The following is a 576716-nucleotide window of genomic DNA, read 5'->3' on the forward strand; positions in this document are numbered from 1 at the left end:
CAGTAAAGAGTTATGTCTGCTCTGTGCTGCTCATTTTTAAATATATGTATATATATATTGAATAAGGCTGTTTCTTATCACATAAAATTATTTTTGTCTCATACATCTAAGCAGACTTAAGGGTGCACTGTTTCCCACATTACAGGGAGTCAGATACATCTGTTGTTATAACCAGATACATATCTGCACATATAAACATGGTTGAACCTAATACCGCACACAACGTGGACAGTCTTTTAAAGAAACAAGAAAAAAGGAAACTGACAAGGTACAACAGTTTAAGTAACTATTTTACTAACTGTTTGTAGAGTTCTGTGCAGACACTGCCCACCCACATGTCTCACCTGTCACATGATGTAAGAATCATCCAAGGGCAGATCTTGAGACCAGGGTTCTTTCCTTGAGTGAGCAGCTCTCAGTGGGGTACTTTTACCCTCGTTTATCATGGCCATCTGAAGCCTCTGAGTCACAAAATATGTATGGTACTGCCTTTGTTACATCCTTAAAATAACAGTAGCTTTTCTATTTAATGTGATTATAATGGTACTGTTATTCTGATCACTGTCCTGTTTTATTTATTTTAATGATTTTTTAAAGTAGAAGAAATAGATACTTTATTAACCTTGGTTCTAATCTTTTGCATTCCATGTTATTACATTAAACTTGTTTATATGAATAGTTTCTCATGTTAGAATCTTGTCTTGTGTTTTCTTGTTTGTTGAGACAAGGTAATATCTGTAACCCAGGCTAGCAGGAACTCACCACGCAGTAGAAGATAGAGCCTTGAACTCCCAAGCACGTTCCAAGAGCTGGTATTACAGGCATGCACCACCATGATCGGCTTGAGTCGCTGAGGTTAAGACATGACTCATAACAGCCTAGTTAGTTTTTAGTATTTTGGGGGTTACTTCAATTGGATTTGGATTTCCCTCTAATCATTAGGTTGATTTTCCAAAATAGAAATACTTTGGCTGCAGACTTTCTCTCTGACAGTTAGTTCAGTGAACTAAGTGACCGGTCACTAATGAAAGTAACAGTTTTGTCTTCAGAAATCCTGTAACCTTGACAGGGCTTCATTAAGTTTTACCTATGTCAAATAAGCCTCCCCAAAGTGAAAATTGAGTACCTTACTCTATTGCTTACCTTTAAACTCTGGGGTAAAACCATCTACTATGTTAGTATTTCAACAATCCCATGGAGTCCAGAAGACAAAGAAGTTTTGAGGCATAAGGAGTATGAATGAGCTTCTCAATCATCTGTTGAGGTACAATGGCACAACAGTTTTAATACAACCACCAGTCTTCACAAAATAATTTTAATACTTTGTGCCCAGGCTAGCAGCATCTTGCATCTGTGACATTCCTATACATACAGAAGCATTTCATCTGAGTACAAATGTTAAAAGCAGAGTAACGTAAGCCATTGCCTATACAGAGGTAAAGAGACACTGTATGTTATTTTTCTTGAATCATTTTTGCAATTACATGTCAGTATCATGTTATTGATTGAAAAAACACTTTGAACTGTGAGGTATGGCAGCTCCCTGTGAGAGAGCTTAACATGTAAACCTGAATATTTTGAGTGATTCTTTTTTTTCTTTAGCTGCCATGAATGGGAAAGACAAAGAATACCCAGCACTCAAGACTCTAGAAACTTATTTTCCTAATTAAAAAAATAAATAAAATCCTTGAGTAAGACTCAGCTATTTCCTATCATTTCCTTATTGGAGTGTTGTTGAATGGACAAAGATAACGTAAATACTGAAGTGAAGCTATGCTTTAGGCTCATGGATTAAACCAGTTTAAAAGAAAAATCCGTCAGGTAACTGCTCATTTACTTTACATCAAATTGAGATCCTAATATATACATCTCAACTTCATAATTCAAGATTGCACTTAAAAACTTCTAATTAGTTTGAATTACCATAGTAATTAAACAATTAGGAACCTTATGTTTTCTTACAAAGGACATGCTTAGCATTTTCTGACATTACTTCTAGACTCAGATTAAGCACAACCCCATACCCCTGCAAATGAATTTTCTGCCCTACTAGTGGTTGAAAGTTCATAGCAAAGCTATCACACTTGAACATTCCTACCACAGAGTTGGTACAAGTCAACATCTACTAGACAAGAAATTAACAGGAACCAGTGAAACTAAGAGAAGACCCACCCCCACTCCAAAGTTTCCAGTATCTATCTCAAAACTTTCAAAATGAGGATAATGAAGTTCCCTATGTTTTGATAAGAATGTACTTTTAATTCTGAACCCAGATTACAAATTTACTGCTGAAACTGGGTGGACATTCATTATTCAGTTCTAGAGAACAAGACATGATTGGTTAAGTTTATCACAGTTGGCTGGTACAAAACATCACTGGAAACGGAACCTAAGACAGCTACTTAGTAAACACAGTGGAAGAAAACAAGAAACTTGCAGGCTTCTTAGGAAAGAAGGAACCTCACTGTTCACATCAACTGTGCTCAACATGATGGCAGTCCCAATGTCTGAGACTATCTCCAGTATATCGTGCTGGATAGGCACTTCACGTGAGAACATAAAAATGACTGGTTAGAAAAATGGAAGATTACCAGCTACAAATGACTATCAATAGCCTACTCTGTAATTTTGGCCAGACTCCTAAAGAAGAGTATGTATTTTTATGAAACTTAAGAATATTTCAAATGTCTCATCTTGAAAAGTCATTTTATATGGAGATGACTTGAAGCACAATCTCTGTTCAGTGAGTCATAGATTATGAGTTGACTGCAAGAGAGATCTTTTGTTGACCTGTCCAGTGATGGTGAGTACATAGGAAGTTTTGAACGCCGAATGTAATCCTGACTCCACTAGCCCAGCACACCAGTGACACAACAGAATAGTGGATCCCAATGCTGGTTTTGGGGGGAAAGGTAGGAGATGGGATGCAAACTCCGAAGAGGAATTTCCTCTAGTAAAGAGTAACTCTGGTTTATAGTCAGGCTCCCACTGTGCAGGACAGAGCCTTCTCTGTACTGTTACAGTAACTAAGTCTGACAGGCTGCCTGCACAGTGTCTCACGGTACCCTGGAAATGGACAGCTCTCAGTCCCAACAGGAAAGCACCTCCAGAGAGGACTGAGAAATGTCAACTATAAAGGAGCTAGGTTTGTGCTACCCTAAAGTCATCAGATACAAAAAGTTAAAAACACTTCTCTCTTCTGCACATCACACTTAAAATAGCAAAATGGGGTTTGTAGAACAACTTTTATACATATAGATAAAAACATGGAAAACTAAAGAGCCATAAAGTTACTTAGCTAATGCAAATTATGGGGTAAACTTGAATGAATTTAAGAACAAGTCAAAACAGTAATTTACAATACCCTGAAGCCATCCACAAACTGCTTTATCCAATGAATCTCCTAAGCAAAGCTGTCAGCTGAACAACCTCACAGAAGCAAGACAACATGAAATGAAGAAATAAATGTCTCCTTCCAAATCATTGACTTTCTTCAAGCTTCACAGATTCAGTTTAATTTATGGTTTAAAAACAGATTACAGAAAATGTTAATAGCTTTTCACTGCTCTAGATACTAATTTAGAGGTCATGAGGATTTAATTGTTGATTCAAGGCACTTTTCTTTTGGGGGTTTCATATTGAAGAAACAGTGCTACATTGGTTTGGTTTCTTAAGAGTCTACTTTGAACCATTTTAGACATAGGTAAAAAGGGCTAGGCAACTTTGAAAAGACCGAGTCAACATTTGGCTTAAACAAACAACAAAAAGAAAAAAATGGAGATGGAAATAGAACACTACCCTTATATTTGAGTATCTGGTTTTGGAAAGTAAGACCTCTTTCTTTGATCATTACAACTTTTTTTTCTTGTTTAGAATAAGGAAGGCAAGTGGAAAGGAGGTATTCATTGGATTAGTAAAGTAGGATAGTTGGCGAAAGTCATGATTTAAAAGTAAGGGACTAAGAAATTTCAAAAAATGGTAAATAAGTTACTGAATTATATTAAAAAATGTGAAAGAGTTCTACATTTTGTTAATGTTTCTGTAAGAGGCTCCATCAGAAAATTGAACTGTAAAATTACTTTAAATGTAATATATATAACACAAAATGAGTTTTTAGGAAACATTAGGAAATTTGTTATAAATTATCCAAAATTTATAAACAAGTCCCCCTAACTTGCATTTTGCTCTAAGTAATAACTTTATATCATACAAATAAATTTCAAGTATGAAAAGTGCATTATTGCAATAATACCTCTTTGCAAGTCCAAATTCTTGGTTTACAATAAAACCGTAAAGTGGTTTTTTTGTTTTGTTTTGTTTGTAAAGTAAACCCATCACCCATCAGCGCCATCTACTGTAGAAGTCCAACATCTTAAAGTGTTGCTCAACAAGTTGCAGAGAAACATGTCTGGAAGCAACATATAATTGAAAAGAAACTATTTGTGTTTTTACCACTTTACAATTATCACTAGGATTCTCTCCTTTCCAAATAGAAATTCACATCTGTGGAACAGTCCTCAGAGGTCAGCCATTCTGTGCTGCTGCCACTTGCATGTTTCCAAAATCATCCTCTTCTTCATGTGTTCTCTTCAAACTACCTAAAGGTTACCGAATGATATAAAAGAAAGGGAAAACTTACATGAGTTCATGTTAAGACTACAGGCAGCAAAAATCTGTTCTTTCACTAAGTGATACAGTACAAGTGTTACCAAAATTTCATGCTTGAATTTAGGGCAAACTTTAGTCAATTCTTTATGTTGCATCATGAAGTAAAGTTACATTGGCAACTTAATGTCTGAGGTATTGCACATAATAAACATCAGTTCTAAAATAGCATGAAAAGTAGAACTTTTCAAGAGTGAGTGATACATTAAATCTGCTTATCACCAACTTTATGCTGTTGAGGCAACATAACATGTCGTGGGATACCACATCTAGTAGGTGAGTTTGTGTTCATATGATTTTTAGTTATAATTTTCTGTTCACACAGTTGCTGTTACAAAGAAAAGCAGTTGAAGATATTTTTCTGCTAAAGCTGTGGCTTTCTCATCCAGACTGATGGGTTGGAGCAAAGAAAGTATATAGATCTGATTGATTTCCTACACCAGAGACCACTGTACAGAAACATCTCAGAAAGAAAGAAAATTATCTCTACATGCCTGCAGTTACATTCAGAAAGGGGTCTCATGGAGGGAAACCTGAAGGAACAGTTAAACTGGCAGTTGGCTGTGCTCTGTGACTAACGACCAAATGGCTGTAGATTTAGAGTTGTGCTAAATCATAATATAATTCAGACTGCAAATTCAACCACGTGATTGCTTCACTAGAAGATTAATAAAGATGTAAATATAGTATCAACAGAGTAAAAGTGGAAAGAAACCCCTAAAGCTAAATACAGGTGATAGGAGTTTCAGGCGCAGTGATGCACTTCTCTAGGACTCCCCGACTAGGGCTTGGAGAAGAGTGCACTAACCCTGCCTCATTTGAGGAGATGGCATCTAAGCTGTGTGGAAGAACAGAGAAGATGAATCTTACGCACAGTAAGAAAACCACTGCAGGAGACCATCCATTTAGTTTTTTGGAGGGTAGACACAAAGAGGAGCAATGAAACACAAACTGAAAAGCCAGAAGGGCTTTTACTACAGAGGGTAGGGAACTAGGTAGCTACCTGTGGCTCTGCATGAGAACCATTAGATCTCCTAGTCTACACTTCTTCGAGAACAGTCAATGAAGTCTTTGGCCAAACCAAAACATCATTACAAGTAAGGAAATAAATTTGGCTACAATGTACAGAATATACCAGGATAATCTGGCTCAGAGGCTCGTGTTGACCTAACTAGGCTTTGTTTAAAGTACTATTTGGAAGGAAGTGTGCTTTAAAGATTCTGGCAAACACTACAGTGTTGAAACAGTGATTGGAGAGAGGGTCAAGATTAAAGAGTCAAGGATAACTGGGAAGCTGAGCCCAAGAAAGGAACATCTGGACTGAATGGTGCATTCTGGACTTGTGCTTAAATGCCAGCTCAACAATAGGCCCATAACCTGCTCTAATCTTACAAGAACTGTTACAAATGAGCAGTAAGAACTTGGAAAAGAAGATAAAAAGTTGAGCATTTGCTTAGACTGTTAACTATGAAATAAGTGGATCAGAGGAGAGAGCAAAGGAGTAGGTGGGTATGGTGGCACACACCTTAAATTCCAGCACTTGGAAGGTAGAGGCAGTTCTCTGCTGTACCATGTGGGTCCAAGAGATACATGCTCTTCAAACTGCTATTATAATTGTCTCTGCATTATAGTTTATGCACATCAGAGGTACATACACTGTTTATTCACTAGACAGCTAATCCTTTGAAACTGTAAATAGTTTATTCAGCGTTTCTAAACATCTTAGATTGCTCAGTAGTACATCGAACATTTATCAGATGCTTTTCTACTCCCCACCAGTACCTTTCTCTTCAGTTTTCTGAAAAAGAAAACACCCTTACCTGTGGTACCAGAATGAACAGATAAGGACCTTTCTATCTGGAGTGGTGACATCATCTGTATTGTTAATTTTGCTAAGTAGATGGCTTCATATTCCTAAAAAAAAAATACCTTAATTAGTTCAGATATACATTTATATTCTTAAATACCCAAACAATGGTTAATGTGGACATTTGTATTCTTAGTTTACAGCCAAAGGGCTGGTACCATAGTCTCACAAATGGAATGAAGCATGGTGATATTTTATTTGTATGTTAATAAATGAAAGTGCCTGGGGGTCAGAGCTAATAGCAAGCCATAGCAGAAGTCTGGCAGTGGTAGCACACACCCTTAATCCCAATCACATGACAGGCAGATCTCTGTGTGTTCAAGGACACCACCAGCATGGAGACACACGCCTTTAATCTCAATACCAACCATAGAGACCTGCAGGTCTGTATAGACAGGCAGTGTCGAGGAGGTCATATGGTTGGGCTTACAACCAATGAGAAGGCAGAACAGAAAGTCAATAAAAAGACAGATACACAGGAAGTAGGTCTCTTTCAGAGGGGAAGGACGGCAGCGGCAGCAGTGAGGGGTAAGAAAGGGTTTTAGTCTCAGCTCTTAGCTACTGCTCTGACCTCTTGGGCTTTTAACTCTGCATTTGGCTCTGTGTTTCTTATTTAGTAAGACCGTTACATCCACAATGAAGGGTCACAATTCCTACCTGGTAACTGTCAAAAGGTTACTGATAATTAGAAATTCAGTAGTGCCAATAGCTCACTGCCAGACAGAATGGATCTTCTGCCACTGGGGCATTAGCTATAATGGTCTAATTCTATGTTAAAATAGTACAAAGGGTAGAGGGACCTAAAACTTAAATCTGTAATCTTATTAAATGGTTCTAAGAATCAACACAAACAAAATTCTCCTTTCCTAGTTTTCCTTGAACAAACTGTCCCACAGGGACTTCAGATTCTTTGAAATAGGGGACCACTCCTTCCTTCTGCAGTCTCCACCCAACACCTCTGAAAGCAGACCACCGGGATCTTTCTTTGTTAGTTTTATTTCCTCATCCTCTGCATGCCTGAGTGCCCTAGTGTTCTGCCTTTGAAATGGTTTTTTTTGTGTGTTTGTTTGTTTGTTTGCTTGTTTGTTTTGGAGGCAGAGTCGCAAAGAATCCTGGCTGACTTCCAATGTGCCATTTGGTTGAGACTTGTGACCCTCTTTTCCTGGACTTACAGGTGTATGAGCATGGCAAATGCAACTACATCAAACGCTCCTTTACCCTGCTACTGGAATCTGAACCTGAAGCCCTGTCCATGCCAGCAAGCTAGGTCAGAAGCAGGCTACCACTAGCTATATTCCCGTCTTAACTCTTCATCCACTCCTTACACATGTGTGTAACTGTGTACTTCCTCTCTATTCTTTCTAACCCTGATAGAATCAAATTCTCAGAGGCTAGGATAGGAGTGTAGTACTTGTCTAGCATGTACAAGGTTATCAGTTTAATGCTCTGCACCATAAACCAAGTTAAAAAAAAAAAACAACTCTTGATTTTACTCTGCAAATTACCCCTTGTTTCCTCTCTAACAGTGATGAGCCATCTTGGAGTTGTTCAATCAAAAGACAGATTCATCTTTATCCTCACCCCCTCAGAACCTATATCCATCAAGTATCAAGTCCTGCCAGCTAGCAATGCTTTCAAATAAACCCAGTAGCTCATCTGTTTTCCCTCTGCTACCACTTTTGTTTAAACCAATCTTCTTGTATTTATTATTCTTGCCTATATGTACATGCATGTGGCAGCATACTTGCTACAGCACACATGTGGAGGATAGAGTACCAATGTGTGGAGCTGGTTCTCTTTTACCTTTACAGGGATGCCAGGGATGAGTAGATGGCAGTGCAGAAATACAGGCAACAACATAAAGACCTATATGACAACATCAGAACCTAGTGATTCTACACCCACAAGACCTGAACATACCAACGCAGAAGAAGCAGAAGAAATCAATCCTAAAAATGACTTTAAGAAGATGATAGAGGCCGTTAAAGAGGAAATGAAGAATTCTTTTAAAGTAATGGAACTAAAAACAAACAAAAAATTGGAAGAAGTGAAAGAAAGCCAAGAATTAAACTGAGAAGGAAACAGCTCAAGATTTGAAAATTGAAATCAAGACAATAAAGAAGACACAAACGGATGGAATGCTGGAAATAGAAAATCTGACTAAACGAACAGGAACTACAGATGCAAGCATAACCAACAGAATGCAAGAGATGGAACAGAGAATCTCTGACGTTGAAGACACAATAGAGAAAATAGATTCGTCAGTCAAAGAAAACGCTAAAGCCAAAAAAGTCGTAACACAAAACGTCCAGGAAATTTGGGACACTATGAAAAGCCCAAACCTAAGAATAATAGGGATAGAAGAAGGAGAAGAATACCAAGTCAAAGGCACAGAAAATATATTCAATGAAACCATAGAAGAAAACTTTCCCTACCTAAAGAAAGAAATACCTATGAAGATACAAGAAGCTTACATAGGTTGGATCCAAAAAAAAAAAAGTTCCCTCACCACATAATAATCAAAACACTAGGCCGGGCGGTGGTGGTGCACACCTTTAATCTCAGCACTCGGGAGGCAGAGGCAGGAGGATCTCTGAGTTCGAGGCCAGCCTGGTCTACAAAGTGAGTTCCAGGAAAGGCACAAAACTACACAGGAAACCCTGTCTTGAAAAATCAAAAAAAACAAAAAAACCAAAAAAAAAAACCCAAAAAACAAAAAACAAAAAAACCAAATCAAACCAAAACAAAACCAAAAAAACACTAAACATACAGAACAAAAAAAAAAATTAAGAGTCACAAAGAAAAAGGCCAAGTGACATATCAAGGCAGACCCATCAGAATAACACCAGACTTCTCAATAGAGACTATGAAAGCTAGAAGGTCCTGGACAAATGTTATGCAGATACTCCGAGACCACGGATGCCAACCCAGACTATAATTCCCAGCAAAACTCTCAATCACCATAGATGGAGTAAACAAAATATTCCATGATAAAACCAGATTTAAGCAATACCTATCCACAAATCCAGCCCTACAGAAAACACTAGAAGAAAAAAATCCAACCTAAGGAAATCAAACACATCCATGAAAAGTCAGGCTATAGAAAATCCCACACCAACAAATACCAAAGAAGGGAAACACAACACTTCCACCAAAAAATAACAGGAATTACCAATCACTGGTCATTAATATCCATCAGCATCAATGATCTCAACTCACCTATAAAAAGACACGGGCTAAAAGAATGGATAAGAAAACAGGATCCATCCTTCTGCTGCATACAAGAAACACACCTAAACTTCCAAGACAGACACTACCTCAGAGTAAAAGGCTGGGAAAAGCCTTTTTTTCCCCATCAAATGGACTTAAGAAGCAAGCTGGTGTAGCTATCCTAATATCTAATAAAATAGACTTGAAACTAAAATCAATCGAAAGAGATTGGGAAGGACATTACATATTTATCACAGGGAAAATCCACCAAGATGAAGTCTCAATTCTGAACACTTATGTCCCAAATACAAAGGCACCCACATTTGTAAAAGAAACATTACTAAAGCTTAAATCGCACATCAAACCCCACACACTAGTAGTGGGACATTTCAACACACCACTCTCACCAATGGACAGATCTACCAGACTGAAACTTAACAGAGAAATAAAGGACCTAACAGATGTTATGACTCAAATGGACTTAATAGATATCTACAGAACATTCCACCCTAACACAAAAGAATATACCTTCTTCTTAGCACCCCATGGAACAGTCTCAAAAATTGACCATATGCTCGATCACAAAGCAAATCTCAACAGATACAAAAACATTGGAATAACCTCCTGTATTTTATCGGACCACTATGCCTTAAAGTTAGATTTCAACAACAACAAAAACTATAGAAAGCCTACAATCTCATGGAAGCTGAATAATGCCCACCTAAAACACCAGTGGTCAAGGAAGAAATAAAGAAAGAAATTAAAGGTTTCCTAGAATTCAATGAAAATGAAAGTACAACATACCCAAACTTATGGGACACTATGAAAGCAGTGCTAAGAGGAAAATTCATAGCACTAAATGCCCACATAAAGAAGTTGGAGAAATCTCACCCTAGTGACTTAACAGCACACCTGAAAGTTCTAGAACAAAAAGAAACAAACTAACCCAGGAGGAATAGATGCCAGGAAATAATCAAATTGAGGGTGGAAATCAATGAAATAGAAACCAAGAGAACAATACAAAGAATCAATGAAACAAAGAGTTGGTTCTTTGAAAAATATCAACAAGACAGACAAACTCTTATCCAAACTAACCAAAAGGCAGAGAGAGAGCACCCAAATTAACAAAATCAGAAATGAAAAGGGAGACATAACAACAGAAACTGAGGAAATCCAGTGAATCATCAGGTCATACTTCAAAAACCTGTACTCCCCAAAATTGGAAAATCTGAAAGAAATGAACAATTTTTTGGATAGGTAACACATACCAAAGTTAAATCAAGACCAGATAAAGTATTTAAATAGACCAATAAACCCTAAGGAAATAGAAATAGTCATTAAAATTCTCCCAACCAAAAAGCCCATGACCAGATGGTTTCAGTGCAGAATTCTACCAGATTTTCAAAGAAGAGCTAATACCAATACTCTTCAAATTGTTCCACACAATAGAAACAGAAGGAACATTACCAAACTCTTTTTATGAGGCTACAGTTTACCCTGATACCCAAACCACACAAAGATGTAACAAAGAGAATTACAGACCAGTCTCCCTCATGAACATTGATGTAAAAATACTCAACAAAATATTGGCAAACTGAATCCAAGAACATATCAAAAAAAGTATTCACCATGACCAAGTAGATTTCATCCCAGGGATGCAAGGATGGTTCAGCATAGGAAAATCTGTCAATGTAATACACCATATAAACAAACTGAGAGAAAAAAAACCATGTGATCATCTCATTAGATGCTGAAAAATCCTTTGACAAAATCCAACACCCTTTTATGGTAAAGGTCTTAGAGAGACTAGGAATACAATGAACATACCTAAACATAATAAAGGCAATTTACAGCAAGCCAACAGTCAACATCAAATTAAATGGAGAGAAACTCAAAGAGATTCCACTAAAATCAGGAACAAGACAAGGTTGTCCACTCTCTCCATATTTATTCGATACAGTACTTGAAGTTCTAGCCAGAGCAATAAGACAACAAAAGGAGATCAAAGGGATAGAAATTTGAAAGGAAGAAGTCAAACTTTTGCTATTTGCAGATGATATGATAGTATACATAAGTGACCACAAAAATTCTACCAGGGAACTCCTACAGCTGATAAACTCCTTCAGTAAAGTGGCAGGATACAAGATCAACTCAAAAAAGTCAGTAGTCCTCCTATACACAAATGATAAAAGGGCTGAGAAAGAAATCAGAGAAACATCATCCTTTACAATAGCCACAAATAATATAAAATACCTTGGGGTAACACTAACTAAACAAGTGAAGGACCTGTATGATAAGAACTTTAAGTCTCTAAAGAAAGAAATTGAAGAAGATATCAGAAAATGGAAAGATCTTCCATGATCATGGATAGGTAAGATTAACATAGTAAAAATGGCAATCTTACTAAAAGCAATCTACAGATTCACTGCAATCCCCATCAAAATCCCAACACAATTCTTCACAGACCTGGAAAGAACAATACTCAACTTCATATGGAAAAGCAAAAAACCCAAGATAGCTAAAAGAGTCCTGTACAATAAAACAACCTCTGGAGGCATCACCATCCCTGACCTCAAGCTCCACTATAGAGCTATAGTAATAAAAACAGCTTGGTACTGGCATGAAAACCGACATATAGGCCAATGGAATCGAATTGAAGACCCTGACATTAATCCACCCACATATGAACGCCTGATTTTTGACAAAGAAGACAAAACTATACAAAGGAAAAAAGAAAGTATCTTCAACAAATGGTGCTGGCATAACTGGATGTCAACATGTAAAAGATTGCAAATAGATCCATATCTGTCACCATGCACAAAAGTCAAGTCCAAGTGGATCAAAGACCTCAACATAAATCCAGCTACACTGAACTTGATAGAAGAGAAACTAGAAGTACTCTTGAACATATTGGCACAGGAAATCACTTCCTAAAATATAACACCAGTAGCTCAGACACCGAGAGCAACAATTAATATATGGGACCTCCTGAAACTGAAAAGCTTTTGTAGGGCCAAAGATACGGTCAATAAGACAAAAAGACAGCCTACAGAATGGGAGAAGACCTTCACCAACCCCACATCTGACAGAGGACTGATCTCCAAAGTATATAAAGAACTCAAGAAGCTAGACATCAAAATACTGAACAATCCAATTAAAAAATGGGCTATAGAGCTAAACAGAGAATTCTCAAAAGAAGAATCTCAAATGGATGAAAGACATTTAAGGAAATGCTCAACATTCTTAGTCATCAGAGAAATGCAAATCAAAACGACTCTGAGATACCACCTTACACCTGTCAGAATGGCTAGGATCAAAAACACCAATGACAGTCTATGTTGGAGAGGATGTGGAGCAAAGGGAACACCCCTCTACTATTTTTGCGAGTGCAAACTTGTACAACCACTGTGGAAATCAGTATGGCGGTTTCTCAGAAAATTGGGAATCGATCTACCTCAAAACCCAGCCATACCACTCTTGGGCATATACCCAAGGAATGCTCAATCATAGCACAAAGATACATGCTCAACTATGTTCATAGCAGCATTATTCATAATAGCCAGAACCTAGAAACATCCTAGATGCCCGGTCAATTGAAGAATGTATTAAGAAAATGTGGTACATATACACATTGGAGTACTACTCAGCAGAGAAAAAAAATGACATCATGAAACTTGCAGGCAAATGGATGGAACTAGAAAATATCATCCTGAGGAAGGTAACCCAGACTCAGAAGGACAAACATGGTATGTGCTCACTCATAAGTGGATACTAGATGTAAAGCAAAGGACAATCAGACTGCATCCCACAGAACTAGGGAGGCTACATAGCAAGGGGGACCCTAGGATGACTGTGGCTTATAATAAGTTTTGGTTTTACTCAATCACTATTTCATATCAATCACATTTAGTCAATCACATTTCACTATTAGGACAAGAATTTGTACTGTATCAAGCTGATGATAGCAAAAAAAAAAAAAAAAAAAAAAAAAAAAGAGGACTTGCCTGGAAGGGAAACTGACACCTAAAGCTTTGCCCTGGTCCTTGCCCCAGACCCCAGAGTCGCCTAAGCTCCCCGGAGCCCCACCTCATCGAACTCTCTTGCGCCTCAGAGCCACGTCCCTTAGTGGAGTGTGTGGCTTGCACTGTGCGTGTGCAGCCTGTGTGTGAGGGCGGGGCAGGGCGGAGGCGTTGGTCGGGCCACCTTTGGCCCCGGCGTTCCGGCTGCAGCTCGGAGGTGGGGTGTGTATGGGGGAGGGGGGCCAAGAGGTACAAAAGAGGGTGGTGCTGGCGCTGCAGCCGCATCCAGATGCAGCGCTGTGACCAGCTTAGAGACTGACGTGCCTGGAGGGGAACGTGGATCGGTTCGGTGCGGTGAGGTGACCTGGGGCTGGGACGCGAGGAAGGGCAGGCTTGGGACCGCCTTGAGGCTGCAGACCCCGAGTCCGGGGCGCCCCTGCCCAGGAGCCTGGCTCCTAAGCATGGTGGCCCGCGGTCCGGCCGGGCAGGGTCCTGGAGGGCCTAGAGACCGGAGTGTCCGTGGCGTGGGACTTGGGGACTCTGCAGCTGTCGCTCTGAAAGAGCGCTAACCCTGGGTTCCCTTTTACCGGTCCAGCGGTCAGAGCGGCTGAAGACTGCCTCTGGCTCTAAAGAACCCCTGCGCAGACTGTGTGAAGCCTGGGGTGAGGGACCTGGAACTTGTACCCCTAGAAACACTGTGTGATTTCTATTGTGTGCAGGAACTAATGTTTATGTAAGGCAAACACAAAATTTGTTCATGTAAAAATACATGGGGTTTCGTTTTGTTGGGATAATCAGCCCTTAATTAATCCAAGCATGGGTCTCAGGAAATTGAGGTATTTTAAGGTAGGATTCGTATGGTAGAAACAGATACCATGATGCAAAGATTGTCATCTGCTGAGTTTTCTGCTGTAGAACTCAATGGGAAAAACGAGAGGACCCTCATCACAGGCTGTCACTCATTTGACCTTTAGGCTGGTCTTGGGAACTCCGTGCTACAACTATCCAGCTAGATTGGAGATAAAAAGATGGTGCATATCAAATACACTATCGGGAAATACTTCATGCTTTGAAGACACTTGAGAGCTTTCTACCTACCGGTCACCCATCACAGAGAGTTTGATATGGCTGTAGATCATGTTTAGAAATTTGTAAATCTTGGTCTTCAATGTTCACTACTTGTTGCTCCGTTTTGTCTTCCTAGAAGCAGCTGCTTCCCATTTGTATCCAATCTCATTCAGAGGCTGGAAAGCCAAACTTGAAATTGTCTCTAAAATGTTTTCAGTTGGGGAAAAAAAAACCCCTCGGCACTATTATAAGCATAGTTTGTTGTATGATACTTGTGTTGTCACTAATGGCAATGTGGCAGTCTTTTTTCTTTGTGCCTTTTCTGAAATATGATTGCTAAATGAGACCTTACATCATTCATTGACTAGAGACTTACCAGACTAGGGCTAAGGCAGTACTCGTGCCTTGTAAATGAACGCTTATTTAGCAGTTACACACAGCGAGTAGGGGGACGGTGCTTTGAATTAGAGTTTACATTTCGTATATTTCTATTCATATAACCAAACTTTAGTTAGCTGGTGATGAATCTTTAAGTGCTCAAGAATGAAGGTTTCATGTAGCCAGGGCTAGCCTTAAATTTGCCCCACCCAGTTCCCAGATGTAGGGTGGATGTGGGGATATCTTAAAACCAACTTTAAAAAGAATTTTCCATGTTTACTCCAGTTTCCATAGTTAGTTTTCGTGTGTGTGTGTTGTTTGAGGTAGGTGTCACTGTGGTAGCCCTGCTGGCCTTGACCTCCCAGTGTCCATGCCCCAGCCTCCCTAGTACTGGGTCACAGGTGTTTGCTACCTCACCTGAATTTTTATTAAATTGAAATGAGGCATGACCTCTGTCAGCATATCTTTATGACTAGTAAGATAGGCTTCTTCCTCTTTGAGGTTTTCTAAATCCTGTTTTAAAAGGAGTTTGACTGTTCCTAGATCTTTTGGGTTTAACTGGACCAATGGCTGTCCTCATCTACTTAGTGATGGGTGCTAGAAACTGATTTAAGGTGCATCGGGTCTGGTATGGCGGGACACTTCTGTACCCTCAACGTGATCAACGTGGGGAACATGGAGACAGAATCAGGAGTTGGAGGTAGGCTGGGGAGGTAGCTGAGAGGGTAGATCCTTTGCAGTGCAAGACTGAGGACCAGAATTCCTTGACTGATTGCCAGAACCCATGTAAAGAAGTAGGGTGGGCTGGGAATGACAGCACCAGGAGACAGAGAAATCCGTTGAGTAAACTGGCTATTTACACCAACCTAAAAAGTGAGTCCAGGGTTTGGGGAGAGAACTGGTTTCAGTATATAAAGTGGAGAGTGATCGAGGACACCTGATCAACCGTGGGCCTCCACACTCACAGGCATACATGTGCACATGTACCCAACACACATGCAAACATGCCTACACATGAGCACATATACAGCAGAGTGGGAAGGCAACCTAAGCTACATGATGAGTCCCTCTTCCTAGAAAGTGATGATCATGTCGTTTGTTTAGTTTTCTTCCTTCATCATTTATGTGGCTTCCTTGTAGATAATGTGCTTCCTCACCCACTGACTTTGGACATGGGTGGCTCCAAATCACCGTGCCTATCCCAAGTTGCCTTTTCTGCTTGCTCCTTGAGCTCTGACCTTTGCCAGGAGGGTAGCTTATCTAAAATGGCCTTTCAGCATGGGTGGTAACTGGTGTAGCAAAGGATAAAGGGAGGCAGGGAGTGGGGGTCATGGGGGAAGGGCCACAGGGAGAACTGCAGAGTGGGGGCCAAAGGGTAAGGTCCACGGGGAGAGCTGCAGAGTGGGGGCCAAAGGGTAAGGTCCACGGGGAGAGCTGCAGAGTGGGGCTGCGGGGGAAAGGGACACGGGGAGAGCTGCAGAGTGGGGCTGCGGGGGAAGGGACACGGGGAGAGCTGCAGAGTGGGGCTGCGGGGGAAGGGACACAGCATGCATGCCTTCCCTGCAGGCCCACCCCCTAAGAGTCTCCATGTGTTAGTTACCTGGGAGCTGCATATTTAACTTTGGGATACTTGGAGCTAGGAAGTTTAGTGAGGGTGTAGCTTTATCTGGGAGCCTTCAAGACATTTCTTTTGGAAATCAAGTATTGATAACCCTTTGGGGATCTGGTGTCTATCACCTCTTGCCTTCCCTTTCCCAACATTGTCCCCTTCCCTGGGCACCACCAGGATTTTACTATTTGAAGAGCATTCAGGGGAACCCAAATGTAGCAGCCTCTGTATTGTAAACACATTATTAATACAACCCGATAGTTATTTCTTCGTGCCTGGACAATGGGTTCTTATTTCTATCCAGAATACTTTTTTTTTTTTTAAAGATTTATTTATTTATTATGTATACAGTGCACATATCCCTGCAGGCCAGAAGAGGGCACCAGATCCCATTACAGATGGTTGTGAGCCACCATGTGGTTGCTGGGAATTGAACTCAGGACCTCTGGAAGAGCAGTTGGTGCTCTTAACCTCTGAGCCATCTCTCCAGCCCCAGAATACTTTTTTTTCTTTTCTTTTGGTTTGGTTTTTTGAGATAGGGTTTCTCTGTGTCCCTGGCTGTCCTGGAACTTAACTCTGTAGACCAGGCTGGCCTTGAACTCACAGAGATCTGCCTGCCTCTGCCTCCCTAGTGCTGGGTCTCTCGAGAATACTTTTATTACACTTTTAATTAGTCTGAAATTCTCTTTCCAAAATAGAGATCCTAAGCCCTGGTCTAACTCCTGTACAACAATGGCTTGAGGATTGAACTATACTAGCCTAGTAGTTAAGGAGGTGACATCCCTCTGCCTCCGTGATGTAACTTGTGGTAATGTGCAGAATCAAATGAAGAGCTAGCTCACTGTTAGAAATAGCAAGCGTTAAACTGAGTAGCCTCCACACTGGCACCTGTAAAGCCATCTGTTGCCTTGTTATTCCTATTGACCCAGGAGCCTTGAGCAAGATCCTGTCTACTTCTGGTCTGTTTATTTTATCCTGGGGATGAATCAGGATACATATTTTATTGTTGTTAAAGAATGAACAAATATAAAGTACTCACCAAATTAATATTACATGTTTTTATGATTATGCACAGAATAGAATAATCTAGTTAAAGAAATGTACAGGAAACTGAAACTATTAACTAGTTAAAATTTATTATGACTTCATAAATTTTTTTTTGAGACAGGGTTTCATATCACATTGATTATATGTGTGTTTTGAGACAGTAATCTATAACATACCCAGATTGGCCTAAAACACTTGTTCATTTGGTGCCTGAAATTCTGGAATTACAGGCATGCACCACTGTATCTGGTCCACAGCATCAAACACACACACACAGACACACAGACACACACGCACACGCACACGCACACACCCATGCACACTGGTTATTCTTAAAATATTTAGAAGCAGCTAACATAGGCTTTTTAGAAAACTGTCATGAAAACAAAATGCAGACACTCAGTTTCTGTCATGGCTAAAGACAAATACTACTGTGACTGCAGAGAATAATGAAGTCATTTGAATAACTGCTCAGTTATCTTGTTCGTGGTTCACATAACAGAAACAAGTCACATTCCCATACTCCGGTGGGTCTTTAGTGCAGGGATACCACATGATTTCTGAGCCTAGTAATAAAATGCAGGATTGGAATTGTGCAAACACGAGTCCACAAGATGTCAGTGTCACACTAGAGTACTGGTTCTCAACCTTCCTAATGCTTTGACCTTTTAACACAGTTCTTCATGCTGTGGTGACCCTGACCACAAAATTACTTTTGTTCCTACCTCATAACTGTAATTTTGCTCCTGTATGAATCGTAATGTAAGTCTCTGGAATACAGGGTACAGGGTTATCTAGTATGTGACCCCTATGAAAGTGTCACCTGGCTCCCCACAGGGGTTGTGACCCACAGGTTGAGAACCACTGCACTAGTGGCACCAGCCCACAGGGATAAAATGTCTCCAGTAACCTGGAAAATGGAGTTTTAAAGTTTTCTTCTTGTTCAACTTCTTATTCACCCATTATTTTCACCCTTAGTTTCAGCCCGTTTTTCATCTGATAGTAAAGTTGTTTTTTCTACATGTTTACAGTTGTAGTCTAGTAGTAAAGTAGCTCATATAATGGTACAGAATCCATTTATATGAAATTAACTTCCTCATCCAGCACACGTTTTCTTTACTAATAAAGCCTTTTAACATTTGAAATTTTATTTTAGACTTTACTGGGAAGATGAAACCCGATGAAACACCTATGTTTGACCCAAGTCTGCTCCAAGAAGTGGACTGGAGTCAGAATACAGCTACATTTTCTCCAGCCATTTCTCCAGTGAATCCTGGAGAAGGCTTGGTTTTGAGGCCTCTTTGTACTGGCGACTTGAATAAAGGTATGGGCCCAACTTTAGTTTGCAAACCTGACTAGAAATCTATGTTTTCTTCCTAAGCCTGATGCTAACTTAAGAGTACTTGATTTTGTCCTTGAAATGACTGGAGCACTCAGTTGTAATAGGTATGTATCTTGGAGGCAGGATACTCCTATGATGTATTTAAAATAACTAAATACAGTAGTGCTCCTTCCAAAAGGATGCCTCAAAAACAAAAATGAAGTTATACTGTCTAAACACATGGAAAAGAGTTTTCTCCAAGAAGCTACATATGCAGAAATAACATACATGGACAAATTGAAGGGGTTTTATCTACTCCAGTTTCATTTTTTTTTTTTTTTTTTTTTTGGTTTTTCGAGACAGGGTTTCTCTGTGTAGCTTTGCGCCTTTCCTGGAACTTGCTTTGGAGACCAGGCTGGCCTCGAACTCACAGAGATCCGCCTGGCTCTGCCTCCCGAGTGCTGGGATTAAAGGCGTGCGCCACCACCGCCCGGCCAGTTTCATTCTTTAATATCTAAATTATCCAAAATAATTTTCTGAAACTTTGGTAATGAAAAATCAACATTTTACCTGACTATTGTCTTCTTCAGAGGTATTTGAGGAAAGTAACTTCGGTTAGAATTACTGCATGTTGAAAAATTAAGACTCGGAGCTGGAGAGATGGCTCAGAGGTTAAAAGCACCGACTGCTCTTCAAGAGGTCCTGAGTTCAATTCCCAGCACCAACATGGTGGCTCACAACCATCTGTAATGAGATCTGACACCCTTTTCTGTGTACATAATAAATCTAAGAAAAAAGAAAAATAGAAAAAAATTATGACTCAGAGTTCTAAATGTACTTTTAGCATTATCATTAATTTTTTTTTTTTTTTTTTTTAAAGACAGGGGCTATTTAGCCCTGGCTATCCTGGAACTCTCTATATAGACCAGGTTGGTCTTGAACTCAGAGATCTGCCTGCCTTCTGCCTCCCGAGTGCTGGGATTAAACACATGCACCACTATGCCTCGGCTGCATTAACATTAGTAAAATTAGAAATTTAGAAATCTGTCTCAACATGTTATATCAGTTACATTGTAGCTTACAAATGATATTCGGTGGAGGTGAAAATCCTGCACTTCAAGTGTTAAGGAAAATGGGGTATCCCTTACATAAAACTTTAATAGCTGGGCTGGAGAGATGGCTCAGTGGTTAAGAGCACCGACTGCTCTTCCAGAGGTCCTGAGTTCAATTCCCAGCAACCACATGGTGACTCAGAACCATCTGTAATGAGATCTGGTGCCCTCTTCTGGCCTGCAGGGACACATGCAGGCAGAATACTGTATGCATAATAAATTAATAAATCTTTAAAAAAAAAAACTTTAATAGCAATGAACAATGTACATGCTGGTTCTTTAATTATTGATAGTAAGGTCTGCATTATTCTAAAATCTTATGCAGGCCAATATTGTTGAGGGCTTTCATTTGCTCTCTGATTATAAAAATACGTTGCAGTTTAAAATTTTAAAACAATGCAATATGTACTTGTATGAAAATGCCCTTATCTAATACAGTACTATGTGCAATGAATGCACACTGCAGACTAAAAATTTGCATGTTTAATCAACAAAAACTTGATTAAGGAAACATAATTATGGAGTTTTGAAAAAGTAATTTCCTTTAACCTACTCAGTGAACATTTTACTTCTTTGCATATTTTAATCTTTCTTTTGCTTTTCTCTTGACTTGAAATGTTTTAAAACTAGGTTTTTTTACGTTACTGGGTCAGTTGACAGAGACTGGCGTCGTCAGCCCTGAGCAGTTCATGAGTAAGTACCACGGGGTACCTTGTCTGTATGGTTAGAACTCTGCTCAGTACCCACTTATTCAAAGAGCTGAAAGTTATGAACTAGCAGTCCTCATTTATAGAATCCAAATGTTTGAACAATACCTTGATAGTTACTGGGGGATCACTTTAGGGTTATTTCCCTTTTACTGTGGTTATCTCCTTCTGTGTGGTTATGTTAAGCACAGAAATTTCATTATAAAATTAAAAACAAAAAAAAACTTCAGTGTTTATGTTCTGGCAGCAAAAGACATGGCTCAGTGGGTAAGAGCTCTGACTGCTCTTCAGAGGACCTGGTTTCAACTCCAAGTGCCCATATGGCAGCTCACAATTGTCTCTAACTCCAAGATCTGACACCTCACACAGATACACATGCAGGCAAAATACCAAATGCAATTAACTACATAAAAAAATTGTGTTCCTATGCTTTTTGTTCTTCAGTGTTTAAAGGTTTGTTGTTGTTGTTGTTGCTTTTATATTGGATTAGGGTTGGCAGGTGTCTTAGAGTTAGACTAACAATCCCCTTCCTGCTTTGAGACATGAGAAAATGGGTTCCCAGAGAGAAGCGTTCCCAAGATCACAGTTAATCACTGGCAGGGACAGCTGGAACCCTCTTACTTTCTCTTCTTCCTTTAACACAGCCTGTTCCCATTTCCTACTAATGCACTTCCTTTAGTAGGTAACTTCCCCAACCAGGCTGAGTGAAGGTTGACATCTACTTTTACTGTCTAGTTTCCTTCGTTGAATTTTTTTTTCCTACTTCAGACCTATATAGAGTGAGACTTTGAAACTAAACAGCATCTGAGAGCTACATAACTTGGCTTTTAAACTCCTGGGGTTTGCATACATATCAGTAGATGAAAATTGTAGCTTTTCCAGCAATATAAAGTGCTAAACATTATTTGCAGGAACACAGCTTTGCTTTTATTTGTTGGATAACTCTGGAAAAACTGCTTAAGTGGGGACATATCTGTGTTATCTTTGTAAGGTGCTTTCAAAGCAAAGATCCTATTTCTAAAAGAACAAATATGTAATCCTGAAACATTGGAAAAACAAACCGAAAACTGTTTTGTCAAAATATTTTGAAACCAAGATTATGAATCGTGGATATAACAGACTCTTCTTCTTCTTCTCCTCCTCCTCCTCCTCTTCTTCTTCAAGATTTATTATGTATAGTGTTCTGTCTGCATATATTCCTACACGCCAGAAGAGGACACCAGATCCCATTATAGATGGTTGTGAGCCACTACATGGTTGCTGGGTATTGAACTGAGGACCTTTGGAAGAGTTGCAGGTGCTCTTAACCTCTCAGCCATCCCTCCCACCCATAATAGGCTCTTGTAAAAACCTGTAGTTATGTTCTTTGAGTATGTTTGAGTGTTAGTTTTAAATAAATGTAAATTAAATTGGCAGATATTGACAGTTAGTCACAGAACTGGCTACATGTACAATTTATCTGTAATATAGTGTTTTTCACCTAAAAGACCCAAGTCTTACTTTGCTAGTAGATTTTATGTGTGTTTCTGGGCACAGAGGCAAGCTCTCCCTCTGGGTTCCATCTCCATGATGTAACAACAGATGACTTTATATGTGTGGACCATTCAGTGCTAACTGTTGGTATTTCAACTCCCTGGTATTTTAAATAACATAGTAGCTTTACAAGTTTAAACTGGCCGGGTGTAGTGGCACATACTTTTAACCCCAGCACTTGGGGGGCAGAGGCAGGTGGATCTCTTTGAGTTTGAGACCAGTCTGGCCTACACACTGAATTTTAAAATAGCCAGAGGGACACAGTGACACCCTGTCTCAATAAACAAATATCTTATGCTCGATTTACTTCACTTGTTTTGTATTAAAAAAAAAAAGGGGGGGGGAAACTAAAGCCCTATGGCAAAATAGCTTTACTATTCAAAGATGAAGTCAGACAAGCCTGGAGCTTTCCTTGACTGTCCACCATCTAACACTTTTTTGACATTTCCACAGACTCTTTTGAGCACAAGAAGTCGTCTGGGGATTACTATGTTACAGTTGTGGAAGATGTGACCCTAGGACAAATTGTTGCTACAGCAACCCTGATCATAGAACATAAATTTATCCATTCATGTGCTAAGGTATGTGCTCACACTAGTGCCTACGAGAAAAGTGCACAGATGATTTCTAATGAAACCAACTTAGAAGCTTCATTAGAAAAAATCATAATTTTTCCTTGCTGGAACTCTTCAGCAGAAGACACTTTCCTGAAGTTTCTATGAGTTATAAATCCAATGAAAATCAGATAGATGAGCTAGTGAGATGACTCAAAGGGTTAAGGTCCTGCTGAGTCAGACCACCCAAGTTCCATCCCTGGGACCCACATGGTGGAGAGAGAGAAGTATTACAAGGTGTAGTCTGACCTCCACAGATGCCCCAAGCCACTCACACACATGCTCTCTGAATGTAGGAAAAAAGCAGCATTTAGAAATGTACTCTGGTCAGGTGTGGTGGGGCACGCCTCTAGTCCAGCACTCAGGAGGCAGAAGCAGGTGGATCTCTGAGTTCAAGGCCAGCCTGGTCTACAGAGTGAGTTCCAGGACAGCCTCGGCTACACAGAGAAACTCTGTCACCCAAAACCATAAAGAGAGAGAGAGAGAGACAGACAGAGACAGAGAGACAGACAGAGAGCGACAGAGAGAGATCTGTAGGTTATGGGTTTTGGTTTCAGCACTTAAAAGTAGTAAATTGTTAGTAAGCAACGTTGGCTATACTATATTTATGACAAGATTTCATTATGGTGATTAGGATTGGAACTTTAAACAGTAGAAGAGAGGTTGGGGATATAGCTAAAAATGATTGAGGCACACCTGACTTTCCTCTTTTCTCCATGATAAACACTATAACTGGTACTTGCTGGCTTAGTGATAAACAGGCTGAACGCTCATCCTGTCCCACTGTGATTTTTTTGTAGAGGGGGAGAATAGAAGAAGTCGTCATTAGTGACGAGTGCAGAGGGAAGCAGTTGGGCGAACTGTGAGTAAGCACCTGGAGCCCTGGAAGACAGGACGGCCTGTTTGGTCTCTTGGCAAGAAACGTATTTCATAAGGTTTTCCTGGTTGTTATTTCTGACCTCTGGTTTCTGAACTCATTCTCATTCTATATCTCAGATTGAATTTAATGAAATTTTAATATAGTGTTATTAGTTTTTACCCTCCCTCCCATGAGTTTGAGAATTGAAAACATATTCCATTTACCAGAGTAGCAAGTAATCAAACTGTTCTACCACGGAGTTATGTTACTAGTAGCCCCCACTTCCACACCGTTTTGTTTTAGAGACAAGGTTTATCTATGTAGTCCTGGTTGTCCTGGAACTCACTCTGTAGACCAGGCTGACCTCGAACTCAAAGAGATCTGCCTGCCTCGGCTTCACACTGTGAGGATTAAAGGTGTGTACTACCTCGCCTGGCTTTTTTCTCTTTTTGAGACAAGGATCTCATTAAGTATGGCTATGAACTTGTGATCCTGTTGCCTCGGCCTCTGGAGCAGTGGAGAATAGGCCTGGCTTATGCAAAGTAAACTCTTTTAACTTTTAGTGACAAGATCTGTCTAAGTGCACACACAACAGAAGAAAACCCCTTAGTTAGCATTTACATCATTTTTTTTCCCTGTCTGCTTCTGCCTCCTGAGTGCTTGTATTAAAGGTGTGCACCATCATGGCCCACCTTAGATTACATATTTATGCAGGATTCTTATTCCTTGGGCTTTGTAAGATGGTTTCTGAATAATACGTCCACATATTATTCGGACTAATCAAGTTTATTTGACCCACATCTTCAAAAATCTGCTTTTAAGATGATTAATGAAGCTTGGTATGGTGGCATACCTTTAATCCCAGCTCATAAGGGGCAGAGGCAGGCATATCTCTGTGAGTTAACCTGGTCTACATGGCCAGTTCCAGGCCAGCCAAGGCTATACAGACTGTTTCAAGACTATAGCTATTACTTACTCATATTATGTGAACATGGCAAGTGTTTAGTTGGATACATTTAGAACAAAGGCACCCCACCTGCAACCTTACAGTGTTCCATAAGGAATTCAGGACATTCTGCATGTTAGACAAACCTGACCACTGAGCTCCATCCCCCGCCCCGGCACAAACGTATTTTAGGGTTTGTCTTTTGACATAAGGTCTGGTTTGCTATAGTAGAAGACAGCCTTCAATTCCAGACCCTCTTGCCTTCAGCTCTTAGGTGCTGTTACAGGTGTAACACCACAGCCAGTTAGAGGCCTTTCATAAAAATAATTCGGGCCATTGTTCTCGCAATTTGATAGTCTTTAGGATTTAAAAAAAGAAGTGTTTGTTTTTGGGGGGTTGGCAGGCTGTGTTCAGATTCTCCAATCCCAGTACTGAGGACTGAACCTAGAACTTCACACACATGCTTGGCAAGTACTCCATCACTGCTGCTTTCTCAGCACCTGGTATTTTTATACCCGAGTCTCTGAGTCTGTGCTCGTCTCAGACATGCTGTGTAGTTAGTTCAGCTGGCCTTTCTTGAACTCACAGCAATCCTCTTGCTTCAGCCTCTCAAATAGTGGAACCACAAGTGAGCCACTCACTATTCCTACACTCACATATGAACTTTTAAAAACTGTTTTACTTGAGTGGGTATTTCACCTGCATATATATCTGTGCATCACTTATGTTCCTGGTATCTCAGAAGCCAGACGGCAGCATTAGAAGCTCTGAGACAGGAGTTACAAATGGTTGCTGGGAACCAAAGCAGGAGTCAGATCCAAGAGCAGCCAGTGTTCTGAGTTTAATGCCAAGTCAGCTCGCTAGCCCTCTATGTGAATTTTTTAAAAAATTTTATGCATATAGGTATTTTGCCTGCATGTATGTCTGTGTAGCACTTGTAAGCCTGGTACCTATGTAGGCCAGAAAGCCACAAGAGGGTCAAGGATATCACCTGGAAATGGAGATACTATTAGTAGCTACACAGGTACTGGGAATTGAACCCGTCTTCTGGAAAATCATCTCTCCAGCCCCTCACACATAAAAAAATGTTCAGAGGCTGGCAAGATGGGCTAGAGGATGACCACACTTGCAGTGATTCCTAGAGCCCATCTAAAGGAGAGCTGCACAACGGCCCCCAACAATGTTGCACTGGAGCCCTCCTCCCATACAGAGGTGTAGGCTGAGTTAGTTAATAGGCTGGGCACTGTGTCTCAAACAAAATAGAAATGCTTCAGTAATTTAAATGCTTATCAACGTCATCATTTGATACTTAAAGGAGTACTTAATAAATACTACTTTTATTTGTATATAACACTAGTCTGTAGCATCATCAAGGCCCATTTTGGTTCCCACACTTCCTTTTTTAAAATTTTAGGTTATTATCAACTCTCACTTTGCTAAGCAAGAAGCTGAACTGTTACAAGATCACCCTTGAATGTCTACCACAAAACGTCGGCTTCTACAAAAAGTTTGGCTATACAGTATCTGAAGAAAAGTACATGTGTCTGAGGAACCACAAGTAAAGACCACCATCAAGATTGCTCCAAGGCTTTCCTGTTCATTTTTGTTGCTGCAGCCAGTGAGCTCCATACCTGCTAGACTGGAAAACCACTGTAGTGTGCAATGTAGTAGTGACAAGAGCATGCCTGTGGCTGCTGGGACTTGCTCTGAGTTAAGAGTACAAATGATCACAAAGGGGATGATTTTTAACCAAAGGAATATATTTTCAACTTGAATCTTTTCTTGCATTGTATTTTTCTAAAGTTTATCTTCATTTCCTGGTCGTCAAGAGTATGGGCAATAAACAGTTATGTCTGCTCTGTGCTGCTCATTTTTAAATATATGTATATATATACTGAATAAGGCTGTTTCTTATCACATAAAATTATTTTTGTCTCATACATCTAAGCATTTTTAAATATATGTATATATATATTGAATAAGGCTGTTTCTTATCACATAAAATTATTTTTGTCTCATACATCTAAGCAGACTTAAGGGTGCACCGTTTCTCACATTACAGGGAGTCACATACATCTGTTGTTACAACCAGATACATATCTGCACATGTAAACATGGTTGAACCTAATACCGCACACAACGTGGACAGTCTTTTAAAGAAACAAGAGAAATGAAAACTGTGACAAGGCACAACAGTTTAAGTAACTATTTCACTAACTGTTTGTAGAGTTCTATGTAGACACAGCCCACCCACATGTCTCACCTGTCACATGATGTAAGAATCATCCAAGGGCAGATCTTGAGACCAGGGTTCTTTCCTTGAGTGAGCAGCTCTCAGTGGGGTACTTTTACCCTGGTTTATCATGGCCATCTGAAGCCTCTGAGTCACAAAATATGTATGGTACTCCCTTTGTTACATCCTTAAAATAACAGTAGTTTTTCTATTTAATGTGATTATAATGGTACTGTTATTCTGATCATTGTCCTGTTTTATTTAATGATTTTTTTTTTAAAGATTTATTTATTTTGTATACAGTGTTCTGGCCTGCGCACATCCCTGCAGGCCAGAAGAGGGCACCAGATCTCATTGCAGATGGTTGTGAGCCACCATGTGGTTGCTGGGAATTGAACTCAGGACCTTTGGAGGAGCAGCTAGTGCCCTTAACCTCTGAGCCATCTCTCCAGTCCCTTAATAAGTTTTTTAAAGTAGAAGAAGTAGATACCTTATTAACAATGGTTCTAATCTTTTGCATTCCATGTTATTACATTAAACTTGATTATATGAATAGTTTCTCATGTTAGAATCTTGTCTTGTGTTTTCTTGTTTGTTGAGACAGGGTAATATCTGTAACCCAGGCTAGCAGGAACTCACCACACAGTAGAAGATAGAGCCTTGAACTCCCAAGCACGTTCCAAGAGCTGGTATTACAGGCATGCACCACCACGATTGGCTTGAGTCGCTGAGGTTAAGACATGACTCATAACAGCCTAGTTAGTTTTTAGTATTTTGGGGGTTACTTCAATTGGATTTGGATTTCCCTCTAATCATTAGGTTGATTTTCCAAAATAGAAATACTTTGGCTGCAGACTTTCTCTCTGACAGTTAGTTCAGTGAACTAAGTGACCGGTCACTAATGAAAGTAACAGTTTTGTCTTCAGAAATCCTGTAACCTTGACAGGGCTTCATTAAGTTTTACCCATGTCAAATAAGCCTCGCCCAAAGTGAAAATTGAGTACCTTACTCTATTGCTTGCCTTTAAACTCTGGGGTAAAACCATCTACTATGTTAGTATTTCAACAATCCCATGGAGTCTTTGAGGTCTTCTCTTAAACCCCCTTCACAGAAACAGTTGTATTATGTCACCAACCAAAAACAGTTTCAATATTAAATGTTCCCTCACCCTTCTTACTATGTGGGAGTAAAGCTGGGTTACTTTTACCCAGAAGACAAAGAAGTTTTGAGGCATAAGGAGTATGAATGAGCTTCTCAATCATCTGTTGAGGTACAATGGCACAACAGTTTTAATACAACCACCAGTCTTCACAAAATAATTTTAATACTTTGTGCCCAGGCTAGCAGCATCTTGCATCTGTGACATTCCTATACATACAGAAGCATTTCATCTGAGTACAAATGTTAAAAGCAGAGTAACGTAAGCCATTGCCTATACAGAGGTAAAGAGACACTGTATGTTATTTTTCTTGAATCATTTTTTTGCTGCATAGTAAATTGCAATTACATGTCAGTATCATGTTATTAATTGAGAAAACACTTTGAACTGTGAGGTATGGCAGCTCCCTGTGAGAGAGCTTAACATGTAAACCTGAATATTTTGAGTGATTCTTTTTTTTCTTTAGCTGCCATGAATGCGAAAGACAAAGAATACCCAGCACTCAAGACTCTAGAAACTTATTTTCCTAATTAAAAAAATAAATAAAATCCTTGAGTAAGTCTCAGCTATTTCCTATCATTTCCTTATTGGAGTGTTGTTGAATGGACAAAGATAACGTAAATACTGAAGTGAAGCTATGCTTTAGGCTCATGGATTAAACCAGTTTAAAAGAAAAATCCGTCAGGTAACTGCTCATTTACTTTACATCAAATTGAGATCCTAATATATACATCTCAACTTCATAATTCAAGATTGCACTTAAAAACTTCTAATTAGTTTGAATTACCATAGTAATTAAACAATTAGGAACCTTATGTTTTCTTACAAAGGACATGCTTAGCATTTTCTGACATTACTTCTAGACTCAGATTAAGCACAACCCCATACCCCTGCAAATGAATTTTCTGCCCTACTAGTGGTTGAAAGTTCATAGCAAAGCTATCACACTTGAACATTCCTACCACAGAGTTGGTACAAGTCAACATCTACTAGACAAGAAATTAACAGGAACCAGTGAAACTAAGAGAAGACCCACCCCCACTCCAAAGTTTCCAGTATCTATCTCAAAACTTTCAAAATGAGGATAATGAAGTTCCCTATGTTTTGATAAGAATGTACTTTTAATTCTGAACCCAGATTACAAATTTACTGCTGAAACTGGGTGGACATTCATTATTCAGTTCTAGAGAACAAGACATGATTGGTTAAGTTTATCACAGTTGGCTGGTACAAAACATCACTGGAAACGGAACCTAAGACAGCTACTTAGTAAACACAGTGGAAGAAAACAAGAAACTTGCAGGCTTCTTAGGAAAGAAGGAACCTCACTGTTCACATCAACTGTGCTCAACATGATGGCAGTCCCAATGTCTGAGACTATCTCCAGTATATCGTGCTGGATAGGCACTTCACGTGAGAACATAAAAATGACTGGTTAGAAAAATGGAAGATTACCAGCTACAAATGACTATCAATAGCCTACTCTGTAATTTTGGCCAGACTCCTAAAGAAGAGTATGTATTTTTATGAAACTTAAGAATATTTCAAATGTCTCATCTTGAAAAGTCATTTTATATGGAGATGACTTGAAGCACAATCTCTGTTCAGTGAGTCATAGATTATGAGTTGACTGCAAGAGAGATCTTTTGTTGACCTGTCCAGTGATGGTGAGTACATAGGAAGTTTTGAACGCCGAATGTAATCCTGACTCCACTAGCCCAGCACACCAGTGACACAACAGAATAGTGGATCCCAATGCTGGTTTTGGGGGGAAAGGTAGGAGATGGGATGCAAACTCCGAAGAGGAATTTCCTCTAGTAAAGAGTAACTCTGGTTTATAGTCAGGCTCCCACTGTGCAGGACAGAGCCTTCTCTGTACTGTTACAGTAACTAAGTCTGACAGGCTGCCTGCACAGTGTCTCACGGTACCCTGGAAATGGACAGCTCTCAGTCCCAACAGGAAAGCACCTCCAGAGAGGACTGAGAAATGTCAACTATAAAGGAGCTAGGTTTGTGCTACCCTAAAGTCATCAGATACAAAAAGTTAAAAACACTTCTCTCTTCTGCACATCACACTTAAAATAGCAAAATGGGGTTTGTAGAACAACTTTTATACATATAGATAAAAACATGGAAAACTAAAGAGCCATAAAGTTACTTAGCTAATGCAAATTATGGGGTAAACTTGAATGAATTTAAGAACAAGTCAAAACAGTAATTTACAATACCCTGAAGCCATCCACAAACTGCTTTATCCAATGAATCTCCTAAGCAAAGCTGTCAGCTGAACAACCTCACAGAAGCAAGACAACATGAAATGAAGAAATAAATGTCTCCTTCCAAATCATTGACTTTCTTCAAGCTTCACAGATTCAGTTTAATTTATGGTTTAAAAACAGATTACAGAAAATGTTAATAGCTTTTCACTGCTCTAGATACTAATTTAGAGGTCATGAGGATTTAATTGTTGATTCAAGGCACTTTTCTTTTGGGGGTTTCATATTGAAGAAACAGTGCTACATTGGTTTGGTTTCTTAAGAGTCTACTTTGAACCATTTTAGACATAGGTAAAAAGGGCTAGGCAACTTTGAAAAGACCGAGTCAACATTTGGCTTAAACAAACAACAAAAAGAAAAAAATGGAGATGGAAATAGAACACTACCCTTATATTTGAGTATCTGGTTTTGGAAAGTAAGACCTCTTTCTTTGATCATTACAACTTTTTTTTCTTGTTTAGAATAAGGAAGGCAAGTGGAAAGGAGGTATTCATTGGATTAGTAAAGTAGGATAGTTGGCGAAAGTCATGATTTAAAAGTAAGGGACTAAGAAATTTCAAAAAATGGTAAATAAGTTACTGAATTATATTAAAAAATGTGAAAGAGTTCTACATTTTGTTAATGTTTCTGTAAGAGGCTCCATCAGAAAATTGAACTGTAAAATTACTTTAAATGTAATATATATAACACAAAATGAGTTTTTAGGAAACATTAGGAAATTTGTTATAAATTATCCAAAATTTATAAACAAGTCCCCCTAACTTGCATTTTGCTCTAAGTAATAACTTTATATCATACAAATAAATTTCAAGTATGAAAAGTGCATTATTGCAATAATACCTCTTTGCAAGTCCAAATTCTTGGTTTACAATAAAACCGTAAAGTGGTTTTTTTGTTTTGTTTTGTTTGTAAAGTAAACCCATCACCCATCAGCGCCATCTACTGTAGAAGTCCAACATCTTAAAGTGTTGCTCAACAAGTTGCAGAGAAACATGTCTGGAAGCAACATATAATTGAAAAGAAACTATTTGTGTTTTTACCACTTTACAATTATCACTAGGATTCTCTCCTTTCCAAATAGAAATTCACATCTGTGGAACAGTCCTCAGAGGTCAGCCATTCTGTGCTGCTGCCACTTGCATGTTTCCAAAATCATCCTCTTCTTCATGTGTTCTCTTCAAACTACCTAAAGGTTACCGAATGATATAAAAGAAAGGGAAAACTTACATGAGTTCATGTTAAGACTACAGGCAGCAAAAATCTGTTCTTTCACTAAGTGATACAGTACAGGTGTTACCAAAATTTCATGCTTGAATCTAGGGCAAACTTTAGTCAATTCTTTATGTTGCATCATGAAGTAAAGTTACATTGGCAACTTAATGTCTGAGGTATTGCACATAATAAACATCAGTTCTAAAATAGCATGAAAAGTAGAACTTTTCAAGAGTGAGTGATACATTAAATCTGCTTATCACCAACTTTATGCTGTTGAGGCAACATAACATGTCGTGGGATACCACATCTAGTAGGTGAGTTTGTGTTCATATGATTTTTAGTTATAATTTTCTGTTCACACAGTTGCTGTTATAAAGAAAGGCAGTTGAAGATATTTTTCTGCTAAAGCTGTGGCTTTCTCATCCAGACTGATGGGTTAGGAGCAAAGAAAGTATATAGATCTGATTGATTTCCTACACCAGAGACCACTGTACAGAAACATCCCACAAAGAAAGAAAATTATCTCTACATGCCTGCAGTTACATTCAGAAAAGGGTCTCATGGAGGGAAAAATGAAGGAACAGTTAAACTGGCAGTTGGCTGTGCTCTGTGACTAACGACCGAATGGCTGTAGATTTAGAGTTGTGCTAAATCATAATATAATTCAGACTGCAAATTCAACCACGTGATTGCTTCACTAGAAGATTAATAAAGATGTAAATATAGTATCAACAGAGTAAAAGTGGAAAGAAACTCCTAAAGCTAAATACAGGTGATAGGAGTTTCAGGCGCAGTGATGCACTTCTCTAGGACTCCCCGACTAGGGCTTGGAGAAGAGTGCACTAACCCTGCCTCATTTGAGGAGATGGCATCTAAGCTGTGTGGAAGAACAGAGAAGATGAATCTTACGCACAGTAAGAAAACCACTGCAGGAGACCATCCATTTAGTTTTTTGGAGGGTAGACACAAAGAGGAGCAATGAAACACAAACTGAAAAGCAGAGACCTAGGTTTGATTCCTAGTATTTACTTGGTGGCTTATACCCACCTATAACTCCAGTTCCAGGGATCTGCTGCCACCTTCTCATCTCTTCAGAAACGAGGCATATGGTGCATATAGGTACATACATGCAGTCCAAACACTCACACACATAAAATAAAAAAATAAAGCTTAAAAACAACAAGCCGGGCGGTGGTGGCGCATGCCTTTAATCCCAGCACTCGGGAGGCAGAGGTAGGAGGATCTCTGTGAGTTCGAGGCCAGCCTGGTCTACAAAGTGAGTTCCAGGAAAGGCGCAAAACTACAGAGAAACTCTGTCTCGAAAAACCAAAAAAAAAAAAAAACCAAAAAAAAAACCCAACAAAAGCCCAGAAGAGTAGTAGTGAAAAATTGAGGTAGCTTGCATTAGTTAATACTGTTGGACTTCAGTTTCATGCATAAATCATGTCTTTCATTTTGTTCTGAGGCAAAGTCTTATATGATCTTCCTGCCTCCGTCACCCAGTGCAGGATTATAGGTATATGCCACCACACATAACAACCACGTTTTTTTGTTTGTTTGTTTTGTATTTGGAGACAGGGTTTCTCTGTGAAGTTTTGGAGCCTGTCCTGGATCTCACTCTGTGGACCATGCTGGCCTGGAACTCACAAGGATCCTCCTTTCTCTGCCTCCCCAGTGCTGGGATTAATAGCATGTGCTACTACTGCCTGGCCACTTATTTTTTTAAAGCTTTATTTATTATGTACACAGTGTAGTCTGCATGTATGCATTGCAGGCCAGAAGAGGGCACCAGACCTCATTATAGATGCTTGTGAGCATGATGTTGTTGCTGAGAATTGAACTCAGGTCCTCTGGACGAACAGCCAGTGATCTTAACCACTGAGCCATCTCTCCAGCGCCCCCAACAACCACATTTTTTGTGTCAGACAAGTTATACAGACTGTGCTTATTTTAATATGTACAAATTTTACAACTTAACAGTCTGAAAATTAAACCAAGTAGATATATGCTCTTCAAATGGCTATTATAATTGTCTCTGCGTTATAGTTTATGCACATCAGAGGTACATACACTGTTTATTCACTAGACAGCTAATCCTTTGAAACTGTAAATAGTTTAGTCAGCGTTTCTAAACATCTTAGATTGCTCAGTAGTACATTGAATGTTTATCAGATGCTTTTCTACTCCTTACCAGTACCTTTCTCTTCAATTTTCTGAAAAAGAAAACACCCTTACCTGTGGTACCAGAATGAACAGATAAGGACCTTTCTATCTGGAGTGGTGACATCATCTGTATTGTTAATTTTGCTAAGTAGATGGCTTCGTATTCCTAAAAAAAATACCTTAATTAGTTCAGATATACATTTATATTCTTAAATACCCAAACAATGGTTAATGTGGACATTTGTATTCTTAGTTTACAGCCAAAGGGCTGGTACCATAGTCTCACAAATGGAATGAAGCATGGTGATATTTTATTTGTATGTTAATAAATGAAAGTGCCTGGGGGTCAGAGCTAATAGCAAGCCATAGCAGAAGTCTGGCAGTGGTAGCACACACCCTTAATCCCAATCACATGACAGGCAGATCTCTGTGTGTTCAAGGACACCACCAGCATGGAGACACACGCCTTTAATCTCAATACCAACCATAGAGACCTGCAGGTCTGTATAGACAGGCAGTGTCGAGGAGGTCATATGGTTGGGCTTACAACCAATGAGAAGGCAGAACAGAAAGTCAATAAAAAGACAGATACACAGGAAGTAGGTCTCTTTCAGAGGGGAAGGACGGCAGCGGCAGCAGTGAGGGGTAAGAAAGGGTTTTAGTCTCAGCTCTTAGCTACTGCTCTGACCTCTTGGGCTTTTAACTCTGCATTTGGCTCTGTGTTTCTTATTTAGTAAGACCGTTACATCCACAATGAAGGGTCACAATTCCTACCTGGTAACTGTCAAAAGGTTACTGATAATTAGAAATTCAGTAGTGCCAATAGCTCACTGCCAGACAGAATGGATCTTCTGCCACTGGGGCATTAGCTATAATGGTCTAATTCTATGTTAAAATAGTACAAAGGGTAGAGGGACCTAAAACTTAAATCTGTAATCTTATTAAATGGTTCTAAGAATCAACACAAACAAAATTCTCCTTTCCTAGTTTTCCTTGAACAAACTGTCCCACAGGGACTTCAGATTCTTTGAAATAGGGGACCACTCCTTCCTTCTGCAGTCTCCACCCAACACCTCTGAAAGCAGACCACCGGGATCTTTCTTTGTTAGTTTTATTTCCTCATCCTCTGCATGCCTGAGTGCCCTAGTGTTCTGCCTTTGAAATGGTTTTTTTTGTGTGTTTGTTTGTTTGTTTGCTTGTTTGTTTTGGAGGCAGAGTCGCAAAGAATCCTGGCTGACTTCCAATGTGCCATTTGGTTGAGACTTGTGACCCTCTTTTCCTGGACTTACAGGTGTATGAGCATGGCAAATGCAACTACATCAAACGCTCCTTTACCCTGCTACTGGAATCTGAACCTGAAGCCCTGTCCATGCCAGCAAGCTAGGTCAGAAGCAGGCTACCACTAGCTATATTCCCGTCTTAACTCTTCATCCACTCCTTACACATGTGTGTAACTGTGTACTTCCTCTCTATTCTTTCTAACCCTGATAGAATCAAATTCTCAGAGGCTAGGATAGGAGTGTAGTACTTGTCTAGCATGTACAAGGTTATCAGTTTAATGCTCTGCACCATAAACCAAGTTAAAAAAAAAAAAAACAACTCTTGATTTTACTCTGCAAATTACCCCTTGTTTCCTCTCTAACAGTGATGAGCCATCTTGGAGTTGTTCAATCAAAAGACAGATTCAGCCAGGTGGTGGTGGCGCACGCCTTTAATCCCAGCACTCGGGAGGCAGAGGAAGGCCATCTCTGTGAGTTTGAGGCCAGCCTGGGCTACAGCGTAAGTTCCAGGACAGGCTCCAAAGCTACACAGAGAAACCCTGTCTCAAAAAACCAAAAAAAAAAAAAGACAGATTCATCTTTATCCTCACCCCCTCAGAACCTATATCCATCAAGTATCAAGTCCTGCCAGCTAGCAATGCTTTCAAATAAACCCAGTAGCTCATCTGTTTTCCCTCTGCTACCACTTTTGTTTAAACCAATCTTCTTGTATTTATTATTCTTGTCTATGTGTACATGCATGTTTCAGCATACTTGCTACAGCACACATGTGGAGGATAGAGTACCAATGTGTGGAGCTGGTTCTCTTTTACCTTTACAGGGATGCCAGGGATCAGGATCATGGCCTTAGGCTTGTACTGTAAGGTGGCAAGTGCCTTTCCTCACTAAACCAACTCACCAGCTCACAGGATTCTCTCTTGACTTGTCTTAATTCCTTTAAACTGGTCTACTTGCTTCTGGCAGTTGCCCTCAATTTTCTCTATAGTCTACATTGAAGATATTAGCCAGAATGACCAGATTTTCTCATAAGAAAGCACTTCTCTACTTGAGTGTCAACTATGGCAGGAAGGTTTCTACCAGCATCACCACAAACCCAAGAGTAACAAGTTGTGGGGTTGGAACGATGGCTCAGCGATCAGTACTGTCTGCTTTCAGAGGAACAGAGGTTCAGTTCTCAGCAACAAAATGGTGGTTCACAGCCATCTGTAACCCAGTCCCAAGGCATCCAAGGGCACCAGGCACATGCCCATGTATACAACACACCCATACACATAAAAAAGTAACACACTGCACTGAAATGGTATGATGACTCTAAGGTCGTTATGTAATACAGTACACCTTCAGCTCTACTGTAGTCTTAGGAGACCACCATTGTATATGTGGTCCATTAGCATGGAAACATTTTGTGATCAGTGACTGTGTATTACAAAAATATGCTCAAGATATATTATCTTTTAAACACATTTATTCAAATATACTTAATTTCTATATATAATTTGTTTTAAGATTTATTACGTATACAGTGCTCTATCTGCATGTACACCTGCAGACCAGAAGAGGGCAACATATCTCATTACAGGTGGTTGTGAGCCACCTGGGAATTGACCTCAGGACCTCTGGAAGATCAAGCAGTGCTCTTAACCACTGAGCCATCCCTCCAGCCCCTATAATTAAGTTTTTACACACTCTATATTTTTGTGGACAGTCTCTGCTATGCAGCCCTGGATGCCCTGACTTACTATGTAGACCAGCCTGACCTTGAACCTGCAGTGATCCTCCTGTCTCTGCTTCCTAAATGGAATTATAGAATATGACCTCACACTTGGTTTCTTCAAGATATATTATTAAAAGGACTTACTTTACATCTGATTCTTACACACTGCTAAATTTTTATTTTATCATATTATATCCTACTTTTTCAAGTACAACAATATGCTATAAAATGAATGTTTTCATACAAGGCCAAAAAGAAAAAAAAAAAAGCAAAGAAACTTATAACGTATGTATTAAGTTCAGCAAGACCTGAGACCCACCAGGCGGTGGTGACACACGCCTTTAATACCAGTTCTCGAGAGGCAGAGGCAGGCAGATCTCCACAAAAAAACAAAACAAACAAATTTAAAACAAAATAAAAAAAATTTTGAAGTTTTCTGTACTGTAAAATTGGTGTGTGTTTGGGGAAGCTGGGCGGTGGTGGCGCACGCCTTTAATCCCAGCACTCGGGAGGCACAGCCAGGTGGATCTCTGTGAGTTCAAGGTCAGCCTTGTCTACAGATCGAGATGCATGATAGGCACCAAAACTACATGGAAAAACCCTGTCTCTAAAAAACAAACAACAACAACAATAAAAAAAAAAAAAAAAGGGCGGAGGTTAACACATTTTCTACCCTGTATGTAATTTTGCTTTGCTTTTATTTATTCATTTAAATTGACTGACTGGGAGAAGGAACACATTTGCAGTGTATGTGAAGGTCAGAGGACAATTTGGTTCTTTGCTATAAGTACCTCAACCTTCTTAGCCATCTCCCCAGTCCTTCTCCATGCAGCCCTGGCTGTTCTAGAAATCACTCTGTATACCAGGATGGTCTCAAACTCAGAGATCTGCTTGCCTCTACCTCCTAAAAGCTGGGATTAAAGGTGTGGACCACCACTGCCCAGCTCTACCTTGTATTCAACAACAAACTTTTAACCCATTTTCTTGATAATTTCAACTGCAGCCCAGGCTTGCCTGGAATTCATGACAATCCTCTAGGCTCAGTCTCTTGAGTATTGGGATTACAGACATGAGCTACCAGGGCTGGTTTAAGAAAAAAATACTTTTAAGGGATGAGTGAAATGGTACATACTTTTAATCCCAGTACTTGGAAGGCAGAGGCAGGCAGATCTCTGTAAGTTTGAGGCCAGCCTAGTTTACATAAGAGTTTTTCAGGACAGCACCTATCTCAAAAAACCCAAACCAAAAGAAACCATTTAAGTAAAGATCCAAATTGGAATAATCATCAATTTAATCATTATAGTAATATCAAGTATTTATAAAGTAAATTCTACACCAAAGATATATAGACAAGTCATTTTAATCCTTAAAGAGACTAGACATAGTTCATTACCTGGAGTTGGTGGACAAATCCAGCATTAGGATTAATACAAAATCTCCTTTCTTGGACATAAGCAAATGCATCTCTAAAAACAGAGAAATTAAATTAATGTAAGGGAACTAGTTCATGAAATAATCTAATATTTTTCCATTAAGAATTTGAAATTTCTCCTAAGGCTGGGGAAAGAGCTCTGTAGCATCTTAGCCACGCAAGGGCCTGGGTTCAATCCCCAATATAGCAGAAAAAAAAAACCCCACATTAAAAATCACCTAAAAAATGTGCCAAAGTAGGAAATCATAGTCATACAGTTTAATACTATAGAGAGGTGGTACACTGTAGTCGACAGACGCTAAACCAACTAACTTCTCAGTTCCTAGGCTCACCACCTATCACAGGGAAGGTGCTCAACTTTCTCGATGGTAAAACAGGTATTATACTGCTGATTTTGGAGGACTACTGTGAAGGTGAGAGAAGTGTAAAGCACTTTGTGCACATAGCATACCTGTCACATGCTCCAAAAGATTATGGACATTACTGATTCCAAATAATAAAGATAACATCAAATATAGTCTATTGATGCATGTTAAATATTTTTTCAAGTACTTTGTACTCAAATCTTTAAAAACTTTATCAATCAATTATTTTTGACAATTTCACACATGAATACAATCTCCCCTACCTCCTATCACCTTCCCATCACTATCAACCCACCCTGATTCCACTCTGGGGCTCTGGACCCTGCCTCTTCAGTCTACCAGTCCCTTTCAGGGAGTAATCATTTTTGGTGTTGTGACACTGTTGCATAACAATTTCCTCCAAGGTTGAAACATTCCTTCTTGCAGGGAAGCTAACGCAAAAGACTCAACAGCTTCAGGAAGTCACTTAAACTGATCAGACTCACTAACTCCTAGCTCCAAAGAGTCAAGACTTTTGAGAGTCACTCTCAGACAAGACAAGGTGCCTTGAAGAAGCAGATAAGCATTGAGCTGCCGGAAAGAGGTTTACACACGAGGACAAAGTCACATGGGAAGTATAATCTCCAACCTTCACAGTGTTACAGGTTCCCAGCTTCTGTGAGCTGTCACCCAGGCTGGGGTGGGCTTTGGCAATGCAGCTGTCTTTGGTTCATTTTTGCTTCTGTAAGTAAGCCCTCACCCATATTTGTGTTAGTAAAATTCACTGGTTCACCAAGTTGGGTTGTGGTGATATCCATGCTTTGATCTGTCGTGGGCTCCATATCTGAGGTGAGTAGATGTGTGTTGCATCTTCACATGAATAATCTTGTCATACGACATTTAATGTGTGACCCTGAGTTGGAACTATGTATTCGAGCCTGGTGGGGTCATTAATAGGTATATAACTGAAAGCCATGTTTTCCACTCTCCTTAAATCTATCAGAGGCAATTACTTAAAAAAACTGTACACGAGAGAGAGCTTTGCTTGTGTCATGTCTGTGTGCATGCGGGGCCTCCAGGAGGCCAGCAAAGTGTTCAACCCCTTGGAACTGTTAACAGACAGTGCTGGGTACTGAACCCGGGTCCTCAGCCATTTCTATAGCCCAAAGAGGTAAATACTCTTCAGTTTGGAAGGGATATAGAGCTGACAGGATTCCCAGCTTTCCTAAGACTAAGGTAATATTCTATACTAGCTTGGTTTTTGTTATGAAGGTCCTAAATCTTTAAAAATCTATGTACTACGATCATAAAAGATGGGTGCTACAGACAATTTCTAATTAATTTTTCATTCAGTTCTTAATATGAGTGGGACTTAAGGTATTTTTTTTCTTAGACACAGTCTCAATTTGTAGCCTTGGATGTGCAGGCCAGGCTATGGCTTAAATTTTCAGTAATCCCTTTACTTTAGTCTGCTGAGTATTTTGACTACAGGCATATTCTACCACACCTAGTATACATCAATTGAAATAAAGTAAACACCAAAATTTGTATCCAGAGTTTTAAAACTGAAACTAGTTCCCTACTGGCAAATAGTTTTCCAGTTTTGACTAATCAATTATGACTATATTAAAAAAGAGAAATACTTAGCGGTAAAAGCCCAACTATTTCTATGAAGTCCATTTAAGTGAGGGTGAGTGAAGGTGCTCACTTACCTGTACTTCATCCCGAATGTCTCCATGATGTATGCAATAACGAAGGCAGCACTGAAGACAGAAAAACAGTTAGAAAAGACAGCTCACAACTAAACATAAAAGACAAAGATTGGCTACCTTCATACCTTCTGGAGATACCTGCATTCCCATGGACAAGAACTTTTCCTGAAAAAGTTTAAAAAATAGTTAATAATCCGAAAAAAACAGAGTTCGGGCATAAAATATACTAAAACCACATTATAAGGCTGCAGTGAGTCTTCCTTAAATATTCTATATCATGTACATGCCACTTAGCTATTAATTTTCAAGTCTTTATTCTATATTTATGTAGAGAATACAACAGATTGGGAGAAATTGAAAGTAGTCCAGTGGAAACTTTTAAAAAGCATAACAAGATGGAATAGTGGGAAACACTGAAAATTGTCTAACATATAAAAATAGAATCTCCCTACCCTACATTTTGAAAAAAGTATAAACTAAAAGATAACAAACACTACTGCCTGGAGACATGGCTCCGTAGTTAAGAGCATTGTAGCTCTTGCAGAAGACCAAGTTTGATTCTCAGCACCCACATGGCAGCTTAAAACTGTCTGTACCCCAGTTCCATGGGGTCAAGTGACCTCTTCCAGCCTCTGCAGGCACCAGGCACACATGTAGTGCACATACATACATGTAGGCAAAATACTCGTACACATAAAATAAATAAATCTTTAAGAACAGAAAAACTATTTTTTACCTCCATTTTGTAAGCTTCCATCAATAAACTCTTTAGTCTGAGGGCAAGAGACAACACGTTACAGTAAAACATGTGGAGTGAGATAAACATGTAATACAGTAAAACAAAAACAGGCTGAGTTTAAAAGATTCAAGTTTAATGTCAGCCTGAGTTACAGAGCAATACCTAATCTTTAAAAATCAAAACTCTTGGGCTGGCTAGATGGCTCAGCAGGTAAAAGTACCTACCACCAAGCCCAATGACCCGAGTTCCATCCTAGGACACATGGTGGAAAGAACAGACTCCCAAAATCTTTCCTCTGATCTTCATATGCACACCATATGCACAACAACAGTGTTCATGCATGAGCACACACACATAAAATGTAATACAATTAAAAAAAACCTCAGTGATATTTTTTAAGTTTAAGTAATTCACTTTCTTTTTAAAGTAAACTTGCATTTTTTTCAGCCATAACAACATAAAAGTAGTTTAAGAATCTAAATTAATAGGCCTAAATCATAAGTTTTAAGATATTAAAATACTTATACCTACCATAGGGAAAAAACGTATTATGTTTTCAACTGGATTATCTGCAATATCCAAAACTAAATATCTGAAAACAAAATATTTATGGTAAGTATACTCTCAGATAAATCTTCACACAAAAACTTGATGTTTTAAAACCAAAATAACATCTTATCTCTTTATTATAAAAAGGATAAATTATAACCATTATATTTCTATTGATCTTCATGCAAGCAACTCATGTATGTGAGGTCTGTGTATTAACAATTTGACTTTGTTTTTGTTTTTTTTGAGACAGGGTTTCTGTGTGTAGTTTTGGTGCCTGTCCTGGATCTTGCTCTGTAGACCATGATGCTGGCCTGGAACTCACAGTGATCCGCCTAGCTCTGCCTCCCCAGTACTGGGATTAAAGGCTTGCGTCACTACTGCCCAGCTAGTTTGACTTTTTTTAAAAAAAATATTTTATGTTCACTGGTGTTCTGCCATGGGTGTTGGGTTCCTGGAAATGAAGTTACAGACAGTTGTGAGCTGCCATGTGGGTGCTGGGACTTGAACCTGGGACCTCTAGAAGAGCAGTCAGTGTTCTTTAACCGCTGAGCTAGCCCCCAGTTTGACTTTTTAAGCTATTCTGTGAGCTCCACTTTCCTGTATATTTTTAATGTGTGAAGCTTTGTAATTTCTTTGAGAATTTCATACATGCATACAGTATATTTAGAGCATATTCATCCCCTGTCTCCCCATACACCTCCCAAATACAGACTCCACATCTTCCTCCAAACTTTACATCTTTTTAAAAAAACTGCTTATTTCTTTTTTCCCTTTCATTTTCTTTTCTTTCCTTTTCTCTCTATGTAGCCCTGACTGTCCTGGAACTTTGCCTCCCCAGTGCTGGGATTAAAGACATATACTATGCCTGGTCTGATAATTATTCTTTAAAAAGACTTTATTATATGTATGAGTGTTCTGCCTGCATGTATGTATGTTACCACATGCGTGCCTGGTACTCGAGAAGGCCAGAGAGGACACTTCAAAGTGAAATTATGATGGTTGTGAGCCACCATGTGGCTTCTGGGAACCAAAACCAGGTCCTCTGCAAGGGCAGTCAGTGCTCTTAATCACTGAACCATCTCTCTAGCCTCTGATAATTTTTCGATAATCACAAAAAGTACAAAATAATTTTTAAAATATCACATCTCTAAGGACTGTGCCATAGATTTATGTTTTCTGAGGACATTTAAAGCCTTGCAACACAGCACCTGAATTTCAGTATAAAATGTTTATCTAGTTAAAACAAAAACCGTAAGCAGTCGAAAGAGCCTCAGAAAGGAGCTAGAAAATTTATACAACAAGTAGATATACTCCTCATTCCCATTTCCCATTTCTATCTGAAGAGCAGAAGATGGTTCTCTAGAGTTCTGAAGGTGTTCCTTGCATCTGAAGGTTCAAGGACATTTCAAAGGAAGTCTAATGTTTGACTGAGGGAGAGGAGCAAAACAACAAAATGGTGTGGTGGCTCAGGCCTGTAGTTGCAGCATTTGGGGGGGGGGCCAAGGCAGCAAGACTGCTGAGTTCCAGGCTAGCCTGAGCTACGGAGATCCCAGTTTCAAAAAACAAAACAAGAGGGTGGAGGGATGACTGAGCAGTGAAGAGCATGTGCTGCTCTTTTAAAGGACCTGAGTTCGAGTCCCAGCACTTACATCAGGTAGCGCACATCTGCCTCTAAACTTCAACTCTGGAGAGATTGATGCCAATGGCCTCCAAGGGCACGCGCACTCACATGCACACACCCACATATCTACACGTAATTGAAAATAATACATTTTTTTAAAAAGTCTGGCGAAACACTGAGTCAACCAGTCATCTTCAGTAAAGCAAAAAACAGCTAAGAGAATTCTTATCCTGGGGTTTTATGCTAGAAAACAAAATGTGGTGCCACCATCATACTATGTTTAATATATTTTGCAAAAAAACTTCTAACTTCAACCTATCCAACATGTACAAAGGGTTCCTGGAAATGAAGTTACAGACAGTTGTGAGCTGCCATGTGGGTGCTGGGACCCATGTACAAAGCAAAGGGTCTGTCAACATTGGGGACCTGCAGTACTCAACAGGTCTATGGTGCCATTTCTAACATCATCAACCAGTACAACTATCAACCTCCTAAAACCCCATGAAAAGTCTAGGGGAAAACATCTACTTTCTGAAGGATTTCCCAGGATTATAGAATGACAGAGGATTGCACAGCCTTCTTGCTGATGTTCTGAACTTCCCAGGTTCCTCCTAAACCTAACATAACTGCCCCCTGAAAACAGGAGGAAGGCAGCACCATCTACACCCAAGTTGCAGACTCGGTGAATACCAGGACAGACGCCTTTAGTGGGAACACACCCAGCTCACAACCAGCACCTTCTACCATCCCTGACCCAAGCCAAAATCCATGCATCACTTTAGTTCCCTGCCTGTTTTGGATCTTACCATCAACACCTCCAACTCTAAAACTGCAGTAAGTCAGACATTTCCTGCATGCCTAAAAATTCAAGAAGCAGACATTCCTCACAATTAAAAACAACTCTAAAATAAAATAAGAAAAAACAAAACATAAAAATATTTAAAAATTTGGCTGGGTGTGGTGACCCATGCCTTTAAATGTAATACTCTGAGGCAGAGGAAGGTAGATCTCTGAGTTCAAGGATAGTCAGAGGTACGCAAAGAAACATAAACCTTGTCTTGAGGGGGGATATTTTTTCTTTTAATTTTCTGTAAGAGTACAGCAGAATGCAGCAATACCCACTGACACTTTCAGCTCCTTGGGAGGCTGAGGCAGGAAGATCAATTTTGAGTCCAGTCTGGGCAGCATATTGACTTGCAGAAAGAAAAAAAAAAATCTAACCATGGAAAAGTTGTATAGGACGAAAAACAGATTCCTTACCATCCTGGACCATGATTTTCCCTTCTCAGAAGCAACTACTCAAGCTTCAAGGGTGTTGATTCAGGACTTTTCAATGTACATATAAGAATATATAAACTTGGGGCTGGAGAGATGGCTCAGCAGTTAGGAGCACTGGCTGCTCTTGCAGAGGACCTGGGTTTGATTCCCAGTACCAACAAGGCAGCTCACAACTTTAACTCTAGTTCCAGGGGATCTGATGCCCTCTTCTGACCTGCACAGGCACACACATGGTACACAGATATACACACAGGCCAAACACCTATATGCATAAAGTATAAATACTTTAAATACTGAGACTATACATCTACATGTACCCTTCTTTGCTCTTGTAATCACTAAGATCAACACAAATGTCTATTTCATTCCTGTTTAGTTACATAATATTCTAATAGATGCTCACACATTTGAGTGCCCTATGTATATAGGTTACACTCATTTTTACCAGTAGAACAAGCATTAAGATATTTTTAATATTTGGCTTACATATTCCAAGTTTTAAAAAAAGATATTTTTAACAATTACTTTTATATAGACACAGAGTATCTCTATAAAGATATTAAAGAAAACATTGGTAATAGCTATCTCCCAATAACCAGGGGGCTCATTTACCTTTTATCTTTAGCGTGTGTAATATAGTCTTTTACCAATCATCTGTCTTATGAGTCAGTCTCAGTATGGAGCCCAGGCTGGCACTGAATTTATAATCTTCCTGCCTTAGCCTTCTGAGTGGTAAGATTATAGGCATGTACCACTAAGCTCAACTTTATTTTTAAAATGAATCTAAAATAACAAATATTAAGACCATTAATTATTCAACTGCACTTATTATAAGATAAATGATAAGCTGGGTGGTGGTGGTGCACACCTTTAATTCCAACACTGGGAGGCAGAGGCAGGTGGATCTCTGTATGTTCAAGGTCAGCCTAGTCTACAAGAGTGAGTTATAGGATGGCCAGGGCTGTTATATAGAGAAATTCTGTCTCAAAAAATGGAAAAAAATAATAAAAATAAAAAATGCGGAAGCTAAAATTATATGAAAAAGTATTATAACTCCATCAGACTGAAAACAAATTTCCATATTTTATAACTTTGTCTTGAAGAAGTGCTAAGAGAATAGTCCCTCATCCTTGACAGTGAAATGTAAACTGATCTATTGCACTGGAGGGCAATCTGCAACCTATTAAAATGTAATGTGCTCATATTCTTAGATACAACTCTACAAATTTACCCTATCAGTATATTCATGTATAAATTAAATGGCATGCACAAGGATAGTAATTAAATATTATGTAGACAAACGACTATATAAGAAAATCTGCAAATACAGAAATATCCAATAAGACATTGATTAAAGTTGGGCATAGTGTGCATACAATCCCATATAAACCCTTAGGAAGCTGAGGCAAGAGGGTCATTCATTTAAGATCAGCCTTGGCTACACAAGACCCTATCTCAAAAAATTAAAAGAAAAGAATGGGTGGGTTTGGGGGAGACTGGGGAGATGGCTCTGTGGGTAGTGTACCAGCCATGCAAGTGTGAGGACCTGAGTTCAAATTCCCAGAACCATATAAAAAGTCGGGTGTGGGAGCTAGAGAAACAGCTCAGTAGTTAAGTGAACTAACTGGCTGTTCTTCCAGAGGACGGTGGTTTGATTCCCAGCATCCACATGGTAGCTCACAACTGTAATTTCAGTTCCAGGGGACTTGATGTCCTCTTCCTGAAGTGAAAGTAATAAAAATTAAAATAAAATAAAGCTAAGTATGGGGGCTAGAGTGATGGTTCAGTGGTTAAGAGAACAGATTGCCCTGGAAGATGACTTCAATTTGATTCCTACATCCAAATATGACAGATGACTATCACCTGCCCGCCCCCCCAAAAAAAAGGAAAAAAAAAGTGAGTTCCAGACTATTATACAGAGAAACCCTGTCTTGAAAAACAAAAACAAAATAAAAACAAAACAAACAAATAAAACCCCCGGTATCTTGAAAAGTAAAGCCAGGTTTAGAAGCTCACTTCCATAAGTCCAATACTTCTATAGCAAATGGGAGGAACAGAGAGGAAACTCCCCAAAGCCTGTGGGCCAACTAACCTGGCATATGCTGCTGCAAACAACAGACCAAGTATCAACTCAGTTGTTCCTTGACCTCTATGTATAAGCAGGGGTAGGGGTGGGGAGGAAGAGCAGACTCAGAAACTATTAAAACAGCCTCATTTATAGGAATTAGCTTATATGCTTCTGAATGGACACAATGAAGAGATAACAGGAGATGCCTTTGGGGAAGGGGACTGAGTATCTAGGAGGTAAGAGTACAGAAACATACATTTTAGTATATACCCTTTAAACCTCTAGAATTATGAACATGATTTAAATATTTTTAATAAATTCTATCAAAATATATACCATATAGCTGATATTTACAAAATAGGTGGGTACAGAGGAAAGTTATATCATGTAATAAACTTGAAACAAGGACATTGCGGGACAGGCAGAATGCTTGCCTAACATGCTTGAGGCTCTGGGTTCAATTCTAAACACTTCAAAGATCCTCAATAATAATAAAACATTACATGCTTTGACATTTACATTTTTCTCTAAATCACAGCATAATTCTTACCTAAACAACTGTTGAAAGTTTGGTTTAATAAAGTTTGCTTCAATATTTTGTCGTATGCAAATTATATGAGTTATCCCATGTTTCTGTAATATAGGTAGCTATAAAAAATGGGGAGAAATAATAGTTTAAAATACAAAACATCACCTTACAATAATATGTAAGTTTGGAAACAGACAAGACTCATATCTAATCTTTAAGTACAGAAGATTAAAACTAATTTTATGGTAATCAACCTGATGTGATCCACACAACAATTCAATGATTCAAGATTAACACTCAAAATGTCCTCTAAAGTTTAACATGGACACTATTTATGTTTAATTTTAGCACTTGATGACAACTTAAAGATAATTTGTCAAGAAACCAGCACTATTAACAATCATGGCTGAAACCATTGAGCTTAGAATCATGAGAACCTAAGCTAGAAATCCCCGCTCTGCCAATGACTTGTGGCTCAGTTCTGTTATGTGAGAATGGGGAAAACACTACCTTACCTGAGCAGTTATAATTATACAAGGAAAGAAAAGAAGTGTACTATAAAGTCCTAGTTTAAAAAGGCCGTGAGATGGAAATCCCATGTTGGAGTATGACCTCTATATGACAAAGAAAACCTTCTCATTCTATGCCCATGTGACTCTAAAACAAGGAGATACTGTCAAAAGGCCAAAATCAGGCTCCCAGAAGCACACTGTGTGATAGGAGCACCACAACTGTAGGAGCAAGTAATCCATGCCATGGTATTTTATCAGAGGTGTCCAAACTGACTAAGACCATATCATTTTCAAAGTCTTAAATGTTAACTGACAGCAAATTTTCTTGTCAGTGTAGATCAGAGTTCAGTTATCTTTGTATTTTCTGAGTATACTCTGGGATATAAGCAGTAGTATTTAATGAATTATTGAGAAGTGTTTGACAGGATTAATAATAATCCAATGTTCTATATTCACATGTATACAACCCCCAAAATTAATTCAGCATCCTTAATTTACACTTAATGATCAAGATGGGGTTTCTGCATCTATTTAATTTTACTTATATGAAAAACCACAAGAGGACATGAAAAAATCTGCTATAACTGGACATGGTGGCAGAATCCTTTAATCTCAGCACCTGGGAGGCAAAAGTAGGCTGTACATGTATCAACTTTGGTAAGATAAAAGGTAGACTTTTTAATCTACTCAGGAAAGAAAAAAGAGAGAATATGGATATGATAAGATAAAAGGAAGATTACTGAATCTACGTTTAAAAAGAAACCACTTGTTTTAAATAGGATAAGAAATAAATTTTTTTGTCTGAATTTGTCAAATGTTAATGGACTGGACATTGTTAATGTAGGTAATGGAGTTTTTTTGTATGAATCTGTCAAATGTGAATGGACTAGACATTGTTGATGTAATTCTTGACTGTATATATTGTATATACTTAATAACTTTTTTAATTTTAAACAAAAAAAGGGGAAATGTGGTTGACATATTGTGCACCCCAATAAACTTATCTGGGGGTCAGACAACAGAACAGACACTATATTAAACATAGGTTTAGGCAGTGGTAGCACACGCCTTTAATCCTAGCATTCCAGAGGCAGAGATCTACGTGGATCTCTTCGAGTTCAAAGCCACACTGGAAACAGACAGGCATGGTGACACACGCCTTTAATCCCAGGAAGTGATGGCAGGAAGCAGAAAGGTATATAAGGCATGAGGACCAGGAACTAGAGCCTTTGTTAAGCTTTTAGGCTTGTAGCAGCAGTTCAGCTGAGATCCATTTGGATGAGGACACAGAGGCTTCCAGTTTGAGGAAATGAGATCAGCTGAGGCACCAGCGAGGTGAGAGGTTAGCTGTGGCATGTTCTGTTTCTCTGATCTTTCAGTGTTCACCCCAATACCTGGCTCCAGGTTTGTTTTTAAGATTCATGACCTTTTAAGATTCATCCTACACAGCTAAACACAAGCTAGAGAGGAAGGAGCCTCAGCTGAGGAAAGGCCTCCTCGAAATCCAACTGTAAGGCATTTTCTCATTTAGTGATCAATGTGGGAGGGCCCAGCCCATGGTGGGTGATGCCATCCATGGGCTGCTGGTCCTGGGTTCTATAAGGTGGGTTGAACAATCCAGTAAGCAGCTCCCATCCATGGCCTCTACATCAGCTCCTGCCTCTGGGATCCTGCTCTGAGTTGCTGTCCTGACTTCCTTCAGTGATAAACAGCAATGCTAAAGTTAGGTTTCCTTCCCAACTTGCCTTTTGGTCATGTTGTTTTGTTGAAGCAATAGAAATCCTAACTAAAAAACAGGCAGTGGATCTGAGTGAGGTCAGCCTGGTCTACAAAGCAAGTTCCAGGTTGGCTAGAGTTATATAATGAGACCCTGTCTCAAACAACAACAAAAAGCAAAGCAAAACAAGAAATCGCCTTTAAAAGCTTTGAAGGCACATTAGACTAAGTAAAGCAAACCTTATCAGAATGGATTTCTAATGTAATAGCGCAAAGCATATTTATACCTCTCAATAGATGCATTTATATTTAAAAAAACTTAAATACAAATAGACAAAAATTATAAAAAGAAATAAATCAGTGGTTACCAAGCACCTGAATTTATCTCTTTTATTTAAATGGTGTTTGAATGTAGTAAAGAGATATGCTTTAAGTAAATCAATCTTGAAAAAGGAATTTATTCCTCTGGGTTTCTTTATCCTCATTATTTTTATTGTTGAAAAGTCCTTTTTTGGAGGTCGTATGAGAAGAAATTTGGGCTATATTAAGGTAACTCAGATTGAGCTATATAAACACAAACACAAAGACCTGAGTTGGGAAAAGGATTAACGGGAGTCAGTGGGGGACAGGAAAGGGTAACAGATAAGTGAATATGATCAAATGTAACATGTAACAAAATGTCATTGTGAAACCCATTATTAGGCATAATTATACGTTCTAATAAGGGCACAACCAGCACTGGTCAACATTACATTATTATGGCAATAGCTTTGCTGACACCATCTTCTAGGAAGTCAAACCTTTATTTGCTTATTCACTTTTATACCACCTACCCTTTCCAGCTTCTTTGTTGGTCACCTCAACTCTCTAGAACCTTCCAATTTCAAGATGACTCTGAAAATTATATCATGGAACTATCAGACAGAAGTATACTGACTGATACTAACAGAAGTATCCTTGGGGAAGTATTTGCTACACAATGGTCCACACTGTGTAACACTAAAAAAGAATTAGCATCATCCCCATAATTCATACAGTTGAATCCCTTAGGAAATGGCAAGAACCACACTATATACTAAAATAAGACAACCCCTCCCCCATTTTAACTGAGCAACTGCAAAAGTCCATTTCCAATCTGTAGTCTAGACTCTAGTCTTCTAAAAGAAGATGAAATATAAAACATGCACTCTTATTTTGATAAAAGCCAACAAAATGTTCTATTTCCTCCTCTGATACTTTGCATGTATCTGATGTTGCTCAGATGTCTGGCAAAAACCGATGTACCATTTATTTACTTAACTTTTATTGATTCTTTGTGGATTTCACATCATGTATTCAATCCCACTCATCTCCCATCCCCTCACATCCGCCCTCTGCCCTTGCAACCTCTCCAAGATGTAACATTTTAAGATGGTAAATAAATTACTAAAGATTGTAGGATTGACAAATCTATCAAAAACAAAGTTTCATGAGAAAAATTAATTATAAAAACTAACTTGTAATTTGTGTTGAAACACTTCAAAACTTTTTTTTGTTGTTGTTGTTTTTTGAGAAAGGGTTTCTTTGTGTAGTCTTGGTTATCCAGGAACTAGCTCTGTAGACCAGGCTAGCCTCAAACTCACAGAGATCTGCCTGTTGCAGCTTCCAAAGTGCTGGGCTTAAAGGTGTGTGCCACCACTGCCTGGCTCAAATCAAAACTATTAATGGTCCAGTAAATGTGGAAGTAGGTACAAGTAGTATGAACATAGTTGTATATAAATGTTCCTTAGTATAAACTCTTACTGTTAAAAACTTAACTGATAAAAAGTTGGTTTACTAAAGCCTCTTGGAGAACCTAAACTAAAGTTCATACCTTGCTTTTCATAGCAGAAGAGTATGGGCCTAAGAACAATCCAGGCAAAACTTCCTAGGGGAAGAAAATACATATGTAAAGTTTAAACCTACAGCAAATACATAACATACAACTGGATTTGTCTGTGTGTGCAGGGCTTTGCAATATTCTGGTTCATACTTTATTCAGGGAGCACTTATTTCGCAGCCACATTTAGCAAATTGGTATGAGAAACACAGGTGTACATTTATAAATTCAAGTGAGATGTTCCAAATTTAAATTTTATTCCAAAAAGCCAGATATTTGAAATCCTAAATTGCTTTTTATAAACAGGTTGGATAGAATCAGCACATTATATTATTGATGTTTGCATTAATAAAACCTCTAGCTTCTACCCTCTGCTACAACCTAAAAATAAAACAATCATAAAGAAAATCCTCCCTTTAGAATTACATTTACACTAAATTTTATTTGGCCAAAACAAAAGCAATGCAAGAGCCAGGTATAGTGGAACATATCTATAATCCCAGCACACAGGAGGCTGAGGCAGGAGGATCCCGAGTTTGAGCCAGGCTGGGTAACATAGTAAGTTCCAGGCCAGCAGGAACTCACACTTAGACCCTGTCCTCCTGTCAAAAACAAGCAGTACAAGATAAAACAGGATCCAACTGTCATCACAGGAAACAAAAGCAAAAGTAACTGTAATTAATCACCATAGACAGCACTGTGCCCACTGATTTCTTTTGTTTTGAAATAGCATCTTATTACCATAGCTAAGGCTGGCCCTGAAATCCAGGCAGTCCTCCTACCTCAGCATCTTAAGTGCAGAGATTACAGGAATGGACAACAGCATTTTACAACTATGAATTATATTTTACTTATGTTTACATTCCTCATAGCATCAACTTAGTTCTCATATGTACTCAGATATTATATAATATTCATAACTAGGTAAATATGACAAACCTACAGATCATGAGGCAGCAGGTCTCCTTTGTGAAGTAAGCATTAGTTATTTAATAATGGGGGGGGGCGTCTTGAATAAATTAAAAGTTGTCATACCTGCATTTCTCGTCTCATAGGATAAGTCCACTCCTTGAAAAGGAAAACAAACAAATAAAATAAATAGCATGAAAAATATCACGAGCTAGTAAGACAACCTAAGCCTGATAGTCTAAGTTTGATTCTTGGAACCCAGGGGATAAGAGACCAGAATCCTAAAAATTATCCTCCAAATGTTCCCTGAGCATGCAAGGACACAACTGAAGTACATGTACACCTGTACACCCACACACAAAATGCAAACAATAAAAAAAAAGGTAGCATAAAGATGTGACCAAAAAATGAGATTCATGGTCAGCAAGATGGCTAGCCTGTAAAAGGCACTTGCTACATGCAAGCCTGACAACCTGAATTCCACTCCAGCACCCACGGACAGGTAAAATGAGAGAACCAACTTCACAAAGCTGGCTTCTGACTTCCACATATACATGAGTAATTTTTTAACACAGATTTTAAAAACATACTGTGTGTGTGTGGTGCTGGGAAAGCAAACCCATGGCCTTGTGCATGCTTGGCACGTTTTCTACCACAGAGCTACCCCTAAAAACAAACTACATTAAACTTGCAAACATGTACAACACTGGACCCACAGTTCAGTGGTAGGACTCTTGGCTGACATGCACGAGGACACAAGTTCGAAGCCCAGCACTGCAAATCAATACAAATAGTCTGGTATGGTAATCTTTGTCTACAGTCCCAGAATTTAGGGGGTAGAAGCAAAAGGACTGCCAGTTAGTTCTAGGACAGCCTGGTCTCCACACATGCACCCCTGTAAACAGATGTCCTTGGTGACAGAAGTCAGATTACAATTCACCTGGTATATCTGGTGGAGTGAATGCCTATAAGCAGACACGGGATACATTTCTTCTTTTACTTTTAGTAAATTTAATTTTCTTTTGCTTATGTTGTCTGGACATTTTGCCTGCATTATGTCTGTGTACCACTTGTGTGTCTGGTTCCTCAGAGGCCAGAAGAGGGTGTTAGATTCTCTGGAAGCAGAGTTACAGATGGTTATGAGCTGCCATGTGGTACTGGGAATCAAACCCAAGTGTGCTAGAAAAGCAGCCACCACTGAACCATCTCTCCAGTCTCAAGGAGATACATTTGTATACTTATCTAAATATTCTTCAATCTTGGGGCTGGAGAGATGGCTCAGTGGTTAAGAGCACTGACTGTTCTTCCAGAGGTCCTGAGTTCAACTCCCATCAACCATATGGTGGCTCTCAACCATCTCTGGCGCTTATAATAAATAGCTAAATCTTTAAAATATAAAATAAAAAATAAAAAAATAAAAATAAAAATAAATATTCTTCAATCTTGAATCTTAATACAGCAGTAGTCAGTAGTAATGAGTACAGTGTACCCACCAAAACTCATTGAGTTACACATTTAATACCTGTACAGTGCACTCTAAACAGAGCACTTAAGCTGGGCATGGCATGGTGGCACATGCCTTTAATCCCAGGACGTGGGAGGCAGAGGCAGGTGAATGTCTTGAGGCCAGCTGGATCTGTAAGGTGAGTCCAGGGTAGTCAGCCAGAGCTACAGAGAAACCCTGTCTCAAGAAAACCAACCAGCTAAACAAACAAACAAAAACCAAAAAAACATAGCACTTAACCAAAATGACACACTATGTAACAAAAAGAATTAGACTAATCCATGATAGGAAAAATTCAAAAGTGAATCTGTCTTAGGGTTTTCATTGCTGTGATGAAACACCACACCAAAAGAAACTTGGAGGGAGGAAACAGTTTATTTGGCTTACATATCCTAAGTCATAGTCCACTGAGGGGAGCTGAGGCAGGAACCTGGAGGCAGGAGCTGATACAAAAGCCATGGAGGAGCGCTGCTTACTGGCTTGCTCCTCATTGTTTGCTCAGCCTGCTTTCTCAGCTGACTACAGCTTGTGTCAAGTTGATATAAAATTAGCAGCACAGTAACTACTGTGCTACAAGCTCAGAAAACCCACTTTCTAAGAACAAGAATAAACAGAAGGCAATGCCACCCAAAAGCATCCCTGGAAAGGTAGCTCAGCACCAGAGCTCTGATCCCAGTTCTCATGTCACAGGCCAGGAAACCCACAAATCCATGTAATTCCAGCTCTGAGGTAGGTAGACACAGGAGGATTGCTTGGGTTTCCTGGCTTCCAGCTTTGCCAAGAAAACATGAGCCCCAGATTCAAGGCAGTGACCCTGTTCAGAATAGGCAGAGTGATAAAGGACAATGTGTGCATACACATTCGTATGCATTTATGCATACAGGTAAGATTTTATAGATTCTAAAGATTTCTTCAAAGCTGGGCATGATAGCACACACCTTTAATCCCAACACTTGGGAGACGGAGACAGGTGTATCTCGATGAGTTCGAGGCCAGCCTAGTCTATACAGTGTTCAGGCCAGCCAGGACAGAATAGTAAGATCCTGTCTCAAAAAAAACAAATCAATCAAACAAAACACCACGTATTATTTTTATTGATTATATTTGGAAATTTCACATCATACACCCTGATCACACTCACTTCCCAGTCCTCCCAGGTTTACCCCCTACCTTATGAAACCTCCTCCGAAAGAAGAAAACAAAATGTAAGTCCAATTTGTGTTCCCATACACTCACTGAGCATGGTCAAACTCCCAGTAGCAAGCCCCTTAAAGAAAACTTAAGTTTTTCCCACCCACACTCACGCCAGAAGCCCTCAATTGTGGAGAGCTACACTTCAGCACCCTTGTCACAATGTTTAAGAGCTCTCTTCAAAGCTAGGCGGTAGTGATATCCACCTTTAACCCAGCACTTAGGAGGCAGTGGCAGGTGGATCTAAATTCAAGGCCTGTAGCTGGAGATTTCTCCAGTCCCTCTGGGCTGCAGCCATTACTAAGACTGTTTAGAAATTCGACTACAAAGGCCAGCTGGTCTACAGAGCGAGTTCCAGGACAGCCAGGGCTACACAGAGAAACCCTGACTCAAAAAACCAAAAAGTTTCTCAATGGTTCCTGTCCAGGCTGTTACTTTTTGGGGTGTGGGGTAGGGTGGGAGTAGGGGTTGTCACAGAAACCCTCTATGTCCCTCTTTCTCAATTGTGAGTCTGCAGTCATTGATGCCACCGCAAAAGTAGCTTCTTTGCCCTTTACAGTCAGGGGGCATGGATCATGGACTTTCATATGGTTTCTGGGGACAGCATGGACCAGGGACATCTGTTAATATTCTGATCTGTCCTTTCAAATCCCACCCCTTGGCGCCGCTCTGCGTCCTGACGTAAAAGCCTCATTCTATGGAAAAATTCCTCTTCCTCTCTCTCTTCCGCTTTTCCTCTCATGAGGTGTGCACTCTCTCTCTTTTCTTCTCTCTGTCTCACTCTTCATCTCTCTATTATAAAAAACTCTCCATGTGGATGCAGCATCTGGGTTGTGAGTTACTGGCCACTCCACCATTGTGTGCATTTGCCCAGCATGTTTCCCTGCACGCGTGGGATACTGCCCCCCCCAACAATAATTCATAACAACATCCACATGGTCTCTGGTGACAATACAGACAATGGACATCAACATGGCCCTCTGCTGAAGCACGAGCCACAAACATCATCATAGTTCTCTGCGGCAACACAGCCCAAGGACATCAATTTGGTTTCTGGGGCAATACAGGCTAAGAACACCAATATGATTCCCTGCAGAAATCCAGCCCATGAACAGCAACATGGCCCCTGGCAGCAGCATGGCCCACAGACATCTGCATGGCCTTTGGACAAGTCCCCAGCTGCAGTAGGACCCTGCGCATCCAGACACTTTGGCAGCATGGACAATGGACATCAACATGGCTTCGGGCAGCAGCACAGACCACAGACATCCTCATGGACCTCGGTGGTAACACGCAGGCTTCTCTCAAATCTGTCATCACTATAGAGTCTCTAGTTCACCTCTTTCCACTGCACACACACCTCTCCATCCCTCTACCTTTTCCACCTCTCCATTTCATATTCCTTCCTCATAATGGCACTGGAAACTGTGTTGCATAGTACATCCTTTTTCCCAAACAGTTTTACATGCAAATACTGACTACAAGTCGCTGGTCTGGTTCAAGGTGTCTGATTTCTGACACACGATAAATACTGGCCCATTGCCAGAACTCATCATGGATATTCTGCTGCTGCCCAGAGTCAGGGCGATCCTGCTCTACCTTTGTGCTTGTAGCCTGCCAGTACCACTGCCTCCACCAACATCTCCAAAAAGGGCAGGCTGCTCTAAGCTGGAAACCAGCCAGCAGGCCCAGGACCACCCTATTCAGTGATGACATCTGGTTCTGCAGGACCGGCTCCTCCATGTACTCCAGCAGCTCCTAGACGGAGATGTTGGGGTGAACCAACTCAAACTGTTGGATCTGGGTCTGCATGGCAACAGAGTTGTCAGCCTTCGAGGGGCTTCCACCACCCTCCAGGGGCTCCAAAATTTTCCATTTATTTATTTATTTGTTTGTTTGTTTGTTTTTGAGACAGAGTTTCTCTGTGTAGCCCTGGCTGTTCTGGAACTCACTCTGTAGACTAGGCTGGCCTGGAATCCAGAGATCCACCTTTGCCCGCCTCTACAGTGCTAGGATTAAAGGCATGGGTCACCACACCTGGTTATAAAGGCCAATTATACAATTTATGTACTTTACGTATATGAGTGTTTTGTTTGCATGTACATTTGCACACCAGAGAAGGGCATCAGATTCCATGGGACTATAGTTATAAATGGTTGTGAGCCACCATGAGGGTGTTGGAAATTGAACTCAGTACCTCTGGAAGAGCAGCAAGTGCACTTAACTGCTGAGCCATCCCTCCAGCCTTAAAGACCAATTTTATAAGCAGACCCTTATTAAAGAATGTTTGCTGTATTTTTTTTTTCCAAGACAGGGTTTCTCTGTGTAGTTTTGGTGTCTGTCCTGGATCTCGCTTTATAGACCAGGCTGGCCTTGAACTCAGAGATCTGCCTGGCTCTGCCTCCCGAGTGCTGGCTTAGAATTTTATTTTTTAAAGATTCATTTTTATTATTTTGTATGTAATGTTTTCTTGCATGTTTGTGTGTGCATCATGTGTGTGCCTGGTTCCCTCGGAGGCCAGAAGAGATCATCTATTTCTTGGAACTGGTGTTGACAGTTGTGAGTGGCTACGTGGGTGGTCCTCTGCAAGAGCAGCAAGTACTCTTAACTGCTGAGCCTTTTTTCCTGAGTCTAGACAACCTGGATCCAGACTTTACTCTTATGGAAAATGTATCTTAAAACAAAGACTGATTGCACAAAATGACAATTATGATTCATGAGGTTAACAAAATAGAAGAGCATGTGATTTTTAAGTCAGTACAAAATAATATAACCAAACTTCATGTTCACCTGCTTCTTCATTTACCAATAGATAATGGTTATTTTTTACATAGAAAAGTTTTAATAATTCAGGTCAAAGACTCTGTCTTTTTTAGTGATAGTGTCCTTAATATCGAGTGTGATGTGTTACAATAATAAGCACACAGAGGGTGGCCATTCTGAAGATCACTGACACTAGGCGGTAGACACTGTAGCAGTGGCTGGCCTACTAGCCTGGAACTCAGAGACCCACCTGCCTACCTCTGATCCAGAGTTCTGGGATTAAAGGCATATACCAAAGACTTTTAAGTCATCTAAGAGCAAACTTATTTTCTGAAGCAACTTGTTACAATCATCAAGAAAGTAATTAAAGAAATGAGTTACTGACAGAGTGAGTTCCAGGAAAGGCACAAACCTACACAGAGAAACCCTGTCTCGAAAAACCAAAAAAAAAGAAAGAAAAAAGAAAAAAATGAAAATATGAATGAATAAATAAATAAGAAATGAGTTACTAAAAATGAAAACTATTGTGTGTGGTTAAAGAAACAAAACAGATTAAAGGCGGTGGTGGCGCACGCCTTTAATCTCAGCACTCAGGAGGCAGAGGCAGGTGGATCTCTGTGAGTTCAAGGCCAGCCTGGTCTACAAAGCTAGTTTCAGGACAGCCAGGGCTACCCAGAAAAATGCTGTCTCGAAAAACCAAAAAGGGAAAATAAATAAGAAACAAAACAGCATATATAGGAATGGTGTACAGATGTTCTGAGGGGTACTTTTGTAGGAGGGAAGACCTCTCTATCCTCTAGAACAGTGGTTCTCAATCTTCCTAATGCTATAACCCTTTAATACAGTTCCTCATGTTGCAGTGACCCCAACCATAAAATTATTTCATTCCTACTTCATAACTGTAATTTTGCTACTGTTATAAATTATAATGCAAATATATGATATGTGACTTCCCCCAAAGGGGTTGTTACCCACAGGTTCTGAACCACTGCTCTAGGGTGTGATAAAAATGGAGACTATGAAATAAACTTACAGTAAATAGACTAATAGGAGAAAGGTACACAAATTTATTATGTGCACAGGGTAAACATCCAACACAAGTGATATTTAGGAGCATAAAGCTGAGCATGATGGCACCTGCCTGCAATCACAGCACTTGGGAGTCTGAGGTAGGACAGTAAGAGCTTTAAAATGTGTGTGTGTGTGTGTGTGTGTGTGTGTGTGTGTGTGTGTGTGTGTGTGTGTGTATGCATCCTAAGAGAGAACACAAACAGATATGCATGGACTCTTGGAAGAACAGGTGATAGCTTGTGATAAATCTGGGTGTGGTATCCACTTCTTTTCTTCTGTAAGTTACTTTTCTGTCATTTACTAAACTCCCTGAGAAGGAACTAAATTCCTTTTGCAAGATCTATCTATAGGCAACTGAGGGGCATTCAGAAAGCCTCTTCTACATCTGCTGTTTTTATATTATCAAAGCAATTAGTATGTCAAACAGTATTTTGGGGTGGACTTTCCTGAAACTAGAAGAAAGAACTCAAAGCTACAGTACTTTCTTCGAACTCAAAGGCATATGTCGCCACCATTGCCTGGCTCTTTGCCTCAATTTTTAAACAAAACCAAGATTTCAAAGTCATTTCAAACTGTGTAAGTTTGTAGACAATAGACCATAATACACCATCTCCATATTTATATGAAAAAGTTATTAAAGGAGGGTATGGTGGCATATATCTTTATTCCCAGCATCCAGAAGGCAGAGGCAAGTGGATCTCTGAGTTTGTGGCCAGCCTAATGAGTTCCAGGACAGCAGGGCTACCAAGAGACCCTGTTGCTATTAATAATAATATTAATGATAAAAATAAATCACAAGAGTGAAAAGCAAATTGTGTAACAGGAAGAGCATAGAAAACTATTTCCATTCACAGGTCACATACATACATAACCTATTTGAAGAACATCAAGCCTCGCTGTAATAAGTATGAATCTTTGAAACCTAGAAATGTTCAGAGAAAATTTCATTTGAAACTATTCCTGTTGCCATCATCAGATCCTGATCTTCAAGAGTTGTCTTAACCTAACCGTACAGTTGTTTCAGATATGTCAGATATGGTTTGAGTGTATTTCCCAAGGACCAAGTGTTGAAATGTCTAGGAAGTTACAAGGTGGAAAATCAATACAACTACAGTGTGCTGGAGGGGCCTCTGAAAAGTGATTAGGCTTAAATAATGTTATTAAGCATAAGCCTCATGACCATAAGAGGAAGACCAGATGACTGTGACAGATAAGACAGACATATGGACAGGACGGACACACACACACACACACACTCTTGTAATATGATACCATATATAGTATCTGGGGACTCTACCAACAAGACCATTGCTAGATGAAGGCCCTGGACCAGCCTGCCTCTGACTCCTGAGTGTTAGGATTAAAGGTGTGCACCAATCTGACTATTTTGTATTATTTATTAAGGTAGGGTCTCTTGCTGAACTTGGAACTCCTACTCCGGCTCCTCTTGCTAGCCAGTTTGCCCCTGGATCCCACCTCTCTACCTCCAATGTGCTGAGATTACAGGGAGCAACCACACCTCCCTAGATTTTAGTGAGCTCTGGAGACCCAAACTCTAGTCCTCATGCAACCATATACCGTTATGGAAGGTTCAGCCTATCATGAAAAGAGACAATGACCAAAAATTGTAATAATTTCTATGAAGGTAGGTATAAAAGAACCAAGTGCTGTAGTTGTAGTAGTATGGGGAATTAAACTGGTCCGGAGGCAAAGAGAAGGTTGAGAGGAGTTAGCAAAAAACCAGGAAAATCTTCTCAGAAGTATTGCCTAAGCCAGGTGGTGGTGATAGTGGTGGTACATGCCTTTAATCCCAGCACCTGGGAGGCAGAGGCATCATCTCTAGGCCAGCCTGGTCTACAGAGCAAGTTCCAGGTCAGTCAAGGCTACACAAAGAAACCCTGTCTCAAAAAAAGAAAACAAACAAACAGAAATTATTGCCTAAACTTAAGCCAAGTTAAGCAGTTAAGACCCCTCCCCACATTTCTCTATGTAGCCCTGGTTGTCCTGGAACTCACTAGAACTATGTAGACAAGGGCAGTCTCAAAACTGGTAGAAATCTGCCTGCCTCTGCTTCAAGAGTAGAGAATACTGGGATTAAAAGTGTGCACTACCATGCTGAACTTAAAATCTCTCTTCTTGAATTTCACTTTTACCAAAACAGGATTTGGTTTGAAATTTTGGTTTTCTATGTGGAAGAAAATGTTCTTGGTGCCTTACATATATCACTGGGAAATAGTAAATTGATGCTGCTAATTAGATAAAAGTTATTATTCCCAGTAAGAAGTTACAGTTTTTTTCCAGGGGATAAATATACTATAGACAGAATAAAAGATGAAAAAAATTAAACTAGAAGCCGGGCGGTGGTGGCGCACGCCTTTAATCCCAGCACTCGGGAGGCAGAGCCAGGCGGATCTCTGTGAGTTCGAGGCCAGCCTGGTCTCCAAAGCGAGTTAGAGGAAAGGCGCAAAGCTACACAGAGAAACCCTGTCTCAAAAAAACCAAAAAAAAAAAAAAAAAAAAATTAAACTAGAACTTCTAAGAATAGGGGAGGGAAGAATTAAGGGTATTTAAAAAGCCTAAAGAGCCGGGCGGTGGTGGTGGTACACGCCTTTAATCCCAGCACTCGGGAGGCAGAGCCAGGCGGATCTCTGTGAGTTCGAGGCCAGCCTGGGCTACCAAGTGAGTTCCAGGAAAGGCGCAAAGCTACACAGAGAAACCCTGTCTTGAAAAAACAAAACAAAACAAAACAAAAAAAAAGCCTAAAGAACTAGGAGCCAAGATTCCAAGGTCACTCACTGTGTACTATGGTATGCCTTATATAACTCTTATTCTAAGTAAACCTCAATCTGTGTGTGCTCCAACACACAATGCCTGAGTGGAGGTCAGAAGGCTGTGTGTGGGAGCTGGTTCTCTTCTTCCTTCATATTCCATCACAAGGGAAATTGCCTGCAGAACTGAGATTATTGCTAATTGAAGACAAAAAGTATACCCCCTTATTCACATTACTGTATGCTAAAGAAAAAAAAGTGCAAATTCTTTATGATTCAACTTAAAATATATTCAAGTCTCAAGCATCACTACTACAAATAAGAGAGAGAAAACTCCAAACCCTGTAATTTACTTGGGAGATCAGGAGTTAGAGGACATCCTTGGATATAGCAAATTTCAGGTGAGCCTGGCTACACAAGACCTTATTTTAAAATTAAAAATCATTTTTAAAAAGTAGCTAGGTTTGGTGGCACACACCTTTTATGCCAGTACTCAGGAGATTGAGACAGGTGGACTTCTTTGAGTTTTTAAGGCCAGACTGCTGCACACAGTGTCCCAGGACAACCAGGGCTACAAACACCCACCACCACAACAAAACAAACACCAAAAAGTGAACATCAAATGGAGGCATTTAATAGAACTGAGTTTTTGGTATAAACTCAATCCAAAATAAAGCAATTCCTTTTTTGAGACAGGGTCTCATTGTAACAAACTGGCCTCAAACTTGCTATACATGGCTCAAACCATGGCTGCCCTGAACTCCTGACCTTTCTGCTTCCACTTCCCAGGTCGTGGAAATACATGAGTGTTGCAGCCATGCCCAGTTCCAAAAACCTTTAAAGCACTTAGGGGGATTAAAGGGTGTACACGTTTAATCCCATTACTTGGGATGTAGAGGCAGGTGGATCTTTGTGTGTTCGAGGCCAGCCTGGTCTATATAGTGAGTTCCAGGACAGCCTGGGCTCTGTTGACAGACCCTGTCTCAAAACACAAACAAAACTCTAGAATCCTTTCTTGAGCCTATTAAGTGTCACAGTTAAGAATCTTTGTCTTGTTACTAACAGCGTCTAGTGAACTCCAAGTTAACTGTGTCTATAACATAAAATAAATCCAACGGGGGGGGGGGGGGCGCGAAATCTCTGCAAATGTTAGGTAAAGAAAAATCAAGGTGGAGTGAAAAAGAACCCTGAGTTACAGAATCGGGAGAAGGTAAAGGTATTTTGCTCTCAACAGTAACTTTCCTCCAAGGGCAAGATTTGTGATTAAAAGTTTTAAAATTCAAAGAAGCTAGCTTTGTGACTTTTCTTTTTCTGTTGGTCATAGTTTTTTTGTGGGTTTTCTTTTGGTTGATTTTTTAACTTGGAGAACTGTTAAGAGAGTGCAATTCCAGAGTTCACGCCTCCGGTCTATTCCACACGTGGGGCCATGAGTCCCGCGTGTGAACCTAACATCAAGCTCGGATTAAAAACAACTCCACAGCGTGTTGCTTTGGCAACAAAAATGAGACTGTCTTCAAGTAAATCCTCACCGCCGAGGCGAGAGGCCAGGGGTAGTCTCCAGGTTGGGTTCTCCACCGGGACCTCACGGATGCCCCCCAGAGGAAAGGGAAGCGTCTACGACGGTTGGGCCAGAGTCGCGGCTCGGCCGGAGTCCCGGGGGCGGCCTGCGGCGAGGCGGGCACTCACCTCGGCGTCGTCTTTGCACTGCGGGAGCGAGGGGAACTCCAGCTTCACGTCCTCCATGGTCCCAGGGCCCCGGCGGGTGGGCGCGGCGCGAGGGACGGGCGGTGCGCCCGGCCGCCCCCCGGGCTGGCGGAGGCAGCGAGGGAAGGAGGGCGGGCGGACGCGCGGCGGGCTCACAGCGAACACTGGCGGACCTCGGGGTCCCGGCGGCTGCGACAGGAAGGCGGAGGGCAGGGCGACGCGCGGCGGGCCGCCATGCTGCGGCCGTCTCCCTCCCGCAGGTCTTGGCGCCCCTCAGACAGCCGGGATCCGGCCCAGGCACGAGCCCATAACCGTCTCCTCCCGCCCCCACCCACGCGCCACAGCCAATCGCAGCCCACGCTCGCCGCCGGCCCGCCCCCGCCGCCGCCAGGTGTCAGCGCGCCTCCGCCCGGCCCGTCCGCGAGCGCGCAGACGCGGGGGGCGGGGCCTCCTGCGGGGCGGGGCCGCGGCCGGAGGAAGGGAGGGGAGGTCCCGGGCGAAGGCTGCCCGCGGTCAGGCCAGCTAGGCCTTCCCAGGGATGAGTCCCTTCAGCGTGCCCTCCAGGACTCGCACTCAGAAGGCATGCTGCCCAATCCGTGGGGGAAGTTATAACCCAAACCGGAAGAGTTCAGTTTAAATTCATGTTAGACTATGCAGAAAAACGAGAGACCCGTCTCCTTAAAAACAATTTAAAGTGACCTCTTAGGAATACTCTCGAGTGTAACAACTCAGAGTATCCAGGAAATGATAAATACAAACAGTCATCAGAAATGATAGCTCACGTACTAAGATTTCTCCCTTTGAGTCAGATTTCAACACATAACATGCTTGTATGTGTGTATATCTGAGGAGCTTATGTTGGCGTTAATAGTTTTTAAACGTTAAGAATATACTTTCTCAGGATCTCACTATGTCCACCAAGCTGGTCTTTAAACTCACAAGAGAACTACTTGCCAACCTAGTCCTGGGATTAAAGGTGTACACCATCAGGCCCGGCTAGAACTCCTTGACAACCTTGAGTCTCACTGAAGGGAACACTACTTGGCTACAAGGTGTGTAACTAACACTCTTACCACTTTTTATTGTAATTTTAAGAGTACTCTCTAGAGACCTTGGGACTTACTATTATAATTAAAAATCATCCTTTAAAAAAAGTGGAAGGACCATATGGGTACTTAACTTAGACTTCCTCTCATCTTGTCATGTACATGGATGGTCAACATACAGAAGTAGAATTGTTCAATAAAGTAGATGGCCAGTCTGGGTGTTCCATGTTCTCTAGCACTACATAAACTATCATTCAGCTTTAAAAATTAATCAGATGGCAGGTATAGTGATACCTTTAAAGGTAGCACTCGAGAGGCAGAGGCTGGAGAATGTCTGAGTTGAGGCCAGCCTAATCCACATAGTGAATTGTTCCAGGTGAGCCAGGGCTACATGGTAAAACCCTGTCTCAAAAAGAAAGAAAGGGAAAAATTAAGAATTATGTAGTTAGCCAGGTCATTTATAGTCGGTCCTTTGGTATTTATGAAACTGAAGTTTGGATGTCTTTGTTTAAACAATCCTTTAACTATAAATAATCTCAATCTTTAGGCAATGATGGTTTCCTTATATAACTTTGATTGCCACATGAAATTAGAAAGAATTGTGTACAGGTAACAGAACTTCTAAACATTTCTGACATTAACATTGCCTAAAGCAGACACTCTCAGCCTGGTATCCACCCGCAGGTAATTACAGAATCCATTGGTGAGCCTAGGAAATAATACATCTCTGGAAATCATGTATATGCAAAACTATGTATCTATGTAATACAGATGTTTGCTGGCTTCAGACCATAACAGCCTCAAAAGGAAACTATTTTTTCCACATAAACCAAATTAACTGTAAGCAGTACTTCTAATCATAAAAAAGTTAAAATTAACTATCAAAGTCTAACTGCAGTAGGTGAAGAGTAAGTACTTCTTGGAAGATACAAATACATGTATGTACCCCCCCCACACCCACACCGCTAAGATGTATATAAGACGACAATTTTGTGAACTTTGTGAGTACTGTTTTAAGAAAATTCAAAGCCCTATCTTAATTTTCAATTTCATCCAGGCTCTCAAATCATTTACCTACTGAACCAGAAAGACTAGAATAAATGTGCTCTTAGAAAAGACAAGAATATATGTAGGATAACTAAAACAGATTTTATTCCATTTTTTCAGGATGAAGAAAACAAATATAAAATAAGTCATAAGAAATGCTCTCCTGTACTATCTCAAACCATTTGAATGTTGTACAAAATGCTCACAAAGCAAATAGGAAAGCTTCAACATGTCTTTTGTAAATATTGCTGCAGTAAATGCAACATTAACAAACATACAACTTCTGTGTCAATTTTGAAAGAATTACTAAATTACATACTATTATGTTGCTCATACATGTTTATTCACTTTTAATGAGATCACTGCCAATACATACATTATTTTCCTTAACTTTATTTTGACATTAAGCCAGTGTCTGTCATGCAGCCATCAAGACCTGAGAGGAAATCACACAGGCTTGTAGTCCAGTTTGGACTCCAGCTTCTTGGAGTCAGCCACTTTCCTGACTGCTTTCATGAAGTCTTCCTGAACGACAAAGTCATGATCCGCACGAATGGCAAACATACCTGAAGAAAACAAACAAAACCACTGCTGATCCTGTGAATTACAGATGCAGAAGAAAACCAAGCTGGGAACAGTGGCACATGCCTATAATCTCAGCCCTGAGGGGCTGAAACAGGAGGATTGCAAGTCTGAAACAAGCCCAGGCAACATGTCAAGGCCTGCTCTCAAAAGGAAAGGTGAAAGAAAACTAATCTTAACTCTGTGGAGTAAATGTGAAGATGTGTAGATTTACTGCTTCTGAGCCAGTAGTGCTAGTGTATTAAAATTCACTATCTCCAAATAATTTCCATAAGTAGAATAAGCATTATTTTTTAAAAGAAGCAGATAACATAATTATCTGAATAGTTAAATCTGGATTGCCTAGTGTCTGTGTCCAATGGTAATTCTTTTTTTTTCTTTAAAAAGAAAAGATTTATTTATTTATTATGTATACAGTGCTCTATCTGCATGTTAGGCTTTATGCCAGAAGAGGACACCAGATCTCTGAAGTTTCTTAACAGCACATGCAGTGATTCTCCAGAAGAACAAAACCGGTGGGCTAGGGATGTGGAACAGGTTGGGTGTTTGCTTAACATATGCAAGGCCTTGGGTTTGATCTCCAACAATGCAAAACTAAACAACCAACTTCCAATAATTTTGGTAATGATTACCTGTCACTAAGCAAGGCTTAGGGTTGGAGATAACAGATGTCAGTGGAGTATACTGCCTAGACTGCAAAAGGCTGGTTCAACCATTAGCACTACATGTTCTAAACCTATTATAATCCCAGCGCTTGGGAGGGAGAGGCAGGATAAGCACTGTATACCATGTATTTCAAAAAATTAGAACAAAGGATTCTAGGTGTTTTCACCATGAAGAAATGGTTATGTGTTTGAGGAGACAGGTAAATTAAATCTGATCTAAGATTATACAATATATACATGTATAAACATATATGGTTCCCATTAATGTGCAATTTCCATCAATCAGTTAAAACAAAAAAGTTTTTCAATGTGAGAGAAAAAAAATGCACCTATCAAAATCTGATGGCATCAGCCTTTAAACTCACAGTACTGCTTCTGACTCCAGTTTCACCAAAGCCATCCTTGATAAAGCACTCAGATACAGATTTTGGGATAAGATAAATTATCCAAAATAGTGCAAGTCATATGTTAGCTGCTTTATTAACTTTGAAATAGTAACTACAAAAACTACTGAAGACATGTCTTAGATTTGAATATTCTGAATGGAAAGTGAAAACTAATGATTCTGGCTAGGTGGTACTTCAAAGTCACTTGTTACCAAAACTAAAACTAGTATCAAAAAATCCAGAATTGTATTTTAAAACTTCATTTTAAACAAATTGCAGGACCACAAACTTTTAAAGTAAATCTTTCAAATACCCATGGAACTGGTCCACTTTTAATTTAAAAGTTTTTTTTAAGTTAATTTTTAATTTAAAAGTTTTTTTTTTTCCATTTTACATACCAACCACAGTTTTCCACCACCACCACCCCAGCCCCCATCCACTCCTTAGAGAGGTAAGGCCTCCCATGTGGGGAGTCAACAAAGTCTGGCATATCAAGTTGAGGCAGGACCAAGCCCACTACCCCAATCAAGGGTGACAAGGTATCCCTCCATAGGGAATGGGTTCCCAAAAGCCAGGAACTGGTCCATTTTGGTTCCAGCCAGTGTGCCAAACAGTCCTGCAATTCAGTCTTCCCACATCATGCTCGAGGCCAATAGGAAGTGCTTGGGAGATAACAACCCCAAGGGCAGATTTCATCCACTGGGAGAGGAATGCTGGTAAATAAATGTTCCAGGCTCCATCTTTTAGCGACATAATCCTCAAAGGAATTCTGTGGGTTTCCCTAAGGCCCCTATCAAGAAATCAAAATGGACTACTACAGTGGTACTTTCTCCCTTGTGCTGTTCCGATCTGCTTCTTGAAGTCAAGTCTCAAAACCAAAACAAAACACAAAACACTGAAACCCTGACAAGGTGCAGCTCGGCTTTTAGGTAAACTTACAACTCTGTTATCGATGGTAAAAACATGCTTTGTACTCTCACCTGCTTCAGTACAGACATTTCTCAGGTCTGCTCCATTAAAGCCGTCAGAAAGCTTTACAATTGCTTCATAATCTGTTTAGGAAAAAAAAAAGAAGAAGAAATTAACAAGATAATAGTAGTAATAAAGACCCAATCTTGATTTTTGCCACAGAGAAAATGTAAATGGACTAGTTCATTTGAATTTGATTAGCATTACCCTTGCTACTATTTCACAACATTAACAACTAAGACTAAATAAAAACGCTGCAAAGTAAGCCAGAATCAAGGAGACATACTTCTGAATCTTATTTATAATTAATGTATTCTAAGAAAAATTGGCTCAATGGTAGAGTACATGCCTAGCATTTCTAAAGTCAATCACTGCCCACAAAACAAAAAAGTCAAACAATAAAAACCAAATACTAGCCGGGCAGTGGTGGTACGTGCCTTTAGTTCCAGCACTCAGGAGGCAGAGCCAGGTCGATCTCTGTGAGTTGGAGGCCAAAAACTACACAGAGAAACCCTGTCTTGAAAAACCAAAAAAACCAAACCAAACCAAAACAAAACAAATACTTTGGTGGCTGGTGAGAAGGCTCAGCTAGAATCACTTGCTGCCCTTGTAGAGGACCCATTGTTTGGTTCTCAGTACCCAGAGGACCCAGCTGACAACTGTAACTCCTACACACATGTGCACAGACATACACTCTGGCACAGACACATAAAATAAGTATATAAAACAGTAACCATAAATGGAATGTACTTTAGTCATGGAGATCAATTGTAAACTATACTAAAAGCAGACATTATTTTATCAAAACAGAACCTTTAAATGCTAAAGTAAGCATTTATTAGCTTTCTGATTTTCTTTGCTAACTCCAAGTTGTATCAGATCTGGAATAAGAGTAATAGTTAAAAGTGAAGTCTCAGGCCGGGCGGTGGTGGCTCACGCCTTTAATCCCAGCACTCGGGAGGCAGAGCCAGGCGGATCTCTGCGAGTTCGAGCCCAGCCTAGTCTCCAAAGCGAGTTTCAGGAAAGGTGCAAAGCTACACAGAGAAATCCTGTCTCAAAAAAAAACAAACAAAAAAAGTGAAATCTCTATTTCCTCTATTTCCACAAAATAGACATGCGTTGAAGAGCTACAGTTTGTGCTAGTTAGGAGTCTGACAGAGATCAGTGAGGGAAACAACAGAGCACAGGCTACTCGGTATGAACAAATGATGGAACACCTTTGTCAGGCAATACCGACAGAACAATCTCTGTGCAATCTCTGGGTGATTAGCTAGTTAGCACTTAATCATGTTCATGTCACTGTAAGCTTCCTGAGAGCAAGGATTCCCAAGTATATCACAGTATCTAACATCTGGAGAGAGCTCAGTATTTGTAGAAGATACTTAGAATCTGGCATTCTCTGTTTAGATCAACCTCTCCAGTTTAAAATCCTCATAGAAACAAAAAATGAGCAGTAACAGTCAACTATTTGTAGCTATTTGTAACCATTAAGTTGTAAAGGGTTTTTTCTTTGTTTGGAGACAGGGTCTTACTTTGTAGCCCTGGCTAGCCTGAAACTTTCTATGTAGACTCAGCAGACCTCAAATTCTCAAGAGATCTTCCTGCCTCTGCCTCCACAGTGCTGGGATCAAAGCTGGGTGACACTATGCCTAGCTCTAAGAAATTCTCTTGTTTTAGTGGGAATGGTGATTGAACCCAGAACCTCAAGCACTCTAGACAAGCAATTCGCTGCTGTGTTGCCTCCCAGCCCATTCTAGAGGGTTTTAAAAGCTGTCAACCAACTAGACTAGATTCCCCTAGTTATGAAGTCAACAAGCATTTTGTGCAAAAGGACAAACAGTAAGAAATCTGTGCTTTGTGGGCTATCTGTCCTGTCAAAACTACTTCATCTACTGTTGTGGTGGGAAGACAGACATAATGGTATATAAATGGATGGCACAGATGTGCTACAACAAAACTTTTATTACAAAAAGAGCAGGCAAGTAAAATTCAACTCATAAGCCACATTTTGCTCTAGTCCAGCCCCTCATTTACACAGGCACTTAATAATATTTACAAATTTTAAATGTACTTTTATGTGTACAGGTGTTGTGCCTGCATCTCTGTCGGTGCACCAAATGCATGTAGTACCCTCCAAGGGCGGAAGAGGATGTCGGAGCCCTTGGAACTAGAGTTAAAGGCAGTTGTGAGCCACCATGTGGGTGCTGGGAATGGAGTCCAGGTCCTCTGAAAGAGCAGCCAGTGGTCTTAACTGCTGACCATCTCTCTAGCCCACACATGTAACCATCTTATACTTTTCCCTCGGACTCAGATTTGTAACAAGACTTCCCCATCTTCACTCGATGTTTACATTTTCTTTTTCTGAGAAGAGGAAAGCATTCCAAAGAGTCCGTAAAGTCCTAGCCTGACTGAGAGCCTGTCAGCAGCAGCCTGGATTCAATCTGCGCCTCCTCTAGGCTCGGAAGCGAAAGGTACACTCAGACAGACAAAATGCCCTGTCAGTTCCTTTCTTTGTTAATCTTTCCTAGCTGCATTTCAAGTGTGGAAGCTGGGCGGTGGTGGCGCTTGCCTTTAATCCCAGCACTCAGGAGGCAGAGCCAGGCAGATCTCTGTGAGTTGGAGGCCAGCCTGGTCTACAGAGGGAGATCCAGGACAGGCACCAAAACTACACACAGAAACCCAGTCTCAAAAAAAAAAAAAAGAAAAGAAAATGTGGTAAGCCTTTTCATCGTAAAAAAAAAAACCTCTGGGGCTTCGGATGTAGATTGGCTGAAAAAGTTCCCTCCCATCATGCACAAAGCCCAGAGTGTGATCACCAGCATCACATAAACCAGCTGTGTGGACACAGCCTTGGGAAGTAAAGGCCAAGAGGTTCAGCAGTTCAAGGTCATACTCAACCACACAGTACATTCTAAACTAACTACACTACATGAAACCCTGTCTTAGGAAAAAAGGAAGGAAGGAAGGAAGTAGAGAGCTCGACCAAACACTCATCTCTAATTCCTGTCCAGCTACAGCTCTATTTCTTCTGCCTCCTTTGCAGAACTCCGTAAATGAAATCTTGGGATTGGAGAGGTAGCTAAGAGCACAGCACTTACTGCTCTTGCAATGGACCTAAGTTCAGGTTCCCAGCACCCACATGGCAGCTCACAACCAGTCCCAGAGGATCGGATTCCTCCTTCTGATCTCCAAGGGCACCTGGATGCATCAAGTACACATAAACTCAAACAGGCACACATACACAGACAATAGATAAATAGACCCAGTGGCCTCTCCTCATAAGCACAATGAAAAAAGTGTACGAAACTTTTACTGCCACCACTCCCAAATCCCCTGGGACAGGCTACCCGAGCCTGCGTAACCAGACCTTGAGGTCCACTCCCAGAACGCTGCATCTGCTCTACTCCAGCACAGGACATCATAGCTCTCATTCTCCCGCCTCTAATACTTTTGTTTGTTTGATTATGTGTGTCTGTTAGTACGGGTGTGTATGCCAAAGATTATTTATTTTGCTTTATTCGGAGGAAGTTTCTCTGCATAGACCAGGCTGTCCTGGAACTCAGAGATCTGCCTGCCTCTGCTTCCTGAGTGCTAGGATTAAAGGTGTGCACCAGCACTGCCTGGCTTCTTATTCATTTATTATATGTGTCTGTTAGTATGGGTGTACACGCCAAGGATTACATGTGGAGGGCAAAGGCGAACTTGCAGGAATTGGTTCTTTCCTTCCACCATACAGTGCTGGATCAATCACAGGTTGTCGGGCTTGGGGACAAGCTCCTTTACCACTGAGCCACCTCACCAGCCCTCCAAACCTAAACCTTTCTTGCTTCTTTCCATAGTCTGCATCGTACATTGTATAGTTCTGATATCTTACCTCCATAAACTATATCCAGAGTCTCTTTTGTTTACTGATGAAATGACCGACTGAGTCTTGGTCTCATGGAGCTATGCCTGTCTCAGACTCTCTGTAGCTGAGGCTGATTTTGAATTTCTGACCCTCCTGACTCTACTTTCCAAGTGTGGCAACACAGGCCTGTGCCATCATGATTGACTTCCAAGTCTCACTATTCTAAAGGACTTTAACAATATCTTAATAAATCTGGGAGGGAAGCTTTTACCACATCACCACCATTTTTTATCTCTCTTATTGAATAACCTCTAATTTCTTTCTCTGTTGCTCTCCAGTGTGTCCCTAGCAGGCTATCAAAACATTTTTTTGTGAACTGACATATACATACAGGATATGGTATGCCTAAAATTCATTTGCTTTTTAAACATGCAACAGGCAGCTGAAGTTACAGATGAAACAAGCCTGGCCAAGCCAAGAATAATACTGAAAGCAAAAATCGAAATCCAACTTTCAAATTAACTTAAACATGTGCTTGTTGAGAACCAACTAAACTTTGAGGTTGGCATCATAATTTAAAGTCTAAGTTCCTACCTCATGGCCTCCATTGGCACTGCACAGTCCAGTCCCCACCCTCCCTCCCAAGGCTTCTGCTACCATCCCCTGTGCCCTACTCTTCCAGAGCCCTTAGTCTCTTGCTTGCTCCTCGAATGTGCCAGGCACCCCTCTGCGCAGGGGTCTTCCTCCAGTATCTGTATCTAGTTCTCTCATCTTTTCGAGCCATAGCTTAAACATGACCTCCTTGGGGAGCAGAGAGATGGCTTAACAGTTAAGAGTCCTTGTACATACTGCCCTTGTAGAAGAACCAAGTTTGGTTCCAATAACCCTCATCAGGAAGCTCACAACTACCTGTAATTCCAGCTCCAAGGGATCCAACACCCGACACCTATGGTCTTCTGTGGGCTCCTGCTCTCAGGTGTACATGTCGATCCACAGACATGTACATGCAAACACTTTATGTGTATATATATATATATATATATATATATATATATATGGCCCTCTTGGTAAAATCTTCAGTCTGCTAACCTTTCCCCCATTTTAAAATCTCCTGATACTTCCCATCTCCTTCTCCTTGCTTTACTTTTCTCCACACCATTTATCACCATCTAATCTGCAACATCTTTCACTTACTTCATCTGTTTTTTTGTGACAATAATGAAGTTTTTCTCAAGGCCAGAATTTGTTTCATTCACTACCATGCAACTCTTAGCACTTCTAACTCCTAGCACTCACTGTAAGCTCAGCAAAAATCTATTCAATTAGAACCACCATGTTTACTTAATGTAAAATTAGGTTCAAGATGGGTGGGCATGGTGGTGCATGCTTTTAATCCTAGCACTCAGGAGGCAGAGACAGGCAGATGTCTGAGTTCAAGGCCAGCTTGTCTACAGAGCAAGTTTCAGGACAGCCAGGGCTACGCAGAGAAACCCTGTCTTCAAAAAACCATGAACAAGCAAACTGAGGTTCAGCAAACCAAGAGTAGTGTCCCATAGTGCTGTGCTTTATTCACTAGATGTATGCACAAACAAAACACTCGACTTTCTTACCTATTTCACCGTGCTTTGTAATAGGGCCTGCGTGGATTTTCAATATATCTAATCTTGCTTGTTCATTTGGTAAATCGATATCTGAAAATAATAAGAAATTATTTTGTATTCCAGTTGTTGGTTTAATAAGGTAAGAGGAAGGTGGATAAGAAGAAAAAATTGACAAAGACAGAGAGAAACAGAACAGATAAGAAATTAACTCACGTATTTTTCTATCTAATCTTCCTGGACGCAGCAAAGCAGGATCCAGTGTATCTGGTCTGTTTGTAGCCATGATCATTTTAACTCTATGCAGAGTATCAAATCCATCCATTTGATTTAGTAACTAAATAAAAAAATCAAGAGACAGACTTTACCAAACACATTCATGTATGTGTACATACACACAAAATTTAATGAAATAATAAAATTATTAAAAGATAAGTAGCTAACAGACGATGCCTGCTAGTTGATAACATTATCAGTTATATGAATAACACTAATAATTGTGTTGTTCTAAAATACTTCTGGTTTTGGTTCTTGTTTTGAGACAGGGTCTCATGTACCCCAGCCTAGCTTCAAATTTACTATGCAGCTAAGGATGACCTTGAACTTCTGGTTGACCTAAGTCTACCTCCAAGAGCTGGATTACAGCCATGGGCACCTAAATTTGTTTATTTGGAGCTAGGGACCAAACGCAGAGCTTCATGCATGCTAGCCAAGAACTCTACCAACTGCACTATATTCCCAGGACCCCAATTTAAGGTTTCTAAGACTGTATTTTTTTTTTTTTTTTTTTTTTTTTGGTTTTTCGAGACATGGTTTCTCTGTGTAGCTTTGCACCTTTCCTGGAACTCACTTGGTAGTCCAGGCTGGCCTCGAACTCACAGAGATCCGCCTGGCTCTGCCTCCCGAGTGCTGGGATTAAAGGCGTGCGCCACCACCGCCCGGCTCTAAGACTGTATTTTAAGTCTAAAATACTGTATATACAGTCCAAAGTGAATGGGCTGACTGGTCCGTACAAGCTCCAAGCTAGTCAGGCAACACAGAAGATAGCCTGTCTAAACCTGCCACAGCGGAACTCTCATCTTCTGAGTAGATCAATGTATTTGTGAAGCAATTTTCACACCACAACACATTCCAATCGAATGCCCCGTGCTACCTAGTTTCCGTTTGCAGCGAGGGTCTTGCTTTGTGTGCCTTCTTCACTTCACCACCTATCTCCCCAGTATTAAACTAGTCTGCCTCCAGTGTGAAAGATGACGGGGTGGAAAAGAGCCGGAAAGCGGGATCTTCTGGATGTGAAGGGGAACTGCGGTCATGAACTCACACACTACCTGCCCAAGATCAAGCCAATCAATAATTCCACCACCACTGGTGGGCTCCTGAGGAGATGCTGGTAACTCATGGCAGCTGAGAAACACTAGCCAACTCAGTGAGTTATTAAAAAGAGACTACGAAGGTGGGACAGTGTTAGGAGTGTCTGGGAGGGGTGGGAAGGAAGGAGTAAGGGTAGACGTGAAGATACACTGTATGTATGTATGAAGTTGTCAAAGAAGGAAAGATTTTTTTAAAAACTCTATTTTAGTTGCCACAATCTTAGCAATAAAAAGAGTGGTTTTGAGAGCAACCACAAGCATAAATGTATCTTATTTACTACCAACAATCTTAATACATGTTATTCAAACCATCACCAAACTAGCACAAAGCCATATGCTTAAGAAATGATATAATTGTGCATCTGAATAGCTGATCTATTAAAAAACAAACTATAGAATGGTGCAATTTTACCAAGTAGAATTTTGCAGATAACTTTATTTGTTGGATTTTTCAAGACAGGGCTTCTCTGTATAACAGCCCTGACTGTCCTGGAACTTGCTTTGTAAACCAGGCTGGCCTCAAACTCAAGAGATTCTCCTGTCTCTACCTCCTGAGTGCTGGGATTAAAGGTGTGTACCACCGCACCCAGCCCAATAACTTTGCTTTTTAGTATCCATTTTTCTCTTCATTTTCCCTCTTTAACTTTAAAACTGCACATTTGGCGGCGGTGGTGGCGCACGCCTTTAATCCCAGCACTTGGGAGGCAGAGCCAAGCGGATCTCTGTAAGTTCAAGGCCAGCCTGGTCTACAGAGTGAGATCCAGGACAGGCACCAAAACTACACAGAGAAACCCTGTCTCAAAAAACAAACCAACAAAAAAACCCTGCACATTTAGATGGTACCGTATGTTTTAATACATGCGTACATGTATAACACTTAAATCAGGTGAAACATATGTATTTCCTCACTTATCATTTCTTTAAGGTGAAAACATTACTTTTTCTTACTGTTCTGAAATACACACTACTTGATTTTTATAGATACTCCAATACCTAGCAGACAACACAACTGCTTGTTCTCGTCTACTTGATGACCACTATCAACCTTTCCCATCTTTTCCTGTTCTTCAGCAATAGTTACTTCCTTCTTTGGTGTATGTGTGTAGATGTAATGTGTATGGGGGGGGTGGGGATGCGGTCACTTTGGAGGCCACAGTAGAAGGATGTCAGTGTACTGCTCTGCCGCTCTGCCTCTCTGCCTTATTCCCTGGAAACAGAGTCTCTCACTGAACCTGGAGTTACACCGGCAGTAATCGAGTAAGGAGGTCCTGGTAACTCTCCTGTCTCCACCCCTCATTATGCTGGCGTTATAGGTGCACAACTGCCAAGCAGTCTTTTAAATGAGTGCTGGGGATTTTATCTCAGGTCATCATACTTCCAAAGCAATCACTCTTCCCCACTGAGCCATCGTAACAAACAACAGACTAGTAATTTTTCTTATTAGGAATTATGACATATGAATGTGTTCATTCCTGGCAACATTTCAAATTTCATGTTTAACTCTCCATCTAAACTGCTATAAACATTTTCAACTTCAAATACGCAATCTTCACTTTTTCATTAATAAGTTTCTTTACATATATCCTCTTTACCAAATATTACCTCCATTAAAGTTCTCTGAATCTCTCTGTCAGCTGATGTACCCTCAGAAAACCGACGGCCACCTAAAGTAATAAATTTGGAAACACATACACATTACTCTTTTGCTCTGTGCCCATCATTCAATAAAACAGAATGTAATAGTACCCAGGTTAAAAATACTACACAGAAATTAAACCGAATTATACTAGGTGAGAAATGACTTTAGAATATTTCTCGTTTTATTAATGTTCAAGGTTACTTACTAAAACTGGTCTCGCTCTCCAACCTCTGAGAAGTCCTATCCAGGCAGGTAGTACTCTGAGAATGCCCACTCACTGTGCTACCAATTTCGTACAAGTCATAACTACTGGTCAGGCAGGAGGTTCTTTCAGTTTTTAAACAACTTCCTCTAACACTTACAAAAGATAAAATTTAAGATAAAATTTAAAAGGTGTCATTCTTACCAATAGCATCTATTTCATCCATAAAAATGATGCATGGCTGGTGGTCCCTGGCATAATTAAACATTTCTCTAATCAAACGAGCACTTTCACCAATGTATTTGTCTACAATAGAACTAGATACAACCTGATTAAAAGAAAAACAATAATATATAAATTAGACAGTTCAAATACATTTCATTTCAATAATTATAAAAGAATTTCCCCATACCTTTAGGAAGTTGCAGTCTAGCTGGCTAGCAACAGCTCGGGCCAAGAGTGTTTTCCCAGTGCCTAGAAATATCAAATGTAGTTAGGTTAAAAGCGGAACCATTTTTAAAAGCCTTTCAACAACATAGTCTTGGAGATGGAGAGATGGCTCCGTGGTAAAGAATGCTTGCTGCTCTTCCCAAGGCCCAGAGTCCAGTTCCTAGGCCCTCGTTAGACAGCTCATAACTGCCTGCAACTCCAGTTCCAGGAGAACTGGCCTCCATGGGCACTCACCTACACATGGCCTTCACACACACAGATACACAGACACATAAAACAACAACATATCCTACTGGCAGTGAATCTCCTAAAACTGAAGTTAAATCCCAAATAGAATTTCCATTTAAAATTCTAAAGTAATTTACTTGAAATATTAAAACTTTTAATTTTAACTTGAAACATCCCTGATTTTAATTGGGAAATAACTGTAAACATTAAAAGTATGATACTGGTATATTAAATCAAGCTAATTAACACAGCTATTAACCCATATGTTTATTACTTTGTAGTGAAAACAATTAAAGGCTATTCTTTAACCAATCTGGAAATATCTAATACAGCAACGGCTATATTTTTTTGTAATCTGTAAACTCAGTTCATCTCTCTTTCCTCAGCCCCTTTAAAATAAACTCTTCCCTACAATTTCAACTTTCAAAACTCTCCCACCCAAGTGAGATCAAGTGGTATTTGTCTTTCCGGGCCTGCTTGCCTCACTCGGTGTCACTGCAAGACCATCCACGGCGACACAAACGACAGGACTAACTTCTTTCTCAAGACTAAACCATATTCTACTGTGTACATAATCCACATTTTCTTTTTCCTTTCATCAATTGATGGATATTGAGGTTTTCTTATCTTGGCTATTGTAACTAATACTACAATGAACATGGGTGTGCAAATGTCTCTTCAACATACTGATTTCAGCTGCTTTTACACACACATGCCTGCACACACACACACACACACACACACACACACACACACACACACACAAGCAGGATTACTAGGTTATATAGTAGTTTTATTTTTAATTTTCTGAAGAACCCCATACTGTTTTCTAAAATGACTGTATCAGCCGGGCGGTGGTGGCGCACGCCTTTAATCCCAGCACTCGGGAGGCAGAGCCAGGCGGATCTCTGTGAGTTCGAGGCCAGCCTGGACTACCAAGTGAGTTCCAGGAAAGGCGCAAAGCTACACAGAGAAACCCTGTCTCGAAAAACCAAAAAAAAAAAAATGACTGAATCAATTTACATTCCTATCAGTAATGTAAAATTTCTTTTTTCTCCGTATCTTTGCCAACACCCTTATTCATTACATTCATTCACTCATTCACTCCTTTTTTGTTTTGTTTTTTTGTTTTTTTGAGACAGGGTTTCTCTGTGTACCTTTGCACCTTTCCTGGAACTCACTTGGTAGCCCAGGCTGGCCTCGAACTCACAGACATACACCTGGCTCTGCCTCCCAAGTGCTGAGATTAAAGGTGTGTGCCACCGCTGCCCGGCTTCATTCACTCCTTTTTTGATAACAGCCATTCTAACAGGTGTGAGAGAGTATCTCATCTTGTAATTTTAAGCATGATGAATACAGAACTTTAGAAATAAATAAAAAATTATTCTTACAATTATGGGATATGCATACTAAACAAATATTTTTTTAAAAAATTATTTATGCCGGGCAGTGGTGGTGTATACCCTTAATTCCAGCACTCAGGAAGCAGAGACAGGCGGATCTCTGAGTCTGAAGCCAGTTTTGGTCTACGGAGTGAGATCCAGAACAGCCAGGGCTACAGAGAAACCCTGTCTCAAAAAAACCAAAACATAAAGAAAGCAAGCAAGCAAGCAAGCAAACTATGTTAGCCCTATGAAGAGGCCAGTAAGCAGCACTCCTCCATGGCCTCTGTCTGCATCAGCTCCTGCCTTCAGGTTCTTGCTCTGTTTGAGTTCCTGCCCTGACTTCCCTAGGCAATGGACTGTGACCTGAGAGCTGTAAGCTGAAATAAACTCTTTCTTTCCTGAACTGTTTATGGTCATGGTGTTTTATCACAGCAATAGAAACCCTAAGACACACATATTCAAAAATAAATTATTTTTAAAAATTCTAATTTCACTTGATATCTCAAATTTTGTGACTAACAAGTTGTACCACTCATTTCAATCATTCCAGAAAAACTGTAGGCTAAATAATCAATTGCAAGTCTGAATAATCAATATTTAATCACCACAAACTGTCCTTTCAAGTAAAAACTATTTCATGTAAAGCCTCTCACTTAGATGGCACTCAAATAACTAAATGAATGTTTCTCCTAAACACATTATATTTTTCAGCATGCAATCACACAATATACTTTATTTATTTTTCCTATTCCATTACACAAAACACTCCTCAAGGATGAAAATTTAATCAATCCTTTTTACCCTTCTAGGAGCAACACTTCAGAGTGAAACTGCATTTCTGCTGACACTGCAGGTGCATGGCATTCAATAACAGTGACACCAGCAGTGTCGAATGCCAGTGTTGAGCAACCCAATCTACAGTGCCTCTGTACCATCAGATGTCAACACTAGGAAACAGTCAAATAATGTATCAGTCTGTGACAGCAGTTCTGACTTGAAGGCGCCATCAAAGTGTCTTGGAAATATCCATATCCATGAATTGCAGTTTAAGGACTATCGTCTATAGAATTACATGCCTGGGACAAGGCACAGAGGGACTCCAAATGCCTGAGGGACCAGCAGATACACAACCCTTACCTCACTCTCAATCTCAATAGAGTGGAGACTGGAACTGCCTACATTAAATTCCTATCTGACTACTTTTTCATTCCTTCATCTACTCCTTTACTGAAGAGGTAGAGACAATTTGATACCAACCTGGTGGTCCATATAGCAAGCAGCCTTTGGGAGGTATTATTCCCACACGCTGGAATAATTCTGGGTTTGTAAGAGGTAATTCTATTACCTGAAAAAGAAGCTGCATGTTTCTTAAACAGTAAAAATTTTAATATATTTTAAAATATTTAAAGTCTAATACCATGCTATATAATCTACAAGAAAACTACACTTCCCATGCTGTACAAAATGACTTAAATAGTTTTGGTTTTATTTAAGATGGAGATCTCTTAAAATTAAAAAATGGTTGGCTTTAGCAAGCTATATTAGATTATACACAGGTATATACTTTGTAAAAATGTACTAGAAATGCATACTTAAAACCTGTGCATTTATCAGGTTCACATTTTGCCTTAATAAAAAGTATACTATAAAGAAATCAGAGAAGCTGAGCCTGGTGGCCTCCACCTGCAGAAGGCTAATGCAGGAAGACTGCCCATTCAAGTCCTGAGTGGGTGATTTACTGAGACCCTGTCTCAGGAGACAGAGTGAAAAGGAACTAGAGTGCAGCTCAGTGGTGGAGCACCTGCCTGGCACATGGGAAGTCCTAAAATGAATTCCTAGTATTAAAGAAATAATATTAGCCAGGTGGTGGTGGCCCACGCCTTTAATCCCAGCACTCCGTTGGCAGAGGCAGGTGGATCTCTGGAGTTTTGAGGCCAACCTGGTCTATAGTGTGAGTACCAGAACAGCCAGGGATATACAAAAAAAATCCTTTCTCAAAAAAAAAAACAAAAAAAAAAAACAGAATAAATAAATAATAATAATAGTAATAATCAGCAAAGAATAAAAATGTCTTTAATAATTACAGAATACGACACAAAATAGTTATAAACTAAGGAATGTTTTTGATGTCATGAATGGTCACCGAGAGAAAAGATATAAATTTCCTCTGTTGGCACTGTGGCACAGCCTTATACAAACACCAGCTCTGTTTTCTACTCTTCAATTCACATCAAGAAAAATAAAGAGCTGGACAGAGAGTCGGTTGGTAGAGTACTTGCCTAACATGCCCAAGGCCCTGGGGTCTATCAAGGAGGAGGAAGAGAAGGAAGAGAAAGAAGAGGAGAAAGAGGAAGAGGAGGAAGAGGATCTGGTCATCCAATTTATTTATAGTACCAACTACAGGAGATAACGTCTATGTGATAACTATGCCTGTAAAGCATGGTTAGGACAAAGGTGTGAAAAAACCAAAAAAATCTACATCTAAAATATCTGAGGATAAAAAGCATGCGCGTGTGTGTGTGTCCTCACGTATGTACGTGTGCACTTGCACATGATGGGGAGGAGGCGCATGTGCCACACTACACTTGTAGGCATCAGAAGAGAACTTCATGGAGTCAATTCTGCGTTCCTCTTTTATCTGTACCCGAGATCACACTCAGGTTACTAGGCTTGTATGGCAAGCACATTTACTGGCTAGGCTAGCTTAACAGCTCAAGGAGCCTATACCTTAATAACTGTTTCAGAAAGGTTAATGAGCTGAGGTCTAAGAATTATGAACCACTATGAACTATTCATCCAAGAACTACTTCCAACCCTTCTCAGTCATTCCTAAACACTTAGGCTTGCATCAGGAAAAATATATCAGTACAACAATAGAATTTCCTGGATTATGAGACAAGGCAATCCTAATCTGATTCGTCACTTAAAAGCCGGATGGTGCTGGGCAGTGGTGGCGCACGCCTTTAATCCCAGCCCTCGGGAGGCAGAGCCAGGTGGGATCTCTTGAGTACCAGGACAGCCAGGGCTACATAGAGGAAACCAAAAAAAGTTAAAAAAAAAAGGAAAAAGGAAAAAACAGCTTAAAAACTTTAAGTCACTTCTATAGTCAGTATTTTCCTAATGAGCAACAAATAGTTTGAATAAAATAAAAATATTTACAGCAAAGGTAACGACAATTTCCTATTGTGCCGAGATGTTAACATTACTGGCTTTCTGGAAAAACCACACAGCATGTTGACCGACATGCTGACCTAAGCACACTAAAGAAGTGAAAACTACAAATGGTAAGGCCATTAGATTATATCAATCATTCTTCACTCTCCCCTACCTTTTTTTTCCACAAAAGGGATTTTCCTAACACCAAACATCTCCAGAAAAACACATACCAGCTATGTCTACAGCTAGAAATTCACAGCTACTCTAAGTCAGAGTTTCAAATGTAAAATATACAGAAACTAAAAAAAATGATTTTATATCCTGTTTCCCTCTTCAGATATCCTAAAAGCAGTAGTGCAGTAGTCTTAGATAAAGAATTACAGCACTTACCTCTCTTAACTCCCGAATCTGTTCTGATAGCCCTCCGATCTCAGAATAAGAAACATTTCCAGGATCCTCATGAGACATGTTGTAAACCAAAGGATCCACCTCTCTTGGCAAATACCTAAAATGGAAAGAAAAAAAAAATCAGGTACTTTTCTTTCAAAAGATTTATTTTCTCTCAGCTTACACAGTAAGTATAAACAATTTACTTATGCAAGCACCTATAAGTACCTTAAAGACATTTAACTTAATAAGAAGTAAATGGTAAGAAGTAGTAAAATCTCTGATGACTCTACAAGTCATGTGTTTTCAGAAAACCTTCCCTTTGAAAATGAAAGGCAAATTAAACAATAATAAGAAACTCACCTCATTATGGTTAGTGTAGTCATATCCAAAGCAACTCTCGTTCCTGGCTTCAGTTTACTTTTATCAAGCTGGTTTTATAAAACAAAAAAATTTTACACCAACATTTAAAAAAGGAAACATTACTCAACATTTAGTCACTGACTGAATTAATTAAAAGTGTCTAGTTCTTTATTACTTGTATACATCATCAAAGACACAAACATCATATTATAAACGCCCTGTCAACAGAAGAGCTAATAAAGCAGTAACTCTACAGTTATTTCTATGTGATCCTCATAAGGGTGTCCTCTGTGTACCCTCAGTATGAAGTCAGAGATCACTAATACATAAAACCTGAGTAGAAGATTGTCTTTATAGTCTTGTAAATATTTTTTTTACATTTGTGTGTGTGTGTGTGTGTGTGTGTGTGTGTGTGTGTGTGTGTGTGTGTGTGTGTAAACAACAGTATGCATATACAGTCAGAGGACAATTTGCAGGAATTGGTTCTCTTCTCCTACCATTACCATGGTTCTTGAGATTGAATTCATGTGGTCAGGCTTGGTGGCAAGCGTCTTTATCCATTGAAATGGCCATGTTTTTGAAGAAAGGATGGACTTTGGAATTTTGTTCTCAAGGCTCATTACTCAATATAATTTTGTTCATTATTTTGATTCAAAATCTATAGAAAAAAGTTACTTTGGGAACTGGTACCAGAATATATACAGGAAAACAAAAATCCCTTAGTGAACATTTTTGGGGGAAAAGGGAAATAGTTTGTATCCATTAAATATATTTTGAAAATCTTCTAGAAGGAAACATGTATATGCATAATCATAAAAGATAAGGAAACCATTGTTTTCTCTTAAGAGATTTTCATCAACATACTAAGGAAGGCAAGCCTGTGATGGTGGTGCATGATTTTAATCCCAGGCCTCAGGAGGTAGAGGCAGGAGGATCTCTGAGTTCGAGGTGAGCCTGGTCAACAGAACAAGTTCCAGGACAGCAATGACTACACAGAAAAACCCTGTATCGAAAAACCAAAGCCAAACCAAACCCAACCAAAACAAAACACTAAGAAATGCAAAAACAACAACAACAACAAAAACAAATAAAAACACAAACTACCTTGCCTTTGTATACAACAGACCTTATACTGAGTACATTAGGTTGAATATCAGCACATCTTTGCATGGTAACTTACTGGACATTATATTCAACTGATGCACATTATACTTAAGATGTCACTTGTCAGAAATAAGGTTACTTTCCAATAGTTTCAAAATTGTTTGCCAATACATTTTCAGAATCATAACTTACTTTGTATAAGACTCCACAATGAGCTACAAATTTAGGAGATTGTGCTCTTTAAAACTGAAATGATCCATCCATGCATGATAGTTACTGATAATGTCACTGACTAAATTAATTAAAAGTGTCTAGTTCTGGGCTGGAGAGATGGCTCAGTGGTTAAGAGCACTGGCTGCTCTTCCAGAGGTCCTGAGTTCAATTCCCAGCAACCACATGGTGGCTCACAGCCATCTGTAATGAGATCTGGTGCCCTCTTCTGGCCTGCAGGGATTCATGCAAGCAGAGCACTGTATACATAATAAATTTAAAAAAAAAAAAAAAAAAAGTGTCTAGTTCTTTATTAATGACCAGACCAAGAGTGGGCTCTCATCTCTGGAAAGTTTCTTGGTGCCCAAACTCAGGGGTAGAGCATTTTTAGAGACAAAACCTTAATTACATCAGTGCTGGGGGATGAGGGGGAGGGAGACTAGTGAGGGATTTGGAGTTGCCTAGTAACATCTGCTTCTTTTGCAAGGCCCATCCCATCAGTATCTTCCAGACACTACATAATACATTCAAACCATGGTCAGGGTTGTGGACCGTCGCAGAAGCATCCTCAAAGTGAATGTGGCTGTTAGGGGTGGAAGGCTGAGAAATGACCAGGCAGGAGAGGATGGTGTTACCTTAGTTATTTCAAAATGAAGTGATGGGTAAGGAAATGGCTCAGCTTGTAAGAGAACTGTTTTCAAGAGGGAGGACCCAAGCTGACACCCCCCTCACATCTGTAAAAAGCCAGACATGGCTACTGGTGCCTGTTAGCCCAGTGTTGGTAAGTGGAGATAGGCGGATCCCAAGTTCACTGGCTGGCCAGCCTAGCCAAGACTTCCAGTTCTATATGAGAGTCTGTCTCAATGCAGTAACACGGAGAACGATGTACTGCTCTGGCCTTCCCATAGGTGCATCAAAATCACATGCATACATCTCTGTCTCTCTGTGTCTCTCACACACACACACTCATGACAATGAAGTAAAAACAGGCAAAACATTAAATATAATGGATTAAGCATTAAAAAAACAGTCTTTATAGGAAGCTATTTCAACACAATCAAGAAATAGCTTAGAAATGCCAAATTTTGGCATCTAGAGGGCCTTGAAAGAAATACAAAAGCCCTCCTGATTAGGCTATAACAAAAATACATTTTCATTACTAGGAATTGAACCTCAGGTCTCTCACATGCTTGTCATGTATTCTGCAACTGAGCTACATCCCCAACCCTAGGCCTGTAAAATTTCAAAATGTTTATTTTACGTATATGGGTGCTTTGTCTGCATATACACTGTTAACACGTGCATGCCTGGTGTCTGCAGAGACCAAAAGAGGATGTCAGATCCCTTGGGAATGGAGTTCCAGATGGTTGTGAGCCCCTTTGTAGGTGATTAGAATCAAACCTGGGTTCTTTGGAAGAGCGGTCAGTGCTCTGAACTGCTAAGCTATCTCTCAAGCCCCTAGACTTGTAAAATTTGATTAGAATATTACCCAGTTATATGCTGAAATTCTAAGATTAGATTTACTCTCAATGTTAAATACTATTCTAGACTCTTGCTATAGCAATGTTTTAAAACCTGAAATTGACATAATGGCATATATCTGTTACCCTGGCACTCAGGAGGCTGAGGCACCAGCATTGTTAGTTTAAAGTCAATATGGGCTACATAGCAAGATCCAGTTGCATAAAACAAAACAACAACAAAAACATAAACTCAACATGAAATACTCAGAAAAGCTGGGTGGTGGTGGCACACACCTTTAATCCCAGCACTCGGGAGGCAGAGGCAGGTGGATCTCTGTGAGTTCGAGGCCAGCCTGGTCTCCAAAGTGAGTGCCAGGAAAGGTGCAAAGCTACACTGAGAAACCCTGTCTCGAAAAAAAAACAAAAAAAAAAAAAAAAATACTCAGAAAAAGTCTTCCAGTCAACACTTAAAACACTTCCTAAAGAATAGAATGGTATATAGAGTGCAGATGCTACTGGATCTAAGCTACTTGTTGGCATTTTCTAACGTCTGCAAAATGAAATTCAAAAGTATTTCAACTTGCCTATTCTGGTCTAACTGACCTCCTATAAAATTAACTACTGTAGAGTCTCTAAGTGACATTTTTGAATATTTTAAATGTAAAACACAGGTAACTGATAGCCTAACACTTTTAACCCTCTTCAAGAAAGACATTATATTAAAGCAATTTTTTCTAGTTCTAAAATGATTTGATTTCTAAGTACTCACCTCTGACTTAGACAATGTGAAACGGTAGGGACTAAGAAATTCCAGGAGCAAAATCTATGACTTGGATCCAGGCTTTGCTAATCATTTGCTGTGTCTGAACAAACCACTCTTGGGAGTTACCAGCACAATGCCTAACCAGCCTACCTCAAGAATTAAGTGACTTTCATGAAAGTACTCCTTTCAGTGACAAAGCCTTATGCAAGCAGAAAGTATTACCTGACGTCGACAACCTACAACGTATCTTGGTCCATTTGTTGCTTTAACAATGACTAGAAGAAGAAAGAACAAATTGAAAAACAAATTTAGAAAACAGATATATCTACATCCATGGTGGGCATAGTTTTTTTTTTTCTGACCTCCAAGAAAACTACGTACGAAATCTAGCTTATGGAAAACACCACCTTCCTGCATTGCTGTTGCTAGAATAACAGGCACTTCAGGGCTACCCTGACAGCTCATCACATCAAGGCACTTACAGCCAAGCCCACTGGCCTGACTGAGTCCCAGTTCCTGGGTCCCACTCGGTGAAAGGAGAACACCAACTCCCCCACAAGTTGTCCTCCGATCTCCACAAGTGTGCTGTAGCACATGCACACACACCCTCACACACATTCACAAACAAAGAAATGTAACAAAAATTAAAACAGCTTCCCATGATGGCGCAGGCCTTGAACTCTGGCACTGGGAAAGCAAAGGCAGGCAGACCTCTCTTTGAGTTTAAGGCCACCCTGTTCTACACAGTGAGCTGCATCCAGAGTTACAAAGTGGTATCTGGTCTCAAAAATCAAAATAAGATAGGCATTTCAATAGTTGGGAAGGAACTGGGGCTTTTTGTTTTTGCTTTTTAACTGATTAGTAAGTTAATCCACTTACATTTTTCTTCTGTTAACTGTTTAAGCACTTCACCCACAATCTAAGAAAGAAAAAAAAGTCACATTACCTTTTGCCAACAGCTTAAAAAAAAAAAAAAAAAGCAACTTACTCACTTTCAAACTTTATAACCTACCTGCCCAACACTTTGTAGTGCCTTGAGATCATTTTCAGACTTTTCATACTGCTTGGTAAGTTCTTTTAATTGTTCCCTTACTGAAATAATAAAATGTCAACATTTTAAATTAAACAATAACTGCGTTAAAATGTTTACTTATGTCTCTTCACTTTCATACCCACTGTATCAAACCACAAAACATGTCATCCTGCCACCTTCGGATTTGCTACAAAACTAAAGGATAATCCATAAATCAGACCTTTTACTGCTACACGGGATCACCTGGCTTGCTCTCTGGTTGCCTATACCATAACATAAAGTCAACCAAGGCAAAATTCTTCACCGAATCATATAGGCTGCGGTCTTCTCTCATCTAATTCAACTATGCAGGCTTTTCAAAACGTAAATGCTCAGGGCGAGCAAACCAGACACCTAGCATGAAGCCTAAGGAAAGACGAGAAAGGTTATTACGGCCACTCTTTTAGGCTTCACGACTGGCTTTCTGCTCAGGGAACTTCTTTGACCCAAGCGTCTTCCCGTCCCCGGGTCCGGAGACTCCAATCCTGCTTTCCTTGCACCTGGGCTATGTCTCCAGCCCACTTGACCCTCACTCCTCTAGTCCTCCCCTCCCCTTCCACCTCAGAACTGTGCCTGCTCCCTATGCCACTGGGACTGGGACTGGGCCATTTCCACGGTCGAGGCGGTGCTGCACGGGGCGGGATGACAAAGCGCCTTGTCCCTGGACTCAGGCCTTCCCAAGCCGGGCGCTCTGTTTTCGGGCTCGGCCGAAGCCTCCGCTCTGTCGGAGGTGGAAGTGGATCCAGGCATGAGAGACTTTGGAAAGGTTCACTCACGCTCCTTAAGACGGCCGTCAATCTCCTTGTGCTCTAGCAGCTTCTTGCGGTAGTCCTGAAGCGCCTTATCTCTAGGGTCCGCCATGATGAGAAGCCGTCGCTCATAGGGGATGCCGGGAATGGCCATGGCAGCCCGGGCGGGGGAGGGGGCGGGGCGAGGGCGCAGAGGCGGTCCGGGGGCGGGATCGAGGCTGGCTCCGCCCCTTCCGCTTGGCCCACCTCTCGCTCCCGGCGCACCTAGAGCGGCCCAAAGCCAGGAAAGCGTTGAAGGAGGCCTCCGGCCACACTGTCCCCTACAGGCCAGAGTGGGCAAAGCCGAGCGCTTCTGTGAATGGCCTTGGTATAAAGTCACTGCTTTTTCCTAGAACCGCTGAAGGCTCTGTAATAAACTGAAAATGAAGAGGAAGTGACAAGTGACAACCTTTTTTTTTTTTTTCTGAGACCATGACTTGTAACTCAGGGTGACTTCGCACTCACCCCGTAGCTGAGGACTTGAACTCTGGTCCTCCTGCTTCCTAGTGGGACTACAAGCGTGCCTTGCACAAAAAGTATATGCTGCATGCAAATCGAATCCAGCGTCTCTTGCATGCTAAGCAAGCACTCTTCCAACGAATTACATTCCTAGATACCTCCTTTTTCTTTCCCAAATAATTTATTTTTGTTATGTGTCTGTGTGTCTGTGTGGGTGAATGCCACACGAGTGCGAGTGCCCACAGAGGCCAATAGAGGGCATGGGGTCTCCTCGTACTGGAATTACAAGCAGCTGTGATATTTTAAATTCTTATTTATTTTATTTTATGCATATAAATGTCTTGCCTGCGTGTATGTATGTGCACCATGGTGTGCCTGGTGCCCGAGGAGATCAGAAAAAGCTCCATGATCCCCTGAAACTGGAGTTACAGATGGTTGTGAGCCACTATGTTGGTACTGGGAACCCAACCCAGATCCTCTGCAAATAGCAACAAGTATGCTGCAGTGGTGGCACATGCCTTTCTTTAATCACAGCACCTGGGAGGCAGAGGTAGGCGGAGCTCTGTGAGTTGGAGGCCAGACTGGTTTACAGAGTGAGTTACAGGACACCTAGGGCTGTTATACAGAGAAACCCTGTGACACAGAGAAACTCTGTCTCGAAAAACAAAGCAACAACAAAGAAGAGCAACAAATATGCTTACCCTCTGAGCTACTCTATCTTATAAATTGTTATTCACCAGCTGGAAATATAACATTGGTAGAACACTTGCTTAGCATACAGAAGGCCCTGAGTTTAACCACCCTAAAAGTAAATGAATACACTCTACAAATACAGCCTTTGATATCATCTGCATGTACAGAAGTAGGCAGGTTCCAGTCACTCAATAAAGTAGTGACCTGCTTATGATCTGGTGAAGAGATTAAAAATGATTTAGGTAGGGGTCAGAGAGATGGTTCAGTGGGCAAAGGTGTCTCTCATGGAAGCCTGGTGGCCTGAATTGGATTCATGGAATACACTTAAAGGTGGCATGAGGACTCACATGTACAGATGCATAAACAATGAATCATAAAATTATTTGAATGGAATCAATGCTACAATGGAAATAAAAGTACTATTATGGGATAAGGAGGAGAATGAATTTTGAACACATCTAAGATCAGAAGGTGCCCACCATGCCACTGACTGGGGAACCTTCTGAACTGAGTAAACAGCAAATGCAAGGTCCTGAGGTAAAGAGCTTGGCTCACTTCTAGCAGTGAAAGGAGGGCAGCAGGATTGGAAGAAGGTGGGCTAGAGATGAGGGACACAAGATGAAGTTTCTGCAGTGACTGAGGTAGGAACTTTGTAGTCTGCTAGGACCATCTCAGTTTTCTGCGGTGGGGCGTGGTGATACCTTTGTAAAATCAGCATAATTGTGCATACTTTAAAAGGTTGTCATGACTGTAAATAGACTGTAAATAAACATAACTAAAGATGTTAATCCAACATGGGGCATATGGTAATTGTGTTCTTTGACATTGTTCTTAGGCCAGGAGTATAACATTGATAGACCACTTGTCTAGCTTACAGCTGGATTTAACCCCCAGCACCCTAAAAATAAATGAATATGCTTTACAAATACATATAGAGTTATATGAATTAATGTCCAAAGTGACAGAGGCCTCCAAATGTATTAGGATAAGATGATGTGGCTATTCTGTTAAGTGTTCTGTTGTATTTTTTCTAAATATGGGTCTTGAAGTAGACACTAAACAAAGATAACTTAGGCATGGGTTGTCCTTTTTCCCACCCCGTTACAACTATTCTGATCAAATGAGGAGGTACATACCAATCTGTGTCAACTCGAACATCAAGAAGAAAAGACAAGAGTATAAAAGGCAGAATAATTCGGCATAGTTCAACAAAAATATACACACACAGAGACTGGACAGATAGCTCAGTGGTTAAGAGAACTGGCTACTTCCAGAGGACCTGGGTTCAATTCCAAGCCCCCAGATTGTGGCCCACAACCATCTCCATAATTCTAGTTCCATCCAATGACCCTTTCTGGCTTCGATGGGCACCAGGCATGCTAGTGGTACACAGACATACAGGCAGACAAAACGTCCACACACATAAGATACAGTACAAGTTTATTCTCTGAGTTTAAAAAAAATATGAGCATAAGTTAGGATATAATTTTAACATCACTTTCCTTAACCTTTCAACTCCTGATTCTTTTTTTCTTACCTTGGCAAAATTCCAACTTCCCACAGTAATCCCTTAAATGAATTGATGTATAACTTATACAGAGAAAATATGTAAATGAATATGCCAAGCACTGTAACAGCTAAGCAGAAATATTTAACAACAACAAAAAAATCTAGATACTGGAGAAATGACTCAGAAGTATGTACTGTACTTTGAACCACAAACATTTCATCCCACAGTTTTGCCGTCTTAGGAACTTAGGAGCAAACCCAAGTTTGCTTCCCAGTATCCACATCTGTGGCTCACAACATCCTGTAACTCCAGCTCCAGGGCATCTGGTGTCCTCCTCTGGCCTCCACAGGCAACTACACTCATGCATGTGCACACATGTGAGTACACACACACACACACACACACACACACACACACACACACACACACACACGATTAGAAGAATAAATCTCAAAAATAGTCTAAGAAATGTCACCAATACTCAAAGAAGTTTAAATATCAGAGTAAAATAGAAGAGATATGAAAATATAGGATAGTTTTAGTTTATTTGAGAGTCACTGAAAGTGGTACAACAGAGGACTAAAGAAATGGCCCAATGGGTAAGAGTACCGGCTGCTTTTGCCAGGGATCGGGGTTCGATTCTCAGCCGTCCCATAGCGGCTTACAACCATGTGTATTCCAGTCCCAGGGGATGCGATACTCTCTGCTTGCCCCCATGGGTACTGCACACATGCACACAGTGCACAGATTTACATGCAGCAAAACACCCACACACATACACAAAAATGCTAAGTAAAAAATGTTTTAAGGGGCTGGAGAGATGGCTCAGAGGCTAAGAGCACTGACTGCTCTTCCAGGGGTCCTGAGTTCAATTCCCAGCAACCACATGGTGGCTCACAACCATCTGTAATGAGATGTGGTGCCCTCTTCTGGCCTGCAGTCATACATGCTGTATACATAATAAATGAATAAATCTTTAAAAAAATGTTTTAGATGAAGTAATAGATTTAAACCCTCATAAACCACACATAGTCTTCTAATCTACACTCTTAGAATTTAGTACTGACGGGTACAGTAATTTTAAAATGTGTGCACAGCTTTGACACTTACCACTTTAGGAAATGGAGCATACATAATTCCTCTTCCCCAGACTAGTGACTTCCTCCTGATGATGAAAGCGGGCGTGGCATACACCTGCTGAGACTGGGTCATTATAAACTGAGGCTTCCTTTTTACTCTCCTTGGATCACTCCCTCTGGGGAAAGCCAGCTGCCGTACCATGAGGATACATCAGCAGAAAGTCCCACATGGAAAGAATAGTCACCGGGGAACCAAGGCCTCCTGCCAACAGTCACGCCAGTGAGTTGTTGTATTGGCTGAAGATGTCCAACCCTAGGATGACCTCAAATGAATGCAAGTTTAGTCTTGATTGCAACACCGTGAGACTGAGTCACATAGCTCAGCTCAATCATCTGCTCCTGGTTGCTGGCCCAGCAAAACTGTGAGATGAAATGTTTGTGATTTAAAGCCACCAAGTCTGGGAGTAAATTGTTACACAGTGTCAGGTACTGCTTTTTTTTTTTTTTTTTTTTTTTTTTTTTAATGAGAGAAATTGGCAAATAGTACCAGATAGGCAAGTAGCAACTCCTTTTGCTCACGTATCACATATGACCCCCAAGGTTTAGTTTTGTTTTTCCTTTGGATGTAGCTCGTCTTAGACTCATGGACTCAAATAATTCCTCTTACTTCAGCCCCCTGAGTTATCTGATACTAGCCAGGACTATAGGCATGTGCCATGGCCCGTACACTCTCAAGTGTTTAGAACTTTTCATCCCACATATGGACTCCAAATACCTACCAAAATGCGCTTAATCAGATGTGTCTGTAGCTAAACAATAAGATGTTATGTGGGGATGTAAACAAAGTTCCTAGGTTTCTGAGAAACATCTTGATTTTAATCAGACAAGACGAATCGTAGGAAGAGTGGTGGTACAGCCGTAGTTCTTGTTTTCAGTGAAGTATTATATACAGATAATCTGTAACAGCACTAGAAAGATTCAAGTGGAAAAGAGCCAGGCATGGTCTTGACACATAGTGTAGGTTGGCCTGGAACTTTCTGCAATCCTTTAGCCGCCTCACTTACAGGGTTCCTGGTATACACCACGACACCAGGCCTAAAATATTGTTTTGTCGGGAATGGAAGGCAGGTGCAGCTGGATGGCCTCAAACTTTCTATCTCAGTCTCCCGGAGAACTACAACAGCATGCCTGCCTGCCTGCCATGCCTGACCTAAAAATACCTTACAGCTTAAATCTCCCTTCAACTATGATTAACAGTCTGTTTGGGTATATAATTCTCTTAAGATTTTGAAGGTCCTGGTTCACTGTCCTGTGGCTTCTAGAGTGTTGGTTCTTTATAAGGAAGCAGGTTTCTGGTCTTTCACTCTAAACCTTTGTGTCTGGTCGAGACATTTCCCAATCCCGATGCTGGGCACTCAGGGGACCCCGAGTCCGGTGCTCATCATCCGTCTTCTCATTTGGCTCTTCTTGTTGATTGGTTCTAGGATCATTTTCCCTGTCTTCATATTTTCACTTGGTGGTTAGATTCTGTTCTTTAATCCTTTAAGTTTTTCATCCCCCTCCCCCTCCTGGTTTCTCAGGACAGGGTTTCTCTGTGTGGCCCTGGCTGTCCTGGAACTCACTCTGTAGACCAGGCTGCCTTGAACTCGGAGATTCCATTTGCCTCTGCTGAGATTAAAGGCGTGAACTGCCAACGCCTGGCTTCGTTTCTCTTTTGGAAAATTGTATTTTATTTACTTTGTGTGTGAGTGTATATGTGTGTGGTGTTCAGTTGGTTTGTCATGCAGGTCCTGGGCACTCAACTCAGGTCTTCAAGTTTGGTGGGAGGAGCCTTTACCCATCTCGATGGCCCTCCCATTTCATTTACTCTGTCCTTTTATATCACTTCTTGTTTTTTTTTTTTTTTTTGGTTTTTGAGACAGAGTTTCTCTGTATTGTTTTGGTGCCTGTCCTGGATCTTGCTCTGTAGACCAGGCTGGCCTCAAACTCACAGAGATCTGCCTGGCTCTGCCTCCCGAGTGCTGGGACTAAAGGAGTGCACCATGGCCTCCCAGCTTTATATCACTTCTTAAATGTTTTTTCTTAATATGTGAAGCCCCCTCCACTTTTTAAATGGGATAATTGTTAGAAATCCCTCATTTTAAACAGAGAGGTGTTAGAAATGAAGCTGGAGTAGGCGGGGCCAGGTCTTTGGGAACTTTGTTGTGTTGAGAGTCTGGAACTTTCAAACAGCTGGGAGCATCGCTAACTTTAAAGCTGTTGTGCAATCAGATTTACATATTTGGAGTGGAGTTGCAGGCAGTTATGAGCCAATGGATGAGGGTGCTCAGAGCCAAATGTGGGTCCTCTGCAAGATCAGTATGCACTCTTACCTGTTAAACTCTCTCTTGGGCTTCCAAGTTTGAAGATTTTTATTTCTGTTATGTGTTTAGTTTTCTTCTGGTTGTTTTGAGGCAGGGTGTCACTCTACAGTCGGGGCTGGCTCCAGAACAGAATAAAGGGGTGGGTAGGATGAGGGGAATGGGAAGTGAGTATGTGGTCTCTGAACAGTGCAGGTGTTCTGGATGGAGGTTTAACAGTGTCTCCACAAAATCCATTGGTTTGGTTCGGGGCTTGTCCTCTTTCCCTGAGTCATCCTGAGGCTCGGAGTTTGTAGTCACTCTTGACTGACAGGCCTGGCTTTGACATGGTCTCTGAATGAACTCGGATAGCTCCACACACTGAATCAACTGGTGGTTGGAGCCCTAGTTTGCCATCATTTCCCCTACAACCATACCTCCTTTAAATTTTTTCCAATTCTAATGTTATTGTGTTCTCACCCTCACCCAAAATTATTACTGTCTTCTAATGGGCTGCAATTGGCTGCTTGTCCTCTAAGCTTACAGCATTTGCTCTAATTTGTTTTTTTTTTAAACAACACATTGTCCTGTGACACCTTAAGCTGTCATTACCCTTTTAGATTTGTTAATTGGTTAATTTACTTGTACATTCATCAATCTACCCAGGAGTCATCTTGTGAAACACATACTCTACTGGCGAAGCTAAAAATATCAAGTCAAGGTCTCTACCTTGTGATGAATGCAGAAAACCTATACATAAGCAGGTTTATTTCATTCCATATGGCAAGTACAATTACGGAAGCATAGGACAAGAAGAAAAAAATGTCAAGTCTGGAAACTCATTTCGAGTGAGCAAAGATGTGGAACCTGAAACAGGGTACTGGGGTGGTGGTGGTTAACAACCCATCATTTTAAAGACAGAAAGGCTGGATTTAAAGCTGGAGTATGCGGGCCAGAGCACATGGGACCTTGAACATCATGTTAGGAGCTTAACTTTTCAAACAGCTGGGAGCATTGGAACTTTGTAATCTGATCAGATTTACATATTTGAGAAACTGGCCTTGGGTGGAGGATTTTTTTTTTTTTTTTTGGCGGGGCTAGCTGATTAGTTAGGGGAATGAGGAAATAAAGTAAGTGAGAAAGAATAGGGGCCAGAGTTCAGTTCTACTTCACAAAGATGGAGAAGAAACATTGAAGATGTATGTAAAGGGCAGACTGTCGGGGCATCAGAAGGTTGTGGGATGTCAAGGAGAACAGAAAACAAAACAAAACAACAACAACATTAACAACCCAAGGCATCTTCCTGATTTCCAGATGCCTAGCCACAGACGGTGTGACCAACCGTCTCTCAGAAAAGCAGGTGTACCTGTCCAATAGACAGTTGAACTGTGACGCTCAAGGGCCAGAGCTGAACTAGAAATATATACTTGGGAGTCTTTTTTTTTTTTTTGAGACAGTGTTTCTCTGTGTAGGTTTGGCGCCTGTCCTGGAACTCACTCTGTAGCCCAGGCTGGCCTCGAACTCACAGAGATCCTCCTGCCTCTGCCTCCCGAGTGCTGGAATTAAAGGCGTGGGCAACCACCGCCCAGCATACTTGGGAGTCTTGAGTGTAGAGAAAATATTTAAACTTCTGGGACTAAGCAATTTTCTTGAAGATAGTGAATTGATACTAAAGGATAGATGGAATCCTAAGGAGTGGTCACATCTTAAAGGTGGACTGTGGGAAAGATCATGAAGAGCATAAATAGTATCAGGAAGATATAAGACAAGGGTGTGATGGTCTGTAATCCTAGCACTTGGAAGGCTGGGGCAGGAAGATGGTGCGTTAGAGTCTAGCCTGAGCTATGTGGTGAGACAGACAAAAGGGGAGGCGGTCATAAAGAGAACCTGAAGTGTTTCCTACATAGTACATTGAATTTGAAGACAGAGGAATCAACACTGGCCAAATGCAGCATATATTTCCTGGAAAATGGTCGTCGGGTTTAGTGATAATGTCACTTGAAGAGGCATAGCAGGACTGGTAACCTGGAAACCAGATAGAGTGGAGGTTGAGACAGGAATGGGAAATTAAGAAGTGACTATAACACATAGCTTGCTTGTTCAGGAACTGAATGGAAAGACAGTTTGAGTAGCCATGCCTTCCCACCTCAGGTTGTTCTAGTCCCATGGCAAGAAAGGTCTGACAATCTGACATTGGTGTTCAGTAAAGATTAGATACACGAGTCTAATCATGAGGCCCCAAGCCCTTAAGGTTTTGCTTAGTGATTCTTCCTTGACTATATCGTTCCCTTTGACCTTTTTCTTTCTTGTCTGGTTAGTGCTGGAAATGGTTTCGGCGCGGAGATTCCTGTAGACTCCTTCATATCCCATTTTGAAAAACTGGCTCAAGCCACTTCCTGCTTTGCTCATTAAAACAATAATAGCTGTTATTTACATAGCAATCAGGATCTGTCGAGAAATGCTGTGTGCCTTAAAAACAAAACAAGAAATGCTGAGTGCATGAAGTCTGTCGTGATGTTGTTGTAGTAATAGAATAACAAAGTTGTGATCCTGTTCATCTCCCCAAAATTTAATGTTGTTGAACAAAGCTGTAACAGATCAGGGAGGCTGGGTTTCAGAATCAAAGACTGAACTTTGTATCCTGTGGCCTTTGTGAAATTTTATTGAATGACTAATTAGTTATTTCATGGGCCTTCACACACTCGGAATGATTGCCCAGGAAGGCATATTGAAGAAGGGCTTACAGGTTCTTGCATCAGTCTAAGATCTTGAGCTGCATCATGCTTGCTTCCAAAAACTTGGAACTTTACTTATTTAGTATTCTTTTCTTGCCCTCTCATTTTTGACGGCTGAGTACTTGGTCATAAGAAAGCTAGACATCCAAAACAGAAAAGACTCTGGGAGTCTATGGTATGTTTGAGACAGGAGCCACGCTTAAGGGGTTTCAAGAGTTTGCAATTCAGTGTAGAAATACGAAAATGTTATCAAAGGTTTCCTACAAATGTTGAACGTGAAGAGTGCAGATATTTCTGCAGTATATAACTTTCAACTCACTCGAATGTATACACAGAAGTAGGGTATTTATGGAAATGATCACGTTCGAAATTCCATGTTTAGTTTCTTGAGGAATCGCTACTATTTTCTAAATTCGACGTAATTATTTCCCTCAATTCTTTTAAAGTCAAGGCCTTGCTACATAGCCCCAACTTGTTAACACTAGTTAACATCCATTTATGAAAAGAGAGAAAGGGTGGTCTTCACCTTGCTCTGGATGTGAAATGCGCCTACTTCGCAGAAAACACATTATTTTATAAATAAAATTGAAATTTGAGTACACGTTGAGCTAACATCTTCCCTATACTGGTTTAATAAAAAAACATTTCTTTATCATTTATTTAATTATTCATTTACAATAAGGCCTAACTCTAGCTAGGCAGTACCGGAAGTATGTAGCTCAAGCTATCTTCGAAACTGAGCAATCCTCCTGCCGCAGCCTCTGGAGTGTTGGGATTATTATGGGCGTAAACCGCGACGCGCAACCCGTTTGGAAACCAATTTCACCTGTTCCCTTTCTAGTTGGCACAGCCACTAGGGAATTCTGAGTCGTTTGTGCGGCTGTGCTCCCCAAGATGAACATCCTTTTGGCTTTAGGCGGCCACAGCACGGCGGACACGTAACCCAGGCTCGATTTCCTCCTAGGGAGTTGGGGCTGAGTCGGTTTGAGCTCGGGGGCGGGGCGGGCAGGACAGTGAAAGCCGGGAGCTATGGCTCCGGGGAGGCTTCGACCCCGGAAGGACCCCGGAAGGAAGCTTGCCGGCCAGGTGGACCGTAGGAGGCTGCGTGAGCCGGGCGAGCCGAAAGGTACCCGCCCCAGGCTCGCGCGCAGCCGCACGTCCGCAGGGGCGGGGGGGGAGCAAGGGGCTGGGGCGGGGCCTGGGCGGGGCGCGGCGGCGGGGCGGGGCCTGGCGCGGGGTTTTTCTGCAAGCGCGCGGCCTGCGCCCGGGAGCCGGGGACGTCGGCGCGGGCGGAGGGCGGCGGTCGGCGATGGGCTGCGGCTGGGGCTTGCTCGTCGGCCTCCTGGGCGCCCTGTGGCTACTGTGCTCGGGCCACGGCGAGGAGACGGCGGCGCAGCGCTGCTTCTGCCAGGTGAGGCGCGCGCGGCCGGCCCATGGGCTGCGCATCTCCGAGCGCGGGCGATCCCGGTGCGCGGCCCGGACGGCGTTCCCGGTCGCCCCGGGCCCCGGGCCCCGGGCCTCGGGACCCTGCGATGGGCGCGGGCGCCTGGACAGCCTGTCACACAGTGTTCCTGCATCCTGCAGTGGCCGCTCTTCGTCGCGGAGTCGAGTTCACAAGACCGGGGGTTCTGGCGTAGACCCGGTACCTGGGCACCTCGTGCGCGCTGTGTCCCGAGCATCCCCAGCTTTCCTGTTCGGGACCGACTCGGGGACCGGCTGTTCTCCAACTCTAGCTGTCGTTGTCAAGAGGTTGAATGACCTTCCGTGGTTCTTGGATGCCCTGGTCCAACTGCCTGGTGTCTTTGCGGCCCTTGTTGTCCTTTGACTCCTCGGCCTGTGTATGGTGCACTTTCTTCTTCCTGAAGCTTGTCCTCGCATCCTGACACTCCCTTAACGGTTTGAATCCTAGGCAGGCCCCGGCTTCAGTTGGATTATGAGCTGTGATTATTTCTGTAGGAGATGTGGGTTCTGTGAGCAAAACATTGAAAGACTTTTTTTTTTTTTTTAAATCGTATTGTAGCCTGTTAATTTTGTATGAGGCCGTTTAGGTTAGACGCATTGAAATAACTCTGAATTTCATTTTGCAGTCTTCTGAGAATGTCAACAGATAGCTTGGAAACATCCAGAACCTGGAATCAGTCGATGTGTTAGTCTCTGAGTTCTTGTAAAGTCTGGAAGAACTCTTGAGTATTAGTGGTCCCCTGCCTTTCTTCTGTTTAAAACAGTATCAGATCATTCTATTATTGAGTTACTTGATATGTAAATTGTATTGCTATACAGGTGTTCACAACCACACTTCTTGCTGTCCTGCTATCTTTCCTCCTCCTCTTGGTTCGTTACTGTTCTTTACAATGTTTAAAATATTGGCTTACTTATTTTATGTGTATGTGCACTGTACGCGTGGGTGTACGCATAGCACAAGGAGTGCTTGTAGTCAGAGGACAGCTTGCAGGAATCTTTCTCTCCATCCACCACGTGGGATCTACCTCAGGCCCTCAGGCTTGGCAGCAAATGACTTTTAACCCACTGACCCATCTCACTGGCTCTCGTTACTCTTTTTAAAGCCACTTTTTTTTTTTTTGGTGGCCTTCGATCTCTGAAATTATATTCATAAAAAATGGAGAGATAAACAGCCAAATCATTCGTGGGTCTTAACCAGGTATGACCAGAAATAACCTGTATGTAGAGTATGATACTATAATGCTGGTATCAACATTTGCTGTTTGGAGGAAGAGTTATCTCTTTCTCCACTTTAAATTTTGGATTTTAATGTTTTGAGTAATTTGGGAGGACAGTTGTTTGGGGGCAAGTTCCTTTGATCACAAATGGCAGATATACAAAGTTTCAATCTCTAAATGCTTAAGACAGAAACAAGCAACTTTGAACTATCAGTGCTGAGAAAAGATACTAGGTGTTACACTTTCAAGTATGTTCTGGATAATGGTATGAAAATACTATTTGACTCTTCAACTTCCGTTCCACACTCAATGTTTTTAGAGATCTCCTTAAAAATCCTTGAGGAACTTTTAACTATTTTTGCATTTTTTTCTTGGATAGTAATTAAATTTTTTTTGGTTATTGGTACAATATTTTCAGATTTATTTTTTATTTATTTGCTTGCTTATTTTGAGCCAAGGTCTCTTGACATATCCCTGGCTGTCCTGGAAATCAATATGTAGACCAGGCTGGCTTCAAACTCACAAGAGATCTGGCTACCTTTGCCTCCAAAGTGCTGGGATTAAAGTGAGGGTCACGATGCCTGGCTCTTATTTATTTTTAAGATTTATGGGCCGGAGAGATGGCTCAGAGGATAAGAGCACTGACTGCTCTTCCAGAGGTCCTGAGTTCAATTCCCAGCACCCGCATGGTGGCTCACAACCATCTGTAATGAAATCTGGTGCCCTCTTCTGGCCTGCAGTTGTACATGCTGTATACATAATAAAAAAATAAATCTTTAAAAAAATTTATTTTTATTTAACTTATATATGTGTGTTTGCCTGCCTGTATGTGCACCACATGCATGCAGTGCCAGAGTAGGCCGGAAGAGGATGTTGGATTCCATGGAACTAGAGTGTGAGCCACTGTATGGGTTCCGGGAATAGAACTTGGGTCCTATGGAAGAGCAGCACTTGCTCTTAACCACTGAGCTATCTCTTCAGCCCCCAGTAATCTCAGATTTAAATACTCCCTAATAAAAAAAAAAAATCTGTTTAAAGTCACTTTCTTTCAAAGGAGAGTTTCTGGTTTTTCTCTTCAGAGTCAACTGAATAATAGTAAATTAGCTTGGTTCAGTGGGGCTTGTAGGTAATATCTACACCCAGCCTGGGGCAACTTGGGGCAGCCTGGGCTACCTCCAAATATAACCTGGTTAACTGCAGAAATAGTCAAAATGGAGCCGGGTGGCGGTGATGCATGCCTTTAATCCCAGCACTCGGGAGGCAGAGCCAGGAGTATCTTTGTGAGTTCGAGGCCAGCCTGGTCTACAGAGCAAGATCCAGGACAGGCACCAAAACTACGCAGAGAAATCCTGTCTTGAAAAAGATAATCAAAATGGTCTTAGGTTTTTTTCCCCTTCCTTCCTGCTGTCAATCTCTCTTACCACTTCTGCCTAGGGTTGCCACATTGCCACCCTGCCTCTCGCTGTTGCGTGAGTATCAGGTCTGTAGTTGTGTTTCAGTCACAGGCTCTCTGGTGAGTCAGAGCAGTAGGTAGCTTTAGAAAGTCATTGCAGTAAAATGTACAGAGTTCTGCAAGCAATAAGATTAACTTTGATAAGCATTCACAGGACACTGACCAACAAGTGTTGAGAGATCGAAATGGAGCTGGAAAATGTTTTTCAAGCCTGGTGTTTGCTTTAGTTTGTCCCGTGTGAATCTTGTCTCAGAGTCTCCTATGCAAAACCTGGTCCAGGAAACCCAGCAAACCTATCGAGGAATTTGCATTTGGAATTGTATCTTTGGGAGCTCCTTTCAGGTTGTTTTGAGAATATGGAAATCAACTGACTAAACTGTAAATATTGGGAATAATAAATGCCCTGGGCAAAGGGAAAGGGGGTCGGTCCCTAGAGCCTTGAGTCCAGAGAGGCTGCATTCTTTTTTTTTTTTTTTTTGGTTTTTCGAGACAGGGTTTCTCTGTGTAGCTTTGATGCCTGTCCTGGATCTTGCTCTGTAGACCAGGCTGGCCTCGAACTCACCAGAGATCTGCCTGGCTCTGCCTCCCGAGTGCTGAGATTAAACGTGTGCATTCTTTAAAACAACAACAACAACAAAAAAACCCCTGGTATTTGATTGGTGCTCAGCAAATATTAGGGAGTTTCAGCATGTCTTAGAGTCTCTATTGCTGTGAAGAGACACCATGACCATGGCAAACCCCCCCTCTCCCCCAAGGGTCTCTCCTGGAACTCACCCTGTAGCCCAAGTTGGCCTCGAACTCACAGAGATCCACCTGCCTGAGTGCTGGAATTAAAGGAATGCTTCACTACTGCCTGGCATGGCAACTCTTAAAAAAAGAAAACATTTAATTGGGTGGCTTGCAGTTTCAGAGTTTTAGTCCATTAGCATCGTGGTGGGACATGGTGGCACGCAGATAGACATGGTGCTGGAGAAGGAGCTAAGAATCCTGCATCTTGATCCACAGGCAACAGGAAGTGAGCTTGGACACTGACCATGGCTTGATCATATATGAGACCTCCAAGCCCTCCTCTACAGTGACACACTTCCTCCATCAAGGCCACACCTACTCCAGCAAAGCCACACCTTCTAATAGTGCCACTCCGTATGAGCTTATGGGGGCCAATCATTCAAACTACCCCAGTGTATAATGTAAAATATCATTTAGTTTAGCCAGCTGTTCACATTGTTTGTTGAGATTGGGCTTTAGGATGGGTTGATGGCTCTGATGTCTTTGGGCTTGGTCATTTACTACATATATCTGTTGGTTTCAAGTCCTGTTAAAATGGTTTTCGCTGTATGTTGTAAATTTTTTTTTCCTTTCACAGATAGGGTTTCATTGTGTAGTCTTGGCTGTCCTGGAACTTACTCTGTAGACAAGACTGGCCTCGAACTCACAGAGATCTTCCTGTTTCTGCCACCAGTGTTGGATTAAAGGCTAACACCATCCAGCATGTTGTAAATTCTTTAAAAAAAATTTTAGCTTTATTTTATTTTATGTATTTGAGTGTTTTACCTGCATTATACATGTACACCATGTGAGTGCCAGGAGCCACTGGAAGTCAGAAGAGGGTGTTGGGTCCCCTGGAACTGGAGTTAGATGGTTGTAATCCATGTGGATGCTGGGAACTGAACACAGGGACTCCGCAAGAGCAACTTCTGAGGCATTTCTCCAACCCTTGTAAACTCTTTTCAAAGTAGTGTTTTATTGTTTCTGCTCATTACTCAAAATGATTGTTTGGGACTTGTAAATCTTTCTTACATACAACCACTTGCTTTTTTATTATCCCATGAAAATAGTAATTAGTAATACTAATTTTTTTGTTTGTTTGTTTGCTTTTGTTTTTTCGAGACAGGGTTTCTCCATGTAGTTTTGATATCTGTTTTGGATCTTGCTCTATAGACCAGGCTGGCCTCGAACTCACAGAGATCCACCTGGCTCTGCCTCCCAAGTGCTGGGATTAAAGGCTTGCACCACCAATGCCCGGCCCCAGGTATCGGATTTTTAGTATGTCGTATCCCTTGGTTTACACCATCCCAGTTCTTCCTCTCCCCATCAGTCTCTTTCTCTCTCCTGTCATATATTCCACATGTGAGACCATGCAAGTCTGTCTATCTTCCTTTGCATTAATTCACTTAGCATGTCCTTCAGGGCTGCCCAGGTTAAATGGCAGGATCTCCTTTTAAAGCTGAGTAATATCTCATTGTGTGTATGTGGCATTTTCTGTTGCCTGTTTATCTTGGTTGGGCATTTAGAGATTTAAAGTGTGGTTAGGAGTGTATTCAGGGGTTTTGTTAAATGAGTATGTTACAACTGTTCTTGTCATGGGGGAGGTGGGTAATTACGTGAAGAGGTGGATATGTTAATTCGACCTGTTATCGTAACTATTTTCCTATATATAGCATAATATCATGCTGTATATTTTAAAATATGCAATAAGATTTATTTTAAAAGTTTGTGTTCTTTTAAAAATCTCTCTCTGTCTCTGTGTGTGTATGTGTATATGTGTGAGTGTGTGCTGTGCAGGGGCCCTGAACACCAGAGGAGGGCATTGGGTTCCTTGTGCTGGAGTTACAGGTGTTGGTGAGCTGCCTCTCAAACCAGTGTGTCCTGGGATCCGAACTCTGGGTCTCATGATAGAGCAGCAGTGCTCTTAATGGTTGAGCCATCTTTCCATCCCCTCACGTTCTTCTTTTCTTTCTTGTCACAAAACAATAAAATTAAGTACTCCTAGTTCTTTGACCAAATAAAGTACATTTTGAATGCGCACATTTATTTATTGAGAGACAAAGGGCATATTCTAGGAGATGTCTTGATACACGTATACACTGGGAGAGTATCATCAAGCTAATTATCATATCCATTATCACACAGTTAGCTGCATGTATGATGAGAATTCTTAAGATCTACTCTCTTAGCAGATATACACTATTATTAACTGGTCACTATGGTGTTCATTCAGACCCCAGGACTGACTGACTCTGTGTTTTCCCACGTCTCCCACTTCTACCCTTGATGCTTGACTTTGACTTTCTTAGATCTCACAAGTGAGGGAGGCCACGAAGTACCATTTTATAGCTAGCTTATTTTGCTTAGCACAATATCTTCAAGATTCATCCGGTTGCCACAAAGGACAGAATAGTAGTCATTGTGTGTGTGTGTGTGTGTGTGTGTGTGTGTGTGTGTGACATTATCTACTCTGTGTAACAGCCCTGGCTGTCCCGGAACTTGCTCTGTAGACCAGGCTGGCCTCAAACTCGTGGAGACCCACCTGCCTCTGCCTCCGGAGTGCTGGGACTAAAGGTGTGCACCACCACCGCACGGCTACACTGTTTATTCTGGTCAGATACTTAGCAGCTTTTGTGTCTTGGATATTGTGTGATGCAAGGAGCATGGGTGTGCAGATGTTTCTTTGAGCCAGTGGTTTTCTTTTGCATGTGTACCCAGAAGTCGGATTGCTAGATCAATGAGAGCTGTTTTTGGTTTCTTGAGGAGCATCCACCCTGGGTTCCATCATGCCTGGCGGTTTACGCCCAGCAGTGGTGTGTAAGCAACCTTCCTGTTTCAATACCTGCTCACCAGGAACCACCTTGGCTGCATGTCTTCCTAAGTACTTTATTTGTTTAATGCTATTGTAATGGGATTGTTTTCTTGATTTTTTTTTTTCCTGGCAGTTTTTTTTTTTCATTAGTTCCTAGAAACACAACTGATTTAATTTTTGTATCCTGGACTTTATTTAATAATTCGAGCTTTTTTCTTTTTTTTGTGGCGTTCTTAAGTTTTGTGTATACTGCATAAGATCTGAGAATACTGATAATTTTAGGTTTTTTTTTTTCTCTGTCTTGTTCTTTGTTTTTGTTTTTGTTTTTCGAGACAGGGTTTCTCTGTGTAGTTTTGTGCCTTTCCTGGATCTCGCTCTGTAGACCAGGCTGGCCTCGAACTCACAAAGATCCACCTGCCTCTGCCTCCCAAGTGCTGGCATTAAAGCCACCACCGCCCGGCCTTTCTTTTTCTTAATTGACACTTGGAAAAAAGATTTTCATAAAAAACAAATATGAGAAATACAGTCCTATAGTACTTTGAATCTGAATAAAATGTTGATCTATGATTAGGCTAGACTTTCTTAGTATTGTACATAAGACAACTAGAAGGGTTTTTGTTATTGTTTTTGTTGTTTTGGTTTGTTTTGTCTTTTATTGTGAATTAAAAAATAAATACCTCTCCCTTCAAGAATAAGCACTCACTGTTGTCCAACACAGAGTGGCCAGCCTTGAAACCATTTACATACCATTCACAAAGATGGACTCAGCAGGTTGTGTTTATATATATATTTGTGATTAAATATCTTTTCTTGCCTATTGCATTTGACTAAATCAGCTGTAGTCAGTGGAGAAAGTACCTGAGTGCTCCACCCTCTGCCTCATGCTAGTTTTCTGTGATCTGGTCCCTTATTCCAGTGGGACTACTGGAATAGTCCAGTATTAGAAACTTTGACTGCAAACTAGGCCTGTATTTTCCTCTTCATTAAGGAAATGTGGGCTGCTTTGGAGAGTAGTAGAGCATTTAAGCAGAGCTGGGTTAATAGTGAGATTTAACATTTTTTTTTAGGCATTTATTTTCTTTATTATCCTGATACCAAATCCGTGAGATGGAAATTATTATTTTATAGAAAACACAGTGACAGAGATGGATTTTAAATCTAAATAGGCCTAATTGTAGAGCTTGGTGGCTGTGGAGGGTCTGCTCTTTGGGAGCTTGCCATGGGCACCTCAAGAGGCTTTGCAACTCTCACAGACTAGGTCTTTAAACTGGGTGTGGCTATGTGCTAGGCTACATAGGTCCTTCTGTCTACCTACATGTAGCAAGTGTTTCTCTAACCTGCCAGCTAGCTCCCAAATCACGACATGGAGACTTATTATGAAAGCTCAGCCAATAGCTTAGGCTTGTTTTTAGCTAGCTCTTCTAACTTAAATAACCCATTTCTGTTAATCTATGTGCTGCCCTGAGGCTCATTTACCTCATCTACATACTGTCCATCCTGCTTTCCTGCTTCCTCCAAGTCTCCTTTGTCTCCTCCCTGCTTCCCAGCGTCCTCTCTGTGCCTGGAAATCCTGCCTAGCTATTGGCCATGCAGCTTTTTATTAAATAAATCAGAGTGACATATCTTTACACAGTGTAATCAAATATCTTCCAATACCTACTGTCCTTCAGTGTGGGCCTTTTTACGTTCAATTATTAGTTGGGCTCCTACCCCAAGCTGCTTATCACTTGGATTCTAGGGGGATGCACTTCAAATTTCAATAGGTGGTCACCGCTTTGGGAGGGAGACGGTGCTTTTTTTAAAGTTTAGATTCCCGTGACATGCAGGGTTGTGCTTTGCAGTGGGGGATAGTGTAGTGGTTACTTGAGCAGCAGGAGCATGTTCTGAAGCATAGCATCGGGCCGAGCTTGTTACAGCTAGCACCTGTTTCTCGTCCTAGGATTTTCTTTTGTTTCTAAGAGTCTGTGGGTACTGTTGGTCCCATTTCTGCCATAGCCTTCCTTGTGACTGATTTGGTAACGTGCCTATTCTAGTTTCTAGAACTAGGCTGGCATCACACCTGCCAGACTTCTTCCAAGGATAGAGTTCTACCTTGCCTCTTGGCTGGTGGATTTCCAAGTGTCTCTGTCTTCACTGAGCCTGAGCTCTTCGCCTCTATTGAAACCCTGTCATTTTTATTTTGTGTCTTTAGTCACCCTGCTGCCTGTGGTTATGGTGAAGAATACGGCCTATTCCACATAAAGGGTAAAGGGCAGAAGGTTTAAAAGTCTCCCACGTGTGATCCTCCTGTCCCTCCCTCTGTAGTCTCCTGGCTGTGTGCCACCTCTGCTCTGGGGGATCTTGTGTTCCTTCCTGGCTTGGAGCTTCCTCTGGTGCACTATAGAGTGACGTGTGGGTAGACCGAATGTGGGGCACAGAAGGTTGCCTCGTGGCCTGTGTCCTTGCCTTGTGAGCATGCTACTGCCAGATGTGCTCTTGAGCTTGGGACACCAAGCAGGTGTGGAGACGATGGTTTGTGTCTCAGGAGAAAGAGTGGGAAGCCCTCATTCATTCACCAGCCCACTTGTGAGTGATCGCTGAGGTCTGCTGTGTCATTTTTAGAAGCATAGTGCTACAGCCTGGGTCACAAAGGTGAACAAACATCATTTTGCCTCAAGGATTTTATACTCTCGTTGATAAGATAGATACAGTCAGGAAAGTGAGGTATTCTCATACGGCAGTACTATATGGAATGTTCTGGAAGCGCCCAGGAGAGACAGTTGACCCCGCAGTGGTAGAAGACGACATAAGAGCATCCCCAAAGTGACCGTGCTTAGCCTTGCTTAGCCGGGCCTGCAAGTTCATTTCCACCTAAGCAATGGGCTCCTGGGGCGTTTGGCGTCAAGCTCAGGCTTTTCTGCTTTTCCTTTTGTGACGCGCTGTCTCTGGTCTGCTGGTCTCTGTTTGATCTTTGTGCTATTTCAGTGTCATTCTTTTGAACAGTTCGAATCAGAGGTGAGAAGTAGTAGGTGGTTTCTGTCCTTACAGATTCAAAAGGGATGAAAAGAGACATGGCAGAGTACGTGGATCAGATCTCTAGAAACTAAATCAGTAAAAAGTGTTAGTTTGGGACATTGCTGTTACCGTATTCTTGGTTTCAGGTGAAAAGTTTCTGTTACTGAGTTTCAGTGTTCTTAAATTAAGATAGTATAGGATTTCACATAGTCCAAGGGTAAAGTATTAATTCGGTATTTTAAATCTTGCTTTCTTATTTTTAATATATCTGTATATTATATGTATATGAAAAACCAAATATATATATTTGGTTACACAGAGACATGTTTTCTTTGTATAACAGTCCTGGCTGCCCTGGCATTTGCTTTGTAGGCCAGTCTGACCTTAAACACACAGGGATCTGCCTCCTGAGTTCTGGGATTAAAGGCATGTGCCACCACGCCTGGCTCTTAAAAGATATCTTTAATTATGTGTATGTGTATGTCTGTGTGGGGTGTGTGCATGTGAGTGCCATGCACAGGGAGGTCACGAAAAGGCATTGGAGCCACTAGAGCTGGAGTTGCAGGTGGTATGAGCCACTTGATAGGGGTATTGGGAGCCAATACCAAACTTGAGTCCTCGGGAAAAGAAGTACACATTCTTTTTTGTTTTGTTGTTTTTCCAGACAGGGTTTCTCTGTGAAGCCCCGACTGTCCTGGAACTCACTCTGTAGACCGGGCTGGTCTTGAACTCACAGAGATCTGCCTTCCTCTGCCTCCCAAGTGCTAGGATGAAAGGTGTGCACCCCAACTACCCCAACATGGATGTTCTTTTTTTTTTTTTTTTTTTTTTTGGTTTTTTCGAGACAGGGTTTCTCTGTGTAGCTTTGCGCCTTTCCTGGAACTCGCTTTGGAGACCAGGCTGGCCTTGAACTCACAGAGATCCGCCTGGCTCTGCCTCCCGAGTGCTGGGATTAAAGGCGTGCGCCACCACTGCCCGGCTTGGATGTTCTTTTTTTAAACTAGTCTCTGAGGTCAGTTTGTGCTGCTGTATGTATGGGTGTGGGGCTGCCCACGGAGCATGGTCCGCCTACCAGGGACCACATCCCTAAAGAAAACTTTCCCGTAGGAGCTGTCGGTAGCTCCTCAGTGAGAGGCCAGTACACTTCCTTATTTTCAATGTAGTTCACAGTGCAAACATACCACACCAAAGTACTGCAGGCTTCTCTTTTCTGTAGGATGATGCGTTTTCTTTTTCTATTTTTTTTTTTTGAAACGTTATGTACTTGTTACTTAATGTTACATTACTTTTATTAGGTGTTTGCTTAGCTACAAATAAATGCCCAGAACTTTCAGTTTCACAGCCAGTAACATTGGCTGATTATAACTTCTCTTTATATCCTGATGTAGAAACTTATTAGTTTGATCTAGGAGGCAGGGTCAGGACATCAGTGCTAAGCATTTGTTGTCTGTTTATTACCCCAGTGTTGCTAGGGCAAGTAAGTTCTGAGCATCATTCCAAATCAGAATGACACTGAAATAGCACAAAGATCAAAAGATTGTGGTTGCTAGGAAATCTGCTGTGGCCCAATAGTTGGGGTTGTTAGTGTCTTACGATGAGTTTTGTTAGTTGATATTACTTCTCTTTATACATTCACCAAGCTCCATAGCCTCTGAAAATGAGAGACAAAGCAAGTCCCAGGAGAACTCAGTGATAGCCAGGTGCCTGTGGGAGACGGTCTCTAGAGTCCGTAGCATCTGGTTCTGCCTGCATGCGTGTGCTCACCAGCCCCCCTGGTGGAATAGGAAATAGGATTTGAGTTTCCTTGTTCGTTGGTCCGGTCACAGGGAGACACACCGCTCCCTCTTCATCTCAGTGCCAACCTTTGGTCAGGTCAGTTGGGTCCTGGAGGTAGGGCCACAAGGTGGCTGGGAGGGGTCCAGGCCTGTGTACATCTGAGCTCAGCTGACCCTGTAGAAGTGCCACTGTGTTGCTCTAGAGATGCAAGAACAACAGTATCACAGTGTTACTGTCATTCTCTAGCTTAGAGAGCCAAGACAGGGTGGGAAGAAAGGTTGCTGAGTAGCAGGCTTTTTTTAAAAACAAAACAAAACAAAAAAACTACAGGAGAAAAGAATCGTGTGTGTGGTATCTGGGACATTTAAATCTAATATTTCATTTTCTTTGTAACAGGTTAGTGGTTACCTGGATGATTGTACCTGTGATGTTGAGACCATCGATAAATTTAATAACTACAGACTTTTCCCAAGACTACAAAAACTTCTTGAAAGTGACTACTTTAGATATTACAAGGTATTTTCAATTTTTATTTTACTGATTTATTTACTTATAATGTATACAGTGTTCTGCCTGCATGCCAGAAGAGGGCACCAGATCTCATTATAGATGATTGTGAGCCACCATGTGGTTGCTGGGAATTGAACTCAGGACCTCTGGAAGAGCAGCCAGTGCTCTTAACTGCTGAGCCATCTCTCCAGCCCTGATATTTTCAATTTTTTTATGTAAGTATGCTGTAATGGATGATTACATTTTCTTAGATGACTAAACTTTGGTACTGTTATTGAAATTAGTAATTATTTAAATGTTTACAAAGTTTAAAAAAATTAAAGAAAATTTAGTGAGCCAGACGTGATGGTGCATGCCTTTAATCTCAGCACTCAGGAGGCAGAGGTGTAGAAGTAACTGTCTTATTCAATAAGAAACACAGAACCAATGCAAAGAAGAAAGCCAAGAGGTCAGAGCTAAGAGCTAAAAACCTTACCCTTCCTCTCACGGTGGTCCTACCTCTCCAAAAGAGACCTACTTCCTGTGTGTGTCTGTCTTTATAAAGACTTTCTGTTCTGCCTTCTCATTGGTTGTAAACCCAACCACATGACTGCCTTGTCACTCCCTTTCTGTACAGACCTCCAGGTCTTCTATGGTTGGTATTGAGATTAAAGGCGTGTGTCTCCATGCTGGCTGTATCCTTTTATACACAGAGATCTACCTAGCTCTGCCTACCAAGTGCTGGGATTAAAGGTGTGTGCCACCAACGCCCAGCTTTCGCTACGGCTTGCTAATAGCTCTGACCCCCAGGCAACTTTATTCATTAACATACAAATAAAATCACATTTCAGTACAAATAAAATATCACCATACAGAGGCAGGCGGATCTCTATGAGTTTGAGACCAGCCTGGCCTACAGAGCACATTCCAGGACAGTTACGGCTACATAGAGAAACTCTGTCTCGAAAAACAAAACAAAACAAAACAAAAATGTGGTGCGTGCGTGCATGCATGTGTACATGCCAAGGTGTGCCTGTGGAGCTGCTTCTCGCCTTTGACCTTTATGTGGGCTCCAGCCCAGCTTATGTGGCATCTTCACTGGCTGGGCCACCTGACTCTTAAAATGTCCACAAAGTTTAGTAGGAAAACTTGGTTCACAAGTGACTGTTGAGAAACCACCCATTGGACTGTGTGTGTGTGTGTGTGTGTGTGTGTGTGTGTGTGTGTGTGTGTGTGTGTGTGTGTAGACCTGAGGACAGCCATGGATGTTGTTCTCAGGTACAGTCCAGGTGTCTTTTCTAGCCGTAGTTTCTTCCTGCCCTGAGCTCTGACAGGCTGCGATGGTTGCCTTCTGTAATCCTGTCTCTGACTCCTGGCTCTGGGATTGCAAGCATTGCCACCAAGCTTGCTTTCTTTGTACGTGGCTTCTGGGAAGTAAACTCATGCCCTTGTGCCCCTTGCCAGCTGAACTCTCTGCAGCCCTGATACTACTGCCACCCCCACCCCCACCCCCATCCCCCGACAGGGTTTCTCTCTGTAGCTTTGGTGCCTGTCCTGGAACTCGCTCTGTAGACCAGGCTGGTCTCTAACTCATAGAGATCCGCCTGGCTCTGCCTCCCCAGTGCTGGGATGAAAGGTGCCACCACTGCCTGGCTCTTTTTCTTTCTTTTTTTCCCCCCCTGATATTTTTAACTTCAATAATTTCTAGAGTTAGAAATGAAACGAACTGGTTAAATTGCAGTTAAAATAGAAATTGCTGTATTGTTCTCAAAATGTTGTTTTGTCAGCCATCAGATGGGCTCCAGTTAAGATGGTTTTTTTTTTTTGAGAGGAGACATTTTGGACTTACTAAACACAGTATCTGACCATGAGAACATGCTGAAAGAGCTTCAAAAACCTGGTCCACAGTTCCTCCCTGTAATGGGCTTAAATGGGAGCTGAGTGGTGCAGGTTTGAGCCCTGACTCCCAGCTCAGCTGCCATCCGCACAGGGTCTGTTTGGTAGTCTGTCTCTCTAACCAGGCTTACCAGTTTACACCAGCTACACATTTGCAGTCAGTGAAACTTGACAAGTCATGGGAGAGCCAGTGAGTGTAACCTGGGATAAGCCATTGCCACAGCCTCGGTTCGTGACCCCAGTAGTCGATTATACTCTCAGGGCTTTATAGTTTTGTGACTTCCTGTCCTTTTACAGGTAAACTTGAAGAAGCCCTGTCCTTTCTGGAATGACATCAACCAGTGTGGGCGAAGAGACTGCGCTGTGAAACCGTGTCATTCTGTAAGAACTGTCCCCGCTGTCTTCACTCTTGACGGATTTTCAAAAAGAGCAACTGTTCATCCAGTTATCATTTGATCCTGTTTTATATAACAGTCAATATTTACCTCTCATAAACCTAAACTCACAACTGAGTTACTTACTTGTGTGTGCGCCTCACTGGCAGGGAGGCCAGAGGCTGACATCAAGCGGCTTCCTCTGTCACCTTCCCCTTTAGTTCTGAGATGGAGTCTCTTACTGACCCCTTGCAGTTCACTCTGAGGCAGGATGCCGCTGCCTCTCCAGCTCTGGGCTTGCAGGGGCTGCCTCCAGCCTGGCTTCTTACTCGATGCTGAGGATCTAAACTCAGGTTCTCATGTTTGTGTGGGAGGTATTTTACTAACTGAGCTGTCTCCCAGCCTCATAAAATCTACTTTGAATTACACTGTCTTCATGGTAATATAATAATAACAATATATAATATATAAAATGACATGTAAATATTATTGTTATTATTATTATTACAGAGATAGGATCTCTCACTGTGTAGTCCCTGGTGGTCTAGAGTTCACTATGTAGATTAGGCTGTACTCAAATTTGAGAGATTTGTCTGCCTCTGCCTCCCAAGTGCTGGGACTAAAGGTGTGCACCATCGTGCCAGGTTTTTTGTTTTTGTTTTTTTAGTCAAAATTAAGTTTTTATGCTTAACACGCTTATTCTTTATGAAGTCAATATATTAATTTTTATATTACATTATTTGTAATGTAAAGGGTGGTGAGGGGGTGGCATGCCACTCCCTTGTGGAGGTCAGAAGACGACTTACTGGAGTCAGCCCTCTCTTCCCACTGTGTGGTTCCAGGGACTGAACTCAGGCGCTTAGGCCTGGTGCTGGATCCTTTACCCCGAGCTGTCTTGCTGGCCCTGTGTCATTTTTTGTTTAAGGGATTCCTTCCACATTGGTTCCCTCACTGCCTATCCTGGTAATATAATCTTTTGATTTATTAGAGAGATTGTTCTTTTGGCTTGATATTTGTTTTCCTCTTGAAGTCTGAAGCACTCTACTGTGAAAGCAGAGATTTTCTGGTTTACACCTTCAAATGATGCAGGTTTTTACAAGCCTATAGGACTGCAGGTGTAGCTCAGTGGCAGAGCTCTTGCCCTGCGTGTATGAGGTCCTATTGCCCACCAAAAATGTCTCTATTTTCCTTTCACATTTTATTGTGTGTGTCCCTTAACCACTTGAAGCTGACATTCAGTGGCATTAAGTACAGTATATTGTGCAACCATCACTGCTGCCCATTTCTAATCGTCCTCGCATGCTGAAACCATGCAGCTTAACACTACCCATCCCCTCTCAGCCTTGGCCACCACCATTCTGTTTGTGTATATATATATTTTTCCTTAATCAGTTTGACTGTTTTAGGCACTTGGCATAAAGGGAATTATATATTTGTACTTTTACAGCTGGTTTTATTTCGCTTAGTATACTGCTTTTAAATAGAACATATCATAACATATATCTGAATTCTGTTCTAAGAGTGAATCAGAATGTTGTTGAATGTCTAGATTTATATCTAGTATATAAATCCATTACTGCTATACTATATATAGTAATATATATCCATTCATCTGCTGCTATTCAGTACATCTGTACCACTGAGGCATGTCTCCAGCCTTTAAGATTTTCTTAGTATATATCTATAAGTGGGTTTGCTGGATTATGTGGTAATTGTAAATTTTGAGGAATTACAAAACTGTCTTCCATAGTGATATAGCATTATATGTTTTTATCAGTGGCACCTAAGAGTTCCCATTTCTTTACCTCTGAAAAGTTCTACTTTTCCAGGTGTCCCCTGGGTCCAAGCTTTTAACACTTGGGCCTTTTGGGAACATTCAAAGCACAGCGGTTATTACGTTAAAGTCTGGCATATTATTAAGATACTATCAATTTAAATATTTAATTTATAAATTCTTACACTTACGTTTTTGATAATAGTAAAATAGCAATAAAAGTAGTTGGGGAAATTTGAAGTCACTAGTGTCTGGGGAACTGTGGTAAGATATAGTAGACTTAGCTTCTGCAGAATGAGGGCTAAATGCCTGAATCCAGTAGTCCAGTAGGCTGATATAATGTTTGCCTTTTAAAAACCATGATACCACCGGTGGTGCACCTTTTAATCTTAGCACTCAGGAGGCAGAGGCAGGTGGATCTCTGAGTTTGAGGCCAGCCTGGTCTACAGAGTGAGTTCAGGACAACTGGGACTATTATATAGAGAAACCCTGTTTCAGAAAACCAAAAAACCCCAAACCAAACATGATACCTTCTTGCTGAGCCAGTGACCACTGCTGGGTTCTGGGGGAGGGGCGGCCACTGCCTTCACTTTTACCCACTGAAGGGCCCCTTAGGCTCTAACTCAGTCCCTGACTCCCGGTCCTGCGGATGACCTGGTTAAACTCAGTATGTCTCAAGAAAACAAGAGCAACAAGATCATGAATGTAGGAAGGGGCTTTGCAGTGAGGAGGGGAGTAAGAGACGTGGAGGTGATACTTGAATGCACCTTATATGTGTATGAAACTTTCATAAATCAATAGTAAAGGTCAAAAAAGAAAAACCTAACATGTCCACCTCAGTATTCTTCTTTCATAAATATATGAGATTGGCAGAGGAATGGCATCATTTAGAATGATAATATAGTTTTGTGAGGCATGAGAGAGGAAAGTGGAGACTGGTAAAGGTCTCAATTAGCATGTGACTTTTTTTGTTGTTGTTTTGTTTTTTGTTTGTTTTTTCAAGACAAGGTTTCTCTGTATAGTTTTGGTGCCTGTCCTGGATCTCACTCTGTAGACCAGGCTGGCCTTGAACTCACAGAGATCCGCCTGGTTCTGCCTCCCAGTGTTGGGATTAAAGGCGTGTGCCACCACCGCCCAGCTTGGCATGTAATTTGAATAACTGATATTCTGTGTGAGCCTGCCAGGTCTGGGTATATAAGCTTAGCTCTGCCCTTGAGTTTGTGGTTTAGAAGAGAAGAGAAACACTAATTGACCCTTTCAACACACATACCACAGCCCAGTTACAAAGTGTCTGAACTACACATGCTAAGAGCAGAGACACGCTGGACCCAGAGGCACTCAAGTGACATTAAAGGAACGAAGTATTTCCACTCCCGGCGATAGGCCTGCGCTTCATCCTAATTCTTTCTAATAGGGTGAGCTACAGGGACCGAAGAGTGACTAAGGAGCACGCACGGATTTTGGGATGTTTCCCCCAGCCTCAATCAGCCCATGTACCTGCATTTGTATTGTGCACCACTAGAGAGATAGAATGTAACTATTTTTTGTGTTTCCATGGTACAGTACATGACCAGCAATACATGGGCCTTGAGTTTTATTTGCTCATTTTTTGAGAGAAGATCTTATTTCATTGCCCTTGCTACATAGACCAGGCTGGTCTCAGACAGATATCTATTGGACTGCTAGGATTAAAGCTGTGTGCTACCACACCTCCTGAATTTTTATTTACTTTAAAGAAATTATTTAAAATTAAAAACTCTTCTCACTTAAAATTGGTCTCCAGTAATTTGTGAATTTTTCTCATAAGTCATAAGAACTTAAAATATTTTGTCAGAAGATAGAATAAATATGTTTCTTTTTCAGGATGAAGTTCCTGATGGAATTAAGTCTGCAAGCTACAAGGTATGCACATACACTTACTGATGTGACTGAAAATCTTGGAAAGTCCATTTCCCTGCTCTGCAGTGAGATACCTTGAAAGTTAGTTCATATTCAATACCTTCTGTTCCTTAAAAAAATATATGTCTTTATATATGTGTACACATATATAAAACCATATAAGTGAAAGCAGTGGATGGAAACGCACTTACCATTACTCAGCAGTTATTAGTAATGGCCAGTTTTACTTCATGTGTATTTCCTATTCCATTTTCCCAATCATTTTAAGGCCAAACTCAGATAAATCGTTTTGTTTAAGAGCAATGCAAAATTAGAGCATTTCAGAATTAAGGAAATGCCATTCAAAATTTTCTCAAAGAATAGAACTTATGAAACATTTGGGTTAAAACATCACATGTATTTATACATAACGAGTGTTTTCCCAGTTAGAAAATACCTGTGGGGAGGAGCCAGCTGAGGTTATTGATAATTTCAAGTAGAGTAATCATAAAATGTAGTTTTTAAGATGATTGTGATCAGTTTTATAGAAAATTTAAAATAAAAAACTAGCTGGGCGGTGGTGGCACACGCCTTAATCCCAGCACTTGGGAGGCAGAGGCAGCCAGGCGGATCTCTGTGAGTTCGAGGCCAGCCTGGGCTACCAAGTGAGTTCCAGGAGAGGCGCAAAGCTACACAGAGAAACCCTGTCTCAAAAAAACAAAACAAAAAAAAAGCCAAAAAAAAAAAAAAACCTATTGGAAAAAAATGTTCTTCAGAAACATTTCCATAACCTAGTAAAGTGATAAATAAAATTAAGAAGCTGATTAAATTACTAAATGGTACTAAGAAGTTACTTTAATTTAAAAAATTCAGATAAAGGGGGCTGGGGAGATGGCTCAGAGGTTAAGAGCACTGACTGTTCTTCCAGAGGTCCTGAGTTCAATTCCCAGCAACCACATGGTGGCTCACAACCATCTGTAACGAGATCTGGTGCCCTCTTCTGGCCTGCAGGCACACATACTGTATACATAACAAATAAATCTTAAAAAAAAAAAAATTCAGATAAGGGTTTAAAAGTTTTTGTTTTAGTATATATACATAGGCATATGATATGTTTTTAAAATACATTTAAAATTGTATTAAGTTGTTTTGCATGTGTATGGGGCGTGGGGGGGCCAGGGCCTCTCATCTCTGCAGACTGGACATCATCTTCCAGGCTAGCTGGTTCTTGAGTTTCTGGTCACATCTGTCTCTGCCTTGCATCGCTGTAGGAGTGCTGCATCTTTCTTCTTACATGGGCTCTGGGGAGCAAGCTCAGGTCATCAGGCTTACATGACAAGTGTGTCTACTTGTTGGACCAGCTTTTGGGGCCTTTGAGGTTTATTTGAAATTTTCTTTTGACGTAATTTTCAGTCTATGGCCGTACCACATTGAACATGCCATATCTCATCTGAAATAAGAAGAAATAGGGTAGTTAAAGCATGTGTTTGAAATACTTAAAGCTATTAGCATCCTTTCTGTAAGGTGCTCTTCCAATTACAGAATGAGAAGAAGCTGAGACATACGTACAACCATGGCAGTCAGGGGAGCTGGCGCTTACAGTCAGGTCGCTAGGACTCTGCCTTCTTGTGCACCTCATAACTTCCATGTACCTCAGAAACTTTTCCCTGTGCACATCTTAGTCACTGTTTGTCAGTGTGATATTCTTTATTTTGTGAACATAATAGTGAATTGTGTTTCCGACAAAAATGAGACAAAAAAGCCTCTTACCTACTTTTGGATGTGAGAGCTCATTTTATTCCAGGTGGAGGCAGAGGCACGTGGATCTCTGAGTTCAAGGCCAGCCTGGTCTACAGAGTGAGTTTTAGGACAGCCAGGGCTACCCAGAGAAAGCCCTATCTCAGAAACAAATAAACAAACAAATGGAGCTCTTTTTATAGACTTTGAAGCCCGGTTGATGGTGGCAGGTAGCATGAGCCTTGTCTAACTTTTAATTTAAAATGTTTCTTAAGGTTGTGTGGCTTATGCCTGTAATCGCAGCACTTCAGGAGGTTAAAGCAGGGAAATTGTGTGTTTGAAGTTATGTGACCCTGTTTCAAAAACAAAAAACGGAAGCAGCAGTTTTAAGATGTCTTAATTCTGTTTTCTTTCCATTTAGTATTCTGAAGAAGCTAACCTCATTGAAGAATGTGAACAAGCTGAGCGGCTTGGAGCAGTGGACGAATCTCTGAGGTGATTTGCTCTTCAAGTACTTGTTTTTTCTTGGTCCCAGTTGACTGGAAAAAAGAATAATGCAATTGTCCTTATTTGAAGTGAGGAAACCCAGAAGGCTGTTCTTCAGTGGACCAAGCATGATGATTCTTCAGACAGCTTCTGTGAAGTTGACGGTATGACGTTCGTGATAGTCTGCCTTATGTTCCCAATGATGTCTTAAGAAAAATCCAAACAACCAGCCTACCTTCTCTCCTGCCCTCCCTCTCCCTCCCTCCTAGGCGTGTAACTCAAAAGAATTGGGGAAAGACTCAGACACAGGTAGACCAGTGTTCATTCATAAGAGGCACAGTGGTCTATGTGCCTATCTTAGGTGCAAAAATAATTGAAATGTGTTCTGTGTCTATCACATAAATACACATGAATACTACTGAGCCATATAAGAAGGAATGAGCTTCCAACAAATGCGACAGTGTTCCAGAACCCTGGAAACATGATAGGTGAAAGAAGCTAGACACAAAGATAAGTGTGGTATGATCCACTGTGAACTGTCTGGAACAGGCAAATTCATAGCAACAGAAAGTAGATTAGCGGTTAGTAGATGTGTTGGCGAGTTAATCGTTAAATAATCAGTTTCTGTTTAGGGTGATGGAAAAGTTTTGGAAACAGAAAGTGGCAATGATTACACAGAATTGTGAACGTAACTTACAGTTCACTGACGATGATGGCAATGGCCAATTTCATTATATCTATTTTTACCACAGTTTAAAAATAGTTTCTATAAAAAAAATTGCCTCTTGGGTTTTGCAGTTTTATGTACCAAGTAGTTAATAGTTCTCTTTCACTTGCATTTTGCAAAAGTAGCTAAAATGTAGGAATGAGGAACACGTCTTCTGTAAATGCTGCTGGACTGTTAACCTTTTCCGTGTTGATGGTCTCTGTGACTTTTGGTGCAGAGAATATTGAACCATGACATCTTGTCTGTAGCTGGTGCTGAAAATTGGCAGCCTTAGAACACATTAGGATTTTGATCAAGATTTATTGATTTAATTCTTTTTCTGGTATCTTTTTTTTTTTATTTGAATTGTTCACCTCTGAATTGGCTAAGCAAAATTAAATCAAATTTGAATTTTGATATTCTTCTATGGCTCTTTATTAGTGGACTAATGAACTTTTAAAAAGTTTGTGAAAAGCCGGGCGGTGGTGGCGCACGCCTTTAATCCCAGCACTCGGGAGGCAGAGCCAGGTGGATCTCTGTGAGTTCGAGGCCAGCCTGGGCTACCAAGTGAGTTCCAGGAGAGGCACAAAGCTACACAGAGAAACCCTGTCTCGAAAAACCAAAAAAAAAAAAAAAAGTTTGTGAAAAGAGCTGGGCATCGATGGTGGACGCTTTTAATTCCAGTGAGGCAGAGACAGGCAGGGGCAGGGCACCCCTCTTGAGTTCCAGGACAGCTAGGGCTACATAGTGAGACCTTGTCTCCACCCCCGTAACCCCCTCCAAAAAAAAAAGTTTTCTGCAGTGGGATACATGCTGTGTTTTGATATATGTATCTGTCGGGTCTATGTGATTTATAGTGTATTTTTCTTTTTTCTTTTTTCTTTCTTTTTTGGGGATGGGGGTGGTTTTGAGACAAGGTTTCTCTGTGTATCCCTGGCTGTCCTGGAACTCACTCTATAGACCAGGTTGGACTTGAACTCGAAGAGATCTACCTGCTCTGCCTCCTGAGTGCTGGGATTACTGACTTGCTCCACAACTGCCCAGCTTTTTTCCTTTTCTACTGCCCGGGATCAAACCCGGGTTTTGCCTGTGCTAGACGGCTGCTCTCCTGCTAGGCAACACTCTCTTCACTTCCGATAGTCAGTGATGAGCTGCCGTGCTAATGTGGATGGAAACAGACTCATTGTTTGGACAGTTTGTGAACCTTGACTCACATGTTTTCTTAAACTCTAAAATTCATGTATTCCTACTTTTACCACTTAACAAGATCAGGATTTTTGCAGCCATTGTGAACAGTGAATGTGACTGTTTGTTTCTCCCTATTTCCTTTTTCCTAAAACGTTGTTCTGAAATAGGTAAGATTTGGTGAAACATTTTATTTTGCAGACATACAGTCCCCCGATGCTGAGTATGTGGATTTACTCCTTAACCCTGAGCGCTATACAGGCTACAAGGGGCCGGATGCTTGGAGGATATGGAGTGTCATCTATGAAGAAAACTGTTTTAAGTATGCATTATTTTCCTAGACTTGTGCAAATCAGGTTCATGCTGCTAAAATTAAGATTGATATAGACATAGAAGCTTAAATGTCATTAATCACATTCCCCCTGGGGCACCGGCTGCAACAGATACTTCTTTAAAGACTTAGATAATATTAGACCTTTTTGGGATTGGAACCACTGAGCAAATATTCCTGAGTGGATTACAGGATCTCCTTATGTAGATGAAGTAATTGGGAACCAGGCGCTTTGCTTCATTTACCAAGATCACTGTAGGCAGTGATAGGGTATAGATGGTAATCTACAGTTTAAGGTTCTTTTTGTTACTCTCTGTTCTCCTTTCTATGGCCACAGTGTTTCATCCTCTTCAAGTTAAACTGATTTCAGAGAGTAGCTCCGAGGTTACCTTTTTGTGTACTCACTGTATGCGATGCACTGTGTTCAACAGCACGGACATTGCTCCTCTAGTTCTCACGGTAACAATTTATCATAGTCATGCCTGCTCACAGATGGAGAATCTGAGGCTTAAGCTAGGTATTTGTTCAGTGTCAGGGGAAGCACCCGCTTTGTACTCTTAGCCAGTGCGGTGGAAGTTGATCACTGGGTGGCTGAAAAATGCTAAGGTTCTTCACTTGGAAACCTGAAGGATGTACCAGCTAACTTTGGGGAAAAGACCCATGTGTGCATTTGTGTGCGCATTCATTTGTGTGCATGTGCATGCATTTACATGTGCATGCACATGTGCGATTCTCTCAGGGACAAAAGCTCTGCATAGCACATGTCACTTTCTAAATCAGATATACTTATGACATTGTTGGTAATGCTGATGTTCATACAGTACAATTCTTTTCTTTGTAGGCCACAGACAATTCAACGGCCTTTAAATCCTTTGGCTTCTGGTCAAGGTAAGTTATTTGCATCTGTTTATTGGCTAGTGAAATTGGATTAGAGTGAAGAGAAAGGCAAGGTTAAGTAGCAAGGGCAGTTGAGGGCAGGTAGTCCACTGGTCGTGTTTTTTAGAGAAGTTATCGTGTTTTTTAGAGAAGTTATGCCTCACTCTGTGAAGGCACAGATGTATTTCCCAAGAATATTCATGGTGTTAGGCCATTGTAATATGAAGATTAGGGTTATAGATTTATTGTCTTTTTTTTTTTAAATTTAATTTATTTATTATGCATACAGTGTTCTGCCTGTATCCCTGCAGGCCAGAAGAGGGTACCAGATTTCATTACAGATGGTTGTAAACCATCATGTGGCTGCTGGGAATTGAACTCAGGACCTCTGGAAGAGCAGTCACTGCTCTTAACCTCTGAGCCATCTCTCCAGCCCCGATTTATTGGCTTTTTTGCAATGCACTAAATAGTGTTTGTTTACTTCAGTTCTGTTTATCCTCCAAATAAATGAATATCCCAAACATGTACCTCATTTTTCAAAAAACTTGAGCTGGGGAGGAAGTTTAATGCTGCAGTGCTTGGTCAACATGTCTCAGTTCCTGGGCTTGACTCCCAGCCAAACAAGAAACAAAACCCTCAAGTAAGCCAGGCGGTGGTGGCACACGCCTTTAATCCCAGCACTCAGGAAGCAGAGGCAGGTGGGATCTCTGTGAGTTCGAGGTCAGCCTGGGCTACAGAGTGAGTTTCTGGAAAGGCTCCAAAGCTACACAGAGAAACCCTGTCTCAAAAAAACAAAAAAAAAAAGAAAAGAGAAGAAAAAGAAAAAAAGAAAAGAAAAGTGGGAAAAAATGAAGATGATAGAAGAATTTGCATTTTATAGTCTTTGAAAACATTCCCAAGGTTAAATCTTCTGTCAGTCTGAGGGATTCAAAGCAACAGTAATACAGACCTTTAACAGGAATTATCTCCTAGTGTTAGGATAATAAAGGTAAAAAAGACTGCTGTCCAAATAAACATGGGCACTCCAGACTGCTCTCAGTATGCTACCCTTTCCCCTCTTATGAGCATGTGGGAATTCTGTGAGCCTGAACCACGGCTGGACAGAGTTGTGACTGTGGGTGCTCCTTCTGTTGATTTTACTTGCGTAGATACACTGATGGACTAAAATGAGTCATTGTTAGCATATTATTTTCATGTAAGTGTAGCATTCAGAAGTAGTTTATAATAATTAATGTTTTGTTTTGTTTTTCAGGAAAAAGTAAAGGTATGTACCTTTATCATGCATTATATACGTCAAGTCTGGTTGTATGTTCAGATGTGTGTTCTGGTGTTTATTGTGGCAAACTGCATTTCTTCTTGCTTCCTCGGACAGAATATCTCCTCCTTTTGTTACTATAGAGATATCCATAACCCAGGCTGGCCTGGAGCTCATTCATTATATAGCTCAGGGTGTTCTTGAATTCTGACAGTCCTCTTGTGTATGTCTCGAGAGTTCAGTTTGTAAGCATGAACCACCACACCAGCTCTTAATTTTTATTTTATTTTTTTATCTGAAGTGCTGGGGGTGAAAGAACAGCTGAAAGGGAGAGGCCCCTGTTTAGAGTCCCACACTATGGACAGCCTGCCTCAGCCTCTGGCAGTTCAGTTGTGTGTTTTACCTACAAGCTGTGGAAGCCAGGTATTACCGCCACCCCTTCTCCCCAACCCCCAGGTCTGGCAGACTCTAGAAAGCATCTCCTCTTAACTAATTGAGGCATGGGATATGAGGGTCTTACCAAGGAGGGTCTAGACACTTTTTCAAGTGTTGACTCCAGAGCTGAATCATTGCCACTCTTCACTAGTAGGGATGTTAAACTTCCATATATATTTCAGGGTTACTTTGCCTTTTAAAGAATATTTTAGTTTTAGGAGTGAGATGGAAGTAATTTTTGCTTTTCTAAAGACCATGTATGTACCTAACAGCCTTGTGGTGCAGGTTAATAATCCCAGATGCTTGGGAGGCTGAGGCAGGAGGATTGCAAGTTCAAGGCCAGTCAGGGCTACTGAATGAGTTCCAGGCCAGCCTGAATGAATTAATTAGTGAAACCCTGTCTCAAAATAAAAAGTGAGAAAAAAGGGGGAAAGAGTGAAAAGTCCTAGTTTAAATCCTCAGTACTGACACACACACACACACACACACACACACACAGACACAGACACAGACATACACACTGTGTGAAATCCTCAGTACTGACACACACAGACACAGAGACACTGTGTGAAATCCTCAGTACTGACACACACAGACACAGAGACACTGTGTGAAATCCTCAGTACTGACACACACACACACACAGACACACTGTGTGAAATCCTCAGTACTGACACACACAGACACAGAGACACTGTGTGAAATCCTCAGTACTGACACACACAGACACACTGTGTGAAATGCTCAGTACTGACACACACACACAGACACACTGTGTGAAATCCTCAGTACTGACACACACACACACACACACACAGACAGAGACACACTGTGTGAAATCCTCAGTACTGACACACACACACACACACACACACACACACACACACACACAGACACAGACACACTGTGTGAAATCCTCAGTACTGACACACACAGACACACTGTGTGAAACCCTCAGTACTGACACACACAGACACACTGTGTGAAATCCTCAGTACTGACACACACACACACATACAGACAGAGACACACTGTGTGAAATCCTCAGTACTGACACATAGACAGACAGACAGACACACTTCAAAGAAACTGAGTCAGTGCTTGCTTGGCCTTAGTCCATTTAGATGAAACTGTTAAACGTAAAGTATCTTCTCTCTTCTTCAAAATCTCTTACTTTTTAGCATCATTTTCATCTTTAATTTTTATTAAGTGTATTTATTTAGTGTGTGTATGTGGTGAGTGCATGCTGCCATATGCCTTTACCTACTGAGCCACCTGGAAGCCCATATTTTTATGAACTATTTGTGCATTATCTTAAAAAGACAGAATATGAGGCCGGGCGGTGGTGGCGCACGCCTTTAATCCCAGCACTCGGGAGGCAGAGGCAGGCGGATCTCTGTGAGTTCGAGGCCAGCCTGGGCTACCAAGTGAGTTCCAGGAAAGGCGCAAAGCTACACAGAGAAACCCTGTCTCGAAAAACCAAAAAAAAACAAAAAAAACAAAACAACAAAAAAAAAAGACAGAATATGAAATTCTGATAGCATTTCTGTTTTATTATCATTTAATAATTGATTATTTTGTTTTATTTAGCTGCTATCGTTACTGTAATGAAAAATGCAATAGTACTGTAGCACTAAATAAAATTCTAAAGCAGATGTGACTTAGTGTGAGAGGGAGTTACTTAGCAGTCACAGTATTTCCTACAGGTGCTTGCCTCTGTTTGGGACTGAAGAAGTGATCCTGTAACTTTTGGCCTCCTTGGGCAGTAGCCGAGTTCTGTGCTACATTCTAGACACACTAGAGGGGCTTCTTTGTCTTGGCATACTATTTGTCTCTTTATGAGAGAAAGGATCATTTATCCCTAGAGACCTCAGTCCTTAGAACTGATTCATTCATAAGTATTACATTGATTTTGGTCACAGGGCAAAGGGGTATTCCTGACAGCTGCTGCATTAGGTAATTAATTAACTGCACCATGGTCAGGTCAAGTTGAGGGGGCTTTCAAAAATTTTTTTACTTAAAATGTATTCTTTCAGACTTGAGCACAAATGCCTATCCCCTCCCCCCACAAATAATAATAATACCATTTAAAACAACTTTAGCAAGATAAAAGGATTCTGACATAATAGTATTTATCATTGCTATAGCAAGTACTACATGAATGCTGTAATTTCTTACATATTTTGTAAAATGTTTAAAATATTTTCATATTATTCTGTTATACTTTCTTGTCAGTTTTAATAGTTGTGTTAATTTTACTATGTTATCTAATTAAATATTCTGTTAACTCCGGCATTACCATCCATTTTTATTACTAGAGGCTTTAAAATTAAAATAGTAACCTTTCTACAGATTCCTTGTCCTCTCCCTGTTTTATCTCTTTAGAGCATAATTCTGAAACCAGAATTACTAAGCTTTAGTTTATTGACAGTGGTATCGTTAAGTCACAGAACATGAGCGATTGTTTTTTAGCACTGCCCTACTGCTCTTTGGATGTAGTGAATTGCATGAAATTCTGTTATATCTGCAGTAGCATCTTACAGTGTTTGTTTATCTAGTTAAGCAGTCTTGCTAGATTGTGTGTGTGTGTGTGTGTGTGTGTGTGTGTGTGTGTGTGTGTGTGTGTCTTTCTTGTGGGAGAGAGGTCTTAGGGATTGAACCCAGGAGTCATGAACATGGTAGCCAAGTGATGCACCACAGAATGACATTCCTCCAGACTCCCAATTCTACAGTTTGATAACACATAAAACATTTATCTGAGGGGCAGAGCAGTACTTTCTCGGATCCACACACAACCTTTTCCTTTGAAGAAATTGTAAGATTTGGACCTTTAGCTGGAACAGTCTTTAAGACACTTGAAAATTTACGTTTTGGTGTTAGGAAAAAATTATGACTTATTTTTCTTTTAATTTCAGAGAACACTTTTTACAGCTGGCTAGAAGGTAAATTAGAAACTTTTAAACAAATTTAAATGATAAATTTTTTCATTTTTAATATCATGAAATTCCCAAGATTCATATACAAAATTTTATTTTTGCACCATTGATTTCTTTTAGGCCTCTGTGTAGAAAAGAGAGCATTCTACAGGCTTATATCTGGTCTACATGCAAGCATTAATGTGCATTTGAGTGCAAGGTATCTTTTACAAGGTATGTGCTTTTAAAACCTTCCATATAATTGTTTTTAGGTATTCTTAACATTTTCTTGATGTTTACCTGGATGGAAAAACAGATTATTGGGTAGTAAGAATTCACTCGTAAATAGTAGTGATTCGGAATGTAGAAGCTGTGTGTACAGTTGAATAGTTCCATATATTATTAATTCTCTCAATTCTAATTATCACTTTGGAAATGTTCTTTTGTTGACTGTGGGAATTAAAATACATCCAGCAGCACAGTTTGTTACCACATGAGAGCCTTTATTTATATGTCGACTTTAATGGCTACAGCATTGTCTGCTGCTTTTCATGGTTGAGGATGCTGGTGGAAAGTCAAACCATGGTTGATTTTCCTCAGTAATTATTTCTTCTGGAATTGGGAAGCATTTTACCTTTCAGAAATAAAGTGGTAACTCTGGTTTGAAATAGTGCTTTAAATTCATTAGTAATTTCAGATAGTCATTCCAAAAAATTTGTTTTTATTACTAATTATGCATATGTATGTGGGGGTATGTGCAAGTGAGTACAGGTGCCTCAGTAGGCAGAGATGTCAGGTCCACTTGGAGCAGGAATTAGAAGCTGTGAGCCGCCCTGGATTCTGGGAACTGAAGGTCCTCTGGAAGAGGAGCATGTGCTCTTAACTGCTTAGCCACCTCTCCAGCTTAGCAAGTCATTTTTTAAATTATATATTTTGACTTTATGATTGTTGATATTCAGAAATTTGATTTTTTATCAAAAACCCATTTTCTCTGTAAATATTTGATTCATTTTGCCTTTAAGAAAGGGTTCCAGGCCGGGCGGTGGTGGCGCACACCTTTAATCCCAGCACTCAGGAGGCAGAGGTAGGCGGATCTTTGTGAGTTCGAGGCCAGCCTGGGCTACAGTGCGAGATCCAGGAAAGGCGCAAAGCTCCACAGAGAAACTCTGTCTCGAAAAACAAAACAAACAAACAAACAAACAAAAATAAATAAATAAATAAATAAATAAATAAATAAAAAGAAAGGATTCCAGAAGACAAAATTCTTACTAATTTTTAGAATTTCTAAATTTTTATTTATTTTTAATGCAAGGTCTCACTATGTAGCCTTGCCTGTCCTGGCACTCTATGTAGAACAAGCTGGTCTTGAACTCAGAGATTCATCTGCCTCTATATGAAATTAAAGGCGTGCACCACCACATCCGGTTTATGACAGAATTTTTTTTTTTTTTTTTTAAGATTTATTTATTAATTATGTATACAGTGAGTGTTCAGCCTGCAGGCCAGAAGAGGGCACCAGATCTCATTGTAGATGGTTGTGAGCCACCATGTGGTTGCTGGGAATTGAACTCAGGACCTCTAGAAGAACAGCCAGTGCTCTTAACCTCTGAGCCATCTCTCCAGCCCCTTATGACAGAATTTTTAAAGGCTAAGTTTAAAAAAAAAAAAAAAATTAGCCGGGAGGTGGTGGCGCATGCCTTTAATCCCAGCACTCAGGAGGCAGAGGCAGAGGCAGGTGGATCTCTGTGAGTTCGAGGCCAGCCTGGGCTACAGAGTGAGTTCCAGGAAAGGCACAAAGCTACACAGAGAAACCCTGTCTAAAAAAATTAAAAAAAAAAAAATCTTGGTTGAATTATGTATTTTAAATTACAAAATGAAATTAACTTCTATAAATATAAATAGCTTCTTTTAATTAAAATAAAAATTACTTAACTGTACACTTGAATCATTTAACACTCTTCTTTCTTCTTAGATACTTGGCTGGAAAAGAAATGGGGCCACAATGTCACAGAGTTTCAGCAGCGCTTTGATGGGGTTTTGACGGAAGGAGAAGGTCCGAGAAGGCTGAAGAACTTGTACTTTCTGTACTTGATAGAGTTAAGGGCTCTGTCTAAAGTGCTCCCATTTTTTGAGCGCCCGGATTTTCAGCTCTTCACTGGAAATAAAGTTCAGGATGCAGAAAACAAAGTGTTACTTCTGGAGATCCTTCATGAAATCAAGTAGGTTCTATATGCTACAACATGTATGTTAGTTAGCATCCGGATGAGGGGCGGTGTCCAAAGTAAACTCTGCATTATTTAGTTAGAGAAGGAAACCATCTTTAAAGTAATGTAAATGAAGTTCTGTTCATTGGACTTTTAGTTTTTTTGGTTTTTTTGAGGTGGTCAGATTCTCTTGCCTCAGGCTTCTGGGAGCTGGGAAAGTAGATGTTCATCTGGCCTTCCCAGATCTTCTAGAATTTCTTGGTTTTGCTTTGACTAGTGTATTACTTCTTCTTCTTCTTCTTCTTCTTCTTCTTCTTCTTCTTCTTCTCCTCCTCCTCCTCCTCCTCCTCCTCCTTCTTCTTCTTCTTCTTTCTTCTTCACCAGCATTATATTTATATTTTTTTTGCATAGTCTTAAGTTTGGGGCCAGACTTCTAATAAACTTAGCATTTAGATTTGAGGATAGGTATTTGTTTGCATTGTTGCTGTTACTGATTTTTATTCTATTTTAATTATTAATCATTGACCAGTAAAATATATTAGCAAGACTTTGAACACTTACATACATGAACATGACCCTTCTCTGTTTAAAACACAGGTCATTTCCTTTGCATTTTGATGAGAATTCTTTTTTTGCTGGGGATAAAAATGAAGCACATAAACTGAAGGTAATTATACTTCGCCTTAATAGTTAGATGCAGCCTGGTGAATATGCAGGTGTGAGTGTAAAATCCCATTTACTGGAGGTCGAGTAGAATGACGCTTATGAGCGGTTGTGGAAAGGGATCACTTAGGATGGGAGCTCGTGGTCAGTTTCCGTTTGGGGGAAGCTTTAGTGGCCTTTTGCTCAGAAGGATGACTAATAAATAGGAATGTATTACATATTTCAGAACTGTTCAGAGTTAAAGTTTTACTACAAAAGGGTATGTCAGGTTATGAACTTGTCACCTTGGTTTTATTGTTCCATATAAATATCAAGAAATAAGCCAGGCAGTGGTGGCACACGCCTTTAATCCCAGCACTTGGGAGGCAGAGCCAGGCGGATCTCTCTGAGTTCAAGGCCAGCCTGGGCTACAGAGTGAGTTCCAGGAAAGGCGCAAAGCTACACAGAGAAACCTTGTCTCAAAAACCAAAACCAAAACCAACCAAACAAACAAAAAACAAAAGAAATAATAAGTGTCAGGGTGTCATAGCACCCCTTAAACAATCTGAATGTCAATTAAAAATGAATTTAAAATATAGATATTTCTATTTCATACTGCATCTTGACTTAGAGCTCAGTGGGTTGATATGTATGTAACACTCTCTGTCATCACAATGAAAGAAGCTAATGCAATCCACTTGAAAAGGAAATTCTTTCTTGTGTGTAGCATTGAGATCAGCTGTTTTGAATTACCACCTCTTCCTCAGCTGTTCTAGCCACAGAAATGGACTTAGTGGTTCTGTAACCCCCACAGCTTCCAGGAACTGGAGAGTGAGGGGAAGATGCCACCCACAGTAAGACTTTTCTGGCCTGGTCTACAACGCAAGTTCCAGGACAGCCAGGACTGTTACACAGAGAAGCCCTGTCTCGAAAAACCAAACCAACCCAAAAAGACTACTTTTCTGTACTGTATTCAGTATGCTCCTTATGGTAGTTCACTTGCTGGTTTGTTTTGTTGGAGAGTGTTTTGGCATCAGCTCTTTTTAGACTGTACAAATTAGAAATATTTCTCACAGTGTTTTAATTTGATCCAAATTCCAGAACATTCGGCTTATGTACTTTGAAGTTTATATATAGTTCTTATAGAAAAAAGGACTAATAGGAAAATTAAAAAAAAACTTTTATAGCAGATTTGCTTTATTCTGGTAAACATAGATTTGAACATTATTTATAAATTCATTTTGCTGGGTAGTAGTAGTGCATGCCTTTAATCCCAGCACTTTGGAGGCAGAGGCAGGTGGATCTTTGTGAGTTCAAGGCCAGCCTGGTCTACAGAGTGAGTTCTAGGACATCCAGGGCTACACAGAGAAACCCTGTCTTGAAAAACCAAATTAAAATTTTCCTTATGACTCCCTTACAGTCTCTGTGTATGGGTAGAAATAATTACTAGTGTTTGGAACAAAATAGGGTCTGAAGGTTTATGAAGCATTTGAGAATTTTGGCAAGAATCAGTGAGTTGACTTTGATCAATCTGCCAAATGACCATAATACATGATGAGAAATTGGGTGTGTCAGCGTGTTCCTGTAGTTTCTGACTAGCTGAGAGGTGAGGCAGGGGGACAGTTGGAGTCCAGGAGTCCAATTCCTGCCTGAGCAACAGGACAAGAGAATCTGTCTTAATAATTTAATTTCTGATTATTTTAAGGATTGCATATTTTTCTGATCTGAGATAATTTTGGTATATATCCAGATTATTAGAAGTGATTGTTTTTGGAAACTACAAGGATTTTCTCCTAATCTAGTAAATTTCTAGCATCCTAAGTTTACCTAGGTAGGAGATGCTCACGCTATTTTATGTGGTTGGCTTTAATTTTACTATGCTAACTTCTCTGTTTTAAGCAACCATACATACTCTCTGTACATATCACGCCAAGATTTACTCAAGAAATGCTGTGTTCAGATATTTGAATTACATCAATTCCAACAATTAACTTAGAAAAAGCAGGCATAATCTTTTACAATAGAGGCTTATAGCTTTGCAAGTATGATGGTCTCTTAAAAGTAAAATACTTTCAAGCTCTTTCTACAGGAGTCTGTTTTTTGTATCTTTTGATTGTGAAGGTGTAATTGTCAAAAACCCACTTTGCATTCAGTACCATTCTTTAAGTAAAACGTGCGATACTGGCCCATCATGCTTACATACATTTGAATGTCTATGGAGCATATGCATGAACCACTTATTCTCTCGCTAGATAACTTGTCTACAGTTGGATTCTGTAGACCTCTAGAACAGCTACTAATTGTCAGTAGTCCCTCAGGGAGGAGTTGGGCCTCAGGAGCTCCTTCCCCTGTAGTAGTTAAAAGTGTGATAGTTTTTCAATTAAAATTTTTTTTGGAATTAAAATATAGTTACATCATTTCCCCCTTTCCTCTAACCCTTCCATGGCCCTCACCCTTTGTTTCTTCTCTAATTCATGGTCTCTTCTTCTCTGTTGCTTGTAGCTGGAGAGCTTCTCTCCAGGTCCCACCAAGCCCCGCAGTCCCACAACCCACGTATAAAATAATCACTCAGACGTTTATATTGCTTACAAACTGTATGGCCGTGGCAGGCTTCTTGCTAACTGTTCTTATATCTTAAATTAATCCATTTCTATAAATCTATACCTTGCCATGTGGCTTGTGGCTTTTTGGCATCTTCACATGCTACTTGTCATGGCGGCGGCTGGCAGTGTCTCCCTGCCTCAGCCTTCCACTTCCCAGAATTCTCTTCTCTGCCTGTCCCGCCTATACTTCCTGCTTGGCCACTGGCCATTCAGCATTTTATTTATACAGAGTGATATCCACAGCAGTTACTGTCACTCCCACATCACACCTGGCACACTATTTAGTCTACATGGTGTTACTTGTATATATATATACACGTTCAGGGATGACCTATTGGTATTGGATAAGCAACTAGAGACTCATCCCTGGGGAGATTATTTCTGCCCAGTTTTTTATTTTTATTTTTTAAAGTCAAACTCAGAACACTAAAGGAAACTTATTATCATCATGAAAATTGTCTACAGCAAAATTGGGTAGTTTAAAAAAAAGTTATTTTTTGAGGTGGTCTCATGTCTAGTGTAGGTTAGTCCCAAGCTTGCTGTGTAGCTGAGAACAACTTTGAGATGATAGGTCTCCACCACCCGGTTTATGTAGTGATAGGGGTAGAGCCCAGGGCTTTAGGTATGTTAGGCAAGCACTTTGCCAGTCAACGGAGCTACATTACTATTCCATGGGCAGTTTTATTTAAAAGTTTAAAATTAGGATGTTCTCTTACTTACAGTTCAGTACCAGAAGTACCAAATGGAGAAAATTGTTAAGGTGTATAATTCATATTTATTTGGCCTTTGCGTAAAACTAGTAAATATGTGAGATCTTGAGTCTTACTAAAATGTTTTGCATGTTACAGCTGTTGCAGTCTCATGCTGAATCAAGCTTCTGGGAAATCCCCCTCTGAAGCAAATTTAAATGCCCTTTGAAAGTACTAGATAGCCATCTCTGCTCACACCTAGTTTTAGACCTGGGGTGCTCATCTGGTGGAGTCCATTATATGATTTATCTCATAGTAAAAAAATTATAGACACCAGGCAGTGATGGCACACACCTTTAATCGCAGCACTCGGAAGACAGAGGCAGGCGGATCTCTGTGAGTTTGAGGCCAGCCTGGTCTACAGAGTGAGTTCTAGGACAGCCAGGGCTGTTACACACACAAACCTTACCTCGAAAAACAAAAAAACAGAACAGCAACAACAAAAAAAGTTAGACTACTGAAATAATAGAAGTTTCTTCTGAAATGTAGGTCCAGTTTCTGCTTAAAATACTGGTAGTTAGGGCTGGTGAGAGGGCTCAGTGGGTAAAGGCAGTTGTTGCCAAGCCTGAGGACCTGAGTTCAATCCCCAGGACCTACATCACCAACTCCCTGCAAGTTGTTGTCTGATTTCACCCGTGTATACATAAACACACGTGCACACACACTCCTGAACATGCACGCACAGTGGGTGGAGGGGGTGAATAAAATCTAGTTTTTGAAAAAAAAAAAGAATTAAAAACTACTGGTAGCTTGAGATTCTACTCTTAAGACTAGGACAGAGTCACTTGGAGGATCTGTTATTAGTTTTGACTCAAATAAAAGAAGATGCCCTTGGCTCCCTTTTCTTCATCCCTTAAGGACATAGACTGCATTTAGATGATTGGATTCTAGCTGCTCTATTACAATCAATGTAACATTCTGGTGTTAACAGACATATAATGTGTACGAATATATAAAAACAAATGGAGCAACATCCCAAATCCATCAGAGTAGTAGAGGATAGGTACAGAAATGTGGGATGATATGTAGGGAGTTTCAGATATTAGTAATGATTTCTTTTTAGAATTTGGTGGTGTATACATGGCTATTAATTATATTTTATATATCAGCAGTAAAGAAAATCTGAGTGTTTTCCCTAATTCCAGGAAAGGAGAGCTATAATTTAAGTGTTCTCAAAGGTCACCTCCCTCTTTCCTCCCTTCCTTTACCTTCTTAGATACCATTTAATCCCACAACTCCCAATATTGACGTATGAAACTAACTGATGTATTTCTTTTTTGGTAGTGTGGATTTGGAGTGAGGCAGGGCTGGTCACTATCGGTGAACTTAGACCTGCTGTGTGGCATTTCTGAGTCTGTTAAAGAAATCCATGGGGTAGAGCATGCGTAGCTTAGATCTGTGGGAGGATGGAATGGTAAGGAGAGGTTCTGGAATGTGGCAGACGCTCCGTGTGCTCAGCCCTTTGTTTGATACCCTTTAGTGCACTGTCCAGGGCTGAGCACATGGAGAGCACGCAGAAAACAGTTCTTAGTTGATTACACAAGTACACAACTTATATAAAACTATGTTACATTGTTTTTAGGAGGACTTCCGACTACATTTTAGAAATATTTCGAGAATCATGGATTGCGTTGGTTGTTTTAAGTGTCGACTGTGGGGAAAGCTCCAGGTAAGTCTTGCTCAGTCTTCGACTTCACTCTGTGTTGAGGGGTTTCCTTATTTTTTCTTCTCTCTGTTTTAGACTCAGGGTTTGGGCACTGCTCTGAAGATCCTGTTTTCCGAGAAACTGATAGCAAATATGCCAGAGAGTGGACCAAGTTATGAATTCCAGCTAACCCGACAGGAGATAGTATCCTTGTTTAATGCATTTGGAAGGTTAGTTTTAATGTTCTGAAATTGTTTCTGCTAGCCACCTGAGTCTGATGTTAATAGGTACATTTTCAGATAAAACTAAGAGTGTCCTTTTTAGTAAAATTACCTTGTTATAGAATTATATGATCTGGGGCTGGAGAGAAGGCTCAGTGGTTAAGAGCACTGGCTCCTCTTCCAGAGGACCTGGGTTCAATTCCCAGCACCCCCATGGCAGCTCACAGCTGTCTGTAACTCACTTCCAGGGGATCCAACACCCTCACAAAGACATGAATGTGGACAAAATACCAATGCACATTAAATAAAATATTAAAAAAAAGAATTATATGATCTGATAAAATGCCTTTATCAGAATATACACACATACTACTTGATTATTTCCACCTATTGATTTTTATATTCATATTTAATTTACTGACAGATTTGAGTACTGTTAAATTTGTTCATTTTATTGTAATTATTTTGTACATTCATACAAAGATACATGGTATTTTGCTTTGTTCTGTTTTGAGACGCAATCTCACTATGCAGCCCTGGTAGGCCTGGAACTTACTATGTAGACCAGGCTGGTCTTGAACACAGAGATCTGCCAGTCTCTACCTTCCTCCTCGGATTAAAGGCGGGTGCCATCAGGGCCAGCTTATTGTAATTATTTAAAAGCATTTTATTGGTGTTATTTTTGAAGGGTATGGAAAGTCACAAATATTTCTGTGAACTTAGCAGTATACAAAAGATTAGTAATTCTTTAGAAATAATTATTTTCTGTCAAAATGATCTGAGGAAAAGCATGGGATAAGGAAGATACACCAACAGTTTTCAGTGTGGATGGCTTTTCCTGCTGGCTCATGTTAATTCTGAGATTGACAAGCGTTTTCTTTCTTCAGTGCTGGCATGAGAGACAGCATTCTCCCATCCTCTCAGTATTTAAGGGCTACATTTTTTCACCTAAAAATAACATCAAACATTTTAGGATTGAAATAATTGGCCTTACAAATTTTCTCTGGCATCGAGGAACGTGACTGTTACCTTTAATTGTGTGCTCTACTTTTATCCTACTGGAGAGCAGAGCTAAAATGCATGTAAAAGGGAACATGCAAAAATACAATACAGGCCGGGCGGTGGTGGTGCACGCCTTTAATCCCAGCACTCGGGAGGCAGAGGCAGGCGGATCTCTGTGAGTTCGAGGCCAGCCTGGTCTACAAAGTGAGTTCCAGGAAAGGCGCAAAGCTACACAGAGAAACCCTGTCTCAGAAAAACCAAAAAAAAAAAAAAAAAAATACAGAACAGATTTTACTATATATAAAAATTGGTGCAAACAGTTGGGTCAGAACAGGCTTTTCTCACTCTTTAAAGATCAGGGCTGGAGAGATGGCTCAATGGTTAAGAGCACTGACTGTTCTTCCAGAGGTCCTGAGTTCAATTCCCAGCAACCACATGGTGGCTCACAACCACTCATAATGAAACCTGGTGCCCTCTTCTGCTCTTCTGGCCTGCAAGGACACATGTAGGCAGAACACTGTATACATAATAAATAAATCTAAAAAAAAAAAATCAATAGCTTTGATCTTTGTAAATTTAGTACTAAGTAAAGGTATATTATTTATTGTATTCTTATACTTCTGGATATTTAAATACTTATTTTAATGTTTCTACATTTCTGTATTCATATTATGTATGTAATATAATTAACATTTATGAATACCTAAAATATCTAAGTATTTTATACTTATACACTTATGTATTATATATTAAATATTGATGTGCTTTACTTTAATATAGCTCTGGATATTTAAATTTATATAATTTTATATGTATATATTTTAATACTGAAGTATTAAAAGTTAGTTTGTGTTTGTAGATTTGCCTTGCCAGATTAAAAACTAAAGGATATAAGTAGATTTGTATACCTTTCAATTTATTGAAATAAACTACTTTAAAATTTTTATATACTCTAAAAATGAAAAATGATTAACAGAAAATTTATGGAAGTGTTTTTAAGTGAAGTGTTTCTTGGTTACAGGATTTCGACAAGTGTGAGAGAATTAGAGAACTTCAGGCACTTGTTACAGAATGTTCACTGAGGAGGACAGCTTGAAAGGCGCCTGCTTCTGGACGGGGAGGCCACAGAGCTGAATCTCTCCGAGCAGCGTGACCGCAATGGCCGTCTTAAGGCAAACATTTCTATAAAGCTGCTTTTGTAAAAGGAGAAATACATTGTTTTAAGTAAATGACATTTTTAAAAATTGTGTTCATGTTTAATATTATTGTGAATAAAAGTAGTATTTTGATAATGTACAAATTTTAATACTAGACAAAGGTAAGATCACCAAAATCCATATGGTAAAGCTAGGTGAATGATGTTTTAAGCCTCTCAAACTAGATTTGTATTTACCAAGATGTGATAAAAATAAAGTTAAGATAACTGTGACAAGTATTGGATAGTAAAATTCTGAGAGGCTCATCAATAACCCGTGGTCCACAGCCTAAGAACACCAATGCATTTTCATTTGCCTCGTTCGCAAAGAAACTACAGAATTCCCAGTTAGATTTGAGTTTTAGATAAGCAGCTAGTTTTCTTAAGTTTAAGTGTGTTGTATGCAGTATTAGGGCCGTATTTATACTAAAAGTAATTCATTTGTTTTAAGTTCAGGTTTAACTGGGAGGCCTGTGATTTCCTGGCAACCTTAAAATACACTGGTATGAAACATTCCTTTTAGAGTTATATGGCTATTTTGATTGTGCTGTTTTGGTATGTAGGGAAGTAGACCAACTATAAGGCACAGGAGATTTCTAAACATTGTAGAAAGATGAAGAGATATATTTATTCTCATAGTACTTCCCCTAATAGTAGAATTTTGGGGAAAATTTTATTTTTATATAATTTCAGATTTACAGAAAAGTTTCAAAAACAGTGCAAAAAAATGTTTTACTCAAATTCATCGATTATTCCCATGTGTTTTACCTCTCATCCTGTCCCACGCTGGGAATTGAGCCCAGGACCTCAGGCATGCTGGGGCTAGCCCTCCACCCCTGAGCTGTGTCCTCAGGTCTTGCTTTATCTTTTGTGTAGACATAGATGCCCTGTTTTTATTTATTGTTTGAAAACTAGTCATGGGCTTCATGTGTTAACCCAAAATACTTCAGTGTAATGCTCAGCAATCTCCTAAAAGTGATTTTTTTGTTTTTCTTTCAAGGGAAAAACCAAACCTTACTAATCTGAGCTAAACTACTATAAGCCTTAGAATAAGGAAATATCTCATGTCCTAGTGACTTTTTTTTTTGCTTGCTTTTTTTGACCCGTGTAATCATAGGTTATACAGTTCATGTTTTTTATACATGAACCTGATTTCTTTTGCCTCCATAAAATGGAACTGTAACCTGCATAGGTTTTCACTAGTGGAAGCTTTTTACTGAGAACAGTATTTGAAGTGGTTTAAGAATTTATACCACGGGCTGGAGAGATGGCTCAGAGGTTAAGAGCACTGGCTGCTCTTCCAGAGGTCCTGAGTTCAATTCCCAGCAACCACATGGCGGCTCACAACCATCTGTAATGAGATCTGGTGCCCTCTTCTGGCTGGCAGTCATATATGCTGTATACATAATAAATAAATAAATCTTAAAAAAAAGAATTTATATCACATGGCAGTTATAAGTGCTGTAGACCTCAAAATTATGCCCCCTTTATATCATATATAAAGTCTGAGCGGTTAGGGCAGGTAGGGATGTCACATAAGAAAAGCAGAATTTCTATATGTAATGGTCAGAAATGTCACTTTACGCTGCTGTGTATCTTCTCTGTCCCTAAGATTTGGTCCAGTGCCAAGCATATAGTTGGTGTCTAGTATTTGTTGATTGAATGTGTAAGTATGTATTTAGTATACTTTATGTGAATGATCATAGAACTATGTTTAACAGTGTGTCCTCTTTTCCTTTCTCATTTCCCCCCTTCTTTTGAATAGGGTAACAAATGAAAGATGTCAACCCACTAATTAAATGTTTTCTTGGGGATTCATAGTACTAAGTGATTACCATACACAAGGTGTTTCAGCAGCCAGAGTTCTTAAAAACCTCACTGCTTACACTTGCTGCCTCCACTTGATTATCCCTGTGTCCTCTGTCCTTCCAAATGCGGTCGAACAGCTTAGCTCTAAGTCTGCAGTTAACACACACAAGCTGTTTCTTGATTTGAACTTTTCCTGCACTTGACACTCTTGACAATCTCTTCCTCCAAGTCCCTGCTCCAAGGTGGCCTTGTGTCTGGTTTGCTCCTGGATGCCTTTCCTCTGGTCTCCTCAGTTACCCTGGATGTCATTCCTCAGACTTCTTGTTTCCAGTCACTGCTTCACTTGGGTCATTTCCATCCAGTGATGCCCAACAGACTTTAGCTCAGACTTAGTGCGTTTTCCTGCTGGACTCACTCGAGTCTCCACAAACCCACTCCTGTGTCTGCTCCTTACTTGGTTAGTTTCAGAGCCATTGTTCTGTACAAGATTTTATAGTTCATTCCTCTTCTCCTAACTATTGGTGTCTGAGTTCTGCTGACTTTACTCCCATCTTTCTATCATTCTCTCTTATTTTTGTTACTGTTACCCAAAGGACTGCCCAGTCTATTTCCTCATCTCTGTGGCCCATATCACCAGATTCGGCTTTCTAGAAGCATTCAACCTAACACCCACTGGCAATTTTATGAGCTTTCTGGTGAGAGCTTTTTACTTGGTGTCCAAGATCCTTTTCTTGTCTTTGCCACTCTGTTCTGATAAGCGTGTTAAAAAAGTCCAGAGCTGGATCTCCCTCCAAACCATGGTAGACACCGTATTTGCATTGAGAAACCCAGGCTTCTTCCCCACCTGGGACGTTCCGTGCATTTTTGAAATTACACCTGTCCCCTTCCCATGGTCACCACTGTAATTGCAACCTACCTCTACTGAATCACTTATTGTACTGTATGTTTTACTTTTTTAAAGTGTCCTTTACTAGAATGTGAGCTCCCTAGGGGCAGGAAAAGAGACTATTAATTTTGGCATCTCTGTAGCATAGTGTTTGGCATATGAGCATTTAATAAATGTTTGTTGAATTAATTGCTTCACAGTGACAGCTGTGCCTCACTGCGAGTACCCTCACTGCCTTTGCTTACGGCAAGGGTCAGTAGACTTTGGGGTGGGCAATAAAGATGAAAATAATTTGAACTCTGGTGTGGTCTTGGTCAGTCATGAGTGGCGTCTACTTTGGAAACAAGTTTAAAGGAGGAGGCAACGTCACAGGAGCTTCTTGATAAAAGTATGGCTGGGATTGTAGACTAGACGAACTACAAGATTCTCAGGAGGAGGGAGATGTTATTAACTGTTTCGTGAGGATTTTTCTTAATGTTTGAATAAATGTCTACCTAATGACACTACCATTGACAAACATGGTACTTTATTTCAAACAGGCTGAAATATGTGTTGTCATCCAGATATAATTCATTATTCACTAAAAGGCAAATTCCATTTGTAATGAGGTTTCTGAAAGGGACTGAATGGATTCCATTAATGATATTAAGAAAACACACCTCCAGATAAAAGCACACTCATTAACAGTAGTGTTTTATTATAATTTAGTGAAACAACAAATAAATACATTCATTGGCCACAGCTATACTTTTGCAACCAGTTTGAAACTGACTGTATAGCTGAGAAACACTGTTAAACAATAAAAAGGCAATAATGCATAAAAAGCCACTTTAGCTATAAATTACATTGTCCATAAAACTACAATCAGCTACAATAGGTGGTTAAGAGTTTCAAAATTAATAGCAACCCAAGTGAAATAAACGATAAGAACAAATATTGCTAATCACTGTAGAATTACACACTTAAGCAATGAACTTGGATTTTCTAATTAATGATTGTGAGCAAGGGCTGGAGCTGTCATGTGCTTCAGTGCAGGTGGACGGGGAACTGGAGCCCTTTGACCTTATGAACAGCTCCCTCTGAGACCGAACTTAAAGTGCTGCTAGTGCGTTTGAAGTTTTAAGCAAACACTGGGGCAGATGTCTTCTTTGGTGATGTACTGTGAAATGTGTGTAAGGAGACAAATGGTAAGAATTTAGGTACTTTATAGGCCAGGTGTGGTGGTGCAAACCTTTAATCCCAGCACTTAGAAGGTAGAGAGGCAGGAGAATCTCTGAGTTCAAGGCCAGCCTGGTCTACACAGTGAGTTCCAGGACAGCCAGGACTACACAGAGAGACTCTGTTTCAAAACAAAGCAAAATGAGAATTTAGGTACTTGAGTCAGTGATAAATATAATAAACTAATAATAAATATCAAATTCAGTGTAGTCAACCAGTGCAGCGAAAACTAAGATACTTTATCTGAAGAGTTAAGTAATCTTTGTTTACTTTGTCAACCAGGATGTTTGTGTAGAGAAGCTTAATTAGAAAAAAATATCAAAGACAATAGTTAGATACTTAATTAACATCATCAAAATAAACACCTGGCATTCTGAGAAACCGAAAAACTGAAAAGAAATCCACAGCTGTAGACTATTGTTAGGTTGTCATCATAGTACCAAGGCTAACTTCTGTACTATAAAAGATTCATTTGTTACAGTAAGAACTTATAAACAGATGCTGTGCATTTATAAGTATGCTTCTGATTGAATTTAAAATCGGTTGTTCATAAAAAGAAGAAAAGTATTTGGCTTTGTACCATCCTCTCAAAAGATAGAAAGGATTGACAATATGTTTCTAAAGATTCACATATTATACTGTTGTGAAGTTGCTGCATTAGTTGTTAAAAAGCTGAAAGATTTTAGGTATGAGTACAAATAAGACAGTTTCTAGTCACAGTAGACAGAAGAGGGCAGCTGTGTTCGTCCCAGTTCCAAAGCAGCTGGCAGATCCTGTGTGGGGTCTTCACCTGTGTGACACCTAAGCTGCCTATCCCCTCGGAATCTGAGGTATTCAGCATCTGCTTTCCATAGAGACACAGGTAGAAAGTGCATTTTAAATGGTGTTGTCTTGGCCTACTGTTGTGCGTGTGCGTGTGTGCTTGAGTACACATGCATGCACAAGCACATCGCTTACAGCATGTTGAAGACAGTTTTAATGACATCCTAAACTGTCCCAATGTTCTTAACCTCTTACACTTCTCTCGTTTGCTTATTCAGTGCTAGAATTGATTGGAATTAATTTAATCTGACTTAGCCCATATACAAGGTATAAAATGTGAAAAATAAAGGCGGGATTATACATTTTATAAAGTATTGCACTTTAGCTCACTGCAAAATGTCTCATGATTTAATTTACCTGAGGACAATCTTGACTCAGTAGGTAGGATGTGCTCCATCTCTTTCAGATAAATTGAATACCTTTTGAAAGCATACCGTTTTTAACGTAGCACTTTTTTAATGAACAATCCCTCAATGCATCTGTAAACTTGTTTAGTTAGTCCCAAGAAGTTCTACTGCAACCCCTATGCAAAAGTCACTATTGCTTCTGGAAGAATCATGCTTCAACTGCTACTTACCTTAGCCATACAAAATAGCCACTTGACCAGTCCTACTCAAAGCCACACAGTCTCCACTGGCTTATTGTTCTCTTGAAGAGACTCCTCTGGCTTTCCAAAGAACACTGCCAGCCAGCAGCACCATGAAGGGTCTCCACTATCACTTGTTTAAAACAATGGAGTAATTTCAATTGACTTTTTTTTCAAAGCATGCTTTAAAAAACTGTCTTCAATGTTGCATATTTTTAAAAAGAATGATACACTTTTAAGCCTTAACTCTGTGCACTGATCATACTTTAAAGCTGTAATTGGGTAAGGATTCCATGTAGAGTACACCTTTGAATTTCTAGGTTTTGATTCTTGTGGAAAAACTGCCTTCCGATCTGGTATACAATAATATTCTGGCGTGAATACTCAAGTGTGGCTTTGGGGACTGCAGAGTATTCTTTCTGAACATAGGTAAAAGTGCAAATATGCAAATGTGCGTTGGACATTCAAAGTTAGGAGGTTCTGAGGTCATCAAGTACCTTTAGCATCTAATCTCTTTCTCCTCCAAACTTTGAATTTCACTATGCAGAGGTCAAAACAAACAGCTGTGTTTTGAGGCTCTCCACAAAACACAGCTGTATTTCCAGATTTTGCTAGTTGCAATAGATGATGCAATGTTGATGTAGATGCTTTTAAAGATGTTGAATACACATACACATTCATGAAAAACAGTTCAAGACTCCTGCTGTGGGGAAGCCCTCAGTTTTGTGGCGTTACATACAAGCTATGGTGATTCCTCATATCTAAATTACTGCACGTGAAGAGCAAAGGAGCAGTGTCCGTTACAGGTCCATTCAGTGGGGGGGTGACTGTGAATGTGCTGCCGCCACACCCCGTCATGGTGCCGTACCAGCCCAAACTCTGCGAGTTCGATAAACTGCAACAACAAAAGTAGAAGGCAAAGAAGTCAGAGGGCTGTGATTAGGAGTCACACTGGCATTTTGAACATTTCCAAAGAATTTCACAACACAGAAATATATTACAATAAATGTGCAAACTAACACCGACTTTCTCCACAATTTGATGGCTTCTACTGGATATTTCTGACTTGTGACACATATCCCAAGAAGTTTATGGCTCTGAGAAGTGGCAGAGTGTGTTCGGCTGTAATAATCTATGTGCTATGCTTTGCTCCGACACATCTGCATGTACACGTGGTTCCTCTGATCCTCATCACAAGCCTGTGAGACAGGCTCTGCTGCCACCCCTACTTCACAGAGGAGGACCAGCTTAAATGACGTGTCCAGGTGAAGTCAGAGGTACTGAAAAGGAAGCAAGCGGAAGACTGCTGTCGGTGTCCGACAAGGCTCTCTGATGGCTTTGGAACACGAGGGTGTGGGAAGACTGTTCTTTTTTTGACCTGGAATCACAGTAGGACAAGGAAGCAAACACACAGTGTACAGCGACCCTTCCCTGCCCGACACTGTGCACGCTCTCACCACCAAGAAGGGGGATGGTATGGCCCCACTTTACTCCAACATTTTTTAAAGACAGGGTGATAGACTGGCTTCAGGTCAGCTGACAGTTGTTTACAGCGCATGCTGTATCACGTGGTTAAGATCTAGTGGGTTAAGGCACAGTAGTTCATGATCATGTGCCAAATCACCTGTTTGGTGGGTGGGTTAAAGCTCAGAGTTCTTTTTCTTTTTTTCAGTTTACTTCAACACTAATTCAGCTAAGTGACTACATCTACCTTCCTTCTCGAGAGCTCCCCAGTCTTGGCAGGTCATCGTCACTGTCATAACGTCTTGGATTGTCGAAAAAGAAAGCTCTGGAGCTGTAGCTGTGGCTGCTTCCCATGCCAGCGGGTGCCTGTGGATGCAACGTTAGAGACCGGGTGAAGGCTGGAGACTAGGGTCTGTGAGTTTGAACCTCAGCCTTACTCAAAACAGAAACGCAGGCTAAATATTCCATGCTTTAAAAAAAAATGAGATTGAGCACTGGGGGATATTATGATATCTTACCAGATTCTGGTTTAATCTCTGTGCCCGGAAAAACAGTACCACTGACCATGCTGGTACGTGCTCCCACAGAAAGAGGACCATTCCAAAGACGATGTAGTCTCCTCCACTTCCATCTTCTCCACCAGCCTGTCCACAGAGCATGGCAGAGCAATTTCACACTGGTTTTATATTTAAGCAATCACCTGTCACAAGTGCTTCAGGCTGGGTGAGTTACATACAATAAGTATAAACACAAAAGCACTGGACTTTTCTGTATTTTGTTCATTTGTGACTTCTCATGTAATGGTTATTTTTTTTTCTTCAAGGAACATAGCAATACTTAAAAAAAATCTACAATAAGACAAAAATTTTTCAATACACTAGCTTAGAAAAATAATTTTAGTCCTTGGATAATGCAGAATGATGTCATTTGAGGCACCACAGTCTGAAGAGGGTTTAGCTATAAGGGATTACTGTTCCAGCTGCCCCACTGGCACAACAGCACCGTGAGTCAGGCCTGTGGAAAAATGAGACATGCTAAGTACATCAGCACAGCTGATTTTTAAACTACGCTTTGGGGCTACTCTACATACTGAAGTTGCTTCTGTTCTACCAGATGCTGGGGGAGGGGAAGCAGAGAAAGGAGTGAAGAGAATCTGCCCTATGGAGTCACATGTGAAAAGTCCCTCTCCTTAGCATGAGGATGAAATAGGCTTCTAGCACCCCTGGGTTCAGTGCTAAGTGAAACTCTACTAAGACAGAACATCTAAATGTCAAACTGTACTTTTAGGAAGGAGATGGAGTGCGCTGAGAAGTTAGAGACGCACAGCTACAATGCTGAGAATCACAGTAAATACGTGGACACAACGAAGAACGATTGTAAAGAAAGTGATTATTTAGATATATAAAACTGAACAAAATATTAAGATTTTATGCAGTTCTTCCATCCTCACAGGACATTAGCTATAGTCACGGGCTAGTGACAATTACCTAGAGATATTAAAATATCATCCTTTGCTGGGTGGTGGTGCCTCTGCCTCCCGAGTTAATCCCAGCACTCGGGAGGCAGAGGCAGGTGGATCTCTGTGAGTTCGAGGCCAGCCTGGTCTCCAAAGCCAGTTCCAGGAAAGGCTCAAAGCTACACAGAGAAACCCTGTCTCGAAAAACCAAAAAAAAAAAAAAAAATCATCCTTCAAAAAGTCAGTAAATAGGCTGATGACTAACAGGTTTCTATCACTATTATTATTGACAAACTAAATTATTTCTTAGATAAAACTTTATGAAGAATGATTGCAAGGTGTCACATGCAAATGGGAAAATTTAAACAGTTTTAAACAGAATTACTGAGATCAGAGTGCATAAAACCATGTCTGAGTCAAACACCAACTGTTCTTGCTAACTTATCAGCTGTATCAACTGGAGACCGGTAACATAGACAGACACTTACCTTATCTGAAAGATTATCCCAGCCATAATTAAACGGACTCTCTAATGCATCCTGTGATATGGTGATCACTACCAGATTATAACAAGCTCTGGAAGAGTAGAGAAGAGTGACTATAGAGCTGACGACGACAGTCTGGCACAGAGACATACCCTATAGGAATGAGAAGCACAGGCATGATTTCAGTGTGTTTGCTATGGTGAGCGAGCTGTTCTTCTGCATAGTGCACAATCCTCTCTTTCAAAGTCCCCCCAGGAAGCTGAGTGGACACCTGCTCGAGCAAACTCTTTTTATACCGCCTGTAATTCCTGTTTCTGGATGGCACTGTGTTTAATATGTGTGAGTGCTTGGCTCACTGGCCAAATGGCTGCTGAAGGAAGATTTTGTTTTGCTAAAGTTGCCTCATTCCTGTAGTGATACATGAATAGACACACTGGCCAGACCTGAGCCATAACTGATTCTAATCAGTGTAGTCTAATCAAAGCGGGAGTGGGAAATGGAAGCACTACTCCATTTGATAGACATTTTTTTTTTCTGATACAAAACAAGCAAAGAAGTTCAGCTCCTTGTATATTTACTCCATTTTATTAGGAAATAGATGATAGCCCTTCGAGTGACATTATGTTGCTGACATTCTAAACTACAGCTTTCACCATTTCCCCAGAGATAGAAAGCCCTGTGACTTCACGGTTTTCAACTGTATTGAGTACAAGGAAGAGGACTGTGATATTGTTTGCAGGGACTCTCAACCTGGAGTCATTATTCTAATACAGTTGGTTTCCTTTGTAATCCTACATATTTTACCTATGAGTTAAAAACACTATCCTAGGAGGTGATAACATTGCCAGAGAGACTGATTCATTTCAAGTAAACACTCAATATGGTAATTTATAAGTTTATGTTCAATTGTCACAAGCTTAAGGGACCATTAGAGCATTTAGCACACAAGGTCCAAGGTTGCTAAATGACCTGTAAGTCACAAGGGAGTACTCCCACAGAAGAAGTGTCCTCTGACCTTTATGATATTCAAGAAAAACCAGTTTATAATTATCTGGCCAGAACTGAACTCCATTTTATACATTAACATGTTTGGCAGCCTGTTTCCTGTTTTCATTATGATCTGAAGCCATGAAACTCCCCGCCCTGCTGGGAGGGCTCCTTATGCTTTTGTGCGGCTCATGATCATAAGTACTGATGGATATCTTCCTGGAATAAGGACTTATGCTAAGCATGGCACCTATTTCACGTTTAAACAATGCCATATGGCTCTAGTAATATGGAAACTGTTGTGCAGACTGGGAAACAGAACTAACCTGATATAGGATTGTTTCTGGGCTGTTCTGAATTCTGACTCCATGCCAGAACTAAAAGAATACCTCACGTGGATAAACTGCAGCTCTATGGAGTCTATCTCACTGGCTGCTCTGTGAGCAGAATCCTGCCTGACTTCTTTGAGTTCAGTTAATTTCTTAACTCTTGTGGCACAGGACATATTTTCTTACATGGGCACTCTTTATTAAGTGTTTGATCCCAATGAACCAGTGATTTTAAATACGAGAGGTAATGTCTCAATATCATGCTCTGTTAAAAGTTTAAATTCACCTTTTCAAAAAGAAGCAGAAGAGGATGATTTCTGTTCATGTGGGAAACCACCCAGTGGTCACTAGGAATAAAAACAACCCACTCTATCTCAAGTGCAGAATTTAGGGATCAAACTAGGATATCACATGCTAACACTTGTTCATTTGTTGGGTGATCTAATTTTTCTTCATTAGACCTTAGTGGAAGAATGAAACTCCACATTTGGATGATGAAGACAGCCTTCTTGACCTGATACCAATGACCAGAGGGTGACACCACCTCTCTGAAGTTGGATGAAGACCTATGGATGCTATCTTTTACATATATATATATATATTTGTTTGTTTTCAATTCAAGGCAGGGTTTCTCTACATAATGCTGGCTGTCCTGGAACTCGCTTTGTAGACCAGGCTGTCCTTAAACTCAGAGACCCACCTGTCTCTGCCTCCCAAGTGCTGGGATTAAAGGCTGGCTCCACCATGCCCAGCCCTTTTTATGTTCTTAAAATGAGTTACTCTTTGTGCATGTTTATTAACTCATTGAATTATGGTTAAAAAAAGAACATTCTCAAACTTTAAAAACTGTAATGAAGCTATTTAAAAATAAAAAGTTGTGGGCTGGAGAGATGGCTCAGAGGTTAAGAGCACTGACTGCTCTTCCAGAGGTCTTGAGTTGAGTTCAATTCCCAGCAACCACATGATGGCTCACAACCATCTGTAATGAGATCTGGTGCCTTCTTCTGGCCTGCATAGTAAATAAATAAATTAAAAAAAAGTTGTAATATCTAAAAATAGTCTGTATAATTTAAGTGCATGTCAAATTTTCCAGAAGCACATATAATATATGAAATTCCTATTATAATTATGGAAATTAAATCAAACTTGTATTTTGTATTTTTTTTCAAAATTTCATCAAGAGTTCAATTATTTCATAAACTCATAGCACTAACATCAATACTGCTTGATGTATATGATAATGAAAAACACCCAACTCTGCCTCTACCACCACCCCATTCATTATTCTTATGTCTAGAGACAAATATCTGATTATATCATTCTCCCAAATTTACATATTGACATATTTGTTAACTTCTTTTATTTGCTCTTTATATTTTAATCATGGTAATCACATTAAATTAACCACTATACATTTTATTTGTATAGTAGTTAAAATATATTGATTTCAGGATTGAAGACAGTTATTAAAATATTTATCACTAGGGCCAGAGAGATGGCTCACCAGATAAATGTGTCTGTTACTAACTCTGAAGTCCCGAGCTTGATACCCAGAACCCACATGATGGAAGGCAAGAACAGACTCCCACAACTTGTCATCTGACCTTCATACATGTGTGTGCACTTACACATACACAAAATAAATAAATAAATATATAAATTAAAAAGTTTGTTCATAAAAGGGGAGACTGAGTCTGGTAGAGCTGAGATTCATTATTATAACTGACTTCCTCATAAGAACAACACATAGGAGAGGCAGCTGAAAAGAAAGAACTAAAAAGCAAAAAAAGAGAACTTGGAAAGATGTTGACAGTAGAGTTTATTCTTTGAGTTAATCCAGTACATTATACCAAAACATTTGTTTAATAATACATGAAAAGATTAAGTTTAAAAAATGTAAAGAATCAGGCAGTGGTGGCACATGCCTTTAATCCCAGCACTTGGGAAGCAGAGGCAGGTGGATCTCTGTGAGTTCGAGGGCAGCTTGGTCTACAGAGTGAGTTCCAGGTCAAGCACCAAAGCTACAGAGAAACCCTGTCTTGAAAAACAAACAAAACAAACAAAGTACAGACAAAATCTTCAGTAATGTGCATTTCAATTTTCTGATCCCCCCTCCCCCATCAAGTTAATAAAAACATCAACCTAGAATCAATCCAGAGTTTAAAATATTATGAGAAAACATCCCACTATGATCTCTGGATGTTCTTGAACTCTTTGAGCTCTAATAAAACTCCATCTTAGCCTCCTGAGTAGCTGGAACTACTTTGTGATATGGCACCTTACTTGGGTTAGATTTTAAAGGAACATATTGTTGAAGAAAAGTATGTTAAAAAGAACAAAACAAAATGCTGTAAGAACTACCTGTTAGCCACCAAAATGCAAGGTCACATATGCGCACGCACATGCACACACATGAGAGAGAGAGAGAGAGAGAGAGAGAGAGAGAGAGAGAGAGAGAGAGAGAGAAAGAGAGAGAGAGAGAAAGAAAGAACACTTTGTGAAATAGCTGACTGAATAAAATAGGCTAACTCTTAAACCTGTAAATAGTGTAAGATTGTTTTCAAGGCGGAAAAGAGCAAAGAATCATTAGCAATGAAGCGATTCATAAAACAACTTAGAGACAAACTAATTACATAAAACAATGAAAGAAAACGAACGGGAGTTACCCTGAAAAGCTCAGGATTAAGAAATGAAAAAGGGTGCAACCACTGTCCAGGCTAAAGTTCCACCAAGATATAGACCATCATCGTCAGTCCACAGGGTCCCGCACAGCCGCCATCAACAGCCAATCCCTGGATAAAAACACTCCCAGTTCTGTTTTTCAACCTAGTTCTGCTTCTTTTAGAGCTTCATATGAGTGGAATCAAAGAATATGGACTTGTTTGCAGGTTTCATTCAGTTTATGTGTCTCAGTGTCATTGCCGTTACCTCTTGTCATTGCTGAGGGTGACCAAGTCTTCATGTTTTGCCGTGGCTTTTCCTGGTCTAGTACTTGAGAGGCCCACTTTTTAGAAAACTCCAGGCAAACTGGGGCAGTTAATTATATTAACTCCACTGTATAATTACATCAATTTGCTTCTCTGACAGCTTGTTCAGGTGTATTTCTGTTAATGGGCAGCTTCTGTGAACACTCCTAATCTTTTTGTGGATATATGCTTTCACTTCTTTTGGACAGATACCCAAGAGTAGAATTTCTGAGTTGTATAGCATGTAGAGGTTCAACTGCTTTGAGCAACGATCTTCTTCCAACAGGGATGTATACTTTTATACCTTCAATGAAGTCTGACTTCCAGCTGCTTCATGCAGTTGTCCTGCCCCAGATCCTGTTGGGGTCGGCAAGCTTTTAACTGTAGGTTTGCTGCTGGATGTGTGGCAATGACTTGGTTGACTTTGCCTCTCCATGATTACTAATGATACTGTATTTTTGGCCTTTTGTACATTTGTGAATAATCTATTTACAATCTACTCTAACTTAGGATGTCTTTAAGGAACAACTGTAGTGTAGGGGATTTTTATAAATTCTGGACACTAGCTCCTCGTTAGATGTGTGCATTGTAAATATTTTTTGAGGCCTGTGGTTGGCTTTTGTGTTTTCTTACTATTGCCTTTTGATGATATTTTTAACCAAGTCTAATTTATTAACTTGGTTTTTCTTGGTTATTACTCTTTATGACCTAAGTAATCTTTGCCTGTACCCAACTTGTACAGGTCTTGTTTTCTTTTAGGAGATTTAGACTTTTTTCCACTTTGAACTTGTGTGTGTATATATATATATTTATGTATGTATAGGTATGTGCATATATATACATATATATATATAGAGAGAGGTATATGAATGATGGATCTAGGAGGTTCTACTATATTCCATATGCACATCTAATTGCTCTGTCTCTAGTAGTTAAAAATAATTGCTTTTCCACTTGGATTGCTTTTAGCATCTTTATCAGAAATCAGAATACAACGCAAGTGTGAACTGATGTATACGTTCTTATTCTGTTGTACTGATCTATTTGCCTATTTTTATTTTTGAAATCACTTTATTATAATAAACACAAATAAAACAATCACACAGATGAAGTAGCCACTCAAACGAACACTTGGCCTGTCCTCAACTCCATGCATCTGTGAACTGCTATAGTGTTAGGACCGATATTCTGAAGCCATGGAGCTTTCACTTAGGGTATTAATTTTCACTATGACTTACACATTGACAGAGCTGAAGTAGGGAAAAAATGGTCTTTTATCCTCTCCCATCTCATGTGTGCTTTGTCCTCCTGCTGTCCTTCCTTACTGCCCCCTCTTACCCTGCCTTGGTCTCTTTTCTAAATGTCAGACTATATCTACACTTAGAGCTGTTCGCATATTAACACACACATTATAGGCTACGATCTGCATATGAGGGAGAACATGCATTTATCTTTGAGTCTGGGTGACCTTACTCATTAATATCATATATTATAAATTCATCCATTTTCCTATAAATTTCATTTTTCTTTACAGCTGAATAATATTCCATTTTGTATATAAACCACATTCTTTTTTTTTTTTTGTTTGTTTGTTTTTTTGAGACAGGGTTTCTCTGTGTAGCTTTGCGCCTTTCCTGGAACTTACTCTATAGCCCAGGCTGGCCTTGAACAGAGATCCGCCTGCCTCTGCCTCCATTCATCTATCTATCTATATACGTATGTATACACACATACACACACACACACACACACACACACACACACACACACACACACAAGTTCAAAGTGGAAAAAAGTCTAAATCTCCCTAAAAGAAAACAAGACCTGTACAAGTTGGGTACAGGCAAAGATTATTTAGGTCATAAAGAATAATAACCAAGAAAATCCAAGTGCTGGGATTAAAGGCGTGCACCACCATTGCCTTCATAAACCACATTCTTATGATCACATTTTATCTGTTGATGGACATCTAGATTGGTTCAGTTTCCTCACTAAAATATATTTATTCCAGTGGCAATAAACATGGGTGTGGAAATATCTCTATGATAGGAAATGGAGTTCTCTGGGTATATTCCCAGGAGTAGAATAAATTGGGTCATATGGCAGTTATATCTTAAATATTTTAATTAATCCATAATCACTGTATTAATTTGCACCTCAACCAGCAATGAGTAAGTGTTCCTCTTTCCTCACATCCTCTTCAACATTTGTTGGCAAATTTCTGATGAGAGCCATTCAGATTGGAATGAGGTGTCACATCAAAGTAGGTTTAATCTGCGCTTTCCTGATGTCTAGGGATGTTGAATACTTTGAAATAGCTTTGGAGCTTTTTTTTTTTTAAACTGTTTCATTAGCCCATTTGTTGATTGGCAGATTTATTTGCTGGGTATTTGACTTTTACATTTCTTTATAAATTTGGGATATTAGCTCCCTATTTGAGATATAGAAACTTCTTAATTTCATTTGTTGAGACCTGGGGCTACTTCCTATGCTACTCTTCTGTTCAGAAAGTCCTTCCCTACCCTAGTGTCTTCTGAAAAGGATTCCTTATATTTTCCCCTAGCAGTCTTAGCATTTCAGGTTCTTAAATCATGTTCTTTGACCCAGTTTGGATTCATTTTTATACAAGGTGACAAGATTGTATCTATTTTCATTCTTCTGCAGGTAGATATCCAGTTTTGCCAGCACCATTTATTGAATGGGTTATCTTTTTTTTTTTTCTGTTGCATGTTATTGCCTCTGTGTCAAAAAGTAGATGGCCAGCCGGGTGGCGGCGGCACACGCCTTTAATCCCAGCACTCAGGAGGCAGAGCCAGGTGGATCTCTGTGAGTTCGAGGCCAGCCTGGGCTACAGAGTGAGATCCAGGACAGGCACCAAAACTACACAGAGAATCCCTGTCTTGAAAAACAAAACAAAACAAAAATTAGACGGCCATAGCTTTGTTGTTCCATTTTCGGGTTCTAATTCCTGTTCTGTTGGTCTACTTGTTTGCCTTCGGCCAGTAGCACAGTTAATTACGGTAGCTTTTTGACTCAGTTTCACAGTGATAAATCCTAAATCTCTTTCTTGTCACCGTTATTTTCCATACCATTCAACATACTATCCACTCCCAACATTTGAATATTTATATTTCAATGAAATAGTCCTGTCGTCACTACTAAGTGCTCAGTAGTCATCTGTGGTCACGAACCATAATGAACATTACAGCGACAGAAAACTTTCATTGAGACAGAAAAAAAATTATAGAAAAAAACCCATTATTTTAAATATTTTAGATTTGCTTTTTCACACAAATTTTGAGATCAACATAATTAAAAGAAATTATAAGGTATGATTGACATGCAAAAATCTGCGCACATTAAGGTATATGACTTAATAAGTTAACTAGCTTGTTCATTTTTAGTTTTGAAGTGAATTTATGGCTAGATGGTTCAGTTGGTTAACTGCTTGCTGTGTTCAATCCCCAGCACCCAGGTGAGAAGATGTCTGCACTATGCCTGTAATCCTGAAGGCTGCCAAGGAGGATTCCTGGGGCCTGCTGGCCAGTTAGTCTTACCAGATGGGTGAGTTCCAGGCTCAGCAAGAGACCCTGTCTGCAAACATAAGGCAGAGATGAACTCAAATCTGAGCCTGCTCCATATTATCCTTCGTTTTTCATCCTCCGACAGGTAGGAAAGCCACAGGGGCCACCGCTGTGAACTGCTCTGACAACCGCCTAGTGGTGATACCAAATGCCTGTGGTCACTCCCCCAGTTTATACCCTACTGAGGAAACACATACAGAGGATACACCAGGTACCTGGACCTGGTCTGAGTAATTATTTAGTGAACTGCACATTCAACATTACCACATGGACGTCTCACTTGAACACTGCAAATAGTTCAAATGAAAGAATAGAGCTCATAAAAAAAATAAATAAACCAAGCAAAGAAATAACATGGAAGCACAAATGCCCAATGCAAGTAACACAAGACATCAAGACAACATGGCTCCTCCTGAGATCACTTATCCCTGTAACAATGACACCCAGTTAGAGTGAATTAAGTGAAACCCGAAAGAACAGAAGAAGATTATATGCTTGTTCAAAGACACAAACAGGGAAGGTTACAGATGGAATGAAAGAGCAATTCAGCAAAATGGCTGAAGAAAATATTGAAGAAAAACCAGTCTTAAGCCTGGAAATTAAAAAAAAAAAAACAGTCAAATAAAAAACTCTGCAGAAAGCCTCGGCAATAGATGGATCAAGGAGAGGACAGAATCCGAGCAAGGGCACAGAGACAACAAGGTATTAATGGGAATTCTAAGATAGAGGCGACCCGGAAAAGACCAAATTTATGGGTTATGGAATCTCCTTCTAAAGGTACAGAAACATCTTCAAAAGAGTCAGAACAGATTCCCCACAGTCAGGAAAAGAGATGTGAACCCACAGAGGTGTGCAGGATATCAAGTAGATGAGATGAGAAAAGAATTCCCTCTCATATTATAATTAAAACACTAAATATACAGAACAACAAAGATATACTGAAACTGGCCTGGGAGAAACAGCAAGCCACATGTAAAGGCTGACCTATCGGAATAGCACCAGATTATCCAATGGAGTAACCAGAAGGGCTTGCTGTGATGTATTTCAAGTTCTGAATGGTAATTGCCAACCCAGGATACTGTAATCCAGCAAAACCATCTGTCATAATGGAAGGAAAAGTACTTCCATGATAAAAGTGGATTAAAGGAATTTATGCCCACTAAGCCTCACTGTGGTTGATATATTGTGGACCCCAATAAACTTATCTGGGAGCCAGAGAACAGAACAGCCACTAGAGGCCAGAAAATGATGTCACACAAACCTTTAATCCTATCACTTGGGAGGCAGAGATCCATCCGGATCTCTGTGAGTTCAAGGCCACACTGGAAACATCCAGGCATGGTGACACACACCTTTAATCCCAGCACTTGAGATCTCATGTCTTGCTTGGGAAAGACACATGACTTTAATCCCAGGAAGTGAGGCAGGAAGCAGAAAGGTATATAAGGCGTGAGGACCACGAACTAAGTTTTAAGCTTTTAGCAGCAGTTCAGCTGAGATCCATTTGGATGAGGACTCAGAGGCCTCCAGTCTGAGGAAACAGAATCAGCTGAGGAGTTGGCAAGGTGAGGTTGGCTGTGGCTTGTTCTGCTTCTCTGATCTTTCAGAATTCACCCCAATACCTGGCTTCAGGTTTGTTTTTTATTAATAAGACCATTTAAGATTCATGCTACACCTCCCCCCCCTCCCTTACTTTTTGAGACAGGGTTTCATTATGTACCCCAGGCTGGCCTAAATACTCCCATCTCAGTCATCCAAATATTAGGATTACAGGTGCCATCACACCTGGATACTTCTACTTAATTCCCTATTTTATGTATTTTCTTTTTCTTGGTATATGAAATAGAATTATATCCTCAAAAATCTACCAATATATTTCCTTTATTCCTGGTCTTAGGGGCAGACCATTTAATATTTAAGTTGACTATTGACTATAATATTTAAGTAGGATATTGATTGTTTTAAGAATAGAAGTCTTTTTAACCAAATAGCAGCAATTTCCTCTATTCCCTATTAACTGAATGTTGTTATATCTTTCTTTTCCTTTATTTATTTAGTCTTCTCTCATATAATATATCCCCTCCTCCTAGTTGCCTCCCCCATGTTAAATCTTTTTTAATCATGACGGGTGCTGAATTTTGTCAAATACCTTTTCTGTGTCCACTGAAATGATGATGTGGTTTTTCTCCACTGCTCTCCGGTGTGTGTATGATGTCTATAATAACGAGTGTGGGTACATGAGCACCATGGTGGAGACTGTACGGCGGTGGGAGGGAGCCTTAGGTGTCAGTTCATGCCTTCCTTCTACTTTATTTGAGATGAGATCTCTTTTGCTGTTTTGCCACTGCTTACCCAGGCTAGCTGGCTGTCAGCTTCTAGAGACTGTCCTGTCTCTGCCTCCCATCTGGCCAGTAAGAAAACTGGGATTACAGACACCGTGCCACACCCAGTTTTACAAGGGTTCTGAGGACCTGAACTCAGGACCTCATCCTTCCTTGTATGCAAGTGCTCTGACCCATGAATCTGTCCCCCTTGCCCTTATGTTGTACAGTGAACTGCACTGGCTGATATTCAAACGTTAAAATAATGTCCCATTCCTGGTTAAATCCCCTTGCTCATGACAATTATCCTTTTTATTATGTTGATTAGACTTTGTGCCTGTAGTTAAAGGGTTACTTGAACTGTAATCTGTTACCTATTCAAAGAATCAGTGTTTGGCTTCAACTTATTGTGCTTCCTGTTTTAAAGATTTCTGTGGTTATCTTTATTATCTTAGTCCTCTATATACTTTGTGCTTATTTCTGTTACTATTTCCCTTTCTCCCCTCTACAGTTGATAGAGACAACATATCACTTATTCCAGTCTTTTCTAACATACTATGTAAGTACATTAACATTTAAAGGCACGTTTCTCCTTCAGCATTTAAAAACATTTAGCTATATCCTACAATCTGTGATGCAATATATTTCATTAACTTTCTGTCTGATATGATTTTAAATTTCTAGTAATTCCTTTATCCATGGGTTATTTAGAATTGTGTTATCTACCTAGTTATTAATATAGAATTACATTATATCTAGAGGATATTCTAATTCCAGTCCCTCTGGATATGTTGTGACTTATTTAATGAGTGTGCTGGCTACTTTTCATGTCAGCTTGACACAGTCTGGAATCACTTGGGAAGAGAGAACATCAATTGAGAAAATGCTCCCACCAGACTAGCCTATGGTACATTTTCTTGATTAGTGACTGATGTGGGAGGGTGCAGCCTGTTGTGGGTGATGCCACACCAGGGTAGGTGGTCCTGGAGGTGTATAAGAAAGCTGAACAAGCCATGAGGAACAAGCCAGTAGTCTGCACTGCTCAATGCCTTCTGTATCAGTGATGGAGTGTGACCCAAGATCTGTAAACTGAAATCAAGCCTCTCCTCCCAGAGTTGTTTTTGGTTGTGGTGTTTTATCACAGCAACAGAAACCTTAACAAAGACAGCAATTAGTCATGTGATTTACTTTGATGACAATATCATATTTAATTAAGGAATTCCCATTCCAGTTATTTGGTATCAATTAGCTTAAGGACACAGATAGTGGTCACAGTTTCACTTCTAGTGATCTTCAATCATCACTGGGGATTATGGGGTGTCTTCAACTATGACTATTGGTTTGTCTGTTTCTCCACTATTTCTGACTATTTTAGCTTCATACCCACACTTATGATTACGTCTTCTTGATGAAATATGTCCCTTGTATTTCCTAATATTTTTTGCTTCCTGATAAAATATGTAGTTTTATTTCTGGTAGTAGTCTTTGTCTTGAAGTCTGTTTTACCTGATAATAATATAGGCTTCTATGCTTACCAAATGCAGAATATATTTGTTTCTATTGTTTTATTTTCAACTGTCTATCACTGCTCTTTACACTTAAAGTACATTCTAAAAAAAGTTTAGAAATTTCATTCTGGTGCTTTCTTTCTTTTTTTTTTTTTAATAATTTACTTTTATGTGCATTGGTGTTTTGCCTGCACATATGTCTGTGTGAGGGTGTTGGATCCCTGATTTGTAGATGTTTGTGGGCTGCCATGTGGATGCTAGGAATTGAACCTGGGTCTTCTGGAAGAGTAGTCAGTGCTTTTAACTGCTGAGCCATCTCCCTAGCCCCATGGTGCTCTAATTTCTAAATATTAGCATGTAAGTCATGACATGTTTGAGTATAGAACTTATATTTGGTTTCTGTTGTCTCTCTTGTGCCTGTTCCTGTTACTAGGAGGAAACAGTCCTGAAAGTCTTTAGAGCCCAAGGTCCTGAGAGATCAAAATCAAAACTATTTTTTAAAACAATAGAATTTTCTTTGCCCATTTTTGGGAGGTGGTGGTTGCTTTCAGTCTGTTGTGCATACTGCAGACTTTGCCAGAGCTAGCTACAAACAGGTGGTGATGTTATGACTATTTCACAGTTGTATGCTTATGTTTCCTAAAAGTTCTAATGTAGCACAATTAGGGTACACGTATGTGCATTTTCCACACAAGAGTTCATTTTGTTCTCTGTACTTTTAAGGACTTCTTACCAGGTTCTTCAGTTGTATCTGCCACACCTGCTGAAACTCCTTATCAGTCAATACATTTTATTTTGACATGCTGTAATTTTTTTGGACCTACATGGACAGCAAATAAAATGTGTATCACATGGTTTTTGCCTTACAAAATTTATAATTTTCTTCATTAAAAAATTAATTCGAAGCCAGGCAGTGGTGGCACATGCCTTTAATCCCAGCACTTGGGAGGCAGAGGCGGTCAGATCTCTTGAGTTTGAGGCCAGCCTGGGCTACAGAGTGAGTTCCAGGAAAGGCACAAAGCTACACAGAGAAACCCTGTCTCGAAAAACCAAAAAAAAAAAAAAAATTAATTCGAGCCCGGTGGTGGTGGTGGTGGCGCATGCCTTTAATCCCAGCACTCAGGAGGCAGAGCCAGGTGGATCTCTGTGAATTCGAGGCCAGCCTGGTCTACAGAGCGAGATCCAGGACAGGCTCCAAAACTACACAGAGAAACCCTGTCTCAAAAAACAAAACAACAACAATGACAACAAAATTAATTCGATATAAAACTCATGTTTGGATTTAGTATTTTGTCAGGTGTGATGGCACACACTATTAATCTCAGCATTTGGGAGGTAGATGCCAGTGGATCTTTGTGAGTTTCAGGTCAGCCTGATCTATATATTGAGTTCTAGAACAGACAGGACTACATAGAAAGACCTTGCCTCAAAAAATTTTATATATATATATGTATTCTACTCTAAAACAAAATGCACATTTCATACTTAAGAGTGTATCATTGGCTTGGGAATGGGGAGTTATGGTTACAGAGTTTTGGTATGAGATGAGAGAAATGTTCTGGGAATGGATAGTGGGGATGACTGTGCAACACTGTGAGTGTACCTAACGGTAATGACTCTATACTGAGAATGGTTAAGATGGTACAATTTGGCCTGAGGTTTATTTGCTGCATAAGCCTGACAATCTGAGTTTAAATCCCAGAATTCACGGAAAGTTGGGCATGGCAGTGTGTATCTGAATCCCAAGGGTCCTCCAGAAGATGGTGGGCAGAGAATGGAGACTTCTGGGATGCTTGAGGCTGGCTCGGTGTATGCAGAGGTAGACAACCTGTCTGCACCAGAGGAAGTCAAGAACTGACACCCCAAACAGTCCTTGTGTTTCTACATGAATGCCACGGCTCACCCATGCCTGCACTCACACACATGAATCCACATAGAATATATACAATAGACATATAGTATACATATATTAGCACAAACGAAAAACGTCTTCTCTAACACACAACTGCCCTAAAATGCTTTGAAAAGTGTCAGAGCATGGTCTAACTCGGTGAGATTCCTTCAATCTACCTCCAAGGAACTACATGAAACCATTAGTAAGAAACAAAAACCGAATGACAAACTGTCTTTCACTGGGTTTTTATAAAATTTAAGAGTTTACCTTTTATGTCTTCTGCAACAGAACATTTTTTGAATAGTGCTATGGTCCAAGTTAAGCTGCAGCATCTTTTTGAGACCAATCATTCAGAGCTTAAAGCAAAAAGGAATTGAAAATTTAAGGGCAGGTGAGATGAATGCTTTAAACAGCAAATACTGGTTTCATAACTTTTCACATTAGAAATGAAGATCCAATGAAATGCTTTTTAGGGCACACATGTAAATTGTCTTATGGTAATTATAATCTTCACTACCATGCATTCCTGGTTAAAACTGACGGCTTAAGAATTCCTTATTTGTTTGGTTTTGTTGGTGACAGTGTCTCACATAGCCCAGGTTGGCCTCAAAGGCTCTCTGAAGCTGAGGCTGCCCCTGAACTCCTGTTCTTACCTCAGGCTCCCAAGCGCCAGGGTTTTACACCCTCCTAATAACCACCTTGATGAAACAGTGAAAATATTTATTTTAAACTGACTCTAGAGTACTTGTCTATTTAATACTCCATGCCCCGGATGATCTGTGCCCCTAAAGAACTTCTTTTTCATACGGAAACACCATGGCTGTTCTGGAGAAAAACACTTACATGATTAATTGATTTGGAAGTGGAAACAGTCACTTCTTTTCTTTTTTCCATGGAACACCACTTTTTACTTGACAGACAACTATATCAGACAAACCATGGTTATTCAGACTTGGTATGCGGGTATATTTTTTTGAGGTGTACAAAATAAACCTATAAATTTAAATAAAACAGTTGGTAATTAAACTGAACTTTCAAGTGAAGATTCGATTCTGGGAAATTATACACACTTGCATCCAGATTAAGGTTTTCTACAAACTAGACTTTCCTGATGAGATGGTGTGACACTAACACATGTGATTTGGGAAACAACTTAATGAAATAAAACATATGGGGGATCTGTGACCACTCTTTTCCAAATAATCAAAGCATGATCTCACAAAAATTTTCCAAGTATAGTATAGATTAATAGAAAGTCACTTTTTGCTCTAGATTATTCATGGTAACTAACTTCGAAGCAAGTTTCACTTTGGCATTCTGGTGTAGCACTAGAGAAGATATCCACAATTATCTGAAAAATTTATTCAAGTTCTCCATTTTCCAGCTGCATGTATGTGTGAAGATATACTTTCTTAACTTATTTCAACCTGAACAACACACCCTAACACAGTGAATGCAGACACAGACAGGGAAACCCAGATGTCTTCTACCAAGTCAGATGTTAGGGAGACTTGAATAATGTAGCACATGTCAATCTACCAATTTTTTTTAAAGAAAATATGATTACTCATAAAAGTTATTTATTTTACATGTGGTGGGTTTGTTTTTAAATGAATTAACAGATTAATATTCTAAGTCTTAACATGTTACATAGTAATAGGTACACATTACAAAGCTCCTTGAGATCTCTGTTAATATTTAGGACTCTAACAGTCTCAAGATCAAAATTTGAAAACCACTGTTCTAAAAATTATAATGTACATCCTTAACTTTCTATATTCTTCTCCTATCCTTCATTATACAGTTGTTAGATACAGCATATAGAGAACTACCTATTACATCTACATATGAAAACTTCACATTCTGTATTTTTAAAAGTGAAGAAGTTCTGTTTACCCACATATTAACTATGGTGTTCTTCATTCATTTCTGAAGAGCTGAATTCAAGCCAGTTCGTTTTCTACAGACTGTAGAATGTTCTTAGTATTTCATGTAATCTAGTTATGCTTATTGGTTTTCTTTTATCCAAATAAATTTATTTCTTTGCTGCTCTTCAAGAGCATTTCAAGCCAGGCAGTAGTGACTCACACCTTTAATCCCAGCATTTGGGAGGCAAAGGCAGGAGGCTCTCTGAGTTCAAGGCTAGCCTGGTTTACAGAGTTCCGGGACAGCTAGGACTACACAGTGAAACCCTGTCTCAAACAAAACAACAACAACAAAAAGAATATTTACAGTAGCTGTAGACCTCAGAGTTGACAGGTTTTCCTTCCAGCATTTGAAGATGTTTCCATGCTGTTGGCCTCCACTACTTGTGATGAGAAGTGAGCACCACCTGAATCCTTGTTCAGGACACATTGATTCATTTTTCTCTAACTGCTTTTAAGCAACATAACTGCAAGGTGCTTAGACATTTTTTAAAAAAATATTTGTCCTGATTAAATCAAAGTTGACATGGACTCTCTTGAAATTATGAATCTGTTTTACAACAAAATTGGAAAATTTAAGTTATTTCTCCAAACACTTTTTCCAACTTCATTTTTTTCTCTTTTTCTTTGGTTATGCTACATATTCAAAAGTAGATCTGAAGGTTTTGTTCATTGTATTTTTATCTTTCCCCTACCATCCTTTGTTCCTCGGGTTGGGTAATTTCTATTAATTTAATCTTTAAATTCATTGACTCTTTCTCTCTAATCTGGTGCTAAGTTCAAGTAACTTGTTCAAGTTTTAGAATTTCTGTTTGTTTTTACAGTCTGTATTTCTCTTAAGAACTCCTATTTAATCTAAACATGTTTTCCTTTATACTCTTGAATATACAATAAAGTCTTGGATACATCCAAGATCTAGATCATCTTGTGGGGAGATGTCTTAGCTCCTTTTATTGTGTTCTTGAGTTTTGCTTTTGAGTATGAGTTACATCTTCCATTTCTTCATATAACTAGGACTTTAGATTGTGAGCATTGTGAAAGATATATTTTAAACAGCTGGAATTCTGTGAAATTTCTCTAAAAATGACTAATTGTTTTAGTAAACCACAAAATGTTTGCTAGACTTGATCTCAAGCTGTTTCCTCTGCTAGGTACAGGCTAAAAATCTCAGTCTAATTCCTTTGTCATTACTGTGCTGCTTAGAGTCTATCTTGGCCATATCAGGTATTAGACAAACATTTGGCATAGGTTATAACCAGAATGTGGTGTTTTTTTCTACGTGGCTATCTTCACCCCCATGTTCCCCCGTTAGCTTCTACCTGTAGTAGTATGAGAACAGCACTTTCTGGTTTTTCAGTGCCCCAGGGTTGAGACGCAGATTAGCAGTGTAGAGCAGGAAGCAGGGTCCGTGCTATTTCCTTCTAAGTATTGCTCTCCAGCATCTTCAGTCCTTTAATATTTTTTTTTTTTTTTGGTTTTTTTCGAGACAGGGTTTCTCTGTGTAGCTTTGCGCCTTTCCTGGAACTCGCTTTGGAGACCAGGCTGGCCTCGAACTCACAGAGATCCGCCTGGCTCTGCCTCCCGAGTGCTGGGATTAAAGGCGTGCGCCACCACCGCCCGGCTAATATTTTGCCCAGAGCTCATCATTCTATCCAGCAGGAGCAATGCAGGCCATTATCAGAAGCAGAAAGCTACACATACCTTTCGAAATAATCTCACAGATTTTATTTTCCTTTTGACATTAAACTGCCAAGCTCAGCATTAAAAATGAGGAATTTTTTTTCAATAAATTTAAAAATAAGTTTTAATAATTCTAAAACCTGAATAGATTCAGAAACAATTTCATGATGTTAAATCACAATAAAATTATTAAACCTTTGATCCCTATGATCCTGACATTGCAACATGGACAGCTTTTATTGGGTAGACCTTCTGGTCACAGAAAACATCAGTTCTGATAATGGAGGCTAGTCGAGTATAAAAGTATAAGGGAAAAGTTACTTGAGCGCTGAGATTATACCGTTCCTTTCCCTGAGTTACCCCACTGTATAAACCAGCATCTTTTCCAGGCTGTGCCTTGCTCTGGGAAATGCCACCTTGCAAACAGTGTCTGACTACGTTTTGAACACAGGTGCAGAAGCAGGTCATCTCTGCACTTTGTTGTGCACATAAACAATATCACCTGTCATGAACCACTCAAGAGGCGCAGACTGAAAGATAACACCCTTACATGTAAAAAGAGACCAAGGTAAACTGTACCCACATGTGCATATTTAAGTCCTATGAGGAAAACCAGGCCTGAGAACTTACAAACACACTAGACCAAAGAAGGATCCAGACTAAGTATAACACACCCATAAAGAAGAGGACACCTAACAATGCAATGGGGATAGCTCCTACCAACCTGTCATCTGATCACCCAGTGCGTGCACCAGGGGACCATCTGGCAAACGCTAGACCGTCACCTGCTAGACCATCGCCTGGGCTTTCGCCTGGCTCAGCTCACTATTGAAATGGCCTACTCCAATTGCAGACTGCTGTCATCTGTTTGTCTGTCTATAGAGATCATAAAAATCACCAGTCATAATTTATGTGTGTGGTGCTAGGGAGGACAAATAAATTTGTAAAGCATTCTGATTTTTTAGATCTTAAAGCAAAATTGTTCTCTACTCTCCTGGGCTCTCCAGTTTGGAGAGGGTTAGAGACACAAGGTTTAAAAAAAAGGAGGGGACACTTAGAAATGTCAACAAGAAGTACTAAGGAAACCAACTGAATGTTAGACACAATGTAATCTTTCATATACATCAACTCATAAAAATCAGAGGAACAGTACTTAAGGGTAAATGGTACATGCTGTAAAACTAAAATACTTAAAAGAGAAATCCAGTTCTGTAGAAATTGTTATTTCTTTTTTAAGGGTAGTTCTTCCTTTTGAGTTTGATTAAATATATAGGATACTTTCCCAGATAAAATTTGCCATGATTTTCAGATATTTAAAACCTCCTTCAAGAAGCTGGAGAGACAGCTCTACAGTTAAGAGCACTGACTGCTTCCAGAGGACCCAGATTTGATTCCCAGCACCCACACAATACATGTAACTCCTGTTCCAAGGGATATAATTCTCTCTTCTGGCCTCTGTGGGGACCAGGCATACACATGGTACACAGATATACATGCAGGTAAAACACCCATGCACATAAAACAAAAAATAAATAAATCTAAACAACAACAAACCACTGCTTCAAGCTAGGTTACCATCTCTTGCAAGCATAAAAGCTAACATTTTAAGTACTTCCTAACTGCGACACACTGTATCAGTTATTTACGTGCATTTTCACTGAATCCTGACAACAAACTTGTGAGGTAGTTACTACTCTTTTATTTTTATTTCATGTGCATATGTGTCTGTGTGAGGGTACCAGATCACCTGGAATGGGAGTTACAGACAGTAGTAAGCTGCCATGTGGTTGCTGGGAATAGAACTTGGGTTCTCTGGAAGAGTAGCCAGTATTCTTAACCACTGGACTATCTTAACCTCACAGGAACCCAGGAGATCAACACTACCTTATCTCCACCTCATAGATCAGACTCTTTTTTTTTTTTTTTTAAATACTAACCTACAAGTAACAGTTATTTCTGTGTGAGGTTTTCACACACATTCCCTTTCGGTTGGCCCCTCCTCCCTTGCTCCTCCCATTTCCTATTGTGCCCTTTGCCCCTTATCTTCCCATTTCTGTTTTTCTCTTTTGTCTCCTCCCACCCCTCCTTCAGAGCCTTCTTCCAGTCCCATAGACCACTTTCTAGCTTCTCGGTCTTTATCCACATTTTCTACCGTCTGGATTCGCATATTTAACAGATAAAGGCTAGGATGCCCATATGAGAGAGAACATACTGTGTTTTTCTTTCTTAAATTTGCTTACCAGACTTAAAATGTTTTCCAATTTCATCCACCTTCTGCAAATTTCATTTTTCTTTACAAATGAATAAAACCACATTTGTATATATGTACATTTTCATTATTTATTTACCTGTTGATGGACATCGAGGGTAATCATATTTCCTCGCTACTGTAAAAGGAGCAGCCTTAAACATGAATGGACAAGTGTCTCTGCAGTAGGATGTGGCATCTTTTGGGTATATGTCCAGAAGTGATATTGCTGGGTCATATGATAGATGAGAGGCCTCCACACCGATTAGCACAATGGCTAACCTCCCTGGCTTAAATTCACACCAGCAGTGTATTAGGGTTCCTATTCTCTACATCCTCTCCAGTATTTCTTTGCCATTTGTTTTCTTGATGTTTACCATTCTTACTGAGGTGAGAGGAAATCTCAAAGTAGTTTTAATTTACATTTCTCCAAAGGCTAGAGATATTGAACATTCAAAAAAATTTGGGCTATTTTTATTTCTTCTTTTGCAAAATAATCTGATCAGGTCATTGGCCTACTTACTGATCATCTGTTTTGTTCCTCTGGTATTTAATTCTTGCAGTTTTTAAATATTCTAGATATTAGAGCCATGTCTCAGGTATAAGGATTTTCTCCTGTCCTGTAGGCTGCTTGTTTTTTTTTTGTTTTTTTTTTTCTGATAGTTTCTTTTTCTGTGCAGAAGCTTTTTAATTTCACATGGTCTCCTTAGTCAATTCTTGGTGCTACTTCCTGTGTGAGTGGGCTCTACTCAGGAACTTGTTGCCTCTGCCTATGTCCTGAAGTGTTTCACTTATGTTTTCCTATAGCAGCCTCTGTGTTCTAGTTTTAAATTAAGGTCTCTGATCCAATGTGAACTGATTTTTGTGCAGGGTAAAAAAGATGGATCAAACTTCATTCTTCTGTAGGTAGACATCCAGTTTTGCCAGGCTGTCTCTTTTCTAGTGCATTTAAAAAATAACTTTGTCAAAAATTAGATGTGTACAGCTACATTGGTTTATCTTTGGGTCTTCTATTATGGTCCGTTAGTCTACATGTCTGTTTTTATTCAAGTGGCACAGTCTTTATCACTATGGCTCTGTCGTATAATTTGAGGTCAGGACATGTGACGTCTCTGGCTCTGTTCTTTCTGCTGAGTTCTGTTTACTTGATCTTTTGTGTTTACATATGAATTTTAGGATTGTTTTCTGTTTCTGTGAAGAATGTCATGGAAATTTTGATGATGATTCTACTGAATCTGTAGATTGTTTTTGGTAGTGTAGTTATTTTCACTATATCAATTTTGCTAATCCAGTAACATAACAAGCCTTTTATTTATTTATTTTTTTGTCATATATTATCTTCAGTTTCTTTTTTCAGTGTCGTTTTGTCTTATTTACTGTATCCTTTGCCTTATGGAAGCTTCTCAGTTTTAGGAGGTCCCATTTATTAATTGTTGCTCTCAGTATCTGAGCTACTGGTGTTATATTTAGAAAGTAGTCTCCTGTGCCAATGTGTTCAAGACTACTTCCTACTTTCTCTTCTATTAGGTTCAGTGTAACTGGATTTATGTTGAGGTCTTTGATCTACTTGGACTTGAGTTTTGTGCATGGTGATAGATATGAATCTATTTGCATTCTTCTACATGTTGACGTCCAGTTATGCCAGCACCATTTGTTGAAGATGGTTTCATTTTTTCCATTGTGCAGTTTTGGCTTCTTTGTAAAAAATCAGGTGTTCATAGGTGTGTGGGTTAATGTCAGGGTCTTCAATTCAATTCCATTGGTCCACATGTCTGTTTTTATGCCAATACTAAGCTGTTTTTATTACTATAGCTCTATAGTAGAGGTTGAGGTCAGGGACGGTGATGCCTCCAGAGGTGGCTTTATTATACAGGATTAAAGCTTTTGCAGTAGACACCTTTCACTTCCTTCATTAGGGTTATTCCTAGATAGTTTTTTTTCTTTGAGGCTATTGTAAAAGGCATGTTCTTGTTGACTCAGCAAGTCTAGTGTTGGTGAACATACAAGTACTCTGTGAAGAGATCTGCTGGGTCAGATGAAGACACGGAAGCTCAGAGATGCTATTAGTGCCCAAAGTTACCCTTAGCAGAACAGCTGGGTGGGATTTTCATACTTATCTCTCAATCTCAAGTTTCTAAAACACACTGTCTCTAAGGTCATTCTGTGGTAATTAGAAAAACAACATATCCAAGGAAGAAACAGAAGCACACCCAGAGGTGTATCTAATCTTATTTTAAATGTACATCTCTCTAGTTGCAAATAATGAGATGCTACAGAGGTACACACAGATTAAAAACACATATAAGAATGTGTTTGTGAGCCGGGCGGTGGTGGCACACGCCTTTAATCCCAGCACTCGGGGGGCAGAGGCAGGCGGATCTTTGTGAGTTCAAGGCCAGTCTGGTCTACAAAGCGAGATCCAGGAAAGGCGCAAAGCTACACAGAGAAACCCTGTCTCAAAAAAAAACCAAAAAAAAAAGAAAGAAAAAAAAAGAATATGTTTGTGGGTAGAGAAGAATAAAACGAAATAAGAGAGAGGTAGAACCAGAGCAAAAACTGATACAAGAAGCTCTTTTACAATTGATAGGGGCTAGCTACTTACCTGTTTCTGAATGTGAGACATACTAACTTGGGAAAAGAATTTTAACCAATGGCTTTTTTTGGTGCTAAAAATGAAAAAAAAATCTTTTCTTTGGGGACTCTGTGTAGCTGTACTGTCGACAACATTATACAATATATATTGATGATGTTTATTAATGTGTGTGTGCTCAAGCACATATACTGTGGCACATGCGTGGAAGTCAGAGGACAAATTGTGGGAGTCCACTGTCTCTTTCCACCATGTGGATGTGGGGATCACACCCAAGCTGTCAGGCTTGGCACTTTGACCAGCTGAGCCATCTAGCACTCGCCAGAACAACTTTTCTTTGCTTTTATTTCTATGTCTTAGTTGGGTGTGAATGTATGCCACATGTATGCACAGCTGCCTGCAGAGGACAGAAAAAGGCATCCATCTCCTGGAGCTGGTTGTGACCAGTGACGTGGAGTTGAGAATGAAACTCAGGTCCTCAGGAAGAAAATCAAGTGCTCTTCAGAGCTAAGTCACCTCTCCAGCCCCCAGGACGACTTTTCTTATAAGGGAATTCTTTTATTTATATTTTAAAAATTATTATTATTATTATTGTTATTATTATTATTATTATTATTATTATTATTATTATTATTATTGGTGTTTTGAGACAGGGTTTCTCTGTGTAGCTTTGCGCCTTTCCTGGAACTCGCTCTGTAGACCAGACTGGCCTCGAACTCACAGAGATCCGCCTGGCTCTGCCTCCCGAGTGCTGGGATTAAAGTCATGCGCCACCACTGCCTGGCTAAAACTGCTAGACTAAAGATGACAAATGTCTGATTTTCAGATTTCTTCTGAGTTAAGCTGACAGAGATAATGTGTAATTAACACGGATGTGTAAGTAAGTATGCTACTGTGGTGATATTTTATCTGTGTCCCCCAGTAAAGTTTATCTGAGGATCAGAGGAAAAAGCCAGCCACTATATTAGACACAGAAGTCAGGCAATGGTAGCACACAACTTTAATCCTATCACTCATCACTTGGGAGGCAGGGATCTGTCTGGATCTCTGTGAGTTCAAGGCCACACTGGGAATAGAGCCAGGCGTGGTGGCACACACCTTAAATTCCAATACTAGTTAACCATAAAGGTCTGGATGTCTGCACAGACAGACAGGAAGTGAGAGCTGGGCAGGAAGAGGAAGTGATGTAGCTGGGCGGAGACAGGAAATAAGTTAGAACAGAAATGAATATAGGCATGGGTCTACAGGAAGTAGGTCTTTGGAAGCTGCAGAGTTGGTGATGTGAGGTTAGCTGTGGCTTTTCCTTTTCCTCTGATCTCTCAGGTTTTAACCCTGATATCTGTGTCCAGGTTTTTTATTTAATAAGACCTTTTTTTTTCTTTTTTTTTTTTTTTGGTTTTTCGAGACAGGGTTTCTCTGTGTAGCTTTGCGCCTGTCCTGAAACTCACTTGGTAGCCCAGGCTGGCCTCGAACTCACAGAGATCCGCCTGGCTCTGCCTCCCGAGTGCTGGGATTAAAGGCGTGCGCCACCACCGCCAGGCTTAATAAGACCTTTTAAGATTCGTGTTACATGCTACACATGAGACATGGCTGAAATCCAAACCTAAATTTTCCTTGTTTTTAAATATTTACTTTTAAAATGATGTGTACGTGTATTTTGTGTGTATGCACATGTGTGCAGGTGTCTGCTGAGAACAGAGGCATTGGATCCTCATAGGGGCTTTAGTTGTGGGCTGCCTGACATGGGTGCTGGGAATTGAACTCTGGTTCTCTGCAGGAGCAGTATGCATTCTGAACCACTGTGCCATCTCTCCAGCCCCTCCCTGTTTTTGTTAAATAAAGGATGTTGCTACAAGATTATAAGGTTATGGAAAACTGCCAAAATACTTCTTGGAAACATACTGTTCTATCTGTATTAGTTTATAAAAGAATGAAGTCTTTATAGTTTATATAAGCACATAAATAAGGAACAAGGTAGCAGCCTTAAATGTATAAGTGAAAAAAGAAACAAAGAAAAATAATGAAGACACAGAAGTAAATGGTCCAACTTTAGGTGGTTATTATTATTATTATTATTATTATTATTATAAAATAGCAGAGCCTCATTAGACAGCCCAGGCTGGCCTCAAACTAGCAGACCCGTCTGCACCTGTCTCCCAAGTGCTGGGGTTAAAGGCGTGTACTACCATCCCTGGCTCTCAGTAACAACTGTTTGAAAAGCAAGCAAAAGTCCTCTTTGAAAAAGAGAATCAGACAACAGTACTGGTGTAGCTGCTCAACAGAATAAATTAAGTAATAAAAAGGAGAACATAAAGGACTCTCACATGCTCTGTAAAGGGAGTTGTAGTTGCAATTACAATCTTACTCCAACAGTGGGGTGGAAAGTAACAATTTAGAGGCTGATTTTTTTTAAAAAATGACTTCAAGGGCCCTCCAACAGGAGTTAAAGTTTGACACACAACAAAACGTTGTGTAGTCATAGTTTTTTAGTAACACGAGAAAATTCTTTACTACTGTATGGTGGAGGAAGGAGGGCATAAAATTGTATTTACTCTGAGTTCTAAATATAAATAGCATGGTAACATTATTGCTGCTTGTTTGTTTCAGTGCTGGGATGGAACCCAAGGCCGTGGACACTGGGCAAGCACCTTGCCACTGAGCTACATGCAGTCCACTGCTGCTTCTTTTAAAACTGTAAAATTATACGCTTTCCTATTACCAAGTCTTAACAGTCAGACTGGAGACTGCTGGTCTGGTAGAGATAAAACCAGCTAATAAACAATATCAGGGGTAGCTAAAACAAAACAAACAAAAATACCAAAGAACAACTTTCCCCCAAATTGTTATCTGAAAAATTTTCTTCCAATCCTCTAACAAGTCATCTATAAACTATGCCAGAACATAATAATAAAGATTTTAAGAGCTGCAGAGCAGTAGTGGTGCACTCGGGAGGCAGAGGCAGGTGGATCTCTGTGAGTTCAAGGCCAGCCTGGGCTACAGAGTGAGTTCCAGGAAAGGCGCAAAGCTACACAAAGAAAAGATAATAACAGCTAATGTTTCTATTTTTAGTGCTGTTTCAGATGCTGTGATTTCCCACATAGTACTGTCTTATCTTTATAGCACTGCTATGGAGAGAGTTACAGAGAGGTTAAATCTGAGTTAGTAAAACCCAGGCAGCATGATCCCAGAACTTCAATTACTCCTGCTCTGATTGTCTTACCCATGTTAGTTCATGAGACAAAGGTGTTTACATTCTAAAAGCTGAACAAGATACAAAAGGGGAAGCCTACACCTCCATATATACAACATGAGCACACAAATGGCAGCTCACAGAAAACAAGAAGAGCTCCCAGGAACCCCAAATTTCGGGGTAAGTCAGTCAGTCAGCTTTTCTAGATTTGACTCAGGAGACTGAGAGAAGAGACTGAATTCAATTAGGTCCTTAAGGCTGGGGAAGAGAGGAACACAGGGCACTAGAGAGAGGAAAGGGGGATGTGTAGTTCAGACAGGTGGCATACCACGTGTCATTTGAAAATAAGGCACATAAGATTTGGCCGAGAGATTATTATCATAAAGGAAGAAGAATAGAAAGAAGAAAGCAAAAGACCGAGTCTGAGCCTTGAGAAAACATTCTTAGGGATAGCAGGACAGCTGCTGTGAAACTCAAGAGGTTGTAGCTCGATGACCATTGGTTGACTGAAATGGCCATTACTGCATATTGTTACAGAGAATAAAAAACCCGTACAAATGAGCCTAGTGATTTTACAAGGGGAAAGTAAAAGCAAGATGATGCACTGCCTGAAAGCAGCAGAGGTTCTTCTGGGAATGTGATTTCAAAGTCTGGATATATAGATTTCTCCAGATAACCAGCAATTTTCTAAGTTTGGTTTTACTCTCTCTAGAATGCATAATGTTCTGAATGTAGTTGTTATTCTGAGAAGACAAGATTGTCTAAGTTCTTCAGAGTATGTATATTCCACACCCCAGTATCCACATATCTACAAACCCACCCTCAATGCCACACACACATTGTGGTAAAACACTCAGTATCCAATGACACTGTCAGTTATCTTCAACAGTAGAAACTTCTATGGCTCTTCATTAGTGCATTAGCATTGACTTATTTTTCAAAACAAGAAAAAGAAACGAGGCATGACTGTTTCAAGTATCATATGGACTTCATAATATAGAGTGAAGTAACCCTTCTAAGCCATCACACAAATAAGCAGTATTTTATCTCCATGGCAACATCTACACTGCTAACCCAAGCGTATGTCCACATTATCTGGTAAGTTTGTTTAATGGCAGTACTACTGCTTTTACTGGACCAAGTCTTAAGTTCTTTCTACAGTTTTATAACATGCTTTATTTTTAAAACATGCCTTGACTTTTATTACTTAAAAAGGCTTCATATTTATTCACTTTCTGATTCTGTTTGTGCCTTCAACACATTCACGATTTTCTGCTCTTCAATAAGGATGTATGCTTGAACCTTTCTCAGACATACTCGGTCCACGTGGAGCCAGCAAAAGCCCTGCTGAGGTGCTTCTGTGTTTTAGACAAGTTCATAAGGACTTTAGGTCTTAACAGCACCAACCCCTTGAGGTCTGCTTGGGCACACATCACAAGTGGCTCTTGTTGATTTCTCAACCTTGGTATTAAGGTAAACAATCTTATCTATAGTTTTACGAGAGGCTGTACTGTAGGAAAGCCTATGATGGTATGTCAAATACGGGACCATTGTGACAGCTTCTGAGAATTGTTGCTGGAGTGTATAAGATGGTTTTTGATTCATTTATATTTGTTTTTATTTCATCTGACCGCCTCTAATGCAGGGTCATAAAAAGTACTTCAATTATTGTTTAGTAAGAGCCAAAGTTTGAGCTGAAGAGATGGCTCATCTGTTGAAGGCTAAGGCTCACAACCAAAATTTGAACACCTTTTAATTGCTACAACTGTTTTTCACACTAAAAATGTGACAGCCCTCAGAGTACTTTTTCAAAGAAGCAACACAAACTTCTCATTAAAATATGATCCATAGAAATAGGATTTAAAATTAGACTTACCTTTGATTCGAGGTAGACATTTGCTGATGACATTTTTGTGATTTTGCATATGTAACTAACTAAAGAGATGGCACAAAGAATAAACAAGCTGTCGTTAATTAATGCTCGAATAAACACAGTCCATTTCAGTTGATTTTCTGGGACATCTCCATGGACTAGCATTGCACAGGTCAAGTTCACAGCTAAGAAGAGGAGGCTTGCCAGTGAAAAGCCCAAATGCAGTAGAATTCTGTAAGAAAAAAAAAGTTTACTTGATGTTTATGAAATTATTAAGAATTGAGTGTTATTTCAGGTACAAGAATTCTTTCAGCCTAAAATACTTATAATTTTATTAAATACAAATTTAATCATCTCTCAGAGTTACTTTATGTCTACCATTATAACTTATTGTATGAACTATTTCAAAATGGCACAGATTCTAAAGCATTACTTTAGGAATAATCCATGTGTTAAAATAAACACTGACCTGTGGAATTGAAGAAAATACTGAACCATTTTAACACCATTTCAGGCAATCATGAAGTTTTCACTTTTATAACGACAGCGTCCATTTGCATTGACCTTCATATTCTAATAATTACTGGGTTTTAAAATTTGTCTAGAAAATTAATATGCTGTGCCTAGTTAATTTCACCACAGTATTAATTTATTCTTTTTTCTTGTTTTAGTTTTTCGAGACAGGGTTTCTCTGTATAGCCCAGGCTGTCCTGGAACTCACTTTGTTGACCAGGCTGGCCTTGAACTCAAAGATCTGCCTGCCTCTGCCTCTGGAGTGCTAGGATTAAAAGCCAGTCGTAGTATTTTAAGAGCTATGGGAAATGTATCTTAAACAATGTTTGAGTCCATTACCTGATTATCTATAGCAAACATGTGTTTCAAACTTGACCAAAAAAGAAGACAGGAACAGAACATGTAGTTCCCAAGCACTCATCATAAAATCTCTTGTAAGGTGTAGCCATCTGTACCAACTAGCTGTTACCAGCTCTTTTGTGAAAATGATCCCAGGTCAAATACATTTGTCCCCACAAATTAAGTATGTATGGTCTAGTAATTTACTTTGTATTCTAGCATTTTCTATTTTGGATTGCTTTCAACAATGGACTGTGGGAGTCCACAGAGGTTTCCTAGTGAGATCTGAGCTTGTTTTACCCAGCAGGACTGCATAAGAGGATGATTAGACCACAGGCCTGGGTACCAGATGTTTGGAAGGGTCTACACTTGGCTGTATCTAGCAAGGGGGAGGTCTTTTGCCTCGCCCCTTGGCATTGTTATAAAAAGCCATTTTGAATCAAGTTCTGGTCCGGTGGATATTGATCCAGGTACTCCTGAAGCTATCCTGTGTTTCTGTCTTTTCTCTCATTGGGTAGGCCTATCATTCTATCTACAAGTTCCTTATTCTTCTCTCCACCTCATAGGAACCCTGAAAAAGGTAGGAGTGGGTTCCCCACAATGAATATCAAACTGTCTGTCCTTGGAGATAATTTACAAAAGATAAATCTGTAATCGGTACTAAGGCAATGCATAATTGGTAATAAGAAAACTGGTGAGTATACAAGCGAAGCAAAAAGATTTTACTTTGGAAAATATTAGTTACTTTAAAAACATTTTTGGCCAGGCGGTGGTGGCACATGCTTTTAATCCCAGCACTCAGGAGGCAGAGCCAGGCGGATCTCTGAGTTCGAGGCCAGTCTGGTCTACAGAGTGAGATCCAGGACAGGCACCAAAACAACACAGAGAAACCCAGTCTCAAAAACAAAACAACAAACAAACAAACAACAAAAAAAGAAAAACATTTTTGAGAGGGTCTTGCTATACATCCCAAACTGTCTTCCTCCTTCAGCCTCCCCAGGGTTGGGATGATAGCATGTGCTACCACACTTGGTAAAGTATAAACCAAACAATAGAAAGACTAGTTATAAAGCCTCAAATACACAAATGACCTTATTATGCTATGTAGTGAATTAGAATAGGTCAGGAAACCAAGGCATAGAAAAATTGAGTGAGTTGTGAGAACTGGGTCTGAAACTCATGTCTCTTGACTCATTTACTGTTTGCTCTGTTGAGATTAATCAGTACAGAAACTGCTTAGCTCAGGAAACTCTGCGTACACTAGCTGTTGCTTATGTGGACTCAGGAAGGGGGAGGAGGAAGAGAGGAGGGGAAGCGGGGGAGGGAATAAGCATGGGCATCATGTCTATCACAGCTGAAGGGAGAAAATGGACTGCTGGACTTACCTCCTTTGAACCAATCTAATGACTGAATTTTCTATAAGACGGCAAAGGCACCCTCGGCAATTCCTTCCTTTTACCTTTTCCAACCAACTGTTAAAAACATTTACTTAGGGGGCCTGGAGAGATGGGTTAGCAGCTAAGAGCACTGGCTGCTCTTCCAGAGGACCTGGGTTTAAATCCCAGCACCCACACATGACAGCTCACAACGGTCTGTAACTCATATGTGTGATGCACAGATAAACATGCAGGCAACACACCAATATCCATAAAGCAGAGAAGTAAATTAGAACAATTCCTCATATCTTTTAGATACTAAGCATCAATATGAATGAATTAATTCTTTAGATCTTTTAGACAGAAAACTTGATACTCATGAAACTTACTTGTGTTTGTCAAGTTCAGTGGCACATCTGACTTTACATATGACCTATAAAGAGAGTATGAAAAGAGTTTTGAAAACACATGTAACAGAATTTTTCAGTTTATTTTGACTTTGTGCTTCAAGTGATACAGCTATAAAGTTCAATGCTTTTGGTTGAACTATTGTGAAATGAAAACAGGCATCCAAATACTTAAATTTCTACCATAAATATCCAACAAAATTATCTGTTTAAATATGTATTGAACTTTTGCTATACAGCAGATACTGTGCTAGGTGGCTTGCCATCTATTGTAAACTTTTTAAAAAGTGAATTAGTTTCGTTTTGTGGGCATGGGTGTTTTGCCTGCCTGCATGTCTGTGTGCCATGTGTGTGCCTGGCAACTTTAAAGACCAGAGGGCATCAGATCCATACACTGAAGTTACAGACTGTTGTGAGCCAATGGGAGACGTGGGTGCTGGGAATTGAACCCAGGTCCTCTGGAAGAGCAGGCAGTGCTCTTAAACCACTGAGCAATCTCTCCAGCCCCTACCTTAAACTTTTTATTAGTCATGTTTTGTTCTAAAATAGAGCTTGTTATTTAATATCAATAGAGCTCTGGTTATATCTTCTTTTTGTTTTTTGAGACAGGAACTCACTATGTAACTATGGCTGTGCTGGAACTCACTCTGTAGATCAGGGTGGTCTTGAACTCACAGAGATCCACCTGACTCTGCTTCCCAAGTGCTGGGATTAAAGGCATGCATCACTATGCCTGGCTAGGATTGAAGGTTTTTATATTCCAAAGCATGGAATTTCACTAATCTGGTATTAACATACAGTTGTACACAAAAGGAATACAAAACAGAAATGGGAAGACCAGTGACAAGATTACTGAAATATGGTATGAATTTTGGTGGTCTGGAAAGAAAAACAAACTATAAATGCTATGCACAAAAATATTCTAAGTACTCAGGAACTTACTGATTTCACTCAAATATTTCTTGAGCACTTATTACTATTCCATGTTCTTTGATATGGTGGCATGTGCCTGTAATCCTAACACTTGGCAGGCAGAGGCAATAGGAGAATGATGCAGGATTTCAGGTTAGCCTGGGCTACATGGTTAGATTGTCTCAAAACAAAGACAAAGGAAAACAAAACAGTGTGTGGGGGGAACAGCTATCTCATGCTCTATGTAAAGTGTCATAGATTCACAAACATAGTTACTATTTATATTTTGAAGGACCTCGTTGCATAAAAAAGTAAACCATCTACTTTGACATATTATGGCACAAAGGCACTAGTGCTTACATAAAATTTAGAAAGAGAGAAAGAGTAATGATTCCAGGAAAGAATAGGAGATAAGGGGAGATTATAAAGAGTGAGTCTGGGCTTCTCAAAGGAACCAAGTTATGAAGGCTAAATAATTGGGTACTAAGCAGATAAATGTTTAGGTCTAGTCTACTGCATTTGGCTAACATACCACCATGTACCAAAAGCTCAATGTATGGAACAATCTGAAATATTACCCCATTAGTCTCTAAATTGTACTACTTACATCATTCTCAGATTTGCCCATTTTCTGTCTTCATTACCACAATGGATTATTTCAAGAGCCTTTTAATTGATTTCTCTAAGTCCACTGCTTACTCCATCTACTTCTTTAGAAGACAACTCTTCCCTTTTATCACCTTTCCTTTTCTGTGTCCAAGTGATTAAATTTGGAAATTGTGGTAAAAAATATATATAGAATATAAAAATCACAATGTCACCATTAAAAATATCTGCTCCAGTGGCATGAAGTCACTCACACAGCTATGCAACCATCACCGTCAGCCTCCACAGCCTTTCCATTTTTCCAGTCCACTTAAAAAACTCCCCATTCTTCTTCTTTCAGCCTCTCACAACCATTCTATTTCCAGTAACTATAAATTTAGCTCCATTTATATAACTAGACTCATCCAATATTAATACTGTGACTGACTTATTTCACTTAGCACAAATGCTTTTAAGATTCATGTGTCAATTTCCTTAAGACTATATATATATGTATAATATATACATATATATTTATGCATTTACTCATCATTGGTAGGTAGCATATACATTTTTGTCTTTTGTGAATAATGCTGCTATGAATATCTATATTCTATGTAAAATTTTAAGACATTATTTAGTAGTAAGTTGTATATTTACCTATAAGTACTTGATTTAACATTTCCTTTAAAAAGTGAATTCACATGTAACCACAACATAATTAAAAATATTGTATATTTAAAGATTATTTTATGTGTTTATTTGCATGCCTGCACGTGCAGTGCTACAGAGGTTAGAAAAAGGCACCAGATTCCCTGGAACTAGAGTTACTATGGTTGTGAGCCACCACATGGTCCTAGTTCCTCTGCAAAAGCAGCAAGTGCTGTTAACTGGTGAGCTACCTCTCCAGCTCCATTAATATAAAACTCAATGTTGAAACAGTAGTATTTTAAAAGTTATTTTCAGTTTTAAATTCTTTTCATGTTGTGCCTGTATGCATGTATGTGAGCCATGTGCTTGCCTGGTCCCTACAGAGATCAGAAGTTTGCACTGAAACCCTTGGAACTGGAGTTCTAGATGGTTATGAGGCACCATGTGGGTGTGTAGCACTGTCCCTGGGTCCTCTGTCAGAGCAACAGGTGCTCTTAACCACGAAGCCATCTCTTCAACCAGTACTTTTTGAGATAGCATGTCACCATGTATCCCTGACTGGCTAGAACTTTTTATATAGAGTAGGCTGACTGGAAACACCTGCCTCTGCCTTCTGAGTGCTAGGATTAAAGGTAGATATAACACTATTATACAACGTTCAGACCTTATTAATATTTTTCAGTTGCCTCAGTAATGTCTTTATGGTGAAAAAAAATCAGGAATTATGCATTAAATACATATTTCTTGTTTAGTCTCATTTTCGTTTAAATTTATCTTGTGTATGTGTGGGCATGTGGGTTCTATGGTACACATATGCATGTCAAAGGATAACCTATCGGAGTCTGTTTTCTCCTCCCACCACGTGGGTTCTGGGGACTCAATTCATGTCACTTGGTTTGGTGGCATGCATTTTTACCTCCTAATCATTTGGCTTTGTTTAATCTCCTTTAACCTATTTTATTATACCTTTGTCTTTTATTTTACTTATAATTTTTGTGATTCCTCTGCCTTACCTCTTTAGCACATCCACTTGTTGAATGCTTCTCCACTTTGGATTTATCTGCTGTTTACTTACAACTTGATTTATGCTTTTTAGCTGGAATGCCACAGAAGTGATGATGAAGTACCCTTTTCATCAGTGACTCATGATGGTGTTTTGTTCAATTCCTATGCTACTAACTCTGATTAACTGGTTGAGGTAGAATCTGTATGCTTTTCCCATTGTTGTTAACTATTTTCTACATTGTAGCTAATAAGTATTATATGGAGATGTATTTAAAAAAACTATGTTATTATCTTATTCTTCAAAAGTTTATTCACTAGTTTTAGTATCTACAAATGATTCTTGTCTGAATGAATTAAAGTAGAACATTGACTTTGTAAATCTCATTCCAGGAAAAAGTGCACACATTTTAATACATGAAATGTTTTTTACATTTAATACATGAAATTGTATCCCACCTAATATTCTTTTAGCTTCCTGCTTTCAATCTTATGATCCATCATTCTGAAAAATTTACAACTTCTCAATAAGTGTTCAATTTTATATATCTTCATGCCTTTGTATATATTGTGCATTATCTGAAATGTGTTTTCATGATCCTGTAACAAATATCAACTCATTCTCAGGACTACCAACATGTCACACTTTATAATGTCTGGTTAAGTGCCTCAGGGAAAGAGAATTTGCTTCATGTCATTATATTACTAATCATACTCCATGGAACTTTTATATTTTTATATTTACATGTTTAAGAAAAGCCACAATTGACTTACATGTAGCCTCACTTTCTAGCATAATGACTGGTTCATAGCAGGTTTTCAGAAAATATGTTTTAAAATGATCAATGACTTCAGGTCAAAGCATGTACTTTGGTAGTATGGTATAATATGGGGGAGAGTGGAAAGATTGAAGAAATTGAAGCTGGAAGGCAAGCTGTCATCTAATCACTGAGACCTTCGATAAAATGCTAGGGGAGTAGGCTTTAACCCATTACAAACTGTAGTATGACTCTATTTGGGTGGTTGAGTCTTCTATGACCACAAGAAATGAGTTAAATGAGGTAAATTATTTTCATTAAATACCATTGATATGACTGAATCTACTAAACCATGTTTCCAGATTAAAAAGATTTAAATTATTATTATTATTATTATGGTTTTTTGAGACAGGTTTCTCTGTGCAACACCTCTAGCTGCTCTGGAAGTCACTTTGTAGACCAGGCTGGCCTCAAACTCACAGAGATCCGCCTGGCTTTGCCTCCCTAGTGCTGAGATGTAAGGCATGCACCACCACTACCCAGCAAAGATTCAACTTTTAAAATCTAATTTATTTATTTGTGTGTATGAGTGTGTGGGCATGCATGTGCCATGACGTGTGTGTGGAGGTCAGAGGAGTCGGTTCTCGCCTTCCACCACGTGCGCTCTGGGAACTGAACTCAGGTGGTCAGGCTTGGTACCTTTACCTGCTAAGCCATCCTGCCACCACTGTTTCCAGGTTTTGAGCTAAGGAAATATTATAATGAGAGACCAACTAATAAAAAATGAATTAAATCACAGGTTCCATTTTTATTTTTAAAGATTACATGCAGAGAGATAGAAAAACGGTGAATTTTGGAATGTATGAAGGAAAGTACAGACACCTGCAGAGGGGACAACTGAAACTCCAGTCACAGATATTTGAAGAACAAAGATAAGAAGAAAATTGCCGGGCGGTGGTGGCGCACGCCTTTAATCCCAGCACTCGGGAGGCAGAGCCAGGCGGATCTCTGTGAGTTCGAGGCCACCCTGGTCTCCAAAGCGAGTTCCAGGAAAGGCGCAAAGCTACACAGAGAAACCCTGTCTCGAAAAAACAAAAAAAACCCAAAAAAACAAAAAAAAGAAGAAAATCTGTGGCATCTTTGTGTTGAACAGCCAGGATTTAAAAAGCACAAGAATGAAGAACAAGAGAACTAGGCAAAGAAGAGGCAGAGCAGTTGTAGAAAACAGCAGTACGGTTTAGAGTTAAAGCAAGGTAGAGCCCTTGTAATTCCATGAAAACTGAGAAATGATTAAGGAAGTAGCATTTGGTTGGGTGACTTGTATGTCATTAATGCCTTGCAAAGAAGAATTTTCAGGATGAGGACAGAGCAGTTCAGGTAGTTTGATAAGTACAACCACAGAGGAAGTGAACATAGATAAGAGATAGCTGAAGTTCCTACAAACCAGATAATGTGTTGGGAGACAACTCCCTATGAATATCTGTTTTTGCGTGGCTTAGATCTTCTTAGCAGAAAGTTTGTATAGTGAACATCTTTGAAAGGTGGAGACAGTTTTAACTTTAAAGACTCATTTCTTTTCTTTTCTTTTTTTTCTGAATGTGCACACCTTTAATCCCAGCACTGGGGAGAGAGAGAGGCAGCTCTGAGTTCTCGGCCAGCCCAGTCTACATAGTGAGTTCCAAGACAGGGCTACATAGAGAAAGCCTGTCTCAAAAACTAAACAAAACAAAACCCCCAGATAATGCAGCATTTACAATCTAAATACATTGTGTGGACTGAGTGCCCTCCCCTCGTACATCTACTGAACCCTGACCCCACTGTGCTGATATTTGGAAGACTCATTTCTTTACTAGTAGGATAAAGGGAAAACATTTCCTCGCACGAGGACATTCCTGGAGAGTAAAGCTTCTCTTCGGTGGCAGGCTGCTTATGTACAAGAACCAATGTTCATTGGGGCGGTGGTGGCACACGCCTTTAATCCCAGCACTTGGGAGGCAGAGCCAGGTGGATCTCTGTGAGTTCAAGGCCAGCCTGGTCTACAGAGCGAGATCCAGGACAGGCATCAAAGCTACACAGAGAAACCCTGTCTCAAAAAACAAAACAAAACCAAAACAACAACAGAACCAATGTTCACCTTTCCCTGTTGCTTTCTCTCTTTCTTCCCTTCAGGTTCCACTGTAGCACACCTTGCTGCATGTGCAGATGATTTTGGCCCCTCAGTGTAGCCCTATGGCCTGGAGTCTGGAAATCTGCTATAAAGCCCTGGTTGGGTAGCTGTTTTTAAAAGCCTGGAGTAATAAATGGCCTTTTTCTCTAACCCATGAGTCTAATGTTTCTTTTGGCACACTTCACAAACTGTGACAGGTGCTCTTATATTTCTTTTTTTTCTTTTCTTTCGGTACTCTTATATTTCAAGCAGGGTAAAAAGACCCTTCATGTTTCTGATCTAAAATCTTTTTGTAGAAATGAACTGAATAGACCGGGTGAGGCAGAAGGTGGAGGAGGAAGAGGAAAGCAAGCCGAGCTACTCAAGAAGACTGTAGCAGAGCAATTCAGCTGAAGAAAGAAGTACATTTCTGATTCAAGGAAGAAAAACTTAGAGGTCTATACATAACACTGAAAATAATTTATAAACCATCTCTTCACTCAGAACATTTAAGGGCTGGAGAGATGGCTCAGTGGTTAAAGTTACCTGTCATGGGACCTGCACAGTTACAGGAGAGAACAGATTCCTGCAGATGATCCTCTGCAATTGTCCATGTATGTGCTGTGACATGCTTACTCACATATAGATACATATCCACATACAAATAAGCAAGTGGAATAAAAAATTGACACTACAGACTGAGAAATTTTGATTTAAGCAGGATGAGAAAATTTGGCAAATGGATTCTATTTTATTTTTCTATAAAAGTATATATTTTCCAACATAAAAGTATGTTCTGGGGAAAATGTTAGACTTAAGTACTTGGAACATGGAAAATATCAATAGAAGTATTTAAAAGAATATATTAAGATACAGAAATTCAGTTGACTGCAGGTATAGCCAGTAAGATTTGTCAATTTTAAAACTGGAATAGTCTAATAGGGAAAAAAGAATGTTCTTATAGAATGTCAATGCTTAAGTAGGCTGCACTGTCATGTACTGACTTCGAACTGTAAGCTACTACTGTAGAGGAAGAGCTCCTTCTGATGACTGCACTAGTCTGCCAGAGCAAAATATTAAGAGATGAAGAATAAAATGAAACTGAGAAAGAAGGGGTGAAACGACCAAAGGGATTAGGGTGGAAAACAGATAAATGGACTGAACAAGTCTAGGAGAAAAGAGAAAACACAGGTCAGAACGAACAGCTCCGTTTTAAGAACTGTTTCAAGACGTGGTTATGTTAGCCGGGTGGTGGTGGCGCACGCCTTTAATCCCAGCACATGGGAGGCAGAGGCAGGTGGATCTCTGTGAGTTTGAGGCCAGCCTGGTCTTCAAAGCGAGTTCCAAGAAAGGCGCAAAGTTACACAGAGAAACCCTGTCTCGAAAAACAAAAACAAACAAACAAACAAAAAGATGTGGTTATGTTAATGGATAGCTTCAAGAGAAATAGAGACATTCTCGGAGTGAAGCTTTGAGCGGGCTAACAACACAGATTTTGAAAATGGTCCTCTAGCAGAGGAGACAAGGCAAGACAAAAGTGCTGATTCACCCAGGGAGGTCCAGGCTATCATTACACCCAGTGATGACTTCATCAGATGGCACAGTTTTGGAAAGGAGATAATGGCACACCATCAGTAAAGAGTATCGGGAGACATAGACAGACTTACTGTCTTCCTCCTAAAAATGCCATGAAGCGCCGTCTGGGAATAGCCACATTTCAGAACAGGCCATTAAAAAGATCTTATCAAGGAGAAAATGGGGACTGGTTTAGAAGGGTAATTCATATTATAGGTCATGGAATAATGGGTGTAAGAGGGGTTTAAGCTAGATAAAAACAGAATTAAAAGGGGCCGGGGGGTGGTGGCGCACGCCTTTAATCCCAGCACTCGGGAGGCAGAGCCAGGCGGATCTCTGTGAGTTCGAGGCCAGCCTGGGCTACCAAGTGAGTCCCAGGAAAGGCGCAAAGCTACACAGAGAAACCCTGTCTCGAAAAACCAAAAAAAAAAAAAAAAAAAAAAAAAAAAACAGAATTAAAAGGTTAGTTATAACCTGAACTTGAAGAATGTATTTCAATGTATTATTTAATCAGATACTTAAATCATATTTTTATTGTAGGAATACTAAAAACAATAATATAGTATTACTATCAATAGACTCGAAGTATTTTACAACTACATCTAACAGGATAATAATCCTGAGTGAAAATACAGTTATTATCAAAAAATAAGCTTAACAATTACATACAATTTGTGAAGATAGTTAAGGTAACTCATAAAACATAATAAACACATTTTTGTAGATTATTTGAAGCTTAGAATGGTAAATAATGTGTTAGTTCAGTTCATGTCAGATGGACCATTTCTTGCCAAATATTAGAAAATTAAAATGGGCCATTTATATAAGGGCATTTTCCTTTGTATAAATGTATGAAGAATTATGAAAGTTGATGAATGTTAAGTGGTTTTCATCATCTAACCCATTTTTACCACATCCACACTACCACCTCTAATTGAGAAAGTATTATTTAGTGTGTGTGTGTGTGTGTGTGTATTACATGAAAGTAGAAGAAAACTACTGGTGAACAGAGACCAACCAAAGGAATGGCGAGAAAGTGAAAGGTAAGCCGGTAGAAGGGGGTATGCTCAAAGGACACTGGATCCTTCTATGAAAAAGTCCTTATGTAACTCAGTAGCATGAACAATGACTATATGTCAATGGGGAAAATATGAAAGAGAAAGTGTTGATGTAAGATATGGTGATTAAGGAAGATTTAAAATAATGTTATGACGTACTTAATTTTAATCTTATAATAATCATAAATAAGCAATGTTTTTCTTTCTTAAAATGTAGACGTATGAATTCTACTTTAGTATCTTAAAGGGGAGGTGAGTGTAGCAAATATATTTTATGTGTGAATAATATCCTATGTAAGTCTACTAATATTAGTACCCCAAATTTGAAGATGGTGTTATGGTCTGAATGTTTACACTTCCCATGTTTACATTAAAATGCTAATCCTCAATATGAAGGTTTTAGGAGGCCACTGGGGCATGCTTAGATCACACTGATGGAGTTTTCATAAATCAGGACTTAGTATTTGTCTTAGGGTCTCTATTGCTGTGAAGAGACACCACAACCACAGCAACTCTTATAAAGGAAAAACATTTAATTAAGGTGGCTAACATTTTCAGAGGTTTAGCCCATTATCATCATGGTATGACATGGTGCTGGAGAAGTAGCTGAGAGTCCTACATCTTGACTTGCAGGCAAAAGGAACTGGTCTAAGAAACTGGGAATGGCTTGAGCATGCATGAGACCTCAAAATCTGCCTCCACAGGCCACACTTTCTCCAACAAGACCATACCTACTCCAACAAGGCCATGCCTACTTCAACACCTTCCAATAGTGCCATTCCCTATGAGCTTATGGGAGCCAATTACATTCAAACTACCACAGTGCTCTTATAAAAAAGACTTCACAGAGAGTGAAGAGAGTCTTTTAATCTTTTATCACATGGGTTATGGTGGGAAGCCACTATCTATGCTACAAAGTGGACCGTCACTTGACAGTGAATCTGCCAGAACTATAAACCTTTCAGTCTGTAGAATGGTGGGGTAATTTTTTGTTATTCGTAAGTTTGTTTATATTAATTCACAGTATTCTGTTTCCTCATACTGAGTGGCCTAAGGTTTACCCTGGAGGTATATATTTATTCCATGGCATGTGGGACTTGTTGCTTTGAAGATGGTAAGTGCTGAAAAACTTATAGAACACTTTTCTGTGGGATTTCTTTCTCTGTTTTTTAATTGAAATAAAAACTTTACCACAGAACATATCTGTATAAAATTTAGAACTCATGCTAAAATGAATCATGACAAATATAATCCCTTCTCCATGGTGACTAGCTAGGCATACATATCTATGCAGATTACACTCACAGAAGCAGTTATCTACAATTTCCATCTCAACTGTTCATGTTCCTGTACAGAATGGTGCATTACTCCTGAACTTACCAATACTGTTGACTACATAGGGATCATGAGGTTTCAGCTACTTCAGCTATAAGTTGAATACTTCCTCCTTTCCAGTGTCAATCATATACTTAATTTTTAAGAACTTCTGTCTTCTAAGTATTTTATATCTTCATGTTCTTGATTCTAGGATATAATATCATTGTGCACCTCTCTTAGGAATCTAGTATCCTAATAATTGTTTTCTTAGTTTCTTTTCTCTACTTTAGTTTTCCTTAAAGTTGCTTAAAATAATTTTATATAACCAAACTGAAGTGTTACAATAAAATAAATTTCCAGATGAATACTGACTATACCTGAAAAATGAAACTAAAACAACAAAGGGTCTCTCATGAAAATCAAAAACCCATGAGTTTGAGAAGAATGTGAAAGAACACAAAAACAAAATGTTGGAGTCTAGAAAGCAAGTGTGTGTGTATACTGTTATTCTTTGAAAGCCTGCTTGTAAGATTGGCCTATGCTGGCAATTTGTGAACTGGATTTCAGGAGGTCCCTTATAATTTCCTTAAAGATAAGGGTGTTCCATTGCACTAAAACAGTACAAACAACATGGTCTATGGTACATACTGGATCTCTTTCCCAGAGCCTAGAATTTTAGTTTTGTGTTTGATAGGAGCTGCCTACATGACAAACCCATAGTAGTATCTAAATCTCTTCTGGGCAGACAGCTCTTCATGTTTCGTCATAACTTGTTGCCAAATGAGTTAAAGCACGTCCCATGAAGCTCCACTGGAAATGACCGTAGAGTCTAGACTTTATCGTCATGTGGCTCTCCCCTGATTGAACTTACTCTGTATCATTTCACTGCAATAAACTATAACCAAGAGCAAATCTACGAGTCTTTCTAACAAAACACCAAGCCTAAAGGTGGCCTGGGAGACATCATCACAATGTACGGCTGCCATACATTGTGATGATATTACTTCCAAGCCAGGATCAAGGAGGTTGAAAAGGAGCTGATAAGAATTTCAGAACTGTCAAAGCTACAGGAGACAGAAGAACCAGGTAACAATCTGGGGCAGGTAAAATAGGTAAATAATACTGGTTTGAGAGTTGAATTAAAAAAAATCTCACATCTCTAGTTTCTTGGGGAAACACCCCTTCTTTACTCTGGTAGATACCTGTACATTTGTTCTATGAAGAAGTCAGCAAAAGACTGTTTGGCACCACACTAAAAACAGGGAGTGAGGATGTACACCAAGCTTAAGCATTCTCCCTACTCTATCTTTCTTTGCTCGGTCTGTTTTTAAAATGCTGGAGTGAACTTCTGATTCTCTGAATTGTTGTAATATATCTCCCCTGAGGAATCTGATCAACCCAAGGGGAAAGATATAAAGCTCTATGCCTCTATATCAGAGACCCCCTAACAAGTGGCTCCCCCAAACTTCCCTTAAACATAGCTCAAAGTGTACATGCTTCACCCACATGCTCAGTTTTTTTTAAATTATGAACAGCAATCCAAATGTAACCAGAGAGCCCTAGAGTCTCTAATAAAAGATAGAAATAAAAACAAATAGGAAACAGAAAACAGTAGAAATCAAGCAAAAAATCAATATACTCAGATAAAGATAATGCATTCACAAAACACAAGATGCTATTAATAAAGAACTTCAAGAAAAAATGAACTCATGGAAATTAAGTTATCCTGAAGAATGACAAAGAGAAGGGCTGCAAGTGGGGAAAATCTGTCCCCCATTTTCCAAATTGGAAAAACAGACAAGGAGAGATGAGAAAAAGCTCAATATAGGATGCAAAATATTGAAATCCAAGAGTTCCAGAAAAACAGAACAGAAAAGCAAAGTTAATTCCCTAGTTAACAAGTTTTCAGGGTGACAAATACTGCTTCATTAATGCTAACAGTGAAAATAACTGGTTACCAGCTGTTAAAGAGCTACACAATTAACATGCCCAAGTAAATAGTCAGAAATCTGTTTAATAAAGTATAGTGATCTGTAAATACTGTGTTTGACACACACTTTATGCCCTTAAAGAACAACAGCTACAATTTTCAGAAATGAAGTATAAGTTTATGGGTGAGAAGAAAATTTGTGAGCTTTCAAAAAAACCCAATATAATTGATTACTACAAACTGTTTATGAATTTATCATGGAAAGTTTGCTGAAGATGTCAATGTGTCTTATATTTAAGGAATATGCAGAATTTATTTCTGAACAAAGAGTGAAGATTTACGCTTTTTTAGAAGATGGACTGCAATAGAATCTGAAACTCTTTTGTCCTTTAATAAATTTTCCAGTGGCAAATACCCTACAGTGTACTGTAGTACTTTTTTCATAAAGTCCTTCATGCTTTTAAGTCAAGAAGATGGTAGAACTGCTTTTGCAAACACACGAAGAACACACTGAAGAATATCAGTTTCAGTGAAATGGTCAGGGAAAAGGGACAGAATATATCAGAAATGGGGAATCCTGGGGAAGAAAGAAATATGGGGAACCCTGTTCACTTATCTTTCTTCTTGACTTTTTCTTTTGTTACATTTTATATTTGTGTGTATATACAGAGAGACAGATAGGCAGGCAGGCAGGCAGACACAGACACACACACACACACACACACACACAAACACACACACACACACACACAATTCAACATGCTATGGACATGAGAGGACAACTTATGGACAACCAGTTCTCTCATTTTATCATGTAGTCCCTGGGGATTGACCCGCTGAGCAATCTCTCTGGTTCTCCTTTTGGTTTCTTAAAGGCAATACAGCTTGGATGTAAATATCAATAATCACTAACAGTACCTTAAAACCTGCTAATACCATCTTCATCATACAGTAAGGAAACAAGGGTACAACATACATTACCATAGATTAGGAAAAATGATGCTGTTCAAAGTTCATTCTAAGGAACCAGACAGAAGGAAATTTTAGGGATGCTCTCTTCCTCAGTCCCCATTCCCCCCTAACTAAAATACCAATAGGTAACATTTGTTATCTTACTGTGTTCTAGTATTTACTACTTTCAGTATTTTAAAATGTTAATTTGTTTAATCTTCATAGCTGTGAAATAGACACAAGTAGCTCCATATTAAACATGGAGGAAATACTGAGACATAGAAGTTAGAAAAACTTCCCAAAGAGTCTAAGGATTAAGGCTTATAGTCAAGTTTTTTTGTTTTGGTTTGTTTTGAGACAGGGTCTAACTGTATAGACCAGGATGGCCTCTCACAGTAATCCTCCTGTTTCTGCCTTCTGAGTGCTGGGATGAAAGGTATGTGCCACTAAACATGGCAGTGTTCAAATCCTTAACTGCACCACCCCTCCATATTTTATGTTCCAGCTGGATTCTGACAACTTCTAGTTCACACACCTGAAAAATCCACAAATCGTTTAGAGTAAGTTCCTTAACCATAACTGATTCTAGTCTGCTTACTCATCAAAAGACAGTATGTGTAATGCTCCCAGTAGGTTATCACAAGACCTCTCCTACTTTCCTTCCTGCTGCTGTGAAGTATACTCATCTACTCAGACTTAAGTTATTCCAATGGCTCAGATTTTAAATGTCCTTTCAGAACAGATTTGTCAAAAATATCAGTTAGATACTAAGTCTGTTCTGTAAGAGGCTTCACAAGACGAGAGAAAGAAAATGAGGGAGCACCTGACCAACCAAAGATCTTAATATGAGGCTGCAAAGGAGAAAAATTCATATCCTGTCAAATACATTACATCATCTCAAAGCAGTCCAAATGACTGAATCAGCAACTGGGAAGTCCTACATAGTGGCAGAGAAAATAGCACAAAATTTAAAGACAGTATTACGTATTTTTACCTCGGAGGGACTGAAGTCTGGAAAAACAAATCAAACAGTGTGGTTAATACGCTGACAAAGTGGCAGCTACAATTCAATTGAATTGTAAGAACATTGCTGGGTATGGTGGTGCATCCCTTTAATCCCAGCACTTGGAAGGCAGACGTAGGTAGATCTCTGTTGAGTTTGAGGTTAATCTGGTCTACATGAGTTCCAGGACAGCCAGGGCTACATAGAGAGAGACCCTATCTCAAAACAAACAAACAAAAAAACCCAAACCAAACCAAATAAAAAACCAACAAAAGAACATACAGATTTAAAATATCCAACTACATCTTATTCAAGAAAGCAGATGAAGGATGTGCAACATTTCTTTAAAATAAATGTAAACTAGTGTCTGGCATAGCATAACCTATAGTGTAGCAGAAGGCAGATGTTTATGGTATAGCCTGTGTTCTATGGTACTTCCTTCACATCTGGTCAGACTTGGGATGAAATGCATAAATTGCTCAGGCTTCATTTGAACTAACACTGATGAGTACTAGTAGTTAAAGTTTTGTGTTATGGTTAGTTTTGATTGTCAACTTGACACAGTCAAGAATCACCTGGGAAGGGAGTCTCAATGAAGAACTATCTAGATTAGGTTGGTCTATGAGAGATTTTCTCACCTGGGCTGATGGAGATGGGAAGACCCACCCTGAAGGTGGGAGGTACCCTTGGATCGGCTAGGCCTTGGATGCAATGAAGAGAGCGAGCTGAGCACTAGAAGCATGCATACATCCATTACTCTCTGTTCCTGATTTTAGATATAACCAACTCCCTCAAGCTCCCACTGTTATGACTTCCCTGGTGTGATGGAACTAAAATAAACCATTTCTTGACCTAAAGTGCCTTTGTCAGAGTTCCCTCCCACCCCAAGACAGGGTTTCTCTGTGTAGCCTTGGTTGTCCTGGAACTCACTTGTAGACCATGCTGGCCTCAAAACTCAAGATATCCGCCTGCCTCTGCCTTTTGAGTGCTGGGATTAAAGGCGAGCCCCACCACTGCCCAGCTTTCTTAAGAGTTATTTTATCACAGCAATAGGAAATAAAGCTAACACAGTTTGTTACATGAAAATTATGAAGACTTTATTTTGTTGTTTTATCACTTTAAGAAAGACAAGATAGACACCGAAGAGAAAAAAAGGAGTAAAAATTAGCAGTTACATGTGCTGGGAAGGACCCACACAAATGTTTTGCTTGCCTTATCTAGTATTAGTGACAATTTCTTTATTTATTTGAATCTCATCATTATTTACAAATATATTTCCTATTTATTTGTTTAATTTTTGAGACAGTGTCATGCAGCCCAAGCTATCCCGGAATTCACTATTAGGCTGAGGCTTACCTTGAATTCCTGATCTTCCATGTGGACCCACTTCCCAAGTTCTGGGGTTTGCAGATTTTCTATTTTAAGAAATACACATTTCTGGACTTGGGAGATGGTTCTGATGACCTGAATTCTATCCGTGGAGCCGATGAGGTGGAGGAGAGAACTGACTACTGAAAGTTGTTCTCTGAGTTCTACAAGTTCTACAGCATGTTCACACATGTATGCATATGAGTACACACATGAATACAGGTAAAAAGAAATACAAATTTCTCCTTTCTCTTAAAAAGTCACATTATTTTCTAATATTGTCTTACAGTGGGAACTGCTAATGTGGCTGTCTTAAGACCCTAAGTCTTTGATCCACAGTTACCATTGTTCTCTTTGATCCCTTAGAGGACAGCACCAGGGCCTTTCTTAAAATCTGAGTTTAGGATCTTTGTTTTAAGCCAAATTAAGTGGGAAGAGAAAGAGGAGGGAGGGGGGAAGGGGCTGACATTTTCCTGCTGTAAAATCATACATGTACATACACATGGGGGATCTATTTGAATAGTTGTGTGCAGACTTCTCTGAAGAAGTGTTGCCCAGGAAGTGAGAGTAACTAAAAAAGGAAGAACATTGTAGTCATCAAAAAAAAAAAAAAAAAAAAAAAAAATCACGGGAAAGCTCTATTAGAGAAGGGCATTAGCAAGTCCAAAGGACTGAAAGAAAGGACATGTGGTGTGGCTGGGGTGATGAGGAACAAGGAATATTCTGTAAGATGAAATGCTCTGCAGTGTGTACACATTTGTCTTTATCCTGAAGAGTAACTCGAGTCAATGAAAGAATCTAGGGGAAAAGCTTCTGAAGGTAGAGAGGTTTCTGTTGGAGAAGGATAACCCCAGCAACAGTGCAGAGACTGAACCTGCGTGTGTGCAGTGTGTCAGAGGATGCAAACCAAGTGGTCAGTGGCTAGCTAGGCCGGAGTACACAGCACGTGGGAGAACCTGGACCAGGTATTGTGATGGGGGACGGACTGAAGAGGTCAGGATTTGGTGATCGAGGGAATGTAAGTCTGCGTGAGAAGGCAGTATCAAGTATTACTTGTAGTTTTACAATCACATAAAAACTGAAGAGCAGTGGAAGCCGCTGAAATGGGGAATAAAAGTGGAGAACTAGGTTTTGGAGGACATAGGTGTCAGGTGGGGACAGAGAAGCAAAGACATGTTGAATCTGGATACTTTAGGTATGATAAAGAGTATGTCAAATAAGTATAAAGTCCAGGAAGTCAGGGCTCAGAGGTGCAGTTTGGGTGAATCAGAAATAGGTATAAATCTTTTTTTTTTCTTCTGTGACATTACGTCATGAATGTAGATGCTATCACTTGAGAAAGAGGGGAGATAGGTTCAAGTCTATAGACACCCTGTACTATGTGGAAAGGTCTTGTGTCCAAAACAAAACAAAAATCAAACACACATCAAAACAAACCAAAGAGGATAAGAGTACAGAGATGCTTTTGTGCTTAAGTCTCTTTATTGTTTTCTGTTTATTAATTTCTATATTCACTTCCTTCTGTTTCCATCCTGTGAATTTATCAGACTCTTTCAAAAAGTGAATGTTAAACATTGTTAATTTCAGGCTTTTCTTTTTCCCTTTTCTGGTCTAATATAAAGATTCAATCCTATTTCTGCATGACAACTTAATTTTCCAGATAATTTTCTTTGCCATGCCGGACATTGAATCTAGGGCCCCACACACATGCTAGGGTAAACGCTGTACTAGAGTCATACTCTCAGTTCTTACAAATACTTTATTTATTTATTTTGGTTTTTCAAGACAGGGTTTCTCTGTGTAGTTCTGGAGCCTGTCCTGGAACTCACTCTGTAGCCCAGGCTGGCCTCGAACTCACAGAGATCCACCTGCCTCTTCCTCCTGAGTGCTGGGATTAAAGGCATATGTCATCACCGCCTGGCCCTTACAAATACTTTTTTTTTGACAGACTTCTACTGCAATATCTTTGGGATGAGAGAATACATGTTCTTCAAAATTTAGTAATAGCTAGTGACCAACATTATCTACCATATACCATTCTAAATATTCATAGCTAATCTAATCCTCACAATAATCCTATAAGCAGGTATTACCATTGCTCTAAGTTTTGTAATCAAGGTGAAAGACACAGAGTAACTCAATAATTTACCTAAGTAACTTTAATAAATGTGGAGTTACATTTTCCATTCACCACTTTAGCTTCTATTCTTGGAGTAAATAAAATCCTGTTCACTGAGGGAGAGATCAGTCTAACTGAGGTATTAGTAATGTAACATACCATACATCATCAGTGTATAGAATTCTTATTTTATTTTTTCCTGAGACAGGGTTTTTCTGTGTAGCTGTGGCTGTCCTGGAACTCACTCTGTAGATCAGGCGGGCCTCTAATTCAGAGAGCTGCCTGCCTCTGCTTCCTGAGTGCTGGGATTTAAAGGCATGTACTACCACCACTGGCAAATTCTGAGTTTTGAAAATGTATACGAACTAAGAAACCATCTACAAATATAGAACGTTCCCATATCTGTTCAAGTGGCCTCTTTGTTGTATGTTATGTTCCCTTTTCCAGACCTTAGGTGCTTAGTGAATGACTTGTTACTACAGAATACTTTGCATTTAAAAACATTTGGTATAAATAGAATAAGTGAGGTCATTTGGGAATGGGGAGTCTAACTTCTTTCGGCCTACTGACTTTGAGAATCACTTTACACTAACGTATAAGTTGTCCCTTTTTTTTTAAACTAATAATAGTAGTACTCCTTTGTATGCCATATACATTTACCTTTGATGGGTATTTGGGTTAATTTCAGTTTTGAGCTCTTGAAAATAAAGCTGTGTTAGCTTTTATATGTAAGGCTTTCTATGGACATATGGTTTCTCTTAATTATTTAAGACAATAACAGCTATATTGTATGACAGACTTACGTTACACTTTCTAAAAGCTGTTTCCCAAACTGGTTGTAAAGCTTTACACTTAAACTGTCAGCATATACATACATACATATATATCTATAATTTTAAAAAATGACTTATTTTTATGTGTACTGGTGTTTTGCCTGTGTGCATATCTGTGTGGAGGGTGTCGGATCCCCTAGAACTGCAGTTACAGACAGTTGTGAGCTGCTATGTGGGTGTTGAGAATTGAACCCGGGTTCTTCTGAAGTGTAGCCAGTGTTCTTAACTGCTGAGTCATCTCTCCAGCCCCCACGTATACTTAGTCTTTTACATTTTAGATTTCCCAGTCAATGCTCACTGGTAATTAATCATGACTGTAATTTTAATTCTCCTAACTAATCATCCTGATCATAATTTCAAGTGCTTCTTGGCCTTGCACATACCTTTTTGCAAAGTCTTTGTTGAACTCTATTGCGTATTTTTATTGGCTTTTCTTATTACACATGTACTTTTGCCAGCTCTAAGTTTTGTAAATATTTTCTCACTGTCACTCTTCGTTTTACAAAAACCAAAGGCTTCAATTTTGTTAAAACTTCATTTGTCAGTTTCGGTTATGCTTTTAGTTTTCTAATCAAGAAATTTTAGCCTCTTCTAAGAAAATGAAGATTTTCTTCTATAAATCTTAGCTTTTTCATTTAGGTCCACGATTTAAATCAAACAGATTTTAAAGTATGGTATAAGATAAGAATCAATGTTCATCCCTCCTACCCCTTCCCGTGTATATTTAACAAAGTTTTCTCTTACTAAATTTGGACATCTTTGTAAACATTCTGTTGAATTAAGTGTGTGTGTCTAATTTTGAACTCTCATTTCCTCTCCACTGGTCTATCTTTACATCAGTAATTCGTGGTCACAATGGTAGCTTTAGAACATCTTGAAAATCAGGTAATATGATTTTCCAACTGTATTATTCTTTTTCAAAACTTTAAGGACTTGAGTCCTCTATTTTCCACATACAGTATCCACAAGTATTTTATAACTACCAGAACTTCCAGAGATTTCAATAGGGATTCTGTCATTTATATGGGCTTTTGTTTTTTCAGTGTTAGGGATCTAATCCCAGGCCTTGTGCATGTTAGCTGAACATTCTATCAGTGAACTATTGATCCTTGTTTTCTTCAATTTCTCTGAATGCTTCACAGTGTTCATTATATAGGTCTTGTATATCTTTCAGTGTATTACTTTTATTCTGAAGTACTTTACTTTTTAATACCATTGTTGTGTAAGTGGCTTGTTTCTCAATTAGTTTCCAAATTTTATTAGTTCTGATAGATTTTGAGGATTCAAAAACTATTTAAGAATTTTTTTTTTTTTTTTTTTTTTTTTGGTTTTTCGAGACAGGGTTTCTCTGTGTAGCTTTGCGCCTTTCCTGGGACTCACTTGGTAGCCCAGGGTGGCCTCGAAAACTCACAGAGATCCACCTGGCTCTGCCTCCCGAGTGCTGGGATTAAAGGCATGTGCCACCACCGCCCGGCTATTTAAGAATTTTTTAACTTGGGTATTTGGTGAATACAATTAATATTTATTATTTTAAACACACTGCTGTCATATCTAAATTCTTTCATATAAACTTACCTCAAATTATTTAATCTATGACATAAATTAACAAAGAAAGACTAGTCAATACACTTTCAACAAAAGGCCTGGGAAGTACATATTAGTTATCTCAAACATGTCTGAGATGAGCTTCATACCTATCAAGAAGCACAGCACTTGCCAGGATGCTTAATTATGTGGTGTGCACACGCACATACACACACATTTGACTTTACTAAGAATAAAGGAATACTTTGTCCCCAGAAAAAGCTTCCAGTGTTACCTACATTTATTTCCTTCTCCCTTGATTCCACTCAACTTTCAATCCAAAGCTATGGTTCTCCTCCAGTGTCCCATTGGCACCATCCCAGCAGATACCAACCACAGCTGGTGTTTTGTCCAGTCCATGGACCACATTTCTGGCCTCAGCTGTGACTGTGCCCATCATCAGAACGTTTGACCTCAACAATTTTACTTTTTTTCTCTAAATACTAAACTTCTTGCTATATTATAATTGCTAAGACCTCCAGCATAGTTTCTTTTTTTTTTTTTTTAACTGTTATATTTTATAGGGCTGTGGAGAGATGGCTCAACAGTTAAGCACTTGTTGCTCTTTCAGAGGATCCCGGTTTAGGTCCCTAGCACCCACATCAGGTAGCTAGCAATGGCCTGGAACTCAAGTTCCAGGGGAGCCAATGGGCACCTGTATGCACCTAACCTGTTTAGGTGATCATTACGTTCTCATAGTAATCATGTTGCAAAATGCTTTGAAAATATTAAATCCATTAATTGTAAACCACTCGGATCCTGCCTTCTGTGATATATTATGCATCTAGAATATATATAGGCTCATAGTCATAGAAAAAGTAGGATCAAGTTAGTGGGTTAAAGACACTTGAGTAGGTTCAGAAAAAAGCAGTTTATATTTCTTGCAGATAGAAGTCAAACACTGAACTAAACCATTTCTATTGAATAGTAACTTGAGATGTGAGACATTTATTTTGTAGACTTTTCAGTTACTATATCTTAAAGTAGCTTTGTTAGTAATATTTTACCAGTAGTAATTATAATTAATCTTTTCTCTACTTAAACCAAGGTAATCTATGCATTCATAACTTGTATAATCTTTAAGCAGAAAATAAAGACTACAGACAGGTAAATAGTGCATTTACCTTGACGAGGCAATAAATAACATTCATGAATGTAAAAGTTAGAATTTTAAATGTAATACTTTAGCTCTTTTGGCCTTAGAATTCATTGCATTTTATACCGATTAAGCAACTAGTGTTTATATTACAAAAACTGGAAGGGGAAAAAGTAAAGATGGGCCTGAAAGATGAACTCACTTATTTGGTATGCACCATAGTGTTTCAAAGGTAGTATACTAACTATTATGTGGTCTCTTTATACATCCTGATGGAGGATAGAGTCATAAGATAATCTACTTAAAGACTTAAATCTTCACTAGTGAAAACATAGGAGTACAAAATCTCGTCTGATAAATGTCATGCTCTGCTGATCTTGCCGGAAAAGTTCATTATCTGCTTTGAGGTTACTATAGTTTTCTTCTTCCAAAAATCTATTTCTGGGAGGTTATCTATGAGAAGATGAAAAGCTCAATCCTTTCAGAAAGGACTACTTTTAGCTCAACTCCATTCAGGTGGAAACCAGATAGATGTAAGAGTGGTTTATGCAGTTAACTTTTAAAAACCATGTGTTTTGGAAGACTCACCATAAAATGTGTTCAAAGTAGTAATGGTTGTTTTCTATATTTATACTGATCTATTTTTAAACTATGCATCTGTGTGTGTGTGTGTGTGTGTGTGTGTGTGCGCGTGCGCGTGCGCGCGCGCGCGCGCGCGCACGAGTGCAGATGTGTTGGAACTCCTGGAACTGAAGTTACACAGTTGTGAGCCACCTTAGGCAGGTGCTGGGAACTGAATGGAATTCTGCAAGAGCACCAAGTGCTCTTAACTGATGGGCCATACCTTCAGGACTGATCCATGGTTCTTTATAATGCAAAGTTGGAATGTTTTTAATTCATCAGAAATGGACACAACAAATGTTTTAAATGAAAAGTAAAATGGAATTAATATTTAATATGAGAGACAGTAAAGACAATACTTTGGGATAAAAATCAAATAATAGTTTTGTTTTTGTCAACAAACTTTCCCTACGACTCTGCTATAGTATGAAGAATTCAAAAGCTGGGTAGTACATGCCCGTAATTCCATCACTTTGGAAGCTGAGGCATGAGGATTTTAAGTTTGATACCATCTTGGGCTACACAGCAAATTCCAGGCTAGCCTGAGCCAATCAGCAAGCCTATCTGAAAACAAAACACTGAAATAAACAATTCACAGACAGAAACTTTATTGATTTAGAATGATCAATGGAAATCATACTCCCAGTATTGGAGTTGAATTCCAATTGAATTAATACTTGGAATTGTTACTTAAAAATTTTAATTTAGAGCTGGGCATGGTGGTACACATCTAAAATTCCCAGCATTTGGAAGGCTGAAGCAGGAGGATGGAGAGTTCAAGGCCAGTCTCGAGTACATAGAGAGCCTACCTCAAAACAAAACAAAACAAAAACCAAAAAAACAAAGGACCCCCCCCCCAAAAAAAACGAAACAAAACAAAAAACACCCCACAAGAAAAACAAATTCAATCTTACTGCTTTATTTTTGAGGCAAGGTCTTGCAATGTGCAAATAGAGAACCTCCTCCTCCCTCTGCCATCTAGATGCAAGGATTACAACTGTGCGCTAACATATTTACCTTTTGCTATATAAGCCATAGTGTCTTAGAACTATGTAGTTTAGGCTGGCCTCAAAGTCAGGGCATTTTTCTGCCTCAGCCTCCTGAGTGCTAGGATTATAGGTATGAACCACTATATCTGATTTCAAAGTATAGATACCTATGAGGTGGGTTTTGTTTTGTTTTGGTAATGAATTGGGAAATACATTCTGATTAAATTGTATATTTTAAAGCAGGTTTTAAAAAAAGGATGAAATTTATTTAAGTAGTATTGTGTGTCCTAAAATTCTTAGTTTTATTATAAAAGGCAGACAAATAGCAAAAAAGCTTTAGTACAATATTTTGAAAATTATGTTTTCTAGAGAAGTTTGGTGTTTTTTTTCTTCAAAAAGTGTATCACAGAAACAAGTGATACTTTGTTGTTGTTCTTTTTGATGACAGGGTTTCTTTTGTGTTGTAACAGCCTGGCTGTCTTAGAACTTGCTTTGTAGACCATGCTTGCCTCAAACTCATGGAGATCCACGTGTCTCTGCCTCCTGAGTGCTGGGATTAAGGACATGGGCCACCATGCCTGGTTATAAGTGATTCATTTAATAAGACTTTCAGACTTTAATGTTTCCTTACTTGTAATATCAAGATAAAAAATATGAAAATTCTATCTAGATACTCTGTATTTCTTTGTTCTAGAAGTACAGTTTTTAGAATTTTGCACTTAAATATAGTTGATATTTTTCCTACTGTAATGTTTTGGCCACTTTATTTGCCTTTGAGTGGGAGGTACTAGCTGGTAGAAGATACAAGCGAACCCTTAAGGAGTGGTTTTCAACCTTCCTTATGCTGTGACCCTGTAATGCTATTCCTCATGTTGTGGTTACCACCAACCATAAAATTATTGTCACTGCTACTTAGTAACTGTAATTTTTGCTATCGTTATGAATCATAATGTAAGTATCTATGTTTTCTGATGGTCTTAAGTGACTCCTGTGAAAGGGTAGTTTGAACCCCAGAGGGGTCTTAACCCACAGGTCGAGAAATATTGCCTTAAGACATCCAAGGTATCTATCTAACTCAGGCTGGTGGGAACTTGGATGTATCCATATCTAAACTCTTATCTAGTTGCTTGTTTACAATTGTGTACTTTACGTGTTACATCTCAAGTGAAAAGGGTGGTTAGCCACTTGGAAAGGCCCAATGAACCACATATATAATTTACGTCAAGACATGTGGAGGGTGGGAGGCAGACATACAAGGTATCTGATGCTCCGAACAAATGGACTTCTAGTCATTTTCAGGTAGGTTAACTACATCTGAAGCTAAAGTAAAGTTTCAATGATGGGAAATTATTAATGTTCTATTAGAAGTGGTGTCAAGATCTCAGTATTAGCTCATCTATAAATAAGTGTTATGATAGCTTAAGCAACTCGATGATAAGAACCATCTTCAAATAAATGACATCATTATAGCATGTTTATTTGATTTATAATTACATCTGCTTTTTACTCATGCTTCTTAAGGGTTGGGTTTTTGTATATTGTGTGGCCTTCCAAAGGATGGAGAATAAAAGTAGTTTTTAGTATGGTGAATAGCTGAAATTGTAACTGTGATTTTAAAATGATGCATTGTTTTCTTATTAAGGGTGGAAAAGAGTTGGTTTATGTTGCAAATATAAATACTTAATCTGATTCAAAAGTGCCCTTTTTTTGTAACTTTTCCTTGAGACTGTTATCACCTCCAAAAGCCTTTGAGAGGATTAGCTGCATAGACCAATACTATATTAATCAGTATTAAGTGTATGATGTCACCTTTTTCCTCCCCTCCTAAGCTTTTATTTTGAGGGAAAGGAAGACTTTTAGGGGGTAAGCCTGAAAACACTAAGGCTTAAATACCACTGATATACATGACTGACAGCCTTACACCCCAAACCTGTCTGAAATGGGTCAAATACTTAAGCGCTGCAGAACAATGCAATCCAACCAGCAATTCCCGGTAAAAGAGAAAGGGGGTGTGATTAGACTCAGGCTATTAAGCAAGTTGTTGAAAAACAAAACAAAACAAAACAAAAAAAACCCAGTTCCGTGGTTTGTGTCTGCAACAGGCATAGGTTAAGCTTGTTTCTTCTAATTAGCTTCCCACCAAAGGGCTTTGCTGTAAGAGACCGGCTGAATCGCCAAAGCAAGCAGCAACTGGGACAAACATTAAGGGCTTTATGGAGGTCCTTCGACTGTCCCGCAGCATTGGTTATTGATCGTTCACCCCGCCAGGGAAGCGATCGATCAGAATTTGTATAAGGTGTATCGAGCCACAGTTAAGGAGGTGTGTGTATGTGCGGGTGGGGGGGGAGTGGGGGGGATATAAGCTTCTAATAAAAGAAACGCAGCAACAATAGCGGAGGAGCAGCTCTGCCTGGTGACGTAATGGCTGGCAGCGGTCCAGCTCCGGCAGAGCTGCCGCTACCTCCTCAGCATCCAACCTCCCTCAACCCGGTCCAGCCCCGGCCGAGCGACGGGAGCTTGTGACTTCTTACGATGCCGCTCTGTGGTCGCCACCAACGCCTTACCGTGGAGGTCTGGAACACTGAACAAAGGGTGTCCCACAGTCTTAAGTTGTCGGGGCACGCATACTCTCTCACACTTCTCCAACCCTCTCAGGCGCCGAGTCCATCAGCGGCTTAAGTTGAGGGAGAGGGAAAGACCGGAGTGCCTCAGTGTCCCCAGGCTGCTCTCCCGCCACCACCTTCCCCCCAGATCTCCCCCCCTCCGGCCCCCCCACTCCCCGTCGGTGTCGGCGGGAGTGGATCCCGGCGGCCCCGCTCCCCCGCACGCCGGTCCTCCCGCCTTACCTCTGCCAGGTAGAGGTTGAGGAGACAGAGCGTGGAGAACTGGAGGCAGGAGGGGAAGCAGTAGAGCAGCCAGTGCGGGAAGAAGTGGAGGCGCGAGGGCGGCCGCAGCACGGGCAGCGAGCCGCTGAGGGAGAAGGCGGCCGAGAAGAGCGTGGTCCGGAGCGCTGCCCACGCGAGACAGAGGAAGAGGCAGAGGCTCTGGTAGCTGAGCCGCCGCTCGCGGTACAGGAGCAGCCGCCAGAGCTGCAGGTAGGCAAAGGCGAAGAGCGCTGCGTAAAGCAGCGCGTGCAGCACGCTCAGCGCCAGCTGCACCGAACCGGGCACCGCGGTCCCCGAGGCCGCGACGGCGCCCCCGCCGGGCGTCGAGGGTTCGCGGCCAGCCGTGGGGACCGCGGCGGCCGCCGGCCCCGGCACTGACACCCTCATCAGGGGACGCGAGCAGCGGCGAGGGAGCGCGGGAAGGAAGCAGCCCAAGCGCCCTCCCCGGACCTCCCGCCCGCCCCAGCCTGCGGCCCCGGGCAGCGCCGTGCCCTGCAGGACTCGCAAGCCCCGCGCGCTGGCCGCGGCTGCCCTCGGGCCCGCCTCCCCCTCCCCCCCCCGGGGGGGCTCGGCTCCTCCTGCCGCGGCTCGGCTCCGCAGCGGCAGAAAACAACTCTCGGCTGGAGACAATCAGCTGAGAAAGCCGAGCATTTGAGGCGCTCGCTCCGCACCGTGGGCTGCCGGCGATTGGCCCGGGTGGGCACGCCCTCTGGGCCCCGCACTCGGAAGGCCACGGGCCTCAGAACCCGTCACTCCAGGATGCTTCGATCTGATTGGGCTCCTGCCGCCCTCCCTCTTTTTCCCCGCCCCTCTCCCCACCCACGCTGCTGATTGGCCCAGCAACTGCAAGACCAGCTCGCGCCGGCGGGAGGATTCCAGATTCTGTCACCTAGGCTTGCTCTTGCTCCGCCCGGTCGATCCTTCCATTGGTTGGAGGATCTCTTACGTAAGGAGCACGAGGAGAAGGCGGAGCCTCGGGGGTTGTTCCCCCCCACCCCCAGGAGAATGATTTTGCGGAGGAAGGGGCGTCCGTGGGCGGCGAGCTCTTTCTGGTAGGCGTAGTCGTTTGCGGGCTGCCTTGGGAACCAGCCGCTGCCCCGCCTTCTGGCTCCGCCTCCTCTTGGGTGGCGGGAAGTGTTGTCCTCAGAGACCGATCAGTTCATTGCACGCAGGTCCTGCGAGCAGTCTCCGACAGGTGGGTGGCAGCGGGCCTCGAGATTCTGCCTGCAGGATTGCATGCACGTCCGCATCCGGCTGCGTTCCTCTAAGCAAGGCTGCGTGCGGAGCTCCCGCTTCTGATTCAGCACACCTGTTTCTGGGGCGCCGAAGGACCCTGGTTTTGAGTGATTGATTTATTATTATTATTATTATTTTCTTTTTCTGGATGAGTAGGAGGAAGCACGAGGCGAGGGGAGTGAATAAAGTAAAGCGTGAGCTGAAACTGTAAGTAATCCCTTGGGAAGTGGCCCTTAAGCACGGGTGGTACTGGGACTAGATGAATGTGAAGGCCTTCTGCAAGGGGAAGGTGGTTCTTTGAAATCTGCAATTTGGAAAAGTGTACTTGGCATAAAATTTGGGGCGGGTGTGTGTGTGTGGGGGAGAAACAGTAACACTTTGGCGATTGTCCAGAATGGAAGAATTAGAGTGACATTCCACTTGTATTAGTCTTGTGTGTAGGAGCGGGTGGTGCTGTCTTCATTTGAAACCCAGAGGTACAAAAAATTAAACGTTATATTAGCGCGTTAAATAAGTGAGAAACGACTGTATATTGGGCCACTACATGAAATTCATTTACCCCCCTCCCTTTTTTTTTGTATTTGGTAGCAAATCAGTTAAAGTGATGCAAGATTAAGAGGGAATCCTGTGTTCTCAGGGTGACCATCTCATCACAGATTCAGTGTTCTCGAAGACAGTTATTTACCGGAGCCTCCAAAACCCAGCCTTTCCTAAGTACCCCCTTTCCTATGCTCTACCTGAGAAGAGTGTTGTTTCCCCGTTCTCCACTCAGCAAGTGCATGTTGCATAGGGGTTTAAGATCTATATTGTACTCCACATTCTGGGCCAGTAGTTTACCAGGCAGCAGATATTGTCACCACCCATGTGTATACAATCATGCACATGCACATACAATAATGATAAAATGGAAAATGCCACAAGTGTGTTTATACAGTGGTATTAGGGTAGGGCTATCAGGTGAGCTATAAGGAGGCAGGGGACTCGGTAGCATTTAGATGTTTTATCTCGTTAGTTTTAGGGTTGGTGGAGGCTGTCTTCATTCCAAACGTTAAAGATGTTAAGCCAGATTACAAAGGTGGATTGTAAGTGGTGATGGAAAGGGGCAGGAGGTAGTGCAAGATGATGTGGGTTCTTAGAATGATCCGCCTTTCATGAAGTTCTACTCAAGCCCGCTGCAGGGTCTTTATGCAGGTGCAGTTTCTTCAGAGAACCTGCGTACACAGCACTGATCATTACAGATCAGCAGCAAGCAGTTCTCATTCTGCACGCCCTAGAGCGTCGTTCTCCATGGTCCTATGAGAGGGAGACAAACTGAGAGTTTTATCCCTATCTTGGCCACATCTCAAACTGGCTTTGCAGCATATGGCCTCTTTTTGAGGCTGAGTGGTTTGATCAGCAAGCTTCTTGGAGCATGGAAAAGTGCGGGTCTACGTTATGATTTATGTTTGTACATTGCCTGTCTTGGCTGGTGCTTGCATACCTTGTCACATGTAACCAACAGCAGCTACTATTCAGTGTGGACATTCTGGTTTCAAGCCCCTTCTCTGAGTGCTTGAAATAAGCTCATTAGCTGCAAGAATCTTGGTACACACACCCATTTAGGTTTCTTAGGTACGTCTCGTCTCCAGATTACTGTAGCCGCAACTTTATCAACTTGTTGTGTCTCATTCATTGACCATTAGTGTCTGATAAACCTTTTCTGCCCAGACTAGTTTTGAGTTCTGCTTGATCTCCTAGCCAGTGTTTGAGGAAGCTGCTCGTTTTTAGCTTGTGTGCCAATGGACGTGGACCAGTTTATGATGCAAAAGTAGCTCCTCAAATCTTGACGTCTTAAAGTTTTACAAGATTTCTTCCTTGAGCTCCTGACACACTAGCTAGGGTTTCTCTGTGTTGTGTTCACGTGAACAAGATAGCTACCATTTTGAGCATCCCTGGTGACTTTGATAGAAGGAAATAAAGTCTGCCTGCCATGTGCTGGCTGTTGAAATTGTCACCTGATATTCCTTTTTTTCTTACCTCCCCTCCCCACAGTGAAATCACATGGTTGTCATAAACAACTTCATCGGAGGTGGAATGAGGAGGCTCAGTGAAGCCTGCCTTACACCCGGGAAGAGGCAGGAATCTAGGGTCTGCCGCACCCAAGGAGCCAGGTCACGTTTCTCCCATGGTTCTCATCAATTTATGTAGGTGTGGAGAGTTTTGAAGTCTCAAGCGCTGCTTTTAGTACCCTTTCTAGTTACTGGGGAGGGAGGCCGTCACTCAGTATCCTCCATATCTTTGTTTTCACTCTATGATTGCTGATAGTCTTTCCACCCACATTCTCTGTCCTGTAGTTTAAAGATCTTTGTGTAAGGAGGGCAAGACTCTGAGCAAGTACTTTTTATTTTTCACGATGGGTTTGTCCATTCTTTTGTAGCTGGACAGGGTAGATTAGAAAATAGAAGCTATGGAAGTTTATTTACATGCAAAAAAAAAAAAAGGTGAAAGACTGTAAGATCTGAAGAAAGAGGAGTGTCTAAATAATAACTTTTAGAATAAAAATGTGGTGATTTAGTTAAGGAAGTGTGAGAGCTAGGTATGATTACAGCTCCTGCTTATAATCCCAGCACTCTGGAGGCTGAGGCCAGAGGATCACCATGAAGCCAAGCGAGGTTACGTGGTAAGCCCATGTCTGAAAAAGCTAAGAAAAGGAAAAAAAGAAAAAAAAAGAATGGTTTTGTGGGCTTCGAAAGTTGCCTTGATGTCTATCCTTGCCTCACTTTTCTTTTCTGTAGAGATAATTGCTCTCAATTGGTAATTATGTGTCTTGACATTGACAACTATTTTCAATAGCTTTTGCTCTTGGTGTTTCGAAATATATTAAGCCTTCTGTCCCCGTTCTCACCCTTTGTACTTCCTTTGTGTCTCCTCACCATCCATTCCATTAGTGGACCCAACACACTCTATGCTTTACGTAATTTTTAAATAGTCAAATATTATCCAAGGTGGAATGATGGGGATGACTGATACAGTCCTTTCTCTGGTCCCTAACTGATTGCACAGTCATGTGACCTCATCTGTCCAGTTAGATAAAAGGCATCCAAAGTTTGCTTTGATGTACAGTCAAACCTTCAGAGCTGAAAAGCGTGTCTAGGGGGAGAGAAACCACGTCCCAACTCTAATGTCTAAATTAGGCTAAAGTAATTGAGTTGTAGCCTCAAGACAAGGAAATAATTGATGCTTGATCTTCCAGTTGTAATTTAACCTAATACTTTGCAGTTTAAGTAGGTTATTGTTATTTCATATAGGAATGAATGCTCGATAGGTATTCCCTTAGCCACAGAAATACATGTGGTTTCCTCCAGAATACAAAAAAAATAGTGGTTGACCTATTTTAAAATGTTCCCATTAATATAAAGCAGCCATGAAATGGGTTGCTTACAATGGCTAGAATGTATAATTAATTTTAATGCTGAGGATACCTTTTAATTAGGTATTGTTAAGGTTACATTTTTATATACAGCTGTCACTCATTTTACTTTGAGCTTTTAACACTTAACTCAGAATTAAAAACTGAAGGCAAATCTGTTCAGTGATAGTAACATGTTCTAATGAATTTCAGAAGTATTAAGTAATTCATGAATCATTAGTCTCATTTTTTTTCAACAGCATCTGCTCTCTAGGGAGAAATGTCTTGTTGATAATCTTGGATGAATGGAGCATGTAGCCAGTGATTTAGGATTTCTTCATAAAGTTATCACCTTATTCTTTGCTGAAAAATTCTGCCCTTACTCTTAGGAGTATATAGAAATAATTTTTGCTGTTTTCATTACCTATTTTAAAGTAATCATCTTGTATTTGAAGTATAGCGGTCCTACTTCAGATTAAAAGATGAAAATTCTCACTTATACCTGTGAGTGTACTTTTGCTCCTTGGAAATATGGTAGTTTTATATTATCTTAATTTCCCTAGAGGCTGGGAGTATAGCTCTGTGGTAAAGTGCTTGTCTAAGCTGTCTTTTAAACTTTGACAGTATAGATCATCAGTAGAAGAACTCTTGGACTTGTTTAAGAAAAAAACAAAACAAAACTGCAGAACAGCAGACATGAGTGACTTCAGGACAAGGGGAGAGTAATGAATACATCAAGGAAGGCCAGGAGGCTGGCTGGACCAGACCGGGTTCTAGTCAGTTGAGAAACGTTTCCGTGTATATAAGCAGTGTGAGATAGGATGTCCTAAGAATTAAAGGAGGCATATGTTCAGAAAGAATGTTCTTGCGTAATGTGAGTAGATCTCTTGCAGGACATTTAAAAGGTAGTAAACCCATAGCAGACTTTGTGATGACTCCTTTCCAGCCAAATGGTGTTCAGCAGCTGTTGGAGTATTTGTTGTACATTAGCTGTGAATAGGTCAAACAAAATGTCCAATTTTAAAAATGAGCAGAGCCAGGCTTGGTGGTATAGGCCTGTACTCCCAGCTGCTCAGGAGGCTGGGGCAGGAAGATTGTAAGTTCAAAGCCAGCTTGGACAGCTGAGTGATACCTTGACTTCCGAGTAGACAGCTGGGGCTAAAGATCAGCGGAAGAGTGCTTGCCTAGCTTGTACAAGGCTTCGAGTTCATTGTCTAACACAGGAAATTAAAAAAAAATAAAGGATTGGATAATATTTTAAATTAATTTAGAATGTTCAAAAATGCCAGCTTAACATACTGCAGTAAATATCTGTGAAACTTAAGCATTTTGTAGATATCCTAGATTTCTTTTGCAATTATCAAAAATTAAGCTGAGTATGGTATTGAATGGCTGTAATCCAAGCTCTCAAAAGGCAGTAACTGGGGCGCTGTGAGTTTGAGGCAAGCCGGGTTACAAACTAGAACCTTGTCTCAAAAACCAAACACAAAAGGCCTAGGAATGTAGCTGGCGTAGTGATATAGTACTTCCTTAAACTACATAATCCCCAGCTCTGTGAAAATATAAAATGAAATGAAAGTACTATCCATTCAGTATCCTTATATACCATTCCCCATCAGAGTTTCTTACTAGAAAGAAAGTTCTAGCAAAATCAAGTAATGTAGTGATTTAACTATTCATCTGGTGTCTTTAGCTCCTTTCATTCAACAAATTCACCTAACAGAGCTTTGCGGATCTCCTACTCTGTGCCAGGTATCGCATCAGGCAGTAGAACACAGCAGGGAAGAAAGCAGACTCGTCTCCTGGCGCATCTATCCATCCGGCTACAGCTCGCGATGTCTTCTGGCTTCACTGTATACGGAGCTGGGGTCGCAATCGTTTTGATGTGCAGTTTTTACAAGTCAACTGAAGACTCTCTCCCCGAACTGAGTCCTCAGCAATATTTCAGCACGCTGCAGCCAGGAAAAGCCTCTTTAGCTTATTTCTGTCAAGTTGGTAAGTATCTTTTAAAATTCTTACGTGGCTCTTGTGATATTTATTTCCCTGTCATCACTGCGCTCAGCAGGAACTTCTATCAGTTGTAACAGTGTGCTCTGTAGCGCTGTTTCTGTGATCCGCCTGCTTGGAAGCATCCAAACACCTTAGCTGTTCTCTTTCCTCACTGGCTATGATGCAGTGGTGATTGCCTTCTGAGTTTAGTATGGGGATTAAATGGGTTTACTTATGCGCTCACTTCATCTGGAGTTCATGTAGTCATTTCTGGAAGAATACTTTCTTACTCTTTTTCTTTACATGTAGCTATTTTTACAGTTTTATAAAAACTGGATATGTGCTTTTAGCAATGGTTTAGCTTAATATTCTGTATTCTGCTTTGGCCATGTCATTAATTATACTGTATTAATTAACATGACTATTGAACAGAATTGTGATGGTGTCATGTAAGTCTTTATGCCAGTAACAGTGCAGTTGTATTGGAATTACCAAAATGACTTCACATCTCTAGTTATTCTTTAATTCGAATTGTGATTTGGGACTTTAAAGTCATTTTGAAAGTTTTGTATGTGTGTGTAAGAACTGTATATACAGTGTTAAACTTGGAGGAATAATACCACATTAGATTTAAACTTTTTTTGTTTGTTTGCTTGTTTTTTGAGATAGGGTTTTTTTTTTTGTCTAGCCCTGGAACACATTCTGTAGACCAGGCTGGCCTCGAACTCACAGAGAACTCACTCTGCCTCCCAAGTGCTGGGATTAAAGGTATATGCCACCACCACCCAGCTTGAACTTATTTTTTTTATCATATGCTTTAAATAAGAAGTTTTTAAGGTAATTTACAAAATTATATTGTGATAATAGATATAAGAATAAAGAAACAATAGGAAAACATGTGGCTGGATGTAATCTTGTTGTTTTGAAGGCTAGTCACATAATTTTTGTATGTTCAGATTTTACCTTTAATTTTAAATATTCATCTTTTAGAAGAGCAGATTCACAAATATTCATTCAACATTCTTGTTTTAGGTTCGCTAAGTAACTCTGTGTTTCTTGAAGAACTAAAAGAAGCCGTTAGGCCTCTCCAGGACTATGGGATTTCCGTCTCAAAGGTAGACCAACATTTATGTTAGTATCAGTGACAGACATTTATAATAGTATGACCTAAGACTGCAATCTAGCCGGGCGGTGGTGGCGCACGCCTTTAATCCCAGCACTGGGAGGCAGAGCCAGGAGGATCTCTGTGAGTTCGAGGCCAGCCTGGTCTACAGAGAGAGATCCAGGAAAGGTTCTGAGATACCCTGTCTCGAAAAACCAAAAAAAAAAGACTGCAATCTAAAAACACATGAGCTTCAGACCTTTTTCCAAACTGAGAAAATAATGTTTTTTGTTTTGGTTTTTTTTTTTTCTTGCTTTTTACCTAAGCACAGAAAGCTAGCTTCAGACGATTATGTAACAGTGCATGGAGAGAAAGGAGCTGGCTAAGTCCCCCAGCGTGAGAACTGAGCTGCGTTTCATAACCTATTCTCTCAGGGTGTTTTCAGGCCCATGGTAAGGTTTTGTTCTCTTTTGTCCTACCAATATTTCACAACAGCCACAATTTGGCTGTTTATTAAATTTCTATTAGTATAAATGGAAGGGAAAAAAATGAAGATGATTAAAATTTTTTTGACTTTCTGTTTTTATAATTGTTTATGCTATAAATTGGACATTTTTTAGAATAAATCAAAACAAGTCACTTTGAAAATACAATTTTTTTTTCCAAAAAAATGTTCAAATTTACCATGGAGTTTTATGGACAGTTTCCACGTGTATCGGATTGGGTAACATCTAAGACTTCAATTTACTTTTAATTTACGTGAGAAGTCTTCAGTGATGGTCCTTCTTTCAGATTAGTGTCTGCTGGCTTTCTCATACATTTATTTGTTCTTGGTTCAGCTACCACCTCCCAGAATGACTGCTGTCCCTCTTAGTGTCTGCAGTAGAGTCCCTACAGGCAGTTAGGACAGTCTAGGCACCTTATAAAAACCAGTCATACTACAAACTACATCTCCGGGGTGTGTCAGTTCTTTCTGTGGAGACGCTCGGTTCACTCACTGAGTCTGTTCTAGAATGTTCCCAGCACTCACCTCTCATGAACTCTGGGTAGAAATTTAAACAAAAATTCAGAAGTGGTGGGCTAGAGATGCCCAGTGGTTAGGAGCACCAGCTGCTCTTGCGTTGGACCCAATTCAGTTCCCAATACCTGCGTGGCAGCTCACAACCATCTGTAACTCCAGTTCCAGGGCATCTGATGCCCTGTTTTGGCTTCTACCATCACCAGGCATACATGTGGTACACATACATGTATGCAGACACTCATGGACATAAAAATGAGTAAACTTTAGAAATGAAATAGTCATTACATGATGCTCGGGCACAACTGTGCTGTTTATGTGGTCAGGGAGAGAAGAGCCTAGAATTCTGTGACTGGAGGAGAATCTTAGAATCTGTGCCTAGACTGCACTTACTTACTGATATAACTTACAACTTTTGGTGTTCATGGTTGAGAACACTGAGGTTTCCCGAGAGAAGATGGTAAATCACAGACCCATCCCGAACATTTGCCTCAGTCCTTGCCACGTAAGAAACTATAAATATTTATGACAGTGAAATGAGTTTACTGTATTGAGTGTTCTTTAGATGACCAAGACCTAGTCCTTTTCTTTGGAAAGGATATATTGTGAATATGGGATATATTGTGAATCTGTGAATACATCACATTCACAGATCATCTTAGTATCAAGAGGAATATAATCATTATAATAAGGGCTCTATCTATCCAGTCCCGTGTTAAAGAAATGAAGGCCTATTTCTAAGTGCTGAGAGAAAGTCACAGTAGTATTGGAGAGGAGTAGCATTTGACAGTATCCTCAAAAATTAAGATTGACAGAGACAGATAGATGAAGAAATCACCAAAATACAGATATCTTTGGGCCTGTGTGCGTGCGTGCGTGCGTGCATGTATGTGTGTATGTGTGTGTGCGCGTGTGCACTGAGTTTAGTTAGCTTGCTTGAATGATGAGTCAGGGCTTATTTAATGGTGCATCTTTTTTTTTTTTTTTTTGTTAATGGTGCATCTTATAGTGGTTACCCCACTGAAGGAAGCGATTGCCTCCCTTGGCCACCGTTAGTTGCCAGTAGCTCCTCCAGGCTGGGTGGAGCTAAACTATAAGTGGGCTAAATATTCCGGTTAAGAGAAATATTCTCCAGTTGGGCACAGTAACCAAGTCCAACTTTACGCTATTTAAAAATGTGTCTAAAGGCTTCAGACAATTTTTAAGGTAAATGAAGAAAAAAAGGATACATTATACAGATGATAACCAAAATTAGGTTTTGTATCAAGTTGTTTTTTAAAGCAAACGAAAGCCCTTTAGTCCATCTTTGACGTTCCCTCCTCTCATAACCATTCCATGGACCCCGAGGTTCTGGTTTCAGAACTTTTCAAACTTGGCTGCTCTCGCGCTTCACTCTGGTCATCATGCCACCGAGGGACCACGGCTAGTCACTGGCTGTTTCCTGTCTTATCCCACGACAGACTCTTCTCTGTGTGTGAGCAGGTCTGTCAGATGACAGAGAGACTTCCATGACACTCACAGTCAGTTGAAGCCCTGAGTGTCACAGAAACAGACCGCCTTGTCTGGGGTTCATGTGCGGTCCCCCACCTTCCTCACGTTTCTGAAGCACACAGTTCATCTTTCTGCTCCCCGGGCCTGCCAAAGGTGCCATTACCACAGGACCTTTGCAGGTATTTTCACCTCATTCACACATTCATATATGTGTGTGTCTCCCGTCTGTTCTTAGTGCCAAGGTCACCTCCTCAGAGAAGCCCTCCTGGGTTATCTGTCTCAAATGGTCCGCTGTATTCTGTCCCTTTACTCTTTTTATGTATGATACTTAGCTTTATATATTGATTGCTTAATGTTTATACTTTTAAAATGTAAGTTCAAAATAAAGTTTTTCATTTGGGACTTAACTGTATCCCCTGGGACTAACATAATGGTAGCTCTTCAGACTATCGTGAATGAGTACATGGATCTCTTGTCATAACATCAAGCATTCCTTTTCTTTGGACTAGAAAGTTAAAAACTTATGTACACTAAAGTTCTTTTTGCTGTAGCTGACTTAATTCTCATTTTCTGTTCCTTATATCTTTCCTGTCAGTTCCCCTTTTATAATTTTTTTTAACAAACAGATTTCATTCCGTTTCCTCAAATTCTGCATAAATAAATTAAGCTAGCAAGAACAAAAACCCCACTCCATCAAAGCAAACAGAACCCTTAACCAAATTCAGGACAAAATGACCCGCCCCTCCAGCCTTTGTTTAGGTTAGTTACATTGGTGGCCGTTTGTCCCCCTAGCTGGGAATGTGTGCTCTCTCCTCATGGCTTGCTTCTGTGTGGTTGTGCGTGCACACAGTCACTCTTCATAGTATTCCATTCATGACCAGCCTCTTAAGTTCCCATGGCTTCCCTCCAGGTCCCAGTCCTTGAGCTGTACTTACATTCCTGCCTCCTTATTTTGTACCCTCTTACCTTCTGTCTTATTTTCATGGCTGGTCTCCGACATTTCCTCATAGAAGTCTGGCTTGTGAGCTGTCTGGGCTTGGTGTGGCTGCTCTAACACCGGACACTTGGTTTATCTTTCCATTGTACCATTTTAGCGAATGGTGTAAAGGTGCCCGTGCTTGTGATCGCCACTGGTACTCTAGTATTCTTATTGAGAGAGAAGCTGTCAGTCTCCTTTTGAGACCTGTCGGTGAATTCTCACACAGTGACATCTCCTGGTGCCACGTGTACCCTGTGGCCATCCTGACCCGCTGTGGAGGCTAAAAAAGCTTTTTAATATAACACTTTATTTTTTTTTTTGAAGCGTGGTTCTGTTAATAAAAGTAGAGGGGTTGATGGACTTGGTTACGGGCCACACTTGTGCGCAGGTGCAGAGTTGCTGTCATAGACCCAGCTTAGGTTCTCTCTGCTAGGCACTCACTCTACCTCCGAGCCCCACCCTAAGCCTCTGCTTTTTGGTTTTCTTGCGTGGTTATCTTGTCGTAAGCGTTCCCTTCCTGTTTCACCTCCTTACCTCCTGATTGCTTTGAGGATTTGAGTTAAATGTAAACTTGTGGAAAATTAAGTATCATTTTGAGTAGCAGAGAACGGTATGGTTCCTTTCTGTGGTTTCCTCGAGCACCTGTGTGAGCAGTGAAAGCATTGAGTCAGGAAAAGCGAGAGGCAGACTTTAGCCTGGAGACAGGTGGTAATGTTTCATCTCCTTGTCTTCCTAACCGTGAAACTTGACCCTGCGACGCATACCTTAAACCCCGAATATAATCTTTTACAGGTTAACTGTGTCCAGGAAGAAGCGTCAAGGTACTGTGGGAAAGAAGAGGGTTTGATGAAAGCGTATTTATTCAGGTAAGCTCCCCTGGCAGTGTGACATACTAATGCAGAGCGATCGTTTTAGACTATTTAAGAGCACATAGCACATCACTGAGCCAGAGTAACGTGGTCTTTAGTGGGGACTTAGGAAGTTTAGTAGAAATCCTAGGAATAGATTTGTCGTTAACCATTCTGCGCTTTAATTTTCTTCTTTACAAAAACTGGAGAGTAATCCAGTATTCCCTGAGAGTCTTCTGTAAATTCCTACTAGAATGTCAGGCGGGAGGCACAGCAGATTGATGGTTCTGTGTGGCTCTGTGAGCTCCATGTTGGGAACCCTTTCCTCGTGAGGGATCCATCCATTGACCCTTTCCTCGTGAAGGATCCATCCGCTGGGGTCTGAGTATCGGTTCCCCTACGGCTGAGTCTGCCATCTTATCCTGCAGAGGTGGCCTAGGAAGTAGAGAGAGCCTGTTTGCTCAGGAAACTCTTCTCTCACATCCTTGTTTCCTTCCCAAGCCAATTTGGAAATCTGCATGTGATGGAGTGTTATTAGGATGTATCTTTTCGATTTATATTTGTTTCCTATAATTATTATTACTACTATTATTTTGCCAAGTACAGGTCCTAAACTTTTCAAGATGAACGTACGTGAGTGTATCCCTGGTATATACTTGAGAATATTATGTACCAACAGCCTGAGAGGTGTATGAGGTACACAGACAAGACATAGGCTCTCACATCCAAGAACTTAATATTAGATACCTAAGCAAATTGGAGTGTGAGGAGGTACTTCAGTAACGTGTTCTTCAAACCCTTTCTAGAGGCAACATACTGCTCAGGGAATTCCCCACGGACACCTTGTTTGACGTGAATGCCATCGTCGCCCATGTTCTCTTGTAAGTACAGGGGACACTCACTTGCTTATTGGTGAGCTCACTTTTGAGAACCACAGTCATTGAAGATATTTTGGAGTTTTAACCTATTTATAGGCATAGGTTTCATACACATCACTGGTTTATCATCTCAAGGGTCTAACATTTTTTTCATTGACAATAAACACAGGAATACACGCTCTGTTTGGAGGATTTTCTTAATGGGACCCAATGATCATACAGTTGCTTTTTGGTTTGTTAGTGCAATGAGTATGTACTAGATATCTTATTCTGTCTGGGCCGCTGTAACAAAATCCACAGGCCAGGTGGTGTAGAAAGCAGAATTTTACTTTTCACAGTTTTGGAGGCTGGAAGTCCAGTGTCAGATTACTGGCTGATTTGATGTCAGATGAGGGTCTGCACCTCTTAGAAGGCTTTGTTCTCCCCATGTCCTCTCAGAGCAGAGGAACCTGGATATCTGAGGTTTCTTTTATGAGGCTATTAATTTCATCCATTACGGACCCACTTTCATGATCGAATCTTTCCTCAAAGCCCCACCTCTGAAGCACACCACTCTAGAGATGGGTGTCAGTCAGTGTGTGCACCTCAGGGGACACACACACACAGACACACACACCTGGGTGTCATTGTATGCATCTCAGGACACACTGGGTGTTAGTGTATGCATCTCGGGACACACATACGCACAAACACCCATCCAGGTGTCAGTGTGTGCATCTCAGAACACACACACACCCATCTAGGTGTCAGTGTATGCATCTCAGGGGACACACACACACACACACACCCATCTAGGTGTCAGTGTATGCATCTCAGGGGACACACACACACACACACACCCATCTAGGTGTCAGTGTATGCATCTCAGGGGACACACACACACACACACACACACCCATCTAGGTGTCAGTGTGTGCATCTCAGGGGACACACACACACACACACACACACACACACACACACACACACACACATCTAGGTGTCAGTGTATGCATCTCAGGGGACACACACACACACACACACACACCCATCTAGGTGTCAGTGTATGCATCTCAGGGGACACACACACGCACACACACCCATCTAGGTATCAGTGTATGCATCTCAGGGGACACACACACACACACACACACCCATCTAGGTGTCAGTGTATGCATCTCAGGGGACACACACGCACACACACACCCATCTAGGTGTCAGTGTATGCATTTCAGGACACATACACACACCCAGTATCATTGAATGCCTCTCAGGACACACACACACACACATTAGTGTATGCACCCCAGGATACCCTCCGCTCCAGGTGGTAGGTGGTTGCAGGTAGATACTCAGCTTTGCTGTTTCCCCTAGGATTTTAAAAGTACCTCGTCTCCTTCTCACGCTAGCCTGACTTTTCTGGAGTTTGCGGATGGGCCTGCTCAGTCAGTGCCAAAGAGTCTGTGATGGGAGTTTTGTGAGGATGACTCAGTTCCCTGGCACGGAACCTTCTGGCCTGGGATCCAAGCTTACCTGGGCCAGATCTTATGAAGTCATTTTCTCAATTGAGTTTCCCTTCCTTCAGATAACCCTACCTTGTGTCAAGTTAACATAAAACTAGCTAGGACAAGCCCTAAGGCCAGTTAATAGGTGAAAGATGACCTTTTTCTTTTTAGGAAATAGTTTATTGAGATATAATTAATAGACTGTTCAAGTCTACAGCTCAGTGGTTTTTAGTATATTTACTGATATATACAACCATCACCATGATCAATTTCAGTTTTTCTCACTTTAAAAAGAACCCTGGCTCATTGTCTCCCATTTCCCTGTGTCCCACCCCTAACAGGCCCCCCTTATACTTTGTCTCTGTAGACTTTCTAGTTCTGGACATTGAATATAAAGAGAGTCTTACAGTGTCCTGAGCTGTATCCTGAAAGATGGCCTTGTGAAGAAGGAATTCCAAAGGGGTCGAATGCAGTTCAACAGAAAGCTAAAACAGAAGACAATGCTGCTCTTCTCAGGAAACTACCAGTTTTGCTGTTATTCATCCCCCAGTAGATAGCTGACAACAGTTTTGAACCCAGAAAGAGGGGTGAAGAAAAAGATTGCTTAAGGGATAGGGGGCACTAAGATTGCCATTCCTTAAAGTATGAATCCAAGTCTGACACTAGACTTCAGAGTGGGTCCACACTGGACACCTCATGGCCCAGAGTTTTCAATCAGTCAGGTCCTAGCTCAGGAGAGGCTGTGGATGCTGAGGAGCCGGTCACCCAAAGCACTGGGCTGAGGAGATTGTTGATGTCCTTTTGTGGGAGTGGTGCATTCCCAGTGCTGACTTAGAGAACACAAATTCCACATGTCATTTGTTTACCGTGTTCCTGCTACATGCCAGACATTTGTTAGACATTGGGGATGCCGAATAGGCCGTGGCTTCTGTTCTTGAGAAACTTCGTATTTTCTCATGGAGGTAGATGTAGAAGATATGATGTGATAAGTATAACACTAGAAGCGTGTATGCCCAAGGGTTGATAGATGCCTAGGGAAGGGACAAATCACGTCTAGGTAGAGGGTAGGTAGTTACTGAGTGGGCTTCCTGAAGAGAGTAGCAGATGTGATACATCTTTAAGAGCAAATGCCTGATGAAGAGGAAAATGGGGAAATGTGTGACAGACATGGAGTTGGAAATAGTGTGGAGAGAGGAGTTTTGCTGGAGTGTGTGTGACACGTGAAGAAGGCAGGTTGTAGCGTAGTCTTGAATGTGCCCCCGGGCAGTTCAGTCAGCATGCTTTGGCATCGCCTGGTGTGCTGGCAGTCTCAGTGGAGAGCGTGTGTTCTGCACTGAGGCTGCCGTGAAGTGGTAGGTACTCCCGGAAGCACCTGGGTCCGCTAGGTGTTTGGTTTTGAATTACTTGTTGCTGTTGGCTTTCAGAAACCTTTTATTATTGGCGCAGTTTTCATGACCCTCACACTCAGGTACCCAGGCCCATATCCACAGCTGACGAGCTCACTTTAGACTAGTTGGGCTAATATGTGCCGCTGCATTCAGGCCCATGCACCCACCTTTTTTTCAGTTGTTTATTTTTGAGATTATAATTTAATTACAACATATCTCCCTTCCCTTTCCTCCTACCATACATCCTTCCCTGATCACCTTTAAATTCATGATCTCTCTTTCTCTCTGTTTACTAATTGTTGCCGCATGCATATACATATTCATATACACGTATATATTCCTAAATATAACCTGTTGGGTCCATATAATGTTCCTCCTATGTATGTTTCCCTTTTTGAGGCTCCTTATTTCAGACCTCGGCTAAGTCACCTTCCAGGCACTTCTGTTAAGAGGTTGTTGTCAGAGGCCCTTGATAAAAGCTGCTTTTTAAAATTTTTATTTTCTGGACATTTTGAGTCACTCCTAACACTTGCTTGTTACCCCTGCCTCCCTGGACCACAGAAGAGGCCGTAAGGAGGAGCCCTTTGGAAGAGTTTTGGCAGACGCAACGATTGCTTGTGGTGCTTGTGTCTGCACCACGTGCACCTGGCTATTGATTGTTACAAAGAATCAAGACCGTTGTGGAGTTAGGCCCTTTCTGTATGTCACAGTAGGTGAATAAAATCTTTTTCCTTTGTTTTCTTGCCCCCTTACTAGTGTGTAGAGATTGAACTCAGGGCACTTGCTTCGGCAAGTTTTTACCACTAAGTATCCAGCCCTAATTAAGTCTCCACCATGACTTTGGGTTTGGGCTTATTGTCCAGCTGAACCAACACAGAACCTGACCAGTTTTAGCACGTGTAGAAACTGCTGAGTGGCCACTGTAACAAGTAGGGAAGTAAAGGAGTGGTGTTCTTCTTGATGCTCACCATGAGAAAATAGCTGGGCTTAGCAACAGTTAATTCAGTAACGGTCAGCAAAACTACCAAATGCTTGACTTCTTCTTCATCCTGCCCATGCGTACTACCCAGATCCAGGCTGGTCACCATCTGCAGTAGACAAGGAAGGAGAGCCATTGACAACGATGGCTGTCCTCTAACAGTCTCAGGCAGTTGCAAGAGCTGCAGCCTCTGACAGGACAGCGAGGCATCGCAGACACAGGCCATCGAGGGGACATTGAGGCCAAAACCACTGAGGGGAAGAAGAAATGGAGGAAAGGAAGTCAAGAAGTAGAAATCAGGGAGGCAGTTCCTTCATTCTCACTTTGAACATAATAAAAAGACTTGTGGAATACAGTGTTGCATGACATTCTCCAATAATGATATTTAAATACTGAGTGACGGCGCCAGATAACGTGGCTGTACTTTGTAAACTGCCATGAAAAAGGAATAGGCTTTTTCAATTTGTCATTCTGTTTTTATGGGTTAAAGCCATTAGTCTAAAATACCCTGTGCTCAGCAAGCAGCTTTTTCCTTTGTCATACACTTTGTATTTGCGCAATGATCATCATAGAATTGAAATATTGCTTAATATTTTCTGACTGGCCTTCTGTTGTGTTTTAAACTTGATTTCTAGGCCATTTCTCTTATGTAAAGGAAGCAGAATTCCAGAATTTCTTTTGAAATTCGCCACTGTGGTCTTCTTAAGATTGTGTGGTCAAATTTATCTTGTTTTTTGACTTTGGGCTTTAAGTTGAACAATGGTCTTCCTTATGCCATTGTTACAAAGAAATTCAGCCATTTTGAGGTTTTCAGTTGATACACTGTTTAAAGCTATAAGAAATTAAACTCACAGTGTAGAGAGTTTCCATGTCTTTCCTCTCCATACATGGTTTTCCTAATAAATGGTAAATGTGATACTGTTATATTTAGTGAACCAATATTAACTAAATAAACATAGATATTCACTCTGTGCTGTGTGCAAATGTTTAGACAATTGCAGTGTTCTGCACAATAGTTTCATTGCTCCAAAATTCTGTTCCCCTTCATAACTGATACTTGTATTGTTCCTGTGACTTTTCCCTCTGTACAGTATCACTTGATGAACCACACAGCATGCAGCTTTTACATACTGGCTTCTTTTACTTACGCAATATATAAATGACTACATGTCCTCATGGTTTGTTGGTTCATTCCTTTTTATAACTGAGTAGTATTCTTTGGTATGGATGTTCGCCTGTTCACCCATTCACCTGCTAAGCATACTAGTTCCTTCTGAGTTTTGGTAACTATGAATAAGGCTGCTATAAACATCGATGTATAAATTTTTGGTGTAGATATGTGTTCCCCCCTTTGTTTATAAATACATAAGAGTAAGACTTGGGGATTGCAATGTTAAATTTGTACGAAACAGCCAAACTGCCATCCCAGGTTTTGTAATGAGAGAGTTCTGGTTTCTCTGTGTCCTTATTATGTGTAGTGACATCTCATTGTGAACATTTTTTTTATTAAGAGATTTTTCTATTCATTTTATATACCAACCACAGATTCCCCTCTCCTCCCTCCTCTTGCCCCCCAGCCTTTCCCCCAAACTCACCCCCCATTCCCATCTCCTCTAAGGCAAGGTCTCCCATGGGGAGTCCGCAGAGCCTGGTACATTGAGTTGAGGCAGGTCCAAGCCCCTCCTCCCTGCACCAAGGCTATGCAAGGTGTCCCATCATAGGCACTAGGCTCCACAAAGCCGGCTCATGTACTAGGGATGGGTTCTGATCCCACTGCCTGGGGGCCCCCTAAACAGTTTAAGCTAAACAGCTGTCTTGCCTGTCCAGAGGGCCTAGTCCAGTACCATGGGGCCTCCTCAGCTATTGGTCCACAGTTCATGCATTTCCACTAGTTTGGCTCTTTACTTTTTCCCATCATGGTCTCCATGTCCCTTGCTCATAGAATCCTTCCTCTCTCTCATTGATTGGACTCCTGGAGCTCAGCCTGGCACCTGGCCGTGGATCTCTGCATCTGCTTCCATCAGTCACTGAATGAGGGCTCTATGATGACAGTTAGGGTATTCAGCCATCTAATCACCAGAGTAGGCCAGCTCAGGCACCCTCTCGACTATTGCCAGTAGTCTATGGTGGGGTCATCCTTGTGGATTTCTGGGAACTTCCCTAGTACTCTGTTTCTCCCTAGTCCAATGATGTCTTCATTTATCATGGTATCTCTCTCCTTGTTCTCCCACACTGTCCCTGTTCCAGCTCAAACCTCCCGTTCCCCTATGTTCTCATCCCCCGTCCCTTGCCCTCCATTAACCTCCCTCACCCCTAGTTTGCTCATGAAGATCTCATCTATTTCTCCTTCGCTGGGTGATCCATGTGTCCTTCCTAGGGTCATGAACATCCTTTCAGATGCTGACTGGCTATCTGCTATTTGGTGTGCTGTCCAAATACTTGACCCACTTTTTAAATTGGGTTGTTATATGTTTAGATTGAAACATTTTATCAGATACATGTTTTGTTAGATACTTTCTTTCAGTTTGTGGCTTTTCCTCTGTTCTTTTAATAGTTTTTTTTTCTTCCAGAGCACATTTTTTGTTTTTTGTTTTTTTTTTTTGTTTTTTTGTTTTTTGAGACAGGGTTTCTCCGTGTTGTTTTGGTGCCTGTCCTGTAGCTCGCTCTGTAGACCAGGCTGGCCTCGAATTCACAGAGATCCACCTGGCTCTGCCTCCCAAGTGCTGGGATTAAAGGTGTGCGCCACCGCCTGGCATACAGATATTTTTTTAAACAGTGGAGTTGAACCTAACAATATTTTTAATGGATTATACTTTTGATACTATATTTTAAAATGAGTTACCAATCCCAAGTCACCAACTTTTGGTTTCTTTGGAGACACAGGGTGTTATGCAGCCCAGGCTGGTCTCAGACTTACTATGTAGCCAAGGATGACCTTGAACTTCTGATCCTTTTGCCTTCACCTCTGTCAGCCTATACTGGGATTACAGGCAATCCACCACGTATGGACCGTATAAGATGTAGAGTCAGTGTCTTCTACATTTTTGCATGTACATGGTCAGTTTTCCAGCACCTTTTGTTAAAAAGATTATCCTTTCTTTATTGAATTGCCTTTGATCCTAGAGATCAGTAGATTGTGTTTGTGTGGGTGAGTTTCTTCTAGAATTGTTTCTATTTTACATTTAAGAGTAAATATATTTTAAAATGATATGTTATAAACGTATTTATAAATTATGTATGTTATGAAGACATAGAAATATGAAATCTTAAATATTTAATGTTTGAGATTAAAATCTGTTTGGAATTTGCCATGGTGAATGGTATGAGGAATGTATGATCCAGGTGGCTACTTTGATGCCCCAGCACAACTGAAATAGTGGAGTTTTGTTCAGGATTTGAGGTGTTGTGGTTTACATAAAACTCTGACATGTGTGGAGCTCTATTTCTGAGCCATGCCTCACTGGTTTGTCTGTATGTCAGTACCACTGGTTCAATTTGTAGAGTTTCTAATATATATGAAAGGTTTAGGCCTTTGCATATTTTTGTTTTCAGAAATGCATGCTTATTTTGTTTTCATATGCCATTTAAAATTAGCCGATGCAGTTTTTCCCCTTCCCCAACTCTATCTAAATTCTGCTGATGTTCAATTTATGTTATCTTAGGGACAGCTGACATCTTAAGAGTGGATCCTCCCATCCTAGACTATGATGTTTTTCCGTTGTTAAAGTATCGTCTGTGTCCTTCAATCGTGGTGTTTTTGTTTGTTTTTAAAAGACATTTCTTCTTTGAAAGATCGCTTTTAGTTTCATAGCAAAAAAAAAAAAAAAAAAAAAAAGACGAGGAAAGCACAGAGATCTCTCCTTTATCCCCTTTCCCGCCAGATTGGAGCATCACTTGTTAGCAGTAAGTCAGTTTCTAGTGACGTATTTCTTATCTTATTTTTATTTTATTTTTATTTTTTTAGTTTTTCGAGACAGGGTTTCTCTGTGTAGCTTTGCACCTTTCCTAGCACTTACTTTGGAGACCAGGCTGGCCTCGAACTCACAGAGATCCGCCTGCCTCTGCCTCCCGAGTGCTGGGATTAAAGGCGTGCGCCACCACCGCCCGGCAACGTATTTCTTTTCTCTGGTGGTTTTGGGGATCTGACCCTTGGATAAGCTAGGCAAATGATCTAATCCCTGCCTGCTGACACATGATATTCACCCAAAGTCCACAAGTTACATTAGGATTCACTCTACATGTTGCGTATTCTGTGGGTTTGAATAAATGTGTCAAGAACTGAATCAGTCGTTGTAGACCACACAGCTTTCTCACTGTCCTGGAACATTTGTGCCCCACTCCAAGAGACCACTGATCTTTTGTGTCTTTATAGTTGTGCTCTTTGACCCTAAGGAGTTTATTCTAATTTTGGCCAAGTGGTGGTGGTGCACGCCTTTAATTCCAGCACTCAGGAGGGGGAGGCAGAGGCAAACAGATCTCTGTGAGTTCAAGGGTAGCCTGGTCTACAGAATGAGTTCCAGGACAGGTAGTACTACACAAAGAGAAATCCTGTCTTGAAAAAAAAAAAAAAGAATTTACTTTATTTATATTTAATTTTTATGTATTTAATTTTTATTTTAAAAACTGAAAAATGTTAAAACATAGTTTGTTTTTAGCTTAAAAACAAACTGAAAAAATTAGGTTATACCCACTAATAAAGTAGTACAGTGTATTAATGATAGCAATAAACTATAGTTAGATTGAGCAGTAATATTCTTACTGTATGCATGAGTGTTCCATAAGGATATTAACACACAGATGGTCTTCATAATCCTGCCATTGTGGTCTTCATAATCCATAGCTGGACAGCTCCCTCCCACTGGTTTATGTCTTGTTCTTTTTTTCAGGATGCTTTTATTTGCTGTTTGATATACTTATTCATAAGATGTATATGTATATATCATGTATAAAATATGTGTATAACCACATTCTTCTAGCACCTTATTAGGATTTGATATATTCATAAGAGGTATATGTATAATTATATATATGAGATATATGTATAGTTACATTATTTTTCTCACCTAGCATTTTATTAAACTGAAAATAGGCAACCCAAAATTAACTGACCTTTTTAAGCGTACAAAATTTTTTTTAGTGAAAAATAGATATTTTTCATACAGTTTATTCTGATCACAGTCTCCTGTTTCGTCTCCCTCCACATCCTCCCCATCTCCCCCCCCATCTAACCACATACCTCTTTCTCTCTTTCTGTAGAAAACAAACAAGGCAGATAAAAAATAAACAAATCAGAATGAAACAAAGCAAACACAAAGGAAAAAACAAGACAAAACGAAAAGCTTGAGAAGCACACATGTGCAGAGACACAAGCACACACAGAAAACCATAAAAATACAAAATCAGAAACCATAATACACATGCAAAAGATCAGTGTGGAGGTTTGAATAAGAATGGCCCCCATAGGCTTATGTATTTGAATGCTTAGTCACCAGGGATTAGGAGGTGTGGTCTTGTTGGAGGAAGTTTATCACTGGGGTGGGCTTTGAGGTTTCAAAAGCCCACCCCAGGCCAAAAGCCCAGTCCAGGCCAGTCTTTCTCTTTGCCTGTGGACCAGGATGTAGCTCTCAACTATTGCTCTGGCACCTGCCTGCATGCTGCCAAGCTCCCCAGCACGATAATAATGAACTAACCCACTGAAACTGTAAGCAAGCCCCAATTTAATGCTTTCTTCACAAGAGTTGCTTTGATCATGGTGTTTCTTCACAGCAGTAGAACACAGACTAAAACAACCAGTAAGGTTAAAAAAAAAAAAGAAGATGCCCAGACAAAGCTCATGAGACAAAAACATCTCCCCAAACACCACTGAGTTCCTTTTGAGTTGGCCATCTACTTGGGGCCTGCCTTTGAGTGTGGTTTGTATACCCAGTGAGAGACTGTAGAGAAAACTTAATTTTTCCTTTGCAAGCAGTTGTCAGTTGGAGACAGTTTCTAGGCTACTTCTCTCAGTAGTGAGACCCCCATCTGACTTGAACTTGTGTAGACGCTGTTCACCCCGCCACTGTCCCTGTGAGTTCTTATATGTGTCAGTCCTGTGGTGTCTAGAAGACCTTGTTTCCTTGGCGTCCTCCATCCCCACTGGCTTTGTCTACCTTCTCTTCCCCAGAATTCCCTCGGCCCTGAGGGGCGGGATTTGCTCGAGGCATCCCATTTAGGACTGGGTGTTCCCAGGTCCTAATCTCTGGGCATTGTCCAATGGTGTGTCTGTTCCCGTCTACTGCAGGTGGGAGCTTCTCTGATGATGGCCGAGCGAGATAGTGATCTATGGGTAGAGCAGAGTGTGGTTAGGAGTCATTTTATTGCTGTAGTCCTTTAGCAGAAGAATAGCGTATGGTTTTCCTCTAGGTTCATGCCTGTCTAGTCTCAGGTACTCGACTCCCTGAGCAGTGTCAGGCCTGGGTTTCATCTCTTGGAGGGGGCCTTGCATCCAGTCAGGTAGTGGTTGGTTACTCCCACCCTTTGAACCACTGTTGTACCATGTAGGCAGGTCACCAATGTAGGTGGCAGGGTTTATAGCCGGGTTGGTGTTCGCCTTTCTCCTCTGCTAGTGCGCAAAACTGATCCGTGTGCATGCTACATTACAGCAATTTCAGCCAACTTGTCAGTTATTTTTGGTCAAGATGTTCTACTTAGCCTTATAATTAAGGATGGGAAATATTTGTAGATAACGCTTAGATTGTTTTCAAAACATTTGTCCATGAGCCAAAAGCTTGCTTTTGAGATTATTTGTATTTACTTGCATGAAAAATGTGGAAGCCATGCTGTTACTTTTTTCGCAAAGCATTTGAATTTGTTATGTAGAATGGTTTGGTTGAGAACAATGATCCACAGTTTTTCTTCAACGCTGTTCCTTTTGTCAATAGACTATCAAAAGTTTTGATAAATGACTTCTTTTTTTTTTTTTTCAATATAAAGAAATGTGGTTCGGAAAGAATGAAGTTATAAAATCTGAGAATGAAATAAGTATAAATTTAGGATAATGTTCACATTAATTATTTGTAAATTAGATACTTATGGAGCACTATAGCCAATTATGTGGGCTTTTAAAATGATATTTAAAATGTCATTAAAACATTACTTGAAAATACACCAACTTGATGATGGAGGTTTTAATTGGATAGTTAGAATAAAAGGTTGCTTGTCTTGGATGGGAATTTGTCACAGTGCTATTAATTGGTATTAATGTTAGATCTTCACACTGTGACCTGGGAGCATAATGTGGTATGTGAAATCTGTTAGGTGCTCAATACATGGTGGCTTGGTGGTTGATGAATTTGGAAAGCTCACGCTTTTGCTGGGTGTGGAAGAAGCAGAAGTCTTCCTTTATGGGCCCATAATTGTTTTCGAAGGGGTAAGCTGGTAAGAGACTGCAGTGCTGGAGAAGGACTGGGCTTGTGTCTGGACTTTCAGTTCCTGTTTCACAGGTGACTTCTTGTTTTCAATCTGTCACTTTCTGTATGAATCTGATAGTCACAGACTGGTGGTCTAGATAATAGTAATTTCTTGGGAGTGTTGTGCTGTTCTGTCTGTACACCATCATTTGGAAAACTGAAGCAGAAGGAATTAGTTCAAGCCAGCCTGGATTACGTATGTAGTGAAGGCCAAGCTATCTTGGACTACCTATTAAATCATATCTCAAAAACAAAACAAATGAAGCATGAATAAAGAAAACTCTGCACACATACAAATAATCATACCTTTTCTACTCCCTGTTCCTCTTGTGGGATATTTTGGATACTAAATTAGCTTATACTGTTTTACTGATACTTTGTTTAAAGAATTTGGATTCTGACAACTGTAATTTCTGAAAAAGGGACGATTGATCTACACTGTAACAAAATGGAAAAGCAGACTCTTGGTTCCTTTGTTTGACTGACACCTGCTCAGTCCCGGTCATCTGTCTTAGGCTACGTGGTGATTCTGATGGAGGAGTCTTGGGAGGAGCATCGCCAAAGGAAGGGAAGGCCTTTATGAGGCAGAAAGAACCCCCCAGTTTGAACAGCCCAGCCCATCTCACCACGTTACCAGAGCAAGAAATCCCAAGAGAGACTTTCTCCTCAACCCATTTCTGTCAGCAGTTCTTCTTTGGAACTAAAGTGAAGGAGTACAGACAGGCTTGTGGGATGGACCCCGGAGCTCCCTAGACAGGGCTCATATTCTGGCAATCAGCCTATTAAGGAATATAATAAAGCCAGGAAGCCACTGGGAAAAAATCACAGAGACCATTAGATTATGAATGTCATTAGTTTTGGTTATTATTGTCTCATGGATAATGACTCCTTAATGAGCTTTGGGACATTAGGCAAAGTAACCTCTCTAAACCCTGTAGCCTGATCTTTAAAATGGGGTTAATGATAGTTCCATCTCAGATGTTTGCCATGAAAATTAAACAAGACAGAGTGAGTGCGTTACATAGGGTTCGTTCGTAGTCCAGACCCTGAAACCAGGGTCTGACTGAAGCAGAAGGATTTGGAGTAGATACAGGAAATCTCAGTTTGACCTGAAGGGTCGGAGAACCGGACTGCAAGGCCGTACAGCCCAGAGTTGTGGTTAGAATCATGGCATGCTAAAGTGGGGAGGACTCTTGCTGTGCACTGGATGCACTACCTGCATTGGGGTGCTCGGCAACACTGTTACATTACTGCCTTCGAAGCATTCCTGTCCTGCCGCCACCTCTCCAAGTCATTCTCTACTGTCCCTGGCTCTTCTTATCACTTGCTACTGATCCAGAATCTCAAGCAACTGATTCCAGGTCATTTAGCAAAGCCTTGTAGCAGGGAGGATGGAAAAGCAAGTTTGTGATATTGTTGCCAGAAACTTGGGCTGTGTTCACACTGAATATAATTTCCAAGCTAAGGATTCCCATGGGATCCTTTTAAGCACCCTGGATGATGCTCAGCTGGTTTTGAAGTACCTCAAGGGTATTTTTGGGGTGTTGGCCTAAAGGTGTAGGTCTGGGTTGCCCCTGACCCCATCATTAGCTGTCACCCTTTTTCCACTTTGTAAGAGTGGTCAGTGATGGCTGGGTGTGGTGGGAAGTGCTTGTTATCTAAGCGCCTGAGATTGAGGAAGGAGGAGCCCCTGCAGATTTGAATCCAGCCTGGGCTAAGTAGCAAGACCATTTCTGTAGTGGGTAGCTGTTCCAGCTTTGGCCTTGAAACATTGCCCCTAGAGTGATGGCCGGTAACTGCCACACCTGCCTGTGACCTGCCCCTGGGGCTGACCTGCCCCTGGGGCGTGGCCAAGAGAGACCCCCTTAAGACTCAAGGTGCATATGTGCTTGCTCTCTTCTGCATACCTCATGGTCCTGGAATCTGGATGGGAGACCAAGCTGGAGTTCTCTGCTGGATGATACCTCATCTCTCCCGGATCCTGTAACCCATCCCTATTGACTGTAGTTATCCCAGAAGTAAACCTCTCTTGATTACCAGATAAATTACGTGGAATTGCCTCATTAAATACAGCAATACCTTTCTCCCCTGGTTCCCAAAAGGGTGGGTGATAACATCGGAATGTCAGCCTGTTATTGTCACAAGACCTGGATTTGAATCTCAGCTCTAGCAGCAGCGGTAAATGCTGTGGAGCCCGCCCACTTCCTGTGTAGAGCAGCAGTGCCCCAGCACCATTGGTGGGGCTATAAGGGAAGCATGCAGAGTACCCAGCACAGTGAGCATGCTCAGAAAGCAGAGCAAGAGGCTGCCCTTGGGGACTCCAGCTCGTTTTCCTAGTTCATAAATCTTTAATAAATAGTTAAATATTCAAGCTAACATCATGTGGAATAGCACTTTCAGAGTGACTACCAAGTCAACATAGTCTTGTGACACAGGCATTACTTACCCTTTTCTGCAGCATTTTCTCATGAACAGGTTCCCAGAGGCCATATGACATATGGTACCACAACACAGTGGATGTAGATGCAGATTGGTTTCATAGGAAAGAGATTTGCAAAAATGTAAAACTATGACACTGTTTTTATGAGTTTTTCTTTTGTTCTGGAAGTTTTTTTTTAAATGAAAAAGTTATGATAATATGCAGCAGTGTTCCTATTTTCTAAAATGAAGTATTTTTAAATTCCCCCTTTCCATTTGGCAACTATTAACAGGATAACATACGTAAACAAATTGGACATCAGTAATGGTTAAACTTATAAAAGGGTCTCAATCCCAAAAGGTTGGAGAATTTCTGTTTAAGGGAAAGTGTTTTCCCGTGAGAGAAAGCTGTATTTGAATAGCTTATTGCAAGTATTTAAATGGTCCTTTACTTACTTAAGTATGTGAGCCTGGAAAAACTTTCCAAAATCTTTAATTAACTTAATAAAAATATGGTATGCATGTAGAGAATAAATGAAAAGAAAAACTTTGTTCATGGGCACAACTTATATAGAAATAGACAATAAAATAAAGGAATCATTTTGATGAAGAAATAGAATTTGTTAGTAGACTGGACATGTTGACTCATGCTTGAATCCCAGTATTTGGGAGGCAGAGGCAGAAGGATTGCTGTAAACTGAAGGCCCACTTGGGCTTCATAGTAAAGTAGGTCCGACCAGCCTGAACTACAGAATGAGAGACTGTCTTCATAAAACAAAGAAATACTCTCAATTATGGTGAAGTAGGAAGCTCACTGTTCTAGACACAATAGTATCTGCTTTGTGTCCTGCTCCTGGAGCCTTAATTCAGTAAATGTTTTTATGAGTAGACGCTACAGTATTATTTTCTCTCTTTGTTCTTCTGTGGCCCAGGCTGACTCACAATCCTCTTGCCACCACTGGGGTTACAGATAGGTGTGTCATGCCCAGCTCTCTCCAGTGGTTTGAATTTCCATTTCTCAAAATTGAAGCATGTCCTGCTGTTTTCTTTGGTTATCTCAATAAAAGTCTGATTACCTGCTATGCACTATACGCTATTTTTATACTTCTTGTGATACACCGATAACGTATCATGGTCCTTGCCTTAAGGAGATAATGTTTAGTGGGAGTGAGGAAGTAACACGGAAATGAAATAAAGTGTAGTTCTAGGTAATTGCAAATTATAGCATGCGCCACGAAGGAAGAAGTGAGTAAGAAGGAAAAGCTGCAGACCTGTTGACACAGGAGCAGCGGGACGTCTTCTCCGAGGTGATGTTTAAAGGACCAGATGTGCCAGATGGCGCAAAGGCGTAGCTCCCACCAGAGGCTCTGAGATGTGCCTGGAGTGTGTCAGGCTGAGCACAGGGAGACGCGACGAAGTTGGGAAGGTAGATAGTGCCTAGGTCATGAAAGGCTTAGGGACTCTGGAAAGAAACCCGCAGCTGTGACATGTGGATGGCTCACCGTATCCAAGCCTGAGAGACCTGTAAGATTGGATTAGACTAGGATGTGAATGACTGCAGCTTAAGTCTGCGGAGGTGACGGAGAATGAGTGCTGTGTCTCACCGGTGTCCTCCTGCGTGACCCAGAGACCAGTTTTTTTTTTTTTTTTTTTTTTTTTTTTTTTTTGGTTTTTCGAGACAGGGTTTCTCTGTGTAGCTTTGCGCCTTTCCTGGATCTCGCGCCGTAGACCAGGCTGGCCTCGAACTCACAGAGATCCGCCTGCCTCTGCCTCCCGAGTGCTGGGATTAAAGGCGTGCGCCACCACCGCCCGGCTCAGAGACCAGTTTTACTCCAGTGCTGGTAGAATGATTGTGCTCTCGTTACTCACAATTTGTTCAAAGAAGTTACACTTAAAAAAAAAAAGTTAGGTTTTTTAATAGAGTTTTTACATATGTAGTTAAATCCACGACAGATTTTTCACTAGTTTTCATCTGTGTTTGTTTCAGTGCTCTGCTTTTTAATGAAGTGAAATATGTAACCATCCTGGAAGACCTTCACAGCATAGAAAATTCTCTGAAAGGGAAAGCAGATATGATATTCGCATACGTGGAAGCCATCGGAACACCAGGTACCTGGAGCTCGCTTGGTCTTTGCTGTGCCTGGTGGACTTGTGTGACTGCGCTGAAGTGCTGCAGGCGGTAGACAGCTTAGTGCAGTGTTTGGGTAAAGCGCCTCTGCTGCTGTACCTCCGGTAAGGAGCAGCACGGTGGAGCCCTGCTCCAGAACCCAGGGGTCCAGGTTGGCCTCCCCGCTCCTCAGCTGCTGAGAGTGTGACTTGGACCAGTTATTTAACCTCCATTTTCCAGTCTCTAGATGGGGGACATTTTTGTGGAGAGCCGAGGAAGCCTGGAGTGAATGTGGAAAGAGCAGATGAAGTCCTGAGTGAGTGTGTATAGCATGACGTGGGCAGGGCCATGTCAAAGACCCTGTGTCTCAGGCCCATAGGAGTGCTGACGCCTCCCTCTAGGTGATACTCAGAGGAAAACGGCAAAGCCTTCCTGTGGTCTAAGTATGAGTGTTTACCAGACTGAACAGGGTGTGCAAAAGCTCCAAAAGCTTCCTCCTCCCAGATGACTGCAACCTGAGACTGCTCCCCTACTGAGACAGGCTGACCCCCCCCAACCTTCTTGTTTTGAGAGTAGGTGCTTTCCATCAGAGTGAACCCAACCCACCTGATCCCAGCCTCTGTGTGTGTGTGTGTGTGTGTGTGTGTGTGTCTGTCTGTCCTTTCTTCATTCCCTCATGTACCAGTCAGGTCTCCAGGATCAAGTCTGTCTGTCTGTCTGTCCTTTCTTCATTCCCTCACTGTACCAGTCAGGTCTCCAGGATCAAGCCATGCCGATCATGGCAGAAAATACTTATGCCTACCTCTTAGTGTCATTTGTGAGGCTCAAATGATTGTTTTTCAGGGCACAGGATTGAACCCAGAATAGGATGACGTGAATCTGAATAAATAAAATGCTTTCTGGAATATTTAGTAGTATCATAAGAATGTTTATTATTGCCAGTTTTATTCCCTTTACAGTCTTCATGGTACCTATTATAGATTCTAATATTTGATAAATACTATTGACTCTGCCAAACAGATATAAATATTTTATAGTTTTTCTTAATTTAAAAAACACATTTTTGACAGATCCACATAAACATTAGTACCTAATTATCTTGTAAAGAAGTTTATAAACATTTTATGAGCAGGTTCAGTTATATTTTCTGAACTGCTAGATGTTAATGGTAGTAACTTATTCACGTTCATGTTTGCCGGGGCCTCTCTGAGCACCATGTACAGCAAGTAACTAACCGTATGAGGCAAGAGGATAATTCAGTTCACCATGACTAAGTAGCCAGTGTTAGTTCAAACTTCAAGAGTCTGACCACAAGTAGTTTATTTTAGGCCTATTTAAGCACAGGACAATCTGGTGAAAAATTTCCTGATGGTAATCAACTCAGTCCATGTATACAAGAAAATTTAAGACATGACTCCACGTGCTCTTTGTAAAGTTTATGTGATATCTTCCATAACGAAGGGGTCTGTAGAGTGACAAGTTCACAATAAAGATCTGGGCCAGGATCTGGTGTGGTCTCAGCCATACAGATAGTGTAAAGGTCACCATGCTATTCACCATGTCTGCTTCCAGTCTTGTGGGTGGAGAACACATTCTATGTCTCTCCCTTTGAAGAGACAGCCCTGTATGTTTAACATTGCTGGTTCCCTAGTGCTTATCTGTGAGCACAAGGACCTCTTACCTCCACAAATGTTAAGTACCTTTTTTGTTCATTCATTGTGTGTGTGTGTTTCTGTATTTGTATGTTGGTGTGCATGTAGAGTCCAGAGGTTAATACCAATGTTCTCTTTTGCACGAATCCTAAATGGTCTTATAATAAAACCCGGAGCCAGATAGGGTGAAACAGAGCAAGCCACAGCTACCACCTTTTACCTAATCAACTCCTCAGGCTGACAGAGCCTCTGCAGGAGAGTGAATTTCTGTCTCCTCCCACCTTATATTCCTTTTTCTGCCCAGCACTTCCTGTTTCAACCTTCCTAGAGCTGGGATTAAAGGTGTGTGATCCCAAGTGCTGGAATTAAAGGTGTGTGCCACCACTGCCTGGCTCTGTTTCTTTTTTTAGACTGGATTAATCTCGTGTAGCCCAGTGGGGCCTTGAATTTATAGAGATCCAGAGATCTCTGCCTCTGTCTCCTGAGTGCTAGGATTAAAGGCGTTAAAGGCGTGTGACACCACTGCCTGACCTCTGTGGCTTCGTCTGTGGCTGCCTCTGTCCTCTGATCTTCAGGCAAGCTTTATTTCTTAGATTACAAATATATCACCACAGTTCTCTTCAATTGCTCCATTTTATTTCCTGAGATAAGGTCTCTTGCTGAACCTGGAGCTTACCAATTGGGCTAGTTTAGCTAGTCAGCTTGCCCTGGAGGATCTGCTATCTCTGCCCCCCGAGCACTGGGATTATGGTCCTGCCTGTCTTTTTTATGTGTTTTGAGGAATCTAAACTCCAGTTCTCACACTCCAAGTATTTTACTCACTGTGCCATCTCCCTACCCAATCCTATGCTTTTATGAAATAAACTATATGTTGAAATTTTAGTTTTTTTATAAACATGTAGCTTGCTGGCATGTCACAAAACATACCCTTATAAAATAGTACTTCAGGGCTGGCAAGATGGCTCATTGGGCAAAGACACTTGCCACTAAGCCTGATGGCCCAAGTTCCAATCTTAGGATTCCCCTGTCCCCACATGAAAGGAGAGCTCCAACTACCGGAAGTTGTCTTCTAACTACCGTGTGAGCATTTTCCCTCAAAATAAAAAAAATAAAATAAAATTTAAAACAATATTGACAACTTGCCTATTTTGTTGACTTTTCAGGGTTCTCAGACTTTGCTTTCCCCGGTTTCTAGTTATAATTAGTGAAAAACCGTAAGTGATAGGGGCTCACTCAGCTATAGAAAAACAAGGAATTAAGTCCTTGATTTATATTTAATTGCCTCAACCTGACAATGATGTCTGAAATAGATCGGAAGGAGTAAGGGGCAGAATGAGGGAGAAGATGGGCAGTTACGACAGTATTGCCGCAGGAGATGATGGGGGTGACCTAGACGGGGGCGGCGGTGGATGTGGGGACGAGTGTGAACGTAGGTTAGTGTTCTGGAGGTGGAGTATGACAGCTGTATTTTCTGTCCTGTAGCAGAGACAGAGGTGCCTGGAAAGTTTGGAATGGGAGGTCTGGAGTTCCCTTTCTGACATCATACTGTGAAATACACTAGGTAGCTGGGTGTAACTCGATTGCACTTTTATGTTGGGGATGCAGACAAGGGGCGTGGATTTGAGAAGTACAGCTGTGATGCCCAGGAGCACTTGGGCATTTGCACTCAGAGGTGAAGAGGGACCAGTACAAGGGACGGAAGGGGTGGTCTGCGTGCAGGCTTGCCTAAAGGCAGAGGGAAGAGAAGTGTCTTTCTCCCAGAAAGGCATGCTAGTTGGTCCTCCTCTGAACGTTTCTCCTTATCTCAAGGTATAGGATGCTGTGAAGACAAACAAGAAGACCCCTCGGTTTAGTGTGTCCCATGAGGCTGCAGAGGTGGAATGGGCTTGCTATTTGTTTACTCTCACAAAAGCCCAGGTGAAGGTCATCAGCACCATAAAATCCGGTGGTTATTTAACACAGCAAACCCAGTCTTCTCTCAGGGGCCTCTAGTCCTCCTTCTGTGAGCCCCACTGGGACATAGCATCACCTCACGCCAGAGCACTGAGGAAGAACTTGACTTCCATTTCTCTTCCCTTTCAGTGGCTCAGAAATGTGTCAGTGACTTAATGTCCACATCTGAGAATGGGCCTGTCCATGACCTGAAAGTGTGCTGGTTTTCTTAATTCGGGGAGGGTGAAATGTCATTCAGACATAACTTGAGATTTGCTGTGTATTTTCTTTTTTCAAACCCCACCTCTCCAAAGATTTGCCATGTATTTTAAATAATAATTGGGTAAAAATTTTTAAACAGAATCACCCAGGCATATTTTGGCAGGTAGTATAGGCATGATATTAACAACTCATATAGAGAGGTTTGTTCCAAAGGCCTTTGAGAAAACGTCATTGGGGGCTCACCTCCAAACCAATGGTTTACTTTTCACTCTGACTGTGAGAGTTGACTTCATCAGACTGTCTTCTTACATTGGTACTTTGGATTGCCCATTCATAGAAAATATTTTCATTAACACGACTATAGAGGTGTTTTGCCAAAGATTCACGCTCTACTCTGCTTTATATGACCTTAGCCTGTAGCTTGCCTTTCATACAGTCTCTGGCATCCCCTCAGTGATGCCAGTGTGGGATGTGTATGGCCGGGTCTAGGGTAAAGAGGTAGGGAACCCACCTGTTTTGGCACACACTCCTTGACCATTGGTGGTGCTAACCTGGGGACCATCCAGAATGGGAAAGTCTTACTTTTCCAGATCTAGGGGTCCTCTCTCTAGGGTTGTGGCCACCTCCTGGCAGAGTAAGCTGCCTCTACTCTAGTTCTTATGAGTTCACCCCAACATTTGATCCATCAATCCTAATTCTGGGCTTTTATCTAAAGGAACCGAATCTGTCTTGCAGAGGTATCTGCTCTTGTGTCCATTGCAGCATTATTCACACAGGCAGTTTACAGGAACAACATTCATCTGCACTGCTTTCAGGACAAGTGGTCGTAAATGAGCTGGTAGGAAAGGGCCAGATCTGAATGAAGAGTACGTTAGCCCTCCTTATCCCCCCTCTCTTCTAAAACTTCTGTTGGACAGTCTCTTCTGCATGGTTTCCACCAGCATCACATATTCCTGTGAGGGAAGAAGGGTGTGTGTGTGTGTGTGTGTGTGTGTGTGTGTGTGTGTGTGTGTGTGTGTGTGTGTGTGTGTGTTTTGAGACAATCTTACTATGTAGCCTTGGCTGGCCTCAAAATCAGAGAGATCCACCTGCCTCTGCCTCCTGAGGGCTAGGATTAAAGGCATGTATCACCATGCTTGGACAAAAGTGTTCTTTTTGGAAAGAGCTCTGGTAGACATGCAGGCATTGGATCCTGTCTGACACCAGGATGATCATCACAGAGGCCATGTGTGGATAATAATAAAAACGATCTTCCTCGAAGGTAGATACATCCTTTCTATCAGCCATGTTCTTGGTACAAAAGTGATGACTCTAACTTTGGTGGAGAAGAGCCGGGACTATAAATAGCATGGAGCATCCTCCGTATTTAGCTGAAAGAAGGCTTTGTTCACAGAATGAAAGACCCCTGAACTCTGTCTCCATTTCTGGAAGCTTAAGCAGCAGGTGTGGAGGGAATCCCTTAAGTCTTTTAAAATAAGCATCAGGTGATTCTTAACCAGGCACATTTGGGAAACATCACAGCATACTGTTTCTCAAGATCCACTTCTGGGCACTGGGAATGTTTATATTAGCTACACATCCCACCTATGGAAAAGGAGCTTTTAGGTCTAGGTTCAGTACAGAGCATGCCTTTCCAGCTCAGTGGGTATGCTAGCTATTAATGTTCTGATGTCTGAAATAAAGGAGCCAGCTATGAAAGAAGCACAATCTGTCTGTCTGCTGGGCATGCATACCTCATCCTTCTGTTCAAATAAGAGCTATCTATGTCTTAGTGACTTGAATGGACAGGAGCCTATAATGCCAAAAATGATTTACTTCTGTGAGCCCTTCCACAGTACAGAGACATTTTCATGTTTCTGAATTCTTTTGAGGGGATGTCTTCTCAGGCTTCAGTAATCAGCAGAAACCGGGACACTCCAAACATTCAAGTTATAGCCAGTTCCCTCCTCTAAGGGGGCCATTTCTACTTATACCCTGAAGATTGGGGGTTGGGCTAGAGTCAGTGGAAGAAGGTTTGCTAGCTTTTCTGAGCCCCTGGGCTCAGTCCTCATCACTGGGAGGAGCAGTGGGGAATGGGATATTGCTGAAGATGAGATTTTAAGGAACACAGGACTTGTTAAGTATAGTGAATTAAGAACTGCTAGTTGGCCATAATGCTTAGCAGCATGGTGATTCCTGATGACCTTGACCAGCGCAGTTTCTGCAGATTGATAGCAATCAAGCGTGAGAGAATAGGAGAGAAATTGGAGATGAATGCAGAGACCCAGGAGAGGAGTTTCACTGTAAGGGAAAGGGGAAACCTGGGTCTTGTCTGATATGTGAGAATATGAGAGGCAGAGAAGAATTTGTAAAGAAACTTGTTTGTGTATTGACAAAGTGCTGGTTGTAAAGAGGGAATGCATCATGCAGGGAAGTGGAGGGAATGCATCATGCAGGGGAGTGGAGGGAATGCATCATGCAGGGGAGTGGAGGGAATGCATCATGCAGTGGAGCGGCTGCAGCAAGAGCACCAAGTGGGGGAGAGGTGGGTGGGATCTAGTGAAAGGGGGAGATGTGGTTCTGCCACGGGAGTGCAGAGAGTTCCTCTGTGGTAATAGGAAGAAAGAGACAGAGTATGGCATCAGTTTAGGGGAGTTCATAGACAGAGACAGCTTGGAGCATATGGACTATCCAGCCCCCACCCTCTGTGCATGCTTATCCAAGGAGGCCAGAGGTTTTGTGTGCCTTCAGTTTTTCTCTTCCTTATAGTTTGAGACAGCTTCTAGCTCAGGGTTCTCAACCTGTGGATTGCAACTCCTTTTGGATGCCTGAGACCATTGAAAAGATCAGATATTTACATTATGATTCCTAACAGTAGCAAAATCACCTCTATGAAGTAGCAACGAAAATAATTTTATGTTGGGGGTTAACACAACATGAGGAACTGTATTAAAGGGTCGCAGCATTAGGAAGGTTGAGAACCACTGATCTAGCTGAATCTGGAGCTCACTGATTCAGCTAGATGGGGCCGGTCAGCAAGTCCTGGGGATCCTCCTTTGCCTGGTGACTGTGTCAGAGGAACAGCAGGTGGCAGTTGACTTCAGGAGTTTGGCCCATCAGAATGCAAGGCACTGATGGGCCAGTGTGCTCCAACAAGCATCTCCAGGATGACAGGCTAGATAACGTACCTGATACATTTGAAATCTTGACAAAGAAGAGTGATTGTGGAGGAGTTTAAAAAGAAAGACGTCTAAAGGAAAAAAATGTAAAGAAATAGGTACAACTGCAGTAAAAACAAATGTGTTCATAAAAAGGAGAAGTAATCCATCTTTCTGCTCTCTATGGCTCGTCTATAACTAATACTCCTGAGTCATAATGTAAACACTGAATAAGATGTAATAAAAATTAGATCTATACCAGAAGGGCTAAGGGAGTGTGAAGCATGTACATTTCTAGAGCTGGGTTTCAGAAAAGAGATGTAATTTATTATCTTCCACAGTGGGGCACCCACAAATAGAGTAGTAACTTTATCTGCCATTTACATTTGTGTATCTGCATGTACGTGTTGATAGCAGGTATCAGGAAATAAGGGAATAAGAAGGACATTTACAGACTTCCAGATAAACAACAAAAGAAGTAATAGATGAATTAGAAGTGTTCCGCCTTGAGTATTGGAGATGGAATAGAAAGTAGGAGAATGGTTTTTCTTTTCTTAATATGCCTTATTGAATTGTCTCTAAAATTGATAAAAAAATAATGTACTTATAAATATATAAAATAGAACATGAAACTTGTGAATTCATACATACTTTCCACTAATAGAAGAAATAATCACACAGTTGTATGTTACAACGATATTCAAGTATAATTCATTTTTTGTGGGCTCAGTACCTTTATAAACTTGAATAAGATATATTTTAAATTTCTTTAAGATTTACTTTTATTACATGTATATGTCTGTGAGAGGGTATGCCACGTGTGTGGGTGCCTGAAGAGGCTAGAAGAGGATGTTGCTTCCCTCAGAGCTGGAGTTACAAGCTGCCCCACATGGGTCCTGGGATATGGACTCAGGTCCTCTGGAAGAGTAGCAAACTTTCTTATCTACTGAACCATCGTTCCTTTGTATTTTTCCTTAAATTTAATAGCTAATAGAAGGGTTAGGATAAGATTCAGAGTAAAAGTTTACATGGAGTCCCATGCTAACTCTGTCCCCGTCTCCTTTTCAGAGCACAGAGCAGTCATGGAAGCCGCTTTTGTGTATGGGACCTCCTATCAGTTTGCCTTAACCACAGAAATTGCCGTTTTAGAAAATATCGGGTATGTATGAGAGGCCCAGGTCGATGGTTTGATTTTCTGTTGTGGACACATTTCATGTTGCTGTTCATCACTGTCATGGCTTGGGTTTCTCTGAAGGAGTCACACACATTGTAATTATATAAGGAGACCTGGGATGCCTTTATTACTCTGGTGTAAACCACTCTGTGACAGTACATAGAGACAGTGATAGTTTGGGGTGAATACAGACAGTGGATAAGCCATATGCTAGAGTGTCACAGTGGTGACAGGAGGCATCTTAGGAATAGACCTGTAATGGTCACATGGCAGTTTCAGAATTAGGCTCCAGAGAGTCTTTTGACAATAATCCCAAGTGTACTTAAAGCAGCTTTTGAGCAGGATGTTTTAATTTTCTTCATAATGTACAGTTCTAGATAGAAGCCCACTTAAAGCGCTTTTTATGGGGAGGGGCAGTCAAGAGGAAAGTTTCTCCTTTTAGCACTAAAGATCCCAAGAAGTAACCAATGAAACTGAACCACCAAATGTAGTTCGAAAGTTCTCTCCAAGAAAATTAATTCAAAGCAAGGCAAAAATGCCATGACCTCTTGTGATTGTGCCAGAGCTTCCCATGTGCCCCCCCCCCCCCCCCCCCCCCGCCCCCATTGACCTCTCAGGACATCATACATGTAAGAAGTGCTCTTACACCTCTGTAGGTGTCGGGTTAATTACAGGACAAACAGACATCCTCACAGAGTTGGGCTGGGAGTTGAGAGTTGGTGCTCAAGTGAAGCCTCTGCTTCCCCGCTGTTCAGTTCTCCATGGTGGATTCTCAACACTGTTTTCAGTCCGTTATTGAACTTCCCTTGTTTTCTGTGACATGCTCTTCTAAACTTTCAGTAAACTCCCCCTCTTTGGGGGTCTGTATGTAGCAAACTAAGGATCCCTGATTAAAGTAGCTGCCTGCCTTTATTTTACTTTGGAGCCTTTGTTAAGAAGTAGAGCCCTGCCGGGCGGTGGTGGCGCACGCCTTTAATCCCAGCACTCGGGAGGCAGAGCCAGGTGGATCTCTGTGAGTTCGAGGCCAGCCTGGTCTCCAAAGCGAGTACCAGGAAAGGCACAAAGCTACACAGAGAAACCCTGTCTCGAAAAACCAAAAAAAAAAAAAAAAAAAAAAAAAAAAAAAAAAAAAAAAGAAGTAGAGCCCTAACCAGGGTATCCTGTGCTCAGCACTTTGCTTTTGGCTGTGGGTAGCAAGCGGAACAGAGTTATCCCTTGGGAAGCTATGCACTTTCTTAGGGCTTAACTACTTAGTGGTTGCTTTCCTTCGGAATGCACATTTATCCTACCTCCCTGCGAAGATTTTATGCCTCCCTTTCTGTGTAAGCTCTATGGTCTTCCCTCTCTTTCCCTTTCTTCTCCTTCCCAACTTGAGGCAGAATGAAATATTTCTTTGTTCTTCGTACGTCTTATATATTATAGTCGTTCCCCTCATACATCTCTCTCTGCTTAAGCCCTTAAAGGATTCCAGTAGTCTTATTAGTCTTTACTGTTTAACATAGAGCTTTTTTGTTTTTGTTCATTTTGAGATTAAATTTAATTATAACATTTCTCCCTTCCCTGTCCTTGGTCTAAACTCATATACTTTTTCCTTTTCTGCTACAAATTCATGGTCTCTTTTTTTGCCACTATTATTGCATGCATATAGGTACTTATGTGTGCATATATATTCCTAAATATAGTCTGTTGAGTCCATGTAACGATACTTATTTGTGTATTTTCAGGGCTGCCCATTTGGCACTGGACGACCAATTGGTGTGCTCTTCCCTGTGGAGGGCCTCCTCTCTCACGCCCAGCTTTCCTCGGTTGGCTGTAGTTCTCTGTGTAGGGCTGAGGCCTCATGGGCTTCTCTTCATCTAGTTTAGCATACTCATTGGTATCATCCTTGTTCGGCTCACATTTGGGCAGTCATGTTGATGAGACTTAATGTGTACAGCTTCTGGTGTTACCAGCAGACAGTCTCACAGCAGACTCCCTGATCCTCTGGCTCTGACAGTCTTTCTGTCCTTCCTCCATGATGGTCCTTGAGCCTTAGGTGCAGGAGGTCTTGTAGAGTGGGACTGGGCTCCACAACTCTGCATTTGGACTGGTTGCGGTTTTCTGTCATGGTCTGTCTTTTGCAAAGAGAAGTTTCCTTGAGGAAGGATAAGGACTGCATTTACCTGAGGGTAGCTAGGTTTCCAGGACCAGGTGTGGTCTCCCTCTTGTTGAGTGGGTCTTAAGTCCAATCAGAGAGCTCTGGGTTATTGCCAAGGTCTGTGTGTCACTCTTAGGGTCATTCGGCTGTGCTGGTTGTTGATGTAATTCAGAGGGATCGTAGCTGGGCAGGATTGTCGGGTGCCTCCCTCCTTTGAAAGCTTGTGTGGTGCCTTCTGGTACCATGAAGGCTAATCCTCAAAGATGGGGCATTCAGGTCCATTTCAGCTCAGGGGTCTCGGGCACTGTTTTGGAAGTAGCATAGAGCTTTAACAATAGTTATTAAGTAAATATTTCTGATTGTTTCACTTATCACTGACTCTATTAGGAATCACATTGTAATTAAATTAGAAACCAGTGACTACTCAGTTAGACATGCTATTTTAAAAATCAAGTATTGTAGTATTTTGCAAAACTCCATTAGCACTACGTGGAGATTTTTAAAATGTTGTTTTAATTTTGGCAAAATTTAATCTTCACTCTAAGTTTGAGTTCTCATATTGAAATAATGCCAAAACTCAAATTATAAACTGCATTGGCCCAGTTTTGTAATTTATCAGATCAAATTCACAGACCCCCACAGCTATCAGATGGTTTCTGTCTTAAGACACAGTGTAGCTAAAGTTTATTCAAAACAGCTTTGGTTTTAAATGAAACTTAGGAGATTTGCATTACAAAGCTTCATTTGGCATAGCTCTGGGAAGACAGCGATATTTAAAGGTAATCTCACCTGTGAGTCTTTTATGGAGGCCTATAACCTAATCTAGACCTTAATGTATAAAAGGGTTTGAAGAGCTTGTTCAGATATCAAGGTTAATTTTCTTAAATATTTTCTACCTTATTTTGTCCAAGTTGATTTTATTTTTAAAGTTAACTCTTAGGTTTTTATTAAAATAGTAATTTAATACATGAGAGTTAAGCAAAGAAATTTGTTAGTAGGTCCTTTTGGACTGTAAGAGGATAGCACATTGAATTTCATCAAGTGTCTCTTCCTGGTTTTCAATTTGCAGCTCTGAGAACATACAACGTGCACATCTCTACTTTTTCCATTGTAAACTGACCTTGGACTTGACCGAGCTTTGCAGAAGAACACTAATGGAGCAACCGTTGACTACACTGAATATTCACGTATTTGTGAAGACAATGAAAGCACCTCTGTTGGTATATGTTTTCATTTTACTATACCAGATTTTCGCACATGAAATTTACTAAGTTTTGATTCACAGATAAGTGTTTACATTGATGAGTGTATCTTAATTTCTCTTTTTTGGACACATCACTTTCATTTCATAGCATTTGAGAGTAATTTCTTGTTAAACATTGAATATCGATTGTTTTTAAAATAGTATTTTTATGTTTTGATTTGTGATATCAAAATTCCTAAACATAACGAGTGATAATGCTGTGTGGTAGTTATAATGAGTGCAGATACTTGGTGAGTACAGAGACCAATCAGGGTTAAGACAAGTTCTCTTTTGTGAGTGTTTTAATCATTCTTTAAAAGGTTGGTAACTATTGCAACCATTAGCCTATTGTGTCTCACTTTGGTTAACATTAGCCTTCAAGAGTTCTAGAGACACATTTGATGATGGTGATCAGCACTTTCTCTGAAATGTTAAAGGCTTTTTTTTTTTTGAGTATATGGAAAACCTTCAGTAGATTTTCTCACATGATACATCTTTAAAAAATGGTTCATGTGTTTTACAAATAATCAGAATAGTACCACAAAGTGTAAATTAAAAAATGCAAGTTACCCTGTCTCATCAGTCAGAAAGTGAGTAGCAGATGATCTCACTCCCATTCTCTCTGTGCCTTATGCAGATGGAGTGTGGGTAGCTCTGTGGACAAACAAGAGTGTCATCTTGTAGTGAGAAGCACTGTATTTAAATTTTACATGGACTTAACAGAAGAAGAAACTGATAAGCATCTAAAGGGATTATTCTTCTTATGAACATTTCACTCTTATCAAGTATTCTTTAGGAAATACTGTCTCAAGTGTTGAGTTATGAAAACACTAAGAAATTAAAGAGTACGTTTTTAAAACTCTGATGTTTTCGTTGTAGGTGGAAGGAGGTATTTGCTTTTGCTTTGTAAGATGGGAAAATTAACTTCATATATTCATTTTCAACTCGGTTCCCCTGGCCTTTCTAATTTTCGTTAATATTTTTCTTTCTGCACTGTTAAAATCTATATATTTCTAATCCACTTTGTAGTCATAACCAGCCTTTTAAAAAGCCAGGTTTTACATTTAATGGACTCAGAGCTAGCCAGCCACACTTTTGCTGGCTTAATCCTTTAGCTCTTTATGTTAAATAACTTTTTTTTCAGTCGGATCTTGTTTGCAAAGAAGTTTCTGGTTTTTGTTTGCTTGTTTGTTTTGTTGTTGTTGTTGAGACAAAGTCTCACTATATAGCCCAGGCTGGATTTGAACTTGCTATATAGCCCAAGCCGGCATCCAACTCATGATCCTCCTACCTCACTTTCCACATTTCCAGTTTAAGAAAAAAAAAATTTAAAGGAAGTAGCTAATAGATCTTTTTTATCTTTGACAAAGATTGGCAGATATGGCTTCCATCCATGGACAGAGTACCCTTTGGATTTGTTCTGATGTTCCTTTTGAAGAACAGGAGAAGGGAGGGAACAGTTTACCTGCTAGAGGTCTTCACCATTTCTCTCCAACCTTGTTCTCTTATCTTCAGTTGGGTACTAAGAATTCTCTGGGGCTAGAGAGATGGCTCAGAGGTTAATAGCACTGGCTGCTCTTCCAGAGGTCCTGAGTTCAATTCCCAGCACCCACATGGTGGCTCACAAACATCTATAATGAGATCTGGTGCCCTATTCTGGCACGCAGGTATACATGCAGGCAGAGCACTGTGTACATAATAAATAAATCTTAAAAAAAAAAGAATTCTCTGAATTTTGGGTCAGCAAGATGGCTCATTGTGCAAAGGTGCCAGGTACCAAGCCTGATGACTTAGTTCTACTCTGGGTCCACGTCCACGTCCACGTCCACATCCACATCGTAAAAGCGAAAACAGGTGAAAATGCAGGGTTTTTGTTTGTTTGTTTGTTTGTTTACCTACCAGTAAGGGAAGAATTTAACTTATACTAAACTTAATAAAAATGTTGTTTTTCTTCTTGCTATGGACATCTTGAAGTTTTTCCTTTTCCTAGTTTCTACTCAGGAATTTTCTTTTGTTTTTAAAAACTATGTTTAAAAATAGATACTCAGGAAGGAGATTCTCTGTTTTTATTTCATTTTATGGCAGGAATTATGCAATATTAAATTTGAAATGAAAAAAAAAAAAGCCCAGATTTTGAAGACTGCATAGTAAGTTGGGAATAGGTTAAGCATGGCTGCACCTGAAAACATGACATGCACAAAGTCAAGGATTAGTGTTGTATTCTCTGAGAATGTGCTCTTGAAACAGTTTACAGTTGCGTGGTGCTTTCTGGAACTGTGGAGTATAAACGCCTCTGCTCTGCAAAAGGAGTACTAAGTTGCTGAAGTTCGGAGTGGAGTTTCTTTCAAAACTCTCACAAAAGGATGCACAAGCATCTCATTGAATAATTCCTTTCATTCCCCCTGGACTGCTAAGGAGCTGATGTGGCTTCTGATTCTTGGTCAGAGACTAGAGGTCAGAGTGACTGGCAGCAGGAAGCCAGGAAAGGTCTGAATGCAAACCGAGGGGAGCGGGGGTTAGAGAGCTAGTGAGAATCGGGTTCTGGCCCAGGGTTTCTGGAAGGGTTGGCAAGAGCCAGGAAGACTCTAGCAGTCCTTCTGCAGAGGAGGGATGAGGTACATACAGGGGGCTGACAGTGCTCAGAGACTCCTTGGGAATGAGTGAGGGCTGATGTCTTAGCTTTTGTGGGATAAGGAGATTTTAGAGGTCTGATCTGATGTGGTCACCTCTGACTTTGGATTTGGCCACATTAGTATTTGAGGTTATTTTTGTTCTTAATGAATATCCTTGAGGTTATGAAACAAAGTAAGGTCAAAGCCTTTTCATAGGAAACAACCCATAAGCCAAAATTGAGTATAACAAGAATATGCTTTTAGGTGGCATGGCAGGGGTAGGGAGGCACTGGGGTTACTACAGATTCTAACCTGTGAGGCCCATCAGTAGTTGATTTGAAGGACTGGTTTGTAGTTTGTTCTTATTCTGTAGCCCCAGCCATGCTCACAGAGACAAGGTCTTATAGTGTGTAGCCCTATACTCTGGCTGCCTAGAACTCACTTTGTAGATCAGGCTAGCCTGAAACACACAAAGCTGCCTGTCTCTGTAGTATTGGGATTAAAGAGGTATACCACCAACACCCCATGGTCACTCTACACCAGTGGTTCTCAACCTGTGGGTTGTGACCCCATTAGAAATCTTTCCGCAGGAGTTGTCTATGACCATAAGAAATATCAGATATTTACATTGTAATTCATAACAGTAGCAAAATTACAGTTATGAAGTAGTAATGAAAACAATTTAATGACCAGAGTGTCACTGCAACATGAGGGGACTGTATTAGCACAGAATGAGGAAGGGTGAGAACCACTGTTCTACAGTGTTCTTCCTGTATTAGTTTACACATCAGTCACCTTACATGCCTTTGAGGTGCAATAGTCATTGGGTTTTGTAAAGTAGTCTGGGCTTAGGCATTTAGGATCTGAAATAACTTGGTGTGCTTACATTAAATTTATAGTTTAAGCAAGCAAAAGTAGGAAGTAAGACTCAAACTTTTGTATGGATAGTATATGTCTTAGTTAGGGTTCTATTGCTGTGAAGAGACACCGTGACCATGGCAGCTCTTACAAAGGAAAACATTTAATTGAGGCTAGCTTATAGTTTCAGAGGTTTAGTTGATTATCATCAAGGCAGGATATGGCGACATGCAGGCCCACATGGTGCTGGAGAAGGAGCTCAGTGTTCTTCTACATCTTTTTTTTTTTTTTTTTTTTTTTTTTTGCTTTTTCGAGACAGGGTTTCTCTGTGTAGCTTTGCGCCTTTCCTGGAACTCGCTTTGGAGACCAGGCTGGCCTCGAACTCACAGAGATCCGCCTGGCTCTGCCTCCCAAGTGCTGGGATTAAAGGCGTGCGCCACCACCGCCCGGCTTCTTCTGCATCTTAATCCACAGGCAACAGGAAGTGAACTGAGTGCCATGTTATGTGTAGCTTGAGCATAGGAGACCTCAAAGCCCGCCTCCACAGTGAGACACTTGCTTCAACAAGGCCACACCTACTCCAACAAAGCTACACCTCCTAATAGTACCACTCCTTTTGAGGGCCATTTTCTTTCAAACCACTGCAGTATATGTCTAATCACTGCAATGTGATTTATGTGTGAAAGTCAGAGGATAACTTGGGAAAGTCAGTTTGGTCTGTCATGTCGGGTTAATACCATACAGTGAGGATGTTTTTCCTTTTTCTCTAAATGGAGACGGAAGTGGCTGAAGATCCTCAGCAAGTTTCAACCATTCATCTACAACTAGGATTACCACTGGTTTTTATTATCAGCCGACAAGCTACATATGAAGCCGACAGAAGAACTGCAGAGTGGGTGGCCTGGCATCTTCTGGGGAAAGCAGGTGTTCTGCTGCTGTCGAGGTATCACGCGTTGGGTGTTAATGATGCTTCAGTGCGGTTTCCCTTGTTTTAAATATTGCAATCTAATCACAAAAACCTTTATATCTAACAGATTCTAGTATAGTCAGAGCTACTCCTGAGCTGAAGACTATACACTAGTTAGTAGCTTGATTAAAATTAAAAAGAGGACCAGATAATTCAGCTGGTATTTACACGTGAAGTTTCTCAGTCTCACTAAATTGTAATCTTCTATTCACAATCGTTTTTAGAATCAGAACATGCAGTTCTGTTTTAGATTGACATCTTGGGTGGCTTCTTCAGATTAATGAATAAGAGATTTATTTCCACTTTGAAAAAGGGACTCTGTGGATGTGAACATTCCTCAGCATGCTAATGTGGCCTTCAGAAGAGCAGAGAAGGTTAGTCACTTTACACACTGGTCTATAATGCTACCTCTTTTAGCTCAGGTAATCCATGGGGACTAAAGTCAGAAAAAAATTATATATGTGAACATGGGAAAAGAGACGGACACATTAGAAAATAAAAACAGCAATTATGCATTTAAAGAATGATAATTTAAAGATTTTCCCAATAATAAACCTGCATTACTTTAGTCCACATGGAATACTTTTCCCTAAAATTATATTTAGTTATTTGATCTTATTATGTAATGCCTGTCCTTTTAAATTGTTTTGAATATCACTGATTACTTTTTCTGACAAAATTTCTGGAAGCAAAATTTGCCAAAGGAAATGAGATTTGTTTTATTTTCATTTTTTTTGGAACAGGGGGTCTCTACAGTGTAATTAAGACTGACCCTTGACTTGGAGTCTTCTGTTTCAGCCTCCTGCATGCTATGAATGCTAGGGTTACTGGTGTATATTATTCTACGTGTGTGTGTGTGTGTGTGTGTGTGTGTGTGTGTGTGTGTGTGTGTGTGAGAGAGAGAGAGAGAGAGAGAGAGAGAGAGAGAGAGAGAGAGAGAGAGAGACATACGTACACACACATATACACACACACACAGGTGCTCTGACACACATGTGGAGGTCAGAGGACAACTTGTTGAAGTTGGTGTCCTCCTTGTACTGTGTGGGTTCCCCTAATTGAACTCAGGCCTTCAGGCTTGGTAGCAAGAGCTTTTCTTAACTGGGAGTAAAGAATAATTTCATGTTTAGAGTTAGATAGGAAATTGAATTTTATGGAGGAAGTCTCTTAAAAGAAGTATTAATTCTATTATTTGGTAGAATGTAAAATTAACCCATTTTGATTGGTTCTATTTGCAAGAAAATGGTGTATATTCACATTTCTTCTCTTTTGTCTTGAGATCTAGAACCTGCAATTTTTTTTGTAAGACTTTTCACTCACACTAGATGTGACAAAAAGCGAGTGAGGATTCCAGTTCCTCTTTTTTGCCCCATTCAGGAGGGCATCTGTCTTTAGCTGAAACACATGTTGGATGCTTTCTCTTTGTAGTAACGGTGGCATTTACTTCCTTTTGTTGTTTGTTTAATTTCAAAACTGAAGTTTAGAGTTGTGATTTTATTTTAGTTCCAAGGAAGGAAAATATTTTAGATTGAAATGCTTTGTTACATATTAGAGATCAAGATACCACGTGACAACAAACACTTGAAGGATGTTGGGAAAGAGAAGCCCTTATACACTGATGGCAGGAGTGTATACGGGCCCAGCCGTTGTGTAAATCAGGCGGAAGGTCCTCAAAGAACTAGAAAAATAGCCTGTGTAGGCTTGGGGAGAGGGATCGGCAGGTGTGGTGCCGACACCTGAGTGTGGATCTTCAGAACTCACAAAAACCTGCCCTCATAGTGAGTGTCTGGAACCACAGAGCCCCCCTAGTGAGAAGGGAGACAGAGACAGGTGGATCCCTAGAGATGTGAAGGCCAGCTGGTTTGGTCAGACAGCAGTGTCCCAGTGTCACACAGGGTGGAGAGGGAGGACACACAAGGTTGTCTTCTGACCGCCATGCATGTGCTGTGCCACATCTACACCCACATTCCCAGGCACGGGCCTTTTCTCAGTTGTAAGACTGCTATGAAACACCACAACCAAAAACAACTTGGGGAGGAAAAGATTTATTTGGCTCACACAATGAACACGAGTTCATCATTGGAAGAAGTCAGGACAGGAACTCAAAACAGGTTAGGAACTTGGAAGCCAGAGATGATGCAGAGGCCATGGAGGGGTGCTGCTTACTGGCTTGCTCCTTATGGCTTACTCAGCCTGCCCCCGCCTCTCTCTCGTGTTTTTGTTTTGTTTTTTTTTGGAGACAGGGTTTCTCTGTGTAACCACCTTGACTGTCCTGAAATTCACTCTGTAGACCAGGCTGGCCTTGAACTCACAGAGATCCGCCTGCCTCTGTCTCAAGAGTACTGGGATTAGAGGCGTGGACCACCGCTGCTGGGCTCAGTTGGCTTTCTTATAGAACCCGTGACCACCCAGTACTGGGAGGCCACCATCCACACTGGGCTGGCCCTCTCCATCCATCGCTAGTTAAGAAAATGCTCTACCTGCCTTGCCTGCTGAAGTTTGATCTTCTGGAGGCATTTTCTCAACTGAAGTTCCCTCCTCTTAGATGACTATATCTTGTGTCAAGTTGGCACAAAACTACCCGGCACTAGTGTCATTCACACACATGAACGTCATATACACACATGCATCAATACTTTGTACACAAAAGGGGCGGGAGAGACAGCCCATTGGTGAAGAGTGCTTGCTGCTTTTGCACAGGACTGAAGTTCTGTTCTCAGCACCCACAGCCACCTGTAGTTCCAGCTCCAGGGGCTCTGGTGCTCTGCCTCTGTGGCACCTGCACTCATGTGCATATACCTACACACACACACACACACACACACACACACACACACACACACACACATACACACACACTTTAAGAGTAAATCTTTAAAAATGTCTACAAATGAAACTACCATATGATCCAGCTATACCACTCTTGGGCATCTGTCTGAAGGATTCTTAAGTCAGCAGACCACAGGGATATTGCACATCCATTCTTATTATTTCACTATTCACAATAACTAGAAACTGGAATCAGTCTAATGTCCATCAACAGATGAATAGACAAACAGTGTAGTTCATGCGCACAATAGACTTTTTGCAGTGGTTAAAAAAAAAGGAAATCATGACGTTTTAGGAAAATGGATAGAACTACTAAGAAATCATTATGTTAAGTGAAATAAAACAGACTCAGAAAGCAAAATACTGCATGTTTTCTCTCGTATGCAGAATTTAGGTGAGTGTGTGTGTGTGTGTGTGTGTGTGTGTAAGAGTCGGGAAACTAGAAAGGAGACCCTGAGAGAGAGGAGAGGAATTTACAGGAAAGGGGAGGAGGGAGAGGGGGAAGGCATTCATGTGACAAACAGCAGGGGGCACTGTTCAGCAGGAGGCAGTAGACCCGCAAAGGGGGTGCAGGAAGGTTGGGGGAGGGCAGTAGGGGAAAGGGACACATAAGCACAAAATATGTTGACATGTTTGAAAACGTCATAACGACACCTGTCACTCTGTGTGCTAACTTGAAAAAATGAACATCTCTAGGAAGCGCCTGTGGAATTTCTGGTGTTAGATGATGTTGATTTAATAATTGCCCACGTGAAAAATAATATGTACGTTGAAGAAATACAGGAAGATGAGGATGGAGATGAGGAAGGCCCAGATCTGGGTAAGAACTGCAAGACCACCCTTCCAGCCCTCCGCACCCCCAGCCCAGCAGTGGAATACCCGGTAGATGAACGTCTTCACTGATGTGATCTCATTCAGGATCTGTGAGGGAATCTGGGGACGGGGGACTTGGAATCACATTGGTTGACTGGTGAGCAGATGAATGAGGCTTTCTGTTGCGTTTTGGTGGGAACCTGGACCGGTTCACACCGGGCTTCCAGCTCCCCATACTTTTGCCTCTGTCTCACACAGTCAGTCCTCTTCACCCACCGGGCTTGCACCTCACAGACCCACACAAAGCCGTGGCGTATCTCATTTTTATCGTTCCTCCTGGGAAATGAAATCGTAATCAACATTATTGTGTTTGTAGTTGTAAACGCGTCTGGTGGATTTCAGTAATATTTTACTATTTATTTCCTTAGCAGTCACTTTTGGCTTTTATTCTCACTGCTGACATGGCTTTCTTTGATTAACAATCAAGTTCTCTAAGAGAACTAGCCTCACCTTTGATTTATAGCTGAGGAATCTGTTTCCACAGTTATGTGACTTGTCCACGGTCACACCAGCAGTACAGTGGTGGAGCCCAGCCCAGAACTTAAGCATCCTGACACAAGACTGATTTGCTTTCGTTATCATTCCTAATATTTTTTCATGACATTAATCTTATTCTGTAATTGCTTATTTACCTTTTTCCGTGTGTGCCTAAACTACAAATCTCTGAATCAGGGATCATGTTTTGTTTTTGTGTCCCACTAGTGAGTATTTGAACGCCCTGTGTATATCATTATATCATCACCAGAGTCTCCAAGGGGCTCCCCTTGAGGTGCACCCGTTATCATGATCAGCATCGAAGTGCTGCCCTTAAATAAGAACTTCAGCTGCTACAGTGACCTGCTCGCTGGTTTGAGCTGAGCACGGGTTCTCGTCTGGTGTGTAGAGTGGAGTTTCTTGTGTTTCCTCCGCAGATTTCTTCTAACTTTAAACTAGCTGACCTGAGTTCTGCTCTGTTGCTGCCTGCTCTGTTCTACTTGTCAGGTTACCCTGTCTTGGTTTAGTGAGATTCCTCTCCTCAGCAGCCATTGCTTGCTTCAAGATTTCCTTGTGGAAGTCATGTCTCCTCTTGCCTCCTTCTGTTTGCTTCAGTTTGCCCTCCACAGAACTGCTTTCCCCAGTACCTGCTGTCATGCCCCAGCTTGTTCCTAGTTTTTTGGGGGAGGGGGAGGGGCAGATAAACTTTTTCCATTTTAACCTCCTATTATGTGTAATCTGTATTGGCCTTTGGTATTGCATAATGTCGTGCCTTATATGCATAATCCCCTCTCTACTTTGAATCATCCCATTTACAGAGAAATAGAAAAGGGTTTTAGGAAAGAATTCGTCACAGTGCAGTTTAAGAGACAAGTACCTCCCAAAGAAAGTGGCCGAAGTGTGAATTAGGATGGAGAATCCTGGGTTCCATAAAAAGGCAACACATAGAAAAAGAAGAAAAATGTATAGGTGTTGTATAGTACACAAGGAAGAGGACCTTCAAGAGTTCTGTTATTGAGACTGTAACTTCTTGGTGCCACGGGAGGAGGGCCACTCTTAAAGGAAGGCAGTGGACATGTAGGCTTTTAGGGTTTCCTAATCCGAAATTCTTGGCTCATTTTTCTGCCTACGGCTCCAGCAGCTTAGAGTTTTCTCTTGCCGTGCACTCTTTACAGTTCGTCTCATTAGTGCCTGTGTGTGATAAGTACTTTCATGTCTGCGAGCCTTTGCAGCATTATTCGATTGTATAAAGCACTCTTTATTCCTGGCCTGGCAGACTTTCGATCTCCTAGTTAAAATTTCCCTATTAAGAGCCCTCACTGTGTCCTTTGCCTTCAAACTGATCAGAATTTGTAAGTGTATCTTTATTCCTTGATGAGTTTATCGCCCAGCTTGTTCATTGATAGACGTGCCATGTGGTCAAGGATAAGTCTTTTAACCCTTTATTCTAGTGTTTATCATCATGCTTGGCACCCTGTGGGCTCTAAATAAGTAAAAAGTAAAATGGTAGACTCCTTTAGGATTCTGAATTAATATAGTGATTAGAAACAAAATTGCCATATTCCTATTGTTTGTAGAATAAAATGAAATGATTGCTCCAGGAATTGGCCAATTTTGTGATTTCTGGGTCAGAAAGCATCTCAGAGTCATAAGTTATAACCAGGCAACTGAGAACTTTTCTAAATATCATACATACTGTTTAGAAAACATGGATTCAGAAATTGGTATAAAGTACTACCTTTCCTATGATAGCTCGTGGCATTTTGAATATTTAATTATGCAATCTATATGTAAATTAAGCTCTCTTTAAACCGTTTTAGCTATTCAAGATGATGAAGTGGAGGAGACTGTTTTCAGGGATAGGAAGAGACCGTTACCTTTGGAGCTGACAGTGGAGTTAACACAGGAAACATTTAACTCGACAGTCACGACTTCTGACAGCATAGTGCTCTTTTATGCTACCTGTAAGTAAGTTCTTTGGAAGGATGCTATATTTCACGTGAGCACCCTTAAAGGAGACGGGTTTTATGTTTGCTTCCTATGTATTATACATTGTAAAATGGCAGAGTTTTCGTGTCTCAGGTAGACTGCACACATTGAAGCATTTGCTTTTGATTCTAAGCAGTAAAACTGATTTTCTCTTTTTCTAGATATATAATTTACAAAATGAAGGTAAACGATTACGCTAGAAATTCAGCTAGTTACTTTTGACACTAGTGTGTTTGAATGTAACTATCTTAAATATATCAACATTTTTTTATAGTAGTACAGAAAATCTATTATCTTCAAGGAATAGCCATTTCAATGTATACAGCATGAATAAAAAAATCAGTTGTATTTGGAATTTGTATAAGTGATTGAATAATATAGAGTACTCTTAGTATGGTTATTTGTTATTTGGAAATGCTAGTTTTGGTAATTCCCATAAATCTCTGCATGTGTTTATGGGTGTGATGTAAGTATGGGTGCTCTGTAGATAAGCATGTCCTAATGTCTGTTGAACTTTCTGATTTTATTGTAGGGCATGCAGTATCCATGGCATTCCTGCAATCCTATATTGATGTGGCTATTAAATTGAAAGGTATTATCCTGTGATATGCATGCTTACTTTGTGATCTGAATATGAAACCTTTTGTAACACTGTCTTAAAGATGCAAACAAACAAACAAACCACACATAAAATTTCAGATTGTGGGGCTGGAGAGATGGCTCAGTGGTAAAGAGCACTGACTGCTCTTCCAGAGGTCCTGAGTTCAATTCCCGGCAACCACGGCAACCACATGGTGACTCACAACCATCTGTAATGAGATCTGGTGCCCTCTTCTGGCCTGCAGTCATATATGCTGTATACATAATAAATAAATAAATCTTAAAAAAAACTTCAGATTGTGACCCTAAAATTAAATGAGTAAATCAAGAGGTTAGTGGTGACACCTCTACCAATTCTTTCATCATTCAGGAGTGTTTTAACTAGATTGAATTTTTTATGTTTCAATGTGAAGTTGAAAATTGTCATTTCAAGATCTATGAGGAATTGTGTTGGAATTTTGATGGGGATTTCATTGAATCTGTAGATTGGTTCTGGTAGCGTGGCTATTTTAAGTTTAAATCCATGAGCGTGGGGGATCTTTCCATCTTCTGATGTCTTCTTTGATTTCTTTCTTCAGTGTCTCAAAGATTTTAATCCTACAAGTCTTTCATTTGCTTGGCTAGAGTTACTGCAAGATATTTTATATTATTTGAGGCTATTGTGGAGGATGTTGTTTTCCTGATTTCTTTCAGAGTCCATTTGTTATTTGTGTATAGGAAGGTTACTGATTTTTGTGAGTTAATTTTGTTTACTTCTGCTTTGCTGAAAGTGTTTATCAGCTGTAAGAGTTTTCTGGTAGAATTTTTAGGATCACTTTTTTTTTTTTGTTTTTGTTTTTTGAGACAGGGTTTCTCTGTGTAGCTTTGCGCCTTTCCTGGGACTCACTTGGTAGCCCAGGCTGGCCTCGAACTCACAGAGATCTGCCTGGCTCTACCTCCCAAGTGCTGGGATTAAAGGCGTGCGCCACCACCGCCCGGCAGGATCACTTTTGTATACTATGATATTGTCTACAAATAGTTAGACTTCTTCCCTTCCTATTTGTATCCCCTTAATCTCCTTTAGTTGTCTTACTGCTCTAGCTAAGACTTCAAGTACTATATTGCATCACATAGGTATGAAGAAAGTGGGCAACTTTGTCTTGTTCCCAATTTTAGTGGAAATACTTTGAGTTTTTCATTATTTAAGTTGATGTTGGCTATGCTTGCTATAAGTTGCCTTTATTATGTTGAGGTTTGTCCCCTATATTCCTAACCTTTCTAGGACTTTTATCATGAAGGGGTGTTGAATTTTGTCAAAGGCCTTTTCTGTATCTAATGAGATGATCTTATGGGTTTTCAGTCTGTTTATATGGTGGATTACATTTAGTGATTTACATAGCTGAACCATTCCTGAGTCTCTGAAATGAAGCCTACTTAATCATGGCAGATGGTCTTTTTGATGTGTTCTTGGATTTGGTTTGCAAGTATTTGAGAATTTTTGCATCTGTGTTCATAATGGAAATTAGTCTATAATTGTCTTTGTTGTTTCTTATTTTCTTTTTCTTTTCTTTCCTTTTTTTTTTTTTTTTTTTTTCAAGACAGGGTTTCTCTGTGTAGTTTTGGTGCCTGTCCTGGATCTCGCTCTGTAGACCAGGCTGGCCTTGAACTCATAGAGATCTGTCTGCCTCTGCCTCCAGAGTGCTGGGATTAAAGGCGTGCACCACCACCACCACCACCACCACCACCACCACCACCACCACCACCACCACCACCTGGCTGTTGGTTCTTTATGTGGTTTAGGTATTAGGATGACCATGGCCGTTTCAAAAGAATTGGACAGTGTTCCTTATGTTTCTATTTTGTAGAATAATTTGAGGAGTATTGGTATTAACTTTTCTTCAAAAGTCTCATAGAATTTAGTGCTAAAACCACCTGGCCCTGGGCCTTTCTTTCCTTTCCTTTTTCCTTTCCTTTCCTTTCCTTTCCTTTCCTTTCCTTTTTCTTTCTTTCTTTCTTTCTTTCTTTCTTTCTTTCTTTCTTTCTTTCTTTCTTTCTTTCTTTCTTTCTTTTTTTTCTTTCTTTCCTTCCTTCCTTCCTTCCTTCCTTCCTTCTTTCTTTTCTTTCTCTCTCTCTCTTTCTTTCCTCCTTCCTTCCCTCCCTCCCTCCCTCCCTCCCTTCCTTCTTTCTTTCTTTCCTTCTTCCCTCCCTTGCTCCCTTCTTCCTTCCTTCCTTCCTTTATTTATTTATGTGTTTTTTTTTTTTTGGTTGAGAGACTTTTAATGACTTCTTCCATTTCAGTAGGGGTTATAGGTCTGTTTAAATTCCTTATCTAGTCTTGATTTAACTTTGTTAAGTGGTATGTATTGAGAAAGTTATCCATTTCTTTTAGACTTTTCAAATTTGATGGAGTACAGGTTTTTAAAGTATGTCCTTAGGATTCTTAGGATTTCCTCTGTGTCTGTTGTTATGTCTCTAATTTTGTTAATTTGGATCTCCTCTTTCTACTTTTTAGTTAACTTGGCTAAGGGTTTTACAATTTTATTTTCTCAAAGAAACAACTCTTTGTTTTATTGATTCTCTGTAATTTTGTTGTTATTGTTGTTGCTATTTTATTGATTTCAGCCCTGAGTTTATTTCTTGCTGTCTATCCTTTTGGGTGTGATTTTTTTTCTTTCTGTTCTAGAGCTCTCAGTTATGCTGTCAAGTTACTAGTATGAGATCTTTCCATTTTCTTTATGTAGACAGTGCTATGAACTCTCCTCTTATAACTGCCTTCACTGAAAAAAAAAAAAAAAGAACTGCCTTCATTGTGTACCATAAATTCTGATATGTTGCAATTTCATTTTCAATAAGTTCTAGAAAGTTTTAAATTTCCTCCCTAGGATCTGTCTCAACACAATTTTCATTCAGTAAAGAGTTGTTCAGTTTCTATGAGTTTGTTAGCTTCTGTTGGTTCTGTTGTTGTTAATATCCAGCTTTATTTAATATGTGTTTAGGATGCTGGGTGTTTGTTGTTGTTGGTTCAGTTTTCTTGTACCTGTTGAAACTTGCCTTGTATCCAAGTGTATGAAGTGTGTGGTCAGTTTTAGAGAAAGTTCCATGAGCTACTGAGAAGAATGTATTTTTTTTTGTGTGTTTTTTGATGAAATGATCTGTAAATATCTCTTAGATCCATTTAGCTTATGACATCAGTTAGTTTCAGTACTTCTTTGTTTAGCTTTTTGTCTGAGTGACCTATTGGCAAGAGTAGGGTATTGAAGTCACCCACTCACTAGTCAGGGCTAATATGTAATTTAGGGTATATATACCTTAAATGTGTTTCTTTTATGAACATTGATGCCCTTGTGTTTGGTGCATAGATGTTAAGAATTGCAATGTCCTCTTGGTGGATTTTTCCTTTGATGAGTATGTAGTTCCTTCCCTATCTCTTCTGATTAGTTTTGGGTTGAAGTCTTTTTTTAAAATCAGACATTAAAATGAATACACCCGCTTGCCTCATAGGTCCATTTGATTGGAATATTTATTTCCATCCCTTTCCCCCCGAGGTGATGTCTATCCTTGATGTTAAGGTTTGTTTTTTGGATGCAGTAGGACGGATCCTGTTTTCAAATCCATTCTGTTATTGTGTCTTTTTATTGGGGAATCGAGACCATTGATGTTGATCAATAAGCATTGTTGATTTCTGCTTTTTTTTTTTTGGTTCTTATGATATGTTTTTTTCCCATTTTTTGATTTGCTAGTCTGATGTTATTTTTCCTTGTGTTTTCCTGTGTGTGGTTAACCTTTTCAGGTAGAAGTTGTTTTTCTAGTGCCTTCTGTAGGGCTGGATTTGTAGATAGATATCTCCTTAAATTTGATTTTCTCATGGAATGTCTTTCTTTTTCCATCTGTTGTGATTGAAAGTTTTGCTGGGTATAGTAGTCTAGCCTGGCATCTGTGGTCTCTTAGAATTTGTACAACATCTTTCTTTTAGAACACTTTCTGCCTTTTAGAGTCTCCAGTGAGAAGTCAAGTGTTACTCTGATAGGTCTGCCTTTATATGTTACTTGGTCTTTTTCCCTTGCAGCTTTTAATGTTCTTTCTTTGTTCTGTACATTGACGGTTTTGATTAGTATGTGTCATGGGGAATGTCTTTTCTGTTCCAGTCTATTTTGTGTTCTGTACCCTTTTGTACCTTGGTAGGCATCTTCTTCTTGAGGTTAGGGAAATTCTCTTCTATGATTTTGTTGAAAATATTTTCTGTGCCTTTAACCTTGCTTCTTCTCCTTCCTCTGTTCCTGTTATTTATAGATTTGGTCTTTTCATAGTGTCCTAGATTTCCTGGATGTTTGTACCTGGAGTTTAAAAAAAAAATCACTATTTCCTTGACCAAGGCATCCTTTTCTTCAAGAGTGTCTCCAGTGCTGTAGCTCTCTCTTCCGTTTTTTATTCTGTTGGTGAGGCTTACCTCTAAGGTTCCTTTTCAGGTTTCCACATTTTTCATTTCTAGATCTTCCTCAGTTTGTGTTTTCTTTATTGATTCCATTTCCACTTGCAAGTCTTGAACTGCTTTCTTCTACTGTTTCTTTGTGTTTTCATAGATTTCTTCAGTGGATTTCTTCACTTCCTCTTTAAGGACTTCTAACGTATTCATAAAGGCTATATTGAGGTCCATGTCTTCTGCTTCAGCTGTATTGCATTTTTCAGGGCCTGCTGTGGTAGAGTTGCTGGGCTCTGGTGGTGATTTGTCTTGGTTGTTATTGATTGTGTTTTTTACTGACGTCTAAGCATCTGGGGTTGGGATATTTCTAATTCTAGGTCCTGATATCAGGTCTTATCTTTGTTGGGGTGGTTTTCTGTTCCTGGGTTTTGTTGCCCTTTCTGGTTCTTAGGAGAGTGTGGATGGCTGTGGGTTGCCTAGTAGGGAATGCTTCTGAGATCCTACCAGGTGTGGCTACTGGGTGTTTCAGGTAGAATGTGCGTTTTTGGTATTGGGAGCTGACACTTAGGCATAGAGATGGGCTTGGGGTAGGTATTGATGGAGTCCACAGAAAGGAGGAAAGCAGGGTGTCCCACCAGTGTATGCTTAGTCCCCTGAGATTGGAGCAGAGAGTGAGGAGAGGCCACAGCAAGTAGTCTAGGGATCAGAGTAGGGGATGGGATTTGGAGGAGAGGAGGGAGAGTGAAGACTTGAAAATTGCTTACCTACTTCCCTGGTCAGCGTGGGGGGAGGTCCAGTTCCCAAGGAATACCCGAGAGTGTTGTTGGCTGAGACAAAGGCATGGGGTGGTGAGGCTGGCTGTAGGAGAAGATCTGTGTGGTCCTCTAGAGATGGGTCAGAGAGAAAGGGAAGGCTTTGGTAGGTGATCTGATACAGAGCTGGAGATGAAACAGGGGGATTGGATTTAGAACAGAGATGATAGGGTGGAGGCCTGAAGACCCCCTACCTGCTTCCCTGGTCTTAGTGCTTGGTGGGTTGTAGGGAATTAGTTTTCTTGCTTTCTGTTGCTGTGATAAAACACCGTGACCAAAAGCAGCTTAGGGACAAGAGGGTTTATTTCTCCTCACAGCTACAGTCCTCCATGAAAGGATCTCAGGGTAGGAACTTGGAGGCAGGACTGGATTAGAGACCATGAAGAAATGCTGCTTGCTGGCTTGATCTCCTTGGCTTTCTCAGCCTGCTTTCGTACACAGCCCAGCACTATCTGCCCAGGTTGATCCAGTGGGCTCCTCCTATATATTGCCCTCCTACAGCAACCATTAATTAAGACAGTACCCCACAGACTTGCCTACAGGCCAGTTATGAAGGCATTTTCCCAATTATGTTTCCCTCTTCTCAGACGTGCCTAGGTTTGTGTCAAGTTGATTAAAAACCAACCAGCACAATAGTATCAATAACAATAGTGTTTTGCATCTGTCTTGATTTCTAAAGTTAAATATTCCAGACCTGAAAAACTGAGGAACAGAAGTATTTTGGATTTATTTAATTTGGAAATAAATATAATAATTTAATTTGGAAGTAAATTAAATTTAATAATATAATTTATTTTAATTTTATATAAAAATCATATAATGAGATATCTTGGGAATGAGACCAAAATCTAAACATGGAATTCATTTGTGGTTGACATACATCCTGTAAACATAGTGTCAAGGTAATTGTAGCCAGTATTTTTCTGACTATAGTTTGTCACATTAGTCTAGAATTTTCTACTTGTGGTGCCACATGAACACCCAACAACTTTCAGATTTTGGAGCATTTTACACTTCAGAATTTTAAGTTGTATAAGGAATCTCTAGAGAAGCAGAACCCAGTAGAATGAATATATTAAAGGGGATTAGATTAGTTTACTCGATATGCTTGGGTAATCAATCAGTGGCTGTCTTCACACTGAGAAGCCTGAGAGCCCAGGAGCTACCCAGTCCACGAAGCTGGATGTCTCTGCAGTTCCAGTGGTGCTGAAGGTCTGAGGATTCCTGCGGGGCCACCAGTTCCGTCTCTTTTGGAAGCTTAAAGAATTAGGCTCTGATATCAGCAGCAGAATATATTGGCAGTAAAGGCAGCAGCAACTGAGTAGATGAATTTTCCAACAGGGTGAATCTACTCACCAGTAAGACATGAGAGCAGTGAAGCAAAAAGCCAAACCTTTCCCTCAGAATGTCCTTATCTGGCTGCCATGGTAAAGCTCTACATAGATGTAGGGTGGGTGTTTTTACGTAACCCGATCAAGGAAATCCTTTGCAGATATGCCCAGTAGCTCACCTCTCAGTTAATTCCAGTTAAATCCAGTTATGTTGACAACCAAGAATAACCATCACAAGTCCACCCCTGTGAACCCAACACCCAATCTTATCTCCATACGTCGTGTTGAATTTCCAGGCGAAAACCATAGCAAGTCATAATTCTGTCTATTGTAATGTGACTGTCTCACTTACAACCACCAATGACGCTGTTTCCCCTGAAAGCAGGTGAAAAGAAGACCCCTTGAGGAATGCCTAGTCTTTTAGCGTCCTAGAGCTTTGATACTGTAGAATTACAGCGTGTAATTACTGATACCACCTCAATCTAGGCCAGCAGCGTAAAGTCCCAGGAACAGGAAGCAAAGTTTTTTCTAGTGGGCTGCTAGAGGTGATGGTGAGGGGCACCATTCCTGTTTCTACCCCTTGCTTCCTGGACGCCTGAATCCTGTACAGTATATCGGGTGCTGATTCAGAGCACACACAGCTCTCTGGAGAACTCAGCTCCAGCCCTCCAGGCCAGTGTCACCTAGTTGGCACTGTAGCTGTGTTGTTAGAAGGCTGTCCATTATTCTGTCAGGTTACTTCAGAAGGATGGGAGACATGGTACGACCAGGGAATTCTCTATGTATGAGCTCACTGCTGCCCTTCCTTACTGCAAAGTGAGTCCCCTGGTTCAAAGAAGTGCTGAGTGGAATTTCATGATGGTGGATAAGGCCTTCTATCAGTCAGTGGATAGAGTATCAGGATGGTGGATAAGGCCTTCTATCAGTCCATGGATAGAATATCAGGATGGTGGATAAGGCCTTCTATGAGTCCATGGATGGAATATCATGATGGTGGATAAGGCCTTCTATCAGTCAGTGGATGGAATATCATGATGGTGGATAAGGCCTTCTGTGAGTCCATGGATGGAATATCATGATGGTGGATAAGGCCTTCTGTCAGTCCATGGATAGTAGTTTTGTCAGAAGCTGTGGTGATATATTGTGTACTCTAATGAAATTTGTCTGAAGATCAGAGGACAGAACAAGCCACTAGATTAAACATAGAAGCCAGGCAGTGGTGGCACACACCTTTAATCCTAGCACTCGGGCGGCAGAGATCCATCTGGATCTCTGTGAGTTCAAAGCCACCCGCAACATGAGATTGACTCAGTCTAAGAGAGAAAACAGAGACAGGCAGTGGTGGCACACACCTTTAATTCCAGTACTGGGAAGCATACATGCATTTAATCCCAGGAAGTGAAAGCTGGGTGGAGAAAGGTATATAAGGCATGAGGAGACAGCCTTTTCGGAAGAAGCATCTCTTTCAACTAGAGGCTTTTTTTTGGCTGGAGCCTTTCAGGTGAGGACTCAGAGACATTCAGTCAGAGGATTCATGGAGTTGGCGAGGTTTGAGCTGTGTGGCTTATTCCTTTGTTTCTCTAATCTTTCAGCATTTACCCCAATATCTGGCTCCGGGTCTTTTTTTTTTTTTTTTAATTAAAAGACCATTTAGCAGTTCGTGTTACAAGAAGCATTACTTTCAGGAAGGGCAAATTCATATCCAAAGTATGTTTGGTTAAGAATAATGTGCTACCCTTTCTATAATGGTCCAGTGTAGTCAGTCTGCCACTAGGTGGCACCTAGACACCCAGGGGAATGTGTCATATAATCGCAGCTCAGTGCTGGTCTCTACTACAGGCAGATCTAGCACTCAACAGCAGCTGTAAGCCAGGTCAGCTTTGGTGAGTGGAAGTCCGTGTTGTTGAGCCCTTGTGTAACCGCCATCTCTACAACCATGGGTCCACTGGGATAGCCTGGGAAAGAGGCTGCCTCTCCACAGTAGGTCATCCTGTCAGCTTGATTATTAAGCTCCTCATTGAAGTGCCTTTTTTTGGGGGTGAGGGGGGTTTCGAGACAGGGTTTCTCTGTGTAGTGAAGTGCCTTTTTGATGGGCATTTTTTGGGGGGCACAAAAGTGTCTTTGCATCCTTTGACAATTTGATGAGCTCTGTCCATATACTTTTCCCCCAAATGTCTTTCTTACTAATTCTCAATCTTACTTCTTCCAAGTCCCCAACCATCCAGCCAACCATTGGCTACAGCCCATCGATCAGTATAAAACCACGTATTTGACCATCCTCTTTCCAAGCATATGCACTACCAAAATGATATTCAACTTGTACCCTAATTTTTTCATTATAAAAACATTGTAGTACTTTTTACATTAATCCTATATTCTGTCTTTGATGTTGGCCTTTTGAGAAAAAGCCAGTTTTTGAAGTCCAAGATGATGAGTATTTTTCCCTCCGCCACAAGGTGGCAGCAAATATCAGATTTAATTAATTATTTATTTTTTTGGGTACCTACATAGTCACAATGTCAAAGAAAATCCCCCTTTCAGATTAGAAATTTTATTTGAAGTTAATATGTTAATGAAATGCATGGGATGTAGTCCTCTAGGCATATTAGATTGTTAACTGAAATATAAATCAACAGCGAATCCATTTTTTTTTTAAACTAATTCCTCCAGTATAAGGAGTCTTATAACTTTAAATAACATGTGTCAGTGCTCTTTCTCATTTACAAGAAAAATCAGCTTTCAGTTTTGAGAGAAGAGTTTAGGAGGGTCTGACATGTTGAGGACAGTTGCAGTAGAGAAGACGTGTGTCACAGCGTTCACTGAGTTCCACATGTAGATAGCAGTTATGACGCTGTCAAGGAGCAGGTGGCACTAACTTATAGCAACATGACTTAGGGGTAGAGAATGGCAAAAAACTGCCAGCAGGTCTGCTCTCAGGAGTAAGAGGGTGTCCCTTTGTTTATTAGTTCATTTAATGTTCCAGTAGTAATATACTTTGACTTAAACATTTTTAATATACCTGCAAAGAAATAACAGCATGCATTCCCACATTTCTATGGGATATGTACTTAGGAAGTACTGGGATTATAGTGGTGAGTCTTACACTGTTTTATTAAGCAGAGGCAACATTAAATCTGAAGTGATGTTATTACTTCTGGGAGCTAGAATTCTTTTAAATCATAAAGGTGGTTTACATTATTCAAAACCATTTATAGTGGTGATGGCTGCTCTTCCAGAGGACCCAGGTTTGATTCCCAGCACCCACAGCTCACACCTGTCTGTAACTCCAGGTCCAGGACATCTGATGCCCTCTTTTGGCCTCCATGGGCACCATGCATGCATATTGTGCACAAACATCCAGGCAAAACACCACACACAAAAATAAATAAAATTTAAAAACTTTTTATTATAAAATACAAAACCAATACATTCCATAATTTGAGTCATATAGTTTTGTTATACATGGAAGTCTTAAACTGATACAGATTTCTTAATTTAATTTATTAGCTCTTACTTTTTATTAGAACGAATTTATTTTTTTTCATAGCTTAATTATGTGTTGCTTGTGTTAGTTGATTTTTAAAATCTGTTTTCACCCAACGATTTATATATTTCATAGCTCTTTACCTGTTTCATTGTTGAACAAGTAAGACTGTGAGCTTTATATCCTATGCATTTTCCTAGGCTGAAAAGAAATTATGGTCTTTAGATGGGGGTGATAGCTGAGGCCCCAGATGGGTGCTTCGATGGTGAAGAAAACAGGCACAGTCCCTTCTCCCAAGGAGTTCTCTTCACAGAGACAGACACTAGTCAGCAATGTGGATGAAGGCAGGGCCACAAAACTTGACGAGGAAATGAGTAAATGTGTTCTGTCATCGCATGTGGCAAAGGGAGCTGGTGCAGGTGGGGGGCCGGGCCAGGCGGCCATGACAGTGTCATGTTGACCGATACCTACACTACAAAGCTTGGTGGGGCGGGCTGGTAACAAAACAGCGATGGGAGATGGGTGAGGAGGAGTGTGCCGGTCACCAGAACAGGTTGGAGTTTGAATATTGTGTCTCTAGGAGTATTTTAGAGATACTGGAATATGGGAAGGGAATCAGAAGCCCATTGTAGAAAAAAAAAGAATAATACTGGCAATAATATAAATAGAAAATAATTGGAAACATGTAAAAGTTGAGTGATGAAACTGAAAAGATACTGGCTGGGTAGGCATGGGAAACTTAGAAACAGAGAGGCGTGAAAGAAGTTTCTTTTTTTTTTTTCCCCCATAGCTGCACCAGAGAGGCCCCCTTCATCACTGCACAGAATGGAACTATTTAGTCTCAGACTTGTAGAGTCTGAGGATGTGTTCATTCACAGGGTAACAGAGCCACCACTAAAGAGAGCTGGGTCTGGAACTTCAAGAAGTTGAGGCCAGAGATACAAGTGTAGGCTGTATTGGATTGTTGGTCATTCCTGGGATTGTTGAAAAAGAGCAAGAGGAAAAGCACTTTAAACTCAGGCTTAAGCGGGTCCCAACTCCAGTAATAGAAGAGCCTATAGAAGGGTCCAAAGGGGAGAAGCTGTAGAGACAGGAAAAAGCCAACAGGGAAGGTCTTACAGAGGAAGAGAGTCCTGCAGGAGTGTGTCATGCCGGGCACTTAAAGTGAGTGGGATTGGAAGATAGGGAAACTGAGCCATGAGCATTCTACATTAGTGTTTATGACGTGCGCATTTTTCTTTAATTCAGGCACATCCACTATCCTCCTCACTAGAATAAACTGTGCAGATTGGTCTGATGTATGTACGAAGGAAAATGTCACTGCATTTCCTGTGGTAAAGTTGTATAAGGAAGGTGAGAGCCCAGTGTCTTACACGGGCATGTTGGGAACGAAAGATCTCCTGAAGTTTATTCAGATGTGAGTATTCAGCTTCACTTGAAGATGTCTAGGGTTGAGGTCTGTAGCTCAACTCTACCCTTTGTTGACATGCTTTTAATAGGTTCAGGGGGATACTAGCCTGAGATCACAGAGTAAATGTTGACAGTGAAACTTTGTGCATGGTCTGTCACTTTCATTTAATGAGACAGATTCTTTTTAAAAGAATAATTTTGTCCAATAGTCTATGTAATATATTGTTTGCTAGGTTCTATTTTTTTTAACAAACTGGAAAATATCTTTAAAAATTAATTTTGAGTATAGTTATATGTTTATCCAGAAACAGGATCTCCTGCCCAGTGAACATAGCATCCATCCAAGAAGCAGAAAAATACTTACATGGGGAGTTATATAAAGACCTGTTCAGTGTTACTAGTGTGTCAGTACTGGGGCTCTTCAGTCCAGCCATGACATCAGGTAAGTAGAGTTGCCACTCGCGCACACTCTTTTATTTTATTTCATGTTTGCTTCATGTGTGGTACATAGGTGTGTGCGTGTGTGTGTGTTTGCAATTTTAAGGTGCATATCATATCATGTCATATACTTGCACCTCTCTCTAGGCTGTATGTAAGAAGACAGCTGTGTCCATTTCCCTGGCTTCCGCAGTACATTCAAAAATACCAACTATTTATTTGGTTATTCTGTATGATTAGAGGGCTATACATTTTAAAATTTTTTATTTTATGTACAGTGGTGTCTTGCCTGAATGTATGTCTGTGGGAGAGTGTCAAAAGCCCCGAAACTAGAGTTGTGACAGGTGTGAGCTGCCATGTGGGTGCTGGGAATTGAACCCCAGGTCCTCTGGAAGAGCAGTCAGTGCTCTTAACCACTGAGCCATCTCTCTAGCCCCTGAGTGCTATCAATCTTAAAACTGACACTCAGAGAACATTTGTTTAGGAAACCACGGTTGTGTCATATCGATAAATATCTCTTTAGCAACAGTGCCACAAAACAGATTTGTTTTAGCTGCTCTGTGTCTGCACTTAAGTATTAATCTTTGTAGTTTAATGGTAATGAAGTTCTACCATCTGGAAAGCCTGTGTAGGCTGCCTAGTACACATAATGTTAGAGTTTCTCAAGCTTCTCTCGTCTGTGTCTGTGCAGCAAAAGAACATTTCAGGGAAGCGGGGAAGCAGCTGAGAGGCTCTGTCATCACGGGAGTTTATTCTGAGGATGATGTTTGGATACTGTAAGTTTGTTGCTCTTCTAATTCAGGGGCAGATGAAACGATGCAGTATAATGTGCCACTTCACAGTTGATATGGGGATCAAGAAGAATCTTAAGTTAATTTTCAACCAACATGCAAGGTGACAGGTGTCTGGAACTTCATAAATACTTGGCCTGGTCTCCCATCTTCCTGCCCCGCTCCCCCTCTGCTCCCATCTGTATCCACCCACGACAGTATTCTACATGTTTACTTTTCTTCCTGGAAGATGTCTGGGAAGTGCTGTGCTGTTAGCTTCTTTAAATACCCGCTTTGAAGTGCCCATAGGCGTGATCTTGGGCTCCTACTTAATTTTGAAGCACCTACAGAAGTGATTATACTTACTTTTGCTCCTATAAAAGTTTTTGCCTTTGGATCCTGTTATTTGTGCTTTGACTTGTCTTTGGAGTCTTTACAGTGTTGAAGATTTTATTTCCCGGTTGCTGTTTTTGTTTGCCACCAAAGAATATGTAAAAATGTATTAAAACTTCACTTGTTCTGCCGATGGAAGGTGGGATTGCTGTGGGTCACCAGTGTACTCTATTGGTGTATCGCTATAGCTTGAAGGACTAAACTGCATATTTGGAGATTTGCATTAACACACATGACATTCATCATGATGCAAATGGACTTACAAGCACCTGTAGTTTGTGTTTTCAATTTTCTGACTACAGCGTTACTAATTCTGATGTCTGAACTCAAGGCCTTTAATTTTGAACTCTTCTCGATGGGGAACTTTAGATCAGTTTCTGTAATTAGTCATTTTTTTTTTTAATAGAACGTATGTATTGAACCAGGATATAGGAGACCTATCTATTTGATAAACTGTAGTCACATACTATTTTCTGCTGTTAATTGGCATTTAAGATATAAAGAGCTGGGCCAGTACTCTTTTCAGAGTGTTTGGTTTATAGCCAGCTCATCAACTTGGTGCCCGTTCTGGGAGATCTGGAGTGGGCTCTTTACCAACCTTATGGTATTGTAGTGTCTGTACTTCCTCCTTGTTCACACCATATACCTTTACTGGCCATGGCACACTGAACATTTTTCACTTGAAAATAGAGGATTTCACTTAGAGGATTTGGGTTTTATTAGATTTAGTAGCAAAAGTGAGTTCTTCACATACTCTCTAGAGCACCTCAGGAGTTCAGTGTCTTGTGGTTTTTGCTCTCTGAGCCCCATTCAGCTCTAAGACAGGATGACAGAAACTACTTTTAGAAGTACTCTGTTGAATGAAGATAGATAAGGTGCTGACTATAGTACCCGGCAGACTGTAGACTCCCGTCAGTGCCCTGCCTTACTCAGGCATGCGATGAGCAATCCAGAAAGGTGGAGAGCCACGGAGTGTTCCAGGTCCTACTCACACATTTTCTTGAGGGTGAGCTGTAGAGAAGACAGCTTTAGATCATTGTCATTTTCTTATAACAGAGATTGTCAAGACTCCCAAACTTTCTCAGATAACCTCACTTATAAATTGGTCTGGAAATTGAGATAAATTTCTCCTTAGCACTAGGGCTTTTTAAGGTTTTAAACTTTGGTTGTTTGGGACGGTGTCTCAGTGTATAGTCTGGGCTGGCTTCAGACCCATGATCCCTTTCCTCAGTTCTCGTAGTGGGGGTTGTAGTCATCCCATCTTACCAGCTAGCAGTGAGGCTTCCCTGTGCTGCCTCCACAGGGAGGGCCTGGGCTGGCTCTTCATGTTTTTGGTAACTTGCTATATTTTGGTTGTGAATTTTAATAGTATATTTCTCCATAGGTCAAATAAATATGCCGCAACTCTCCCAGCCATGCTGCTGGCCAGGCCCAGAGAAGGTAGAATAGAGAGTGTTCCACTGGCCTCCACCCCAGTGCAAGACATGGTTGAGATCCTAGCAAATGCGCCCCTGGAAGCATTTGTGAGTATACCGCATAGAATAAGGAAGTCGTTTGAAATGAAATTCACATTGATAAGTGGTGATATCTATTAGCATATAAGTTTTCAGCTTTGGGAGGCACTGGGGTGTCATGTTTTGTGGCTGAATACTTTTTTGGTTTGGTTTTGCTATTTGTCGATGACACACAAAGCTTTTCGAGTTTGCTGCTAAAAATTTACGTGGCTTTCTGGAGCCGAAGTGCCCAAGGTAGGGTGAACCCTTGTTCCAGTGCAGGTGGTCCTAGAAATGCAGACGTCCTGGTTACAAATTCTTTCGAGTCTTATTGGCTCTGTGGTGCCTTGCTGCTCCAAGTTTCCCATGTGTAAGGTGCAGAACCACTAGGAGTTAGACTAACTGACAGAGGAATGCCACTTTGTAGAGGGTGTCTGGCTCTAGAGCAAAAGCTCAGCAAGTGTTAGCTATTGTTGCGGTTTGTACAGCTGGAAAATGCCACCTTCTGGTCCCCTTTGTGTTGCCCCTAACGGATGTAACCTGGTTACTTGATTTCAGTAGCTAGAGCATTGCACGTTTGTCCACAGGTCTGCCTTTCTAAAGTGATGACAGGCTACCATTCGCAGCTCTAAATACTGAGTGAGTTGTCGCCCATCACCTTTCTTCCCACAATGACCTAAATACTGATACATTAGGGACTCAAATAAATGCAGTCTTTAAAACCAGTCTCTTTGTTTCCTTGAGTCCAACCTCCTGACCCTCCTGCTAAACGAAAGGGTTTAATCAATCAAATAATTGAGTTAATATTTTCCAGTATGTAACTTTCTAAATCATTATTGCAGTAGTCTTTTTAAGAGACATGCTATTAAGGAAATGTGACCTTACTGTCTATATACATGGTATAGTAACTTTATATTTTTTCAAATAATAAAAAAAAATAATAGAGAAGGAAGTTAGAGCCAACTGTAACTTCTCCAGGTTTAAACTTGAGAATATATTTCTCCAAAATCTAAAAACAATTATCTATGTCTTTTTATCTTAAGTATATTTTCATGAAGGAAAATGCATATAAGTGCTTATTTTTAGTATCTGCTCAATATTTGGTTGTGTTAATGTTCCATGTTTACTTAACTGTTTTCCTCTTGGTGGATATTGGTCATCTTTCAGATATCTTGGTCTTTCTTGACTGATAAGGAAAAGGAGACTGTCCATCACTGACCTTTTTTTTCACAAATTCCTATTCTATCTAGTCATCCAACTGAAAACAGGCCAGCCTGTCCGTGTCACTAATCGGATACAAAATCTGCATTTTTCTCAGGAGCGGGAAGACTTGCTGAGGGGCTCCTGTCCGCTCTCACAGTTACACTTGCCTTTTGCCTTCCCTGTGCTGCCATCCTTCAGCTCACCACTGCCCCCCACGTAGCCTTAACAGCTCTGCCTGCTCTTGTAATATCTCTCAGTGTTTGTAGCTCCGTGCTGGAGGACAAACCTCAGCTTGTCAGGATCTTACTCTTTATACAGGGACTGTATCAAAGTGACACTTCCTCAAATCCCGAGTCCCCCATCTTATCTTTCTGACAGGTAGGCTTCCTCACTGTCAAACATGCAAAGTGGTCCAGGACCCCAGCAGTTTGAATGCCTGTCTCTTCTAATGTGTAAACTCTTTGTCGGCTGGGAAGTTCCTTAAGAAGCACTTAGCATAATGTTTCAAGCTTCTTAGTTCTCTGTAAATAAGTTGAGTGGAAGTCAGCATCCTCATCTCCTGTTTCTGGGGCTCGGTGACATCTGTCAGCGTCTAGGAGGGGAGTGGGACACATGAAAAGATAGACAGTAGTTAGCACAGAAAGCCAGCCTAGGAAATTTGAAGAAACAGACCTGGTATTTAGCTTGTGATGTAGGAAAATACAGATGATGATTTTAAGTACAAAGAGAAAGAAGTGGAAGAGAAATGATTGGCAGAGGGAAGGCGGTTTGAGAACTAAATAGGGAAAGGCATGTGCCAGCTTGATGTTCAAAGGTGAGGTAATACTGACAAAGGTCACTGGCATCATCTAAAAAAGTCAGGTTGTTGATGACGGTTTCTAGTGACTGAGTGAAATAGGAAGCTGGTAGGCTGCATGCTGCATTCCGTTAAGCTCCTTCGCTCACTGAACTTCTGGGTCCATTTCCCATCCGATGGGAGATGATGTTTCTAGCTCACAGATGCCTCCAGGGGGCGCAGTACTACTGCACTGAGTCCACAGCAGGATGCGCCTGTGAAATAGAACTTAAAATAGTAGAAGATTAGAGTACTTACTCTTCATTAAATTCCTGTCAGTTGCTTTAAACTCAGGAGAGGTAAGGTTGGCTTTGAGGTTTGTTTTAGCACATCTTTAATTATTTTAATCTTCCAAAAAATTCATATGTTTGGAAGAAGTAAGCTAAGCATGGATAGTGGGAAAAAGGTTATAATTTCAACATTTAGCTTATGTTTTAACCAGAAAACCTTACTAGAGGTAAGTATGAAAGAGTTTTATTATGTGTGTATTAGCTAATATGGATCCAGAGTTCATCATGAATTATTATAGAGGCATCAGCTAATAAGTCCTTTTCTAACATTTTAAAAAAATTATTATTATTATTATTTTTGATTTTTCGAAATAGGGTTTCTCTGTGTAGCCCTGGCTGTCCTGCAACTCATTTTGTAAACCAGGCCAGCCTCGAACTCACAGAGATCCGACTGCCTCTGCCTCTGGAGTGCTAGGATTAAAGGCATGTGCCACCACTGCCTAATATGTTCTTAAAGCTTGTATGTTCTTAAAGTCTGTTAGTAATTTTATTTTGACTATAATTCATTACCATGAGGTAGGATTGAATTTGAAGCACTTAAGATTTACTTACTGTGGTCAGATCTCTGAATGAAAATGTTTGAATTACATTTTATGAACTAAAATCGCGTTTGAGTGACTTGAGCATTGTTTCTGCTTTATGCTGTATTATGCCCACGATTTTTGTTTGGGGAATTTTGGGTGCTTCTTTTTTAACAGCCAGAAATCACTGTGGAGAATCTTCCCGCATACTTCAGACTTCAGAGGCCGTTGCTTATCTTGTTCAGTGATGGCAGCATAAGCCCTCAGTTTAGGAGCACAGCTCTAGCGCTGGTGAGACGGAAGCAGTTGGATTCCTTCACCCCCTGCTGGTTAAATTTGTAAGTATATGTGGAATGATTTTGTTTTGACTTAAGAGGTAAAGGGTGGGGGAAGCCTGTGGTGTGGTGCGTACCTATAATCACAGGACTCATGAGTTCAAGGCCACTCTCAGCTCCATAAAGGAAATACAATTAGTTCATTTTCATTAGGAAATGAAATTCTGTAACCTTTATAGTTAACATGGGACCAAATTCATCATAATGTTATTTTCCGAACTAACTTTCTCAGACAAGTTCCAAGATGACCTTATTTAGACTTGACTATTATTCTAAAATAATTGCAAGCAATATTTTTCTGATTTTAAAAGTAGTTGATGTCTGTTGAAAACAGTGGCAAAGGGTTTGGGGATTTAGCTCAGTGGTAGAGCACTTGCCTAGCAAGCACAAGGCCCTGGGTTCGGTCCTCAGCGCTGAAGGAAAAAAAGACAAGAAAGCAGTGGCAAATAAGAAAGGAAGCGTTGTGATATTTGCAAACTTTCATTTGTGTCTCTGTGTAGTTAAAGTCACCCCATAGTATTGGAGAAGGGTTTCATTCAGTGCATCTCTAAGTGGTTTTTTTTTTCATGTTTTCTAGATGAATGACTGGTACTTCATTAAATGTCTGTGAATACAATTCACATGTACACACATGACCCTTGTTCAGACTCATAAGATGGAAGACATGCTTTCTTTTTTTTAAACTTACTTGAAAAGCAACAAAAGTGTGGTAATGCACATTTATGTTGTGGAGTCTTCTTAACATTCCATCTCACTCTTGAGGCAAGTTTGCCCCGATACCTACCATGGTAGACATCTAGGGTTTTATGTCGTGTGAAACATGCTGCCTCAGGAAGCTAGGCATCTTTAATGTGTAGTTCCCTGTAGGAACACATTTATTCTTTTAGCGTCCCCCCACCTTTTTTTTGGTGCCTGTCCTGGATTTTGCTCTGTAGACCAGGCTGGTTTCGAACTCACAGGGATCCGCCTGCCTCTGCCTCCCGAGTGCTGGGATTAAAGGCGTGCACCACCATTGCCCAGCTTCTTTTAGCTCTTTGATGTGCAGTTAGCCTCCCCAGTTTTTCCCGAGGAAAGGCACATTCTTAGGGGAAAGAAGTCTTCGTAAAAGGAAGCACCCTGTTATAGTTATGCCACAGGTTAGTTTGGAGCTGACATGCAATGGGGTGCCTCTCTAAACTTCCAGGAGAACCTGTTGATTGTCTCAGCCTGTGTTGGTAAGGCTTCAGGCTCTTGATTTTCATGGAAAGTTCACTGGCTGTCTTTTTTTCCTCCCATGATAGACTGCCCCAAGTCACAAAGAAACTTCAAAAGAATTTGATGACTTGTATAATCGTAGACCTCTTGATCTTGGAGAAATCTTTTCATAAGCTTACAGGCAGGCTAATCATTGAAGTTTACTGCTCTATAAATGATAATTTTCTCTGTTGTCATAGAAGGAATAATTAACATATTCAACCATCCTTTCTTGCAGAAAGAATACTCCTGTGGGGAGGGGAATCTTGAAGGCATATTTTGGCCCTCTGCCCCCGCTTCCTCAGCTGCTTTTGGTGAATCTGCACTCAGGTGGTCAAGTGTATGCATTTCCTTCAGCGCAGTCTGTAACGGAACAAAACCTGATACTGTGGCTTGAGAGATTAGAAGCGGGACTAGAAAATCCTATCAGTAAGTTTTCTGTTCTCTTCAGTACATTGAATTCTGTATTTTGTTGTGTACGTTTTCAATGTTAATCATAACTAATAAAGATGAGAACGAGTAAAGCTGTAATATCTGTATGTACTATAAGTATTAGTGTGTTGATTGCATTTTCTGTGGAGCTATCTGGTCCTAAAGTCCCAAATGGAGACCACTGCCTCACCTACTAAGGCCGTCTTCTTTTGAATACTGATTTGTCAAGTCCATGTTGCTTGCATACATTTCCAGTGTCTTCAGACATGTGAGTCTTGTAATATATCTACTTTAAAAATTGTCAGATTGGGAACATGGACCTACCAGAGTCCCCTGTGCCATCTTTGTACATCTTTAAAGTGCAGGTGTCACAAGACAGTCTGCATACAGCCTTTTCTTATGCATGGCAGTCTGTTGTCTTTCTTTTTTTAAAACAATTTATTAATACTTATTTATTTTATGTATATGGTGCTCTATCTGCATGTATACCTGTGTGCCAGAAGAGGGCATACAGATCCCATTATAGCTGGCTGTGAGCCACCATGTGGTTGCTGGGAATTGAACTCAGGACCCCTGGAAAAGCTACCAATGCTCTTAACCACTGAGCCATCTCTCCAGCCCCCAATCTTGTCTTTCTATAGCTGTAAGAAAATATATAGTTTAATAGGAAGTGAGTCATTTATGAATAGTACATTATTATATAAAACTCTGATCCTGAATATTCTGAAAACGTGCATTTCAGACTGAAGATGTCTCCATGAGCACATACTCTTCTGTTGACTAGATTAACTGTCATAACAGCTAACAAGAGTGAGTTTTACTGTCTACTTCTCTACTCCTCATTAGAAGTTGATGTGGTGTAGGTACTGCTCATAGAAAATACCATTATATGAAGTTTAATAATAATAGTGGCTAACATCATTGAATGCTTACTAGGTGTGTATGACATCGATTCATCATTATTTAATTCTCCTGAGAGTCATATGAAATGTGTCCATAGAAGTGTTCAATAACTAGTTTAAAGTCACAATTAACCAGTAAATGAAGAAGTGTGCATTCCAACCTGGATCTCTGCTGTGGAGCCACAGTTTTTGTTTTTGCATGTGCATATGTGTGTGGTGTGTGTGAGTGTACATACGCATGTTCAAATGTGTGTGAATGCCTATGCTTGTGGAGGCCTGAACTTGACATTCGATGTCTTCCTCAGCTGCTCTCCACTTCATTTATTGAGGTGGGATCTCTCCCTGAACCAGAGCTTACTAGTTCTGGCTAGTCTAGCCAGCTTGCCTTAGGATTCCCTTTCTCTGCCTTGTGAGTGTTGGGATTATAGGCAGTCACCAGGTCTGTCCAACTTTGATGTTGGTCCAAAGGGACTCTGACCATTGAGCACTCTCCCCAGTCCCAGAGACAATTTTTAAAAATTGACAAGTGAAAATCTTTATATTTATGATGTGCATGATATTTTTATACATACATATATTATTATGTTTCCTAGCTTCTCTGGAGCTGTGGGTTGTAGTCTGATTATCCTTTGCTTTATATCTTGATAGAGGGAGACATTATGGGGTAAAGGAGAAACCTGGTGCTAGGGAAATTCCTAGGAATCCACAAGGACAACCCCAGATTAGACTACTAGCAACAGTGGAGAGGGTGCCTGAACTGCCAACCCTGGTAATCAGATTGGTGAATACCCTAACTGTCACCATAGACCCTTCATCCAGTAACTGATGGAAGTAGATGCAGAGATCCACAATTGTGCACCAGGCTGAGCTCCAGGAGTTCAGTCAAAGAGAGGGAAGAGGGATTACATGAGCAGGGGGGCAGGATGTCAAGACCATGATGGGGAAATCTACAGAGACTGAACCAAGCTCGTTGGAACTCACAAACTTTAGACCAGCAGCTGTGGACCCTGCATGGGACCAGACTAGACCCTCTGCATATGGGAGACAGTTACGTAGCTGGGTCTGTTTGAGGGGCCCCTGGCAGTGGGATCAGGATCTATACCTAATGCATGAGCTGGCTTTCTAGATCCCATTACATTTTGTCAGATACCTTGCTCACCCCTGATAAAGTGGGGAGGGGCTTGGTCCTATCTCAATTGAATGTACCAGGCTTAGCTGTCCCCCCATGGGAGGACTTACTCTGTTGGAGGAGGGGATGGGGGAAAGAACCCGGGGGAGGGGACCAGGAGGAGGGATGAGAGGGGGATCTGTGGTTGGTATGTAAAATGAATAAAAAAAAACCACCCCAAACACAGCCTTGAGCTCATGACCCAGTTTCCATGCTTAGTGTTAGTTTTCTCTTCTATGCAGAGAGAAACACAGTTCCTACTCAGATACATCACAAGGTTACTTTAACATTCAAGTAAGACAGTGTGTTTAGGAGCTTTATAACATGTAAACTTGAAGCATTATCCATGTTAAGTTCTTCCTGGAAAGGACATCCTGAGAACTTTGGTTCTGTTCCCATAACTGTTGCTAGTAATTCTGAAAGAATCACAGTCCTTCTCAGAGTTCTCTGAGAGTCTGGCATCCCTCTGTGCAGTTTGTAATGCCTTCAGCACCGCACCCACTGAGGGTCTCCATCATTTCTGAGTATCTGCTTCTGTTCTTAAGTTACTCCTTCAAAGACTTAACGGCATGCCCCTGTGTGTTGTGTCCCTCTGTGCTAGCCAGACTGGACACCCTTAATTAGACAGGTCTCTGCTAACTGTGTTTTGAGAGAGGGTCAGAAGCTAGGCCAAGGTTGTAGTGACATTCTAGGAATACAGTGGGAGTGACCCACACCACAGGTGAGATTGTGGCCCTGGCCATTCTTACTGGGAGTTGGTATGCAAGTTTGTCCAGTTACCCAGCCTCTCTCTGCCCTGACCAGCTTTTCAATGCCATGGGAACATTATTGTGCTTCTGGTACTTTAAAGATTGAGCGAGTAATGCCTGACATATAATAAAGGTTCAAGAAGTGTTTGCTACTGTTCTTTATGTCGCTAATAATTTCATGAATAATGTATCAGCCACACGATCAAAGAACAGATTTGTTTTCATTGAAAACATTAAGACCTTTCTGTATTTCCCTCAGCAAGTAATTAGCAACATTGAAATGTCAAGTTCCAGTGGTTGTCCTTTAAAAATTGCATTTTTCTTTCCTTTAAACCAGACTTTCCTTAAAGATACTTTCACAAACATTTAAGTGAACATTGCCAACTGTAGATAGTCATACTTTTTCCTTCAACCTTTCCCAGATCCTTCCAACTCCCTACACACCTAACTTCATGTTAACTTTCTAAAAAAAAGTAAGACAAACCCATCCAACCAAGAAACAACAATAACAACAAAACAAAAATCAAAACAGACTAAAAAACCAAAAAATACCAAAACAAAACACGCACAAAACAAACAACAACAGAAAACCATGGAGTCCACTTGGTTTTGGACACCCACTCCGGGGCATGAGCCCGCCCTGGAGTGTGGTCGATAATACTCAGTGACGCTCCGTTGGAGAAACTGATCTTCCCTCTCCCAGGAGTGTCTGTTGCAAATAACTTCTTGCCTGTGGGAGGACTTTGCATCCACATCCCCTTCTCTGTTTGTCTGGTTTGGACTCAGGCAGACCTCTGCACGTCGTCCCAGTCTCTGTGAGTTCATATGCGTATCAGGCCTGTTGTGTCTGGAAGATGCTATTTCCTGGAGTCGTCTCTCCCCTCTGGCTCGTACAGTCTTTCTGCCTCCTCTTCTGCATAGATTAGTGAGCATCAAGGGGAGGAATTGGATAAAGCATCCCATTGAGGGCCAAGTTCTCCAAAGCCTGTCATTCTCTGCATAGCGTGACCAGTGTTTTAAAATAATGTGAAGAGTCGCTGCGTGGCACTCATCTAAGGGAAGTTATCTAATCGCTGTGTATTTATAGTTCCGTTGACGCCGTGGCACTTTAAAATGATTACTTGTCCATAATTAACTTTAAAAAATGGACTTGTTTTCATAAAGTGTGTGGAAAAGATACTGACTTAAAAACAGAAAATGCTTCAAGATTAAGGCATTGCTTGTATGAGTAACAATGTTAAATATGCTCCAAAATAGTTTTTTTCTGGAATGATTCATAGAAATAGTTACTTTTCAGAGCCAGGGAGATGGTTCACTTGGAAATGGCTGTGCAAGCCTGACGGCCTGAGTTTGGTCTCTAGTACTCACATTAAAAAAAAAAAAAAGGCCGGGCGGTGGTGGCGCACGCCTTTAATCCCAGCACTCGGGAGGCAGAGGCAGGCGGATCTCTGTGAGTTCGAGGCCAGCCTGGGCTACCAAGTGAGTTCAAGGAGAGGCGCAAAGCTACACAGAGAAACCCTGTCTCGGGGGAAAAAAAAAAAGCCGGGGGGGGGGGGGGGTGGCGGTGGCACATGCCTTTAATCGTAGCACTCGGGAGGCAGAGCCAGGCAGATCTCTGTGAGTTCGAGGCCAGCCTGGTCTACAGAGCAAGATCCAGGACAGGCACCAAAACTACACAGAGAAACCCTGTAATCCCATTGCTGAGGAGGCAGAGATGAGCATGCTTGCTTGGTCAGTGAGCTCTAGAGACCGTGATTAAAAAATAAGGGGAGTCATTGAAGAAGATATTACAGACACCATAGTTTACTTCTGGCCTCCATTGCACCCACACATATGTATGTGTGCGTGCATACACACACACACACACACACACACACACACTCTTAGGATTTCTTTTGCTGTGATAACCACCAGGACCAAAACAGCTTGGGGAGGAAAGGGTTTGTCTTACACTTCTACATCATAGTCCATAATTAAAGGAAGTCAGCAGGGCAGGAACCCAGAGGCAGGGCTGCCATGAGGCCATGGAGGGCTAATCACTAATTAAGAAAATGCCTCAAAAGCTTGCCTAAAGCCCAATCTTATGAAGGCATTCTCTTAATTGAGGTTCCCTCCCCTCAGATGACTTTAGCTTATGCCAAGTTGACATAAAACTAGCCAAATGCACACACACACATTTTAAAAAAATGTTTAAAAACAAAATAGAAGGCCAGGTGTGGTGGTGGTGCACACCTTTAGTCCCAGCACTTGGGAAGTAGAGGCAGGTAGATCTCTGAGCTTGAGGCCATCCTGTTCTACATAGCGAGTTCCAGGACAGCCAAAGCTGCACTGTGAGACCACCTCTGTCTCATAAAATAAATAAAATTAAGACAGGATGCTTTTTAGGAGGACAAGACTAGAGTGGGTGATGTTTGTAATTTTAAGGGTTTAATCTACAATTTTAAGACATTAGTTTACTAAATGGATGTGATGGATTGTATATATGGATGATTTCTTTTTTTGTTTTGTTTTGTTTTTTTTTTTTTTTATTTTTATTTTTATTTTGCAATACAATTCAGTTCTACATATCAGCCACGGATTCCCTTGTTCTCCCCCCTCCAGCCCCCCTCACCTTCCTCCCAGCCCACCCCCCATTCCCACCTCCTCCAGGGCAAAGCCTCCCCCGCGGACTGAGATCAACCTGGTAGACTCAGTCCAGGTAGGTCCAGTCCCCTCCTCTCAGGCCCAGCCAAGCAATCCTGCATAGGCCCCAGGTTTCAAACAGCCAACTCATGCAATGAGCACAGGAACCAGTCCCACTGCCTGGATGCCTCCCAAACAGATCAAGCCAATCAACTGTCTCACCCATTCAGAGGGCCTGATCCAGTTGGGGACCCCTCAGCCATTGGTTCATAGTTCATGTGTTTATGGATGATTTCTTAATTGTTACTTTGTGTGGGGTATCCCTCAGAGAAGACTGCGCAGACATGGGTTTAAGTCAATAGAAAGTCTTTATTAGCTGGCCAGTAACTACAGTGAGTGTTTGGAATCCCAGTGTAGCCCTGAGCCTTTCTCAGGGTGAGCTTTTAAGCACAGAAACTATGTCCTGGGTTGACATACTTCAGTTAACAACAACAATCAGCCTGAAGTGGAACTACGGAAGTCAAAACGCAGGGTTAGTACCTTTAGAGACTTTCCCGGACTTGGATGGATTAGGTCTTTGTTTTGGTTTTGGCAGGTGGTGCTGTCCACATGCTGAGTTTTATAGCCTGAATGGTACTTCCATCATGGAGTCAACTGTGCTAAGATCTCGGGGTCTGCTAAGTCTGGGGTTCTGTTACAACTATGTTTAAGGGTGTGCACAGCTGAGTGTATTGTGTGCGCTATGTGCATTCGGGAGCCCTCAGAAATCAGAAGAGGGGTTGGGTTCCCTGGAACTGGAGTTAGCAACAGTTGTAAGCTATCCAGTGTGGGCACTGGGGACTAGAACTCGGGTCCTCTGGAGGAGCAGCAAGTGCTCTTAACCATTGAGCCATCTCTCCAGCCCTGAATTACTGCTTTACACGTGACTGTTTTCTTCTGATCAATTTTATAAATTATTTTTTCTTAAAGCTTTTTTTTATATAATTTTGTAATTTTTGGAGATAGAGTTTCTCTATGTAACCCTGGCTGTCCTGGAACTCCCTCTGTAGACCAGACTGGCCTCAAACACAAAGAGATCTGCTTGCCTCTGCCTCCTGAGTGCTGGGATTAAAGGTTTGCACCACCATTCCTGGCTCTTCAATTTAACTATAACTAGTTTAAATCATAGTATACCTCTCTTGCTATGGTTTGTCTACTTTGAAACACAAATGGAAATTTGATCAGCACTTGGCTGTGTTGGAAGGTGGGTCCTAGTAAGTGGCATTGGGTTCTGAGGGAGAGCCCCCGTGAATGGATTAATTCCTTTCATTGGGGGAATAGATTAGCTCCTCTAGGAATGGAGCCTCCTTTCTTTTCTCCATCCACCCATTCCCCTTCTGCTTCCACAGTTAAATTGAAGCATTCTGGGGCTCTCTCCAGATGCTGTTCCCTGACCTTGAACTTCCCAGACTCTAGAACCATGAGCCCAGATAAACTTTTCTTTGTAAATGACCCAAACTCAGCTAGTATATTATAACAACAACAAAAAACAAAACAAAACAAAGCAAGAACAACAAAGCCCCCCCACAAAGTAAGACATGCACTAACTGCATGAAATCTGAAGTTCTTCATGTTGAGCCTCATTCTTATCTCTTTAATCAAGTCAGACGTTTACAGTTTGCATTTGTTTCAGTGATTTTTGGAATGTTCTAGCATGGTGCTGTTGTGTCCAACTCTAGTTACCTAGCCCAATCCTTTGATTTGACACTGCGTTTTTCATGGTGATTTAGTGATTGGTGGTAGATTTTACATCCTGACCAGGCTCTCATGGGGGAGGCGACGGTAGCGGCATGTCTTTCTGTCTTTCTGTGATGTGTGTCTGCTGAAGTGCAGTGGCGAATGCTAGATTTACTTTGCTGGTTTGTTTGTTTTTGTTTTTGAGACGATTTCTCTTTGTAGCCCTGGCTGTCCTGGAACTCACTCTGTAGACTAGGCTGGCCTCAAACTCAGAGACCTGCCTGCCTCTGCCTCCTGAGTACTGGGATTAAAGGCATGTGCCATCACTGCTCAGCGATTTACTTATCTTGAACAATAAAACAGATTTTTTTTTTAAAAAGACTGGAGAGGGAAGCAAGAAACTTGATATTTTAACTTGTACTTGTCTGTCTGTCATTTTACTTGTTTTTTAATTCCCAACAAGGGTTAGCTGGCAATACAATATTTTTTTGTTCTTATTAACACTTAATCACTGTAGAAAAATTAGTAGAGTGTGAATATAATGCTAAAATATGAAACTAGAGGCTGAAAAGATGCTTTAGCACTTGTTGTGAAAGCAAGAGGTCTGAGTTCAGATCCCAGCGCCTGCATAAGAGTCGAGCATGGCTGCTGTATCTGTAACCCCAGTACTGAGGGATGGAAACAGGCCGATCCCAGGAGCTTGCTGGTCAGCCAAAGTGGCAAACCACATTCAGTGAGAGACTGTCTCAAAAAAATAAGGTCGAAAGCAATAAAGACAATGGACTTCTCCTCTGGCCTCTACATGCACCCTGGAAAGTATCTATATACCCTCCTTATATAGCCACAAATGCAAATGGGGATGGCTAATAAGACCTTCCTACAAATACGCATTTCAAAATAAAACACTTTGTAGCTATATTCATACGGTGATTTCATCTCTGTTAATTGTTAATTTGCTTGGTTGTCTCTTCCTTTCAGCGATTTTATCGGCTCAGGAATGGAAACCTCCTCTTCCAGCTTTTGATTTTCTAAGTATGATGGATGCTCCTACATCTCAAGCTCCTGCAAAGAAAGTTCCGGAGTGTATGAATGAAGCAGAGGTGCGGGAGAGTGCTGAGCAGCCACAGGGAGGTAAATCAACAGCCAGAAGAGAGCCGGTTGAGATGCTCAGGATAAAGCGCTGGAACAAGAGTAACTGGCCGAAAGAAGCGGAAGAGCCTCTGCAGCTCCACAAGGAGTTATGATCGGACCTCTGGGGCTGGCCTCTCTGTGGCCCGAGAAACTCAAGGTTGATTCTGTTAAGGAATAATACTAAATCATGTCATGTCTAGACACGTGCCGTTCAATGGATTGCAGTACAAATCACATATGTACAGTTTCTTAGTAGCTACACTTCAAAACCATAAAATGAGCAGGTAAAATTGGTTTAAACTGTATTTCATCCAGTAAGTAAACCCAGATAGCTTAATTAATATAAAGATGCTGAGAGATTTACTTTTTCTATGTGAATTCCTCAAAATACAGTGCTTTTTTTGTACTCAATGCCATCCCTCACTAAAGAGAGCCATGTTTCCAGGGCTTATTTGTCACAGGTGTTATGTGACTGTTGTATTGGGTCGCTCACTGTCAGACAAACACCAGTATAATTCACCTAGTTCTAGCCATGATGTGTATTTGAATCAAAACTGGGGTGTAACTCTACTGCATCACCATTGACTCTACAGTGGAATCATAGCTGGCAGTTGTATTTCTTTTCTTGTAGTCCTGGAAACCAGTACTTTCCAGTTCTGCCCCTAGGGATGTTTGTCAACATGAAGAGACAGTTTCAGTACCGTGACTTAGGGATACTACTGACATCATAGTACAGAGGTTGGGGTGCTCTTAAGCACCCTACTTGGAGAGCTTCCCCCATCAAAGAATAGTCTTTCCCGTAATGTCAGGAGTGCCACGGCTTCCTAATCCTGTGTCCACTTAGCACAGTGGGATCGCAGTGTCTTCTATGTTACATTAAAAATGAATGGCTGTCTTACTCTGATTATTATAAATTAATTTCTTAAGGATTTATTTGTATTTGTTTGTATTTTACGTGTATGAGTGTTTGGCCTGCATGTGTGTAAATGTACTACGTGTATGCCTGTGTGTTGCCCACAGAGGTCAGAAGAGGGCATTGGATCCCTAGGGACTGGAGTTATGGATAGTTGTGAGTTGCCATTGTTGATTGATGCTGGGAACCAAACCAGGGTCCTCTGCAAGAACAGCCAGTGCTCTTATCTGCTGAACCATTTCTCCGGCCCCAATTTTTATAAAACCTCCAAAAAGCACTGAAAGTCCCCACAAAAGGACTTAGAATATATGTAAATCTGTGTGTGCATCTCTGTATGTATACATACATACACATGTATTTTATTGTATGTGTTGCATCTCTCCTTTTGTGTACATATATGTGCCTTTTAAGTGTGTGTGTACAACTTTATGTATCTGCATACATTGTAAGAGAGTCTTAAATGAGCTCTTATCTCTTTAAGTTAGATTGCTAAGGTTCAGATTAAACAGGAATTAAATATTCTGCCACTATCTTCTAGGAAAAAAAAGAGGCTGCTTTATCTGAGTCATGCCTGAAATCTACCCTTTTTAGCTAGGGACAAAGTAGCTGGTCTATAGGACTTGCCTTTTACAATGAGAGTCCAGGACAGTACAATAGTTGTTCATCTGAAATCACACGCTGTTGGGCTCATCTCATGTGTCTGCAGCTGATCCGGCTCACTGCTGCACTGCGGATTCTCTGAGGTGTTTGTTGAAAACATAGGATTTGGTGCCCGGCTGTAATTCCTCTTTGTGGGTTGTCTTGTTCATTACATTTTCTACACGTGTGACCTGCATAGTACAAATGAATCTCATGACTTGAGTTTCACCGCTATGTTTCAGTAAACCCTTAACAGTGTGTTTTGTGGTAGCATAGATAGATAAGGTTTGCTATTGTCATCACCCTTCCTTGACTTTCCCCAGTAGCATGTTGTGGCCTACTCATGTCCTTCATTCTCACTTATTTCTAATGAAGGAGGTATGTGGGTGAACGCTTAATACCATCCTGATCATTGACATGCTCGTTAACTGGACACACAGAAACACGACTCTTCATAATGTATCTGCACTTGGACATCCATCGATCGGTACCTGCTCCTTTTGTGATTTTGCATCGCAGGCTGTCTTCATGTGCTCCCCTTGGCCTCCCCTTTTTCTCTTGGACCACTTATCCAAGCAGCAGAATCTCAGCTTTGGCAAGTTTAAGCAAACAGGATTACTGGGCACTCACAGCATCTAAAGAAAAATTAAACAGGTTTTGAGAAGACTGGCACTGTTCTGGGAACTGTGTGGGGAGCTCGTGTAGTAGGTAGCTCAACAGGTTTTTTATCTCTCCAGCTCAGGAGAGTCCAGGAAAAGCCTTGGTTAGGGGGTGGCTAAGTTCTTTAAGCAACAGCCCTAACAAGAATTCTTCAGTGTTGAGGAGGTAAACTCACAGAAGGAATCAGTCTTGTTGAGGCTGAAACTCGAGTGTGAGTGTGGAAAGGAAGTTGAAAGCCTAGAGTGGCGATATCACCCTCTGTTCCCCTATCAGACCTGTGTAGGCCCTTTGCCACAGCGTCTCACCTGTTTTTGAGATCTCCAAATGCCTTTTCTCTCAAGTGGCTTTTATGTTCCTGTGTGTGCCCTTATCCAGTATGGACATACACTCTCTGTAATGGCCTGTGAGTTGGAATCTCACCCTCTCCTGCCTCATCTATGTTCAGGCAGTACTGTTGAGTCCGTAGCTTTCAACCCTTGTGATGAAATGTTCAGTAGGCTGTTTGGGTAACTCCCGGAGATAATCACAGAAGTGGCTTTAAAAACTCAGCGTTTTTAAGCTGAAGAAATCACATGTGCAGATCAGTGTCTGTCTTTGGTACTAAAAAACAATTAAGGACAGCTTGAGACTTGTTCTCCAAACCAAGGAGTAGGAAGCTGTAAGGCTGTTTTCATTTAAGACTCTTTATGTGTCTGTATGTGAGCCTGCATGAATTTATGTGTACCACATGGGAGCAGGAGGAGGCCAGGAGAGGCCATTGGATTCCCTGGAGCTGGAGTTATAGGTAGTTGTGAATTGTCATGAAGGTGCTGGGCACTGAACCCTATCCTCTGCAAGAAAAGTTCAAGTGCCCTTCATGACTGAGCCAAATCTCCAGCCCCATATTTTCTTTTATCCTAGCAAGAAAAAAAGAAGCCACAGTCTTCCTTAAGGCATCAGAGAAAATCAAGGGAGTTGAATTCTGAAGAATGGTAAGCCCTTTCAAAGGAAAACAGGACCCAGGCACTGCTTGGCAAGAGTAGGAGGCTGACACCAAAGCAAGAAGAAACGAGTTGGCATTTCTGTCCCACCTGCAAATAAATTAGCTTTACCAGACAGTGTTGGCAAGGACTTTATTACTCTTGTCAGTGAACGCTGATCAGACTACAGATACCTGCATTTTTCTTCGCCCCCGGTTTCAAGCAGAGGGTGCACAGACAGGGATGTGCTTCAAGGAAGGAGCCTCAAGCTTAAAGGAACACGAACACTTCATAGTGGGTGTTTAGTGTGCCCGTTCTAGAGAGCGATTAGTGTCCGCATACTGGACAGCCATGCTAATGTGCCCGAGGGGATGCTGGCTTCCTAGGCCTTAAATTTTATGCCCCAGAAAAGATAGATTAGAATAATGGCAGGCATGTGAAAGACTTAGAGGATTAGGATGGAAACTGAAAATGTTCATGCTTTAAAGGACAGTGACGCCTGTAATCCCAGTCCTGGAGGTGGAGGCCAGAGAGTGAGGAGAGGACAGCCTCACCGACATAGCAAGATCCTGTTGAAGGGGAGGGTAGGATGGGGATAGAACTAAATGGAGAATGCTTTCCGGGCATGTATAAGGTCCTGGGTTCTCTCCCCAGCACCATGAATAAAATGAGTGGGAAATGCCAGGTGTATGAAGGCTGTTAGTTGAGAAAAGGCCCTGACATGACATTTGCTCACATTCACTTGGGCTCCTTTCTACAGACTTCAGGGAGTGCTCATGAGAAAGACTGGGGCAGGAGAGTCCCCCTCAGTAGCATGAAAGTAGGGACAGTTGACCTAATGCCTGGGTGATGAGCAGAAAACACTCCTCTCCATAGACTTTGTACAAAGCTGAAGTCATTAGTCACTGGGTGAGAACTGCAAGCTTTCCTGCTCTGATGGCCCAGGCTTTTTCTTTTCTTTTCTTTTCTTTTCTTTTCTTTTCTTTTCTTTTCTTTTCTTCCTTCCTTCCTTTCTTTTCTTTTTTTTTCGAGACAGGGTTTCTCTGTGTAGTTTTGGTGCCTGTCCTGGATCTTGCTCTGTAGACCAGGCTGCCTCAAACTCTCAGAGACCCACCTGGCTCTGCCTCCCAAGTGCTGGGATTAAAGGCGTGTGCCACCACCGCCCAGCTGGCCCAGGCTTTTCTAAGAGGCATAAAAACAAAAATCTTTTCACCACTGTGAGAGGCAGAAAATCTCACAGGCCCAGTGTCTCATTGCATAGAGACCCTCCATCATTAAAATCCCTTTCAAGAACTTCAGAAATTGTGATAACACCGTGTTGGATGGACATGTAGAGGACAGCGGTACAGAATGACTGACGGTTAGTGATGAGGTGGCTAGGCATGCTGATCAGGAAGAATGAGCATTCTGGGTAGAAAGAATAAGATCTGGAAGACTTGGGAAAGTTTTTCTGACTTGAAGGATAGAATGGAGCCAGTGCATCTTGTCAATAAAGAGGGTCATTTAAGAGGAAAGACTAGAGAGCTATGAAGAAGCAGAAATCATGAGGTCTTTTGGGAGCATGGATGGCAAGGTATTTGAACTGAAACATGTAAAAATTTAAAGAGTGTTCTGATTGCCATTAAGGGATGGCTGTAGGGGTGGAAAGAGGATGGAGTTGAGGTGTGCTTTTCCAGTTTAATCTGAATACCCAGTTGCTACTTGGATGCCCATTTTGAGGAAAAGGATGACTCAATCACATGACTCAAGCTTCTGATGTTAGTAACTTAAAGTGATTCCACAGACTGGAGTGGGATAGAACAGAGAAGACTGCGTTGACTGAAAAGCTTAAGTTCTGTTTTGTCTGCATGAAGACCAAAGCCCTACTTGATCACAAGGGAAAATACTAGATATTCAGTGGGATATGTGGATCAGGGGCACAGTGGAGATTGCCTTTACTGGCCCAACAAGTACTGGATGTTTATTGTCTGCTTGGAGCTGTCAGGTAGTGTGACTAGACCAGCCCCTTTATGCTTAACACTTCTGTGCATGTTAGATAGGAAATTAGTGAATTTACAGGTGATAACTGATAACTGCTCTGAAGGAAGAGAAGACAAAGGGAGATGGGGATGATACAGGAGCGTTTTTTGAGTGCTGTTAAGGAAGGCCTTATTGGTAAAATGAGTAAAAAAATGAAAAGAAAGCAGGCATCAGGGGCTATTGATGTGTGGTGGCTTAAATGAGAAAGGCCCTGATTGACTCATATACTTGACTGCTTAGTCATCAGTTGGTAGATTGTTTGGGAAAGATTAGGTGTGGTTTTTGTTAGAGGGAATGTTTTACTGGGGGTGGACTTTGAGGTTTTAAAAATCCATGCCATGCCCAGTCTGCCTCTTTCTGTTTCTCTGTCTGTATCTCTGTCTCTGTCTCTCTGTCTGCTGCCTGTGGATGAGGATGTAAAGCCCCTGCCACTGCTCCAGTGCCATGCCTGTCTGCTTCCCACCATGATGCTCATGGGCTAACCTTCTGAAACTGTAAGCAAGCCCCTAATTAAATGCTTCTCAGTAATAGGACAGTGAATAAAACTGGTGATACTGAAAACAATTTTAAATGGTAGATAATTTTTTAAAAAAGACAACAAAAAGGTTCTTTAAAGGCTCGAGCAGCTGATAAGAGACTAAAAATTTCCTGGCCAAACTCTACGTGAAGGCAAAAACCAGAGAAGTAACTACATCTCTGACAGTGCCTTTCCCAAAAAGATCTGTCATGTGATGAAATTTCACTTTTTATATTTCAGTTAGTCATTTTGTTCTCACTTTAAAAAAAAAAGGTTTATTTATTTATTATGTATACAGTATTCTGTCTGCATGTACACCTGCATGGCAGAAGAGGGCACCAGATCTCACTCTAGATGGTTGTGAGTCACCATGTGGATCTGGGAATTGAACTCAGGACCTCTAGAAGAACAGCCAGTGCTCTTAACCTCTGAGCCATCTCTCCAGTCCCTTGTTCTTACTGTTTTAACAAAAACACCAAGCTAAACTAAATAATATAAAAATCCTTGAGTGAGTTGTTAAACCAAAGAGTTTTTGTAACTTCTTTGTAGCTGTTAGAAGTAGGACACTTTCAGTAGGAATGAGTGACTGAAAAGTAACAAAATCTTTGAGCCAGGAGGTGGTGGCCCACACTTCAAGGCCAGCCTGGTCTACAGAGGGAGATCCAGGACAGCTCCAAAACTACACAGAGAAACCCTGTCTTGAAAAACAAATAAACAAAAAGCAAACAAACAAAAAACTTAAAAACAAACAAACAAAAAACTTTGATAGTTTTCCCTTTAAGTTGTCACACATGTGGCTGAGCAAACTTATAAAGTCAAAACCATAAAAAAGGACCGAATATAAAAATGAAAACAAGGTGTCAAGTTTCTCTAGCCACCATGGATCTGATGGTCTGAAGACGAGGAAAGAGAAATTTTAGACTGGGGAAAGGCTCCTGGTGCCTCCAGAGTCCCCCATCCCTGTGGGACGCTGCAGTGGAGTCCCTAAGACCACTGGGCAGAGCTGGCTCCATCTGACTGGGAGGTACCTGGAAGACAGTGTATCTGTGTTCCTTCCCACAGTCATGGAGGACAACCCCAAGCTCTGCGTCTATCCAGGGTAGAACATTGGAACATCTTGGGACAGTTATTGTTGAAGTTAGAAGAGGGGAGAGCTTAGCCTTAAAGGTGTCCCTTTAATTCCTAACTGGGAGCAAGTTTGGTTCCCAGAAGAAAATGAGGAATGGGACAATAAGAGGGAGAGTTGGGGGAGAGGATGGGGGAGAGGGAAGAGGAAGACTGTTTTCTTCATCTGCAATCTCAGTGATTTCGTGGGAAGATGTTGGAGTGTTGCCTAAGAAAGGAGAGGGAGGAGTGTCGGCAGCATCGGCAGCGGCATCTCTGAGAACTTGGAATTATAGCCAGCCTTGAGATTTGCCAACAAAATTGACACACTCTGTCATCCAAACAAACCCTCCAGTGATTAAATTCGGTCTAAAGTAGTTCCAATAGGTCCCGAGGCAAGTATCTTCCTGCAGAAGTAAATGCACATTGTTTCTAGGGAGAGGCCCCTTCATAGTAGGTCTCAAAGTAGTCCTCAGACAGCTTTTCAAAGCAAGGATGTGTGTATAGCCAGAATTAAGCAGTAACACAAGGGGGAGGGGTGGGCTTAGTGAATAAGAGTTAGCAAATCCTAATAGCAGAAAGGAATTAGTAATCACTTTAGATACTAAGGTTACTAGGCACAAGATTGCTTTGGCTAGTTGAAGTCCTTTGTATTACCATATAAATTTTAAGATTTTTTTTTCTCCCTAGTTTTGTGAAGAATGTCATTGGAGTTTTGATGTGAAACACATTGAATCTACAGACTGTTTTTGTCAATATAAATATTTTTATATCAACCTGTCAACCTCCGAGCAGGAGAGGCCTTTTAATCTTGTAGTTTCTTCAGTTTCTTTCTTCGGTTTTTTTTTTTTTTTTTTTTTTTTTTTTGGTTTTTTCGAGACAGGGTTTCTCTGTGTAGCTTTGTGCCTTTCCTGGGACTCACTTGGTAGCCCAGGCTGGCCTCGAACTCACAGAGACCCGCCTGGCTCTGCCTCCCGAGTGCTGGGATTAAAGGCGTGCGCCACCACCGCCCGGCTTTCTTCGGTGTTTTAAAGCTTTCACACAGAGGCCTTTGACCTCCTTGGTTAGGTTATGCTTTGGTATTTTATTTTGTTTTTTTGAATCTATTGTACATGGACCTTTCCCCTCCATTTCCTCCTCAGCATGTTTGTGGTTGATATATAGAAAGCCTATTCATTTTGTGTTGATTCTGTATCCTACTACTTCGCTGAAAATGTCTTAAGTTTCCTGGTTGCGTTTTTAGGGTTTTTTTGTTTTTTGTTGTTGCTGGTTGGTTGTTTATTTTAGTAGATGATCATATTGTTTACAAATAAGGAAAAATTTACCCATCGCCTATTTGTGTCTGTTTTATTTCTTTTGTCTTATGGCTCTAGCCAAGACATTGAGCATAACGCTGAGTAAGAGCGGACGGAGTAGGCACCCTTGTTTTATTCCTGATTTTACAGTGCATGCTTGCAGTTCTTCTGCATTTAGTATAATACTGGTGTCTTAATTAGGGGTTCTATTGCTGCGATAAGGCACTGTGACTGAAAGCAATTTGGATAGGAAGAGTTTATTTCTGCTTACAGTGGTAGTCCATCATGAAAGGAAGTTAGGACAAGAACTCCAGGCAGGAACTGAAGCAAAGGCCATGGAGGAACACGGCTCATTGGCATACTCCCCGTGGCTTGCTCAGCCTGCTTTCTTACGCACCTTAGGACTACCTGTCCGGGGATGGCATCACCCACAATGGGCCAAGCCCTCCTGTATCAACCACTAATTAAGAAAATGCACTACAGGTTTGCCTCCAAGTAGGTCTTTTGGAGGCTTTTTTCTTTTTTTTTTCCAGTTGAGTGTCCCTCTTCCCCAGTGACTGTAGCTTGTGTCAAGTTGACAATAAAACTAGCCAGGACACATGCTATATGCAAATATACAGAAAGGGTAAAAGTAAAAACTGGGGGTAGGGGGAGCTGGAGAGATGGCTCAGCAGTTAGGAGCATCGTCTCCCCTTCCAGAGGACCCAGGTTGGACTTTTTGCACCAACATGGCAGTTTACAGCTGTCTGTAACTCCAATCCCGGCCGATGCCCTCTTCTGGCCTCTGCAGGCATCAGGCACACATGTGGTACATAGACATACCATGTGGGCAGAATTCCAATACACATAAAAATAAGTGTGAAAATTTAAAAAGTAAAAAGAATAGGGAAATATATACAAGGCAAGATTTCTACATACGAAAAAGACTGTCAGCAAAACCCTAATGTTAGATGAGATAGACATTAAACAAAAAATATTAAGCAGAGTTACTTCATAATGGTAACGTCGACTCACCAGTAAATTAAGATAGTTTTAAATTTCTTCTTTTGAATCTGTATGGGTGTTTTTCTTGAATATGTGTTTGTGCACTGCATGCATGCCTGGTGCCCCTGGGCCCGAGGAGGCCACCAGATCCCTTAGAACTAGAGTTACAGATGGTTGTGATCTGCCATGTGGATCCTGGGAACCAAACCCAGATCAGCTGCAAGGACAGCAAATGCTCCTCAGAGTTCTCTCTCCAGTCCCCAGTAACCTTTTTAATTCCTCAGTAACATTATAAAGATATATGAAGTATATGAAGTAGAGCTTAGTAGAGCTAAACAATTTCATTACCATTCGATTTTTTAGGTACCTAATTAATACAGCTAACAGGAAAAAAAGCCAAAGAAAGTTACTAAGGATTTTAACAATGGTGTTGATACACATAGCTTTGCCCAAGGACTGTAGAACAGACATTCCTTTCAAGATCTTAAGAACATTTATAAAAGTTGACATGGGCTGGCTTATAAAGCAAATCTCAGATATTGTTAAAAGATGAACAAAATGTACAGTGTTGTGCTTTCTGACTACAATGTGACCGATCAAGGAAAGAATCACAAAACAATGCTTAAAGAGCAATGCTAAGGTCAAGATTGGAATAGAATCTGGGCATCACAATACTTCTTACTACCAAAGCTCGTAGGTTGTGCTAGTTAGCTTTAACTGTTACGTTGACACAGCCTGGAGTTACCTGAGAAGGAAAGACTCAGGTGAGGGATTGAGGGGATGTCCGTGACAAATGGTCAGTCTTGTGAGTTGAGTTGGAGGGCTACCATTCCCTAGGCAGGTGGTGCTGGGCTGTATGAGAAAGGTAGGTAAAGAGGAGCCTGAGACGGAGCTGGCAACAGTGTTCCTTTGCGGTTTCTGCTTCAAGTTCTACGTGAGTGCGTGCCTCGAGTTCCCTCAGTGATGGGCTGTCACCGAGAGTGTGAGGACAAAGAAATCCTTTTGTCCCCCAAATTACTTTTAGCCCAAGTGTTTTTTTTTTTTGTTTGTTTGTTTTATCAAAGCAACAGTAAGGAAACGAAAACAGAAATAAACTCAGCTCTTCCTCATATCTACGTAGTAGGATAGTAGCAAAGTCTTTCCTGGCAGTGATATTTCTTTGAAAAAAAATAACTTGTATGTGTAATACCTGAAAATAATACTAATATGGCCTGCTACTAAATTACTGAGTAAGCAGATAATTCAGACATCATCTCATTTTAGAGCTGATTAATGTTGTAACATTTCACATTTTTCTTAAAGTAAACCTTCTTTAAAAACTACTAAGATATGTTAATAAAATTCTACCCAAGATTTAGTTTGAATAACCCTCGGTCAAGTCCTTACACAGATGTTAAGAGCCATTAAAAACAGAGGGAGATTGCAGACTCTGGATCCAGTGAAATATTCCAGACCACCCTCCTGATTGCAAATAGGCAAAACTTCACGTCAGCCTTTTAATCAAATAAAATCCTCATTTCCTCTGGCATTCCACGAAGCCTGGATTTTGTTTCCCCTGTGGATATCATGTAAAGTTGTGAAGGCTTCCTTTGGAGAATTAATTTTCCTCACATTTAAGCATAATTCTTTCTTGGAAATACAATGTAACAAGCTGCCCTGTTCTTGGTGTCATGAATTACCTGAACGTTTGCTTTGTTGCCCTGAAGGTGACTAATGTGTTTAAACCGATCCCCACAGCTGCTATCCAGGACTCTAAAAACATCACAGTCCTACATGCCACGGTCTCAACATAGGTGAGCATAGGTAAATAAATCCCCATTCGGTTACATAAGAGGCTAGGATCCTTCTTCTTTCTGAAGATACTTACATTCTTAGGAGAGGGAGCTGTTGGATAAAACTGTGATTTAAAAGGAACTGCTTTATGTTTTGCAAACATAATTGAGAAACCCAGATGTCTAGAGCCACCTGGGAGATCGAGCCAACAGAGCAGACTAGTTATAGAACAGATTTGAGTTCAAATGGAAAGATCATCAAGGTGACTTTCTGAGTTCTGCTTTGACCTGATCTTAACTGTGCCCTGGTTCTTCCCTCCTGGATTATGAGAGTATATAACTTCTTTTTATTTCAAAGGGGCTACAGTTAAGAGACTTGGGATTTTTAAAGAGACCTTGGACTTTTAAATTCTTGGGATGTGTTAAAGGCTGTAAGAATTTTAAAATTGGACTGTATTTTATAAATTATGATAATAAAATGAGATCTTGGGGGCAAACAAGAAAGGAAAGGTTGTATTTTAAATCAATGTGTTTCTCAGAGCTCAGGGAAGCCTGCTAAAGAGGAGAAGGAAAGAGCCAGAGGGGATGGAGGGCACCAGGAGAACAAGGCCCTCTAAATCAACTGAGCAAAGCTCAGATGAACTCACAGAGACCGAAGCAGCAGACACAGGGCTGACGTGGGTCTGTACCAGGTCCCCTGCGTAAATATTACAGCTTTCAGCTTAGTATGTTCATGGGACTCCTGAGTGTGTGAGCAAGTGGGCCTCTGATTCTTGTGACTTCACTTGGGGCTGGTTTCTTTCCGCTGGTTTGCCCTGTCCAACTTGGATGTGATGGTTTTTGTTTTATTATAGTTTATTTTGTTAAAAAAAAAAATGAAGTGATGTGTTTGTGTGCCAACGGTGACAAGTGATTGCATGGTTATTTTTTGTCAACTTGAGAGCTAGGAAGAGGGAATCACAGTTGAGAAATACCTCCATCTGATCTGCCTGTGGGCATGTCTGGGGGACATTTTCCTCCCCTTTTTTAAAAAATTGAAAATATAGTTCTTTTTTTATACAATATATTCTGATTAGGGTCTCCCCTTTTTCTATTCCCTCCTCCTGTCTAGATCCACACACAGACATAAGTGGTGATAATAAAATATAATAAGATGCAATAAAAACCAGCAAGTTAGAACAGGACAGAATAAACAACAGAAGGAAAAGAGCCCAGGAAACAGATACAGACCCAGAGACCCACTCATTTTGCACACCCAGGAATCCCATGAAAACACAAAACGAGAAGCCATAATATATGCTCAAAATCAATAAAGTAAATAAATAAAAGTAAAAAGATACATATTTTAAAGCCCCAACACGACGTTATGAGACAAGGAACCTCCAAAGATGCCATTGAGTCCGTTTTCTGCTGGTCAACTACCACTGGCATGTGGCCTACACTGAAGAGTAGTTGATTTGGAGTATACCGATTTTTCATTTGCAAATGATTATCCCCTGGAGATAGCTTCTGAGTTAGGGATAGAGGCATGTGTCCACTTCTCTCAGCTCTAGGACCCTATCTGGTGTAGACTTGTGCAGGCCCTGGGCATGCCACCAAATCTCTGTGAGTTCATATGTGTGTCAGTCCTGCTGTGTTTAGAAGGCCTTGTTTCTTTGGTATCTTCCATTCCCTCTGGCTCTGACACTCTTTCTACTTCCTCTTCCACTGGGTTCCTGAAGCTCTGAGTGGAGGGTTTGATGGAAACATCACATTTAAGGGCTGAATGTTCCAAGGTCTCTTACTCTTTGCATATTGTCTCACTGTGGGGTCTCTTCATTTGCTACTATCTGCTGCAGGAGGAAGCTTCTATGATGATGATTGAGCAAGGTCCTGATCTATGAGTATAGCAGAATGTCATCAGAAGCCATTTTATTGCTACATCCCTTTTGTAGAATGTAGTATTTGTTTTCCCCCTAGGTTCCTGGACTCTCTAGTCTCAGGCTCTTGGTCTCAGGCAGAATTGGGTATGGGTTCCATCTCATGGAGTGGGCCTACAATCCAGTCAGATATTGGTCACTCCCACAAGCTTTGTATCTCCATTGCACTAGCATATCTTGCAAGCAGGACACCATTGCACATGGAAGGATTGGTAGCTGGTTCAGTGTTTACGTTTTTCCTCTGGTAGCATGCAGAGGATCTTCCAGTACCGAGAAGACTAGCCAGTAGGGGTGAGGGCTCTAGGTAGGCTCCAGCTGGACTTCTCTGTGTTTATTGAGTTGTATAGATGTTATTTTCAGCAATAGGGCTTTGCTGTCCATTTGTGGAGAGCAACCTATAGCGTTTGCAATAGGCTAGTTGTTTGGGGGTTCCCGTAGAATCCCTTTGGACAACTCGATCATATGTAACCCACTTCCAGTACTGAGGCCTCATGTGGTGAGAGAGATGTCCAGCTGGGTCTCTGCCTCCCCCATTATTTGGCGATTTCATTTAGATCACCTTCATATATGTGGGAAGCTTCAATTTTGAAGCTTTAGTTTAGGAAGCTTCTACTCTATGACCCCTCAAATGAATCTTAAAGTTAGCTGTCCCTCCCCATATTTCCTCTGTTGCTCCCCTCTTCCTACCCCCTCCCTGTTTGATCCTCCTGTTCAGTCCCCCAATCCTTCATCCATTCATAACAAATAACCGTCTACTCTATTTCCCCTTCCTGGGAGATTTGTCCTTCCCCCCAGTCACTTACTCTATACCTAACCTCTGTGGTTCTATGGATTATAGCCTGCTTTTCTGAACAGCTAACATTCACATGTTAGTGAATATATACCATATTTCTCTTTCTGGGTCTGGGTTACCTCACTCAGGATTTTTTTCTAGTTCTATCCATTTACCTGCAAATTTCATGATTTTATTTTTTTAAACAGTAGAGTATTATTCCATTGTGTAAATGGACCACATTTTCTTTATCTATTCGTCTACTGATGGAAATGGACCACATTTTCTTTATCTATTCGTCTACTGATGGACATCCAGGTTGTTTCCAATTTCTGGATATGGATAGAGCAGCAATGAACATGGTTGAGCAAGTGTCCCCGAAGTAGGATGAAACAGCCTTTGGATATATGCCCAGGAGTGGTATAGCTGGATCTTGAAGTAGATTCCCATTTTCCTGAGGAACAGGTCACACTGGTTTCCACAGTGTCTGTACAAGTTTGCACTCCCACCAACAATGTATAAGTGTTCCTCTTACTTCACATCCTCGCCAACATGAACTGTCATTTGTTTTATTGATCTTGGCCATTCTGACAAGTGTAAGATGGAATCTCAAAGTAGTTTTGATTTGCATTTCCCTGATGGCTAAGGATGTTGAACATTTCTTTACATGCTTCTTAGCCATTTGAGTTTCCTCTTTTGAGAGTTCTGTTTAGATTTATACCCCATTTTTAAATAGAGTTATTTGTTTTCTTGATATCCAGGTTTTTGAGTTCTTTATATATTTTGGTTATTAGCCCTCTATCAGATGTGTAATTGATAAAAAAAAAATCTTTTCCAATTCTGTAGGCTGCCACTTTGTCCAAATGGCGGTATCCTTTGCCATGCAGAAGGCTTTAAGTGTCAGAAGGTCCCAGTTATTAATTGTTGATTTTAGTGACAGTGCTAATGGTGTTCTGTTGAGAAAGTCTTTTCCTGTGCCAATGAGTTCAAGGCTATTCCCCACTTTTTCTTCTATCAGATTCCTCTGGCCTTATGTTGAGGTCTTTGATCCATTTGGAGTTGTTTTGTACATCATCATAAGCATAGATTTCTTTGCATTCTTCTATATGTAGACATCCAGTTTGACCAGCATCATTTGTTGAAGATGCTGTCCTTTCTTCTAGTGTGTATTTCTGGTATCAAAAATGAGGTGTTTGTAGATGTGTAGACTTACTTCTGGGTCTTCACTTTGATCCCAGTGACCAACATGTCTGTATTGGTGCCCATACCATCCAGGTTTTATTTATATAGCTCTGTAGTACAGTTTGAGATTGGGGAAGGTGATACCTCTAGCAGTTCTTTCGTCGTTCTGGAGTGTTTTAGCTATCCTGGACTTTTTGTGTTTCTATATGAAGCTGAAAATTGTCATTACTGCATTGAATCTGTAGATTGCTTTTGATAAGATGGCCATTTTTACTATATTAATCCTACTGGTCCATGAGCATGAGAGACCTTTCCATCTTCTAATATCTTTTTCACTTTCTTTCTTCAGTGTCTTTAAGTCTTTATCACACTGATCTTTCATTTGCTTTGTTAACATTACCCCAGGATATTTTATATTTTTGAGGCTATTGTGAAGGGTGTTGTTTCCCTAATTTCTTTCTGAGTCTGTTTGTCATTTGTAGCTAGGAGGGCTACTGGTTTTTGTGTGTTAATTTTGTGTCCTGCTACTTTGCTGAAAGTGTTTATCAGCTGTAAGACTGTGAAATTTTTAAGCTCGCTTATGTATCCTATAATATCATCTGCAAAGAAAGGTACTTGGACTGCTCCCCTTCCTGTTTGTATCTTCTTGATCTCCCTCTTGTCTTCTTGTTGCTCTAGCTAAGATTTCTAGTACCATATTGACTAGGTATGGAGGAATTGGACAGCTTTGTCTTAGTCCAGATTTTAGTGGAATTGCTCTGAGTTTCTCTCCATTTAAGTTGATGTTAGCTTGCTGTAAGTTGCCTTTATCATGTTAAGGCATGTCACTTGTATCCCTAATCTCTTCAGGACTTTTGTCCTCAAGGGTTGTTGGATTTTATCAGAGGCCTTTTTTGCATTTAATGAGATGATCATGTGTTTTTTTTTCTTTCAGTTAGTTTATAGGGGGGTGGTTTATATTTATTGGTTTTCATATAGTGAACCATTCCCTCATCTTTGGGATGAAGCCTACTTGATCATGGCGGATGGTCTTTTGATGTGTTCTTGGATTTGGTTAGCAAGTATTTAATTGAGAATTTTTGCATCTATGTTCATAATGGAAATTGGTCTGTAATTGTCTTCGTTGGTTCTTTGTGTGCTTTAGGAATTAGGGTGACTATGGCCCTTTCAAAAGAATTGGGCAGTGTTCCTTAGGTTCCTATTTTGTGAAATTATTTGAAGAGTATTGGCATTAACTCTTCTTTGAAAGTCTGATAGAATCTTGCACTGAGCTGGGTGGTGCCTGTAATCCTAGCACTCAGAGGCAGAGCCAGGCAGATTTCTGTGAGTTCGAGGCCAGCCTGGTCTACAGAGTGAGTTCCAGGACAGGCACCAAAACTACACAGAGAAACAGTCTCGAAACACACACACACACACACACACACACACACACACACACACACATACACTAGAATCCTGGGCCTGGCCCTGGGCTTTTTTTGGTTGGGAGACTTTTAATTACTGCTTCTATTTCACTGGGGGCCTGGGGGCTATAGGTCTGTTTAAATTGCTGATCTGGTCTTGACTTAACTCTGGTAGGTGGTATGTATTGAAAAAGTTATCCATTTCTTTAAGGATTTTTCAATTTGGTGGAGTACAGGTTTCTAAAGTACATCTGTAAGATTCTCTCAGTTTCCTTGGTGTTTTCTTGTGATGCCCCACTTTTCGTTTCCAATTTTGTTAATTTTGATCTTCTCTGTGCTTTTTCGTTAATTTGACTAGGAGTTTGTCACTCATTTTCTCAAACAAACGACTCTTTGTTACATTGATTCTTCGTATTTGTTTGTTTGTTTGTTTGTTTCTATTTCATTGATTTCAGCCCTGAGTTTGGTTATTTCTTGTAATCCACTCCTTCTGGGTATGGTGTCTTCCTTTTGTTCTACAGCTCTCAGGTGCGCTGTGGAATTACTGGTATGACATCTTTCCAGGTTTTTGATGTAAGTACTTAGTGTTAGGAACTTGCCTATTACAACCACCTTCATGTGTTCTGTAAGTTTGGATATGTTGTGTATTCATTTTCAATCAGTTCTAGAAAGTTTTACATTTCCTTCCTTATTTCTGTCTTGACCCATTTTTCGTGCAGTAGAGAGTTTTTCAGTTTCCCCGAGTTTGTAAGCTTTTTGTTGTTGGTATCCAGTTTTAATGTGTGGTGGTCAGATAGGATGTATTTCAGTTCCCTTGTGTCTCTCGAGCTTTGCTTTGTGTCTGGGTATTTGGTCGATTTTGGAGCAAGTTCCATAAGGTACTGAGAAGAAGGTGTGTGTGTGTGTGTGTGTGTGTGTGTGTGTGTGTGTGTGTGTGTGTGTTTGGGTGAAATGTTCTATAAATATGTTAGGTCCATTCAATTTATGACATCAGTTAGCACCAGTATTTCTCTGTTTAGTTTTTCTCTGGATGACTTCTCTATTAGTGAGAGTGGGGTCTCTCACTATCAAATTCTCTAACTATCCATGTGTGAAGGTCAATATGTGATTTAAGCTGTAGTACTGTTTTGTTTATGAACTCGGGTGCCCTTGTGTTTGGTGCACAGATGTTAAGAATTGCAATGTTAGCTGGGCAGTGGTGGCGCACGCCTTTAATCTCAGCACTCGGGAGGCAGAGCCAGGCGGATCTCTGTGAGTTTGAGGCCAGCCTGGTCTCCAAAGCAAGTTCCAGGAGAGGCGCAAAGCTACACAGAGAAACCCTGTCTCAAAAAACCAAAAAAAAAAAAAAAAAAAAAAAACCAAAAAAAAAAAATTGCAATGTTCTCTTGGTGGGTTTTTCCTTTGAGTGTGTAGTGTTCTTCACCATTTCTTCTGATTAATTTTGATTTGAAGTCTGTTTTGTGGGATATTAAATGGCTGCACTGGCTCGTTGCTTAGGTATGCTTGCTTGAACTATCTTTTTCCATCTTTTTACCCTGAGGTGATGTCTATCCTTGATGTTGAGGTGTATTCCTTGAATGTAGCACAAGGATGGATCCTGTTTTTATATTCACTCTGTGTCTTTTTATTGGGGAATTGAGACCATTGATGATGAGTGTTATCATTGAGCAGTGTTTCTTGATTCCTGTCACTGTGTTCTTTTTAAAAAAATTATTTTTATGTGCACTGGTGTTTTGCTTATATGTATGCCTGTGTACAGGTGTCAGATCTTGGAGCTACAGACAGTTGCGAGCTGCCATGTGTGTGCTGGGAATTGAGCCCAGGTCCTCTGGAAGAGCAGCCAGTGCCTTTAACTGCTGAGCCATCTCTCCAGCCCCGTTATCTTGTTCTTGTTGTATGTTTTTTTTCCCTCCTTTGATTTGCTGGTCTGAAGTTATTTATTCTCTGTGTTTTCTTTGGTGAGGTTAACCTCTGCAGCCTTCTGTGGAGCTGTAGACAGGCACGGCTTACATTTGGTTTTATCATGGAATGTCTTTCTTTCTCCGTCTGTTGTGATTGAATATTTTGGGTTAGAGTAGTCTAGGCTGGCATCTGCGGTCTCTAAGTTTGTAGAACATCTTTCCAGGCCCTTCTGGCTTTTAGACTAATACCTGACTTCCTTTATATGTTATTTGGTCTTTTTCCCTTGCAGCTTTAAAATTTTTAGTTTGTTAGGTCCATTTAGTGTTTTGATTATTATGTGCTGAAGGGAATTTCATTTATGACTCCATCTATTTGGTGTTCTGTGTGTTTCTTGGACCTTGGTAAGCACCTCTTTCTTTAGGTTAGGGGAATTTTCTTCCATGATTTTGTTGAAAATATTTTCTATGCCTTTGACCTGTGTTTCTTCTCCTTCCTCTATTGCTATTTTTCATAGATTCGGTCTTCTCATAGTGTCCCAGATTTCCTGGATGTTTTGTGCCAGAAGTTTTTTTTTTTAATAACCTTTTTTTTTTTTGGACTGAGGTATCCATTTCTTCTACCTTATCTTCAATGCCTGAGACTCTCTCTTCCATCTCTTGTATTCTGTTGGTGAGACTGGTCTCAGAAGTTCCTTTTCAAGTTCCTAAATTTTTCATATCCAGATTTTCCTCAGTTTGGGTTTTCTTCCTTAATTATATTTCCACCTTCAGATCTTAAACTGTTTTCTTCATTTCCTTCCACTGTTTGTTTGTGTTCTCATAGATTTCTTTAATGCATTTATTCATTTCTCTTTTAAGAACCTTTATCATATTCATGAAGGCTATTTGAGGTCCTTGTCCAGTGCCTCAGCTGTGTTGCATTTCTCAGGGTCTACTACAGAAGGGTTACTGGACTCTAGGAGGATGGATTGTCCTGGCTTGTTTAATTTTGTTTTTACTCTGGTATCTAGGCGTCTGGTGTTGTAATTCTACGTGCTGATATCTGTTCTTGTCTTTGTACGGTGTCTTTTGTTCCTTGGTTTCTGTTGTCCTCTCTGGTTCTTAGGAGAGTTGTTGGCTGTGTGTTGTCTAGTAGGGAATGCTTCTGGGATCCTGACACGTACAGCCACTGAGGGTTCAAGGTAGAATCTGTTTCTAGGTATTGGGAGCTAACACTTAGGATTGGGAGTGGGCTAGAAAGGGGTGCTGAGAGAGTCCACAGGAGGGAGGAAAACAGGGTGTTCCACCAGGATCTGCTTTATCCACTGGGAATGGGGGTACAGAAAGAGGAGGGGCCACAGCAGATGGTCTTCTGCAGAGCTGGGGATGAGACTGGGGGGATTGGAGTTGGAAGAGAGGAGAAAGGGGTCAAGATCTGCAGTTGCATTACCCGCTTCCCTGGCCTATATGGCCAGCGGGTTCCCAGGGAGTGCTCGCTGGAGATGGGTGCTAGAATAAGGGAAGGGAAGGGCAGGAAGATTGGAGGAGAAGATCTGTGCGATCCTTTGGAGATGTGTGGGCCCTGGCCCCCCATTGTGAGTGGCAGCCGCCTTGCTTGCCGACCTTGACCAGATGTCCTCCCTATTCAGATTCCCTGCCGGTTTCCTTCTCACCTAACGTTCTACTACCGGAGGTTCTTTGTTCCTGTATCCTGTATTTGGTGTAAACAGCTTAGATGCAAGAATGTAGAACATTCAGTAGCAAACTTCTGCCCTCCCGGGGATCCGCCATTGTGCTGTAAGCCTGTATTTAAGGTTTCCTCCCTCTTTCAATAAACGGCATTCGGCTGGCACTCGGCATTCAGCCGTGGCGAATGACTCGCTGTCTCTTGTCCCTTATTTTTTAATCCACAGCCCCTCGCTCGGACATGGTGAACGGGTGGTGATAGTGCGGGCGTTATCCCTACAGAGATGACAGCTGGGAGGGAGAGGGGACCGCAACAAGTGATCTGTTACAGAGCTGGGGTGAGAGTAGGAGACTGGAGGAATGAGGGGCAAGGTGAAGATCTACCGTTAGCCTGCCCGCTTCCCTGGCCTGCATCAGGACATTTCCTTAACTGATAATTGATGGAGGAGAACCTGTCCCAGTGGGTGGTGCTGCCCCTGCACAGGAGATCCTGAGTCATCTGAGGAAGGTAGCAGAGCAAGCCAGAGGGAGGCAGCTGGCAAGCGGCATTCCTCCACAGTCTCTGCTTCAGCTCTGGCCTCAAGTTTGTGCCTTAGTTTCCCTTGATGATGAATTGGAAACTGTAAGATGAAATAATCTCTTCACTCTCCATTTGGTTTTGGTGCTTATCACAGCAACAGAAAGCAAACCAGGACAGATGCTTTGCTTATGTTCGTTCATTGTTTAGGAACAATTCAAATGACTCTGCAGAGAATAAGGTAACTCCATGTGTTGCCTCCTGCTCACCAGAGGAATGGAGTCCTGCTTTTCCCACTTAAAAAGAAAGAAAAATATGGCTCACCCCAAAAATAGGAAATATACTTATAAGTACCATTATCAGTTATTTTATGTTTTGTTTTTAGATTATACCATAAATCTGTTTATATTTGTTCTTTCAACCAACAATCTCTATGGTATTTATAATTGTTGGAGCCTGAGCTAAGTGCTGTGAACATAGAATTAAATCAGGAATCAGCCATTCTCTACAGGGCCTCCTGTGTGTGAGGAAGAGTAACACAGAGAACACTCTTCCCTTGTGGACTGTGAGTGTTGGCATGAAGAGTTACCTAGAATGGTAGGGGTCGTTAGGAGGCAGCTAAGTCAGCTGGAAGGATGGAACTTTTTCCAGAGGTGAGGATATTTGAGCTGAAATTTGAAATATAAGTTACTAAAGGAACTTCCAAGGACAAGAGAGAACATAGGCATTGCCATAGACACCATGAAGAACCCAACGCCTGCAGGAACAGGCAGTAGCTCTATATGGAATGAAGGGGATTTGGAGAAAAGTCTATAAGGTCAGAGAGGAACAGGAACCACAGCAAGCACTGTTGGATTAATGAGTTGGGCTCTGGACTATAGGTTATAAATCAGGGCTATACTCTTATCAATAATTCTGCATCCTACCCTAAGGGTGGAAAAGTTAAGTTCAGATGTTTCTACTTTGATAAAAGAGAAAAATGAAGCATCTATGATGGACTGAGCATCAAGCTCATGATCTTTACCCCAAAGACTATTCCAATCATGTTAGAATGATAGACTTGTTCTACTAGCCCCTCTGCCTGAATTAGCTTAAGTAGGTTAAATCCCCCAGAGACTTAAAAGTTGGAGCGAATGCTTTATCCTGGAAACCATAATGCATCAGATACTCTCTAGGGTAGAAGTCATTTCCTGCAGTAATTTTTCCAGGCTATTAGAATACCATTTTTTTCCCCGCTGCAGTATAAAATATCCAGAATGGGAACTCAAAAAGCCTGTGCCCCCCAGCATTGCAATTATTACAGTTCCAGGAAGCAGCTACTGCATGAGAAGGACAGATAATATTTGCACACCACTGTCCTTTCTTTGGTTTGGTTTCAAGGTGTGCTAGTGTTTCTGATATTTCCTAGAAGAAGGAGCCTTTGAGAAGCAGATTCCCACAATGCTTCTTAATGTAATTCCAGAAGGCATGGAGGACAAACTATTTTTAGGTCTCTGTACTTGAAAGCACAACAAAAACAATTATCAATTGGTTTACAACTCCTTCTTGTGGTTTATCTTTGGTATACTCTAAGATTTTGTACTATGAACATTTTAGATAGTCAACACTGACGTATTAATTTCTAAGCTTCTGTATGATGGTTTCGATAGAAAGGCTTGACAGTGAACTTTCTTTACTCAGAACCCACAAGATTATGAACTCATGTTGTCTTGTAATATATATATATATGTTTTCCCCAAGTGTGAGGCCCTTTCCCATACATTACTTCAATTTTCATGATAGCACTATGATACAGACTCAGTATTCAAAAGCCAAGAAATCCCAATTTAGTAAGTGAACTTTCCATAAAATAGATCTGTGTGCTTCATCACTCACCCCATTGCCAAGATTCTTTGATGCTCAAGAGTCCACACAAACAATGCTAATGGTCATCCTGACTGGGGCCTTCTAGGTGAAGAGAGTCTTCTAAAGCTCCTGGGCCACAGAACCAAAACTCTGGCCCCAAGGATGCTGAATGCAAGTCAAGGGGCTTGCCTATAGATTGCACATGAGTAGAAATAGCCAGGTATGGGGTTGAGTCGTGATGGCAAGAAGGATGGAGATAGGTGATGGCAACTGATGCCTCAAAATGTCATTCAGCAATTTTCCTTCAGAAGCAGTACTTGAAAGGTAGAGATGAATTGATCCTTAATGGTCAGAAGTTTTCCTATTGGTAACATTGCCCAGGACAGTGGAAAAGAGGACAGACATGATATTAGTATGGTTTTCATGTGTGCATGTGATGATTTTGTTTCTGTGCATGGGAAGTTGCAAAGCACATATGAGTAAGACAGGAGAAAGCAAGTTTCCCTGAGTTTTTAAGGTGGTGATTTAGAAGGAATCCGTGTGAAATGGCCTGATAGAAGATAAATCACTGATAGTTGTCATCCAACCAATTGTAGTCCATGCTCAGACACACAGGGAAGAGCATTGTACATTTTAGAGAAGTTGGGGTTTCTCCAGCCCCCTGCCAAGGGCAGATCGGAGTGCTAGACATGTCCATATCTCTATTGTCAATAGTGAAACTCAGGCTCAAAAAAGTATAGTTTGTCTAAGATGCTCTGCGAATATGTGGGAGAATCCATTCAACCATGACTAAGTGATCAATGGTAAGGATGTAGAAGAATTTGGAATGCAGAAGGAAGGAAGTCCTAGAAACCTGAAAGTAAGCCTCAGCTGTGCAATTGAGCCCGAGATAGTGAATGTCTTAGTTAGGGTTTCTGTCGCTGTGAAGAGAGACCATGACCACGACAACCCTTGTAAAGGAAAACATTTAATTCTGCTGGCTTACAATTTCAGAGGTTCAGTCCATTATCATCATGGTGGGACACGGTAGCATGCAGGCAGACATGGTGCTGGAGAAGGAGCTGAGAGTTCTGCATCTTGATCCACAGGCAACAGGAAGTGAACTGTGACACTGTGTGTCGCTTGAGCATAGGAGACCTCAAAGTCCACTCCCACAGTGACACATTTCCTCCAAGAAAGCCACACCTACTCCAACAAGACCACACATCCTAATAGTGCCACTCCCTTTGGGGACCATTTTCTTTCAAACCACCACAGTGATGGATTGTCACATTTGTTACTGTTTTTTGTTTTTTGGTTTTTTTTTTTTTTGTCGGCAAAGAAATCCTGAGCTATGGTTATGGGATTCCGTCTTTGGGACTTAAAACCATGACTTTCTAAATTCTTATTTGTCAGAAATCAAAGACAATTTTCAGCCTTAGTCAGATTTTTTAAAATAATACTTTTTATTTATTCTTTGGCAATTTTATAGATGCATACAATGTATTTTGATCATCTTCACCTGCAAATCTTAAAAAAAAAAAAGATTTGGGAGAATTTCTGTTCACTCACTGCCTATTGTTTAAGATCCGTGTTTTCAGAAACCCACATAGTCAACAAGCAGATAATAACTTTGGAATGCTTGGACTTACATAGGGTGTCTTTATTACACCCCCCCCCCCCCCCCCGAGAGGCTCAGGGATTTATGAGGAAGAGGGGGACGGAAAGATTGTAAGAACCAGAAGTAGATCACTTCAAGGAAGCAATGATCTCCAGATGGAACAGGGCAGATGTATATGTAAACGCCCAGAGACTGTCCCAGCATACACCAGACCTGCAAAGGCTCAAGGCAGACAAAATCCCAGCATGGAGGAGGGGTGGAGGGCACAGAGACCCACCCCTAGCCAAGGAACTATTGGCAATTGATAGCTTCTGGGAAAGGAAGGGCCAGTTTTTTTCACAGGAGTGACACTGCCTATATTAACCACACTCTAGGGTGGCACACCCACGCCAGCACAAACTGGACTTTATGATTGTTTATTCTTAAAGAGTGAGAGAGAAGAAGTTGGTGGTTAGGGAAGTGGAGGAGGACCTGGAGGAAGGAAATGAATACGATCAAATATATTTTATGAAGTTCTCAAGAATAAATGAAACATTTTTTAAAACAACTTATGCTTTTGGTGATTCCTTTCCTGCTCTCTCTCTCTCTCTCTCTCTCTCTCTCTCTCTCTCTCTCTTTGCCTAAGTCCCTCTCTCTTTCATTTTGGTTTTTTGAGACAAGGTTTCTCTGTGTAACAGCTCTGGCTGTTCTAGAAAGTCACTCTGTAGACCATGCTGGCCTTGAACTCAGAGATCTGCCTGCTTTTGCCTCCTGAGTGCTGGGGTTAAAGGCATGCTACACTTCCTGCTTTCTAGTGTAATCTTGGAATACATACCCTTTCAAGCTTAAGAAACCTTAGACCAATGGTTCTTAACTTGTGTGTTGAGGTCGAATGATCCTTTGATAGGGGTCACGTAAGACTATCAGAAAACACAGATATTTACATTATGATTTATAACAGTAGCAAAATTACAGTTATAAAATAGCAATGAAAATAATTTTATGGTTGGGAGTCACCACAACATGAGAAACTGTATTAAAGGGTCACAGCTGCCGGGCGGTGGTGGCGCACGCCTTTAATCCCAGCACTCGGGAGGCAGAGCCAGGCGAATCTCTGTGAGTTCGAGGCCAGCCTGGTCTCCAAAGCGAGTTCCAGGAAAGGCGCAAAGCTACACAGAGAAACCCTGTCTCGAAAAACCAAAAAAAAAAAAAAAAAAAAAATAAAGGGTCACAGCGTTAAGATGATTGAGAACCACTGCTTTAGACAAAACTAGCTTGAACTCATGACCCTTTTGCCTCAAACTTCCAAGTGCTACGATTACAGGTGTGCACCATGACATCCAATGTACATAAAACTTTTTAAGTTTATTTTGATAAATAATTGTAGAGTGCTTGGCCCTAAATGAAACATTTATATCGCATCCCTTCCAAAGCTCAAGAAACATCATGGGGGAAAGAATGTAGGAGCTAGAGACTGGGGAGACGTGCCATGAAACGGTGTCATGGCCATGTTATTCACACTCTCTGCAGCTGTATTTGCCTACACAAGATCAAACCCCTCATCATTTCATCATGCATAGGGGAGGGTCTCATGAGGTCCTGCCCCTCAGTGATGGACTATGATCAGTTACTGAGTGCTGGAGAGGAGGTGCCATTTTCTCCAGTGGCAAACGATAAGCTGCTTGCATTCCAGTAAATAGACCTCCTACTATGCTGATGCCAGCAATCACAAATTCACTAGGTTAAAAAATCCAGACATTAGAGTAATACAGGACTGGCTAGAAAAAAAAAGTGGGGTGAGGGGGAGTGAGAGAGTGTAAGGGGTAAGTTGAAAGCTCATTACATGCAAGTTTATCACTGTATGTGAAATTTGTCAAAGCACTTTTCAAGCTCTAGGATTCAAGGCAGGCATCTCACATTCTCATTCTTTTTTTTTTTTTTTTTAATTAAGAAATTTTTGGGTTGGGGATTTAGCTCAGTGGTAGAGTGCTTGCCTAGCAAGCGCAAGGCCCTGGGTTCAGTCCTCAGCTCTGAAAAAAAAAAAGAAAGAAATTTTCTATTCATTTCACATACCAACCACAGATCCCCCCTCCTCCCTCCTCCCATCCCCCAACCTTCCCCCCCAATCCCCCCTCCCACCTCCTCCAAGGCAAGGCCTCCCATGGGGAGTCAGCAGAGCCTGGTACATTCAGCTGAGGCAGGTCCAAGCCCCTCTTTCCTGTACCAAGGCTGCGCAAGGTGTCTCACCCTAGGCACTGGGCTCCAGAAAGCCTGCTCATCACATTCTCATTCTTGCAGACTGCTCACCGTTGCGAACACACAACCAGTTCTTGAAACTTCTTTCATCTGCGTGTTCCGACCCACTGCCAGTCACCCCCTCTGGTTCCAGTTGGCCTCTGCTTCTCTGATTCAGGCTCTCTCATCACAATCCATTTTTTCTAGGTGAGAACACTTTTGTGTTTTATAAAAATGAACTCAATAATTCACAGTGGCCTTTTTCTTATGGGGCATATGGCATGATTTGCCTTTCTGAAAATATGTGCAAAGTCTGTACACTATTGGTGCTTTTCCAAACATCCAATTTCAATTTTTGTAAACAAGAAAGTCGAGGCTAACATTCATAACTCCTCCCTCCGGCCCTCCCTTCCTTTCTCTGTGTAGAACTAAATTTGAGTGTAGGGCCTTGTGCATGCTATGAAAGTACTTTACCATTGAACTGTATTTCCAGCCTGAGAACATGTATTTTAAAAATGTATTTCAGTCTGACCAAGTGTTTCAAGTTTTTGCCACCATGAATGACTTGCCTGTGATGAGAGACTGTACTCTCCAACTATGAGCCAAAATAAACTCTTTCCTTAAAAATTCATACACACACACACACACACACACACACACACACACACACACACGTTTCATGCATCCAAGGCTATCAATGAGCTCTATTTAGCTGGGGTGACTTTGACTTTGACCTTATTATGATCCTCCTCCTTCTACCCCTCATGTTCTGGGGTGAAAGGCATGAACCCCTATGTTGTGGAATGTTATTTGAAGATGTGTTACATTTCTTTATGCTGTGGAACATTTGTTTAATGATGCAAAGATGCATTGCATTCCTTTATGTTGCATTTGTTTAAGTCTGTGAGGCTGTGTTAATTTGCCTGTCTAAAACACCTGCTTGGTCTAATAAAGAGCTGAACGGCCAATAGAAAGGCCAGAGAAAAGATAGGTGGGGATGGCAGGCAGAAAGAATAATAGAAAGAGAAATCTGGGAAGAAAAGATCGAGGAGCAAGAAAAGGAGGAGAAGGATTTCAGGGGCCAGCCACCCCGCTACACAGCAAGCTACAGAGTAAGAAGTAAAGAAAGATATACAGGAATAGAGAAAAGTAAAGGCCCAGAGGCAAAAGGTAGACGAGATATTTAAGTTAAGAAAAGCTGGCTAGAAATAAGCCAAGCTAAGGCTGGGCATGTACAAGAAAGAATAAGCCTCTATGTGTATTTATTTGGGAACTGGGTGGCAGGCCTCCCCAAAGAGTGGAAAAAACAGCAGCTTCACCCCCCTGCCCAGTCTACAGGTGCTGGAAATCCAAGCTAAGGCTTTGCATGTACTTGTCAAGCACTCCTCCAACTGAGGCATGTCCTCTGCCTACAGTGCACAGCAGAACTCACGGACAAGACTACTCGTGTGCAGTGATTCCTTTGCTTCCTTCTTTCTCCTCAGACTTACTAACAAGCTCGATTGTCAAGAGAAATTGAGTCCAGTGTTGGTGGGAAAGAATTTCAGAGTTATTTCTAGTAATTCCCTTGCTCCCTTAATGGACAAGCATGAGATACATTTTTAAAAAATATGTGTAACAGATTTTATTTTGCTAACACTTGCTCTAATCCTAACTTCATAAAATAGAAGCTTTCTATCCCCACTGGTAATACAGGACATCCAAGAGGTCAGGATCCCTTCAGTGCTGTTGGTCTGTCCTCCCAAGAACAGTCCACAGATTCTGTCAACTACAGAAAATAATGATTTGTGGTGTGTGTGTGTGTGTGTGTGTGTGTGTGTGTGTGTGTGTGTATGTGTGTGTGTGTGTGAATGCTAGAGATTGAGCCCTGAGCTTTGTATGTGTTAGGCAAGTTCTCAACCACTGAATTATACTCCCAGTTTCCAACAATCTTTAAATTTTTTTAAACCTTTATTTCTATTTTGAATATATGGATGTTTTGCCTGCGTATATGTCTGTATACCACATGCATGTGGTGCCTGTGGAGGCCAGAAGAGGGGGGATCCCCTGGGACTTAAGTTACAGATGGTCATGAGCCACTATGTGGGTGCTGGGAATCAAACCCAGGTCTTCTGGAAGAGCAGCCAGTGACCTTAACCACTAGGCCATCTCTCCAGCCTCTAGTCTTTATGTTTTATTTTAGTTTTGTAGGGTCTTACTCTGTAGTCCAGGCTGTCTTCAAACTTGTTATCCTTTTGCCTCAGCTTCCCAAGTACTGGGATTAGAGGCATGCACCACCATGCCTGGCTCTCAGGTGCCTTTATTTATTTTTAAATTTCTTATTTTATGTGCATGGGTGTTTTGCCTGCATGTGTATCTGTGTACCATATGCATGCAGAACCTGTGGAGGCCAGAAGAGGGACTTGAATTACAGATGGTTAAGAGCTGCCATGTGGGTGCTGGGGATTGAACTTGTGTCCTTTGGAAGAGCAGCCTGGTTGGAGCTCTTAAAGGCAGGGCTAATGTCAACCTCCAGTCTGTGAAGACTGTGTTTAACGGGGGACTCTGTACTTGGGTAGAAGGTGCATGAACATACCTGTATTTAAGGGGGTATGGCTGTATTTTCTTTAACACACACACACACACACACACACACACACACACACAGAGAGAGAGAGAGAGAGAGAGAGAGAGAGAGAGTTTACAAGATAGCTGTGACCACAGAGCAATACAGTTCAGTTTTTGTAAGCATCACGGAATAACTTGAGACAAAATTTATCAAGAGTTTCTGCTTTGCTTTTTAACACTCAGATACCAGTTAACCAAGTAAGTGGGCTGTATGGACTTGACTGGTACAGGCATTTGTACTGTAGGGAAAGTGCAGGCTCACACAGTTTTATCTTGTGAGACTGATGCAACTGAAAATGTGCATGTTTCGTGTTACAGCGACTCCATAGGATGTTCACTGGTGAGGGTGGCCACGCCCTGTGCTAACACAACAAGCAGAGTTGCAGCTCACTCATCCGCTTCTGGCTTAAAGTCATAGTTCTTCAAGATTAGAAAGATTCTCTATTTAACTTTGTGCTCAAAGAAAATTTTTATTTATGTTTTAAGCTTGGCCTTTTTAAAGTTAACACTATTCTAATTTGCATATATTAGGATCGGGTATGTCATATTGGATATGGTAAATTAATTTTTTAAAAGTGTGTTGTGTGTGTGTGTGTGTATAGTTTTGCATGTGCACATATTCGTATGTGTATCATGGGGTGGGGTGGATGAGCAGATGTGTGAGCATGCATATAGAAGCCAGAAGATGTCAACATCCAATGTCTTCCTAAGTCCTTATTTTTAAGGCAAGGTCTCTCCCTGGGCCCTGAGCTCAAGGATTTGGCTACACTACCTACCTGTCCAGCAAACTCCAGGGACCCTCTATTTAGAGTCTACACAGGCATCCATCATCACACCCTGTCTGTATGTATGTGCTGGGAATCTGGACTCAGGTCCTCAAATTTGTGTGGCATGCATTCTTCCAGCTAAGCTGTCTCCCCAAACCAGGAAACCCATCCTTTCTAATTATTAGGATGCTCAATTTTAAAATTGAAAACAATTTTTTTTCATACATTATAGTCTGATCAGTTTCCCCTCCCTCCTCCCAGATCCTTCCTATGTCCCCACCCATCCAATTCTACCCTTGCTTTTTCTCTATTAGAGAAAAAAACAGGTTAAAAAAGAACAAAATTAATAAAAGAAAAAAGAAAAAAGCATAAGAAACACACACACACACACACACACACACACACACACACACACACACACACATACATACACCCCATAAAAACACAATATCAGAAACCATAATATAAAAGCAAAAGATCAGTAAGGTTTTTTTTGTTTTGTTTTTTGTATTTGTTTTCCCCAAACAAAGCCATATGAGACAACAAATCTCCAAAAATACGACTGAGTTTGTTTTATGTTGGCCATCTACTGCTGAGCATGGGGCCTGCTCTTAGTGGTTTGTGTATCCATTAGAGAGAACTAAAACTTCCTTTGCAAGTGGTTGTCAGTTGGAGAGAGCTTCTGGGTTAGAGAGGGGAGCTCTTGTCACCTTCCCCCTCTCTGCAGTGGGACCCCTCTGACATGGACCTGTGCAGGCTGCGTACATGCTGCCTTGGTCTCTGTGAGTTCCTATGTGCATCTGTCCTGTTGTGTCTGAAAGACTTTTTCCTTGGAGTCCTCCGTCCCCTCTGGTTCTTACAGTCTTTCCCCCTCCTCTTCCACATAGCTCCCTGAGCTCCCAGTGATGGTGGGGTGGGGTGGGGGTTGATGGAGACATCCTGTTTAGTGTTCCAAGGTCTGTCACTCCCTGCACACTGTCCAGCTGTGGATCTCTGCATTTGTTCCCATCTACTGCAGAGGAAGCTTCTCTGATGATGGCTGGGGGTTCTCAAACAGTTCCCAAACAACCGCACAACTGGTTGTACCGCCCATCACTTTAGAGATCAGTGTTGGTGCAGTGGCTAATCTTTGTTAATGTTTCTGCTAATCTAAAGTAGTAAACACACTCTTCTTTGTTCTGCAGTTGCTCATGTTGTGTTACTTTTGTGTCTTGCAGCTGACTGATAGCCAAGGAGACCCAATGGAACAGAGAGATTGAATCAAATGAAATATGAGTTAAGGTTTTGAAAGTTTATAGATCTGCTTCTGGTTTTCTCTCTCTCTCTCTCTCTCTCTCCCTCCCTCTCTCCCTCCTTCCTCCCTCTTTGCACTTGAGTGCATATGTGTGCGTGGTTTGTGCGCACACACAGTGTGATTAATTTTCATTTTGAATCAGTCTTCAGTGGAAAACTTCAGTCACATTTGAAGGTGATGTGAGGTTCAGCACGCTCAGATATTCATTTCGGGTTTTGACTCAGGGTTTCCTGTCCCTAGATGAAAGGGAGGAGAGAATAAATTTCTCACCTGTCAAAGTGCATATAAATAAAACCTCACAGGAGTTATGAGAAGAATTCGAAACAAGGACCATTTTTTTTTTTTTTTTGCATTTGAGAAATTTGAATGTTAAAGATTCTCTGATATTTTTTTCCCTAAACCAGAATTTTTTTTTTTAGGTTGTTTTGGCTTTGACTAGTCACAAAGCCTCTTATTATGACAAGTACCAGGTTTAGTTTTTAGACCTCAAGTAACACCGACCCTCTTGATCATCTCAGCTAACGTGCTACTGTAGACGATGGGAACCATGAGGAAGGGAGGCACTTCAGGCCTTGCGGGAACAACATCAGAAAGAGGTGGAAGTCAAGGAAAGGCAGCTGGAGATGCATGCCTGGAGAGCCTGGTGTAATCTGCCAACCAGAAGTTTCATATTCTTCAGGATCCTAGTAGTAGGGAGGGAGCCATGCTGCCGCCTCAGAAGTGTCAGCTCAGGCAGTCTATAGCAGTGCTCTGGGTGTTCTTTCCCTGTAGCTGTGGTCTTTGGAAATCTCCCTTAGCACAGTAAGAACTGTTCCCATAGTGACCAGTGTGCCGTGAACCTCACTACTAAAATATTCACCACACTTAATTACAGCTTATTTTTCTTGTCAGTTATTTCTACTAGACGGTAAAGTCATGTTCTGTATCCTGGTCATCTCTGTACTCTTATCTTCTGAATCTTGGCCTTGAGTGCATATGAGCACACACACACACAGAGGCATATACCCAAAGGACTCTACATCCTACTACAAAGACAATTGCTCATGCATGTTCATTGCTGCTCTATTCATAATAGCTATAGATTAGAAACAGCCTAGATGTTCATCAACTGATGAATGGATAATGAAAACATAGTATATTTACACAATGGAATATTGTTCAGTTGTTAGGAAAAGTGAAATTATGAAATTTTCAGGTAAACGGATGGACCTAGAAGAAAAATTATCCTGAGTGAGGTAACCCAGATCCCAAAAGACAAACATCACGTTTTTCTCTCACATGTGGATATTAGCTATTAAACTTTTGATAAGTGTGATATAATCCAAACAATCATAGAGGCTAGGTACCTAGTAAGGACTGGGGTAGGTGGAGAAGAGGGCCTCCTAAGGAAAGAGAAAGAATATAGTGCTATGGAGAAATAAATGGGAAACAAGAAGAGTAAATAGGGAGGGCTGGGAGAGCAGGGTAAAGAAGGGAATATGGGAAGGACAACCATCATTATAGGTTATTTGAAAGACCATATGGAAACCTACTACTGTAGAAGCTTCCTTAATATATACATATATAAATGGAGTCACCACATAATGGGGGAGACAATGCCTCAACTAGACATCTTATGCCACCAAGTAAAGCCTCCAGTGCCATCAATGAATAACATCTTGTTGATTAGTTTGCCAAAGGGGTCCCATGGGAACCCTCAAACACCACAGGCCATTACCAAGGCTATTGGTTGCTCTCCACAACCTGATGGTAAGACCCTGTTGCTGAAAACAACACTTGCCCATGTCATCCAACATGGAGATGTTGAGGTGGTGCCCAACTAGAAGCTTCAATCCTATTGACTAGCATTCATGGTGCTAAAGGTACCCTGCACACTACCAGAGGAGAAAGGTAATCATCAACATCAGCCAACTACACACCCTGCGACCTACAACAGTGACCTGCCTGTAAGATACACTGGTGCAATACTGGTACAAATGTTATGGGAGTCACCAGCCACTTTTTAAAATTGGATTTAATGATCTACTCCATGAGATGAAAACCATACCTGACATTGTGAAAGTGGTCAAGAACATGAGACTAGGTAGGCCATGGGCCTAGGGGGACAACCTACTACTATGACTCCACTAGGTGAACATAGCAATAAAGTTACTCCTAACGACACATTGCTATGCCCATAGACCAGTGTATTACTCAACGTTTATCAGAGAAGATTTTTCTTGCAGTAGATGGGAACTAACACAGAGACCCACAACTGGACAGTGTGGAGAGAGAGAGAGAGAGAGAGAGAGAGAGAGAGAGAGAGAGAGAGAGAGAACGCTTGAAGCACTCACTCCTAAATGGGATATCTTCACCAAAGCCCTTCCCTCAAGGCTCAGGGATCTATGTGGAAGATAGAACAGAAAGTTTATAAGAGCCAGAAGTGATAGCAGACTCCAAGGAAACAGTGTCTTCCATGCACAATGGGACCGATGCACATATGAACTCACAGAGACTTTTGCAGCATGTCCAGACCTGCATAGGTTCAAGCCAGACAGGAGCCCAACACAGAGCCCTAATCCAAAAGACAGCTTCAATTGACACTCACTAAAGGGAAAATCAGTTTTCTCCAATGGCGTGTCACTGGGTATATCAACCACCCTTCAGGGCAGGCCCCATGCTCAGAAGTAGTTGGCCAAAACAAAACAAACAAACAAACAAAAACCCCCTCTATGCTTCTTTGTGGGCTTTTTGTTTCATTTTTGCTTACTGGCTCTCTGTTTGCTGGTTTTTATTTTCATTTTTGTATTTTTGTCTTTTTTTTGGAAGAAAGAGAGAGATCAAGAGAATACAAAGCTGGATGAGTTGGATGGGTAGGGAGGTGGAGAGGATCTGGAAGGAGTTAGGGGAGGGGAAAACATGATCAAAATATATTGTATGGAAAAAACTTTTTTTAATATAAAAAACAAAACAACAACATTATGGGATTGACATTTAAATTGGTAAAGGTGGATGAAATTAGACTACCAGGCTTAATGAGGCGTGACTTGGCTCCATACAAGCTGTTGAAGTTCTTCAGTGAAAAGACTGGGATCCTGAAGCAGGGGGAGTTCTTCCTCTACACTACCTTCATGCGGTTCCAACCTAGACAGAATTGCTAGCAGATTTAAGAACACAGCCCCACAATCACACAATATATCTATCTTATACACAAACTCTTATTGTATATGTTTATATAAGGTATTTAAGGGGTGTTATGTATACACCTACATTTGTTTACAGGGAATGAATACATAAAAATACATATGTGTACATGCTACTGGTTCTGCTCCTCTGAAGATTCTAATAGTTACAAATACCATCAGCCTTATTAATGGAATAGCTTGTCTTCCTGTAGTGTATATTGTATTGATAAATTTCAGGTGATGTTTGAATTCACTGAGAGGTTAGCTTTCAAAGTGGAGCTGCTCCCACTTCAGACCCAAGCACGTCTCTGTCCTCCAAGAACTCTTGTCTAGGGATGGGCTGGACCCCCTTAACTCTCTTGTAGGGAGGAAAGGGAACAGGAAAAACTGCCTGAGAAAAACTAGTGTTCTTGAGAAAAGAAGGTGAACCATTTCCAAAGGAGATTGCTACTGTTTATCCCACTATATAAAAGGGTCTGTTGTGGGAAAGGGAGGTTGGAAGTTCGGACATGGGAAGCTCAGTTATGGAGACAGAGTGCCATGCTAACTGCCTCAACTTCTCCATTTGGTTTCTGGAGGTTGTGAGTGCTCAATCTAGTGGTATCTGTTTGTTGCTATTTGTTCTTTTACTTGGAAGGTTCACCTGAGGGGACATTCTGTATGAGTGAGACTCATTCTGTGAGATAACTCTAGTAGGGTATTTTGTTTGTTTTTTCTTTTCTTTTCTTTCTTTCTTTCTTTCTTTCTTTCTTTCTTTCTTTCTTTCTTTCTTTCTTTCTTTCTTTCTTTCTTTCTTTCTTTCTTTCTTTCTTTTTCCCTCTGAGACAGGGTTTCTCTGTAGCTTTGGAGTCTGTCCTGGAACTCGCTCTGTAGACCAGGCTGGCCTTGAACTCACAGAGATCCGCCTGCCTCTGCCTCCCTAGTGCTGGGATTAAAGGCGTGCGCCACCACCTGTGCAGTAGGCTAATTGAAGGAGCTTCCCAGTTGATTTCTGCTGGATGTTTTGAGTGCCTACTTTGATGATGGTTTGCATTCTCTCTCTTCTTTTACCCTGGCCTTCTATATACTTAATAAACTCGCTCATTTAAACCAGCAAGTATGGCTATTGTAGGTCATTCTTGACCATACAGAACAATACCTATGGAGAAATATTAGATCAAATATTCCAAAACAATGGGCTTGAGGAAAATGTGTCAAAGATTTGCACCAAGGATTGATATTTTCACAGCAATGCCTTCCTTCCTTCCTTCCTTCCTTCCTTCCTTCCTTCCTTCCTTCCTTCCTTCCTTCCTTCCTTCTTTCCTTCCTTCCTTCCTTCCTCCTTCTCCTTTCCTTTTCCCCTCCTTCTTTCTTCTTTCTCCCTCCCTCCTTCCTCCCTCCCTCTCCTCCTCCCTCCCTCTCTTATTTCCTCCATTCCTTCTGATAAGTTATGTATCTGAGGTTGACCTCAAATTTGCTATGTAGTTAAGAATGACTTGAATTTCTGAGGCTAGAATTGTAGGCATATACCACCAAGTACTGTTTTACGTGGTGCTGGAGATCAAACCCAGGGCTTCATATATATTAGACAAGCACAAACTAAGCTATGTCCCCAGCTCACAGGATGGCCTCTCTTATGAGTTTAAGAAGCACCATTTGTGATTTCAACTATACTACTCTTAAAGCAGAACACTTAGCACAATAAACCAAGTTACTCAGGTCTAAAGTAGCATTGTGTCAAAGCTGGAGGGTAAAATCCAGGAGCTATGTTTAAAAGGAGAATACATATCAAACATTTTCCAGCATTTGCTATGTCCCACATACTGCACTAAGTTCTTGATCTGACCCCACTGAATCTTCACAGCCACTCTGTGAACAGGTATGTCATTCTCAATTTACAGATTGGAAATTGAAATTTGGAGGTTAAATAATTGTGGGAGCACACAGAGGATCCCTAGTGAGATCTTACTCAGGGTCAGAGAATCTGAGCTTGCTTTATCCAGCATGGCTGCATAATGGGATGATCTGGCCATGGACGTGTTTACCAGGTGTTTGGAAGGGTCTACATTTAGCTGTACCATGTGCTTTGATCTTGCAAGGGGGAGGTCTTTTGCCTCTCCCTTTGGCATATTATAAAAAGTCCTTTTAAATAAACGAAGAGGCTGTTGGGTATTGACCCAGACCCTCCTGAAGCTATCCTGTGTTTCTGTTTTCTTCTCATCATCTAGGTCTCTCTTTCTATCTGATATTTTCTTGTCCCTCTCTCCTCTACCTATGAACCCTTCCATAGATGGGAGCAGGTTGGAGCTGGTCTCCCACAGACTCCCGCAAATAATGTGCCTTAAATTCACTCCATTAAAAATAGAAATGGAATACAGCAGTCTGTCTCTAGATCCCATGCTTTGGGCCACCACCCTAATGGAGTAAAACCAGACAGAAATTCCACTCTGGTTGCAATAGTGACCAAAGCAAAAACAAGTGCTACAAAAAGTAAATAAGAAGAGACACCCGCCGCACTTCCTGAATTACCTCGTGAGAGTAAGTACACGGTATGGGACTGGAGTGTGTATGACTTAATCTCTTGTCTTAGTAATGTGTAAATAGATTATACAAGTTTAGGTTTGAGAGGAACCATGTAGTTCAGCTAATGCAGCTTCACTAGAAAAGCAAATCCTCCAGCTTCCCGAAGGAAAGCAATGTGGCCTGTGCTTGAAGACAACCTGTGAAGACAGTGTGCCTTTTTTGATGATTGCTGGTGTGTGTGTGTGTGTGTGTGTGTGTGTGTGTGTGTGTGTGTGTGTGTGTGTGTACAGGAGCATGAATGCATACACGTGGAAGCCAGAAGTCAATGTCATTTGTCTCCATCAGTAATTCTCAATCTTATGTTTGAGACAGGGTCTCTTGCTGAACCTGGAGCTCACCAACTTGGCAAGACTAGCTGGCCAGTGAGCTTCAGGGGCCCTTTTATCTCTGTTTGGACCCACCCTACCTATGCCAGGATTATAGGTGCTCACTAACCACACCTAGCTTTTGCTGGGGACCCCAGATCAAGTCCTCATGCCTGTGTAACAAGCCCTTTACCTACTGAATCATCTCCCCAGCCCCTGCTGGGTCTTCTTGTCCTCCATGTCAGAGTTCACTTTGCCTGCACTTTCTTGGCTGGCCTCAGCCCTACCCTCTCCAGTAAAGCCTGTTTGCTGCCTGTACATAGAGCAGTGTGCAGTGCAAGGATGGGAAAACCAAGCCTTTCCTCACAAGATGGCACAGAGCCCCTCCCACCCTCTGTTCCCACCTTCGCAGATGTGGTCCTGCTCTCCCACCGTCCTCACCAGCATAGAATGCTCCGCACCATCCTATCGCAGCTGAATGATGCGGTGACATCCCTGCTCTAGCTCCATCCCTACTGATTTAACAAGGATGAGATGGCCCCCAAGCAACCAGGCTTTGTCCCAACTCATTTGGTACTGCTATTAAATGTATACTCAGATCTATTGAAGCAGAATCGAATTAAAGCCTGGAATTTTCCTCTCATGAGGCTAAATTTAGAACGTGATGGTGAATATTTCTCTCAATTATTGTTTTCAGGTTTTTTTCTGTATAATATGCGATCATGTCAGGCCGTGAATTTCTGTTGTTCATATTAATCAATTACATGTAATTTGTTTATACAGTATTTTCTTCCATATCAAAACCAGAAAACACTGCCCCAGACAGGGCCAAGGCTTTTCAAAATCAATAATCAGTACTTCTTCGATATATAATTCAATCAATTGCAACTCCAACTAAGTACTAAGTAAGATTAACTTTTTTATCATTTTATTTATGAAAATACCATGAAGATATTTATAAAATTCAAGACCCAGCATATTTAAGATATAATATTTATTTTCAAACTGTTTTAAGATACTTTTTTTTTTTTAAATTAAACTTCTGGTTTTAAGAGCTTTGGAAGGTTAGCCCATGCTGGCTCCCAGGGATCAATGATTTCTACATCCTACCAGGAAAAGGTGTCACCCACTGCTAGAGGGGTCCTCACCAAAGCAGGAGAGGTGGGAATGGTCTGGAAAGGCTGCAAATGAAAGCAAAGCAGCCTGGAGACCTGCTTCTCAGCCGTGGAAAGGGACTCTTAATTGACTGACCTTATTAAAGTCCACGGCACGTGGACTACTGGGATTTATATCTGCCTCTGCTCAGAAGTTCTATTCTCACAGTGAACTACACACACTTTTTTGGTCTCAACCCTCTGCATTCAGTTTGCAATGAGTTCTGGGTCTGTTGCAGTCATGTGTAAATCTCAAAATGGGATAAACACAGCCATAGGCCAAAACCAAATGTGTAAGAAACAATCTCAGGGCTGGAGAGATGGCTCAGAGGTTAAGAGCACTGGCTGATCTTCCGAAGGTCCTGAGTTCAATTCCCAGCAACCACATGGTGACTCACAACCATCAATAGTGAGATCTGGTGCCTTCTTCTGGCCTACAGGCATGCATGCAGGCAGAACACTGTATACATAATAAATAAATAAATCTTAAAAAAAGAAATAATTTCATCTGAAGTTAGAAAGTATTCATTTTTATTGATATAAAACAAGAATGTACTTGAGTGTGCAACTCCTTTTAAAGATGAAGCAAGTACTTTGAGGATAGCCTCACCATGTTTTGCCTTTCTTTACCATTCAAAATATTTCAGGGAAATGAAACCCAAAATCCTGTTCATTAGTTGGGACTTAACTGATTACAAATGACAGAAACTCCTACTCAAATCACCACAAATAAAATAATAGTTTAAGTAATTGAAATGTTGAAGAATAGGTCTCAGGCATGGCTGGATCCAGGAACCCAAACTCTGACATCAGGACCTTCTCTCTCATGTGGGAATGCCATTCTTGCTCTCGTGTGTGGGCTTTCCTTCTAACAGTGACAAGATGGATCTTCAGCAGGTTCCATAGACTCTCAGCAAGCTGTCTTGCATGGAAATTGTAGTTCAGCATATATATGACTTAACAATAGAAAGCCCACTTTTCTGAGGCTTTCTATCATGGTAGAATAAATTCTGCCCCTGGGCATTGCTTCCAAAGCCACACACCTTCTACCCTGCTTCTTCTCCACCCTCATTACCATCAAGCCTCCTCTTTGCATATCATATCAGCTACGTTAGTCTTCTGCCTACTTCTCAGGCTTCCCGAGCGCAGGAGATAGGTCCAGTGTCTTCTGCCAGAGACATTTCTCTTTGCATCTTTAAAACAGTCCATTGCTTAACTTGATTAAAATTTTCCTGAGTCTTTTCCTCTTAGAGTCCTTCTCTAACTATTCTGCCAAAATCAGGGATTTCCATCCACTTACCTTGGTTCATCTCTCTTTATATTCCTCTCACTACCTGATATACAGGTTTTCCTTATTGTCCATTCTTTCTGATGTGTCTTAGTATAATATGTAGTTATGAAGGGTGAAAACTCCACCTGTTTTTCCTATGCCCTTCTCAGGGTTTAAAGCAGTGTGTACTCCAGGGTAGACACTCAGTTAGTTGAAGGAGTAATAAAATGAATGAGTAAGGGTGGACTAGGAGAAATGGGAAGGGGCCTCTCTGTAAGGTGCCTTGATGCTAAGCTAAAGAGGTTGGTTTCTTTCCTTGACAATAATGGAGTTATTAAGTGGTGGGCGACACAGGGGAGTTAGAGGAGCTCAGCTTAATTTGTAGATGGATGCCTCTCAGTACAGTGCAGAGCCTCTGACAGGAAGCCAGAATAGGCCAGGTCAGCAGCCTTTCATTCATAAATGAGATACCAAACTAGGATAATGGCGATCCTACTATAGAGGAAGGATGGGTCAAGAAAATGTAGGAGACAAAAATCTAAGCAATGGAAAGGTGATGACGTTTGGGGGGAAGGGAGAAAGTGCTGCTAGGGTAAACGCTGCGTCCCTTGGGCAGCAGGAGGACAAGGGTGGTTCTGACATGCTGTTTGATGGAGCTGTTTGCTCATCACTTGAACATGTGAAGCTGAGACACAGGAGGGAACTTAGGTGCCAGATACGGATTCAGAGTCACTGGAAAACAGGAAGTAGCTGAAACCATGAGAAAGGAGAGGGTCTTGGACAAAATGCCATAGACTCCTTACTGGTTTATATATAAGTTTTTTTTCACAAACATGGCTATGCTTTTTCTATGTAACTACATCATGTCTTTTATATTTTGGGGTATGAGCCTAGCTTTAAACAGCTGAGCCATCTCTCTAGCCCTACATCATGTCTTTTATATTTTTTTGGTTATGAGCCTAGCTTTTAACAGCTGAACCATCTCTCCAGCCCTACTTCATGTCTTTCAAAGTCAGACAATACATCTGATGCTTGGCATTCCTCACAAATAAGTTTTCATTAGACAATGGTATTTTCATAAAACTCCATGCAATCATAGATAGGATCTTGGCCTATTGAAACATGCAGTTGAAATGGAAGTGTCTTGCAAGAAAAGAGCCATGTAACCTCAGAAAATGTCACCTCAAACTTCTGGCAAAAAAATTAAATAAATTTTACAGTGTGATTTCTCCCAATTATGTTGCTGTCTGATGTTCATCATAGCAAATAACACAGCTGAGCTGTGGTTATCCAAGTTCTATTTTTCTTTCTCAAAGTGTTGACTTTGAGACATCATGGAAGTACACATGGAGAAGGCAGGATATGACTACTGCTGAATGAAGACAATCCATTAATGCCTGCCAGCTGACATACAGCTCAAATTCTGCAAGTGTGGCCTGCAGGGCTGAAAGGAAGCATGATGAGAATTGCCTTCCTCCTCTCCTCCACCTCAGCAGAGCCATATACACTTCTTCCTTATTCTCACCATCCTTCTCTAGGGCAGCCATGTCCTCATGGACCTCAGAAAACTTCCCCTTCTCCTTCCCTTCACCCAAATACCAGTGAACAAAGGCATGCTTGGCTTACATCAGGTCAAATCTGTGGCCTAGGCAAGCCCAGGTCTCAGCAATGGCTGTGGTGTTGCTCTGCATGCACAAGACCCTTTGTATGTTGGCCAGCTCTCTACTAGGTGCCACAATAGAAGGCTGGTAATTAATGCCAACATTGAAGCCAGTGGGGCATAAATACATAATGTGGATGATGTATTTGGTTTCAATGGTGGCAATGACAACATCTACATCTTTGGGAACCATATGAGCATGGTACAATAGGCAGCAAGCCATGCATTTACCATAGTGAGGGTCACAGTTCATCATCTGGTTGGCTGTCTCAAAGTAAGTACTGGTGATCTTTCTTGCAGATAGTTGCTCATAGTAAGTGTTTTTTTTTTTTTTTTTTTTTTTTTTTTTTTTTTTTTTTTTTTAGCACAGATGACAGGAGTAGGAGTATATGTGGTCAGGAGGAAGTGAATGTAGGGACAGGGCAACAAGTTGGACTGGAATTTTATAAGACAGTGTTCAGGGAGAAGAAATGGTGAAAGGTAGTCTAGTTAGAAAGGCAGTTAAGGTAGTTTGGGCAATTAATATCAAGGTATCTATGACAATTGTCCACCATCAAGGCATAGATAGAGTGCTCCAGGATGGTGTGGGTGGTGAGGATGGAGGTGGAGGACTCATACATGACTGTGGAACTAGGTAAACAGGGGACTCCAGCTTTGACTTCTTGATGTAATCAAGAGGGAGACATTTCATCAGTAGGGAGGTGAACCCAGAGTCAGTTCCCCCACCAGAGCTCTGGAAAACCAAAAAACCCCGAAGACCTCTACACTGGCCATTTACCTTATGAATTAAACCCAGATGATCTCATCAAAGATGTCATCTTCAAGATGATCACTGGGTCAGCGACCTCTTTGCCAGTGGTATATTGCCCTGGGGAATAGGCATTAGCAGCATTTTGATTACCTGTGATGAACTGCTCTCTGCAGAAGAGCTGGTGCTAAGTGCCAGTGGAAAAAAATCCATCAATGACCATGGTTCTTAGCTCTGTAACACCACTCTGAGCACATGCTTGCCAGTGTCCACCTCACTGAAGAAGGTGCTGAAAAAGTCCTTCCCATACCAATGGTCCCATGTTTTTGGTATCTGGCCACTCAGCTAGATACCATGTTCTAGGCAACAGCAATTCCAGAAGGCATTGCCAATCGGGAACCAGCCTGGTCAATGTGGATAGAGATGTACTCACGCATGATAGCTACAGGTTAGGAAGTGAAGACAAAGGACACAAGATCCTGGTTACCATTCCCAACAAACTAAGAATCACGGTGAGTTGTACATTGGTTCTAACATTTTTCAACAAATGTCTTCTCCCATCTTTATCTTTATTCTTACAAACAGTTACCTAAAGCTTACAAGAGACTTAAGTAATCTTAATCATATTTTTTTTTTTGAGAGGGGAGAGGGCAGGATCTTACCATGTTTCCCAGACTAGTCTCAAAATCCTAGGCTCAATCTATCCTCCTGCCTCACCCTCCCAGATAGGCAGGGCCATAGGCTCAAAACAGTTACATTTAATGAGTACTTAACTTACTCACCCAATGCCAAGCACTCTATATGTGTTATCTCCTCTTTGCTCTGTGAGGAAAAGTTAGGCTTCTAACAGAGGAGAGACTGATTCTCAGGGGTGGTACAGCACCACAAAAGTGGTACAGCTTATCAAGATCAGAACCAACATTTGATGTCATCTTACTCCCTGAGAAGATGTGTTCTGAGTTGGGCTCTCGTGTCTCACTGTGTATCCCAGGCCGACCTTAAACTCCTGAGTGCTGGGCCCATGACTAGCACACACTCTCTGCCAATCACGCACTCACTGCCTGGCCAGTTTCTTTACCTGGATGTTGCTTGAGTTTTGCATATTTCACCTTGCCTTTCCAGCCAGCTGGTAACCTGTATGAAATTAGATATTGTGGTTCATTACTCATGACATTTTCTAAACACAGAAGGCTGTAACCTCAAAATATAAATCCACTGCTTGAATTTAAAATTTTCTTAAATTCACAGATCCCGAATCTCTAGTTGTTCATTTTTGGGGGTTGAGTAAATGCTGCTTTGACAAAAGATGGAGGAAGGATGGTTGAGTCCTTATTTCTCAGTTTTCAAAAGAGCAGATTCATTTCTGCCTAGAATGATCCAAATACACCTTTACTCAATACTAAGCATATGGGTATTATCGTACCAGGTGCCTGCTATTACTTACTAATCATTTGTTCCTCATCTCCAAATATCTAGCTGAGAAGCACTGATCATTTGCTTTATGTAATTTCAATCATTTGTATTTTACTTTATTTCTTCTTGGAGAGTTCTAAGAACCATATCTAGCCCATAATTTTCTTCCTGTCTTGGGTTTATGGCTTCTGAAGAAAAATACATGATGCTGTGGGTTAGTTTGGTGTGCTCCTTTCTCTGACCCTGCATCCTGTGGTTTTATCACATGTTTGAAGCAAAGGTCAAAAGAAGTTAACTGGTACAAAATGGTCTGGGATAAAAAACAAAATCAAATTTGTTATTATTTGATATTTTATCTTTAAATGTAGTTGACTTAATGTATAGATAAGTGTGATCAATGCAGTAATAAAGGCTATTATAAAATGCAGATTCAACTTGTTATTGACTGCTTATTGAATTAAATTAAATTTTATTATTCAAGTAGTCTAGCCTTCCTAGGCAATGACAAAGAGACTATCCATTCCATGTAATTAAATCATAAAATCACAATATTTGTGGCATCACCTCCCTGTGAGATATTAAGAAGGCAGAAACTTACCCAACTGTGATATGTTGGATGAGATGTTAATAATGTATTTTATACATAAAAATTGCTAAGAAAACCTTAAATGTTCTTACCATCACTGGTAAGAACCAGTGGAATTAGATGAAGCTGTCAGGGTGGAGTCTACACGATTTTATCCTAAAGGCTTTATGAAGAAGAGACCATACAATACTTGCATACACACTTGCTTCCCATGTCTCACCCTAGGCACTCTGCTCAGTCTCAGCACTTTACCAGCAAGCCATCACCAGTGTGGCCCTTAGTCATGGACTTCCGGAACCATGAGCCCAAATCAACCCCTTCTTTTTAAGCAACAATAAAAACTTGCAAGTCAGTGGTATAATTTCAAGAAGGAGACAGTCGACCTGAAAACAGAAGAATGAATAGGTGGGTAAAACGTGTGGATGTACGTCTACCAAAGGGAAGTTGTGAACAGAAAGGTCTTTTTGTAATAAAGAATCTGGGAGGTTGAGGCAGTGGGAGAAGTTCAGCATAACTAAAAGGTCGATGATTTAGAGAATGGCGGGAGTGGGAATGTGCTGAGGCCAATGCATCACGGCAAACGCATTTGGATTCTATAGTAAATTAGACGGAACACCATCAAGGGTGTCTGTCAGTGGTAAAGTGGCAAGACCTGGTTTGCTGAATCAGAACATCCTTATCATAGTGAGGAAAACAAGTCCACAGAGGAACAGAGAAAGAAGCGGGCATGTGTGGGCATCTGTGGGAACCTACGGTGGTTTTCCAGGTGAAGAATGGTAGTGGTTTGTACCAGTCTGATAGGCAGGCAAAGAGAAAGTGCCAGTGGAACGGACATGGAAGTCGAAGGAAAGAGAAAAATGAATTGATTCAGCTTTTAGATTTTTTCTTTTAAAATTATGTGTGTGTGTGTGTGTATCTATCTGTGGGTTTGCACACTTGCATGCAGTGTCAATGGAGGTCAGAAGAGTGTCCATTCCCTTGGAGCTGGAGTTATAGGCAATTGTGAGATGCCCAACACTGGAGCTAGAAAACAAATCTGGGTCCTCTGCCAGAGTAGCCATCTCTCGGTCCTAACTCAGCTCTGTGTGTGTGTGTGTGTGTGTGTGTGTGTGTGTGTGTGTGTGTGTGTGTGTTATGTGAAGTGTAGAATAAGGTAGAAAAGACCAATTATTAGATATTGGTTTATTGACTGAAAGATTTACTTAAAGCTTGTACTGCCTATTTGCCAAGCCTGACTTCACCTAGAACAGAATGACCCAGAGAAATAGCTGAAACAATGGATTGTTGCCCTTAACAACCTTCTGACCGCCATGTGGGCTTCTATAAACTCTTGCTTGCTTGCCCACCCCGCTTTGTGGTTTAGAGTATAAAATGAGAATAGACACTGGATCCAGCTTCAAAGCCCTCTGGGAATCCTGGCTTCAGATCACTGGTGATATCTCCTCTCTTCCACTCTCACTGGTGTCAAGAGTGCTTATTCCAGAAAGATCCCTGCAGCATATGTATGTGTTTGTGTATGTGCACGTGTGTGTGCATTTGTGGAGTCTAGAGGCCAATGTCAATGTCTTTCTCAATTGTTCTCCCCCTATTATTTATTTATTTATTTTTGTTTGTTTGTTTGTTTTTATGTGTATGATGTTTGTTATGTAAGCTTGTGCACCACATATGTGCCTGGTGCCCGTGGAGCCCAGGAAAGGGTGTCAGGTTCCCTGGGTGTTGTGTGACAGATGTTTCCCAGAATCATATAACACACATGCCTATTCCCCCAGATAGGGAGCCCATGATAGACCAAAGTACCGATACCACCAAAGTCCAACTTGGTGAACCATGCGTTTTATTAGGATTACTTACAGGAAGATGAGTGAGGGGTTATTTACAGGAGCAGAAATGACTCACAGACAGCTGCATCACCAAAGCCCACCCCAGCATGAGTGACATCTCACAAAAGCTGAGAATCTGGAGCACACTGCACAGCCTACAAGCCCCTGAACAGGTTGGAGAGCATCCTTTCCAGGTACCTCGGTTGGTGTGAACCTCTTCCAGGCAACTCAGTTGATTTCTACTTCTTTCAGGCTGCTTGACTGGTCTCAGAGTCCCCTTTGCAGCTTGGCTTGCTTGAGACTGATTGGAAGCAGTCTTTACGATTTTCTCTTGAGAGGAAGGGGCCTAGTGACTCTGGCTAGTTTCAGGGACTTCCTGAGCTATTTTAAATTGTTTACTTTCTGTCTTAAGACTGTTTCCCTTCTAGATGGAATTTTTCAGTCTCAGGGGAAACAGCTACACAACACTGGACTGGGGTTTCAAACAGCCGTGAGCACCATGTCAGGGCTATGAATCCAACCTAGGTCCTCCGGCAGAGCAGCCAGTGCTCTCAGACCCTGAGCCATCTCTCCAGCTCCAAGTTCTCCACTTTATTTTTTAGTTAGATCTCTCATTGAACCTGGAGGTCAGCCAGCAAATTCCAGAGAGCTGCCTGTCTCTGCCTCCCTGACACTGGTTTTACAGATGTGCCCCTCTACATTCAGCTTACGCCCAGCTCAACTATTAGACCATTTCTCTGACAAGTCTTTCACGCTCATTGTTGTGGCACAGATGATAAATGTTCACTATTTGCTGAACGAGTAAATGGATCAGAGGATGCTCACGAATGCTTAGTGAAGAGATGAACCACCACGTGCTTCTTTAGAGCTCTGGAAGCATCATATTGGCCTCGTTTGACTCCCCTCTTCCTGGCAAACCTCCACACCAGTTGCTTTTCTTGACGTACCAATATAAGTTCAAGGTTCTACCATTTACCTGTGTGTAAAACCTCAGAGTTGTTTATCTATGGTTCTTACTGAGTCATTTATATCTACTCTACTTTCTCACCCATCTCTGGTTCTCTTTGAGATATTGTTTTCTCCTTCATTCAGTCAGCAAATGCGACTGTCCTGGTTAGCATTTTGTCAGCTTGACGCCAGCTCGAGTCATTTGACAAGAGAAAACCTCAACTGAGAAAATTCACCTACCAGGTTGGCTTGAGAGCAAGTCTGTAGTGGATATTTTCTTGATTGATGACTGATATGAGGGCTCAGATCATTGCAGGTGGTACTGCCCCTCAGCAGGTGGTCCTGGATGCTATAAGAAAGCAAGATGAGCCAGCCATGGAGAACAAGGACGTAAGCAGAGCTCCTCCTGGAGTTCCTGCCTCCAGGTTCCTGCCTGACTTCCTTGGATAATGGACTGTCATTTGGAAGTATAAGGAAATAAACACATTCCTCCCCATGTTGCTTTGGTTATGGTGTTTTATCACAGCAGTAGAGACCTACCTGAGACAATGGCTTGAGAGTTTACTATGTGCCAGATTTGGGGCCAGGGACCCCAAATACAGGTTGAATTAATCTTAAACAGTAACAAAATCCTTGGCATTCTTCCTTAGTGATGCCTCATAGATTTCCCTCCTAGTTCAGACCCTTAGGACTTCTCAAGGCTTCTGCAGAGTCTCTGTCCATTCATGCGGCCGCACTTCTTTACTGAAGCACAGTAGTGAAAATCAACAAATGCATCTGCTGTTTGCTTTTGTTCCTATTGTTTCCTCCACTGACAATGCCCTCTTTCCCTCTGTTTTGTGAAACCCTGTAGCCTTGCTTATTTTGGCCGCATTTCTGATAGGACTCTTTCCAGGAGCCTTTGACCCAGTCTTCCTCCCTCCTGAGTCTTCCTGAACATGACTCTCTTCTATTTCCTGCAGATGAGCTTTGTGCTGTACTCAAGAGCTCTTCCCCACTAGACCTTGAGCCAGGACCATGACTGCATATTATTACAGATACGTAAGCTTTTGATTCTGGGTTTGAATCCTGGCTTTGGAGTTCTGTGGTTTTGTACAAGCTGTTTAATCTCATAATGTCCTTATCTGGAAAAGGAGGTTCATAATATTACTTACTCAATAGGGCTATGAGGTTATGGGGGGACTTAGTGAAACACAGGGGCTAGCACTCAGGAAGTACTTGGTTAGCATTGGTTGAACTTTTGCACGTCTAGATGATTAGATAGCTTGTTATTAGCATTTCCACTCCACTTCCCAAGAAGTTCCCATTCATCAGTTAGAAGGAATACATTTTTCTTCCTTAAGAGTGTTTCATGTTTTTGTTAAGTAGCTGCTCAGAGTCAGGCTACCTAATGTGACATACTTTGGCTTTAACATGTGGGAGATAATGGGAACAAAATCGCAACCCGGAGAATGTCTCACATTCTGCATAATACTTGGCCAAGCCCCATACCTCAGTGACAAAGTCCTTGACCCTAAGATTACAAGATACTTGGGGATAGGCCAGTGGTTTCCTTCTATTACAAGAAATTTCCACAGTAATCTACAGGACCTCCGCTGTTCCAGGATGATCTGTGACATGATCCCCAGTCACCTGCTCTCCTTCTTTGACTTAATAAGTCTTTGTAGGGGCCTAGAACGTAAATCTCCAAAGTGACAGAGATGGTGGAAATATTCATCATAAGATTTAAACAAGGACATTGCCGCAAAGCTAGTTGGGAGTTGTCAGAAGACAAAGACCTCATGTTTTGTCCAACTGCCATCATCGTAGGGGTAGAAATGGAAACATCAGTGGTTTGAATTCTTCTCTTCAGGAAAACCACAAATGGCAGATGTAAATTCTGTGGTGGTTTTGCCTGCAGAGGGAGCAGAGAAGTCTTGGAACTCAAGAAGAGGCGGGATACTTCCAAACCCTGTTTGACCTCTGTGCTCTACTTTCCTTTACGTTTTTTTAGTGTGTGAGCACACATGCATGTGTGTGTGTGTGTGTGTGTGTGTGTGTGTGTGTGTGTGTGTGTGTGTGTAGGTCAGAGATCAACTTCAGATGTCTCCCCTGTATTGCTCTTCACCTTATTTATTTATTTATTTATTGGTTTTTCGAGACAGGGTTTTGGTGCCTTTCCTGGATCTCACTCTGTAGATCAGGCTGGCCTCAAACTCTCAGAGATCCACCTGCCTCTGCCTCCTGAGCGCTGGGATTAAAGGCGTGTGCCGCCGCCGCCGCCGCCGCCGCCGCCGCCGCCGCCGCCGCCGCCGCCGCCGCCGCCGCACAGCTCTCCATCTTATTTTTGAGACAGTGTCTTTCACTGAACCTGAAGCTTGATGTGTTGGTTAGACTGACTGGCCAGTAAGCCTCCTGTCTCTGCCTCCCAAGTGCTGTGATTGCATGCTACTGTGTTCAGCTTTTATGTAGGTACTGGGGATCCAAACTCAGGTCCTCCTTCCTGCAGAACAAATAATTTACACCACTGAGCCATGGGCTTGGCTTTTGCACCGCTGCACTGTTTTTTAAAATGGGATGGATGGGTCCTAAATCCCAAGCCTATCTATCTATCTATCTATCTATCTATCTATCTATCTATCTATCCACTCTTATAGACATGAACTCATTTTAACAACCATAGCCTCATCATGAGCACCACTTCCAATTTTAACAGTGTAGAACTTCATCAAGAACACTGCTCAGGGCCCTAGTTTAACCCTGACAGGTTGGCTTCGTAGCCAGTGTGACAACCTGGAAAGACTTGTTTTCTACTGAGGGATTGCTTGGCTGACATTTCAGTTCCAGAAACTTTGACCACTTCTTCTGGACGATGCCAACCATACAAGGTTTAGCTAGTAAAAGTTGAGGCTTCTGAGAAGAAAATGGACAGTCTTCCTTTAAGTAGGTGTGCTGAAACTTTACAATCTCCCTACTTTCTTTCCTTCCATGGACCAAAGAAAGCTGGGGGTGGGGTCCCTGTATCATCTCCCTTACTGAGAGCCCCCACTGAGTTTCATGGTCTTCATGTGAGTTGTATAATTTAACTCAACTTTCCATGTGAATGCACGGATGCCCTGGGTTAATGGGTAACAGCTGAAGCAGCATTCACAACAAGGTAGCATACCTGGAGTGCCTTCCTCCAAGGGGCTGGCCTGTAATGCTTCTTGGTTGCTGCCTCTCAGAGTCTCAGTTTCTGAGAAATACATGGTACTCCCCCCTCCTCCCGAAGCCAGTTGCGATCTCTGATGTGTACGGAAGTGGGGAGTGGGCAGGCACTGGCGGTTTTTAAAAACAGGTTCAGGGATTTCAGCACTCCATGAGGCTTAAGAAGAGCTGGCCTGGAGCCAAACCACACATGCTCCTGTGATTAGGGTGATCCACACTCCCTAACAGTGACCCCAGGCCCAGAGAACTTCTGTCTCTAACAGTGTGTTACTTTCTGAGGTACATACTGAGAGGAGCCAAAGGAGAGGATTCTGCTGGGGGTGTCTTCCTGTATGCTGTAATATATGTTGTTCCCACTGGTTAATAAATAAGCTGCTTTGGCCTATGGCAAGGCTTCTTAGAGGCAAGCAGGGAAATCCAAGGAGAGAGAGAGGAAGGAGAAAGGTGAAGTCTATAGAGGGAGAGGCCAGCCGCCACCAGGAGAAGCAAGATGTGGAAGTACCGGTAAGTACGGCTGCATGGTAACTTACAGATAAATGGAAATGGAAGGAACCTAGCCAGGAACCTGCCATAGGCCATGCAATTGGTAATTAATATTAGCCTCTGAGTAACTCTTGTATAAGTGGCTGTGGGAACGGGCTGGGCAGGATTGGAGAAACCGTCCAACCACAGGATTCAGCTGACATTGTCAAGTCCAGTTGCTTTTAGGCCTGAGGTAAGGCAGGACGTTGTGGCAGGAGCAAGCTGCTCGCCTCACAGCAGCCACACAGCAAAGGGAGAGAGGAGAGAGGAAGGATCCTCACATACTCTTCAATGGCACACCCAAAGGACCTACCTCTTCGAGTTAGGTCCCGCCTCCTGTGTCCAGCACATGCTAACAGCGCTGGCAGTCAAGGACTGAGCCTTCAATGCGCTTTTGAGGGGCCTTTAAGATCCCAACTTAGCCGGGCGGTGGTGGCGCACACCTTTAATCCCAGCACTCGGGAGGCAGAGCCAGGTGGATCTCTGTGAGTTCGAGGCCAGCCTGGGCTACAGGGTGAGATCCAGGAAAGGTGCAAAGCTACACAGAGAAACCCTGTCTTGAAAAACCAAAAAAAAAAAAAAAAAAAAAAAAAAACAAAACAAAACAAAAAAATCCCAACTTAACAATAAGCACTTTTGTTTTTTAATTTTCTCAAATGTGTTTTTAAAATCTGAACAGCCTAGATATACAACTGTCTTTTAGTAGCTGGTTCCATGACTGCCACTAGTCCAAATCCCAAGTCCCTTACATAAAACAGCACATATCCTTCACCTATCCCAGCAGTCCCACCACATATTTTACGTCAGCTCTAGATTACTTAATAGGTAGAATACAATGTAAATAGTTATAACACTATATTGTCTAGGAATTAAAGACAGGAAGACAAGTTTGTACATGTTTGACACACACTCAAATTTTAAAGATTATTTTCAAACCACAGTTCAAACCTGTGGATGTGGAAGCTGTAGATAGCGTGGGAGCTGCACTCCGCACACGTGGAAGACAAGGCAAGGAGATGCTTTGCAATGGGCCGTTCTCCCAGAGCTGTTCAGAGTGTGGCTGTCAGACCCTGTAGTCATCCTCTACTAGATTGGAGTGGACATTTTAGTAAGAGCCTCATGTTCAAGTTTGAGAAGTAGTAGCCTGGAGAGCCTTCTACTCCTTTGTGTTTTTAGAATGGGTGGAGAAGAAACAGAATATTAGAAAGGGTATGGAATGGTCTGTAATCCTGAGACCAGCTACAGGGATCCAGGAGGCCAGCTGGGTGTGCCAAAGTCAAGGCTTGGGACCTGTCAATCACTGTGGGTCTCTTTCTCTGTGCGAATTAAGGCCACATTTCTTCTGTATCAAAATTATCTAAAAAGGGCTGGAGAGATGGCTCAGTGGTTAAGAGCACTGGCTGCTCTTCCAGAAGACCTGAATTTCATTTGCAGCACCCACACAGGGTAGCTCACAACCACTTGTAACTCCAGGTTCAGGAGATACAACAACCTCTTTTGCCCTCCACAGGCACCTGCACACATGTGGTACACATATTCACATATGTGTTACACACAAACATGTGGTACATATACATACACAGGCACATAAACATAAATAATAAATTTATCTTTAAGAACAGTATCCAACATATATAACAGAATATAGGAATTTAAGTGAAAGACTTTCGTGTTTGATAAAGGGAAATGTTTTTTGGGGTTTTTTTTTGCTGTAAAAGATGCATATTTAAGACAGAATTGGGGCTGGTGATATGGCTAAGGGGGTAACAGCACTTGCCAAGTCCTGTGACTTGAATTAGATTCCCGGGACCTACATGGTAGAAGGCAACAGTGGACTTCACCAAGTTGTCCTTAGATTTTTCATTTGGCACGTGTGCACATGCACAGACACATGTGTGCACACATACACACAAAATGCAATAAAAAAAAACAGAGTGCTGTAAAATCTAATTTTACATTGGCCTTTTAGAGAAAATTATAGTATACAAGGACAATTTCTTTTTTTCTTTTTATCAAAAAAAAGAAACAGCACTTTGAATCCCATGAAACGGAAGTTTCCTCTTTGAACTGTATGGAGGAATGCAAGTTTTGGATAACAGATGTTTGGTTTCTACATAAATTTTTATCAGGCTACAGATTTTTGATAGGAGGAAATATAATTGTCTGCATCTCTCCCCAACCGAAATTATCTCACTTGTATCACAGACTTGAGTCAGGGGGACTTGATCAAGCAATCTCTTTGTGATTGACTACTAAGGCAAACATCAGGTTCCATCCCCCTCCTGGGGAATGAGAGCTAGGGTGCTTCTGGGACGCAGGGTCTTAGGGTACCACATGCTGCCCCCCCACACAAGCTGAGCAGCGTCACTGGCACCTGCTACCCATTTCCACGGCTTTGCCTGCTGGCCGGAGGTCCGGGTTGCCTGCACCTGAATTTTTACTCTCTGTCCTTTCTGTACATTAATCTCCCAAGCTTACTCAGGGGCTGCCTCTCTTCCCTTACCCTCTGGCCCTCTCATGGCTGCCGGGAGACAGGTTGTGTAAAGCCTAGACTCTTAAAGAGACCTACTGAAGGTGAGTGCTGACCTGAGGCCAGGAGTCTCTGTTGCCTTCCTGTTGGCAATGACTTTCTTTTTGGTGGAAATTGCTGTCACATAATAGCACATTAGTTCTGCTCGGCCACTTGGGCTATGAACTCCATGCCTAGCATTCTGACAGGTTGCATCTGCTGATATTTTAAAATAATTTATTTCTGGCAACTTTAAAAATGTGCACCCTTAATCCCAGCACTTGGGAGTCCAGTCTCTGTGAGTTCGAGGCCAGCTTGGTCTACAGAGTTTCAGGACAGCCAGGGCTACACAGAGAAACCCTGTCTTGAAAAGTAAAAAACAAACAAATAAACAAAACCCTTCTATCAATTCCTGGATCTTATAACTTATAACACTACGGGTCTCCTGTAGTGTACAGAAGCAGAGTCTTTATCTCACCAGCTGGGATTGTCTGCACCCTGGACACAGTACACAGGAAAGTTCTAGATATTGCTCAGATGGTGGAGGGAAAATACAATTAGAAGCCAAAACACTACCCTCCTGTTGTGGAATATTAGTTGAAGATGTGTTACACTTGTTTATGCTGTGGAACATTTGTTTAATGGTGCAAAGATGTGTTGCATTCTTTTATGTTGCATTTGTTTAACTCTGTGAAGCTGTGTTACTGTGCCTGTCTAAAACACCTGCTTGGTCTAATAAAGAACTGAATGGCCAATAGCAAGGCAGGGGAAAGGAAAGGCGAGGCTGACAGGCAGAGAGAATAAATAGAAGAGAAATCTGGGAAGAGAAGATTGAGGAACAAGAAAAGGAGAAGGAAAGGGGCCGGTGACCCAGCTACACAGCAAGCCACGGAGTAAGAAAGAAAGAAAGGAATATAGAATAGAGAAAGGTAAAAGCCCAGAGGCAAAAGGTAGACAGAATAATTTAAGTTAAGAAAAGCTGGCTAGAAATAAGCCAAGCTAAGGCTGGGCTTCATAAGAAAGAATAAGCTTCCACGTAGTTATTTGGGAACTGGGTGGTGGGTCCCCAAAGAGCAAAGAGTAAAAAGACAAGCATACTACCCTCCAAACTCCTTTCTGGTTAAACATACCATAATTATTTTAGATTCAGTATGCTGATATCTGCTTTTCAATTTATACTTATAAGAGGAAGAGAATTGTATAAACATTTCTGGAATATTCTGTATAAAATTTTCTTCAGCCCATGACCTACTGTTATTAATGGATCCAATTGCTACAAACTTGTGGCTTGAAACAACACAGATGTGTCATCTCAACCATTCTGGAGGACAGAGGTCTAAATTCAGTTCCCCTGGGCTATCAAGTATAGACCTGTTGTTTCTGGAGCTCTAGAGGAGACTACACTTGCTTGCCTCTCAGAGATTCAGGAAGTTGCCTACATTCCACACCTTGTGGCCCCCTCCTCTAAATTCAAAAAGAGCAGAGTGACACCTCCCTTCTGTGGGGCCTCTGCTTTCACCTTTATGGCCCCCCTTTCTTTGGCTCTATTTACCTATCTCTCTCTTTTAAGAACCTACTCCACCCAGATGATTCAGGCTTACCCTATATCAAGATCCGTAGCTCAATCCCATCTGCAAATTCCTTTCACCTTGCAGGGTATGTCTATTTGGGATGAGGGTGTGAGCACTTTAGTGGGAAGGGGGCTGTGGGGGCTGTGTGGGGTGGAGTAGTAGGGTATGTGTGGGGTGTGAGGGGGTGTGGGGTGGTCGGATATGTGTGGGGTGTGAGGGGAGTAGGGTGGTTGGGTATGTGTGGGGTATGAGGGGGGTGGGGTGGTGGGGTATGTGTGGGGTGGTGGGGTATGTGTGGGGTATGTGTGGGGTATGTGTGGGGTGGTTGGGCATGTGTGGGGTATGTGTGGGGTATGTGTGGGGTGGGGGTGTGAGGGTATGTGTGGGGTGTGAGGGGGTGTGGGGTGGTCGGATATGTGTGGGGTGTGAGGGGGTGTGGGGTGGTGGGGTATGTGTGGGATGGTGGGGTATGTGTGGGGTATGTGTGGGGTGTGTGTGGGATGGTGGGGTATGTGTGGGGTGGGGGTGTGAGGGTGCAGGTATGATAAATGGCTGTAAAGTTTTCTGAGATGAGAATTTTTTTTCTCTAAAACTCTTTCTTCTCTCCTTTGAGCAGGAGCCACACTCTGATCTTGCTTCGGGGGGCAGAAAGCAGAAGTCACTGGCAAAACACTTCCCCTTCTGACTTACGATTTTTAAAACCAGACTACATAAGGAAGTTGTGCGCTGTCGTTGATGGAGAGGGAAGATGGAGGTGGTGGACTCTCCTAGCCAGGAGGGGCTTCTCCTGATAGTGCTCAGGGAACTGGTGGGGCTGAGAACTGAGGAAGTACCAGACCACGTTACCAATTCCAGAGCCCCCTCACAGGCATGGATAACTCCAAACCTTAGGGACCTCCCCCAGGAAGCTGCAGCTGCAGTGTGAGATGGAGTGGAAAGTGAAAATGAAATGATGGAAGGAAAAAAAGAAGCAACAATATTTCTTACACATCTGTCCAAGCTTGGATATAGGAAGGAATAAAGCCATTGCTGCAAGAGGCAGCTAAACAGAGGTGGCTGTTTCCTTCTTCCTCCCGGCTCTCTCTGGTCTAGGACTTGCCAGGTGGAGCACCGTGGTGCACAGGAAGGGGAAACCTGGGATGCTGAGAGGCACCTAATCTAACGCTGTGGGTCAAGAAACACTTGCTGGGAGAACTGATGTCAGGGCTTGGTGACTAAGACAACAGCCCCAGGAAGGGCAATTTCCTTAAAATTCAGCCCGTGTTCTGGCAGCTGAGCTGAGAACCCTGACCTTCGAAGCTATGCTTCCAGTCCCCTGCAGAAGGGGTGGGCACTTTCCATGTGCTGTGGAATGAATGCTCTCCTCCCCCCACAAAGACTCAGCTGCAAGGCATCACTAGTGGGAGGTGAAATCTTTAATAAGAGTTGGGGCCTTGGGAGAGGTCTGTAAGTCACTGAAGAAGGGGTTTAGAGCACTAGCCCCTCCTTGTTCCCTGGCCTGTAAGGTGATTGACAGTTCTCTGCTCCCAGGCCACAGGTATAGTGGAAATTAATGAGGCAATTCCATGTAGTTTATCTGATAGTTGAAAGAGATTTATTTTGGGTCAACTTAACAGCAAGCAAAGGGGTCGGTTATGGGACCCAGGAGAGTGCCCATGTCATTTCCAGTTTTCTCTCTCTGGTTGGTGGTTTTTGTCTCAACATGAGAGCTCTCAGCTACTGCTCCAGTGCCGTGCCTGCTTGCCTGCTGCCATGCTCCCCTCCACGGTGGTCATGGATTCGCACTCCGAGACTGTAAGCTCCAATAAACTCCCTTTTCTGAGATGCTTTGGTCATGGTGTCTTCCCAGCAATAGAAAAGCAACCAAGTCAGGCTCACGGAGAACACGTGGAGAGGAGCGAGGAGGAATGGACACAAGGACTTAGGTGTGACTATAAGTTAGAAATTAACTGTACTCTCATACAGTAAATGTTTCTAATCAAGATTTGTTTGCGTTTTCTAGACCAGTCTTCACAATGTCTCTTTATATGCTCAAACTGTAATAACATGCCACAGCATGAGAGAATCCAATTACTCACTATGATTCTGTTTCTATTTGTTCCAGCTGCCAAGTGGGGACTCCAAGAATCTATTTTCTTGCAGTCTCAGAAATAAAAGTTCCTCCCACCATCCTGTCACTCCCAACCCCTCACTTACACTGTCCTGACATCCCCCCAGGCCCTGGTGAAATCGGCAGAAGGATGGAGCGTGGTGCTTCCTAGTGTGAGTTGGGTAGGAGAAGAAGGGAAGGGAGGGGAGGGAAAGGGAGAGAAGGAAAGAGAAGGGGAGGGGAGGGAACGGGGCTCCAGGAAGCAGCTGTGAAACTGATGGGAAGGAAGAGCAAGCAGAGCTCCTGTGGCCCCAGGTCAGCACAGGGGAAATTTCTGAACACACTCTCTTGACAGTGGTTCTTAGGGAAAGGCTGGCTGCAGGGAGCGGAAGAGAGAGAATAGAAGAAAGTAGAGGCAGGGAAGGTGGAGCCGGTTGTCTGACATATTACAGCGTGCAGTGGACTGCACTGGTCATCAGTCACTGGGGAAATGGAGAAAGCTAGGGTACAGCGTGCAGTGAACTGCACTGGCCGTCAGTCACTGGGGAAATGGAGAAAACTAGGGTACAGCGTGCAGTGGACTGCACTGGCCGTCAGTCACTGGGGAAATGGAGAAAGCTAGGGTACAGCGTGCAGTGGACTGCACTGGCCGTCAGCCACTGGGGAAATGGAGAAAGCTAGGGTACAGCGTGCAGTGGACTGCACTGGTCGTCAGTCACTGGGGAAATGGAGAAAGCTAGGGTACAGCGTGCAGTGGACTACACTGGCCATAGTCACTGGGGAAATGGAGAAACCTAGGGTACAGCGTACAGTGGACTGCACTGGCCGTCAGTCACTGGGGAAATGGAGAAGCCTAAGGTACAGTGTGCAGTGGACTGCACTGGCCATCAGTCACTGGGGAAATGGAGAAACCTAAGGTACAGCGTGCAGTGGACTGCACTGGCCGCCAGTCACTGGGGAAATGGAGAAAGTTAGGGTACAGTGTGCAGTGGACTGCACTGGCCATCAGTCACTGGGGAAATGGAGAAAGCTAGGGTATAACGTGCAGTGGACTGCACTGGCCATCAGTCACTGGGGAAATGGAGAAAGCTAGGGTATAACGTGCAGTGGACTGCACTGGCCATAGTCACTGGGGAAATGGAGAAACCTAGGGTACAGCGTGTAGTGGACTGCACTGGCCGTCAGTCACTGGGGAAATGGAGAAAGCTAGGGTACAGCGTGCAGTGGACTGCACTGGCTGTCAGTCACTGGGGAAATGGAGAAAGCTAGGGTACAACGTGCAGTGGACTGCACTGGCCATAGTCACTGGGGAAATGGAGAAAGCTAGGGTACAGCGTGCAGTGGACTGCACTGACCATCAGTCACTGGGGAAATGGAGAAACCTAGGGTACAGCGTGCAGTGGACTGCACTGGCCATGAGTCACTGAGGAAATGGAGAAACCTAGGGTACACTAAGAGCTGAGTCAGGGATTAGTGAGTGTACCAGCTGCTGTATATGAGCTGTCTCAGCCATCACTCTGTGATGGCTAAACAAACTCCCTTGTGTGCCAGACAGCTGTCTTGGTACCCACTAGCCATTTGCCTGTCTGTGACTCTAGTCCCTGGAAGATGAGTTCCCAGTAACCCTGACTTTCACCGCAATGTACAGCTGTGACCATCTACTTGTTATAACATGACAGACTACCTTTTGGCTTCTGTAACCTGTTTACGCAGACATTCAAGGACTATTTTGAGGTCATCTTGACTACCTAATCTTGGTGGAGCAGAACAACTCTTGGCTTGCTTTCAAGTGCAGAAAGTCAAGGTCTTCTCATGGTTTTTGCCTTTAAGAATCCTTCCTTCAACTCCCTTCTCAAGGCAGTCTCAAGTTTGGCTCAGACATTGTTCTTCTGCTAGCGGCACCGATGAATTTAACTAATTATAATCCGGACTGAGTCTGTGGTCTTTCCTCAGGGGTCACAAATTTCATGAAAACTGTCCTTGTTATTAGGAACAATGTTAGCAGACAGAGTGAAGTCTGCCATACGTGTAAGCTGCCGTGGTTAATCTTCACTGTCAACTAGACTGGATTTGGAATTTCCTAATAGACACAGCTCTGGGAATGTTTCTGAAGGTATTTCTAGAGACATTTAACTGGGGAAGGAAGACTGACCCTGAATGTGGGTAGCACTGTCCTACAGGCTAGAGTCACAGACTGAATAACACAATCAATAATCAATCAATCAATCAATCAATAAAGCTAGCATTCCTCTCTCTCTCTGCTTCCTGGCTGATGATACAGTACCATCAGCTTTTCCCACTCTAGCTGCGATGCCTCCCTATAGCAGATTGTATTCCCTAAATGGTGAGCCACAACGACCCCTCCATTCTCTATATTGCTTTTGTCAGTTTTTTAAAAATATTTTTTTCCACACAATATATTCTGATCACAGTTCCCCTCCATCCTCTCCTCCCAGGTCCTCCCCATCCATCCAACTCCACACTTTGTTTCTCTCTCTGTAGAAAGCAGACAGGCGGATTAAAAATGAGAGTAAGAAAAAGCACAACAAACACATAAACACACATTAAAAACAAATCACAAAACCCTAAAAACACAAAATCAGAAACCATAATATGCAAGCCAAAGACTGGTAAGCTAAAGGAAGCCCCAACAAAGTGATATCACACACACACACACACACACACACACACACACACACACACACACACACACAAACAAACACACACACACACAAACGAATAGCATTCAGTTCGTTTTGTGTTAGCCATCCACTGCTGCGCATGGGGCCTGGCTTTCAGTGCTGTTTGCTTACCCAGTGAGACTCTGTTGAAAAAAAAAAAACCAACTAATTTTTCCTTTGTGAGCAGGTGTCAGATTTTTCAGGTATTTGTAGTAACGAGAAAAGTGACTAACACAGGAGCCCACTCCTTTTCAGCAAGGGCTGTCTATGGAGTGTCTACCTAACATTGGCACAAGGAGGAAGGGTGTCCAGGATGGGACTGGACCATATTCAGCAGAAAGGTAATGCCTTTCAGGTTTCTGTTAACTGTCCTTTTTAGTCTAGCGTTTCTCTGGTTAGCTATATAGCATATGCACTTAAAAGTAACACATTAAAAAAAGATGGTAACAACCTCTGAATGCAAAGTTCCAAAACAAGTACTTGTGATTTTTGATAGAAAAAGTTATTTAAACATCTATTGGCTAATCTAATCATGAGTTAATTACCTTTGCTGAGTTATGGTTTCAAAGTACTGGGAATAAGTGTTACAAAATACACAAAGAAATAAAAAATGCTTTATTTTTTACTTGTAGCTTGAAATGTAGTTGAAAGACAGAATTCAAATTCATGTAAGAAATTCGAATAATTTTACATAATTGTACTATGAGAATTTATCAACATTAAGAAACTCTATGATGGGTACTTCAAAGATCTTGGGATACCAGGGCACTCTTGGCATGGATAGAATTCTGAGAGCCATGTGCTATGAATTCTGGGATGATTCTAGCCTTGTGAACGGTATTTGCCTGTTACTGCTCATATTGAACATTCAATAGTAAGACAGGAAAAAAGGCCATATTATCATCCAATCACAACTGGAAATTATTTCATTCACTTGGGCTCATGCATATGGAGAACATGCATGGATCCAGCCTTACCGCTTATAGAACATTAAGCAGTAAGGTGAACACAGACACTGGACTTTCAACTAGGTTGTTCTTCTAGCATGTGGCTGTTTCTACTTCACATGAAGATTTAGCTGCCAGTCTTAGGAAGTAGCAGGAGAGTAAAGTTGGCTCCAAAAGAAACTCAGAAAATGGGAATCTGTGATCAAAGTTCAGCTAAATATGTCAGCGTGAGTTGCCAGTAATAATGTTATATAACAAGTATTTTCCAGAAGCAAATGATTGCTTTTTTTTTTTTGGTCTGTATGAAATAATTCAAACCATACTTAGTAAACAGAAATTCTGGAAGCAGTCTCAAATAATGACTTGCCCTAGTATGCCCCATGCAAATAGCAAATTAAAGATTAAGACCTCACTCATGCAAAGGCCACTTAGAAGTTTCCTTATAATGATGGGATTTGAGTCAACAAGTGCTCAAGGAATGCCCAACATATGATTAACTTTCTGAGCCATGGTTGCAGACAGGAACTAACGGAGGCTTGGAGCCTCAGGAGTCCTCACTGATTTGGAGAGTCAAGCAGGAAACACACCAAACATCTCAAAGTGCGAGGTAGCAGTCTCAAGCAGTGTTGAGGTTATGCTTTTCATTGAGTATGGAGTCGGGGATTGTGTGTGCGCGCGCGTGCGTGTGGTCAGGGAAAGTGAACAGGGTGAGGACTGGAGGAGGCTTCCTGGGGGCACAGAGTGTACAGAGGGAAAATAGAAAGGGCATTCCAGGACAAGGTCGGGCAGAAGCAGGAAGCATGTTGGAGAGGGAGGAGGGGAGCAGGGCCGCTTTCTAAGGGCTCAGCAACTTCATTTCCTAGCCTCTCACCTACTTTGCTGGGCTTCCTTCCTGTTTCAGTCATCACTGTTTTATAGCAGAACACTCCGTCTCTTCTCACTAGTGTGCTCTCTCACTTGCTCTTAGCCAAAGGGTTGAGAAGAGAGTGTCCCTCTTCTCTTCACCATAGCTTGTTTGTGTGTGTGTGTGTGTGTGTGTGTGTGTGTGTGTGTTTTAATGAGTGGGGAGCTGGGGATCAAACTTAGGGTGACTTTAGACGTACAGCTAAGCATCAGAAAGGAGTTAGAGTCAGGGATGGGAAGCAGTTGACAACCCAGAGACCTTTCCTCCTGCCTCCTCCCCCTTCGTACTTTCTCTCTGCAACTTGAGTTACAACTTGAATGCTTTCCATTCACAAAGTGGAATATGCTTAGCCCCAACTCCTTAACAGAAGGGCAACAGGGAAATCTTCCTGCTACGTGCAATCTTAACTGTATGAACTATCGTCAGGAGAGTGAAGTCACAAATAGCTTACAGAGGAAAATGCAGAAATTCCTAGGTAAGGTCAGTTGGCTTGAACGCTGTCTGGTGCTCCCTCAAGGGTGTATATGGAAAAGAGAAGAGCATGCCCTTCAAGATGCATTTTTGGAAAGGCAGTTGAGGAAAGATAATGAAAACCCTTGGGGGGACATGTTGCTAATCTTCATTGTCAACACAATTGGGTTTAGAATGCCCACAGGATAGATACACCTCTGTTGTGTCTACAAGGGCATTTCCAGAAAGGCTTAACTAAGGGGAACAACCCAGCCTGAATGTGGGGGGCTTGGATGGAAAAGCTGACTACTGACATTTCCTTTCCTTGTTCCCAGACCTTCTATGGAGTGACCTGAATTTCTCTGCTGTGTCATCCCCACCAAGATGGACCAAACCCTTAAAACCAGGAGCCAAAATAAACCCGTTCTCCTTAAGGAGGAAAGTATTTTGGATATAGCAGAGAAAAAAGGTAGCTAATACAGGCACTCGTTAAGAAAGATAGAGATAGAAGTACTGTCTGGACGGACAATATTGGGTGTGATGAAGTAGGAGATTCCCTTGAGTCTCAGGTTTGCAACGAACATGCAATTTAAGAGGCGGGAAGAATCCAAGATCAAGTAATCAGAGGGGGAGGAGGGGAACGGGGTTCAGTGTTTTGATGGAAGAACAAGAAGGAAGGTATTAAGCAAAATGGATTTTCATTTGTGATTCAGCTGAATATTTCCTCATGTGAACCTGGGACTCCTTTACCTCGAGTGTACCAAACATTTTCCCCCCATGAACCCTTTGGTTTCTGTTCCTCTGCCAGAGGAGGTTTTGTGGCTTTAATCATTATTATTAGCACACTCTCCTGCCCATTTGCCACCACTCAGAACCAGAGAGCTGCATGAGAACCTCAGCCCCGTTCAGAAAGTGCTAACCACTTCCTGGTCTTTCAGCCTCTCTTCTCTTCTGCTCACTGGACGCAGAGAGGGCAGTTTGTGTGCAGCCAGGAGGGCTTTGAAATCATACCTATGTGTTTTAAGCTCTCTGCAGCTTAATGTCTTGAATTTAGTTTGTAGAATTTGTTTTCTTTCTCAGTCTTCATTTGCAGCTGTATTTCATATGTTGTAGGCTGACCGGTATCTGAATCATGATAGTTCTCTGAGCAAGTTACTTTGAGCTTTCCATCCAGGAAATTGCCAATTCATTTTTAATAACGTATCTCAGAATTATTCCATAAAAACAAACCTAACCCAAGCACTTCTAAATCTGTTAATCCTTCCTCCCTGATGCCATCATGATTTTCTCTCTCTACACTTCTTGTGGGTTCCTAAGGCAGCCACATCCCAGGGCTCAAGCGGTGCCTCTCTGTGAGCTCCTCTGGTCATACACTTAGTGTTTGTGTCCTTCGCCACCCTAGTTCATATGCCACACTCTAGTGTACAGATAGAAAGAGGCTTTCACGAAGTAATGGGGTTAGATAAGGTCATGGCAGGGGTCCTCAAGGTGGGTTTAGTGCCACCACAAGAAGAGACAGCAGAGGCCTCTCTTCTCTCAGGAGCACAAAGAAGAGGCCATCTGAGCACACAGTGGGATGGCAGCCATCTGCAGGCCAGGACGGGGCAGGGCTGTGTCTCCAAGTGAGGACCTTAGCCTTTTGGTAATAGGTTTTGTAGTGTCTACAACTGTGAGAAATAAATGTTTGGTTGGCTAAACCGCTCTCTGTATGGTATTTTTTTTTTTTTTTGGTTTTTCGAGACAGGGTTTCTCTGTGTAGCTTTGCGCCTCTACTGGAACTCACTTGGTAGCCCAGGCTGGCCTCAAACTCACAGAGATCCGCCTGGCTCTGCCTCCCAAGTGCTGGGATTAAAGGCGTGCACCACCACCGCCCGGCTCTGTATGGCATTTTAATATAGCCGTCTCAACTCTTACATTATTAATCTCCTCTCAAGATTTTTCTCCTCTGCTCTGGTTTCACCTGACTTTCATTTTAGATCTTTTCATTGCTTCTATTTAGATGTTGTGCTATCAGCTCAAGCTGGACATGTCCAGGCTCAACATGTCCTGTCTGCCAGCCATAGGGACTCTTGGTAGACTTTCTCTATTTCTTCACCTTCATGTACATTAATGACAAACACTCATGATGTCATCCACTCTAATAGGAACTGTCATTTTTCTGTCTCTAAAACAGTCCTTTTTAGAATACTGGTTGTAAGTTTGATTTTGTTTTGTTTTGTTTTCAAGACAGAGTCTGACTGTGTAGCCCCAACTGGCTTAGAATTTGTGATGTTGACCAGCCTGGCCTTGAACTCACATGAAGCCCTGCCTGCCTCTGCCTCCTGGGTTCTGGGATCATAGTGTGTGCCATCAGGCCTACCTGGTTGCAAGCTTTTGTAGATATGGTGTTTCTTGGCTTTTGAGCCTTTTTTTTTTTTTTTTTTTTTTTTTTTTTTTTTTTTTTTTGGTTTTTCAAGACAGGGTTTCTCTGTGTAGCTTTGCGCCTTTCCTGGAACTCACTTGGTAGCCCAGGCTGGCCTCGAACTCACAGAGATCCGCCTGCCTCTGCCTCCCGAGTGCTGGGATTAAAGGCGCGTGCCACCACCGCCCGGCAGCTTTTGAGCCTTTTAATTCTATATCTTTATAAAAAATAGCGGATGTGCAATAAATATTTGAGTTTATTACTTCAGTTTCAAGGTGCATGTTCCATGCTCTAAAAATATAGAACCTTGAGTTAATGTTATCTGGAATTCTTTATTCCTTAAATGATCATTACTTGTTTTTTATTAATTTCTAAAAAGGACATTATAAAATGCAAGTCTATCCAAACTTACTCAGTTTAAGGACACACTTTTCAAAGTCTCAATTTACATCTTCCTGTAAAAAAGTCCATGGAACAAAGCCTGAAAGATGCTACATTATGTTTAATTATTCACACATGGAAATACTGAAATAAAATACACACAGAAAATTGTTACATGTAAAACATACATACATATATATGTATATATACACATATACAGATGATTATTGGAAAGCTCTAAGAAAATAAGGGTGATCATTTTTTCATTAATGGGAGGAGATTTTATAAGAATATTATGCAATGACAAAAATCATAAAAAAAACTGGCATATTTGGCTATACGTGTTTAAAAGTTTTAAGTGTTTCTATATACCAAAAATAATCATAAAACTAACACAAAAAGCTAGAAAACAGTGAGGAAAATATTTGCCATGCATACGACAGCTAATTAATATCCTGCACATGAAGAGATGAAGAACTAAAGCTGAAAGGGTCAAGAGACACAAGTGAGTCACTACAGGGGAGACACGGTGGTCAGTCACATTCGGGGAAATCCAACCCAGTTATACACTTAGTGAAACACAAGTGAATATACGAGATGGAGGAGAGTCTAGAGGAAACAGACGCTCTGCTGCAGGGCAGATGGAGCGTAGATCCAGGCCACCCACTCCACGTGAAGGAATCTGTAAGAAAGTATTCAGAGAAGTGTGCAAAAGTGAATGCATCAGACTGTTTTCTGTGATGCTGTCTACCCTGGTAAACCACTGAAAGTATTGTGCGTCAGGCCGGTTAACTCTGGGTCAGGGTTAGAGGTAATGCGGTATTTTTCTTTGCATTTTGTTTTTGGGTGTGCGCCACCACCGCCCGGCTAGTTTTTCTTTCAATTTGCAGGTCCTTCCCTTTCTTCTTTCCTCCTTTTTTTTTTTTCTCTTTTCTCTCCTTCTGTGCGTTTGTGTTCATGTTGTGTGTGTGTGTGTGTGTGTGTGTGTGTGTGTGTGTGTGTGTGTGCACGTTCATGTGTGTGGACTGGTGCATGCTGGTGAACATTCTCATAAGTGCACGTCCACGTCAGAGGTTGATGTTGGGAGTCTTCCTCAGTTGTACTCCACCTTATTTTTTGAGGCAGGATCTCTTACTGAACCGGGAGCTCACTGATTGGCTAAATTGGCTGGTCAGCAAGCCAAGCATCCTCCTGTGTCTGCCTCCCAGCACTGGGATTACAAGTGCATGTTGCTGTGCCTGGCTTTTTATGTGGATGCAAGGGATGCAAGCCCAGGTCCCACATCTGTATCTAGCACTGCTGTCTCCCCAGCTCCCACATCTGTATCTAGCACTGCTGTCTCCCCAGCTCCCACATCTGTATCTAGCACTGCTGCTGTCTCCCCAGCTCCCACATCTGTATCTAGCACTGCTGTCTCCCCAGCTCCCACATCTGTATCTAGCACTGCTGCTGTCTCCCCAGCTCCCACATCTGTATCTGGCACTGCTGCTGTCTCCCCAGCTCCCACATCTGTATCTGGCACTGCTGCTGTCTCCCCAGCTCCCACATCTGTATCTGGCACTGCTGCTGTCTCCCCAGCTCCCACATCTGTATCTGGCACTGCTGCTGTCTCCCCAGCTCCCACATCTGTATCTGGCACTGCTGCTGTCTCCCCAGCTCCCACATCTGTATCTGGCACTGCTGCTGTCTCCCCAGCTCCCACATCTGTATCTGGCACTGCTGCTGTCTCCCCAGCTCCCACATCTGTATCTAGCACTGCTGCTGTCTCCCCAGCTCCCACATCTGTATCTGGCACTGCTGCTGTCTCCCCAGCTCCCACATCTGTATCTGGCACTGCTGCTGTCTCCCCAGCTCCCACATCTGTATCTAGCACTGCTGCTGTCTCCCCAGCTCCCACATCTGTATCTGGCACTGCTGCTGTCTCCCCAGCTCCCACATCCTCTCTAGCACTGCTGCTGTCTCCCCAGCTCCCACATCTGTATCTGGCACTGCTGCTGTCTCCCCAGCTCCCACATCCTCTCTAGCACTGCTGTTGGTTCCCCAGCTCCCACATCCTCTCTAGCACTGCTGTTGGCTCCCCAGCTCAGCTCCGTGTTCAGGCACTGAGCTGTCCCAGCCACTTGACCCCTCCTCTTCCTCCTCCAAATGCCCTCACCAAGACACCTTCCTTGGGTGCTGCTTGGATCCTACCACCGTTGGTTCAGATGTCTGAGACAGGTCCTGTCAAGTCCTCAAGCCTGATGCTCCAGGACTCCTCTGCTCTCACCGACCTTTCACCCTCTCTATCCTATTTTGCCACATAGACTTAGAATTCAGTCGCTGTGATGTTCGGCTATTTTACAGTCCAGTCTACAACTTCCTGTCTCTCAACTTCGGCAAAGCCTCTTCTTTCTGTCTTTTTTTTTCTGTGCCCAGTGCCACCTCCTTCATTTGTCATAGCGCAGTTCTTAGTGAGGAACTTGGGCACTTAACAGTTTTACTTTTAACCTTTTTGTTCATGCCCAGTCTGTCCAAAGGGTTAAATGATTCGCTTCATCCAACCTTATGGACCCCACATCTCCCAGGGCATAGATACCCAGATATACTTGTTTAACAGGGAATGAATCAAAGCTTAGATCAAGTAGCAAGTGGATTACTCAACCCTCCCACTCAGGGCAGGAGTCACTCACAAGTGGCCAACTGGCTGCACCATCAAAGTGACCCTGTTTTGGCAACGAGTCTCCCACATATTGTTGACATTTTGTTCATGTAGCTTTTGTCTCCAATAAAAGAAACACATTGTTTTTCCGTCTTATCCCAGAGAACTTGAAAGAAAACGTACTTTCCATTTATTATTTGAGAATTTCATAATGTGTACAATATATTTTTATATTACCCACACTCATTCCCATTTCAACTCCTCCAAGACCTCCCTTGCATCTCCCTCCCAACTTTATATCCTCCTTTTAACCCCACTAAGTCCAATTAGACCTGTTCATGTGTGCGTGGGTGCAGGGCCATCCACTGTAGGAGTATGGACAACCCATGGGACATATCCCTGAAGAAAACTGACTCCTCCACCCACAACCCCTGACAGCCATTTACTGTCCTAGTGCTCAGCCAAGAGTGGGGCCTTCTGATCCACAAGTGTGACTGGCTTAATCTTGTACGGGCAACCACATGGCACAGATAACTTAAGAGGGAAAATTGTCAGGGGGCAAGAACAGGTCAGTTTTCCTCTTTGTGCTGACTGTTTTCATTGTTGGTGGGGCACACCCACCCCACTTCTTTCTTGTAATAGACTGGCATCACTCTCCTGGCTCACTTTGTGCCTCTCTCTACCCTTGATCTACCAGAATTTGTGTGACAGGTTTGGCTCAGACTTGAGGGTCCATGTGCAAAGCAAAGACCCCCAGACTGGGTATGGGCCCAGGCCTAACAACTGGATCCTTCACAGAGGTGTCTGTTTGGATTGGCAGGGAAGTGGCTGTGAGAAACAACTCCAGAATGACCATGGAGGCATATGCCTATAGATATAATTTTCTCCCTCCCACCGAACCAAACAACCCCTATTATTTAGTAAGCCATCCTGGGCATCCTCGGATTCGTGTATCAAAGATGGAACTCTTTGACCCTCCAATCTATTCCTCCATCCCCTTCATTGCAAAGTAAATGGCCTTACTTCCCATCACTTGTGTACTCAAGAGACATCTCTGATTCCTTTCTTTCCCCTTGGTGTGTGTGTTTATGTTTTTGAGGGTGTGAGGGCTTGCTAGTTCAACAGCGTGCCCGTGGAGGTGAGGGCACAATCACGGGTGTTGGTCCTTGCCTGCCATCTTGGGTGATGGGTCTCTCTGCTGTGCATGGCTGCAGCAGCTCACAGTAGGAGCTCCTGTGTGTGGCTTCACGTGGGTGTGAGGATTTGAGCTACTGAGGCCGTCATGCTTGTACAGCAAGCATTTTCCCACTGATTCCTTTTTTCTTTGTAGTTAACAGACATCAACAAATTCTACTGCTTCTAACTCAGATCTGACTCCTTCCTTTATCTGCTTTGTCACCAGCCATAACCATGACATGGCCCCTTTCACCGTGCAAAGACAATACCCAGGGGATCAACTAACAACAATCTACTCTTCTGGCACCTGATCTAGTCCCATGGCAGTGAGAACTCACTTATCACCCAAAGCTGCTAGTAATCTACTGTGAGAATGACCCAAACTCCTCCTACCTCCCAAGGAGGCTGTATTGAAGAACTGAATTTTGGTGGGGCAGATCATGCTCAAGCCACACCCCCTGTTCTCCTTTGTTCTTTCCACCTGGAACTCTCCCCTCCCAGAAATAGTGATGATGGCTTACCATCTTCACGTCTCTGTGCTCAGTGATCTCAATCAAGAAGTGGCAGCTGGTAAGTTCACGTAAGTCTTCTCCCCTTCCGTAACTGCTTTTAGGTGTCAGCTCGTTCTTTATTTTGTGACAAAAACAACCTAGAAAAGGAAAGATTTATTTCAGCTTCAGAGATTTCAGTCCATGGCCATTGCTTTGTTTCTGGGATATGGAGAAGAAGAACATCATGGCATAGACTATGAGGTAGAGCAGAGCTTCTCCTCCTCTTGGCAGATGGGAGACAGAGAGCAAGATAGGATGACACGTTCCCAGTGACCTACTTCCTCCTCCTGGACAACACCTAGTTTCCACCACTTTTAGGAATGTCATCAAAACTTGAACCCATCATTGGATCAATCCATCATTGATTGGGCCAGAGCCTTGAGGATTCAGTAACTTCCCCACCTCTGAATATTGAACCAGGAACCAGGTCTGCAGTACCTGAGCTATAGAGCATGTATCATATCAAAACACAACATCATCATTGCTTCATTCTGTTTGTTTATACATTATACTTGTGACAATGGGTAATTGCTTCTGTCTTAGTCAGTGTTCTGTTCCTGTGAAAAGATTCCATGATCATGGCAACTCTTATAAAAGAAAGCATTTAATGGGGCTTGCTACAGTTTCAGAAGTTTAGTTCATTATCATCACAGAGGGGAGCATGGTGCCAAACAGGCACACCTGGTGCTGGAGAAGGAGATGAGAGTTCTACATCTAGATCTACAGGCAGCAGGAAGAGAGAGTGAGCTGCTGGGCCTGGCTTGGGCTTCTGAAATCTCAAAGCCCACCCACAGTGACACACTTCCTCCAATGAGGCTACACCTCCTAATCCTTCTAAATAGTGCCACTCCCTGAAGACAAAGCATTCAACCATATGAGCCTTTCCGGGCTATTATTCAAATCACTGCCATTTCTTTGTTGACCTTTGCTTCCCATTACTGGAATAAATGCTTTCTCCAGGTAGACTTCTTTTCTGGTGCTCAGCTGCATCTCCATGTGTAGCAGGTTCAAGGCATGCATGTTTATGGAGTAATTATAACATACCCTCTCCTCTGCTGTACAGCATTCTTTGTTGAAATGTCTTCTTTCTTCCTGCTGGCCTTCTTGCTCTGTATCCCTTCCATCCTTCAAGAGTTGGTGGTTGGTGTTCTCCAAACTTCTCTTTGTTCTACATTCTAGAAAACAAATTGCGTGAAGGCAAAGTTACCATCACCATTTCACCTTCGTGTCTAGAGAGGAAGGGCTCAGTCATGTTATTTGTTGGATTGTTATTTTTTCCTGGTCCACTCCTGGCTTCTCTCCTTCGTGTTGCGCCACACCCACCCAGCCATGACTGGCTTTATTTTTTTCTTCTCATTTTTGCCCGCTTCCTGCCAGGAGCTTGCTCCTGGATGCCATGTAGACACTTCCAAGTTGACAAACTCAGCATTGAACTCATGGCTTTCCTTCTACCCCTCTCCGTCCTTGGTCCCTTTCTGAGTTCCGTGGTTGCTTTTGGTAAGGATACATACTATCATCTTTCGAGTCACCCACTTTGATTATCTTTTCCATTTGTTCACTTCATTCATGTTTGCTGAACCTAGTTGCTCCCTCCTCCTCCTCCATCCCCTTCCTGTTCTAGTGTTCTAGCCCCAACACCTCTCCATCTCTGGAGCTCTTAGCCTGTGTTCCAGCCTCCTTCTCCTCATACTGCCTGTGCTGGACTTATCCTCCACAAAGCATCCTCTGCTAAAAGCATCAGATGTCCTCAGATGAATGTAGTTAAATTCCAGCTGGATGTTCACAGTTTTCTCTCAGCTGCCCAACCCCCATTTCTTTTAAGATCATCCTTTCTAGCAGTCTTGAATTCATGTGAGCCCCGCCTACAGTCATATTGCTCACTCTGTTTTCTTTTTCTTTCTTTCTTTCTTTTTCTTGTTTTTGTTTTTGTTTTTTGAGACTGGGTTTCTCTTTTTAACAGCCCTAGCTGTCCTGGAACTCACTATGTAGACCAGGCTGGCCTTTGCCTCCTGAGTGCTAGGATTAAAGGCATGCACCACCATGACCAGCCTCTCACTCTGTTTTCAATTGCTCTAGACATTTTAATTTATTGTAGTACTTAACTCTGCCTTGTATTATGACTATTTGACTGGATCCAATTCCTTATTAAGTGAAAATTCCTGGAGCATACAGACAATGTCTAATTCATGCTTTTAAAGTATGTGTGTGTGTGTGTGTGTGTGTGTGTGTGTGTGTGTGTGTGTGTCCATCCCAAGTGGTGCTTTTCCCATAGTAGGTCCTCAGCACCTGGCTAGAGAAAGCAGAGTTATACTATAAGATATATATATATATATATATATATATATATATATATATATATATATATATATATATATATATATATATGGAAGGGGACTTGGATCTAAATTCCAGCTAGTTCGAGCTAGTAGTGTACGTCTTTAAGCCTTGGTTTCCTACAGAGCTATAAGTGGGAGGCATGTGCCTTTCAATGTTTGTGTGGGCACCTGGTACTTCAGAACTCCTGGCAAGTATTACTGTAGCACAAACATCAGCCTACTTCATTCCTGTGTGTGTGTGTGTGTGTATAGGTCACATGGAAGAATAAAATGTAAAATACTTACTAAGCATGAGTAGATGCCTTCTGCTTACACTTGATTGCCATCTCATCCTCAAATCACAGAAGCGTGTGGGCTGTTAGTGTTGTGTGCAGACCCTTGGCACCTGGCCCCTATGTTTAATCTAATGGCTTGTTCTGTTCTCTGCTCTTCAGGCAAAGTTTATTAGGGCACACAATATATCACACACCCTCCCCCGACAAATTCCCTTCATCAGAGTAGTTTATCACGGCAATGGGAAACAAAACTGAGATAGCAGTGAAGGTTTTCGTGACATTGTAGAAGCTGAAATAAGCTTCCTTCTATGTTAGCTGTCCAACAAATGTTTATTGAACATCAACAAAAGGCCAGCCACATAGACTTGGAGGGTAGTGGAGGACAAACTAGCTTCAATATTAGACCCCTCACAGAGACACAGGGACTGGCAGTTACTGACCCTAAAAAAGTACGCTATTAGGCTAAATACATGTAAAAGCACAATATGAATTATGCAACTCTATGCAATGGCTCCCCACCCCCTCTCTTTGTGTGTGTGTGTGTGTGTGTGTACACCTAGGTCCCCTTGCCTGCTGAGCAAGCACTCCACTATCGGCTATATTCCCAGGCTTCATTTCCAATATTATATTAGTCTATGGCACATTCATAGACTTTCACAACTTAAAAGAAGTTTATGAGACCAGGCATGGTGGTGCACACTTTTAATTCCAGCAGCCAGGAGACAAAGGCAGGTGGATCTCTGTGAGTTAGAGGCCAGCTTGGTCTACACAACGAGTTCCTAGCCAGTGAAAGCTAAGTAAGCGAGACAAGATTCTGTCTCAAAACAAAACAAAAAGAAGTTTATGGCACTCATTTTTTAAATCTTCTCTTTATTTGCAGAAACTGGAGCGTTAGAAATGAAGAGAGCTTGCTGAGCTTACATAGTCACCCCTGTTTGCAGCATGCCCATTTCACTTGTTATAATAGCAGCCCTGGGTCACTGCCATCATAACCTAATGTGTAGTTTCCGTGTATTTATTGCGAGAACTACAGCTTAGATACAGAATTCTATTCACCACCCTTGTGAGCATGATAACAACTGGCAGCAACTATAAAATTATCCCAATTCTCCCCTTTTCTCAGTACTGGAAAAGGAAATGATGCCACCAAGCCAGTGCCCTCTCCTATGAACTGTTCTGCTCCAGTTAAGATGAACATTTTAATCAATCTTCATTCTGAAGAAGATCGTAGACCCTTGGCCAGCTGGAGAGTTTGGGTGAAGGCTGTAACTGTAAGACAGTGCCTGCCTGGCTTGAATGTTGGTGGCCTGGGAACTGGATGCTGAGTTTGGCCACAGAGGACTTTAACTTTCTATTAGTGGCATGACTCAACAGAAGAGTAGTCTATTTGTGGCTTGCCTTATAATATTCAGGTTTCTCATGCTCTTAGAAGCTCCAAGTGGCATAGTGTGGGGATGAATGGAATTCAATTTAGCTCCCTGTTGGAGAACAAGCCATAGGAGAGCGTGTTGCCTGTCTATCATGGATGTCTATGACTCACTGTATGAATGTTCCCTAGGATTTTCTGAAACTCCAAACACAATGTTTTGCCCTCCAACTTTGGGGATCAGAACTCAGTGGCTCGTTTTCAAGTTGCTCAGGGCCACACACCAAGTTGTTTGACAGAAAAGTCCAAGCGGACTTAGGAAGTTAAACAATAGCTTGGAACTATCTAACACTGGCCTCAAGATGCTACCCTGTCAATGAGTCTGGAGGGCAAGGCTTTTCTGTGGCCAGGTTAGGGATGGAGGATGGGAGGTAGATGGGGGGGCAGGAACAGGGGGGACAGGGACCGGGATGGGACACGATGACAATAGGGGTGCAGGGTTATGACTGTGCTTGTGGACGGTGACCTAGGTATGGCTGCTCAGAGACCTGTTTCCACACCCATCCGAAGGTACCATGGATCAACTTTATTCTAAAACTCTAGGCCCAAATGACATCTCATGGAAATGTTAAGGTACAAGCTTGGGAAAAATGAGCCTATATAAATTTAAATTTGCCTCAAGCTGCAGGGCTTCTATGAACCTTTAATATATTTTCACCGTGAATCTTCAATACAGTGTTACTCTTATTTTTCAAATTTATTTGACCAGAATATCTCTTCCCACCTATTAGTGGTACAATTATTAACACTTGGAGGGTTATAAATCTAATCTATGAAATTGTTACCAGGAGCAAAATCCAGAAAGCCAGACCTGTTTCCAAAATTGCCTGGATTGGAAAAGGTCCACACGCTAGGACTTTATCAGAGACAGCACCTTACTTTCTGAGTTTTGCACTAGGTATAGAGGGAAGCAAATCAGCCACAGCTAGGGATCAAACCCAGGGCTTTGTGCATGAAGGGCAAACATTCTACCGAAGAGCTACACCCTAAGCTAGAGGATGATAATACATAGAATTATTTTATTAATTCTTTAAGAATTTCATACAATGTGTCCTAGGGGTTCTATTGCTGCAATGAAACCCACAGCCAAAAAGCGAGTTGGGGAGGAAAGGGTTTATTTGGCTGACACTTCCACATCACTGTTCATCATTGGAGAAGTCAAAACAGGAATTCAAGCAGGGCTGGAACTTGGAGGCAGGAGCTGATGCAGAGGCCACGGAAGGTAGCTGCTTATTGGCTTGCTTCCCCTGGCTTGATCAGCCCAACTTCTTATAGAACCCAGAACCAGCAGCTCAGGGATGGCTCCACCCACCATGGGCTGGGCCCTCCCCCATTGATCACTAATTGAGAAAATGCCTTTCAGCTGGATCTCATGGAGGTATTTCCTCAACTAAGTCTCCTTTCTCTCTGATGACTCTAGCTTGTGTCAAGTTGGCACACAAAGCCAGCCAGTACACAATGTGTTTTGATTACATTCACCCTACTTCATCTCCTAACTCCTCCCAGGTCCACCCCACCTTCATTACCCTCCAAACAACACGTCTTCTCTTTATAACCCATTAAATCCAATTTGTGCAGCCTATGTTCTTCTGGGTATGAGACCATCTACTGGAGTATGGTTGACCCTCCAGGGGCCAAAACCTTAAAAGAAAAATGTCCCTCCCTCCGCCAAGAAGCCATCAACCTTCCATAGCTCTCCATTAAGGATGACACTGTGGCTCCAATTCTGAAATAGCTCTAGAAAAGATGCAATTTCTTTGAGGGCTATAAATCACAGCTAACATATAGGTAGCTGGCTCAGGAAGGTCATAAAGTACTGGCTCATATCTAATGCACAACAGCATATGTTACAGACCTTTGTAGCTCTGATTTCCTCATCTGTGAAGTAGAGTATTGATAGCATCTCCTTCGTGTAGTTATGGCGGATGAGCTGAATGAACACATAGAGTAGCACACTGAATATTTCCTGGCACCCAGTAAGTACTAAAAGCCCCCAGCCACACCTGGGTCTGGACCTCCATCTCTGAGGCCTCATTATAAATGGAATTTGCCCAAATCAGTAGCTTTTAACTGATAGGATTCAGTTGAAGTGCAAACTAGCAATGCCATTTTATTCTGCCTACAATTTTGATCCTGAAAATCGATTACATGTAAATATCTTTAGAGAATCTGTGAAAAGATACACGGTGGAATCATCCCAGAAAAGAAGCGATGGACTTTGATTGTTTGTGATCGACAGCATGAATATCCCGTTTATATGATGTTCCAGGAGCTGAAGCTTTGTTCGTGTCTTTAAAACATTCAGGAGATACATATCATCTGCACAGAAACTAAAATTATGTAGGTAATGGATGAGTAACCTTTATTTTATTTCACCTTGGCCCACAGAATTTGTTCATTCAATTGTGTAGTTACTGACAAGGACATACAAATCTTGGGTGGCTTCCTTTTGACGTAGTTTACGCAGAAGTGCATCAAGTGGCCACAAGAGGTTGGATATGCAGGATTTCTGGCCCATTCTAGATGATGCCAGTTCATTTAGAGGATGCTTGTCAGGTCAGGGATGGAAAACAGGCTCCACTTACTCTGACTGCATTTTTGCGAGATAACACACTCTCATGACGGTCTCAGTCAAGATAACCTGGTTTGTCTTGACTAACCAAATTAGATCAATTCAATAAAACTGACATTTTAATGAGTTGACTAAAGCAACGTTCCAGCTTTCACATCTCCCCCAGGAAGGAGGAGTGAAAGAACCATGGCATGGCTGCCATCTCATCCTTTGTGGATGGAAAATAAGACAGTGACAAATGGGAAGAAAGGTCCAGCCATGAGCCATCCCTGGAGACTGCCATCAATTCACCATTTGTGCTGGTCTTCGATTTCCTTCGATTCTCACTTTGGATTGCTTTCTGTCACATCTTTCTAGGTGACAGTTTGAATGTATGAAAACTCTAAAGGAAACATTTGAGCATGCTAACAGTGAAGATCACGCTTATTAAATTTTGAAGTTTGCACTTTCCAGGATACCCTTTGAATGACTGCTTTGGAGAGACCACAGAACAGCTCACACACTATGTCACAACTGACATTAGGCAAGCCACGGGGTAACTCTGGTTACCTTGTGAAGTTCGAAAATGTGGAATGAGTCCTTCTTACCATAAAGTGAGAAACTTACAGAGCTTGATAGACAAGTCAAAGATGGGGAGAGACTGCAATTCTAGGCATTCTCAAGAGCATCTGAAATTCGTTATACTAGATAAACAAGGATTGATGGGAGAACGTTCTAGCCACATGAAAACTTGTAAACTTATATATGCTGTACGTTTAGGTAGGTAATTTATAGCTCAAAACTTAAGTACCCAGTCACTAACTGATGATCGAATTATAAAAGGAAGAAACACATAAATGAATGAATTATTTAATCCACAGTATATTATTTCCCATAACCAATTCTGCTGGTTTTGTCTGTCACATCCAAGATCAGAGACAGGTTGTGCTTCAGGATGACAGGGTCGTGTTTAGATGAAAAGGTGGATGCACAGACATCCCACTTCACATACATCCTGAGAAAGTCTTGCACTCATTCACCTCACGCAATACACGGAGTGCTCGTTGCTACGGCAAACTGGGCAATGCCTACAAGTTTGTATCTGAAATGCCCACCAGGAAGAGAAATAAACAAATGGCGGTGTTCTTCCCTTGAAAGGATATAGCCAATAGTTAAAATGAATAAATTAGATCTGTAGTTATGTATTTTGAAAAATGCTTATACGCTTAGTAAGCTGATACTTATAGGATGGTAGTGTGTGGGTAGTTTATTGTAGAAATAGTTTAAAAGTGCATAAAGCCATTCTCTCTCTCTCTCTCTCTCTCTCTCCCCCATATTCATACATAAAAGAGTCTGAAACTTACTGTGATGTTTTATTGTTAAATAAGCATATCAATCATGTCCAAATGTAAAATTCTGGTTGGTAGGTATGGTGTATTTATATATTACTCTCTGCACAGCTCAATGTCCTTAAAGGGTTAAGCATCAGTACAGTGTCTCACAGTGCTGTTCCTGGAGAAGGCAACAAGCTGGAGGAGTTCTGGCTGATGGTTGATACGCCCCCAGAAGTATTACTTTGGGGAATTCAAGTAATGTACTGTTGTTTGTAAATAAACTCCAGCCTGACCTCTCATCCAAGTTTGTGTGTGCTTGGGTGAGCCCTGCCTAACTCTCCAGATCTCCTGTTCCCCAGCTTTTCCCAGCTGCCCCTTCTGCTTTCTCTGTTTTTTTCATATGAGCCTATCACTCTTAAAAGTATTTCATGACCTTTTAGCACAAAAATATTTCAGAGCCATAGGATATAAATTATTTGCATTTTTTTCTCTCTGCAAATTTGGAATTAGTCATTTTCCAAAGAACTCTGTGGTTTTTTTCCCTTCCTGGTGGGTGAGGACTGTTGCTAGAGATCAAACTCTGTCTGTTGCAAGTGCTCATATACAATATTAAATGACCTTTTTGTATAATAAAATACACACACACACACACACACACACACACACACACACACACACACACACCCCTATAGATTAGCAGTTTTCAACCTGTGGGTCACGACCCCTTTGGGGGTTGAATGACCCTTTCACAGGGTTGCCTAAGACCATTGGTAAAACATAGATATTTAAATTACAATTCTTGACAGTGGCAAAATTACAGTTATGAAGTAGCAGCAAAATAATTTTATGGTTGGGGGTCACCAAAACGTGAGGAACTGTACTAAAGGGTTGCAGTGTTAGGAAGGTTGAGAACCACTGCTGAAGTATTGGTTTTCCTTTGGGCTAGATTTCTAAAAGTAGGAAGATTGGATCAAGAGATAGATATACTGAATTTCTTCTAGGTAATTGTTAAATACCTCTCCATAGAGGTTTCACAATTACTCACTCTGTTGTGTATGAATGTATGTTTTCCCATGCCCATTGAACTGAGTAAACTGTAGATTTTAGATTTGCCAGACTGATGCTGAAGAAATAATATGCCACTGCGTTTAAGTTTTCATTGTCTTTGTACAAGGGAGGTTGAGTTTGTTCCTGTATGTTAAGATCATTTGCTTTTCTTTTTCTGTGACTGTGCCGGCCTGGGCTGCATTTCCCATCAGACTGTCAGCCCTTTCCTTCCTCAGTGCCACAGAGACTGAGGGATCGGCCCCATCGGGAGCATTGTGGTATCTTCCCAATTTGTCCTTTGCCTTTCTTTTGTCATCTAAAAATGTTTTTATCTTACTGTGCCAGCATATCTGGTCAGAGAAAGGAAGGCCTCCCCCACTTTTAGATTCTAAATGAATTTACCCATATATATGTGTCCATATACATATTTTATAATTTATTTTATATATATATTTATTTTAAAGCTGGCGTGGGTTCATTTTGAATATTTAGAATCCTGATTACTCTGGAATGTATCCAGGCTTGTATTGTGAAATATGAATTTTATTTTGCTTATTTGGCTATTTATTTTTAAAATTCTAATATTTTGTTAATAACAAAGAATGAGGCTATTTCTTTTTAAATTTCCAAAGGAAATGAATTAAAAAGAATGTTTTAAAATCTATTCCTGGGCCAGAGAGGTGGTTCTTAGGAGCACTGGCCACTCTTACAGAGGACTCAGGCAGTTACTCACAACTGTCTATAACTCTAGTCCCAGGGGATCTTACATCTTCTCCTAGTTCCTGAGGGCACCAGGCACACACATGTTGCATAAAAACTTAGGCAAAAAAAAACCCCAAAAACCCAAAAAACCAAAAAAAAAAAAAATCCATACACACATTAAAAAAGAAAAGCAAACAACAACAAAAACCTCTGTCCTCTCTCTGATCTGAAATAGCTTCTGCACCGTTTACATTTCCACTCAGTGCGTCTCTGTTTTGTCCTGTTCCATCCACCCATCCCCAGTCCTCTCTCGTGCCTCCTGTGGCCCAGCATCACACAGCTGAACTTCAGAGACTTCCAGCATGTGCTCTAACCCCAGCATCTCCATGCCACTGCTCCTTCTCACCCTCAGCGCTTGCCTGTTCTTTTCAGGGCCCTCCTACTAGTCTTCCTAGCGTTTTGTTTGTTTTTTTCTTTTCTTCTTCTTTACAAAGCCAGAAATATAGAACCTGTTCTAATTACTGAAAGTATGTTGATAATTTTGATTGTATTATTTCCCCCAATGAATATTTCAGATATGAATAAACGTATGTGAGTGAAGGTTGATAACCTGGGTCTTAAGCAGCGTGTGGTTTTTGTCCTGAATTGTAAGCCTGAGATTTTAGACCCCTAGGACTATGTTTCCATCCCCCTTTGCTGTTCACATGACCAGCCCTGTGGTTCCGGGGCTGGAGATGTAGCACAGTGGTAGAGTGCTTGCCTTGCATGCTCAGGGCCCTGGGTTTAATTCCAAGACTATTAGAGAACAAAAATCTCCTTGTCTGACAAGACATTTCAGGTCTACAGCTTGCTTGTTCTGCAGTCTCGAGCTGTGGCCTTCACAGATGTCCGCTGTTGTAAATAGTGTACTCAAAGAGTCCAGAGCAGCCTGAGTCCCCTGAAGTTTGTGCTTTCCAAAACCAGTGGTGCTCAGCAAGACCTGATACTGTGTGGGCACAGCAGTCATCATCCAGTTCAGGGACATCAGATGCTTGATTTGGTTCTTAGTAAGCTGGCACTGAACCCAAGCTTCTTCTAAAGATAGAACCTTTTTCTAGAGGTGGTTCATTATTCAAAAACGGCTGTAGTTCTGTACACAGTATGAATTCCTTTGAGTGGAAATTAGGCTTAAATGGAGAAGCTGGGAGCAAGGGAAAGTTAAAGAATGGGGGTGAGGGTGTCAAATTTGGTATCTGAGATTGGTTCTTAACGGGTATAGGTTTTGAGAAATCTTGGCCAACTTGAGAAATGTAGGGAAACAGAGGCTATGGAAGCTGGGCAAGGTGATTGCACAAAGCCCATCAGGCTCCAAGGAGGTTATTTTAGAATCATAAATATGTGCTTTGGAAATGTGCCTGCTTCTAGAGTTTAGATGTCCTATAATTATTTTTTTATGTTCTCCTTTATTTAGTTAATTTTTTTAAAGGTCAGTGATAAGCTACAAAAAATCAAAAGGAACACAAAGATATTAAAAAAAAGTCTAAAAGAAAATATCAAGTCCATTTCAACTGGGTTAAAGGGAACTAGGGAATGGGCTGGTGGCCAGGGTGTGTGTGTGTGTGTGTGTGTGTGACTTCATTTTCTGCTGAGGGCTTGGAAGATCTGTGTTTTTAATGAGGAAATTTGTTTCCTGTTACATTGTACTTTGTTTTTACTTAACTATATGATTCTAAAACTGTGTTTCTAACCTGCTTAGAAGAATAGAAAAGCTAGACACTTAAAAAATCATATTCTCAAAGAAGCATTTTCTCGATTACTTTAATATAAATCTAAGTTTGGGAGAATTGAGTTTACTAAAGGAAGCAGAAGGTAATTGCTCATAGGTGGCTTGTTACCTAAGCATCTTGGTGGCAGAGTTCACACTGTTTCTGCTGTATTTTTTCCTCCTTCCTGGAAGGATCCTGGCTTGTTTGGCTTATTGTGAGAAACTCTGCTCTGTGTAACTATTCGTCCAGTAATGAAACGAGCGACACTGTGGCAGCTTATAGGCATCCACTCTTGCTCCTGCAGGGAAACAGCTTGATAATAATGGTAATGTACTAAAATATTTCCTAGGGATGTCTGATTTAAAAAAAATAGTTTATAATCTAAATACAATCTATAATGTGCAGTTTTTTTTTTTTTAAAGAATGTTAACTGCAGCCGGGAATGGTGACATATGTCTAAAACCTCAGCATTCAGAAGGCTGAAGCAAGTTGAAGACTAGCCTGGAAATAAATAAATAATACTGATTAATAAAAATAAAGTGTGAGCTACAATGTCACAATATTTCCAAATGGTTTTCTTTAGTCATTCTCTTGAGAGGGACCTCCTTTGTCTTTCTACCATACTCCAGTCTCCAAGTAGTAGAGGTATAGTAGAAATCTCAAGATAGGAGCTTCACTGTATGAAGACTTATAGCAATGGTTATCATTTAGATGAAGCTTTTCCAAAAGTGCCCAGAGTGGTCCATTCTTAATGGAAGCTTTTTAAAACTCTACCAAATATGAGGGCCTGAGTTCATATCCCCAGAACCAACACACACACATACACACACACACACACACACACACACACACACACACACACACACACCAGGCGCAGTGGTGCATGTCTATAATCTCAGCTCTGAGAGACAGAGACCCGAGGTTTCCGGAGCTTGCCAGCCAGCCAGTTTAAGATGAGATAGAGATCTCCAGATTCAGCCAGAGACCCCATCTCAAAATAAATAAATAGATAAATAAATAGATAAATAAGTAAATAAAGTGGAGAATGATTAACAAAGACACCTGATTTCAACCTCTGGCCTCTGTAGGCACACACATACAGATGTACACCATCCACCTCAATACACATATGCACACACATGAACACCCCCCCATACACACAAATGCTAAATAATGAGAAATGTTTACAGGGTTTGCATTTGCTTTTGCAAGTATAATAGAGAGATAGAAGAGGAGGAAAGGACCCTTGGTGCATGGATCCCAAATATTTTTTTTTAAGATTTATTTATTATGTATATAGTGTTCTGCCTGCACTCCAGAAGAGGGCACTTAGACCTTTTTACAGATGGTTGTGAGCCATCATGTGGTTGCTGGGAATTGCATTCAGGACCTGGAAGAGCAGCCAGTGCTCATAACTGCTGAGCCATCTCTCCAGCCTGGATCTCAACTCTTGCATTTGTCTAAACTCCTGAGGGGTCATGTCTGACTCATGCTTTGATGGAATTCAAATGAAAAGTGTAATCAGAACACAAATAACCATGGTTCTAAACAAATGGGCACTTGAGTCATTTAAAAACTTTTACAAGCTAATTTTGAAAGAAATACAGCTGTACTATTATCAAGTATATAGAGTAAATTGAATTAGCCGTCAACAAGTATTATCAAATTTTATTTGCTGATGATGACGTAAGTTTCTGTTGAAATGTTAGGCGTGTCTTGACCTTTCAATCACATTACAAGTTCTACCCAGTTTCATTTATTTTTATCTTAAATTTGCGTGTATAAGGACTTCTAACATTCTGATGACTTCTTGATATGGAGCACATGCCACAGGACAAGAACAAAGAGAGGAGGTTCTGCTCAGAATCAGGAAGTGTATGTGTGGCTGTACACATCCTGAAGTGATGTGTATTCAGGGACATATAGATGGTTAAGAGTACAATCTTTCATTTATTTATCTGCCTGTTTATTTATTGTGTGTACTTGCTTGTGTGTGTTCTCATGTGCATGTGTATGGATTTGTGTGTGAGTGTGTGCACACACGTGTGTGCCCATGGAGGCCAGAGGTTGATGTTGGGGTTCTTCTTAATTCGATTCCATTTTATTTCTCTCTCTCTCTCTCTCTCTCTCTCTCTGAACTCTTTGAAAATTTATTTTTGATCATATCCTCCCCAGTTGGCCTCACCATACGTTTTGGGACAAAAATCTCACTGGACCTGAGCTCAATGCTTAGCTGGACTGTCTGCCCAAAACCCCAGGGATCATCCCTGTCTCCGTCTCCCTAACTCCTAAATGCTGAAAATCCTGAAAGCTCCCCAGTACTCCTATGAGCAGCCTGAGTTCATTTGGTGACTGTAAAACTAAGAAATCACTGGTTAGCCCATCAGCAGCCCACACTCGGACAGCCTGTTCGGCTTACTTATAATATCCAGGGAGATGAAGGAAATCAAATCAGGTCTTAAACTAGTGAGAAGAACAATGTAACTAACGCTGAATGTCTTTCCTAAAACCTGGTTGTTACCAGAAGAAAAGGATCAGATTGCTGAGGGAGGAAAGCCTTGGGCTGGTGACAGCTCCTGTAGCTGTGCGTGTAAAAGTGTACCAAGTCTACCCTGAGCATCCCACAGGCCCTCTGAACCAGGCTACATCAGGGAAGAAGACGGGTCAGGGGAAGACAGATGATCTGTAGTGAGTGAGAGCAACTGGCTGAATGGAAAGATTACTTTTATCTTTGCTACTGAGCCTCTGTATTCTGCCAAGTATATTTATGCTCCTTGGCAAAGACCAGATTTTAATTTCTTGGCAAAACACGCACCCAGACGGCATTTCTACAAGACCTAGTAAAAGACTGTTTTTTTTGTACATACTCATTTCACTGGGTCTTAAAAGATACAGTGGGGGATTTAAAGATAGACTTCCTAAATCTTCAGAGAAGAATTCTTCACAAAAAGACCAGGGCGAGGCAGCTACCAGGAAGCGGCCTCTTTGCTGAGCAGTTCAGCCTGGGTCTGCGCCTAGGATTCCTGTTGATTCTGAGACACAGACTGAGTCATGATTCCACTTAAAAGTGTGTGAGGCTTTCCAAACCCCCTTTGGGTTCTTCATAAATTTGGGCTTATGATGGGCTCCTCTTATCCTTGTTTCTGTCTGGGGTGAAGGTGGCAGTGTCATTTCAACCCTGTGAGGTCACAGAGAGCACAGGGGTGAGTGATTAGGGAAGTTGTTAAGTGTCACTCAGGCAGAGTTCCCTACAAAATCCAGGCCAGGGATCCAGGCATAAGTGAGCCCCTGGCACGAAGCACCAAACAAAACTGACAGAAATAAAACTCTGGTTTCTGAAACTACTGGCTTTCTCTTTTGAGAATGTGCTTCGACGTGGAAAAATGGTTCGTACTGTCAAACATGCTGCCTCTGACTGCTGGCAGGCCACTTAGGAAGGGCAGTCACTATGATGTCCAGGTCATGGAAGTTGGTGGCCAGGGGCTCTGGACACAGCCATTCCATTAGCAAGGAGAAGAAGCACCAAGCTAAGATCCCTCCCCCCTTTGGAGCTCCCTGGGATTACATGTGACAGGCAGTCTCCTGTGGGATGTAAATATCCCTTAATTCAGATTCTGCTACTGTTAACAAGGGTTTATATTTTCATGATGTAAACTCCACTTTCCTAAGGGAAAAGATTCTATACTTGGCTAGACCAACTGTGCTCTTCTGAAGAAGAACAAGAGTGGTGAACTTGTAACCCGTACAACTCTCTTGTTTAGTTAGAACAATATCCAGGGAAGATACTTTTCACTGGTCTTGGCATTCCTGTAAGCTCTCTGGGGCCTGGAGAGATGGCTCAGCAGTTAAGAGCACCTGTTGCTTTTGTAGAGGATCTCAGCTTAGTTCCCCAAACCTACATCAAGCAGCTTACAACTACTTGAAACTCCTGCTCCAGAGAATGTGATGCGCCATCTGGCCTCCACAGGCATCCCTATACACATGCCTATGCACATGTGTGCACACATACAATAACGGTGGTGGTGGTGGTGATGGTGGTGGTGGTGATGGTGGTGGTGGTGATGGTGGGTGGTGGTGGTGGTGGTGGTGATGGTGGGGTGGTGATGGTGTGGTGGTGGTGGTGGTGGTGGTGTGGTGGTGGTGGTGGTGGTGGTGGTGGTGGTGTGGTGGTGGTGGTGATGGTGGTGGTGGTGATGGTGGTGGTGATGGTGGTGGTGGTGGTGGTGGTGGTGGTGGTGGTGGTGGTGGTGATGGTGGTGATGGTGGTGGTGGTGGTGGTGGTGGTGGTGATGGTGATGGTGTGGTGGTGGTGATGGTGGTGGTGTGGTGGTGGTGATAAAGTAAAACAAATTCTATAAGCTTTTAGAATAGAATATTCTAGGCAACTGTTACCCAAGAGGCTTCACAGGGACATAAAGGTGTTTCCTGGCACCCAAGTGTAGGAATTTAGGAAGCAAAGGCCCATGGGAACCTTTTCTTCACCTATGACCTTTGTACCTCCCTGGATATTTTTTGGTAGGCAGAAGTGACACTCCTCCCCCCACTGATGTCCCAGTGCCTGGAATTTTTGAAAATGTCATTTTACATGGCAATTCAAATGTTTTAGATGTGATTAAATTAAACATATTGAACTAGAAAGATTATCCTGAATAATCCAGGTGGGCCCAGTGTGATTGCACAGGTCTGTATGACAGGGAGGCTGGAGGGATGCAGCAGGGGAGGCTGGGGTGATGTATCTGCTCATCCAGGAGTTCAGGCAGCATTCAGGGGGTGGAAGAAGCGAGGCCGTGGTTCCCCTGCAGCCTGCTGGAACACAGTCCTGCCAGCCCATTTTAGACTTCTCCTCTACAGCCCCAGAACATCTGCTTGCATGTTTTAAGGTCCTAAACTTGTGGTAATTTTTTTTTTTTACAGCAGCAACAGGAAGCTGATACAATCCTCACCTCACTGGTCTCTCTTTCCGATGACTGGTTATTTTTCTGCTTTCGGTTCTCAGGGGGGCAAACACAGCCTCCAGAGAGCACCTAGCGTGACTTGTTGCTGGTGTAAATTTGAACCCAACTCCATTGGTTCCAGCTCAAAATTTCAGATAAAGATTTCTTTATCTTTCAGATAAAGCTTAGGTTAGGGTTTTCCCCGTGGTGCTGGAAAAAGGGAAAAGAAAAACCAAACAGGATGTCAGGTCACATGGCCGTATGTTTCCCGGCCCCTCATACATGTGCATTTGCATATCAACATTAGCATCTTCTTTGGCCCTTCTCTCTCTCTCTCTCTCTCTCTCTCTCTCTCTCTCTCTCTCTCTCTCTCTCTCTCTCTCTCTCTCAGAGCTGAGGACTGAACCCAGGACCTTGCACTTGCTAGGCAAGCGCTCTACCACTGAGCTAAACTCCCAACCCATGTCCTTGCCCTTCTCTAGAAGGACTTCTCTAGAAGTAGCTCTCTAGAAGCTACTGGAGTAACTGTGTGCCACTTATTACAAACGCTTGTGTGAGACTTGTGCCCTTTTCTAGAATAACAGAATAACGACAACTGCGCTGTGGTTTGGCAGTAGGAATCAGGTGTTTAAGGCTTGACCTCTCACAGTGGGGCTATTGGGAAGGTGGGGACCTTACGTGGAACCCGGTGGGAGGAAGTTAGATCATTGGGGCTGTGCCCTTCAAGCGGGCCTCGGGATCCCAGCTCTTTCTGTCCTCTTCCACCACTGAGCCTTCACAGGTCCCAGTGACCATGGACTAGACCTCTGAAATCTTTTGTGTTTGAAGTTGCTTGGTCATGGCGACAGGTCACTGGGCCATGCTGTACTTGAGACTTCTTCATATTTAAAGGTGGTTTTCCCTGCTTCAGAATGATCAGAAGCCTAATATTTTTACTTTGTTGTTTCTGATTAACTCTTCTAAGAGAGAACATAGGACACGCAGCTTGCAGCTACCTGGAGTTTGCTCTATTTATCACAGGTCCCAGCTAGGCACCAGGCCCTATGCCCAAAGTCCCTGCCCATGAGAAACTTGCATTTTTAGCAAAGGAAGCTATGTTCTAAAAAATTCCAGATAAATGAGATATGATAATAACTTGTTTGTGTTTTCTGCTTAAGAGGCCATTGTTCTCTCTATTCAAAAATAACAGTCACCAACCTCGCCAGACAGATTCTCACCTTAAAGCCACATTTACCGTCATGTGGTATTTATAAATTCATAGTGGTTCTTCGGAACAGAGTTCTCTGTTTTATCTCCTGGGTAAGGTTCAAGAGACCTAAGAGCAACAAGTCGGGGCTTCTTCCAGCAAGCCTGCATTAGAAAAAAAATGTTTACTAATTTGGGAAAGTAGCCTGTAAATGGAGCATTCCTATGTGCTGAGCAGGCAGCAATCTTGACACATCACACCGAGAAAGAGACCCAGACTGTGGGGCTGCAGAACCTCTTAGCCCCATTGTTAGTTAATTCTCCTTCCTGTATAGCAGTTTGCTTGTTAGAACACACAGCCTAGGCAATCAATAGCAGCTCACTTATCAAATCAGCGAATGGCAGCATTTTTCTGTTGTTATCCTCCAGGAGGTACAAACTGGTATCAGAAAAGGACCTCAAATACGAACGGCTTGGGGATGGCTTTCCCCCGCCAGCTGCTAGTGTAATGGCAAAGATGATCTGAAATCTATGTTTGATACAATCTGCAGTGTTATGGCTTACATCAGATTTAAGTCAATGAGCAAATAAGTGAATGTTAGGTCAAGGGAAAATATGGAATGAACCAACGGTGGGTAACAGATGCTGCTCTGGACTTTGTTATCTGGCTGGCTTCTTCAGAAGAACAGGAAATGTCTTTGCTCAGTTGCAGCACATGCTGTCCTGGGCAAACAAGGTTCTGGCACTATGCTGTCCAGGGATCTTGGATTAGGGAGTGTTGCCGAAGCCATTACTGTGCGGCCTCTTCTTCAAAGATGTTCACCTTAGCAATACTGAACATCACATGCCACATTTCTCTGTCTCTATCCCTCTGTGTGTGTCTGTCTCTCTGTGTCTCTGTCTCTGTCTCTGTGTCTCTCTCACACACATATTTAGTCAATTTTCTTACCATAGCAAGGTTTATGTAGTCTTTGCATGGCTGTATCTTGTTTATTAATAATAAGACATTAATAAACTATTGGTTATTTAACTCTGGAAGTGTCTCTCAGTTAAAAAGTACAGAAGATATATAAAACATCAGTGCCAACTGTTAGGAACTGATGAACATCAACCATGTGTTTTGTTGGCTTCAGGTTTCTTCTAAGAAATGAAAATTGTAGATAATGTTCTTTGGTGTCTCCCTCATCTCCAGGGACAACTACCATCAAGAAGTTGCTGGGCTTCCTTCCTTATGCTTTCCTGCCTTCTACGATGTCTTCTCCATTCACAGTTAATGTGTTAAAAATGTATACGAGTGTCAGTTTATTCTACAAATCCATCTGAGACTTGTATTTTACTCGACACTGTGTGGAGGATCTTTCCATAGCAAGGCATTCTATTTAATTCATCATTCATTTTCATTTTCACTAGTGTTCGAATTGTGTCTGATAAAACACAAGGTGTGTTTGGATTTGCGCTTTTCTGATCATAATGAGGTTGATACTAACTTTGTACGGTTTGGTTGGTCGTTTCGTATCAGACTCTTTTGCAAACTGTCTGGTTGGCTCTCCACTCATTTTCCCTTTGTGACATTTGTGTTTTCAATAAAAAGATTTATGGACATTCTTTTTATGATTTTGTTACTATTTCTTTGGCTACATGGATGACAAGCATCTTAAAAATAACGAACAGTTTATCTTTCAACAGTTCTCATGGTGCTGTCTGTTGTGAGAAGCACAGCATTTTGATGCATTGCAGCATATTGCTTATTTTATGCAGTAAAATGTACATATCATAACCTTTACCACTGGTGAAATCCAGTTATTCACAATGTTGCACAACCACCACCTCTGTCTGGTTACACAACATTTCATCATTCAGAAAGGGAACACATATGCATTAAGCAATTCCTCCCTCTCTATCCCGCCAAGGCTCCGAAAACATGAACTCTTAACTTGCTGATTCTTGGTGCTGTACATAATTGGAATCTCGTGACATGTGACTTTCTTGGTGTTTCACAAATGGAATCATGTGACGTGTGACCTTCTGTGTCCCACTTCTTTCACTTAACATATTTTCCGTGTTCATTCTGTTGTGCCTTACATTAGTACTATGTTTCTTTTATGTTTTCCTTGTTAAAGAGGAAATGATTATTTATTATGGTTTCTGACGTTTCACTCCAGGGTCAGTTACCCTCCTTGCTTTGGACCTGTGTTTTACGGCATGGTGTGGCAAAGCTGCTTATGTCACAGAGGCCAGGGAGCAGAGAGACAGCAAGGAGAGGCCTGAGTCCTAATGCACCCTCCAAGGGCATGTCTCCAGTGGTCTGCTTTCTCTAACCAGGCCCCACCTCCTAAGGTTTTTCAAACTTCCCAAGATATCACCTCCAGATAGGGACCAACATAAGCTTATGGGGAACATTTCATCTTCCCATAAGAAGTATTCCAACCTGCCCCACCCCCAAAGCTTATGTCCATTTCACAAAGCAGAAGAATTCCATGTGCCTCTAAGAGCTCCCCACCACAGTCTTCACAGTTACAGCGTTGTTCAAAAGTTAAATCTGAGGTTCTTATCTGTGAGCCCCTACCAGAAAAAAAAAAGCAAATTCACATTTGTATTGCACAGGCTAACAGGGCAGACATTTCCAATCAAAGTGTAAGATGTGCGGACATGGAGAGCAGGCATGGGACAGAAGTAATACTGAGATCCAGCTGGGCCAACATTAAATCTGTTGCCCCGGCACATCTGGCATTCAGGATGAGTGGCATCATTGTGTGAGTTCCAAGGGACTTACTTGTGCAGCCCAGCCCCCACAGCCTCCATGGCTGCCTTCATGGTCCCCTCACAGCCTACATAGGCCTAAGCCGGCTCTGCTTGTTCTCTGCATCTTTTCTCAGCAGCTAGTCTATATATTCCTGGCATCTCTAACTTGTTGGGGTCTCCATGGCATTTTTTTTTTTTTTTTACTTCATTCTCACGTCTTCATGCTCTGCCTTTCGGGGATTCCCTCAGGCATCTCACCCTCACATACCGTTTGGATTCTGGTTCTTTCTTTGGCATCTGAGTGAAAGCCTCCATGATTCCATATCTCTTGCCTTCTATATCCAAGCAAAACCAGCATTACATGGCCAACACCAGTGTCTGCCACCAGCCTTACCAGTAGTCAGGATTCCTGCGATCAGAGGGACCTTCAAGGGCCTAGATGACTGAACATGAGGAAACATTTTTGTAGGTAGTCCTGTGTGAGCAAGGCGTTCCCCAAGCGCTTGTCTTAAAAGTGCACCCCAAAGCTCAGTCTTAAAAATGGCCAATTCTGAAGTACCCTCAAGACATCTTTCTACTGTCAGAATGCAAAATGCTCGGCTTGTTTTAATGTCCCTAATCTCTTTGACAGCCACACTTCCCTTGGCCCCAGCTCTGGTTTTCATTGTGGATCAGAGGCAAACATTTGGGATCTTTCTGTTCTCCATGCTCCCACTTCTCTCTGTACATCTGACTAAAGTGAGGTAGCAAACCCCAAGCCACAGCCTGCCTTCTCAGCGAACTGGAAACCTCTCCCTCCAGATGAATTTTTTTCATCACCTTTCAATTCAACCTGCTAGAGTTTCAGTACATGGACAAAATGTAGATAAGTTATTTGCCAGAGTGTTACATGAACGGCTTCCAGTCTATTCCCAATACAGTCCTGGTTCCCATTTGAAAACTCATAAATGGCCTTCTCTGCCCACATGCCTATCAGCATTCTGGCCTTATACTTCAATCCTTTCTGTAGCTGAATGATAATGGGTTGTGTGTATATAGCATGTTTTTTAGTTCGCCCATCATGTGACAGACACTTAGATTATTTCAGTCTGTTGCTCATTGTAAATAGTGTTTCTATGACCATTGCCACATAGGCTTCTGTTTTAGTTCCTGTTTTTAATTCTTGGGAATAGGTACATAATGGAAATGCTGGGTCACATGTAATTCTGTTCAGTGTTGTGAGGACTGTATTCTGCAGTAGCTACACCAATAAACTATTTTTATTTTCTATCTTCCTTTCCACTCCTCCCAAATGCTTACAAGAGGGACATAAACCCAGACCCTTAACTTTCAGTGCAAACTGCAGGACACTGGTCCACAGCTACACGTCCATGGCGAGAACTTACAGTCTGCACTGTGAAAAGCTTTCTGCTCTGTTTACTCAGCATCACTTAGACTTAAGTGGGTGTGGAACCATTGAAAAACTTACTTAGTTTTTCACAGTTTCATATATATATGAATAAAATGTACTTTGACCATATTCCTCCATTATCTTCTCTTCTCCCCTTTCCCTTGCCACAGAACCCCAACCCCTTCCTACTTTCATGGTGTGTGTGTGGTGTGTGTGTGTGTGTGTGTGTGTGTGTGTGTGTGTGTGTGTGTGTGATGTTTATATGTGACTTGAATTCTTTTTTGTGTGTGGATGGGTGAACAAGCATGTGTATGTACATATGGAAGCCACATGTAGACAGTGATGTCTTCCACGATCACTCTCCACCTCAATTTTTGAGTCAGGCCTCTCACTGAACCTGGAGCACATCAGTTTGTCTAGGCTGGCTAACGAGCTCCAGGGACCCACTGTCTCTACGTCCCCAGCATTGGCAGAACAGACACAAACCCCATGCCCACTTTTTATGTGTGTCTTGGAGATCTGAACTCAGGTCCTCACGTGTCTGTGGCAGGCACTTGACTGACTGAACCATTTCCCAGTTTTGTGTTCTTATCAACAATATCTGAAGGGTGGATTCTGCCACCCTTGCTGACGTCTACTTCCCATTAAACTATGACTATAGTTATGTTAGTGGGTATAGAGTTGGTAACTTGTGTGATTTTTAAATTTGCACTTAATAATAGCTGATGACTTTCAGCATTTTTTCAGGTCCTTGTTGGCCACTTAATATCTTTTTAGGAGAAATATCTGTTCAAAGACTTTCCATTTTTATAAGTGAGTTATCTTTCTGTCGGGTTGTAAGTTCTCTAGATGCTAGGAGCTTCAAATATGTAATTTGTGAATATCTCTCTGAGTTTATATACTTGCTTTTTAAATTCATTATAGTTTTCTGATGCACAAAATTTTCAAATTCTGATGCTTATTTTATCTATTTTTTTATTTTATTTGTGCTTTTGACGTTATAGCTAAGAAGTTATTTCCAATCCAAGGCTATGAAGACTGATCTCTATTTTACCCCTCAGAGTATTATGGTTTTAGCTCTTATATTTAGAACTTTTATTAGTTTCAGTTAATCTTATGTAATTATAATTTCCAATTGATTTGTAGAAATTCTCTATATTTTAAATACTAATGTTTTGGCTGCAAGAATGGTAGAAATGTTTTGAAGTTCATGACTGTATTTTTACACTATACATGGCATTTTTATTGTGACAAGCATTACATTTTTATGTATAAAACTCACCATGTGTGTTTTTTGGTTCTGTTTAAGAAATCTTTCTCCTCTGAGCTTCTAAGATTATTTGCCTACACTTTTCTATTTTCTTTGCCTATGTCTACATGATTTACCTGGAAATTACTTTCATATATGGTCAAGTAGAGATCTAATTACTGTTTCCTGCATAGACAACTAATAGTTTCAATGGTGTTTATTAGCTTTTCCCTCCTAATTTGCAAAACTGCTTCTGTCCGACACCAAGTTCCCGACATGGTAGCCTTATCTTAGGATCTGTCTGTTTATATCTTTCCTAGAATCATTCTAATTAGCACAGATTCATTGTAAGTCTTAATAAGATTCATAGTAGGACGAGTGTGTCAAGGTCAACCTCCTAATTCTTCAAAATTGCATGGCAGACGGAGTGATCTCCCCATGTAAGGGTGCATACCTGAGTCCCACATCTTTTAGTTTACATGTTAAAAGGTACTTGCAGAAATAATCCCGTATGGTAGATGGAGAGAAAACTCCGGATGATCGAGGTTGACTCGGTGATGATCAGTGGAAAACAGGGCGGTCAGAGCCAGAGAAGGCGGTGTGACGATGGAAGCAGAGGTCAGAGAGACACGGTTTTGGCCTGAGGAATGCTGGCAGCTTCTGAAAAAAGAGGGGATTCTGGGAAAACATAGCTAAATTGTAACTGTTCTGCTCAGCCAAGTGCCTCATATGTATGCATCAATCATATCATCTTGACTGACACAGTCCAACAGGATGTAATTTGAAGGATATTTCTTTTGTTCACTATTGGACACTATGTCTTTCTGAGTCCTTCGTCATTGACAATGGAACTTTTTTCTTTTTTTCATTAGTATAAAGTAGCAAATGTTTGCTGCTCCATCAACATATGTGGCAGGCAATGGAGTCCTGCAGGAAGAGTGATTTTTAAAAAATGTTTGTTCATGTGTGTGAACAATTATACACAATTTGTGTGTGGTTTGACGCTGCCACGGTCCTAAATCCTTTTTGCAAAACTGTATGCTCTAAAAACTAAAACCAAAAGGTCACTTGATTTTCATAGGACGTTCCCAAGGAAGTCTATGGAAGAATCCTTTTAGCTGTAAAGGCATTTCTGGAGATGGAATCCCTTGGTGAACGTGTTCAGTTACTCACATTTAAGATGAACTATACAGTCAACAGTCAAAATGGTGTCTTCACACTCCAAATTCAAACTCTCACGGCATGTACTCACTGACTTGGTTACTTTTGTGTTTAATTTTTAGCAAAATTAGAAGCCCATGATGGTCCTGATTCTTGAAGGACTGCTCACTCCAGGTTGCAGCTCAGGGGTCCAGCCTTTGCCTAGTGTGTCAAAGGCTGTGGGTTTACACCAAATTAACAAAACCCAAAGATCCATCACTTGAAATAGTCTGAATGAAAAATAAGACTTCTGGCTGGGCACTGGTGGCACATGCCTTTAGTCCTAGCACCCAGGAGGCAGAGGAAGGAGGATTTCTGTGAGTTTGAGGTCAGCCTGGTCTACAGAGCAAGTTCCAGGACAGCCAGGGCTGTTACATAGAGAAATCCTGTCTTAAACCCTCCTTTCCCCCAAAAAAGAAAGAAAGAGAAGAAAGAGAAGACTTCTGGTTGAAGATTTACATTGGAAGCCTGCTAAAGGGGTTTTGTATATAGTTTTTGGCCTGGATTTTTATTTATGCCACTATTTTGAGATTTTTATCTGAATTCTTAGGAAAGACAAGCTTCAGATTCTAACTCTAAACCCCAGTGCATCGCTCTTTGGCAGCAGAAATAAAATGCTTATCAGATGTCAGTTTTATTTTGCTTGGAGAAAAGTTCACAGAAAATGATGGGTTTAAGTATAATGCCATTATTTCCAAGATATAATTTATACACTGATAAATCTTCCTGAAATTTATAGTTTTGCAACTGACCAAGCCAAACTTCTTGTGTTGTGGTCTTCTAAATTGAGATAGAGCAAGTTCAGGGATGAGCAGCTGACCAAATCGGGGCCTTGCTGGTTTTGCTTCCGGCTTTTTCTTAAAAGCTGTATGTTGTTTGTGAGATCCTCCACGGCAGAAAAGCAACTAGTCTGAAGTTGTTTTCTGTCTATATTAAATTTCCTTCTTAAGACTTGGGTCATAGTACAATTGTGCAGGCATTGATGAGATGCACATTTTATTAACACAATTAGCACTTCCGGATCTAGAGTTTGATGCAGGGCCAGGCTGCTTGTAGTGAAGTTATTGATCAGTGTTAAATTGGTTTTATTTTCATCATGATCATAGTAAGAAGTCTGCTCCCCCCAAAGACTTGTATATGGATCCTGTATACTAGGACAGGGAAACTGAGGCACAGGAGGCTTCAGGGCAGTGGAAGCCAAGACTCAGCGAAGTGGAAGTAGAATTTCTCAGTTCCAGGCTGGCAGGTGTTCTAGTTTGAGTTTTCTTGTTGTGATAAAACTCTCATAGGTGAGGAAAGGGTTGATTTGGCTTATCCTTCCAGGTCACAGTTGATCATTGAGCAGAGTCAGGAGAGGAATCCAATCTTTACTCACAGGCTCCAATCCTAGCTAGCTTCGTGTACGACTGAGGACCAGCTGCCCAGGGAACGGTGTTGCCCACAAGGGGTTTTATCTTCTTACATCAAATAACAATCAAGATGACCACCTACATCCCATAAATATGCCCACAGGCCAGTCTGATTTGGGCAATCCCTCTACTGAGACTCCTTTTTCTGGTGACTCCAGGCTGTGTCAGGTTGGCAGTTAATGCTAAGATGGCAAGGTCTCATGAACTGAGATGAGCAGTTGGGCAGAGCCAGCATACACTGACTTGTCCGCTGAGAAGCTGGTAATGATGGGAATCAATCGTGTGGGAAGCTGACGAGTTAGGAAGGAACTGGTTTCCAGGCATCAGAAAGGCCCCTACTCCTCTAGGTGCTATAGAATGGGGTATTGCTCCTGGAAACCTATGTCATGAGGAAGAAAAAAAAATCGCAAAATGAAAAAGAAAAGAAAAACACAGAAGTCCACGCTGCTTTTAATGTTCATCAAGAGCTTCATGGTGAAGGCTATTTTGAGGGCCTTTCTGCCTTTGTATTAACTGTACTTCTTTCTTCCTCCCCCTCCTCTTCTTCTCCCCTTAGCAAATGTGGCAATACTACATTTTCCCAAGGACCTTTGGACTTGATTAAAAATTAGGGTTATTTGTTTCTAAACTTAGCTGAAAATCAGATACACTCATTTGTTAACTTAATAAATATTTATTGAAAGTCTACTACTTGAAACAGTGTTTCAGTTGCAAACAAAAAAAGGTCTGCCATTAAGGAGTCTTTTATTTACTTGGAGAGAAAGATGATAAGTATGCACATAACAGAGACATGTGCATAATACCAGGTCCTGAGAAGAATGAAGGGGACTATAAGAAATAAACAGAATGGTGGTGGTGGTGGGAATATGGAATATTTTATAGAGTTATTTTTTACTTTATGTATGTCAAAAAATATTCTCTATTGTGGTGACATTGAGCCAAGGCCTGAATGAAATGAGAGAGAAGAATGAGACTACCTGGAAGGAAAGATATTGTTTGTGGGTGGTGTGGAGAGAAGTCGGTTCTGTCAGGGCTATTCTTATTGTGAACACAAATGTATTTTCAATGAGGTATATCATCTCCGACTTCAGGGCCTCAGGGCTTCAGTCAACCTCAATCAGTTAGACCCACCAGTGACACCTGACAAAGCCGTTAGGTACACACAAACATGTTGTTGTTGATGATGATGTTGTATTGCTCAGTAAGGGCCAGAGCAAGATTTGAGATGATGCCTAAACCTTATACTAATGACTGTGCTGTTCTTTCTCCAAGGGCAAAGCCTCTGTCAGCATGGAGAAGACAGGCTGGGAGGACATCCGTAGTGAGAAGAATGAACCATCCTTTTGACTAATGTCCAGACAACAACCTCTATCCCCTAGGTGTGCTGTTACATACTCTCTAGAGTAAATATAACCCTCTCTGCTCTCCAGCGTAGATCTATGGTTGATGGGGAAAGTCAGCGAAGAGATTTATTTGCTGGTTACATGGAAACTGTGGAAAGTTTAATGGTAGCCACATTATGGAAAAAATCTTATGTAAATTTACTTTAAAGAATGATAAATCTCAGAGTGGCAGGATGGCTCAGTGGGTAAAGGTGCCTGCTGTCATGCCTGATGACCTAAGTTTGATCTCCAGGACCTGTGTGGTTAAAGGAGAAAACCGGCTCCCACAGATTGTTGCCTTACTTCCACATGTTCACAGCCACACCCCCACCAAGCACATGAGATAAATAGTTTTAAAGGGTTAATGAATCTTTACTGGGGAGATGGAATGCTTTGTGTTTGTAGAAGCTGAGCTGAGTAGTAAATATGGTTAAGAGCAGCTATTCTGTAGTTAAGGAAGAGGAGGGTAGTTGGAATTTTCTTTGGGCCTCTAACCAGCTCCCAAATAAAGGCACAGAGACGTATTAGACATTATGAATGCTTGGCCTTTGCTTAGGCTGGTCTCACTAGTTCTTTTAACCTTATTTAATTGTTTCTGTTCCTAATTGTGCCTCAGGGCTTTGTAACTTTCTTTCATTCTGTATGTCCTGCTTTCCTACTTCCTCTGTGTCTGTCTGTCTGGTCCCTGTGGTCTTCTTTTCTTTCTTCTTTTTTCGTGCCTGAATTCCTCCTCCTATTTACTCTCTCTGACTGGAAGTTCTGCCCATACCTCCTCCCTCACTATTGACCATTCAGCTTTTTATTAGACCAATCAGGTGCCTTAGGCAGGCAAGGTAAAACAGCAATACATTTTTACATAATTCAACAAATGCAACACATCTTTACATCATTAAGCAAATATTTGGCAGCAGAAGAGGCTTGAGAAACATGTGAAACCCCAAAGTTCAAACAATTGTATAAGGACCCGGGCCTCTAGTGGGCATACCTCAGTTTTCTTTGGGACAGAGAATCATTCTCTCATGTGATACTTATAATTTTCAGTAAGTCCGCACTGGGAAAAAGGGCACTGTGATTTCAAAATACTGCATGTACATTTAAATAACAGTTTGTAGTTGTAGATGTATTTGCTCTATTTCTCTCTTCTAGGAAGAGGATGATCAGGGATAGAAGTCCTTGAAGGCAAACTTTAATGTCATAGTAGTGCTTAGCTTTACTGACTGGTGAGCAGGTGAGCTAGACAAAGCTAACGGTTCTTAGAAAAGCAGCTCCATGGACCACACCATTATTTTGTTTTCTATTTCGTACATATTCAGTCCTTTATAACTCAGAAGCCAAACATTTGATGGAAACTAACCCCAAACCTGGGAAGATGGCTCAGTGAATAAAGTACTTGTCACAGAAGAATGAGGACTGGCGTTTGTGAGCCCAGAACCCATGTAAAATGCCAGCCAGTGAGGCAGCTCCTGATCCCAGCACCCAGGAGGCAGAAAGAGGACCCCGGAAGCAAGCTGGTTAGCTCGAGGAGCCAGAATGGGCGAGCTCCAGGTTCATCAAACACTCTACCTTGATATGTAAAAGTGGAGAGTGAGGAAGACATCTGATGTCAGGCCTTTACATAGGTGTGCACAAACATGTGTGTGTATGTGTATATATATACACATATATGAACTTACAACATGCACACACAGCACAAACATATACATATGAACACACATATATGCACATCACACACACACATACACACACACTGATACACAACCCCTACCTAACCTGAGGATTATAGCTTAGACTAATCTTTCCAGATGTACAAAAACCATGAACTTGTGATCTTGTTTTCTTTCCCCTGCAGGAAGTAAGCTTCCTGATTCATCTTTAAATAATTTTAATGCTGACATGACCATGAGCTCACAGAAGCACCAGGAGCATAGGACACAACCTTTTCCTCAGAATTACTTGAGATTGGGTTCTGGACCTGATACATCATCACCATGAAGACTTCGGTGTGTTTTTCCGAGGATATTATCCAACATTAGCATGAGACAATAATCAAAGGCAGGAAGTTTAGATGGGCGCATTACCATTTAGCTCTCAATACCAAGCTACATTTTGCTAATTGTCCTAATAAACCCCAGTGAAAGGATCTAATTCAGAACCACTCATATCCTCTCATTCTGACCCTCAGGAAAGAATTCTGTCTGGGATCGTTCTTCACCTCTCCTTGACTTCCATGGTTTCGGGCTCTTGAAGATCACAGGGCTGGTCTTTCTTCATGATTGTGGGACGAATCTTTGACAGAAGGAACCCTCCCAAAAGTGATTCCAGGGCGTATTACATACAATCTTCTGGCTTGTGACTTCAGTTGTGTCCATCACTGGTGCTGTCTGCTCTGCTCCTCGGACTCAGTCAAAGCCTGTCTGAACATCTCACCATCAAGTTCCTCCCTTACTTTGCCATTAGCAATTATTTTATCAGCAGATATTTTCACTTCAAAACTTATTCTTGTCTGCGTGGAGTCAGTTTTGTGTATTGCACAAAACAGCATTGCACACACACCCATAATCTATTACCATTCTACATTTTGAAGTTTGAATTTGCACCACCTTGGTTGGTGGAAATCCTCTTTGAATCCAGCTTCAACGTTCTTGTGGTGTGATTATTTCGTTCTTTGAACTCCTCTCAATTTTCTTATAGAATAGAATATTAAATAAAATTACAATATTAAATAGATTCATTCTATTCTCTCCCTGGAATCAATTATTTCCATGAAACTCACTGTCTTCCTTAGAAAAAACAACAACAACAAAAACGCTATGTAAAGACCAAGTTGGCATGAGGAGTCCTTGTTACCATTGGGTTGGGGGAAGGCTTGCAAATTTTGTGTTCTCTTGGTGAATAAAGCCAGAGAAGATACACATGCATTTATGTTTGTATTTTGAAAAATATGAGCTAGAACCAAGTCCTTGCTTCCAATCTGGCCCCACAGTATCTATTCTCATTTCCACTCTTCATCTGTGACATCTTCTCTCTGTTCTCTTCAAATGCTGCTTTATTTGTTAAACCCATCTAAATGACCAATCTCTCATCATGGCCACCACTCCCCCCCACACCTCCTTCTTCCTGCTCAAGCTATTGGCCCAAATCTGAACCTCTAACTGCCCTACACAGACACCATTCTCATGCCAGTTGGGTCCTGATGGCCTATGGTAGGCATCCTACAGGGGCATCTTTCACCTTGCTCAGGTTTACAAGCCTGGTCATGGAGCTATCCCCTTGCATGGACACCCTGCTCTCATAGAGAGGAACTCACTGGATTGCTTCTTGTTTTAAAGGGGAGCATAACAGAGGGTGTAGCTGTTGTGCTTACCTGCATGCTCACACCCTGGGCTCCATCTCCAGCACTGCACAAAACTGGGCACAGTGACACACACTTGCAATCCCAGCATTTGGGAAGTAGAGACAGGAGTTCAAGGCCATCCCTGGCTCCATAGTGAGTTTGAGGCCATCTTGAAGTTTTAGAAAGAGTATCCACAGAAGGTTTCTGTGGGGTAAAATGACATTTGGCTGGTCTGAGCAGGGAGGGAGGTGAGAGAGGAAGGAGGTGAGAAAGAGAGGGATAAAACCACCACCAGATCCTTCTCCCTCTGCAGTCCAGCCCCAGCTCAGCTTTCTGGGTTAATCTTCCAGTGTGCTGTGCATAGAATAACACTCTACTTCTCCTTGGGTGACTGGCCTCCTACTTAATAGTCCTACTATAAAATATCCTATTTTATATTCTTAACATGTTCAATAGATAAACTAAAGGCACAACTTTATTGTTTGAAGATGCCATTAATATTGATCATGAAATAATAATGTTTCTCACATACTAAGTCGTTGCAACCATTAGGTGTCACTATAACATTGTGGGGGGAAAACAAGAGATTCTTAGAAGGGGGCCTGGGGATGCATCTCAGTGGTCTAGTGCTTGCCTAGACTACGATGAAGCTCTGGTGTTGATCCCCAGTACTAAAAAAAAAAACTTGTAAAAGGCAGACAGTGTCTACATCTTCACCTTCATTATTAGTGTTTCAAACCGATGTGTCATGGAAAGATATGAACATCCGAGCTGGTGTTTCCTCTCAGGGTGGGAGCTCAACTCCCCCATCACCATAATAGGTAGTAAAGAGAATAAAGGCCCCTCATTTATATTTAGGCATGTTCTTCTTTTATCGGAATTCCTACTTACACAAGGAGATTTATTTTTACAGTTCAGAGAGTCGCACACCGCAGTATGCAGCCCGTAACATTCTGCTTATTTTGTCTTTCATCCTCAAGTAACACCAGGGCATTTCTTTTTAAGAACACAGGAAAAGTGAATGTGTTTTCAAAAGTCAGGGCCTTTTTGGCTGGTTTCTCTAAACTCAGTGTGGAAATACTGAGACACCCTCTAAAAGCTGAAAGATAGTCTCAACTCTATCTACAAAGGTCTGGCTGTTGCCAGTTTTTAAATGCTAGATTTATCATGCACACCCTTAGGGCTGAGAAGACTAGCTGCTAGTTATTTCTAGTAAAGATCTCATTTGATAACTAGGAGCCAAGGAGTCCCATCCCAAAGTGTGGGTTTTAGCTCTTATATCACCTAAGAACTAAGTCACTGACATGAAGGACCAAATTCCATTAACAATCCAATGCCCACCCCTCCCCCAACTAGTGTACATGGCCAAGGGGGAGGGAAGGAAAAAATACAGGTGGTCATGTGGTTGCAGATTAGAGTTTTGATCAGAACCATAATCATGGGGGCAACTTAAAGGATACCCTGTGGGCTGGCTAGTTTCATGTCACCTTGATACATGATAAAGTCATCAGGGAGGAGGGAACCTCAAGAAAATGCCTCCGTAAGATCCAGCTGTAGGCAAGCCTGTAGGATATTTTCTTAATTAGTGATTGATGGGGGAGGCCTCAGCCCCCTGTGAATGGTGCCACCCCGGCCTGGTGGTCCTCAGGTCTATAAGAAAGCAGACTGAGCAAGCCATGGGGAGGAAGCCAGTGAGCAGCACCCCTCCATGGCCTTTGTGTCAGCTCCTGCCTCCAGGTTCCTGTCCTGTTTGAGTTCCTGTTCTGACTTCCTTCAGTGATGAACACTTTGCTTTTGGTCATGGTGTTTCATTGTAGCAACGGTAATTCTAACTAGAACACCCTTAATAGCCTTCTCAGCTAACCCTGCGCACCTAGCTTCCCACTCTGCAAACTGGGGTGCTCATGCTTCTTTTACTTGTTGAGGGTTCCAAGGAAACTTGGGTGGCATCTGTAGAAACACAATGTTAAGGTTAAGCCAGGAGTCCACGTATCAGAACTCACACAATTCTTGATTGTTACCTGATAGAGGAATAAGTGCAGAATCACTCCAGCCATCACCACCACGTCCAAGTATCAGAAAGTGGAGCCAGGTGTGCGTGAAGTCAGAACGCCCTCTAAACTGGGCATCCAGGAAAACACAGGTCCTAAACTACTCAGCATTTACTGTGTCCAGGCAGAGTGCTAAATGTCCTGGTGACCTGAAAAATTGACAGATAGATGAGGCTATCCCCATTTAGAGATGAGAAAATGGGAACTCTGAGCAATGAAATAACTTGTCTGGGAAAACTTGGGGAGTCTGAAAAAACATCTACAGCTCTACTAGAGCTTGAACGCTGAGTGTGTGCACCAAAGAAAGAAGTGTGTGCTGAGGGTGTGCACCAAAGAAAGAAGTGTGAGCTGAGGGTGTGCACCAAAGAAAGGAGTGTGTGCTGAGTGTGTGCACCAAAGAAAGAAGGGGGCTGAGTGTGGTGGTACATGCCTGGATCTCAGCATTCTGGAAGGTGGGGCAGGAGGACCTTGAGTTTGAAGATAGCCTGGGCTACGTAGTGAGACTCTGTCACAAAAGTGGGAAGAGAAAAGGGGATGAGTAAAGGAGCAAAGACAAACCCCGTGGAGCAGGACCAGCCACTGGCAGCTGCTCCTGGATCCTGTGCTTCTTTTTTTTTTTCTACATTGTTAAAATCTTCTCCCTGTCCACCCCCTCCCTGACTCCATTCTTCACTTTTTTTTTTTGGAGACCAGTCTGGTTTCAAATCCACTTTCTTCGGACTCCAGCCTCTCTAGGAATGGGATTATAGGTGTGCCCCTCTGTGCCACTTTCCCTGTGGTGCTTATTAGTGTTTAGAGGTCGCTGAATTGTTTTGTATGCTCTTTATATGGCAGTGTGGACCTATCCGACTTGTGGTTTGGTTGGCAGGGCCTGCCCACAGTTAGGTTTTTCTTTTCCCAGTGATCCTTCTCAAAATACGACTTCAATTCTAAACCAGTACACAGAGTCTAGGGCAAGTATTTTGGAAAGGAGATCTATGGTATCTTAACCCTTTCCATGCAAATGGGGCAGATCTCTGTTTCCCACACTTGCTAAAGGGTATCCATTTGGAGTGCAAGATGACAAGCAGAACTACCCAACACAAATTGTGGATCTGCTCATGTTGGCTGCCTTTCATTTTACCCTCTAGATTTAGCGCTCATGGGTAGACAGCCCAGGTCCTCTTGTATTGTAGACTAACTACAACAACTAGATTTGCCTGATGGGAGCGAGGGGCAGAGGAACTCCTTCCCGTCTGTGGCTGGGCAGTAGCTGTTTTCCCTTTCCGAGCCATGGCTCCGGAGGACTGCGTCTTCTGCATCTCTCACTGCATCTCTACGGCAGTAGCCATCCACATGGCTCTGGAGGACTGCATCTTCTGCATCTCTCACTGCATCTCTACGGCAGTAGCCATCCACATGGCTCCGGAGGACTGCGTCTTCTGCATCTCTCACTGCATCTCTCCTGCAGTAGCCATCCACATGGCTCCGGAGGACTGCGTCTTCTGCATCTCTCACTGCATCTCTACCGCAGTATCCATCCACATGGCTCTAAAGGACGGTGTCTTCTGCATCTCTCACTGGATCCCAGTGACTGCTCCCTCCCTTGTTACTGAAGGCATAGGAGGAAGAACAGTTTCCAAGGCCCCCTCCACTCATCCCTTCACCCTGCCCACCCCTCGGTAAATATTCCTCTCATTAGACATCCCTCCTTTATCCCTGAGTGTGTCATCCTTTCCTACCTGAATCATCGCTGACTTACACTTGACTCTGCAAAATTTCCACATGTCACATACCTGAGTTGCAGAATCGGATTACTAAAACTGACCTTTAATACCATGCGCCTTTCACAGTGCATAAGATCACAATTCAACAAGGTATTTACAATTGTTTTTTAAATCATGTAAGTCTCCAGGATGAAAAAGGAACTTTATGAAAACAGCAGTGCCTGACAGGAGAACCTCGGCTGTGTGTAAATTGGATTGTAGCTTTTGTGAGTTTCTAAACTACTACTGCTTTCCGTAGTCTTTCGGGTGATCAAATGCCTTTTGTTTTGATGTTTGTTTTTAAGATAGGGTCTCACTATGTAGCCCTGGTTGGCCTAGAATTCAATATCTAGACCAGCTGACCTTAAAGAGATTCTCCTGCCTCTGCCTCCTGAGTGTTGGGGTTAAAGACATGTGTCACCATACCCCACTGATGAAATGTTTCTTAAGTTACAAAGTCTGTTGTAATGCTGTTGAGTGATTGGCGCTACGTCAAGAATGCACACAGAGAAGACATACAGTGAAGGGATGAACTTCACTAAACCCTCCCACTGAGAAGCACAGGCTCATGACCCTGCGTGGAGAAATGTTCTTTTGCAGAGGGAAATGCATCTCTGTGAGTGGCCCAAGTAGGAGTCCTTCCCAAGTCTGGAAAACCATTAGGTCTGGCTTAAGCTAAGTGAAATAAACAAACCTTGTCCCAAGTGAGAGCGAATTGTTCTCCTCTGCCTTTCAAAGCTGTCAAATTCTAAGCGTGTTGTTTTTCTTAGTCTGAGTCCAAATCAGAGCTGTCCTGACTCCAGCATTAGGACAACACCCCCACCACTCCTGAAAAGTGTACTGGTGCTGGGGAGGAGAGTGTTGAAGTTTAACAAGAGATGCTGGTCATGGGGTGGGGTGGATTGACCCCCCTGCTTGAAACCCGTGCAAGCCCAGGCAGTTTGGGGATGGTAGTTTCTAGAGCATTGGCTCTAGGTTGTCTTGGTTCTGTGGTTTGAGGTGGTTGTTTCTGGAGCATGGGGCTGGTGTAGGTTATCTTGGCTCTAAAGTTCTTGACATTTGTGTCTTCTACAGACTTTACAACAACCTTGGTTCTCCATCTGATCTCTGGAAAGCAAAGGCTCCAATTGAACAGCAGCATTTCCCAGATCTTTCTTGGAAAGATGACCAGGGTCACAATGGATCACCTTGAAACAGCCCAGCACAGAACAGACCACTTGGTTCCATTCCAGGACACCTTCACAAGGCTGGCATCCTCGGGTGAATATTCACTTGACATTTTTGTCCCTTTTCACGCCAGTGACAGTTGGAAGCCAAAAACAAAACCAGATTTTCTTTTCTCAAATTCAACCCTGTGATCTTTCTCTCATCTACCTGGAAAATGAGTCAGTAACCGGAACAAGCATGGCTGGTGGGATAGGGTCTCTAAAGAGGAAATTGTTGCATACCTTCTAGGCAGTATTGTTTTCTAAGTTGCCTTTGAGACGTCATGCACAATAGGTAATTGTTAGATAAAGTTTTGGCATTCTGTTTCTTCTATGTATAAACTGGTGCAATTGAAGCAACAGAACTTAGTCACCAATGTGCAAGGGACAGAAGCACACAAGGGATGGGATCCTGGAGACTGACTAGTTCTTAAATAAACGAGTTGACAGAACTGAGGAGATAGCTCAGTGGTTAAAGCCCTTCCGCACAAACATGAAGATTAGAATTTGGATCCCCAGAACCCACATAATTTCTGGTCTCGTAGAGACAGAGGACTTCCAGAGCAAGCTGTCTAGCTAGACTGGCCATATTGGTGAGCTCTTCGTTTGATTGAAAGATCTTACCTCAATGAATAAGGTAGAAGACGTGAAGGATGATTCCCAACAACCTGTGGGCTTACACACACACACACACACACACACACACACACACACACACACACACACACACACAGAGGTGCATACTCATGCATGTGTGTGTGTGTATGTGTGTGAACATGCAAAAAAAATGCATGCACGCCGTGCTCAAAATTGGGCATAATAATGGTAATACATAAATAATTTCAGTGGCTTGAATTATGATATTGTGAGCTCCCAAATGTATCATTTTATTCCCTCCAGTAATATGTCTATTTTAAAGAATTCTCAGACATTGCTCTGGAATGGGTGCAGGGGTACAGTGTGGCCTGAGAGACCATAGTTAATATTTTTTCATTCTGAGATTTTAGGAAGTCATCTGATAAAAGGAATCAAAATTCCAGATTCAAAATAAGTGGAATTTTTATACTTGAGGATCACAGCCTCAGTTTTCCCCTGGGTGTAATTTCTTGGCATGAAACACTGGGTAGAGAGGAGGTATTTATTTATACCTGTCTAGATTTTAGTTGTTAAACTTTGCCTGTCATGCTTAAATTTATACAAATGCAAGTCATTTATTTATTCTTTTAAAAATAAGAGCTGATGATACAGATAATTTATATCAGAAATGCTTAGGTATTTGGAGTCTTTCTAAATGATCATCAGGTTTGATAACTAATTATAGAAAACAGCATCGAGTAAACAATGAAACCTGAGAAACAACTAAATTTTAAAAAATAACAGCCACCCTACAATTTTGTCACTCTCAAATAAGGCAGTTATATTATTCGATTGACCATGTTAGAAGACAGAAAACTGAAAGCAAAACTCTCTTTGAATATCAAGAACTCCACTGAATATCTTAGAACTTTAATTTACGACAAACACACATTTTAAAAGCTTGCCAAAAATTAATTCGATTTTTTTCACTTTCATTTCACTTAAAAGATTCCATGTCTACACTAACTGCAAACTGAAGCCTTCCACTTTTCCGTGTTTTGTTTTATAGTTTAGTTTGTAGCGTTTCAGATGTGTTTACACCATAACTCTGACTAAAATGTACACGCTCACTGAAATACTTTAGTGCTGAGTTTACACCATGCCAAATGTTTGGAAATACATTAAGATATGACTCACAGTTACATGATTTCTTCTGTAGTATGAGTCAAAGTATGTTCCTTAAATAAAAATACAGACAGAAGAATTTGCTGTGACACAATCAATCTTGTAAAGTATATGTGCGTGTTAGTCACATCCCTAGTAGCAACACCAGAGGGATTCCAGTGCACTTGAAGAATGGACTCGATTTTTCAGATTTTGATTCTTAAAATCTGGCCTCAGATACAACTGTGAAAAAGATTTCCCCAACAAAAACCTGAAGAGCATTCATTAGAATTCTTTTTTTTTTAATTATTTCTTTTTGAGAAGGAAATTCCTGAAGTCATCTTCAGTAGCATCATCACAATAGACAAACAGAATAAATAACCCAACAGGACAAGGCTCCTAAGGGAAGGGTGAACCAAACCGCCACTAACCAAATCAGTGCCGCCCTCTCAGGGGGGCACAGAGTGACTGGAGAGGACTCACCCCCACACAAACGTTACAGCGTTACAGTAAAAGGGACCGGTGACTTCCAACTTCACGGTCCAAATAAAGAGTCCGTTAAGTAGTCACAAGACAACCACTTGTCCGCCTCGGTTGCTTCATCGCTTGCACGAATTGACTTCCTAGAGAATGAGTTTTCATTCGGCCTGACTGCACTCTGCATTTGTAACAGCAGTGGCATCGAAATCTAAAACAGGAGACAGTCACCACGCAGAGTTTTAAACAAATTACAAAACCACATGCTTTGTCATTCAGCAGGAAAGCTTAAATCAAGCGGGTCTCAGACGCAGCTGCTTGTCCTTCAAAGGCCACATAAGGTGAGCTCTAGACATCCTTCGGGGGACTTCCACAAAGATTTGTCATCAGATCTACAGTCAAACCACGGCTTCATCAGGGCAGCTTCATTTTGTTTATATGCCAGCTCTTAACGTTTCTCCAACAAAGCCGTTTAAAGGCGTTTGCTGAGGCTCCCTCTTGAAGTGGCGTCCTCACAACTGTCTACAAAGGTCAGTCTGTTTACTGGCACTGGGCTGGGTAGAACAGGAAGTTCGTGAAGCTTCTTGTGTTCTCAATGAAGTCCGACAACAGAGGACTGAACGCATTAGTCTCAGGACCGGTGGCCTAAGGATGGCAAAGACCCAAGGGTCAATTATAGAGTTAATTGATAAAAATCTAAGAGCTTGGAGGTCCCACTTTTCCTTTCGGGAAGAGGTTTCATTCATATAAGCAAAGATCTGAAAGAAGAAGAGAGGAAAATGGTGTTAGTTCTACATTGTAGGCAAGCTGGCTTGGATCCCGTTGTCCCTTGAGGTCTAGCCTTGTTTTGTGTGGTAGTGGGCAGCGAAAGGGTGGGTGGCAAAAGTCTCCTCCATAAATCATAACAATCATTTTTCTGTGAACTTAAAAGAAATACTCTAGCCCGGCGGCGGTGGTGGTGGCGCACACCTTTAATCCCAGCACTCAGGAGTCAGAGCCAGGTGGATCTCTGTCAGTTCGAGGCCAGCCTGGTCTACAGAGTGAGCTGCAGGACAGGCACCAAAGCTACACAGAGAAACCCTGTTTTGAAAAACAAAGAAACAAAACAACAACAACAAAACCAACCAACTAACCAAACAAACAAAAACCAAACCAAAAAACAAACAAACAAAAAACCCCCAAGTACCCTAAGGGTTATAATCACACAAAACTTTCTAGTCTTGTCATTGGAAATGAAGGGAACAAACTTTTCTAGGCACCTAGAATAGAATCTATTTTCCCTTCAGATAGTCTCATTAGATAGCCCAAACTGACCTAAACCGCATGATCTGCCTATAACCTCCTAGGTAGGATTACAGGTGGGAGCCACTGTGCTTTGCCAAATAGAATATTTTAATAATATCAGTAAGTAATGATAATAATATTTATTAGCTCAATTTTTTTTTTTTTTTTTTTTTTTTTTTTGGTTTTTCGAGACAGGGTTTCTCTGTGTAGCTTTGCGCCTTTCCTGGAACTCACTTGGTAGTCCAGGCTGGCCTCGAACTCACAGAGATCCGCCTGGCTCTGCCTCCCGAGTGCTGGGATTAAAGGCGTGCGCCACCACCGCCCGGCCTATTAGCTCAATTTTATCAGTAGCCCATTATATGTGTTGTGAAGTACTCCGGGTCATGAACCTGCTTTCTTCCTAATCCTACTGAAACTGTAACAGATGAGGAAGTAAGCTTTGGGAATAACATGTTACGTTTCCTAATATCTGGCCTGACTCAACCATCATGATTCATGATTCAGCAAGAGAAAGCAACTGAGTGCTGGGTCTGGGTACTACACTATTACAGCTTGAATTTAACTCTAATGTGTAACTTTGGTATCGTGGACAAGAAACTGTGAGCCTGTAAGGGTGACATCACATCTACTTCACAGGGTCGTTGGAAGCAACACATTAGCTGCTTCAACGGTGCTTCTGTAATAGTGCTCCACAGAGTGAGTGAGTTGTGACCCCACTTCACCGGTGACAACACAGAGGCACCGAGGAGTTAGGTCACTCACCATGGACCTAAGGCTGTTTGGTGGCCTAGTTAGGGTACAAACCCAAGACTTCTGGTGCTGGTGCAGTACTTGAGTACGTGTTACATCCAGGTCAGTGTTACAGCAGGGGCCTTCAGAATGATGTCCAAAAAAAAAGCTGGGAAGTGGACAGACACATTCTTATACGGGGATCAGCATTTTCAAACCAGTATTGGTGCTCTCTTCTGCCTTAATGCAGCAGTTTGGTAAGACCGGCAAGGAACAGTACCTGTTTGGTAGCCATACCTCTTCATTCCAGCCTACAGAGAGGAGGAGATCAAATGTGGATCACACCTCATCATCTAACACATGCATTCTTCATGCTCCAGGGATCCTCTGGCCTAGTCTGTGACTTAGGGAAGTCATCCACTTCTTCCCTGACACCCTTTTCCCAAAATAACTCATTCCTTCCTTTTCCCCTGGTACTTACTCTACAGCATCTGGGAACTGGATGTACCAAACAAATTATAGGGAGAGAGAAAAGCAGTCGTCTTCGGGTTGCTTATGTTAGGACAATAGCGGGAAGGTTTGGCAGCCAGAGGTGTTTATGCCAGAGAATCTTGGCATGAGGAATGGAGAAAAGAGTTGGCAGATGAGTAAGGAAAAAGAAGAATTGATGGTGGGCTTCTCAGACCTCAGAGAGAAGAGTTAGGTGGGGTATGCAACGGGGCAGAAGTTTTCTAGCCTGCCACACGACTCTGCATGCAAAATATTCAGTATGACGTGTTCAAGAGGTCAGCATGGAGGGAGAAACTCAGTAATAGTGTACATAATTCTGATAGATTAAAATATATCACACACACACACACACACACACACACACACACACAGCATACACAAATAAGAGCACTCTGTTGTAGAGAACCTCATAGCTGTCTCTGATTTAGTTTCGTAGTGAACACAGTAATGCTGAGTGGGGCACGCAAGCAGCATGGACAGGCTTGAGCACCGTCCTCTCCAGCGCCACTCATGAAGATGAGTCAGGTTTTCAGCGCAGACTAACCTGCGTCATAGCTGCTGATCTTGTAGAGTGTGATAAGATAATGAGACGCGAGAGCTGCTTTAAGGATGGAGCAATTCTGGGCCGCTGCTTTTTCTTTTCATGCGTGATGGTGGGTGAGCTTTAGAAGTGCTTCCAATGTGCCTTTCAGAAGGTAGCCAGTACTCTGTAGGAGACGGCTCAATTGTTTTGCATTTAGAAGAGAGGCCAACTTCGGGCACCTTCCCTTGATGTAGGCTCCGTCTTCTGTCTCCATCTCCCCGGCAGCTCGTCTCTTCTCTTCTGGCTGGAATACCACCTTTGGTCTTATGCATTATTATGGAGTCAATGTCTTTTTTAAGTTGTGGTGAAATCCACATAACATAAAACGTACCGTTTTTAGCACTTTCAAGTGCACAATTTAGCAGTACTAAGAACATTCAACACTGTCATGTAACTATTACAGTTATAACTTTGACATATCATGATACTTTATGATGTGAGTTTTTTTTCTTTATGGTGTTGGCACTTGAACTGAGGGCCTCACATATGCTTGGCAAGCATTCTACCACTGAGCTACATTCCCAACCCTTTTATGAGGTTTAGATGTCTAAAAGTCTCTAGCTGGGGAGAGACTGCCCCTCCTTGGGATGGCTAATTATTGCAACCAATAAAGGGCTCCATAGGGAGTACGTCTTTGCTACATTACTAAGAAGTCCTGAGATATACCTCTTCTCTAGACCCCATAACCCATAGTAATGTTCTTCTCCTTAATGATCCAGGGTCTTGTGACCAGGCGGCTAAGGACTGCCCTGTAGCTGACAGTCTGCCATAATTATCCAGGTTTGCCAATCCCAATCCTTTCACCTTGACATGCCTTTCCTGCAGAAACCCCAAGAGAGACCACAGCTCAGACTCTGCCACCCGTCTTCCTCTTCTGCATCCTGACCCGTGCACTGGCCCTGCCTGGATTTCTCATGAATCTCCCCTTGGAAATGTACTTGACTGATCTTAATGTAAAAGAAAAAAAAAAGTCCTATTACTATCACCTGCCTCCAAACTGAGTGTGGACCTCCATGCAGCCGCACTTCCTCCCTCTCTATGGCTGACCCTCAGTTCTTAACAAACAGCTGACATGTGGGAGACATGGGAATTCATGAGTGATGGATTGGTGACATCCTAAAATTTAAATTCAGAGGTTGTGCCTTCTGGCATATACTACTAATATACTTGCTGTGAGAAAAATGTCAGGTGCTAGTCTAATACATCCAGTGAGTTAACTTCTTGACCTCCCCACCCTAGGTTTTGCAAAGACTACAGAGCTGTGATACATCGTATCGAGTGACAGACAGGAATCTGCTGTTTCAGCCATGTCTGAGGCAGCTGCCCATGGTAAGCTTCATCTTGGCAGTGGCCAGGGGTTATCATTTAAACTATTCTCCTATCTTTAATCCCATACAAAGTGGGTTCAGAATTCTAGAGTGAATGAGTACTTCATTTGGCTTATCAGTGAAATCATGAGGGGAGATTTAAAACATTCACTTGCCTGGCTTCTTTGACATGTTCAGTCTTGGCTAAGACATGGACTTCAGGGGGTCTGACAACCTCCCCCTCCCTCCCGGAGTGCAGGCTCATTTCAGAGACAAAGGAAGCCAAGGCTTAAAAGACTGGTTACCTTGCCTAAGGAGTCAAACCGCAGTGGTGGGGCTCCAACTTCAATGTCAGGCAGTATCCTGAGCCATGTACACAGAGCCTTTGACGTAAAGCTTCCTGTGAGATTCACAAGCGACTACCTGAACTAGAGATATGCAGACACTTCTGTTTAAGGGTGTCATGAAGGCCTGTGGCTATCGCTCTTCTGTTTAGAGATGAAAAAACTGTGGCCCCTTTTTAAAGCAGCTGTTTGGCTCTTCCTGGGACTTCTTCATCATCAGTACTGACCAACAGCGAACTGGCAGGCAGCACTCACTGTGTTCATCCGCCTTCTGTAAGATGGTGTGGTGTCATAGCCACAGGCTTTGCCCAGTTAATTCTTAATTTGTTGTTGTTGTTGTTGTGATGGTGGTGGTGGTGAGGCATGCTTTAAAAAAGCCCTTTCTCCCCAAACATGTCTGTGGCACATGGAAACTGCAGCCTACTTTACTTCATAAGAAAAAACTGGAGCGTCGGTATGGCTCTAGCATGAGTGTGGCCTTGGCACTGTGTGTCTTGGAACTGCAGTGATGACCGAGTAGATACAGCCCAGGACAGTGGCTCTGGGGAAATGATGGACAGTGTGATTCATCCACCCAGGAGTCCCCTAAACATATTTCACAGATGGCTTTGGAGTGACCCGTGTGAAAGGCTAGGAGGGAGTCAGTCAGATCTCTGATAGGCAGACAGATAGGGAGAGGAGCCACAAACAGATACCAAAGTTGGCAAACTTCCAGCTTTTTCTTCATATACCTGACTGAAGACAAAGACCTTTAAGATCTGTCTTCTTCTCCCTCCAGTTTTCCCCCCTCCATCCCATGCTACCCTACCTACCCCCACTACCCTACCCTCACTGATGGACCAGCAAGACAAGTTCAAGGCTGGATCAGGACATGTTTACCTCGAACTTGTGGAGCTGTCAGCCTTCCTGTCTTTGTCCAGACTGACCAACACTAACCTGGGGGAGGAAGACTCCTCACAGACCCTTAAACCCAGCCTTCTGGAGAGGTGGGGCTTCAGCTTTCCCGGCTCACCTCTGCCTTGTCTCTCTGTGTATCTGCTCTCTGTGTGTGTTTCCCTAATAAATGCCGTTCTTTACCTGCTGATTCTGTCTGCTGTGTCTGAGACTTTCCCTGCTGCCACACTGAAGATCACCGTTACACTGAGATTCTCCCTGCCCTCTAATTTCTGTCAGAGAAGACACACTCAGCCAAGGCCCCAGACAGTAACACACGTACTACCCACAGAGCAGAAATCAACACCCCTTGTCCACAGGAAGTTTCAGCCTTCCCTAAATGCTCTTTCTCTGACCCTTCATATTATACACGTGCCCTAGTTTCAGAGTACTTAACCCTGCTTTCAGTTTAGGGAACAGTTTTAGGTGGCAAAATGCTGTCAGAGAAATGGGGCTTAGTACACCCCAGTGATGTGAGCTGAGGTGCAGCAGACTTGGGGTGAAGACCTGGATGGGAAGTGGTGGTCAGAAATTCAAAACAGGGGACAGGAGAGGCCAAGCGAACAGAGCAAGTTGTAGATTAACTGAGAGTTAAGCCTCCACCTGGGAAAATATCTGCTGACTGCATTCTTAAATGACGGTATCTATTTGTTTTTAAGTTCATACTGTGATGGGCTGTTGATATGCCAAAGAAGAAGGAAGCGATCTCAAAAAGCTGTGATATATATATATATTTTTTAAGCTGAAATCCTGGCCTGAAATAACAGTGAAGATCCACCTAGCTGAAGGTGTGGATATAAAACTCTAACTCTCGGTTGTGAAAAAGGTGATGCTTCGTACAGACTACATTTTAAAAACCATCATAACTGTCTATATTTACAGTCACCACTGCAGAATAGCAAATCAGTAGAGCAGAAGATGTCAAATGAAATCACTCACACAGAGGAACGTTCTCTTAAAAGGAGATGTGTATTTAAACGGTCCCAACAATAGTCAAACACTTCACTAATGATGTCTCAATGATAAAGAGATTTCAGCTGTGGGTGAGCATTCACTCACATATTGCCACACTAAGTTCTCTGTGGGCACCAGCGATGTCTAGATTTCTCTTTCACAGCTACCTGAATTTTTATAGTTTATATCTTTGTGATTGGCTAATTTCAAACCAGAACTTCACCACTTTTTGACATGACATTTTACACAAGGAATACCAGGAATGAATGGGAAACTCCAGGGTTGTTTGCTTTGATTTTTTTCTATGGTGCAAAGATCAGATTTCCACTAATCAGATTTACCTAGAAATTCTAACCCTGGAGAATTTGTAAAGATGAAGATATTTTTAGGGTGAGCCAATGGTAGGGTCTTGAAATTTCAGAACTGAACAAAATGCATAAGCACTTTATCCTAATGGCATGTGGAAAACAGTTTAAAATGACCAGAAGCTAACCACAATTAGCAAAGTGCTGAGAAAGTAGCTGGGTGTGGGCTGGAAATTGAGACACAAACAGTATTTGAGACAGGAATGAAAGGCTCATATGTTTCCTGTGCTCTGTTCCATTTCGGGAAGAAAAACAGCTTCTATTTATCACTGTGAAATGATGACAACAGCTGATTAACATAAGGAGGAATTTATTAATTTATACAATACTCATTTAGTGGATAAACAGTTTGGAATATGTTGTTGGTCTTATGCATGGTTTCATATTGGACAGCCAAAGTAATGCCATTTCCTAAACACCACATGCTTTTTTTAATCACTAAGGAAAAGTTTTATGGACATGAAAAGAAGGTTTTATGTGAGGGGTAATCTGATTATTTCTTAATTTAGACTAGCATTTACCCTAGCCAATCTCCTAAAATCTCAGTCTCGGGCTTGCATTTCACAGGACTGTGGAGAAGGAAAATGAAAAACATAGTTGGCGCTAACATGGAGAAGAAAGTCCTCGCTGTCTTATTTTTAAAGCTATTAAGTTGGAATGAAGAGACAAGGTGGTCCAGCTATTTACAATACGTTCACAATTCTCTTGTGAAACCAGAGCTGGATCTTCTCCCACGTAACTCTTATATGAGGCTTTCTTTTGGACATTTTTGCTATTAACACTTGATGGACTCAGTGCTTGGTACTTTCTATTGCAACTCTGTGACCGGAAGCCCAGGAGGAAGTTACTCCACTCATCTGCACAGTAGGATGCATCTTGGAGGTTACTGGGAAGACAATGAATTGATGTAGAAATTCACACCCAGAGTCCTATGTCTTTCCGGTGTCACAGTAAGGATACATGAAGCTGAACTGACATTATCTCAGTGTACTGGGCTTTTTCCCTCCCATTTCGAGAGTTTTATTTCCTGAACTTTGGAGGCCCAAGACTGACATCCTAGAAGGAAGAATTCCACTCTGCTCATAACCTGAGGCGATGGCTGGCATTAACTGTTCATTACGAATTCTGGAATTCCTGAGTCCCATATTCCTCCACTGCCAGAGAGCTGAGGAACTGACTGGGGTCCCACCAGCTCTGGCTGTGAATGCTACTCCTTGCTGATTAGCGGTCTGACACACTTTTGAGGAACATAGAAAACAGTTCTTGCTATTCTGAGTAAAAATGACCCCAAACACAAAATACTCTGCCCTTAAAGCTAAAGCATAGGTGCCGTGTTGGTTTCTAAACCACAACATTCCACAACACAAACTCTCCTGCTGGGGTGCCTACGGAGATGCCACCTTCCACAGGCCAATTCATTATTTAAGAGGGAGCCTTGACCAGCTCCATCTCATTTCCTGCTAAGTATGACTTACCAATTCAGACTATTTTCTCCCATGACAGAGGGGAGGTACAAGTGTGAGGGTAATAGGGAGCAGAGTCAAGATAACATGGCTGAGAAGTGGAGGGAGGGGTTCCTTGGGAATGGGGTCTGTATGTGAATCTCTTTCTGTGCCGGAGGATGAGTAGATGACACCAATCAGAAGCCTTGATGAGGACAGGAGACAGGAAAGAGCTATTTCTACATCGTCTACAAGTGAGGTCTCTTGGGTTAGCCACCGTCCATATCACCCTTTTCCAAATCCCCAGTTCACAGCAATCCGTGAGCGGCCAGAAGGCTCCAACTTTGACTCTGCCTCCCATTAGACGTTAGGAACTCAGGATCTATTTTAGAACTAGTTTATTTAGAGCTAATGGTCCCTCTAACTGGGAAGCGCCCATGCTTCTAAGCTGGCCCTGCCTCCATTCCCGGGGCAGCCTTTTCTCCCCTTCCCTGAGATGAACCAGCTCTTGTTAGGTGTGTCTTTGCGCTCATGAAGTGCACAGCTACAGAATGGAGGGTATGTGTATTCCTGACAGTGACATCAAGAGAATATTTTGTAAGGGGTTACAAGGGTCTCCTGTGAGGGATGCCAAAAGCACTATGCAACAATTGGTCCTTTCCTCTCATTTTCGTGACCACACAGACTGGTACTCTAATATGTAAACTGGTGAGCCCGTCAACTAGATTTTTGAACTTAAAATCCCTAAAGTCAAATGAAAGCGTCTGTAAACTTCTACATCAAGGGCCCTCTGAATGCTGTGGGTCAGCAACTACGTTTTGCCCAGGAGAAACGAAAGCACCAAGGGAAGAGGCCTCAAGGCCAAGGCCAGCAAACTGGGCTCCAGTGGTCAGATTTTAACAGCAACAACCGTCCTAACCTGGAAGGGACTCCCTCGTCTTGAGTTCCCCACCAACCCAGGGAAGGGACCATGGAGAAGGTTCCTGTAGGGCATAGAAGTGCTAACTTAGCAACGTTGTTCATGCGCAAAGGCTGGGGGCGGAAGGAAGTGGGTAAAGGTGAAAAGGAAAAGCAGCGAACGCAATAGACCTTTATAAATTAGGGCGTTTTTTTTTTTTTTTTCAAGTTGCCAATGTGTGCCTGGAGGTGGAAAGGGTGGGGAGAAAGGAGTTTGAGAAAAGCTGCGTGTGGCTGGGCTGTGGAAACAAACGAGTGACTTACTGTGAAAGGTAAGGAGCAGATGGCGAAGGTGATGGTCATAATGGCCAGGAGAATGAGGTGGTCCGCCTCCTCCGCCATTGAAGTCCTTTCTCCTCTCCTGCGCGACCCAGGGCCACCCAGGCCACTGCCAGATGATCCACAGCGGCTTCTTCTGCCCCGACGGTGCATGCGGATGAGGTTAAGGATGACGCTGAAGTTGCAGGCGAGCACCGCCAAGATGAGCAGCAGCAGCACCGTGGCGTACAGCTGCAGGTATGCAGTCCGCCCGTGCCGGATAAAGCACCAAGACCCGGGGCAGTACTGGACGTACTCCCCGTAGTTGAGCAACGGCAGGGAGCAGAAGAGCAAGGAGACCGCGTAGATGGCGGGCAGGACCGCCAGGCCCCCACGGCGCGAGAAGCGGCGCCGGTAGAAGTAAGGGTGCCCGATGGAGAGGTAGCGCTCCAGGGCCATGGCAAAGAGCATGAGCATCGTGGCCAGACTGAAGAAGGTCATAGTGAAGGCGAAATAGGTGCACACGCGGCTCTCAGGAGCCAGGGCCACCAGGGTCTGGTTCTTCGCATAGGAAGCCAGCACAACCGGGCTGATGAGGCAGGTCCCCAGAAGGTCGGTGAGCACCAGCTCTGTCACCAGCACGTGGAACAAGGAGATAGAGGTCCTGCTACCCGCACTGCACCCCGTGTCCCCGCGCCAACGGCGCGCCAGCAGCGCCAGCGCAATAAGGTTCCCCAGAACCCCGGCTGAGAACATCACCGAGCTGATGGCTGGACTTTCGCCCGAGGGGAGCAACTGACGATTTTCGCAGTCCTCCACCCACCCGGAGTCATTGGAGGCATTGCCCATGGTGGAGGGCTTGGAGGAGAGATGCGCTCTCCTCCAGGCTGGTACCTGACCGCAGGAGGGTCTGAGCGCCCCAGTGCTCCAAGACACAGAAGGGAAAAGGGGAGGGACCAAAATCCAGAGCTCCCTTCCGGGCCCCCGGCTCGCGCCGAGGGCAGCCTCGTCCGGGTCTCCCGTCTGCGCGCCCAGCGGCCACTTCCCTGAAGCATCAGGTCACCCTGGAGGCTCCTGCGCCTCACCCGCTCTAGCTGCTGGCGCCAGCATAGAGGAGCAGCCCCCACCCCCACCCCCACCCCGGTCCGCACAGTCCGGGGGCGGGTCCTGTAGTGGCTTCCAGGCGAGCAACTTTCATTGTCTGCGAGCTGCTGCCGGGACAAGGCGAGACACACTAGCTGGGCTCTAGAAGGAGGTCCTAGCGTCCACCCTGAGGCGGCCTGTAGGGTCGACATTCCCTGCGGAGTACCCGGGGAAGTTGCAGGGTCGTCTGACTTCAGCTCTGAAGCCTTTAGCCCTAGCAGATGGCTGGGAACCAGAGCAGGGGAGTAAGGCTGAGCTAACAGGAAAGCAAACCAACTCAGCAAACTGAAGTTAGGAGGACCCAGTCCTGTGAGATGCAGAGAACAGAGGAACTAAGACTTCAAGACAACTTGAAGTAAGAACAGTATGAGAAAGGTTATTGTTTGGCGTTTTTTAAAAACATTCCCAAGAAGACACTCAACAAGGGTGAGTGAGACAAAAATTGGAAGTGAAAGCAAGCCTGTCCATCGAAAGAGTGGGACTATGTACATCACCGAGCTGCCTGTTGTACAGTTAGTTGTTTTGATTCAGTTATCAACATTTCATTTTTTCCTATGCCAACACTATAACAAATGACAACTTGCTCAAGCAACCTTAACAACACAGAACAGAGCCGGGCAGTGGTAGCGCACGCCTTTAATCCCAGCACTCGGGAGGCAGAGCCAGGCGGATCTCTGTGAGTTCGAGGCCAGCCTGGGCTACCAAGTGAGTTCCAGGAGAGGCACAAAGCTACACAGAGAAACCCTGTCTCGAAAAACGAAAAAAAAAAAAAAAAAAAAAAAACAACACAGAACAGGAACGGTTTTTGTAATCGCCTAGAGTCATGTTTGTGGCCACAAAATGTTCTCTACTCAAGCTCAATCTTGAAGAAACTGTTGATAGGCTTTTTAGCCATTCATTCACCTTTTCACGGTCAGTTAACCAGGAGGGCCTATTGGAAAGACTCATTCCTGGGAGTGTGTTGGTAATTGGCCAGTTCACAATGGAGCCAACACAAATAGTTGCTTAGCATCTGTTGTCATAGTTACAGAGTAGTGAAACTGCACTGATGTTTTGAAATTTTCAAATCCAGCTTGACAGACAATGTAGGTAATTACATGCTACTTGAAAAAGCATATTTCACATGGGAAAAGAGACTGCTTTGGGAAAGGTTTACACAGGAGCCTGGTAAAAAGAAAAAGCAAAGGGAAGAAGATTGCTTGAGGAGCATACCTTGCTTCCTGTGACTTAGCCCACCATGATTCTGGCCTGGGGACTGGAGTACAGAGAGATGGTTTTCTAGCGAAATAAGGCAAGCAGAATTTATTTGCAAAGCCTCCAGGTTCATTTTCACACAACATCGACTGTTCGCTCCATTGCTAAACTTCGTAGGGCATGGATGGAGTGGGTGTCAAAACTCATCTAGTTTTCTTTCAGGCTGTGAACTGCAGGCCAGTAGCATCCTCAACCCAGCCACCCAAAGGGGACCATTCCTTTTTGCAATCTTGTCCCATCTTATCCCAAGCGATCTGGCAGATGAGAAGAATTGGCATGATTCCACTGCAGTGTTTTCACTGTTCATTTTCCAAATGCTTTTTTATATACTTTCTGTTTTCATTACAACCTCTTGTTCCACTATCTCTATATATTTGTCTATAGCTTTCTGCTAGATGAGTACATGGTGGCAGGACTCCGCAGACTTTAATGGATGCCAGAGAACAATTCGAGATCCTCATCCCAAACTCTGCCTTTAACTTGCTAATCTTCACCTCAACTCAGCAGTATACTGTGAGAAGATTCTCGAAGAGGCGTGTGGACAGTCTAGTGTCTGATGCCCAAGCTCTGTTCACATCCCTTCCTCACAGATAGCCCCTCAGACCCTAGGGTACACACCCCATGCATGTGGGACAGCCTTGGGTAAAGCTTGGGGGAGAAAGCTAGTATGAAGCCCGGAAATAAGTTTAAGGCAAAGATTTAAGCAGGGAGTTCCGTGATCTCAGGTGCAAGGAAGTTGTTCTACAGCACAGGTGGCTTTGGGTCTCAGTGAGCAATCTCTACTTATGGGTGGATTGTCACAAGAAAAAGACCAGAGCTGGGTCTTCTAATTCTTGGGAGCTTATATGTTACCAATTCCTACATGCTTTCAGTTGCTACATACTCAAGTAACCATTTTTGTTTGTTTGTTTGACTCCAGTATTTGGACAGAGAGAGGTGTCAGTTCTACTGTGTTAGGCGGTTCGGAAGCTTGGCTGGATGGTTAGTTTGTCATCCCTGCTTCCTCAGCTGGGCCATCAGATTGGTTCCAGGAAACCAAAGTCTCATCTTGTAGTTTAAAGTGGCTTCTTCCTGTCTCCGACTGTAGAATCAGCATCTCCGGACAAGTTCAGTGTAGCCAGGATCTAGAATTTCTTAACAGAAAACATACTAACGCCCTCAGTTCTAGAATTGAGCCATAAAGCTTTGCTAACTTTCAGTTCCCGTTTGTGGGGCCATTGTATTTGGGGAACACCATGCGATTAGTAAGTTATGTCAACTTAACCAAGCATGGCGAGCCCAGGAGCTGATTAAACAGTCTGACCGTATCTGGGAAGGTGTTCTAAAAGAAGGTAATATCCGTGTCTGTGGACTGACTAAGGCAGATATCTGCTCCAGTGTGAGTGGGCCTCATCTGGTCTGTTGGTGGCTCAACAGAACTAGAAACACAGAGGAAGGTTGGTTCCCAGATTGATCCTGGGCATTGATCTGCACTTTGGTTCCTGATTCTCAGGCCTTCAGGCTGACTAGCTCAGAACCCTCTGCTCTTCAGTTTTGAGACCTCTTCCAACTTCAACATCAGCTTTACAAGTAGTCCCACATAGAGAGCTACATGGAAATTAAAGGCGGGGATACTGTTTAAGAAGGTTGTTGCTAGGCAGTTTTGTAGTTTAAGTGTGAAGTACACTACTGACCAAAACATTATGCACCATATGGTTGTGTATACAGAACACACATATGCAGAGAGAGACACAAAAACTATTTATTCTACTTTGTTGAAGAACTCTGACTAATACCTATTACTTGAAATCTAAAATTCATAGTTTTCCTTTATGTATCTGTAACTCAAGGGCTTTGGAAGGCAAGATACTTCCTGTAGGTCATCCTTCAAAAGGAGGCAAAGATAACCATGAAGGAAAGAAGAACTACATGGAGGAAGCTAGCAGCGATGCTTGCATGGTTCTATCACATTATCTACATCTTTCAAAACACCAAATCTTTACTTCATGATTTCTGTGTGGGTCTAAATAATTTTTTTTGAAGAGAGTTCTAAGAACATCATCCGTGCCCTGTAGGAAACTAGACAAGGGTCACATCACTTCCCTCTAGGGAACAGAAGTCACTGGAAAATGGAGAGATGGGGTTTAATGACTGGTTTTTGGTGACAGCCCACAGAGGATCTGTTCTCTTGTAGGCTGCCTGCTGATGGATGCTTCCTATCCTCCAAGCCGGTCATTCCCCATACTTTGGACTTGTGTAGCCAGGCTCTTCCCCTTGAAGGTGCAGATTGCTTCCTAGGCTAGTCCAGATTCATCCAGACAAATGGGTCCACTGTTAGCAATAACGAAAGCAGAATTCACTGTTCAGCACAAAGCTTGCTTTGCTCGATATGCTAGCCAGTACCCACATGACAGTTTAAATTTAAATTGATTAAAGGTATATTTAGTCAATCCGGATGCATTTCAAGCTATATGTGACTCCCTACCGGGAAACTGATACATAAAATACTTTTTTCATATCAGAAGTTAGACAGTGCTGCCTTATGTCCTACCTGGTGGGGATTGATGGGGGTGAGGTGGGGGGCACAATGCTTGTGGCTGTATTTGGTTCTTGTTTTAAGAACCAGCTAGAATGACAGTCAGAGTCGGAGAGGAGGGCAAGAACAGATCAGAACTATGAAGATAAGCCGGAACCCATGAAGGACTGAAGCCTTTGAGGATAAACTGAATCTGTATGTGTCTTTACTACCTCCAGCCTTAGTGGCATCAGTATCCTGTAGAGAAAGCTTGATGATCTAAAGATGTGCTTGGCTTGAGACTTGAAGAAATCCTTGATGGAGACTGAGGAGCTTCAAGTCCAGGCGATGTCCTATAAAGCAAGAATCACGGGGAGTGTGTGAAAGCCACCAACATGTCCAGAGCCTTGCATTTTTTTCTTTAGAGCAGGGACACCATGATGCTGCTTCTCTGCTGCTTTTCAGATCACATGTAACATGTCACTTGTGACTAGCACTAGCCTAGGACCGTGCAAAGATTCTGGATGACATTTTCTGCTCGGCTTGGATGATGCATGCAAAACTACCATACAACTCCCCACTGGGTTCAGGCATTCCATCTGCAGTGAAGGCAGGGCAAAAGGAGATATGGTGTGTCCTGTGTCTGGGACTTCCTCCCTCCTCCCTTGTCTGCTTTTGCATTAGAAAAGAAAAGGCTTTCCAGGAACACTTGAAACAGGCAAAGAAGAGGCTGGAAACAGCTTTTGGATTAGTCAAAAACCTTTTTAAAAAACACACACACACAAGAGAGAGACAGACACGTACATGCGCGCACGCGCGCGCGCGCGCACACACACACACGAGAGAGAGAGAGAGAGAGAGAGAGAGAGAGAGAGAGAGAGAGAGAGAGAGAGAGAGAGAGAGAGAGGAGTTAGTTCTCATTTGAAATGGGTGGTACATTTACTTCCTGGTTTCAAAATTGGTAAACAAGGAGAGAATTAAACAGTATCCAAACTTTCTATAAGAAATGTATCTGAAGTTAACCAAAGATGTCCAAATGATGAAAGTTCTACTGTATAGAAGACTGTTAACTAAGAATGTAGAATGCAAGACAGAATCAGAAAAACCTATGTCCTGTAATTCCTATTAAAATTAGTGATTTAGTTAAGTATGTTAAATTACTCTTAAAATATGGAAGTATGTGGTTGTTGGGACCTAGAAAGTCACATAAGACAAAAATTAACATTACAGATTGTTTTCTTGTGGCTGGAGGTGAAGAGGAACTAATGGTTGGATGAAAAGTCATCAGACTTGAGTTTGATCCCTGAAATTACACAGTCAAAGAAGAGAACTGACCCCAAAATGCACTGTGGCATTCATGTATGAACGTGCGCGCGCGCACACACACACACACGAATATAATATATATATATTATATTTTTTTAAAAGGCCGAACTGCCAACACCCAAAAGTGAATCCTAGCATCCAATCAATGCTTATTTTCTCTGATTTGAACAAAAAACAACAGAAGGTACAACTTCTAGTACATTCTGGGTCTAAGACATAACTGGAACTCACGCCTTCTTTTACATCAGATCCAAATGAGATCAAGTGTAGCAGGGTAGAAGGCAGAAGCAAGCCACTCAGGAGGGACAGCCACACAAGAAGGCTTCAGTAAGCTAGTGTGTTTCCAAGAAGAAGCTGGGTTCCGAGGCAAAACAAGGCCTGGAACCAGGTTGTGGTCTGAATAAACGGAGCATAAAAGGGCATTTTGAAAACGTGGTGCAGAAATCTGCATTTAGACTAGAATTAGACAGGTGGAACTGTGTGTGTGTGTGTGTGTGTGTGTGTGTAAAGTTAGAGAAACTGGAGTGAAGCAAGCAGGTAACAAAACACTGTCACACTTCAGTGATACCAGTAGGCGGGAGGAGGTGAGCCAAGGTGTCCATAGTAGTAATTTCAGAGTGGTAGCAATATAGGTAGCAATATACTGTATCATTGTATTTCTTTTGCTTCTAAACAATTATGTTTTTTTTTATCATGTACACATCATCTTTGATGATTTCTTTTTAAATTATTATTTATGATGTAATGTGTATGCGTATTTTGTCTGCATGTATGTGTGTGTACCACATGCATGCCTGGTGCCGTAGAGCGCCTAAGAGGGTGTCAGAGCCCCTAAGACTGGAGTCACAGATGGTGGTGAGCCGCCATGTGGGTGCTGGAATTGAACTCCAGTTCTCTGGAAGAGCAGCCAATGCTCTCAACCGCTGAGCCATCTCTCCAGCCTCATCATCTTTACAATAATGTTAACAACAAGAGTAATAACAATCAGCAGTAATCAGCTACTACGTGGAATGGGTAAATCAGGTGGGCAGGAGGCACCTCCAAGCAAGGGAGGGAGTGCAGCACTGTCTGGGGCAAGGCTCCACGTCTAAAATGGCAATAAACCATCCCAATCTTTCATTTCATCCATCAGACTGAGGAAGGAATGAGCTTCCTGAGCAAGCCTTCCCCAAATAGGAGTTTGATGGGCCGTTTCCGCCTCTAGATTCTAGGATGGACACACCCACTTGCTGATCCCCTGCCCGTGAGCCCAGAGAGTTCTAGGAGCATCTGAAATTTTTCCCGGTTCAGGACCAATGCCCCTGGAAACTTCTCAGGTTCTTCCCGGCCCCAGCTTTTGCTGCCTTGATTGTTGTCTGAGCCCATGAAAATGGAAGAAGAAACGAAAACTTATCGAGATGCTGCTCTGCGACTTCTTGTTTTGTTTCGGGTTCTAAGTAGTTTTGCTGCACAACTGGGTTACAGGAAAGAGATTATCCTCCTTAACTTAAAATCAGTTCAAATTCAACCAACAGGTGAGGCTGGGTTCAGAGGTAGAAAGTGGCTGAGTCACTTGGAACTGTCCAAAGCTAAGCCCTATTTCCTTTTGCAACTGCAAGAGCAGGAGAGACAGATTTCTGTGTTCTGTTCTGTGTTGTGCTGTGTTGTGTTTTGAGACAGCACCGTGCCTCAATTTGTAGCCTCAAACTCGAGGTCCTCCTGTCTCAGTTTCACACGTATTAGGAGGGTAGGCATGTGCTGCCGCAGCACTAGCTGGAACTCGAAGATTCTATGTACGATTATCTTCCTGAGGCTGAATTTGAGCCTGAGGGTCTCCTTGTAACGGTGGCATCTTTAACTGTAGCTCCTCTGCAGCTCTAAAATCTTGACCCCTGGGGAGATGCCTGAGGAGGTTCACTTTCCCAATAATCAAGCACTTGGGCTCCCTCTAGAGGAGCAACATAAGAACTCCTCCAAAAACTTCATTTGCAAATAACAAGAAAAAAAAATCTGATTTTACCTAGCTATAAAATTTTAAAGTATAAAGGTATCACTTGAACATTCCTAGTTGGAAACATCCCTTGGAGGGTTTTCTGCCCTAAAGCACATATAAAATGGTCACAGCCGCAAGTGATTTCTGTGTGGTAACATAGGAACAATCATTTCCATTTTCTGAACGGCAGTGACCTAACAAGCACTCCTCCCGGTGGTGGACGGCTGGATTGCCTCCAATTCTCAAGAATTGAGATTGGTGGATAGAATGGACTGCCTCCATTCTGAACTCTCTCCCTCCTCCCTCCCTCCCTCGTCTCCTTTCACCTGTGTGAGTTAGACAAGAGCTGTACCATCAAGCTGTCACCCTCCATGAGAGTCTGATGCACTCCCTCAAATGTCATTCGAACTTCTGTTTACATAATTAAATCTGAGCTGTGAAATTACCACATCACAGCATGTGATAGCCTCTGAGATGACCGCTCATTTCCATGGTGCAATCTTGTGGCTGTTCTGTTGAGATAAGTTCTCAATATGCATCCCAAGTTGACCCCCAACTAGAGATCCTCTTGCCTCTGCCTCCTAGTCCACATCACTTTCATCTGAAATGGGATTAAAAAATAAGAATTTCGACACATCAACCTAGCGCTGGGTGCTGCTGTCTTGAAAAATGCATTGATAACTTAGTGGACCAATGCTGTTTTGAATTAATTTGACTTTGGGTGAGCAAACATTCTCCTGAATTTATGGATTTTGTTTCATCTCTTTGGTATTCTCTGGAAATCTGGTTCTTATTTTGCTCTTCAGGGCCCATGAGCTCAGAGATTAGAGGTATACTGAAGGTGAGACTTCTGATAAGAAACCATAAACTTTGGCCTCAAAGGGAAGGCAAGGGATAGTCAGAAATAAAATTAAACCTGTTTTCACACCCGGACCACAGGGAAAATAAAAGTCAACAGACAGAGAGTACACCAAAGAAGACAAGCTCCCTGCCCATGAGATGTTACATACATGTGCTTGCTGGGGTTCTCTGTGAGCTTGTAACCCCAATTTCACTTCACTTGGATGGTCCAAAAGCCTCATGCCTAGTTGAGTTCAGAGTTGTTCAAGATCAGACCTACTACCAGTGTCTTAGTCAGTGTTCTATTGCTGTGAAGAGACACCATGACCACGGCAACTCTTATAAAGGAAAGCATTTAACTGGGGATGGCTTACATTTTCAGAGGTTTAGTCCATTATCGTAATGGCAAGAAGCATGGTGGCACTCAGGCAGACACGGTGCTGGAGAAGATGAGAGGTCTACATCCAGATCAGCAGGCAGCAGGAAGAGAGCAGAGCCACTGGGCCTGGCTTGAGCATCTGAACCCTCAAAGCCCACCCCCAGTGACACACTTCCTCCAACAAGGGCACACCTCTAAATAGCACCACTCCCTGGTGACCAAGCATTCAAATCCATGAGCCTTTGGGGGCCATTCCTATTCAAACCACCACAACCAGGAACGCAAATGCCAGTGAGAGGAAGGCACTGCCAGAGACTCTCAGGAATACAAATTCCCATGAGATCAAGCACCCCAGGAATTAACCCATGAACCAGAGTTAGCAGGAAGGGACCTGCTGTGATGTCAGGTGTCCCTCATTAGCTAGCTCTCCTTTTGATCACCAGGAAACAAATAGATCTGGATTTGTGGAGATTTCCTCCATCAGGCAGGTGTGGTGGTGTGGCCCCATAATTCTAGCACCCTGGAAACAGAGGATCAATCATGATAGAGGCCAACTCCAGCTCATAGTGAGATCGTGTCTCAAAAGAGACAAACCAAGAGCTTGAAGAGCCATGCCTCCAGGCACACCTTGATGATGTCAGTCTCTGGGCATGCCTGTGAGGGGTTACTTAGTTAGGTAAGTTGAGGTGGGAAGATACACCTTAACTGTGAGCAGCCTATAGGCCTTGACTGAATAGTGAGGAAAAACAGGGATGAACGTAAGCACCCATCACTCTCTGCTTTCTCCCTGTGGATGCAAGATAGGCAGCTGCCTCGAGCTGCTGTCACAATGATGGGCAGTGCCCTTCAAATGCAAGCCGAAATAACCCCCTCTTCATTAAGCCAATTCTTGTGCATTTATCACAGGCACAGGAAAGGTAATTCATGTGGTAGGGCATCTACAAATGAGCATGAGAAGGCAGGCATGCTAAAAACAGGGAAAGGCTTGAGAGGCAGCTTCACAGAAAGAGGATTTCCAAATAGCAGTCTCTTAAGTACACCATATGCCCGACACCCATTAACAGGGGAAAGCACATCAGAATCTCAGCAAATGAGCTAGGCATGGTGACACGTGCTTGTAAGCTCAGCGCTTAGGAGGATGAAGCAGGAGGATCTCTGTGAGTTTGGGGTCAGCCTGGGCTACAGTTCAAAGCCACCTTAGCCACCTTGATGCCCAAGTAGGTGACAAAATTTCAAACCAAACCAACAAACCAAACAAACAAACAAACAAAAAGCAAAGACACACTGTTTCCAGAGCAGGACCAGAGGCTGGGGAGATGGTTCAGAGAGTGGAATGTTTGCTATGCAGGCATGAGGACCCGGGTCTGGATCAGCAGCACTCACGTAAAAAGCTCAGTGTGATGGCTAGTTCCTGTCATCCCAGGAACCTGGCAGCTCCTGGGGCTTTCAGGCCAGCAATGCTAGTCAAGTGGGGAGCTCCAGGTTCTACAAGAGACCTGTGATAAATGCACAAGTCTCAGGAAAAAAAAAGGTGGAGAGTAATAAAGAAGACACTGGATGCTGACTCCTGATCTCATGGACACACAACACATATGTATGCATACACCACACACTTGAGTGTGCACGTGCGTGCACTCATGCACACACAAGCAAGGACAGTGTTTGTGGGTGAGGAGAAGAAAGTCTGTTTCCAGAGAGGGCAGACAAAGGCATTTTGTATGGGCATTGTTCTGTTTATTGACTTGCATTGTATCTACATGGATATTCACTTTATAATTGTTATTTCTGGGTGTAAATGCACAACATACGTAACGTGTAGTTGGCATAATTCATACAAAAGAAGTCCAGTTCCCATGTAATTAGATTTTTGGGTTTGTAACTTAAATAAAAATGTATTTTCTTTTCTTCTCTCTCTTTTTTTTTTTTTTTTTTTTGGTTTTTTGAGACAGGATTTCTCTGTGTAGCTTTTCGCCTTTCCTGGATCTCACTCTGTAGCCGAAGCTGGCCTCAAACTCACAAAGATCCGCCTGCCTCTGCCTCCCGAGTGCTGGGATTAAAGGCATGCGCCACCACTGCCCAACTTAAAAATGTGTTTTTTAATCAGAGAAAATGGATTGTTCAGGTTCTGTTGTCTTGTCTCACATTTGTTGAGATTTTTTTTTGTAGTCCAACATACAAATATTTCATGTATCATATTTTAATAAAATATGCAGTGAATTTGTATATAACTTGGTGCTATTTATAATTAAATTAATTGTATTAATGATAAAAGCAAAAAATAATTATCCCAAATTTAGCAGCTAAAGACAACATTCTTATCTCATGCTCTGTGGAGCCAGAAATTTGGACAGACTTACCTGGGTACTCTGACTCAGGGTCTTTCATGAGACTGCAATCAAGATGTTTGATAGACATAAAAATAAAGAGATCCTAGGGCCTGCAGAGATGGCTCAGTGGTTTAGAGCACTCATCGCTCTTCCAGAGGACCTGGGTTTGATTCCCAGCACCTACAAGGTGGCTCACAACCATTCTTAACTCTAGTTTCCGGTAATTTGATTCCCTTCTTCCGATCAGGCACATACAAGCTACACATACCTACGTGTAGGTATAAACATTCCTAGACATAAAGTAAATATTTAAAAAGAAACGAGATCCTGTCACTTGTGGCCACATAGATGGGCCTGGAGGACATTGTCAATAAGCCAGGCACAGAAAGCCAAAGACCTGGTTTCTTATTCATATGTAAAGGCTGAAAGAAGGTGACCTCACAGGAGGAGAGCGCAGAATAACAGCAGAGACTGGGAAGGGTGGGAGGCAGCGTGGGGGTGGGTAGAGAGAGGTGATGACTGGGTACAAATATAAAGTTAGATATAAAGATTGAATTCAAGGGTCCTGTAGCCAAGTAGAGTTAACAGTGATTGTAAGTATCAGAAAAACTAAGAGAAAGGATTTATTTAGTACTTCTAAGGCAAAATAAATGTTTGAGGTGACGGATCTGTTAATAATAAATACACTTGATTGATCATTGCATATAACATGCATGTATCAAAATATCACACTGGGTTCCGTGAATATTTATAATTGTGAGTCAGTTTTGGGGGAAAGATATGGCTGGTGCTATATCAGCTGAACTCAGGGGGTCCTACTTGCTTCCAAGGACATGCACATGGTTGTTGAAGGAGTCCATTTCTTCTGCACTGGGGCTTGGGAGCTTTATTCCTTATTTGGCTGTTAGCCAATATCTCCTTCAGTTTTCTGCTGTGTGAATCTCTTCACAGCTCACAGCAGGCAGCTGGAGTCCATCAAGTAAACAAACAAACAGGAATTTCTGGGACCTAATGGGGGGGGTGGCCCCTCAGCATCTCTTGCTCTTTTCCGCTCCTTAGAAGCAAGCTTCTGGGTCCAGACCACAGAAGGGAAGGGTTCTCCCCAGGGTACAAAGACCAGAAGCTGTGGCTAGAATGTGTCCCTTGAAAGCTCATGTATTGGAAATGTAACCCTCAAATTTCTGTGTTGCTATGGGGCTTCTGGGGTGATTAGGGTTAGATAAGGTCATGAGGCTGGAACTCTCCCGACAGGATTAGTGTCCTTCTCTGTCTGGTCATCCATGCATGCATTCATCCATCCTTGCTCTACTGGATCTAAAGCATCAGTGGCTTTTCTAAGAAGAGAAAAGCACCCAAGCAGCAGTACCTGCACTCAGCCCATATGACACACACCCTCTGCCATGCCCCGACACAGCAGATGCCAAATGCCAGACCTCTAGGGCGATAAGAAATGCAGCTCTGCTTTTATACCTCACTCGGGTATTTTGTTAAAAAGCAGAAAACAGACGAAGATGCTGGGAGACTGGGGTCCTAGCATCTCTTTTCCGAGCTGCATGTCTGTGGCTGTCGCTCGTTGCCCCCGATGGTTTGGAGAACTGTGCTAGCTGTCACTAGATAAAATCCTGATGGCAGTCCTCTTGCTGACCACATATAATTTCTGCATGCTTAAAAACTGGGGCTGCAAGTCTACAACTATTTAACAGATATTAGGGGGGCTCTTTTGGAAAGGTCCCCCCTTTCCTGCCCATACATAGTATGATTTACACAGGGCACATCTTCTAAAGCCACGCAAGGCATTTGTTAAACCTAGGTTTGTGGTGCTCTGGAGGGACACACCATGCCTTTCTTGAGGTGCCTCTAGGGACCTAAAGTGAACTATAGGAATTATACCAGGACTTATGATTTAAAAAGTTCGTTCTAGGGGATGAAGATGCCTCGTTGTTAAGGATTCTTCCTGCTCTTCCAGAGAACCGAAGTTTGGTTTCCAGCACATAAGGCGGCTCACAGCAGAGTATGTAATACCTTTTTTTTTTTTTTTTTTGTCTCTGTGAGGACCTGCACACACATACATACATACACATATATGTAAATTTAAAAAACAAATCTGCTGTTGGGCTGGAGTGGTGCATGCCTTTAATCCCAGCACTTGGAAAGTATAGGCAGGCAGATCTCTGAGTTTGAGGCCAGCCTGGTCTACAGAGTGAGTTACTCCAGGACAGCCGGCTCTTACATAGAGAAACCCTATCTCCAACCCCCCTTCCCCCCCAAAAATAATTTTAAAAATTAGTCCATTCTAGACATGTCCACTTGATTGGTATGACAATAAAAATACAAAGGTTTTACTTTTTGAGACAGTGTCCTCTACATCCCTCAAACTCCCTTCATAGTTGAGGATGACCTTTGACTTAATCCTCCTGACTCTCTCATCTGAGTTCTAGGGTCACAGGCATGGGCCACCATGCCCACTTCATACGGTACTGGGGGTCAAACCCAGGGCTTTCTGTATTAGCAAGCATTCTACCAACTGAGTTACATTGCCTGCCTTCAAATAAAAAATGTTTTAAAATGAATTTTCTTTATATAAAACCAGGTGTGGTGGTGCATGCCTGGAAACCCAGTTCTTGGGGGATAGAGGCAGGAAGATGAGAAGTTCAAGGTCATTCTCTATCTCCTGGGGGGTTCAAGGTCATCCACGGGGGTGGGGAGATGCTATCACCAGTGCTCATATTTGGGCTAATGCTAAGGGCTCAGTGAGTAAAGGCACTTACTTGGAAACAAGCCTGGTAACTGTGGTGCTGCCCCCACGTCCCACATGGTGGAAGGCGAGACCCAGCTCCCACAGGCTCTTCTCTGACCACCACACTCCTGCCAGGGCACACAACTTCCTCCACCAGGACAAAAAAAAAATAGTAATAATAGATTTCGAAAAAGTAATTAAACAGACAAATTTAAAAATAAAAAAATAAAACGAATGCTTTTTATCCACCTGGACTGCTTTGATTGGTAGTGATGCTGAAGTTACCCATGTGAATAGTGTTTTTTTTTATTTCTTATGCTTTTTTTTTGTATTTTTATTGACACTGTATTTGGTGAAAATTACTCAGTGCTATAACATATTCACTACTGAATGCTACTGATAGCCACAATATTTTTTTTAACTACTTTTTTTTTTTTATTTTTCGAGACAGGGTTTCTCTGTGTAGTTTTGGTGCCTGTCCTGGAGCTCACTCTGTAGACCAGGCTGGCCTCGAACTCACAGAGATCTGCCTGGCTCTGCCTCCCGAGTGCTGGGATTAAAGGCGTGTGCCACCAGCGCCTGGCTTTTTTTTTTTTTATAAACTATTTTAACATACTGCTTGAATCCTATTTTGCCTAAAAGTACTTTTGTTCACATTTAAAAGATACAGATTTGGTCCTTAGTTTTTGAGGGACCGTTTTAATTCAAATGTGCCAATCATACACAATGTTGTACTTCTTTTAACCCGACTGTGGCATTTGCTGCTCTGTTATGTTGTTTGTACTGGTCCTGTGATCTAGCTCCCCGAGAAGACTACTCAGATCCGGTTCAAGCCGGTAGAAAGTCTTCATTAGCCAGCCGGTGACTAGACTGGGTGTTCGAGATCCAAGTGCAGTCCTGAGCCTTTCTCAGGGTGGGCTTTTAAGCACAAAGAACACATCCTGGGTGGACACACCTCAGTTAGCAAGAACAGTTATCCAGAAGCAGAACTCCAGAAGCCAAAAGCAAGGTTAGTACATTTAGAGACATTCCCAGAACTATGGGCTTTGATGGACTAGGCCTTTGTTCTCTTTTTGGGCAGGTGATGCTGCCTAAGTGCTGGGTTTCAAGGCCTGAATGGTAGGTACCCTCATCATGGTGTCAGTTGTGCTAAGGTCTGAGGGCCTGTTACATTCCCCACTGGTTCTTCTGGGCCCCGGGGGTATATCATCATCTCCTTAGCACCAGCAGTCTAACAGAACTTATTCTCTGTTTTACATAGCAAAGTAGGCAGCTGAGCAAGGTCCTGTGGTGAGGGCTAGGAGCAGAAGGATTAATGGTCTAGCTATGGCTGTAAGTAGAGCAGTTAACCAAGGGGGCAGGAGAAAGATAACATCTCCTTTCTCTCTCCTGGGGGTTGTTTCTGAGCATGGCTAAACTTTCTCCAATTATCCCTGACTGGTTGGCATAGAAGCAATGAGTTTCTTCCAGCACCAAAAAGAGACCTTCTTGTTTTCTAAGGAGGAGATCCAGTCCTCTTCATTCTGAAGAACAACCTCGGTTAAAGAATCTACCCAGATTTCCAGATGGGAAGCAGACTCTTCTAGATGGCCGGGGTCTATGTCTTCTTGAGCACTGAGCTTCTCAAGGTTTTTATCCCCCACAACTAGGGCTGAAGTGCCAACTGCAGGGGAGCCTGTGATTCGTGCCCCCACCCACAAAGAAATGAGCGTGTGCTCGCTGTGCATGGGAAAGCCCAGAATTTAGATCCAGGTTGTCCCTGGGCTCTTCACCATTGTAGATGAACACTTGTGCTATAGCATACACAAGGATGAAAAAGAGTGGGGCCTCCTCCAGGGCAAACAGTTCAGAAGATGCACACTTGGTTAAGCTGTTAGTGCAAGCATGCTAGGTAGTCTCTTGGGTCTGGAAAAAATGTTTGACTGTCACTCCTGGAATTAACCTGCTGGGTGTGGCCACAGGCATCTGCTTAGGGGGAACCACCTAGGAGCATCTTGGTGATATTAAACAGGCATCCTTCTCCTGGAGGTCCCCCAGGTGAGCTTAGGTTAGTCCCATTTACAGCTATTAGGGTTGGAAGTGGAGCTTAGATTAGCTTTGGGCTTCTCGGTTTTGGTCTGGCTTATGGGGATTTGGGGCCTTTCTGACAGGGAGACAAAAAAAGACAGAATGGGAAAACTGTAAGTATAGGGACCATATCAGTCTTATCTGTAGGGGGTCTGAGAATCTGGTGATGAGCTATCTGTAACCTCCTTTAGCTGAGTGTAATGGGTCCACAGGAGATACCGGGGACTTTCGTTGCTGTAGAGGTGGTGAGGACCACAGGGTATGGACCTTTCCACATTGGCTCCAGGCTCAGAGTCAGGATCCTCTCTACCCACATGAGGTTGCCAGGCTGGAACTTGTGGCAGGCTCAGACAGGAGCAAGGGTTCAGCCTGGTGAGTAGTCCTTTGGGTCTGTTGCAGGGCATATAAGGACTTAAGGAGAGTGATTTTTGCCTTATGAACTTCTCAATATTGGTGCACCTGGCCCTTAGGAGGGTAAAAGGTAGAAGGTTGGCCCAATTTCCACTGGTCTCAGAGACATTTATATTTTACCTGTCCAGAGCTTTGTGGCCTCGAGGCACAATGTCATTTTCAATTAACATTTAGGACCTTTGCCAGATTTAGGGAAACTTTGGTCATGAGGGTGGGGCCATTATGACTCCGGAGGTGGGGAGGAGAGGCAACCCAAATCTAGGAATTTTTTTTTTAATCTTCAGATGTCAGCAGAGAGTGTGGGTCCTCGCTCAGCCAGAACCACCATTGGCCTCCTGTTTGGCATCAAACTTTCCTTTTTGTTCACTTAGTTTCTTCCTGTGCCCCTTCCAACTGAGTTAAGGAGCCCTTGCTCTCTATAGAGGGCCCCGTCGACACCGGCAGTGGGCTGATGCATATCAACTGTCCCTGTACATGGTGATGATTTGGGCTTCTTCCAGTGAAGTGCCTGGGTTAAAGTCTGAAGCTCAGTCCTTTGTGCAGATGTCCCTCAGCTGAGGGACTGGGTCTATATTGTCCTGTCCAAGGTGACAATCGCAGCCTCGGCAAACCTGATTCCATTTCGAACAGAAGCTCTCATGTAGTAAGTACCTCGTCAGGTCCGCAGCCGTCACATTCAGGAAGTGCAGACTCTGGCTGCAGTGGAGCTCAGAGTGGAGGCCGAAGGCTCCAGCCTGCTGCCATAGAAAAGAGTGAAGGATGCTGCAGCCACAGTGGCAGGGGTAGCAGGGGCCAGGGCTGGGTCCCTGCTTCAGACTGGGGAGGCTGACGCTGCTCCAGTCCATCTTTCACCACAACTGAGTGCTTCTGCATGGCCAGAGCCTGACTGGAGAAGCTGAGCATGCAGCTCCTGCCGGTCGGTCGGAGCTGGAGGGGCTGGGGCCAGGACAGAGACTGGACCACAGCTCCTCTTCCCACTGCTGTGTCTCCCCATCTGGCTGGTGGAGTCTGATGACACTAACCGGGCTGCAGTCTTGGAGTGGCTCTTTTGGGTGTTTTGGCAGCCGGCTGGCTGGGCTGATGGCTGAAGTTTCATAGGATCAGATAGGGGGGCTGACCCAAGAGAGGTGCCTGATAATGTGTTGTTTGGGCGTTATACATCCGCCTCTCTGGGGTCCTCTTCAGGAGGTCCATTACAGAGCGTGAGGTGGTTAGGAACAGTTCCTGGCCCAAAGTCAGTTTGTTTACTAGCATGATTGTATGGGCAGCTGCCCACAAACAAGCCAGCCAGCTGGTAGAAGCAGGATCAACTCTTCTGGACAGAGAGGCTGCTGGCCTCTTCCAGGGTCCTAGTGCCTGGGCAAGGACCCCCTTTGTAATCATTTATGCAGGATGGGGCATCTTTTTTTTTTCTTTCTTTCTTTCCTGGTGTCTCTGACTTCCCCTTCTGGGACCTCTTTTATCTTTTTGTTTTGTTTTGGGGTTTTCTTCAGAGTCATGGTTATTGTAAACCTTTTGAGCAATTTCCAATAATTGGGACCTATTCATACTGACAAACCCTTCTAACTTCTGAAGTTTATTTTCTAATATCTGGGGCCAACTGCATGATAAAAGTAATATTTTCTAGCAGCTGTCTTCAATCCTAAAAGGGCCTGACAAGAATTGTCAGAGCCTCCTTACCTTGGTCAGAGTTGAGGTACTGATCACTGATTGATAAAGGACATAAACCACAAAAGAGGAAGGGATATAACCACTTCCTCCTTCCCAGGGCACCACTGGCTGCTTAGATCAGGTGGTGGTGGGGGAGGGGAGGAAGTACACAGCTTGGGGCACGTGACCAAGCCGCAGAGTCCGGAGCTTGTGCTCAGGGAGCAAGAGGGGGAAATGAATGTCTTCCGGCAGGACTGAGAGAACAGGCAGAGGTTTGGGGCTTCTCTGGGTGACTTGGCCGAGCCAACAAGAGTGTACAGGTCTTCAGCTGAGAGGTTGGTGGTCTCACACCAGAGAAAGCCACTGGTCAAATACAAGAAAGAAACCGGTTGAGGTTCCTGGGATTTCCCAGTCACCATGTTCCAGATGATCTGAACTGTCATGGGACTACCTGACTCCAAAGGATTTGGCCAATCGATCTCAAGAAGGTCCAGAGTTTTCCATTAGAGAAACAGACATTGCATCCACCCCCCGTCCACAAAACTCCCTTTGGGCCTGTGACCACCACCCTCCATTCCACTCAGGAACCCTTCCTGCTGGCATCACCATAACAGCAGCAGCAACTGCCTACTGAAATGGGGAGAGTGGGGAGGGTACAGATACAAGGGGGAGTGCCCCAAGGGTGGCTCAGTGTGGACCATGAGTCTGTGAGAAGTTCTGCGTCATGCCAGGGGCAGCAGCAGCTGTGGTCCCAGGAGAGCTCACTCTCCCTTAATTTTAGGTCTTTTTCTCCAGTCAACAGAACTGACAGAAACATATAGAGAGATACAAAGTAAAGACAACCAGGGGTGGCCACCACATGTTCATGCACCTGAACAGATCAGAGGAGTCTGATGAAGTCTCACCCAGACCCTAGACATCCCCACTGCTAGCCTCTGCTATGGGATGTCCTGTATGCTGTAAATATATGTTGCTATGATTGATTGATAAGTAAAACAATGATTGGTCAGTAGCCAGGCAGGAAGTATAGGCGGGACTAGCAGAGAGGAGAATTGGGGAAACAGGAAGGTAGAGTCAGAGAGACGCTGCCAGCCAACACTATGACAAGTAAGATGTAAGGTACCAGTGAGCCACGAGCCACGTGGCAACTTACAGACTAATAGATATGGGCTAATTTGAGATATAGGAACTAGATAGTAAGAAGCCTGAGCCATTAGGCCAAACAGTTTAAATAATATAAGCGTCTGTGTGTTTATTTTATAAGTGGGCTGCGGGACTGCTGGGGCTTGGTGGGAGCTGGAGAGAAACTCTCCAGCTACAAGCCTCTTTTTCGTGTCCTAAACAGAAGGTGCCTTAACTAGACTTGTCTCTACAGGTGACAGACCAGGTGACTTTTAATTTTGTTTCCTTTTAGAGGTTGAGGTGTCTGATTCCTCAGAAGCATTAAGCAACAATCCATCAGAGGGAAATCAGGGTCCTGGAATGTCTCAGGTTGTGTACCCCTTACAAGTTTTTTGACCACCATTTTCTTCTCAGTTTCAAGGGGCTCTGAGACCTCTAGTGTCTCCAGGTGTGGTCTCTGGCAATCTCACTGGGGCCTCCAGAAATGTTGTGAGGTATATGCCAGAGAAGACTACTTAGACATGGGTTCAAACCAATAAAAAGTCTTTATTAGCCAGTCAGCAGCTACATAGGTATTTGGGATCCCAGTGTCACATGAGACTTTCCTGGAGCAGACTTTTAAGCACACAAAAAAATCACATCCTGGGCTGACATATCTCATTAGCAAAAATTGTTAGCCAGAAGCAGAACTACAGAAGCCAAAAAGCAAGGTTAGTACATTTAGGAATTTTCCCAGAACCATGGATTTTAATGGATTACATCTTTGTTCTCTTTTTGACAGGGTTGCTGCCTACTTACTTGGTTTTGAGGCCTGAATGTTTTCTCTATCATGGCATCAGTTGTGCTAAGGTCAGGGGCCTGTTGCAGTAATACTAAATTGATGTAGGCAAGCTACTAGCTTCATTTTTTTTTTCAGGTATCTGTTCAGTACAGTGCTAGGGTAATCATAAATGTAATTACCTATGATTTGGGGGTTTGTTGTTTTCAAACTATACCGTTGCAGTGGTTTGAATGAGAATGGCTCATAGGCTTGTATATTTGAATATTTGTTCTCAGTTGGCAGAACTGTTTGGGAAGGATTAAGAGGTGTGGCCTGATGGAGGAGGTGTCACTGGGGGTGGTTTTTGAGGTTTCAAAGGCCCTAGCCATTTCCAGTTAGCTCTCTTTGTCTCATACTTCTGGATCAGGATGGGAGTGCTCAGCTGTTCCCGCCCCCTGTTCTTTCTCTAACCCTCTGAAACTGTAAGCCCCAAATTCAACACTTTGTTTTATAAGTTACCTTGGTCACCTGTCTTATTACAGCAATAGAAAAGTAACTAAGAGCTCAAAATGGCAGCACTTGTTAACAGTTGTACTGAATTGTGTGACTTTTAACTTTGTCTCATATTTCCAATTAGATTCCCTGTGCTTCCTAAGTACGAAACCATCAAGATACTTTATGAGCTTGACTGAAAAGATATTTCTTGTTTCTCTTAATGATGCTTGATTATCCTTAGTTTTAGAATTCTAGTAATAGAAAAAACAACATAAATTAAGTCTTTTGAGTTTGCCAAGAGGCATGATAAATTTTAGACACCTAATTGTGATGATTTCCAAGACTAGACTGATTTCTGAATCCTCAGTTGTCTCAAAGACTGGAATGTTCCCCTTGCCAATAACAGATGAGACCTGATGATGCCCTTCACTAAGTTAGGCAATTGTGAAAGGCAGTAGAGGAAGCCCCAATCACCTGATCTCACTTAGCTATGAACTTAGCTTTGTGCCATCTGGAGGCCATTCTGGGAAGAGAAAGCCATTCATTCAAGGCAGTTTCAATCAGAGAAGGTGGTTGGCTTCATCCCAAGATCAGATGTAGTAAATCTAAGGTAGGACCTTTTTATCCATGCTAATTTCCAGGTGAGGAAGCTGCTGTTGCATGTCAGGGACACACTTTGAGAAGTGTTGGTCTAGTGTGTCTGGCTAGTGAGTGGGGGGTTGTTTAGGTTTTGATGTTTATGGAATTTCTATTTTCCTGGAGCTCCAGGAAGACCTGACAAGTAGGCTTAGCAAGATTGTTGTGACTAAATGAATAACCTTTATAGTTAGTGTGGTTAGTGTTGTCAACTTGACAGGACCTGAAATCACCTAGGAGATATGCCCTAGGTACACCCATGGAAGATTATTAGGTTATTAGCTCTATTATATAAAGCATTACTAAATTAGGTTAACCTCTGGGCATGCCTGTGAGGGACTATTTCGTTTTGGCTAATTAAAATGGGGAGATCCACCCACTATGGGTGACCGGCATACTGGACTGATTAAAAGGGAGGAAGTGACCTGGGTACTAGCATCATCTGGTCTCTGACTGCAGTCAGTGCAACTAGCTCTCAAACTACTGCTGTCTTGACTTTCCTTGATGGAGTACCTTGCAGCTATAAAACAAAATAAACTTTTCTTCCTTAAATGTTGCTTGTGTAAGAGTATTTAATCATAGCAACAGAGAAGTAACAAAGTATGGGAGCCCACAGAGGTTTCTTAGTGAGATCTGAGCTTGCTTTACCAGCAGGGCTGCATAAGAGGATGATTGGACCATGGGCCTGGGTACCAGGTATTTGGAAGGCTCTACACTTGGTTGTATCTATCGAGGGGGAGATCTTTTACCTTGCCCCTTGGCATTGTTATAAAAAGCCCTTTTGAAAAAAGTTCTGGGCTGGTGGATAGGATGCAGGCCCTCTCGAGGCCATCCTGTGTTTCTTTCTGTTTCTCTCCCCTCTTTTCTTCTGTCTAAATGTCTTATCCCTTACTCCTCAAAAGTACCCAGTTAAAGGTGGGGGACTGATCCCCCACAACAAAGGCAATTAGCTTTTCTTAACCTGGTTGGGTAGTGTATGTTAAAATCTATAGTAATCTCAATCAGGAGCTGTAATCTGTTGTCCAGGAAAACTGGGAATGTAGGGGGAAGAGAAAAACACTATTTTCAGAATGTTTCTCCTTTCCCTAGCTGGTTTATGGGAACACTGAAACTCAGAGACAGAAGTGGTGAACTTCACTGGAAGTGGAAGAACACAGACCCCAGACACATAGTGGGATACCCTAAGGAGTCATATGGTGGATCCCTTGAGTCACAGTGGGATCCCATGAGCTCTGCCTCCTAAGCCACTGAGCAGCTATTTCCTCTCTCTCTCTCTGCTGTCTGAATCCAGTTCTGTCTTGCCTGCTTCTTCCTGACATGTGTGATGGTAGTAACACTTGATTTCTTACGTTTCAATGCTCTTCTTTCTGTATATTGATAGCCATGTTGCTTGTTCAAACAATGCCATGCTGTGATGTATTCACTCCTGGGTCTATCCTATAGCCAAATAGTGACTTTGGACCATTAAAACTTAATGACTTGAGTTCTGCTGTGCCTAACATTAATTTTTGTTCACATTTGAAGGACAGACAGATCCTTTGACTCATTTTTATCTTTTGAGGGGACACTTGCAGCTGGCCTTCTCTGGGCCTGCACATACAGAGTCTCTGTGTCCCCCTTCAAGTAATAAAAAAACCCAACCAACCAACCAACCAACCAACCAACGAAAACCCCAAAAAACAAAACACAAAACACACACACACACACACACACACACACATACACACACACACACACACACAAAACAAACATAAAAATACCCCTTCCTCTGATTTGGTGGGATGTACAGCAGGGAAATCCAGGGCCAGGCTGTTTTTAAATTCATTTACTTCCTTAGCTGGAAGCTTGAGTCTAGTACAGAGACTGGTACCTGGAACTGTCCCAGGGATGACACAACCATTCTCATGCTCTCTGGTGCCCTGCCTGCCCCATTCACAGTCCACATTCCTGCATGAGCCCCCAACTCCATCAGACTGCCCTCATCCCAAAGCCTCCAGTTCCGAGCAGGCAGGCCTCCCTAGAACTCCAAACCCTACTGTTGACCCACACAGGACTTCATGGTGTGAAACTGCCACTCTCTCAGCCTCTTCTGCAGCTTTTGGTCTTAAGTCACACACTTCTGCCAAATGAAGCTGCTATGCCTGGGCAGGCTGCCCTCATTCATGCCTGCACACCTCTGTACTTCTGGTCTTTCGGACCCAGAACTCAGCCTTGGTGCCTTTCCTCTTATTTTCTCAGTCCAATTCTAGGTATCTCTTCAAAAATACTTTCATGTAAAAAAATACTTATTATCTCAAATCTTGGAAAACATTGAAAAAGAATGATTGGAAAATGTCCATGGACAAGAGCAACTGTGGTTCACGCTTTCTTTGATTTATTTTTGCATTGTGTACATATCTGTTGGCCACATCTTAAAGTAGTTGGTATCCTGCTTGTATCACTTAGTGTTACATGGTGAGTTTTCTTCTCAGTGTTTATGTTCGTTGAAAAAAATTTTAAAACAGCTATATGCTTAGTGAATATATTATATGTAAATCAAGGTATATTCGAAGTTTTGTTTGTATAGTCCTTATTCTGGTAGTTTCTTTTTTCTTTTTTCTTTTTGTTACTTAAAGTAAGGCTACATTAAGAAAATTTAATTCTGGTATCTCTAATTCTTCTTTTGGAGCAAAAATTCCAGATTGGAAATACTGGTACCCTATATCTTCTCAGGCTCTTGCTGTCACTGAGTAAGGCTGCTACCCAGAAAGGACATAGAAATTGACAAACTTATCAGAGGATTGTGAATATTCACATTTCAATAACCTTCTGAATTTTGCAAGTCACAGTGCTTTTTGCTTGGTCCTCCACCATTTGATTCACACTTTGCATTTCCGTGGCGAGGCTGAATGTGTTTCTACATTTCTGAACTCTATGTGTCCCCTCTTCTTTGACCATCCTTTTCAGTTTTCAGTTGGGGTTGGCATGTCCACCCATTTTCAGGGTGTGAAGGAAACATCTGCTCCCTGTGAAGTTCTTCGGACAGGCCTGCATGTAGCCATTGTGGGGTGCCCTGGCACCGTGTGTGCACATTTATTACTGAGCATTCACAACCATTACAGTCTTGTCTCCCTCCAGTGGACAGCTAGCAACTAGCACCTAACCAATTGCTAGGCACCGGGTCTGTGTCGATGATTTAATAAGTTAATGATAGATCAGGGAGGATCACTCCACAGTAGACTATAACTGGACATGGATTTCATCAGGGCAGTTTGCCAGCATTTCATGTAAAACAAACAGGAACATTAAGCTCTTGGATAAGCCTAGGAAATTTCGTTTAAGGTAATTAAAAGGCCAATAGGATTTAGGAAAATTCATACTTGCATGGCTAGAGATTGAAATATTGCCGGCAATTGCTTGCTTACTAAAAAAATCAGATGTTTTTCTTTTATTAAAAAAAGTAACATCCTCCACAAAATATTATAAAATTACATTTATTTATTCATTTGGGGCTTTATTAAATTATCTGGACAATTGCCTTAGCATACCTTCTAAAAGTAGGACACAAAAAAGATGCACTTCCTCAGGAAAAAAAAGCATCATTCACATTTAACATAGAAATGAAAGCTAAACCAAAACCAACTGCATTTTTCATTGTGTTATACTCTCAGATTATACTTCCTATATCCCTATTTGACTTTTCACAGTTTTTCTATAAGATATATATATATATATGTATGTATACACACACACACACATATATATATATATATATATATATATATATATATATAAATTAATATCATCTCTGAGCTCTCAGAAAAACCAGAGGTGAGAAAATCATGTTTTCTGCTAACCTGGAAAGCAGCAAGCACCTCTTGCCTTTGGAAGGGACTGCAGGCTGGAGGCCTTGAGACCATCTCAAGAGTCTGAATGTTCAGGACGCACAGGGACTGGAAAATTCTCTCATGTCCCCATCTGCTGATTTACAAAAGGTGAGAGCTCTCACTGTGAGCTGGAGCTAGAACCTTCTGTCCCACTGCGAGGGCACCCCCTTTTCTGGGCACCCCCTTTTCTGGGCATCCCCCCCTTCTCTTTTGGCCATAGTGTTGCTGACCAGTGTAAACTCATGTAATTAAAGTGCGCCACAGTGTCCTTCTAAGCTATGCTTTACTCTGGTTCTGCGAGCACTGCTCACAGGAGCCTCAGTGACATCTCATTGTCTCTACAAATAGCAGAATGAAGCTGTGATAGGCAGGTATGAAGGCCATTGCCATCACTCTCCACAGAGGCTAAGTCCTGGGCAGGTCTCTTACTGTGCTAAGTGCCCTGTGAGTTCACACAGCTGAAATCGGTAAATAATATAGCTCTCTGGTAAGCCACACTCCAGGATTTTTCCAAGAAACAAACCCTTTCCTCCAAAGAATCCATCCATGTGATAAATGAGGTTTTTATGAATTGAAAATTTTAGAGTCAACAACCAAATTATTGATTCCCACTGACATCCCTGCCTCCACCTGCAGGAGACCAGACTTCAAAAGATCACAGTTTTCTTTTTTTCCACTTTGAGTTGTGGGTCCTAGTTCCATCTTGCCTCATATACACTACGTGGAAGTTGTACATCTTCACCCAAGGCCAGTGAGCTGCCTGAGATGGTCTCCTCGAACTCCTGATCTGGACTGGTTTCCTGACTCACTTCTCTGAGTAGTATCTATAATTCAGATTATTCTTAGGCCATTTGCCAAAAACAAACAAAAAAACCAACCAAACAAAAAAGCAAGAGCAATTACGATACAAAATAAGTTAAGTTTTACTGGAAAAAAAAATAACGTGTGCCATTGTTAAGTTTGTTTATGAATACCCACCATATAATTATAAACAGATAGTGATGTTTCTACCGTATTTAAATAAAAAATCCATAGGTTTCAAGACTGCACTAAAAATTTAGGGCCACCAGGTGCAAATATTGGCACAATTAATATCATTGCTATTATCAACACTTTTAACATTGTTTACAACATACACATTTTAGTTGCTGTTATTAGCACAATATTTTAAATTGGACCAAAATGGTTTATGGATACAGACTGACAACATATTGTGAAATCAGAAAGTTTTGAAAATAGATGTTTTAGTTATGGGAGATAGTTTTAAATTTACTCTTATTATTGTCTCTCTCTGTGTGTGTCTGTCTCTGTGTGTGGTTAAATGCAATGAATTCAGGTGCCCATGGAGGCTAGGGGGTGTCAGATTCCCCCAGAGCTGGAGTTACAGACAGCTGTGAGCCACCTGGATGGGTGCTGGGAAACAAACCCAAGTCCTCTGGAAGAGAAGCACATGCTTGTAAATGCGGAGTCATCTCTCCAGCTCCCCATGGGAGATCATTTGTAAGGATTTAAATTGTAGAATTTTTTTCCAGTCATGGTTTTGTCTGAGTGTGTGGTATATTTTTAGCTTACCAGAGCATGCAAAGCCGTCACAATGTGGATTCTGTCTTAGATTGGTAGGAATGGCTGTGCCAGTTTCTGTAGATCAGAGGTCTTATGAAAATCTTGTGAAATAACATCCGGAATACTGAAGTCCTGAAAATGATGAAAATCCAGGGGTCCACGATTGAAATCACAGACAGAAAACGCAAGGCCTGGAGATCTTCCGAGTCTCCTTCAGTTGTGTTGACAAGTTTAAAGGCTCCATAGTAAGCACGATACTGTTGGGGAGAAAAAAAAAATTACACAGAAAAGGGTAAGGACATAGAAGGCTGATGGAAGGAACAAATCCCCTTACTTTGTTTATCTTAACCCAGATTTCTCACACTGTGTCTGGTGGGTGTGGATGAGGAGCCTGCAAAGTGGGGAAACTGAGGTATGTCTAGGAGACCAATCTGACTGACTAACTCCTTGAAGGCTGTTCCAAATTCTGATTTCAAGTTTCCAGGATGTTGCCAGATTATGAAGATATCACCAGGCTTCACACAGATTCTTTAAGTAGTATCCTTACATGCATACTTTATTCAGCTGCCTACTTTCTGCCCACTCTAATTAGCTTACTTAGAAGTAATTGCCACATGCATAGACACACCAATAAATAGAGCTTTGAACAGAAGTAAAAAGACAGGAGCTCTGATGATAAAAAGACACAAGGTGACCAATGAAAGAACTGATCACCTCATGGAAATTGTTCTTTTAAATTGTCCATGTAATTTTCTTTCCTTCCTTTCCTTTTTTTTTTTTTTTTTTGAGACAGTGTTTCTCTGAGTAGCCCTGACTGTCCTGGAACTCTCTTTGTAGACCAGTCTGGCCTCGAACTCACAGAGACCCACCTGCCTCTGCCTCCCAAGTGCTGGGATTAAAAGCATGCACCATTACTGCCCAGCTGTAAACTGTTCCTTTTAGTAAGATAGACTCTAAGATTGGGGGAGGGTGTACCCAAAGACAGATGCCTACTTACCTGTGTCCAGCTACTTCCTATGCCTTGATCTTACCTTGGGTCCCTGTAGTTTCCTTGGAGCTCTGCAAAATGCCTCAAATCATGATTCTCCCTGCCATTAAGGTCACATTGCTGCCTAGATCAGCACAACCCCAGACCATCATTCTAAGGCTGCGTACCTTTTCTTTTGGCATTACACTTCCCATGGTTACTGCGATTCTAAATCCATAATGAAAGAAATTGACCCTAATGGAACAGAAACTACACAAATCCAATATTAGTAGGGGAAAGTGTGGCTAAGAGCACTCAAGGCCACCCAGGAGCATCTCTCAGAGGAGATGCACATTCCTAGAATCAATCTCCTTAGCTTTTGACTTGCTCCTTTATAACATTTCAGTGGTCTTGCCGATTTCAATCCAGTGCATATGGAAGATGCCTTACATTAGACTCATCTGTTACTGATATACGAACACTCTCTCTCTTCTCTCTTGCTTCATAATGCCAACAGCAGTCCTAATGGCCAGTGACCTCTTAGAACCTTCAACTCCCAGGCATTGTTCTACCTTTTGAAATTTTTATTTTCTCCTTACAAAAGTCTTGCGAGTAAAGACAGCCATTATCTCCATTTTACAAGCCTGGAAATGAATTAAATAGCCAAACAGTACTGTCCTTCAAACCAACTTTAAATATTACTCCTTTTAGGAGTCTCTTTGCGCCACTGGCTAAAGGTCTAAGCGTCCGGGTTGGAATCTTCTCTTCAGATGTATGGTTTCAGGGAGGACATGGTTTTCTTGTTTTTACAGAAAAGGCCATTGTTCCTGCTTTCCCGGATTCTTGTGAAGATGGAATGAGGTGGTGTGAAGAAAGCTCCGGGAGCAGGGGCTGCTACATCACCAATACTCGATAAGTAGCTTGCATAATATTTCCTCAACTAGGAGTTGCCCATTTCCTCCACTACATTCTCCGTTAGCCTTAATTACTACCCTTCCCTTTTGACTTGTGCCTGCACCGGGGTGATTTCCTCATTTTGTATCTCACTGAGCTACAGAGTGTGTCGGATGAGGGAGGTACCAGATATATGCTGAATGGATATGACTCGGACCACAAGCTTGGGTTGATTTAGAAACAAACATTTCACAGATATGTTTTATATTGTTAGCTTTCTCCTCAGAGAGGAGCTTGGTGAAATGTAATTCCAACCATGCTAGAATGTTTGGTAATGGAATGACACCTGTGTAATTAAAACTTGTATAAAAAAGGGCCATTTTGTCCTTTTAGATTAAAAACATATTTAACTTGTTTATTTTGCAGGTTAGGGTTGTGGCACCATAGTACACATACGCAAGTCAGAGGAAACTAGTGGGAGCTGGTTCTTCTCCTTCTGTCACGTGTGTTCTGGGAACAGAACTGAGGTCCTCAGGCTTGGCAGCAAGCACCTTGACCTGCTGGACCATCTTGCCAGACCAAACTATTTTCTTTCTATGCAGTATTTACCCATGTCAATTCTACTAGGTTATCTTTTCTTTTACTTTTTTTTTTCTGCAATGTTGGGTTTTTGTCAATCTGACAGAAGCTAGAGTCATCTGAGAAGAGGAAACCTCAACTTTGAAAATGCCTCAGGCTATAGGCAAACTTGGGGGGCATTTCTTTTTTCTTTTTTTGGGGGGGGTTGAGACAGGGTTTCTCTGTGTAGTTTGGTGCCTGTCCTGGATCTCACTCTGTAGACCAGGCTGGCCTTAAATTTGCAGAGATCCTCCTGGTTCTGCCTCCTGAGTGCTGGGATTAAAGGCGTGCACCGCCGCAGGGTATAAGAAAGCAACTGAGCAAGCCATGAAGTGCAAGCCAGTGAGCAGCATTCCTCCGTGGCTTCTGCTTCGGTGCCTGCCTCCAGGTTCCTGCTTGGAGTTCCTGCCCTGACTTCCTCCAATAGATTGTGATATGGAACTGTAAGCTGAAATAAATCCTTTCCTCCCCAAGTTGCTTTTGGTCATGGTGTTTATCATAGCAACAGAAACATGGCAAGATAGGAGGCTGCTGGCTGGCTAGTCTGGCACACACACCAGCAAACAAACAAAGAGACCCTGTGCTAATCAAAATGTCAGGTGAGGATCAATGTCTGAGGTTGCCCTCCGGTCTCCAAGTGTACATCATGGAATGCACATGCCTGTACTCATATAGGTGTGTGCACGCACATCACACACAGAGATGAAAGCTCAGTGTGTGTGTGTGTGTGTGTGTGTGTGTGTGTGTGTGTGATTTTCAGCCTTTGTCAATCCTACAGAACTAGTGTTGTTATCCCTCAACAGATGAGGTCAGCCAGTAAATAAGTCACTACCACAGCCAGTGAGTGCTGAAACTTGACCCAGACCAACAGCCATTGAGAAATCCCTTACTTCCTTCTAAGAAATTATGGCTCTTGAGAGGACTGCTGTCTGGGTTATCCTTATCCAGAACTTTACAAGTTGTTTTGCCAAATTGTTTTCAAATATATTAGTTCCTTTAATTCTCACAATTCCATAAGGTGATATGAATTTCCTTAGAGATGTGTCCAAACGCTGTGTTCATCCCATTGTTTTACACTGTTTTCTGGGTTATTCACATTAAAGCGTCCAAATGCTGCTTCAGATTTCCATGGATTTAGCTACTGTCTGCTTTCATCACAACATCAGTGAACTCCAACTGGTCTGGAGCTTTTTGTTTTGGTAAAGGACAGGAGAATAAATGCTTCAGGTTTTATAGGCCAAGGTGCCAAATAATGAATCTTCAGTAGATACTAATAAAACCAGGAAGCAAACATATCCCCACAATGTTAATCTATTATTTTATGTCTATGAGTATTTTGTCTACATGTATGTCTGTGTAACACATGTGTGCCTAATGCCTCTGGAGCCAGAGAGGACTCAGATCCCCTGATGGTCATGAGCTATCATGTGAAACTGATAAAATTAAAGATGCATTAACAATAACTAGGTACAACTTTTAAAGTACATACCTAATAGGAAGAATTGAACTCTTTTTAACAATTTGAATAGTGCTTAGCTTAATTGGGGCTCTATGATTTTGGTGTCTACCATCAAACTGATGGTACAAGTATTCATTTCGATTTGGGAGCTGCCAATCTAGTGCGGCGCAGTGCAGCAGCAGCCACAAACCTAGAGTTTTTCAGAACTAAATCTGTGTTTATCGCTCACTTCTGTAAGGCCCTCAGGATGAACTAACCCCTTTGCTTTCCTTTATCCCTTTCTAGGCCAAAATCCGGAGAAGAACTCCTGGACAAGTCCGTTTCCGACACGTCTAAATTAAAGGGCGGATCTAACAAAATAAACTTTGACATAGCTGAGGACTAAGGTCTTCAGCAAGGCGCACAGATGACTAGAGACCTCACCAGCCCGGAGCAGAGAGGGCGGGGTGTCTGCCGATTGGAAAAGGTTTCGCAGAGTTCAGGGAACAACACCCAATTTGTCTCTCTAATCCTTTGACATTCTCCCATCTTCCTCTATAAATGGGGTCATACCTTAGGCCTGTGGAAGGAATCCACTCTCCTGGAATGTTGAGCACAGAATCAACCGCCCTGCCGGTGGCCCCGGATGCAGCTCCTGGAGCCAGAGCAGCATCCATCCCACCCCCACCTTCCCACCTGGCCGGTCCCTGAGGCGCCCAGTTTTCCTGAACTTCGGTGCCCAGCAACTCACAATTAAAGGCAAGGAACACATAGTGAAGAGCACCGTCATGAGAGCCAGCAGCACGAGGTGGTCCAGCTCCTCCAGGGGATGTAGGGACTCGTGCCCGTGACCGGAGCCTGGCTGGGCGCGGTCCCTGGGGCAGCAGCGTGAGTGGCGGCGCCTCAGGCGCCGGTGCATGGCGTAGAGGTTGTGCATGGCGCCCAGGTTGCACAGCACGGTAGCGAGGACCAGCAGCGCCATGAGGCTGGAGTAGAGCACAGAGAAGCCGAGAACCGACAGCGAGCGCTTCTCATGGACCATCTGGATGAAGCACCAGGTGCCCGGGCAGTACTGCACGAACTTCCCAAAGCCGGCGAAGGGGAGCGCGCAGAAAGCCAAGCAGAAGGCTCCCACGACCGGCGCCACCAGCGCTCCCCGGCGCAGGGTGATGTGCCGTTGGTAGAAGAAGGGGTGTCCCAGAGACAGCCAGCACTCCAGCGCCATAGCCAGCAGCTGTAACGTCGAGGCTAGCCCAAAGAAGGACATGATGAAGGCGAAGGCTTGACATAGCCCATTGCCTGCGGTAGGCAGCAGTTCCTGCAGGCTCCGATTTTGCGCGTAGGCAGCCAGGACCACCGAGCTGACCAGACACTTGCCTAGCAAGTCAGTAACCGTCAAGCCACACACTAGCACGTAGAAGACCGAGGGTGGCGGGCGCAGCGGCCGCTGCCGGCAGGACCCCAGGCCCGAGCGCGCCAGCAGCACCAACGCCAGCAGGTTGCCCAGCAGCCCGGCGCTGAAGAGCACGCCACCCATTGTCGCCGAGGAGCCCTTTTCCACCCAGGAGGATGCATGGCAGCGATAGTAGGACCCGTTCATGGCCCTTGCCGCGTCCGGCTAGAAGGGAGGCTGCAGCCGGGCCAGGTGCGGAAGAGCCCCGGGCCGCTCCCGGCGCCGCTGGGGCACAGAGATGGTACAACAGAGAAAGGTCAGCGGGCAGCGGCTGGGTGTTGTTCACAGCCAGTCCTCCTATCTAAGCTCCCGGGACACACCCCTCGAGGAGGGCGGGACGCTGCCGCTGTGAGTATCCCAGCTGTAAGCAGCTCTGCTGAACAACACCCAGCCCTCCTATCTAAGCTCCCGGGACACACCCCTCGAGGAGGGCGGGACGCTGCCGCTGTGAGTATCCCAGCTGTAAGCAGCTCTGCTGAACAACACCCAGCCCTCCTATCTAAGCTCCCGGGACACACCCCTCGAGGAGGGCGGGACGCTGCCGCTGTGAGTATCCCAGCTGTAAGCAGCTCTGCTAAGAGCTCTGTCCTAATGCACAAGGGTCCGGAGGAGAGACAGACCTTGTACCCAGAGTCGGGAGGAGAGGGGAGAGTCGCCAGACTGTGAGCACCCGAGGCCGGTCCTTCAGAGGAGGCAAGAGAGCTGCAGACACACAGAGGGAACGGACTAGGAGCTAGTGGGGAGAAGGGAAGCAGCGGAGCTGGTGGTTGTGGTGGTATTGTGTTCCCCAAAATATTGTGCACCCTAATAAACTTATCTGGGGTCAAAGAACAGAACAGCCACTAGATACAGAGGCTAGAAAATGGTGGCACTCACACTTTTAATCCTAGCATTCCAGAGGCAGAAATCCCTCTGGATCTCTGTGAGTTCAAGGCCACACTGGAAACAGCCAGACATGGTGACACACGCCTTTAATCCCAAGAAGTGAGCCTTTAATCCCAGGGAGTGATGGCAGGAAGCAGAAAGGTATATAAGGCGTGAAGACCAGAAACTAGAAGCTTTTGGCTTGGTTAAACTTTTAGGCTTTGAGCAGCACAGTTCAGCTTAAATCCATTTGGATAAGGACTCAGAAGCTTCCAGTCTGAGGAAACAGGATCAGCTGAGGAATTAGCAAGGTGAGGTGGCTGTGGATTGTTCTGCTTCTCTGATCTTCCAGCATTCACCCCAATACCCAACTCCAGGTTTGTTTTTATTAATAAGAACTTTTGAAGATTCCTGCTACAGGTGGTGGCTATGAACTCTGCAGATGACCAAGCCCGGAGTCTGAGAAAGGGCTATGGTCTACTTTTCTCAAATTAGTTTAAATAATTAACATTGGCACCACTCCTGAGCCTTGGTTCCAATTCTCTTTTAGATCTCTGCAATGTGAGCTTTGGCGATGAGGTGAGGAAACAGGGCGCCTTGGAAAAGCAGAGGAGCTGGTGAGCATGGCAGAGGCAGGCAGGGAGTGGCAGCCAACCAGGAATCAGGTGTTTGTTGAGTTCACCTGTCCCCTTCAATGGCTCTTCCTCCCAAGAGGCTGACTAAATTTCGGGACCAGCTTTTCCTACACATGGAAAACCAAGCGGTGATATCGATATGAGTGGCAGAAACCACTATGACTGTGTAGCCAGGGTGACAGGGATATGGTTAAGAGCATTGATGCTGCCATCAGGCCTGGGTTCAAGTTCTGGGTCTGCTGTTACTGTTTGTGTGAACTAAGACTTGCTCAGCTTCCCAAACAGTGGCGTCTGTCCTGGCTGCTTGGTGCCTTTGAAGTATGGAGGCAAGATATAGAATGTGCCTTGGGAGTCCTTGGTGCATGTGGTTGCCACAATATCATTGGGGGAAAGCGTTGGTTTTTGTTGGCTTATTTTGTTGCTGATAGGTAGCTGAGAGTTTTAACCTGGAGTTTGAAACCAGCCCCTATTAGCCTTGTTTTAGAGCATTACCATTCTTCTGTCCTGTGACTATTGGAGAATCCTTCTTCCTTTCTGGCTGTGACTTGCCTACATCAAGATAGGAGGGGGTGTTAACTGGGGTTTCTTTATTTAACACTCCATATCTTGGGACAGAAACTGGCATCCAGAGTGGAATTTTAGAGGGACGATTTGGGCTAAATTACGTAAGCAAGTAGAGTATGCCTTGGCATGAAGAGCTTCGTTTGCAGCATTCTCTGATGGACAGGGTCAGGGAGAGGCCAGGGCCCCCAGCTTCAGGAATCCCGAAGGGAGGGCAGAGAAGCTGCCTCCCAATGAAAGCCTGACCTGCAGTTCAGGCCACAGAACAGCAAGAGTTCACGCTTGGAAATTACACAGGACCTTTAGGATTCTGGTTTTGTACTTCAACCTCTCCGAGTTTTAGTGTCCTTATCTGTGGGCTAGGGGGTGTCTTTGACCTCCTGGGATTGCTGTGAGGCTGAGAAAAAAATAACAATAGAGGGCCTGACACAGAGTAAGGACAGTAAAAGCTAACTTGGAGAGCCTTGTCTCTGCTGGACAACCTCTAGGCCTTTCAGGGTGTGCTGACTCCATGAAGGCCTTGCATGAGGTCAGCCCTTGTCTATGCTGGACAACCTCTAAGCCAGCATTTCTCAACCTGTGGGTCACGACCCCCAGAGAGGGTCACCACAACATGAGGCACTGTATTAAAGGGTTGTGGATTAGGAAGGTTGGGAACCACTGCTCTAGGCCTTTCAGAGTGCACTGACTCTCTGAAGGCCCTGCCTGGGCTTAGCTATATATCTTATGCCTTCTCTTTCACCCCTATCTCCTAGCAAATCATAATGAACTTAGACGAGCCCCACTTGACTATGACAGAGCTGAAGGGGAAGGAGGCCCTACGGCCAACAACAGGAGAATCAGATGAAGGCTGAGGTCTCTTCTCTAGACAGACACAAATTTATATCAAGTTCAGAGATTCACCGTATCCTCAGGTTCCACTGTGGTATCTGGAGGAGACCTAGTAAACTCAGTTTAAGAATCCTGCCATTAAAGGCATTGCTTGGGCATTCTCCTGAAGAACACTTTAATTCTTGGTGATGTTTCCTCTTCCTCTATTTACCTATAGCTTTCTCTGCCCCAAAGGTGCAGGGCAGAGGGAGAGAGCCTAATCATGTGAATGATTTTTTTAAAAACAACCTCCAAATATGCGCCATGGGTCCCTGATGTGGTTTACATACGTTGTCATCAAAGACAGAAAGTTTGAACAGTACGATTAAGGAAACTACACATTTCCTCCTGGCCAGAGCAGCTGGCCTTCACCATGGGGTTTCCGGCAGCCTTTCCTGCAAGCTTTGCTACTGTCCACCCTGCCTCAGTTCAACTTCAGAGTCATCCATCCTTGTCCCTAGGAAACCCTATCCACTGACTTCACTGTAGAGCTGTGGAAAACTACCATTTCTTCATGCACCATATATTTTGTTGAGCTCCTAGTCCTGCCAGGCATAGGAGGGGTCGGTAGGTTCTTAAGCCCTTACTAGAAAGGGAAGGCAAACATGTCATGTGGCCTTTAGAATCTTCTAAGTTTTTATATCAGCTTTCGGAGTTAGCAGGGCCAAGCTTCTGTTTGCCTTAGAAACTTTTAATGAAAATATCTCACATCAGAGACGATCTAGATGTGCTTCTCACGCAGCCCGTGGCTGGTACAGTGTGGGTGACCTGGAAGGGCTTGGGAGGTTTCCTGTGAGAACTGAGTCTTATCTTTGTTCCCTGATGAAGTCTATCATCTCTAGATCTCAATTTCCTTGGGAATGAAGGATCATTTGTCTTGAGCATGTGCTGTGGGATGTCTTTCTGTATGCTGTGAATATGTGTTGCTCTGATTGGTTGATAAATAAAGCTGCATTGGCCTATAGCAGGGCAGGATATGGTTAGGTGGTGCATTCGTACTGAAGACAAGATGAAGAAGGGTGGAGTCAGAGGAGACGCCAACCCAATGCTGAGGAAGCAACAAGACGCCAGCAGACCAGTCACACCATGGCCATGTGGCAACATATAGATTAATAGGAATGGGTTGAGTTAAGTTATAAGAGCTAGCTAACAAGAAGCCTGACCCATAGGCCATACAGTTTGTAATTAATATAAGCCTCTGCGTGTTTACTTGGGACCAAGAGGCTGCCAGATGCCGATGGGAGAGATTTGTCCTGACCGCTGGGCTGGGGAAGACCAGAGAAACTTCTGGGCATAAGCATGTTTTAGAAACACCTGGAAAGATGGCTCTGCAGGTAAAGGCATTTGCTGTGCAAGCATGATAATACAGGTTTAATCTGTGGAATCCACACAAAGGTGGAAGGAGAGAACTGACTCTACAAAGTTGTCCTCAGACCTCCACACACATGCCCACCATGGTATACTCCCAACATCATACACACAATAGTCAGATTTTTTTTTTAATTGGAAATATCTAGAAAGATATAAACACTTCTGATTCTTCCACATCCAAACCAAGTATATCAAACATTCTGATGGTACTTTCTGTGCTTCAGAAGTTTGTTTGTTTGTTTATTTATTTATTTTAGGTTCCTCCAATTAATCTGCTCTGCCCCTAGCATGTGAAGTACACGCTCTGTAAGGCCCTCTAAGTCATGTTAGTTGATGCTTTAGTCTTACAAACTACACCACAGAAGCCTCCACTATTCATTCTCAGATAAGGAAAATGAGATGCAGAGAAGTTAAGCTGTTTGCATTCACATAACCAATACTTTACGAGTCTAGGGGGCATCTGATCTGGATTTTCTAAGCATCTACTTTGGAGAGGTCATTGAGAAGTGAGAGAGAAAGCAGGGAACCTAAGATTTTCATTACCTGCTCAGAAGTTGGGAGCCACAGCTCCACCAATCAGAGACATGCTATCCCCTCTCTTTCTGTGGTTAGTATCATGTGCTCTAGTGGGCCCTATTATCATTTTGGCATGTTTGGCAATGTTTGTTAGCAGTTTAATAATGTCTTCGTCTCTTCTATTCCAACCCTCTACAACTAGTCAACCCTTTAGTTTGGCAAGAATCAAATATATATATATATATATATATATATATATATATATATATATATATATATATATATATATATATATGTTGTTGTTTTCAAATTGAGAAATTAAATTTTCCAGAGATTCTGAGACATGAGTAGGTCTTGGCCAACCTTCCTAACCTTCTATGTCCTTGTGTGAATCTGGATAGTGTTCTCTGTGTGTTTGGCACTGTACTTGAAGAAAACATAATTTTAATTTCCATCTGGAGGTAGCTTAAACCCCAAGGATCAGGATGAAGTCTGAACTTGTCTTTGGGTAATGGCGCTAGAGTCAATTAATGGCTGAACCGTTCATTCTCGTCCCAGTCACCGCTGTGGAGCTCCACTGATTACTGAGTTGCCAGCAGTTTGGTCCCAGTTCTAAGGAAGCTGTTGGCAGACACGGTTGGTTGGGTTCCCTGGGATAGGGTGTATAGGGTCTTTACTTTGAGATTAACACCCAGAGAAGGGAAGGGGCAGAAACTGGGCTGACAAGAAACAGGATTTGATCCTTCTGGTAAAAGTCCTTTGCTGAACAACCGGAAGCTTGGCCTCGTGGCTACACTACTGGCTTTGGTTCAGCTGTCTGCAGCTGGGTCTCCAAGTCTTTGATCATCCCTCGGATGACTCAGGACTCTTCAGATTCTTCTTGAAGTTCTTTGGTCTTGTTCCAAACCTAAGTTACCCACTCTCAGGCTCTGTCAAAAGCCCACAGTGTTTACTGTATGGTGTATTTGTTTGCATATTAGGTGATATCCCTCAAGGGCTGTGGCTACCTTTACTTTGTCTTCTGTGGCCCAGCTAGGCACACACAGTAGAGTCTCAATGAATGTTTACTGAAAAAATGAAGACTACACAATGCCTTCTGCTAATTTCCATACCCCAAAAGATCCTATTCCTGAGTCTTAAACAATTTGAGGCTCTCATTCTAGAAGCAAAGATCTGTGCAACTATAAGGCAGAATCCAGATGAAATTATTTTATATACCTGAAGGGAGCCCCAGAAGAAGATTCAAATAACTGATGGCTTACTGTATCTGCGATATTAGCTGATGCTAATTTATGAATTATTCAAAATTACATGCTTTAGTTTCATCAGGAAAGATTTGGGATTAAACAATCAGAAGTTGTAAATACCCAATCTTAAGAATGAATGGTTATCACTAGGGTGGAGGGGAGGGGAGGGGAGGAGAAATTACCCATTTCTGTGATCTTGAACACAAACAGATACATACCTCCCTGTGTGAGCCATATGAGCAGGATTAAAGATAATCTGTAAATAGGATACTATTATCCAATGGTTCAACTAAACAGTATACTCTAGCCAAGTCCATAAACATGGTAAGAGGGTGGTGGCACTAAGAGAAAGGGTTTGGCATGGAGTCTCAGAGTGAATTAAATCGACAGGAGAGTTGTTGGTCTACACAGTGGGACACTGTGATCTTTGTCTTATAAACCTCATCTGTACCCCTTTTTTTAATCTTTGGAAAAACATTATTATGAACAGCAACTAACATCACTAAAATTCCACCTCTTGTTGGGGACTTGAAAATACAGCTTAACTAACCTGTTTCTTTATCTCGGTCTCCAGTTCTCAAACTTCACTTTCACAGCTGCAGAAGCTCATGGGTGGTGGTGATTGGGAAATCGCTTCGGATTATGGCCCAGTGCAAATTAACCCGTGGGTTAAGACAACAATAGGGAGAAAAGGAAAATGTTGACTCACATGTCTGTTATGGCAGAGGGGGAGGAAAGAATGCTGATCTGTAGCATAGGGGACAGTCCAGTAAGATTTTGTGCCCTGGAATACACTCTGCTGGGGAGCAGTGTCTATGGTTGTTCTCATCATGCCTGCTGATCTCGCTGGGTCAGAGTTGGTTAGTTGAGTGACTGAGCCATATGGCAGAGATTGTCTTGTCACTTACCAGACCAATTTCCTCATCTTAGGCTGTCACATAAACGACCTTTTCTGGTCTCCTGTGTAGTTATGTGCTAGTGTATAGCTGAGTTCTAGATCCCCGTATGCTGGCTAGCCTCCATTCATTCATTTTTTTCTTCCTTGGCTGAACAGAAGCCACCTGAACTCCTGGAAAGAACCTAGGCCTCTGAATGACAGTGTGGGATGCTTACTGCCACATTTTGATCATATGCAAACCCAAACAGCAGCAAATAATCCTATCCTATCATGCTGATGAGAATGAGAATTTGAAATTCACCCTACTGCATTTGCCTGTTAGGGCGATTGGGGTTAGCCTAATGAGTGTGACCATGTCAATTTGCATTTCTTCTGCAAGGGAGGCTGGGAAAGGTGAACCTTTAATTAGACATACACCACCTGGACTAAAATTATGGTTGTATTGGGAAGAAAGGAAGGGGCAGTGCTATTTGGTGGAGAGGCAGCAGAGTCTCCCACAGTAAAAATGGCTCAGGTCCTGCAGAGCGGTCAGGAGAAACGAGGACTGAGAAAAGTTCATGAAATTTGTCATCAGGAAGTTATGGTTTTAAAGAGCCCAGCATAGCGTATTTATCAGATTACAGGAGATGTGGGATTGCAGGAACTGTGAGTCACCAGAGGCAGAAGGTTAATTTTGGGTGTGAAAGGAAGGAAATTAAAAACTTGAGAAGTACGCTTTTTCAAACCCAGCAAGAACTGTTCATGTTCTGAGGCTGACAAAAGGAAATGGGCATGGGGAGGACAGAGAGGCACTGAAGAAAGGAGAGCTCCTTGTTAAGATACTTTAAGGTTTTAGTGTTAGTGGTCTGCACTAACACTAAAGCATGCATGTCACCATCTCCAGAGTAACCGTTAAATAATTGTAAAAAGTATATATAACTAGTAAAGAAGAAGATGGGGTAATGTCAAATGTACAGCAAATTCAAAGTGAGAAAAGTATAAAATAGGTGGGACCAATAAAAATTAGTAATCGGTATAGATTAACTCATATGGTATACATATAACGTGACTGCCATTAAATATAAATGAACTACAGTTAATGTAGATTTGGGATTTGAAAAAGAAAGAAATCAAAAACATTAAGTTGCCTCTCACTGACTAGAAGCACAGAACACACAGGAACTACAATGAACGCAAGGAAACCAGGAATCTATCTGTGTATCATTTATAGTAATGGTAAAAATAAGATTTTCTTTACAAACCACAAAAAGTTGGGGGTCCCATGTTCCTTCACCTTCTCTGTGTATTTTCTCAAGATGGGAAAAACTAAACCAAAAAAGGGGAAGGGTATTATAACTTCTAGAGCCTGTATAAAGATTCAAATCGGACCTAGCAATGAATATCTTCAAGATATTGGGAACAGAATGAAGTTAGTCCATCATAGCTGGGGAGATGGCTCATTGGATAAGATATTTGCCACATGGGTGTGAGGACCAGAGTTTTGATGGGTCCCCAGAAATCACATTAGAGAGAGAGAGAGAGAGAGACAGAGACACAGAGACACAGACACAGACACAGAGACAGAGAGGCTTGCCTGTAATCCCATGCAAGGGTCTGGAAGCAGAGAAAGGATCCTCAAGGTAAGATGGCTAGCTAGATGAGTCGGATGGTAAGCTCCTAGTTCCCAGAGAGACCTTACCTCAGTAAATAAAGTGGAGAGCAACTGAGGAAGAGACTAGCAACCAGCCCCCTCAAGTGGCCCTCTATCTTCAAGGGCACAACATAACGTGTGTGTGCACACATAAATAAATAAACAGATAGATAAATAAATGTGATTTTAAAAGGAAAGAAAGGCTACTCAGCTTGTAAGTTGGTTTACCACACAGCACCTCGTGACATAGGCTCACAGGATACCAGAGGTTCTTCGAAGCAATCATTAGTTCCATAATCATGTTTTTAGTACGTGTCCTCTGACGCTCTTATATCTGTACATACCAACTTTGCAAAGTTCATCAGTAGTAACAATTCATTGAAGTGAAAATCAAAAACACTAAAACCCCAAGCATTGTTAAATTTGTGCTGTGGAGTACACAAAAGGATTGAGCCATCAGACTAATGGATCTGTGGTTTTGAATTAGTTCATGGTAGATAGGAAAGAAAATAATAATGTTGATGGTGGTTCGTTATGTAAGAAATAGATGTTGGTTTCTTCCTCTAGCCATGGCAAATATCTCCTGAAATATTACGATTCCCCAAATGGTGAGGTGCTCGGAGCATCTTTCATTTTAATAGTTTTGGGCACAGTTTATGGCATAAGAGCATCTAAGACCTTTGGAATCTCTAAACAATAGGAGTATTTTTTTTGTATATTAATGAGATGACTGATGACAGGTGTCAAAGGCAAAAATTAGAGATGAGAGGTTAAATACGGAAACAGTTTTCCCTCCAATCAACCTCTAACTGAGTTGTAGATAGGGCACTCTTCCCTGTGATCTAAATCGTGACTTGGAGGCCACCAGAGAGCCCTGAGCATGCAGCCATTAGCAGCCATGCCTGGGATCTCCTGGCCCAGGGAATCTTAGACCCTTGAGGGAAGATTAATGCCAGCTGTTGGGAACACGTTGAGACTCAGTTCTTAGGAAATGAAGAACAGAGAGACCTTGCTAACCCTGGAGAACAAGAAAAAAAACCCTAAGGGGCAGAGGTTCCCTCCTGGAAGCCTCTGAGCATCACACTGCAGCAGTCTGTTTAGATCCACAAGCCCCTGAGAACAACAGACAAAAGAGAAATAACAGAAAGGCCAAAGGACCAGGCATCACTAGAAAGAATAGAACACCAGCTCGAACACACCAGTGCCAACCAGGGGGAAACAAGCAAATGAAAACCACTGCAACCACCCGCACTTAAAGAGACCCACGTGCAGCTCAAGAAGATCTGAAATAAAAGCACGAGTTTCAAATAAACGGGACTTAGCAGCTGAGTCCAAGGAGCAAAGGAGAAGCAGATCACCCCTGAGGCGCCATTTTTTTTTTTTTTCTTGTCTGGTTGTTTATCCAAAGGATCAGTTCCTTCTGGATATTATAGTTGGAATTTTTCCTGGTGTCTTCCTGAACTCCATCACGGGCTAATGAATTCGGTTTCGCATTCTTTAGCCAACAGCTCTCTGTGTGTATCAGAGTGTGTTTTGCAAGCCCCTTTCCCATTCCTGGGGTTTTAGAAAGCTGGCAAAGCTCTGCAAACTTTCACCAGGAGTGCTGTGCAGGGCTGTGTGTGGGAGCTTGGCTGCCCTTGTGGGTCAGGAAGGCCCATGCACCAGGGATCTGGAGCCTCAGGATCTTTACTTTCTTGTGGCTTTGTTCAGAGGCTTCTTCCCATGCTGTCAGATACATGACTCTCTTTTATTCCTTATAACTGTTAACACAATCCTTAATGTTGATAACTTGGAATATATATGTATGTATGTATATATATATATATATATATATATATATATATATATATATCCCAAATATATATCTATCTATCCCATATATATCCCAAATATATATATCCTATATATATATATATATATCCCAAATAAATATATTCCAAATATATATGTGTGTGTGTGAGTGTGTGTGTGAGTTCCAAAATGTTAAGGGGTCTAGGAATATGTTTGTAGTTTTTTGATGTGCCTGCCTGTTTGTGTGCATGTATGCATATGTGTGTGGGGGTGAGGGTGCATGTGGAGGCCAGAGGTTGATGCTGAGCGTCTTCTTCCATCTCTCTCCACTTTAGGTTTGAGACAGGGTCTGTTTCTAAACCTGGAGCTTGCTGGTTTGCCTAGGCTGGCTGGCCATCATGCCTCTGGCATCCTCCTGCCTCTGGCTCTCCCTACTGGGACTGTGAGAACATGCTGCCCACCTGACTTTTTAGCATAGGTTCTGGAGGATGGAATTCAGGTCTGCATGCTTACACAGAAAGCTCTTTACTGACTGAGCTGTGTGTGTGTGTGTGTGTGTGTGTGTGTGTGTGTGTGTGTTGTATATATACATACATATATATGTATTAATGTATGTATATGTATATTCTTGTCCAATGAAAATATCTACTCGGATATATATATATATATATATATATATATATATATATATATATATATATATATATATATATATATATATATATTTGGTTTTTCGAGACAGGGTTTCTCTGTGTAGCTTTGCGCCTTTCCTGGAACTCACTTGGTAGCCCAGGCTGGCCTCGAACTCACAGAGATCTGCCTGGCTCTGCCTCCCGAGTGCTGGGATTAAAGGCGTGCGCCACCACCGCCCGGCCTCGGTCATATATTTTATTGAACATCTTGGTAACAGCTACTCTTAAGGCCTATGACCAGTCACGCTGAGTCATGTGGGAGTATGTTTCAGTTTGCTGCTCTTTGTTATGTCCGATAACATTTTATTAAGCGTGGGATGCTGTATAAAAATACTGAAGCTTCGATGAACTCAACCTTCATCTACTAGGAATGCAGAGTGAGAATGGATCACCTTAATCGCTCACGCATGCAGCTGCCTCGAGGCTGGGCTCCAGTCTCTATGAAGCTACCTCACTTGGTTGGGGGAGTGAGTGGAAACTGAAGTCATCCCACAGCTCTGCTGCTTAAGGCCTTGTCTTCGGGACATCCAGGAGGTTTGGTTAGCTCTTTTTCTCTTTTCAAATCACACAGACGTGAGCATGTGAGCTAGCGGCTGCTGTTTCCACCTCTTCCCATTCCTGCCGTTGAGAGGGGAAATGGAATTGGAAGTGGATGAGTCTCTGGTGGCAGACAGTCTTATTTACAGCTATGACTTCCTAAAAACCTGTAATGGCTTGTTTGTTTGTCTGAGACAACCTCACTCTGTAGCACTAGGCTGGCCTGGAACTCACTGATGTAGCCCGAGAAGGCCTAAGACTTATAACAGTCCTCCTGCCTTGGCCTGCCAAGTGTTGGAATTATGGGTATCAGCCACTGTGTCTGGCTCCATAGCCTGTAGTCTTGAAAGCCTAGCTTACACGGCAAAGCAACTGAAGAGCTCAGCAGCAGCCATTGGGGAGCCTGGACGTGGGGTCCTGATGCAGTGAGCTCTCGCTGGTAGCTAATGCTCAAACAACAACAGCATCATTAGTCTTAGGTATTATTGTGGTCCTGCTGAATCTAACATGGAGAAGGCTTGTTCTCCAACATCACAAAGCTCTGATGTGGGGCATCTGAGATGTGACTGAAGGGGGCAGGCCCGATCCCCAAAACGATCCACAGCCAGATCTATAGTTGATGGGCTCTGGTGACATGGTAGAAACTTCAGGAAATGGAGGCTACTTGGAGAAAGGATATCACTGAGAGCATGGCCCTGACGGGCCTTTCCTTGTCTCTGTTTCCTGCCCTGCAGCAGTGACTAGCTCTGTTCGGCCGGCCACACACTCCAAGCCACCGCTCTGCTTTGACAGAGGCCCAAAGCCTTGGAGCCATCATGGATGGAAACTTCTGAAGCTGCCCTCCAAACCCTCCTTTCTAAGTTGATTCCTCTCGTGTGTTTTGTCATGGCAACGAAACATAGCCAGTATAAACGATCAGATATCAAGGTGACTCAGGGCAGGACAGGAAATAGATGCTACTCAAGTGTGACAGCCACATGCTCCAAAATTGTACACCCATGTCAAGTGGACGCGAACTTTCTTGGTTTTAAGACACTGGGGGGAAAGTGAATAGGGGATCTAGAAACGAGCCGAAGGTTCTGTCGGTGTTGAAGCCCAGGTGGGTCATCAATGTGATCCTTTGTGCCTGACTCACCATGCATGTAACCTGTTAAAATCAGGTCTCTGCCTCAATCACTTTCTCTGTAGACATTTAGGCCTAAAATATCAACAGAAAAAAAAAATTAAGTGTCAAGGAGTGGAATTATAACAATGAGTTTTAAGATCTTAGCTGGCTTTCTTTTGAGTTCTAGAATCAAGCACTTCATTGCATAAAACAGGGTAAAAATATTCCAATGAGCCAATCGGAGGGGAGGTTGGCTTTACAGGGGGAAAGGGCCTGAAGAAAATAGAAATGAAACCCAAAGGCAGACTGGGCATTTCAAAGTTACTTTCCTTTAATCATGGGGACACCAGGCAGGCAACAGAAGGATGGCTAATTGACATCAGGGTACTTTCTGAATGTAAGGAGTAAGGCAGAAGGAACTTTAGCATCATGCTACCTGAAACTGGCCTGTTTGGGAAATGTGCATGGTAGCTCTATGCCTGACTTCTCAAGAGGGCAGAGAAACAGTTTGTTTAGCTTGGGGAGCTTTGGTGTGAGTGAATCCATTTTGAGTTTTATCCTGGGGCCTGCTGTATGAGCTTACTCTAAAAAAGGGGGCTTTTGTCATTTTTATTCTATGTGTGTTCATGATGGAGGTGCACCTGCATGAGGATGCCAGAGGTCAGTGCTGGGCGTCTTCCACAGCTGTTCTCTGCTTTTGTATTTGAGAGAGGATAATTTACTGGACCTGAAGCTTACCAGTTCAGCATAGACTGGCTGGCCAGCAAAGCCCTGGACTTCTCATATCTCCACTTCCCTACCACTGGGATTACATGGGTGCTAGGGATCCAGACTCAGGTTCCCAGGCTTGAGTGGGAAATAGTTTATTGACTGAGCTACCTCCCTAGCTCCAATTTTTATTTCTTAAAAGTAACTCTTACGGTGTCTTGTCTAAAAGGAGCATAACTTGATTTGACCTGAAACAGTATGAAACAACAACAAAAGGCATTGAAACCTGGGTTGCATTTCTCAACACTTAGTTCTAGGAGATCATTGGGTCCTATGTTGTTTATCGAGATAGGGTCTCTCTCTCTGAGCCCAGGCTGGACTGAAACTTACTCGGTAGCACATGTTGTCTTTGAACCACCTGCAATCCTTTCAGAAATCTTTTGTAGGTAGCTTCTAGCATGTGTCTTGCCACATTCATTAAAGTTTACCCTTTCAATAATTGTTTGTGAATTTCTGGTTAGAGGTACTTAAGTAGTAAAGAAAGAAATCAAACTGGGGAAGCAGCCTCCTGTAAGTGTCTGTTCTTCATTCAGTGTGTGGCTGTGCTCCAGCATCCTGTCCTCTGCCCTGCCTCAGTTTACCTGGGCACTGATGTACAGGGTATCCATGTACTGGGTACTGATGTACAAGGTATCCATGTACAGGATATCCATGTGCTGGGTACTGATGTACAGGGTGCTGATGTACTAGGTACTGATGAATAGGGTATCCATGTACTGGGTACCGATGTAGTGGGTATTGATGACTGATGTCACTGCTTGCAACAAAGCACATGCTCTGGTTCATCAGATTCTCTGTTTTGGTCTATTGATTCTCAGCTGGGGTCTGTGGCTCTGGAATCTGGAACGGGAAAGGAAAATCTTCAAGGTCAGGAGCGTGACTCACTGTCTGCCCTGGCCACTGGTAAAAGTCATGGCACAGACTCAATTCTGTAGAACTTGAGATTTCAGAAAACCTGAAACCCCTTTTCTCGGGCTGCATGCAGGATTTCGAAAGAGCTTCAAACTCTTACTGAGAAAGTCAAAGGCTTTCCTTGCCTTGCTTTTTGCTGCCTAAGACAAAAGGCAGAAGATGCTATCCGTTCTGGGGACACCCTCCAAGAGTCTCTGGACCCTCCAGGAGGACGTCTTTACAGCATTAGCAACCCTCAACACTCGGACATAGTTTTCAGAAACTAACACCCTGCGCAGTCTGGCCAATCATACTTTCCTTTTCTCTTTGCATGCCTTATCTCTCCCTTTCCCATCCCTCGCCGGCACTTCCACCCCAGCCCACCTGTCTACTCACCATTTGCCCTGTACTTCTGCTGGACAGGACAGCTTTTCACACCTCCATTCTTAGAATGCTATCCCTCTCTTGCCCCCTCTGCTGATGAGTACTTACTTTCCCTTTAAGGCTGGGCTCAAGTGTGGTTTACTGAGGAAAGCCCCTGGCCTTCCCCCTAGGCCATGAAATCACTACCGGTTCTTTAAAAAGATACAGATTATATAGTTTTGTGCCCACTAGGGGACTCCTCCTACTAGGAGCGTGCCAATAGGGAGGCAGAACATTGTCGGAGGTACCTTTGAGTCCCTGGCGTCTAACGTAGTCCCTGACGTGTAGGAAGCAGTCTACACATAGTGAATTCTTAAAGAATCTTTGGGGCACTAGGAAAGCCTAGACAGACCAATGAGGGGGTGGCAAAGATGAATTTGGTTTCCAGTTCATTATATTTGGGATACCAGGAGGACCTTCAGATAAAGATGCTCCACCTCTCACTCAGCTCTGGCACTTCTGACTCTCCAGTTCTTCGGACGCCTCCCGTGTCTTGAACTGATCCTATGTGGATGTGTTCCGGACAGGATCTGGATTCACTCGGCTTGCTTATGGCAGGACAGAGATGGCACGTCGAAGTGGGCGGGGGGGATGAAGGAAGAGTTACTGTGGTGCTTAGAAAGAGAAACAACAGCAACCCTGCAGCACTCAGGCACCAGGGACGCCGTTCTCACTGTGGAGCAAGCCCATTGTGGTTAGTGGAAATTGCAGGAGTAGAGCTGGAGCTGTGGTCATGGCTGTGGGAGAAGCTTCCAAGAGAAGCTGGAGCCTTTGGGGAGTCACTGCCCACCTGAGTCACATGGGAGAGAGCTGGAGAGAGAAGTAGCCTGACCTCTGTCCTACCTCAAACTCGCCACCCTTTCCATTGGCCTAAAGCAACGGGGAAATCAGTGGGTAAGAGAGCCTGCTGTATACCCTCTAAGATGTCAGCTTTGGGGAGTGTAGGACAGGCAGGAAAGAGCAGAGATGGGGTTGGGGCAAACTGAAACTAGCACAAACTGCCTAATTCCCATGGTCAGGGCTGATTGCAGCCTTCCTGAGATGTGAGTGATGCCACGCCAGACCCACCACTACATTTGTTATCTTGCCCGGGATTGTTTTCAGTCCCACAATCTTGAAGTATCTACCTGTAGCCCAAGGTATCTCTTCTGGCACAGGAAATGGCTGCCTACTGGGGGCGGTGGCTGAGATCATGGGAAAAAGATTTATCTGGCCTCTGTCGCCTCCCTCCTGAATGCACCTAGACCCATCCTTGTTCCCATGCTTCTTGCCTCTCTTCAGCCCTCTGAGCCTCTCCCCTCATCCTTGGTCACTTTACCTTCAGACTCAAAAGGAGACTGTAGTTGTCTTTGCTCGCTAACACTTTTTATCAGCTCACCCTCTCTATGGGGGTAAGCACAATTATAATTAGCCTGAAAAAGCCCTAAGCATGTCAGGTATTCCTTTGCCCGGGCATCACAATCCTAGATAAAGTAGTTTATGGTTGCGGGTGCCCATTCTTCCACCTGCTCCCTGCTTAGTGCTCTGAGTCTGGGCTCCTTCCACTTCACTGAAGTGCTGTGTGAATGGTCTCCAGGGACAGCCAGTCAGCTCCTCTAAGCCCTTTTCTCTGTCTGAGCCATGGATTCCTGGAGAGATGCAACTGTAAACACTGACTTTCTTTCCCCTCTTCACACCCTCGAGCCAGCGGACTCCTGGATCTCTGTGCATGCTTCCACAGCCCCTCTGCACCAATGCGGAGGGTCCTCTCTGAGACTGGACTCTCTGCCTTCAAACCCCGGCAGACTCTCCCTTGGTGTGCAATAATGGGCAATCACTTGATCCTAAGAAGCCTGTTGTGTGGCAGTAGAAATGCTTCCTGTTCCTTGAGGTTGCATGTGACATCCAGGGCCTGAGGACTGCAAAGCGCTTTGTGGGCTGCCTGGCTTGTAAGAAGACGTGCCCGGAGATAGCTGACAGTATCTTTATCTCTCTTCTCTTGCTGGTGATATGTTTTCCTCCCCCTACGCATCGTTTCCTAGATGTTAGACATCTATCACAGGCTTTTTTTTTTTTTTTTCAGCTAAATGTGTCCGTATGACCAAAACCATCCTTCTTAACTATACGTTTGTAAACTTTGGGGAGTCTTTAGGCAGGGCGGCCTAGTTCCAAAAGTATGTCAGTAGGGGCAGGCTTGTGAGGTTTCTCCCAGTCCTGGTTCCCAGTGTGCTTTTCGCTCCCTACGGGGTGTGAACAGCCTCTGCCCCACGCTCCCACCACCCTGCTCTGGGCTGCTCTTCCCTGCCCTCCTCACGACAATGGACTAGAACGTTTTCTCTCCTAAGCTGCTTCTGTCAGGTGCTCTGTCCCAGCAACACAAGGCACCCAATAAACTGGCCGTGGTCTGTGCTTTCTGCTTTGCCAGATTTAATCACACCATCGATTCCTCCCAAATGCCCTCCACTTATTCACCCCCTAAACTGCTTCTTCTTTGGTGTCCCAGTCACTTGCTGCCTTTCCCATGAGGCCTCATGGGTTTCTCAGGTCAAAGGTGTTCCCTCTCCAGTGAAGTCTCATAATCTTTTGCTCTTTCTTCGGGAATAATCTGTCTTTTATATGTGTTTAGTTATATGGTTTGTCTTCCTTACAAGGCATTGAATGGCTGCTTAAGTAGCTTCAGGACCGTGTATCCTAATCCATTTTCTGAGATTCAGTGGGAATGTCCTTTCAAAGTCTGCAGACGATCTCCAGAGAATACTGAACAGGGTTGACTTTGAGAATCCTGAAATAAAATAACATGGGAAAAGCAAAAGAATGCATACATAGCATAGATTCCTTACATGTTTTTTAAAAAATTTATTAATTTATGTACTGACTGAAGCCCCCCCCCCACACTCCCTCTTACCCCTCCCCTCCCCTTCCCCAATCCATCCTTCCTCTGTAATTGCTCAGAAAGGGGCAGGTCTCCAATGGGCATCAGCAACACATGGGATACCAAAGCTTCCATAAGACCGAGCACCTCCCCCTGTATCCAGGTTGGGCAAGGCAATCCAGTATGAGGATTAGGTACTCAAGAGCCAGCTGGGGAATCAGGGGCAGCTCCTGCTCCCTTTGCCAGGAGTCCTACAAATAGACCAAGCTATACAACTGACTCATACATGCAGAGGGCCTAGGTCAGTCCCATGCAGGCTCCCTGGTTGTTGGTTCAGACTCTGTGAGTTCCCATGAGCCAGGCTAAGCATTTCTGTGGGCTTTTCCGTGATGTCCCTGACCCCCCCTGGCTCTTGCAATTCCTCCTCCTTCTCAGCAGGTCTCCTGGAGCTTGTGCCAATGTTTGGCTTTGGGTCTCACAACAAAAGACGGCGGGGGGGGGGGGGGGGGGGGAATACGTAGGAATCCGAGTGTGATGTCAGCCATAGTACAGCTTCTATGGTCACAGAAGTGGGATGTTGAAGCAGATTAGGCTAAACAGGAGGAAGTACACACACCGAGTCCAGCCTGACGCTGGGAGGCCAGTAAACAATCCAGAGACTGTTGGCTTTGGCTCGGTAGGAAGGGAGAAGGGAAGAGAAGTGTTGGGACAGATATTGGAGTCAGCCTTTGGTAAACATGAGTTAAGGCATGGATTTGTCAGAGTGAAAACAATCTCACAGGGATGGAGGAGATCAGCCAGTAAAGTGTCCGAGGGTGCACACTGATCTTGCATCCTTAAACTCACCACTGTTTAACAGGAACAAACCGCACGTGGTTAAGCTGCCTACATGGCTTGTACGCTGAGCACGCCTCACTCCGCTACTGTTTGTCCTGGTGGCAGATTTTCCCAGTGTTTTCTCTTCTGAGCTGTCAAAACACTGCCATGCTTCTCTTCCCACCTGCTATGGTCTGAATGTAGTCTCCCCTCAACCCTCCCCCAATAAAACACCACTTGTTGACATTTAAGCCCCGTTGTGAGGTATCAGGAGAGTGGAAACAATCTATGATGTTTACAGATGAGGCATTTGGAAGGCAATGTTGCTTATATAAGGTCATCAGGCTGACTCCTTGGGAAGGATTTAGACCATAAGACACACCCACCCCTCTGTCTCTCATCATGTGATCCCTGTGCCACCTCAGGACTCTGCTTGCAAGAAGGGCATCACCAGTGTGGTACCCAGATCTTGGTTCTCCTGACCACCAGCCAAAGTTAAATGTTTTTCTTGCTTTGTCTTTGTTTTCTTGAGACAGGGTCTTAACATGTAGCCTTGGCTGACTACAACACACCATATAGACAAGGAGGACCTTGAATTCCAGAGATCCTCCTGCCTCTAACCTCCTGAATGCCAGCATTAAAGACATGCGCCATCATGCCAGACTAAAACTTCTTTTCTTTATAATTCACCTCTTTACAGATTCAGCCTTCAGTGTTGCATGGCTAGTATCAGAAAATGGATGACTGTAGCATCCAGTTCAGTCTCTCTTCCTCATTGTTACATCCCTGAACCATGGCTCTTCTCTGTTTACCCCTGTACCATTTCTACAGGTCCATCCATGCTTATGGTTTCAGGTCTACCTCAAATGTTGAGAACTCTCAAGTATACATTTCCGGGTTACAAACAACACATCCAGGCACCTAATTGGAATCTTCAAGACTCACTTGGCATACTAAACTCATCTCATTGGCTTCTGGCACCAGCGTGAGGCAGACTTGAGATCCCCACGCCCTAGTTAGCATCAGTTTGCCACCCCACCCTTTCTGTGCTTATTTAGAACAGAGGCTGAGCATTTATAAGGAGAAGTATTGAGTAAGTTTTACACTAATCTCCAAGCTCAAGCTTTGTGTTTTATTTTCCTGACCAAATCAACTTGATCCCAAAGCTGGGTATCCTGTTCAGAGGAGCATAGCCCACCTTGTGTTGCTAGGACCCCATCCCCAGGGCCAACAAGGTGAGCTGATGCTGCTATTAACCTGCCGGCAGGGAAGTCATGGCCTCGTCGCCTGTGGCTGAGAAGGGCTCCTTGCAGCATATATTAGTAGGAGTTTTGATGAAAGCAATCTTGCATTCATTCCCAGTGGTTTCTAGACATCTTATAGCTAAGCCCCCCTCAGGGAACTCTACACCCAGGCTAGCTGTTGCCTTTGGAGTCTCTTGCCTTTTGAACTGGCCATCAAAACAAGTGACTCCACAGACAGTTTCCCAAGCATATTGCTTATTTATTTGCAATATGGGGAGTTGCTGCTGCTGCTGTTGTTTTTAGACACTGTCTCAGATAGCCTGGGCTGGCCTTGTACTCCCCACATGGCCAAGGATGACTTTGGATCTCCAAAGTCATCCTAACATCTTTTAATAATTAACTCAGATCCACTTCTTGATTTCTAAAATTTGTGAACATTTTAAGTTTCAAATAGTTTATCCATAGATTCTCTGAATTAGCAGGCAAAGACTGATATCGTTGTGTAATGATGATTTTCCTTCTTCCCATCCATTATATGTTGTTGATTTTTTCCCCCTAAAACCTAAACTGTTAAATGAAAACAGTGATGGCAAGTCTGTCACAGTTCCTTCTCTAAGGCAAATGCTTCTGATTTAACACTATGAGTGAAATCTGGTGTGTGTTTCTGGTGGAGGCCCCTTATCAAGTTAAGGACGTTCCCATGCATTATTTTTTAAAAAAGAAAATCATAAATGTCATCTTTTTTTTTTTTTTTTTTTTTTGGTTTTTCGAGACAGGGTTTCTCTGTGTAGCTTTGCGCCTTTCCTGGAACTCGCTTTGGAGACCAGGCTGGCCTCGAACTCACAAAGATCCACCTGCCTCTGCCTCCCAAGTGCTGGCATTAAAGCCACCACCGCCCGGCCTTTCTTTTTCTTAATTGACACTTGGAAAAAAGATTTTCATAAAAAACAAATATGAGAAATACAGTCCTATAGTACTTTGAATCTGAATAAAATGCTGATCTATGATTAGGCTGGCCTCGAACTCACAAAGATCCGCCTGCCTCTGCCTCCCGAGTGCTGGGATTAAAGGCGTGCGCCACCACCGCCCGGCCATAAATGTCATCTTTTATCAAATGTTTTTTTTCTAAGTATGTTCAGATCACCACATTTTTCACACAGATACTGTGACGACTGATGGGCCTAGGTACATGAAGGAGCTGTTCTGTGTCTTTCCCTTCAGTGACCTTGACTCAGTTTACTTCCAAGTAGTGCATTATCTTTGTATTAGTAATGAAAGATAGAACACCTCCTGTGTTTTCTTCATTGGAATAGTCTATAAATGACTGAAATCACATATTTCCTAAAGGTTTGCCAGGATTCATTATAAAAGTAACTGGACCCATTGTTTGTTTATTGTAGATTGGGAGAGTAGATTTCAATTTATTTTGTGACTCCAGGCTTTAAAAGAGATTCTTTTCCTTCCTTCCTTCCTTCCTTCCTTCCTTCCTTCCTTCCTTCCTTCCTCCCTCCCTCCCTCCCTCCCTCCCTCCCTTCCATCCTTCCTTCCTTTCTTCCATCATTTATTTATTGTTTTTGTTGTTTTTTTGAGATAAGGTCTTATTCTATAGCTCAGGTTGTCCTGAAACTCATAGTAATCCCCCTGCCTAAGCCTTCTGAGTGCTAGAATTATAGATAGACATGGTCCACAGTGCCTCCTAAGAGTTTTCTCTTTGAATCCACTTTAGTTAGCTTTGTTTTTATACGATTTGTTCATGAACCCCAGCTTCCAAATGCCTTGACAAAATCGCCTCTCTGGTTATTCTCCCCATTCCTCCTGTCTTAGACGCAATGGAATTTACTTATTATTTGCCCACTGCTCTTCGACAGTGTTCGTCAAGGCCATGAAAGACAGAGAAGGCTGACGCCTGCCACAGACGGGAGGAGTCCAAGGAAGAATCAACCAGCTGCAAGGTGGGCCTTAGATACAGTTTCAGGACAGAAGCAGCAGGTGGGTGGAGCAATGAGTGGGGTGTGAGTGGGTTAGTTAATGGTGTCACGCCAGTGTCCACTTCCTGGTGTTGGCCATTCTGTTATGGCTGTGTAAGAGATTAACGTCAGGGAAAGCAGAGTGGAGCATGTACAGTTATTTCCAGCTTTTCTGCTACATCCAAAGTAACTTTGGAAAAGAAATCAGAGGTGGTTGGACAAAAAGAAATATATCTATATATCTCTATATCTCTATGTCTATCTATCTATCTATCTATCTATCTATCTATCTATCTATCTATCTATCTATGAAGAGATTGTTCTGTTGTCTGTATAGAAACCAACTATGGGAGGGAAGAGGCTGAGAAGAACAGAGCTTGGGGAAAGGTGTTTGACCAGAGTGGAGGCAGAAGTGATGATGAAACTTACTAAGTTTTAAAAGTGACCACATCTCTACCTTGGTCACTTCTGGTCCATGACAATGTTCATTCTTTTTGTGTGTGCCTGTGGGATGTGCATGCAAGTGAAGGCCAGATGTCAACACAGGGTATCTGCCTTGATTACTTTGACTCTGTAACTGACTAGACTAGCCGGTGAGCTCAGGGATTTGCCTGTGTCCACCTCCCCAGTGGTGAGGCATATGCTGCCATGCCCAGCTTTTCACATAGGTGCTGGGAATCTGAACTCAGGATCTCAAGCTTGTATACAATATTATATACTATCAAGTATTATTCTATATGCTCTAATAGCATATATTATTTGTACATTGTGGCATTTTCATGGATGCATATAATGCATTTTATAGAACTCACTCTCTTCATCACCTCTTATTATGTTTTTTCCCATTTACATTGATCCTTCATCCCCAATAGTCCCACTAATACTTGGATACCACCTAATTTTTTTTCAAGACAAGGTTTCTCTGCATAGCCCTGACTGTCCTGGAACTAGCTCTGTAGATCAGGCTGGCCTTGAACTCACAATGATCCAACTGCTTCTGCCTCTCAAGTATTGGGATTAAAGGCATGCCACCTAGCGTTTTTTTTATTTTTAATCCAGATTCTGCATAATGAGAGAAAATGTGTGGCATTTGTCCTTCTGAATTTGGCTTTTCTCGTTCCTGTGGTTATCTTCCATTCCATCTATTTTCCAGCAGATGACATGGCTTCATCCCGAATAACATTCCACACTTCCTGCTTCACTGGTCCAGTGACAGGTGCCTAGGTTGACTCTGTCGTGTGGCTTTTGTGAACAGTGCTGCAGTGGATCCAGTGTGCAGGTGTCTCTACCAATGTCGGTCCTTCAGGCATAAGTCCAAATGTGGGATTGCAGCATTGCGTGGCAGTTCTATTTCAGCTTTTTGGGCAAACTTCATGTGGATTTCCACAGTCGCTATGCTAATTTACGTTCCTACCTGTAATGTAGAGGGCTCCTTTCCCCAGCCCTCGCCAGCATTTGCTATTTGTTCTCTTAGCAGTGGTCATTCCGATTGGAATGAGATGGAGTCTTGGTGTGGTTTTTTGATTTTCCTTCCTTTTATGCCTGACGACGTTGAGCGTCTTTTGTTATTTATTCGCCATTTGTATTTCTTTTGAGAACCTTTGTTCAATTCATTTGCTATCACATCCTGGAGTACTAGAGTTCTATCCAGAAATTCCTTGCCTTCACCTATATCTTGAGGTGTTTTCCCCTAGAACCTCCCACTTTTTACACTAAGATCTTTGATCCGCCGGGCGGCGGTGGCGCACACCTTTAATCCCAGCACTCTGCCTACTCCTGCCTCTCCAGTTCTGGGATTAAAGGCTTGTGCTACAATACTTGGCTTGTAATCTTTTTAATTTGTTGTTGAATTTAATTTTCAAGTACTTGGTTAAGCTTCTGTGTCAATCAGAGAATTGGTTTATAGTTTTGTTGCTGCTGCTGGTGATGGTGGTGGTGTACCATTATCCAATTTTTAGCAGAGGGGTGGGAAATACCAGCTTTGTGGAATCTGCTAGTGTTCCTTCCCTTTCTATTTTATGGAACCATTTGTTCATCTTGAAAGGTCTCTGGTAGAACATGACAGTGAATCCATTTGGTCTTGGGCTTTTACGGATTGGAAGACTTTATCATGGCTTCGATCTTACTGCACTTTTTGTATTCAATATTTGTCTTCTTAGTGGGTAATTTTTTCCTAGGCGTAAAAGTCTCATTTCCAGGGGAGCAGAAGTAATAGAAGCACTTGGGTCCTTTACATCCACCCTCAATTAGGTTAGGAAAAGGAGAGCTGGGATCCGAATGGGATAACAATCATTAAAGCCAAGGTCAGGCCACCACTCAGGGGCGTGGATTTCAGCTTGTAAGTGGCTTTTCTCCTCTTGCCAGAGTTCTGGCTGCCACTTCCCCGCAGACTGCCACCTGCTGACTTCCCTCTACCACACAGCTTGTGGTCTGATTTCTCTGCACAGATGTGTTTGCATTTGAGAGTCTGTCTTTGTCCTCTTATCTGTCCTGTGTCTGCAGTGGTTCAAGCAGAGTGGGCGATCTTAGTCTGAGAGCAAGGCGATGTTCTTTGGGGTTTGGAGATGTAAAAACCCCTGGGTCTTCTAATGTTCCTGGTGGAGGGGCTTGGTGGCAAGTCCTGTTTCAAGGTGGTCCTTGTAGAGATTCTTTTGTCTGCACCAGTCAGTGCAAGTCCCTCCTCAGCGTCTGCTTGCTGCACACTGCAGGGCTTCCACCTAAAGCACCACTTCCCTAGTGCATCAGTGGGTCCTCTGGACCAGTGATTCTCAGCCCTCCCAATGCTGCCACCCTTTATACAATTCCTCATGCTGTGGTGACCCCAACCATAAAATTATTTTCATTGCTACTTCATAACTGTAGTTTTGCTACTGTCATGAACTGTAATGTAAATATCTGATTTTAAGGACATCGGACATGGACTTGCGTGGGGTTGCAAACCACAGGTTGAGAACCACTGCTCTAGGGTCTTTCCTCTCCTCTTTCACGTGTGGATCCACTTGGGTGGGGATTTTCCCTCTCTCCTACTACTTTTCTCAACAAAGCTAGGGTCTACAGCTTACTTTACAAATCTGAAGTTCCGGTATCTAACCATCTCCTGTTTCCTGTTGCCTTCCCTTGTGGTTCCTTACATCTCACCTCTCCCTGAAGCCTCGTAGCCCAGATACTGTTTCAAATTCCTAGAGATGCAGACAGGTACAGGGTGTCTAGTTTCCCTCTTCAAAGTCTTGTTTATTCCTTTTTAAATCACTTCATCTTGCTAAAGTTGTTTTTTTTTTGTCATTTCAGTGAGTTAACTTTCAAAAAAACTTTATTTTTTCTCTGTTTACTCTTTAGTTCACTGATGCTTTTTTTGTTTCTTTAACAAATATTTTCTCAGCTTCTATTTGCTGAGTTCCTCTCACCAAAGCCACCAAGAGAGACAAAAGCCACTGCCAGTAAGAAGGAACTGATGTGATTTGGACCAAGCCCAAACTGTCCAAGCAGGTCATCCCACGTGATCCCACAGAAGCCAGTGTCCCCGCTTTAGCTCATGCTTCTGACCATACTGGGGGCCCATATGGCCATCTGAAGAAGGGGGGCATTATCCCAAGTTTGGATTACAGTGGGTTAGACTGACGAATTTTGCAAGCTCAAAATGCACTGTAGAGTCATAATTATGTGTTGTCACACTCAGGAGTGATCTTCAGAGACAGTGAGGGACTATGGATGTAGCCTAGTTGTGGAGTGTCTGCTTAACACCCACAACATCTTGAGATGAGAATCCATATGGAGTCCAGGGCAACACCCAATGACCTACCTTCCTGGATGGGGTCTGGGCAAAAAAATCCCACCGGGGAGATGAGAGATGAAGTCTGGTTGGTGCTGAATGGATGGACCTTGTGGGACTGGGCAAGAGTGTGATAAACACAACTTTCTGAAGATGATGCCTGTATGAATTACTTTGTCATCCTGAGACAAAGTACCTTATAGAAAGAGTATAAATGAAAAGAGGTTGATTTCGGCTCATGGTCTCAGAGGTTACAGTCCACAGAGGTAGGAGAGGCACCCTGGCATGAGAGGGACCTGGTGGGGGTGGCTTGCTCTGTGGCAGTGGGACCTTTCTGATCTTAATGGATCAGAGAACAGAGGTAAGGCTAGAAGCAGAGCTGGACTATAATTCTCAAGGCCTGCATCTCCCAGCTAGGTCTTACATGCCCAAGTTTCCATAACTTCCAAAACAGTACTCTCAGCTGGGGACCAAGGGTTCAAACACATGAGCCTATGGGTGACATTCCCTGTTCTGCAAAAACACATCAAACCTGCACATCCTCCTTGGACTCCTAGCTACCTATCTCTCCAACCTTGGCAAATTTCAGTAGTTCCTCTAGGGGATACTTCACTCATCATTGTTAGGTTCCACACACACACACCCCCACCCCAAATGGCAGTTGGCACTAACAATGTCCCAAAATGGCAGTCTATTTCAGGCTGGACTCTAACAGGGTAGAAGGGTTGCTGGCAGACAGACAAAACTTATACTCAGCATTGAAACTTGTGAAGGCTTTCTGTTGTCAGGAAGAGCCTCTACTTCCCTACCTCTGGCACATGGGTTATCAAATCCAAGTTAGCACACATCTGCAATGCATATCAAAGTGCCCTCCCCTCCAACACACACACTCACTAGCCTTTTGGCTCTTTTCGCCTTCCCGACCGCTATATAAACTTCCAGGCTGTTTGGCTTGCACCTCAAGCTACCTCTGCTCTCTCTGTAATTGGCAAGGCTTCTCCACCATTTTGCTACTCTTTCTGCCTCCAAGCAACTTCGACCTTCCCCAGATAAACCTTTCTTATTTCCGCCCATGAACGAGTCCAGTGGATTCACTGGACCCTTGCACCCTCGCTTACCGTCACTGTCCTTCATGCTCTGCTGGGCCTTCTGCATTTTGTCTGATTTCCACTCACACTCACTTTATTAATATTCTTCCCATTACAATGCAAATGACTTGTGCTGCTTTTCATGTGAAGAATTGCAGAATGAAACCTCATGAGGTGGAAACTAAAATCATGGGGACTCCTGATGCTGGAAGTTCAGAAATATTTCCATTTCCTGAACCTTCATTGCAATGAATGACACTAATCAATCAAGTAGGTATTCTCTCTCTCTCTCTCTCTCTCTCTCTCTCTCTCTCTCTCTCTCTCATAAAACCATCTAACTTACTACAGAAAGAAAGAAAATCTGCTCTGTGTACAGGGGTCTACTCACTTGGGATAGACATCGCAGGCCAAACTTAATGTCATGAGGTCTTAAGTAGACGTTAGCAGGTTTAGGACTATGTGAAAATAGGGTTTCCAGTCCAACTGGGTGTCTGCTCTAGAAACTCAGAGTCTGTTATCTTGCGATGGGCAAGGTTAGTGACGGTAATTGGCCAAAGGGAAGATGAAGAATGACAAATATTACCCCCGTGGAGTTAGCAGGAAAGTTCAGTTTGGGGAAGCACATACCAATGCTTTTAGAAGGAATTCTGTTATTTAATCTGCCCTTCCTCTAGGCCTGTGTACACCAGATGGTTTAATACACAACTGACTAAGTGACAGAGAGTTCTCGGAAGAACTAATCACTTTCTTCACATTTCTGAAGGGTTGTGTGATGGAATGGAAGCTGGATTTATTTTTTGAAGCCAGATAATAGAATGGAGACCGAAGGGGGAGAGGGGTATATGTATGTTCCCCCCACAAAACCATCATCAATAATCCCATGGGCAGTCCCAGGAGTTAATGAGATCTTGACTCAGGAAATATTCAATCAATGATTGCCATATGTGGGCTGCAAGGATATCTCAGTGAGTAAAGTATTTGCCAGATAAGCAGAGGGACCCGAGTTTCATGTCCAGGACCCAAGTCAAAAAGCCAGGTGGTACACAAGTGTATGTCCAGTGTCGGGGAGGGAGAGACAGACAGGTCCTTGGGGCCTAGACTGCTTAGTGAGTTCCAAGCCAGTGAAAGACTCCATCTCAGAAAGCAAGAGGACAACAGCTAGCTACTGCAGAACAGTGCCTGAGGATGACCCAGCCTCCATTTTCACGTAGGCACGCGGACACACACACACGAAGATCATCATATCCCTTAGTAATTCAGTCTATGAGCAGCATAGTTAGAGAGATGGTAGACAGGACAGGATTCATAGCATTTACAAGTCAATACCATGTGAATGTATATTTGAACACATACACATTCAGCACTATTTTAAGATAGCATATAACATATACTATATAGTTTTTAAAAGATTTATATATTTATTTATTTTATGTATATGAGTGCTCTACCTGCATGTCTGCCTTTATGCCAGAAGAGGGCATCGGATCCCATTATAGATGGTTGTGAGCCACCAAGCGGTTGCTGGGAATTGAACTCAGGACCTCTGGGAGAGCAGCTAGTGCTCTTAACCGCGGAGCCATCTCTTCAGCCCCATTATCCTTTGTTTTCAAAAGTATTTCAAAATTAGGCAGACAATTCCAGCCAAGTTGCAGGCTGGCATCCCCTAGAGTCAGATCGCAGATCATTTTTCTTCAGATATTCATTCCTTACAACTACTTCCTAGTGTCATGCAGGAAAACTGGCTCAGGCTAGAGATGGCTTAAACTACCACATCCACAGGAAAATGTATGTGGATTCTTGGTGTTCTCCATCCCTCCTGTAGCTCTCTTCTGCCTTGCCTGAACATCATTCCTTGACTCTTGTCTATGAATGGCCATGCTGCCTTCTTGGGTCTCTGCTTTGCTAACCATCATTGACAACTTGGTTAAATTAAGAAATGCCTAGCGTGTTAGTGAGGCATGCCTTTGAGAGTGTCTACGAGGGCTTATCCAGAGAAAACTGGGAAACAAGATTGACTCTGTATTGGGTGGCACCGTTCCCATAGGCTAGATTCCGGAACTAAATAAGAAAGAGAAGCAGCTGAGAGCTGGAATTTCCCCTCCTTCTGCTTCTGGTTCCTTCCAAACGTAAAGAGTCCCAGCCACATACTTCCACCAACTGGAACTCTGTCATGGCTCCTCCCCTTCCCCCTATGATGGACTGTCTCCTTCCAAACTGTGAGCCAATAAATCCATCCTTAAGTTGCTTCTATCAGGTGTTCTGTTACAGAGATGGAAACATGACCAGTGCCCTCATTTACTTCATCACACCCTTCTTCAACCCCCTCTGACCCGGTTCTCTCATGGTCTCCTCACAGCCTTTCCAGTCTGCTTTGTCTCCAAGGGCAAAGATCTGAAGACTTTACATTAATCTCACAGTGACAGCGCTCTGTAAGGGCCTTTTGCTACATCATCCCATGGAGAAAGGTGAAAGAGAAGAAAAAGAGACAGAGAGATAGATGACCTGTGTGAGAAGGAACCAAATTTTCCTTTTATAACAAGCCAGCTCCCAAGATATTGGCATTAATCCAGTCCATGTGCCCTCACAGTCTAAGCACCACTCATTAGAGCCTACTCCTTAACACAATTATGTTGGGGTTAAATTTCTAAGACATGCCTTTTGGGGGACATATTCAAACACTGACATCACAGGAATGATTAGTAAAAATTACCTAGTTTTATAGGAGAAATCAACATCTTAAGAAGTATACACCGAGAAGCATACATCTATCTACATTAAAAGGTCATTGTGGCCACCTTTTGCAAATAGACTTCCATATTGTCTCAAGACCGAGAACAAGAAAAAGGGCTCCTCCCAACTCTGTCCGTGCCCTCCACTCTCTCACTCAGCACCCATGCTCAAACCACCTGTGGACACCTTGTTTCCTAAAGAATAATTAAACACTAAAAAAAGTAAATAATCCAATCAATAAGTGGCCAAATGAATGGAGCAGATCATTGTTAAGAAAGAAATACAGCCAGGCGGTGGTGGCGCACGCCTTTAATCCCAGCACTCGGGAGCCAGAGGCAGGTGGATCCCTGTGAGTTTGAGGCCAGCCTGGGCTACAGAGTGAGTTCCAGGAAAGGCGCAAAGCTACACAGAGAAACCCTGTCTCCAAAAAAAAAAAAAAAAAAAAAAAAGAAAGAAATACAATTGACCAGTAAATATTTGAAAAATTTTCAGTGTCTTTAGTCGTCAAGGAAAGGCAAACTAAAACTGTAGTCAGAATGGTTGTCACTAAGAACAGAAATGCTGGCAGGGGTGTGGGGAAGAGGAGTCCCCATAGAGTGGTGGGGATTATAAACTTGTGCGGTCACTATAGAAATAAGTATGGAGGTTCCTCCAAAAATAAAACTACTGAATGATCTGACTACACTGCTTTTGGGTGTACTCCCATAGGATTCAAAGTAAGCATCCCACAGAGATGCCTGTATCCAGGTCTACTGCTGCACTATTCATGAGGACCAAAATCCAGGGCAGCCTAGAGTCTTGTCACTAGTGGTTCTCAGCCTTCCTAATGCTGTGACTCTTTAATACAGTTCCTCATGCCGTGCTGACCCCCAACCATAAAAATATTTTCATTGCTACTTCATAACCATAATCTTGCTACTGTTACGACTTTAATGTAAAAATCTGTGTTTTCTCATGGTCTCATGTCGTGACCCACATGTTGAGAAACACATCACTAGAGGGATGGTGAAGAAATGCTGAATGTGTACACGCCATGGCTTTTGTTCAGTCATACAGAAGAATCAAATTGTATCATTTGTATTGATGGCACTGAAGATCGCATTTGGTGAAATAAGCTACCAAGAAAGTCAAATGTTGCCCGTGTTTTTGTATACAGAACCTGAATTAAAACAACGTCCCCACACCTTATACACAGACACTCCTTACGCACACCCACCCACCCATACACATACACACACATCACATACTTAGACACTCATTACACACACCACACACAGACACACACACCCTCACCCTCACCCTCGTTTTCTCAGTCTCTTTCTACTGTTCTGCTGTTCCATAACTTGCATTTGAAAAGGGACTCGTAGTGACATGGTGATTCTCACAAGTCATCTGTTTCGAGGAGAATGGCAGCGCACTGGAGTCATTGCACGATGGAGAATATTTTCTGTGATGGGCTCCTGAGACTGGATTAGATGATGACAGAGTAGCATGGAGGAAGTGGGTTCACTTCTCACATGTGGATTTGAAAACAGCTCTGATTCAGGTCTGAACCCTGTTAAGATACAGATTAAAAACTAGGTTTCTGGAACAGTCTGCCCTTCTAAGCAGCTCCCAGGTGACACAGAGGCTACGGCAGGAGACTGCCTTTCTCTCCCTCCCTCTGCCCAGTGCAGAACTGTAGAGCTGCAAGAGATTTCAAATCTTGTCTGTTTACCTGTGGAATACAGATCTATAGAATGATCACACTCAAGTCTAAAGAAAAGCAGTTTCCTCTAGACTGTCCAAATCAGTTGGTTCTGTTAAGAAACAAGCAATTTCTGTCAGATGGCAGTGGCGCACGCCTTTAATCCCAGCACTCGGGAGGCAGAGCCAGGCAGATCTCTGTGAGTTCAAGGCCAGCATGGTCTACAGAGTGAGATCCAGGAAAGGCGCCAAAGCTATACAGAGAAACTCTGTCTTGAAAAACCAAAAAAAAAAAAAAAAAAAAAAAAAGAAAGAAAGAAAAAGACTTTGGAGAAACGATTTAGTACAACCAAAAACTCAGATCTGATACTGTTTAATGGGGGTGTCGTTCCACTCAGAACACTTTCCCCTCCTGGGAGCAAGCCTGCAGAGACCTAATGAATATTGATTTGCACCTTACTGATGGAGTAATGACATTATGGAAATTGGATACGATTCACGCTTTATTCCCCTGGGACGTAATTTCAGTTTCAAATGTCTTGACTCGGTGTTTCTTTCTCTTGAGTAATGACAATGCTGATACTTTCAGATGCTTTTGTAAAATCAACAGTCCCACAGTGGACATGGTGTAGCCTGCACGTTTGAAGGTTTTATGCACATGTCGTATTACTTCCCAGAGCTTAGATGCTGGGTTGCTGTAGCTTCCTCTCTGTGAAATGAAGCTGTGGTTTGAATGTTTCCTGCAGCCTTGGTAATTGCTGTTTTACTTTTTTGGTTCTTTATCTTCACCAACAAAATCTCCCTTAAAGTTAAATAAACGTAAATGCTGGCCTAGTCACATATAAACAAGCCAGTTGTGAGGCCCAGGAAGTTAACATTGGCTTCAGGAGAGACTTCTCTTCACCATCTGCATCTTGCAGCCACACCATCTCAGCTAGAACTTCTCTTCCTCCATCTTGAAGCCACACGGGCTGCTCAGGAAATGAGAGACTCCAGCCCAGTACCACCTCCCGAAGAACCTTGCTGGTGGACGGAAATTTCACAGTCCATCTCCATGGGTTTCCCTGACACAAATGCACCCGTGCTTACCCCACAGAAGCTCTGTCTGGTGGCAGAACACAGGAGGCACTTTCTTTGGATGTGTTTTTGCTTCTCAAGCAGTAAGTTGAGCAAGTGACCTAAAATTAATTCTCATTTAAGAATGTTCTGCAGAGGAGCACTGGGTTTTGGGGGTTGGGGGAGAGCTTCCATAGTATAGCAGACAGGCTACACTGAGAGTGAGATCATTCACTAGACTGACACCCATGGGCAGGTATCCCAGGGAGGGTCAGGCTTCTGTTCCTGATGAATGAGGATGAGGATATTCCCACTACTGCAAAGGAGGGAGGACGTGCGAGCACTTGGTCAGCTGTGGACTTTGAAACATGTAGGAGGTGGAAATGGCAGCCCCCAGCAAATGCTCATCTACAGGCATAATCGTTTGTCTCCTTCCCTGTTAGACTAAGGATGGATGGCAGATGTCTGCTGGCTTTGAAGACCCTCCTCTCCTGTCTCTCACAGCGGCCCTGGAAATGGAGACTGACAGTGACAACATCTGAAATCCAGCACAGGGTTGACACCGAGCTGTGGCTTCCAGGACTGTGTCCAGCCCGTGGTAATAGACACCAGGACCCGGGAAATGCAGGGTTCCTGTTTAGGGCTTGAGAACATTCCAGATTTACTGAAGCTTTTCTAGAGCTGGAACATCTCAGCCTCCCTGCCTGCCTCACTCTCCTTTAGAGCCATTGATTCCTAAAGATCCGAACAGCATAGACCATGAACTCAGCTTCCTCTGTGTCCAACAGCATCTAGGATTGTCAGCAATGAGCATGCCGAGAACTCTGGAAGCCTCCCCAGCATGTGCTTCCTGCACTAGGTCCGTTCTCTATCTATACTTAGTTCTTGGTCGCATGGATACTTTTCTTGCAAGGACCCTACTCTTGGCCCTAGCACAGTGTGGCTGTGCCCCAGTGCCCACGGGCCTCCTGAATGCTAACAGGAGGATGGAGAATGATTTTTTTTTGGACTTCCCAGACTCTTCCTCAGAGTCTTCCCTTCTTTCTTCGCTTCCACGACACTTGTCATCTTGAGTCCTTTCCCATACAGGAGATCTTCATTTTCTTCCACTGAAATGAAGCAGAGTGTGATTTAAAATTTTTTTTTTAAGTCTCAGGGACAAAAATTAGCAAAGGCTAATTCCTGACTCTTTCCCTGTGTCAAACATGGGTGTCAATTGGGCTCTGCTGTCATAATCACTTAGGGACACAGGTGAGGGCTGTAGGGCATCTCACAATTGGTGCTAGCCTGATGATTGAGAAAGAGGAATAGGCTGGGTTGGAGGACCTAAAATTCAGGGTTTCCTCCCAAAGTGGCACATCTGTTCCCATCCCCTTGTCCAAAGCAAGAGGCAGGGAAGTGAAGGGAACGTGTGAGGCTGCGTTCTCTTAGGAGGTTTTAACACATGTTCTCTGCCTATCATCTCACGCCTGGGAGAATCACAGTCCCTAGAGGAGGGGGAAAGGTCATTTCAACTCCTCCCAAGGATGAGCCAAAAGATTTCCAACATAGCAAAAGAAAAAGAGTTGAGTTTTTCACCCAATTGGAGTCTTAACACTGCAAATGTCATCCAGGTCACAAGGGTACAATGGACTGGGATTTGTGAAAGGTCTGTAGATGTGACCGAATTGTCACATCACTGACTCCACAGGACAGTGTACCTACTCATCATTCCTTGCCTTGACTCTGACCCAGAATGGGAATACTGACTTGAGCAAGGAAAATGTGGGTGATAACAATGGTGGCTGGATATGTTTCTTGCAAGTTAGCCCTGGCTAAGCAGGAACTTTTTAATGTGTCGTTCAGGGCCTAACAGTACTGCAATGGAATCCATAAACACCAAGCATAAATGGCCTCAGAAGAACCTAACCACCACCTTGTGCGATTAATTCTCTTGAGAGCTACACTCTCAGAAGTGGGTGGGGAGGGCTCCTTTCCTCTTGCCCTGGGATAAATGACTCTCTCCATGGAGCTAATCTACTTGTTTCTGTCTTCCCTAAGTGCTTTGGATTTAAAATGCTTCTAAGAGCATAGCTTAAGTTTCAGTCTTATAGATAAGTTGGATAAAAGGTGTGCATGCCCTTGTGGTTCCTCAAATAGGCAATTCACCAGAAAACAATTACATCAGATTTTTTTTCCATGCTGTGTGACACAGCCAGCAAATGAGCCAGTGACCATTTCCCCAAACAAATGAGCCTGAAACAAACCGATAAATTCTGTTTGCCTCAAAATGAGACTTGAGGTCTCAGAGCTACCATAACCGTAGGTTATCCTGGTCAACATTGCTGCATTCCTGGTTTGCTTTAAAAATCCATTAAAAATATATGAGGAGCCGTATGGGCAGCACAAGATGGCCTTGATGGGTTTTTGTTGTTTTTAAGTGGTCATGAAGCTGGTGGTCAGTAGGGAGGTAGGGTTGAATCTGGGAGGAGTTGGGGGAGCAGGAGGGAAGAATATGATAAAAATCCTCTGTGTGAAGTTCTCACAAGAATTATTTAAAAGTGTGTATGTGTGTGTGATAGCTAATGTTGGTTGTCACCTTGGCACACCTAGGAAGAGGGAACTTCAACTGAAAAATTGATATGATCAGATTGACCTGTGGCCACCCATGCCTGTGAGGCATTTTCTTACTTGCTAATTGATGAAAGAGGGCCCATCCCACTGCAGATGATGTCATCCCTAGGCAGGTGGGCCTAGGTTATAGAAAATAGCTATCTGAGAAAGAAGCTATTTTCTTTCTCAGAAGAAACAAGCCAAGAAGCAAGCCAGTTGGTAGCATTTCTTCACAGTTTCTGGTGTCTGCTCCAGCTTCTGCCTCCAGAGGTGTGTGTGTGTGTGTGTGTGTGTGTGTGTGTGTGTGTGTGTGTGTGTATGTGTATGTGTGTGTGTGTGTGTGTGTGTGTGTGTGTATACACTTAAGTAAATGTAAATACAGATGTAGATACATATACATAAATACACGCATACATACATAAGGGGGTTGGGGAGATGGTTCAGTGAGTAGAATACTTGCTGGGCAAGCATGAAGACCAGAGTTCAAATCCCTAGTACCCATGTAAATGCAAAGTAGACATGGCAGTCTGCCTGTACTCGCAGTGTTTGGGAAACAGAGACAGGGATCCCCAGAACAAGGTGGCTAACCAGACTAGACAATTCAGTGAGTTCTGGATCCAAATGAGAGTCACTACTTCAACATTTAAGGTGCAGAGTGGTTGGAGAACACACCTAGCGTTAACCTCTGGCCCCCACACACATGCTCACACAAATGTATGTGTGCATACATGTGCGTGTATGTGTACACACACACACACACACACACACACACACACACACGAGATAGATCATTGAGTCTATTCTGAGAAAAAAGATAAATAATAGAATAAATGAGTAGATCACTGAATCTACACTAAAACAAAAAAGGGGAAGATATAAAAATGACAAAAGGTAGACTACTGAATCTTATGAAAAGAAAAATGAGAATGTGGATATGATAAGATATAAAGGGAGATTATGGAATCTACTTTTAAAAGGGAACTACTTGTTTTAAATAAGTAATGAAATTTTTTTTGTCTGAGTTTATCAAATGTTACTGGACTGGACATTGTTAATATATATAATGGAATTTTTGACTGTATATATTGTATATACTTATTAGATAGTTTTTCTTGTATTAGTTATAAGCTTTTTTTAAATTTTAGACAAAAAGAGAGGAAATGTGGTGGTATTGTGTTCCCCAAAATATTGTGTACCCTAATAAACTTATCTGGGGTCAGAGAACAGAAAAGCCACTAGATACTTAGGATAGGCAGTGGTAGCACACGCCTTTAATCCTAGCATTCCAGAGGTAGAAATCCCTCTGGATCTCAGTGAGTTCAAGGCCACATTGGAAACAGTCAGGCATGGTTACACACGCCTTTAATCCCAGGAAGTGATGGCAAAAAGCAAAAAGATATATAAGGCGTGAAGACCAGAAACTAGAAGCATTTGGCTAGCTAAGCTTTTAGGCTTTGAGCAGCACAGTTCAGCTGAGATTCATTCTGGATGAGGACTCAGAGGCTTCCAGTCTGAGGAAACAGGATCAGCTGAGGAATTGGCCAGGTGAGGTGGCTGTGTCTTGTTCTGCTTCTCTGATCTTCCAGAGTTCACCCCAATAACTGGCCACAGGTTTGATTTTACTAATAAGCACCTTTAAGATTCATCTCTTCTCTCTCTCTCTCTCTCTCTCTCTCTCTCTCTCTCTCTCTCTCTCTCTCTCTCTCTCTCTCTCCCTCCCTTCCTCAGGTACTCCGTTAGGCATTGGGAATGCAGCCACGAGAGCCCTCAGCATCCAGCGTGAGTGACTGGATGCCATTCCCCATTGTGTGTTGACGCACGTTTCCTGCTCCTACAACAATGACCAAGTGTTCACCAGAACCCAGTCAGCTTTCAGTGCATAGCATGGAACTGCACTTTCTCTGGAACCTCTTTGCAGGTGTCTTTGCCAAGTTTTATGACAGGATGGCGGTTTCCTCTTAGTTGTCCTCACTCACCCTGGACTTTAAAGGAAGAGGCCATGTTTGCCCAAGGAGGTACAGACAGGATTGATTTCAGTCTGTCAACAGTTCACTGAAATGAAAGATTGAGAAATTCTCTCTGAAGAGGTATTTTTAGAAGAGCAGTAGATCACCAGACAACAAAGCTGTTTTTTTCTTTTAAATGGACTTGAGAACCCTCTTGTCTGCCCTTGTCTAGGACTGGTTTTGTTAAGGATTCTGATCCAGACTTGTTTGATAATATGAATGAGAAGGAGGTGCCTGGTTTTTCTATGGTGGAAAAAACCCATCCTCAAATTACTATCACTCAAAATTTCTCTCATTAATTTATAACACGGGTCTCTAACTGGAATATAATCACATTTTCCCAGACTTTTCTCAGAGAGTAATTTCTTCAATATTGAGTAAAATTATCCATACTCCATTACACGATCAGGGTATAAGGCACTCTCTCCATCCAGTATGTATCAAGTGTGTGTGTGGGGTGAGACTATTATTAATTGTGGGATGTAATCTGTCAAAATAAAATGCTAGTAGTCAAACAAAGAATATAAGAGAAACATCTGCAACTTACTGGACGTCTACCATACGGAGCTCTATTTTAAGTACTTTACAGTCTTATCTTGCTTTACTTAGCAATAAATACAGTGTGTAATTGAGATCAGAACAATCCACCTGCACTTTGCCAGGAAGAATGTGCATTAACACTATAAAAAAGATCATTTTTTGTTATATGAGTTTAGAAGCTCAAATATGATTTTTATGAGGCTAAAATCACCAATACACCCATCCTTATGTTTTCTCTCTTAGTGGCTGGACATTATATTTGTTTTCTAAGAGCCAGGATTCTTGGAATCCAAGTAGCACGGTCTGAGTCATATCCAAGTGAGAGCATGCTGCGTAGACCTAGGTATGGTTGCGATTGCCATCAGCCACAATAACAGAGCATTCCATTAATGGGTTTAAACTAAGCGCATTTATGCACACTGTTTAAGAAGAAGCCTAAAGGTGTTTCCAAGGTCAGATTAATAACTCAACAAGGGTGGGTTGCTAAGGTAGCACTGTAATGTGCTGTTTTGGCCTATTCTTCAAGGTCAAACCATGTTCCTACAGAATAATAACCAAACGATAATGGATGGCCAAAAGCAGAAGGCTTCCTCCTCTGGCATATAAGCTGCCAAGTGAAAAATCTTGCTCAGAACTCTAGGCATCTCTCTATATCTTACTAGACAGAGTGGCTTACAAGCCTGCCTCACAGACAACTGACAGAGAAAGGCATCAGGATTGCTGAAATTGGTTTAGATCAGTCATGATTCCTTCACTAGGCCTGAGTTCACGGCCTCTGTAGACAGACTAATGGCCTCCAAAGATGCCCATGTTCCAGTCCCTGGATCCTCTATATATGCTACCCTACCTGCATAGAGGATGGTATCAATGTGATTGAGATCTTAAGATGGAGATGTTCAGTAAAACCATAAGAGGCCTTGTGAGAGGGAGACAGAAGGATTGAATTCTGAGGTGTGCTAATGGAAGGAGAAGTTGGAGTAAATCCGGAATGACGATGGTGTCTAGAATGTAAAGAAGTTGATTATCTCTGCTACTGCGCTAGTTGGCAGTATCAACCTGGGAGGGCGGGGCCCAAAAATGAGTTGGACTAAAGTCTCATGCAATAGGCAACTTCATTCAGAGCATCAGACAATTTATACCCCGAGGGTTAAGAATGCTCACCTGAGTAAAATTCTCATGCATTCAAGCTGTATACAGTCACAAGGACAAGCTGCATGTGGCAAAAACATGTTTTCCCATAGAGGCGCATGAATAACGACAGCTGAAGTCAACTCACTCCTATCTGCTACACCTGGAAGGAACACGAAAACACATTCCAAGAGCAATTCTGTGTTTTGAAGAAACTCTTGTCTTGTTTTCTTGGCATTTTCTAACAAGCACTCAGAATTCTCATGCTACTCCATTCCTGGACCATGTTCCGGCTAGCTCCTAGAGCAGTGATTCTCAATGACTCTTTCACAGGGTTTGCATATCAGGTATTCTGCATATCAGAGATTTACACTATGATTCATAACAGTTGCAAAATAGCAACGAAGTAACTTTATGGTTGGGGGTCACCACAGTATGAGGAACTCTATTAAAGGGTCACAGCATTAGGAAGGTTGAGAATCACTGCTCTAGAGCCCAACAGGGAGTGAAACCCAGTTTACCCATTTTAGATTCTGACCACCAGAACCCTACAATAATTAATCTATACTGTTTTAAGCTATTAAGTTGGTAGTACTTTGTTAGAGCCTCAGTAGGAAATTTTACCTCCCAAGCAAAATTAAGGTTAGAGGCTCTGGATTCAATTGTGAGGAGGGATGCGAAGAGAGACAAAGTCCAGGACCTACCTAATGTGTGTCTCTGATCAAAATGATCAGCACTTGAAAAAAACAAAACAGGAAGAGTTGTACATGGGTAGCTCAGAAAATATCCTATACTTCAGAAGACAAATCAGCGTCACTGAACGGAGTGGGAGAGAGAATTTGGATACAGGGAAACCTCAGAGATGCAGCTTAGGGGTTGGTGAGTCTAAGGTAGAGATATCCAACCTACAGCCTACAGGCCATACATGACCCAGGTTGGTAGTGGTATTTGCTCTGCCCATGACCTTGGGCTATACAGCCCAAAGGAGGTGGTGCTTCTTGCCATTTACAACAGGATAAAAAAAAAAAAAAAGGAACCACGTGACCCATCTCCTCTCCTTTTAAAAAATATTTGTTTATTATTAAAAAATTTTCTATTCATTTTACATACCATAGATCCCTTCCCCTCCCTCCTTCCACTTGCCAGCCTTCCCCCGCCATCCCATCCCCCTATTCCCGCTTCCTCTAAGGCATCCCAAGTGCTGGGATTAAAGGCATGTGCCACGGCCACCCGGCTGTCTCCTCTCTTTTTAAGAGGTTATGTACAAAGGTAAGAAGCACAGGTCATTATTGTCCAAGGTCATGGGCAGAGCAAATAACACTATACAGGTTAGGTATGAGTGTGGCCCAACACAAAATCTTAAAACATAATGAGATAGTTTTGTGATTTTCTTCCCTTTTTTTTTTTCATAATTTGATTGAATGTTTCTCTGTGAACTTTGTAGATGACGGTATCCTGTCACAATATTACAAGAAAATAAACATATGTATGTTCTCACAACCCTTTAGTCACAGTTTAGGCACTGTTAGATTTAACATTTGGTCCCAAACAATTCTTCCTCATCAAGTGTAGCTCAGAGAAGCCGAAAGATTGGACACTCCTGGTCTAGAGTTTATGTTTAATGATAGTGTTTGGTAGGTCTAATTCATTTGACCTCCGTGTCCGAGTATATCGCTGAGTTGTACTTGGGATCTAAGCTTATCTGATCAAAATGTCTGCAGAACCAGGAATTCTAGAGAAGCATCCTGGATAACAGGACAGCTGTAAGCTAGGACTGAGGAGGGAAATTCTGTAAGAGGCATCCTGGTGCACAGGCCCTCAGAATCCTGGAAGTTTAGAAGACACAGAACAGGACAGTTTTATTTATCTGGGCCCCCAAATGGGTTAGGGAACTCAATGATACATGTTTTAGTAAGAAGATGCCATGGCCCAGCCTTCTTCATGAGGTCAGACTCATCAGTCCGACAGGGTATGGCACTGTCATCAAGGTTCAAGATGGCTGCTAGTCAACCCAAATTTCACCTGATTATAAGGAAAGAGGACAGAGGGAGAGAAGAAAGCAAGCTGTTTTCATCTTCAGGAGACCTTCCAGAAGTTCCATATACCATGTTTGTACTCTTTTTCAGAGACTGGAACACACATGGCCACATGTGGCTGCAGCAGAAGCTGGGAGTTGCCATCCTGATGGGGAACTTGGAGTTTCTGTCTTTCGGGCAGATGGTGTGCTAGTTTTCCATCCTGTGACATGCACCCCAGGAAACCAACTCAAAGGGAGGAAAGATTGGTGTTTGGCTAACAGTTTCAGGACTCTCAGTGGATGGTTGGCATGCTCCCGGGCCTGTGGTCAGGCAGAATGTGACGATGGCAACAGTGTGTGGTGGAGCAAAGCAGCTCACCTCATGACAGATAGGAAGTATATACAGAGAACCACACACCAGCAGCTTTCCCGATTCCTCTTCTATTCCACCCAGACCCCCAGCCTTGGGATAGTATGGCCCACATTCAGGGAGAGTCCTCTTAAGTTGATCATCTAGAGAACACTCTCACAGACACACCTAGAAGTGAGATTTGCTAGTCTAGGCACTTCTCAATCCAATTAGGCTGATGCAGAGTAACCACCACAAAGAGCAAGATACTCTGAAACTGAGCTCCTGAGAGAAGAAAGGAGTGTGCATTGAGACAGGAGTCTCTGCTGAGCTGAGCAAAAATAAATAAATAAAATAACATCTGTTCTTATCTTTTCCCTGAATGATCCTGTGAAGGCACTTCTCATATTCAAAGGCTCTCATCAGAACTTCCAATTGAATATGTCCCACTGGGCACAGTCTTTGCTCTGGTTGCTTCCTCCCAGAACTCCACTAAGATGCTGTGGAATGCAATATAAGGCAGATGGGAATGAGTTACTTTCTGGAAGTCCGGATGAAGTGAAGGAAAGACAACACACTGACAGCGAGTCCCTTCCTACTACTCTCCTTTTCTTATGTCAGGAAAGATGGCAGATAAAATTGTCATTCACCTCTAGCCCTCATATCCTCTTGTCCTCACAGGAAGCAGAAGACTGGACAATTTTCAGAAGATGATTAATCTCTCAAAATTTATTACTTTGAAAACAATTTAATTTATATGTGGTTAAAATGACAAAGGGGCAGTAGTTAATAAGACAAAATTTACTTGATGAGAAATTAGAGCTTAATTAGATTAAATATTTCAGATTCAGTGTAGTGTTATTTTCGGTACATCAGTGAGAGATGAATAATCAGAGGACTTTACATTTCATGGTATCAAGAACACATAAGATTCTGAACCAAAAGGGCAAAGTCCTCCTTCTGTCTTCTGGTGGATTTTTGAGTTTACACATGCTCTGACTGCTGAAAGCAGAATTATACCTCCTCTTAAATATTTGCTTTCTAAGGGCAGACAGTCTCCAGGATGTGTAAGCTCTGAAACACAATAGTTATAAGTCATAATCCTGAACCTTTGTATACCATAGAAAAATCTATTTGCTAGAGTTAATTGTTTGTTTGCTTAAGTTATAAACTTTATTCATCATGGGAAATTGAATTTTCTCTCCTGTTGTGTTATAATTAAGCTGATTATCACCATATGTGTTATCGTTGAAGTTTCCAATATTTTCCATGTAAATTTCCTACACAATTTCTCCTTATAGCTGTGTAAATGAAATATGGAGCTTGTAGAACATTCATTTCTAAAATTTGACATGGAAAACCATTCTTGTACAGACTCAAGAGAGATTCGTAAACCTCAACACACGTGTTCCATTGAGTCACTGTAAGGAAGCCCCAGCCATTAGACAGTCCCTGACCGTGCACTGGAGAGTTTAACCCTGTCCTGTTTCTTAGTGTCTCACTGCAAAATACAAACAGACATACAGGACACACAAAAAATTGAGGAAAATCTTCTAGCATTTAAAAGAGAAAACCAAGCAACCAAGGAAAAAAATCTCCCAGAAGGAGCCTAGAGAATACAGCAGGAGAATATATTGGATTAGAAAAGATCATATCTGAGAAATTATGTAAAGGAGAGGCTATTTGGAAACAGCAAGCAAGATGACGCCGTCAACTCTACATTGAGAGGTGGCCAAAAAGGCAAAGATATAAATAATAGCAGATAAAAAATATAAATATCAATCTGAGATACCAGTCAAGTAATCACTGACATGAACAGGAACGGAGAAAGGGAAGGGATAGAAAGTGCCAGAGAAGAAATATGAGACAGTAGGGCTCCATGATATAAGAAGTCACGTGTAGGTAGAGTCCACTGAGCATCAAGCAACGTGGCTGAAAAGATCACACCAGGGATGCCGTTATGAAATTTTAGACCGCTGAAGACAAGCTAGTCTGTATTACAGCAGCTCCTGCCTTCTTGTGATTCGCACTGGGATGTAGACAAAAAGGATGGAATGACGTCAGTGGGCAGAAAGAGTGCCCAAGCTGTCAAGAATGAACACAGAACACAACGGTTTGCAATAACCATTTTTTAAAAAGTTTACCTGCCCTGTACCTTTCCAGTGGGAGCCAGTGACAGGTGTGACTCAGTGACATGAGGGCACAGGGCGACAGGGGGTACAGGGTGCCACAGAGAGCATACAGCCAACAGCATAAGGAATGTGGTTCTCAGGATAGCGCAGAAGAAGCCTGCCACCAGGACTGAAAGGGCAGGGATGAGGGCTGCAGGGAAGAAAGGAAAGGATGGTCAGGATCTGTTCATCTGCTGATGAACTAACAGGAGAGTATATGGGAAACAAGAAAATGGGAAAATGAGACAATTCACTGCAGGAAACATGGTGTTGTACAAGAAAGGAATTGTAACCATAGAACCATTCAGTGTCAAACAAAAATATTGTTCATTTAATCATAAAACATCCCTATGTTATGTACGTGTTCCAAACTTAAGCCAATTAACATCATTGCAGATGGGATGGTTATTATGGGGATTTTACACAAAACAAGGCAGCCTTCCTATAATTCTGCAGGAAAAAAATTAAAGTTTATGCTCAGTATCAAAGAGATTGGAGGAGCGTTATGTATGCAAAGGGCAGGAGCACACTTGGGGAGTAATTTCAAGAGCAATCCCCAAGTTATACACACAGAACACTACACCAGAGCCTCTGGGGTGAGGGCACAGGAACGTCATTAGGATACATCCTTCTCCATCGTTCTCTCTCTTTCTGGGTGGGGAGGGGTGTCTGGTCTCTTATCTTTGCTATCTCCTTTCTCCTCTCAATATAGGCAGTCTCCATATCAATTTCACCAAACTGGAAAGAAACCAAAGGAGAAATAGGCAATAAAAGAAGAAATAAATTAGTATGCAGTGATGAACAATAATGGATACATGCTATTACACAAAATGCATTATTGCTAATGAAATAAGCAAGATTCAAAGGGCTATTTATTGTATTATGTCATCCCCTGATATTCCAGAAAAGGTAAAATTGTAAGTGGTAGGACAGAGTGGGGGGCTGTATAGTATAGTATATATAAAAGTATAGTATATATAAAGTATAGCAGCATAGAGAATTCTGGGAGGACAGAGGTGTCTTCTCTCTTGGTTCTGGTCATGGTTACACAACACTACATCTATGTCCAAACTCAGAACTCTAAACTGAAAAGAGTAAATTTGACTCTGTGTAAGTTTAACAAGCAAAAAACCCCAAAGCTGACAAGGCAAGAAGCAGAATTAAAGATGTGTTAAGTTAGGGCTCGGGAAATAGCTCAGTCAGGAAGTGCTTGCTGTGTGAGCACATGCTCCTGAGTTCGATCCACTGAACCTATGTGGCAGGGGGGCGAGGGGGGGGGGAGAAGCTGGTGATGGTGGTGTATGCTGGTCATTAGAAACGGAGGGCCAAGGCAATCCCTGGGCCTCATGGTGAGCCAGCCTATCCTAATGGTGTAGCATGAATCTTAAAAGTTCTTATTACTAAAAGCAAACCTGAGGCCAGTTATTGGGGTGAACACTAGAAGATCAGAGAGACAGAACAAGCCACAGCTAACCTCACCTGGCCAACTTCTCAGCTGATCTTGTTTCCTCAGACTGGAAGCCTCTGTGTCCTCATACCGAATGGCTCTCAGCTGAACTGTGCTGCTAGAAGCCTGAAAGCTTAACCAGCCAAAATGCTTAACCAGCCAAATGCTTCTAGTTCCTGGTCTTCACGCCTTATATACCTTTCTGCTTTCTGCCATCACTCCCTGGGATTAAAGGCTCACTTCTTGGGATTAAAGGCGTGAGTCACCATGCTTGGCTGTATCCTTGAACAGATGGATTTCTGCCTCTGGAATGCTAGGATTAAAGGTGTGTGCTACCACTGCCTATCCTAAGTATCTAGTGGCTTTTCTGTTCTCTTACCCCAGTCAAGTTTATTAGGGTACACAATATTTTGAGGAACACAATACCACCACATAATGGAGAGCTCCAGACAACAAAGGACCCCGTTAGTTTTTAAAAAGAAATAAGAAAGTTGAACAACACTGGAAGCTGTCCTCTGGCTTCCATGCACGTGTCCATTCCAACATGAACACACACTTGTGAAGTTACAGGGACTGGGGGATAGAAAACACTGCTAGAAATCTTGCCCAGAGTGATAAGCTTCCATGTTTTAAAAAATGCCAAATATGAGGCAGAAAGCATGGTTTTTTTCTTATTAAAACAAATACTCTTTATTTGTTTTTTAATATTTATTTGTGGATATGTGAGGCCACCTTCTCTGTCAACTTGACAAGCTGGAGAGGAACCTTTACTGAACAACTACCTCCATCATGTTGCCACATAGACATGTCTATGGGGAATTTTCTTGACTAATGACTGATATAGGAGGGCCCAGTCCACTGTGGGTGAGGCATCACTAAGCAGGTAAGCCTGGGCTGGCTGTATAAGAAAGGTAGCTGAGTAAGAACAAGAACACCAGTCAGTAAGCAGCACTCCTCCATGGGCTCTGTTTCTGTTCCTGCCTTGAGTTCCTGCCCTGAATTCCCCTCCCACCCCTGGATTGTGACCTGGGAATTGTAAGATGAAATAAATCCTTTCTTATTTAATTTGCTTTTGACCAGAGTGTTGAATCACAGCAAGATAAAAGAAAATTAGAACATTGTGTGTTGGGGGAGAGAGAGAGAGAGGGAGAGAGAGAGAGAGAGAGAGAGAGAGAGAGAGAGAGAGAGAGAGAGAGAAGGTGGACACACACATCCCAGATTACTTGCTGTACTGGCTAATTTTATGTCAACTTGACACAGCTAGAGACATCAGAGAGAAGGGAGCCTCAACTGAAAAAAAATCTCCATAAGATCAGGATGTAGGCAAGACTTTAGGGCATTTTTCTAATTATTGGTTGATAGGGGAGGGACCAGACCACTGTGGGCTGATGGTCCTGGGCTCTACAAGAAATCAGGCTGAGCAAGCTATGGGGAGTGAGCCAGTAAGCAGCATTCCTCCATGGTCTGTGCATCAGTTCCTGTCTCCAGGTTCCTGCCCTGTTTGAGTTCCTGTCCTGACTTCCTTCAGTGATGAACAGTGATGTAGAAGTGTAAGGCAAATAAACATGTTAACCTCAACTTGCTTTTAGTCACGGTGTTTGATTGCAGCAATGGAACCCTAACTAGGACACCTGTTGGTGTCCGAGGATATCATTCAGGACTTGGCTCTCTCTTTCTACCATGTTGAGGCGGGGCTCTCTTTTCCCTAGATGTACTGTGAACTCCAGTCCAGCTGGCCTTCCAGCTTCCAGGCAATTTCCAGTCTCTGCAGAGCATTTCTCCACTAGGTGTGAAGGAATCACAGATGTGTGCCATGGTTCTGGATTTTAGGTGAGTTCTAGGGTTGTATTCATTGGGCTTGTATAGCCAGTTTCTTTATCAACTAGGCCATATCCCACCAGCTCTTACTGTATTTTAAAAGCAAACAGCTAAAACACCCAAAACAAGTGCAGGATTTAGTGGCTCATTGCTGTGGATATCTGTAGGCTGTGAATGTGTTGCTATGAATGATTGATAAATAAAACGCTGATTGGCCAGTGGCCATGCAATAAGTATAGGTGGGACAAAGAGAGAGGAGAATTGTGGAAAGTAAAAGGCTGAGTCAGGTGACACTGCCAGCTGTTGCCATGAGAAGCAAGAGTAAAGTACCAGTAAGCCACGAGCCACGTGGCAAGGTATAGATTAGTAGAAATGGGTTAATTTAAGATATAAAAACTAGATAACAAGAAGCCTGAGCCATTAGGCCAAACAGTTTACATAATATAAGCGTCTGTGTGTTTATTTGGGTCTGAATGGCTGCGAGCCTGGGCGGGACTGGAGATAACTCCAACTACAGCTCATGATAAATGGATGTCTCACAATCAACAGGCAGATTGAAGAGAGAACCCTCTTGTCCCCCAGAAGCCCTTCAGGTACCCCATCCAATGGCAATGTGCTCTCTCCCACCAGTAGCAACAGCTACACTGAGTCTTAAAGTAATCTCTTCTCTGCCTTTATTGCCACCCAACTATACATCCCTAGACACTTCCTTATTCTTGAAGGTTATTGTTTTTGATGTGATAATCCTCAGAACCTACATATTTTTTCTCGACTCCTTTTTCCTTGACAGTTTAACTGTGGCGTAGGAGAACTCTGTTTGGTATGTAGTTCTTAATGGTTTGGGTTTTGTGTCTATACGCTCATGATGAAGTCTAACATGTCTACCATAAGTTTGGAGCACTGGCAGCTGAATGTGGGGCAGGGATCATATTGCTGGTATAACTTAAGTCCAAACACCAACAATTGTTGTTTTATGAGAAGTCCCTGTAATTGCAGATGATGAACGTATTCAAAATTCACAAGACTAAATAGGAAATACATTTAAATATCTAAACCTTTAATTGACATGTGACATTTGTTCTTTGGCAATATTAAAGGCTTATGATGTTTTTACATTTGAGCATATTCTATAAACCAAAAAGATAAAATATGTCATGTGTTCATAATGATAGTCAGAGTTCAAAGTCAGGACTTTGAACGTTAAATTCCTGGTTCTCAGAGACACAAGTGATAATAGGATCACAATATTAATATTTTTAGTTCTTAGGAATAACATACACATATACTAGCAGAGACAAGTCAAAATATAAAAAATCTGTGTGATATACCCAATGAAATTAGTATTGTGTTGTAAAATGATGTAAGATTTATATGAGGAAATAAGTTAGTATACACACCAACATCTTTGATTCATCCTTGATTAAAATCAGAATCATTAGCCGGGCGGTGGTGGCGCACGCCTTTAATCCCAGCACTTGGGAGGCAGAGCCAGGCAGATCTCTGTGAGTTCGAGGCCAGCCTGGACTACCAAGTGAGTTCCAGGAAAGGCGCAAAGCTACACAGAGAAACCCTGTCTCAAAAAACCAAAAAAAAAAAAAAAATCAGAATCATTATCCAAGAAGAGGCCACACTGTTTCAAACAGGACTTACAGGGGAATGACAGGAAGTTGGTGGTCCAAATGCCTTGTGAACTGAAAGGGTGGTACTGCCATTCAGCCTTGATCTAGATAGGGAAGGAAGATCTTGAGTAATTATTTACAGTGCCGTTTGCCACACAATAGAAGTTGAATCCATTACTCTGAATCTTGTTGTAGTCCTGCATCTAAGCCACCCAATTTATTTACTAAAGTGAGCAGAGCTCTTCCTCTAATATGTGAAATTGTTATTAATATTTTCATGACTACTCAAGAATGGATATTTGATAATAGCTTTTGGAATGAGTGCTATAGGGAACTGGGTTTGTTCATCGAAAGCTGTAAACTATTTTTGCCATCTGAGGCTGCTCTTGCCATGGATGTATTTTGCCTAGGTAACTGACAGACTCTGATCCCATTGACCTGGCATTTTCAAATAAAGTTAAAAGATGACTTTTATATGTACTCATAACAAATGCTTAACTACCTCATCTTTCCTATGAAATACACCATGAGGCAAAATGTATATTAGCTTTCAGATAACAGATGCTACCTATCACTGTGTGTAAACTTTATATTAGCTATTAAGCTTCTCTATAAAGAGTTAAGATGTAAAATAATATGCTAGTGTACTATAGTAAATTGCCTGACATGAATTCTATTTAAAATATTTTATCCTATTTTATAATAATATTCTGAAAATGCAGAAAGCATGGCTTAGGCAGTGGTTTTCAATTCGTGGGCCACAGACCCTTTGGGAGAGTGGAAGGAAACTTTCACAGAAGTTGCATGTCAGATATCCTGCATATCAGATTTAAAATTATGATTTATAACAGCATCAAAATTACAGTTATGAAGTAGCAACAAAGTAATTTTATGGTTCAGGGATCACCATGACATGAGGAGCTGTATTAAAGGGTTGCAGTGTTAGGAGTGTTGAGAATCACTGGGTTAAGGAGAGAAGGGTTTTTCCTGCTGTGAATTCAGGTGAGTTCAATTCCTGGTTGATTTGGGCAGATCACCATAATAGGAATATATGGTGAATGGGAGCTGTTTACTTCATGGCTGCCCGGAAGCAGAGACATAGAGACAGGAAGGGAACAGACAGGACAAGATATAACCCTGATTACCTCTCTCCCCGGGGAGCTACTTCCTCCAGCTAAAGACTGCTTCCCAGCATCTCAGGAACCTCTCCACAGGGTTGGCTGGTGCTTTGAACAGTTGTCCTCCAGCTGCTGGTCCAACCTCGGGAGTTTGGGGACTATTAGGAGGGACTTCCCTAGGAGAAGTAGGTCCCTACAGCTGAGCCTCTGAGCAATAAAGCCTAGCCTAGGCCTACTTCTGGACTAGCTCCTTGAGCCTATGGGCAGCTTCCTGGTATGCTGCCATGGAAGCTGCTATGGAAACAGCCTCAGCCTCCTACTCCACAGACTGAGATTCCCCACATGCCTTCTCTGCTGTGATAGAGTGAGCCCTAGTAAACCCTTCTTCTCCCAATTGTTTCTGTTGGGTATTGTGGTGAAGCCATAACAAACAAGGAACTAATTTAGTAATTGACCTCATTACCCTGAAAGCTCCAGGCTCAGACTGCTTCACAGGTAAATTCTAAACTCTGTTAAACTGTAGAGAAGAGATAGTTTCCTTTTAAAATGAGACACCGTCTGCTACATGGCTCTAGCTGGCCTAGGAATCACTACGTACACCAGGCAGGACTCAACATTACAGTCATCCTCTTGCCTCTGCCAACTATGTGCTGGGGTTACAGGTCTGAACCATTGTGCCCCACTCTGTACTGTCTTTTCAATGAAAGCTGTTCCCAAACAGAAAAGAAAACAGTGCCTCAACTCTGTTTTTTTGTTTTGTTTTTGTTTTTGTTTTTCAAGACAGGGTTTCTCTGTGTAGCTCTGGCTCTCCTAGAACTCACTATGTAGAGCAGGCTGGCCTAGAACTCAAAAATCTGCCCGCCTCTACTTCCTAAGTGCTGTGATTAAAGGGGTATGCCACCATGCCTGACTCTGCATCTACTCTTTTTGAGCCTCATTTAGCCTTGCTTACAAAAGCAAGAAAACCAAATGAAGATTCAGGCCCACTTTCACTTATTTACAGTGGACCCATTTGCCAACAAATTGATTAAATGTAACCCATTGCCAGTATTGGAAGCTTCATTTGGAGACAAGAGATATCCAGTTCAGGTTCTGTCTTCCTGATTTTTTGGATTTTTTTCTTTTTTTTGGCTGTTTCATCTAGATCCCTCATATATGTGTATATTTTAGAGTGGTTCTACTCTATTACATCTCCATAAGATCCCTCAAATGGCCCTTAATTATACCTCTCCCTCCCTATATTTCTTCACTTACCCCCTCTTCTGTGTCCCTCCTCATTTGACCATCTTGTTCCAGACTACATCACTCATCCATCCATAACAATCTATTCTATTCCCCCTTTATGGAGATCTGTCCCTCCCTGTGAGTCCCTAATTCTATACCTAACCTGTGGTTATACTGATATATCTTGGAATCAACAGCTAACACCCATATATAAGTGAAAACATACCTTATTTGTCTTTCTGTGTCTGGGTTATCTCACTCAGGATGACTTTTTCTAGCTCCATCCATTTACCTGCAAATCTATGGTTTCCTTTTTTCTTTTAACTGCTTAGTAATAGCCCATCTCTGTAAGTGAACCACATTTTCTTTAGACATTCATGTGTTGAGGGACACCTAGGATGTCTCCACTTTCTGGCTATTATAAATACAGCAGCAATGAACACGGTTGAGCAAGTAAGTGTCTCTGTGGTAGGTGAAGCATCCTTTAGGTTTACACCAAGAGTGGCAGAGCTGGGTCTTGATCGATTCCTAGCTTCCCAAGAAACAGCTACACCTATTTCCAGGGTGGCTGTACAAGTGTGCATTCCTACCAACAATGGATGAGTGTTTTCCATACTCCACATCCTGGCGACATTAGATGTCATTTATTTTGTTAATCTTATCTGTTCTGCCTTGTGTAACGCGAAGTCTTAAAGTAGTTTTGATTTGCATTGCCCTGATGACTAAGGGTACTGAACATTTTTTAAGTGTTTCCCAGACACAAGATTTCCTCTACTGAAAATTGTCTGTTTAGTTCTGTAACTCATTTTTAATTGTGTCATTCATTTTCCTGATATCCAGTTTTTTTTTAGTTCTTTGCATATTTTGGATATTAGCCCTCTATTGAATAATTAGTTGATAAAAATCCTTTTCCCAACCATGTGGTAGTGGTGCATGCCTTTAATCCAGCACTTGGGAGGCATAGCCAGGAAGATCTATGTAAGTTCAAGGACAGCCTGGTCTACAGAGCAAGATCCAGGACAGGCACCAAAACTACACACAGAAAACCTATCTCAAAAAACAAAAACAAAAACAAAATCCTTTTCTCATTTTTTTAGGCTGCCATTTGGAATAAATCAGTATTAGTGGCAGAATAGATAATGCTCCATGGGTGATCCCACAAGTGGACAGACACATTGGAGTTAACAGAATTCATTAAAGTTATTTAATAAATGATTCCTATATAATAATCCATTCTTTACATTAATAATTTGATGAATATACTTCAATGTATTTTCACTTATTCTTTGAGAATTTCATAGAATGCATTTTTATTATATTCACCCTGCAACTCCAAGTAATTCATCCAAATCTGCCCTCACATCTGTGATGCCCAACTTTGCATCTTCATCATTACATTACGTTTAAATAACCCCAGTGGCAGACTCTTGAAGAAAGCTGACTCTCCCTCTGCCAGAAGCCATTATTCATCCTTAGGTCATCAGTCAGGAGTAGGGGCTCAAGCACCCTTCCCACTCTATGCTTGAACGTTGACTGGCTTGATATTGTATAAGTGACCACAGGTGCTGTGGGTCATGAGTGCAGTGGTCCTGTCATGGCCAGAAGACACTGTTTGCTCTAGTTCTCCCTCACCTCTGGATCCTACAATCTTTCTGCCCCACCTTTCATGATGGTCACATACTAATTAATATAGAAGCAGTAATTAAAAATTAAAAATTCCCCAACAAAAAGAAGCCTAGAGCAGGAGAGAATCAGTGTAGAATTGGACCAGACATTTAAAGAACAACTAATACTCCTCAGACTGTCCAATAAAATAAAAAATGAAGGATCTCTTCCAAATTCTTCTTTATGCCAGGAATACCCTGATGTTGAGAGAGGGAGGGAGATAGATACATAGATAGGTAAGAAAGTAAATAAATAGATAGGTAAAATGATAGATAGATAGAGGGATAGATAGATAGATAGATAGATAGATAGATAGATAGATAGATAGATAGATAGATAATGGATAGATAGATGAATGGGTAGATAGAATTACAGGAAATTACCCTGATGAACATATACAAATAAATTCTCAATAGAATACTTGCAAATCAAGTTCAGGATCACATAAAAATAATCATCTGCCATGATCAAGTTGTCTTCACCCCAGACCTGCAAGGATAATTTGACATAATAAATCAACATGTTTATTCTACCACATAAAAGGAATAAAAGACAGAAACTACATGACCATCTGAGTATATGAAAAAAAAAAGGTCTTTGTAGAAATCCAACCTCCATTCATGATGAAAGTCTTGGAGAATCTAGATATATAGAGTATATATTTCAACATAATAAAGTCATTGTACAACAAGCCCATGGCAGCATCATGCTAAATGGAAAAAAAAACTCAAAACAATTCCAAACATTCAGGAACAAGAAATGGATATTCACTCTTTCCTCTCCTATTCAATATAGTACTTGAACTCTTAGCTAGAGCAATAAGACAACTGAGGTAGATAAAGTGATACAAATAGAAAAGGGGGAAGTCAAAATGTCCTTATTTGCAGATGATATGATTCTAAACAAATAAAACTAATAATTAATTAGAAGTCCCTTAAGGCTGATAAACACATTCATAAAGGTGGAAGAGAGCAAAACTAACACAGAGTAGTCAGTGGCCTTCCTGTATACCAATGACAAACCTACGGAGAAAGAAATCAGGGAAACAATTCCACTCACAATAGGCTTAAAACACATTAGACATTTGGATTAGCATACTTTTAAAGCACACTATTAATAAAAACAGCTATGAAGTACCCAAGAGAAATCTAAATATATTCAAGACCCTTAAAGCTGATGTTCTGAGAGACCTTCAAGACCGAAATGAATGGAGGTTTTTAAAGTTTGGTAGATAAGTAGGTAATAGAAAAGGTCAATTTTGCTAAATTAATAATACTAATGCAATAAATCTTTTTTCTTTTATTTTGTAATTTAATTTAATTTTACACGGTTTCCCTTGCTCTCCCCCTCCTGCCCCCCCTCCACCTTCCTCCTAGCCCACTCCCCATTCCCATCTCCTCCAGGGCAAAGACTCCCTGAGGATTGAGTTCAACCTGGTAGATTCAGTCCAGGCAGGTCCAGTCCCCTCCTCCTAGGCTGAGCCAAGTATCCCTGTATAAGGCCCAGGTTCCAAACAGCCAGCTCATGCACTGAGGACAGGACCTGGTCCCACTGCCTGGATGCCTCCCAAACAGATCAAGCTAATCAACTGTCTCACTTATCCAGAGGGCCTGATCCAGTTGGGGGCTCCTCAGCTATTGGTTCATAGTTCATATGTTTCCATTCGTTTGGCTATTTGTCCCTGTATTTTTTCCAACCTTGGTCTCAACAATTCTCACTCATACAAATCCTCCTCTTTCTCACCAATTGGACTCTTGGAGCTCCACCTGGGGCCTGGCCGTGGATCTCTGCATCCGGTCCCCTCAGTCATTGGATGGGGTTTCTAGCACGACAATTAGGGTGTTTAGCCATCCTATCACCAGAGTAGGTCAGTTCAGGCTGTCTCTCGACTACTGCTAGAAGACTATTGTGGGGGTATCTTTGTGGATTTCTGTGGACTTCTCTAACACTTTGCTTCTTCCTATTCTCATGTGGTCTTCATTTATCATGGTCTCCTATTCCTTGTTCTCCCTCTCTGTTCTTGATCCAGCTGGGATCTCCCGCTCCCCTAAGCTCTATTTCCCTTGAACCTTGCCCTTCATTACCGCCACTCACATCCAGGTTGTTCATGTAGATCTCATCCATTTCTCTGTCATTGGCAATCCTTGTGTTTTTCTTGGGGTCCTGTTTTCTAGGTAGCCTCCCTGGAGTTGTGAGTAGTAGTCTAGTCATCTTTGTTTTACATCTAGTATCCTCCTAGGAGTGAGTACATACCATGTTTGTCTTTCTGATTCTGGGTTACCTCACTCAGGATGATTTTTTCTAGATCCATCCATTTGCCTGCAAACCTCATGATGTCATTGTTTTTCTCTGCTGAGTAGTACTCTGTTGTGTATATGTATCACATTTTATTTATCCATTCTTCAGTTGAAGGGCATCTAGGTTGTTTCCAGGTTCTGGCTATTACAAACAATGCTGATATGAACATAGCTGAGCAAGTGCCCTTGTGGTATGATTGAGCATTCCTTGGGTATATGCCCAAGGGTGGTATAGCTGGATCTTGGGGGAGATTGATTCCCAATTTTCTAAAAATGCACCATATTGATTTCCAAAGTGGTTGTCCAAGCTTGCATAACCACCAGCAGTGGAGGAGAGTTCCCCTAGCTCCACATCTTCTCCAGCACTAACCAAGCAAGTGAAGGACCTATATGACAAGAACCAATGCAATAAATTTTGAATTAGGAAATGTGACTACAATAATGACCCTTTTTCTGTGGAACTTAATAATTTAACCATAAATACTCTATTATGGGGCAAAGGATAATTTATAAAGTGGAAAAGGTAAAGATATCCAGAGGTACGTTTAAAGAGGGAAAAGTAGGGAAGCATGCCATATTAGAGAGAAATATGTCATATGAGATTATAAAAAATACTTTAGTAGAGTTTTGTAAGCAGTCAGTGAGATTGGTAGACTGGATATTGCAACAGATGCAGTGTCCACAAACTTTGTAATTGGTGAAAAATGAGGATATAAACAACATAGAAAAGGGTGGGTTATCATAGCATGCTCTGAGAATATGTCAAATGTTCTAGTTAGCTTTCTATTGTTCTGATAAAAGTCCAAAAGCCAATCTGGGAAAGTAAAGAGTTTATTCACCTCACAGGTTACAGTCTATCATCAAGGGAAGCCAAGGCAAGATCCCAAAGCAGGGCCTTGAAACCACAGAGGAATGCTGCTCACTGCTCTGCTCAATTACCTTTCCTTTATGGCCCAGGCACACATGCCTGGGGATGACACTACCCACACAAGACTGAGCCCTCCTCCATCAATTAACAATCAAAAAATTCCCAAGAAGCATACCTGCAAGCTGGTCTGAAGAAGTCAAATCCTCAACTACATGTCAAGTAGACAGCAATGATTAGCCATCATAGCAAGCCATAAAGGGGAAAACATTAACTTCAGCCTACTGCAAAGAAAATTGACCCTCTATCAATAGAATTCTATGTCCAACATGAAGTTTCAAATGTATGAAGAATGATTCCAAAGAATTTATATTGGAATGCAAACTATAGCTCTCTTTAAAATGAGTGACAATTACACAAGCCACAAAGGAAAAGTTGGTAAATTTGACTATTGAAGCCCCTTCTGAAGGCTGCAGGGTGGACATGGGTGGTGGCTATTGGCTGCCAGCACCTTTGATCATCCTTGCAGTGTTTTGATGGAAGACTTCCCATCAGAAGTCCTGCCCCTTATAAGCTTATGTTCTAAAGAAATGGATGAGCCCATTCTGCCTGATGATTTGGGGAAGGCTGTATCCCATTTTCGGAGCCATAGATGTTGAAAACTTCTAAAGCAGCACCAGGCACAAACCCAGTATTCTTGGTGGCACACAATGCATGCTCATCATGCTAGTGTCAGTGGTGAGCTCTGTAACATGATTTAACTCTGGAGTATGATTTGTTTCCTGTTGCTGCTGTCTCCAAATCCTGCCTCTTTGACCACCAGAGAGACTTCAAATCTTAATAAATCGTTTAACAATAGGAGGCTACTAGCTGTTGTTTACAATGAAGACCCCACAGATGTCTTCCCAGGGTTCTCCTTTCTTCAGTAGGAGTTTTTTCCTTTCTCAGAATGCATGGAGTAAGCAAGATGTGGCCTGGAGTTCAAGTCCAAATTTACAGGCTCCTGAGAGTGCACTCTTTCTGACAGGTCCAGTGTGTTTGCTTTCTTCCTATTTCTTTAAAGAGTAACCATTTTCTGCCTCTTGGACCCTTTTCCAAAAAAGTTCCTACCAGACATAACATAATTATTTGAATTCCAAATCTTCAGTTATAGAGATAGACCGGATTCTTTTGTAACTGGGTTTTTAGTTGATCCCTCCTACCCAAGAAACCACAGACTGGCATTTCATCCTATTTTAGCCATCCATGGTCATAAAAAGGCCACTGAACATCATCATGACATGAGATCTACAGGTGATTGAGATGTGATGTTTGATCATCATCATTCCTTCCTTTCACTCTTTAAGTCAATTGCTCCTGAGTATCAGTGAACAGGAGAATACAACTGTGATGGCTATACTTGGTTGTCAATGTGACTACATCTATGGTCAACTAACACCCAGAAAATAGAGGGCAAAGCTGTGGGCCATTTCTGCTTCATTTGAAGTAGGTAGATCTATTTCTAGTCTATATCTTTGAGGTAGGAAGTCACACCTTTAATTCAGATCTTTAATTGAGATGTAATCTGGACCATGCTTTCTGCTGGAAGCCTATAGAAGGAAGCTTTTCCTCTTTCTCTGCTTCCTCCACCTTCTTAGCACATCCATTCCTTCACTGGCATTAGAGCATAGTTTTTGAGATTACAGCATAGACTGCAGACAGCTGAGACATCCAGACTTGTAGACTGAGCAACTACTGGATTCTTGGACTTTCCATTCATAGCCAGAAATTGTTGGATTAGCCAGAGTACAGTCTGTAAGTCATTATAACAAATCCCTTTTCAATATATAGAGAGATTCATTTTATAACTTCTGTTGTGGTACAGAGCCCTGACTAACACACCGGGCATGTAGAGAGGACATTCTAGAACAGATTGGATCTCATAAGCATCTCAGGTAAATTGCAAACTCCCAATGACCACCTTCCCTTAACCTTACCCTTCTCTAGGCACTTGTTTACTTCAGGGGACTCAATCCTCCTCCTCCACATCATTTTGACTAATTTCTTGGAATGCTTTATTTCTCATATTATTGGGTGTGGGTATTAGAATGGTGTTGGAGCCCATTTTTAGGTTTCCTAGTGGCTTTACCCAGCAGGTCTGCATAGAGAGGATGATTGGACCACAGGCCTGAGTGCGGGTGTCTGAGATAGTCTGCACTTGGCTGTGCTGGGGGGTGGTCTTTTGCTCCACCCCTTAGGTTTCCTTTAAATACCCTAGGGCAGAGACAGCCAGGCCCCCTGGAGGTTATCCTGTAGTTTCTGTCTGTTTAATCTCACCTCTAAATTTCTAAGTAATATTTCCAGCTGCTCCTACTCAAGAGTATGCTGAGGAAATGTGGGGGTAATGAGTAGCCTCCCCATAGGATGGGAAGGGCCAACTATTGTCAGTGTTTATAAATGAGCTTTCAACTCCTCATGGGTGAAGTAGTGAAAAGATTCTAATGAAGCAGAGAGAAATCTCTAGCTTTGGAAGGAGGAGGAGCTGAATGGCTTCCCCTGTGTCACAACAGAGACTCCTGGAAAGAAACCTCAGCTTCTGGTCAATTCAGGAAGAATTAGCAAGGAAGCAAAGGCTGTGCCCCATGACATCAGCAGTCTCTTCTCTGGAATTCCTCTGTATGCGGGAGAACTCTTGGAGTCCCCTGTGATGTCACTAGTGTTGTAGCAACACCCCGTGAGCTTAGGACATTAGTTCAGTGCTGTAAGGTTCACCTACAGAGATGTGGTCAAGACTGAGACGTCTAGTTGAGAGACAGAATACACAGCGTGGAGAGACCAGAGCGAGGAAGAAACAAGCAGGCCCTAGGTCTCACTGGAAAACATGGAGAAATCTCTGGTGCAGGGGAAGACACAGTGAGTCCAGTAGGGCTGGCCAGCTTTTTGGGTGTGATGGTCTTGAGCTTTCCAGAGCTAGGGCTCAAGAGCTGGGAACTTGTGGGAAGGAATAGGCCTATCCTGCTCTGGGTTCCTAAAGAGCAGACCCAGATCAAGGATCCATGAGGGTTAGTTTGGCAGATTCAGGAATTGACAAGGCTTTAGCTGCTTTGCTGGGTACCATCTGCTTTCACTCTGAGTGGGGAAGGAGGCACAGAGAAACTAATGAGATTTCTGTACCATAACTGTGTCTCGCCCACCCCCTGACACATAAACACTAGAGTCCTGTAGTTATGTGCCAGTAATAATAGGGAAAGGAGAGTGCCCTGGCAAGCCTGAGGTTCTCGTACTTGACATCACAGCCACTATCAGGGCAGGATCCACCAAGTACTGCTGTCTTCAAATGACCCCTGAGGTTTCTGAGTTACCAACTGTTGATGGCACACAGGTTTGCAGTTCAGCCTGAGAGCTGTTAGATTCAGTGGACATGGACGGATACTGTCCCCATCCTGCCAGCTCTGGGTGTCTTGGATTGTCAGTGAGGATGACTGTGTGAATCTGATGACCATGTTCTGCCCCTTCATGACTTCCCCATTAACATGAGAGTCTGAAGTGTAGAGTAAGTGAGGCGGGCATCCATACACTACCTGAGTGTGACAGTAGCAATTTTCTCCTGGTTTTTCAAAGCACTTGGCTGAGAGCTCTGAAGGTATAGTGCATTCTCTGTAGCTGTGAATAAGCCTTAGGAGGATGCACCCTGGGTCACATTGTCTAGGGAGACAGAGGAAATCTGCTGACTTCTGAGATATCCACCTCGCTATAGAGAGATGGGAGAACTGACATCCACAGAGGTGGAGACTCAAGTTTGGTCTTTGAGAAACAGCTAGGACAAAGACTCATCTGTCAGTTACATCCTGAGTATCCTTCAGTGTGTCAGGTTTGACTGAGATGAGGTAGTGCATAGGGCAGGTACTGTGCTTTGACTTCTAGACTTGGAAATTACTGTGATACTTAAGTTTGTCTAACTTGGATGTCAGGGTGATGTAACATCTGAATGGACATAGTTTACCCCACATCACTCATTTGTTCTTGGGTCCACCAAGTACACTTTTGAAACCACAGTTCAGTCTTCTGAAGAATTTTCAATCCAGGATGAACATGGTGCTAGCTCCTCATTTCAGGGCTGCCAGGAAATTCACAAGTGTGAAGACGGCTCTGGGAAAGGTCTCGGGCAAAGGACCCCTCATATGTCTCTTGTATCCTTTGCTTGTCCTTCTCATGCTCTGATGAGTATCCTTTAAGCTGGCTGTGCCCCCCTTTCCTTCCTAAGGGCATGTGCTTTGTCACAGGTGGCTCCAGATGAAGGACTTATTAGTCTTTGTGTAGCTCTAGGTGAGGCAACATAGCAGTGACACACTAAATACTGTCCCCATGACTGTGATACATTTGTCCTTCCATATCTGTGTCTGACCTCTCACTAGCCATTCATCTTTCCTCACAGTTGAGTGCAGGAATGGACCATCACTCTTCCTGGGAGTGTTTGCTCTTGTGTCCCAGGGCTCACCTGGAGAGTCCCAGTTCTTATCATCCAGCCTGACATGTCACTAGTTGATCACTCATTTGCTAATATCGGGTTGGCTAGAATTTATTGTGCTGATGACTCAGGGAAAATTTTCTCATTAACTAAGGGACATTTCTTTGTTCTGACAGGACACCCACAAACCCCCACTATATCCACACACTAAAACAGCCTTGTGGATCCTCCACAATGTTCTTGTTGACATCAGGGGATCGTTCTTTCCTTCCCACCATTCTGACTTAATTCCCTAGCAATCTTTATTTCTCATGTTATTGATTAGAGATCTCAAGAAGAGGCCAGTCATTGCTTGGGATGTGTTTTGAAGTGAGTCTTCAACTTCCCATACATGAAGTAGTGAAAATATTTAATGAATCAGAAAGAGATCTCTGGCTTTGTAAGGAGGAGGTGCTGAAGGTCTTTCCTAGTGTTTCTGAGAAGGCCCCTGGGAATGACAACATGACTTTTGGTGAACTGAAGAAGAGCTAGTTAGTGGATAAGTGAGGGCTGCCGGAGGTGACCCTAATCGTCCTTGCTATGGAGATGCTGTTCTATCCTGGAGAATCCTTGGTAATGTGTGATGTCACCAGTGTTGTGGCAACACCAGTGTCTGTGGGTTATTCCTTCAGTTCCCATAGACATGTTGGCAAGACTGAGCAGGCTGCTTGGGAGAGAGAATGGAGAACATGGAGAAACCAGAGAGAGGCAGAAGGAATATGGCCTTTGGTCTCAGTGTAATACCTGGAGAAATAGATGGTTCTGGGGAAGGCAGAGTGAGTCCTGAGCAGGGGACAAGAAGCTTGCTGGAGGAGGAGAACTTGAGCTGGGATTTCTAGTAGTGTAGCTCAGCAGCTGGGAGTTTCTGGGTAGTAATGGGCCAGTCCAGCTTCTCTGGCTTTCTAAAGAGCAGACCCAGAGTCAAGAGTCTCTGAGGGTGACTTTAGGAGAGCCATGAATTGTTCATGCTGCAGCTGCTTTTCTGAAAATTCCTTCAATTCATTCTGAGTGAGAAAGAGGATTGGGAGAAACAGATGGACCCCTGAGCTGTCCCTCTCTGGGTAGGGTGTTGCTGCACTTCATCCTAGTGGATTACTTCAGTTTCCATGGAAATCTGATGCCAATAGGAAGGGAGGGAAACCCCCTTTGTCCACACAGCAGATATACAGATGCTTTGGTCCTGGACACATGTGATCAGGACTTGGTGCTGCTAACTTCTAGGGACAACAGGACTTACTTGCATCACATCAGATGTGAGCTGACACTGTCCTCCAATTCTACTTGGCTGGGCTAGCTTATGCCTTCCAGGACCAGAGGGCTGCACTAGGGAGTGAGGCACATGATTATTCACAGTGGTTGATTATAGCATGAATCTCAGTAGTTCTTATTAATAAAATCAAACCTGAGGCCAGTTCTTGGGGTGAACGCTGGAAGGTCAGAGAGACAGAACAAGCCACAGCTAACCTCACCTGGCCAACTTCTCAGCTGATCTTGTTTCCTCAGACTGGAAGCCTCTGTGTCCTCATATCCGAATGGCTCTGAACTGTGCTGCTAGGAGCCTGAAAGCTTAACCAGCCAAAGGCTTCTAGTTTCTGGTCTTTGCACCTTATATACCTTTCTGCTTTCTACCACCACTCCCTGGGATTAAAGGCGTGTGTCACCATGCCTGGCCGTTTCCAATGTGGCCTTTAACTCACAGAGATCCAGAAGGATTTCTACCTCTGGAATGCTAAGATTAAAGGTGTGTGTGCCACCATTTTCTAGCCTTTGTATCTAGTGACTGTTCTGTCTCTGACCCCAGATAAGTTTATTAGGGTGTACAATATTTTGGGGAACATAATACCACCACAGTTGAGGACAGAGACAGAGCTCAGGGGCCCCAGTTTGAGGATAGCTGCCCAGCTGTTCTGAAGCTTCACTGGGTTCATAGAATTTTCTCTTCTTTAGGCTTCTTCTTGGGACTCAGCATGGACGCCTCTGGTCACTGTGCTCACCTTGGTAGAACATTAGAATCACCTGTGCACTTTATAAAACTATCGTGAAGTGGGGCTCCTCTCTGGAAATATTGTGTGCTCTTGGTCTCTGTGTGGCTATAGGAACCCAGAATGAAAGTCCCTGTTCTGGAAACAGGAGAAATGTTATCATAGATTTCTTGTGTGTCCAGATATGTGGCACAGATTCCTGGGAACTTCTTAGAGCGCTTATCTATAGCTCCCAGCTCACTGAGGGTGCTCATAAAGCTCTGGCTTCCTCCCCTTAAACCTTCTGGCTGTTATGTTCTGAGCACAGGATAGGATGTTTAATAAGCACCAGGAAATCCCATTGTTTAAATGCCAGGCTGTGGCATCCACTGGGCTGGAGTAGTCCTTGATACAACCTCATTCATATTGTCCTTGTGGCCTGTGTTCATGGGGTTCTTTTCTCCTGGGGCCATGCCTACCACAGGCTGAATTTTGAGCTTGAGATGCTTGAAATGGAACACAAGCAGGTGATGTCAGCTCTCCAGAAATTGCCCATGGAGATTAGTGATGCCTTGGACAAGTGCAAGGGGCTGATTGAGGAGACTGAATCCTTTAGGTAAGTGCCCAATAGCTTGGGAGGGACTGTTTCTGCCCTTCTTTGTCCTTGACCCAAAGTGAGGCTCTGGTTCTAGCCTGCCTGTCTCTGAGCCAGTTGCCTGCCTTTGGACCTTTGATTTGTGCCTCTTGGACTCAGTTTTGCTAAGTGTGAAAAAACACTGAGGGCTCCCATCATAGTCCAACCAAACTCAGGAGCCCTTAACAGAAAAATGATTTGCAGCATGAGAGGATGTCTGGCAGCCCAGGTCCTCTGGGCCCTGGCAGACGCTCCAGTAATCTGATTTGCTTGGGATCTGTAGACAGAATTTATACCTGTTAGGACTTCTGCCCACCTCAGAGAGTATTTGTCCTCTACCTGCTGATGCTTTCCCAAGGCTTGAACAGTCAAGAACAGGTATGGGCTGCACCCTGTTCTAAGAGGCACAGGATCCCTTTTGGTACCAGGATTTTCAGAAGTAGTTTGAATCTGTGTGGAATTCGGTTTTTCTCTGGATTTGGCCTGCATTTGAGTGATGCTGGCTTGGCTACTAAGAGCTCCATTCATGTACTGTCTGCAGGCCTCTGACTTTTCATGGAAGTAGGGAAGGCAAATGGAGGCTTGCTTTGGCTCACCATGTTTTGGTGATTGTTTAGTTACCTCAATGGCAGGGTCCTACGAGAGTGTTCTCAGCTAAAGAGGAATGTACATGTATTGAGACTCCAGAACATACAGCTGTGGAAGGAGCAGATTGAACTGCAAAAGACCTGTGAGGAGGTGAAGAAGCTCTTGAAGGAGGCCCATGAGAAGATCTGTGACCCCTGTGTTGAGCAGCAGCAGGTAGACTGAGGCAGTAGGGGCAGACTGCCCAACTGTCCAACCATAAACATAGAGACTCCCATGTAACCATCCACCTACCCATCCAGAATCCCATCTCCATAGCATCCAATTGTTCATTTCTGTGATCATTCACAAGTCTCCCTGTAGAGTGAGTCTCTTACTAGATACTGGATGATTGGCAAACAAACCCTCCTGCTCTGCTAGAAGCTGCAGTACATTCAGAGAGATGGGTCAGTCACATATCACACACCTACATGTCATTATATTAAGAATCTGTTATGCAGGGAGATACTTGGAGAATATCACAAACTCTCATTGATTAGGTCAGTGGCCTGTGGCTCATTTACATTCCGGGGTCATGTGAGATCATAAGTAGGAAGCAACTTGCAAGGACTAGAGCCCTAGGCCAATGCCAAGTGAGTGTTTTTCATTGTCAACTTTTAGGGTGGCATGTGGTCTTCTCCTTTCTTCCTGCATCCCAATGTGGTCTCTTCCCTTAGCTTAACTCTTGGTTCATACTGTCAGAAGCCTGAGTATCAGCTTGTCAGCCTGTTTTCTGTGGGTGGTGCTGGACAGTTCTCCCATCCTGGAGTTTCCAGTCTGGAGCTGACTGAATGACCATAGATGTGGGAGGACTTTGACAGCCTGAGGTTTGGGGTGACAGATTTGAGGCTTCAAGAGAACATTTTTTCCAATCATCTCAACATAGTTTGATTAAGCTTTATGCTCTTTCCTAGGCATTTTTAGTCCCCAAGGGAAGGATAGCTGTTTGCAGGTCTCTGTGAAAGATCTCATGTGCATAATCTAACTCAACTGTTCACTCAATAAGATGTCCTCTTCTTTTTTTTCTGTTCTCTTTTGATTTCTGTGGTCTGTGTGATCTATGCAGGCATGTGTAAATGTATACACTTGTGTGTGTGTTTAGAGACTACATAATGAAACCCCATGTTGTCATCTGTTGCTTACTCTCTTGTTACCTTGAACAAAGGTCATTCACTGAACCTGCAATTTTCTGTTTGGGCTAATCTGGCTGGCCAGCACTCTTTAGGTCTCCTGTCCCCAAAGGGACCGTCTGTCTTGTTTTGTCTCTTCTAATTGTCACAAGTTTCAATTGCTCAGAAAGAAAAAGGAGGGAGGAGCTTTCTCTTGTGTTTATACATTTTTATTGCTTTGGTATACATGTGTTTTTTAATAAATAACAAAAATCAAACAATACGGGTATTTTAAAAATAAAATTAGACTTCTTCCTTTTCACTACACAAAGCTAACACAACAGGAAGTGTCTGGTTTGTCTTATTGGCTTCACAACACGGAATCCCACAGTGCATCTCTTTGCTGACATTTTGTTGCTGACTATATCATGTGCATGGCTGTGTCTTAGAACAGATTCCCTCTCATAGTTGTGCAGAGTGCTATGTTCCTGAAAAGCACTGCAGGTAATGTCTCTGACCTCTTTCTGAGTGACATTGGGTCTGAATTCATATCATATGCACTGTAGACTTTTGACAACTTCCTGGGTGTTGACCATTCGTTACTTTCTTTCACTTGAGCTATCCAGGTCTTCCTGGAGGAGACAGGGTAAGTTTAGTGAAGAGATTATGATAGTTGATTTGGAACCTGTGAGATCAGTGAGTCTTAGGATGTATAAAGTTCATGGAAGGAAAAGTGAGTGCAGGCCAGGGTAGCAGAGCCTGACTGAGTGTAAGAGCCTTGTACACAGCAGAGAAGACCCATGACCTCCCCCTGCATCAGAAAAGGTGCTGCAAGGCAGCAGTCCTCTCGTTGGCCATCCTAGGTTCAGGAGGTGTGTGTGTGTGTGTGTGTGTGTGTGTGTGTGTGTGTGTGTGTGTGTGTGTGTGTGTGTGTTGGGCATTTCTGTCTATCTGTGTGGGTGAACCTCTGTATGTGTGTGAATGATGGCTATTATTTGGACATTAATGTTCCTTTGGTTTCTGTATATGACCTTCTATGGGTAAGTGCTTGTATGTGTGTTGGGAGTATGGGTGCTTAAAAGTGCAAGTGTGTGTTTGTGTGTGTGAATGTGTAAACCCACATGTGTTTTTCTCTGAAATTACTCATGAAATATTTTTAATGATGATGGAGACTAAATTTATTGAGAAAGTACTGTGCCTATCTCTCATGCCCACTGTATTCATTTCTCATCCAACGAAAGTTAATCTTCTTCTCAATAGTATTCCTGGTGATGACTCCTTCTATTAGAATTGGCTGGAAAATTGAACATATTAGCGCATTACAGTGTGCAAGTATGTGTGCATACATGTACTTGTGTGTGTCTCTGACTTTTTGTGTGTGCCTGTGAGTGAGCAGCACTTCACTGAGAACACAATCTTCTAATGAACAGGAGCAAGAGAGCCTGGATGGAAGACTGAAGGACCTGCTGAAGCAGAAGGAGCTGGTCACCGTGCAAATGGACTTTTCAGAAAAGCTGCAACATCACTTCAGTGTCTCTGAGATGAGGTAGGAGCCCAAAATGGGTAGAGCAGTAAGAACTATGTAGATCACCTGTACCTGGATCACTGTCCTTTTTGGGGTTCACCCCATCTGGATGGCTCTCAGCCACAACCAGGGAAAAACCACCTTAGGGTATTGTGCTGGCCCAGTCAACAAGAACTTCTCTAGGAAACACTATGTTTGAGCCTTAGTGTTTCTTTGGAGTGTGTACCCTTTAATCCCTTCTGAGCTCTCTGGTATCTTCTCAGTGTCCCCTGTGTCTCCCCACAAATATCTCTATGGTAGTCCTCAATCTAGCAGGAGGAGTGTTAGTGATGGAGGACAGTGTGTGCTTCTGTTACTTTATTTTCCTTCCAGATCATTGCCTTTAGAGAGAAGTTCCTACTTTTGGGTAGATCTGCATGTACCACACTCCTGCTGATCACAAGCTCTCTGCAGTGTGCATCTGTCTCCTGTGGAAGATTTTTCTGGACATAAGATTATTTAGGGGTTGAGGTGATGAACTCAGGTAGGTCTCTGTGCTGTAGGAATAATCAGAACCTTGCTGCTTTTTATGTTGTAGGCTCTCTAGAGGGACTTCATTCAGTTTCCCATGCTGCTCACATTCACCTCGTATCTAATCAGGGCCATGTACATCTGCCCTGAACTGTCACTCAGACATTGATACACTGTTATGTTTTTCTCAAATAATGTATCTAGACAACTGGAGAAATGTGTCGATTTTCTTGTCCAGCACAGTGTAGTTCTCAGTTCATCTTCTAGCAGATTTTAAAACATAGAATAAAATCCAGGCTAAGGGGCAGTCTGACACTACTCTCCTGAGAAATGCAGGGAATGACCTCAGCTGAAAGGTCACGCTGGATGGTCCAGCTGACTAGAGCTGGTTCAGGCTCAACAGCTGACATAGGAGGTCCCCACCAGGCCTGTTCCCTACTGCCTTCCTCCTCTAGGTCAGAAAATCTCCAACATCAGCTGGAACATGTCACAGCCCAGGATGAGAGCCTCCTGCAGACAGAGTTGCTGCAGCAGGAGCAGGAAGTATCACAGGCAAGTGAGCCACCACTGCATTCCAACCCCTGCAACCATGGCATTCATGGGGACTGGGGGCTCTTGACATTCGCTTCCAGTGTGAATAGGCCCTGATTTTGTCTAGCCTGTGGCCCAGCTAATATGCCTCTGGAACTGATTGCCTTTCCTTCTCACACAGCAGCTTGGAGAAAACTGAGGAGGCCAAAGATTTCACAGACATCTTGAACCCATGGTGTTCTCCACCCTAGGATCGACGCCTCCTCAGAAGATGACACCCTACAAGATTCCAAGGAGGCATGGCTATACTTGCTTTGAAAAGGCTTTTTACAATTGTGCCTGCCTTTCTACCATGTTTCCAAGGCCAGCCACAGGCTGTTGGACTGTGCCTCAAAATCTGTTGCATGATTAACCTAATCTTTTAATCTTTTAATTAAGCAAGCTGCTTAGCTTTTTTTTTTGTTTGATTTTTTTTTTGGGGGGGATTTGTTTGCTTTGGGTTTTTTTGGTTTTCTTTGTTATGGTTTGTGGTTTTGAATTCATTTGTTCTTTCTTTTTTTCTTGTTGTTTGTTATTTTGATAAGGCTATTTTTGTTTATATTGTTCCCTCTTTAATATAGTATTGAGTAAAATGACTGTATTTTTTTTAATAAATATGTGATTTCCCACTCTTCACTCTTAAGACTGATTTCTCTGGTCAGTATTGTTCTGGGCTCAAAGTTTGTCTACTTGTGTCCCAGGGAAGCTGTTCTAGGTATGATAGCCTTTCCTTCACTGACAGCAGCTCTTGAGGGAAAACTGAGGAAGCCAAAGAAGCCGCAGACATCTTGATCCTGTGACATTCTCCACCCTAGTGTCAAGGTCCCTTCAGATGAAGACACCCCTTTCAGCTGTGATCTCATTCGTGAGACAGACACCAGCTGACCTCCAGGTGGTCCAGCCCCATCAGATCCATGGTCTGTTGACACAGTATTCCTGAAGAAAAGAAAGCATCACAAATGAGCTTGAGATACAGAAAACCTGAGAGAAGAGTTACTGAGAACCCTGACATTCAACAGAATGTGTTCCTTGTGAAGGACACAATAATGTGAAGGGTAGAGATGTTGGTGAGCAAGACCTTTTCTGTCAGTTTAATGTCCATGACTTTGGCAAGCTCACTGAGTCCTTAGACCTCCCCATGTGGTGTGAAATCCGTCACAGAAGACTGACTGACTGTGTTGATGTCAAGTTGTTCTAGACAGACAGTTTCCAACTCTTCACTCTTAATATCAGTTTCTAGGTCATGTGTGATGTTTCACTCCTATAGCTCCAGAACCATCTGTAACTCCAGAACTCTAGTGTGCCCAGCTTGGCTTACATAGTGAGTTCCCAGCCAAGTTAGGGATACACAGGGCTTTGGATGTGGATGGTGTTGTCATCTCTGTGTATACCCATTTCATGATAGAAAAAATATCCATACTGTTCTTTCTGGACATAACTTTAGGTATCCCTAAACCATAGTATTCTGTATACACATTTTATGAAATGATCATGTGAACTATAATAATGAAACACAACAATACTGCTCTAATGCCTCTCAGGAAATTCAAACATTTACTAAGGAAGTATGCAAAAACTCCTAGACCTGCTTGCCATCCGGGCCTTGGTGATGTCCCTGTATGGGCATCCAAGGGTCATATCTTGTCCATGGCCCTGACACAGATGTGGGCATCTGTGTTGATATCTGTGACTCCTGTTAGCACTGAGAGCTTTGCAACCACCTTCAGTCTGAGCACCACCTGTGACTATGGTACTGTTAAAGGGATATGATCCATAGGTGACCTGTGTGTTTTAGAGGACTGTGCTGCCACACAGGACCATAGTCACATCTGTGCCAGGATAGTTGCCAAGGGCCACATCTGTGTCCATGGCCCTGCTGAAACTAGGGTCTGAATTGATGTCCCAGGCTCCAGACGCCATCAAGGACAGTTCAGATGCTTGGAATTAGGCTACCACATGGACCCACTTGGGTACTGCTGCTGGGTCTATGCCGATCTGAGTGACCTGCATTACCAACCAGGGCCAGAAAGATATCCAGGCCCAGCAAGCAGCCTAGCAACATGTCTGGGTCCATGTTGCAAATACAGCCAGTGTCTGTGGCCTGTGTTGCCAATCAAGAGACATACAGGACCATCTTAGTCTCAAGGGCTGTCCTTCTTCCAGAGCCATACAGCTCTCAGTGGACTGTGCTGCTAAGTAGGGCCATGGTGTCCTCCCGGAGTAGGCTGCTGCTAAGGGCCATGTCTGGAACATTTGCCCTGCCACATTCTCAGTTTATGTTGGTGTCAATGGCTCCTGTTACCACTGAAGACAGGATAGGGATTCAAAGAGTTAACCATGCCCCTCACAGGCTGCAGCACTAGGGAGAACTGGATCTGCCCCTCACCAACTGCAGCACATGGAGAGTGGATCCTGCACCTGGACTGAGCAGCATGTAGAGCTGTCCCTGTTAGTGGTGGTGCAGGAGAGCTGGCCATGAGGGTATGAGAGCAGAAGAGCTGACTCTGATCCCCTTCTTCTGACCTGTGTTGACAAGGGTGACAGAAAGATGCCTGCCCCACCTGAGCACATGCTATCTGAAGCTGGTGGAGAGTTGTCCTCTGGGCCATGAGAACAGAAGAGCTGATTCTGCCCCTGACCAACTGCAACAATTGGGAGAGTGGACCCAGCACCTTGCCTGTCCAAACAGCAGAGCTTGCTCTTGTGGTCTAAATGTGGGTGACCCAGATATGAGGGCCTGAAATGAGGAGAATTGGGCTCTGTTCCTTCTGCCTGCTGCATTTGGTGATTTAGCTGGGGCAGAGTTGGAGAGCTTGCTCAGGTGTGAAGATGAGGGACAGCTGGTGGGCTCACTAACCCAGGTGCCACCCAGGTTCAGAACCAGGGTACAAGTTATCCCACCCTAACACCCTCTTCATCTATGAACTGCAGGAGCATGTGAATGGCCCAGATCTGCAGATCAGAGCTTCAGGATCTCCATGGCACAGACATCAATTCTATAAAAGAGGAGCCCCAGTGAGGGTGGATTATTGACAGTGTAGGAGAAGTCAGAGGCCAGGAATACTTGCAAGAACAGATATATAGATGAAAGGGTGTACTGTATGACTCACTGGGCCACAATACAGATTACTCAGCAAGATTTTTGTTTGTTTTCTTTTCATTTTGGATTTTGCATTTTTCTTTATATTGTTTTATTTTAGATGGGAAGTATCAAGGGCAGAGCACTGATGCAAGGGAATAGGTATTTGGAAGAGTGGAATATGGATGCGGGATATGAAACCAAAGGAGAATCAATAAAATATTAAATAAAAACAAATTAAAAAACCAGAGCTATCCGCCTCTGATTTCTTTGAAATATAGCTCCTGTGATAACCAAATAACAGACAGATTGAATTCAAAGATAAGTTTTCACATTATTTTTTTGCTGCTGTAGGCCTTAATGATGCATTAGTGCAATATTTTTTTTCTTATTCTTTTTTTTGTTTTTTTTAAGATTTCTTTATTTATATGTATGGATGTTTTTCCTGCTGAAGGGCTGTACACTACATGCATGCAATTACCCCAGAGGCCAAAAGAGGGCATCAAATTCCACTGAAACTGGAGTTAAGGATGCTTTTTAGCTGCTCAGTTTTTCCTTTGGGAGAGAAACAATTACTCAAAGTAAAGGAGCCATCTCTTCAGCTCCTGCACTGGGCTGTTTTCTTTCTAGCCACGTGTGCTGTATTAGTTGGAATGAATGAGCTCTAAGCAAAAAGAGAAATTTCAGGAGTTCAATAGGGACAAATATATGATGTAGGCATGGTGGTAATTATCTTAGGATGCCATGTATCCATGCAAGGTGTTCATGGGTTCAGGATCCTGCTCCAGCATCACTTATTGTCAGGGTTGGAGCAGATCTCTCACATCTCACATTGGATGACAATAAAGATTAGGGCCTTCTGATAAAATGCAGAAATGAGAAGATCCTCCTGGTGGTGGAGGTGTGGTTAGGAGTCCCTCTTGATGCTCCAGCTAAGTGTTGGGAGGAAGCTTCAGACTAGCCAGAGTGGATGAAGCCTGCAGCAAAAGCCATGTGCCTCTGATGGAGAGCACGCCTGTGCAAGGCTAGGAAGGGTGAGGGATGGTTGATGCTGCTCTTTGCCCACAGCAGATCTCACTGTATATTGAGGAAGGGTTCCTTCCAGATGAGTGCTGTATTCTTGTGAAGCTCCCCTGGACCAGATCTGATTTCTGAGACTGAATTAGAGAGTTAATGTGTGGAGGGATTAATCCTATGGGATCCCAAACTGGTACAGTCAACCAAGGGTAGAAAAAATCTACTCTCTATGAATAAAGAACATATATACACACAGATCATCAATATAGATACAAAACTCATTCAATTCCATGGATGATGTGATCACCTGGACAATGGGCTCAGTGGACAAAGGTACCTGCTGCCAGGCCTATAGGCCTTAGTTTCCTTCCCTGGGACTCACATGATTGAAGGAGAAAACAAACCTCTGACAAATTGTCCTCTGATCTTCATGTGGGTGGGGGTGCCCAGTCATGGCCCACAAAAGCTAAGACATGGGGATTTGTTTCTGTTCCTCACTTACCTAGAATCTCTCCATCTGAGGCCCTAATTTCATTGTATTACTCTGCATTCCATTTGAGATTATCACCTGAAGAATGGTTGAGGGAAGGTGTCCACTGGGAATTTGTGACATAGCTGAGACACAAAGTGCTCTAGAATGTCCTCTCTACATGTTAGTCAGGGCTCTCTAGAGTAATAGAAGTTATAACCTGAAGCTCTCTATATCTAGAAAAGGGATTTGTTAGAATGACTTCCAGTCTGTGGTCCAGCCTATACAAGGATGGCTATGATGGAAAGTCCAAGAATCCAGTAGTTGCTCAGGCCACAAGACTGGATGTCTTAGTTGTCTGTAGTCTATGCTGTAATCTTAAAGAAGTAGGTTTAATTGCAGTGAAGGAATGGATGTGCTCACAAGGCAAGAGCAAGCAGAGAAAGAGTAAATCTTCCTTCTTCCATTTCATTATACAACCTTCTAGCAGAAGGGGTGATCCAGATTACATCTGGGTAAAGTCTGAATTCAAGGTGGGACTTCCTGCCTCAAAGAGCAGGACTAGAAGTAGATCCTCCTACTTCAAATGAAATCTCCCATATATGTGATCTGTATATTTTGATTTTAGTTAATACCATATATATTTTCATTGACAACCAAGAATAGCCATCACGGTCCTATTCCCCTCTTCACTAATATTCTTGAGCAAATGGCTCCCTTAGAGAGTGAAAGGACGAGTGACAATGATCATTTTACATCTGGTTCAGCTATATCCCATGGTCATGACGACTTTATTGGCCTCCTTGTGGCCATGGGTGGCTGAAATAGGGCTAAACACCCATCTCTGGTTCTTGGGAAGGAGGAGATCAGCTGGAAATCCAGTTTCTATACAACAGAAGATTAGACATTGAAAGAAGTATGATGTGCCTGGTAGTAACTATGGTGGAAAGGGCTCCAGGAGGGAGAAATGGGTGTTCTTTAAAGAAAAAGGAAGAAAGGCCCAACACAGCAAACACAATGCGGCAGTCAGACAGAGTGGGGTTCCTCAGGCCATGTGTTTTGGCATTTAAATCCTCCAAACCCCTTCTTGCTCACTCCATGCATCCTGAAAAGGAAAGACAAATGGAAAAACAACCCAAAAAAGCCAAAAATTCCCTCTTAAAACAAGAGGGCCTGGGAAGACTTCTGTGGAGTCTTCGTTGTATACAACAGGTAGAAGACTCCAATTGCTTTCAAAGCACAAGATGTTTTATTGGGATTTGAAGTTTACTGATGGTTAAAGAGGCAGGATTTGGAAGCATCAGCACCAGGAAGCACATAATACTCCAGAGAAAATCTTATTGCAGAGCTCCCACTGACACTTCGATGATAAGCAAGGGCACTGAAGCATGTGTCCCCAAGACTATTGGCTTTAGACAATGTTCCTTGTGCTGCTTCAGAAGATTGCATCATCTACAACATTGAAAATGGGATGTAGTCTTCCCCAAATCATCAAGCAGAATGGACTCCTCCATTTCTCTAGAACAAAAGCTCCGGTATCCAGTTGATGATTCAGGCTTGTATTTGGGACCTGGTCTCTGCATTAAGAGGTAGGGCTACTGATGGGAACTCCTCCACAAAACACTGCAAGGATGGTCAAAGGTGCCGTCAGCCAACAGCCACTCCCCATATCCACCCTTCAGCCTCTAGAAAGGACTTCAATAGTCAAATTTACCAACTTTTCCTTTGTGGCTTGGGCTTATTGTCAGTCATTATTTTAAATATTTCATTTTCTGACATAAATCCTTTGAAATTGTTTTTCCTACATTAGAAATTTTACTTTGGACATAGAGTCCTATTCATCAAGGATCAATTTTTTTTTTTTTGCAGCAAACTGAGGCTTATGTTTTCCCCTTTATGGCTTGCCTGGATGGCTAATCTTGGAGGTCTACTTGATATATAGTTGAGGAACTTACACCATCAGAGTGGCTTGCAGGCATGCTTATTTGGAATTTTCTTGATTGCTATTTGATTTTGGAAGGCTCAGCCCTCTGGGTAGGACTATACCTAGACAAGGGAGCCTAGGACATAGAGGAAAGGTAGCTGAGCAGAGCAATGGGCAATGTTCTGTGGTTTCCAGCTCCTGCCTTGGGATCTTGCCTTGGCTTCCCTTGATGATGGACTGTAACCTGTGAGGTGTTGTGGGACTTCAGTCCTTGTAATTCTCCTGTATTTGTGATTGAAAATGGAGAATGCTGACACATCTGAGAGCCATAAATAAAATAATTCAGTCAATGGGCTCTCTATAGCCTGGAATGCCTTTGCCTTCTCTCTTACCTAAAGAATGGCCTGTTATACTGTTGACTTAAAAGACTGTTTCTTCACTATAGCTCTGCAAGAAAAGGACAGGGAAAAGTTTGCCTCCATGATAAGTACTTATAATAATTCTCAGCCTGGTAAGAGATATCAACAGAAGATTCCCCAAGGGAATGTTAAATAGCCCTACCCTGTGCCAATCATTTGTTCAAAAACTGTTGGAAATAATTCATGTACAGTTTTCCACAATCTATAATAGACAATTATATGGACAATATCTTTTCCTTTGAAGAAATGAAAATAAATGTGTTATATTTTCCCATTAGTAAGTCTCATCATCCACAGCAAAAGAGCCAACTTGTTTGATATCCAGTAACAATAAACAATTATTGTAATAAATTTTGTGGATTGATAGAGATTAACAAACATTTGAAAGTATACAACTTTCTTCTGCCTTGCTCATTTTCATATATCATGTTATTCTAAGACAACTTCTGATGAACTACAATTAACTTCATATTAATTCTTAACATTAATATAATACTAATGTTTAAATTGAAATAAATGGATTTATTTCTGAAGTTTACCCTTGATAATGGATTGAGACAGTCAATGAAGCTAACCATCTCTTTGAGTTACACTAATTTTCCTTTATAGAACACTATTTTACATAATAACATGAAATAATGTTCAACAAAATTTTAAACTCAATCTTATTTCCTAGGTAGTTTCTTCTATATGTGACAGGGAAGGGGCGTCCACAATATTTCAAAAATCTAGGTGAGAAAATTAACCTTTCCTAGGAACAAATCCCTTCATAGGTTATGCAATCTCTAACTTTTATTGGTCAGGTCATAAAAGTTATTATTAAATACAAATTACACATGCTGAAAATTTAATTGAAATACAGAAAATGTTTATCCAGTATAATAATGTAAAACTAGGAGAGAAAATTTCTCTGTGATTAATGTGCCTTCTCATCCATGCAGGTTCTATATTGAGATTCTCATTTCAATTGTCCCTAACTGTTTCAAGTTGACAGATAAAGTTAACTAGGAGTTCTATTCCATGTCACCATGACACACACAAATATCACCTGTACACCATAACCATTTATTTCTTGTTCCTCAAATTCTTATCTTAATATCATAATATAAAACACAGTGTAATTTTTAAAATCCTCCAGTCTTTACAAGTTACAACACTTCAAAATCCAAGGCCTCTAAAAACAAACAAAACAAAAGTTTATTAAACGGTCTGGTAAAAAAAAAAAACTAAAAAAAATTAGATATTTCTTATTCCACAAGAGAAGAGCTGGAGCACAGAAATTTTCAGACGATAATAACACCAAAATCCAGCTGTAATAACTCAAATCCTGCAGCCTAGTGTCCAGCATCTGGTACTCATGTGATCTTCTAGAATCTAAATGGATGGGGCATTCCTCCCTCTCCAGATCTGCCCTGTGAAACACATGCAGTGCAGCTTTTCTCATGGTTAGTCTGGCCCCACTCCGTATTTGTGCTTCCCCTCAGTAGATGGACCATGGTCTCACCATCTGCAGTATTCTGTGGCACTCTTTTCACCTCCTCTTCCACAGGGTTCCCTAAGGCCTGAGGAGAGGAGTCTGGTTGGAGATGTCTTGTTTAGGGTTGAGTGTTCAAGATCTCTTCTTCTCTGCCTATAATCTACTGTGGATTCTGTATTTGTTCCCATCTGCTGCCGGAGGAAGCTGCTTTGATGAGGGCTGAGAAAGACATTATCGATTAGTGCAGCAGAATATTGTTAGGAGTCATTTTATTTCTATGCCCCTTAAGGAGAACAGTAGTATTTGGTTTTCCCCATGGACCCTAGTCTATCCAGTCTCAGGTCTTGTCCACCCACACAGTGCTTGGTATGAGGTCCATCTCATGGAGTGAGCCTTTAATCAAGTCAGATATTGGTTGGTTACTCCCACAAGCTTTGTTCCACTATCTTGGATGCAGTCACCATTGTAGCTGGGTTGGTGTTTACTTTTCTCCTTTGATAGTAAGCAGAGTACCTTCCAGGGCCATTGAATCTAGCCCATAGGTGGTGAGGGATCTAGGGAGACATCAGCTTGACTGATCCATGTTCAACGAGTTGTGATGGTGTCATCTTCAGGAATAGCACCGTCCTGTCAGTTTATGGAGAGCAACCAATAGCCTTACAATACCTTGGGTTTTATGGGGTCCAATTGGACCATTAGGCCAACCAATTGACTAAATGTAACCCATTGCCAGTATTGGTAGCTTCATTTGGTGACAAGAGATATCCAGTTGGGGTCCTGTCTCCCTGCTTTTTGGATTTTTCTTTTTTTGGCGATTTCATCTAGTTTCCCTTCATATATGTATATATTTTAGAGTGGTTCTACTCCACTAGGTTTCCATAAGGTCCTTCAAATGGCCCTTAATTTTACCTCTCCCTCCTTTTATTTCTTCACTTACCCTGTCTTCTCTCTCCCTTCTCATTTGACCATCCTGTTCCAGACTCTATCCTTCATCCATCTGTAACAATCTATTCTATTCTCCCTTTATGGACACATATCTCTCCCTGAGAGTCTCTTACTCTATACCTAAACTTGGTTATACTGATTGTAGCTTAATTATCTTTAACTCAACAGCTAACATCCATATATAAGTGAACACACACCATATTTGTCTTTCTGTGTCTGGGTTATCTATCTCACTCAGGATGACTTTTTCTAGCTCCATCTATTTTCCTTCAAATTTCATGGTTTTCTTTTTTCTTTTAACTGCTTAGTAATAGCCCATCTCTGTATGTGTATCATATTTTCTTTAGACATTCATGTGTTGAGGGACACCTAGGATGTCTCCACTTTCTGGCTATTATAAATACAGACGCAATGAACATGGTTGAGCAAGTAAGTGTCTCTGTGGTAGGTGAAGCATCTTTTAGGTTTACACCAAGAGTGGCATAGCTGGGTCTTGATTGATTCCTAGCTTCCCCAGAAACAGCTACACACATTTCCATAGTGCCTGTACAAGCGTGCATTCCCGACAGCAGTGGATGAGTGTTTCCCTTACTCCACAATCTGGCCAACATTAGATGTCGTTTATTTTATTAATCTTATCTGTTTTGTCTCATGTAACATGAAGTCTCAATAGTTTTGATTTGCATTGCCCTGATGACTAAGGGTACTCAACATTTTTAAAAACTTCCCAGGCACAAGAATTTCCTCTACTGAAATTTCTCTATTTCTGTAACTCATTTTTAATTGGGTCATTCACTTTCCTGGCACCCAGTTGTTTTTTTTTTTACTTCTTTACATATTTTGGATATTAGCCATTTATTGGATATGTAGTTGATAAAAATCCTTTCCCCAGCCTTGTGATAGTGGTTTACACCTTTAATCCCAGCACCCATGAATCAGAGCCAGGCGGATCTGTGTGAGTTCAAGGGCAGCCTTGTCTACAGAGCAAGTTGTAGGACAGGCAACAAAACTACACACAGAAACACTGACTCAAAAAAAATATAAAAAAATCCTTTTTCCAGTTTTTTAGGATGCCATTTGGAATAAATCAGTATTAGTGGCAGAATAGATAATGCTCCATGGGTGATCCCACAAGTGGACAGACACATTGGAGTTAACAGAATTCATTAAAGTTATTTAATAAATGATCCCTATATAATAATCCATTCTTCACATTAATAATTTAATGAATATACTTCAATGTATTTTTACTTATTCTTTGAGAATTGTATAGACTGCATTTTGATCATATGCACCCCACAACACCTCCCAGGTATTTGCCCCAAATCTGCCCTCACATATGTGATGCCCAACTTTGCATCTTCATCATTGAATTACTTTTTAACAACCCCAGTGGCAGACTCTTAAAAAAAGCTGACTCTCCCTCTGCCAGAAAACATTATTCATCCTTAGGTTATCAGTCCGGAGTGGGGGCTCAAGCACCCTTCCCACTCTATGCTTGAAAGTTGACCAACTTGATATTTTGTAAGTGACCACAGATGCTGTGGGTCATGAGTGCAGTGGTCCTGTCATGGCCAGAAAACACTGTTTGCTCTAATTCTCCATGAACTCTGGCTCCTACAATATTTCCACCCCATCTTTCACGATGGACTTTGAATCTTGTGGAAAGGGTGTGATACAGATGTCCCATTAAATATGGCTGAAATCAGTGAAATAGAAAGAAAAATATAAAGATACAGTGAAACAAAGAGTCGATTCTTTGAAAACACTAACAAGATGGGCACACCTTTAGCCAAATTAACAAACAGGAAGAGGAGGATGAAAATAATAAAACACAGGAGGAAAAAGAAGACATGGAGGGGTCAATCCTTAAGAATCTTCATTCCACCAAACTGGAAAAAGCTTTTCAAAAATATTGATGAATTTCTAGATGTCTGTGATCCACCAAAATTGTATCAAGATAACATGAATAATTAAAATAGTCCCATACTAATTAATGATATAGAAGCAGTAACTAAATATTGCCCAACTAAAAGTAGCAAAGAGCAGGACAGAATCAGTGTAGAATTGGACCAGATATTTAAAGACCAACTAACATTCCTCAGATTATACCATAAAATAAAAAACGAAGAATCTCTTCCAAATTCTTCTTTATGCCAGGAATACCCTGATGTTGCAAGGGAGAGAGAGATAGATACTTAGATAGGTAAGAAGGTAAATAAATAGATAGGTAGAATGATAGATAGATATATGGTTGGGTAGATAGAATTATAGGACAATCACCCTGATGAACATATACAAACAAATTCTCAATAGAATACTTGCAAATCAAGTTTAAGGTCACATCAAAAAATAATAATCTACCATGAACAAATTGTCTTCCCTACAGGCCTGCAAGAATAATTCAACTGACATAAATCAACATATTTATTCCACCACATAAAAGGACTAAAGAAACTACATAAACATTTGAGTTTATCGAAAAAAATGGCCTTTGTCGAAATCCAACCTCCGTTGATGATGAAAGTCTTGGAGAATCTAGGGATATAGAGGATATATTTAAACATAATAAAGTCCTTGTATAAGAAGCCCACGGTAACATCATGCCAAATAGAAAACAAACTCAAAACAATTCCAAACATTCAGGAACAAGAAATGGATATTCACTCTTTCCACTCCTATTCAATATAGTACTTAAATCTTAGCTAGAGCAATAAGACAACTGAAGTAGATAAAGAGGATACAAATAGAAAAGCGGGAAGTCAGAATGTCCTTATTTGCAGATGATATGATTCTAAACAAATAAAATTAAAAATTTTCAGAAGTCCCTTAAGGCTGTTAAACACATTCATAAAGGTGGAAGAGAGCAAAACTAACACAGAGTAGTCAGTGGCCTTCCTGTACACCAATGACAAACCTACTGAGAAAGAAATCAGGGAAAAAATTCCACTCACAATAGGCTTAAAACACGTTAGACATTTGGATTAGCATACTTTTAAAGACACTATTAATAAAACAGCTATGAAGTACCCAAGAGAAATCTAAATATATTCAAGACCCTTAAAGCTGATGTTCTGAGAGAACTTCAAGACTTAAATGAATGGAGGTTTTTAAAGCTTGGTGGATAAGTAAGTAATAGAAAAGGTCATTTTGGCTAAATTGATAATACTAATGCAATAAATCTTGAATAAGGAAATGTGAGAACAATAAATCACCCTTTTCTGTGGAACTTCATAATCTAACAATAAATGCACTATTATTTGGCAAAATAATTTATAAAGTGGAAAAGGCAGGAACATCAAAGTTACTTTTAAAGAGAAAAAGTAGGGAAGCTTGCCATATTAGAGAGAAATATGTCATATGATAATAAAAAAATTTTAAAAACCACTTTAGTAGAGTTATGTAAGCAGTGGGTGAGATTGGTAGTATGGATATTGCAACAGATACAGTGTTCCCAAACTTTGTAATTGGTGAAAAAAGAGGCTACAGGCAACATAGAAATTGATAGAATATCAGAGTATGCTCAGAGAATATGTCAAATGTTCTAGTTAGCTTTCTGTTGTTCTGATAAAAGTCCAAAAGCCAATCTGGGAAAGTAAAGTGTTTATTCACCTCACAGGTTACAGTCCATCATCAAGGGAAGCCAAGGCAAGATCCCGAGGCAGGGGATTGAAACCACACAGGAACACTGCTCACTGCTCTGCTCAGCTACCCTTCCTCTAGGACCCACACTCACATGCATGGGGATGCCACTACCTACAGAGGACTGAGCCGTGCTCCATCATTTAGCAATCAAGAAAATGCCAAAGAAGCATACCTACAAACTAGTCTGAAGAAGTCAAACCTCAACTACTTGTCAAGTAGACAGCAATGATTAGCCATCATAGCAAGCCATAAAGGGGAAAACATTAACTTCAGTCTACTGCAAAAAAAATAGACCCTCTATGAATAGAATTCTATGTCTAAAGTGAAGTTTCAAATGTATGAAGAATGATTTCAAAGAATTTATGTTGGAAAATGTATCTGTCTTTAAAATGAGTGACAATCACTCAAGTCACAAAGGAAAAGTTGGTAAACTTGACTATTGAAGCCCATTCTGGAGGCTGCAGGGTGGACATGGGTTGTGGCTGTTGGCTGCCAGCACCTTTGACCATCCTTGCAGTGTTTTGGTGGAGTAGTTTCCATCAGAAACCCTATTCCTTATAAGCTTATGTTCTAAAGAAGTGGATGAGGCCCCTTCTCCTTGATGATTTGTGGAAGGCTGTATCCCATTTTCAGAGCCATAGATGTTGAAAGCTTCTAAAGCAGCACCAGGCACAAACCCAGTATTCTTGGTGGCACACACTGTAGTGCCAATGCTCATCATACTAGTGTGAGTGGTGAGCTCTGTAACATGATTTAACTCTGGGGTATGATTTGTTTCCTGTTGCTGCTGTCTCCAAATCCTGCCTCTTTGACCACCAGAGCAACATCAAATCTTAATAAATCGTTTAACAATAGGAGGCTACTAGCTGTTGTTTGCAATGAAGACCCCACAGATGTCTTCCCAGGGTTCTCCTATCTTCAGTAGGAGTTTTTCCTTTCTCAGAATGCATGGAGTAAGCAAGATGTGGCCTGGAGGAGTTCAAGTCTAAATTCACAGGCTCCCTCTGACACCGCACTCTTTCTGACAGGTCCAGTGTTTACTTTCTTCCTATTTCTTTAAAGAGTAACCATTTTCTGCCTCTTGAACTCTTTTCCAACACAGTTCCTGCCAGACATAACATAATTATTTGATTTCATATCTTCAATTATAGAGATAGACTGGATTCTTTTGTAACTGGGTTTCTAGTTGATCCCTCCTACCCAAGAAACCACAGACTGGCATTTCATCCTATTTTAGCCATCCATGGCCATAAAAAGGCCACTGAACATCATCATGACATGAGATCTACAGGTGTTTGAGATGCTATGTTTGATCATCATCACTCCTTCCTTTCACTCTCTAAGTCATTTGCTCCTGAGTATCAGTGAAGTGGAGAATACAACTGTGATGGCTATTCTTGGTTGTCAATGTGACTACATCTAAGGTCAACTAACACCCAGAAATAGAGGACAGACCTATGGGCCATTTCTGCTTCATTTGAAGTAGGTAGATCTATTTCTAGTGTAGATCTTTGAGGTAGGAAGTCACACCTTTAATTCAGATCTTTAATTGAGATATAATCTGGACCATGCTTTCTGCTGAACGCATATAGAAGGACCTGGAGGAAGGACGCTTTTCCTCTTTCTCTGATTCCTCCACCATCTTAGCACATCCATTCCTTCACTGGCATTAGAGCATACATTTTGAGATTACAGCATAGACTGCAGACAGCTGACACATCCAGACTTGTAGACTGAGCAACTACTGGATTCTTGGACTTTCCATTCATAGCCAGCCATTGTTGGATTAGCCAGAGTACAGCTTGTAAGTCATTATAACAAATCCCTTTTCAATATATAGAGAAATTCATTTTATAACTTCTGTTGTGCTACAGAGCCCTGACTAACACACCAGACATGTAGAGAGGACATTCTCGAATAGTTTGTGTCTCATAAGAGTCTCAATTCACTTACAAATTCCCAATGGCCACCTTCCCTTAACCTTACCCTTCTCTAGGTTCTTTTTTACTTCAGGAGACTCAACTCTCCTCCTCTACATAATCCTGACCAATTCTTGGCATGCTTTATTTCTCATATTATTGGGTATGGATATTAGAATGGTATTAGAGTCCATTTACAGGTTTCCTAGTGGCTTTACCCAGCCGGTTTGCATAGAGAGGATGATTGGACCACGGGCCTGAGTGCAGGTTCTGAGATAATCTGCACTTGGCTGTACTGGGGGGGGGGGGAGGTCTTTTGCTCCACCCCTTGGCATTCCTTTAAATACCCTAGTGCAGCGACAGCCAGGCCCCCTGGAGGTTATCCTGTATTTACTTTCTGTTTCTTCAATGTCTACACTTCTAAGTAATATTTGCTATTGCTCCTACTCAAGAGGATTCTGGGGAAATGCGGGGGTAATGAGTAGTCTCCCCATAGGATGAGAAGAGCCAACTATTGTCAGTATTTATAAATGAGCTTTCACCTCCTCATGGGTGAAGTAGTGAAAAGATTCTAATGAAGCAGAGAGAAATCTCTAGCTTTGGAAGGAGGAGGAGCTTCCCTTCCTTCTTCCCTTCTTCCCTTCCCTTCCCTTCCCTTTCCCATTCCCTTCGCTTCCCTTTCCCATTCCCTTCCCTTTCCCTTCCCTTCCCCCTTCCCTTCCCTTCCCTTCCCTTCTTCCTTCCCTTCCCTTCCCTTCTTCCTTCCCTTCCCTTCCCTTCCCCCTTCCCTTCCCTTCCCCCTTCCCCTTCCCTTCCCTTCCCCTTCCCCTTCTTCCCCTTCCCCTTCTTCCCCTTCCCCTTCTTCCCCTTCCCCTTCTTCCCCTTCTTCCCCCTTCCCTTCTTCCCCTTCTCCTTCCCCTTCCTCTTCCCCTTCCCCTTCTTCCCCTTCCCCTTCTTCCCCTTCCCCTTCCCCTTCTTCCCCTTCCCCTTCCCCTTCTTCCCCTTCCCCTTCCCCTTCTTCCCCTTCCCCTTCCCCTTCTTCCCCTTCCCCTTCTTCCCCTTCCTCTTCCCCTTCTTCCCCTTCCCCTTCCCCTTCCCCTACCTTCCCTTTTCCCTGTGTCTCAGCAGAGACTCCTGGTAAGAAACATCAGCTTCTGGTCAATTCAGGAAGAATTAGCAAGGAAGCAAAGGCTGTGCCCCATGACATCAGCAGTCTCTTCTCTGGAATTCTACTGTATCCTGGAGAGCTCTTGGAATCCCCTGTGATGTCACTAGTGTTGTAGCAACACCACGAGAGCTTAGGACATTAGTTCAGTGCTGTAAGGTTCACCTACAGAGATGTGGTCAAGACTGTTGCGTGTAGTTGAGAGAGAGAATACACAGCATGGAGAGACCAGAGCGAGGAAGAAAGAAGCAGGCCCTAGGTCTCAATGGAAACCATGGAGAAATCTCTGGTGCTGGGGAAGACACAGTGAGTCCAGTAGGGCTGGCCAGCTTTCTGGATGTGATGGTCTTGAGCTTTTCAGAGCTAGGGCTCAAGAGCTGGGAACTTGTGGGAAGGAATAGGCCTATCCTGCTCTGGGTTCCTAAAGAGCAGACCCACATCAAGGATCCATGATGGTTAGTTTGGCAGAATCAGGAATTGACAAGGCTTTAGCTGCTTTGCTGGGTACCATCTGCTTTCACTATGAGTGGGGAAGGAGTCACAGAGGAATTAATGAGATATCTGTACCATAACTGTGTTCCCTCCTCCACACACTGGAGTTCTTTACTTGTGTGCCAATAAATAATAGGGAAAGGAGAGTGCCCTGGCAAGCCTGAGGTTCTCATACTTGACATCACAGCCACTATCAGGGCAGGGTCCACCAAGTGCTGCAGTCTTCAAATGACCCCTGAGGTTTCTGGGTACCAACTGTTGTTGGCACACAGGTCTGCAGTTCAGCCTGAGAGCTGTTAGATTCAGTGGACCTGGACGGATACTGTCCCCATCCTGCCAGCTCTGGGTGTCTTGGATTGTCAGTGAGGATGGCTGTGAATCTGATGACCATGTTCTGCCCCTGCATGGCTTCCCCCATTAACATGAGAGTCTGAAGCATAGATTAAGTGAGGCAGGCATCCATAGACTACCTGAGTGTGACAGTAGCAATTTTCTCCTGGTTTTTCAAAGCACATGGCTGAGGGCTCTGAAGCTACAGTGTATTCTCTATAGCCGTGAATAAGCCTTAGGAGGATGCACCCTGGGTCACATTGTCTAGGGAGACAGAGGAAACCTGCTGACTTCTGAGATTTCCACCTCGCTATAGACAGATGAGAGAACTGACATCCACAGAGGAAGAGACTCAATTCTTGTCTTTGAGAAGCTGCTAGAGCAAAGTCTCATGTTCCAGTTACTTCCTGAGCATCCTTCAGTGTGTCAGGTTTGACTGAGATGAGGTGGTGCATAGGGCAGGTACTGTGCTTTGACTTCTAGAATAGGGAATTACTGAGATACTTAACTTTGTCTAAATTGGTTGTCAGTGTGATATAACATCTGAATGGAAAGCGTTTACCCCACATCAATCATTTGTTCTTTGTACCACCAAGTACACTTCTGATTCCACACTCCAAACTTCTGAAGAATTTGCAATCCAGGCTAAACACGGTGCTAGTTCCTCATTTCAGGACTGCCAGGAAATTCACAAGTGTGAACTGCGGCTCTGGGAATGGTCCAGGGCAAAGGACCCCTAATAATATGTCTCCTGTGTCTTTTGCCTGCCCTTCACATGCTCCAATGAGGGTTCTTTAAGCTAGCTGTGCCCATTTCCTTCCTAAGGGCATGTGCATTGTCACAGGTGGCTCCAGATCAAGAAATTAGTCTTTGTGTAGCTCTAGTTGAAGCTACATAGCAGTGTCACACTACAGTCTCTCCCATGACTGTGACACATTTGCCCTTACATTCTGTGTATGGCATCCCCCTAGCCATTCATCTTTCCTCAATCTTGAGTGCAAGAATGGACGATTAATGGGAGTGTTTGCTCTTTTTGTCTCAGGGCTCACCTGGAGAACCCCAGTTCTTAGCATCTCCAGCCTGACATGTCACTAGTTGATCACACATTGGCTAATATTGTGTTGGCTGGAATTTATTGTACTGATGATTCAGGGAAATTTTTCTCACTAACTAAGGGACATTTCTTTCTTCTGACAGGACACCCATAATCTCCACCACACCCACATACAGTAACAGCCTTGTGGATCCTCCACAATGTGCTTGTTGACATCAGGGGACTGATCTTTCCTCTCCTCTGTCCTGACGTTTATTTCTCATGTTATTTAGCAAACTTTATTTCTCATGTTATTGTTTGGGGATCTCAACAAGGGGCCAGTCATTTCCTGGGATGTGTTTTGAAGTGAGTCTTCATCTTCCCATACATGAAGTAGTGATTATACTCTAATGAAACAGAAAGAGATCTCTGGCTTTGTAAGGAGGAGGTGTTGAAGGTCTTCCCTTGTATTTCTGGGAAGGCTCCTGGGAATGGCAACATGGTTCTGGTGAAATGGAGAAGAGATAGTTAATTGATAGTTGAGGTCTGCTGGAGGTGACCCTAATCATCCCTTCTATGGTGATTCTATTCTATCCTATGGTGATTCTATTCTATCCTGGAGAGTCCTTGGTAATCTCTATGATGTCACCTGTGTTGTGGTAACACCAATGCCTGTGGGTTATTCATTGAGTTCTCATAGACTCAGTTGGCAAGACTGAGCAGGCTGCTTGGGAGAGAGAATGGGGAACATGGAGAGACCAAAGAGAGGAAGAAGGATGCTGGCCTCAGTGTCAAACCTGGAGAAATAGATGGTTCTGTCTAAGGCACAGTGACTCCTGAGCAGAGTAAGAGAAGTTTGCTGGAGGAAGTGAACTTGAACTGAGATTTCTGGTAGTAGAGCTCAGCAGCAGGGGGTTTCTGAGTAACAATGGGCCAATCCAGCTTCTCTGGCTTTCTAAAGAGCAGAGCCAGAGTCAAGAGTTTCTGATGGTTAGTTTCTGGAGAGCTATGAATTGTCCAGGCTGCAGCTGGGAATTCTTTCATTTCATTCTTAGAGGCAAAGAAGGGCAGGAGGAACAGACTGACTGCTGAGATGGCTCTCACTGGGTAGGGTGTTGCTGCACTTCATCCCAGTGGATTTCTTCAGTTTCCATGGGAATATGATTCCAATAGGAAGTGAAGAAACTCCCCTGGACACAGAAAATATACAGATGCTTTGGTCCTGGACACATGTTATCAGGACTTGGTTCTGCAAACTTCTAGGTACAACAGGCCTTAGCTGCATCACATCAGATATGACCTACACTGTCCTCCAATTCTCCTTGGCTGGGCTTGCTTAGGCCTTCCAGGACCCGGGGACTACATTACGGGGGGAGGCACAAGATTATCCACAGTGCTTGAGGACAGAGACAGAGCTCAGGGGCCCCAGTTTGAGGATAGCTGACCTGCTGTTTGGAAGCTTCACTGGGTTCCTAGCATTTTCTCTTCCTTAGGCTTCGTCTTGGGACTCAGCATGGACTCTCCTGGCCCTAGGCCATTCTAGAATACAAGTTCATTTGTCTTTGTCTACCTGCAGGGACTACTCGGGTGACACCATCCCAATGCTCCACCTTCACTGAGCAGGAGCAGGAGCAGGAAATGAAAAAACTAGAGAAACTCACCATTCGTCTACATGATATGGAATGTGAGAGAAATGAGCTGCGTGGAATCCTGGCCAATTACACAAACAAGGATTTGAACAACAGGTAGTCTTTATTCCCAGTTCTCTGCTGGCCATCATGACACCACAGTATCAAGCCCAGGTTTCCTGAGGAATTGGAGGGTGAAACTCCATGGTGTCCTGCTGCCTAAACTAATTTTCATGAGTTCCTCTGAGATGCAGAACTTGGAGCCTGGTTAGGAGTGAGATGGGGATGCAGGCTTGTCTGCTTCCTCCAAATGAAAAGCAGAGCCTAAAGCTTGAATCATAGTCTGAGGATAGGGACAGTAGTGTGTGAGCTCTCATCATGCATTTCAAGAGGTCTTGACAGGTGTGGCTTGTGGGTGATGCTAGGTGTTGTGAGTTTGTGTTGAGTCTTTGTACTTGACCAGCAGATTACCATGTGCTGAAAGCTCCTGGCAGCAGCTGGAGGGGCCTAGTCCATTCATCCATCTAAGTGTGTGGCTGGAAGGCCTGGAGCTCATCACAGCTCCCCTCTGGTCTTCTTATACTTTGCGACAATGCCACATACCAATATTTCTTGGGCATCCTGATTTCATGTGGGTTGGTGTGTGTGTGTGTGTGTGTGTGTGTGTGTGTGTGTGTGTGTGTGTGTGTGTGTGTGTTCCTGAGAGTCTGAGGGCATGGTCTGAGGATTTAACATAGCTTCCAGATGATGGCACTGCTGAGGCCAGGGAAACTCACTTTGACCTCTGTGCTCACCTTGGTAGAACATTCAAATCACTTGTGAAGTTTACAAAACCATCCTGAAGTTGGGGCTCCCTCCTGGAAGTACTGATTGTGTGCTCTGGTCCTCTGTGTAGCAATAGACACCCAGGAATGAGAATCCCTGTTCTGAAGACAGGAGAATGTCCCCATAGGTTTCTGGTGAGTCCACATATGTGACACAGACTCCTGAGAACTTCTTAGAGTGCTTATCTAGAGCTCCAAGCCCACTGTGGGTGCTCATGCATCATTGGATTCCTCCCCTTAGACCTCCTGGCTGTTCTGTCCTGGGGACAGGATAGGACGGTTAATAAGCACCAGGAGGTCCCACTGTTTAAGTGCCATGCTTTGGCATCCACTGGACTGGGGTAATCCATGGCACAGCTTCTTTCATGTGTTCTTTTTGGCCTTTGTTCATGGGTTTTTTTCCCTCCTGGGTCCATGTCCTACCACAGGCTAAATTTTGAACTTGAGATGCTTGAAATGGAACACAAGCAGGTGATGTCAGCTCTCCAGAAATTGCCCATGGAGATTAGTGATGCCTTGAACAAGTGCAAGGGGCTGATTGAGGAGACTGAATACTTTAGGTAAGTGCCTACTAGCTTGGGAGGGACTGTTTCTGCCTTTCTTTGTCCTTGACTCAAAGTGAAGGCTCTGGTTCTAGCCTGTGTGCCTCTTAGCCAGCATCCTCCTTTGTGACCCTTGGATTTGTGCCTCTTTGACTCAGTTTTGCTAAGTGTGGAAAAACACTGAGGCCCTCCCATCATTGTCCAGCTGTGGGAGCCCTTAGATAGGAATATCCTTTGTATCATGAAGGGGATGTCCTGAAGCCCAGGGCCTCCAGGGCTCTGGTTATAGCATCACAGATCTGGTTTGCCTGGGATCTGTAGAGAGAATTTATTCTGGTTGGGACATCTGCCCTCCTTCAGAGAGTGTTTGCCCTCTACCTGCTGATGCTTTCCCAAGACCATGAAGAGTTAAGCACAGGTGTGGGCTGCACCCTGTTCTTAGAGGCACAGGATCCCTTTTGGTACCAGGATTTTCAGAAGTAATTTGAATCTATCAGGAATTTGTTTATTCTCTGGATTTGGCCTGCATTTGAGTGATGCTGGCTTGGCTACTGAGAACTCCATTCTTGTGCTGTCTGGGGGCCTCCGACTTTTCAGGGTTAGTAGCATTTAGAAGTAGAGATGGCAAATGCAGCTTCTCTGGGGCTCACCATTTCTTTTTTTGGTGGTTCAGTTACCTCCATGGCCGGTTCCTACAAGAGTGTAATCACCTAAAGAGGAATGTACGTGTGTTGACGATCCAGAACACACAGCTGTGGAAGGAGCAGATTGAACTGCAAAAGACCTGTGAGGAGGTGAAGAAGCTCTTGAAGGAGGCCCATGAGAAGATCTGTGACCCCTGTGCTGAGCAGCAGCAGGTAGGCTGAGGCACTAGGGGCAGGCTGCCCACCTGTCCAACCATAGACATAGAGACACCCATGTAGCCATCCACCATCCATGCAGACTCCCACTTACATACCATCCAATTGTTCATTTCTGTGATCATTCACAAGTCTCTCTGTAGAGTTAGCCTCTATCAAGATACTGGATGATTGGCAAACAAACCCTCCTGCTCTGCTAGAAGCTGCAGTACATTCAGAGAGATGGGTCAGTCAGCTATAACACACCTACCTACATGTTATTATGTTACCAGTCTGCTATGTAGAGAGCTACTTGGAGAATATCACAGAGCTCTCATTGATTAGGACAGTGTCCTGTGGCTCATTTGCTTTGCAGATGTCATGTGAGATCTCAGGTAGGAAACAGCTTGTAAGAATTAGAGCCCAGGGCCAGTGAAAAGTGAGTAGTTGTCATTTTGGGGTCAATTTTGGGGTGGCATGTGGTCTTCTCCTTTCTTCCTACATCCCAATGTGCTCTCTTCCCTTAGCTTAACTCTTGGTTCATACTGTCAGAGGCCTGAGTATCAGCTTGTCAGCCTGTTTTCTGTGGGTGGTGCTGGACAGTTCTCCCATCCTGGAGTTTCCAGTCTGGAGCTGACTGAATAACCATAGATGTGGGAGGACTTTAACAGCCTGAGGGTTGGAGTGACAGATTTGAGGTTTCAAGAGAACATTTTCTCCAATCACTTCAACATAGTTTGACTAAGTTGTGTGCTCTCCTCTAGGCATTTTTAGTTCCCAAGTGACAGATAGCTGTGTTGTAAGTCTCTGCTGAAACATGTGATGTGTATAGTCTAAATTCAATTGTTCACTCAATACGATGTACCCTTCCTTGTTTTCTGCTCACTTTTGATTTCTGTGGTCGGTGTGTGATCTATGCAGGCATGTGTAAATGTGTGCCTATGTGTGTGTGTTCAGAGGCTACATAATGAAATCCTATGTTGTCATCTGTTGCTTACTCCCTTGTTCCCTTTGAGACCAGGTCATTCACTGAACCTAATAATTTCTGTTTGGGCCATTCTGGCTGGCCAGCACTATAGCTCCCCTGTTCCCCAGGGGGACCTTTTGTCTTGTCTCATGTAATTGTAGTAAGTTTAAATTGCTTCTGTTGTGTTTATACACTTTTATTGCTTTCGTATATATGTGCTTTTTAATAAATAACAAAAATCAAACAATACGGGTATTTTAAAAATAAAATTAGACTTCTTCCTTTTCACTACACAAAGCTAACACAACAGGAAGTGTCTGGTTTGTCTCATTTGCTTCACAATCCCACAGTGCATCTCTTTGCTGACATTGTGTTGCTGACTATATCATGTGCATGGCTGTGTCTTAGAACAGATTCCCTCTCATAGCTGTGTGGAGTGCTGTGTTCCTGAAAAGCACTGCAGTTGATGTCTCTGGCCTCTTTCTGACTGACATTGGGGTGAATTCATATCATATGCACTGTCATCTGTTGACAACCTCCTGGGTGTTGACCATGGGTCACTCTCTTTCACTTGAGCTATCCAGGTCTTCTTGGAGGAGCTAGGGTAAGTCTAGTGAAGAGATTATGCTGGATTAACTTGCAACCTGTGTGATCAATGAGTCTTGGGATGTATAAAGTTCATGGAAGGAAAAGAGTGCAGGCCAGGGTAGCAGAGGCTGGCTGAATCTAAGAGCCTTGTACACAGCAAGGAAGACCCATGACCTCCCCCAGAGCAGAAAAGCTGCTACAAGGCAGCAGTCCTCTCTTGCCATATGTTCAGGAAGTGTGTGTGTGTGTGTGTGTGTGTGTGTGTGTGTGTGTGTGTGTATCTGTGTTTGCATTTCTGTCCAACTGTGAGGGTGAACCTCTGTGTATGTGTGAATTCTGGCTGTTCTTTCTACAGTAGTGTTCCTTTATGTTTGTGTTTATGAGCTTGTGTGGGTTAATGGGTGTTTCTGTGCCCATGTTTCCTGTATATGTAGGGGTAAGTGCTTGTGTGTGTTGGGAGTATGGGTGCTTATGAGTGCAAGTATGTGCTTCTGTGTGTGAATGTGTAAACTTGTTTGTGTGTGTGTGTGTGTGTTTCTCCAAACTTCTTCATGAAACATCTTTAATGATGATGGAGACTAACATTATTGAGAATGTGCTGTGCCCACACACTTGGCATCTATCAAATTCTGTGTTCTTTTGCCCATCTTTCTACATGTCCACCGAGCTCTCCAGAATGAAAGAATAGGAAAACTGCTGTAATTCAGTGGTTTTCAGGATTTGTGGAGTCAAAAACTTTTATCTGCAAGGAAATCCTTGGAGCAAACCAAAGGAACTTGGTACAGGAAATTGAGGCCATTGTGTCTTTGAGGCAGGATTGGCTGGCTGAGAGTTTGTGTCCCTTCTCTGCCCTGGGTGAATGGTGACTGCATACTCAATGGTCTGTGGCTTACTTTGTCTTCTCTGTGCCCTGTCTTGTCCTCATCCACATTGCCTGCTACCACTTTCTTTCCACGTTTGCCTAACCTTGGCGCAGTTTACCTTGGCTGTGGAGCTTGGACTGGATGTTATTTGTTGAGAGAGTCTGACTTGCAGTGTGCATCTTTCTGCATCCAAGTCCAGCAGAAGTCCCCTAGCCGTGCTGAGGTGTGAGAAGGGGGCTGTCTCAGCACACCCAACTTAGGCTCATGATGGTCTAAAGCACTCACCATGTGCTGTGCCTGCAGCACTCAGTAACTGCTTTTCTTCAGAGTTCTTCATTCTGAGTTAAAATCCACCTCATGAGGGCTGGGAGAAATGAGACCCCTCAGACATTGCTGGTCATATAAAATGATATAGTGCAGTGAGAAGCCACACACAATTCTTCAGAATGTTGAACTGCAATCCCCAGGTGACACAGTGATCCAGAACATGAAGTAGATGTCCCTAGAGAAGCTAGAGGGCAGCAGAGTTTTAGCAGCGTTCCTCAGAGTAGCCTCTAGTAGAAACTATCTAGATGTCCATTATTGGAAGAGTGTAGTACAGTGTGGTTGAGCCCTTCCATGGAATATCATTTGACTCTGATTTAGTCAGCCTTTTGTTACTCATACAAACTTCTGAAATGATCACCTTACAGGGAGGAACTGTTCCTTTTGGATCCTGGTTGTGGAGATTTTCTAGTTTCCTGCGCTCATTGCTTTGGGTCTGAAGTGAGGCAGCCTGTAGTAAAGGGAGCTTCTCTTGGAGGAATTTGCTCACTTTGAGGGCAACTGGGAAGCCCTGAACAAGATCAGTGGTCTGGTCCACCACCATGTGATGGTCCTGTGCTGGGGTTAATTCCTATACTGCACATCCTGGGGAACTTCCTAAGCAGGGTTGGCTAATGGGCCAGGACCCCGGAGGTCTACCTGCCTGTGCATTAGGTTACAGGACAGGCAATTCAGGGTCTGAACTGCCTATCTCTCATGCTCACTGTGTTCGTTTCTCATCCAAGAAAACTTAATCTTCTTCTCAATAGTATTTCTGGTGATTGCTCTTTATATTAGCATTAGCTGGGAAACTAAACATCTTAGTGCATTACAGTGTGCTTGTATTTGTGCATACATGTACTTGTGTGCTTTCCTGACTTTATGTGTGTCCATGTGAGTGAGCAAAAGTCCACTGAGAACACAATCTTCTAATGAGCAGGAGCAAGAAAACCTGGAGGAAAGACTGAAGGACCTGCTGAAGCAGAAGGAGCTGGTCACCCAGCAAAGGGACTTGGCAGAAAAGCTGCAACATCACTTCAATGTCTCTGAGATGAGGTAGGAGCCCAAGCTGGGAGGAGTGGTTAGAACCATGTAGGTCACCTGTACCTGGATCTCTGTCCTTTTTGGGATTCTCCCCATCTGGATGACTCTCAGCCACTGCCAAGGAAAGACCACCTCAGGGTATTGTGCTGGCCCAGTTAACAAGAACTTCTCCAGGACACACTATGTTTGATCTTTAATGTTTCTGGGGAATGTGTACCCCTTATTCCCTTCTGAGCTCTCTGGTATCTTCTCAGTGTCCCCTGTGTCTCCCCATAAATCTCACTATGGTAGTCCTCAATCTAGCAGGAGGAGGGTTAGTTGTGGAGGACAGGGTTTGTTCCTGTCACTTTATTTTCCTTTTAGAACATCACCTTTACAGAAAAAGTCCTACTTGGGCAGATCTGCATGCAGCACACTCTTGCTGATTACAGGCTCTCTGCACTGTGCATCTGTCTCCTGTGAAAAGATTTTACTGGACATAAGATTATGTAGGGGTTGAGGTGTTGAACTCAGGCAGGTCCCTGTGCTGTAGGAATAATCAGAACCTTCACTGCTTTTATTTTGTAGGCTCTCTAGAGGGTCTACGTTCAGTTTCCCAGGTTGCTCATTCACCTGGTATCTAATCAGGGCCATCTATATCTTCCCTGAACTGTTTATCAGACACTGTTATTTTTTCTCACAACAATGTATCTAGACAACTGGAAAAACATGCTGAATATCTTGGCCAGCACAGTGTAGTTCTCAGTTCATTTTCTAGTAGATTTTAAAAGCTGAGAATAAAACCCAGACCCAGGTATAAGCTGACATTTCTCTGCTAGGAAATGCAGGGAATGACCTCAGCTGAAAGGTCACGCTGGACTGTTCAGCTGACTAGAGCTGGTTCAGGCTCAACAGCTGATATAGCAGGTCCCCACAAGGCCTGTTCCCTAACTGCCTTCCTCCTCTAGGTCAGAAAATCTGCACCACAAGCTGGAACATGTCACAGCCCAGGATGAGAGCCTCCTGCAGACAGAGCTGCTGGAGCAGGAGCAGGAAGTATCACAGGCAAGTGAGCCACCACTGCATTCCAACCCCTGCAACCATGGCATTCATGGGGACTGGGGGCTCTTGACATTGGCTTCCGATGTGAATAGACCTAATTTTGTCTAGCCTGTGGCCCAGCCAGGCTGCTTCTGGGACTGATTGCCTTTCCTTCTCTCACAGCAGCTATGAGAAAACTGAGGAGGCCAAAGACGCCACAGACATCTTGAACCCATGGTGTTCTCCACCCTAGGATCGAAGCCTCCTCAGAAGAAGACATCCTATGAGATTCCAAGGAAGCATGGCTATACTTGCTTTGAAAATGCTTTTTACAATTGCGACTGCCTTCCTACCATGTTTCCAAGGCAAGCCACAGGCTATTGATCTGTGCTTCAAAGTCTCTTGCATGATTAACCTAATCTTATTATTTTGATTAAGCAAGCTGCGTAGCTTAATTTTTTTTGTTTGATTGTTTTGTTGGGTTTTGTTTGGTTTGAGTTTTTTGGTTTTCTTTGTTATGGTTTGAGGTTTTGAATTCATTTGTTATTTCTTTTGTTCTTGTTGTTTGGTATTTTGATAAGGCTGTTTACTGTTTATATTGTGCTCCTTTTAAGGCACTATTGAGTAAAATGACTGTATTTTATTTTTGTAAATAAAAATGTGATTTCCCATTCTGAGCTCTTAAGACTGACTTCTCTGGTCAGTATTGCTCTGGACTCAAAGTTTATCTAGCTGTGTCCCAGCCAAACTGCTTTAGGTATGATAGCCTTTCCTTCACTGACAGCAACTCCTGAGGGAAAACTGAGGAAGCCAAAGAAGCCACAGTCAGCTTGATCGTGCAACATTCTCCACCCTAGGGTCAAGGCCCCCTCAGATGAAGACACCCCTTTCAGCTGTGATCTCACCAGTGAGACAGACACCAGCTGTCCTCCAGGTGGTCCAGCCCCATCAGGTCCATGGTCTATTGACTCAGTACTCCTGAAGAAAAGAAAGCATCACTAATGAGCTTGAGACACAGAAAACCTGAGAGAAGAGTTACTGAGAACCCTGACAGTCAACAGAATGTATTCCTTGTGAAGGATACAACAATGTGAAGGGTAGAGATGTTGATAAGCAAGACTTTTTCTGTCAGTTTAATGTCCATGACTTTGGCAAGCTCACTGAGTCCTTAGCCCTCCTCATGTGGTGGGAAATCCATCACGGAAGACTATCTTGATGTCAAGTTGTTTTAAACACACAGTTTCCAACTCTTCCCTCTTAATATCAATTTCTAGGTCATGTGTGATGTTTCACTCGTATAGTTCCAGAACCATTTGTAACTCCAGAAATTTAGTGTGCCCAGCTTGGCTTACATAGTGAGTTCCCAGCCTAGCCAGGAATACACAGGGCTTTGGATGTGGATGGTGTGGCCAACTCTGTGTATACCCATTTTATGATAGAAAAAGTATCCATACTGTTCTTTCTGGACACAATTTTACCTATCCCTAAACTATAGTATTCTGTATACACATTTTATGAAATGATCATGTGAATCATATTAATGAGAAACCCAACAGTACTGCTCTAATGCCTCTCAGGAAATCCAAATATTTACTAAGGGATTATACAAAAACTCCAAGACCTGCTTGCCATCTGGGCCTTTGTGATGTCTCTGTCTGGGCATCCAAGGACTGTATTTTGTCCATGGCCCTGACACAGATGTTGGCATCTGTGTTGATATCTGTGACTCCTGTTACCACTGTGGTCTTTGCAGCCACCTTCAGTCTGGGAACCACCTGTGACTATGGTACTTCAAGGATATGATCCCACAGGGGCAGTGTGTGTGTTTTAGAGGACTATGCTGCTACCGAGGACAAAAGTGAAATATGTGCCAGGAAACTTGCCAAGGGCCACATCTGGGTCCATGTCTTTGCTGAAACCAGGGTCTGCATTGATGTCCCAGGCTCCTAATGTCATCAAAGACATTGCAAATTCCTGGAATCTGGGCTGCCACATGGACATATCTGGGGCTTGCTGCTCAGTCCATGCTGTTCTGAGTGACCTGCTTTGCCAAACAGGGCCATGGAGACATGCAGACTCAGGATGCAGCCTAGGATCATGTCTAGGTCCATGTTGCAAATGCAACCTGGTTCTATGTTCATGTCCATGGCCTGTGTTGTCAACCAAGAGATACACAGAAATAGTCAGTGTGTGGGTAGCCACTTAAGATCATGTTAATGTTCTAGGGCTGTCCTTCTTCCAGGGCCATACAGCTCTCAGTGGCCTGTGCTGCCACCAGGGACCATGGTGTCCTGCAGGGCTTGTCTGCTGCTAAGGGCCATGTCTGGAACCTGTACCCTGCCACAACTTCAGTTTATGTTGGTGTCAGTGGCTCCTGTTACCACTGAATACAGGGTAGGGATTCAAAGAGTTAACCCTGCCCCTCACGGGCTCCAGCACTAGGGAGAACTGGATCTACCCCTCACCAACTGCAGCACTTGGAGAGTGGATCCTGCACCTGGACTGAGCAGCATGAAGAGCTGACCTTGTTAGTGGTGGTGCAGGTGAGCTGGCCCTGAGGGTGTGAGAGCAGAAGAGCTGACTCTGCTCCTCTTCTTCTGACCTGTGTTGACAAGGGTGACAGTAAGATGCCTGCCCCACCTGAACATATGCTATCTGAAACTGGTGGGAGAATTGGCCTCTGGAGCTTGAGAACAGAAGAGCTGGGTCATCCCCTGACCAACTGCAACAATTGGGAGAGTGGGCCTAGCACCTTGCCTGTACAAAGAGCAGAACTGGTTCTTGTGTTCTGAGTGTGGGTGACCCAGATGTGAGGGCATGAAAGGAGAATTGGGCTCTGTTCCTTCTGCCTGCTGCATTTGGTGATTTAGCTGGGGCAGAGTTGGAGAGCTTACTCAGGTGTGAAGATGAGGGACAGCTGGTGGACTCACTAACCCAGCTACCACCCAGGTTCTGAACCAGGGCTACAAGTTATCCCACCCTAACACCCTCTTCATCTATGAACTGCAGGAGCATGTGAAGGGCCCAGATCTGCAGATCAGAGCTTCAGGATCTCCATGGCACAGACATCAATTCTATATCCAAGAGGAGCCCCAGTGAGGGTGGATTATTGACAGTGTAGGAGAAGTCAGAGGCCAGGAATACTTACAAGAATAGATATATAGATGAAAGGGTGTACTGTATGACTCACTGGGCCACAATACAGATTCCTCAGCAAGATTTTTGTTTGTTTTCTTTTGGTTTTGGATTTTGCATTTTTCTTTATATTGTTTTATTTTAGATGGGACGTATCAAGGGCAGAGCACAGATACAAGGGAATAGGTATTTCAATAGTGGAATATGGATGCAGGATGTGAAACCAAAGGAGAATCAATAAAATGTTAAATAAAAACAAATTTAAAAACCGGAGCTATCTGCCTCTGATTTCCTTGATAACCTGTGATAACCAAATAACAGACAGATTGAATTCAAAGGTAAGTTTTCACACTATTTTTTTTTTGCTGCTGTAGGCCTTAATGATGCATTAGTGCAACTTTTTTTTTAAGATTTGTTTATTTTATTTATATGTATGGATGTTTTCCTGCTGAAGGGCTGTACACTACATGCATGCAATTATACCAAGGGCCAGAAGAGGGCATCAAATTCCACTGAAACTGGAGTTAAGGATGCTTTTTAGCTTTGGGAGAGAAACAATTACTCAAAGTAAAGGAGCCATCTCTTCAGCTCCTGCACTTGACTTTTGTCCTTCTAGCCATGTGTGCTGTATTAGTTGGAATGAATCAGCCCCAAGAGATTTCCGTAGTCCAGTAGGGACAAATATATGATGTAGACATGGTAATTGTCTTAGGATGCCATGCATCCATGCAAGGTGTTCTTGGTTTCAGGATCCTGCTCCAGCATCACTTATTGTCAGGGTTGGAGCAGATCTCTCAACATCTCACATTGTATGACAATAAAGATTAGGGCCATCTGATGAAATGCAGAAATGAGAAGACACTCCTGGTGGTGGAGGTGTGGTTAGGAGTCCCTCTTGATGCTCCAGCTAAGTGTTGGGAGGAAGCTTCAGACTAGCCAGAGTGGATGAAGTCCTCAGCAAAAGCCATGTGCCTGGATGGAGAGCACGCCTGTGCAAGGCTAGGAAGGGAGAGGGATGGTTGATGCTGCTCTTTGCCCACAGCAGATCTCACTGTATATTGAGGAAGGGTTCCTCCCAGATGAGTGCTATATTCTTGTGAAGCTCCCCTGGACCAGATCTGACTTCTGAGACTGAATCAGAGAGAAATTACTGGAGAAATTACTCCTGTGGGGTCCCAAACTGGTGCTGTCAAATAAGGGTGGAAAAAATCTACTCTCTATGAATAAAGAACATATATACACACAGATCATCAATATAGATACAAAACTCATTCAATTCCATGGATGATGTGATCACCTGGACAATGGGCTCAGTGGGCAAAGGTACCTGCTGCCAGGCCTATAGGCCTTAGTTTCCTCCCTGGGACTCACATGATTGAAGGAGAAAACAAACCTCTGACAAATTGTCCTCTGATCTTCATGTGGGTGGGGGTGCCCAGTCATGGCCCACAAAAGATAAGACATGGGGATTTGTTTCTGTTCCTCACTTACCCTAGAATCTCTCCATCTGAGGCCCTAATTTAATTTATTCCTCTGCATTCCATTTGAGAGCATCACCTGAAGAATGGTTGAGGGAAGGTGTCCACTGGGAATTGTGACATCACTGAGACACAAAGTGCTCTAGAATGTCCTCTCTACATGTTAGTCAGGGCTCTCTAGAGTAATAGAAGTTATAACCTGAAGCTCTCTATATCTAGAAAAGGGATTTGTTCGAATGACTTCCAGTCTGTGGTCCAGACTATACAAGGATGGCTATGATGGAAAGTCCAAGAATCCAGTAGTTGCTCAGGCCACAAGACTGGATGTCTTAGTTGTCTGTAGTCTATGCTGTAATCTTAAAGAAGTAGGTTCTAATTCCAGTGAAGGAATGGATGTGCTCACAAGGCAAGAGCAAGCAGAGAAAGAGTAAATCTTCCTTCTGCCATTTCATTATACAACCTTCCAGCAGAAGGGGTGATCCAGATTACATCTGGGTTAAAGTCTGAATTCAAGGTGGGACTTCCTACCTCAAAGAGCAGGACTAGAAGTAGATCCTCCTACTTCAAATGAAATCTCCCATATATGTGATCTGTATATTTTGATTTTAGTTAATACCATATATATTTTCATTGACAACCAAGAATAGCCATCACGGTCCTATTCCCCTCTTCACTAATATTCTTGAGCAAATGGCTCCCTTAGAGAGTGAAAGGACGAGTGACAATGATCATTTTACATCTGGTTCAGCTGTAGATCCCATGGTCATGATGACTTTATTGGCCTCCTTGTGGCCATGGGTGACTGAAATAGGGCTAAACACCCATCTCTGGTTCTTGGGAAGGAGAGGATGAGCTGGAAATCCAGTTTCCATACAATAGAAGATTAGACATGGAAATAAGTATGATGTGCCTGGTAGTAACTATGGTGGAAAGGGCTCCAGGAGGGAGAAATAGGTGTTCTTTAAAGAAAAAGGAAGAAAAGCCCAACACAACAAACACAATGCAGCAGTCAGAAAGAGTGGGGTTCCTCAGGCCATGTGTTTTGGACTTTAAATCCTCCAGACCTCTTCTTGCTCACTCCATGCAACCTGAAAAGGGAAGACAAATGGAAAAAGAACACAAAAAAGCCAAAAACTTCCTCTTAAAACAGGAGGGCCTAGGAAGACTTCTGTGGAGTCTTCGTTGTATACAACAGGTAGAAGACTCCAATTGCTTTCAAAGCACAAATGTTTTATTGGGATTTGAAGTTTACTGATGGTCAAAGAGGCAGGATTTGGAAACATCAGGACCAGGAAGCACATAATAGTCTAGAGCCAAATCTTATTGCAGAGCTCCCACTGACACTTCCATGATGAGCGAGGGCACTGCAGTGTGTGTCCCCAAGACTACTGGCTTTAGACAATGTTCCTTGTGCTGCTTCAGAAGATTGCATCATCTACAACATTGAAAATGGGATGCAGCCTTCCCCATGTCATCAAGCAGAATGGACTCCTCCATTTCTCTAGAACATAAGCTCTGGCATCCAGTTGATGATTCAGGCTTGTATTTGGGACCTGGTCTCTGCATTAAGAGGTAGGGCTGCTGATGGGAACTCCTCCACCAAACACTGCAAGGATGGTCAAAAGTGCTGTCAGCCAACAGCCGCTCCCCATATCCACCCTTCAGCCTCTAGAAAGGACTTCAATAGTCAAATTTACCAACTTTTCCTTTGTGGCTTGGGCTTATTGTCAATCATTATTTTAAATGTTTCATTTTCTGACATACATCCTTTTACATTGTTTTCCTACATTAGAAATTTTACTTTGGACATAGAGTCCTATTCATCAAGGATCAATTTTTTTTGCAGCAAACTGAGGCTTATGTTTTCCCCTTTATGGATTGCCTGGATGGCTAATCTTGGAGGTCTACATGATAGATAGTTGAGGAACTTACACCATCAAAGTGGCTTGCAGGCATGCTTATTTGGCATTTTTTTTATTGCTATTTGATTTTGGAAGGCTCAGCCGTCTGGGTAGGGCTATCCTTAGACAAGAGAGCCTAGGACATAGAGGAAAGGTAGCTGAGCAGAGCAATGGGCAATGTTCTGTGGTTTCCAGTTCCTGCCTTGGGATCTTGCCTTGGCTTCCCTTGATGATGAACTGTAACCTGTGAGGTGTTGTGGGACTTCAGTCCTTGTAATTCTCCTGTATTTGTGATTGAAAATGGAGAATGCTGACACATCTGAGAGCCATAAATAAAATAATTCAGTCAATGGGCGCTCTATAGCCTGGAATGCCTTTGCCTTCTCTCTTACCTAAAGAATGGCCTGTTATACTGTTGACTTAAAAGACTGTTTCTTCACTATAGCTCTACAAGAAAAGGACAGGGAAAAGTTTGCCTCCATGATAAGTACTTATAATAATTCTCAGCCTGGTAAGAGATATCAATAGAAGGTTCCCCAAAGGGAATGTTAAATATCCCTACCTTGTGCCAATCATTTGTTCAAAAACTGTTGGAAATAATTCATGTAGAGTTTTCCACAATCTATAGTATACAATTATATGGACAATATCTTTTCCTTTGAAGAAATGGAAATAAATTTGTTATATTTTCCCTTTAGTAAGTCTCATCATCCACAGCAAAGGAGCCAACTTGTTTCATATCCAATAACAATAAACAATTATTGTAATAAATTGTGTGGATTGATCGAGATTAACAAACATTTGAAAGTATAAAACTTTCTTCTGCCTTGCTCATTTTCATATATCATGTTATTCTAAGACAACTTCTGATGAACTATAATTAACTTCATATTAATTATTAACATTAATATAATACTAATGTTTAAATTGAAATAAATGGATTTACTTCTGAAGTTTACCCTTGATAATGGATTGAGACAGTCAATGAAGCTAACCATCTCTTTGAGTTACACTAACTTTCCTTTATAGAACACTATTTTACATAATAACATGAAATAAGGTTCAACAAAAATTTTAAACTCAATCTTATTTCCTAGGTAGTTTCTTTTATATATGACAAGGAAGTGGTGCCCACAATATTTCAAAAATCTAGGTGAGAAAATTAAACTTTCCTAGGAACAAATCCCTTCATAGGTTATGTAGCCTCTAACTTTTATTGGTCAGGTCATAAAAGTTATTATGATATACAAATCACACATGCTAAAAATTTAATTGCAATATAGAAAATGTTTATCCAGTATAATAATGTAAAACTATGAGAGAAAATTTCTCTGTGATTAATGTGCCTTCTGATCCATGCAGGTTCTATATTGAGATTCTCATTTCAATTGTCGCTAAGGTGTTTCAAGTTGACAGATAAAGTTAACTAGGAGTTCTATTCCATGTCACCATGACACACACAAATATCACCTGTACACCATAACCATTTATTTCTTGTTCCTCAAATTCTTATCTTAATATCATAATATAAAACACAGTGTAATTTTTAAAATCCTCCAGTCTTTACAAATTACAACACTTCAAAAGTCCAAGGCCTCTAAAAAACAAACAAAACAAAAGTTCATTAAATGGTCTCCTAAAAAAAACTAAAAAAAAAATTAAATATTTTCTTATTCCACAAGAGAAGAGCTGGAGCACAGAAATTTTCAGATGGTAGTAACACCAAAATCAAGCTGTAATAATTCAAATCCTACAGCCTAATGTCCAGCATCTGATACTCACATGATCTTCTGGATTCCAAATGGATGGGCCATTCCTCCCTCTCCAGCTCTGTCCTGTGCAACACATGCAGTGCAGCTTTCTCATGGTTAGTCTGGTTCTACTCCACATCTGTGCTTCACCTCAGTAGATGGACCATGGTCTCACCATCTGCAGTATTCTGTGGCACTCTTTTCACCTCCTCTTCCACAGGATTCCCTAAGGCCTGAGGAGAGGAGTCTGGTTGGAGATGTCTTGTTTAGGGTTGAGTGTTCAAGATCTCTTCTTCTCTGCCTATAATCTACTGTGGATTCTGTATTTGTTCCCATCTGCTGCCGGAGGAAGCTGCTTTGATGAGGGCTGAGAAAGACATTATCGATTAGTGCAGCAGAATATTGTTAGGAGTCATTTTATTTCTATGCCCCTTAAGGAGAACAGTAGTATTTGGTTTTTCCTGTGGACCCTGGTCTATCCAGTCTCAGGTCTTGTCCACCCACACAGTGCTTGGTATGAGGTCCATCTGATGGAGTGAGCCTTTAATCAAGTCAGATATTGGTTGGTTACTCCCACAAGCTTTGTTCCACTATCTTGGATGCAGTCACCATTGTAGGTGGGTTGGTGTTTACTTTTCTCCTTTGATAGTGAGCAGAGTACCTTCCAGCACCCTGGAATCTAGTCCATAGGTGGTGAGGGATCTAGGGAGACATCAGTTGACTGATCCATGTTCAACGAGTTGTGATGGTGTCATCTTCAGGAATAGCACCTTCCTGTCAGTTTATGGAGAGCAACCAATAGCATTACAATATCTTGTGTTTTATGGGGTCCAATTGGACCCATTAGGCCAACCAATTGACTAAATGTAACCCATTGCCAGTATTGGTAGCTTCATTTGGTGACAAGAGATATCCAGTTGGGGTCCTGTCTCCCTGTTTTTTGGATTTTTCTTTTTTTTTGGCGATTTCATCTAGTTTCCCTTCATATATGTATATATTTTAGAGTGGTTCTACTCCACTAGGTTTCCATAAGGTCCTTCAAATGGCCCTTAATTTTATCTTTCCCTCTTTCTATTTCTTCACTTACCCTTTCTTCTCTCTCCCTTCTCATTTGACCATTCTGTTCCAGACTCTATCCTTCATCCATTGGTAACAATCTATTCTGTTCTCCCTTTATGGACACATATCCCTCCCTGAGAGTCTCTTACTCTATACCTAAACTTGGTTATACTGATTGTAGCTTAATTATCTTTAACTCAACAACTAACATCCATATATAAGTGAACACATACCATATTTGTCTTTCTGTGTCTGGGTTATCTCACTCAGGATGACTTTTTCTTGCTCCATCTATTTTCCTTCAAATTTCATGGTTTTCTTTTTTCTTTTAATTACTTAGTATTAGCCCATCTCTGTATGTGTATCACATTTTCTTTAGACGTTCATGTGTTGAGGGACACCTAGGATGTCTCCACTTTCTGGCTATTATAAATACAGCAGCAATGAACATGGTTGAGCAAGTAAGTGTCTCTGTGGTAGGTGAAGCATCTTTTAGGTTTACACCAAGAGTGGCATAGCTGGGTGTTTGTTGATTCCTAGCTTCCCAAGAAATAGCTACACACATTTCCATCGTGCCTGTACAAGTGTGCATTCCCAACAGCAGTGGATGAGTGTTTCCCTTACTCCACAATCTGGCCAACATTAGATGTCGTTTATTTTATTAATCTTATCTGTTCTGCCTCATGTAACATGAAGTCTCAATAGTTTTGATTTGCATTGCCCTGATGACTAAGGATACTCAACATTTTTAAAAACTGTTCCCAGACACAAGAATTTCTTCTACTGAAAATTCTCTGTTTCTGTAACTCATTTTTAATTGTGTCATTCATTCTCCTGACACCCAGTATTTTTTTACTTCTTTACATATTTTGGATATTAGCCATTTATTGGATATGTAGTTGATAAAAATCCTTTTCCCAGCCTTATGATAGTGGTGTACACCTTTAATCCCAGCACTCATGAATCAGAGCCAGGAGGATCTGTGTGAGTTCAAGGGCAGCCTTGTCTACAGAGCAAGTTGTAGGACAGGCAACAAAACTACACACAGAAATGCTGACTCAAAAAAAAATACAAAAAAATCCTTTTTCCATGTTTTAGGATGCCATTTGGAATAAATCAGTATTAGTGGCAGAATAGATAATGCTCCATGGGTGAACCCACAAGTGGACAGACACATTGGAGTTAACAGAATTCATTAAAGTTATTTAATAAATGATCCCTATATAATAATCCATTCTTTACATTAATAATTTAATGAATATACTTCAATGTATTTTTACTTATTCTTTGAGAATTGTACAGACTGCATTTTGATCACATGCACCCCACAACACCTCCCAGTTATTCGCCCCAAATCTGCCCTCACATCTGTGATGCTCAACTTTGCATCGACATCATTGAATTACTTTTTAATAACCCCGGTGGCAGACTCTTGAAGAAAGCTGACTCTCCCTCTGCCAGAAGCCATTGTTCATCCTTAGGTCATCAGTCAGGAGTAGGGGTTCAAGCACCATTCTCACTCCATGCCTGAAAGTTGACTGGCTTGATATTGTATAAGTGACCACAGGTGCTGTGGGTCATGAGTGCAGTGGTCCTGTTATGGCCAGAAGACACTGTTTGCTCTAGTCTTCCATGAACTCTGGCTCCTACAAACTTTCCGCCCCATCTTTCATGATGGTCTTTGAATCTTGTGGAAAGCGTGTAATACAGATGTCCCATTAAATATGGCTGAAATCAGTGAAATAAACAGAAAAATATAAAGATACAGTGAAACAAAGAGTCGATTCTTTGAAAACACTAACAAGATGGGCACACCTTTAGCCAAACTAACCAACAGGAAGAGGAGGATGAAAATAATAAAACACAGGAGGAAAAAGGAGACATGGAGGGGTCAATCCTTAAGAATCTTCATTCCACCAAACTGGAAAAAGCTTTTCAAAAATATTGATGAATTTCTAGATGTCTGTGATCCACCAAAATTGTATCAAGATAATATGAATAATTTAAATAGTCCCTTACTAATTAATGATATAGAAGCAGTAATTAAATATTGCCCAACTAAAAGTGGCAAAGAGCAGGACAGAATCAGTGTAGAATTGGACCAGATATTTAAAGAACAACTAACATTCCTCAGATTATACCATAAAACAAAAAACGAAGAATCTCTTCCAAATTCTTCTTTATGTCAGGAATACCCTGATGTTGCAAGGGAGAGAGAGATAGATACTTAGGTAAGAAGGTAAATAAATAGATAGGTAGAATGATAGATAGATATATGTTTGGGTAGATAAAATTATAGGACAATCACCCTGATGAACATATACAAACAAATTCTCAATAGAATACTTGCAAATCAAGTTTAAGGTCACATCAAAAAATAATCATCTACCATGATCAAATTGTCTTCCCTCCAGACCTGCAAGGATAATTCAACTGACATAAATCAACATATTTATTCCACCACATAAAAGGAATAAAGAAACTACATAACCATCTGAGTATATGGAAAAAAAATGGCCTTTGTCGAAATCCAACCTCCGTTGATGATGAAAGTCTTGGAGAATCTAGGGATATAGAGGATATATTTAAACATAATAAAGTCCTTGTATAAGAAGCCCAGGGTAACATCATGCTAAATAGAAAACAAGAAATGGATATTCACTCTTTCCGCTCCTATTCAATATAGTACTTGAATTCTTAGCTAGAGCAATAAGACAACTGAAGTAGATAAAGAGGATACAAATAGAAAAGGGGGAAGTCAGAATGTCCTTATTTGCAGATGATATGATTCTAAACAAATAAAACTAAAAATTTTCAGAAGTCCCTTAAGTCTGATAAACACATTCATAAAGGTGGAAGAGAGCAAAACTAACACAGAGTAGTCAGTGGCCTTCCTGTACACCAATGACAAACCTACGGAGAAAGAAATCAGGGAAACAATTCCACTCACAGTAGGCTTAAAACACGTTAAACATTTCGATTAGCATACTTTTAAAGACACTATTAATAAAACAGCTATGAAGTACCCAAGAGAAATCTAAATATATTCAAGACCCTTAAAGCTGATGTTCTGAGAGACCTTCAAGACTGAAATGAATGGAGGTTTTTAAAGCTTGGTGGATAAGTAAGTAATAGAAAAGGTCATTTTGGCTAAATTGATAACACTAATGCAATAAATCTTGAATAAGGAAATGTGAGTACAATAAATCACCCTTTTCTGTGGTACTTTATAATCTAACAATAAATGCACTATTATTTGGCAAAGGATAATTTATAAAGTGGAAAAGGCAGGAACATCAAAGGTACTTTTAAAGAGAGAAAAGTATTGAAACATGCCATAGTAGAGAGAAATATGTCATATGATAATAAAAAAATAAAAAAAAACACTTTAGTAGAGTTATGTAAGCAGTGGATGGGATTGGTAGTATGGATATTGCAACAGATACAGTGTTCCCAAACTTTGTAATTGGTGAAAAAAGAGGATACAGGCAACATAGAAAATGATAGAATATCAGAGTATGCTCTGAGAATATGTCAAATGTTCTACTTAGCTTTCTGTTGTTCTGATAAAAGTCCAAAATACAATCTGGGAAAGTAAAGTGTTTATTCACCTCACAGGTTACAGTCCATCATCAAGGGAAGCCAAGGCAAGATCCCAAGGCAGGGGCTTGAAACTACACAGGAACACTGCTCACTGCTCTGCTCAGGTACCTTTCTTCTATGGCCCACACTCACATGCATGGGGATGCCACTACCTACAGAGGACTGAGCCCTGCTCCCTCAGTTAGCAATCAAGAAAATGCCAAAGAAGCATACCTACAAACTAGTCTGAAAGTCAAACCTCAACTACTTGTCAAGTAGACAGCAATGATTAGCCATCATAGCAAGCCATAAAGGGGAAAACATTAACTTCAGTCTACTGCAAAGAAAATAGACCCTCTATGAATAGAATTCTATGTCTAAAGTGAAGTTTCAAATGTATGAAGAATAATTTCAAAGAATGTATGTTGGAAAATGTAACTCTCTTTAAAATGAGTGACAATCACTCAAGCCACAAAGGAAAAGTTGGTAAACATGGCTATTGAAGCCCCTTCTGGAGGCTTCAGGGTGGACATGGGTGGTGGCTGTTGGCTGTCAGCACCTTTGACCATCCTTGCAGCGTTTTGGTGGAGGAGTTTCCATCAGAATTCCTATTCCTTATAAGCTTATGTTCTAAAGAAGTGGATGAGGCCCCTTCTGCTTGATGATTTGTGGAAGGCTGTATCCCATTTTCAGAGCCATAGATGTTGAAAGCTTCTAAAGCAGCACCAGGCACAAACCCAGTATTCTTGGTGGCACACACTGTAGTAGGCATGTTCATCATGCTAGTGTCAGTGGTGAGCTCTGTAACATGATTTAACTCTGGGGTATGATTTGTTTCCTGTTGCTGCTGTCTCCAAATCCTGACTCTTTGACCACCAGAGAGACTTCAAATCTTAATAAATCATTTAACAATAGGAGGCTACTAGCTGTTGTTTACAATGAAGACCCCACAGATGTCTTCCCAGGGTTCTCCTATCTTCAGTAGGAGTTTTTCCTTTCTCAGAATGCATGGAGTAAGCAAGATGTGGCCTGGAGGAGTTCAAGTCTAAATTCACAGTCTCCTTCTGACACCGCACTCTTTCTGACAGGTCCAGTGTTTGCTTTCTTCCTATTTCTGTAAAGAGTAACCATTTTCTGCCTCTTGAACCCTTTTCCAACACAGTTCCTGCCAGACATAACATAATTATTTGATTTCATATCTTCAATTATAGAGATAGACTGGATTCTTTTGTAACTGGGTTTCTAGTTGATCCCTCCTACCCAAGAAACCACAGACTAGCATTTCATCCTATTTTAGCCACCCATGACCATAAAAAGGCCACTGAACATCATCATGACATGAGATCTACAGGTGTTTGAGATGTGATGTTTGATCATCATCACTGCTTCCTTTCACTCTCTAAGTCATTTGCTCCTGAGTATCAGTGAAGTGGAGAATACACCTGTGATGGCTATTCTTGGTTGTCAATGTGACTACATCTAAGGTCAACTAACAACCAGAAATAGAGGACAGACCTATGGGCCATTTCTGCTTCATTTGAAGTAGGTAGATCTATTTCTAGTGTAGATCTTTGATGTAGGAAGTCACACCTTTAATTCAGATCTTTAATTGAGATATAATCTGGACCATGCTTTGTGCTGAACCCATATGGAAGACCTGGAGGAAGGAAGCTTTTCCTCTTTCTCTGATTCCTCCACCTTCTTAGCACATCCATTCCTTCACTGGCATTAGAGCATACATTTTGAGATTACAGCATAGACTGCAGACAGCTGACACATCCAGACTTGTAGACTGAGCAACTAATGGATTCTTGGACTTTCCATTCATAGCCAGCCATTGTTGGATTAGCCAGAGTACAGCTTGTAAGTCATTATAACAAATCCCTTTTCAATATATAGAGAGATTCATTTTATAACTTCTGTTGTGCTACAGAGCCCTGACTAACACACCAGACATGTAGAGAGGACATTCTCGAACAGTTTGTGTCTCATAAAAGTCTCAATTCACTTACAAATTCCCAATGGCCACCTTCCCTTAACCTTACCCTTCTCTAGGCACTTGTTTACTTCAGGAGACTCAACTCTCCTCCTCTACATAATCCTGACCAATTCTTGGCATGCTTTATTTCTCATATTATTGGGTATGGATATTAGAATGGTATTAGAGTCCATTTACAGGTTTCCTAGTGGCTTTGCCCATCCGGTTTGCTTAGAGAGGATTATTGGACCACGGGCCTGAGTGCAGGTGTCTGAGATGGTCTGCACTTGGCTGTGCTGGGGGGAAGGTCTTTTGCTCCACCCCTTGGCATTCCTTTAAAATCCCTAGTGCAGCGACATCCAGGCCCTCTGGAGGTTATCCTGTATTTACTTTCTGTTTCTTCAATGTCTATACTTCTAAGTAATATTTGCTATTGCTCCTACTCAAGAGTATTCTGGGGAAATGCGGGGATAATGAGTAGCCTCCCCATAGGATGGGAAAGGCCAACTATTGTCAGTGTTTATAAATGAGCTTTCACCCCCACATGGGTGAAGTAGTGAAAAGATTCTAATGAAGCAGAGAGAAATCTCTAGCTTTGGAACGAGGAGGAGCTTCCCTCCCTTCTTCCCTTCTTCCCTTCTTTCCTTCCCTTCTTTCACTTCCCACCTTTCCTTTCTTCCCTCCTTTCTCTTCTTCCCCCCTTCCCCTTCCTCCCGCTTTCCCTTCCTCCCCCTTCCCCTTCCTCCCCTTTCCCGTTCCTCCCTTTTCTCCTTCCTCCCACTTCCCCTTCCTCCCCCATTCCCTTTCCCCCCTTCCCCTTCCTCCACCCTTCTCCTTTCCCTTCCTCCCCCTTCCCCTTCCTCCCCCTTTCCCCTTCCCCTTCCCCCCTTCCCCATCTTCTATTCCCCTTCATTCCCTTCCCTTTTCCCTTCCCTTTCCTTCCCTTCCCTCTTCCCTTCCCTTCCCTTCCCTTCCCTCTTCCCTTCCCTTCCCTTCCCTTCCCTCTTCCCTTCCCTTCCCTTCCCTTCCCTTCCCTTCCCTTCCCCCTTCCCTTCCCTTCCCTTCCCTTCCCCCTTCCCTTCCCTTCCCTTTCCCCTTCCCTTCCCTTCCCTTCCCCTTCCCTTCCCTTCCCTTCCCCATTCCCTTCCCTTCCCTTCCCCCTTCCCTTTCCTTCCCTTCCCTTCCGCCTTCCCTTCCCTTCCACCTTCCCTTCCCCTCCCTTCCGTTCCCCCTTCCCTTCCCTTCCCCCTTCCCTTCTTCCCCCTTCCCTTCTTCCCCCTTCCCTTCTTCCCCCTTCCCTTCTTCCCCTTCCCCTTCCTCTCCTTCCCCTTCTTCCCCTTCCCCTTCCCCTTCTTCCCCTTCCCCTTCCCCTTCTTCCCCTTCCCCTTCCCCTTCTTCCCCTTCCCCTTCCCCTTCTTCCCCTTCCCCTTCCCCTTCCCCTTCTTCCCCTTCCCCTTCCTCTCCTTCCCCTTCTTCCCCTTCCCCTTCTTCCCCTTCCCCTTCCCCTTCTTCCCCTTCCCCTTCCCCTTCTTCCCCTTCCCCTTCTTCCCCTTCCCCTTCCCCTTCTTCCCCTTCCCCTTCTTCCCCTTCCCCTTCTTCCCCTTCCCCTTCCCCTTCTTCCCCTTCCCCTTCCCCTTCTTCCCCTTCCCCTTCCCCTTCTTCCCCTTCCCCTTCTTCCCCTTCCCCTTCCCCTTCTTCCCCTTCCCCGTCCCCTTCCTTCCCTTTTCCCTGTGTCACAGCAGAGACTCCTGGAAAGAAACATCAGCTTCTGGTCAATTCAGGAAGAATTAGCAAGGAAGCAAAGGCTGTGCCCCATGACATCAGAAGTCTCTTCTCTGGAATTCTACTGTATCCTGGAGAACTCTTGGAATCCCCTGTGATGTCAGTAGTGTTGTAGCAACACCCTGTGAGCTTAGGACATTAGTTCAGTGCTGTAAGGTTCACCTAAAGAGATGTGGTCAAGACTGAGGCGTCTAGTTGAGAGAGAGAATACACAGCGTGGAGAGACCAGAGCGAGGAAGAAAGAAGCAGGCCCTAGGTCTCAATGGAAACCATGGAGAAATCTCTGGTGCTGGGGAAGACACAGTGAGTCCAGTAGGGCTGGCCAGCTTTCTGGATGTGATGGTCTTGAGCTTTTCAGAGCTAGGGCTCAAGAGCTGGGAACTTGTGGGAAGGAATAGGCCTATCCTGCTCTGGGTTCCTAAAGAGCAGACCCACATCAAGGATCCATGATGGTTAGTTTGGCAGAATCAGGAATTGACAAGGCTTTAGCTGCTTTGCTGGGTACCATCTGCTTTCACTATGAGTGGGGAAGGAGTCACAGAGGAGTTAATGAGATATCTGTACCATAACTGTGTTCCCTCCTCCACACACTGGAGTTCTTTACTTGTGTGCCAATAAATAATAGGGAAAGGAGAGTGCCCTGGCAAGCCTGAGGTTCTCATACTTGACATCACAGCCACTATCAGGGCAGGATCCACCAAGTGCTGCTTTCTTCAAATGACCCCTGAGGTTTCTGGGTACCAACTGTTGTTGGCACACAGGTCTGCAGTTCAGCCTGAGAGCTGTTAGATTCAGTGGACCTGGATGGATACTGTCCTCATTCTGCCAGCTCTGGGTGTCTTGGATTGCCAGTGAGGATGGCTGTGAATCTGATGACCATGTTCTGCCCCTGCATGGCTTCCCCCATTAACATGAGAGTCTGAAGCGTAGATTAAGTGAGGCAGGCATCCATAGACTACCTGAGTGTGACAGTAGCAATTTTCTCCTGGTTTTTCAAAGCACATGGCTGAGGGCTCTGAAGCTACAGTGTATTCTCTATAGCCGTGAATAAGCCATAGGAGGATGCACCCTGGGTCACATTGTCTAGGGAGACAGAGGAAACCTGCTGACTTCTGAGATTTCCACCTCGCTATAGACAGATGAGAAAACTGACAACCACAGAGGAAGAGACTCAATTCTTGTCTTTGAGAAGTTGCCAGAGCAAAGTCTCATGTTCCAGTTACTTCCTGAGCATCCTTCAGTGTGTCAGGTTTGACTGAGATGAGGTGGTGCATAGGGCAGGTACTGTGCTTTGACTTCTAGAATAGGGAATTACTGAGATACTTAACTTTGTCTAAATTGGTTGTCAGTGTGATATAACATCTGAATGGAAAGTGTTTACCCCACATCAATCATTTGTTCTTTGTACCACCAAGTACACTTCTGAATCCACACTCCAGACTTCTGAAGAATTTGCAATCCAGGCTAAACACGGTGCTAGCTCCTCATTTCAGGACTGCCAGGAAATTCACAAGTGTGAACTGCGGCTCTGGGAATGGTCCAGGGCAAAGGACCCCTAATAATATGTCTCCTGTGTCTTTTGCCTGCCCTTCACATGCTCCAATGAGGGTTCTTTAAGCTAGCTGTGCCCATTTCCTTCCTAAGGGCATGTGCATTGTCACAGGTGGCTCCAGATCAAGAAATTAGTCTTTGTGTAGCTCTAGTTGAAGCAACATAGCAGTGTCACACTACAGTCTCTCCCATGACTGTGACACATTTGCCCTTACATTCTGTGTATGGCATCCCCCTAGCCATTCATCTTTCCTCAATCTTGAGTGCAGGAATGGACAATTAATGGGAGTGTTTGCTCTTTTTGTCTCAGGGCTCACCTGGAGAACCCCAGTTCTTAGCATCTCCAGCCTGACATGTCACTAGTTGATCACACATTGGCTAATATTGTGTTGGCTGAAATTTATTGTACTGATGATTCAGGGAAATTTTTCTCACTAACTAAGGGACATTTCTTTGTTCTGACAGGACACCCATAAGCTCCACCACACCCACATACAGTAACAGCCTTGTGGATCCTCCACAATGTGCTTGTTGACATCACGGGACTGATCTTTCCTCTCCTCCATCCTGACCTTTATTTCTCATGTTATTTAGCAAACTTTGTTTCTCATGTTATTGTTTGGGGATCTCAACAAGGGGCCAGTCATTTCCTGGGATGTGTTTTGAAGTGAGTCTTCATCTTCCCATACATGAAGTAGTGATTATACTCTAATGAAACAGAAAGAGATCTTTGGCTTTGTAAGGAGGAGGTGTTGAAGGTCTTCCCTTGTGTTTCTGGGAAGGCTCCTGGGAATGGCAACATGGTTCTGGTGAAGTGGAGAAGAGCTAGTTAGTTGATAGTTGAGGTCTGCTGGAGGTGACCCTAATCATCCCTTCTATGGTGATTCTATTTTATCCTATGGTGATTCTATTCTATCCTGGAGAGTCCTTGGTAATCTCTATGATGTCACCTGTGTTGTGGTAACACCAAGGCCTGTGGGTTATTCATTCAGTTCTCATAGACTCAGTTGGCAAGACTGAGCAGGCTGCTTGGGAGAGAGAATGGGGAACATGGAGAGACCAAAGAGAGGAAGAAGGAAGCTGGCCTCAGTGTCAAACCTGGAGAAATAGATGGTTCTGTCTAAGGCACAGTGACTCCTGAGCAGAGTAAGAGAAGTGTGCTGGAGGAAGTGACCTTGAACTGAGATTTCTGGTAGTGGAGCTCAGCAGCAGGGGGTTTCTGAGTAACAGTGGGCCAATCCAGCTTCTCTGGCTTTCTAAAGAACAGACCCAGAGTCAAGAGTTTCTGATGCTTAGTTTCTGGAGAGCTATGAATTGTCCAGGCTGCAGCTGGGAATTCTTTCATTTCATTCTTAGAGGCAAAGAAGGGCAGGAGGAACAGATTGACTGCTGAGATGGCTCTCTCTGGGTAGGGTGTTGCTGCACTTCATCCCAGTGGATTTCTTCAGTTTCCATGGGAATATGATTCCAAAAGGAAGGGAAGGAACTCCCCTGATCACACAGCACATCTTCAGATGCTTTGGTCCTGGACACATGTGATCAGGCCATGGTGCTGCAAACTTCTAGGGACAACAGGACTTAGCTGCATCACATCAGATATGACCTGACACTGTCCTCCAATTCTCCTTGGCTGGGCTTGCTTAGGCCTTCCAGGACCCGGGGACTACATTAGGGAGGGAGGCACAAGATTATCCACAGTGCTTGAGGACAGAGACAGAGCTCAGGGGCCCCAGTGTGAGGACAGCTGACCTGCTGTTTGGAAGCTTCACTGGGTTCCTAGCATTTTCTCTTCCTTAGGCTTCGTCTTGGGACTTAGCATGGACTCTCCTGGCCCTAGGCCATTCTAGAATACAAGTTCATTTGTCTTTGTCTACCTGCAGGGACTACTCGGGTGACACCATCCCAATGCTCCACCTTCACTGAGCAGGAGCAGGAGCAGGAAATGAAAAAACTAGAGAAACTCACCATTCGTCTACATGATATGGAATGTGAGAGAAATGAGCTGCGTGGAATCCTGACCAATTACACAAACAAGGATTTGAACAACAGGTAGTCTTTATTCCCAGTTCTCTGCTGGCCATCATGACACCACAGTATCAAGCCCAGGTTTCCTGAGGAATTGGAGGGTGAAACTCCATGGTGTCCTGCTGCCTAAACTAATTTTCATGAGTTTTTTTAAGATGCAGAACTTGGAGCCTGGTTAGGAGTGAGATGGGGATGCAGGCTTGTCTGCTTCCTCCAAATGAAAAGCAGAGCCTATGGCTTGAATCACAGTCTGAGGATAGGGACAGTAGTGTGTGAGCTCTCATCATGCATTTCAAGAAGTCTTGACAGGTGTGGCTTGTGGGTGATGCTAGGTGTTGTGAGTTTGTGTTGAGTCTTTGTACTTGACCAGCAGATTACCATGTGCTGAAAGCTCCTGGCAGCAGCTGGAGGGGCCTAGTCCATTCATCCATCTCAGGGTGTGGCTGGAAGGCCTGGAGCTCATCACAGCTCCCCTCTGCAATGCCACATACCAATATTTCTTGGGCATCCTGATTTCATGTGGGTTGGTGTGTGTGTGTGTGTGTGTGTGTGTGTGTGTGTGTGTGTGTGTGTGTGTGTTCCTGAGAGTCTGAGGGCATGGTCTGAGGATTTAACATAGTTTCCAGATGATGGCACTGCTGACGCCAGGGAACCCCACTTTGAGCTCTGTGCTCACCTTGGTAGAACATTCAAATCACTTGTGAAGTTTACAAAACTATCCTGAAGTTGGGGCTCCCTCCTGGAAGTACTGATTGTGTGCTCTGGTCCTCTGTGTAGCAATAGACACCCAGGAATGAGAATCCCTGTTCTGAAGACAGGAGAATGTCCCCATAGGCTTCTGGTGAGTCCACATATGTGACACAGACTCCTGGGAACTTCTTAGAGTGCTTATCTATAGCTCCAAGCCCACTGTGGGTGCTCATGCATCATTGGATTCCTCACCTTAGACCTCCTGGCTGTTCTGTCCTGGGGACAGGATAGGATGGTTAATAAGCACCAGGAGGTCCCACTGTTTACGTGCCAAGATTTGGCATCCACTGGACTGGGGTAGTCCATGGCACAGCTTCTTTCATGTGTTCTTTTTGGCCTGTGTTCATGGGTTTTTTTCCCTCCTGGGTCCATGCCCTACCACAGGCTAAATTTTGAACTTGAGATGCTTGAAGTGGAACACAAGCAGGTGATGTCAGCTCTCCAGAAATTGCCCATGGAGATTAGTGATGCCTTGAACAAGTGCAAGGGGCTGATTGAGGAGACTGAATACTTTAGGTAAGTGCCTACTAGCTTGGGAGGGACTGTTTCTGCCTTTCTTTGTCCTTGACTCAAATTAAAGGCTCTGGTTCTAGCCTGTGTGCCTCTTAGCCAGCATCCTCCTTTGTGACCCTTGGATTTGTGCCTCTTGGATACAGTTTTGCTAAGTGTGGAAAAACACTGAGGCCCTCCCATCATTGTCCAGCTGTGGGAGCCCTTAGATAGGAATATCCATTGTATCAAGAAGGGGATGTCCTGAAGTCCAGGGCCTCCAGGGCTCTGGTTATAGCATCACAGATCTGGTTTGCCTGGGATCTGTAGAGAGAATTTATTCTGGTTGGGACATCTGCCCTCCTTCAGAGAGTGTTTGCCCTCTACCTGCTGATGCTTTCCCAAGACCATGAAGAGTAAAGCACAGGTGTGGGCTGCACCCTGTTCTTAGAGGCACAGGATCCCTTTTGGTACCAGGATTTTCAGAAGTAATTTGAATCTATCAGGAATTTGTTTATTCTCTGGATTTGGCCTGCATTTGAGTGATGCTGGCTTGGCTACTGAGAACTCCATTCTTGTGCTGTCTGGGGGCCTCCGACTTTTCAGGGTTAGTAGCATTTAGAAGTAGAGATGGCAAATGCAGCCTCTCTGGGGTTCACCATTTCTTTTTTTGGTGGTTCAGTTACCTCCATGGCCGGTTCCTACAAGAGTGTAATCACCTAAAGAGGAATGTACGTGTGTTGACGATCCAGAACACACAGCTGTGGAAGGAGCAGATTGAACTGCAAAAGACCTGTGAGGAGGTGAAGAAGCTCTTGAAGGAGGCCCATGAGAAGATCTGTGACCCCTGTGCTGAGCAGCAGCAGGTAGGCTGAGGCACTAGGGGCAGGCTGCCCACCTGTCCAACCATAGACATAGAGACACCCATGTAGCCATCCACCATCCATGCAGACTCCCACTTACATACCATCCAATTGTTCATTTCTGTGATCATTCACAAGTCTCTCTGTAGAGTTAGCCTCTATCAAGATACTGGATGATTGGCAAACAAACCCTCCTGCTCTGCTAGAAGCTGCAGTACATTCAGAGAGATGGGTCAGTCAGCTATAACACACCTACCTACATGTTATTATGTTACCAGTCTGCTATGTAGAGAGCTACTTGGAGAATATCACAGAGCTCTCATTGATTAGGACAGTGTCCTGTGGCTCATTTGCTTTGCAGATGTCATGTGAGATCACAGGTAGGAAACAGCTTGTAAGAATTAGAGCCCAGGGCCTGTGCAAAGTGAGTAGTTCTCATATTGGGGTCAATTTTGGGGTGGCATGTCGTCTTCTCCTTTCTTCCTACATCCCAATGTGCTCTCTTCCCTTAGCTTAACTCTTGGTTCATACTGTCAGAGGCCTGAGTATCAGCTTGTCAGCCTGTTTTCTGTGGGTGGTGCTGGACAGTTCTCCCATCCTGGAGTTTCCAGTCTGGAGCTGACTGAATTACCATAGATGTGGGAGGACTTTGATAGCCTGAGGGTTGGAGTGACAGATTTGAGGTTTCAAGAGAACATTTTCTCCAATCACTTCAACATAGTTTGACTAAGTTGTGTGCTCTCCTCTAGGCATTTTTAGTTCCCAAGTGACAGATAGCTGTGTTGTAAGTCTCTGCTGAAACATGTGATGTGCATAGTCTAAATTCAATTGTTCACTCAATACGATGTACCCTTCCTTGTTTTCTGCTCACTTTTGATTTCTGTGGTCGGTGTGTGATCTATGCAGGCATGTGTAAATGTGTGCCTATGTGTGTGTGTTCAGAGGCTACATAATGAAATCCTATGTTGTCATCTGTTGCTTACTCCCTTGTTCCCTTTGAGACCAGGTCATTCACTGAACCTAATAATTTCTGTTTGGGCCATTCTGGCTGGCCAGCACTATAGCTCCCCTGTTCCCCAGGGGGACCTTTTGTCTTGTCTCATGTAATTGTAGTAAGTTTAAATTGCTTTCTGTTGTGTTTATACACTTTTATTGCTTTCGTATATATGTGCTTTTTAATAAATAACAAAAATCAAACAATACGGGTATTTTAAAAATAAAATTAGACTTCTTCCTTTTCACTACACAAAGCTAACACAACAGGAAGTGTCTGGTTTGTCTCATTTGCTTCACAATCCCACAGTGCATCTCTTTGCTGACATTGTGTTGCTGACTATATCATGTGCATGGCTGTGTCTTAGAACAGATTCCCTCTCATAGCTGTGTGGAGTGCTGTGTTCCTGAAAAGCACTGCAGTTGATGTCTCTGGCCTCTTTCTGACTGACATTGGGGTGAATTCATATCATATGCACTGTAATCTGTTGACAACCTCCTGGGTGTTGACCATGGGTCACTCTCTTTCACTTGAGCTATCCAGGTCTTCTTGGAGGAGCTAGGGTAAGTCTAGTGAAGAGATTATGATGGATTACCTTGCAACCTGTGGGATCAATGAGTCTTGGGATGTATAAAGTTCATGGAAGGAAAAGAGTGCAGGTCAGGGTAGCAGAGGCTGGCTGAGTCTAAGAGCCTTGTACACAGCAGGGAAGACCCATGACCTCCCCCAGAGCAGAAAAGCTGCTACAAGGCAGCAGTCCTCTCTTGGCCATATGTTCAGGAAGTGAGTGTGTGTGTGTGTGTGTGTGTGTGTGTGTGTGTGTGTGTGTGTGTGTATGTATGTGTGTGTGTGTATCTGTGATTGCATTTCTGTCCAACTGTGAGGGTGAACCTCTGTGTATGTGTGAATTCTGGCTGTTCTTTCTACAGTAGTGCTCCTTTATGTTTGTGTTTATGACCTTGTGTGGGTTAATGGGTGTTTCTGTGCCCATGTTTCCTGTATGTGTAGGGGTAAGTGTTTGTGTGTGTTGGGAGTATGGGTGCTTATGAGTGCAAGTATGTGCTTCTGTGTGTGAATGTGTAAACTTGTGTGTGTGTGTGTGTGTGTGTGTGTGTGTGTGTGTGTGTGTGTTTGTGTGTGTGTATTTCTTCAAACTTCTTCATGAAACATCTTTCATGATGATGGAGACTAACATTATTGAGAATGTGCTGTGCCCACACACTTGGCATCTATCAAATTCTGTGTTCTTTGCCCATCTTTCTACATGTCCACCTAGCTCTCTAGACTGAATGGATAGAAAAACTGCTGTAATTCAGTGGTTTTCAGTATTTGTAGAGTCAGAAACTTTTATCTGCAAGGAAATCCTTGGAGCAAACCAAAGGAACTTGGTACAGGAAATTGAGGCCATTGTGTCTTTGAGGCAGGATTGGCTGGCTGAGAGTTTGTGTCCCTTCTCTGCCCTGGGTGAATGGTGACTGCATACTCAATGGTCTGTGGCTTACTTTGTCTTCTCTGTGCCCTGTCTTGTCCTCATCCACATTGCCTGCTACAACTTTCTTTCCACTTTTGCCTAACCTTGGCGCAGTTTACCTTGGCTGTGGAGCTTGGACTGGATGTTATTTGTTGAGAGAGTCTGACTTGCAGTGTGCATCTTTCTGCATCCAAGTCCAGCAGAAGTCCCCTAGCCATGCTGAGGTGTGAGAAGGGGGCTGTCTCAGCACACCCAACTTAGGCTCATGATGGTCTAAAGCACTCACCATGTGCTGTGCCTGCAGCACTCAGTAACTGCTTTTCTTCAGAGTTCTTCATTCTGAGTTAAAATCCACCTCATGAGGGCTGGGAGAAATGAGACCCCTCAGACATTGCTGGTCATATAAAATGATATAGTGCAGTGAGAAGCCACACACAATTCTTCAGAGGTTGAACTGCAATCCCCAGGTGACACAGTGATCCAGAACATGAAGTAGATGTCCCTAGAGAAGCTAGAGGGCAGCAGAGTTTTAGCAGCGTTCCTCAGAGTAGCCTCTAGTAGAAACTATCTAGATGTCCATTATTGGAAGAGTATAGTACAGTGTGGTTGAGCCCTTCCATGGAATATCATTTGACTCTGATTTAGTCAGCCTTTTGTTACTCATACAAACTTCTGAAATGATCACCTTACAGGGAGGAACTGTTCCTTTTGGATCCTGGTTGTGGAGATTTTCTAGTTTCCTGCGCTCATTGCTTTGGGTCTGAAGTGAGGCATCCTGTGGTAAAGGGAGCTTCTCTTGGAGGAATTTGCTCACTTTGAGGGCAACTGGGAAGCCCTGAACAAGATCAGTGGTCTGGTCCACCCCCATGCAGTGGTCCTGTGCTGGGGTTAATTCCTATACTGCACAGCCTGGGGAACTTCCTAAGCAGGGTTGGCTAATGGGCCAGGACCCCAGAGGTCTACCTGCCTGTGCATTAGGTTACAGGACAGGCAATTCAGGGTCTGAAGTGCCTATCTCTCATGCTCACTGTGTTCGTTTCTCATCCAAGAAAACTTAATCTTCTTCTCAATAGTATTTCTGGTGATTGCTCTTTATATTAGCATTAGCTGGGAAACTAAACATGTTAGTGCATTACAGTGTGCTTGTATGTGTGCATACATATACTTGTGTGCTTTCCTGACTTTATGTGTGTCCATGTGAGTGAGCAAAAGTCCACTGAGAACACAATCTTCTAATGAGCAGGAGCAAGAAAACCTGGAGGAAAGAATGAAGGACCTGCTGAAGCCGAAGGAGCTGGTCACCCAGCAAAGGGACTTGGCAGAAAAGCTGCAACATCACTTCAATGTCTCTGAGATGAGGTAGGAGCCCAAGCTGGGAGGAGTGGTTAGAACCATGTAGGTCACCTGTACCTAGATCTCTGTGCTTTTTGGGATTCTCCCCATCTGGATGACTCTCAGCCACTGCCAAGGAAAGACCACCTCAGGGTATTGTGCTGGCCCAGTTAACAAGAACTTCTCCAGGACACACTATGTTTGATCTTTAATGTTTCTGGGGAATGTGTACCCCTTATTCCCTTCTGAGCTCTCTGGTATCTTCTCAGTGTCCCCTGTGTCTCCCCATAAATCTCACTATGGTAGTCCTCAATCTAGCAGGAGGAGGGTTAGTTGTGGAGGACAGGGTTTGTTCCTGTCACTTTATTTTCCTTTTAGAACATCACCTTTACAGAAAAAGTCCTACTTGGGCAGATCTGCATGCAGCACACTCTTGCTGATTACAGGCTCTCTGCACTGTGCATCTGTCTCCTGTGAAAAGATTTTACTGGACATAAGATTATGTAGGGGTTGAGGTGTTGAACTCAGGCAGGTTCCTGTGCTGTAAGAATAATCAGAACCTTCACTGCTTTTATTTTGTAGGGTCTCTAGAGGGTCTACATTCAGTTTCCCAGGTTGCTCATTCACCTGGTATCTAATCAGGGCCATCTATATCTTCCCTGAACTGTTTATCAGACACTGTTATTTTTTCTCACAACAATGTATCTAGAAAACTGGAAAATCATGCTGAATTTCTTGCCCAGCACAGTGTAGTTCTAAGTTCATTTTCTAGTAGATTTTAAAAGCTGAGAATAAAACCCAGACCCAGGTATAAGCTGACATTTCTCTGCTAGGAAATGCAGGGAATGACCACAGCAGAAAGGTCATGCTGGACTGTCCAGGTGACTAGAGCCGGTTCATGCTCAACAGCTGATATAGCAGGTCCCCACCAGGCCTGTTCCCTAACTGCCTTCCTCCTCTAGGTCAGAAAATCTGCACCACAAGCTGGAACATGTCATAGCCCAGGATGAGAGCCTCCTGCAGACAGAACTGCTGGAGCAGGAGCAGGAAGTATCACAGGCAAGTGAGCCACCACTGCATTCCAACCCCTGCAACCATGGCATTCATGGGCACTGGGGGCTCTTGACATTGGCTTCTGATGTGAATAGACCTAATTTTGTCTAGCCTGTGGCCCAGCCAGGCTGCTTCTGGGACTGATTGCCTTTCCTTCTCTCACAGCAGCTATGAGAGACCTGAGGAGGCCAAAGATGCCACAGACAACTTGAACCCATGGTGTTCTCCACCCTAGGATCGAAGCCTCCTCAGAAGAAGACATCCTATGAGATTCCAAGGAAGCATGGCTATACCTGCTTTGAAAATGTTTTTTACAATTGCGACTGCCTTCCTACCATGTTTCCAAGGCCAGCCACAGGCTGTTTGTCTGTGCTTCAAAGTCTGTTGCATGATTAACCTAATCTTATTATTTTAATTAAGCAAGCTGCGTAGCTTAATTTTTTTTTTTTTTTTTTTTTTTGGTTTTTCGAGACAGGGTTTCTCTGTGTAGCTTTGCGCCTTTCCTGGAACTCACTTGGTAGCCCAGGCTGGCCTCGAACTCACAGAGATCCGCCTGGCTCTGCCTCCCGAGTGCTGGGATTAAAGGCGTGCGCCACCACCGCCCGGCTTTAATTTTTTTTTTTTGTTTGATTGTTTTATTGGGTTTTGTTTGGTTTGAGTTTTTTGGTGTTCTTTGTTATGGTTTGAGGTTTTGAATTCATTTGTTCTTCTTTTGTTCTTGTTGTTTGGTATTTTGATAAGGCTGTTTACTGTTTATATTGTGCTCCTTTTAAGGCACTATTGAGTAAAATGACTCTATTTTTTTTTTTTTGTAAATAAAAATGTAATTTCCCATTCTGAACTCTTAAGACTGATTTATCTGGTCAGTTTATCTAGCTGTGTCCCAGCCAAACTGCTTTAGGTATGATAGCCTTTCCTTCACTGACAGCAACTCTTGAGGGAAAACTGAGGAAGCCATAGAAGCCGCAGTCAGCTTGATCGTGCAATATTTCCACCCTAGGGTCAAGGCCCCCTCAGATGAAGACACTTCTTTCAGCTGTGATCTCAACAGTGAGACAGACACCAGCTGACCTCCAGGTGGTCCAGCCCCATCAGATCCATGGTCTATTGACTCAGTACTCCTGAACAAAAGAAAGCATCACTAATGAGCTTGAGACACAGAAAACCTGAGAGAAGAGTTACTGAGAACCCTGACATTCAATAGAATGTGTTCCTTGTGAAGGATACAACAATGTGAAGGGTAGAGATGTTGATAAGCAAGACTTTGTCTGTCAGTTTAATGTCCATGACTTTGGCAAGCTGACTGAGTCCTTAGCCCTCCTCATGGGGTGGGAAACCCATCATGGAAGACTATCTTGATGTCAAGTTGTTCTAAACACACAGTTTCCAACTCTTCCCTCTTAATATCAATTTCTAGGTCATGTGTGATGTTTCACTCCTATAGTTCCAGAATCATATGTAACTCCAGAACTCTAGTGTGCCCAGCTTGACTTACATAGTGAGTTCCCAGCCAAGCCAGGAATACACAGGCCTTGGATGTGGATGGTGTGGCCAACTCTGTGTATACCCATTTCATGATAGAAAAAGTATCCATACTGTTCTTTCTGGACACAATTTTAGCTATCCCTAAACTATAGTATTCTGTATACACATTTTATGAAATGATCATGTGAATCATATTAATGAGAAACCCAACAGTACTGCTCTAATGCCTCTCAGGAAATCCAAATATTTACTAAGGGATTATACAAAAACTCCAAGACCTGCTTGCCATCTGGGCCTTTGTGATGTCATTGTCTGGGCATCCAAGGACCGTATTTTGTTCATGGCCCTGACACAGATGTGGGCATCTGTGTTGATATCTGTGACTCCTGTTACCTGAGGTCTTTGCAGCCACCTTCAGTCTGGGAACCACCTGTGACTATGGTACTGTTCAAGGATATGATCCCACAGGGGCAGTGTGTGTGTTTTAGAGGACTATGCTGAAACCGAGGACCATAGTGAAATATGTGCCAGGAAGCTTGCCAAGGGCCACATCTGGGTCCATGTCTTTGCTGAAACCAGGGTCTGCATTGATGTCCCAGGCTCCTAATGCCATCAAAGACATTGCAAATTCCTGGAATCTAGGCTGTCACATGGACATATCTGGGGCCTGCTGCTCAGTCCATACTGTTCTGAGTGACCTGCATTGCCAAACAGGGCCATGGAGACATGCAGACTCAGGATGCAGCCTAGGATCATGTCTAGGTCCATGTTGCAAATGCAACCTGGTTCTATGTTCATGTCCATGGCCTGTGTTGTCAATCAAGAGATACACAGACATAGTTAGTGTGTGGGTAGCCACTTAAGATCATGTTAATGTTCTAGGGCTGTCCTTCTTCCAGGGCCATACAGCTCTCAGTGGCCTTTGCTGAAACCAGGGGCCATAGTGTCCTGCAGGAATAGTCTGCTGCTAAGGGCCATGTCTGGAACCTGTACCCTGCCACAGCTTCAGTTTATGTTGGTGTCAGTGGCTCCTGTTACCACTGAAGACAGAGAAGGGATTCAAAGAGTTAACCCTGCCCCTCACAGGTTGCAGCACTACGGAGAACTGGATCTGCCCCTCACCAACTGCAGCACTTGGAGAGTGGATCCTGCACCTGGACTGAGCAGCATGAAGAGCTGACCTTGTTAGTGGTGGTGCAGAAGAGCTGGCCCTGAGGGTGTGAGAGCAGAAGAGCTGACTCTGCTCTCCTTCTTTTAACCAGTTGGTAAGGGTAAGGGAGAATGCCTTTCCCACCTGAGCACATGCTATCTGAAGCTGGTGGGAGAGTTGTCCTCTGGGCCATGAGCACAGAAGAGCTGGGTCTGTCCCTGACCAACTGCAAAAATTGGGAAAATTGGCCCAACACCTTGCCAGTCCAAACATCAGAGCTGGTTCTTGTGGTCTGAATGTGGGTGACCCAGATGTGAGGGCATAAAAGGAGGAGAATTGGGCTCTGTTCATTCTACCTGATGCATTTGGTGAATTAGCTGGAGCAGAGTTGGAGAGCTTACTCAGGTGTGAAGATGAGGGACAGCTGGTGGGCTCACTAACCCAGCTACCAACCAGGTTCAGAACCAGGGCTTCAAGTCATCCCACCCTAACACCCTCTTCATCTATGAACTGCAGGAGCACCTGAAGGGCCCAGATCTGCAGATCAGAGCTGCAGTATCTCCATGACATAGACATCAATTCTATAAAAGAGGAGTCCCAGTGAGGGTGGATTATTGACAGTATAGGAGAAGTCAGAGGCCAGAACACTTACAAAAAAAGATGTATAGACTAAAAGATGTTCTGTGTGACTCACTGGGCCACACTACATATTCCTCAGCAAGATTTTTGTTTGTTTTCTTTTGGTTTTGGATTTTGCATTTTTCTTTGTATTATTTTATTTTAGATTGGAGGTATCAAGGGCACAGCACAGATGCAAGGGAACAGGTAGTTGGAAGAGTGGGATTGAGATGCATGATGTGAAACCAAGAGAGAATCAATAAAACTTTAAAAAAAACATATTAAAAAACCAGAGCTATCTGCCTCTGATTTTCTTGAAATATAGCTTGTGTGATAACCAAATAATGGACAGATTGAATACAAAGATAAGTGGTCATATTTTTTTTTTGCTACTGTAGGCCTTAATGATGCATTAAAGCAATCTTTTTTAAAGAATTCTTTGTTTTATTTACATGTATTGGCCTTATGCCTGCTGAAGGGCTGTACACTACATGCATGCAATTCCACAAGAGACCAGAAGAGGGAATCAAATTCCTCTTGAAACTGGAGGATACTTTTTAGCTGCTCTGTTTTTTCATTGGGAGAGAAACAATTACTCAAAGTAAAGGAGCCAACTCTTTAGCTCCTGCACTTGGCTTTTTTCTTTCTAGCCACGTGTGCTGTATTAGTTGGAATGAATCAGCACAAACCAAAGAGAAAGTTCAGGAGTTCTGTAGGGACAAATATATGATGTAGGCATGGTGGTAATTGTCTTAGGATGCCATGCATCCATGCAAGGTGTTCATGGGTTCAGGATCCTGCTCCAGCATCACTTATTGTCAGCGTTGGAGCAGATCTCTCACATCTCACATTGGATGACAATAAACATTAGGGCCATCTGATGAAATGCAGAAATAAGACGACACTCCTGGTGTTGTAAGTGTGGTTAGGAGTCCCTCTTGACACTCCAGCTAAGTGTTGGGAGGAAGCTTCAGAAGAGCCAGAGGGGATGAAGCCTGCAGAAAAGCCATGTGCCTCTGATGGAGAGCACGCCTGTGCAAGGCTAGGAAGGGAGAGGGATGGTTGATGCTGCTCTTTCCCCACATGATCCCACTGTGTACTGATGAAGAGTTTTTTCCAGATGAGTTCTATATTCTTGTGAAGCTCCCCTGAACCTGTTCTGACATCTGAGACTGAATCGAAGAGTTAATGTGTGGAGGAAATAATCCTGTGGAGTCCCAAAATGGTGCTGTCAAACAAGGGTAGAAATAATCTACTCTTCATGAATAAAGAACATATATACACACAGAACATGTATATATATATACAAAGCTCATTCAATTCCATGGATGATGTGTTCAGTTGGACAATTGACTCAGTGGGCAAAGGTACCTGCCCCCAGGCTTATGGGCCTTAGTTCCTTCCCTGGGACCCACATGATTGAAGGAGACAACAAACCTCTGACAAATTGTCCTCTGATCTTCATGTGGGTCAGGAGCCTGGTCATGGCCCACAAAAGCTAAGACATGGGGATTTGTGTCCATTCCTCACTTATCCTAGAATCTCTCCATCTGAGGCACTCATTTAATTGTATTACTCTGCATTCCATTTGAGGGAAGTGGAATTTTCGCTATTTTACTGTCATTACTGAGATGTTATAGGAGCCAAGAAGGCCAACACCAAAGCATCACCAGAAGAATGGTTAAGGGAAGGTGGCCATTGGGAATCTGTGACATCGCTGAGACACAAACTGCTCTAGCATGCCTTCTCTACATGCCTGGTGTATTAGTCAGGGCTCTCTAGAGTAATAGAAGTTATAAACTGAATCTCTCTATATCTAGAAAAGTAATATGTTAGAATGACTTCCAGGCTGTGGTTCAGACTATACAAGGATGGCTATGATGGAAAGTCTAGGAATCCAGTAGTTGCTCAGTCCACAAGACAGGAAGTCTTAGTTTTCTGCAGTCTATGCTGTAATCTTAAAGAAGTAGGTTCTTCTGTATGGCAAATGTGTTGCTGATTAGTCAATAAATAAAACACTGATTGGCCATTGGCTAGGCAGGAAGTGTAGGTGGGACAAGGAGGAGAATAAACCTGGGAAGTGGAAGGCTGAGTCAGAGAGACAATGTCAGCCGCCATGATGACAAGCCACATGTGAAGATGCCGGTAAACCTCGAGCCATGTGGCAAGGTATAGATTAATGGAAATGGATTAATTTAAGCTGTAAGAACAGTTAGCAAGAAGCCTGCCACGGCCATACAGTTTGTAACCAATATAAGTCTCTGTGTTTACTTGGTCGGGTCTGACGGCTGTGGGACTGGCAGGTGATAGAGATTTGTCCTGACTGTGGGCCAGGTAGGAAAACTCTAGCTACAGAATGGATGTGCTCACAAGGCAAGAGCAAGCAGAGAAAGAGTAAATCTTCCTTCTTCCATTTCATTATACAACCTTCCAGCAGAAGGAGTGGTCCAGATTACATCTGGGTTAAAGTCTGAATTCAAGGTGGGACTTCCTACCTCAAAGAGCAGGACTAGAAGTAGATCCTCCTACTTAAAATGAAATCTCCTGTAGATATGCTCTATATATTTTGATTTTGGTTATTATCATATGTATATCATGGACAACCAAGAATAGCCATTATGGTTGTATTTCCCTCTACACTAATATTCTTGAGCAAATGGCTAACTTAGAGAGTGAAAGGAAGGAGTGACAATAATCATAAGTTACATCTAGTTCAGCTGTAGATCCCATGGTCATGATGACTTTATTGGCCTCCTTATGGCCATGGATGGCTGAAATAGGACTAAACACCCATCTCTGGTTCTTGGGAACAAGGGATATGCTGGAGATTAGACATTGAAATAAGTATGATGTCCCTTTTAGTAACTATGGTGGAAAGGGGCCTAGGAGTGAGAAAGGTGTGTTCTTTAGAAAGAGGAAGAAAGGCCCAACACAGCAAACACACTGCAGCAGTCAGAAAGAGTGGGGTTACTAGGGCATGTGTTTTGCCCTTTAAATCCTCCAGACCCCTTCTTGCTCACTCCATGCATCCTGAAAAGGAAAGACAAATGAAAAAAAAAACCCACAAAAAGCCAAAATTCCCTCTTAACCCAAGAGGGCCAGGGAAGACTTCTGTGGAGTCTTCATTCTATACAACAGCTAGAAGACTCCAATTGCTTTCAAAGAAAAAATGGTTTATTAGGATTTGAAGTTTAATGGTGGTCAAAGAGGCAGGATTTGGAAGCAGCAGCACTGGGAACCACATAATATTCCAGAAGTAAATCTTATTGCAGAGCTCCCATTGACACTACCATGGTGAGCGAGGGCACTGCAGTGTGTGTCCCCAAGAATACTGGCTTTAGACAATGTTCCTTGTGCTGCTTCAGAAGATTGCAACATCTACAGATCTGAAAATGAGATGCAGCCTTTCCCAAGTCATCAAGCAGAATGGACTCCTCCATTTCTCTAGAACATAAGCTCTGGCATCCAGTTGATGTCTCAGGCTTGTATTTGGGACCTGGTCTCTGAAGTAAGGGTAAGGGCTTCTCAATCTTCCATCAAAACACTGTGAGGATGTTCAAAGGTGCTGTCAGCCAACATTCCCACCCCATGTTCATCCTGTAGCCTAAAGAAAGGATTTCAATAGTCAAATTTATCAACTTTTCCTTTGCGACTCGGGCTTATGTTCACTCAATATTTTAAATATTTCATTTTCTGACATAAATCCTTTTAAATTTTCTTTCTACAATTGCAGTTTAACTTTGGACATAGAATTTTATTCATCAATGATCAAGTTTTTTTTTGGAGCAAACTGAGGCTTATGTTTTCTTCTTTATGGCTTGCTATGATGGCGAATATTGGAAGTCTACTTGACACGTAGTTGAGGAACTTACACCATCAGAATGGCTTGCAGCATGCTTTTTTGACAGTTTCTTGATTGCTATTTGATTTTGGAAGGCTCAGCCCTCTGGGTAGGGCTATCCCTAGACAAGAGAGCCTAGGCCATAGAGGAAAGGTAGCTGACTAGAGCAATGGGCAATGTTCCTCTGTGGTTTCAAGCCGCTGCCTTGAGATCTTGCCGTGGCTTCCTTTGATGATGGACTGTAACCTGTGAGGTGTTGTGGGACTTCAGTCCTTGTAATTCTCCTGTATTTGTGATTGAAAATGGAGAATGCTGACACATCTGAGAGCCATAAATAAAATAATTCAATCAATGGGCTCTCTACAGCCTGGAATGCCTTTGCCTTCTCTGTTACCTAAAGAATGGCCTGTTATACTATTGTCTTAAAAAACTGTTCCTTCACTATACCTCTACAAGAAAAGGACAGGGAAAAGTTTGCCTCCATGGTATGTACTTACAATAATTATCAGCTTTTTTTTTTTTTTTTTGTTTTTTGTTTTTTTTTTTAATTTATTTTGCAATACAATTCAGTTCTACATATCAGCCACGGATTCCCTTGTTCTCCCCCCTCCCGTCCCCCTCACCTTCCCCCCAACCCCCCCCCCCCCCCCATTCCCATCTCCTCCAGGGCAAAGCCTTCCCCACAGACTGAGGTCAACCTGGTAGACTCAGTCCAGGTAAGTCTAGTCCCCTCCTCCCAGGCCGAGCCAAACAATCCTGCATAGGCCCCAGGTTTCAAACAGCCAACTCATGCAATGAGCACAAGATCTGGTCCCACTGCCTGGATGCCTCCCAAACAGATCAAGCCAATCAACTGTCTCACCCATTCAGAGGGCCTGATCCAGTGGGGACCCCTCAGCCATTGGTTCATAGATCATGTGTTTCCATTCATTTGGCTATTTGTCCCTGTGCTTTATCCAACCTTGGTCTCAACAATTCTCGCTCATATAAACCCTCCTCATTCTCGCTAATTGGACTCCCAGAGATCTACCCGGGGCCTAGTCATGGATCTCTGCATCCAGATCCCTCAGTAGTTGGATGAGGTTTCTAGCACAACAATTAGGGTGTTTGGCCATCCCATCACCAGAGTAGGTCAGTTCGGGCTGTCTCTCAACCATTGCCAGCAATCTGTTGTGTGGGTATCTTTGTGGATTTCTGTGGGCCTCTCTAGCACTTTGCTTCTTCCTATTCTCATGTGGTCTTCATTTACCATGGTCTCCTATTCCTTGTTCTCCCTCTCTGTTGTTGATCCAGCTGGGATCTCCCGCTCCCCCAAGCTCTCTTTCCCACAACCCTCGCCTTTCATTACCCCCACTCATGTCCAGGCTGTTCATGTAGATCTCATTCCATTTCTCTGTCATTGGGTGATCCCTGTGTCTTTCTTGGGGTCCTGTTTTCCAGGTAGCCTCCCTGGTGATGTGAGTAGCAGACAAGTCATCCTTGTTTCATGTCTAGTATCCTGCTATGAGTGAGTACATACCATGTTTGTCTTTCTGAGTCTGGGTTACCTCACTCAGGATGATTTTTTCTAGATCCATCCATTTGTCTGCAAACCTCATGATGCCATTGTTTTTCTCTGCTGAGTAGTATTCCATTGTGTATATGTACCACATTTTGTTTATCCATTCTTCAGTTGAAGGGCATCTGGGTTGTTTCCATGTTCTGGCTATTACAAACAATGCTGATATGAACATAGCTGAACAAGTGCTCTTATGCTGTGGTTGAGCACTTCTTGGGTATATGCCCAAGAGTGGTATAGCTGGATCTTGGGGGAGATTTATTCCCAATTTTCTAAGAAAGCGCCATATTGATTTCCAAAGTGGTTGTACAAGCTTGCATTCCCACCAGCAGTGGAGGTGAGTTCCCCTAGCTCCACATCCTCTCCAGCATAAGGTGTCTTCAGTGTTTTTGATCTTAGCCATTCTGACAGGCGTAAGGTGGTATCTCAGAGTTGTTTTGATTTGCATTTCCCTGATGATTAGGGATGTTGAGCAATTCCTTAAATGTCTTTCGGCCATTTGAGTTTCCTCTGTTGAGAATTCTCTGTTTAGTTCTATAGCCCATTTCTTAATTGGAATGTTGGGCATTTTGATGTCTAATTTCTTGAATTCCTTATATATTCTGGATATCAGTCCTCTGTCAGATGTGGGGTTGGTGAAGATCTTTTCCCATTCTGTAGGCTGTCACTTTGCCTTGTTGACCGTATCCTTTGCTCTACAAAAGCTTCTCAGTTTCAAGAGGTCCCATTGATTGATTGTTTCTCTCAGAGTCTGTGCTACTGGTGTTCTATTTAGGAAGTGATCTCCTATGCCAATGCGTTCAAGACTACTTCCTACTTTCTCTTCTAGCAGGTTCAGAGTAGCTGCATTTATGTTGAGGTCCTTGATCCACTTGGACTTAAGTTTTGTGCACGGTGATAGATATGGATCTATTTGCAGCCTTCTACATGTTGATATCCAGTTTTGCCAGCAACATTTGTTGAAGATGCTTTCTTTTTTCCATTGTGCACTTTTGGCTTCTTTGTCAAAAATTATATGTTCATAGGTGTGCGGATTAATGTCAGGGTCTTCAATTCGATTCCATTGGTCCACATGTCGGTTTTTATGCCAGTACCAAGCTGTTTTTATTACTGTAGCTCTATAGTAGAGCTTGAAGTCAGGGATTGTGATGCCTCCAGAAGTTGTGTTATTGTACAGGATTCCTTTGGCTATCCTGGGTTTTTTGTTTTTCCATATGAAGTTGAGTATTATTTTTTCCAGGTCTGTGAAGAATTGTGTTGGTATTTTGATGGGGATTGCATTGAATCTGTAGATTGCTTTTGGTAAGATTGCCATTTTTACTATGTTAGTCCTGTCTATCCATGAGCATGGGAGATCTTTCCATTTTCTGACATCTTCTTCAATTTCTTTTTTCAGGGACTTAAAGTTCTTGTCATATAGGTCCTTCACTTGCTTGGTTAGTGTTACCCCAAGGTATTTTATGTCATTTATGGCTATAGTAAAGGGTGATGTATCTCTGATTTCCTTCTCCGCTTCTTTGTCCATTGTATATAGGAGGGCTACTGATTTTTTTGAGTTGATCTTGTATCCTGCTATGTTGCTGAAGGTGTTTATAAGCTGTATCAGTTCCTTGGTGGAATCTTTGGGGTCGCTCAAGTATACTATCATGTCATCTGCAAATAGGGAAAGTTTGACTTCTTCCTTTCCAATTTGTATCCCATTAATCTCCTGATGTTGTCTTATTGCTCTGGCTAGAACTTCAAGTACTATATTGAATAAGTATGGGGAGAGTGGACAGCCTTGCCTCGTTCCTGATTTTAGTGGAATTGCTTTGAGTTTCTCTCCATTTAATTTGATGTTGGCTGTTGGCTTGCTGTAAATTGCCTTTATTATGTTTAGGTATGTTCCCTGAATTCCTGATCGCTCCAATACCTTTATCATGAAGGGGTGTTGGATTTTGTCAAATGCCTTTTCTGCATCCAGTGAGATGATCATATGGTTTTTTTCTTTGAGTTTGTTTATGTGGTGTATTACATTGACGGACTTTCGTATGTTGAACCACCCTTGCATCCCTGGAATGAATCCTACTTGATCATGGTGGATAATTGTTTTGATGTGTTCTTGGAGTCTGTTTGCCAGTATTTTATTGAGTATTTTTGCATCAATGTTCATGAGGGAGATCGGTCTGTAGTTCTCTTTCTTTGTTGTATCCTTGTTTGGTTTAGGAATTAGGGTAATTGTAGCCTCGTAGAAGGAGTTTGGTAATGTTCCTTCTGTTTCTATGGTGTGGAACAATTTAGAGAGTATTGGTATTAACTCTTCTTTGAAGATCTGGTAGAATTCTGCGCTGAAACCATCTGGTCCTGGGCTTTTTTTGGTTGGGAGACTTTTAATGACTGTTTCTATTTCGTTAGGGGTTATTGGACTATTTAAATAGTTTATCTGGTCTTGATTTAACTTAGGTATGTGGTACCTATCCAGAAAGTTATCCATTTCTTTTAGGTTTTCCAGTTTTGTCGAATAGAGGTTTTTGAAGTATGACCTGATGATTCTCTGGATTTCCTCAATGTCTGTTGTTATGTCCCCCTTTTCATTTCTGATTTTGTTGATTTGGATGCTCTCTCTGTGTCTTTTGGTTAGTTTGGATAAGGGCTTGTCTATCTTGTTGATTTTCTCAAAGAACCAACTCTTTGTTTCATTAATTTTTTGTATTGTTCTCTTTGTTTCTATTTTATTGATTTCAGCTCTCACTTTGATAATTTCCTGGCGTCTATTTTTCCTGGGAGACTGTGCTTCTTCTTGTTCTAGAGCTTTCAGGTATGCTGTTAAGTCTCTAGTGTGAGATTTCTCCAACTTATTTATGTGGGCATTTAGTGCTATGAATTTCCCTCTTAGTACTGCTTTCATAGTGTCCCATAAATTTGGATATGTGGTGTCTTCATTTTCATTGATCTCTAGGAAGTCTTTAATTTCTTTCTTTATTTCTTCCTTAACCCATTGGTGATTCAGTTGGGTATTATTCAGTTTCCATGAGATTGCAGGTTTTCTGTAGTTTTTGTTGTTGTTGAAATCCAACTTTAGACCATGGTGGTCTGATAGAACACAGGAGGTTATTCCAATTGTTTTGTATCTGTTTAGATTTGTTTTGTGGCCAAGTATGTGGTCAATTTTAGAGAAGGTTCCATGGGGTGCTGAGAAGAAGGTATATTCTTTTTTGTTAGGATGGAATGTTCTGTAGATATCGATTAAGTCCATTTGAGTCATGACATCAGTTAAGTCCTTTATTTCTCTGTTAAGTTTCAATTTGGGAGATCTGTCCAGTGGTGAAAGTGGGGTGTTGAGGTCTCCCACTATTAATGTGTGGGGTTTTATATGTGATTTAAGCTTTAGTAATGTTTCTTTTACATATGTGGGTGCCCTTGTGTTTGGTGCATAAATATTCAGAATTGAGACTTCATCTTGGTGGATCTTTCCTGTGATGAGTATGTAATGCCCTTCTTGATCTCTTTTGATTGATTTTAGTTTGAAGTCTATTTTGTTGGATATCAGGATGGCTACACCCGCTTGTTTCTTAAGACCGTTTGATTGGAAAGTCTTTTCCCAGCCTTTTATTTTTAGGTAGTGTCTATCTTTGAATTTGAGATGTGTTTCTTGTATGCAGCAGAAAGATGGGTCCTGCTTTCTTATCCATTCTGTAAGCCTATGTCTTTTTATAGGTGAATTAAGTCCATTGATATTGAGGGAAATTAATGACCAGTGATTGTTCATTCCTGTTATTTTTTGGTGGTGATGTGTGGGTACTTCTATACGTTGGGGTTTACTGCTGTGGCTTTATCTGTTGCCTGTGTTTTTGAGGGTGTAACTGACTTCCTTAGGTTGGAATTTTCCTTCTAGTGCTTTCTGTAGGGCTGGGTTTGTGGATAAGTATTGTTTAAATCTGGCTTTGTCATGGAATGTCTTGTTCACTCCATCTATGGTGATTGAAAGTTTTGCTGGGTATATTAGTCTAGGTTGACATCCATGGTCTCTTAGTGTCTGCATTACATCTGTCCAGGTTCTTCTGGCTTTCAAAGTCTCCATTGAGAAATCGGGTGTTATTCTGATGGGTTTGCCTTTATATGTCACTTGGCCTTTTTCCTTTGCTGCTCTTAATATTCTTTCTTTATTCTGTACGTTTAGTTGTTTAACTATTATGTGGCGAGGGGACTTTTTTGGGGGGTCTAGTCTGTTTGGTGTTCTATAAGCTTCTTGTATCTTCATAGGCATTTCCTTCTTTAAGTTGGGAAAGTTTTCTTCTATGATCTTGTTGAATATATTTTCTGTGCCCTTGAGTTGGTATTCTTCTCCTTCTTCGACCCCTATTATTCTTAGGTTTGGTCTTTTCATGGTGTCCCAAATTTCTTGGACATTTTGGTTCATGAATTTGTTGGCTTTAGTGTTTTCTTTGACTGATGAATGTATTTCTTCTACTGTATCTTCAACGCTAGAGATCCTCTCTTCCATCTCTTGCATTCTATTGATTATACTTGCTTCTGAAGTTTCCAATCGTTTTCTCAGATTTTCTATTTCCAGCATTCCCTCTGTTTGTGTCTTCTTCATTTTTTCTATTTCCCTTTTCAGGTCTTGGACTGTTTCCTGCATTTGTTTCATTGATTTTTCTTGATTTTCTCTCAGTATTTTATTGTTTTCTTCCAGGACTTTATTGATTTCTTCTAATTTGTTTGCCCTTTCCTCTAGTTGTTTACAGTGTTCTTCACATTTTTTTGTCTTTTCCTCTACACAAGCCTCTAGCTTCTTCATGATGTCATTCATAAGGCTGTTTTCTTCTGCTTCTTCCAATTTCTGATGTTCAGGTCTAGGTGTTGGAGGAGGGCTAGGGCCTGGTGATGCTGTATTGCTATTCATTTTGTTGTATATGTTTCTGCCTTGACGTCTGCCCATCTCCTTGTGGTTCGTTCTTGGCCTTATCCGCACACTTGGTTCAGACAGACCAGTGTTCCAAAAGGGAAGTCAGTGTTCCAAAAGGGAAGTCCGGAGCAAGATGGGAGCTGGGGGCCGGCCTCTAAGTCTCAGGAAGAGGCTTGGCGCTCAGGCGGATGGGCGTGGGGGCAGGGCGTGGAGACTGCAGGGTCTGCCAGGGGTCTTGGAGAATGGGATCCTTCCCGGTGGGGCTAGCAGGGAACCTGCCCAGTGGCCAGAACCTGGGGCCGAGTTGGGCAGGTCTTCCCTGGAGTGGCTGGTGCCCAGGGATGGGGTCTGGGGCAAGGAAGGGTACTCACGAGTCAATTATCAGCTTTTTAAGAGATATCAATAGAAGATATCTCCAACAAGGAATGCTAAAAGGTCTACCCTGTGCCAATAATTTGTTCTAAATCCGTTGGAAATAATTCATGTACAATTTCCACAATCTATAATATACCATTATATTGACAAGATGTTTTCCTTTGAAAATATAAAAATTAATTTATTTGTTATATTTTCCCCTTAGTCAGTAAGTCTCATCATCCACAGCAAAAGAGCTGACTTGTTTGATAGGTAATAACAACAAACAATCATTGTAATAAATTATCTGGATTGATAGATTAGCAAACATTTGAAAGTATACAACTTTCCTCTGCCTTGCTCATTTTCATATATCATGTTATTCTAAGACAACTTCTGATGGACTGCAATTAACTTCATATTAATTATTAATCTTAATTTAATGCTGTTTAAATTTAAATAAATGATTTACTTCTGAAGTTTACCATTGAAAATGGATTGAGGCAGTCAATGAAGCTGACCACCTCCTTGAGTTACACTAATTTTGCTTTCAAGACCCATCTTTCTGCTGCATACAAGAAACACACCTCAAATTCAAAGACAGACACCACCTCAGAATAAAAGGCTGGGAAAAGACATTCCAATCAAATGATCTTAAGAAGCAAGCGGGTGTAGCCCTCCTGATATGCAGCAAAATAGACTTCAAACTAAAATCAATCAAAAGAGATCAAGAAGGGCATTACATACTCATCCCAGGAAAGATCCACCAAGATGAAGTCTCAATTCTGAACATTTATGCCCCAAACACAAGGGCATCCACATATGTACAAGAAACATTACTAAAGCTTAAACCACATATAAAACCCCACACATTAATAGTGGGAGACTTCAACACCCCACTTTCAACACTGGACAGATCAGCCAAATTGAAACTTAACAGAGAAATAAAAGACTTAACTGATGTTATGGCTCAAATGGACTTAATCGATATCTACAGGACATTCCATCCTAACAAAAAAGAATATACCTTCTTCTCAGCACCCCATGGAACTTTCTCTAAAATCGACCACATAATTGGCCATGAAGCAAATCTCAACAGATACAAAACAATTGGAATAACCTCCTACATTCTATCAGAACACCATGGTATAAAGGTAGATTTCAACAACAACAAAAACTACAGAAAACCTACAAACCCATGGAAACTAAATAATGCTCAACTAAATCACCAATGGGTTAAGGAAGAAATTAAGAAAGAAATTAAAGACTTCCTAGAGATCAATGAAAATGAAGACACCACATACCCAAACTTATGGGACACTATAAAAGCACTGCTAAGAGGGAAATTCATAGCACTAAATGCCCACATAAAGAAGTTGGAGAAATCTCACACTAGCAACTTAACAGCACACCTGAAAGCTCTAGAACAAGAAGAAGCAAAGTCACCCAGGAAGAATAGATGCCAGGAAATTATCAAATTGAGAGCTGAAATCAATAAAATAGAAACAAAGAGAACAACACAAAAAATTAATGAAACAAAGAGTTGGTTCTTTGAGAAAATCAACAAGATAGACAAGCCCTTATCAAAACTTACCAAAGGCAGAGAGAGAGAGCATCCAAATTAACATAATCAGAAATGAAAAGGGGGACATAACAGACAATGAGGAAATCCAGTGAATCATCAGGTCATACTTCAAAAACCTCTACTCCACAAAACTGGAAAATCGAAAAGAAATGGATAATTGTCTGGATAGGTATCACATACCTAAGTTAAATTAAGACCAGGTAAACTATTTAAATAGTCCAATAACCCCTAAGAAAATAGAATAAGTGATTCTATTAAAAGTCTCCCAACCAAAAAATTGAAAGGACCAGATGGTTTCAGCGCAGAATTCTACCAGATCTTCAAAGAAGAGTTAATGCCAATACTCTTTAAATTGTTCCACACAATAGAAACAGAAGGAACATTACCAAACTCCTTCTATGAGGCTACAATTACCCTGATTCCCAAACCGAACAAAGATGCAACAAAGAAAGAGAACTACAGACCAATCTCCCTCATGAACATTAATGCAAAAATACTCAATAAAATACTGCCAAACAGACTCCAAGAACACATCAAAACAATTATCCACCATGATCAAGTAGGCTTCATTCCAGGGATGCAAGTGTGGTTCAACATACGAAAGTCCATCAATGCAATACACCATATAAACAAACTCAAAGAAAAAAAACCCACATGATCATCGCACCACATGCAGAAAAGACATTTGACAAACTCCAACATCCCTTCATGATAAAGGTCTTGGAGCGATCAGGAATACAGAAAACATACCTAAACATAATAAAGACAATTTACAGCAAGCCAACAGCCAACATCAAATTAAATGGAGAGAAACTCAAAACGATTCCACTAAAATCAGGAACAAGGCAAGGCAGTCCACTCTCCCCATACATATTCAATATAGTACTTGAAGTTCTAGCCAGAGCAATAAGACAACATCAGGAGATTAATGGGATACAAATTGGAAAGGAAGAAGTCAAACTTTCCCTATTTGCAGATGACATGATAGTATACTTGAGTGACACCAAATAGTCAACCAAGGAACTGATACAGCTTATAAACATCTTCAGCAACATAGCAGGGTACATGATCAACTCAAAAAAGTCAGTAGCCCTCCTATATACAATTGGCAAACAGGCTGAGAAGGAAATCAGAGATACATCACCCTTTACAATATCTACAAATGATACAAAATACCTTGGGGTAACACTAACTAAGCAAGTGAAGGACCTATATGACAAGAACTTTAAGTCCCTGAAAAAAGAAATTGAAGAAGATGTCAGAAAATGGAAAAATCTCCCATGCTCATGAATAGGCAGGATTAACATAGTAAAAATGGCAATCTTACCAAAAGCAATCTACAGATTCGATGCAATCCCCATCAAAATACCAACACAATTCTTCACAGACCTGGAAAGAATAATACTCAACTTCATATGGAAAAACAAAAAAACCCAGGATAGCCAAAAGAATCCTGTAAAATAAAACAACCTCTGGAGGCATCAAAATCCCTGACCTCAAGCTCTACTATAGAGTTACAGTAATAAAAACAGCTTGGTATTGGCATAAAAACTGACATGTGGATCAATGGAATCGAATTGAAGACCCTGACATTAATCCGCACACCTATGAACATATAATTTTTGACAAAGAAGCCAAAAATGAACAATGGAAAAAATAAAGCATCTTCAACAAATGGTGCTGGCATAACTGGATATCAAGCTGTAGAGGCTGCAAATAGATCCATATCTATCACCGTGCACAAAACTTAAGTCAAGTGGATCAAAGCCTTCAACATAAATCCAGCTACTCTGAACCTCATAGAAGAGAAAGTAGGAAGTAGTCTTGAACGCATTGGCATAGGAGATCACTTCCTAAATATAACACCAGTAGCTCAGACACTGAGAGAAACAATCAATCAATGGGACCTCTTGAAATTGAGAAGCTTTTGTAGAGCAAAGGATACAGTCAACAAGGCAAAGTGACAGCCTACAGAATGGGAAAAGGTCTTCACCAACCCCACATCTGACAGAGGGCTGATATCCAGAATATATAAAGAACTCAAGAAATTAGACATCAAAATGCCCAACATTCCAATTAAGAAATGGGCTATAGAACTAAACAGAGAATTCTCAACAGAGGAAGCTCAAATGGCTGAAAGACATTTAAGGAATTGCTCAACATCCCTAATCATCAGGGAAATGCAAATCAAAACAACTCTGAGATACCACCTTACACCTGTCAGAATGGCTAAGCTCAAAATCACTGAAGACACCTTATGCTGGAGAGGATGTGGAGCTAGGGGAACTCCCCTCCACTGCTGGTGGGATTGCAAGTTTGGACAACCACTTTGGAAATCCATATGGCGCTGTCTCAGAAAACTGGGAGTCAATCTCCCCCAAGACCCAGCTATACCACTCTTGGGCATATACCCAAGGAATGCTCAATTATACCACAAGGGCACTTGCTCAGCTTTGTTCATATCAGCCTTGTTTGTAATAGCCAGAGCCTGGAAACAACCTAGATGCCCTTCAACTGAAGAATGGATAAATAAAATGTGGTACATATGCACAATGGAATACTACTCAGCAGAGAGAAACAATGACATCATGAGATTTGCAGCTAAATGGATGGATCTAGAAAAAATCATCCTGAGTGAGGTAACCCGGACTCAGAAAGACAAACATGGTATGTACTCACTCCTAGGAGGATACTAGATGTAAAACAAAGATGACTAGACTGCTACTCACAACTCCAGGGAGGCTACCTAGAAAACAGGACCCTAAGAAAGACACAGGGATTGTCCAATGACAGAGAAATAGATGAGATCTACATGAACAACCTGGACGTGAGTGGGGGTAATGAAGGGCAAGGGTCTTGGGGAAGAGAACTTTGGGGAGCGAGAGATCTCAGCTGGATCAAGAACAGAGAGGGAGAACAAGAAATAAGAGATCATGATGAATGAAAACCACATGAGAACAGGAAGAAGCAAAGTGCTAGAGAGGTCCACAAAGATACCTCCACAATAGACTACTGGCAATGGGTGAGAGAAATCCCGAACTGACCTACTCTGGTGATAGGATGGCCAAACACCCTAATTGTCATGCTAGAAATCTCATCCAATGACTGAAGGAACCGGATGCAGAGATCCATGGCCCGGCCCCAGGTGGAGCTCCAGGAGTCCAGTTGGCGAGAAAGAGGAGGGTTTGTATGAGCGAGAATTGCTGAGACCAAGGTTGGAAAAAGCACAGGGACAAATAGCCAAACGAATGGAAACACATGAACTATGAACCAATAGCTGAGGGGCCCTCTGGATAAGTGAGACAGTTGATTAACTTGAACTGTTTGGGAGGCACCCAGGCAGTGGGACTGGTTCCTGTCCTCATTGCATGAGCTGGCTGTTTGGAACCTGGGGCTTATACAGAGGCACTTAGCTCAGCCTAGGAGGAGGGGACTGGACCTGCCTGAACTGAATCTACCAGGTTGAACTCAATCCCCAGGGGAGTACTTGCCCTGGATGAGATTGGAATGGGAGGTGGACTGAGGGGAATGGCCGGGGAGGGGGGGCGGGGACAGGGTAATCCAGGGCTCATATGTAAAATTAAATTAAATTATCCAATAAAATTAAAAAACCCCATTATTTTACATAATAACATGAAATATGTTTCAACGAAAATTTGAAACTTAATCTTATTTCCTAGGTGCTTTCTTTTATATATTACAGGGAAGCGGTGCCCACAATATTTCAAAAATCTAGGTGAGAAAATTAACCTTTCCTAGAAAAAAATCCCTTCATAGGTTATCCAAACCTAAGTGTTCAGGCCATAAAAGTTATTATCAAATACAAATTACACATGCTGTAAACTTATTGTAATACAGAAAATGTTTATCCAGTATAATAATGTAAAACTATGAAAGAAAATTTCTCTGTGATTAATGTGTCTTCTGATCCATGCAGGTTCTATACTGAGAGTCTCATTTCCATTGTTGCTAGGCTGCTTCAAGTTGAAAGATAAACTTAGCTAGGGGTTTCTATTCCTTGTCAGCAAGACACACAGACACACACCCACACACACACACACACACACACACACACACATCACCCGAATGCCATAACCATTTATTTCTTGTTCTCCAATTTCTTATGTTAATATCATAATTCAAAACACAGTGGAAGTTTTAAAAAATCCCACAATCTTTAAAATTACAACACTTCAAAAGTCCAAGGTCTCTAAAAAACAAAACAAAACAAAAGTCTCTTAGTTGGATCTGGTAAAACAAAATAAAAAAATTAGGTATTTTCTTATTCCACAAGAAAAGAGCTGGAGCACAGAAATTTTCAGATGGGAAGAATACCAAAATTCATCTTACTAATTCAAATCCTACAGCCCAATGTCCAGCATCTGGTACTCATGTGATCTTCTGGGCTCCAAATGGATGGGGCATTCCTCCTTCTCCAGCTATACTCTGTACAACACATGCAGTGCAGCTCTTCTCATGGTTAGTCTGGTTCCACTCCACATCTGTGCTTCCCCTCAGTAGATGGACAATGCATTGCCCTGCCATCTGCAGTATTCTGTGGCATTCTTTTCACTTCCTCTTCCACAGGGTTCTCTAAGTCCTGAGGGAAGGAATTTGTGTGGAGATGTCCTGTTTAGGGTTTAGTGTTCCAAGATCTCTTCCTCTCTGCTTATGCTCTAGCTGAGAGTCTCTGTATTTGTTGCCATCTGCCATAGGAGGAAGCTGCTTTGATGAGGACTGAGAAAGGCATTATCTATGAGTACAGCAGAATAGTTAGGAGTCATTTTATTGCTATGTTCCTTAAGCAGAACAGTAGTATTTGGTTTTCCCTGTGGACCCTGGGCTATCCAGTCTCAGGTCTTGTTGACACGCAGAGTGCTTGAGTTCCATCTCACATGGAGTGGGCCTTATTCAAGACAGATATTGGTTGGTTTCTCAGACTAGTTTGTTACTACGGCACCATCATATCTTGGATGCAGTCACCATTGTAGCTGGGTTGGTGTTACTTTTCTCTTTGATCATGAGCAGAGTCCCTTCCACTGCCATGAAATCTAGTCCCTATGTGGTGAGGGATTTAAGGAGGCATCAGCTTGACTGATCTATGTTCAATGAGTTGTGATGGTGTCATCTTCAAGAATAGCACCTTCCTGTCATTTTATGGAGAGCAACCAATAGCCTTACAATACCTTGGGTTTTATGGGGTCCAATTGGTCTCATTAGGCCAACAAATTGACTAAATGTAACCCAGCACCAATATTGGAAGCTTCATTTGGTGACAAGAGATATTCATTTGGGGTTCTGTCTTCCTGATTTTTTGTTTTTTTCTTTTGGCTGTTCCATCTACATCCCTCATATATATATATTAGAGTGCTCTACTGTATTAGACTTGCATAAGATCCCTCACATGGCCCTTAATTTTACCTCTCCCTCCTTATACTTCTTCACAGCCTCCTCATCTCTCTCCCCCCTCATTTGACCATCCTGTTTCAGACTCTGTCCTTCATCCATCTATAACAATCTATTCTATTCCCCTAGGTGGAGATCTGTCCCTCCCACTAAGTCCCTTATTACATCCCTAACCTGGGCAGATACAGATTGTAACTTATTTATCTTTGACTCAACAGCTAACAACCATATATAAGTGAAAACATACCTTATTTGTCTTTCTGTGTCTGGGTTATCTCACTCAGGATAACTTTTTCTAGCTTCATCCATTTACCTGCAAATTTCATGGTTTTCTTTTTCCTTTTTAACTGCTTAGTAATAGCCCATCTTTGTAAGTGAACCACATTTTCTTTAGACATTCATGTGTTGAGGGACACCTAGGATGTCTCCAATTTCTGGCTATTATAAATACAGCAGCAATGAACATGGTTGATCAAGTAAGTGTCTCTGTGGTAGGTGAAGCATCCTTTAGGTTTACACCAAGGGTGGCAGAGCTGGTGGGTCTTGATCGATTCCTAGATTCCCAAGAAACCGCTACACCTATTTCCATAGTGGCTGTACAAGTGTGCATTCCCACCGGCAATGGATGAGGGTTTTCCATACTCCATATCCTGGCCAACATTAGATGTTGTTTATTTTATTAATCTCCTCTCTTCTGTCTCATGTAATGTGAAGTCTCAATAGTTTTGATTTGCATTGCCCTGATGACTAAGGATACTTAACATTTTTTCAAACTGTTTCCCAGACACAAGAATTTCTTCTACTGAAAATTCTCTGTTTTTTCTGTAACTCAAGTTTAATTGTGTCATTCATTTTCCTGATATCCAGGGGTTTTTTTTTTAGCTCTTTACATATTTTAGATATTAGCCTTCTATTGTATATGTAGTTGATTAAAAAATCCCTTTCCCAGCCTTGTGATAGTGGTGTATGCCTTAATCCCAGCACTAGTGAGTCAGAGCTCTAGTCGGATCTCTGTGAGTTTGAGGCTAGCCTGGTCTACAGAGCAAGATCCAGGACATGCACCAAAAATACACAGAGAAACCCTGTCTCAAAAAATAAAACAAAAAAATCCTTTATCAATTTTGTAGGCTGCCATTTGGAATAAAACACTATTATTAGCAGAATAGATCATGCTCCCTGGGTGAACCCACAAGTGGAGAAACATAATGGATTTCACAGTATTCATTGAAGTTATTTAATAAAAGATCCCTATATAATAATACATTCTTTACATTAATAATTTAATGAATATACTTCAATGTATTTTACTTATTCTTTGAGAATTGCATAGACTGCATTTTGATCATATTCACCCCCCAACTCCAAGTAATTCACCTCAAATCTGCCCCCACTTCTGTGATGCCCAACTTTGTATCTTTATTATTAAATTATGTTTTAATAACTCCAGTGGCAGACTCTTGAAGAAAGTTGACTCTCCTTCTCCCAGAAGTCATTGTCCATCCGTAGGTCATCAGTCAGGAGTAGGGGTTCAAATACCCTTCCCACTCTATGCTTGAAAGTTGACTGGCTTGATGTTGTATAAATGACCACAGGTGCTGTGGGTCATGCGTGCAGTGGTCCTGTCATGGCAAGAAGACACTGTTTGCTCTAGTCTTCCATGACCTCTGGCTCCTACAATCTTTCTGCCTCATCTTTCATGATGGTCTTTGAGCCTTGTGGAAAGGGTATGATACAGATGTCCCATTAAATACGGCTGAAATCAGTGAAATAAACAGAAAAATATAAAGATACAGTAAAACAAAGAGTCCATTGTTTGAAAACACTATCAAAATGGGCATACCTTTAGCCAAATTAACCAATAGGAAGAGGAGGATGAAAATAATAAAACACAGGAGGATAAAGGAGACACGGAGGGGGGATTCAGTCCTTAAGAATATTCATTCTACCAAATTGGAAAACGTGTTTTAAAATATTGATGAATTTCTAGATGTCTGTGATCCTCCAAAGTTATGTCAAGATAACAAGAATAATTTAAATAGTCCCTTACTAATTAATGATTTGGAAACAGTAATTAAAAATTGCCTAACTAAAAGAAGACTATTGCAGGACAAAATCAGTGTGGAATTTGACCAGACATTTGAAGTACAACTTAAACTTCTCAAACTATCCAATAAAATAAAAAATGAAGGATCTCTTCCAAATTCTTCTTTATGCCAGGAACACACTGATGTTGAGAGAGGGAGACAGATAGAAACATAGATAGGTAAGAATGTAAATAAATAGATAGATAGAATGATAGATAGATAGATAGATAGATAGATAGATAGATAGATAGATAGATAGATAGACAGATAGATAGACAGATAATGGATAGATAGATGGATGGGTAGATAGAATTACAGGACAATTATGATGATGAACATATACACACAAATTCTCAATAGAATACTTGCAAATCAAGTTCAGGATCACATCAAAGAATATTCACCCACCATGATCAAATCATCTTCACCCCAGACCTGCAAGGATAATTCAACTGACATAAATCAACATATTTATTCCACCACATAAAAGGAATAAAAGACAGAAACTACATGACCATCAGAGTATTAAATAAAGGGGCCTTTGTAGAAGTCCAACCTCCATTCATGATGAAAGTCCTGGAGAACCAAGGTATATAGAGGATATATTTCAACATAACAAAGTCATTGTACAACAAGCCCATGGTAACATCATGCTAAATAGAATAAAAAACTCAAAACAATTTCAAAAAATTCAGGAACAAGAAATGGTTATTCTCTCTTTCCAACCCTATTCAATACAGTACTTGAACTCTTAGCTAGAGCAATAAGACAACTGAGGTAGATAAAGAAGATACCAATGGAAAAGAGGCAATTCAAAATGTCCTTATTGCAGATGATATGATTCTAAACAAATAAAACTAATAATTTATTAGAAATCCCTTAAGGCTGATAAATACATTCATAAAAGTGGAAGAATGCAAAATAGTCAGTGGCCTTCCTTTACACCAATGACAAACAAACTGAGAAAGAAATCAGGGAAACAATTCCACTCACAATAGGCTTAAAACACATTAGACATTCGGATTAGCATACTTTTAAAGACACTATTAATAAAATAGCTATGGAGTACCCAAGAGAAATCTAAATATATTCAAGACCCTTAGAGCTGATGTTCTGAGAGACCTTCAAGACTGAAATGAATGGGGGGTTTTAAAACTTGGTGGATAAGTAGGTAATAGAAAAGGTCAATTTTGCTAAATTGATAATACTAATTCAATAAATCTTGAATTAGAAAATGTGAGTACAAAAATCACTATTTTCTTTGGAACTTCATAATCTAACAATAACTGCACTATTAAAGGCAAAGGATAATTAATAAAGCAGAAAGTGCAGGAACATCCAGAGGTACATTTTACGAGGGAAAATTAGGGAAGCATGCCATATTAGAGAGAAATACGTCATATGTTGACAAAAAAATAAAAAAATATTTTGTAGAGTTATGTAAGCAGTGGGTGAGATTGGTAGACTGGATATGGCAACAGATGCAGTGTCCCCAAACTTTGTAATTGGTGAAAGAAGAGGCTACAGGCCGCAATGAAAAGGATGGGCCAACAGAGCATGCCCTGAGGATATGTCAAATGTCCTAGTTAGCTTTCTGAAGCTCTAATAAATATCCAAAAGTCAATCTGGGAAAGTAAAGGGTTTATTCACCTCACAGGTTACAGTCCATCATCAAGGGAAGCCAAGGCATGATCCCAAAGCAGGGGCTTGAAACCACAGAGAATGCTGTTTACTGCTCTGCTCAGCTACTTTTCCTCTATGGCCAGGCTCACATGCCTGGGGATGCCACTACCCACAGAGGATGGAGCCCTGCTCCATCGATTAGCAATCAAGAAAATGCCCAAGAAGCATGCCTGCAAGCTAGTCAGAAGAAGTCAAATCCTCAACTACATGTCAAGTACACAGCCAAGATTAGCCATCACAGCAAGCCATAAAGGGGAAAACATTAACTTCAGCCTACTGCAAAGAAAATAGACCCTCTATGAATAGAATTCTATGCCCAAAGTGAAATTTTGATGTGTGAAGAATAATTACAAAGTATTTATGTTGGAAAATGTAACTCTCTTTAAAATGAGTGACAATCACACAAGCCACAAAGGAAAAGTTGGTAAATTTGACTATTTAAGTCCCTTCTGGAGGCTGCAGAGTAGACATGGGGAGTAGCTGATGGTTGACAGCTCTTTTGGCCATCCTTGCAGTGTTTTGGTGGAGGAGTTCCCATCAGAATTCCTGCCCCTTATAAGCTTATATTCTAAAGAAATGAATGAGCCCATTCTGCTTAATGATTTGGGGAAGGCTGTATCCCATTTTCGGAGCCATAGATTTTGAAAACTTCTAAACCAGCACTAGGCACAAAGACAATATTCTTGGTGGCAAACACTGCATGCTCATCACGCTAATGTCAGTGGTGAGCTCTGTAACATGATTTAACTCTGGGGTATGATTTGTTTCCTGTTGCTGCTGTCTCCAAATCCTGCCTCTTTGACCACCAGAGCAACATCAAATCTTAGTAAATCATTTTTGCTTAGAAAATAATAGGAGGCTACTAGCTGTTGTTTACAATGAAGACCCCACAGACATCTTCCCAGGGTTCTCCTATCTTTAGTAGGAGTTTTTTCCTTTCTCAGAATGCATGGAGTAAGCAAGATGTGGCCTGGCAGAGTTCAAGTCCAAATTCACAGGCTACTTCTGACACCCCACTCTTTCTGTCCAGTGTGTTTGCTTTCTTCCTTTTTCCTTAAGGAAGGAGTACTCATTTTCTGCCTCTTGGACCCTTTTCCAAAACAGTTCTACCAAACATAACATAATTATTTGGTTCCAAATCTTCAATTATAGAGATAGACTGGATTCTTTTGTAACTGGGTTTCTAGTCGATCCCTCCTACCCAAGAAACCACAGACTGGCATTTCATCCTATTTTAGCCATCCATGGTCATAAAAAGGCCACTGAAAATCATCATGATGTGAGATCTACAGGTGTTTGAGATGTGATGTTTGATCATCATCACTCCTTGCTTTCACTCTCTAAGTCTTTTGCTCATGAGTATCAGTGAACAGGAGAATACACCTGTGATGGCTATTCTTGGTTGTCAATGTGACTACATCTATGGTCAACGAACACCCAGAAAATAGAGGGCAAAGTTGTGGGCCATTTTTGCTTCATTTGAAGTAGGTAGATCTATTTCTAGTGTAGATCTTAGAGGTAGGAAGACACACCTTTAATTCAGATCTTTAATTGAGATATAATCTGGACCATGCTTTCTGCTGGAAGTCTATAGAAGGACCTGGAAGAAGGAAGCTTTTCCTCTTTCTCTGCTTCTTCCACCTTCTTAGCACATCCATTCCTTCACTCTCATTAGAGCATACATTTTGAGATTACAGCATAGACTGCAGACAGCTGACACATCCAGACTTGTTGACTGAGCAACTACTGAATTCTTGGATTTTCCATTTATAGCCAGCCATTGTTGGATTAGCCAGAGTACAGATTGTAAGTCATTATAACAAATCCCTTTTCAATATATAGAGAGATTCATTTTATAACTTCTCTACAGAGCCCTGACTAATACACCAGGCATGTAGAGAGGACATTCTAGTACAGTTTGTGTCTCATAAGAGTCTCAGCTCACTTACAAATTCCCAATTGACACCTTCCCTTAACCTTACCCTTCTCTAGGCACTTGTTTACTTCAGGAGACTCAACTCTCCTCCTCTACATAATCCTGACCAATTCTTGGCATGCTTTATTTCTCATATTATTGGGTATGGATATTAGAATGGGATTGGAGCCCATTTTTAGGTTTCCTAGTGGCTTTACCCAGCAGGTCTGCATAGAGAGGATGATTGGACCACTGGCCCTAGTGCAGGTGTCTGAGATAGTCTGCACTTGGCTGTGCTGGGGTGAGGTCTTTTGCTCCACCCCTTAGGTTTCCTTTAAATACCCTAGTGCAGCGACAGCCAGGCCCTCTGGAGGTTATTCTGTATTTTCTGTCTGTTTCTCCCACCTCTAAACTTCTAAGTAATATTTCCAGCTGCTCCTACTCAAGAGTATTCTGGGGAAATGTGGGGGTAATGAGTAGCCTCCCCATAGGATGGGAAGGGCCAACTATTGTCAGTGTTTATAAATGAGCTTTCAACTCCTCATGGGTGAAGTAGTGAAAAAATTCTAATGAAGCAGAGAGAAATCTCTAGCTTTGGAAGGAGGAGGAGCTAAATGGCTTCCCCTGTGTCACAGCAGAGACTCCTGGAAAAAAAGCTAAGCTTCTGGTCATTTGAGGAAGAATCAGCAAGGAAGCAATGGCTGTGCCCCATGACATCAGCAGTCTCTTCTCTGGAATTCTACTGTTTCCTGGGGAGCTCTTGGAATCCCCTGTGATGTCAGTAGTGTTGTAACAACACCCCGTGAGCTTAGGACATTAGTTCAGTGCTATAAGGATCACCTACAGAGATGTGGTCAAGACTGAGGCGTCTAGTTGAGAGAGAGAATACACAGCGTGGAGAGACCAGAGCAAGGAAGAAAGAAGCAGGCCCTAGGTCTCACTGGAAACCATGGAGAAATCTCTGGTGCAGGGGAAGACACAGTGAGTCCAGTAGGGCTGGGCAGCTTTCTGGATGTGATGGTCTTGAGCTTTCCAGAGCTAGGGCTCAAGAGCTGGAAACTTGTGGGAAGGAATAGGCCTATCCTGCTCTGGGTTCCTAAAGAGCAGACCCTGATCAAGGATCCATGAGGGTTAGTTTGGCAGAATCAGGAATTGACAAGGCTTTAGCTGCTTTGCTGGGTACCATCTGCTTTCACTCTGAGTGGGGAAGGAGGCACAGAGGAGTTAATGAGATATCTGTACCATAACTGTGTTCCCTCCTCCACACACTGGAGTTCTTTAGTTGTGTGCCAATAATAATAGGGAAAGGAGAGTACTCTGGCAATCCTGAGGTTCTCATACTTGACATCACAGCCGCCAGCAGGGCAGGATCCACCAAGTGCTGCTGTCTTCAAATGACCCCTGTGGTTTTTGAGTTACCAACTGTTGATGGCACCCAGGTCTGCAGTTCAGCCTGAGAGCTGTTAGATTCAGTGGACCTGGAAGGATACTGTCCTCATTCTGCCAGCTCTGGGTGTCTTGGACTATCATTAAGGACTGCTTTGTGAACTGATGACCATGTTCTGCCCCTTCATGGCTTCCCCATTAACATGAGAGTCTGAAACATAGAGCAAGTGAGGCGGGCATCCATATACTACCTGAGTGTGACAGTAGCAATTTTCTCCTGGTTTTTCAAAGCACTTGGCTGAGTGCTCTAAAGCTACAGTGCATTCTCTGTAGCTGTGAATAAGCCTTAGGAGGATGTCCCCTGGGTCACATTGTCTAGGGAGACAGAGGAAACCTGCTGACTTCTGAGATATCCACCTCGCTATAGAGAGATGGGAGAACTGACATTCACAGTGGGGGAGACTCAAGTCTGGTCTTGGAGAAACAGCTAGGACAAAGACTCATCTGTCAGTTACATCCTGAGTATCCTTCAGTGTGTCAGGTTTGACTGAGATGAGGTAGTGCATAGGGCAGTTACTGTGCTTTGACTTCTAGACTTCAAAATTACTGAGATACATAACTTTGTCTAACTTGGATGTCAGGGTGATATAACATCTGAATGGACATAGTTTATCCCACATCATCATTTGTTCTTGGGTCCACCAAGTACACTTCTGAATCCACAGTCCAGTCTTCTGAAGAATTTGCAATCCAGGCTGAACATGGTGCTAGCTCCCCATTTCAGGACTGCCAGGAAATTCACAAGTGTGAAGACGGCTCTGGGAAAGGTCTCGGGCAAAGGACCCCTCATATGTCTCTTGTGTCCTTTGCCTGCCTTTCACATGCTCCGATGAGTATTCTTTAAGCTGACAGTGCCCCCCTTTCCTTCCTAAGTTCATGTGATTTGTCACAGGTGGCTCCAGATGAAGGACTTATTAGTCTTTGTGTAGCACTTGGTGGCGCAACATAGCAGTGACACACTAAATACTGTCCCCATGACTGTGATACATTTGTCCTTCCATAGGTTTGTCTGGCCTCTCACTAGTCATTCATGTTTCCTCACAGTTGAGTGCAGGAATGGACCATCACTCTTCCTGGGAGTGTTTGCTCTTGTGTCCCAGGGCTCACCTGGAGAGTCCCAGTTCTTATCATCCAGCCTGACATGTCACTAGTTGATCACACATTTGCTAATATCATGTTGGCTAGAATTTATTGTGCTGATGATTCAGGGAAATTTTTCTCATTAACTAAGGGACATTTCTTTGTTCTGACAGGACACCCACAACCTCCCACCATATTCACATACTAAAACAGCCTTGTGGATCCTCCACAATGTTCTTGTTGACATCAGGGGATCGTTCTTTCCTTCCCACCATTCTGACTTAATTCCCTAGCAATCTTTATTTCTCATGTTATTGATTAGAGATCTCAAGAAGGGGAAAGTCATTGCCTGGGATGTGTTTTGAAGTGAGTCTTCAACTTCCAATACATGAAGTAGTGAAAATATTTAGTGAATCAGAAAGATCTCTGGCTTTGTAAGGAGGAGGTGCTGAAGGTCTTTCCTAGTGTTTCTGAGAAGGCCCCTGGGAATGACAACATGACTTTTGGTGAACTGAAGAAGAGATAGTTAGTGGATAAGTGAGGGCTGCTGGAGGTGACCCTAATCGTCCTTGCTATGGAGATGCTGTTCTATCCTGGAGAATCCTTGGTATTGTGTGATGTCACCAGTGTTGTGGCAACACCAGTGTCTGTGGGTTATTCCTTCAGTTCCCATAGACATGTTGGCAAGACTGAGCAGGCTGCTTGGGAGAGAGAATGGAGAACATGGAGAAACCAGAGAGAGGCAGAAGGAATATGGCCTTTGGTCTCAGTGTAATACCTGGAGAAATAGATGGTTCTGGGGAAGGCAGAGTGAGTCCTGAGCAGGGGACAAGAAGCTTCCTGGAGGAGGAGAACTTGAGCTGGGATATCTACTAGGGTAGCTCTGCAGCTGGGAGTTTCTGGGTAGTAATGGGTCAGTCCAGCTTCTCTGGCTTTCTAAAGAGCAGACCCAGAGTCAAGAGTTTCTGAAGGTTAGTTTAGGAGAGCCATGAATTGTTCATGCTGCAGCTGCTTTTCTGGGAATTCCTTCAATTCATTCTGAGTGAGAAAGAGGATT

The 576716-nt window shown here is 42.0% G+C and overlaps 9 protein-coding genes, 1 long non-coding RNA gene and 1 pseudogene across 22 annotated transcripts in view; 4 read left to right on the plus strand and 7 right to left on the minus strand.

Annotated features, from left to right (window-relative positions):
* The window catches only part of Gnpnat1 (glucosamine-phosphate N-acetyltransferase 1), an 11746-nt gene extending 10045 nt beyond the window's left edge, over positions 1–1701 (plus strand). For all 7 annotated transcript variants that reach the window (XM_052733455.1, XM_052733456.1, XM_052733451.1 and 4 more), the window contains one exon: positions 1–1701. This exon is cut by the window's left edge and continues 425 nt beyond it. The gene's annotated coding sequence lies outside the window, so the exon portion shown is untranslated.
* LOC128107521 (uncharacterized) lies at positions 1300–8309 on the minus strand. The gene is made up of 2 exons (XR_008217109.1): positions 6486–8309; positions 1300–4598 (listed from the first exon to the last, which is right to left on the minus strand). It is a non-coding gene; the product is annotated as an uncharacterized LOC128107521 (long non-coding RNA).
* A 5628-nt stretch (positions 8310–13937) lies between these two features.
* Positions 13938–26825, plus strand: LOC128107523 (glucosamine 6-phosphate N-acetyltransferase-like). 4 transcript variants are annotated; one of them, XM_052733459.1, is made up of 6 exons: positions 13938–14423; positions 19020–19187; positions 20927–20989; positions 22990–23117; positions 23951–24012; positions 26370–26825. In XM_052733459.1, exons 2-6 carry the CDS (start codon positions 19034–19036, stop codon positions 26515–26517), a joined length of 555 nt encoding a protein of 184 aa, XP_052589419.1. In that variant the 5' UTR covers positions 13938–14423; positions 19020–19033; the 3' UTR covers positions 26518–26825. The 4 variants fall into 4 exon arrangements, with proteins under 4 accessions (XP_052589419.1, XP_052589421.1, XP_052589422.1 ...); XM_052733461.1 differs by having other exon boundaries at positions 13938–14115; XM_052733462.1 differs by having other exon boundaries at positions 13938–14110.
* Positions 26826–28493: 1668 nt separating this feature from the next.
* Positions 28494–63661, minus strand: Styx (serine/threonine/tyrosine interacting protein). Its single transcript, XM_052733457.1, has 11 exons — positions 63249–63661; positions 52392–52424; positions 51351–51404; positions 47292–47389; positions 41754–41814; positions 41220–41256; positions 40609–40648; positions 40484–40534; positions 38389–38461; positions 34074–34167; positions 28494–31809 (listed from the first exon to the last, which is right to left on the minus strand). Exons 1-11 carry the CDS (start codon positions 63303–63305, stop codon positions 31736–31738), a joined length of 672 nt encoding a protein of 223 aa, XP_052589417.1. The 5' UTR covers positions 63306–63661; the 3' UTR covers positions 28494–31735.
* Positions 63662–65440: 1779 nt separating this feature from the next.
* Psmc6 (proteasome 26S subunit, ATPase 6) lies at positions 65441–88108 on the minus strand. The gene is made up of 14 exons (XM_052733463.1): positions 87975–88108; positions 87139–87218; positions 87006–87045; positions 86349–86401; positions 82587–82654; positions 82227–82341; positions 79938–80025; positions 77030–77091; positions 76822–76945; positions 76379–76440; positions 73623–73743; positions 73419–73499; positions 67973–68044; positions 65441–65925 (listed from the first exon to the last, which is right to left on the minus strand). Exons 1-14 carry the CDS (start codon positions 88099–88101, stop codon positions 65807–65809), a joined length of 1212 nt encoding a protein of 403 aa, XP_052589423.1. The 5' UTR covers positions 88102–88108; the 3' UTR covers positions 65441–65806.
* Positions 88109–98048: 9940 nt separating this feature from the next.
* Ero1a (endoplasmic reticulum oxidoreductase 1 alpha) lies at positions 98049–138872 on the plus strand. The gene is made up of 16 exons (XM_052733468.1): positions 98049–98212; positions 109679–109798; positions 111965–112048; positions 115679–115717; positions 117852–117925; positions 118007–118080; positions 120009–120129; positions 120980–121026; positions 122267–122278; positions 125620–125646; positions 125761–125853; positions 127592–127838; positions 128421–128490; positions 133400–133486; positions 133559–133692; positions 135707–138872. The coding sequence occupies exons 1-16, from the start codon at positions 98111–98113 to the stop codon at positions 135765–135767; spliced, it is 1392 nt and encodes a 463-aa protein (XP_052589428.1). The 5' UTR covers positions 98049–98110; the 3' UTR covers positions 135768–138872.
* A 369-nt stretch (positions 138873–139241) lies between these two features.
* Gpr137c (G protein-coupled receptor 137C) lies at positions 139242–200133 on the minus strand. The gene is made up of 7 exons (XM_052733469.1): positions 199681–200133; positions 174319–174362; positions 171705–171933; positions 144610–144759; positions 143184–143309; positions 142913–143031; positions 139242–142096 (listed from the first exon to the last, which is right to left on the minus strand). Exons 1-7 carry the CDS (start codon positions 200104–200106, stop codon positions 141919–141921), a joined length of 1272 nt encoding a protein of 423 aa, XP_052589429.1. The 5' UTR covers positions 200107–200133; the 3' UTR covers positions 139242–141918.
* A 107-nt stretch (positions 200134–200240) lies between these two features.
* On the plus strand, positions 200241–279736 carry Txndc16 (thioredoxin domain containing 16). 4 transcript variants are annotated; one of them, XM_052733464.1, is made up of 21 exons: positions 200241–200914; positions 201112–201162; positions 206096–206338; positions 207365–207447; positions 211715–211788; positions 212577–212651; positions 228353–228474; positions 236484–236574; positions 239796–239946; positions 244216–244382; positions 244720–244780; positions 247932–248055; positions 250403–250546; positions 251104–251163; positions 262446–262614; positions 262913–263049; positions 263737–263821; positions 265593–265731; positions 268728–268888; positions 270357–270547; positions 278686–279736. In XM_052733464.1, exons 3-21 carry the CDS (start codon positions 206179–206181, stop codon positions 278949–278951), a joined length of 2460 nt encoding a protein of 819 aa, XP_052589424.1. In that variant the 5' UTR covers positions 200241–200914; positions 201112–201162; positions 206096–206178; the 3' UTR covers positions 278952–279736. The 4 variants fall into 4 exon arrangements, with proteins under 4 accessions (XP_052589424.1, XP_052589425.1, XP_052589426.1 ...); XM_052733465.1 differs by having other exon boundaries at positions 200241–200771; XM_052733466.1 differs by lacking the exons at positions 200241–200914; positions 201112–201162 and adding an exon at positions 201598–203142.
* Positions 279737–319150: 39414 nt separating this feature from the next.
* Positions 319151–320686, minus strand: LOC128108013 (tubulin alpha-1C chain-like; annotated as a pseudogene).
* Positions 320687–383645: 62959 nt separating this feature from the next.
* Positions 383646–395150, minus strand: Ptger2 (prostaglandin E receptor 2). The gene is made up of 2 exons (XM_052734338.1): positions 394154–395150; positions 383646–385239 (listed from the first exon to the last, which is right to left on the minus strand). The coding sequence occupies exons 1-2, from the start codon at positions 394994–394996 to the stop codon at positions 384994–384996; spliced, it is 1089 nt and encodes a 362-aa protein (XP_052590298.1). The 5' UTR covers positions 394997–395150; the 3' UTR covers positions 383646–384993.
* A 25425-nt stretch (positions 395151–420575) lies between these two features.
* On the minus strand, positions 420576–427106 carry Ptgdr (prostaglandin D2 receptor). Its single transcript, XM_052733470.1, has 2 exons — positions 425858–427106; positions 420576–421446 (listed from the first exon to the last, which is right to left on the minus strand). The coding sequence occupies exons 1-2, from the start codon at positions 426704–426706 to the stop codon at positions 421216–421218; spliced, it is 1080 nt and encodes a 359-aa protein (XP_052589430.1). The 5' UTR covers positions 426707–427106; the 3' UTR covers positions 420576–421215.
* Positions 427107–576716: the final 149610 nt, after the last annotated feature.

The sequence above is a fragment of the Peromyscus californicus genome, unplaced genomic scaffold (genome assembly GCF_007827085.1).
Source record: "Peromyscus californicus insignis strain IS unplaced genomic scaffold, ASM782708v3 Scaffold_12__1_contigs__length_115047231, whole genome shotgun sequence".
NCBI lineage: Eukaryota > Metazoa > Chordata > Mammalia > Rodentia > Cricetidae > Peromyscus > Peromyscus californicus.

What these genes read in the sequence shown, in the direction of transcription:
- Ero1a (XM_052733468.1), top strand. Translation starts at nt 98,111, where the DNA reads ATGGGCTGCGGCTGGGGCTTGCTCGTCGGCCTCCTGGGCGCCCTGTGG. An exon ending in GCAGTGGACGAATCTCTGAG is followed by an intron (nt 117,926 to 118,006) that starts GTGATTTGCTCT and finishes CCTTATTTGAAG; the next exon opens with TGAGGAAACCCAGAAGGCTG. An exon ending in TTTTTACAGCTGGCTAGAAG is followed by an intron (nt 125,647 to 125,760) that starts GTAAATTAGAAA and finishes GATTTCTTTTAG; the next exon opens with GCCTCTGTGTAGAAAAGAGA.
- Styx (XM_052733457.1), bottom strand. Translation starts at nt 63,305, where the DNA reads ATGGAGGACGTGAAGCTGGAGTTCCCCTCGCTCCCGCAGTGCAAAGAC. An exon ending in CTTCTGCTATGAAAAGCAAG is followed by an intron (nt 47,390 to 51,350) that starts GTATGAACTTTA and finishes CATTTTTTATAG; the next exon opens with CTACCTATATTACAGAAACA. An exon ending in GATTTGTCCACCAACTCCAG is followed by an intron (nt 34,168 to 38,388) that starts GTAATGAACTAT and finishes TATTTTTTTTAG; the next exon opens with GAATACGAAGCCATCTACTT.
- Psmc6 (XM_052733463.1), bottom strand. Translation starts at nt 88,101, where the DNA reads ATGGCCATTCCCGGCATCCCCTATGAGCGACGGCTTCTCATCATGGCG. An exon ending in TTGTAGGTTGTCGACGTCAG is followed by an intron (nt 82,655 to 86,348) that starts GTAATACTTTCT and finishes TTATAAAACCAG; the next exon opens with CTTGATAAAAGTAAACTGAA. An exon ending in CTTGCTATATGGACCACCAG is followed by an intron (nt 77,092 to 79,937) that starts GTTGGTATCAAA and finishes TGATATTTCTAG; the next exon opens with GCACTGGGAAAACACTCTTG.
- Txndc16 (XM_052733464.1), top strand. Translation starts at nt 206,179, where the DNA reads ATGTCTTCTGGCTTCACTGTATACGGAGCTGGGGTCGCAATCGTTTTG. An exon ending in TGAGGAAGGCCCAGATCTGG is followed by an intron (nt 248,056 to 250,402) that starts GTAAGAACTGCA and finishes AAACCGTTTTAG; the next exon opens with CTATTCAAGATGATGAAGTG. An exon ending in ACCCCCTGCTGGTTAAATTT is followed by an intron (nt 268,889 to 270,356) that starts GTAAGTATATGT and finishes CCTTTCTTGCAG; the next exon opens with AAAGAATACTCCTGTGGGGA.
- Ptger2 (XM_052734338.1), bottom strand. Translation starts at nt 394,996, where the DNA reads ATGGGCAATGCCTCCAATGACTCCGGGTGGGTGGAGGACTGCGAAAAT. An exon ending in TCTGCTCCTTACCTTTCACA is followed by an intron (nt 385,240 to 394,153) that starts GTAAGTCACTCG and finishes TTCTTCTTTCAG; the next exon opens with ATCTTTGCTTATATGAATGA.
- Gpr137c (XM_052733469.1), bottom strand. Translation starts at nt 200,106, where the DNA reads ATGAGGGTGTCAGTGCCGGGGCCGGCGGCCGCCGCGGTCCCCACGGCT. An exon ending in AGAGATTAAACCAGAATCTG is followed by an intron (nt 143,032 to 143,183) that starts GTAAGATATCAT and finishes TTGCATCCACAG; the next exon opens with GCACCCGCTGGCATGGGAAG. An exon ending in GGGAGCTCTCGAGAAGGAAG is followed by an intron (nt 142,097 to 142,912) that starts GTAGATGTAGTC and finishes TTGTTGTTGCAG; the next exon opens with TTTATCGAACTCGCAGAGTT.
- LOC128107523 (XM_052733459.1), top strand. Translation starts at nt 19,034, where the DNA reads ATGAAACCCGATGAAACACCTATGTTTGACCCAAGTCTGCTCCAAGAA. An exon ending in TTATCCATTCATGTGCTAAG is followed by an intron (nt 23,118 to 23,950) that starts GTATGTGCTCAC and finishes ATTTTTTTGTAG; the next exon opens with AGGGGGAGAATAGAAGAAGT. An exon ending in GGGAAGCAGTTGGGCGAACT is followed by an intron (nt 24,013 to 26,369) that starts GTGAGTAAGCAC and finishes TTAAAATTTTAG; the next exon opens with GTTATTATCAACTCTCACTT.
- Ptgdr (XM_052733470.1), bottom strand. Translation starts at nt 426,706, where the DNA reads ATGAACGGGTCCTACTATCGCTGCCATGCATCCTCCTGGGTGGAAAAG. An exon ending in TGTGTTCCTTGCCTTTAATT is followed by an intron (nt 421,447 to 425,857) that starts GTGAGTTGCTGG and finishes TCTCCCCAACAG; the next exon opens with TATCGTGCTTACTATGGAGC.